The sequence below is a fragment of the Schistocerca nitens genome, chromosome 11, assembly GCF_023898315.1.
Source record: "Schistocerca nitens isolate TAMUIC-IGC-003100 chromosome 11, iqSchNite1.1, whole genome shotgun sequence".
NCBI classification, from domain to species: Eukaryota; Metazoa; Arthropoda; class Insecta; order Orthoptera; family Acrididae; genus Schistocerca; species Schistocerca nitens.
The window spans coordinates 103,944,347-104,521,062 of NC_064624.1; the positions used below are offsets into that span (position 1 = coordinate 103,944,347).

Sequence of the window (576,716 nt, forward strand, 5' to 3'; positions counted from 1 at the left end):
ATTCAATAGCTACATTTTTAATTTTTGGATGCCGGTACTGCAAAACAACTATTAAAATTAAAAGCTTTAAAGTTTCACTATTTATTCGAAACATAATAATTTTATGTCATAATATTCTGAAGTATACTCTTAAATTAATAACCCAAGAATTATTTTGCATTTAATGTGAAATCTGAGTAGTTGTTTGGTGTTTAACTTATTACACTTAGTCGAATACATGAGTCCAGATGTTTATGAACCAACCTTGTTCTATGTTTATTTTTAATGAAGTTCATATTTGAAAACAGTGATTCACACAGGTAGGTAGAAGCAAATAAGGCCTTTATTCTAGGAGCAACATTAACTAAGATAGGGCATTTCTCCTGAGGAATTAGAGGCCAACAGAATTGGGTTCTGCAACGCTTTTGAGAAACAAATCATTTTAATGATATTATTTCAAGTTCAAGAGCTGCCCTATCTATGTCAGAAACTTTTGCAATGGAAGAAGATATATTCAATAATTCAATGTTAGCCCAAAGGAAAGATACAAACTGGGTTATCACTGAAATCTCCCCTCAAACTGGAGATTATTGCACGATATTCACTATTGTAAGGTATCTCACTTTCTTCTATTTGTGTCTTCAGAGTTGTAAAATGTCTTAATTCACCCCTCGTAAGGCAGCACTCCCACAAAAAACAATTTTTCAGTAAAAGAATTTACTTCAGATATCATATCAGCAATATCTTTGTCATTGCCTTGAAATTTCAAATTCAGCTCATTAAGCTTTTCTGTTAGGTGAATTAAGAAAGCAAAATTCATAAGCCAGAGAGGATCTTCAATACAAGCTGACTACTCTCATCATGTTCTTGAAAAAACAGTTTGATAGATGGTAAAGGCTTGTGGAAATGTTGCATCACTTTTCCCTCGTTAAGCCAATGCACTTCAGTGTGGAGCAGTTAATCTCCATACTGTAGTTCTAGTTCATTTGCCAAATCTTTGAAACGTCGTCTTTGAAGAGAGTGAGACCTAATTTTGTTGACTATCTTTACAACAGTATTCATAGTTTCATTCAAATTTAAAAACTTTCCGCAAAGAGACTGCTGGTGTAAAATACAGTGATAAGTTAAAAACGGTGGAAAACTTTCATCTCTTTGGCACATAGCAATAACACCACTTTTAGAAATTCTCAAGGTTGGTGCTCCATCTGTGGTAATGCTCACAAGCTTGTGGATAGGTATTTTCTCCTATAGAATGAGTTGCTTCATGGCAAAAAAATCTTCTCCTCTTGTATGGCCTTTCAAAGAAATTACTTTCAAAAGTTCTTCCTTGACAGTGAAGTTATCAAAAACCATCCTTACAAAAACTGGCAACTGAGCAATACCTGTTGCATCAATGGACTCGTCTAATTGCATTTAAAAATGACAGCACTCATCCAAATCTGTTTTCAGTTGAAAGGAAACTTCATTATACATAATTTCAACTCTCCTTGTGACTGTTCTTGATGAAAGTTGAAGGGGTTCGATGGCAGCAACTATTTTAGACTTTTTCTTGAAATTATGAAACAACTCATCAGCAGCTTCTCAAAACGCTTCTTTTACAAATTTACCGTCTTCGAAAGGTTCCTTCCTTTTTGCCAATACATTCAAAACACGATAAGAAGCAAGAGTGGCAGCAACACTTTTGTCTACTGGTTTCGTGAACATGCTTTGTTGTACACTTAATTGATTTTTAAGTTTCTTGATTTTCTCTTTTCTCAGTTCGGAGTTTCCTGTAAACTCTGTGTTAACACGTGAGTGCACAGTTTGGAAATGTGTCTCGACGTTTGTCTTTTTCACAAATGCAATCTTAGCGTCACACAATAAACAAATGCATGTGCCATTTCTTTGTGTTATGAAAAATTCGTGTTCCCATTCGGAATAAAAATGATAAATTTTACGTTTTTTTGATACATAACTAATTATATGTGAAGTCGCTGCACTACTCGTGTGTTCTCGAAAATTGTCAACAAGGTACGCAACTACACATGCTCAGCGCTGAGTACGGCAGCACAAAAAAGTTCTACCTATGTCCTTTTCATTATCTATTACATCACAGAAGTTGGTAGTGCACGGCACGGAACTCACCGCCTTTTCCAGACACGTACTAAACACATTTCACAAAGATGAGTGAAACAGTGAAGCAACGAGTGGCGCACAGGTAGTGGCTGATTAAACTAATGCTGCAAAAAATTTTAGAGGTTCAAGGTAGATGTTGGTGCCAGTTCTACGCTGTTATTAACAAACAAAACCACTTGTGTCGAACGAACACGCATTTATACTGCTACGAAAAACAATTGACGATTTTATTCAACAATTTTTCTTTTGCACTCTCATTACTCGCGCGATCTACCAAATAAGCACTCGCGATCTACCAGTAGATCGCGATTGACGTGGTGCCGACCCCTGTTCTAGATAAACCTACAAAATAGGGAAACATGATTTATGCCTTGTGTGATGTAAAACGACTTTATACCATGAACTTTGAGATTTATTGTGGCAAGCAATGGAAGTTTGAATGGCATGTCTGCTGAAGGGTTAATTAAAAGGCACAATTTGTGTTGTACTAAATACATACACAGGAATTATTTCAGTTTCATTCATTCTAAATGTGATTTCATATTGTGTATTTTTCTTACATTCTGTGAATAAACATGATGTTTTCAGAAGTCTTGAATAAACATGATGTTTTCAGAACTCTATACTTACGATTTGTATTTTATTTCATAATTTTGGTGGTTATGATCAATTTATTTTCAGTTTTACTACCGATACATTATTAGTGGAAGACATCTGGTTTGGTATATCTTGCAAACGCGTAATAACCCAAGGTAATCATAACTGAGGGGCAGTTTTGCAACTCTCTCTTGTAGTGATGCTATAACAATTGTTGTTGTTGTTGTTGTTGTTGTTGTTGTGGTCTTCAGTCCTGAGACTGGTTTGATGCAGCTCCCCATGCAACTCTATCCTGTGCAGGCTGTTTCATCTTCCAGTACTTACTGCAACCTACATCCTTCTGAATCTGCTTAATGTATTCATCTCTTGGTCTCCCTATACGATTTTTACCCTCCACCGTGCCCTCCAATGCTAAATTTGTGATCCCTTGATGCCTCAGAACATGCCCTACCAACCGGTCCCTCCTTCTTGTCAAGTTGTGCCACAAACTCCTCTTCTCCCCTATTCTATTCAATACCTCCTCATTAGTTACCTGATCTACCCATCTAATCTTCAGCATTCTTCTGTAGCACCACATTTCGAAAGCTTCTATTCTCTTCCTGTCCAAAATATTTATCGTCCATGTTTCACTTCCATACATGGCTACACTCCATACAAATACTTTCAGAAACGACTTCCTGACACTTAAATCAATACTCGATGTTAACAAATTCCTCTTCTTCAGAAACGCTTTCCTTGCTGTTGCCAGTCTACATTTTAAATCCTCTCTACTTCGACCATCATCAGTTATTTTGCTCCCCAAATAGCAAAACACATTTACTACTTCAAGTGGCTCATTTCCTAATCTAATTCCCTCAGCATCACCCGACTTAATTCGACTACACTCCATCATCCTCGTTTTGTTTTCGTTGATGTTCATCCTACATCCTCCTTTCAAGACACTGTCCATTCCGTTCAACTGCTCTTCCAAGTCCTTTGCTGTCTCTGACAGAATTACCATGTCATCGGCGAACCTCAAAGTTTTTATTTCTTCTCCATGGATTTTAGTACCTACTCCGAATTTTTCTTTTATTTCCTTTACTGCTTGCTCAATATACAGATTGAATAACATCGGGGAGAGGCTACAACCCTGTCTCACTCCCTTCCTAACCACTGCTTCCCTTTCATGTCCCTCCACTCCATCCGGTTTCTGTACAAATTGAAAATAGCCTTTCGCTCCCTGTATTTTACCCCTGACACCTTTAGAATTTGAAAGAGAGTATTCCAGTCAACATTGTCAAAAGCTTTCTCTAAGTCTACAAATGCTAGAAAAGTAGCTTTGCATTTCCTTACTCTTTCTTCTAAGATAAGGCGTAAGGTCAGTATTGCCTCACATGTTCCAACATTTCTACGGAATCCAAACTGATCTTCCCCGAGGTCGACTTCTACCAGTTTTTCCATTTGTCTGTAAAGAATTCGCGTTAGTATTTTGCAGCTGTGACTTATTAAACTCGTAGTTGTTTAATTTTCACATCTGTCAACACCTGCTTTCTTTAGGTATGGAATTATTATGTTTTTCTTGAAGTCTGAGGGTATTTTGCCTGTCTCATACATCTTGCTCACCAGATGGTAGAGTTTTGTCACGACTGGCTCTCCCAAGGCCGTCAGTAGTTCTAATGGAATGTTGTCTATTCCCGGGGCCTTGTTTCGGCTCAGGTCTTTCAGTGCTCTGTCAAACGCTTCACGCAGTATCGTATCTCCCATTTCATCTTCATCTACATTCTCCTCCATTTCCATAATATTGTCCTCAAGTACATCGCCCTTGTATAAACCCTCTATATACTCCTTCCACCTTTCTGCCTTCCCTTCTTTGCTTAGAACTGGGTTGCCATCTGAGCATTTGATATTCATACAAGTGGTTCTCTTCTCTCCAAAGGTCTCTTTAATTTTCCTGTAGGCAGTATCTATCTTACCCCTCGTGAGACAAGCCTCTACATCCTTACATTTGTCCTCTAGCCATCCCTGCTTAGCCATTTTACACTTTCTGTCGATCTCATTTTTGAGACCTTTGTGTTCCTTTTTGCCTGCTTCATTTACTGCATTTTTATATTTTCTCCTTCCATCAATTAAATTCAATATTTCTTCTGTTACCCAACGATTTCTACTAGCCCTCGTCTTTTTACCTACTTGATCCTCTGCTGCCTCCACTACTTCATCCCTCAGAGCTACCCATTCTTCTTCTACTGTATTTCCTTCCCACATTCCTGTCAATTGTTCCCTTATGCTCTCCCTGAAACTCTCTATTACCCCTGGTTTAGTCGGTTTATCCTGGTCCCATCTCCTTAAATTCCCACCTTTTTGAAGTTTCTTCAGTTTTAATCTACAGTTCATAACCAATAGATTGTGGTCAGAGTCCACATCTGGCCCTGGAAATGTCTTACAATTTAAAACCTGGTTCCTAAATCTCTGTCTTACTATTATATAATCTATCTGATACCTCTTAGTATCTCCAGGGTTCTTTCGTGTATACAACCTTCTTTCATGATTCTTGAACCAAGCGTTAGCTATGATTAATTTATGCTCTGTGCAAAATTCTACCAGACGGCTTCGTCTTTCATTTCTTAGCCCCAATCCATATTCACCTACTATGTTTCCTTCTCTCTCTTTTCCTACTGAAGAATTCCAGTCACCCATGACTGTTAAATTTGCGTCTCCCTTAACTATCTGAATAATTTCTTTTATCTCATCATACATTTCATCAATTTCTTCATCATCTGCAGAAATAGTTGGCATATAAACTTGTACTACTGTAGTAGGTGTGCGCTTCGTGCCTATCTTGGCCACAATAATATGTTCATTGTGTTGTTTGTTGTAGCTTACCCGCACTCCTATTTTTTTATTTATTATTAAATCTACTCCTGCATTACCCCTATTTGATTTTCTATTAATAACCTTGTATTCACCTGACCAAAAGTCTTGTTCCTCCTGCCACCGAACTTCACTAATTCTCACTATATGTAACATTGACCGATCCATTTCCCATTTTAAATTTTCTAACCTACCTGCCCGATTAAGGGATATGACATTCCACGCTCAGATCCATAGAACGCCAGTTTTCTTTCTTCTGATAACGATGTCCTCCTGAGTAGTCCCCGCCCGGAGATCTTCATGGGGGCTATTTTCCTCCAGAATATTTTACCCAAGAGGACGCCATCATTTAACCATACAGTAAAGCTGCATGCCCTCGGGAAAAATTACGACTATCGTTTCTCCTTGCTTTTGGCCGTTCGCAGTAGCAACACAGCAAGGCCGTTTTGGTTAATGTTACAAGGCCAGATCGGTCAATCATCCAGACTGTTGCCCCTACAACTACTGAAAAGGCTGCTGCCCCTCTTCAGGAACCACACGTTTGTCTGCCCTCTCAACAGATACCCCTCCGTTGTGGTTGCACCTACGGTACGGCCATCTGCATCGCCCTCCCACCAACGGCAAGGTCCATGGTTTATGAATTATTATTATCATTCTCGTTCTTGCAACGTAACATTGTGGCTTTTAAATTTTTAAGTAATGTTGACTTACTTGCTATTTCTGGTCTTTCATTCTTCATACATATATGATGACAAATTTTTGTTGCGAATCAGAGTGAAAATACATTGATTTCAAATTGTGTTAAACCTTATTCTGTGCAGACTTCAGTCAACAGTAGTATGTTCTCCTTCACTGCTTACAATAGTCCGTCAGCACTATAGTAAATGTTCGACTCTGTGCATGGAGAAGTCGTCTGCTTTTGGGGTGAAGACCTTGTCATTTTCATCTGGAAAGGAAGTTCCTTGAAGGAAGCCAATAGAGTACAGGAGAGGTGAAAATCTGAAGGTGCAAGATCAGGTGAACTCAACTACTGTATAGTCATATTTGTCAGTGTAGCAGAATGCGGACAGGCATTATACTGGAGTTTTCACTTCATGCAGTCTTCATGGTTCTTGTTGTTGTTGCATTGTCTTTGCAAGATGTGTCAATTAACAATAAATATCAGCCGTTATGGTTACTACTTGTGGAAGCAACTTGTAGTGCATCACACTGTTGCTGTTTCAGCAGATGCATAATATCTTTTATGGATGTGTGCTTGTCTTTGGACAAGGAGTTGCTGCTTTGTTTTTGCTCAACTCTGTTTTTCTTTTCCTTATGTTAGCATGAAGACAAGTAGTGGTTACACTTTGCAAAAGTATTCCGTGAGATATTTCCCCCCAGAGTTTATTTTGACAATTTCTTTTGCAGCCTTGTACTTATAACATACTTCTAAAAAAATCAAAACATTGAGTCCATGGGCACCATAAGGAAGAACCGAATAAAAAACTGCCGCCGGCCGAAGTGGCCGAGCAGTTCTAGGCGCTACAGTCTGGAACCGCGCGACCGCTACAGTCGCAGGTTCGAATCCTGCCTCAGGCATGGATGTGTGTGATGTCCTTAGGTTAGTTAGGTTTAAGTAGTTCTAAGTTCTAGTGGACTGATGACCTCAGCAGTTAAGTCCCATAGTGCTCAGAGCCATTTGAACCTCTAGATGTGCAGAACTCTTTTTAAAATCAGGCAATGATACTTTTAAGAATTTCGTTTAAAATTTCTTCTGTTTCTGTACATATGCCGGGACTGATTACAGTACTAGTGTGATCTGCAAAAATAACTACTACTGCTTTTTGCTTAATAGATGGAAGATAGTTTTCACATACTAGGAACATTAGTGGACCGAATATTGAACTTTGGGGAACCCCTATGCGATTTCTCCCCAGTCAGAATTATGTCTGTGGACTATTGCTTGAATTACTAAGTACAACATTCTGCATTCTTTTGATTAGATGTGACAACATCCATTGGTTGGCTATACCATCAATCCCATAAAATTTCAATTTATGTAGGGGAATACTGTGATTCACACAGAGGTCACAGAAAACATCAGCTGGCTCTATTTCATTATTTAATGGTTGTAAAATCTGGTGAGTAAACATGTAAATGACATTCTCAATAGAGCACCCTTCTGAAAGCCAAACTGTGACTTGCTAAGGATACTATTGTTGCTAAGGTGAGATACTATTCTAGAATACACCATCTTCTCAAAAAATTTAGAGGATGATGATAGCAGTGAAACAGTTCGATAGTGATCACTTTTGTTAAAGAGGGGTTTAACGACGATATATTTCCGTCTCAGAAAAGATGCCTTGAGTTAACGATACATTACGTATTTCAGATAAGTCTGGGTTTTGTGCTGTGTCAAAAGCACGGATTTCGTTCACGGTTACAATTGCTGAGCATCCAATCTGGTAAATGGCCAATAAACCCTGGTGAATACAATAATGTGTGTATGATCTATTGAAAGCGATAAAACATGTTGTAGATGACCCGAGCGCGCCGCAGAGAAAACAGATGGTGAACAGGCGCGGCTTCAGCGATGTAACAACTGGCCATTGCTGATTCGAGAGATGCTATGTTAGTGACACGACAGAGCTGGCTGCTATCGATGTTGCCTGATGGCTAAATGGACTAATAATTTAACTGTCTAAAGTTGGCGACGCGTTGTGTGTGTGTGTGTTCATGTAATTACTGCCTATTGTATGACATCAGAAAATAGTTAGTTCCCCAGTAGACTGCTTACTGATAAAGTTAATCTTGGGACAGGCCAAGGTTGGATGTGGTACCGACCCACTGTGTGTTGTATAGAGGAACTGCAATTTGTGTTTAAGGCTTGGGAGAGATGAAGGAGTTTGGTTGGTGAAACCAGTGTAGTATGTTGTGCAGTTTATGAAGACAGTGTGGCAACTTTGTCGTTTAGGCCCCTGTTGATAGATATAGCTGAACTGCAGTTTTCCTCCCAAGGCCAAGCTACGGAATATGTGTAGGTTCGGGATTTTGAAGTCGTGGATTAGACACTGTTTTGGCAAAATTGTGTTTTTGTGTGGTCGATTGGTTGGATCCTGTGGACAGTTCGGGAGGAAGGAGTGGTTATTTTGCTGTGGTAGATACAGCATGAGCCGAGTCAGAGAGATTTGCATTTGATGATCTTTAGAGAATCGCCAGAACCCGATATCCTGTCCGTGTTGTGTGATTAGTGATTGTGGCTCGCCTAGAGGTAATTGTGTTGCTGCTGTTTTTGGGAGTGGTGTGGCAATGACTGCTGTGTATCAAGAAGGGAAAACCTCGAACACATTTGTTGTTTGGATGCCACGATCTTACAGTGGATCTAGTATTGGCTTGTGTATATTTGAACTGTTTCACCTCGATATTTGAACTGTTTCACCTCGATATGAGAGATCTCACCATTAGGTTGAGTTAGTAAGCGATGGGAATATAAAGGAACCATTTACAAGCAACACATAACTAAACAAAAAACTTGGTTAGTTGGAGAGTGGCCTGATTTAATTTAGGGAACTTTAGTGGGTCGTGTTATGCTAACGCCATAAGAGGCTCAGTTTTGTTTGACTTGTTAATTATGGTTAAGGCAAAAGAGGTGGTGGCGCCTATTTTTTTGATTATATTTTTGTTCTTGAATTTCCGTTTCTATGGGGGGAGGGGGTTATAGTCTTTGCTGGCACTTGAACACTTATGAGATTTGAACTTGTATTGAGATACCTAGCCCAAATAAAGACAAATTTCCTTGGGTCAAAAGAAACCTTTACGTGTTGTTATTTAGTAGCTGTTGCATGTAGTTCATTGTGACATAATTGCAAATTTAAGTGTCATCCTGAAAGCGATGTGTTTGAAGGATAATTAAGTTCAAAGTGCAAGGGAAACTTATTTTCGTTGAAATTGAGTGATGAATAATCTCTGAAAACAGTGTTATCACGTAAAGGTGAATCAATAGAAACTCGTACAAAACGGTGAAAGCAAAGATATGTTTCAGAGATATTACTAGCTTCCTGTGTAACATAATCTCGAGCTGACATTAGGAAATTTTGGTTTACATGAAAATTACATAATTGCGTTGGTACACGCAAATTACACAAGAGTCCGATATTAATAAAAGCTAACAAGATCAAATTTACGTAAGAGAAGTTCTATGTGAGTGAAAATCAGAATTGAAGTTATTTGAAGCCATTATGAAAAGTCAGCGAGTATACTCACAAAGATGTAGAGGTTAATCTGTGGAATACATTACATGTCATTATTTTCATAGGAACGTTAGATTACACAGCAAGAAATAGAATTATCGCTTCAGTTATCTTTATTCATGTGTAAACGTTTTCCAAATAAGAGTTTAATATTTTGTTCAACTACAGCTTATCTCCATCTGCCGAAGGGATACAACATAGTAGTCAAGCAATAACTTTTTATTTACTAATGCCTGAACACCAATGAACTGAAAAACATGTCAATAGAAAGAATACCTTTAAAAAATCAAAGAGTAAAGCAGATTGCCCTTGCGCTCGTTGCCACAGAATAATGCTGCACAGATGTTCTTCTGGCGATTCCCACAATGTGAATTGGTCTTTGCACTCACTTCATATTTGAGATGAATGTTACGAGTTATTAAAAGACTACAATGTGGTTCCAGAGTGGATTGTTCTGTGTTGGAATGAGGTCATTGCTTGTGAGGACAATTGCAAGCTGGATTTACGATTTAGCTTGACAATATAAACAGGTATCGTATTTAAATAATTTTGGTGTCTTGTTTTGGACGATTGGGAGATAACGTGTGTTGTTGCTGTATTCTGCTAGTCTCGTCATTGCTGGTAGATAACGATTGATCGTGTTATTTGGATATTTTGGTGTATCAATTTGTGGTGTATCTATTTGTGCTGTAGTAGCATTGCTGTATGACCTCGAATTATGCATATAATGAAAATGCTGGGTGTTATTGTCTAGCATTTGAGTCTTCTGTCTCATCAGTGTTTATTATTGTTGCAGTTGCTAATCACCAAAGGGTTGATCCGTCCTCAATTTGTTGTCAAAGAGTGCAGCTACTGTACAAGCTAGGCTTCAAGAGTTTGCCAGACGCTTGGCTCCTACTGGAATCTTCTGTGATCGGATAGCGATCCACAGTCATAACGACGACTGTCAATACAAAAACTGTACCTGATTCTTACTGTAGTGGTCGATTGATTTTCTCAAGCAATTTTGCGTAGCAGGAGCCATACATCAGGGGGATCGTGATGTTGGTACAGTACAATCCCTTGTCGTTTTGAATTAGATCTTTAGTTCTGCCAGACGGTGCTTTGCAGCTTATTACATGGGAACAAATTTTTAGTACTCTTTTGAAAACTCATCAAAACCAGGTGAGCTTCCGTTTTTGAGAGATTCATTCGTATAGATTGAATTTTATGACAGTTAATTCTTCAAGATACTGCTGTGATATTGTTCTTGAATTGTTTGTCAAAAAAATGGTTCAAATGGCTCTGAGCACTATGGGACTCAACATCTTAGGTCATAAGTCCCCTAGAACTTAGAACTACTTAAACCTAACTAACCTAAGGACATCACACACACCCATGCCCGAGGCAGGATTCGAACCTGCGACCGTAGCAGTCCCGCGGTTCCGGACTGCAGCGCCAGAACCGCTAGACCACCGCGGCCAGCGAATTGTTTGTCCCTATGCTTTCTACTGTATTTAAGAAATGATTATTACATGCATTTGCTACCTATGACTCAACATTTTTAGTCCTTCCGTTCAGTTCAATAGTGATGTTGCAATGTTCTGTGGCTGGTTGTCCTGTCTCTTGTTTCACTATATCCCATATAGTCATAAGTCTGTTGCCAGAAGTACTGATTTCTGACATTATGTCCATGTTCCTTGATTTTTTAAATAACTTTTCTAAGTAATTCTGTGTATTTCTTATAGTGTGCAACTATTGCATAGGATCCCTAGTTGATCTTGGCAAAAGATACACTTCTCATTTTCTTTCACAATATAATTTAATCCCTCTGGTGATCCATAGGTTGTTAAATGTATTTTTAGCGCCCTTCCTGATTTGCTTATGAGGAAAGCTATTTTCAAATAATGGCATGAATTTATCGTGGAGCAGATTAAATTTTGTGTTACCATAAATTGAATCGCATGTCATCTCCTGTAAACTATTCTTAAAACCATTTGTTGTGGAGTCATTAATTATTCTAATTAATTTCCACTGAGGAGTATCCGTACTGCAGAGGTGCTATGTTATCTACTGTAATCAACTGTGCACCATGATCAGAGACAGCACCTATTACTGGGTAAACAGTTATTTTCTTACTTTGAGTATCATCAGAGGAAACATTATGAATTATGGTTCTACTGTCTTTATACACTTTTGTTGGAAAGTTAATTACTGAGACTAAGTTGTAGGATTCAAATGAGGTTTCCAGACCGTTTTTCTTGTCAGAATCCCTAATAAAATCTACATTGAAGTCACCACAGGCGATTAACTGCTTGCTGATGTCTGACAGATAGCATAGTAAGGAATCCAGATTCCCTATATATAGTTCAAAATTTCCCAGTCGGGATCTAATACAGTTAAAATTAAAAGTGAACTATTTTTCAGCATTCACTCACAAGCACACTCTTCTAGGTGCTGATCATTACAAAATCTACTTGTCACAATGTTTTTGAACTTGTTTTCTGTCATAATGTCTGTAACAACTTCTTTCCCTTGTAATTTTTAATGAGTAAGCAGCAGTAGTGTAATATTTTATATGTAAATAATCTAACCCTGTCATTATGTGCTGCTCAGACAGGCACAGGATGTGTATCTTTTCAGAGCTCTCTAAATTTTCCAGACAAGAAGCTCTTTTTCATTATTACTCAGTCCTATAATATTTTGATGAAATAAACTAACCTCACTTTTCTGTGTACTATTGAGTATTTTATCAGGCTCTTCTGTTATTTTCACATTTTTCAAAACAGGGTGCCTGAATTCTGATTCTAACTTAAGAAAGGTGCCCATCTGGCGCCAGTAACCACAAGGCTCTTGTTATGTGTGATGGTGCCCCCCCCCCCTTCCCACCTCTGTATATTATCAGCGAGAAGCTCAGCTATCCTGTTTCCCTCTCCTATTCTGGTGTAGGCCATACCTAGTGTATTCTCATCTCCCAGTTGTAACAACTGGCACTGCACTCGTATGAGATTGTGTTTCAGTCAGTAGTGTGCTCAACTTAGTATTCACACATCTCTCAGTAGTGTTTACCCAGGGCTGGTCATGGCGCTCCAGGACCTCCACAGAACTCATCTTTGTGTGTGTAGTTGCGACTCCCATTTCGTCCAGGTCACCCCTAATGCTGTAATTACTGTTCTTAGCTGAGAAGATCCCCACTCCACCAACTATAATTACTTGTTCCTCTTTGCCAAAACCTTTGCAGAAATTCCCTATTTCCTTTATCACCTGGCTAGGACTAGCACTTGGCTTCACAATACTTGTGACCTGGTAGCCAGTTATTAATTTGTCTTGTATAATCTGGCCAACTCCTCTCCGATGACTACTACTTAACAGCAAGACTGTTTTCTACTTACTCTATTTTGGTGCCAACCTACATTGAGTTTCTTGCCTAGAAGCCTACTGTGGCCCATAACTAGATGTATCACTTCCCCTCCTACTTCAAGTGACAAGTCAAAATTATTTGATACTGTTAGCTCAGATGTAGTGAAGTTGAAGAGCTGTCCTTCTTTCACCTTTACCCATTTTATAAGACCTTTTTCACCATTCAACCTATCTAGTTCAAATTTCTAATTCAACCTGAAGCGCACAAATCTTTGCCTCCTACTTAACGATTCTCTTGTGTGTGTGTGTTTTTTTTTTTTTTTTTTGCAAAGCCTACAGTTCCATTGCAACACAGATTACGCCTTTAATAACAGAATTAAATCAATTGCCTCCCTTTTCATTACACGAATATTTGTTACTTAAGAGCAGTAAACATTTGGCCTAGATGTTAGTGGTTCAGGTGTATGATATATCGTCAAAAGTTATTCTTTACACTTACAAGAAGAACTCATGACTCACTCAACTGCTGTATCCATTAAATTATTTTAATCAGAAAAGACTGTAACTCTACTGTACGCAAACTGCACATACATAACCGACTAGTGACAAAGATTCTAAATAAAACAAATTAAGATTTGCGCTACTTTATGGAAACATGAACTTGACAGTGAGTGGAAATGCTCAAATTAAATTATTGGAAAGAAAAACAGAACAACTAAGCGGGATTCTCTAAGTTAATTGTGCCAAACGTAAACAACTGTACAATTACAGCCAGAAGTTAGTCTTTTTGCGTTTTCTGGACTAATAAATAAAGGTGACACCTTAAATAGTAAGCTTAAAAACGCCCTGATCCCCCTATTTAATGAGTAATTAGTACTAAACTAACTGTTATTACAATCTAAAGAACTCATCTTTACGAAAGTGCAAAAACTTAGAACTTAAGAAAGTAATGTATTCAAAAGTAGCATCACATATTTGTAAAACTGAAGTACTGACAAAATGTCAGTATGGTTTGCAAAAAGGCTTTCCAACAGAAAATGCTGTATATGCTTTCATTGATCAAATATTAAATGCTTTGAATAACTGTACATCACCCATTGGGATATTTTCTGATCCCTCAAAGGCTTTTGATTCTATGAATCACGAAATTCTTCTAGATAAGCGTTAGTAATTTGGTATGAATGGGACAGTGCACAAATGGTTTAATTCATATGTAACTGCAACAATACAAAAGGTTGAAATTAACAGTACAGATAGTGTGCAAAAATTAGCAGAGCCCTCTATCTGGGGAAGTATCAAGATAGTGTCCCATAGGCATCAGCCTTGGGTCCCTTATTGTTCTTAATATATATTAATGATTTGCCACTCTACATTCATGAAGATGTAAAGCTAATTCTTTTCGCTGGTGTTAAAGAGTATGGCAATCACACCCAACAAACAAGAATCAGCTGAGGAAATTGTAAGTAATGCCTTTCAGAAAACTGTTGAGTAGTTCTCTGCAAATGGACTCTCACAAAATTTTGAGAAAGCACAGTACATACAATTCTGGAGAGTAAATGGCATAACACCATTGACAAATATAGACTTTGACCAGAAGTCTGTTGCTAAGGCAGGATCTTTAAAATTTCTGGCTGTGTGCACTGATGAGAAATTGAATTGGAAGAAACTTATTTAAGGTTATTGTAAATTTTAGCGATAAGCATATCAGTAAATTAGCCTACTATGCCTATTTTCGTTCACTTCTTTCATATGCCATATTTTGGGGTGATTCATCATAAGGAGAAAAAGTATTCATTGCACATAAACATGTAATCAGCATAATAGCTAGAGCCTACACAAGATCGTCTTGCACACTTTTATTTAAGGTACCTGGGATATTCACAGTACCTTCACAGTATATATATTCACTTAAAAAATTTGTTATTAATAACCCAACCTAATTCAAAAATAATAGCGAAGTGCGTAGCTACATCACTAGAAGACTTGACTTGACTATTCTGGGTTAAATCTGACTTTGAAACAGAAAGGGGTGAATTGTGCTGCCACCAAAATCTTCGGTAATTTGCCAAATAGCATTATAAGTCTGACAGATAGGCAACCAACATTTAAAAACAAATTAAAAGAATTTTTGAAGAGCAGCTCCTACTCAGTAGATGAATTTTTAGATATGAAAAAATTAATTATATCATGAAAAGAAAACTTGTGCTAAGCTGACACATTCCACATCATTACAAAATGTATTCATGCTCTATGGAAAAACTATTAATGTAATGCAATGTAACTCATATATTTTGCCTGGTGCAGGGCTGCCAACCTTAGTAGCTGTGAATATCTACCGATCAGTGAGTGAGAACACAATGACGTTGTTCATATGTAGTAACTATACTGTCTCATAACTACGCCAAATGGGGTTAGGCAACAGCTAAACAAAAATAATATATATGGTGATATAGGTCATCAGCAACTTACAATAGCTTGTTAAAGAAGTCTATACATTCTATAACTTGCATATGAAGATCATGCATAGCAGTGTAGTTCACAGTGAACTTGCACTGACAAATCTTTGGGTACTGGTCTAGTATTGAATATAGTGAATGATGACTAGTATAGCTAATAGAATGTCGAGTTGGGCTGATCTGGGCAGTGACTGTGGATAAATCAGGTATGGTATTAATACTGTTGAACTAACTGTCTGAGTGAAACTGTGCATCTGGTTATATCCGGTTTTGGCAGATGGATGTTCACTTGTGAACTATCAGTGTCATGTAGGGCAGAACTGTAACATAGTTCATGTTGTGCACACAGTCTGTAGTGCATGATTGTAGTTCTGTTCTGCCTCTCTGGAGACTGTCCTTGCAAGTGTTGCTCTCTTAGTACATGGTTCTGTTTCACATCTCTTGATGACACAGCATTTGTGTTATTTGGTACTTTCAAAGATAAAAAGATGGCTAATATAAATAGGCTCTGTGTACTGCCTTTTAAATATTGTTTGATGTACTTTTTTGTTAGTAAATAAATGTTGATTTGTTGAAATTGTAGCACTGTCACTATTTTTGGACGTTAGTGTGGAAAATGACACGTGACCCGCAGTAACTGAATGAGCCATAAGCAGCCAGAAGGTGCCAAAGTGTTGGCACACCTGTTGCCCTGTTGCAGTAGCAGGGTTGATGTGGACGGAGCCAGGCCGAGCACAGCAATCCTGATGCTGCAGGGGAAAGATGGGGCTTTTTGCAGGACAAGTCGAGTAGTTTCTACACCATCAGCCAATGGATTTGTTGTTCATTACAGGGCTGTAAGTACTGTATCAACACAGCAAATGAGCTTCTAACGAGTATAAATAACCATCAATTATAGCATAGGTATTCACAGTCTGGCATTACGTACTACATCAGGTTATGGAGCAATATGTGTCAGTGAGAGCCACCAGGAATTTGGGCCTGTGTCACTGCTGGACCATCTTCTGGTATTAATTCCTCCTCCCTCGTCTTGGCGCCTTTCTGCTGGTGAACTACCTCTCAGGCTGATTTTGGCAGCAGCCAGATCTCTTCCCTTGGAGACCAATATGGGGGGAATGGGGGCGGCAGGTCATGACTGCGGTGATACAGCCATTTGCCCTGCAGTGCTGATGTAGGCATCCAGGCACCAAATGCCTCTGCTTGCAGGGTTGAATTCCAACCTTGGAGGCTGTCATCTGCTCCAAGAATTCCAGCGGGCTTCTGCACCGCTGGTGCCTACCACAAGCAGCCACACTGCACATCATAACTGTGACATGAATGCTCCTGAGCAGTCTCCTGGGTATCAACATTCCTGGGGCTGATGTCACAGGTGGCCTCCTAGCTATAGCTGGCCACCGCAACACACCCCAAGTCAACCATGTCGGTGAGCTGAAGACACTGTGTCACAATGCTATGAGTGTAGTAGCATGAATCTGTATCAGGTGTTTAATTTTTTGATGCAATTTTCATGAACTAACAATTGCCTGCATCGCCACTGCGACGCACCACTGCAACACCACCCTGCACGGAAGTGACTCTTCACCCCTGGCCAGTGCTGTTGGTACCAGAAAAGTCGCTATCCATGCAGCACCACATCACAGCTGCAGCTCACTGTGTCAACACCAGAGCCCACATTTGTATGCAAAATGCAAAGAGTTTTTGAATTTATTTAGAGTTCATGCATTTACCATTCTCGCCTTTACTAGTCAGTTTTAAAGTGCATACAGTTGAATATTTTGGGGAAAACTGGTTTTGCAAGTGTACTTATTAATTTTTTCAAATAATGGCATATTTTTCTTTTTCTCCCCAAAATAAAATTTCTCATTCGTAATAAAATAACATTTGTCACCAAATTCTGAAGTACTGTATATAAAATTCTAGTTCATTGACACATGCAATAGTTTTTTTTATTTTCTTGGAATAATGACTGTATTTGTGAGTTCATCATATGAGCTAATTATTTAACCACGCTGCAACTCAGGCTGGGGTTTCTGTTCTTCGTAGGGTGATGGTAATCATCTGACTTATGACTTAAGATCACTTCTGCTGGATGTTTTGCATGCATTTATCTGCAGTTGCAATCACAGTTCAAAAGCATGAATATGGAGTCAGTAATACTTTGATTAATTACGCTAGCCGTGAAACTGCCATGGTCGTCGGTGTTACATAATTATGTTGTTTCGCATTGATAATTTCAATGAGGATGGACAAGTATTATTTTGTTTGTCATGTGGAGGAAGTATTGCTTCTGTCAAAAAGTTCCAAGTAGTATAGCATCTGAACACTAAAGCCCAAACAAACTAGAGCCAGAAAATCTACTTTACGTACAAAATTTCTAATTAGGTCATGTAGGGGACAGGTCGACATCCCCACAGGTTCATGTCACTCCTCTGTCAAGGACATATGTTCAGCGTTTATAAATAACACGTATCCTAAAACGTTATTAGAAACAGACCTAAATAAAAGAGATCTTTGTGAACCTACCATCAGAAATTTGTGCCCGAGTGTTTCAACGAAGTTATTCGTCATTTCCAGGAAGCATGAAAACATTTGGATTTCAATAGTTCGGACCACGCTGCATGCCAGTGTATATTTAGTGCTGTAGTCAGTTACAATGAAATCAGGAAGTAAAACGTACCTTTTAAATATTCAGACATTAGAAACAGGAAAACATTCTACAGTTGCAATATTTTATTAACGGTTCCCTAGCTTTTTTGTGGTCAAATGGTATAAAATATGACAGTTTACTGTTACTCGTATTTTCTACAGATGCTGCTCCATGCGTTTTGAAAGCAGCAAATGCATTAAAAGCTCATTACTCCAAACAAATACATTTGCCCCATTTAGCCCAGCCCATAGCATAAATGGGGAGATCGCAACATCTGGAAGTTGACCATCTTGTTCCCAGTGTCAAGAAACGTTTCATTGAACCAGCTGCTGGAGTTTAAATTTTCAGAAGACTGGCGCCAAAGTTAGCATTATTTCCTCAGCCTGTGTTAACGTGGTTGGGTTTGTGATCGGACACTATATGCTACTATTCTAACATTTCTGTAGTTTGAAAAATTGTAGACAGTTCAGACCTGAAAGACGCAGCTTCTATACAGATAGCGCACCAGAGTTTCAACTCAAGTGACATAAAAACTAAATTGCAATACATATGTAGTCATTCCTCAATAGTACTAGAAACCACAAAGCAATTAAAGGCTAGGAATAATTCATTGCAACAAACATAATTCCTAGTGAATCAGGTATTGCAAGCATTGTCCTTTCAAGTACATGGAGTTGCAAAAATTGCTTCTGATAAGCTGAATGTAGTTCTTGGTAAAAATACAGGCTATATAACATTTTGTGAAATTGCAAAACACCTGCCTGAGAAATCTTGTGAAGTGCAAGAACAACACATGAAAGAAGACCTTTGAAGTTTCTCATGTACTGGTGACATCTTGTGATGCAGAGAGCTATTTTTCGCTCTACAAAACCTTTTGTGACAAACGAAGAAAAAAGTTAATTAGTTACAAACTACAGTCTGTGCCCTCTTTATTCAACATGTAAATACACTACAGATATTCTGATTTAGCCTATTAAATGTTCTATATGCCTGGCATCCTTGGCGATGATTTGGCGCAGACGACTGGCGAAATTCTGTATGACCCGCTGAAGTGTCGGAACATTGATACTGTTGATGATCACCTGAATGGCTGCTTTCAGCTCAGTAATGGTTTTTGGATTATTGCTGTACACTTTTGTCTTTAATGTAGCCCCAAAAAAAGGAGTCGCATGTGTTGAGATCCGCAGAATATGGAGGCCAACGCCAGTGGCCTCTGAATATCCCAGAGCCAGAATGCGGTCCCCAAAGTGCTCCTCTGGACATCAAACACTCCGTCTTGCAGGAACCACATCTTGTCAATATCAGTGTCGCTTTGGATAATAGGGATGAAAACATCTTCCAAAATCTTCATGTACCGTTTGGTTGTGCAAATGCGTGCATTTTCATCCCATCGAGGAATATCACACTGATTATTCCATGAATGGACATTGCACACCACACGGACACAAGCTGAGGGTTGAAGAGACTTCCTGATGGCGAAATGCGGATTCTCAGTCCCCCAAATGCGCCAATTTTGCTTATTGACGAACCCATCTAAATGAAAGTGGACTTCGTCGCTAAGCCAAATCATGCATGCACATACTAATTCCCATCATTACCACATGGCCAACCGTGCAGTTTGAACGTCCTATCACGAACTGCTCAGAAGTTATGACGATTTTATTTAATATAGTTCAATAATTGTCACTCTGTATTTCACTGTGGAAAACTTCAGAATGGCATGTCTCACTTATTGCAATAGCAGCATTGGACAATAACGTTTCTAATAAACAATATTCTTATTTCATTTTCCTTTAAGATTTAGATTAAAGCAGTCCACAACTTTTCTGAAGTAACTGACTACCAATAATTAAATTGTGATGAACTTATGACAATATTTGTTAATATTGCTATTTTTATTTTGCACATTGTTTATCTATATTTTACGAATTTTGGTGCATATTACCATACATTTTCATGCATTTGTTTTTACATACAAATCCAGGCTCTGATCATCGCGCATAGGGGTGACTGAACGAACTGTTTGTTACTGCTTTCATGAGCAGAGGAGCTAGTATCAAGGTGGGACTGACATCTAAGTTTAAAAGTCACAATAGTGGAACTCTTAGAACTTGCTGATGTGTCATCATTTCGTGGCAGTACCAGAGAACATTATGTGGAACCTGTAAGGTGTTCCCAGTGTAATTCATTGGAGAAGTTGGTGGGAGCTGTGTATTCTACTTGTCACTGATATGACCACATGACTAGGCAGTGGAGTAAGTTGAGATGGCTCATGATAGGGCATATGGTATGTGTTAATGTATTGTGACTGTGTGAGCTATGTTGATTGATGCTGTGTTGTATCTAATTGTGTAATGACAGTAAAGATTCCACAGTGTCAGAGTCCAGGGCACAGAGTCTTTCTCAGCAAGACGCATTACAGTGTTTACTTGGCAAGATAGCATAGTTGAGAGCAGATCATACGAAAGTGGGCAACTTGCAGATAGGGAGGAGCAGTTAGCATTAACTACACAGCCTAGTTCTCAGATAGATCAACGTTCCATCAGTTTAATCACTCCCACTTTTTTTGCAAGTCATCTTAGGACGTAATGTCTGTCTTGGACTACATGGAATTGGTGAAGGTTGGAAGTTGGTTAAATGATCGGGTATTGGAGGTAGCAATATTAGAGTTGGCAGGGGAGGCGAAAACTTTTATCAAATGGTTCAAATGGCTCTGAGTACTATGGGACTAAACTTCTGAGGTCATCAGTCCCCTAGCACTTAGAACTACTTAAACCTAACTAACCTAAGGACATCACACACATCCATGCTCGAGGCAGGATTCGAACCTGCGACCGGAGCAGTCGCGCCGTTACAGACTGTAGCGCTTAGAACCGCTCGGCCACCCAGGCCGGCAGAACTTTTATCAGATACGTGGAGTGGTTGAGATATGCGGTCATTTGATCAGTTTAAACACTGCCTCCCGCAGTGTTTTAAAGAAACAGAATAGCGTGAGGTTTTCCGTGAACAATTCAGTATGTATAACAAAGAACCAGTGTGAAACAGTAGAAAGTGTTGCAGATAGGATACGTAAAATTAATTTTGAAACGTACAAGTGGAGGGGGAGTGACAATACAAACAGGATTATGCTCCAGAAAGTCCAATCCAGGGCGTTAGGTGCTTTTCTAAGGGGCTTGTCGCCTGATCAGTGTAGAAGGTTCAGACAGATACCGCATAATAGCTATACACTGCTGTCACATTGGCTACAGAGTTTGAGAAGACTGATGTAGGGACAGGGGTATGTGATAAGCGAGTGGTGTTTTGTACTAATGTAGGATGTTACAGGTGTGGTCGGTCAAAGTATGTCCGTATGCAGTGTCAGCAGTATTAGTGGGTTAAATGTGATGTGAATGTACACCAACAATGAGACTGAAAAAGTAACAGTAAAGATGGACATTGGTGAAATGGACATGTGTTAAATGCAAAAAGGAAGCCACAAGTCTGCTGAGTGGCGTTCCTGTTAAATTTTGATGCTACAAATTCATATGTAGAGGTAGAATATATTGTAATGGGAATTTTAGGCATCAGAAAACGTAAGTTTTTGTTGGGCACAGGGCCACATGGCAGTGGCAAGTCTGGATCTTGTAGGTCAGAAGAGATTGAACCTCTTGTGCTATAGGTTACGTGGGGTGGGAGACTGATGTGAAGTCATCTGTTTCAATGCTATTAAATTTTCATGTTGATGCAGAATAGTGTAAGCAGTGTGTCCAAGTAGTGCCTTGTGTAAGTGACGAGTACTGTCTGATCACAGGGTTGGACTTTCTATTCGAACATGAAGCCATAATTGAGCTTTTGGTGACATACAGTGGAATGCAGAGAGACAAAATTCCAGCTAGGAAAAACTATCGCAAGTGGAGTATTGTCGCGAGATTCATCTGTCTTAAGGGGCAAACTAGTTAAACTTAAAAAAAAAACTCTAAGTCTTGATTCACATGATATTCTGCCAGAAGAAGATGCTGGGAAGTTGCTTTGGGTTAATGAAGAATCGGAGATGCCTGGTGATATGTTGTGTGTGATAGAGCCACTACGGGAGGACAATGTATATGAAACATCACGTTGTTTTTTGCGAAGAAGAGTTGTATGCATACAAGAAGGAGATGGTGGAAAAATGGTTACATCGATTTTAGATAATTTTAGCACCAACGAGGTGAAGTTAACTAAGGGATTTTTGGTAGCAAATTTAGACATGTAGATAAGGATGATTGTGACACATCAAATGTGAACCATGGACATCTGCAGGCCACTGAAAAAAACTTCTTTACATAAGAAGGTAGAGCATCTGAAAGAAATGGAAAGGGCAGAGATTGAGAAATTGCCATTAATGTCCAAGAATATATTCTATCCTCAAGGCCGTTTTCTGATAACACTCATATCGTAGCATCAAATTCCAACAGGAAATGAAGCACCAGTATATCAGAAACTATATCATATACCTCAGCATTTACAGTCATTCATGGAACATTTAATTAATGAACAACTAGCTGATGGAATACTAGAGAAGAGCTCTAGTCCATTGGGGGACAGGGGGCGGAGGAAGGTGGGGGATCATCAGTAACAGCTGCATATCTGATACAGAGTGTGATGGAGACCATCGGTAACTTGGGATAGTGCTGGTAATTGTAGCTAAGATTTAAGGAGTGGGTGCTATCAGTTAGAGGGGTTCCAAAGGACCAACCATAGACAACATTGTCGGTCCCTTGGGGTCATTATCAGTACTGCAGGATGGCATTCGGATTAAAGACTTCACCAGCAACATTTCAGCAGTTGTTGGTACTGAGGGGATTGAAACCTCGGCAATGTATGGTATACCTCAGTGGTATAAATATGTTCTTGAGGGATATGAGGGAGCATATACAACAGTTAAAAGAGGTTCTGAAAAGGTTGTGTGCCACACATCTTACATTAATGATGGAGAAGCATCATTTTGTCTTGGAGGAGGTTTGTTACTTAGGGAATATAATTAATAAAGAAGGGGTAAAGTTGGGTTTGATGTTGGTACAAGCAGTTCGAGATTTTCTAGTCCCTGAGACAAGTAAGGAGCTGCACTCACTCTTGGGGTTAGCAAAATATTACGATGAATTTGTAAATGGCTTCAAAGATGTTATATGGCCACTTATGTAACTACTGAAAAAGGGCATGAAACTCAAGTGGGTAAAGGTATCCAAAGTCCCATTCAAGGAGTTGAAAAAGCTTTGACATGGAGCCCAGTGTTCATTATCCCAGACTATAAGAAGGACTTTGTACTGTGATATTATGCTTCCAGTCAGGTATTGGAGTGTGTTTTAAGTCAGATGGTAGATGGTGAATATCGTCCTGTGGCTTACACTTTACAACGGCTGAATAATGTGGAAAGGAACTATTCCATGACAAAAAAGGAAATGCTCAGATTAATATATGGAATTACATATTTTTGATACTACTTGTGTAGGAAAAAAATTCAAGGCGGTAATCGAGCATGCAGGTCTAAAATGGTTATTATGGTTGAAGGACCTTTCTAGCATATTTATTCATGAGGTGGTATTGAGACTGTAAAAGTTTGACTATGTAGTTGTTCATATGTCAGGCAAAAAGCATGGAACATGAATGGATGGAGAAGGAAGGTAAGAGTAGTATGAGCCCTGAGTTATGGTCTTGTGGAGTGGCAGACAGTGCAAGCTACTGACGCCAAATGCAAGTTGGAAATGACACAACCATAGTTCAGCATGAGTGACAGCTGGTAATGTAAGTCAACTATGTTTGGGATATGTGTGGTAGTAAGAGTTAAGCTCAGGGAAGAAATGTTATAGGAAACACACAATCACGCGCTGTCTGGTCATCAATGTTATAGGGCAATGAACAGAATGGTGCTGGTGAACTAGATAGGAGGAACTTATAGAAATGAATGGAAAAAATTGTATATTGTGTGCATGACAAGTAAACATGGACCATAAGCAAGTACTATTGCAAATGTTATCAGATGCAACTAAATAATTTCAAATGATATGAATGGATTTCCTAGGACTAGACTCCAGTGGGAAACCATTTCATTTTAATGATCTTTGACCACTTCTCATGGTACTTGGAAATGACTGCCATTTTTAATCAGCAGGCAAATACAGTTGCACAGACCATGGTCAACAACTGGCTGCTCAAGTCTGGAGCACCTGAAACAGTGATCATAGACCAGAGGACGAACTTCATGCTGCACTTGATGAAACAGCTATGTCTTTTGCTAGAGGCTTAGACATTAAGAACAGGGCCGCTATGCTTGCAAACTAATGGCAGAATGAAATGCATGCATTGTGCTACTGGTAGGATGTTGAGTTAGTATGTAAACTCTCACCATAATGGTAGGGATATGTACTTGTCATTTGTCATAGCTGCATACAACTGAGCCATTCCATTATGAGGTGGTGTATGGGAGAGAGATACCTTCACTGTTCGATATGATGAGACCAAAAATTAGCAAGGATGGGGAACTGGTTTGCAATTTCGCCAACACAGTAAGGGACTATGGAGATGTGTGGCAGGGCAAACACCAAGGTCCCTGGAATGCCAAGAGTCAATAGGAAACCACACCGGAGAATTACCACAATATAGAACAGGACTATGGGTAATGCTATCAAGGCTGTATACCCCAAATGGCATAACAAAAGAATTTGCTATGAGATACAAGGAATTGCATTAAGTAATAGACAACATCACCAGTTAATGTCAAGTTTCAGTTGCCAACTAGAATGATAATAGTTCACGTCAGATGCCTACGACCATTTTAAGATTCTCCAGATTCATTATGACAGGTAGCAGCATCCATTGCTAATAACAAGGTTACAAGTAGTAAGGGTAAGGATGAACACAAGGATCTGGCGCAACTTGGGTATGGGATACTGTATTGTGAAGGTCGAGGAAATAAGGAGGGATATTTTGTGTTATGTTGTAATGTAATTAAAGAGAGTAACATTAGTTGAGCTGTTGTATTGTGTGGCTATTGGAAGGCAACATTTGATTGTAAGGAAGATGCAAGGAACAAGTTTTTATATCAAAGAGTTAGTCATTGTGCAAATCTTTTCAAATAGGGGAAGGAGAGTTATTTGCAGCTCCCTTTTTCCAAGGAATCCTACTCATAGCAGTGTTTCACCTGCTCACCAGGGGTAGAGGGGGGATGTTGTGGGATTAGAAACTGAAAAGCAGAGTACTTTTTACTATTACCTGAGGGACCCTGTGACTAACGTTTAGTGCATGTGAGGTGAGGAGTTTTGAGGATGTATTTTCAAGGTTGTAAGAAGAAGTGGAGAACAAAGTTGTATTCAGAGATGTGTGGGAGGTTGGAGTACAATAAATTGTGTATGTTCTACAAATGGTTACTGGGGCAAATGCAGCAGCCAGTAGATGTAGTACAGTGTACCTTGCAGTGACGCTAGAGGGGTTGGTTAGATGGTGAGTGGAGGTATTGCAAACTTTATTCAGGAGTGTGAAGAGCAATGGTATATGGGAGCTAAATAGCGCATGGAAAGAGTAAGGCAACACAGCAGTTGTAGAATGGTATGTCACACAGTTGTCAAGTTTGGAACAACAGGTGTTAAATAATAGACATGCATTACAGGAATTGATGACAGAGGTAAAAAAAGGATATATGAGGACAACAGTTGACACTGTGAACCAGGGTCTAGCGATTATACAGACTGGAGAGGATACATTGGCCATGAAGATAATGGTTCTGAGGCTTTTGCAGTCATTAGCCAATGGCGTATTGGATGTACAAGTAGTGATGACAAGTTTACAAGAAGCCATTCACCGTGCAGTACATGGACAGCATTGTTAACACCAGGGCAGAACGTGATTGTTATCGGATGGTACAGGGGCAGTTACCACTGGGACTGGGACTGATCACAGAGCTCTTCGGATCTCACTCATAGCAACATCTTCCCCTTCTTTTATTTTATTTCTGTATGTATTAACAAATGGAAATGTTAATTAACAAATATTGAATCATATTTCCAGTAAAAGTAACATACATTCTACTAGTAATTATCAGCTATATGAAAGTGCCAGTATTCAGAGTTGATTAAAATATGGTGCAAAAATGCAAAATTTCACATAGGAAGTAAAAGACTTTCCTATTTCTGGCGACTGAACAGTATTATTGACATGTGTAACATTTTTAATGATAAGATATTTTGCATATCTGTATCAAATTTTAATTTCTTTTCATATGATGAATAATAAAAATATCAGTATTTCTATTTGTTAATAAATATCGAATTCAAATTAAGTCAAAAAAGTTGTTACTGGCGAGATTTTAGCCAAGTACTTTATCATTAATGCTTCTGACAATATGGTTTATTTAGTCTACATGTTTGGTGCTCAACAGCGCTCAGAAATCTTCCAATTTTCATACTGTTTTTTGGAGTTTGAGAGTTGCATTGTACTGCGTAAAATAGTGATGTCCTGACGCTGACCTTCAGACCCTACAAGTATGAAGAAAACTGGAGAGGGCAGAGCGGTCTGTGGAGTTGCCTTGTTGGCTAAACAGCAGTTGTGTTGTGCACCAGAAAAGACATTATAAAGTAGAAATCTGACAAATAGAGCAACTCTCAAGCAATGTGCATGAATGCTCGGATGACAGTGCTGGGAAGCATACACAAATGGAAGATACAGTAAGGCCTTCTCCTGAGCAAGCTGCTGCACTCCATCGCCTGCTGTACAGTGGTTTCTCCTGTGTGGCCAGCTGCCAGCAGGCTGAACGTGAGCAGTGCAGCACTCAGTCGGTGCGGCTCCCAGCACCCATGGGGGCAAACAGCTGTGAGGCAGTGTGGCAGTCTGTGACGTGTAACCTTCAGCAGTGGCAACAGCGCAGAGGAAACTGTGTGGCGATTCTCGGCTGTTGCATCAACAGCAAAAGCCAGTGTGAATGTAACTGCAGTACCTTCAACTGGCTGCAGTTGAACATTTCACCTGAAGCCTCGTTTACATCAGAATGAATGAAAGTGAACACAAGTGAATGAGCTTTTGCAGGCAATTTGCCAGTGTTCACTACCTGTCCATTTTATCTTTAAACAAACGTTTACAATGGAGGGAACAGAACACAAGAAAATGCTATGGATGCTACGTTGTTTTTATCATCACACTAATAATATTCACACAGATATCATCAGATACAGCACTAGTCATAGCAACGATAGAAAACTTTGATACTCAAGAGAGGATAATTTCGCGTAGTGAATGGGATGGTTTTGACAAAGCAAGCAACCTTCTTTAGTATTATTCCAAATATCGAAACATACATTTTTATATCTTTCCCTGGCTTCTTGTTACGGTTGAGGTGGAAATTAAAAAGCAGAAAAATAATTATCAGTGAGCAACACAACATGAATGAAGTCTAGTATTTATGCATGGTTACTATATTAGTAAGTCTTAAACATTTTAATAACTGCTTATGGCAAATAGTTCCTGGTGTCTGCAATAGCACATGGAAAGAGTAAGGTAACAAAGCAGTTGTAGAATGGTATGTCACACAGTTGTCAAGTTTGGAACAACAGATGTTACACAATAGATATGCATTACAGGAATTGATGACAGAGGTAATAGGATATATGAGGACAACAGTTGACACTGTGAACCAAGGTCTAGGGATTATATACACTCGAGAGGATGCATTCTTCATGGACTGGTCTGTACACGACAGTACCCAGTACCAAAATGCTCCAAAAAGCCGTGCACGAAAATGTGATTCTTCAGAGGATCGTATCTCAGATTCTACTGATCACAGAGGAAAGGGGCCAACTGTTTTGGATAGCCATTGGCCAGCAAATATCTTTATACTCATCGGAAGAACAGGTATACTGTAGCTATCCTATAGTATAGGTCAAAATTTAAACGTTATGCAGTTCCTCCAGTGCAGGTAAATTGAGAAAATTTGTTAGGTGGATGTTAGGCGGCTTATGAAAGTACCATTTATTCATGGAGGGTTCTTAAGAAAACCCTGAAAAACCATGGGTTTTTGGTACGAAAACTACCAATTGCGGGGATGGCCACTTCTATAATTTCTATTCATGGCAGTCGTCGAAATTTCTTCCATGTGTTCTTCAGATGATGACCTCAGGGAAATTTGAAATTTTTTTCGATATAATTGTCGATTACCGAGATTTAGAGGTTCAGAGTTACCATATGCACGTAAAATATGCACATCATGTCCAGTCTGAGGCGTAAATATAGTTTTCACTATCGTAGTGAACACATTTCAAGGGTTATAGGTTCATCACAAGACTTCTGAAGTCACCAAACTATGTTTCTAACCAGTACTTTTTCACGAATAAAACTTTATAAGACGCACTGTCTCCATGTAATGGGCATTTCACGCCTATAAATGAACGTCCATGCCAGAACTGCAGTGACGAAAAATGGGCTAAAAGGGGCCTGAAAAAAACTTATGTTACTGCCAAAAATGATATGGAACTGGAAAGACTGCAAAATCAGTAAAGTATTCCTAATAACAAGTTTACTTTTTTAAGATACAAATCTTAAGCTGGTATTTTCGGTGAACAGTGTTCAATGAGCAAAGTATCCAAAAAGAAATATATGTGTCAAAGTGTACAAATGTTTTATATAAACAGCATAACCTGCGATAGTGGGGAAAAGAAGGGAAGTGGGAAAATGATCGTGCCAGAGCACAAGAAAGGAGAGTATGTGCCTCTTTAAAAGACTGACAGAAAAGTGGGGAATCAACTGCTTCAATGCCTCACCAAAAATATTTGGCATGCAAACATATTCATGCATTTTGTGCTGAAAGAGAGTAGCAGAGTGTTAATACCAGTGGAGAGAGGAGACAGTGGGAGAGAAAAAGTCGCAGTGAATGATGAAGATATATGGATGAAGCCAATAACAGTGGGAGCCTAAAACAGAGATTCTGATGTTCAGTGAGAGGTGGTGGCAGTAAAGGCGAAAGAGAGGTGGATAGAGGTAGAAACAATGGGAGCGAGAGAGGGAGGGGATAGTGGAAATGAAATATATAGATGATTGGAGACCATATATAGGCTTGGGGGTCTGGACACCCCCATACTGCCAAGCTTTAACACGCAGGTATAATAAATTGGACTGAAATTTGGACCGAAATTTTAAACACCTTGGTACAGGGGGAAAATTGTTTTGGAGCTGCTGAGGTATGGTAGACACAGTGCCAGTGGGGAAGAAAGACAATAGGAGACAGTGTAACAGAGAGAAGACAGTGGCAGTGAGATATACTGTAAATTAGTGGGAGAGACATATACAGACTGTGGCAGTGAGAGGGAGATGCAATGTAAGAAGGATTAACTACAACAGGAGACCATGTAAAAGGATTTAGAATGTTCTGTGTTATAAGAGCGTGAATATGTTTACATGTGGAAATTTTTGGTGACTAGGGCAGAATGAGGATTGAGGCAGCTGGTTCCCACTTTTCTGTCAGGGATTTTTAAAGAGGGACATAGTCGCCTTTTGCATGCTCCAACAGAAGCATTTTTCTACTGATCTTATTAATAGACATATGAGGAAGATAATGTCAATAAATCAACATAACAGATACCTAGTTCTACTTTTTTACTTTCGAGGGTATTTATTGTGCTGTTCCCTCTTAGCAAAAAGTAATGCAAAGGTATTGTTAATTCACTCCATTTGCTCATGATGGAAGAATATAATGAATTTATTTCCTCTCCACATCTCCAGGTGAAATGCTTTGGCAGTTTGCTACAGACTGTAATTCTTTTTCTTCAATATTTTTTTGGTATAAATCTTTATTATCCCATGAACACCTATGATATCTATATTCTAATATCACAAATTGCCGTGATACACCTTGTGTTTGCAGCCATGTGTTTGTGTACTGTGAAGATGGTTATTGTTGTAGATGTATTTAGTTACACATCTGTATATGGGTATAAAATCCCTTTGTTTGCAGTTTCTTGCTGCGAATATTTATTATTAGGACCCAGACAGTGTAACACGTCATACAACAGTGTATGATAACAGTATGGAATTTTATTTGTTTTCGTTGCTGTTGTTGAATAGTAATGTCCATTATGCTCAATGTCTGAGTTGTTTTTCAAATTCAAAAAACTTATTAAAATATCTTTTTTAGTCTGTGTACACTCATCACTGGTATATAACACATCCTTTCTTTAAATAAATTTATAATACTACAATCCTTGTCAGTTGCCATATTAAAAATATTTTCATAATATACAAATATCTGCAACATACACCTTTCTGGTTTTGTGACTGTAAAAATGTTATTTCACGTTTTGCGTATTTGCATTACGCAAAGAAAACTGACTAATATGACAATAAATACTTTGTACATCATAACCTCATTAAATTTCCAAAATAAAATTTTAATTTTCTTTTTTAGCAGTGTTAAATATTTACAATTACAACAAGCTGCTTTTGTGAACCACATTAAGTCACAACGCGAAAAAGTTTCAGAATGCGACATAAATGGCAAATGAACTTTACATTTGTACATCTCTCTCATATTTATCATTTTGCATTAATAGTGCTCACATGGAGTGAAACAAAATTGATGGTATTCTCTCATGGTCCCTCCCTGGTGGCTAATTGTATCAATCTGACTGGAGTTGTGATAGTCCGCTTCCAACCAAGTATATGCAGTCATGTTGCTCTGATCCCTGTTTGATTAAAATGAAACGTAAAAAATAAATATTTCGTAGTTATTTTACAAATGCTATTGTGTAATCACTCTTTAATTATCTTCCTTGTGTTACTCAGGTAGAAAAGATAGAAGAGTGATCGAAATTCAGTTACAGTACAAACTTTTATCTACCTGGATTTAGACAGCCTTAAAACTTTTACTGCAGCCTTGTAAAAAATGAGTATACCTTGTGAAGGTTAAATTTTTGAGGAAAATCGTACATTTTTCTGTAAGGGCTAAGATATTGACAGTCCCAAACAACACGGTGGTAGTCTTGCAGCTTTCAGTAATGTGTTATACAGCACTGAAAGCCCAATCATGATTTCATAACACGTTATGACGTTGTATTTGTCAACTAATAGTGGGCCATTAACTCAGATGTATAAGCCCCAATGCTGATCTCAGCTGTGGACGTAAAGGTCAGTTTTATGAGTTACTCAGTGAAGCAGTGTGGGGAATGCACATTGAGCTTCACCTGTGCATTCTAGGGAATGGGTGTTGTTCAGGCATATATCCAGACTTCCTAGACATACGTGGAGTGGGCAATATAAACGAGTATGGTTTATGGCTGCTAGTATTTTTTGCAAAGTACCAGGTGTGTGTCGCTGACATGTAATTAAAATACAAAATGACACACAAGATGCCCCGGGTGCATCATTGGTCCTAGAGATTGCTAGTTGGTCTCTAATGATTTCGTTGCACATCACATTTACTGTGTCTCCTGACTAATTCTTTCAGTCTGAGAATTTAAACAAACTCAAGGTAGGAAGAGCTAGTTGCTTATTCAATTATTTTGTAATAAGAGAAAGCCAACTTCATTTTTTCTTTAGTACTTCTTGTAACCGTATCCTAAGTGGTGTATGAATCTTTGCAATACTTTGCATAGCATAGACATATATGGTGGTAGGCTACAGCGTCTGCTATGCAGGTGCACCAAAAGTGGGTGCAGCGCTGCTCCAAAGATGGTGACAGGTACAAGAGGAGACTATTGCTGGTCAGGTGGCGATGCATTAGGTTGGCAAGAAAGACAGCTCTTTGGAAGGAAGTCAGGGATTGGCAGACTTCCGGAGTGTACACTGCAACTCCTCCAGCACTCTGGCATGGAAGCTAATGGTAAGTGGACATATGGGAAAGCTCGGTCTGAAGGTGTTGTGAGATTCCTTGTTCACTTTCTGAGCCGTTTGGTTTCTCTTTCAGCATTTATGATATCAGGAAATAGTGTGAATTAAAATGTTACTTGTGTGGAATATTTATGGGCGCTAGTTTTAAGGTCATTTTTGTTAGGTAATAGTTTAAATTAAAATTTTTGTTGTGTGGAGTATTTATGGATGGTAGTTTTAAGTTCAAGTTTGTGTGGAGCCTTGTGTGAGACCAGTCTCTCACTCATGCCGAACGAGGGCATGAAAGGTTTGTAAATTACGATCTCTTCCAGGAGGAGATTATTAGGTAAAATTACGATAAAGCCCGTGTGTGAAATAAATGTGTTCATGATTAAGACCTACTTTACATGTGAAGATATGTGTGGGTCCATGCTCTCATATGTTCAAAGCAAGGGCATGAAAGGTTTACAAAATGTGATGTCTTTCAGGTGGAAAATATTAGGTTCTACTGCAATACAAAATTCTTGTTCGCATATATTTTACCTATGGTGACTTTAGAAATGATTTCATGTGAGTTATAATCAGATGCAGCTAACACGAGAGTACAGGGGTGGGAGAGGTACTGTCCAATTTTGTGTTCTTGTTTCAGTGTTTGGCTATATTCAGAAAGTGGTTTCTAAATCGAAATTGGGGTCAATGAGTAATTAAAAGTGAATTTATTTTGAATGTGGAACCAGTTTGTAAGGCTTGATGTGCTACATGGTGGGTGACACAAAGAAAAGTGTTCTCTTGAGTGACCTCGCAATAAATTAGATTTCATGTTGGTACATTACCGTAAGAAAATCGAGTTGAGATAACATGGTAGTACCTTTGTCAATACTGCGTGGATAACGGCCATTTGATTTAGAAAAGATAGGGGATCCAATATTAGAATCAGAATTTAAGAGAGCTTTGGAGGACTTAGGATCAAATAAGGAAGAAGGGATGGATAACATTCCATCAAAATTTCTAAAATGATTGGCTGAAGTGGTAACAAAACGGCTATTCACGTTGGTGTCTAGAATGTACGAGTCTGGCGGCATACCATCTGACTTTTGGAAAAATATCATCCACACAATTCCGAAGACTGCAAAAGCTGACAAGTGTGAGAATTATTGCACAATCAGCTTAACAGGTCATGCATCCAAGCTGCTGACAAGAATAATATACAGAAGAATGGAAAAGAAAATTGAGGATGCGCTAGCCGGCCGGGACGGCCGAGCGGTTCTAGGCGCTACAGTCTGGAACTGCGCGACGCTACAGTCGCAGGTTCGAATCCTGCCTCGGGCATGGATGTGTTTGATGTTTTTAGGTTAGTTAGGTTTAAGTAGTTCTAAGTTCTAGGGGACTGATGACCTCAGCAGTTAAGTCCCATAGTGCTCAGAGCCATTTGAACCATTTGAGGATGCGCTAGATGAAAGTGTAGCTTCAGAAAAGGTAAAGGTACCAGAGAGGCAAGTCTGACATTTGAATTGATAATCGAAGCAAGAGTAAAGAAAAATCAAGACATGGTCATATGATTTGTCAGCCTAGAAAAAGCGATCGACAATGTAAAATGGTGCAAGATGTTCAAAATTCTGAGAAAAATAGGGGTACACAATAGGGAGAGACAGGGTATATACAGTATGTGCAAGAGCGAAGAGGGAATAATAAAAGTAAATGACCAAAAACGAAGCGCTTGGATTAAAGAGTGTGTTAGTCAGAAATTTAGTCTTTCCCTTTTCTCTTCAAACTGTATATCGAAGAAGCAATGATGGAAATAAAAGAAAGATGCGGGAGTGGAATTAAAATTCAAGATGAAAGCATATCAATGACATGATTCGCTGATGATATTGTTATCCTGAGTGAAAGTGAAGAAGAGTTACATGTTATGCTGAATGGAATGAGCAATTTAATTAGTACAGAATATGAACTGGGAGTAAATCGAAGACGAAAGTAATGAGAAGTAGCAGAAATGAGAAAAAAGGAACTTAACATGAAGGTTGATGGTCATGGAGTAGATGAAGTTCAGGAATTCTATTACCTAGGCAGCAAAATAACCAGTGGTGGATGGAGCAAGGAGGACATCAAAAGCAAACCAACAATGGCAAAAAGGGCTAGAGAAGTCTGCTAGTATCAAACATAGGCCTTAATCTGAGGAAGAAATTTCTGAGGATGTACGTTACAGAATCGAGTGCCTAGTGTGGTTGCAACTCGCAGTATTCTTCTATAACATGAAAATATGGCGGTGTGCCAGACAATAAAATAAAATACGTGCTTCTCGCACCACTTCTACCTGAGCTCTCTCTTCTCTTGATCAAACATAAGAGTAACGTAATTATTCTTTTGTCTTTATCAGCGACACAGCGCTGCAGTTGTGTGCCATAGGCTTTATTTATTAGTCACTGATTATTTATTCAATTAATATTTCGCGTTTCCGCGGAAACTCACGCTCGGCATGCAAATGTGCCTTTATATTGCCCCCTGAATTGCGAGGCGAAAGGACACACCTGCAGGCGAGCAATTCACCTAAAGGCACAAGAAAATCTAAGTTATCTACAACTATTCACATGACTTACATTACACACATTATACACATTATATACAAAATTTGAATGACGCGGGTGCGCCGTAAAAGATCTTATGTTGGCAGATAGAGTGCGCGCATATGCAGAAGCGTCTGTGTGACTCCGGCAGTGCCATTATATCATACAGTTAGATCACGCGGCACAGTATTGCAGTTCATATTGTTTGTGTGCGCGCGTATCTTAGTCGTTGCACAAAGAAAATATTCTACCAAGATTACATATGAAGACTACATTCTATGACAGGTAACTTAGTTTTAAATTTACAATATTTGTTATATCACAATACAACTCAGATTGTTGAATCTTCTTAGTTACATAGTATTGTTTTGAAATACTTCAAAGAAAAATGTCCGTATGTTTCAGGTGCGTCGACCTATACACCTCGTGTCGTTATTACAGTTCATATTCATCTGGTGCACAAAAATTTTTTTTTTACAGGTTAGTATCATCATTGTATAACAACGTGATTAAAACATAAGCGTGTCCATTTCCATTTCCATTATAGTCGTTGTGATGCAGTTCGTTGTGACAAAAAAACATTGTTTATTACAGATCTGATGTGACCCGTTAGTAATTGGTCCACGTGCAGTTCGTTTTTTACATTTCGTGGAAGCTTGGTTGCAGAACCTCGATCCTTGGACAGTCCAGGTAAGAGTGTCCGTCACATTTCGAGAACATTTCATTCCCTGAAGTTCCAACCAAAATTCTTCCACCCGTCGTGTTGTTTTCTGGACAGGCACTTTGTGTCCGTTTAATCCAGTTAACATCTTGAAGTTAGATACTGTAGTATTGTCACTAGACGATGCACGAATTATGCACTTCACATTTTCAGTTTTTTGCTGAATATAGCTCACCTAAATGTTCGTAGTTATTAATCAAAGAAATGGTTCATCGCGTTTACATAGGTACGATGCATAATGAATGTCATTAACAGTTTCTTTCACATAAGTTTCTGCGTAGTTGCAGAGTTGGTAATGTTCATTAATGTGAACAATGGTTCACTATGCAATGTCCTTTTGGCACTCGTTTTGTTCAAATTTCTTTTACATAGTAACAGTTACATTATACATCATTGAAAGAGAAGAAAAAATAATATAAGTAATCATACACACACACGTCACATATTCTCTTAGCATAAACATAATACAGTTGCACATAAACGTGTTTACATCATTATTACATAGCTATAAATTATCACATTGTGTCACATTTGATTACATGAATTGCAGATATTTACGTCCTCTTTATCAGTTTTGCTGGGATTTTATCGATGTTTATTTTGTGATGTCATCTGAAATTAAGATTGGTTAGACACAACATTCATTACATCAGTAGGCAAGACCAGGCATTTTCACTACTCAATAAATATTCAAAATAGTAAGAGAGAAAATGTTTGATTCCTCGCGTTTTGTGCGTGTGTGTATAGTGTCTGTGTGGCCTTGACTACTGATAGATGCTTTTCGTGTTGAGAGATGTGCGTCTAATCTATTTCTCAAAGTAAAAGAACGCTTCACAGATGACGTCTGTCGGTTCGTCAGGTGTCATACCAAGTCAGTGATACCTACAGTCACAAATGTTCCGTGAAAAAATTAATATATCATTCACTGCTATGTAAACATAAATTTTATTTTAATATTCCGTCTTCCAGGTGGTGGCGCGCGCTGAAAGAAGAGTTCTTCTGCCTTCAACTGCGTCACTGGAACCGCTGAAATGAAAATTTCTATACTACTTACTATCTGTGTTGTAGCAACAGAGTTTTTGGAGTTGCTTAGCAATGTTTTGATGGATATGACTTTGACATTATTCCGCATGAAATGCTCTAAGATCTCGGTGTGCGTATAGCCCAATAATTTTGTTAGTTCTACGATGTTGTAACAAATACGCACCAGGATGCGGTATGTTAACAATTATATAATGTCCTTCATATAGCAGACGCCACTTAGCGTTGCGTTGTTTGAGTGCTACAGATTTATGATGAGTACGAAGTAGTACAAGCATTCCTACCTCGAATTTTTTGTTTTCTTTTTATTATGTTTCTGTGATGTTTGTTTCGTATCTGTGTGTGATGTGTCAGCGTAGTCAAAACTTCTTTTATTTTCTGTTCAGGTGTGATTTCCTTGTCTGACAACTTAGGTAATGGTTCTATCCACTGATCGTTCTGTTTGCAATTGAACATGATCTCGTTAGGTGTGTAATTTGTATCGTAAATATTTAAGTTATTGTGTACGTCTTCGAAAAGACTTAGGTAGGACACCCAATTAGTATGTTTTGATGAAATATAGGTCCTCATGAATCGGTTTAATTCTCGGAAAAGTCTCTCAGTCGCGTTACATTGTGGACTAAACTTTGAAATAAATATACTTTTAATGTTATTGTCCTTCAAGAAATTTCTCCATTTGTACCCAGAGTAGTATGCTGCATTATCTGACAGAATTGCTTTTGGTTTTCCGACGTGCGTCAGGTAATCACTTGAGAATCTTCGTATTATAGCACTTGCAGTGGTGGATTTTAAAGCATAAAGTTTTACATGTTTAGAAAATATATCGTAAAAAGCCAAGATATATTTGACGCCTCCAGAGCTTGCTGGATGCGGTCCACTGATGTCAGTACACAGAATTTCCAGGGGTTTACTGGGTAAAATAGAATGTAAATCTGTCTTTGTGGATAAATTCTGAGGTTTTGATTTTTGACATATGACACATGTTTTCAGTTCCCTGTAAATTTTTTTTCTCATATTGCTAAAATAACAGTATGTGCTGAGCTTTGCTAAACACTTCTTCGTCCCATAATGACCCCAAACTAAGTGTGTGTGCCAAATTAGATTACGTTCAGACTCTGGGAATGCATACACACCAGTTAGTAGCATTTGGATGTCGGCGATAAAATAACACATCATTGTGTAACTTGTAATACTTAGTCAAAGGATGATTGTGTTTTTCTACCAGTAATGTTATTATCTTATACCAGTGAGGATCAGATTTTTGTAATTTAGCCATGTTTCTGCACATATCAATATAATATTGGTGATACTGCTTGTCTTGCATTAAGAGAATCCTGTAGTCATTTATATTTTCTAAGTCACTGTTGGTTTCATTCATACCTTGTGGAAGTCTAGACAAAGCGTCGGCAATGGTGTTGTCCTTACCTTTTATGTAGTTAATTTCAAAAGAGTAGTTCTGAAGTGTAACTGCCCATCGTGATAGTCTAGGATGTACAAGTTTACAAGTTAACAAAAGTGTCAGTGCCTGGTGGTCGGTATAAATTACTGTATGTTTTCCAAATAAGTAATAATTGAATTTCTTGAATGCCCATACTATAGAAAGTGTTTCTAACTCAGTAGTGGAGTATGTACGCTCACATTCAGATAGAGTACGACTCGAAAACCCAATAATTCTTATTTGTTCCTTATCTTTATTCTTTACAACTTGAAATAAGCAACAGCCCAAACCAGTACGTGAAGCGTCACAAGTCATACAAAAATCTAAATTGAAATCTGGATGGCTCAATAAGTTTGCATTCACTAAAGCATGTTTAATTGTATTAAAGTCATTCTGGCACTGTTCCGACCAGATCCAAACTTGATTCTTTCTGAGTAGATTTAGCAGATGTTTAGTGTTCAAAAGTGGTTGTGGCAAAAAACGTCTGAAAAATGAACATAGCCCAAGGAATGATTTTAACTGCTTTTTAGTTCGAGGACTAGGAAAGTTTCTGATAGCATCTAATTTACTGGGATCAGGACGTATGCCCTGTGAATTAATGATATGTCCTAAATAATTTATCTCACTGCAACCAAACTTTGATTTTCTAAGATTGGCTGTGACTCCAGCTTGTGCAAATTTTTCTAAAATTCTTTGAAGTGTGTCAAGGTGTTCATTCCAAGATTGTGTAGCTATCAGCATATCATCAACATAGTGTGTGACTGTCTCAACTAAATCATCGCCAAGCACAGTATCCAGGGCTGTAATGAATACCCCAGAACTGACATTCAGTCCGAAAGGTAGAACACAAAACTGATAGGTTCGCCCCCCGAACATAAATGCAGTATATTTCCGAGAATCAGGAGTGATACCCACCTGCCAAAATGAATTAGCGAGATCTATTGTGGAAAAATACTTTGCATCTAGAAATTTCTGTAATTGCTCTTCTAAATTTTCGGGTTTTGTGTGAACTGGTAAAATTATTTCATTAATTGCTCGTGCGTCTAACACTAACCTGATGCTTCCATTTGATTTTTTGACAACAAGTAGAGGACTACAGTAAGGTGAGGTGGATGGTTCAATGACCTTCCAGTCTAACATTTGTTTTAATTCTTGCCACACAGCAGGTCGTTGAGATAACGGTACGTTATATGTCTTGTGGTAGAAGATCTTGTGAGGCTTAACTTCAATCTTGTACACATACGTGTTGATAACACCTATTCGTTTGGCAAAAACTTGTAAATATTTGGATAACACTTCCCGTAGTTTTATACGTTCATGTGCACTGAGAGCTGTAGCTTCATTTATCTTATGATCAAGCAATGTTTTCAAGTCCATTAGCTCTGTGTCAAATGAATGTGTTTGCGTGTCTTGAATGTCATTGTCAAGTACTAACTGAACCTTGTACCCTGTACAGTGTTTGTCATGCTTTAGAGTTCTCCTGTCCAAATCAATAATAATTACACTGCCTTTATCATTTAAAATACATTTACCTTTGGAGAAGTCTATAATGCAGTCCTTCTCGCTCATAATATCTATTCCTAATATGCAATTTGTCACAAGGTTTTGTACAACCAGGAATGGCCATTGTACGGTTCCATTACCTATTTTAATGTTTACAAAAACTTGCTTCGTAACCCTACATGACTTATTACCTAGTGCAGTAGTTATTTTACAGTTTTGGGCAGGAAACTCAGGCACAGGTTCCAATTCACACATCTTTTTATAGAAATTAAAAGACAAAACGCTCACAGCTGCACCTGTATCTAGAATAATAGTAGTTGGAATCCCACCTACTACACCAGTGGTAGATGCTAAAACAATTTAATTTGTGTTTGAACGACACTGTGTACTGTCTTGTAAAAGTTCATCTGATATATTGTTATTGTGTTTGTATCTTATAAATAAAACAGGTAATTTTTGTTTAGAATTATTCGGCATATCATTATTCTGATGTTCAACTGTGGTGTCAAATAACTGATTAACATTGAAGTCGCCCCCCAAGAATTCCTCGGCCACGACCTGGGGCATAGAAGTGACTGTTTCTAGTTTGTTGGATTAGCATTTGTACTAGGTACTGACACAGATTGAGGTTGTGTGTCAGGTGTCATTTCTATTATATTCACATTCGGATATTGCCTATTGTGATCTCCAAACTTTTGCGGTTGTTGTTGCTGTTGCGCATTATAACTTACCTGTCGGTCATAAGGTATGCTCCAATTTTGTCCTGGTGGCTGCTGTGGTAAAGCAGTGTTTGAATGAAAGTACTGATCGTTACGAGTCCAGCCTTGACGCTGTCTTGGCTCGTAGTTATTATTATTTCTATTACTATTTGTGTTTTTGTTGTTGCCTATGTATCCGTTGTTACCGTTGTAGTTATTACCGCGGTGCCTTTTGTATGGATTGCCGCATGAAGTGTTATTACTGTTGTAACTATTGTTTGTATTGGAATACGCGTGTTGATTTTGATTTCCGTATTGAGACGGCATGTGAGTTTGCTGTTTTTGTTGTACCGCGTATCCAACTGTGGGTGCGCCAGAATTGAGTTGGCAAGCCTGCATGTTTTGCATTCCACTAGTGTAAACATTGTGGCTGCTGTTTTGCCGCGCGAAGCGCTGATCTTCAAGTAACATGTCAACCGAATCTAAAGCTGTTAAAAAATAATCTGAATCGTCATCCGGGATATGTAGGAGTTTTTCTTTAATGTTGAAAGGCAATTTGGCCTTCAACGCACGGAGTATATCGCGTGTTGCGACTGGTTCGTCTAAAAAGTGTCCCATGTTCAAGTATTTTTCAAAATATCTGCGTAAGTTGCCATTTTTACTGTTAAAAGTTTCAGGTTCTAGAATTTGTCTTCTGAGTCGCTCCTGGACGGATTGCGACCAGAATTTGTTCAGAAAAGCACGCTCAAACTCACTGTACGTGGTACATACGTCAGCTTGACTGTATGCCCAGACAGCTGCATCGCCTTGGATGTAACCGACAATATATGAAATCTTTTTCCGGTCACTCCAAGTGCGTGGAAATGCGTTACTAAAAGATTTAAGAAAAATCACCGGATGAATGGTTCGTTTTTCTGGGATAAAAATCTGAAATTGCCTGTGTTTCATTAAGCTTTCTTCTTCCTTCGCATTGTGATATGGATTTATTCCACTGTAATTACTGCTATGTTCAGCTGGCGAGTAATTACGATAATGTTGCTGTGGTTTACCATGATAATAGCTTGTGTTTGTGTTTGTACATCGTGGTATGTGTTGTAGTCGTGGTGTGTTTTGTTCTTGTGTGTTTGTCGTGTGCGGTATGTGTGTGTCATACTCGAATGTATATTGGTTCCTAAACTGTACATTTTGACTGATATTTTCGTTACATTCAGACTGTGGTCGATCGGTGAATTGTCTGATGGGTGCAGTGACGGATTGTACTGCATCACTGATCAGCTGTTTGTTATTAGTAATGTATTGCGCTACGGAGTCGTGTACTATTGTTGGTAAATTTTCTCGTAGGCATCTATCAAAATGTTTGTCTTTGTTCTCTACCCAATCATGAAATTCTTTATTAATGTTTTGTAAATGAGCTGTGGCATCAGATTGTAAGATGTCAGTCAGGTGTTGTTCAACATTGTCAAATTTATTCTGTACGTCAGTAATTCGTTTTTCAAGGTTGTCGTGTACTGAAGGATATGTTTGAATTTGTTCAGTAAGAACTTCACACGTGACATTAAGATTTTTTACTTGTGTCTGTAAAAGTGCTACGTCAGTTGTAGTCTTTTCTTGTGTCGTATTAAGCTGGGAAAATTTAGTACTGAGTTCAGTCATCTGTTTGGTCAGTGTGGCGTCTATAAGTTCCACACGTTTACATAAAGTGTCATTACTCGTCTTGAGTGCTATGAGGTCAGATTTAATTTCGTCATTTTGTGTCTGTAAGGTTGCCATGTTTTCGGCGTTCTGTTTTATTATCATTTGTAACATGTCGGCAATGTTTACCGTTTGCAACGTCTGTGCCCCCGCCGCGTCATTAGACGTGACGTCATGCATTAACATGGGCTCTGACTGAGACTTTGAAATTTTTGTGGTGGACGGCCTATTGTCAAAATTTCCGTCAACACTTGCGTCAATGTTTGATAAATCGTCACTACCGGTTGCTGTCGTAAAGTCATTTTCTAACATTTGTCTCTCGTCCGAGTCGGATTGTGTCTGAATAGTACGTCTTTGCTGTTCCATTTTTGCGTATTGATTTCTAGTCATTACCATGCCACACGTGATTTATGTTTCAAGAAAATATTTGACACTGATTTTAAAATGAAATGCAGTTGAGCATGAATCGCTCGTAGCAACAATGGCTGTCCGTTAATTTAAAAATATAAACTGAATTTGAGATTATTGGTAATGGCTGCTGGCCATGTTACATCATATCGTACAGAAGTCGGCCATATTGTACACTCGTGTATTGGTATTGTTGGATACGTTATTGTTTAGGGAAAAGTACTAAGAATGAAATTTGTTACTGAAAACTGTTATGCGCGAAAGAAACACTACAGAATTTACTGAAAAGCTAATACACTGAATTATACGTCTGGTCAAGCCTGCTAATGCAATGATGCTGCGTCTTACCTTATTTTGCTGGAAGCTGCATTGCGTCTTCCGGCAAAACTTTAGAATTGGATAATATCTTCAGATTTTCATTATCTCTCATACATTCACGTCCAGGTCCAGAAAGTTGATTTTTGACATGAAACAAAAAGAACAATGTAACAAATGACAAAATAACAAGTCCGACACGCAGTCGCCAATATAAAATAAATAAAAATAAAATGGAATAAAATATTAATTATTCTATCTGTATGATGGTGATTGGTTGTAATTGATATTTCCTTATCTGGAACGTGGACGTTTAATTATTCGGTATCAGACGCTTGACAATGGCTATTTGGAAAAGGCAATGTTACTCGTAGTTGACCGTGAAATAAAACTGAAATAATCGGACTTCGTAATTAAATCGTTTCCAAAGACTGCTGCGGTAGGTACGGACTCATTATCTGATCTCAATATTACAATGATTTGCCAGCCATGCCAATACGTCGTACAGAGGTGATTGTCTACTAAACATAAAAAAGTTACACAGTTAGTTAAATCAGATATATTCAATGAAATAGCCTACAGTTCATAATCCTACTTACTTTTATAAATATAAATTCATTACAGAATCGAGTGCCTAGTGTGGTTGCAACTCGCAGTATTCTTCTATAACATGAAAATATGGCGGTGTGCCAGACAATAAAATAAAATACGTGCTTCTCGCACCACTTCTACCTGAGCTCTCTCTTCTCTTAATCAAACATAAGAGTAACGTAATTATTCTTTTGTCTTTATCAGCGACACAGCGCTGCAGTTGTGTGCCATAGGCTTTATTTATTAGTCACTGATTATTTATTCAATTAATATTTCGCGTTTCCGCGGAAACTCACGCTCGGCATGCAAATGTGCCTTTATAACTGATGCAACTCTTTTGATGGCATGGTTGATAACTAATATGGCTTCACCAGATGCACCATGTTACTGTGGAACTGAACCTCAATCTTACTTTGGATGATATTTATTGTGAAAAGATTTAATATTATGATTATGGTCACAATATATCAAGGGTAGTATGGGGAATCCTGTTCATACCAGTTGCTCCTCCACAATCCACCATCTCTTGTTATTTGAATTGATAAAGAGAGAAACACTCCCCACTGCTCTACTGAACGATTTTCAGAATGAGCAATGGCATGACTGTGGAATAACCCCACCCTCATACACATCCTATGAACTCGAATTATTTGTTGGGTTTCCAATTTCTTGCATTTTATGGCATAAATCGAAATTAGTTTTCATGGAAACCACTAGCGGGTTGTTAAGTATTAGTTTCGAGTTCTGTTTCAGAAAATAAAAGTGTTGTCAAATTCACTATTGTCCTCATCTCTTTATTTCAATTAGCAGTTAGTAACCAAGCGAATGCACTGGAAGTCTAATGGTTCAGTAAGGAGAACTAATGGCAATGATCAATATAAATTAATGAATATCCATTGCATTAAGAAATTCTGAATTACAAGTTGATAAATTCGAAGGGGAGACTGATTAATTAATTAATTTATTCTATTCAAAGGAACCACTACTTCTTATAGGTTCACCCAATCATAATTGTTAGAAACTATAGCGTTGAGCACTGTAAAATTTCATAGGCTCAACTCCTTTCATGTATTTCTGGTAACATCTTACACAAACAACAGCACCATTCCACAGACGCTTTCATTTAATAACATCCATCTTCCAATACGGTAGATACTTTCCAGTCCAAACATCGGCAGCAACTAGATCTTATTTTAACTAAGAGGCTAAGAGGAAAGATCTCCACCATTTTCTGCACATGTACTCCATCCATTGCGCCAGTTGTGACAGTGCTCATATACTACTAGTGACAAAAGTGCCCTTTGTCCTTAAAAAGATTCAATCTCCTAAAACACCTAGCAGAACCAATCTTTGTAAAACTAAGGATCCTGAAACAGTAGATATATTTGGTGATAGTGTATTGAAAGAAGTTGATTCCTGCATTCTTAAATGCACCCATTTTTGAAGGTTACCCAAAGATCAATCCACTTCTTACCCTTATGCCTGGCAGCACATTTGATCATTCAAAAGAGAAATCCCATGAGTGTTCATCAAGAATATTGATATCCCAAAATCTCTCTGTGATTCTAAGAATCAGGCAACTTACAGCTCCCACAAAAACATAAGCAAGGCAAAGGCAACTTTCAGTTCACCATCCATAACTGCATCAACGCTTACAGGGGGAAGAAACACTACGCAAGTATACAGGAGTGTGTCAATATTAGGAACATCATTGGAGTGTGTGCAGATATCAAAAGGGCCATTGGGCCACGCCTAAGAAGACTGCCTACTTAATGAGATCAATGGAATACTCTAATTGTAATCGAAAGTTGTGTCACTGGTTGGAACACTACCCCAATCTATGTTCATGACCAGCCACCATCGGACCAAAAACAATTTCTCATCTGTCAGTTTGCTCGAAGTTGAAAGCCATGCCTACAAATGAGGAGCTTAAAAGAGGTATTCCTGACTTTAAACCTAGGAAATGCCCTGGTAAAAATGACACCAATGCAGAATGTTTCACACTTACACAGGTCCTTCCACAACCATTCAACATTTTATTGATGTGTTGGCCTGTGGTAGTGTGAGATGTAGGATATGCACAACGCCAATGTCACTATTCTATACAAAGGTAAAGGTGATCGTGGTGATTGAAATTGCTACTACAGAATTTCGCTGCTTACTATAGGCGGAAAAGCATTTTCTCATGTGATGTTGGGCACAATGGAGAAACTTGCAGAATGTGAAACTTCCTGGAAGATTGAAACTGTGTGCTGGACCGAGACTCGGGACCTTTGCCTTTTGCGGCCAAGTGCTCTACCGACTGAGCTACCCAAGCACGACTCACGCCCCATCCTCACAGTTTTAATTCCGCCAGTACCTCATCTCCTACCTTCCAATCTTGCAGAATGTGTGCATCCGAAGCCTCAATGTGGGTTTCGATCTCAGCGACCTACTGTTGATATGATCTTCACACTACAGAAAATTCAGAAAAAAATTTTGCGATCAGATTCCAGCCTTGTTCATTACTTTCATCAACATGAATAGCGCATTGACACAGTCAGCAGCAAGGGACTGTACACCTTACTAATGAAGGTAGTATTCCCACAAAAACTCCTGAAGATAATCAACGCCTTTCACAATGATATGGAATGTGCTATATGGCGATTGTAGTCGATAAACTCTGCTGTCCCGACTCACTAGCGTCAGAAGATCTCTCTCTTGATGACGAAATAAATGCTACAATTGGTGAAGTGGTGAAGACTACTGGGGAGCTCCAGATGTGAGCATTGGCCAACAAGCACCTTACAGTGACCACAAAAATATTCGTCTGTCAGGTAAGGGTAGTGAGCATTGGCTTGTATGGGACCAGATCTGGATGTCATATGCTAAACAAGAATGTGATTTCAACAATCCACCTTTTTGGTGGGTACCAAATATTCTAGGCATAACATGGAAGGACCGTCTAACAGAAGAGATGGTCTCCTGACTGCTGCAAGGCTGCCGAGTATTACTGCCACTTTCAAAGAATGTCATGTGCAGTGGCTAGGACACTCTACACTGTACACTGTTTAGTGAGATGAGAATTGCAGGGAGACTGCCTGGAATTCCTGCACTGCGTTTTAAATATTTCGCCAACGGTGATGTGAAAATATTTAATACTGGCTTTAGAGAATGCGAGGGTGTATGGAGTACTGCTGTTTTTGATGCTGTAACATACTCCTTACTCATCGTCGATTTCTGGAACTTTCGAAGCTGAATGCCCTTTTCTCTCATAGAGCGTAGTCTTGCTGTACGTCAACAATGCCCCTGCAGTAGTGGTCACACACTGGCTTGGTGTATTCGGTAGAGCCATTGTTGAGCTTCAGCATGGAGAGGTTGCATGTCAGTAAGTAATGCAATACATTTGTTTTCTGAAAGCTGCTAGGTTTTTTACAAGATTCTAGTATACTATATTATTCCCCACTCTTTTGACTATAAAACTATACTTTTCAACATAATCTCTGTTCATGGTGACGACCTTACTCTACCTTACTGGGAGGGCCTGTATACCCACGTGGTACCACTCTACTAGTCGACGTTGGAGCCAACATCTTGCTGCGTCAACAACCACCCTGTTATTTATGTTCTGCATCCTGTGAAGCATATCCTTCATTGGGCCAAATAGATGGAAGTTGGAAGGTGTGAAATCTGGGATGTACACTAGATAAGGAAGAACAGTCAAATGACGTTTTTTGAGTTCCTGTAGGGATGTACAGACTGGTGTGAGGTCTTGCGTTGTCATGGGTCATGGAGATGGAGAACTACATTTGAATTTTTCTGGCTATCAACACGCTGAAGTTGCTTGTTCGATCTCCTGAGGGTAGCAGCACAGCTGTGTGCAGCTGGTCGGCACGCCGAATATTGGACAGCATTGGGCATCCTTTTCGGGATGATAACAGCGCCTCGCACAACGACTCACCATGCTTTTGTTCATTGCCTGGTCTCTGTAGACATTCTGTAAGCGCCTATGAATATCTGCAGTGCTCTGATTTTCCACCAAAAGAAACTCAATGACTGCCGTCCTGCTCGATAGGCACCTCATTTACAGACACCGTTTCGAAGGCTGCCTATAGCGCCACCGTCTATTGGAAGTTCAAGGAAGTATAGGTGCTGAAAGCGGGGACATTCCACGATGTCACACAACAAATTGCGCATTTTTTTTTCAACCGTAATCGGCCCAAAAAATGTGTTGCATTACTTATTGAACGAATCTTGCGGTATAAAAAAGTTGCTAGAAACTGTAATTGAGAGTTGAAAGTGTTAGTGTGACATAAATGTTTGTGTAAATGTATTATTTCGTGGAAAGAGCACAGTGGGTTATTTTTGAAATGTGTGGTTGAAACCGTCTCATGTTTGTTAATCAGTAACTTTTGGGGAGGAGCATATTGATAGTAGAGCATAAATAAAAAGGCTTCTGTGATCATAGATTTTCTTGTGTAATTAAAGTAGAAACGCAAACTATCAATGGTTGATGTATGATTGTGAAACGAGCTTAACTGTTAACATAGGACTGGATAAGTTTAGGCACTGTTAGGAAAGTGTGTTACACACTAACACGAATAAACAAAGTAATTGAAGTTGTTACTTCAAAGTGATATTTTCGATATTCCAACTGAACAAGTTTAATATTAGAAAGTATAAGACACACGCATTCGTGTTAGCTGTATGGTCAGGTTTATTTCGTGATGCAGCATGTTCTCTCATTACAGCCACCAAACTCGAGTCTGATAGTCACAAAAAATACGTTAACAGACTAAGGAGACACGAACAGCCTTATGACACTCTGCATACTGCAAACAGACATCTGCTCTTTAAGAATAGTAATTAGGTTTCTGCACATGTCTCCACGAAAGGCCACATATTTCATCACCATAACAATTATACGAGGGCCGTTCAGAAAGTAACCTCCGGTTCATTTAAAAAAATACACCAAGTTAAATAAAAATATTTTAATATATACATCTTACAACTACATCTTTACACTATTTTTCTACATAGTCTCCATAGCGAATGAGGCACTTATCGTATCTCTTCACAAGCTTTGAAATTCCTTCTGCATAAAAATCACCCGCTTGTGCCTGGAGCCAGCCTGTGACCGCATCTTTGAGCTCTTCGTCGTCATCAAACCGCTGTGACCCGAGCCATTTCTTCAAAAGCATGAAGAGGTGATAATCACTTGGCGCCAGGTGTGGGCTGTAAGGTGGATGGTTGATAACGTCCCACTTGAAGGACTCAAGAAGGGCCGTTGTTCTGCGAGCAGAGTGAGGACGGGCGTTATCGTGCAAAAAAACGATACCGGAAGTCAGCATACCACGGCGTTTGTTCTGTATAGCCCGTCGTAACTTTTTTATTGTTTCACAGTACACGTCTTGATTAATGGTCGTACCACGTTCCATGAATTCAACCAACAACACCCCTTTGGCATCCCAAAACACCGTTGCCATCAGTTTTCTGGCAGAAAAATCTTGTGAGGCTTTTCTTGGTTTGGTAGGCGAATTTGAATGTGCCCACATCTTTGATTGTTCTTTTGTCTCAGGGTTCACGTACTTAATCCAGGTTTCGTCACCGGTCACGATTCTGTTTAACAATGGTTCTCCTTCGTCCTCATAACGTGACAGAAAGTCTAATGCAGAGGCCATTCTTTGAGTTTTGTGGTGGTCGGTAAGAATTTTGGGCACCCATCGTGCACAGAACTTACGGTAACCCAATCTTGCTGTCACTATCTCGTACAAAAGAGTCTTAGAAATCTGTGGAAAACCAGTAGACAACTCCGACATTGAGAAACGTCGATTTTCACGAACTTTTGCATCAACTGTCTGAACGAGTTCGTCAGTCACCAATGATGGTCTACCACTCCTCTCTTCATCATGAACGTTTTCTCGTCCAATTTTAAATAAACGTATCCATTCACGGACAACTCCTTCACTCATAACTCTTGGTCCGTACACGGCACAAAGCTCATGATGAATAGCTGCTGCAGAATATCCTTTGGCTGTAAAAAACCTTATGACAGCACGCACTTCACATTTGGCGGGGTTTTCTATTGCAGCACACATTTCAAACTGCCACAAAAACTAAACTAGCGCAGGTACGACGTTCACTCGACCACGGCTTGATGCCGACTGACCTGTTGAGTGCGTGAACGCACAGATGGCGTCGCTACTCCCCCCACAACCCGCACTGTGACCAATCGGAGGTTACTTTCTGAACCGCCCTCGTACATTTCTTTACGAGGAGCTTGCTGAAAACTGCAACCGGTGGAAAAATTCCTCAAGGACAGCAGCTAGTTCCGTGACGGCACATCCTCTACGACTTGGCTGTGGAATGAGCGTGTAGACAGGCACCTACGATGGAACCCTCTTTTTTGAATGATATGCAACTGCTTCGCCTGCGGGTCCCAAGTGAGCTTTTCCTTGGACTCCAGTGTCAACAACGAATGTGCCCTCATGATGCTGCTCGAATCTTCCGTTACAAAGTAAAGGCAATTGGAGCCCTCACTTAGCAATGATTTGCAAACGATACATCGATACATGATTCCAGATAAAAATATACATGAATTCAAGTGTCATTAAAGGCATGTCAAATGTTCCTCTCATCTATTTTACAAGGGGCGTTCAATAATTAATGCAGCACATTTTTCTTCTTGGCCATTTTCGGTTGAAAAAAAATGCCCCTATACTTTCATGAAGTTCAGATAAGTGATCGCATTCAGGAGGACGACGGTTCAATCTCGCGTCCAGCTATCCTGATTTAGGTTTTCTGTGATTTCCCTAAATCGCTCCAGGCAAATGCCGGGATAGTTCCTTTGAAAGGGCACGGCCGACTGCTTTCCCCGTCCTTCCCTAATCCGATGAGACCGATGACCTCTCTGTTTGGTCTCTTCCCCCAAACAACCCAGCCCAGTTAGGTGATGGTGTTATATGTAACCATCAAAATGGCGTCTGTTACAGAGGTGCGTTCCAAGGAGAGAGCTTTTGTTGAATTTGTTTCTGCGGAAAACCACAGCATCGCAGTTTTTGCATGAAAACAGTGCATCTCAGATATTCATAGGCGCTTGCAGAATGTCTACGGAGACCTGGCAGGAAGAAAAGCACAGTGAGTTGTTCGGCAAGGCGTCTTTCATCATCCTAACAAGGTTGCACAAACTTGTCCAATTTCCCATTTACTGCCTGGCCGCACACTGCTGTGAACCCTGGACTGTTGGAACGTGTGGAACCTTCAGCATGTTCATCGCCACAAAAATGCAAACAAACTCCTCCTCCTCCATGAAAATGCAAGGCCCATCGCAAATCTGTGCACATGAGGAGGTCTCACAAATTTCAGTCGACTGTTTTTCCTCATCCACCCTACAGCCTGAATCTCGCACATTCCAACTTCCATCTGCTCCATTGGAAGCAGTATATGGATGATGGGGAGCTTATTGATGCAACAGACACTGGCTCTGACGTTGACCAGTAGAGTGGTACCACGCTGGTTTACAGGCCCTACCTTTAATGTGGCGTGAGGCTGCCACTTCGAACGGAGATTATGTTTAAAAATAGGGTTTTATAGTCGAAACAGTGGGGGACAATATGGTTTATTGGAGTCCTGAATAAAACAACCTGCTTTTACAAATAAAGTGTTACACTACTTATTAAGTGCTCCTTCTAGTTCATACTTTTATACAAATCATTTCGGAAAACATCTGGCTGATATTTTCTTCAATTTCTTTATATTTTCGAGTTTCATTGAGAAAATATAATATGTGTAAGTATCTATGGGTACTGTATTATTATTTAGAATACATAGATCAAGAGAAAGTGGAGACAGTTCCGTTTATGCTGTGATTTGGTATTACATTAATTTTTTCACCGTAACCGAAAGAGTTCATGATTTCTACTGTGATCAGAAATGGAATTCTGATAACTTGATCAGCAGACCATGTCAGTGGTCGATCTTCATGCTCTCTTGTATCATTGTCAAAGAGCAGGTTGATGGCAGTTATATAAGAGGTCATTCTGGAAGATCTCTCAAATGTGCAAAGTCTTTTACAACCTCTGGAGAGGCAAAGCCACAGAACAGTCGATCTTTGTCAGTGTCATCTAGTTTGAAAAAGGGTCCAAAGTTCTAAATCTCTGCAGCGTCACATAGACTTGGCTAATAAGTTGAGCTGTGGCGGCTCATATCGATAGTGCCACTCTGGTGGTTTATCTTTCCTGCCACGGTCGGGGCGGTAAGCAGCAACCTCTGGGAACTACACAAGGGGTAACGAGGCGAGCTCCTGTGTGGGGTGTGCTCCGGGACATGGTGGAAGACGGTTGTCGGGTTGACGCAGCGAGTGTGGGACCGGACCTATCGCATGGAGATATACAAGTTGGCTCTGAACGGAAGGCGCCATACCAAGCAGCGGGAAGTGGGCGTCCGGTAATTTGTGTGAGGGGCTAACGATTTTTGCATTGGATGTCTCAGTGGTTCCCGAGAGTTGCGGTGGCTGCTTTCGGAGAAGTGAATTGGTAAGAGCTTGTGTCTATGTTCTTTTCCGTACGCTGTTGCTGCCTGCCGTTATAAATGGATGAAAATCAGGCGCTTGTATTGACTATACCAGAACTGGTAATGTAAAATTACATTAGTGATTGAGTCTCACTTGTACTGTGACAATTTAGAGGCGAAAACTGTGGTGGTTTCATTAGGTCTGGTTCTTTGCTGTTTAACTAAGGGAGTCAGTTATTTGGGGTAACTGAGGGACCACCATTATGTTGGTCTAACTGATACGTTCTCCACATTTTGTCTATGGCTTTACGAATCGAAATCGTGGGGGAGTACACGTGTAAGTAATTTGCTATTTTATTGATGGTTAGGTTGTAAAGACTGTTCTCTGGTGTGTAAAATCACGCACTGATTTGTAGCCAATCTAAGCAGAAGTTACCATTGCTACTTGCTTACGTGCTACTGTCCTTATGATTGGCGTTGTTCGTCTTTTGAATTTGGGTGTGTTCACGTAACTCAAGGAATGTGTATGGTGGTTCAAGATTGTAGGCTGACTAGTATTTGAACTGGTGTTGAGGTTAAGGGCGAGATCAGCATCCCGCAAACCCGCACGCTGTGCGTGGTTAAATGTTCCGCTATTGGGGAGCCGGCTCTCTGTTCTTGTATTTTGTAAGGATACGTGATGAGTGCATCACTGTCGTTTTCGCGCGCTAAATTGCGGGGTGTCGGTGCCGTCCTAGGGGTAGACTTGCGATGTATGTTATGTTGAGAGGGAATTAACTGTATCAAATTTATGAGAGCTTTTAGTTTGTTTTAGGTCTGTACATGGAATGATGTTCATAATTTGTCGATTGCGACAATAACTTCCTGTGTGGAGAGATCCTCTGAGGGACTTGTATTGTACTGTTGCAGTGCAGTCCATCAAAACGCACTGCTGAAAACTTGGGACTGCAGCTCTCTGATGTTATATATTACTGTTTAATCTTAAATGTCTTGGATGTAATATGGTTGTTGAGGATTACGTAATTAATTTTGATCGCTGGTTCCTTAAAGGAAGTATTTCGTATTAAAATATGTGCTCGGTCAGAGCCTATTTAAATATGATTTTAACTTATCATTCAAAATTTCTAGTCTTTCTTTCTTAAAAGGCTTTCAGTTAAATGATTGCTATTTGCCTGTTGAAATGTTTGAGTGACTTAAAGGAAAAGAATATTATTTTGTAATTTTGTACTGATTGTTCCTTTTGGGTAATACCTGACTTATGTGTTCAATAAATGAGTGTCTAGTCAATGGTGATGCACTGTTCTATTGCTAGCCTACCCCTTCCACTCCACAGCCTATTTAGCTGCTTTGTGTCGAAATTGTGTTTAGAACACCCCTCTGACATGACACCTCATTGGTGGCAGAGCTTGGTTCTGTTCTTGGTTCCTGGGGCAGTCATCACCATTGTTTGGTATATAATTAGATTAAGATTGGTTGCTTGTATTTGTTGTGGAACAGAATCTTTTCGTTTCATTATGTTACAGGGAGATGAGACCAGCCATCCGCAGCCTCAGGGGTGCCCGGGACTAAAATATTTGAAAAGGGAACATTTAATTTATGAATTGAGGATCAGAGGGGCCCCCACTAACAAACCATCCCAGAGTTGAGCACACGTCAGCACGGCGTCTTAGAGTGGCCCATTTGTCTCGCTGGGGAAGACAGCGCAGGTAAGCGCTGCTTTGCTGGCTTGCGCTGCGTCGCTTTCTGGTGTGCGGGGGACCCTTGAGTTTATGCGGGGCAGTAATCCGTCAGGTATTCAGACTAGCAGAGTCCATGCACAGTTAATTCACAGGGTGAATATATTGGGTGTTTGGGAGCAGTTTAAAATTACGCCCAAACAGAAGGCTATGATTGCCGAGTTGCACCAGATGGCTATGGCCTTGCAATTTGAGAATAATTTAATAGAGTCACAGGAGGAACAAGGCGGATGAGGTACTTTGGCACAAGATCTAGAGAGAGAACCTGTATGAAGGGGAAATTTAGTTAATACAGGACTGTCAGTATGCGAAGCCTTTGCTAAGTTACCTAATCCCATAGTTTTATTAATTTGGGGCTGACAATCTTAGTAGTTGACGAATTGTCAGGAGTTGTTGAGGTCCTGTGGTTACTAGCGCGTTTGGAAGTACATGCTTGTGCTTTAGGTGTTGATCTGCATGTTATCTTGCAGTTAATTTATCCCTTGGCAAGGGGTTTGTTCAGCACAATAATTAGTCAGGTGTTGCAAACCCGGGGTTCTCTTGCCAATGTGCATAGGCGGGTTATTGAACGGAAGTTCACCTCCCGTATTAAACATGAACTTACTGGACAGTATTTCTATCGCGTGCAACAGGGTAATGAAACGTTAGAGCAGTACATTAGTGAGGTTCGGATCACTCTTACTTTGCTGGATTTAGATGTGACAGAGAGAGAGGCCGTTGATAATATATTGGAAGGTATTATGCCAGAAGACCGTTCTCACATGATGTTTGCCACAAGACCAACGACCTTTACTGAACTGGAGAATTTGGTTTCACAAATCGAAGGACTCCATTTCGCGGATAGTAAGAAAGACATTAAGGAGCGAGTCAATGCCGTGATTCAGAAAGGGGTAGCTAAGGCTACTGAGAACAGGACAGGAGCCGTCAAGCCTAATAGGTGTTTTCGGTGTGGTAGTTCGGAACATTTGGTACGTGTCTGTCTGGAGAAAGGAAGACCTCCTTCGAGCTGACTATATGGGGACAGAGACGCCGCGTCACAGAAGTGTCCCATATGGAGGTGTAATCAGATAAGGGCTGTTGTAGGGTCTTCCTTACCCTTTGTGTGCGGGGCCTTGAATCGCGAATCGATTTGTATGTAGGTCGACTTGGGGAGTAGTGCTTCCTTATTGGATTACCGTTGGTATCAGAAGCACTGTTATCTGTGTAAGCTGCCGGACTTACAAACGACTCCCGAGGTCTGTCGGGCTGTTAATGGGCAGAACCTGTCTATTCTAGGTTGCTGCCGAGGTAGCATTTCTATTGAAGGGTTTTCTTGGCCAGCTAAGTTGTTGGTAGTGGATAACCTACCTGTCGATCTAGTATTAGGTTGTGACCTGATACAACGGTGGGGATTAATTTTGGATTGGGCCGATAGAATATTTTCTTTCCGTTTTGCACTGGGGAAAGGCTTTAAATTTTGTTCATGTCGGGTGCAGACGGAGGTTAATAATGTAGTAGGGCAAGGTTCCGAGTTTAGACTCATTCATTTACCGCATAGTCAGGCGGAGAAGTTGTCAGCGCTTTTGAGTCGTTTTCCTGATGTATTCACTAACAAATTAGGCATTACACACAAAATTAGATATCACATACGCCTCACAGATGATATACCTGTTCGTCAGCCACTTTATAGACTGTCGCCTCCCAAAATGGGGGCATTACGGCAGTTAAATGATAAAATGTTGCGGGAAGGCGTAATTAGGAAGTTGACTTCGCCGTATGCGACTCCTATGTTTTTAGTCCCAAAGGTGGGGGAGAGATACCGCGCCGTAGTAGATTATAGACAGCTTAATCAAAACGTGGCGTTGGAGTTGGTCCCCTTACCCGACCTGCACCATTGTTTTACCTGGTTTGCGGGGGCTAAGATCTTTACTGTCCTGGACCTGTATCAGGCTTATTATCAAATCCCGTTGTCGGGAGAGTCTAAGCCTTTACCACGGACTGGAATCTTTACAAGTTTAATCGGGTGCCATTTGGATTGTCCACGGGGGCAGCGGTCCTGTCCCGGTTGCTTGATATTATCTTTGGTGACATCAAGTACAAGTTTCTGTATAACTACCTCGATGACGTCATAGTGTATAGTTCAACATTTGAGGACCACGTTCAGCACCTTAAGCAAGTTTTGTTACGATTGCGTGAAGCTGGACTTACGGTTAAGCCATCCAAGATTAGTTTAGCACATGAAGAGATTTCCTTCTTAGGACGTTTGGTTTCTGCTAAAGGCATTAAGATTGACCAGGAGAGGATGAAAGATTTGCAAAAGTTCCCACCTCCCAAGAGTAAGAAGGGAATCGCCCATTTTGTAGGAATGGCGAATTTTTTTCGCAAATACATGCCAAATTTTGCACAACTGGCAGCGCCCCTGAACCAACTTCGAAAGAAGAATGTAGCATTTGAGTGGAAGGAGTCGCAACAATCCTCCTTTGATGCGATAAAATCTGCTTTAGCTAACCCTCTGGTGTTAGCGGTTCCCGACTTCCATAGGAAGTTTGTGGTTTAGGCTGACGTGTCGAACTCTGGGGTATCTGCTGTTCTCCATCAGGAAGATGAGGGTGAATGTCTCCCAATTGCCTACGCCTCCAGGACCCTTTTAGCTGCCGAATTATCGTATTTCGTTTACGAATCGGAAACGTTAGCAGTACTCTTCGCTTTAGAAAAATTCCGTTTCTACCTGGAACATAGGCAGTTCGAATTAGAGACCGATAACCAGGCATCAAGCTGTGTCCTGGCTAGACCCAGGAAGACTGGACGCATTGCGCGGTGGGCAGTACGGATATCCGCTTTTAGGTTTAGCGTCCGACATATCAGGGGATCATAAAATTCTGTAGCGGACACTCTAAGCCGAATGTTCGAGGAGGCTCAAGAGACAGAGAAGGGTAATTCTGAAGACAAGTCAGAACTTTGGGTCATGGGTGTGCTAACGGAAGTCCCGGTGCTCTTTGGGAGTCTAAAGGAGAGGCAGCAGATGGACCCGAATTGGGTCTGCTGAGGAAGCAGCTCCTCGAAGGTAGGCAAGTGCAGGGGTATAGCCTCGAAAAGGGTATCGTCTGTTATCAGACTACGAATGACGGAAGTTCTAAGATTTGTTTGCCTAAGGAACTCGTTCCCACCGTGTTCCATTACTTTCATAGCTCGATGGTAGGAGGGCATTTGGGAATTGCGAAAACTGTTCAGAAAATCCGAGAACACCTGACATGGAAGACCCTGTATAAAGATGTCCCTAGGTTAGTGGGGGAGTGTCAGGTGTGCAAAATTTTTATACCAAATGCGAATACTCAGAGGCTTCTTGCAGTCTAGCAGGCAGAGGGTGCCAATGGACAAGTTGTTTATTGATTATATCGGTCCCTTGCCAAGGACTAGGAACGGACATAGGTATGTACTCGTGGTAGTAGATGCTTTTATCAGATTTGTACAGTTCATTCCTAGTAGCGGAATAACCGCAGGGCTCACTATTCGCCACTTAATGGGCATATTTTCCATCTTCCGTCCCCCACGGGTTTTAGTTAGCAACAAAGCCCCCACCTTCATGTCTCAGCAATTTAAGAAGTTTTTTTCGAAAGTGCTATACATGCATACCACCACCATTCCATATTATCCGCAACCCTCCTTTGCGGAACGCGTCAATAGGAACCTCAAGGCCGCATTGATAGCCTTTCATCATAAGTCACAGCGTAGGTGCTTCGAAACTATACACTGGTTGAACTTAGCTTTCAGTACTGCTCATCATGAAGCGAGTAAGGCCACCCCCCTGTCGCTGATGCTTAGCTACCCGGCGAATTCACCGCTCACGAATTTGTGGGCCATCAATGACTTATTACCTGAAGAGCTGGACGAGGAGCAGATCCGCCAGAATTGGAAGCGCGCGCGTAGAAACATTGAGCTCGCACATTAGAGGCTGGTGCAGCGCTACAATGAAGGACGTCGTCCGTTCAGAGTGCAACCGGGGAAAGAGCGTCTTTATTCGTAATTTTGTTACAAGGGGTCAGGGCGCCGATAAGATTGCAGGAAATCTCTCACCGCATTTCGTGGGTCCATGCAAGGTGTTGCGTGTCGTAAACCTGGTCAGTTTAATAGTTAAAAACCTAGGGAAGGGAAAGGTCTCCCGGTTTCACGTCCCCCAGGTGAAGGGAGGAAACTGACCCCTCTGGAAGAAAAGAAGGGAGGGGATGTAGTTTCTGTTTTCTGCGGGGGAGTATGAGCCGTGGCGGCTCATATCGATAATGTCACTCTGGTGATTTATCTTTCCTGCCACAGTCAGGGTGGTAAGCAGCGCCCTCTGGGGCCTATGCGAGGAGTAACGAGGCGAGGTACTATGTGGGGTGTGTTCCAGGATGTGGTGGAAGACGGTTGTCTGGTTGACGCAGCGAGTGTGGGACCGGTCCTATTGCATGGAGATATACAAGTTGGCTCTGACAGGAAGGCGCCGTACCAAGCAGCGGGAAGTGGGCGTCCTGTAATTTGTGTGAAGGAGTAACGATTTTTGCAGTGGATGTCTCAGTGGTTCTCGAGAGTTGCGGTGGCTGCTTTTGGAGAAGAGAATTGGTAAGAGCTTGTGTCTACGCTCTTTTCCGTACGATGTTGCTGCCTGCCGTTATAAACAGGTGAAAATCAGGTGCTTGTATTAACTATACGGGAACTGGTGGTGTAAAATTACATTTGTGATTGAGTCTCACTTGTACTTTGACAATTTAGAGGCGAAAACTGTGGTGGTTTCATTAGGTCTGGTTCTTTGCTGTGCAACTAAGGTAGTCAGTTATTTGGGGTAACTGAGGGACCACCATTATGTTGGTCTAACTGATACGTTCTCTACATTTTGTCTATGGCTTTGCGAATCGAAATTGTGGGGCATTACACGTGTGAGTAATTTGCTATTTTATTGATGGTTAGGTTGTAAAGACTGTTCTCTGGTGTGTAAAATCACGCACTGATTTGTAGCCAATCTAAGCAGAAGTCACCATTGCTACTTGCTTACGTGCTATTGTCCTTATGATTGGTGTTTTTTGTCTTTTGATTGTGGGTGTGCTCACGTAACTCAAGGAATGTGTATGGTGGTTCAAGATTGTAGGCTGACTAGTATTTGAACTGGTGTTGAGGTTAAGGGCGAGATCAGCATCCCGCAAACCCGCACGCTGTGCGTGGTTAAATGTTCCGCTATTGGGGAGCCGGCTCTCTGTTCTTGTATTTTATAAGGATACATGATGAGTGCATCGCTGTCGTTTTCGCGTGCTAAATTGCGGGGTGTCGGTGCTGTCCTAGGGCTAGACTTGCGATGTATGTTATGTTGAAAGGGAATTAACTGTATCAAATTTATGAGAGCTTTTAGTTTGTTTTAGGTCTGTACATGGAATGATGTTCATAATTTGTCGATTGCGACAATAACTCCCTGTGTGGGGAGATCCTCTGAGGGACTTGTATTGTACTGTTGCAGTGCAGTCTATCTGAAACGCGCTGCTGAAAACTTGGGACTGCAGCTCTCTGATGTTATGTATTACTGTTTAATCTTAAATGTCTTGGATGAAATATGGTTGTTGAGGATTATGTAAATAATTTTGATCGCTGGTTCCTTAAAGGAAGTATTTCGTATTAAAATATGTGCTCGGTCAGAGCCTACTTAAATATGATTTTAACTTATCATTCAAAATTTCTAGTCATGCTTTCTTAAAAGGCTTTCAGTTAAATGATTGCTATTTGCCTGTTGAAATGTTTGAGTGACTTAAAGGAAAAGAATATTATTTTGTAATTTTGTACTGATTGTTCCTTTTGGGTAATACCTGACTTATGTGTTCAATAAATGAGTGTCTAGTCAATGGTGATGCACTGTTCTATTTCTCGCCTACCCCTTCCACTCCACAGCCTATTTAGCTGCTTTGTGTCGAAATTGTGTTTAGAACACCCCTCTGACATGACACCTCACAAGTATTCTTCTGAGCAAGAAAACCACACATGAAGATTGAAATTTCACTATGGTTTTTCAATCTCGAGCTGTGCAATTTGTCTTGGGTGATTAATGGTGTTTGGTCAAGTGTAGAATGATACATTTCTACCGTGTGAAAAGCTCACATGATGTTTAAATGAATATCTACCAGTATCTCAGATTCGTGTATCCCCTGCATAAGGCTAAGTAGCTTCCATTTCCATTACTAAAAAGGAGCTCTGTCAAATTTGTTACTTAACTTGTTACTTCTTGCCTGTAATTTTGGAACTGTATGTATATGTAACGGTTCTTAAATAGTAAGAAATGTCTTACCAGACAGAAGTGTTACTTCTTTTTATTTCAATACCATAACATGATAACTAGATGTTGGTTGTTTTTTCTTAATATCTCATCTAATGGATCAATTTTGTGACAACGATTAGCCGACCTGGTCATTATTTACACATACAAAATTGTGACCATCTCATAGAGGTGATTATCATTTATATTTATTACATGGAACCTGCTTGTTTCATCGTAATGAAGTCTAATATATCAGTGCAATAGAATTAGATGTGTTTATAATTCACTGACATAAAATTCGCGACCAAGCCAGTTAATCATGAAAGAAATATTTCACGTCCATTCACATTTCTAATGGGGTTGAGAGAGAGAGAGACAGAAAGAGAGAGTGAGTGAGTGAGTGAGAGAGAGAGAGAGAGAGAGAGAGAGAGAGAGAGAGAGAGACAGAGAGACAGAGAAAAAGTATTATAGTGGGTAGCTAAGTACAGATTTCTCTCTCACCGATGTCGTTTACATGTGATCTGAAGCCGCTTTTCACTATTGAATCAGCCTGACATTGAACATAGTTTAAGGTAAAAAAATTTTCGTAATTCCTTCTTTACTCAGATCCCATATAATCGACGTTACAATGGCGACTGAGAACGCGAGCGTAATAATTATGGAATAATTAATTGTATTGAATACATAATCGTATTCATAACCGTATGTTCATTGTGTGTTCGTTTCTTTCCACATGAACATATGACGTACATAAGAATTGAAGATGCATGCAAATGTACGGAGAAAACTATGAAAATGAACTAGGGTTAACAAAGAATAGAATTAAATAAAGAAATCTAAAATTTGTAAAAATTAAAAATCAAGAGAATGACGAATTTACGTGCCATCATCTACAACAGTGGGTAAGGTAGGACGCTGTTATACTCATGCGGTAGTGAAGTGTAGTGTGGAGTTTCATAGTGGTGAGGTCTATTTACTTGAGTCCCACACTGTATAGAAAATTTGCTGTCTACACAAAATCGCAATTATTTTATAATTACACTAATTTCTTAAGTAAGTCACAGGATGCCGGAATTCTTGGTAAAACGCGCGCATTTTCTAGTAGCTATATGCATTTTTTTTTGAAAGAAATATTTTTAGTCAATAAAGTTATGCTCAGGGACAAAAAAAATAAAAATAAGGTGAGATGTCGCTCCAAAGACGCTGTACGTCATTTTGAAGCCAGATATCAAAAAAATGAAAGATATCTGAAATGTCGAAGGAACAGTACTGCTTGGAGATTTATCTGCATGCAGAACTGCACTCTTGTTGTATCAGACGGTCAGTGCATTGATGTCATTTTAGTTTTCGCATCTTATCACTGCGCTATCTTACCCGTGAAGTGTCATTTTGTGTGCAGCCAATAACTGCAAAAAGTGATAAAGTCGTTTGTGAAAGCATGTTCCAGCTATTGGCAATTCAATAAATGTCATAAGTAGGCAATTCTAATGGCATTAATGGACGTTTCAGTGAATACATCTTATATTAGTTAGAAAAAAGCTACAATGTCAACAAAAGAATGGTGTTAATAGTCTAGACGCTGTAAATTGGATATTTTGCTTCAACAGGTACGTAACTCCATTTTTAATTTTTATTTTTATTTATTTATTTATTTTTTTTTAGTAATGAGAGCCTAACCTCTGTAACATCACAAGCTTCTTAAACAGGTGCTTCACATGCCACGTAGTTTCACTCTTGTTTTTCACACTAAATTAATGTGGCCTGTTTGCTTCATTTCCCAGACCGTTTGTTGCCGGAACCTCTATGGGTCAGTTTCTCTGCTTGATTTTACTTTTGAATTTCATGTTGAGGTTTTCAAAGTACATAAGCCTACAGCAAGCTTTGTGGTAAACCATTAATAATAATAGGGCTCCATGCAACTACATCTACATGGATACTCTGCAAATGACATTTAACTGCCTGACAGAGGGTTCATCGAATCACCTTCACAATTCTCTATTATTTCAATCCCGTATAGTGCGTGGAAAGAACAAACACCTATATCTTTCTGTACGAGCTCTGAGTTCCCCTATTTTACCGTGGTGGTCCTTTCTCCCTACGTAGGTCAGTGTCAACAAAGTACTTTGGCATTCGGAGGAGAAAGTTGGTGACTGGAATTTGGTTAGAAGATTCCGTCACAACGAAAACGCCTTTCTTTTAATGCTGTCCAGCCCACATCCTGTATCATTTCAGTGACACTCTCTCCCATATTTCGCGATTACACAAAACGTGCTGCCCTTCTTTGAACTTTTTCGATGTACTCCATCAGTCCTATCAGGTAAGGATCCCATACCACGCAGCAGTATCTTCCAATTTAAGTTGTTCGCAATTGTAATTCCTAGGTTGCTGTTGTTGTTGTTGTTGTGGTCTTCAGTCCTGAGACTGGTTTGATGCAGCTCTCCATCCTACCCTATCCTGTGCAAGTTTCTTCATTTCCCAGTACCTACTGCAACCTACATCCTTCTGAATCTGCTTAGTGTATTCATCTCTTGGTCTCCCTCTACGATTTTTACCCTCCACGCTGCCCTCCAATGCTAAATTTGTGATCCCTTGATGCCTCAGAACATGTCCTACCAAACGGTCCCTTCTTCTCGTCAAGTTGTGCCACAAACTCCTCTTCTCCCCAATTCTATTCAATACCTCCTCATTAGTTATGTGATCTACCCATCTAATCTTCAGCATTCTTCTGTAGCACCACATTTCGAAAGCTTCTATTCTCTTCTTGTCCAAACTATTTATCGTCCATGTTTCACTTCCATACATGGCTACACTCCATACAAATACTTTCAGAAACGACATCCTGACACTTAAATCTATACTCGATGTTAACAAGTTTCTCTTCTTCAGAAACGCTTTCCTTGCCATTGCCAGTCTACATTTTATATCTTCTCTACTTCGACCATCATCAGTTATTTTGCTCCCCAAATAGTAGAACTCTTTTACTACTTTAAGTGTCTCATTTCTTAATCTAATTCCCTCAGCATCACCCGACTTAATTCGACTACATTCCATTATGCTCGTTTTGCTTTTGTTAATGTTCATCTTATATCCTCCTTTCAAGACACTGTCCATTGCATTCAACTGCTCTTCCAAGTCCTTTGCTGTCTCTGACAGAACTACAATGTCGTCGGCGAACCTCAAAGTTTTTATTTCTTCTCCATGGATTTTAATACCTACTCCGAAATTTTCTTTTGTTTCCTTCACTGATTGGTCAATATACAGATTGAATAACATTGTGGAGAGGCTACAAACCTGTCTCACTCCCTTCCCAACCACTGCTTCCCTTTCATGCCCCTCGACTCTTATAACTGCCATTTGGTTTCTGTACAAATTGTAAATAGCTATTCGCTCCCTGTATTTTACCCCTGCCGCCTTTAGAATTTGAAAGAGAGTATTCCAGTCAACATTGTCAAAAGCTTTCTCTAAGTCTACAAATGCTATAAACGTAGGTTTGCCTTTCCTTAATCTGTCTTCTAAGATAAGTCCTAAGGTCAGTATTGCCTCACGTGTTCCAATATTTCTACGGAATCCAAACTGATCTTCCCCGTGGTCAGCTTCTACCAGTTTTTCCATTGGTCTGTAAAGTATTTGCGTTAGTATTTTGCAGCTGTGACTTATTGAACTGATAGTTCGGTAATTTTCACATTTATCAACACCTGCTTTCTTTGGGATTGGAATTATTTTATTCTTCTTGAAGTCCGACGGTACTTCGCCTGTCTCATACATCTTGCTCACCAGATGGTAGAGTTTTGTCAGGACTGGCTCTCCCAAGGCCGTCAGTAGTTCTAATGGAACTACTGCTTTCCCTTCTTTGGTTAGTACTGGGTTTCCATCTGAGCTCTTGATATTCATACAAGTGGTCCTCTTTTCCCCAAAGGTCTCTTTAATTTTCCTGTAGGCAGTATCTATCTTACCCTTAGTGAGATAAGCCTCTACATCCTTACATTTGTCCTCTAGCCATCCCTGCTTAGCCATTTAGCACTTCCTGTCGATCTCATTTTTGAGACGTTTATATTCCTTTTTGCCTGCTTCACTTACTACATTTGTGTATTTTCTCCTTTCATCAATTAAATTCAGTATCTCTTCTGTTACCCAAGGATTTCTACTAGCCCTCGTCTTTTTACCTACTTGATCCTCTGCTGCCTTCACTGTTTCATTCCTCAAAGCTGCCCATTCTTCTTCTACAGTATTTCTTTCCCCCATTCCTGTCAATTGTTGCCTTATGCTCTCCCTGAAACTCTGCACAACCTCTGGTTTAGTCAGTTTATCCAGGTCCCATCTCCTTAAATTTCCACCTTTTTGTAGTTTCTTCAGTTTTAATCTGCAGTTCACAACGAATAGATTGTGGTCAGAGTCCACATCTGCCCCTGGAAATGTCTTACAATTTAATACCTGGTTCCTAAGTCTCTGTCTTAGGTATTTAGTTGAATTTACTTCCTTTAGATTTGACTGATTTATCGTGTAACCGAAGTTTAACGAATTACTTTTAGCACTCATATGGATGACCTCACACTTTTCGTTGTTTAGCGCCAATTGCCAATTTTCAAACCAATCGGATATCTTTTCTAAATCGTTTTGAAATTTGTTTTGATCTTCGTATGACTTTATAAGTCGATAAACGACAGCGTTATCTGCAAACACTCTAAGATGGCTGCTCAGATTGTCTCCCAAATCGTTTATATATATAAGGAACAGCAAAGGGCCTATAACACTACCTTGGAGGACGCCGGGAATCACTTCTGATTTACTCGATGACTTTCCGTCAGTTACTACGAACTGTGACGTCTATAACAGGAAATCACAAATCCAGTCACATAACTGAGACGATATTCCATAAGCACGCAATTTCACTACAAGCCGCTTGTGTGGTACAGTGTCAAAAGCGTTCTGGAAATCCAGAAATACGGAATCGATGTGAAATTCCTTGTCGATAGCATTCAACTCATCATGCGAATAAAGAGCTAGTTGTGTTTCACAAGACCGATGTTTTCTAAACCCATGTTGACTATGTGTCAATAGACCGTTTTCTTCGAGGTAGTTCATAATGTTCGAACACAATGTATGTTCCAGAATCCTGCTGCATATCGACGTTAATGATATGGGCCTGTAATTAAGTGGATTACGGTTGTATATGATTGTCAAGTATAGTGCTAATGCATCAACATACTCTGAAAGGAACCTAACTGGTGCACAGTCTGGACAAGAAGACTTGCTTTTATAAAGTGATTTAAGTTACTTCACTATTCTGAGGAGATTTAATTCTACGTTAGTCATGTTTGCAGCTGTTCTTGCTTCGAATTCTGTAATATTTACTTCGTCTTCTTCTGTAAAAGCATTTAGGAAGGCTGTGTTTAGTAAGTCTGCTTTGGCGGCATTGTCTTCCATAGTATATCCATTGCTATCGCGTAGAGAAGGCATTGATTGTTTCTTGCCGCTAACATAGTTCACATACGACCAGAATCTCCAGGTTTCTAGACAGAGTTTCGTTGTGGAAACTGTTATAAGCATCTCGCATTGAAGTCCACGCTAAATTTCTAGCTTCTGTAAAAGATCGTCAATCTAGGGGATTTTGCGTCTGTTTAAATTTGGCATGTTTGTTTCGTTGTTTCTGCAACCGTGTTCTGACCCGTTTTGTGTACAGAGGAGGATCATCTCCGTCGTTTGTTAATTTATTTGGTATAAATCTCTCAATTGTTGCCGATACTATTTATTTGAATTCAAGCCACATCTGGTCTACACTGAAATTATTAATTTGGAAGGAGTGGAAATTGTCTCCCAGGAAGGCGTCAAGTGAATTTTTGTCTGATTTTTTGAATAGGTATATTTTTCGTTTATATTTTGAGGATTTGGGGTTTACAATATTCAACCTGGATACGACAACCCTCTATTCACTAATCCCTGTTTCTGTTTTTATGCTCGTTATTAACTCAGGATTATTTGATGCCAAGAGGTCAAGTGTGTTTTCACAACCGTTTAGTATTCGTGTGGGCTAGTGAACTAACTGCTCGAAATAATTTTCAGAGAATTAGTTCAGCACAATTTCGGATGATGTTTTATGCGTACCTCCGGAATTAAACATGTATTTTCGCCAACATATCGAGAGTAAATTAAAGTCACCTTCAACTATAATCGTATGAGTCGGTTACGTGAAACTCATCTGTATCATCTGAATTGGGAGGTCGGTAAAAGGATCCAATTATTATTTTATTCCGGTCGCCAACAGTGACCTCTGCCGATATTAACTCACAGGAACTATGTACTTAAATTTTGAGACAAGATAAACTACTTCTAACAGCGACAAACACGCCACCGCCAACCATGTTTAGCCTATCCTTTCGGAACGCCGTCAGTTTCTTCGCAGAAATTTCGGCTGAGCTTATATCCAATTATAGCTTTTATTTACTTATTGGTCCATCATACAGGAGATAAAATTTGTTACAACGTACTTGTCAGGTACTGTCACGAACATGTGTGCATACTAAGAAATATTACCTACATATGAAGCATACATGCCAATTACGATCAAGGTCCATCAGAATTTAAAATTTAGTTCATATTGCCACTTTATAGAGGACTGGAAAGACTATAATGTGGCAAGGTTTATTTTTTATAAAAACGAACAGGATGCTAGAAAATCTGTGCTAAAATTTTGATGTCAGTGAGGAAAAGGTGAGTAATAACGACGAAGCTCCGTTGTGTACTTAGAGCTTTTTCCTTCTCCTTTTATGTTTCATCTTGTAACGCTGTAGCTTCATGTTACTGGCTTTCCAACAATACTTGGCAGTCACCCACGAATTGAAAACAAAGTTCGAATTGTTACATTGTTTAGTACTAAAGCAAAGACATATAAAGTTGCGCCACATTGTTTTTCCAGAGTAGACTGGAAAAGAAGTTGTTCTTGGTAAGGTGAGCAGAAACACTCATGTGTTACTGTTACTGAGATCGTGCATAAAGTTACTTCTTAAATGGAATGAAGGCATCAGAAATGTTGAAGAACGAAGATGAATATTACAGTTCTGTGCAGAATAGAAGTGCGAGGAAAAACGTTGGGGTGTCTTTTTGATTTTTCAAAAATGTTATTGGTCGTGAGTCACATTACAGATAATGCTTGTAAGTGCTCATGATTGAAATGTTTTCAGACTGGGTTAAAGAAGAAATTTAATCAAATAGGTTCCTATGATACACAAAATTCAACTGAGTGAATGTCTCAGTGTAAATCCTATGATGCGAAGAAGACCAAAGAAAAGACTGGATGAAGCTGCATTTCATAATTCTTCTTGCTCTATAAGGTGCATATTAATAGAGGTGGACCAATACAGAATGCTGAGGTTGTGGAACTCCGATACATAGTGAATAACAGACAACACAGTGATATGAAGTACAAAACACACTTTATTTTATAGAAACTCGATATATACAAGGATACATAACATAACACACTCAGATCACAGAACGAATTGAACTGCTACCCTCAACCATGACTGTTAGTCGTTTTCTCTGGCTAGCGATGCCCACAGAGCGCCTCCCTCCCCCCCGCCTCCCACCTCCCAGTGGTGTGGAGCACAGTGTGGAGGCACCGACCTGGGGGTGGAAGTGCTGGTGAGGGTGGTCTGGTGCATAATGTAGAAATGATAGTCGTAGAAATGGTAGGGGGAAATGCATGGTAGGGGGAGGTGGGGAAGATATATCCCCCAGTATGTGTGCATTGGGTGGGTCCATGAGGAGCTTGCTGTCCAGAGGGGGTGAGCAGGTATTGGGCACCTGGCCTGGTGAAATATGCATGCAGAATTGTGAAGTCGGCATTATCAGGTAAGATGAGGCCTTCCTGGAAATTGTCTACCAGGGACTCAGGTGAGACCATGTAGTCATTGTGGGCCCTTTGCTACCAGCTCCTTGTAATGTTGAGTAGTGTGTGAAAAGGAGGGGACACAATCACACTGGCAGGAGGGTCAGGAGTAGGGAGGGATAGCCACCATAACAGTAGAGTCTGTATCAGGGGGCTTGTTGATGAGATACTAGACAGGTATCAGTCAGTTTATGGAGACTGTGACTGGCTTGCATAACAGAATGTCATAGATGTTGATGCCGCGTTGTAGAACTCTATGCAGGCCCCGGAATGAGGGCTGGAGAGTGGCGTAGACAGTAGTGTCATGCAGCATGATGTGGTTGCAAGTGGCTAGGTCTTTGTTGACGAAAATTTTAGGAGGGGTATGGGAGAGAGGCGGGAACATGGAGATTAGCAGTGTGACCCCAGACACTGTCAACCAAGGCGTGAAGCGAAGTTGACATTGGGGCGTCACCCCTATTGCACATAAAAGCAGTCTTTAGGATGTGATGCTACCTCTTGATAAGCTCATTAGTTTGAGGGTGGTAGGCGATGGTTCTGTAATCGGTAATGCTGCATAGTTTACAGAGTTCAGCAAACAGTGATGACTTGAATTGCCTACCTTGGTCCATGGTTATGGAGCCAGGGTAGCCAAAACAGGCGAAGCTGGTAGACACAAGAGCTCTGGCAGCTGTTTCAACAGCAATGCCTTGGTTGGGGATAGTCTCTACCCAGAGTGTTTCCTGTTCAACAACAGAGAGGAGGTGGCGGTAGTCGCCAGATTGGGGAAAGGGGCCGATCATGTTCACATGAATGTGTTGGAAGTTACCCTTCGACATCTGGAATGTACCTAGTGGGGTCTGAGTGTGCCGAGTGTTTTTACACCACTGGCACAATACACATCCACAACTTGCAGTCTCGCTTAACGTGGGTCCAAACGTATCGCTCAGTATTAAGGCAGGTAGCAGGTTTGATGCAGGGGAGGGTGAAGTTATGAGACAGGTCGAAAATAATTGAGCGGAGCTGATCTGGGATGAGTGGGCATGTGTGCCCCTGGGACATGTCACAGAGAACAGGGCAGATTGAACCATTTGCTAAACTCTGGCTCAATGATGAGGTTCAAATGGTTCAAATGGCTCTGAGCACTATGGGACGTAACATCTATGGTCATCAGTCCCCTAGAACTTAGAACTACTTAAACCTAACTAACCTAAGGACAGCTCACAACACCCAGTCATCACGAGGCAGAGAAAATCCCTGACCCCGCTGGGAATCGAACCAAGGAACCCGGGCGCGGGAAGCGAGAACGCTACCGCACAACCACGAGCTGCGGACTCAATGATGAGGGTGGAGGAGACATTGTTTAAGAGGACCTTTTGAGCCTGCACGAGCTTGTTGAAGTTGATTGTTACCGAGATGGTGCCAATGCATGACAAGTAATCAGCAACTATGTTGTCTGTGCCTTTCACATGACAGACGTCCATAGTGAATTTTGTGATGTATTTGAGGTGATGGTAATGGCTGAGGCACTCATCCTTGGGTGGGCTACAGATAACGTTGGGTAGGGGCTGGTGCTCCATGTAGATTATAAGGGAGCATCCTTCAACATCTTCTCTGGAATACTATATGGTCGCATAAATGGCTAGTAGCTCCCTGTCATAAGCTGACCATGTATGCTGCGCCTTGGTGAACATGGGAGAAGAGGCATGAGGGTTGACTTCTTCCTGAAGGACAGCTTCTATCGCTAAATCGCTAGTGTCAGCGTTGCTGGACAGGGGAGCTTCTGGAGTCAGGTGAGCTAAGGGTGCTGTCTGAACAAGATCGTCCTTGATCACTTGGGGGGCGTGCTGCATGTCTGTGATCCATGTGAGCTTCCTGTGACCAGTTGTATTTTCGTCTTTGAGGATTTGTGTTAACGGTTCCTGCAGGGCAGTGGCATGGATCAAGTAACAGTAATAGGAATTGAGAATTCTGAGGAAATGGTGGAGTTTGTGGTCGTCAGATGGTGGCAGTAGGTTAAGATTCAGTTCGATGCACTCTGGAGTTGGGCAGATGCCAGAAGCATTAACGATGTGGCACAAGAAGGTGACTTTTGCCTGATGGAGTTGACATTTGTCAGGTGTTGATCATGACACTGTTGGCTTGCTGTGTGCCAAGCTGAGTGCCAGCTGAGTGCCAAGAACTTGTTTGAAGTTGCTGGAGCGTAAGTCCACATCTGGCAAAAAAAGTGAGGATATAGTCCAAATATGCATAACAAAAAAAAAACGGGTTAAAAATCAGGCTGTCTACAAAGAATTGTCAGGTTTATCCAGCTTTTTTAGTCCATAAGGCATAAAAAGAAATAATCCAATAGGTGCGTTTATGGCAGTCTAGTGAATGTCATCTTTGTACAACGGCATCTACGGATATGCCTTCTTACAATCAATTACAGTGAACACTTTAGCGCTGGCAAGATAGTGTTTGAAGTCTTGGATATTAGCGACTGGGTAATTCTTCATGACTGTGTGAATATTCAAGGCATGATAGTCCCTGAAAAGTCTAGAGGAGCCGTCATTCTTGGGGATGGGGCAGATGGGTGAGGCCCAGCTCCTATCTGATGAGCGAACGATCCCAGCTTGTAACAACTCATCTACTGCTGCTTTCGCCATGCAGAGGCGGTCTGGGGTAGATATCTAGGGCACTGACTAACCGTGGGTCAGGTGTAGTGTTAATATGGTGCACCATGTTATTGCAGATGGCTGACAAGATAAAAAGGTCACGTGAAGTGGAGCCACTGGTTGAGAGTTTTTCAGTGTGGGCTGGCGTTCTGAGCAGCAGAAATGACAGTGAATGTCAGCTGTAGATTAGAACCATGTTGTTCAAGGCAGGCAGTAGTCTGCATATGCATGGCATGGTCAACAAGCTGCAGAAGTTCAGACATAGCATGGCAGGCAGCACTGTGTGAAGGTGCTGGCTTGTCCCAGGAGGCTGTGATGTCGTTGGCAGTTGCAGACCAGAGCTGGGCTGCCCAGGTAAGGGGCAAGGTTGACGAGCTAAGAAGGTTTGGTCACGGTGTGGCAGGCTATGCTGGGTGCAGGTGCTGGTTGACATGCACAACAGTGTACTGCACAAGCAGGAACACGGTGCAGGTGACACCATTCTGTGCAGGCACAGAGCAGGAGCATACTGCATAAGTGCACACACAGCGTGGTGGGCATTGTGTAGCATGGGCGTGCGGGTGGGGCAGGTGAGCAGTGGCACTGCAAGCACAGCACAAGTTAATTGGGTGGCAAATGAGCAGGCATAGAACAAGCAGCATGCGATGTACTGACCTAGGTAAACAGTGAGGCAGGGGCGACTGTGTCAGGCGACTTGAGGTGTCAGGAGACAGCTGCAGGTCTACAATCATAGGCGAGAGGTGAGGGATGGAGGTGCTCAAGGGTGTAAAGTGTGGAGCTTCAGCAAGTTATGCCTATGCTGTTTGGATGCAGCTGTGTAGGGATGCATGTCCCACTGGAGGCGAGTGAGTGTCTTTTGCATGTCCATAAGCTGTTGACAGTGTAGTAGGTAGTCAGTGCCGTTCACACACAATTGTATGTACCGTTGTCTAGGTGTGGCTGAGCACAAAGCAGCATTGGCATCTGCGTCATCTCATTGGGGTGGTGAGGGAGCCAGGTACGAGTGTAGTGTCAGCAGTGTGGATAGGAGGCGTTTAGGTGACTTCATTTGTGTGCAGTGAGGGCACAAGGTGAAATGTCCATAGGAAATCAGCACCCATGGCCAGTCTCTTAACATCAGCGACGACGAACGACCATATGAAGAGTGTAGCGATGTTGAATTCTCGAGTCCAGGTCTGGATACCTCTAACTGCGATAGGGGAGCTGTTAGAAGCTGTCAAGCGAAGATGTGAGTCTTCAGATACAGGCAAGACAGGCATGCGGGGTGCAGTGCTGTTCTGTAATCTGGTGCTGATCAGGGAGCATAGTCCACTGATGCAGTTGTGGAAGTACAGACAGTTGTTTGGAATAACATAGGAAGCTGGTGGTGGGGGGGGGGGGGCGGGGGGCGGGACGGCGAGTTTGTGTGGGTTGAGGCAACTTATGCATCGTTCATGGCTTGGTATGCCTCTCACAGGCTATAAGGTGAGGTTGTGTAGTCACAAGATTTACGATTGTAACTTCCCCACAAAATTCTTTCCTTCACATTTGTAACCTCCCTACAAAATTCTTTCCAATTTTTACCCCCCCACAAAATTTCGCTAACCTCAAAACAGAAAAATTCCTAAACCTCTCAATCAATTTGTCGCTCACTTATAACTTTTCAATAATTGACTGTGAATTTAGCCTGGTAAAATTTGGACGTCAGCAGTGCTGCGTCATGGCCCTGAAAAATCATTCTGAATAAAAAGAGAAAAATTTTTTCCTCAATGAAGTCGCCGGGTAACGCATATATACCTGCTCTTACAATAATTTTTTTTTTTTAGCACAGCCCTGTGCAATGCTGGCCGATAGATTTGTCATTTATGAAAGGAAGCAACTGATTTTTCTTTTGCAACAATCGGAATAATCATGGATTGGAGAAATTAGTAAATTCTTTAAATTGAAATGAATGCTTGTTAAAAATTACTTTATATAAGAAAGATTATCATTAGGAAATTTTTAAAACATTTACATGGGAGTTCAGATAACATTACTAGATATGCGCGAGGCTGCTTTTTACCTTATACAATAATACTCAGGCTCCGGCATTGCTGCACCGCGACCAGCCCACCCAACATGATACACCAGACCAGACCAGAGCAGACTGCAGACTAGCCACTAGCAACAACTTACTGCTACAGCTACACAGTTCCTACTAAGTCAACACTGCTCTCTGGTCAGCGATTCTCTTATACCTTGCATATCGCAGGCAGCGCATGAGCAATACATCGAAATTACATCTGCTCGGACCTCTTACACGATAGGAGTGTGTGGTGTGGCTGAAGTGGGCATGGTACCAACAGAGGCAATACTTCGTGTGCACAGCTGCCTATGTACTGCAAGTGACAGGTGAAGCTGAGTTTGTTTTGTGAACATGGAGATGGCGGCCGCTGTGATGTCAGTGCCAGGATGAGTCAGAAGCATTCGATGACTGTTGGTGGCTGCAGGACGTCATGTGCATTGCAGTGCAGTGTGTGTATCCACAATGTGGAACTCTGGTATGCAGTGATAGTGAATGGTAGACGACACAGTGCATGGAGTACACAAAACACTTTATTTTATAGAAACTTGATATACACAAGGGTGCATGCCATAAAACACTCTAGTCACAGAGCCAACTGAACTGCTACCATCAACTATCAGATATAAGATTGCAAGTCATTTTCTCTGGCCAGCGATTGTAACATTCCCACAAGGTATAACACCTAGCATTCTTGGCATTGCATTGCATCACCAACAGATGTCTTATCACTCTTAAAAAGGTACTGGCTATTGTAGAGAAGGAACATGTGTAGACCAGAGGAAACATAACACTACACCAAACGAACTAAATGGGAAACCCTGTATAAAAGTGCATCAACATATACAGTCACTCAGAGTCTGCAACCAACATTATAGAATTCATGACAGCAAGCTATTATATTTACCAGAAGAACTTAATATTCGAACTTTAGACATGTTACATTCAGAGAAAAATCCTCAAAATCCTATCTCACATGAACAACGTTGACTGATATTTGTGACTATTTACAACGTATGTTTTTTGTACCCCAGAACTGACAGAAACTGCTTCTGACAAATTTTAATCCGACTGTTCTACACTTGATTTAACTCAGATGCAAACTTTGAATAAATGGAGTTAACATCTAACGACTTAAAATGAACTACATAAGAGGAAATCAGACAAGTTTTATGAGATTAAACGGTGAACGTTTGAAATCTAGAAAATCTGTGCTTAAAAAAAGCTGTCTGTGTGGATTACTGGAAGAATCTTCCGCTACCTAGCATATTACCACAGGCAGCCATCATTTTATACATTCAATTTTCATTTGCTTTCTTCTAGGAAATACATACTGGTATGACAAAACTGGATGAAGTGTGTTCAATGTTGTGGGATTTCTGTTCAGAAATTTTGCCTGACTCTGTGCATGAACTAGGCATATGCTGTGATTCCTTTTCTGGGCAGAAGAAATACACTTGACAGTAATGATTTATGACGACTAAGATGTTGGACGTCGACAGAAAGTGAAGACATCATGACAGCTCCACTTATTTTTTCTCCATGATTGTGCTTCACACAGATATTGCATGTGTCTCGTTTACATGTTAATTATAAGATGAACAGCTTTAACAAATTAATTCGTGCATTAAATAGTAAAATATAGACACCCGGACACCACATCCTTTCAGCTGTGTCACTTCATGGTATACATTGGAGCGACAAAAGTTATGGGATACTGTGTGATATAGTATAGGTCCTCTTTCTGCCTAGTGTAGTGCAACAACTCAACTTGGCATGGGGTCAACAAGTCGTTGGAAGTTCTTTGCAGAAAAATTGAGCCATACTGCCTATATTGCCGACTATAACTGCGAAAGTGTTGCCGGCGTGTACGTGATACTACAGCCATCTATACGCATAAATATCGCTATACAATGACTTTTGTCATCTCAGTGTATTTCCTCATTGAAATTATACGTTGCCATCTTGAACAGCTGTACATAATTGCTTTGCCGTTTTGTAAATCATTGTTCACATATACGCAGTAGTGCAATGTCGTCTAGTTATATTCATGCATCCATCTTCTTTAAGTAGCTGTGTAATTGTTATTACTAACTGACAAACCTAGCTATTCATTTTGCCAATTTCATTACCAGTTAAAAGGTGTCAAAAGTGCTGACACGTGTCATGGGTTTATGTAAGTTGACTCAACTGTGGGAATGTCTCAACAGTAAAGAATAAATGTATTAAAACCTCTTACATGATTCAGAACTTTTTCACAGATCTCAGTGTTTATGACGTCATAACTCTTGAACTGTGTGTCGTACAATGATATATTTATGTAGGCACACTCAGCAGAATATATGTGTACCGCCTGTGAAATATGTTGCGAATACATTTAGTAGCAAAGAAGTAATAAATTTAAACGTCATCCATGATGCGTCAGTTTTTTACGCAACTTAGTGTTTATGATGTTATATCTCCTGAACTATGTGCGGGACCGAGATATAATTATGTAGGCGCTTTTACTGGCATATCTGGATACTGTCTGCGAAATGTATTGCGAATGGAATTAATAGCACAGAAGTAATAAATTTTAAGTCATGCATGCTGCTGTAGTTTTTCACACATCTCATTATTGGTAACCTCATATCATGAACTATGACAGGTAGGTGGTTCTTACCCCCCACAGTGATTATTGCCTGACAGTACAAAGTTTAGCTGAATTCAGTCCAGTGGTTTAGAAGGACACAAAGACACACACACATTTTAATAAATGTATGGATTGTATGACAATACCTAACATTTTTTTCATTGAAAATGTACGCATAAATTTTTTTCTTCTTCTATTTTTATCAATACTACAAAATAATATGCACTTCATGTTTGTATGTTGTACGTCACACACCCCTACTTACTTGGCATAATCTCTGATGTGAATATTTATACATTCATCTGTGATGATATGTAGCATATTCACACATCTGTTACACAGTTCCCTATAAGTGAGTGTTACATCTGCCCTTCCTTCTTTCAGGACTCATGTCATAAGTTATATATATCTTATAAATATACCAAGAATCTTATGTACATACAAAAAATAGTAGGTTGTGTGTGCTGATTGCATGTGGATGGCACGTATAAAGCTGAAATATATTCTAGTGGAATAAGTACTGAATAATAATCTGTAAAGCACGTTGTAATAAGAACTTTTCCAGTATATTGTAAAAATGTAGAAATATTTCTTATACAAAAAACAGCAGAGTTCCTCAAATGTTAAAGGATTATTCACAAAAAATTGTAATTCAAATGTAAAAAAGAAAATAATGTACATTCTGGTTTTCAGATACATATGTAAGAGCCATCTATACACACACTTTATCTTTCCCTCGTCATCATCGAGTTGCACTGTAAACTTCAACTGGGATGTAGCCATGATTTATACAACATGTCATGTAGATATAACCATTTGCCCAAGTGGTCAGTTTTACTATACAAGTATATCGTCCATTTTAAGAACTAGCATGCCTCAGTGGACTGCTACATGTGTGATGATGCCCATTTACACAATGTGCTTTTTATGTGTATATGGTTTTACTTTTAACAAAGCTATATATAATGTGCTGTATACTCTACACCATAATGATGACATGGCCTGACTAATAAACGCATAATGGAAATGCGCTGCCCTTCCTTGAATTTTCTTGATGTACCATGTTAATTATATCTGGTAAGTATGCCACACCGTACGGAAATACTCAAAAAGGAGACGGAAAATAGTAGTGTAGGCAGTCTCTTTAGTAGATCTGTTGCATCCTGTAAGTGTCCTGCCAATAAAACACACTCAGGTTCGCTTTCTCCACAATGTTTTCTGTGTGTTATTCCCAATTTAAGTTCTTCGTAGCTGTAATTCCTAGGTATTTAGTTGAATTTATGGCCTACAGATTTGATTGATTTATTGTATAAACGAAGTTTAATGGATTCCTCTTAGGGCTCATGTGGATGACCTCACATTTTTCATTATTTAGGGTCAACTGCCAATTTTCACAGCATACAGATATCTTATCTAAATCGTTTTGTAAAAGGTTTTGATCTTCTGATGACTTTACTAGAGGATAAACGACAGCATTATCTGCAAACAACCTAAGATGGCTGTTCAGATTGCTTCCTCAATCGTTTATGTAGATAAGAAACAGTGGAGGGCCTATTAATATACTTGGGGAACGCAAGAAATCGCTTCTGTTTTTCTCGATTACTTTCCATCAGCTACTACAAACAGCGACCTCTCTGACAGGAAATCTCAAATACAGTCACATAACTGAGACAGTATTCCATAAGCATGTAATTCGACTATAAGCCACTTGTGAGGTACAGTGTCAAAAGCTTTATGGAAATCTAGAAAGACAGAATCATTTTGAAATCTCATGTCGACAGCTCTCAACACTTCATGTGAGTAAAGAGCTAGTTGTGTTTCACAAGAACGATGTTTTCTAAATCCGTTTTGCCTATATGTCAATAGACCATTATCTTTGAGGTAGTTAATAATGTATATATGTTCCAAAATTCTGCCACATATCGAAGTAAATGATATGGGCCTGTAATTTAATGAGTAAGTATTACTGCCGTTATTGAATATTGATATGACTTGTGCGTCTTTACAATCTTTGGTTATGGATTTTTCATTAAGTGAGAGGTTGTACAAGTATATGATTGTTAAGCATGCAGCTATTGCATCAACATACTCTGAAAGGAACGTAATTGTTATGGAATCTGGACTGGAAGACTTGCTTTTATTAAGTAATTTAAGCTGCTTCACTACTCTGAGGATATCTCCTTCTAAGTTACTCATGTTGGCAGCTGTCCTCGATTCGAATCCTAGAATATTTTCTTTGTCTTCTCTGGTGGAGGAATTTCGGAAGGCTGTGTTTAGTAATTCTGCTTTAGTAGCACTGTCATCGATAGCATTTCCACTGCTATCGCTCAGAGAGGCATTGATTGTCTTGCTGCTAGCGTACTTTACATATGAAAGGCTTATTTCAATAGTGGTACAAGTCCATTACCTCCACTTTTCTGTCTATAATGCTTCTGAAATTAATAAGCCAAACAAACAGAAAGAAATGTTCATCTCTAGCAAGAAGCCATATGCTTGAATATTTCTGGTATCTCAACTGCAGATTTTTCAGCGCTCATTTAACTTTAGGACTCTGTATCTCCATATGGACAAAAATGGACTTATACCACTACTAAAATAAGCACTTCATATGACCAGATTCTCTTTGGATTTTCTGCCAGATTTCGAGACAAAATTTAGCTGTGGAGCCGCGCGGGATTAGCCGAGCGGTCTCAGGAGCTGCAGTGATGGACTGTGCGGCTGGTCCTGGCGGAGGTTCGAGTCCTCCCTTGGGCGTGAGTGTGTGTGTGTTTGTCCTTAGGATAATTTAGGTTAAGTATTGTGTAAGCTTAGGGACTGATGACCTTAGCAGTTAAGTCCCATAAGACTTCACACACATTTGAACATTTTTTTAGTTGTGGAAACTATTATCAGCAACTTACATTGAAGTCCACAATAAATTGCCAGCTTCTGTAAAAGGTTGACTCTTTGGGATTTTATGTTCATTTAATTTTAACATGCTTTCTTCTTTCTTTCTGAAACAATGTTCTTAGCCTTTTGTGTAGCATAGTGTGGGTGGGGGTGGGGGGGGGGGGCTGAGGGGGTAGTTAGCTCCGTCTTACGTCAATTTATTTGGTATAAATCTCTCAATTGCTATCGACACTATTGCGCTGAATTCAAGCCACATCTGAACTCCAGTTACAACCTATTACAATTCGAGTGGGTTCATGAAATAATTGCTCGAGATAATTTTCAGAGAACGCGTTTAGCACAGTTTTGTCTGATTTTTTTGCATAACTCCGAATTTAAATGTATATTTTCGCCATCATATCGAGGTTAATTGAAGTCACTGCCAACTATAATTGTGTGAGTCAGGTTCATGTTTGAAATTAGACTCAAGTTTCTCTGAACCTTTCAATAGCTGCATCATCTGAGTTGGGAGGTCAGTAAAAGGATCTGATTATTATTTTATTCCAGTTGCCAATAGTGACCTCTAACCATATTCATTCACGGGATCTACCTACTTCAGTTTCACTACAAGATAAACTACTTGTAACAGCTCAAACAAGCCACTGCCAACTGTATTTAGCCTATCCTTTCCGAATGCTCTCAGGTTCTACACAAACTCCGGCTTTAGCCAGCTTCCAGTGTCTATAATGAGGTGAGCATCAGTGCTTTCTATTAGTGTTAGAGCTCTGGTACTTTCTCAATACAGCTACAACAATTTACAACTGTTATGCTGATGGTACCTAGATCTACATTCTTCCTGTGTTTAATAGCACCCTTTGAGATTGAAGCCCTTTTTGTGTTTCCCTGAGGCCCTCTAACCTAAAAAACCTCCACAGTCCTTGCTACCCACGTAGCCTCCTCCTCCATGAAACAGACTACCGACCAGTTTAACAGATCCCAAAACTCAACCACCCTATCATGCAAATTAAGGAATCTGTAGCTTACATGTTGACAGAACCATCTGAGCTGCTGATTCAGACTGTCTACTTGGCTCTATGTTAGAGGTCCGCAACTGGTCCTGTCGACTATGCAGCAAATGGTGAGCTCTGCTTTCACCTTGCATGCATGACTAAGCCTTTACCACTTGAGATAGACCCTCAAAACCAGGGAGAATCTCTTCTGATCCAAAGCGACACACATCATTGATACCGAATGAACCACTGCCTGCAGTTGGATCCACCCTGTGGTCTTCATAACATCTGGAATGACTTGTTCCACATCTGCAACAGCTCCATGCAGTATGCACATGGAAGTCACACTGGCTGTGTTCCGTCTTTGGGAGTCATATCTTTAAGGGTCTCCATAACACGCCTAACATCTCAGCTCCTAATCACTAATAATCTCACCCTCTATACCTCGCTGGATCTTGCAGGCTGAGAGGTTTCCTCTGAAATAGGACAAGCTACAGCATGCAGCTGAGGGACATTGACAGCCACAGACAGCACAGGGAAACTCATTTGTCAGACTAACGTGGCAGGCCTTAAGTTTGGTCCTGAGGTCTTTTGAGGCCTTCCACGCCCTTAGGTGAAGTCACACTCGACCACAGGTGAGGTATCAAGCTCAATGCCAGCAGGAAATGGGCTGGCCACCGTTGTGGACCAATCGACAGACTAGTCTGTCTGATTCCTACAGCCAGTCTACAACAGTGATGCCCATCGACTGCAGCCACAAACAGTGTAACCAAAGCAAACACAGCCTGGAGCTGAGAGCGAAGGGTTACCAGCTCAGCTCATATCCACACACAACAGTCATAGGCCCTATCCATACTAAAGACTGTTGAAAACTATACTACTCAGACAAAGAAACAACTTTCGACACATGCTGTGTAACTCTACTGCAGAAACTAACGAAAACTACGTATTGGTCTAGAAATAGATGAAATTTTTGAAAAAAGAAAAAATTAATTTTCTTGTGAATTAACAGACACTGGGTAAAATGAAAAGAAATCAAATATATCAGTTAATATTTTTGCTTATGATGAAAAAATTGTTGTATATCCTCTATCACACAAAAAATAAACAAGAAACCATCTTTAAATACAAAATGAAAATAATTATATTATTGTTGGATAAAGAGTTGTCTAGATTAGTAACTAATGGAAATGGAAATGGAAAAAAAGTATCCTTGTGATAGCGTTTAACATTATTTAATTATCCAAAAATTAAACAATCACAAAAATGAATATAACGAACAAAAACATGTAGGAACAAATACGCCTATAAAAGGAGAAAAATTAAGTTTAGTAATTATAGCAGTTCATTAAGAATACTTTTTTAATTTATGGCGTTTCCAAATGTTTCTTATCAAATGTTAGTCCTTCTCAACCAAATCCTGATAAATCTGTTATTAATAAATATCATAAAAATTTATCAAATTGCTTCAATTATTATATAAAATTTTCGAATTTAGTTTATAAATCCCCCTTGAAATATGTTGAATTTGATGTTAAACAAAAATTTGTAGAAATGTTAAAACAATGATCTAAAGAAATTAAAGCATTCTGTATAGAAAATGTTGAAATAAGAATGGAAAAAGAAGATAAAATAATTTTAAAAATCGAAAATATGGTTTATCTGTGATGAAAAATTTGCTGTTGTAAAAATAAGTAAAAGGCCACTGTTATCTAACGGGAAAATTTCCAGAGTGGCTGACAGAGATGGTAGTATTAATTATAGAAAAATTTCTCTTTTATTCCAGTTTATAGTCATAATTTATGAATTCATTTTGTTTATGAAGGTATTAGAAGTAGATAATAAATATATAAATCCCATTCCAAATAATGAAGAAAAACATGTTTCTTGTAGAAAAAAAATTGAAAATTGATTAACTCCACGATTTTTAGGTAATTTTACATTTTCATCTTTAACTGTAGATAAATTGTTTTCTTATCTTAAGGAAATAATAGAGGATTATTTTGATGGCGAAAACTTAGATTTAATGACCAAAAAAGGTGTTTACCGATACAAATATATGGATTGTGAAGACAAATTAAAAGAAACAAATTACCTGAAATATGTTTTTTATTCTAAAATTAATAAGTCTCATATTTCTCATGGAGATTATAGTCCTATAATACTATTTTGGGAGAAAATTAATATAAGATATTTAGAAGAATATACGAACTTATGTAATAAGTCCCGTGTTTCAATACTAGCAAATCTTTTGAAAAATTTAGAGATAATTGTATTAATTCTTATAAACCCATCCCTGTTGCTATTCTGCTTCTCAGAGGTTTATCTCGGGATGCTATGTAAAAAATGAGTGAAATTAAACCAATATTTATGAAACAGTTATGCACTGAAAAGGAATCTGAGGAGCTGTTTCTCAAAGTATTATAAGATGTGGTAAAGCTAGTAATAGATATAAGAAAAGTTTTTATCCTAAAAAAAGAATCAAAATATTTATTGTATTTAGATGTGAATACCCATACAGTTGTGCTACATTCAATTCTTACCATCTAAAGGTTTCAAATGGTGAGATCCAAAAAATTCTAAAGAAATAAACAAAATGTAGGCCGATTATAAATATGGGTATATTTTTGAAGTTTATTTAGAATATCAAAAAGAATAACATGATTTACACTAAGATTTACCTTTAGCGCCAGAAGGATGAAATAAATTATTACCAACATTAAATAATAATAAAAATATGTTTCACATTATGGAAATCTTAAACAGTGTCAGCTCTCAGATTAAAATTAACAAAAATCCATAGAATCATAAAATTGATCAGTCACATTTGTTATACAAGTATATAGATTTTAATACAGAAATGAGAAAAAAGGCAACTAATGATTTTGAAAATGGTGTTTGTAAGTTAATGAATTACCCTGTTTTTGGTAAAATAATGTGAAATATAAGAAATAGGAAAAATATTAAAATAATAATGGATCCTACAAAATACAGCAGAATAACCTTGACAACACAATGTTTACAACTGACAAGACAATGTCATGCTTTCCCTAAGCCACATACCGCTCATGAATGAAACACTGGAGAGCAATTCCATTATGAATCTTGACAACACGTTACAAACACCATTTGGTCACAACACAAACATTAACTTGGAAATTATAGCTGACAGCAACCACAGTGGTGCAACTGAACATAAACACGAAATTTGATTATATGAAACTAAATATATAAAGCAAGATATGAATACCAAAACTGATAATTTGTCACACAATATGAACACTTCCATACAAGATCTAAATACAATGAAACAAGAACAAAAGCAAGTAGTCAAAGATTTGCAAGACACGTTCTCACAGAAGTTTGATGACTTAGCCACAAATTCTCACACTGAAATTGACGAAAAATTGAATGATATGGAAAAACAAGTAAACTATGAAGTACTTCCTGAAGCTAACAGTAACATTACACAGCTAAAACAGAAGGTAGATTCTTTTAATGACCATAATGATTTAACAGAGCAACAGATAAAGAAAATCACAGACGCAATCACAAATATTGAAGCCAAACAAAACGAGTTGTGTTCATGAAAAACTAAATAAATACTGTGAAGGTGTACCTCTAGCTGTAGAAGTGCTTACTTTAAGGGTAACAACATTAGAACTTGACTCCGGTGATAGATTTAATTATTTTGCGCCCCTAGGCACACCATATTATGTGCACCCCCTCTAAAAAATCCATGTTTTAAACAATAACTATTACCTGATCACTTCAAAATTGCCATTTTGGGTGGGAGCACTGTGAGCTGTTTTCGTACTCTGCTATTTGTTGTTCTGAAGGACGTATCTGTGGTCTAGTCACGCTCAATCAAAATGTAATATGGTTCCTGAACTGTACTTGGTGTACAGTAGCGAATAAAACAAACTTAATACTACATTTTGTTAACACATTCGAAAGACAAGAGAAATGAAGAAAAGGAAAATAACTTTTCTTTTATGGTCTAAAAATTCAGCAGAACGTGTAGGAGACAACGGATTTTTGTAAGCCATTCCAGTTTAATATGTTCCTTTACCTGAAACCGTTGAAAGTGAAAATATAAAGTTGTGTTACGATCTAAAAATTGAAGTGAACGTGACACACATTAGAAATTAATGTGTACTCTTACAGAGATGCGTTCAAAATTAAAATTGAACTGCCGTTTTGCGATCTAATAACTTGAGCGTGTAGGAGATAAAAAAAACACATTCGTATTAATACGTGAATCTATAGGAAAGTTTAAGAAATAAAAATGAAATAGAGATTTCGGTACTTGTTCCACATGCAAGAAGAAGTAAAGAAGTACCGAAAGATCTTACTCTCTGTCAGAATTGGAAAGTTTAGCTTTAATATGGGCTTTTAAAAAGTTTGAATATTTTTTGTGGGGTAAGAATACCAAAGTGTACTGTGACCATCAGTCACCGTCATTTCTTTTAACATGTATTGCACTGTAGTTTAGCTAGGTGGTGTCTATATTTACAAGGATTTAATTTCGAGGTCATATTAAAGGAAGTCAGAATGTTATTGCAGATGCCTTGTCTTATGTTACCACAAGGTTTAGAGGAATTTGGTGAATTAACAGAGCAGGATGTAGAAATCAAAACGTTATTAATGCAAGGTACAACACAACAGTCTGATTACCATAAGTTTTGTAAGCAAATGAAAATTATACAACAGCAAGTTCGCAGATGGAGTAAAGTCATGCAAAACCTTAAGCGAGATGAAGGTGGGAAGGTGAGTAAATGGTATAAGGAGCACAAGGCCCGTTTGTTTCAGAGGAAACATGAAAAATCTGATCAATGGTGTGTGTGTATTCCTGAAGATTATGTCGATGAAGTTATAAGACACACACACGAAGTATGGGGACATTATGGAGTAGGCAAATGTACTGAAAAAGTTTCAACGCTTTGTTATTTTCTAAATATGTGCAGGCCAGTCCTACAGGTATTAAAAGAATGTGCAATATGTCAAAACTAAAAACAGTCCAATGTGTCAAAATATACTGAGCTACATCCGATACTCACAAAAAAACCTCTAGATATGGTATCCCTGGACATAACTGGTCCATATTCAAGAAGTAATGGAAGAGTAAAATATGTAGTACCACTATACGATATTTTCTTGAAACATGTCAAAATGTATGTCATTAAAAATGCAACAGCTACAAATATCAGAAAAAGAATTGAGGGGGACTATTTGAGAGGAGTAGGTAAACCTAAGGTACTACTAACTGATAATGCTTCATATTTCATTGGGCAAAAGTGAAAACAATTTATGACCTCGGGGCATACACCCCTCACAAACACACCGGATTTGTAGAATACGTAACTCCCTTCATGTAAATTGTCAATAACATTCCACATTCTTCAATAGGTTCACCCCTGACAAATTGATGTTCCAGACAAAACAAATGAATGAGTGGGAGTCGCTCATACCAATGGTAGCCACTACAGAAAAGACACTACAAGACAAAATCAAACAAGCCATCATCGCACTAGAAAACAGTTCGAGTATGGAAAGAAAATTTATAGTAGGAAGCTGAAGCGTGTTACACAATTTTTGGAAGGGCAGCGCGTCTTCTTAAAGACGCACCCTAAATCGACAAAATTTGGGAAACTGAATAAAAAGTAGCAATTACTCTACTCAGGACCATATGTAATTTCCAAAATACCATACTCTGGGATGTACAGATTAGCCCATGAAAAAACAGGGAGAGACAAGAGTCTTCTCCCTCACGATGATTTAAAAGCTTTTATATAATGATGAAGCTTGGTAACATTTTTTGTTTCTATCACAAAATAACTGTACATAGTGTACGTAAATCGAAGTGTAAATTTTTTTCTGGGGTGTATTTTAAGATAAAGTAATGTGTATAGGCATAAGTAATTCTTTGGATTTGTACACGTAGGTATAAAATTACCTGCAATGAGAAGTAATACATCGCATCACGTGAAGCGAAAGTGTAAACAAAATTAGTGTATGGCTCAGCTGTCCGCACTCAACAATATGTGCTGACATCAGTAGTAGGAGAGTCTGGCAGAAGGCGCAACCAAATAGGAATGCAGTATGTACAAGTACTTAACTTAAATACAAAGTAAACGGAAATAGGAAGCAATTGCATCTACTACCCAAGAACTAAGGAACCTATTGACATAAGTACACAGTGATTTAATTAAATACTAGGCTATATACAACATATTTACAAGCAAAAGAAAGCATTATGACAAATTATACGAGACATGTAATCTAAGGGGAAACGACAAAATACCGTAAGAAATGTGAAATAATTTTCTTTGTAGGGTAAATAATCATAAAGGGTAACAGAACGAACGAATGACTATGAATTTAAACAAAGTATGGAAATATCTGCGGACGGATGTAATGACCAAATATATCATTTTGCAGACAGTATGCACTTTTAACGTTAAATACAGGTGCAAAATTTTGTCATTGTGCAAAACATAGTTCCATATTTATGCTATCACAAACACAGAGATGCATGGAAAACTGCCCCATCATGCACGACGTTTAAATGTATTACATTGTTGTTAGTAACTCAATTCAGTATAAATTTGGCATACAGTATCCAAGTGAGCGGCTGAGTGTTCCTACAACGTTAATATCATTGTACAACTCGTAATTAGGAGATATGATGTCGTAAGCAGTGAGATGTGCGAATAACTGCAGCATTGTGGATGACGGTTAAATTTGTTACTTCTTTCATACTATATATATATATATATATACATATATATATATATATATATATATATATGTGTGTGTGTGTGTGTGTGTGTGTGCCTGCAAAATTTATTGCGAGTAGATTTAGTAGTGTATATATACCTCACTGCTGCTTACTCTGTTCGCACCACATTTTGCAGACGGTGTCCACATATGCCGTCGAATGCACCTACTAAATTATATCACTGTATGACACATAGATCAGGAGATACGACGTCATGAACATTAAGCACACGGCCAGACACTGTTATAAAGAAATAAATACCTAGGCAACGCCGGGTTTCTCCTCTAGTACAGAATTAAATTAAAAGTAAATAAATGTGCTACTAGTAAGATTAGAACCAGTTACTTTAAAATTACAAAATGCTAACACTATATGCTCAGATGCCGACGATTCTGCTACATTAAGCTACTTTTTTCTTTTTTACTTAACAATATTTAGAAATCTTATAATATTATAAGACAATTTTTTAGAAATTTTTTCTGAGAATTCGTTATTGCTTTAAGAAATCGATGTCTAGGCGATGACCTTGACGTCATATAAGCATGAAGAAAATCATAAAATGCTAATCTGACTAATGGTGAAACCATCAAGCAAAGTTTGTGTGAATTCTCTTGCGAGAGCACATTGAAGGAAACAGAGATGAAAGACACAGAAAGCTCCTCTTCTCCATCACGTGAAACAGGCAGCAGCGACTCGTGTGCACTGATTCTTCCTGTGTGTTCATTTCTCACAGGATAATCACAAAGAGTGGAGCATTTAAGCTGTCATTACACAGCCTGCGGTTTCAAGTATCAATACTGTGCGTTCCGAAGCCAACGTGCTATTGAACGCTCAGAAACGACGCGACTTATGCGTGCAATATGCGTTCACAACGTTCTACTATATGCGATCGCGGCACCAAAGCAGTTATGGGCTGTATCTGGCTTGCAAACCACAATGTTTAGCTGTATTAAAACACACATGTTCTCCCTTGACTGCATGTTAGTCATGTTATGCTGTCTGTAGTGTTCATAAATAAAATCTTCAATGCCCATGAATATATTATAAGGCAAAAAGAAAGAACGATGTCCAGTCAATAAGGACATAAGCTCATAAAAGTTCCATTACAAAGAGTGAGATAAAAATTTATAATAGTTCTACACATAAGACAAAAATTATTTCATCAGTCTCAGTTTTCAATAAAATCCTAAGGTCATTATAACTTGATCAGTGTTCCTTTAAGCAGCAGAACCTTTACAACATGCGAAATACAAAACTCTAGACAAGAAAGTGCAAAATGTCTTACTGCAAATGGTGCAAACTATCTCACACATTAAACCAATCGAACAAAGTCACTTTTCAGAAAGAGCACATACATATTTACAAACCATCGAATATTATAGAACATACTTTTACTAGCCTGACAAGAAAATATCAGAACCTATTAGGAAACGTGAAGGCTCGTAAAAAAAATTGAACCTAGTGAGACGTGTACCAGTGACACCTCAACCAATACCTTACAATTCTGTGACTATACTCATTGCATTACACCTACTGTAAGTGTCATGCAACCATACTTTGCTTCTTATTATGTGCTCAAAGCTTTAATTGTGAATAGGTTACTAACTGACATTTAATTATAACAAATTGTACAAGAGCACTGCATTTCTTGTGGATCCTCAATGTGTCATTGCTTTGGATTATATGTTGTTGCTATTGTTATGGTTTTCGTCCATAGACTAGTTTGGTGCACCCCTCCATGCTACTCTATCCAACGCCAGCTGCGTCATCTCCCAGTACTTACTGCAACCTACATCCTTCTGAATCTGCTTAGTGTATTCATCTCTTGGTCCCCATCTGCGATTTTTACCCTCCACTCTGCCCTCCAGTACTAAATTGGCGATCCCTTGATGCCTCAGAACATGTCCCAACAACCGATCCCTTCTTCTAGTCAAATTGTCCCACAAACTCCTCCCCAATTATATTCAATACTTCCTCATTAGTTATGTGATCTACCCATTTACTCTTCAGCATTATTCTGTAGCACCACATTTCGAAAGCTTGTATTTTCTTCTTGTCTTAACTAGTTATCATTCACGTTTCACATCCATACATGGCTACACTCCACGCTAATACTTTCAGAAAATATTTCCTGACACTTAAATCTATACTCGATGTTAACAAATTTATCTTCTTCAAAAACGATTTCTTTGCAATTGCCAGTCTAAAATTTATATCCTCTCTACTTCCACCATCATCAGTTATTTTGCTCCCCAATAAGCAAAACTCGTCTACTACTTTAAGTGTCTCATTTCCTAATCTAATTCCCTCAGCATCACCTGATTTAATTAGACTACATTCCATTATCATCATTTTGCTTTTATTCATGTTTATCTTATATCCTCCTTTCAAGACACTGTCCATTCCATTCAACTGCTCTTCTAGGTCCTCTGCTGTCTCTGACAGAAATACAATATCATCACCAAACCTCAAAGTTTTTATTTCTTTTCCATGGATTTTGATTCTTACTCCAAATTTTTCTTTTGTTTCCTTTACTGCTTGCTCAATATACAAATTGAATAACATCGAGGATAAGCAACAACCTTATCTCACTCCCTTCCCAACCACTGCTTCCCTTTCATGCCCCTCGACTCTTATAACTGCCATCTGGTTTTTGTACAAATTGTAAACAGCCTTTCACTCCCTGTATTTGATTCCTGCCACCTTCAGAATTTGAATGAGAGCACTCCAACCATCATTGTCGGAAGTCTTCTGTAAGTCTACAATTGCTAGAAACGTAGGTTTGCCATTCATTAAACTATCTTATAAGATAAGTCGTAGGATCAGTATTGCCTCACGTGTTCCAACATTTCTATGGAATCCAAACTTGTCCTCCCCGAGGTCGGCTTCTACCAGTTTTTCCATTCGTTTGTAATGAATTCGTGTTAGTATTTTGCAGCCGTGACTTATTAAACAGATAAGTCGGTAATTTTCACACCTGTCAACACTTGCTTTCTTTGGGATTGGAATTATTATATTATTCTTAAAGTCTGAGGGTATTTCGCCTGTCTCATAAATCTTGCTCATCAGATGGTAGAGTTTTGTCAGGGCTGACTCTCTCAAGGTTATCAGTAGCTCTAATGGAATGTTGTCTACTCGTGGGGGCCTTGTTTCGATTCAGATCTGTCAGTGCTCTGGCAAATTCTTCACACAATAACATATCTTCTATTTCAGCTTCATCTATGTCCTCTTCCCTTTCCATAATATCGCCCTCAAATACATCGCCGTTGTATAGACTCTCTATTTACTCCTTCCACCGTTCTGCTTTCCCTTCTTTGCTTAGAATGGTTCTCCATCTGAGCTCTTGATATTCATACAGCTGGTTCTCTCTTCTCCAAAGGTCTCTTTCATTTTCCTGTAGGCAGTATCTATCTTACCCCAAGCAATATACACTTTTATCCTCTAGCCATCCCTGCTTAACCATTTTGAATTTCCTGTCGGTCTCATTTTTGAGACGTTTGTATTCCTTTTTGCCTGCTTCATTTACTGCATTTTTATATTTTCTCTTTTCATCAATTAAATTCAGTATCTCTTCTGTTACCCAAGGATTTCTACTAGCCTCATCTTGTTACCTACTTGATCCTCTGCTGCCTTTACAATTTCATCTTTCAAAGCTACCCATTCATCTTCTACTGTATTTCTTGCCCCTGTTCTTGTCCATTGTTCCATAATGCTCTCTCTGAAACTCTCTACAACCTCTGGTTCTTTCAGTTTATCCAGATCCCACCTCCTTAAATTCCCAGCTTTTCGCAGTTTCTTCAGTTTTAATCTACAGTTAATAACCAATAGGTTGTGGTTGGAGTCCACAACTGCCCCTGGAAGTGTTTTATAATTTAAAACGTGATTCCTAAATCTCTGTCTACCATTATACAATCTATCTGAAACCTTCCAGTGTCTCCAGGCCTCTTCCACGAATACAACCTTCTTTCATGATTTTTAAACCAAATGTTAGCTGTGATTAAGTTATGCTCTGTGCAAAATTCTACCAGGTTGCTTCCTCTTTCATTCCTTATCCCCATTCCATATTCGCCTACAACTTTTCCTTCTCTTCCTTTTCCTACTATCGAATTCCACTCCCCTATAACTATTAAATTTTCGTGTCCCATAACAATCTTAATAATTTCTTCTGTCTCATCGTACATTTCTTGAATCTCTTCGTCGTTTGCGGAGCTAGTTGGCATATAAACTTGTACTACTGAGGCAGACGTGGGCTTCGTGTCTATCTTGGCTAAAATAATGTGTTCACTACACTGTTCATAGTAGCTTACTCACGCTCCTATGTTTTTATTCATTACTAAACCTACTCCTGCATTACCACTATTTGATTTTGTATTTATTACCCTGTATTCAACTGACCAGAAGTATTGTTCCTCCTACTACCGAACTTTACTAATTACCACTATATCTAACTTTAACCTATCCATTTCACTTTTTAAATTTTCTAACCTACGTACCTGATTGAGGGATCTGACATTCCACGCTACAATCCGCAGAATGCCAGTTTTCTTTCTCCTGATAACATCCTCCTCTTGAGTAGTCCCCACCCGGAGATCTGAATGGGGGACTATTTTACCTACAGAATATTTTACCCAAGAGGACGCCATCATCATTTAACCATACAGTAAAACTGCTTACCCTCAGAAAAATTACGGCTGTAGTTTCCCCTTGCTTTCAGCCATTTGCCGTACCAGCTCACTAAGGCCGTTTTGATTAGTGTTACAAGGGCAGATCAGTCAATTATCCAGACTGTTGCCCCTTTCACTACTGAAAAGGCTGCTGCCCCTTTTCAGGAACCACACATTTGTCTGGCCTCTCAACAGATACCCCTCCGTTGTGGTTGCACCTACAGTACAGCTATCTATATTGCTGAGGCACGCGAGCCTCCCCACCAGCAGCAAGGTCCATGGTTCATTGGAAGTATACGTTAGGGGGGTATATGGGAGGGGCATATGGGGTATATAGGAGTATAGGGGAGGTATATGGATGTAACTTTCATAATATGCGAGTTACAATAATTTTTTAACCACAAATATGACGTTGCTCATCATTTTAACAAATCATACAATTCACGGCGGGTTTTCGAGCGATTTTCAATTCGTTGATGCATAGAAACGTCGTATATACACATGGGTCATGTATACATATGAGTCATGTATACATATGTGTCAGTTGAAACTGAAAGCCAATACGCAGTCTCGTGACTGTACTGAAGAGAAATGGCGTACATGTGACGTAGGTGGCGTTCTTTCACCTCATTAGTCAACAGGCAAACACACATTCAGAGTTCACGTCATGCCAAATACTGCTCTGCATGTTCAGAAAGACTCCCCAACGTGCTTTTTTCACACTCTGACGTCAGAAGTCAGCATGCTCAACGCTCAACTTTCGAATGCACAGTCTGTGTGCTGAGGGCTTTAATGCATTCCTCTCACAGGATGTGGACGAGGAGTTAGTGACGTCAAAGTTCCACTACACTGCGGAGCGTGAAATGAAGAATCTGTCATGGCAGATTTTTGCGTTGCGGAGAGAGATATCGCCAATGAGGTGCGACATAGTTCTTCCGTCACAAGCAGCAATATTATATACAATTAAACTTTGAATTTGGTGAATTTTTTATTGTAGAGTAAATGGCATCTATATAAGCTGTTTAAAAGCGTCAACAAATTGAGGCTATCTAGAAAACGCACCGTTTTCGCAACGATTGTGAAAATAACATTGCCTGTTGCGTATTCACGACTAACTGAACGGTTTTCGGTGAAATTTTGTACGGAGATTGCTTGAATCGTGTGGGAGGACGAGGATTCTTCAAAAAGTTTTTTTAAAAAATCGACCGCTTAAAGGGCACAGTAGACATTGAAAACGCCCAAAGTAGAAGGAATTACGTTTTTGGGACTTTTGAGAGACACAAATTCACTCAAACAGGTGGACGCTGTTGCAAAAGTGTGTTAAAGGTTAAGTGGTTAACAGATCCACAACTGCAGTCAGCATAACACTGACTACCGCAATGCCATCTGTTGGCGACTACAAGTAACAGCTGTATGGCACACCGCCGTCCAGAAACTGCCGCCAGTTGGAAGTCGCGTTCTTTTCACGTTTTGATGTCTCGTCGAACAGTATTTGAAGTGGGGCTCATCTCAACAAATGTATATTTATTGTCTTTAATAACATTGATATAAGCGAACGACGATTTCAATTGTGATTGTGAAACTATTTAACACTCGGTCTTACGGCTACAGGCTGTTAAGCTACTGCTAGTTGTAAGATTCCGCCTCGCCTTCCGTATATGCCTCCCGTCCCCCATGCGGATCCTCTACCTCATTCCTTTCCTCCATGTGCTCCTATTCCTCGAACATATCTGCATACTCTACACCTCCCGCCGCCTTGATCCCCCTCATCCCCTGCTTGCTCCTCTCCTCTCCAACCCTCGCCCTCTGATGTACCTTCACTATTGTGTCCCCCCTACCCACCATCTCCACACCCTTCATCTCCTTTCCCAAGGTGGCTTCCGTCAACTCCCCCTCCCGGATTATACCCTCTTTCCCTCCATTTACCCCTCCTATCAACTCTGATCCTCAGCTCCCCCTCCTTTCCTCTGTCCTTTTCCCGGGCTCCCCCCCCTTCCATCTGGGTTTTTCTCACCACCTAACCTCTCTCTGCTTCCCCTCTCCCCCCCCCCACCTGAGTCTTTTTGTACACCCCTCCTCTGCCTTTTCCCACTTTCTGTCCTGTCTGCCCAGCACCCGCCCCCCTCTTATGGGTCCTCGACCTTCCTTGGCTCCTTTCCCCCTCCCCCACTTCATTTTTTCCTTCCCCCCCTTTTCCTTTCCAGTCATATGTCCAGGTTCCCCCCATCTGCCCTCGGCAGTGGTATATCATATTTGTGCCAATTTTGTAGTGCAGTGTACAAGTAAATGTTCAGTGTTGTTCATCTTTCCAAAGTGTTGCGAACAAAAACCATGCTGTCGCTGGGTGTACATTTTATATCTCTCGTGAACAGAAACCAGACTGTCACCGTGTTTTTTTAATTGTCCGTCATTTCTTGTACCTGTCTGCTTCATATGTATTTTATTAGCATCATCAACCCCTTGTTCCATGTTTTAAGTTCCACGATTTTCCGCCATTTTAGCATTCAAGTTTCCTATTTTATCGCCTGTTTTTATTATTTATTATCTTCATCTTTGTAAAACAAATTCTGTGGGCTGAAGAGCGGCATACTATGCTGCTGCCAGCCCGCCCCCTTCGAGGGAAATCGAAACCCAATAAAGGAAAAAAAAATATTAGATTGAGAATGGATCCTTCGAAGTCTACGGATTATACTTCTTGTCTTCTTCTTCTGGTTTAAAAATTCTGTAGGCTGAAGAGCGGCGTTCTAAGCTGCTGCCAGCTGCCCCCTTTGGGGGGGAATCGAAATTCAATAAAGGAAAAAAAAACGGATTATACTGCCTGGGCTACCCTCAGGGTGTAATCTACGGTTTAGAAACGCCTGTTTCTGTTGGCATTACCGTCTGTCTGCCTGCCTGCCACTGTCATCAGTCCGCCGTCGCCAGGAACGGTTTAGACGGATCCTGCAGAAAAAAGATATGGAATATATCAAACAATGGCAGTATGACACTATTTGGTATCTCTGGGGCAGGTATTCGAAATTGATTCGAAGCTAAGAGTTCAGGCCTCACTGCCCTTGAAAATTCCAACATCTGTTCTTGGAGAAGTTGGAATAGGTTTAGACTCTTGGCAAGCTGAATGTGTAGATGATGTCAGCTTACCACCACAACTACCAAACTTTGACTGCACAACGGATTTCAGTAAGTATCAAATTCAGTCTGGTGAGGAATACTTGCCTTTTTTTACACATACTTGTCAGGGTACTGTACCAATGCTGTTCTTAAGAAGTTGAGATGTGAGACATGTAAAACATATCTAGAGCGAGGTAAAACACTATCAGCAATAGAATGAGGTTATTTGTGGTGTCACCGCCAGACACCACACTTGCTAGGTGGTAGCTTTTAAATCGGCCGCAGTCCGATAGTATACGACGGACTCGCGTGTCGCCACTGTCAGTAATTGCAGACCGAGCGCCACCACACGGCAGGTCTAGAGAGACGTACTAGCACTCGCCCCAGTTGTACAGCCGACGTTGCTAGCCATGGTTCACTGAGAATTACGCTCTCAATTGCCGAGACAATAGTTAGCATAGCCTTCAGCTACATTTGCTACGACCTAGAAAGGCGCCATTACCAGTATATACACTCCTGGAAATTGAAATAAGAACACCGTGAATTCATTGTCCCAGGAAGGGGAAACTTTATTGACACATTCCTGGGGTCAGATACATCACATGATCACACTGACAGAACCACAGGCACACAGACACAGGCAACAGAGCATGCACAATGTCGGCACTAGTACAGTGTATATCCACCTTTCGCAGCAATGCAGGCTGCTATTCTCCCATGGAGACGATCGTAGAGATGCTGGATGTAGTCCTGTGGAACGGCTTGCCATGCCATTTCCACCTGGCGCTTCAGTTGGACCAGCGTTCGTGCTGGACGTGCAGACCGCGTGAGACGACGCTTCATCCAGTCCCAAACATGCTCAATGGGGGACAGATCCGGAGATCTTGCTGGCCAGGGTAATTGACTTACACCTTCTAGAGCACGTTGGATGGCACGGGATACATGCGGAAGTGCATTGTCCTGTTGGAACAGCAAGTTCCCTTGCCGGTCTAGGAATGGTAGAACGATGGGTTCTATGACGGTTTGGATGTACCGTGCACTATTCAGTATCCCCTCGACGATCACCAGTGGTATACGGCCAGTGTAGGAGATCGCTCCCCACACCATGATGCCGGGTGTTGGCCCTGTGTGCCTCGGTCGTATGCATTCCTGATTGTGGCGCTCACCTGCATGGCGCCAAACACGCATACGACCATCATTGGCACCAAGGCAGAAGCGACTCTCATCGCTGAAGACGACACGTCTCCATTCGTCCCTCCATTCACCCCTGTCGCGACACCACTGGAGGCGGGCTGCACGATGTTGGGGCGTGAGCGGAAGACGGCCTAACGGTGTGCGGGACCGTAGCCCAGCTTCATGGAGACGGTTGCGAATGGTCCTCGCCGATACCCCAGGAGCAACAGTGTCCCTAATTTGCTGGGAAGTGGCGGTGCGGTCCCCTACGGCACTGCGTAGGATCCTACGGTCTTGGCGTGCATCCGTGCGTCGCTGCGGTCCGGTCCCAGGTCGACGGGCACGTGCACCTTCCGCCGACCACTGGCGACAACATCGATGTACTGTGGAGACCTCACGCCCCACGTGTTGAGCAATTCGGCGGTACGTCCACCCGGCCTCCCGCATGCCCACTATACGCCCTCGCTCAAAGTCCGTCAACTGCACATACGGTTCACGTCCACGCTGTCGCGGCATGCTACCAGTGTTAAAGACTGCGATGGAGCTCCGTATGCCACGGCAAACTGGCTGACACTGACGGCGGCGGTGCACAAATGCTGCGCAGCTAGCGCCATTCGACGGCCAACACCGCGGTTCCTGGTGTGTCCGCTGTGCCGTGCGTCTGATCATTGCTTGTACAGCCCTCTCGCAGTGTCTGGAGCAAGTATGGTGGGTCTGACACACCGGTGTCAATGTGTTCTTTTTTCCATTTCCAGGAGTATATATTGAGATTCTATTAATGTATCATCAAGAGCGTTGTTCTACAAATGTGGATTAAAGTTAAGTATTCCAGAAGCTACGTACTTTTCTTATAGCATTCATTACGTATCCTGTTTCAGACCTCACGCCAGCCTGCGTGAGTTAAAGCGCATACCTTTCGGCTTCCTCTCATTGTGTCTAGGCTGTCTTGTCTAGACACAACATATTTGGCGACGAGTCTAAAAAGGGTCTTCTTCTTCTTTCTACTTGCTTATTTTACTTGTGTAATGGTTTCGCCACATTCTCCAGATGTACTGTCCGAATTTTATCGCTTGCAGAATCAGCAGACGCAGGCCTTATTGGATGCCCTTGGACAGCTCGTCCAGGGCCAACGTGCACTGCAAAACGACGCGGCAGCCGCTGCTTCATCGCTACCACACCCACAACACGCAGTTGCACCACCTTTTCGTCCGTTCAAGGCGGAAATGGAAAGCTGGACGGAGTGGTCACACCAATTTGGATTCCATCTCGCCGCCTACAGAATTCAAGGTAACGAGCGGCACCCTCATCTCCTTTCTTATGTAGGTGTGTCCACCTACCGTGTGATAGTGAAATTGTTTCCCCGACGCGACGTAGAAACTCTGTCCTACGAAGAAATTTTGTCTGCTTTAGATGCCTATTTCAAGGAATCAGTCAATGTAGTTGCAAAAAGGTATACGTTCTTTCGTACAAAACGTACGGCCGGTCAGACTAATCTGGAGTGGGTTGCAACTTTGCAAGGCCTTACAAGGGATTGGGCTTTTGAGTGTGACTGTGGACTCCCTTATTCAGATACTATAGTGCGTGATACAATTGCACAGAACGTTTCTGATGTTCGTATACGGGAACAGATTTTGAAACTAGTCAATCCCTCCCTTCAACAAGTGATGGACATATTGGATAGGCAAGACACACTTGACTTTGCTCAGGAATCATTTGCGACCTCGCCAGCCGTGTGTCACATTAACCGGCCCGCCGGGCGAGCTGCACGGAACTGTAAACAGCCCTCGCGCATGTCCACGCAGCCACGTGTCCCGCGCCAGCATGCAAATGCAGTGAAATCAAGCCCGCGGTGTGCTACTAGACATTCGCGTGAGAATTGCCCGTCACGCCAAGCTATTTGCTTTTTCTGTAATAAGAAAGGTCATGTTCAAAGTGTTTGCCAGAAAAAGCTCCGATCGGACACTCACAACCATTCCAGGCTCTTTGATCGCGCTGGAATCGAACCAAGGATACTCAGGCTCGTGAACGTTCGCCCATGGAAATTCATGTAGTTCATGCCACTCCGTCCAGTGCTACTCTCTCTAACAATGACGGTGTTCGTCCCACACAAGTGTGCGTCAGCGTCGACGGAAATCCCGTCACGTCGCAAGTGCTTCTGTACCAGTGTCTGTTCACGTTGCACGAGACAGTCGCTCTTGTCGTCAGCACGACAATAAACTTTTTGTAGATTTGGACTTCGACGGAAAAGTGATTCCGTTCCAGCTCGATACCGGAGCTGCAGTTTCATTGATCAATCACGACACGTACAAACAGCTGGGCAAACCTCCGTTGCGTGCCGCCTATGTTAAGCTTACTAGTTATTCAGGACAGCATATCCCTGTGTTAGGACAGTGCAGCCTTCTTGCAACATACAAGGGACAAACAAAACTTGTGTCATTTTACGTTCTTCGTTCTTCTTCTGCAGTGAACTTGTTTGGTTTAGATTTATTTCAGTTGTTTAACTTGTCTATAGTCAATCCGGTCCTATCAGTGAACCAGACTGTGCCTTCAGCCAGTGTTTCTCGTCTATGTGAAGAATTTGCAGACGTTTTTGCACCGGGCCTTGGTTGCGCTAAGAACTATGAAGCACATTTGGAACTGAAAGTAAACGCGCAACCGAAATTTTTCAGAGCGCGCAATGTTCCCCACGCATTGCGTGATGAAGTCGCAAGAACATTACACGATTTAGAATCACAGGGTGTAATTGAACGTGGGCTTCACCCCTAGTCATTTTGCAAAAACCTTCCGGAAAGTTGAGACTTTGTGTGGACTTCAAGGCAACAGTGAATCCACAACTTGTGACTGCAACTTTTCCTTTACCCCGCCCAGAAGATCTTTTTGACAAACTGTGCCCGGGTAAATATTTTTCGAAGTTGGACCTAGCAGATGCGTACTTGCAAATACCGGTGGACGAAGAATCCCAGCGCGTATTGGTGGTTAACACGCATCTTGGTTTGTATCGATTCAAAAGACTGCCATTCAGGTTTGCATCCGCCCCTGCATTGTTTCAGCAATATTTACAAACTGTTTGTGCGTCGGTCCCTACTGCAGCGAACTATCTGGACGATATTGTGATCTCCGGAAAGACGGACGACGAACATTTAGCCAATCTCCGAACATTATTTCAGGTCTTGCGACAATATGGTCTTCGCTTGTGGAAGGACAAATGTGTGTTTTTGCTCGTGACTTGCCATATCTGGGACATGTACTCAATGCCCAAGGCATACATCCCAGTCCAGAGCACCTCCGTGCCATACAAGACTTGCCTTCGCCGCAGAATTTGAAGCAGCTACAGAGTGTGCTGGGTAAAATACATTATTACCATCGCTATATCCCCCATGCCTCTTCCATTTCAGCTCCGCTTCATCGCTTACGCCGTAAAGGTGTTCCGTTCGTCTGGACGACGGAATGCGAACGCGCCTTTCGCCAGTTGAAATCGGCGTTGCTTTCCACTACTTGCCTTACGCCATTCGATCCCCAGAAACCCCTTTTGTTGATGGTAGATGCATCGGATTTCGGGATCGGTGCTGTGCTTGCACACAAAGATGGATCGCATGATCGCCCTATTGCCTTTGCGTCCAAATTGCTCTCGTCTGCGCAAAGAAATTATTCACAGATATAGAAAGAAGCTTTGGCTCTCGTATTTGGTGTTACCAAGTTTCATGACTTCTTGTATGGTCGTCACTTTACCATCATCACTGACCACAAACCTTTGACATCGCTTTTTCATCCGAACAAGCCTGTCCCTCCACGTACAGTGCAGAAATTCATTCGCTGGTCTATTTTCCTCTCGCGGTACCGCTACGATATCTTGTATCGGTCCACTGCTAAGCACGGAAACGCCGATGTGTTGTCCCGTTTGCCTGTTGCTGAGGATAGAGCGTTCGATTCTTCCGAACTTGCTTGCATGTTCATTGATGCAGAAACCGATGACGTGGTAGAATCGTTTCCGATTGATTTTCGTCGTGTAGCTACAGCCACAGCTGCAGACCCTGTCCTTGCTAACGTTTTGCGTTTTGTTGCTACGCAATGGCCTTTGTCAAAGTCACGGATCGAGAATCCGTTGGTTGGCGGATTTTTTGCTCACAAGGAGAGACTTTTTGTATGACGTGGTGTTTTGCTGTTGCATTCTGATAATGATCAGTCCAGGGTCGTGGTTCCACATTCCTTACAGTCCTCTGTCTTACGGCTTCTCCACCAAGGACATTGGGGTATAGTGCGAACGAAACAGTTTGCTCGTCAGCACTGTACTGGGTTCGGAATCGATGCTGCGATTACGAATATGTGCTCTTCTTGCATGGCGTGTGCCGAACAACAATCCGCGCCACCGCGGAAATTCTTTGCATGGCCGAAAGCCACTTCCCCTTGGCAACGCTTACACATCGATTTTGCTGGTCCATTCTGGAATGCTCGATGGTTGGTTGTTGTCGATTCCTTCAGTAATTTTCCTTTTGTTGTCAAGATGTCTTCCACGACGTCATCTGCCACCATCCAAGTGTTGTCTGCTATCTTTTGCATTGAAGGTCTTCCACAGACTATTGTTTCCGACAATGGCCCACAATTCATGTCTGCAGAATTTCAGTCATTCTGCAAGGCTAATGGTATTCAACATCTGACATCTGTGCCGTTTTCGCCACAGTCAAACGGTGCCGCTGAACGTTTGGTCAGGACTTTCAAGTCCCAGATGTTGAAATTGAAAGAGTCACATTCTCGGGAGGACGTGTTATTGCTCTTTTTGTCCTCGTATCACTTTCAGCCCCGTGATGGTCGCTCTCCGGCTGAGTTGCTACACGGTCGTCCTCATCGAACCTTGATGTCTTTGCTACATCCGCTGCATCAGGTTCCTGTGCAGCGGCAGACACCTGCTTTTGCCCCAGGCGACGTTGTATACTGTCGCAACTATCGCGATTCACGGCATTGGCTCGCAGGGCGCATTCTTCGCTGCCTCAGCCGCCCGATGTATCTGGTTTTGGGGGCCTCTGGTGAGGTGCGTCGGCATCTCAATCAGCTGCGCCTCTGTCGTCGCATGGGTTCTGCCGCTCCCCGTCTGCTTTCAGCGACGGTGCCATCCGGTCAGCGCCCTGGGGACCCATCTACTGGCTCGCCTCATCCCCAGATGTTACCGACGCTGCCTTCCATTTTGCCCCAAGGCGTCGCGCCGCCGCCGCAGCCGCCGCCGGCGCTGCCCGCAGTGGATGCGTCGCTGCAATCGCTGGGCGCCTCCCTGGGTCACGAGCCGCCGATCGCTTCCCGTAACCAGCTGTCCTCCGGCATGGAACTCTGGCCTGCTCCAGACCATCTGTCGTCTTCGCCAGTCGGGTGCACCGACTCGATAGAGGTCGACTCTTCGGCCCCTCCTGACTATCTAGGGGCTCATATACCTCATGTTGGCGTGCACCCTGGACTAGGTTTTCAGGCGTTTCCTAGCTCCCCTCGGACCGAATGGCCGGGTGCGGGTGGCACAGACTCGCCTGTTGTTGGGCTCCCCACCTCGTCGCATACGTCAACATGGGGTCCTCCCCACGGCGGGCAACCGTTCGCCGATTTGCGGGGGAGGAATGTGGTGCCACCGCCAGACACCACACTTGCTAGGTGGTAGCTTTTAAATCGGCCACGGTCCGGTAGTATAGACGGACCCGCGTGTCGCCACTGTCAGTAATTGCAGACCGAGCGCCACCACACGGCAGGTCTAGAGAGACGTCCTGGCACTCGCCCCATTTGTACAGCCGACGTTGCTAGCCATGGTTCACTGAGAATTACGCTCTCAATTGCCGAGACGATAGTTAGCATAGCCTTCAGCTACATTTGCTACGACCTAGCAAGGCGCCATTACCATATATATATTGAGATTCTATTAATGTATCATCAAGAGCGATGTTCTACAAATGTGGATTAAAGTTAAGTATTCCAGAAGCTACGTACTTTTCTTATAGCATTCATTACGTATCCTGTTTCAGACCTCACGCCAGCCTGCGTGAGTTTAAGCGCGTGCCTTTTGGCTTCCTCTCATTGTGTCTAGGCTGTCTTGTCTAGACACAACATTATTAATGTTGTTATGTCTGCTTATTCGCTTGTTGAAATCATGGTCTCTGCAGAACATCAAAACAACTTAACCAGATGCTCATCCCAGAGAAATTTACTTTTTAAGATTAGATGTTATTAAAAATGAAGACTTCTACCTGAGGGAGTTTTCTTTTACTTCAGGCAGATCACACAGGCGACAGAATTCTTCAGTGGGTAGTAAAAGTACCGTGTAATATGTTTCTCAATAATTATGTTAAAAAATTAACGATAGCCATAACGGTAATAACAGCAAAAAGAGAAAACTGTCAACTGTAAAGTAGTTTGGAATAAATTTTGTGACAGTTTAACAAACATTTACATTGATAATTTTCCCAGCATTCCTAATTTTCTCTTCGCAATACGTGTAATTGCATTTTTAACACTGAAAGTGCATTATTCTAAGCCTATATTTTACTGACAAAGATTTAGTTTCATTAACAGCGGTATTCTGGTACATATTTTACACTTCTGTTGCACATACAGACGGAGGTGTCACATTTATGAAATCTCCCTTTGGTCTTTTTTTGTTAAAACTTGGTTACATGACAGTTTACAATTAAACTAACCCAGGCGACAATATAGATACGATCTTTGGTGAGTCATATACGTCTCAGTGAATTACAGTTCTGACGAAGTAATTAATCTTACGATCACCAGAATAATTATTTAATCCTGTCTACTAACTTTTACTAAAACTATCTCTATCACAGTAACTCTAATAGTGTAATTTACAGGCTGTGGTGTATGTCGGTTTCTCTCACAACGTTTCTCTTAACAAGCAGTAAGATTTTGCGAATGATAGAAAACACAATAGAAGAAAATCACAGAGCATTGTATCCAGCGTAACATGCATTTTGCACAACAGCATACAGGAACGGCTTAGTTTCTTTTTAAATGATAAAGGGCGGCACAATTTCCTTGTAAATTGTGGCACACAGAATGATATTCGAGAACTAAGTCTGGTGATTTTGTTACGCTTTCACGAAAGAAGTGCAGGCTCTTGCGGTAATGCAGCGACGGCCTAGCGGCGATGACGTCACAGTTGACCGTGAGGCCTGTGTATCAGAAGCTGTGGGTTCAACCCCCTGCAGCCTTCTGCGCGCCCGACTGTCGAGTCGTCGGACTGCCTGGTTATGTCGTTTCAGCCTCGCCCTCCATCGAACATTTTTTAATGGGCTGAGGTTCTCTTTTCAGTGAATTATTTTCCAACATCGAACATGCTCTGCTCCAACAGATAGAAGTTGAAGCACGTTTTATTAAGTTACGTCTTACGAGGGAACTGATCCCCAATGTTGAATATTATTATTTTGTAGCGCCTTTATATTTCCTGCAGAGTAATTCTGTCTTGCTCGTTTGAGACCAATCAGTAACAGTGCTTCTCAATTGCGAAATGAATTACCTATTGACGTTGTTAGGCGTCGTAGTTGATATACCACTACTTAACCTCTTCACGTTCTGCATAATGGCGCCAGTGCGCAAACACTGCGAATCTTGAGCACTGATTAAGAGGCTCAAACCGTGTTTGGTTGCACCTCTACCAAAAATACCCAAAACAATTTGTAAAATTTTGCAACTCCTAGGAACAGTTGTGAACTACATGCGTTTGTCACGAATTATGAGAACGAGTATTAAATATTCTTGGAATAAGTAGTGTTAACCATCGCTCGCTTATATAAAGGTCTTTAAAGAACAAGAGATATACAGTTGTTGATTTGAGCTCTATTTCAAATACTTTCCGACTTGACGTCAAAATGCGAAATAAACGTGCCTGCCAGCTGTCGGCTGCTACTGGATGTCGAACGGCGGTCACACAACTGTTGCCTGTCGTCGCCAACAGATGGCAGCGCGTAGTCAATGTTTTGCTCACAGCGGTACGTGTTGGTTCACGGCCGCCGGAGCTCTGAAATGGGGCAACGTTACGTTAAGGTCATGGCTGTGGCTAGAAGGTAGCGAACGGAAGCAGTTGTTTACATACTTTCAAGGTGTTTTATCAGATTTCGCGGTGTCTCTTTTATCCGACATTACAGTGTAATTACGCTATACAGGACTCTGCAAAAATTATAGCAAGTAGTCGTGACTACAGTCGAACATATAACACAATGTAAGTGTAAAATTCTGTGAAGTTTGTAGTGTTTTTACATGTATATGTGCAAGTGTGCTACGTGAACGACTTTCGTCTACACAATTGCAAAAAGAAGTTCTACTATATTCTAGATACAATTTGAAAATAAAGTTTTGAATTCATAAGTTTAGTATCAGAATCTTCTCCTAAGTGATTTTGTGTTAATATTATGAATATTTCTACACATTTGATTCTATTTGTAGACTTGTTTCGTGATGCTCAAGCAGTAGAAAAAAAGCAGTCCACTCAAATTCTCATTTGCTATTTTTACATAATAGTATTTTGATTTAAGATTTTAACAATTAATGCATCATTCTATTTACAGATGCCAGAAAAATGTTGTGTTCGTGGTTGCAACAGCAACTACAAATCCAGCAAGGAAGAGGGTTACATCGCAGTGTTCAGATTCCCTACTGAAGAGGAAAACAGAAAACGATGGACAAGAAATATCCCCAGAAAGGACTGGACTCCATCAAATAGAAGTGTTGTTTGCATTAAACATTTTGAAGAATGTGGTGTATCAAGAGTGGAAATTTACAAGGACTCTGATGGGAACTGTCACGAGTTTCCTCTTCAAAGGCCATTGTTTTTATCAGAAGCTGTGCCAAAAATATTCCCTGGGTTACCATCGTATTTAAGTAAGGTGCAGCCTCCAAGAAGGTGTGACCCAGAAATAAGAAGGAGGCGTGCACACCATGAAGAGAAGGAGAAGAATGAAGCCATGCTAAATGAGGACATTATTGCAAATTTTCAGTGTGTGTGTGCTGTGTACCAGGATAGAATAAACAGTGTAGGAAAGTGGAGTGTTAGTGTTAAAGAGAATAAGATATTCTTTTATACTATAGATTTTTCTGAAGACATTCCTCAGGTCAAAGTGAGTATGGAAATTAATGACAAACTCATTTCAAGTGTGTGGTGTGGTGTGGTGTGGTGTGGCGCGGCGCGGCGTGGCGTGTAATGTTTGACACTGTTCATTTGTTAAAAAGTATTAGGAACAACTGGTTGAACCAGAGGGACAACAGTGACAGAACATTTAAATTTCCCCATTTTGACTCAGCATCCAATGACCAGCTAATCACAAAATTTTCAGATATTGAGAACCTATACAAAAAGGAACTGGACCAGCTTTTGAAATTAGCTCCTCGGTTGACTCACAAATCAGTGTATCCCAGTAGCTTAGAAAGACAAAATGTCAATCTCGTCTGAAACATTTTTAATGAGACCCTTGCAGGCTTAAAAGCTGAATATGGTGAAAACTCAGGAACTGTACAGTTTGTTGAAATAATTCTCCATTGGTGGAATATTATTAATGTTAAGAACTGTACAAAGGGAATTCACAAACAAAATGAATTGTGTCTGCCTTTCACTAGTGCTTCTGATGACAGGCTTGAATTTCTTGACAAATTTTTGGCTTGGTTAGAGAGATGGAGGGCTTTGGACACTACCAGTTTTCTGACCACAGACACACATCAGGCATTGTATCAGAGTACTTCTGCTATTTCAGAAGTTGTTGAATATTCTTTCAGCATTGTTGGTGTGCAGTATCTTCCGACGGGAAAACTGCAAACTGATAATTTGGAAACACGGCTTAGTAGGTATCGTCAATTATCAGGTGGAAACTAATTTGTTTCTGTAACCCAGGTATTTGAATCTGAAAAGAAGTTGCGTATAATGTGTGTTCTGGGAATAAAGTCTGCAAAATATGGCCCAGTAAAATTTTCTCCAGAAATAATGAATGACAAGCATCTCAGATGTAATGTCTACGGATGTTGACGTGAATCCGTTTGTAAGTGTTTTGAACAACATGGGCAATGAAAATGTTGATGTACACCCATCTGTGCTTCTGTATATTTGTGGTTGTGGAGCACACAAAACCACACAATTGCTCAGTTGTACAACATGCACTGATTTTGTTTTGGGCACACACACCACAGATAATTATTTTGATAACCTTGTCCGAAGTGGATTGACTGTGCCATCAGATATTGTTGTGGAACTTGGCACTTTTGTATATACAGTTATGCAGATTTTAATATCTGAAGAGTACGAAACAAAATTCCTCACTTGTCAAAATAAAAAGCAGTTACTACTCAATCTGGTTGGCCAGGGAGTTGAATCACATGTTTCTCTGCAAATATTTGTAACAGATTCATGTCTCTGTGGAAGGCCGCTTACTGATATTTACAAAAAGCTGGTTTCCATCAAGTGTAACATATTGTTAAATAATTATACCAAACTCCAAAATGATCATTTAATATGTTCCAAGAAGGAGGGAGGTAATAGAAAATTAAAAACATTACATAACTTTAGACACAAAATTATGAAACTTCTTTCTTACCCATAACCTCAGTGCTTAAATGCTCTGATTAGTACTGGCAAGGAGGAGGTGGCCACTATAAAATAAACTTTAATGCACTGATAAATTACAGTCATGCTTCTTATGCAAATCCTACAGCAAGGTCCCCAGTTCATTCTGACTCAGAAATATGTGTGAAAGTATTTAAATAGATTGTGTATGACCTGTGATTAAAAACAAAAAAATCTAACATACTAATGAACAATACACAAAAAACGTTCATTAAAAATTATTATTATTATGCCACCCTCATATATAAAGGTGTGAAAGATATGTTGCAGCTGTCAGAAACTTTTATATTAGTTTGTCATTTATATAGGACGAACATGATAATACATTTCAAATAACAGACTGAAATAATTGCAAGTCTGCAAATAATGTTAGTAGGCACCCCACAAAATTGTTTGCTGAACTTGTATCTCCAAATCTCTGGTAAGAAACGTCATAATATACTGCTATGAAGCACATGTGAGTTATTGAAAAGTTCATCATTGCAAGGAAACGAGAATAAAATGCGTAATTCCGACATAAAGTCGGCACAAACTGCGAGAAATTTTCTTTTCTTGGTTACTGTGTTATTTGTAGGGACCAAATCTACAAAAAAAGAAAGTGATTGCGTATTTATATCTGACACGTCGTCTGCATTCGACGAAATCTAAACTTCAGTGTCAGCCTAGCTGGTCACGCTAGCCAGCCTACCGATGTCACAGGCTACGACCTTGTCAGCTTGACGACTCCGGCATCTAATACAGGCTGGCGCGGTTAAGCCTTGAGGAAGATTGTGTCCATCTTGATGGATACCACATAGTAAGAGATAAGCTCTGTCTGTTGGTATAAACCTGATAGTCTGTCCTTACTACTGTGGCCAGTGGTACATTAAACACTAATCTTCACACAGTGGAAAGTTCATTACATAATAATGACAATGTTATGAAAAGGGTAGTTACTACTCATCACATAGAGGAGATACTGAATGTATGTTGTCTAATTGTGATGAGTGCCTGTTTGGTTGAAAATTTTGTTTGACAATCTTTTTGTTATGCCGAACTGTGAATCAGCATCTCCACTTTATAATGAGAAGCACCTATCATTTTTGTAATATTGTCAAACAATCGTCCTTTCTCATTGATGTGAGATGACAAAGCAATCCAGGTACAGTCAGTGTGACTGTTTTAAACCAGACAATTGCTTTTTTGTTATAACCAGTGCTTGATTTGTGATGGTGTAGCATACTGATATCTCTGATATGAAACCATTAAAATAATGTTTTAAGACATTAATAAAAAAACAGTCCATGGTAGGTCAGAGTACTGGTACTACTACTACTACTTTACAAATCAAGCACTGGTCATAAATCTTGCTACTTCTACTTGTTTTATTTCTTCAAGATTATGTCATATCCAGGGTCGACAGAAGCGTCCGATCCCACGTGTCGGCTTTTGACGTAAGGGTGATGTCGTGTGTGACGTCATGACAGCGCGGAGTTTGGTTTGAGTGTGGCTGTCTCCAGTTCTGTTTTATCTTATTTTGTTTACTTTTCTGATCTGTTCGTTCTATCTCGTAAGATTTTTTTTTAATTGAAAAACGCTTATTACTTATTTTAATTATCTGTTTCCTCCAATTTCTGTTTTAGTTTATTATATTTATCTTTCTGATCTGTTCATTCTGTCCCGTGAGATTTGTTTTTTAAAAAAGACCAATAACACTAATCAGCTACTGAAGCATCTTTATATTCTATGGGTTGCAGGGGTTACGACCCCTGGGGAGGTGGGTGGGTATTCATGCATGGCTGTCTTCACTTACACGTTGTAGCTACGCAAGGCATCTAAATTTGTTTATATTTAGTTTGCCCCCCCCAAAACACCCCATTTCCCGCGCTTGTCCCGTTAGTGTCATTAGGCTTCTTGTGGAAAGTGTGTGTGTTTGTTTTTGTTTTTGTTTCCACCATATTTGTGACGTCATGGGTCAAAGCAGACGGGCGGGATCGGACGCTTCCGTATTTCCCATATCCAAAATGACAAACCAAACAACGTATCAAGAAGAACTTAATGTTCATTTTCAGAGCCCATTATATACTTTCACAGACTAATTAATCTGAAGTTACAAGCAGAGGAGAAGTGAGGTGCGGAAAGAATCAAAGGAAAAGAACTGAACACACGACAAATAAGAAGCTGTGTATTGTTGGCTGAGTGTGTTCCAATTGGCTCATTATACCTCATTCTAAACATATACACAGTGTATCTTTGCTGAGGTTTATAGGACAGATGATTATTCAGTATTTCTTCATCCCATTCACATTGCTGGAAGTTATGCAGTCAAAAGACTGGTTCAGTAGCATCTGGCTGCCAACCCAGAACTTCATGGAATATTTACTCACAACAAAAGAGAAATGTAGCTTCAAGTCGCAGCCCGGCAGAAATTTTCATGTCGCTAATAGGTATTACATTTGTACCTAATGTTGCTGATGTCTAACAGTTCACAGTAAGCAAATAAATGTTGAGTAATTGGATATATTATACAAAACATTCAACATTCCCTGCAGAGTTAATAACAAAATATTTTAATTTTATATTTTTTACAGCTTTACTGTTGAAGAAATGTAAGCAACTCAGTCAAAAAATATTATCCTTTGAACTATAATCATTAGTGGATGGACCAATAAACAGTTCTCAAAAGTGTGTACACTCCCCCTCCCTCCTCTCCCCCCCCCCCCCCCTTCCAAGACATACACACACATGATATAACATAATGCAATGATTCTGTAATTACTTTCTCTGGGTGCGGATGGGAGCAGGGATTGTGAACAACACACACATAAAATAGGACAATACAACATATGTAAAATTCATAACTCATTTTGCAATAGACAAATTTATTGTACTGCAGTTGTTTTTAACATGTCATACTAAAAAAAAAAATGAAATTCATTGGAATAGTAACTCCAACACAAGGGATACAAGTGTTATCCATTTCAATAATGATCTTCGGTATACGCCATGGCCTATCCTTAGTAACCATCACAAAAACTATAGGGTGGTGGCAGAGAAAGTTTGGTTGTACAGTCCTGTAGTTCTGGCTTGGTACTGGATTGTGATGTGTTTCTGAAAATAAATCAGAGGTATACTGAATGAATTATCAAATACTTTTTGATAGAACCTGCAGTATAGAGAAGATCTAATATAAGTAGAATATCATCACTACATGTCAGATTAGAAATGTATTAAGTATGTACTAATCAGTAACATGAATTTTGTATGTAGAGTACACCACTCTGTCGCCAATGAGATACAAACCAACATCCAGTGAAGTACCCATGAGTAAAATAATCTACATCTAAACAAATATTAAGTTGTCAAATGTTGAAGCACATATCCAGCTAATCTGATCACATATTTCATCAAATTTTAAGTGAGAAGCTGGAGATAGATGCTAATGTTTAACAACTGTCATTTTGTGCGTGCATCTTCGAGGCATTAAGCATTCTCACAGCACCTTCACAATATATACATTTACTGATGTGGCATGACATAAAAAAACAATCACAATTTCACTATTCTTCCACTCACTGGCAATAATGACATCACTGCAAAACTAGTATTCACCCAAAATTAAAGCATACAAAATACTCAAAAATTTAACAAAAAAATTACAAAAATGAAAACTATCAGTGTTGTAAATTTCACATGACCTATACATCTCAGATGAAGACCTCAATACCAGTAACCCATACAGAACTCAAAAACTAAACACAATTTTCATTTGAGCTACACAGATCCAACAAAGCCCTTGATACCATGAACCAACCACTCTAAAACATGGTGTTGCAAATTTCACTTCACCCACCTAGCTCAAACAACACTTTCACTTACTCTATCTAAACCAAAGTTATCAGTAGAACAAACCAAACCATGCTCACATGACCAACATCAGAAATCTATCCTAACCAGCATGGTATATCAATACCCATTATACCTATCAATAACAATCCAAGAATTACCAAATACGGACAAGGAAATACCGAAAATTCATGAAATATTTCACCACCACCAATTTCAATATACACAAACAACTTCGACCATTGCAACAAGCAATCAGCTACTCATGAATATTTATATCTTCTGCACCACAGAAGAAAAGAGAAAAATATTAAATCTCCGACCACAAGAAACACATGGCACTAATATTTCCAAACATAAAAACGAATCCATCATCCAAAATATGCAAATTCAAAGTAACTCACCAGAAAGCCAGAACAAATTCTTTCAGTACCAACATGAAACATTCAATTCTTGTCAAACTACTCACTAACAAACATACAGCACAACAGAGAGCCACCAAATACTACAACACACAATCTACAAACACAAAGATTCAAAAACATCAAGGCTCACCATGACATTACGGGTCAAAGCAGATGGGTGTAGCATCAGCACCTGACCTTGTGCGAACAACCTCATCTTAGCCCCAGGTAGGAAACAGTAAGGGGGCAATGACTGTCAATTGACAAGAAAACAGGATTAAATTATCAAGAATGAAAGTTAATTACTGTTGGAACATTTGTTCAGAGTTTGCATCTTTTTGGTACAACCCAAGAAGGCCAGTACTGTCTGCTTTCTCACTGTATTAGCCCACAAACAGCATACTTCTATTCAGTCTGTCCTAAGGCATTTTCTTTCTAAGCAGCACAGCTAATATCTAACAATTGTCCATTCTAACATTGAAATTCTAATGCTTACATCCTAAACCATTTACTCCCTAGTGGTAATTATGATCAATAAGGATGAGTGAATTTACTAGACACTGATTTGATATACGAATTTTCTGAATGTCAGGCGTGAACATTCAGCATCTTATTTGTCAAATGCGAATTTCCCACAGTATCTCCAGTTTTGCTGCATGTCTCTTCCTGTTTTTAGCAAGTTTCATCGCTATATACTTCAGTGCTAAAAATGAAGTCCAGCAACTTCATTAATTAACATCTCAACATGTTTAAACGAGAGTTACATTTGAAGAATCTTTCCAACAGCCACTGCAACAGTACTAAATTGCATACAACACAGCTACGAAACTTAATCTGTCCTTTATAATGTTCATGAGTACAACACTACACATGCAGCTTGAGTACATACAACACAGTATTAAATAAACCCTATATATTAATATTCTATGGAAAAATACAATATTCAAACCACAATAATTTTAACTGATCAGCTTGTTTGCCTCCCAGAATGTGAATGTATATTACTTTTCCTGTTTTCTCTCCAACAATTTTGCATTCCGCTTTTCGTCTCTTAGAAATCACAATACCACAAAAGCTGTTACTGAGTTACTACAAAAGTTCCATGCGGCATCTACCACCTTGACGAAAACAATAACAAACACAGATCTTTCTGCCTGCCAAAATTTTTTTTTCTTCCTTTATTGTATTTAGATTTCCCCTGAAGGGGGCGGGCTGGCAGCAGCTTATTACACTGCTCTGCAGCCTACAGACTTTTTAAAATGTAAGGAGAAGTTAAGAAACAATAAAAGCAGGTGATAAAATGGGCACTTAAATTGTAAAACGGCGGAAAATCGGGGAAAGTTATAACATAAAGCAAAGGGTTGGCAAAGCGAATAAGAATACACAGGATGCAGACAGGTAACACAGCAGACAGACAATTAAAAAACATGGCGACAGTCTGGTTTCTAATTGCAAGAGATCTAAAATCAAACCATCGACAGTATGATATCCATTCGGAACACGTCGGAAAAGACACACAACACTGAACACTCACTGTAGCCTAGGGCAGATGGGCGGTGGGGGGGGGGGTGGACCTGGACAGATGAGTGGGAAAACAAAGAGGGAGGAGAGGAAAAACGAAAGGGGGGGAACCAAAGGAAGGAGAGGGCCCATAAGGGGTGGGGAGGGGCAGGGCAGACGCGAGAGGGAATGAGAAAAGGCAGAGGAGGGAAATGCAAAAGGACTCAGTGGAGAGAAGGGGGGCAGAGAGAGGGTTGGTGGGGAAAAAGGATGGAAGGGTGGGGTGAGAAGCAGCCCAAGAAAAGGAGGGTGGTGAGGATCAGAGTTGATAGGACGGATAAATGGAGGGAGAGAGGGCATCATCCGGGAGGGGGAGTTGATGGAAGCCACCTTGGGAAAGGAGATGAAGGGTGTAGAGATGGATGGTAGGGGGGGGGGGCACAACAGTGAAGACGTGGCAGGGGATGGGAGAGGAGAGGAGCAACCAGGGGGTGAGGGGGATCAAGGTGGCAGGAGGTGTAGAGCATGCGGATATGTTTGAGGAGTAGGAGCAGATGGGAGAAAGGAATGATGTCATAGAGGATCCGTGTGGGGGACGGGAGGCGTATACGGAAGGCGAGGCGGAGTGCACGGCGCTCAAGGATCTGGAGGGACTTTAGAATTTGGGGGGGGGGGGGCAGATATCTAGGCGGGACTGGCATAACAGAGGATGGGACGGATTAAGGATTTGTACTTGTGGAGGATGGTAGAGGGGTGCGACCCTCATGTCCGGCTGGAGAGGAGTTTGAGGAGTCGGGGGCGGTTGTGGGCTTTGGATTGGATGGAGCGGAGATGAGGGATCCAGGTGAGGTGCCGGTCAATGGTGAGGCCAAGGTAGGCGAGGGTAAGGGTGAGGCAGACAGGACGGGCGCAGACGATAAGGGAGAAATCCAGGAGCCGGAAGGAACGAGTGGCATGACCTACGATGATTGCCTGGGTCTTGGAAGGATTGATTTTCAGGAGCCACTGGTTACACCATGCGGCAAAAAGGTCAAGGTGATCCTAGAGAAGGCGTTGGGACCGTAGGAGGGTAGGAGCGAGGGCGAGGAATGTGGTGTCATCAGCATATTGCAAGAGGTGTACTGGTGGGGTGGGGGGTGGGTTTGGGGTATATCTGCTGTGTACAGGAGGTATAGGAGAGGGGAGAGCCCTGGGGCACACCTGCAGAAGGGTAGAAGGTGTGGGAATTGGCATTATAGATGGTAACATAGGAGGGGTGGTGGGAGAGGAAGGCCATCAGACGGATGTAGTTGACAGGAAGGGCGTAGGTTTGGAGTTTAAACAAGAGACCGGATGCCAGACATGGTCGTAGGCCTTTTTGAGGTCGAGGGAAACAAAAATGGCTGAGGAGTTGGTCATCTGCAGAGACCTGCCAAAAATGTCGTCTTCAAAGATAATACTCGCAACAGCTTCAAATGGATGTGGTAACTCGTGTGAACTACCTCACTTCCCATGTTTCGCTGTCTCTAGAGTCTAGTGGTTGAACGTGTTGCGAGCATTATCTTTGAAGATGACATTTCTGGCGGGCACAAAGATCTGTGTTTGTTATTGTTTCCATCGAGGTGGTAGATGCTGCATGGAACTGTAGTAGTAACTCAGCAATAGGCTTTGTGCTATTGTGATTTCTAAGAGACGAAAAGCGGAGTGCAAGGTTGTTGGGGAGAAAATGGGAGAAGTAATTTACATTCACATTCTGGGTGGCAAATAAGCTGATCAGTTAAAATGTTTGTGGTTAGAATGTCATATTTTTCCATAGAATATAAATGTATAGGATTTATTTGATACTGTGACATATGTACTCACCTGCACATGTAGTGTTGTACTCATGAATGTTATAAACGGAAGATTTAGTTTCATAGCTGTGTTGTATGCAACTTAGTACTGTTGTAGTGGCTGTTGGAAGGCTTCTTCAAAGGTAACTTTCGTTTAAACATGTTGTGATGTTAAGTAATGGCATTGTTGAAATAGCAGGTAAGGATTCATACGAATATCTTGCCTGACATTCAGAAAATTCGTAAATCAAATATGTCATGTAAATTCACTGTTTACTATTAATCATAAGTAATTAAGTTTCATTCTCATAATTTAGTCCTGTTTTCTTGTGAACTGGCAGTCATTGCCTCATCACTATTTCCTACCTGAGGTTAAAGTGAGGTTATTTGCACATGGTTAGGTGCTGATGCTACACCCATCTGCTTTGACCCGTGATGTCATGGTGAGCCTTGATCTTTTTGAGTCTTTGTGTTTGTAAATTGTTTGCTGTAGTATTTGATGGCACTCTCTTGTGCTTGATGTTTGTTAGTGAGTTGTTTGGCATTAATTGAATGTTTCAGGTTCCTATGGAAACAATTTGTGCTGGATTTCTGGTGAGTTATTTTGAATTTACATATTTTGCCAGATGGATTCATTTTTATGTTGTGGTCAGAGATTTAATATTTTTCTCTTCTACAGTTATGAAGAAGATACAGATATTTATGACTAGCTCATTGCTTGTTGCAATGGGCAGAGTTGTGTGTATATATTGAAATTGGTGGTCATGAAAAGTTTTCATGAATTTTCGGTATTTCCTTGTTAGTGTTTGGTAATTGTTGGATTGTTATTGATAGGTATCATGGGTATTGATATACCACACTGGTTAGGATAGATATCTGATGTTAGTCATGTGAGCATGGTTTGGTTTGTTGTACTGATAACTTTGGTTTAGATAGAGTAAGTGGAACTGTGGTATCTAGGGCTTTGCTTGAAGTATGTGGGTGAAGTGAAATTTGCAACACCATGTTGTAGATTGGTTGGTTCCTGATATAGAGGGCTTTGTTAGAGCTATGTAGGTCAAGTGTAAATTGTTTTGAGTTTTTGAGTTTCTGGTATCAAGGTCTTCATTAGAGATATGTAGGTCTAGCAAAATTTACACCACCACTAGCTTACATTTTTGTATTTTCTTGTTAAATTTTGTGGATTTTGATTTGCAGTGTTGTCATTATTCTTACTGTCATTTATTAAGTTTGTCCTCTTCATTTGGTTTTCCTGATAGTTTCATTCTATTGCTGGAGTTAAATACTACACATGTTATTTATGTTTGTTCGTATGTGTAATGAGTGACATTGTCATCACCATATTGCATGTGCTTGAAATAGTGTACACTAGGTCGATGGCATTACTGGTCGAAACATGTCTTTATGCCAATCTATCTTACATAATAAAGAAGTAGATCACTTTATATAAACTGATTTTGTTCTTCGGATATAGTTTGTGTGTGTTTTGATTAATTAAAAATAGTGCTATGTTCCAAGGATCATTGGTCTGTTTCTACCAAAATGGTGTAGTTTACATTGGTTTTACACTCGGTACTCTTTTTTGTGTTTGTGGCTATATATTGGATATTTACAGATTACCAGCCAGCTTATTGGATGAAAAGTAATAATGATGAACATATTGGTCTGTGTCACTGCTCATGTTACTCATCATCATAATCATCATCATCATCATTTAAGACTGATTATGCCTTTCAGCGTTCAGTCTGGAGCATAGCCCCCCTTATACAATTCCTCCATGATCCCCTACTCATGTTACTGTTACAGAATATTTACATCTACTTCTAAATAGCACAAGCAATCATTGTAGTCTTTTATACCACAAGGTTTGTGTTAAGTATCCATCTTTAGAGAAGTTGCCAGAAGAAGCAATTTCAGTTCAGATTTAAATTTGTGTAAATGTTCACAGTAGCTACTTGCCTTTGGTTTTATTCTTCAGTTTCTATTTACCATGAGCGGTTTTAAACTGATAAGTGATTTATCATCAGATGGTACATATATATTGTATATTGTGGCTATTGTTGATGCTTTTGAGAACTTTTGGCAGACTTAGTGATAAAAACTATTATTATGTTTTCTTCTAAATTTTGATTAAAATAACTTCTTGGTTGACAGACAGCTATGGTGGGGCAGGGTTGTTCATTATGTACATCCTTCCACATACTTAGAATGAGCAAAAGCTGCACATGCAATGAAAATAAAGCAAAACATATGTTCAGATTACTTTTATTATTGTCAGCAGCAGTGGGAAGTACGTCAGTGGGGTTGGTAGACAGAGCAACAGTGGGCTCTCCCCTTACTGTGCCTGAGAAAGCTGTGTGGTGCCTAGAAAGTCGGTCATTATAGGGGGCACATAGGTGTCAAGAAATAACTGTGCTTGGCTGACTCCTAGCCACTGTCACAATCACAGTGTTAATTTACTCAAGGTGTAGTGTGGTTGTGAAAAATCCATTCAAGCTGAACTATGATTTGCACTATCAATACAATACAGAAATACAACGTTTGTGTAAACTTTGCATTCTTACCTAAGAGTTAACAAAGTTGTGTACTATGGTATGAAGATATCTGAGAATCTCCCATCTAACATGCAGCAAATAATTAGTTATCTCAGCCAATTCAAAGGAGATTTTAAAACATACCTCATTAGAGACTCCTTCCACTGATTATCTTAGTGCAGGGATTTGATTCCTTCATTAGATGGATGGCAAGTAGTGTTCTGTAAACTGTCCTGTGTAATTACATATTTAGGTTATTCTTTTCTTTGAAAAAATACTTGATTAATGAAGTAAATATTAATTTTCTGACAAGACAGCCTGCAGCTACCTAATATAATTGAAGTAGCAGCAGCTGTCTTTCTAATTCACTAGAACACATTTAACTGGTCTCGAATGAAAAACAGCCCACAGTTGCACTAAATTATGTTTATTTTAAACCTTGACCACGGTTTCAGCTATAATAATATAGCCTTCTTCACAAGTCATACACACTAATAACTGAAAAATGTGTTAGCCCAGCAGCTGCGTCAAGACCAATAAAATAACTTCAACAGACATAAGCCTGTTTCGAACATAAGTAAAATTACATATGGTAGTGTATGTCCTCTGCCACTACCTCTGACTACAGCCACTGGCCTAAGACATTTTTCATTTATTAGTGTGTATGACTTCTGAAGAAGCCTATATTATTATATCTGAAACCATGGTCAAGGTTTAAAATAAACATAATTTAGTGCAACTGTGGCTGTTTGTCATTCGAGACAATTTCGTAATGGTTGCTGTTGTCACTGCCATGATGAAAATAATGAGACATTTAACTGGTATAAACAGACTTAGTATTAAGCACTATTGTGATAGTTTCTTGTTAAGATAGTGTACAGCTTAAGCAATGTTTGGTTGTTTTTTTATTAAAGTGTGCCTTCACTTGTTCCTTAGCCCTGTAGGTTCACCTTCATGGTGGGATGTACAGAATACAATGAATGCGTAGAAGAAATATCTGTTCTTTTGAAATTGTGATGGTTTATTTATGTCAAGCCAAATTAGTAAATGTATATAATGTGAACATGCTGTTAGAATACTTAATGCCTTGAACATGCACCTACATAGTGACTGACTGTCAGTAAATCCGTAGCATGACTATCTGCAGCTGCCCACATGCAATGTGAATGCAGTACATGATCAGATTAGCTGATTCTATGTCTCACCATTTGACAACTTAATACATGCCCAAATGTATGAGTTTTACTCCTAGGTACTTCATTTGATATTGATTTGTATCTCATTGGCGATGGAATGATGTGCTCTACATACAAAATTTATGTTACTAATCAGTACATACTTAATTCTTTTCTAATATGACATGCAGTTTATGTTTGTTCTTTTCATTACTGCCAGGTTCTATCAAAAGTATTCACTAATTCTTTCAGTATACCCTTAATTTATCTTCAGAAACACATTGCAAATCCAGTACCACACCAGAACTACATGATTGTACAACCAAATGCTCTCTGCCACCACCCTATATTTTCTGGGATGGTTACTAAGGATAGGCCATGGCGAATACCCAAGACTGTTATTTTATATTTTACCATCTGTGGCAAATTAATGTGGCCGGTAATATATTAATGTTATGGCACTGTCAATAGTAGTATCATAGATACACTTTAAAAAAATCAAATGGGTTACATTCCACTGTGAAAACTCACTGTCATAAAATGTTTGTTGAAGTGGATAACACTTGTATATCTTGTGTTGGAGATACTGTTGCCGTGAATGTAATTTTTTAGTATGACATTTTAAAAACAACTGCAGTAAAATAAATTTGTTTATTGCAAAAAGAGTTATGTCTCTTACATATGTTATATCATCTGTGTGTGTGTGTGTGTGTGTGTGTGTGTGTGTGTGTGTGTGTGTGTGTGTGTAAATAAAACAAGTAGAAGTAGCAACAGCTATGACCTGTGATTGATTTGTAAAAAGGAAGAGGTACCAGTACTGTGACTTACCAGAGCATACCATCACAAATCGAGCACTGGCTATAACAACAAAAGCAGCTGTTTGGTTTAAAATAATGACACCAGTAACTGTACCTGGACTGCTTTGTCATTTCACAGCATTAAAAACGGAAGATTTATGTTTAACAGTATTGTGAAAAGGATAGTTGCTACTCACCATATAGTGGTAGCACAACAAAAAGACTGTCAAACACAGCTTTCGGCTAAACAGGTCTTCATTAGATTTAGACAGCATACAACACACAAACGCAACTCGCACAGACGTGGCCACACACACACACACACAGAGAGAGAGAGAGAGAGAGAGAGAGACAGAGAGAGAGAGAGAGAGAGAGAGAGATTCTGATGAAGGGCTGTTTGGATGAAAGCTTTGTCTGAAAGTCATTTTGTTGTACCTTTCTTGACTCAGCACCTCCATTATGCATTTATTATAATGTCCAGTGTTATGTGTTTCTTGTCAGTTATGTCCTTGTTCCTCACAGCCACCCAAAGAAACTGATAAACGAAATTGGTCTTATGAATTTTTGTGTGGTGGAGGGGGGTGGGGGTTGGAGACAGGGTGGAAAGTTTGTTGTACTGCTCACATGGAAAAATCTATCATGTATGTGTTAACTAAGAAGTCCCAACGTAATCATGGGTCTGCCATGACAGATTCGTCATCGAGTCAACATGTTGTTGTTGTGGTCTTCAGTCCTGAGACTGGTTTGATGCAGCTCTCCATGCTACTCTATCCTGTGCAAGCTTCTTCATCTCCCAGTACCTACTGCAACCTACATCCTTCTGAATCTGCTTAGTATATTCATCTCTTGGTCTCCCCCTACGATTTTTACCCTCCACACCGCCTTCCAATACTAAATTGGTGATCCCTTGATACCTCAGAACATGTCCTACCAACCGATCCCTTCTTCTGGTCAAGCTGTGCCACAAACTTCTCTTCTCCCCAATCCTGTTCAATACTTCCTCATTAGTTATGTGATCTACCCATCTAATCTTCAGCATTCTTCTGTAGCACCACATTTCGAAAGCTTCTATTCTCTTCTTGTCCAAACTATTTACCGTCCCTGTTTCACTTCCATACATGTCTACACTCCATACAAATACTTTAAGAAATGACTTCCAGACACTTAAATCTATGCTCAATGTTAACAAATTTCTCTTCTCCAGAAACGCTTTCCTTGCCATTGCCAGTCTACATTTTATATCCTCTCTACTTCGACCATCATCAGTTATTTTGCTCCCCAGCTAGCAAAACTCCTTTACTACTTTAAGTGTCTCATTTCCTAATCTAATTCGTGCGGTAGCGTTCTCGCTTCCCACGCCCGGGTTCCCGGGTTCGATTCCCGGCGGGGTCAGGGATTTTCTCTGCCTCGTGATGGCTGGGTGTTGTGTGCTGTCCTTAGGTTAGTTAGGTTTAAGTAGTTCTAAGTTCTAGGGGACTGATGACCATAGATGTTAAGTCCCATAGTGCTCAGAGCCATTTGAACCATTTTGAAACCTAATCTAATACCCTCAACATCACCCGACTTAATTCGACTACATTCCATTATCCTCGTTTTGCTTTTGTTGATGTTCATCTTATATCCTCCCTTCAAGACACCATCCATTCCGTTCAACTGCTCTTCCAAGTCCTTTGCTGTCTCTGACAGAATTACAATGTCATTGGCGAACCTCAAAGTTTTTATTTCTTCTCCATGGATTTTAATACCTACTCCGAATTTTTCTTTTGTTTCCTTTACTGCTTGCTCAATATACAGATTGAATAACATGGGGGAGAGGCTACAACCCTGTCTTACTCCCTTCCCAACCACTGCTTCCCTTTCATGCCCCTCGACTCTTATAACTGCCATCTGGTTTCTGTACAAATTGGAAATAGCCTTTCGCTCCCTGTATTTTACCCCTGCCACCTTTAGAATTTGAAAGAAAGTATTCCAGTCAACATTGACAAAAGCTTTCTCTAAGTCTACAAATGCTAGAAACATAGGTTTGCCTTTCCTTAATCTTTCTTCTAAGATAAGGCGTAAGGTCAGTATTGCTTCACGTGTTACAGTATTTCTACAGAATCCAAACTGATCTTCCCCAAGGTCAGCTTCTACCAGTTTTTCCATTCATCTGTAAAGAATTCGTGTTAGTATTTTGCAGCTGTGGCTTATTAAACTGATTGTTTGGTAATTTTCACATCTGTCAACACCTGCTTTCTTTGGGATAGGAATGATTATATTCTTCTTGAAGTCTGAGGGTATTTCGCCTGTTTCATACATCTTGCTCACCAGATCTCCCATTTCATCTTCATCTACATCCTCTTCCATTTCCATAATATTGTCCTCAAGTACATCACCCTTGTATAGACCCTCTATATACTCCTTCCACCTTTCTGCTTTCCCTTCTTTGCTTAGAACTGGGATTCCATCTGAGCTCTTGATGTTCATACAAGTGGTTCTCTTATTTCCAAAGGTCCCTTTAATTTTCCTGTAGGCAGTATCTATCTTACCCCTAGTGAGATAAGCCTCTACATCCTTACATTTGTCCTCTAGCCATTCCTGCTTAGCCATTTTGCACTTACTGTCGATCTCATTTTTGAGACGTTTGTATTCCTTTTTGCCTGCTTCATTTACTGCATTTTTATATTTTCTCCTTTCATCAATTAAATTCAATATTTCTTCTGTTACCCAAGGATTTCTATTAGCCCTCGTCTTTTTACCTACCTGATCCTCTGCTGCCTTCACTACTTCATCTCTCAAAGCTACCCATTCTTCTTCTACTGTATTTCTTTCCCCCATTCCTGTCAATTGTTCCCTTATGCTCTCCCTGAAACTCTGTACAACCTCTGGTTCTTTCAGTTTATCCAGGTCCCATCTTCTTAAATTCCCACCTTTTTGCAGTTTCTTCAGTTTTAATCTACAGGTCATAACCAATAGATTGTGGTCAGAGTCCACATCTGCCCCTGGAAATGTCTTACAATTTAAAACCTGGTTCCTAAATCTCTGTCTTACAATTATATAATCTATCTGATACCTTTTAGTGAGTCAACATAGCAGAATTAAAAAATAATTTGAAAGCGATGAATGAAATCAAAATATTTTGTGTTTGGCTCTGCATGGGATCTGAACCCTGTCACCTTCATCTTTTTTGTTATAATAAATTTGGTTACACTGATGCAAAACTTCAGAAAGAGTACACTACATAAAAGCTCCATGTATAAGGAGCAGTCAAATGAAAACAAGGCTGATGGAAAAAAGTAAGTAAACTGTTCAGTATTTCAAAAGTAATCACCATAGCTGTGAATACATTTATGCCACTGTGAGACAAGATGGTCAACCGCTTTATGGAAAAATGTTTGCGGTTGTCTACAAAACAATGATTGTACTCATGTGTGCACCTCTTGGTGTGAACCAAATGAAAGACCAAGAAAGTTTCTTTAAGGCTCAAAAAATATGTAAATCACATGAGGAGAGATTGGGACTGTATGGAGGTTGTGTGAAGGCTTCCCAGACAAAACTCTGCAACATAGTTTAAGAAAACAGCCAATAAACCGCCTGCCATGGTTGTATTGAGTACGCTGTAGAAGTTTCGCTGGGAAACACTTGCATGTTATCCATAAAGTCCCAATCTCTCCCCATGTGATTTCTATATTTTTGGAGCACTGAAGAAAGACATTCATGGCTGTCCCTTTGCCTCAGATAAAGAGGTGTGTACCTGGCAATTCCAGATAAGCATTGGCCGTTGTAAGGCATTTACAGTGAAATAAATGTGTTAACAACTATAGCAAGTACTTCTGTATTAATGAATAGTTTACTGACTTTTTTTCTCCACCTTTTTCGTATTAATTTGACTGCCCTCATATGCCCCTCTCTTAAGTTTGCTTTTGTAGTGCTGTGTACTATGTATATAAGTGCTGTGTGTTGGGTTAAAGATATCCCAAATTAGGTAGGTTTTCATAATCCAGCTAGATTATCTGCAGTGCTACAGAAATCAACAGTAGCTTCATAATCACTGATTGATATGCACCACTTTGGATTTGAGAAGTGTAGACTCACTTTTTTGAGCTGGGGGCAGCAAATATATGATTCTATTGTACAAATGAGGAACTTGAAACTTAGCAAGTTGGAGTAACTCCATTTGCTATAAATCTACTCCTTACATTTCTTTTTTATATTATGCTGGTAGTAGATGTACCACTTTTATATAAAACACCAAAATTTGTATTTCAGTAAAATTCATTATTCATCAGTTTATCTGTGTTCTTTTAATGCCAATGGTGTAGTTAATTTTTCGCTGTACATGTTATCTTAAGAGATATCTGTAATTTGCTTTATTCAGAAGCCATATGCTCAGGAACATATTGTGAGCCAATAATTGTTTATTTACAGAATGACATAAATTATTTGAAAGCCCTCATTTCATTCTTATCAGTGTACATTTTATTATTTGTGACAAGCCATTAACTAAAATGTTATTTATAATTAAAGTTTCCACACCCAAGAAATGATATTATAATTTGGACCTTTAAGTATGTTTATGAAATCATAGATGTAGTTATAATTTTCTTGCTGTAATTTTTCTGAACTAGAAAATATCTTTGGTTATCAGAGTAATTTGACAGTTAAGAAATAAAGAAAACTACTATCCTGTTGAATTTACAAGAAGCTCTGTAAATTCCCACAGCAGTGTACATGGTATGAATAAAATAATCTGCCCAACATTTTTATTTCCCAATCATCTATCACATAGATAAACCAAATTATTATTTGCTTCCCCATAATATCATTCACACTAATTTCGAAATTGTTCTCTTTATATAGCAATAGGAATTCAGGTCCTACTAATCGTTACAGTAACATCTCCATGGTAGAGTCATGATTAGCTATTTTCATCTTAATATCTCAATGTAAAAATTCATAGAGTGCACTCATTCATTCCACATTTCAACGTCAAAGTCACTAATATGAGAAGATGTTACTGTTACAGCCCCACAGTGTGATTATTTAATGAACTTGTTTGGAAAATCTGTCTGTAGTCATCCACATAACTTCTCTGTGCTAAAGTGTTAGTAATGCTTCAGTGACAAAGTTCTTTCAAATGCTATTTTATGAAGATTTACTTTTTGTAGACTTGGATGATGACTTCACCATGGAAAGAACCTGCCACTGTTTAGAGTTCATCAAGTGTAGTAGCTGACTTGGTTTATGTCAACTATAAAAATAGTTGACAGCAGAAGTTAATCTTTATCACTGGGTGTTTTGGCACTAAGAAATGTGAAGTAATCTCAAGCTTAAATCAATTATGTCATGCCCATCACTGAAATATTGGATTGCATCTTCAACCAATTTCAGAGAATGAGACTACATATGTTTAGCATTATGAAAGAATGCTAGCAATATAACTAGGTCAGTGATGTTACATAGTGTGTTTAGCTTTTCACTGGGCAACTGCAGAATCCCTAATGATGATGAAAAGCTTCCTAATGATGCATTAAACATAAAATGTGGCTACTGATACAACTGAGTATGCGAAGAATGCACATTAAAAAAAGCATTTTGTAAGCAACTTCCTTTCCAACTGGAAAAACAGGTTGCCCAAAACTGCAATACTAAATGCTATACTGTACAGTGCACTTATTGGCACATGAAGTGTTTGTTTCTATTTCGTGGGGTAAACAAATCATATGAGGAATGAGTCCATTTTGTAAAGATTTCTATTCTGCATATACAAGATGTGGCTGTAAGAGTTACTGTTAAGTGAACTATAAGTTCATTAGGCAAATTTAGGAAAACTAAAATAATTTTATTTTCTGTATACCATAAAGATTAATCAAATGTGTGTAATAAGATACATGATCACAATACCATTACTTCACATAAACAAAAATTTATGAATAGACCCAAGTGCTACATCAGCCTGCCAAGATATTTCAAGAGAAGTAACTGGAATATATACAGGTAGTGAATAAGCAACATTGATTGTGAACTTCTCAGTACTGCATGGCATAGTCCAAAATAAAAGAACTATGATTTTACGAGTACAATTGAGAGATAGCAGAATCAAAAAACTGAATCTTACAATTCTGCAAGTGGCAACAATTGTACACCTATCGCAGTAAACTATACATTAAATCATGGTATCAGTTTCAGATACCACTATGAATGACTGACCTTACAGTGAAAAACAAATCATGTGCATTTTATGTAGTCATGTAGAAATGACAAAAATTGTTTGAAATCCCACTTGTGAAATGTGAACAATAATAATTTAGAGTCACTGGCAAATCTAGAAAATGGAAAACCGAAATTGAGCAGGCAAAAGAGAGAGAGAGAGAGAGAGAGAGAGAGAGAGAGAGGGGGGGGGGGGGGGAGGGAGGGAGCATGCTGGGACATAGTAGAGACAGGATAGTGAGCTGCTAATTGCAGCATCTGCAGATGCTGGGGCAGGTAGGGGGAAGTGGAGTAAAGTAGAGAAGGGAAAAGGATTCTGCCAACCCACCAGTGGGGTAGAAGGTTGTGTAGGGTTGGAGTGGGAGCAGGAAAGGTTGAAATCTGGATGGTGGTGTGGGTGGAAAGAATCCAGTCAGTGAAGCAGTCATTGAATTCGAGCATATCATGTTGGGTGGCATGTTCAGCAAATGGGTGATCCAGCTGTCTCTTGGCCAGTTTGACACTGGCCATTCATGTGGACACACAAATTGGCAGTGGTCATGACCATGTAGAATGACAGAAAATGGTTGCAGTTAACTTGGTGGATCACATGACTGCTTTCACATTTGTCCCTGCCTTTGATGGGATGGAAGATTCTTGGGACAGGACTGGAGTGTGTTGTAGTATGGGTCAGGTTTTGAATCTATTACAGGATAAGCCCCATGGGACAGCTGGTTTCGAGCAGGGTTGGAATAGGGTCATACAAAGATATTGCGTGAGTTGAGTAGGCAGTGGAATACCTCTGTTTGTGTGTGTGTGTGTGTGGGGGGGGGGGTGTATATTTTTTCATTTCAGGACATGATGGGAGGTAGTCAAAACCCTGCCATTATCTGGAGTATCGTTAATGAACCATGATGATTACAGAAAAATTGTTATGAACTATCAGTAATGCAATACAAGTCATCCAATCTTAGCATTTTAAGAAACCTAAATTGTGTCGTTGCCTTAGTCTTAAATCAGTTTTTATGTCTCAAAGTATATATATCCTTTCCTTAGACCATTCTCCAAAAAATAAATCATTTTTCTCCAGGGTGTGTACAACTGCTTTAATATTAGTGTCTGGCATACAGTACAAAAATATGGTTATGATTTTTAACATGGGCTGTAACAGTGCAGCCGCTTCCATTGCGTTTTCTAGGACTGTATCGTCCACACTAAGGTCACTGTATTGCGCAAGTACTGTAAGCTCACCAACTTGATTTATGTAGTCTCTTCTATGATATCTCTTCGGTAGCACATCAGTCTGAAGTCATAAAGCTGAAAATCTTAATTATTTCAGGATGGTGTTTGCTCAAAAATGTACACACCATCACAATTTTGGTTTCACTTTTTCATACATTGTCTTCAAGGTCCTATTGTTGGATGATGACCAATTTCTTACCTTCAAATGAAGAAAAAATAGTACTGAGGATAGACTATAATTATTAATAATAATTTGTTTAGTAAAAAGTGTAGTGATCTAGGACTTTGGAGAAGTATATGGAATAGTTTTACTCATGTGCATTGGCACTAATCTGTTTGTGGGTACAAGCGCAATACTGATAATTGTGGGAGATAACTAATGTCTCAATCAGTTAACGGAGTAAGCTACCCTGTGCATACAAATTGGAGTAACAAAAGTACAGCAGTCAAAGATGAACTCTAATAAGCACAGAGTCAAAATCTGCAACATAAAATGTGTCTACTTCTGAACTTTATTATAATTATCTTGTAAGTTAATATTTCCACAAAATTTTAACTGTGTTAATGAAAAGTTGGAATGCTAGTCTTTACAATGAGTGGTATCATCATTACCAAATCTATTTATTAGCCCAAAACATTTTCACTGCTATTTACTGTAGTAAAAATTTTAGTCAGACATAACTTTTAATTAACATGGTTTTAAACAAAACTAACTGTGTTTTTGCTGTCACATACTGAGACTACAACTGTAACAATTAAATCAGACCTAAATAACAAATGGGCAGATTTATGCCTACATCACATACAAATATTACTGAAAATCAGAACCAAAACATGCCCAGAGACAGAAAAGAGAGGAAAAAGCTATTGGTAGTAGTTTGGGTGTAACTAGAGCAGGTGGTGAATGCCAGCTCGAACAGGCACAGTATGCCAGGACCATCCCCCGTGAAATGTACAGTTAGATCTTATCTTCACTGAGCCAGTGTGTATTAACACATAATATAGTCTTCTTGTTTCCACCTTACATTTATATATAAGAATAATCATGAGTCATCACCACAAAAGGGTAAAGGTCGATTCTTAGGCAGCAGCACATTATTGTCTTCACTTGTACATAGTCTTCTGTTATAAGGAGATATATGAAAAGATGACCGAATAATGTAATACTTAAACTTCAGAAATTGCATGGAATGTAAACAGTGATATACTGAAGTGATCTAATAATACCAGTTAGATCTTCTCAATTATTTATCATGAAATAAACTAGAACTATTTATTGTACGTGGTTAAAAGATAGCATGACAGTCCCCCACCACATTTTTTTAGATTACGAACAATATACATCATGTACTCATGAGATACTTGTGTACTATCCGATATGTGCTTTCTGAATTTATCTTGCAGTTCGTTTTTATAGCAAAAAGTGCACTAAATATGGCATGAACATGGACATCATGCTACTCTACAAATCATTATTTTACATCTAGCTCCAAATAGTTTGGCACCCACACAGCCCCAAGTGTGTCTACGTTTTTGTTACGAAGGAGTGACCATCTTAGTCTGCAGTAATCTGCTGAGCAGTGTACTTGGTTCAGCAGCTGCATTATTTGATAATGAGGTGATTTTCTTATTAGGCACTCCAGTCAGTTATATCATTATTCATACTGGGATGAGCTGTCCGTATGATCTTTTGCAGACTCGCTAACTGTAGCTCCGGAGTTCTGCTTTTGGGTAGGCCTCATCCGTTGAACTGAATCCTCCCTACCAGATAATACTTGCACACAACGAAACCCCCACCACTTCCACTGTATTCACCCATACCTATCTGCACAGGTATGGGACAATACTTTACTCTTAACACTCTGCTTCCCCATTCAGCCTGGTCACACGCAACTGAACTGTCACCTAGCCACCCTAACCTAACCCTCTTGTTACACTACAGATCAGTCATCAGAACAAAACGCCTATTCAGTCTAGTTATGTCAGTGTTCATTTAGGGAGATAAAGTATTTTTTACACAACCTGAAAATTAATTTGCGTAAGAATATAGTATCTGAAATGTAGTGATAGAGAAGAATGGTGAAGATTATATGGTATACTGGATAACTAAATAGGTGGTACTGAATAAATTTGCTAAGAAGAGAAATTAATCTAACAACTAAACAGTGGGACTGACTGTTAGGACACATCTTGAGGCATCAAGGAATCATCAAGTCAATTTTGTATTGGAGGGAACTGGGTCAGGTAAAAATTATAGAGGCGCACCTAGGTTTTAGTACTGTAAGCAGGTTCAAATGGATCGAAGTTGTGCCTTATAACAAAATTAATGGAAGCTGTGTCTTATAACAAAATGTATCCAAGTTTCCTGAGTAAATTAGTTAGTTGCAGCCAGTGCTTTTAAGTATGATATCCTCTTGGATTTGTGCATCAGTACAAATTTTCAGGATTGATTCTAAAGGGTATCAAACATACGTCTGTATCATTATAATTTTTAATTAACTATTCTCAGTTCTAATATTTACTATCAACAAACATTTAATATAATAGTCAGTGGATGTAAACCCATTTAAAACATGGTTTCAGCATGTACAAGAAAGTGTAAAAAAAACACCATCTGAACAGCCCATGAAGGCCCAAAGGTACTCACTCGCTGCTGTGTCATCCTCAGCCCTTAGGCGTCACCGGGTGTGGATACAGAGGGGCTTGTGGTCAGCACACCACTCTCCCAGCCATGGTCAGCTTTCGTGACCAGTTTCGCTACCCCTCAGTCAAGCAGCTTCTCAATAGGCCTCACAAGGGCTCAGTGCACCTTTTTCCAACAGCACTTGCAGACCCAGATGGTGACCCATCCAAGTGCTAGCTGAGCCCAACAGCTCTTAACATCGGTGACCTGATGGGAACTAGTGTTACCATTTTTTATTGTGTCCTGACTAAAGGAAACTAGGGTGTAACTGTCTTGCACATGTTCCTCGGTGTATTGCATAACTCGCAGACTTCAGCAAGTTTACTCAAAGAACATTAAATACAAGATAATTTTTAATCATTATGGGCTCCAAATATTTAGGTTTTCTGTGTAATATTATCACTCCTTGCAGATTTGAATTTTTTGCAATGTTTTTTGTTTAAGTGTTACAAAATCACTGATTAAAAAATTGGTTATTTAGAAATTGCTTTTCCCACGAATAAAGAGTATTAGATACATATTTAAACACAGGAAGCAAGCTGTACAGGAAACTCCTTCAAGGCAAAATTCACATCCTTTGACAGTATTTTGTCAGTGGTGTTACTAATGCAATATATCTTATGCCCTTGGTCCCTGCAAACCAAGATGAACCTAGAATATTAGACAATGAATGCCAGTGTAATAAAATCTCAATCAATACTGTAATGTTTAATAAAATTACAATTCCATATTTTGCTCATCTTTACTTTCGGTGCATTTCCTTTGCCACAACTGAATAATAAATCTGTAAAAATGTAATTGTAAAGATCACAGCACAGTGTGTAGAAATACTACCAATTCTCTACATATTACAGTGAGTACAGTTATTATCTAATAAGAATAGACACTATATTAACAGTTGTTGATTAGCATGTTTATTACTTTAATGTAGAATAGAAGCAAATTCTTCAGAGAATGGGGCGTTAATAAGAGATTTAAACTGCTTCAGAATAATGGCCACAAAGGATGAAACTCAAGAAATGTACCAAGAACTGTTCTTCACTTGTTGATAGGAAAAATAAAACTACTTTAAATGCGCACATCGTAAGTTATTTATTTTACAACATTACTTACCATCCCATGATTGGAATACAGTCATTTTATGAGCATTTCCATAATGTACTCTTACTGCCCATGTATCTTAAATAAGCCAGAAATCTGTAGTCATTCTTGAAGCACTTAATGATGTCTTCTAGTGTATTTTATGCACATTCCTCAAGCATGCAGCATCAGTATTTGGGCATAGTCTGACAGCGTTGAGACAATACACAGTAGTTGAACTGGTTGGGGTAACTTCTGTGAACGATGTTACTTCCCACGTTTTGGTGTGGGAATGGTCTTATGTTGATTTTATAAAGTTCTGTCGACTCATAGTTAAAATAAGACACCTCTTTAAATTACATATTTCTAGTTCGTTAATGAAGTTACAATAGGTGAGCATGGATTGAACCTACTTACAACGAGAATCGTCACACTCGTTGACATACTTCATTGGCAATCATATATAATTTTGTTGCGAGGAGCGTACGATCTGCTGAGTTGGAAGCAGCCTGACACTCTCTCTCTCTCTCTCTCTCTCTCTCTCTCTCTCTCTCTCTCTCTCTCTCTCTCTCTCTCCATCTCCATGCTGCCAACTCAACTAGGCTAGAATGTAAGTGTTATTTTTATTTTGTGGCAGGTGGGATAATTGTAGTGGGGTAGAGTCAAGCGTGGTGGATAAAGGGAAAGGAGGTGGGAGGCAGGGAGATGAGATGGTAATGGGTAGCTAGCAGCCAGAATGGAGCTGGCCAGTTTGATGGCTAGGAATGTGGGAGGAAGAGGTGGCAGGTATATGGCTGCCACGATTGTAGTGGCCAGTGGGATGGGGCACATGCTGAAAGCAGCTTAACTTGGGAGGGGTGACAGGATGGAGGGGACGGAGATTGTTGGGTTGAAGATGTGGGGACAACAGGTTACTGTAGGTTGAGGGCAGGATAATTTCAGAAACAGACTGTCTGTGTGGTTCAGAAAAGCTAGTGGTGGAGGGGAGGATCTATATAACCTAGGCTGTGAATCAGCCATTAAAATCAATCATTTTGTGTTCAGCTGCATGTTGTGCCACAAGTATGGGCTAGTTTGCTTTTGGCTACAGTTTGGAGATGGCGATTCATCCTGGTGGACAGCTGGTCAGTAGTCATACAATACAGAAATCTGTGCCGTGATTGTACCAGAGCTGGTATATGATGGCTGCTTTCACAGGTGGCCCAGCCTCTGATGGGGTAGGATAAGCCAGTGACATGACTAGAGTAGAAGGCAGATCTTGTACTTTGGTCTGTCAAATATATGTGATCTCTGTGATAAGTGGATGTGAGTGGGCGTGGCACAGAGATACACTAGGATGAAGTGTAGATTGGGTGGGCAATGAAACACCACTTTAGGAGGAGCGCAAATGATCTTGGGTAGGATGTCCCTCTTTCAGGACAGGAAGAGAGATAAAGCCCTGGTGAACAATATGGTTCACTTGTTCCCGTCTGGAGTGATATTGGGTGATGAGGGGCCACTCCTTTTAGCTGATTCCTGGGTATGGTGGGAGGACGGCAGTGTGTGAGAATAAGGCATTGGAAATTTGTTTGTGGACTAGATTGGGGGAATGTTGCTCTCTGTGAAGGGCTTCAAGTACAGGGCAAGAGAGTTCTCCTCAGAGCAGATATGTGGTCCCCAGGTGGATAAGCTCTATGTGGGGGGGATTTTTTTTGTATGGAGGGGATGGCAGCTGTTAAAATGCAAGTACTGTTGGTGGTTAGTGAGTCTGATGTTGTCTGAGGTGCAGATGGAGCTGTCAGAGAAGTGAAGGTCAACTTCCAGGAAGATGGCACGTTGTGTAGAGGAGGACCAGGTGAAGCATATAGGAGAAAGGGTGTTGAGATTCTGAATGAATGTGGATAGGTGGCCTTGACCCTGAGTCCAGATCATAAGATATATCATCAATGAACCTTAATCAGACTGGGGGTTGGGAGATGTTTCATTGAATATTTGTGGAATGATTCCAGAACTGTAGTATTCGGTCAATTTGTATTCTAAGCATTTTTATAGCAATTGTATCTTAGTCTGGGAGTAATTGATTAACTTTCTGCAATAAATCCTACAGTGAAAATTGGGATTTCTCTGAAGAATCTAGAAAATGCAAAGCGGCATCAAACTTGGTACCAAGAGTGTGGCCCCCGTTTCAAACAGAGGAGGGGTTTGACACTAACTTAGCATACCAGTCTTGATGATAACAGTCTTCTGCAGCTACTGAACGCAAAACATTGTTGATATGTTCAGCAACTTTTCTGCAAAAATTGTAATCACATTTCTCTGCTTCCTCAGGCAGTGTGTGTTTCAGAGTTAATTGTTTCATTGCCATCAATATCTTAGTGAAACTCATGTGAGTGGGGTTCAGTGATCCAGAAAAGTGCCCAACACCAGCCTGATGCGTTTCAAAAGATATTGCTGAGGTCTCCCATCACAGCACTGCATAGCAGGAGAGACATCAGGCAGACATTGAAACTCTGTGGCAGCATCATGTTTACGGCAACAAAGAAACTACAGTGGCGCTATCTTTATGTTTGGTCATCAGCCTACTCAGTTACAGATATGAGATGACAGTGTAAACTTTCACAAGCTCCCCCCCCCCCCCCCCCCCACAAATCCCCTCACAAAAGTCTAGACATGGCACTCACCAGCCATACTCCATGAAGTGAATTGTCATAACCATCTCTCAACCACATCATTTACATTTACAATAGCTATAGATTAAGTAACACAATCAAATCAGTGCCCGCAACTAGACATTTCCATTTCAATCACAGAAATTTTGTCCATTAATATTATCTTGTTAAATACACAGAAGGAGAGTCTCTATTAAGAAATTATTTTTCCCAAACATGTTTGCAGAAATAAGTAAATTATTGCCCAGGTCATCCACAAATGATGGATTTATTGCATCATAAGACCAGGAATTCTCACAACCTTTGCCCCTAAAGCATAAACCAGGCATGTAACATAGCTGTATGATATGTTATATTATTTTAAACTGTATTCATCCAAGATAAAAGAAGTGACTTCATTCTTATAGGTTTATGTCCAAATCAATTGATGGCCTCTGATAAACTATGCACCTGATAAACAAATGAATTGACAGTCTTAGCCACAACCCATTTCATCTTCTGTATATCTCTCACTGTAATGTTACCAGAAACTTAGTACCTATAGACGTACTATCACTGGAGAAGCAAATACAACATAACTGACTTTGCTTTTGCATAAATGCAAAAATGTGCACAGGTACAGATCATTGTTGTGTGGAGAGCAGTTCCTGTAGCAAGACTTCAGTAGACGGAAAATGGAACGATCTCTTCAGTGACAAACTGTTGTTCACTACAGAGTGGTGTATCAACAAGGATATCTGTTTTGACAGTGACCCACAGTGTGAGCAGCTGCACCAATTGTTGATTCTCTGCAAGCCTTCCTGCACTTCGCTGCAGTCTTCCAGCTTCTCAGCCTCCATACAGGCAAATAGCCTCACATAACTTCTGAAGGTCGTTACGCGGTATTTCATTCTTTTGCAGTTAAACAGGGTTTCTGTATTTTTTTACCTTGTTTGACCTAAATAGTATTTTTTCCACCTTCATTTGCATTGTAAGGAAATGAAAATCCATCCTTCTGGCATAAACAGCTGTGCCACGTATGGCATCTGAAGAAAATCAGGAAAGGAAAGAAGATAAACGAAAATAAATAATAGCCACGAAATCAAACTTACTGTACTTCAGTTGCCACTAAAATCTTTTTATATATTTTTTTTTAGTTTGGAAATAATTCTCAAACATAATAGTGTCATGATGTCACGAATTTCAATTAAGAAGAAAACTACTTCTGTGAAAACACATTGTGTAGCGAAAGCCAACTTTAGGTCAAATAATCTATCAATTTATTATCAGTTTCAAGTTTATGCCCTGAACAAATTTCCTCTCTGTTTATTTTCTTTCTGTATCACTAATTCGGTTTGAGGCAACATTCAGTTGGCTGCTATTCAGCCACAGATCTGATGCGAAAAGCCTTGTGGAAGATATGTGTCCGTCTTGATGGAGACCACATAGTAAGAGATAAGCTCCAGTCTTGACAAGGTAACCATTGCATGTACTGTCTGTTGGTAGAAACCTGATAGTCTGTCCTTGTTACTGTGGTCAATGGGATATTAAACTCTAATCTTACACAAGGGAAAATCCATTATGTAATAATGACAATGTTATGAAAAGGGTAGTTGCTACACACCACATAGTGGAGATACTGAATATATGTTGTCTAATTGTGATGAATGTTGTTGGCTGATACCTTCTGTAGTGCCTCGAGAATTTCGGGGTAAATTCTAGAGACACTCTTATTTCCACCATCTCGAACAGGTGTTATTTTAAAGATGAGTACCTGAAAGTGGAATTGTGTCTACTGCACCACGATTATCTGTGTGCCGGACTGGCGTGTATCGGACGGTCAATCGGAGCGGGCAGGTAGTCGCAGCGCTCGTCTCAGAAGTTCCACGCCCAGATCAAGGAGCAAACGCGCTGTAATCCGTGATGGTGCTACATCAGTCATTATTGAAAACAGTTGAATGTTGTTAAAGAAAAGACAAGACACTTACTTATTCACGTACTTTCGTGAGGTACAGATGGTGGACTTACAAGAACTTTCTAGATTGCATTTGTTATAAAGTACCGGTATGTAAGAGTATCTGTTGGACTGGTAATTGTTGGGCTTACAAAAAATGAATCATTTGTATGGTGGCTTGTTTGTGGAACTGAAAATATAGTGAGATTGGTTTAAAAGTATCCAGAGTGTACGGAGATATTTTAAGATTATAAAAAATTCCTCCAAAACAGCATCTTATCTTCGGAGAAGAAGTTGGGCAGACAATCGCAGCCGGCTATACTGAAAAGGTCACTCACAACCATTCCAGGCCCTTTGCTTCGCGCCAGAATCGAACCAAGGATACTCAGGCTCGTGAACCTTCGCCCATGGAAATTCATGTAGTTCATGCCACTCCGCCCAGTGCTACTCTCTCTTAACAATGACCGTGTTCGTCCCACACTGAGTGTGCGTCGGCGTCGACGGAAATCCCGTCACGTCGCAAGTGCTTCTGTACCAGTGTCTGTTCACGTTGCACGAGACAGTCGCTCTTGTCGTCAGCACGACAATAAACTTTTTGTAGATTTGGACTTCGACGGAAAAGTGATTCTGTTCCAGCTCGATACTGGAGCTGCAGTTTCATTGATCAATCACGACACGTACAAACAGCTGGGCAAACCTCTGTTGCGTGCCGCCAATGTTAAGCTTACTAGTTATTCAGGACAGCATATCCCTGTGTTAGGACAGTGCAGCCTTCTTGCAACATACAAGGGACAAACAAAACTTGTGTCATTTTACGTTCTTCGTTCTTCTTCTGCAGTGAACTTGTTTGATTTAGATTTATTTCAGTTGTTTAACTTGTCTATAGTCAATCCGGTCCTATCAGTGAACCAGACTGTGCCTTCAGCCAGTGTTTATCGTCTATGTGAAGAATTTGCAGACATTTTTGCACCGGGCCTTGGTTGCGCTAAGAACTATGAAGCACATTTGGAACTGAAAGTAAACGCGCAACCGAAATTTTTCAGAGTGCGCAATGTTCCCCACGCATTGCGTGATGAAGTCGCAAGAACATTACATGATTTAGAATCACAGGGTGTAATTGAACGTGTGCAGTCTTCTCTCGGGGCTTCACCCTTAGTCATTTTGCAAAAACCTTCCGGAAAGTTGAGACTTTGCGTGGACTTCAAGACAACAGTGAATCCACAACTTGTGACTGCAACTTTTCCTTTACCCCACCCAGAAGATCTTTTTGACAAACTGTGCCCGGGTAAATATTTTTCGAAGTTGGACCTAGCAGATGTGTACTTGCAAATACCGGTGGACGAAGAATCCCAGCGCGTATTGGTGGTTAACACGCATCTTGGTTTGTATCGATTCAAAAGACTGCCATTCGGGTGTGCATCCGCCCCTGCATTGTTTCAGCAATATTTACAAACTGTTTGTGCGTCGGTCCCTACTGCAGCGAACTATCTGGACGATATTGTGATCTCCGGAAAGACGGACGATGAACATTTAGCAAATCTCCGAACATTATTTCAGGTCTTGCGACAATATGGTCTTCGCTTGCGGAAGGACAAATGTGTGTTTTTTGCTCGTGACTTGCCATATCTGGGACATGTACTCAATGCCCAAGGCATACATCCCAGTCCAAAGCACCTCCGTGCCATACAAGACTTGCCTTCGCCGCAGAATTTGAAGCAGCTACAGAGTGTGCTGTGTAAAATACATTATTACCATCGCTATATCCCCCATGCCTCTTCCATTTCAGCTCCGCTTCATCGCTTACGCCGTAAAGGTGTTCCGTTCGTCTGGACGACGGAACGTGAACGCGCCTTTCGCCAGTTGAAATCGGCGTTGCTTTCCACTACTTGCCTTACACCATTCGATCCCCAGAAACCCCTTTTGTTGATGGTAGATGCATCGGATTTCGGGATCGGTGCTGTGCTTGCGCACAAAGATGGATCGCATGATAGCCCTATTGCCTTTGCGTCCAAATTGCTCTCGTCTGCGCAAAGAAATTATTCACAGATAGAGAAAGAAGCTTTGGCTCTCGTATTTGGTGTTACCAAGTTTCATGACTTTTTGTATGGTTGTCACTTTACCATCATCACTGACCACAAACCTTTGACATCGCTATTTCATCCGAACAAGCCTGTCCCTCCACGTACAGCTAGAAATTCATTCGCTGGTCTATTTTCCTCTCGCAGTACTGCTACGATATCTTGTATCGGTCCACTGCTAAGCACGGAAACGCCGATGCGTTGTCCTGTTTGCCTGTTGCTGAGGATAGAGCGTTCGATTCTTCCCAACTTGCTTGCATGTTCATTGACGCAGAAACCGATGACGTGGTAGAATCGTTTCCGATTGATTTTCGTCGTGTAGCTACAGCCACATCTGCAGACCCTGTCCTTGCTACCGTTTTGCGTTTTGTTGCTACGCAATGGCCTTTGTCAAAGTCACGGATCGAGGATCCGTTGGTTCGCCGATATTTGGTCACAAGGAGACACTTTTTGTACGACGTGGTGTTTTGCTGTTGCATTCTGATAATGATCAGTCCAGGGTCGTGGTTCCACGTTCCTTACAGTCCTCTGTCTTACGGCTTCTCCACCAAGGACATTGGGGTATAGTGCGAACGAAACAGTTTGCTCGTCAGCACCGTACTTGGTTCGGAATCGATGCTGTGATAACGAATATGTGCTCTTCTTGCATGGCGTGTGCCGAACAACAATCCGCGCCACCGTGGAAATTCTTTTCATGGCCGAAAGCCACTTCCCCTTTGCAACGCTTACACATCGATTTTGCTGGTCCATTCTGGAATGCTCGATGGTTGGTTGTTGTCAATTCTTTCAGTAATTTTCCTTTTGTTGTCAAGATGTCTTCCACGACATCATCTGCCACCATCCAAGCGTTGTCTGCTATCTTTTGCATTGAAGGTCTTCCACAGACTATTGTTTCCGACAATGGCCCACAATTCATGTCTGCAGAATTTCAGTCATTCTGCAAGGCCAATGGTATTCAACATCTGACATCCGCGCCGTTTTCGCCTCAGTCAAACGGTGCCGCTGAACGATTGGTCCGGACTTTCAAGTCCCAGATGTTGAAGTTAAAAGAGTCGCATTCTCGGGAGGACGCTTTGTTGCTCTTTTTGTCTTCGTATCGCTCTCCGCCCCGCGATGGCCGCTCGCCGGCTGAATTGCTCCATGGTCGATCTCATCGCACCCTGATGTCTTTGCTGCATCCGCCGCATCAGGTTCCTGTGCAGCGGCAGACTCCGGTTTTTGCTCCTGGCGACGTTGTCTATTATCGCAACTATCGCGGTTCACGGCGTTGGCTCGCAGGGCGCATTCTTCGCTGCCTCGGCCGCGCGATGTATTTGGTTTTGGGGGCCTCTGGTGAGGTGCGTCGGCATCTCCATCAGCTGCGCCTCTGTCGTCGCCTGGGTTCTGCCGCTCCCCGTCTGCTTTCAGCGACGGAGCCGTCAGGTCAGCGCCCTGGGGACCCATCTACTGGCTCGCCTCATCCCCAGGTGTTACCGACGCTGCCTTCCATTTTGCCTCATGGCGTCGCGCCGCCGCCGCAGCTGCCGCCGGCGCCGCCCGCAGTGGACGCTTTGCTGAAACCGCATGGCGCCTCCCTGGGTCAGCGCCGCCGCTCGCTTCCCGTGACCAGCCGTCCTCCGCCATGGACCTCTTGCCCGCTCCGGACCCGATGTCGTCTTCGCCCGTCGGGTGCTCCGACCACATGGAGGTCAACCCTTCGGCCCCTCTTGTCTCCTTACGTGCGCATACACCTCATGTTGGCGTGCACCCTGGACTAGGTTTTCAGGCATTTCCTAGCTCCCCTCGGACCGAATGGCCGGGTGCGGGTGGCACAGCCTCGCCTGTTGTTAGGCTCCCCACCTCGTCGCATACGTCAACATGGGGTCCTCCCCACGGCGGGCGGAAGCCTTATAACACAACCGTTCGCCGATTTGCGGGGGAAGAATGTGGTGTCACCGCCAGACACCACACTTGCTAGGTGGTAGCTTTTAAATCGTCCGCGGTCCGGTAGTATACGACGGACCCGCGTGTCGCCACTGTCAGTAATTGCAGACCGAGCGCCACCACACGGCAGGTCTGGTGAGACGTACTAGCACTCGCCCCAGTTGTACAGCCGACGTTGCTAGCCATGGTTCACTGAGAATTACGCTCTCAATTGCCGAGACGATAGTTAGCATAGCCTTCAGCTACATTTGCTACGACCTAGCAAGGCGCCATTACCAGTATATATATTGAGATTCTATTAATGTATCATCAAGAGCGATGTTCTACAAACGTCGATTAAAGTTAAGTATTCCAGAAGCTACGTACTTTTCTTATAGCATTCATTACGTATCCTGTTTCAGACCTCACGCCAGTCTGCGTGAGTTTAAGCGCGTGCCTTTCGGCTTCCTCTCATTGTGTCTAGGCTGTCTTGTCTAGACACAACATTATTAATGTTGTTATTTCTGCTTATTCGCTTGTTGAAATCATGGTCTCTGCAGAACATCAAAACAACTTAACCAGATGCTCTTCCCAGAGAAATTTACTTTTTAAGATTAGATGTTATTAAAAATGAAGACTTCTACCTGAGGGAGTTTTCTTTTACTTCAGGCAGATCACACAGGCGACAGAATTCTTCAGTGGGTAGTAAAAGTACCGTGTAATATGTTTCTCAATAATTATGTTAAAAAATTAACGATAGCCATAACGGTAATAACAGCAAAAAGAGAAAACTGTCAACTGTAAAGTAGTTTGGAATAAATTTTGTGACAGTTTAACAAACATTTACATTGATAATTTTCGCAGCATTCCTAATTTTCTCTTTGCAATACGTGTAATTGCATTGTTAACACTGAAAGTGCATTATTCTAAGCCTATATTTTACTGACAAAGATTTAGTTTCATTAACAGCGGTATTCTGGTACATATTTGACACTTCTGTTGCACATACAGACGGAGGTGTCAGATTTATGAAATCTCCCTTTGGTCTTTTTTTGTTAAAACTTGGTTACATGACAGTTTACAATTAAACTAACCCAGGCGACAATATAGATACGATCTTTGGTGAGTCATATACGTTTCAGTGAATTACAGTTCTGACGAAGTAATTAATCTTACGATCACCAGAATAATTATTTCATCCTGTCTACTAACTTTTACTAAAACTATCTCTATCACAGTAGCTCTAATAGTGTAATTTACAGGCTGTGGTGTATGTCGGTTTCTCTCACAACGTTTTTCTTAACAAGCAGTAAGATTTTGCAAATGATAGAAAACACAATAGAAGAAAATCACAGAGCATTGTATCCAGCGTAACATCCATTTTGCACAACAGCATACAGGAACGGCTTAGTTTCTTTTTAAATGATAAAGGGCGGCACAATTTCCTTGTCAATTGTGGCACACAGAATGATATTCGAGAACTAAGTCTGGTGATTTTGTTACGCTTTCACGAAAGAAGTGCAGGCTCTTGCGGTAATGCAGCGATGGCCTAGCGGCGATGACGTCACAGTTGACCGTGAGGCCTGTGTATCAGAAGCTGTGGGTTCAACCCCCTGCAGTCTTCTGCGCGCCCGACTGTCGAGTCGTCGGACTGCCTGGTTATGTCGTTTCGGCCTCGCCCTCCATCGAACATTTTTTAATGGGCTGAGGTTCTCTTTTCAGTGAATTATTTTCCAACATCGAACATGCTCTGCTCCAACAGATAGAACTTGAAGCACGTTTTATTAAGTTACGTCTTACGAGGGAACTGATCCCCAATGTTGAATATTATTATTTTGTAGCGCCTTTATATTTCCTGCAGAGTAAGTCTGTCTTGCTCGTTCGAGACCCATCAGTAACAGTGCTTCTCGATTGGGAAATGAATGACCTATTGACGTTGTTACGCGTGGTAGTTGATATACCACTACTTACTTTCACGTTCTGCATAATGGCGCCAGTGCGCATACACTGTGAATCTTGAGCACTGATTAAGAGGGTCGAACCGTGTTTGGTTGCACCTCTACCAAAAATACCCAACAAATTTGTAAAATTTTGCTACTCCTGGGAACAGTTGTGAACTATATGCATTTGTCACGAATTATGAGAACGAGTATTAAATATTCTTGGAATAAGTAGTGTTAACCATCGCTCGCTCATATAAAGGTCTTTAAAGAACAAGAGATATACAGTTGTTGATTCGAGCTCTATTTCAAATACTTTCCGACTTGACGTCAAAATGCGAAATAAACGTGCCTGCCAGCTGTCGGCTGCTACTGGATGTCGAACGGCGGTCACACAGCTGTTGCCTGTCGTCGCCAACAGATGGCAGCGCGGTAGTCAATGTTTTGCTCACAGCAGTACGTGTTGGTTCAGGGCCGCCGGAGCACTGAAATGGGGCAACGTTACTTTAAGGTCATGGCTGTGGCTATAAGGTAGCGAACGGAATCAATTGTTTACATACTTTCGCGGTGTTTTATCAGATTTCGCGGTGTCTCTTTTATCCGACATTACAGTGTAATTACGCTATACTGGACTCTGCAAAAATTATAGCAAGTAGTCGTGACTACAGTCGAACATATAACACAATGTAAGTGTACAATTCTGTGAAGTTTGTAGTGTTTTTACATGTATATGTGCAAGTGTGCTACGTGAACGACTTTCGTCTACACAATTGCAAAAAGAAGTTCTACTATATTCTAGATACAATTTGAAAATAAAGTTTTGAATTCATAAGTTTAGTATCAGAATCTTCTCCTAAGTGATTTTGTGTTAATATTATGAATATTTCTACACATTTGATTCTTTTTTTAGACTTGTTTCGTGATGCCCAAGCAGTAGAAAAAAGCAGTCCACTCAAATTCTCATTTGCTATTTTTACATAATAGTATTTTGATTTAAGATTTTAACAATTAATGCATCATTCTATTTGCAGATGCCAGACAAATGTTGTGTTCGTGGTTGCAACAGCAACTACAAATCCAGCAAGGAAGAGGGTTACATCGCAGCGTTCAGATTCCCTACTGAAGAGGAAAACAGAAAACGATGGACAAGAAATATCCCCAGAAAGGACTGGACTCCATCAAATAGAAGTGTTGTTTGCATTAAACATTTTGAAGAATGTGGTGTATCAAGAGTGGAGATTTACAACGACTCTGATGGGAACTGTCACGAGTTTCCTGTTCAAAGGCCATTGTTTTTACCAGAAGCTGTGCCAAAAATATTCCCTGTGTTACCATCGTATTTAAGTAAGGTGCAGCCTCCAAGAAGGTGTGACCCAGAAATAAGAAGGAGGCGTGCACACCATGAAGAGAAGGAGAAGAATGAAGCCATGCTAAATGAGGACATTATTGCAAATTTTCAGTGTGTGTGTGCCGAGTACCAGGATAGAATAAACAGTGTAGGAAAGTGGAGTGTTAGTGTTAAAGAGAATAAGATATTCTTTTATACTGTAGATTTTTCTGAAGACATTCCTCAGGTCAAAGTGAGTATGGAAATTAATGACAAACTCATTTTAAGTGTGTGTGTGTGTGTGTGTGTGTGTGTGTGTGTGTGGTTTCATTCTGTCACATGAGCAGCTCAGTTGGATTTTACCTTCCTCACTTAGAGTAACCAGATGGTCACAAATAGAAAATATTTTGAGTAGAGATATCAACTGTGATAGCTACACACCCACTTTTAGTTCTCCTTTTAATGAATTAAAGAATATTGTAAAGAAACTTACTCTGCATTCAGAAGCTAATTCAAATTGCTGTGCCACACTCTTGTTTCTGTTGGAACAGATAGATTTGTTGGCAATGAATAAGCGGACGTATTTAGTTGATATGATGATGCATGCATTTATCATCTACAACCAATCTCCAGCATGCTATACAGAACTCCGGTCAAGTGGATTACTTACCTTACCACATGTGAAACACATTCAGCAGCTTTCATCTTCACTGAAGATTTGTCCAACCAATAAATCACAAAACGCCCATTTTCTTAAAATTGTTGTAGATAAATTAGATGAGATATAAAAATTTGTAATTCTGCAAGTGGATGAAATTTATGTTAAGCCATGTATTCAGTTTAAAGGGGGGAAACTCCATGGATATGCAAAAAAATAATGCCCCATCTGAGGCAAGAACTGTGCTTGCCTTTCTCACATCATCTTTATATGGCAGTTTCAAAGAAGTTGTTCATTTGATTCCTGTCAAACAGTTGTCAGGCTCAGATCTCTATAAATTAACACTTAATGTGTTGCAGTTTCTTTCCTCATGTGGTCTGACTGTTGTTGTTATTATATCTGATAACAACAGAATTAATAGGAATATGTTTTCACTATTGGTAAAGAATTCCAGCAGTCCATATTCCTTTCTGTCATGTGGTTCCCCTGTATATGTAATGTTTGACACTGTTCATTTGTTAAAAAGTATTAGGAACAACTGGTTGAACCAGAGGGACAACAGTGACAGAACATTTAAATTTCCACATTTTGACTCAACATCCAATGACCTGGTAATGGCAAATTTTTCAGATATTGAGAACCTATACAAAAGGAACTCAGCCAGCTTTTGGAATTAACTCCTCGGTTGACTCACAAATCAGGGTATCCCAGTAGCTTAGAAAGACAAAATGTCAATCTTGTCTGCAATATTTTTCATGAGACAACACCTTGCAGGCTTAAAAGCTGAATATGGTGAAAACTCAGGAACTGTACAGTTTGTTGAAATCATTCTCCATTGGTGGAATATTATTAATGTTAAGAACTGTACAAAGGGAATTCAGAAACAAAATGAATTGTGTCTGCCTTTCACTAGTGCTTCTGATGACAGGCTTGAATTTCTTGACAAATTTTTGGCTTGGTTAGAGAGATGGAGGGCTTTGGACACTACCAGTTTTCTGGCCACAGACACACATCAGGCATTGTATCAGAATACTTCTGTTATTTCAGAAGTTGTTGAATATTTTTTCAGTGTTATAGGTGTGCAGTATCTTCTGATGGGAAAACTACAAACTGATAATTTGGAATCACGGCTTAGTAGGTATCGTCAATTATAAGGTGGAAACTACAATGTTTCTGTATCCCAGGTATGTGAATCTGAAAAGAAGTTGCGTATAATGTGTGTTCTGGGAATAAAGTCTGCAAAATATGGAACAGTAAAATTTTCTTACAAAATCACATTCATTGGAATAGTAACTCCAACACAAAGGATACAAGTGATCTTCGGTATACGCCATGGCCTATCCTTAGTAACCATCACAAAAACTATAGGGTGGTGGCAGAGAAAGTTTGGTTGTACAGTCCTGTAGTTCTGGCTTGGTACTGGATTGTGATGTGTTTCTGAAAATAAATCAGAGGTATACTGAATGAATTATCAAATACTTTTTGATAGAACCTGCAGTATAGAGAAGATCTAATATAAGTAGAATATCATCACTACATGTCAGATTAGAAAAGTATTAAGTATGTACTAATCAGTAACATGAATTTTGTATGTAGAGTACACCACTCTGTCGCCAATGAGATACAAACCAACATCCAGTGAAGTACCCATGAGTAAAATAATCTACATCTAAACAAATATTAAGTTGTCAAATGCTGAAGCACATATCCAGCTAATCTGATCACATATTGCATCAAATTTTAAGTGAGAAGCTGGAGATAGATGCTAATGTTTAACAACTGTCATTTTGTGCGTGCATCTTCGAGGCATTAAGCATTCTCACAGCACCTTCACAATATATACATTTACTGATGTGGCATGACATAAAAAAACAATCACAATTTCACTATTCTTCCACTCACTGGCAATAATGACATCACTGCAAAACTAGTATTCACCCAAAATCCAAGCACACAAAAACTCTAAAATTTAACAAAAAAATTACAAAAATGAAAACTATCAGTGTTGTAAATTTCACATGACCTATACATCTCAGATGAAGACCTCGATACCAGTAACCCATACAGAACTCAAAAACTCAACACAATTTTCATTTGAGCTACACAGATCCAACAAAGCCCTCGATACCATGAACCAACCACTCTAAAACATGGTGTTGCAAATTTCACTTCACCCAGCTAGCTCAAACAACACTTTCACTTACTCTATCTAAAACCAAAGTTATCAGTAGAACAAACCAAACCATGCTCACATGACCAACATCAGAAATCTATCCTAACCAGCGTGGTATATCAATACCCATTATACCTATCAATAACACTCCAATAATTACCAAATACGGACAAGGAAATACCGAATATTCATGAAATATTTCACCACCACCAATTTCAATATACACAAACAACTTCGACCATTGCAACAAGCAATCAGCTACTCATGAATATTTATATCTTCTGCACCACAGAAGAAAAGAGAAAAATATTAAATCTCCGACCACAAGAAACACATGGCACTAATATTTCCAAACATAAAAACGAATCCATCATCCAAAATATGCAAATTCAAAGGAACTCACCAGAAAGCCAGAACAAATTCTTTCAATACCAACATGAAACATTCAATTCTTGTCAAACTACTCACTAACAACCATACAGCGCAACAGAGAGCCACCAAATACTACAACACACAATCTACAAACACAAAGCTTCAAAAACATCAAGGCTCACCATGACATTATGGGTCAAAGCAGATGGGTGTAGCATCAGCACCTGACCTTGTGCGAACAACCTCATCTTAGCCCCAGGTAGGAAACAGTAAGGAGGCAATGACTGTCAATTGACAAGAAAACAGGATTAAATTATCAAGAATGAAAGTTAATTACTGTTGGAACATTTGTTCAGAGTTTGCATCTTTTTGGTACAACCCAAGAAGGCCAGTACTGTCTGCTTTCTCACTGTATTAGCCCACAAACAGCATACTTCTATTCAGTCTGTCCTAAGGCATTTTCTTTCTAAGCAGCACAGCTAATATCTAACAATTGTCCATTCTAAAATTGAAATTCTAATGCTTACATCCTAAACCATTTACTCCCTAGTGGTAATTATGATCAATAAGGATGAGTGAATTTACTAGACACTGATTTGATATACGAATTTTCTGAATGTCAGGCGTGAACATTCAGCATCTTATTTTTCAAATGCGAATTTCCCACAGTATCTCCAGTTTTGCTGCATGTCTCTTCCTGTTTTTAGCGAGTTTCATAGCTATATACTTCAGTGCTAAAAATAAAGTCCAGCAACTTCATTAATTAACATCTCAACATGTTTAAACGAGAGTTACATTTGAAGAAGCTTTCCAACAGCCACTGCAACAGTACTAGGTTGCATACAACACATCTACGAAACTAAATCTGTCGTTTATAATGTTCATGAGTACAACACTACACATGCAGCTTGAGTACATACAACACAGTATTAAATAAACCCTATATATTAATATTCTATGGAAAAATACAATATTCAAACCACAATAATTTTAACTGATCAGTGTTGTAAATTTCACATGACCTATACATCTCAGATGAAGACCTCGATACCAGTAACCCATACAGAACTCAAAAACTCAACACAATTTTCATTTGAGCTACACAGATCCAACAAAGCCCTCGATACCATGAACCAACCACTCTAAAACATGGTGTTGCAAATTTCACTTCACCCAGCTAGCTCAAACAACACTTTCACTTACTCTATCTAAAACCAAAGTTATCAGTAGAACAAACCAAACCATGCTCACATGACCAACATCAGAAATCTATCCTAACCAGCGTGGTATATCAATACCCATTATACCTATCAATAACACTCCAATAATTACCAAATACGGACAAGGAAATACCGAATATTCATGAAATATTTCACCACCACCAATTTCAATATACACAAACAACTTCGACCATTGCAACAAGCAATCAGCTACTCATGAATATTTATATCTTCTGCACCACAGAAGAAAAGAGAAAAATATTAAATCTCCGACCACAAGAAACACATGGCACTAATATTTCCAAACATAAAAACGAATCCATCATCCAGAATATGCAAATTCAAAGGAACTCACCAGAAAGCCAGAACAAATTCTTTCAATACCAACATGAAACATTCAATTCTTGTCAAACTACTCACTAACAACCATACAGCGCAACAGAGAGCCACCAAATACTACAACACACAATCTACAAACACAAAGCTTCAAAAACATCAAGGCTCACCATGACATTACGGGTCAAAGCAGATGGGTGTAGCATCAGCACCTGACCTTGTGCGAACAACCTCATCTTAGCCCCAGGTAGGAAACAGTAAGGAGGCAATGACTGTCAATTGACAAGAAAACAGGATTAAATTATCAAGAATGAAAGTTAATTACTGTTGGAACATTTGTTCAGAGTTTGCATCTTTTTGGTACAACCCAAGAAGGCCAGTACTGTCTGCTTTCTCACTGTATTAGCCCACAAACAGCATACTTCTATTCAGTCTGTCCTAAGGCATTTTCTTTCTAAGCAGCACAGCTAATATCTAACAATTGTCCATTCTAAAATTGAAATTCTAATGCTTACATCCTAAACCATTTACTCCCTAGTGGTAATTATGATCAATAAGGATGAGTGAATTTACTAGACACTGATTTGATATACGAATTTTCTGAATGTCAGGCGTGAACATTCAGCATCTTATTTTTCAAATGCGAATTTCCCACAGTATCTCCAGTTTTGCTGCATGTCTCTTCCTGTTTTTAGCGAGTTTCATAGCTATATACTTCAGTGCTAAAAATAAAGTCCAGCAACTTCATTAATTAACATCTCAACATGTTTAAACGAGAGTTACATTTGAAGAAGCTTTCCAACAGCCACTGCAACAGTACTAGGTTGCATACAACACATCTACGAAACTAAATCTGTCGTTTATAATGTTCATGAGTACAACACTACACATGCAGCTTGAGTACATACAACACAGTATTAAATAAACCCTATATATTAATATTCTATGGAAAAATACAATATTCAAACCACAATAATTTTAACTGATCAGCTTTATGCCTCCCAGAATGTGAATGTATATTACGTTTCCTGTGTTCTCCCCAACAATTTTGCATTCCGCTTTTCGTCTCTTAGAAATCACAATACCACAAAAGCTGTTACTGAGTTACTACAAAAGTTTCATGCGGCATCTACCACCTTGACGAAAACAATAACAAACACAGATATTTCTGCCTGCCAAAATTTTTTTTTCTTCCTTTATTGTATTTCGATTTCCCCTGAAGGGGGCGGGCTGGCAGCAGCTTATTACACTGCTCTGCAGCCTACAGACTTTTTAAAATGTAAGGAGAAGTTAAGAAACAATAAAAGCAGGTGATAAAATGGGCACTTAAATTGTAAAATGGCAGACAATCGGGGAAAGTTATAACATAAAGCAAAGGGTTGGCAAAGCGAATAAGAATACACAGGATGCAGACAGGTAACACAGTAGACAGACAATTAAAAAACATGGCGACAGTCTGGTTTCTAATTGCAAGAGATCTAAAATCACACCCAGCGACAGTATGATGTCCATTCGCAACACGTCGGAAAAGACACACAACACTGAACACTCACTGTAAACACTGCACTAAAATGTCGGCACAAAGAGGACACACCATAGCCTAGGGCTGATTGGGGCGGGGAGGGGGGGGGGGACCTGGACAGATGAGGGGGAAAACAAAGAGGGAGGAGAGGAAAAACGAAAGGGGGGGAACCAAAGGAAGGAGAGGACCCATAAGGGGAGGGGCAGGGCAGACGCGAGAGGGAATGAGAAAAGGCAGAGGAGGGAAATGCAAAAGGACTCAGTGGAGAGAAGGGGGGCAGAGAGAGGGTAGGTGGGGTAAAAGGAGAATGGAAGGGGGGGGGGAGAAGGAGCCCAAGAAAAGGAGGGTGGTGAGGATCAGAGTTGATAGGAGGGATAAATGGAGGGAGAGAGGGCATCATCCGGGAGGGGGAGTTGATGGAAGCCACCTTGGGAAAGGAGATGAAGGGTGTAGAGATGGATGGTAGGGGGGGGGGGGCACAACAGTGAAGACATGGCAGGGGATGGGAGAGGAGAGGAGCAACCAGGGGGTGAGGGGGATCAAGGTGGCGGGAGGTGTAGAGCATGCGGATATGTTTGAGGAGTAGGAGCAGATGGGAGAAAGGAATGATGTCATAGAGGATCCGTGTGGGGGACGGGAGGCGTATATGGAAGGCGAGGTGGAGTGTACGGCGCTCAAGGATCTGGAGGGACTTATAGAATTTGGGGGGGGGGGGGGCAGATATCTAGGTGGGACTGGCATAACAGAGGATGGGACGGATTTATGATTTGTACGTGTGGAGGATGGTAGAGGGGTGCGACCCCCATGTCCGGCTAGAGAGGAGTTTGAGGAGTCGGGGGCGGTTGTGGGCTTTGGATTGGATGGAGCGGAGCTGAGGGATCCAGGTGAGGTGCCGGTCAATGGTGAGGCCAAGGTAGGCGAGGGTAAGGGTGAGGCAGACAGGACAGGCGCAGACGATAAGGGAGAAATCCAGGAGCCGGAAGGAACGAGTGGCCCGACCTACGATGATTGCCTGGGTCTTGGAAGGATTGATTTTCAGGAGCCACTGGTTACACCATGCGGCAAAAAAGTCAAGGTGATCCTAGAGAAGGCGTTGGGACTGTTGGAGGGTAGGAGCGAGGGCGAGGAATGCGGTGTCATCAGCATATTGCAAGAGGTGTACTGGTGCGGGGGGGGGGGGGGTGGTTGTGGTATATCTGCTGTGTACAGGAGGTATAGGAGAGGGGAGAGCCCTGGGGCACACCTGCAGAAGGGTAGAAGGTGTGGGAATTGGCATTATTGCTGGTAACATAGGAGAGGTGGTGGGAGAGGAAGGCCATCAGACGGATGTAGTTGACAGGAAGGGCGTAGGTTTGGAGTTTAAACAGGAGACCGGATGCCAGACATGGTCGTAGGCCTTTTTGAGGTCGAGGGAAACAAAAATGGCTGAGGAGTTGGTCATCGGCAGAGACCTGCCAAAAATGTCGTCTTCAAATATAATACTCGCAACAGCTTCAAATGGATGTGGTAACTCGTGTGAACTACCTCACTTCCCATGTTTCGCAGTCTCTAGAGTCTAGTGGTTGAACGTGTTGCGAGCATTATCTTTGAAGATGACATTTCTGGCGGGCACAAAGATCTGTGTTTGTTATTGTTTCCATCGAGGCGGTAGATGCTGCATGGAACTGTTGTAGTAACTCAGCAATAGACTTTGTGCTATTGTGATTTCTAAGAGACGAAAAGTGGAGTGCAAGATTGTTGGTAGAAAACGGGAGAAGTAATTTACATTCGCATTCTGGGTGGCAAATAAGCTGATCAGTTAAAATGTTTGTGGTTAGAATGTCATATTTCTCCATAGAATATAAATGTATAGGATTTATTTGATACTGTGACGTATGTACTCAACCTGCACGTGTAGTGTTGTACTCATGAATGTTATAAACGGAAGATTTAGTTTCATAGCTGTGTTGTATGCAACTTAGTACTGTTGTAGTGGCTGTTGGAAGGCTTCTTCAAAGGTAACTTTCGTTTAAACATGTCGTGATGTTAAGTAATGGCATTGTTGAAATAGCAGGTAAGGATTCATACGAATATCTTGCCTGACATTCAGAAAATTCGTAAATCAAATATGTCATGTAAATTCACTGTTTACTATTAATCATAAGTAATTAAGTTTCATTCTCATAATTTAGTCCTGTTTTCTTGTGAACTGGCAGTCATTGCCTCATCACTATTTCCTACCTGAAGTTAAAGTGAGGTTATTTGCACATGGTTAGGTGCTGATGCTACACCCATCTGCTTTGACCCGTGATGTCATGGTGAGCCTTGATCTTTTTGAGTCTTTGTGTTTGTAAATTGTTTGCTGTAGTATTTGATGGCACTCTCTTGTGCTTGATGTTTGTTAGTGAGTTGTTTGGCTTAAATTGAATGTTTCAGGTTCCTATGGAAACAATTTGTGCTGGATTTCTGGTGAGTTATTTTGAATTTACATATTTTGCCAGATGGATTCATTTTTATGTTGTGGTCAGAGATTTAATATTTTTCTCTTCTACAGTTATGAAGAAGATACAGATATTTATGACTAGCTCATTGCTTGTTGCAATGGGCAGAGTTGTGTGTATATATTGAAATTGGTGGTCATGAAAAGTTTTCATGAATTTTCGGTATTTCCTTGTTAGTGTTTGGTAATTGTTGGATTGTTATTGATAGGTATCATGGGTATTGATATACCACACTGGTTAGGATAGATTTCTGATGTTAGTCATGTGAGCATGGTTTGGTTTGTTGTACTGATAACTTTGGTTTAGATAGAGTAAGTGGAACTGTGGTATCTAGGGCTTTGCTTGAAGTATGTGGGTGAAGTGAAATTTGCAACACCATGTTGTAGATTGGTTGGTTCCTGATATCGAGGGCTTTGTTAGAGCTATGTAGGTCAAGTGTAAATTGTTTTGAGTTTTTGGTATCAAGGTCTTCATTAGAGATATGTAGGTCTAGCAAAATTTACACCGCCACTAGCTTACATTTTTGTATTTTCTTGTTAAATTTTGTGGATTTTGATTTGCAGTGTTGTCATTATTCTTACTGTCATTTATTAAGTTTGTCCTCTTCATTTGGTTTTCCTGATAGTTTCATTCTATTGCTGGAGTTAAATACTACACATGTTATTTATGTTTGTTCGTATGTGTAATGAGTGACATTGTCATCACCATATTGCATGTGCTTGAAATAGTGTACACAAGGTCGATGGCATTACTGGTCGAAACATGTCTTTATGCCAATCTATCTTACATAATAAAGAAGTAGATCACTTTATATAAACTGATCTTGTTCTTCGGATATAGTTTGTGTGTGTTTTGATTAATTAAAAATAGTGCTATGTTCCAAGGATCATTGGTCTGTTTCTACCAAAATGTAGTTTACATTGGTTTTACACTCGGTACTCTTTTTTGTGTTTGTGGCTATATATTGGATATTTACAGATTACCAGCCAGCTTATTGGATGAAAAGTAATAATGATGAACATATTGGTCTGTGTCACTGCTCATGTTACTGTTACAGAATATTTACATCTACTTCTAAATAGCACAAGCAATCATTGTAGTCTTTTATACCACAAGGTTTGTGTTAAATATCCATCTTTAGAGAAGTTGCCAGAAGAAGCAATTTCAGTTCAGATTTAAATTTGTGTAAATGTTCACAGTAGCTACTTGCCTTTGGTTTTATTCTTCAGTTTCTATTTACTATGAGCGGTTTTAAACTGATAAGTGATTTATCATCAGATGGTACATATATATTGTATATTGTGGCTATTGTTGATGCTTTTGAGAACTTTTGGCAGACTTAGTGATAAAAACTATTATTATGTTTTCTTCTAAATTTTGATTAAAATAACTTCTTGGTTGACAGACAGCTATGGTGGGGCAGGGTTGTTCATTATGTACATCCTTCCACATACTTAGAATGAGCAAAAGCTGCACATGCAATGAAAATAAAGCAAAACATATGTTCAGATTACTTTTATTATTGTCAGCAGCAGTGGGAAGTACGTCAGTGGGGTTGGTAGACAGAGCAACAGTGGGCTCTCCCCTTACTGTGCCTGAGAAAGCTGTGTGGTGCCTAGAAAGTCGGTCATTATAGGGGGCACATAGGTGTCAAGAAAGAACTGCGCTTGGCTGACTCCTAGCCACTGTCACAATCATAGTGTTACTTTACTCAAGGTGTAGTGTGGTTGTGAAAAATCCATTCAAGCTAAAACTGTGATTTGCACTATCAATACAATACAGAAATACAACTTTTGTGTGAACTTTGCATTCTTACCTAAGAATGAACAAAGTTGTGTACTATGGTATGAAGATATCTGAGAATCTCCCATCTAACATGCAGCAAATAATTAGTTATCTCAGCCAATTCAAAGGAGATTTTAAAACATACCTCATTAGAGACTCCTTCCACTGATTATCTTAGTGCAGGGATTTGATTCCTTCATTAGATGGATGGAAAGTAGTGTTCTGTAAACTGTCCTGTGTAATTACATATTTAGGTTATTCTTTTCTTTGAAAAAATACTTGATTAATGAAGTAAATATTAATTTTCTGACAAGACAGCCTGCAGCTACCTAATATAATTGAAGTAGCAGCAGCTGTCTTTCTAATTCACTAGAACACATTTAACTGGTCTCGAATGAAAAACAGCCCACAGTTGCACTAAATTATGTTTATTTTAAACCTTGACCACGGTTTCAGCTATAATAATATAGCCTTCTTCACAAGTCATACACACTAATAACTGAAAAATGTGTTAGCCCAGCAGCTGCGTCAAGACCAATAAAATAACTTCAACAGACATAAGCCTGTTTCAAACATAAGTAAAATTACATATGGTACTGTATGTCCTCTGCCACTACCTCTGACTACAGCCACTGGCCTAAGACATTTTTCATTTATTAGTGTGTATGACTTCTGAAGAAGGCTATATTATTATATCTGAAACCATGGTCAAGGTTTAAAATAAACATAATTTAGTGCAACTGTGGCTGTTTGTCATTCGAGACAATTTCGTAATGGTTGCTGTTGTCACTGCCATGATGAAAATAATGAGACATTTAACTGGTATAAACAGACTTAGTATTAAGCACTATTGTGATAGTTTCTTGTTAAGATAGTGTACAGCTTAAGCAATGTTTGGTTGTTTTTTTTATTAAAGTGTGCCTTCACTTGTTCCTTAGCCCTGTAGGTTCACCTTCATGGTGGGATGTACAGAATACAATGAATGCGTAGAAGAAATATCTGTTATTTTGAAATTGTGATGGTTTATTTATGTCAAGCCAAATTAGTAAATGTATATAATGTGAACGTGCTGTTAGAATACTTAATGCCTTGAACATGCACCTACATAGTGACTGACTGTCAGTAAATCCGTAGCATGACTATCTGCAGCTGCCCACATGCAATGTGAATGCAGTACATGATCAGATTAGCTGATTCTATGTCTCACCATTTGACAACTTAATACATGCCCAAATGTATGAGTTTTACTCCTAGGTACTTCATTTGAGATTGATTTGTATCGCATTGGCGATGGAATGGTGTGCTCTACATACAAAATTTATGTTACTAATCAGTACATACTTAATTCTTTTCTAATACGACATGCAGTTTATGTTTGTTCTTTTCGTTGCTGCCAGGTTCTATCAAAAGTATTCACTAATTCTTTCAGTATACCCTTAATTTATCTTCAGAAACACATTGCAAATCCAGTACCACACCAGAACTACATGATTGTACAACCAAATGCTCTTTGCCACCACCCTATATTTTCTGGGATGGTTACTAAGGATAGGCCATGGCGAATACCCAAGACTGTTATTTTATATTTTTTCATCTGTGCCAAATTAATGTGGCCGGTAATATATTAATGTTATGGCACTGTCAATAGTAGTATCATAGATACACTTTAAAAAAATCAAATGGTTTACATTCCACTGTGAAAACTCACTGTCATAAAATGTTTGTTGAAGTGGATAACACTTGTATATCTTGTGTTGGAGATACTGTTGCAGTGAATGTAATTTTTTAGTATGACATTTTAAAAACAACTGCAGTAAAATAAATTTGTTTATTGCAAAAAGAGTTATGTCTCTTACATATGTTATATCATCCCATTTTGTGTGTGTGTGTTTGTGTGTTTTGTGTTGTGTTGTGTTGTGTTGTGTGTGTGTGTGTGTGTGTGTGTGTGTGTGTGTGTGTGTGTGTGTGTGTGTGTGTGGAAATAAAACAAGTAGAAGTAGCAACAGCTATGACCTGTGATTGATTTGTAAAAAGGAAGAGGTACCAGTACTGTGACTTACCAGAGCATATCATCACAAATCGAGCACTGGCTATAACAACAAAAGCAGTTGTTTGGTTTAAAATAGTGACACCAGTAACTGTCCCTGGACTGCTTTGTCATTTCACAGCATTAAAAAAGGAAGATTTATGTTTGACAGTATTGTGAAAAGGATAGTTGCTACTCACCATATAGTGGTAGCACAACAAAAAGACTGTCAAACACAGCTTTCGTTTAAACAGGTCTTCATTAGATTTAGACAGCATACAATACACAAACGCAACTCGCACAGATGTGGCCACACACACACACACACACACACACACACACACACACACACAGAGAGAGAGAGAGAGAGAGAGAGAGAGAGAGAGAGAGAGAGAGAGAGATTCTGATGAAGGGCTGTTTGGATGAAAGTCATTTTGTTGAACCTTTCTTGACTCAGTACCTCCATTATGCATTTATTATAATGTCCAGTGTTATGTGTTTCTTGTCAGTTACGTCCTTGTTCCTCACAGCCACCCAAAGAAACTGATAAACGAAATTGGTCTTATGAATTTTTGTGTGGTGGAGGGGTGTGGGGGTTGGAGACAGGGGGGAAAGTTTGTTGTACTGCTCACATGGAAAAATCTATCATGTATGTGTTAATTAAGAAGTCCCAACATAATCATGGGTCTGCCATGACAGATTCATCATCGAGTCAACATGTTGTTGTTGTGGTCTTCAGTCCTGAGACTGGTTTGATGCAGCTCTCCATGCTACTCTATCCTGTGCAAGCTTCTTCATCTCCCAGTACCTACTGCAACCTACATCCTTCTGAATCTGCTTAGTGTATTCATCTTTTGGTCTCCCCCTACGATTTTTACCCTCCACACTGCCCTCCAATACTAAATTGGTGATCCCTTGATACCTCAGAACATGTCCTACCAACCGATCCCTTCTTCTGGTCAAGCTGTGCCACAAACTTCTCTTCTCCCCAATCCTATTCAATACTTCCTCATTAGTTATGTGATCTACCCATCTAATCTTCAGCATTCTTCTGTAGCACCACATTTCGAAAGCTTCTATTCTCTTCTTGTCCAAACTATTTACCATCCATGTTTCACTTCCATACATGTCTACACTCCATACAAATACTTTCAGTAATGACTTCCAGACACTTAAATCTATGCTCGATGTTAACAAATTCTCTTCTCCAGAAACGCTTTCCTTGCCATTGCCAGTCTACATTTTATATCCTCTCTACTTCGACCATCATCAGTTATTTTGCTCCCCAGATAGCAAAACTCCTTTAATACTTTAAGTGTCTCATTTCCTAATCTAATACCCTCAACCTCACCCGACTTAATTCGACTACATTCCATTATCCTCGTTTTGCTTTTGTTGATGTTCATCTTATATCCTCCCTTCAAGACACCATCCATTCCGTTCAACTGCTCTTCCAAGTCCTTTGCTGTCTCTGACAGAATTACAATGTCATTGGCGAACCTCAAAGTTTTTATTTCTTCTCCATGGATTTTAATACCTACTCCGAATTTTTCTTTTGTTTCCTTTACTGCTTGCTCAATATACAGATTGAATAACATGGGGGAGAGGCTACAACCTTGTCTTATTCCCTTCCCAACCACTGCTTCCCTTTCATGCCCCTCGACTCTTATAACTGCCATCTGGTTTCTGTACAAATTGGAAATAGCTTTTCGCTCCCTGTATTTTACCCCTGCCACCTTTAGAATTTGAAAGAGAGTATTCCAGTCAACATTGACAAAAGCTTTCTCTAAGTCTACAAATGCTAGAAACATAGGTTTGCCTTTCCTTAATCTTTCTTCTAAGATAAGGCGTAAGGTCAGTATTGCTTCACGTGTTCCAGTATTTCTACGGAATCCAAACTGATCTTCACCGAGGTCAGCTTCTACCAGTTTTTTCATTCATCTGTAAAGAATTCGAGTTAGTATTTTGCAGCTGTGGCTTATTAAACTGATTGTTTGGTAATTTTCACATCTGTCAACACCTGCTTTCTTTGGGATTGGAATGATTATATTCTTCTTGAAGTCTGAGGGTATTTCGCCTGTTTCATACATCTTGCTCACCAGATCTCCCATTTCATCTTCATCTACATCCTCTTCCATTTCCATAATATTGTCCTCAAGTACATCACCCTTGTATAGACCCTCTATATACTCCTTCCACCTTTCTGCTTTCCCTTCTTTGCTTAGAACTGGGATTCCATCTGAGCTCTTGATGTTCATACAAGTGGTTCTCTTATTTCCAAAGGTCCCTTTAATTTTCCTGTAGGCAGTATCTATCTTACCCCTAGTGAGATAAGCCTCTACATCCTTACATTTGTCCTCTAGCCATTCCTGCTTAGCCATTTTGCACTTACTGTCGATCTCATTTTTGAGACGTTTGTATTCCTTTTTGCCTGCTTCATTTACTGCATTTTTATATTTTCTCCTTTCATCAATTAAATTCAATATTTCTTCTGTTACCCAAGGATTTCTACTATCCCTCGTCTTTTTACCTACCTGATCCTCTGCTGCCTTCACTACTTCATCTCTCAAAGCTACCCATTCTTCTTCTACTGTATTTCTTTCCCCCATTCCTGTCAATTGTTCCCTTATGCTCTCCCTGAAACTCTGTACAACCTCTGGTTCTTTCAGTTTATCCAGGTCCCATCTTCTTAAATTCCCACCTTTTTGCAGTTTCTTCAGTTTTAATCTACAGGTCATAACCAATAGATTGTGGTCAGAGTCCACATCTGCCCCTGGAAATGTCTTACAATTTAAAACCTGGTTCCTAAATCTCTGTCTTACCATTATATAATCTATCTGATACCTTTTAGTGAGTCAACACAGCAGAATTAAAAAATAATTTGAAAGCGATGAATGAAATCAAAATATTTAGTGTTTGGCTCTGCATGGGATCTGAACCCTGTCACCTTCATCTTTTTTGTTATAATAATTTTGGTTACACTGATGCAAAACTTCAGAAAGAGTACACTAGATAAAAGCTCCATGTATAAGGAGCAGTCAAATGAAAACAAGGCTGATGGAAAAAAGTAAGTAAACTGTTCAGTATTTCAAAAGTAATCACCATAGCTGTGAATACATTTATGCCACTGTGAGACAAGATGGTCAACCACTTTATGGAAAAATGTTTGCGGTTGTCTACAAAACAATGATTGTATTCATGTGTGCACCTCTTGGTGTGAACCAAATGAAAGACCAAGAAAGTTTCTTTAAGGCTCAAAAAATATGTAAATCACATGAGGAGAGATTGGGACTGTATGGAGGTTGTGTGAAGGTTTCCCAGACAAAACTCTGCAACATAGTTTAAGAGAACAGCCAATAAACCGCCTGCCATGGTTGTATTGAGTACGCTGTAGAAGTTTCGCTGGGAAACACTTGCATGTTATCCATAAAGTCCCAATCTCTCCCCATGTGATTTCTATATTTTTGGAGCACTGAAGAAAGACATTCATGGCTGTCCCTTTGCCTCAGATAAAGAGGTGTGTACCTGGCAACTGCTGTCATTTTTCCACATAAGCGTTGACCGTTGTAAGGCAATTACAGTGAAATAAATGTGTTAACAACTATAGCAAGTACTTCTGTATTAATGAATAGTTTACTGACTTTTTTTCTCCACCTTTTTCGTATTAATTTGACTGCCCTCATATGCCCCTCTCTTAAGTTTGCTTTTGTAGTGCTGTGTACTATGTATATAAGTGCTGTGTGCTGGGTTAAAGATATCCCAAATTAGGTAGGTTTTCATAATCCAGCTAGATTATCTGCAGTGCTACAGAAATCAACAGTAGCTTCATAATCACTGATTGATATGCACCACTTTGGATTTGAGAAGTGTAGACTCACTTTTTTGAGCTGGGGGCAGCAAATATATGATTCTATTGTACAAATGAGGAACTTGAAACTTAGCAAGTTGGAGTAACTCCATTTGCTATAAATCTACTCCTTACATTTCTTTTTTATATTATGCTGGTAGTAGATGTACCACTTTTATATAAAACACCAAAATTTGTATTTCAGTAAAATTCATTATTCATCAGTTTATCTGTGTTCTTTTAATGCCAATGGTGTAGTTAATTTTTCGCTGTACATGTTCTCTTAAGAGATATCTGTAATTTGCTTTATTCAGAAGCCATATGCTCAGGAACATATTGTGAGCCAATAATTGTTTATTTACAGAACGACATAAATTATTTGAAAGCCCTCATTTCATTCTTATCAGTGTACATTTTGTTATTTGTGACAAGCCATTAACTAAAATGTTATTTATAATTAAAGTTTCCACGCCCAAGAAATGATATTATAATTTGGACCTTTAAGTATGTTTATGAAATCATAGATGTAGTTATAATTTTCTTGCTGTAATTTTTCTGAACTAGAAAATATCTTTGGTTATCAGAGTAATTTGACAGTTAAGAAATAAAGAAAACTACTATCCTGTTGAATTTACAAGAAGCTCTGTAAATTCCCACAGCAGTGTACATGGTATGAATAAAATAATCTGCCCAACATTTTTATTTCCCAATCATCTATCACATAGATAAACCAAATTATTATTTGCTTCCCCATAATATCATTGACACTAATTTCGAAATTGTTCTCTTTATATAGCAATAGGAATTCAGGTCCTACTAATCGTTACAGTAACATCTCCATGGCAGAGTCATGATTAGCTATTTTCATCTTAATATCTCAATGTAAAAATTCATAGAGTGCACTCATTCATTCCACATTTCAACGTCAAAGTCACTAATATGAGAAGATGTTACTGTTACAGTCCCACAGTGTGATTATTTAATGAACTTGTTTGGAAAATCTGTCTGTAGTCATCCACATAACTTCTCTGTGCTAAAGTGTTAGTAAAGCTTCAGTGACAAAGTTCTTTCAAATGCTATTTTATGAAGATTTGCTTTTTGTAGACTTGGATGATGACTTCACCATGGAAAGAACCTGCCACTGTTTAGAGTTCATCAAGTGTAGTAGCTGACTTGGTTTATGTCAACTATAAAAATAGTTGACAGCAGAAGTTAATCTTTATCACTGGGTGTTTTGGCACTAAGAAATGTGAAGTAATCTCAAGCTTAAATCAATGATGTCATGTCCATCACTGAAATATTGGAGTGCATATTCAACCAATTTCAGAGAATGAGACTACATATGTTTAGCATTATGAAAGAATGATAGCAATATAACTAGGTCAGTGATGTTACATAGTGTGTCTAGCTATTCACTGGGCAACTGTAGAATCCCTAATGATGATGAAAAGCTTCCTAATGATGCATTAAACATAAAATGTGGCTACTGATACAACTGAGTATGCGAAGAATGCACATTAAAAAAAGCATTTTGGAAGCAACTTCCTTTCCAACTGGAAAAACAGGTTGCCCAAAACTGCACTACTAAATGCTATACTGTACAGTGCACTTATTGGCACATGAAGTGTTTGTTTCTATTTCGTGGAGTAAACAAATCATATGAGGAATGAGTCCATTTTGTAAAGATTTCTATTCTGCATATACAAGATGTGGCTGTAAGAGTTACTGTTAAGTGAACTATAAGTTCATTAGACAAATTTAGAAAAACTAAAATTACAACAATACGTATATGAAGTGTTAATGTGCACATCTTACAGTGAAATTATGGAGTTGTCTACATACTAATACAATGAGTTTGTTGAGGTGATGAATCCATAAACAATCAACACATTCCAAGTGAAGGAAACCTTGGCTAAATAGTGTTATACTGCTGAATGCCAAATAGAATAAATAAAATAGTACATGAAACCTTTCACTGCATTTCCCTAACTTTCTGGATTAAAATTCTCTTTGACATAATTGAATTCAGTTTGTGTTAATCACCAAATTTTTAATTAATTCAGGGATAAGCATTATAGCTCTTGGATCAAACATAATTCCTTCCTTTTGACAAATTGATATCGTGTTCTAATAATAATATTTCTTTGGGTTAGTACATACACTAACAGAGCACTGTTGTAAAAGAGAGCAGTAGCACCTGAGTCAGATATACATTCCAGAAGTTATTATCCAGCATAAATATTTCATGAAAATTGCCTAAGACAAAGAGCTACAAAAAAAACAACTCTTGGTTAAGTAGGTGTAATCTTGTTTAGGAAGGACCTCATTTCAGGACATGAGACAAGAAAACATAAGAAAAGATATTTATTTTCACAGCTACTTTTTATTTTCTGTATACCATAAAGATCAATCAAATGTGTGTAATAAGATACATGATCACAATACCATTACTTCACATAAACAAAAATTTATGAATAGACCCAAGTGCTACAACAGCCTGCCAAGATATTTCAAGAGCAGTAACTGGAATATATACAGGTAGTGAATAAGCAACATTGATTGTGAACTTCTCAGTACTGTATGGCGTAGTCCAAAATAAAAGAACTATGATTTTACGAGTACAATTGAGAGATAGCAGAATCAAAAAACTGAATCTTACAATTCTGCAAGTGGCAACAATTGCACACCTATTGCAGTAAACTATACATTAAATCATGGTATCAGTTTCAGATACCACTATGAATGACTGACATTACAGTGAAAAACAAATCATGTGCATTTTATGTAGTCATGTAGAAATGACAAAAATTGTTTGAAATCCCACTTGTGAAATGTGAACAATAATAATTTAGAGTCACTGGCAAATCTAGAAAATGGAAAACCGAAATTGAGCAGGCAAAAGAGAGAGAGAGAGAGAGAGAGAGAGAGAGAGAGAGAGAGAGAGGGGGGGGGGGGGAGGGAGGGAGCATGCTGGGACATAGTAGAGACAGGATAGTGAGCTGCTAATTGCAGCATCTGCAGATGCTGGGGCAGGTAGGGGGAAGTGGAGTAAAGTAGAGAAGGGAAAAGGATTCTGCCAACCCACCAGTGGGGTAGAAGGTTGTGTAGGGTTGGAGTGGGAGCAGGAAAGGTTGAAATCTGGATGGTGGTGTGGGTGGAAAGAATCCAGTCAGTGAAGCAGTCATTGAATTCGAGCATATCATGTTGGGTGGCATGTTCAGCAAATGGGTGATCCAGCTGTCTCTTGGCCAGTTTGACACTGGCCATTCATGTGGACACACAAATTGGCAGTGGTCATGACCATGTAGAATGACAGAAAATGGTTGCAGTTAACTTGGTGGATCACATGACTGCTTTCACATTTGTCCCTGCCTTTGATGGGATGGAAGATTCTTGGGACAGGACTGGAGTGTGTTGTAGTATGGGTCAGGTTTTGGATCTATTACAGGATAAGCCCCATGGGACAGCTGGTTTCGAGCAGGGGTGGAATAGGGTCATACAAAGATATTGCGTGAGTTGAGTAGGCAGTGGAATACCTCTGTTTGTGTGTGTGTGTGTGGGGGGGGGGGGGAGGTGTATATTTTCCATTTCAGGACATGATGGGAGGTAGTCAAAACCCTGCCATTATCTGGAGTATCATTAATGAACCATGATGACGACAGAAAAATTGTTATGAACTATCAGTAATGCAATACAAGTCATCCAATCTTAGCATTTTAAGAAACCTAAATTGTGTCGTTGCCTTAGTCTTAAATCAGTTTTTATGTCTCCAAGTATATATATATATATATATCCTTTCCTTAGACCATTCTCCAAAAAATAAATCAATTTTCTCCAAGGTCTGTACAACTGCTTTAATATTAGTGTCTGGCATACAGTACAAAAATATGGTTATGATTTTTACCATGGGCTGTAACACTGCAGCCGCTTCCATTGCGTTTTCTAGGACTGTATCGTCCACACTAAGGTCACTGTATTGCGCAAGTACTGTAAGCTCACCAACTTGATTTATGTAGTCTCTTCTATGATATCTCTTTGGTAGCACATCAGTCTGAAGTCATAAAGCTGAAAATCTTAATTATTTCAGGATGATGTTTGCTCAAAAATGTACACACCATCACAATTTTGGTTTCACTTTTTCATACATTGTCTTCAAGGTCCTATTGTTGGATGATGACCAATTTCTTACCTTCAAATGAAGAAAAAATAGTACTGAGGATAGACTATAATTATTAATAATAATTTGTTTAGTAAAAAGTGTAGTGATCTAGGACTTTGGAAAAGTATATGGAATAGTTTTACTCATGTGCATTGGCACTAATCTGTTTGTGGGTACAAGCGCAATACTGAAAATTGTGGGAGATAACTAATGTCTCAATCAGTTAATGGAGTAAGCTACCCTGTGCATACAAATTGGAGTAACAGAAGTACAGCAGTCAAAGATGAACTCTAATAAGCACAGAGTCAAAATCTGCAACATAAAATGTGTCTACTTCTGAACTTTATTATAATTATCTTGTAAGTTAATATTTCCACAAAATTCTAACTGTGTTAATGAAAAGTTGGAATGCTAGTCTTTACAATGAGTGGTATCATCATTACCAAATCTATTTATTAGCCCAAAACATTTTCACTGCTATTTACTGTAGTAAAAATTTTAATCAGACATAACTTTTAATTAACATGGTTTTAAACAAAACTAACTGTGTTTTTGCTGTCACATACTGAGACTACAACTGTAACAATGAAATCAGACCTAAATAACAGATGGGCGGATTTATGCCTACATCACATACAAATATTACTGAAAATCAGAACCAAAACATGCCCAGAGACAGAAAAGAGAGGAAAAAGCTATTGGTAGTAGTTTGGGTGTAACTAGAGCAGGTGGTGAATGCCAGCTCGAGCTGCCACAGTATGACAGGACCATCCCCCATGAAATGTACAGTTATATCTTATCTTCACTGAGCCAGTGTATATTAACACATAATATAGTCTTCTTGTTTCCACCTTACATTTATATATAAGAATAATCATGAGTCATCACCACAAAAGGGTAAAGGTCGATTCTTAGGCAGCAGCACATTATTGTCTTCACTTGTACATAGTCTTCTGTTATAAGGAGATATATGAAAAGATGACCGAATAATGTAATACTTAAACTTCAGTAATTGCATGGAATGTAAACAGTGATATACTGAAGTGATCTAATAATACCAGTTAGATCTTCTCAATTATTTATCATGAAATAAACTAGAACTATTTATTGTACGTGGTTAAAAGATAGCATGACAGTCCCCCACCACATTTTTTTAGATTACGAACAATATACGTCATGTACTCATGAGATACTTGTGTACTATCCGATATGTGCTTTCTGAATTTACCTTGCAGTTCATTTTTATAGCAAAAAGTGCACTAAATATGGCATGAACATGGACATCATGCTACTCTACAAATCATTATTTTACATCTAGCTCCAAATAGTTTGGCACCCACACAGCCCCAAGTGTGTCTACGTTTTTGTTACGCAGGAGTGACCATCTTAGTCTGCAGTAATCTGCTGAGCAGTGTACTTGGTTCAGCAGCTGCATTATTTGATAATGAGGTGATTTTGTTATTAGGCACTCCAGTCAGTTATATCATTATTCATACTGGGATGAGCTGTCCATATGATCTTTTGCAGACTCGCTAACTGTAGCTCCGGAGTTCTGCTTTTGGGTAGGCCTCATCCGTTGAACTGAATCCTCCCTACCAGATAATACTCGCACACAACAAAACCCCCACCACTTCCACTGTACTCACCCATACCTATCTGCACAGGTATGGGACAATACTTTACTCTTAACACTCTGCTTCCCCATTCAGCCTGGTCACACGCAACTGAACTGTCACCTAGCCACCCTAACCTAACCCTCTTGTTACACTACAGATCCGTCATCAGAACAAAACGCCTATTCAGTCTAGTTATGTCAGTGTTCATTTAGGGAGATAAAGTATTTTTTACACAACCTGAAAATTAATTTGCGTAAGAATATAGTATCTGAAATGTAGTGATAGAGAAGAATGGTGAAGATTATATGGGTATACTGGATAACTAAATAGGTGGTACTGAATAAATTTGGTAAGAAGAGAAATTAATCTAACAACTAAACAGTGGGACTGACTGTTAGGACACATCTTGAGGCATCAAGGAATCATCAAGTCAATTTTGTATTGGAGGGAAGTGGGTCAGGTAAAACTTATAGAGGCGCACCTAGGTTTTAGTACTGTAAGCAGGTTCAAATGGATCGAAGTTGTGCCTTATAACAAAATTAATGGAAGCTGTGTCTTATAACAAAATGTATCCAAGTTTCCTGAGTAAATTAATTAGTTGCAGCCAGTGCTTTTAAGTATGATATCCTCTTGGATTTGTGCATCAGTACAAATTTTCAGGATTGATTCTAAAGGGTATCATACATACGTCTGTATCATTATAATTTTTAATTAACTATTCTCAGTTCTAATATTTACTATCAACAAACATTTAATATAATAGTCAGTGGATGTAAACCCATTTATAACATGGTTTCAGCATGTACAAGAAAGTGTAAAAAAAAACACCATCCGAACAGCCCATGAAGGCCCAAAGGTACTCACTCGCTGCTGTGTCATCCTCAGCCCTTAGGCATCACCGGGTGTGGATACAGAGGGGCTTGTGGTCAGCACACCACTCTCCCAGCCATGGTCAGCTTTCGTGACCAGTTTCGCTACCCCTCAGCCAAGCAGCTTCTCAATAGGCCTCACAAGGACTCAGTGCACCTTTTTCCAACAGCACTTGCAGACCCAGATGGTGACCCATCCAAGTGCTAGCTGAGCCCAACAGCTCTTAACATCGGTGACCTGATGGGAACTAGTGTTACCATTTTTTATTGTGTCCTGACTAAAGGAAACTAGGGTGTAACTGTCTTGCACATGTTCCTCGGTGTATTGCATAACTCGCAGACTTCAGCAAGTTTACTCAAAGAACATTAAATACAAGATAATTTTTAATCATTATGGGCTCCAAATATTTAGGTTTTCTGTGTAATATTATCACTCCTTGCAGATTTGAATTTTTTGCAATGTTTTTTGTTTAAGTGTTACAAAATCACTGATTAAAAAATTGGTTATTTAGAAATTGCTTTTCCCACGAATAAAGAGTATTAGATACATATTTAAACACAGAAAGCAAGCTGTACAGGAAACTCCTTCAAGGCAAAATTCACATTCTTTGACAGTATTTTGTCAGTGGTGTTACTAATGCAATATATCTTATGCCCTTGGTCCCTGCAAACCAAGATGAACCTAGAATATTAGACAATGAATGCCAGTGTAATAAAATCTCAATCAATACTGTAATGTTTAATAAAATTACAATTCCATATTTTGCTCATCTTTACTTTCGGTGCATTTCCTTTGCCACAACTGAATAATAAATCTGTAAAAATGTAATTGTAAAGATCACAGCACAGTGTGTAGAAATACTACCAATTCTCTACATATTACAGTGAGTACAGTTATTATCTAATAAGAATAGACACTATATTAACAGTTGTTGATTAGCATGTTTATTACTTTAATGTAGAATAGAAGCAAATTCTTCAGAGAATGGGGCGTTAATAAGAGATTTAAACTGCTTCAGAATAATGGCCACAAAGGATGAAACTCAAGAAATGTACCAAGAACTGTTCTTCACTTGTTGATAGGAAAAATAAAACTACTTTAAATGCGTACATCGTAAGTTATTTATTTTACAACATTACTTACCATCCCATGATTGGAATACAGTCATTTTATGAGCATTTCCATAATGTACTCTTACTGCCCATGTATCTTAAATAAGCCAAAAATCTGTAGTCATTCTTGAAGGACTTAATGATGTCTTCTAGTGTATTTTATGCACATTCCTCAAGCATGCAGCATCAGTATTTGGGCATAGTCTGACAGTGTTGAGACAATACACAGTAGTTGAACTAGATGGGGTAACTTCTGTGAACGATGTTACTTCCCACGTTTTGGTGTGGGAATGGTCTTATGTTGATTTTATAAAGTTCTGTCGACTCATAGTTAAAATAAGACACCTCTTTAAATTACATATTTCTAGTTCGTTAATGAAGTTACTATAGGTGAGCATGGATTGAACCTACTTACAACGAGAATTGTCACACTCGTTGACATACTTCATTGGCAATCATATATAATTTTGTTGCGAGGAGTGTACGATCTGCTGAGTTGGAAGCAGCCTGACCCCTACTGAAGGAGGCCAGCCACCTACTGAGCAGCCCATCACCAGTGAGCACAAGCAGAGTCGTGGTTGATGCAAGTCAGTGCACAAATGGGTGTCACAACAGACTACAAAATTAAAGATCACTCTCAACAACATGAGAGATGCTGACACCCTAGGTGGACATCCACGATCACCCTGAGATGAAAGGCAAAAAGATGATGTTGGCCAACTGCAGAACATGAATGAGGGAGGCTACCTGAAAGGATAGAGTCAGATCAACTCAAACAGCAAAGATTGACCAAACAGTGACAACTGATGAAGTAATCCACTACAAGGGGTGGCTGGCACAGCAGGAAGAACTGAATCATAATATTAGCAACATCGAAGAGGATAAAAGACACTGAAGACTGAGTAGTCTGTGTGACACCATGGCATACCATTTTGGCTGCCATGATAGAAAGGGAAAGATTAGTCCCAGCTAGGCTGGAACCTGAGAAAAAACCTCAAGGCATAACATTATTTACTTGCCATTTTCTTATAATATTTTCTTTAGCTATACGTACACCTCATATAAATTCAATGTTCTTGTCTTTTATTTAGGTATATGTGTAAAATTTATAAGAGAAATCTAAAGAAATAACTTAAAATGATAAGATTGAACAAAAGAAATTACCCTGTTTTTGCAAGAAAAGGGATATAAGTGCAATAAAAATAAAAGTTGTTAAAACCTATGGCTAGCAAGGGCAGTTAGCATGCCCTCAAACAGCTTGCTCCTCCCTCTGATGGAGGAGAGTGGGGGGAGGGGGGGGGGAGAGGGGGGCAGAAGGATGATGATGTCCTTACCTTGAATTTTTCTTTTGGGGGGGGGGGGGGGGGGCCTTGGATAGCAATGGAGTAATTTGCGTCTGCTAATATTAATAAAAATAAGATACAGTGTTAAACCATGTTGTTAATGTCATGCCATATCCATGGTTCTAAATATGTGTTACTCAGCGAATATAATTGATAATTTTTTATCTGTCTTATTTCTTTGAGGTAACATTGTTTTTTTTTTCAAAAAACAGTTAAGAATAATCAGTGGTCAACCTATAGCTTGCCGCCATTCTCATACCCAGCCAAATTAAGAAAAATAGGGGAAATAATTTATAAGCTACTGAAACTTTAGGAAAATACTCATACTGGATGTAGTAGTGAGAAACAGGAAAGTTCCCTCCCCTAGTGTGGTGAGCGTCTGCCTCTACCACCCCTAATTTAAGTTTTTGAACTTTACTTTTCTGTTTTTATGAAAAACAGTTCATCTTTTGAAGACATCTATTATGACAAAAAATATTTCTAGTGAAACTCTGCTCAAAGAAGTTCATATGCATGTTTTAAACAAGATAAACACTTTAGGATTACAGAAGACCATTCACCAAAAACAGAAGTATTGAGTTATTGATAGGCACAAACAAGAAAGAAAACTTGCTAGCTTTAAGATTTATCCTTTGATGAACTAGACTAAAAAACACACTCTCTCTCTCTCTCTCTCTCTCTCTCTCTCTCTCTCTCTCTCTCACTCTCTCTCTCCCTCTCTCTCTCTCTCTCCCTCCCCCCTCCTCCCTCCCCATGCTGCCAACTCAGCTAGGCTAGAATGTCAGTGTTATTTTTATTTTGTGGCAGGTGGGATAACTGTAGTGGGGTAGAGTCAAGCGTGGTGGGTAGAGGGAAAGGAGGTGGGAGGTAGGGAGATGAGATGGTAATGGGTAGCTAGCAGCCAGAATGCAGCTGGCCAGTTTGATGGCTAGGAATGTGGGAGGAAGAGGTGGCAGGTATATGGCTGCCACGATTGTAGTGGCCAGTGGGATGGGGCACATGCTGAAAGCAGCTTAACTTGGGAGGGGTGACAGGATGGAGGGGATGGAGATTGTTGGGTTGAAGATGTGGGGACAACAGGTTACTGTAGGTTGAGGGCAGGATAATTTCAGAAACAGACTGTCTGTGTGGTTCAGAAAAGCTAGTGGTGGAGGGGAGGATCTATATAACCTAGGTTGTGAATCAGCCATTAAAATCAATCATTTTGTGTTCAGCTGCATGTTGTGCCACAAGTATGGACTAGTTTGCTTTTGGCTACAGTTTGGAGATGGCGATTCATCCTGGTGGACAGCTGGTCAGTAGTCATACAATACAGAAATCTGTGCCGTGATTGTACCAGAGCTGGTATATGATGGCTGCTTTCACAGGTGGCCCAGCCTCTGATGGGGTAGGATAAGCCAGTGACATGACTAGAGTAGAAGGCAGATCTTGTACTTTGGTCTGTCAAATATATGTGATCTCTGTGATAAGTGGATGTGAGTGGGCGTGGCACAGAGATACACTAGGATGAAGTGTAGATTGGGTGGGCAATGAAACACCACTTTAGGAGGAGCGCAAATGATCTTGGGTAGGATGTCCCTCTTTCAGGGCAGGAAGAGAGATAAAGCCCTGGTGAACAATATGGTTCACTTGTTCCAGTCTGGAGTGATATTGGGTGATGAGGGGCCACTCCTTTTAGCTGATTCCTGGGTATGGTGGGAGGACGGCGGTGTGTGAGAATAAGGCATTGGAAATTTGTTTGTGGACTAGATTGGGGGAACGTTGCTCTCTGTGAAGGGCTTCAATTACAGGGCAAGAGAGTTCTCCTCAGAGCAGATATGTGGTCCCCAGGTGGATAAGCTGTATGTGGGGGGGATTTTTTTTGTATGGAGGGGATGGCAGCTGTTAAAATGCAAGTACTGTTGGTGGTTAGTGAGTCTGATGTTGTCTGAGGTGCAGATGGAGCTGTCAGAGAAGTGAAGGTCAACTTCCAGGAAGATGGCACGTTGTGTAGAGGAGGACCAGGTGAAGCATATAGGAGAAAGGGTGTTGAGATTCTGAATGAATGTGGATAGGTGGCCTTGACCCTGAGTCCAGATCATAAGATATATCATCAATGAACCTTAATCAGACTGGGGGTTGGGAGATGTTTCATTGAATATTTGTGGAACGATTCCAGAACTGTAGTATTCGGTCAATTTGTATTCTAAGCATTTTTATAGCAATCGTATCAGTCTGGGAGTAATTGATTAACTTTCTGCAATAAATCCTACAGTGAAAATTGGGATTTCTCTGAAGAATCTAGAAAATGCAAAGTGGCATCAAACTTGGTACCAAGAGTGTGGCCCCTGTTTCAAACAGAGGAGGGGTTTGACACTAACTTAGCATACCAGTCTTGATGATAACAGTCTTCTGCAGCTACTGAACGCAAAACATTGTTGATATGTTCAGCAACTTTTCTGCAAAAATTGTAATCACATTTCTCTACTTTCTCAGGCAGTGTGTGTTTCAGAGTTAATTGTTTCATTGCCATCAATATCTTAGTGAAACTCATGTGAGTGGGGTTCAGTGATCCAGAAAAGTGCCCAACACCAGCCTGATGCGTTTCAAAAGATGTTGCTGAGGTCTCCCATCACAGCACTGCATAGCAGGAGAGACATCAGGCAGACATTGAAACTCTGTGGCAGCATCATGTTTATGGCAACAAAGAAACTACAGTGGCGCTATCTTTATGTTTGGTCATCAGCCTACTCAGTTACAGATATGAGATGACAGTGTAAACTTTCACAAGCTCCACCCCCCCCCCCTCCCCCCCACAAATCCCCTCACAAAAGTCTAGACATGGCACTCACCAGCCATACTCCATGAAGTGAATTGTCATAACCATCTCTCAACCACATCATTTACATTTACAATAGCTATAGATTCAGTAACACAATCAAATCAGTGCCCGCAACTAGACATTTCCATTTCAATCACAGAAATTTTGTCCATTAATATTATCTTGTTAAATACACAGAAGGAGAGTCTCTATTAAGAAATTATTTTTCCCAAACATGTTTGCAGAAATAAGTAAATTATTGCCCAGGTCATCCACAAATGATGGATTTATTGCATCATAAGACCAGGAATTATCACAACCTTTGCCCCTAAAGCATAAACCAGGCATGTAACATAGCTGTATGATATGTTATGTTATTTTAAACTGTATTCGTCCAAGATAAAAGAAGTGACTTCATTCTTATAGGTTTATGTCCAAATCAATTAATGGCCTCTGATAAACTATGCACCTGATAAACAAATGAATTGACAGTCTTAGCCACAACCCATTTCATCTTCTGTATATCTCTCACTGTAATGTTACCGGAAACTTAGTACCTATAGACGTACTATCACTGGAGAAGCAAATACAACATAACTGACTTTGCTTTTGCATAAATGCAAAAATGTGCACAGGTACAGATCATTGTTGTGTGGAGAGCAGTTCTTGTAGCAAGACTTCAGTAGACGGAAATTGGAATGATCTCTTCAGTGACAAACTGTTGTTCACTACAGAGTGGTGTATCAACAAGGAGATCTGTTTTGACAGTGACCCACAGTGTGAGCAGCTGCACCAATTGTTGATTCTCTGCAAGCCTTCCTGCACTTCGCTGCAGTCTTCCAGCTTCTCAGCCTCCATACAGACAAATAGCCTCACATAACTTCTGAAGCTCGTTACGCGGTATTTCATTCTTTTGCAATTAAACAGGGTTTCTGTATTTTTTTACCTTGTTTGACCTAAATAGTATTTTTTCCACCTTCATTTGCATTGTAAGGAAATGAAAATCCATCATTCTGGCATAAACAGCTGTGCCACGTATGGCATCTGAAGAAAATCAGGAAAGGAAAGAAGATAAACGAAAATAAATAATAGCCACGAAATCAAACTTACTGTACTTCAGTTGCCACTAAAATCTTTTTATATATTTTTTTTTAGTTTGGAAATAATTCTCAAACATAATAATGTCATGATGTCACGAATTTCAATTAAGAAGAAAACTACTTCTGTGAAAACACATTGTGTAGTGAAAGCCAACTTTAGGTCAAATAATCTATCAATTTATTATCAGTTTCAAGTTTATGCCCTGAACAAATTTCCTCTCTGTTTATTTTCTTTCTGTATCACTAATTCGGTTTGAGGCAACATTCAGTTGGCTGCTATTCAGCCACAGATCTGATGCGAAAAGCCTTGTGGAAGATATGTGTCCGTCTTGATGGAGACCACATAGTAAGAGATAAGCTCCAGTCTTGACAAGGTAACCATTGCATGTACTGTCTGTTGGTAGAAACCTGATAGTCTGTCCTTGTTACTGTGGTCAATGGGACATTAAACTCTAATCTTACACAAGGGAAAATCCATTATGTAATAATGACAATGTTATGAAAAGGGTAGTTGCTACACACCACATAGTGGAGATACTGAATATATGTTGTTTAATTGTGATGAATGTTGTTGGCTGATACCTTCTGTAGTGCCTCGAGAATTTCGGGGTAAATTCTAGAGACACTCTTATTTCCACCATCTCGAACAGGTGTTATTTTAAAGATGAGTACCTGAAAGTGGAACTGTGTCTACTGCACCACGATTATCTGTGTGAAGGACTGGCGTGTATCGGACGGTCAATCGGAGCGGGCAGGTAGTCGCAGCGCTCGTCTCAGAAGTTCCACGCCCAGATCAAGGAGCAAACGCGCTGTAATCCGTGATGGTGCTACATCAGTCATTATTGAAAACAGTTGAATGCTGTTAAAGAAAAGACAAGACACTTACTTATTCACGTACTTTCGTGAGGTACAGATGGTGGACTTACAAGAACTTTCTAGATTGCATTTGTTATAAAGTACCGGTATGTAAGAGTATCTGTTGGACTGGTAATTGTTGGGCTTACAAAAAATGAATCATTTGTATGGTGGCTTGTTTGTGGAACTGAAAATATAGTGAGATTGGTTTAAAAGTATCCTGAGTGTACGGAGATATTTTAAGATTATAAAAAATTCCTCCAAAACAGCATCTTATCTTCAGAGAAGAAGTTGGGCAGACAATCGCAGCCGGCTATACTGAAAAGGTCACTCACAACCATTCCAGGCCCTTTGCTTCGCGCCGGAATCGAACCAAGGATACTCAGGCTCGTGAACCTTCGTCCATGGAAATTCATGTAGTTCATGCCACTCCGCCCAGTGCTACTCTCTCTAACAATGACCGTGTTCGTCCCACACAAAGTGTGCGTCGGCGTCGACGGAAATTCCGTCACGTCGCAAGTGCTTCTGTACCAGTGTCTGTTCACGTTGCACGAGACAGTCGCTCTTGTCGTCAGCACGACAATAAACTTTTTGTAGATTTGGACTTCGACGGAAAAGTGATTCTGTTCCAGCTCGATACTGGAGCTGTAGTTTCATTGATCAATCACGACACGTACAAACAGCTGGGCAAACCTCTGTTGCGTGCCGCCAATGTTAAGCTTACTAGTTATTCAGGACAGCATATCCCTGTGTTAGGACAGTGCAGCCTTCTTGCAACATACAAGGGACAAACAAAACTTGTGTCACTTTACGTTCTTCGTTCTTCTTCTGCAGTGAACTTGTTTGATTTAGATTTATTTCAGTTGTTTAACTTGTCTATAGTCAATCCGGTCCTATCAGTGAACCAGACTGTGCCTTCAGCCAGTGTTTATCGTCTATGTGAAGAATTTGCAGACATTTTTGCACCGGGCCTTGGTTGCGCTAAGAACTATGAAGCACATTTGGAACTGAAAGTAAACGCGCAACCGAAATTTTTCAGAGCGCGCAATGTTCCCCACGCATTGCGTGATGAAGTCGCAAGAACATTACATGATTTAGAATCACAGGGTGTAATTGAACGTGTGCAGTCTTCTCTCGGGGCTTCACCCTTAGTCATTTTGCAAAAACCTTCCGGAAAGTTGAGACTTTGCGTGGACTTCAAGACAACAGTGAATCCACAACTTGTGACTGCAACTTTTCCTTTACCCCACCCAGAAGATCTTTTTGACAAACTGTGCCCGGGTAAATATTTTTCGAAGTTGGACCTAGCAGATGTGTACTTGCAAATACCGGTGGACGAAGAATCCCAGCGCGTATTGGTGGTTAACACGCATCTTGGTTTGTATCGATTCAAAAGACTGCCATTCGGGTGTGCACCCGTCCCTGCATTGTTTCAGCAATATTTACAAACTGTTTGTGCGTCGGTCCCTACTGCAGCGAACTATCTGGACGATATTGTGATCTCCGGAAAGACGGATGACAAACATTTAGCCAATCTCCGAACATTATTTCAGGTCTTGCGACAATATGGTCTTCGCTTGCGGAAGGACAAATGTGTGTTTTTTGCTCGTGACTTGCCATATCTGGGACATGTACTCAATGCCCAAGGCATACTTCCCAGTCCAGAGCACCTCCGTGCCATACAAGACTTGCCTTCGCCGCAGAATTTGAAGCAGCTACAGAGTGTGCTGGGTAAAATACATTATTACCATCGCTATATCCCCCATGCCTCTTCCATTTCAGCTCCGCTTCATCGCTTACGCCGTAAAGGTGTTCCGTTCGTCTGGACGACGGAATGCGAACGCGCCTTTCGCCAGTTGAAATCGGCGCTGCTTTCCACTACTTGCCTTACGCCATTCGATCCCCAGAAACCCCTTTTGTTGATGGTAGATGCATCGGATTTCGGGATCGGTGCTGTGCTTGCGCACAAAGATGGATTGCATGATCGCCCTATTGCCTTTGCATCCAAATTGCTCTCGTCTGTGCAAAGAAATTATTCACAGATAGAGAAAGAAGCTTTGGCTCTCGTATTTGGTGTTACCAAGTTTCATGACTTCTTGTATGGTCGCCACATTACCATCATCACTGACCACAAACCTTTGACATCGCTTTTTCATCCGAACAAGCCTGTCCCTCCACGTACAGCGCAGAAATTCATTCGCTGGTCTATTTTCCTCTCGCGGTACCGCTACGATATCTTGTATCGGTCCACTGCTAAGCACGGAAACGCCGATGCTTTGTCCCGTTTGCCTGTTGCTGAGGATAGAGCGTTCGATTCTTCTGAACTTGCTTGCATGTTCATTGATGCGGAAACCGATGACGTGGTAGAATCATTTCCGATTGATTTTCGTCGTGTAGCTATAGCCACAGCTGCAGACCCTGTCCTTGCTGCCGTTTTGAGATTTGTTGCTACGCAATGGCCTTTGTCAAAGTCACGGATCGAGGATCCGTTGGTTCGCCGATTTTTTGCTCACAAGGAGAGACTTTTTGTACGACGTGGTGTTTTGCTGTTGCATTCTGATAATGATCAGTCCAGGGTGGTGGTTCGATGTTCCTTACAGTCCTCTGTCTTACAGCTTCTCCACCAAGGACATTGGGGTATAGTGCGAACGAAACAGTTTGCTCGTCAGCACTGTACTGGGTTCGGAATCGATGCTGCGATTACGAATATGTGCTCTTCTTGCATGGCGTGTGCCGAACAACAATCCGTGCCGTTTTTGCCACAGTCAAACTGTGCCGCTGAACGTTTGGTCAGGACTTTCAAGTCCCAGATGTTGAAATTGAAAGAGTCGCATTCTCGGGAGGACGCGTTATTGCTCTTTTTGTCCTCGTATCGCTCTCAGCCCCGCGATGGTCGCTCGCCGGCTGAGTTGCTACACGGTCGTCCTCATCGAACCTTGATGTCTTTGCTACATCCGCCGCATCAGGTTCCTGTGCAGCGGCAGACACCTGCTTTTGCCCCAGGCAACGTTGTATACTATCGCAACTATCGCGGTTCACGGCGTTGGCTCACAGGGCGCATTCTTCGCTGCCTCGGCCGCGTGATATATTTGGTTTTGGGGGCCTCTGGTGAGGTGCGTCGGCATCTCAATCAGCTGCGCCTCTCTCGTCGCATGGGTTCTGCCGCTCCCCGTCTGCTTTCAGCGACGGTGCCGTCCGGTCAGCGCCCTGGGGACCCATCTACTGGCTCGCCTCATCCCCAGGTGTTACCGACGCTGCCTTCCATTTGGCCCCATGGCGTCGCGCCGCCGCCACAGCCGCCGCCGGCGCCGCCCGCAGTGGACACGTCGCTGCAACCGCCGGGCGCCTCCCTGGGTCACGAGCCGTCGATCGCTTCCTGTGACCAGCTGTCCTCCGGCATGGAACTCTGGCCCGCTCCGGACCATCTGTCGTCTTCACCAATCGGGTGCTCCGACTCGATGGAGGTCGACCCTTCGGCCCCTCCTGACTATCTACGGGCGCATACACCTCATGTGGGCGTGCACCCTGGACTAGGTTTTCAGGCGTTTCCTAGCTCCCCTCGGACCGAATGGCCGGGTGCGGGTGGCACAGCCTCGCCTGTTGTTAGGCTCCCCACCTCGTCGCATACGTCAACATGGGGTCCTCCCCACGGCGGGCGGAAGCCTTATAACACAACCGTTCGCCGATTTGCGGGGGAAGAATGTGGTGTCACTGCCAGACACCACACTTGCTAGGTGGTAGCTTTTAAATCGGCCGCGGTCCGGTAGTATACGACGGACCCGCGTGTCGCCACTGTCAGTAATTGCAGACCGAGCGCCACCACACGGCAGGTCTAGAGAGACGTACTAGCACTCGCCCCAGTTGTACAGCCGACGTTGCTAGCCAAGGTTCACTGAGAATTACGCTCTCAATTGCCGAGACGATAGTTAGCATAGCCTTCAGCTACATTTGCTACGACCTAGCAAGGCGCCATTACCAGTATATATATTGAGATTCTATTAATGTATCATCAAGAGAGATGTTCTACAAACGTCGATTAAAGTTAAGTATTCCAGAAGCTACGTACTTTTCTTATAGCATTCATTACGTATCCTGTTTCAGACCTCACGCCAGCCTGCGTGAGTTTAAGCGCGTGCCTTTCGGCTTCCTCTCATTGTGTCTAGGCTGTCTTGTCTAGACACAACATTATTAATGTTGTTATTTCTGCTTATTCGCTTGTTGAAATCATGGTCTCTGCAGAACATCAAAACAACTTAACCAGATGCTCTTCCCAGAGAAATTTACTTTTTAAGATTAGATGTTATTAAAAATGAAGACTTCTACCTGAGGGAGTTTTCTTTTACTTCAGGCAGATCACACAGGCGACAGAATTCTTCAGTGGGTAGTAAAAGTACCGTGTAATATGTTTCTCAATAATTATGTTACAAAATTAACGATAGCCATAACGGTAATAACAGCAAAAAGAGAAAACTGTCAACTGTAAAGTAGTTTGGAATAAATTTTGTGACAGTTTAACAAACATTTACATTGATAATTTTCCCAGCATTCCTAATTTTCTCTTTGCAATACGTGTAATTGCATTGTTAACACTGAAAGTGCATTATTCTAAGCCTATATTTTACTGACAAAGAGTTAGTTTCATTAACAGCGGTATTCTGGTACATATTTGACACTTCTGTTGCACATACAGACGGAGGTGTCAGATTTATGAAATCTCCCTTTGGTCTTTTTTTGTTAAAACTTGGTTACATGACAGTTTACAATTAAACTAACCCAGGCGACAATATAGATACGATCTTTGGTGAGTCATATACGTCTCAGTGAATTACAGTTCTGACGAAATAATTAATCTTACGATCACCAGAATAATTATTTCATCCTGTCTACTAACTTTTACTAAAACTATCTCTATCACAGTAGCTCTAATAGTGTAATTTACAGGCTGTGGTGTATGTCGGTTTCTCTCACAACGTTTTTCTTAACAAGCAGTAAGATTTTGCAAATGATAGAAAACACAATAGAAGAAACTCACAGAGCGTTGTATCCAGCGTAACATGCATATTGCACAACAGCATACAGGAACGGCTTAGTTTCTTTTTAAATGATAAAGGGCGGCACAATTTCCTTGTAAATTGTGGCACACAGAATGATATTCGAGAACTAAGTCTGGTGATTTTGTTACGCTTTCACGAAAGAAGTGCAGGCTCTTGCGGTAATGCAGCGATGGCCTAGCGGCGATGACGTCACAGTTGACCGTGAGGCATGTGTATCAGAAGCTGTGGGTTCAACCCCCTGCAGTCTTCTGCGCGCCCGACTGTCGAGTCGTCGGACTGCCTGGTTATGTCGTTTCGGCCTCGCCCTCCATCGAACATTTTTTAATGGGCTGAGGTTCTCTTTTCAGTGAATTATTTTCCAACATCGAACATGCTCTGCTCCAACAGATAGAACTTGAAGCACGTTTTATTAAGTTACGTCTTACGAGGGAACTGATCCCCAATGTTGAATATTATTATTTTGTAGCGCCTTTATATTTCCTGCAGAGTAAGTCTGTCTTGCTCGTTCGAGACCCATCAGTAACAGTGCTTCTCGATTGGGAAATGAATGACCTATTGACGTTGTTACGCGTGGTAGTTGATATACCACTACTTACTTTCACGTTCTGCATAATGGCGCCAGTGCGCATACACTGTGAATCTTGAGCACTGATTAAGAGGGTCGAACCGTGTTTGGTTGCACCTCTACCAAAAATACCCAACAAATTTGTAAAATTTTGCTACTCCTGGGAACAGTTGTGAACTATATGCATTTGTCACGAATTATGAGAACGAGTATTAAATATTCTTGGAATAAGTAGTGTTAACCATCGCTCGCTCATATAAAGGTCTTTAAAGAACAAGAGATATACAGTTGTTGATTCGAGCTCTATTTCAAATACTTTCCGACTTGACGTCAAAATGCGAAATAAACGTGCCTGCCAGCTGTCGGCTGCTACTGGATGTCGAACGGCGGTCACACAGCTGTTGCCTGTCGTCGCCAACAGATGGCAGCGCGGTAGTCAATGTTTTGCTCACAGCAGTACGTGTTGGTTCAGGGCCGCCGGAGCACTGAAATGGGGCAACGTTACTTTAAGGTCATGGCTGTGGCTATAAGGTAGCGAACGGAATCAATTGTTTACATACTTTCGCGGTGTTTTATCAGATTTCGCGGTGTCTCTTTTATCCGACATTACAGTGTAATTACGCTATACTGGACTCTGCAAAAATTATAGCAAGTAGTCGTGACTACAGTCGAACATATAACACAATGTAAGTGTACAATTCTGTGAAGTTTGTAGTGTTTTTACATGTATATGTGCAAGTGTGCTACGTGAACGACTTTCGTCTACACAATTGCAAAAAAAAAAAAGTTCTACTATATTCTAGATACAATTTGAAAATAAAGTTTTGAATTCATAAGTTTAGTATCAGACTCTTGTGTTAATATTATGAATATTTCTACACATTTGATTCTATTTGTAGACTTGTTTCGTGATGCCCAAGCAGTAGAAAAAAGCAGTCCACTCAAATTCTCATTTGCTATTTTTACATAATAGTATTTTGATTTAAGATTTTAACAATTAATGCATCATTCTATTTGCAGATGCCAGAAAAATGTTGTGTTCGTGGTTGCAACAGCAACTACAAATCCAGCAAGGAAGAGGGTTACATCGCAGCGTTCAGATTCCCTACTGAAGAGGAAAACAGAAAACGATGGACAAGAAATATCCCCAGAAAGGACTGGACTCCATCAAATAGAAGTGTTGTTTGCATTAAACATTTTGAAGAATGTGGTGTATCAAGAGTGGAGATTTACAAGGACACTGATGGGAACTGTCACGAGTTTCCTGTTCAAAGGCCATTGTTTTTACCAGAAGCTGTGCCAAAAATATTCCCTATGTTACCATCGTATTTAAGTAAGGTGCAGCCTCCAAGAAGGTGTGACCCAGAAATAAGAAGGAGGCGTGCACACCATGAAGAGAAGGAGAAGAATGAAGCCATGCTAAATGAGGACATTATTGCAAATTTTCAGTGTGTGTGTGCCGAGTACCAGGATAGAATAAACAGTGTAGGAAAGTGGAGTGTTAGTGTTAAAGAGAATAAGATATTCTTTTATACTGTAGATTTTTCTGAAGACATTCTTCAGGTCAAAGTGAGTATGGAAATTAATGACAAACTCATTTCACGTGTGTATGTGTGTGTGTGTGTGTGTGTGTGTGTGTGTGGGGGGTTTCATTCTGTCACATGAGCAGCTCAGTTGGATTTTACCTTCCTCACTTAGAGTAACCAGTGGTCACAAATAGAAAATATTTTGAGTAGAGATATCAACTTTGATAGCTACACACCCACCTTTTGTTCTCCTTTAAATGAATTAAAGAATATTGTAAAGAAACTTACTCTGCATTCAGAAGCTAATCCGAATTGCTGTGCCACACTCTTGTTTCTGTTGGAACAGATAGATTTGTTGGCAATGAATAAGCGGACGTATTTAGTTGATATGATGATGCATGCATTTATCATCTACAACCAATCTTCAGCATGCTATACAGCACTCCGGTCAAGTGGATTACTTACCTTACCACATGTGAAACACATTCAGCAGCTTTCATCTTCACTGAAGATTTGTCCAACCAATAAATCACAAAATGCCCATTTTCTTAAAATTGTTGTGGATAAGTTAGATGAGATATAAAAATTTGTAATTCTGCAAGTGGATGAAATTTATGTTAAGCCATGTATTCAGTTTAAAGGGGGGAAACTCCATGGATATGCAAAAAAAAATAATGCCCCATTTGAGGCAAGAACTGTGCTTGCCTTTCTCACATCATCTTTGTATGGCAGTTTCAAAGAAGTTGTTCATTTGATTCCTGTCAAACAGTTGTCAGGCTCAGATCTCTATAAATTAACAATTACTGTGTTGCAGTTTCTTTCCTCATGTGGTCTGACTGTTGTTGTTATTATATCTGATAACAACAGAATTAATAGGAATATGTTTTCACTATTGGTAAAGAATTCCAGCAGTCCATATTCCTTTCTGTCATGTGGTTCCCCTGTATATGTAATGTTTGACACTGTTCATTTGTTAAAAAGTATTAGGAACAACTGGTTGAACCAGAGGGACAACAGTGACAGAACATTTAAATTTCCCCATTTTGACTCAGCATCCAATGACCAGCTAATCACAAAATTTTCAGATATTGAGAACCTATACAAAAGGGGAAATACGGAAGCGTCCGATCCCGCCCGTCTGCTTTGACCCATGACGTCACAAATATGGCGGAAACAAAAACAAACACACACACTTTTTACAAGAAGCCTATGTTTTTTTGGGGGGGGGGGGGGGCAAACTAAATATAAACAAATTTAGACGCCTTGCGTAGCTACAATGTGTAAGTGAAGACAGCCATGCATGAATACCCACCCACCTCCCCAGGGGTCGTAACCCCTGCAACCCATAGAAGATAAAGATGCTTCAGTAGCTGATTAGTGTTTTTTGTCTTTAAAAAAAAAAATCTCACGGGATAGAACGAACTGATCAGAAAGATAAATATAATAAACTAAAACAGAAATGGGAGGAAACAGATAATTAAAATAAGTAATAAGTGTTTTTAAATTAAAAAAAAAGTCTCACGAGATTGAACGAACAGATGAGAAAAGTAAATAAAGTAAGATAAAACAGAACTGGAGACAGCCACACTCAAGCCAAACTCCGCGCCGTCATGACGTCACACACGACAACACCCTTACGTCACGGGTCAAAGCCGACGCGTGGGATCGGACGCTTCTGTCGACCCCAAAAAGGAACTGGACCAGCTTTTGAAATTAGCTCCTCGGTTGACTCACAAATCAGGGTATCCCAGTAGCTTAGAAAGACAAAATGTCAATCTTGTCTGAAATATTTTTAATGAGACACTTGCAGGCTTAAAAGCTGAATATGGTGAAAACTCAGGAACTGTACAGTTTGTTGAAATCATTCTCCATTGGTGGAATATTATTAATGTTAAGAACTGTACAAAGGGAATTCACAAACAAAATGAATTGTGTCTGCCTTTCACTAGTGCTTCTGATGACAGGCTTGAATTTCTTGACAAATTTTTGGTTTGGATAGAGAGATGGAGGACTTTGGACACTACCAGTTTTCTGACCACAGACACACATCAGGCATTGTATCAGAGTACTTCTGCTATTTCAGAAGTTGTTGAATATTCTTTCAGCATTGTTGGTGTGCAGTATCTTCTGACGGGAAAACTGCAAACTGATAATTTGGAATCACGGCTTAGTAGGTATCGTCAATTATAAGGTGGAAACTACAATGTTTCTGTGTCATATCCAGGGTCGACAGAAGCGTCCGATACCACGTGTCGGCTTTGACCCGTGACGTAAGGGTGTTGTCGTGTGTGACGTCATGACGGCGCGGAGTTTGGTTTGAGTGTGGCTGTCTCCAGTTCTGTTTTATCTTATTTTGTTTACTTTTCTGATCTGTTCGTTCTATCTCGTGAGATTTTTTTAAAATTGAAAAACGCTTATTACTTATTTTAATTATCTGTTTCCTCCAATTTCTGTTTTAGTTTATTATATTTATCTTTCTGATCTGTTCATTCTATCCCGTGAGATATGTTTTTTAAAAAAGACCAATAACACTAATCAGCTACTGAAGCATCTTTATATTCTACGGGTTGCAGGGGTTACGACCCCTGGGGAGGTGGGTGGGTATTCATGCATGGCTGTCTTCTCTTACACGTTGTAGCTACGCAAGGCATCTAAATTTGTTTATATTTAGTTTGCCCCCCACCCAAAACACCCCATTTCCCGCACTTGTCCCGTCAGTGTCATTAGGCTTCTTGTGGAAAATGTGTGTGTGTGTGTGTTTGTTTTTGTTTCCGCCATATTTGTGACGTCATGGGTCAAAGCAGACGGGCGGGATCGGACGCTTCCGTATTTCCCATATCCAAAATGACAAACCAAACAACGTATCAAGAAGAACTTAATGTTCATTTTCAGAGCCCATTATATCCTTTCACAGACTGATTAATCTGAAGTTACAAGCAGAGGAGAAGTGAGGTGCGGAAAGAATCAAAGGAAAAGAACTGAACACATGACAAATAAGAAGCTGTGTATCGTTGGCTGAGTGTGTTCCAATTGGCTCATTATACCTCATTCTAAATATATACACAGTGTATCTTTGCTGAGGTTTATAGGACAGATGATTATACAGTATTTCTTCATCCCATTCACATTGCTGGAAGTTATGCAGTCAAAAGACTGGTTCAGTAGCATCTGACTGCCAACCCAGAACTTCATGGAATATTTACTCACAACAAAAGAGAAATGTAGCTTCAAGTCGCAGCCCGGCAGAAATTTTCATGTCGCTAATAGGTATTACATTTGTACCTAATGTTGCCGATGTCTAACAGTTCACAGTAAGCAAATAAATGTTGAGTAATTGGATATATTATACAAAACATTCAACATTCCCTGCAGAGCCAATAACAAAGTATTTTAATTTTATATTTTTTACAGCTTTACTGTTGAAGAAATGTAAGCAACTCAGTCAAAAAATTTTATCCTTTGAACTATAATCATTAGTGGATGGACCAATAAACAGTTCTCAAAAGTGTGTACACTCCCCCTCCCTCCCCCCCCCCCCCCCCCCCCTTCCAAGACATACACACACACGATATAACTTAATGCAATGATTCTGTAATTACTTTCTCTGGGTGGGGATGGGAGCAGGGATTGTGAACAACACACACATAAAATAGGACAATACAACATATGTAAAATACATAACTCATTTTGCACTAGACAAATTTATTGTACTGCAGTTGTTTTTAACATGTCATGCTAAAAAAAATCACATTCATTGGAATAGTAACTCCAACACAAAGGATACAAGTGTTATCCTTTTCAATAATGATCTTCGGTATACGCCATGGCCTATCCTTAGTAACCATCACAAAAACTATAGGGTGGTGGCAGAGAAAGTTTGGTTGTACAGTCCTGTAGTTCTGGCCTGGTACTGGATTGTGATGTGTTTCTGAAAATAAATCAGAGGTATACTGAATGAATTATCAAATACTTTTTGATAGAACCTGCAGTATAGAGAAGATCTAATATAAGTAGAATATCATCACTACATGTCAGATTAGAAAAGTATTAAGTATGTACTAATCAGTAACATGAATTTTGTATGTAGAGTACACCACTCTGTCGCCAATGAGATACAAACCAACATCCAGTGAAGTACCCATGAGTAAAATAATCTACATCTAAACAAATATTAAGTTGTCAAATGCTGAAGCACATATCCTGCTAATCTGATCACATATTGCATCAAATTTTAAGTGAGAAGCTGGAGATAGATGCTAATGTTTAACAACTGTCATTTTGTGCGTGCATCTTCGAGGCATTAAGCATTCTCACAGCACCTTCACAATATATACATTTACTGATGTGGCATGACATAAAAAAACAATCACAATTTCACTATTCTTCCACTCACTGGCAATAATGACATCACTGCAAAACTAGTATTCACCCAAAATCCAAGCACACAAAAACTCTAAAATTTAACAAAAAAATTACAAAAATGAAAACTACCAGTGTTGTAAATTTCACATGACCTATACATCTCAGATGAAGACCTCGATACCAGTAACCCATACAGAACTAAAAAACTCAACACAATTTTCATTTGACCTACACAGATCCAACAAAGCCCTTGATACCATGAACCAACCACTCTAAAACATGGTGATGCAAATTTCACTTCACCCACCTAGCTCAAACAACACTTTCACTTACTCTATCTAAACCAAAGTTATCAGTAGAACAAACCAAACCATGCTCACATGACCAACATCAGAAATCTATCCTAACCAGCGTGGTATATCAATACCCATTATACCTATCAATATCAATCCAAGAATTACCAATACGGACAAGGAAATACCGAAAATTCATGAAATATTTCACCACCACCAATTTCAATATACACAAACAACTTCGACCATTGCAACAAGCAATCAGCTACTCATGAATATTTATATCTTCTGCACCACAGAAGAAAAGAGAAAAATATTAAATCTCCGACCACAAGAAACACATGGCACTAATATTTCCAAACATAAAAACGAATCCATCATCCAAAATATGCAAATTCAAAGTAACTCACCAGAAAGCCAGAACAAATTCTTTCAATACCAACATGAAACATTCAATTCTTGTCAAACTACTCACTAACAACCATACACCGCAACAGAGAGCCACCAAATACTACAACACACAATCTACAAACACAAAGTTTCAAAAACATCAAGGCTCACGATGACATTACGGGTCAAAGCAGATGGGTGTAGCATCAGCACCTGACCTTGTGCGAACAACCTCATCTTAGCCCCAGGTAGGAAACAGTAAGGAGGCAATGACTGTCAATTGACAAGAAAACAGGATTAAATTATCAAGAATGAAAGTTAATTACTGTTGGAACATTTGTTCAGAGTTTGCATCTTTTTGGTACAACCCAAGAAGGCCAGTACTGTCTGCTTTCTCACTGTATTAGCCCACAAACAGCATCCTTCTATTCAGTCTGTCCTAAGGCATTTTCATTCTAAGCAGCACAGCTAATATCTAACAATTGTCCATTCTAACATTGAAATTCTAATGCTTACATCCTAAACCATTTACTCCCTAGTGGTAATTATGATCAATAAGGATGAGTGAATTTACTAGACACTGATTTGATATACGAATTTTCTGAATGTCAGGCGTGAACATTTAGCAACTTATTTTTCAAATGCGAATTTCCCACAGTATCTCCAGTTTTGCTGCATGTCTCTTCCTGTTTTTAGCGAGTTTCATCGCTATATACTTCAGTGCTAAAAATAAAGTCCAGCAACTTCATTAATTAACATCTCAACATGTTTAAACGAGAGTTACATTTGAAGAAGCTTTCCAACAGCCACTGCAACAATACTAAGTTGCATACAACACAGCTACGAAACTTAATCTGTCCTTTATAATGTTCATGAGTACAACACTACACATGCAGCTTGAGTACATACAACACAGTATTAAATAAACCCTATATATTAATATTCTATGGAAAAATACAATATTCAAACCACAATAATTTTAACTGATCAGCTTTATGCCTCCCAGAATGTGAATGTATATTACGTTTCCTGTGTTCTCCCCAACAATTTTGCATTCCGCTTTTCGTCTCTTAGAAATCACAATACCACAAAAGCTGTTACTGAGTTACTACAAAAGTTTCATGCGGCATCTACCACCTTGACGAAAACAATAACAATCACAGATATTTCTGCCTGCCAAAATTTTTTTTTCTTCCTTTATTGTATTTCGATTTCCCCTGAAGGGGGCGGGCTGGCAGCAGCTTATTACACTGCTCTGCAGCCTACAGACTTTTTAAAATGTAAGGAGAAGTTAAGAAACAATAAAAGCAGGTGATAAAATGGGCACTTAAATTGTAAAACGGCAGAAAATCGGGGAAAGTTATAACATAAAGCAAAGGGTTGGCAAAGCGAATAAGAATACACAGGATGCAGACAGGTAACACAGTAGACAGACCATTACAAAACATGGCGACAGTCTGGTTTCTAATTGCAAGAGATCTAAAATCACACCCAGCGACAGTATGATGTCCACTCGCAACACGTCGGAAAAGACACACAACACTGAACACTCACTGTAAACACTGCACTAAAATGTCGGCACAAAGAGGACACACCATAGCCTAGGGCTGATTGGGGCGGGGTGGGGGGGGGGGGGGACCTGGACAGATGAGGGGGAAAACAAAGAGGGAGGAGAGGAAAAACGAAAGGGGGGGAACCAAAGGAAGGAGAGGACCCATAAGGGGAGGGGCAGGGCAGACGCGAGAGGGAATGAGAAAAGGCAGAGGAGGGAAATGCAAAAGGACTCAGTGGAGAGAAGGGGGGCAGAGAGAGGGTTGGTGGGGAAAAAGGATGGAAGGGTGGGGTGAGAAGCAGCCCAAGAAAAGGAGGGTGGTGAGGATCAGAGTTGATAGGACGGATAAATGGAGGGAGAGAGGGCATCATCCGGGATGGGGAGTTGATGGAAGCCACCTTGGGAAAGGAGATGAAGGGTGTAGAGATGGATGGTAGGGGGGGGGGGGGGCACAACAGTGAAGACGTGGCAGGGGATGGGAGAGGAGAGGAGCAACCAGGGGGTGAGGGGGATCAAGGTGGCGGGAGGTGTAGAGCATGCGGATATGTTTGAGGAGTAGGAGCAGATGGGAGAAAGGAATGATGTCATAGAGGATCCGTGTGGGGGACGGGAGGCGTATACGGAAGGCGAGGCGGAGTGCACGGCGCTCAAGGATCTGGAGGGACTTATAGAATTTTGGGGGGGGGGGGCAGATATCTATGCGGGACTGGCATAACAGAGGATGGGACGGATTGAGGATTTGTACGTGTGGAGGATGGTAGAGGGGTGCGACCCTCATGTCCGGCTAGAGAGGAGTTTGAGGAGTCGGGGGCGGTTGTGGGCTTTGGATTGGATGGAGCGGAGATGAGGGATCCAGGTGAGGTGCCGGTCAATGGTGAGGCCAAGGTAGGCGAGGGTAAGGGTGAGGCAGACAGGACGGGCGCAGACGATAAGGGAGAAATCCAGGAGCCGGAAGGAACGAGTGGCATGACCTACGATGATTGCCTGGGTCTTGGAAGGATTGATTTTCAGGAGCCACTGGTTACACCATGCGGCAAAAAGGTCAAGGTGATCCTAGAGAAGGCGTTGGTACCGTAGGAGGGTAGGAGCGAGGGCGAGGAATGTGGTGTCATCAGCATATTGCAAGAGGTGTACTGGTGGGGTGGGGGGTGTGTTTGGGGTATATCTGCTGTGTACAGGAGGTATAGGAGAGGGGAGAGCCCTGGGGCACACCTGCAGAAGGGTAGAAGGTGTGGGAATTGGCATTATAGATGGTAACATAGGAGGGGTGGTGGGAGAGGAAGGCCATCAGACGGATGTAGTTGACAGGAAGGGCGTAGGTTTGGAGTTTAAACAAGAGACCGGATGCCAGACATGGTCGTAGGCCTTTTTGAGGTTGAGGGAAACAAAAATGGCTGAGGAGTTGGTCATCTGCAGAGACCTGCCAAAAATGTCGTCTTCAAAGATAATACTCGCAACAGCTTCAAATGGATGTGGTAACTCGTGTGAACTACCTCACTTCCCATGTTTCGCTGTCTCTAGAGTCTAGTGGTTGAAAGTGTTGCGAGCATTATCTTTGAAGATGACATTTCTGGCGGGCACAAAGATCTGTGTTTGTTATTGTTTCCATCGAGGCGGTAGATGCTGCATGGAACTGTTGTAGTAACAAAGCAATAGGCTTTGTGCTATTGTGATTTCTAAGAGACGAAAAGCGGAGTGCAAGGTTTTGGGGAGAAAACGGGAGAAGTAATTTACATTCGCATTCTGGGTGGCAAATAAGCTGATCAGTTAAAATGTTTGTGGTTAGAATGTCATATTTCTCCATAGAATATAAATGTATAGGATTTATTTGATACTGTGACGTATGTACTCAACCTGCACGTGTAGTGTTGTACTCATGAATGTTATAAACGGAAGATTTAGTTTCATAGCTGTGTTGTATGCAACTTAGTACTGTTGTAGTGGCTGTTGGAAGGCTTCTTCAAAGGTAACTTTCGTTTAAACATGTTGTGATTTTAAGTAATGGCATTGTTGAAATAGCAGGTAAGGATTCATACGAATATCTTGCCTGACATTCAGAAAATTCGTAAATCAAATATGTCATGTAAATTCACTGTTTACTATTAATCATAAGTAATTAAGTTTCATTCTCATAATTTAGTCCTGTTTTCTTGTGAACTGGCAGTCATTGCCTCATCACTATTTCCTACCTGAGGTTAAAGTGAGGTTATTTGCACATGGTTAGGTGCTGATGCTACACCCATCTGCTTTGACCCGTGATGTCATGGTGAGCCTTGATCTTTTTGAGTCTTTGTGTTTGTAAATTGTTTGCTGTAGTATTTGATGGCACTCTCTTGTGCTTGATGTTTGTTAGTGAGTTGTTTGGCATAAATTGAATGTTTCAGGTTCCTATGGAAACAATTTGTGCTGGATTTCTGGTGAGTTATTTTGAATTTACATATTTTGCCAGATGGATTCATTTTTATGTTGTGGTCAGAGATTTAATATTTTTCTCTTCTACAGTTATGAAGAAGATACAGATATTTATGACTAGCTCATTGCTTGTTGCAATGGGCAGAGTTGTGTGTATATATTGAAATTGGTGGTCATGAAAAGTTTTCATGAATTTTCGGTATTTCCTTGTTAGTGTTTGGTAATTGTTGGATTGTTATTGATAGGTATCATGGGTATTGATATACCACACTGGTTAGGATAGATATCTGATGTTAGTCATGTGAGCATGGTTTGGTTTGTTGTACTGATAACTTTGGTTTAGATAGAGTAAGTGGAACTGTGGTATCTAGGGCTTTGCTTGAAGTATGTGGGTGAAGTGAAATTTGCAACACCATGTTGTAGATTGGTTGGTTCCTGATATCGAGGGCTTTGTTAGAGCTATGTAGGTCAAGTGTAAATTGTTTTGAGTTTCTGGTATCAAGGTCTTCATTAGAGATATGTAGGTCTAGCAAAATTTACACCACCACTAGCTTACATTTTTGTATTTTCTTGTTAAATTTTGTGGATTTTGATTTGCAGTGTTGTCATTATTCTTACTGTCATTTATTAAGTTTGTCCTCTTCATTTGGTTTTCCTGATAGTTTCATTCTATTGCTGGAGTTAAATACTACACATGTTATTTATGTTTGTTCGTATGTGTAATGAGTGACATTGTCATCACCATATTGCATGTGCTTGAAATAGTGTACACTAGGTCGATGGCATTACTGGTCGAAACATGTCTTTATGCCAATCTATCTTACATAATAAAGAAGTAGATCACTTTATATAAACTGATTTTGTTCTTCAGATATAGTTTGTGTGTGTTTTGATTAATTAAAAATAGTGCTATGTTCCAAGGATCATTGGTCTGTTTCTACCAAAATGTAGTTTACATTGGTTTTACACTCGGTACTCTTTTTTGTGTTTGTGGCTATATATTGGATATTTACAGATTACCAGCCAGCTTATTGGATGAAAAGTAATAATGATGAACATATTGGTCTGTGTCACTGCTCATGTTAGTGTTACAGAATATTTACATCTACTTCTAAATAGCACAAGCAATCATTGTAGTCTTTTATACCACAAGGTTTGTGTTAAATATCCATCTTTAGAGAAGTTGCCAGAAGAAGCAATTTCAGTTCAGATTTAAATTTGTGTAAATGTTCACAGTAGCTACTTGCCTTTGGTTTTATTCTTCAGTTTCTATTTACCATGAGCGGTTTTAAACTGATAAGTGATTTATCATCAGATGGTACATATATATTGTATATTGTGGCTATTGTTGATGCTTTTGAGAACTTTTGGCAGACTTAGTGATAAAAACTATTATTATGTTTTCTTCTAAATTTTGATTAAAATAACTTCTTGGTTGACAGACAGCTATGGTGGGGCAGGGTTGTTCATTATGTACATCCTTCCACATACTTAGAATGAGCAAAAGCTGCACATGCAATGAAAATAAAGCAAAACATATGTTCAGATTACTTTTATTATTGTCAGCAGCAGTGGGAAGTACGTCAGTGGGGTTGGTAGACAGAGCAACAGTGGGCTCTCCCCTTACTGTGCCTGAGAAAGCTGTGTGGTGCCTAGAAAGTCGGTCATTATAGTGGGCACATAGGTGTCAAGAAAGAACTGTGCTTGGCTGACTCCTAGCCACTGTCACAATCATAGTGTTAATTTACTCAAGGTGTAGTGTGGTTGTGAAAAATCCATTCAAGCTGAACTGTGATTTGCACTATCAATACAATACAGAAATACAACTTTTGTATAAACTTTGCATTCTTACCTAAGAATTAACAAAGTTGTGTACTATGGTATGAAGATATCTGAGAATCTCCCATCTAACATGCAGCAAATAATTAGTTATCTCAGCCAATTCAAAGGAGATTTTAAAACATACCTCATTAGAGACTCCTTCCACTGATTATCTTAGTGCAGGGATTTGATTCCTTCATTAGATGGATGGCAAGTAGTGTTCTGTAAACTGTCCTGTGTAATTACATATTTAGGTTATTCTTTTCTTTGAAAAAATACTTGATTAATGAAGTAAATATTAATTTTCTGACAAGACAGCCTGCAGCTACCTAATATAATTGAAGTAGCAGCAGCTGTCTTTCTAATTCACTAGAACACATTTAACTGGTCTCGAATGAAAAACAGCCCACAGTTGCACTAAATTATGTTTATTTTAAACCTTGACCACGGTTTCAGCTATAATAATATAGCCTTCTTCACAAGTCATATACACTAATAACTGAAAAATGTGTTAGCCCAGCAGCTGCGTCAAGACCAATAAAATAACTTCAACAGACATAAGCCTGTTTCAAACATAAGTAAAATTACATATGGTACTGTATGTCCTCTGCCACTACCTCTGACTACAGCCACTGGCCTAAGACATTTTTCATTTATTAGTGTGTATGACTTCTGAAGAAGGCTATATTATTATATCTGAAACCATGGTCAAGGTTTAAAATAAACATAATTTAGTGCAACTGTGGCTGTTTGTCATTCGAGACAATTTCGTAATGGTTGCTGTTGTCACTGCCATGATGAAAATAATGAGACATTTAACTGGTATAAACAGACTTAGTATTAAGCACTATTGTGATAGTTTCTTGTTAAGATAGTGTACAGCTTAAGCAATGTTTGGTTGTTTTTTTATTAAAGTGTGCCTTCACTTGTTCCTTAGCCCTGTAGGTTCACCTTCATGGTGGGATGTACAGAATACAATGAATGCGTAGAAGAAATATCTGTTATTTTGAAATTGTGATGGTTTATTTATGTCAAGCCAAATTAGTAAATGTATATAATGTGAACGTGCTGTTAGAATACTTAATGCCTTGAACATGCACCTACATAGTGACTGACTGTCAGTAAATCCGTAGCATGACTATCTGCAGCTGCCCACATGCAATGTGAATGCAGTACATGATCAGATTAGCTGATTCTATGTCTCACCATTTGACAACTTAATACATGCCCAAATGTATGAGTTTTACTCCTAGGTACTTCATTTGAGATTGATTTGTATCTCATTGGCGATGGAATGGTGTGCTCTACATACAAAATTTATGTTACTAATCAGTACATACTTAATTCTTTTCTAATATGACATGCAGTTTATGTTTGTTCTTTTCATTACTGCCAGGTTCTATCAAAAGTATTCACTAATTCTTTCAGTATACCCTTAATTTATCTTCAGAAACACATTGCAAATCCAGTACCACACCAGAACTACATGATTGTACAACCAAATGCTCTCTGCCACCACCCTATATTTTCTGGGATGGTTACTAAGGATAGGCCATGGCGAATACCCAAGACTGTTATTTTATATTTTACCATCTGTGGCAAATTAATGTGGCCGGTAATATATTAATGTTATGGCACTCTCAATAGTACTATCATAGATACACTTTAAAAAAATCAAATGGGTTACATTCCACTGTGAAAACTCACTGTCATAAAATGTTTGTTGAAGTGGATAACACTTGTATATCTTGTGTTGGAGATACTGTTGCCGTGAATGTAATTTTTTAGTATGACATTTTAAAAACAACTGCAGTAAAATAAATTTGTTTATTGCAAAAAGAGTTATGTCTCTTACATATGTTATATCATCCTTTTGTGTGTGTGTGTGTGTGTGTGTGTGTGTGTGTGTGTGTGTGTGTGTGTGTGTGTGTGTGTGTGTGTGTGTGTTAGCAACAGCTATGACCTGTGATTGATTTGTAAAAAGGAAGAGGTACCAGTACTGTGACTTACCAGAGCATACCATCACAAATCGAGCACTGGCTATAACAACAAAAGCAGCTGTTTGGTTTAAAATAATGACACCAGTAACTGTACCTGGACTGCTTTGTCATTTCACAGCATTAAAAAAGGAAGATTTATGTTTAACAGTATTGTGAAAAGGATAGTTGCTACTCACCATATAGTGGTAGCACAACAAAAAGACTGTCAAACACAGCTTTTGGCTAAACAGGTCTTCATTAGATTTAGACAGCATACAACACACAAACGCAACTCGCACAGACGTGGCCACACACACACACACACACAGAGAGAGAGAGAGAGAGAGAGAGAGAGAGAGAGAGAGAGAGATTCTGATGAAGGGCTGTTTGGATGAAAGCTTTGTCTGAAAGTCATTTTGTTGTACCTTTCTTGACTCAGCACCTCCATTATGCATTTATTATAATGTCCAGTGTTATGTGTTTCTTGTCAGTTATGTCCTTGTTCCTCACAGCCACCCAAAGAAACTGATAAACGAAATTGGTCTTATGAATTTTTGTGTGGTGGAGGGGGGTGGGGGTTGGAGACAGGGTGGAAAGTTTGTTGTACTGCTCACATGGAAAAATCTATCATGTATGTGTTAATTAAGAATTTCCAACGTAATCATGGGTCTGCCATGACAGATTCGTCATCGAGTCAACATGTTGTTGTTGTTGTGGTCTTCAGTCCTGAGACTGGTTTGATGCAGCTCTCCATGCTACTCTATCCTGTGCAAGCTTCTTCATCTCCCAGTACCTACTGCAACCTACATCCTTCTGAATCTGCTTAGTATATTCATCTCTTGGTCTCCCCCTACGATTTTTACCCTCCACACCGCCTTCCAATACTAAATTGGTGATCCCTTGATACCTCAGAACATGTCCTACCAACCGATCCCTTCTTCTGGTCAAGCTGTGCCACAAACTTCTCTTCTCCCCAATCCTGTTCAATACTTCCTCATTAGTTATGTGATCTACCCATCTAATCTTCAGCATTCTTCTGTAGCACCACATTTCGAAAGCTTCTATTCTCTTCTTGTCCAAACTATTTACCGTCCCTGTTTCACTTCCATACATGTCTACACTCCATACAAATACTTTAAGAAATGACTTCCAGACACTTAAATCTATGCTCAATGTTAACAAATTTCTCTTCTCCAGAAACGCTTTCCTTGCCATTGCCAGTCTACATTTTATATCCTCTCTACTTCGACCATCATCAGTTATTTTGCTCCCCAGATAGCAAAACTCCTTTACTACTTTAAGTGTCTCATTTCCTAATCTAATACCCTCAACATCACCCGACTTAATTCGACTACATTCCATTATCCTCGTTTTGCTTTTGTTGATGTTCATCTTATATCCTCCCTTCAAGACACCATCCATTCCGTTCAACTGCTCTTCCAAGTCCTTTGCTGTCTCTGACAGAATTACAATGTCATTGGCGAACCTCAAAGTTTTTATTTCTTCTCCATGGATTTTAATACCTACTCCGAATTTTTCTTTTGTTTCCTTTACTGCTTGCTCAATATACAGATTGAATAACATGGGGGAGAGGCTACAACCCTGTCTTACTCCCTTCCCAACCACTGCTTCCCTTTCATGCCCCTCGACTCTTATAACTGCCATCTGGTTTCTGTACAAATTGGAAATAGCCTTTCGCTCCCTGTATTTTACCCCTGCCACCTTTAGAATTTGAAAGAGAGTATTCCAGTCAACATTGACAAAAGCTTTCTCTAAGTCTACAAATGCTAGAAACATAGGTTTGCCTTTCCTTAATCTTTCTTCTAAGATAAGGCGTAAGGTCAGTATTGCTTCACGTGTTACAGTATTTCTACAGAATCCAAACTGATCTTCCCCAAGGTCAGCTTCTACCAGTTTTTCCATTCATCTGTAAAGAATTCGTGTTAGTATTTTGCAGCTGTGGCTTATTAAACTGATTGTTTGGTAATTTTCACATCTGTCAACACCTGCTTTCTTTGGGATTGGAATGATTATATTCTTCTTGAAGTCTGAGGGTATTTCGCCTGTTTCATACATCTTGCTCACCAGATCTCCCATTTCATCTTCATCTACATCCTCTTCCATTTCCATAATATTGTCCTCAAGTACATCGCCCTTGTATAGACCCTCTATATACTCCTTCCACCTTTCTGCTTTCCCTTCTTTGCTTAGAACTGGGATTCCATCTGAGCTCTTGATGTTCATACAAGTGGTTCTCTTATCTCCAAAGTTCCCTTTAATTTTCCTGTAGGCAGTATCTATCTTACCCCTAGTGAGATAAGCCTCTACATCCTTACATTTGTCCTTTAGCCATCCCTGCTTAGCCATTTTGCACTTCCTGTCGATCTCATTTTTGAGACGTTTGTATTCCTTTTTGCCTGCTTCATTTACTGCATTTTTATATTTTCTCCTTTCATCAATTAAATTCAATATTTCTTCTGTTACCCAAGGATTTCTATTAGCCCTCGTCTTTTTACCTACCTGATCCTCTGCTGCCTTCACTACTTCATCTCTCAAAGCTACCCATTCTTCTTCTACTGTATTTCTTTCCCCCATTCCTGTCAATTGTTCCCTTATGCTCTCCGTGAAACTCTGTACAACCTCTGGTTCTTTCAGTTTATCCAGGTCCCATCTTCTTAAATTCCCACCTTTTTGCAGTTTCTTCAGTTTTAATCTACAGGTCATAACCAATAGATTGTGGTCAGAGTCCACATCTGCCCCTGGAAATGTCTTACAGTTTAAAACCTGGTTCCTAAATCTCTGTCTTACAATTATATAATCTATCTGATACCTTTTAGTGAGTCAACATAGCAGAATTAAAAAATAATTTGAAAGCGATGAATGAAATCAAAATATTTTGTGTTTGGCTCTGCATGGTATCTGAACCCTGTCACCTTCATCTTTTTTGTTATAATAAATTTGGTTACACTGATGCAAAACTTCAGAAAGAGTACACTAGATAAAAGCTCCATGTATAAGGAGCAGTCAAATGAAAACAAGGCTGGTGGAAAAAAGTAAGTAAACTGTTCAGTATTTCAAAAGTAATCACCATAGCTGTGAATACATTTATGCCACTGTGAGACAAGATGGTCAACCGCTTTATGGAAAAATGTTTGCGGTTGTCTACAAAACAATGATTGTACTCATGTGTGCACCTCTTGGTGTGAACCAAATGAAAGACCAAGAAAGTTTCTTTAAGGCTCAAAAAATATGTAAATCACATGAGGAGAGATTGGGACTGTATGGAGGTTGTGTGAAGGCTTCCCAGACAAAACTCTGCAACATAGTTTAAGAAAACAGCCAATAAACCGCCTGCCATGGTTGTATTGAGTACGCTGTAGAAGTTTCGCTGGGAAACACTTGCATGTTATCCATAAAGTCCCAATCTCTCCCCATGTGATTTCTATATTTTTGGAGCACTGAAGAAAGACATTCATGGCTGTCCCTTTGCCTCAGATAAAGAAGTGTGTACCTGGCAATTCCAGATAAGCATTGGCCGTTGTAAGGCATTTACAGTGAAATAAATGTGTTAACAACTATAGCAAGTACTTCTGTATTAATGAATAGTTTACTGACGTTTTTCTCCACCTTTTTCGTATTAATTTGACTGCCCTCATATGCCCCTCTCTTAAGTTTGCTTTTGTAGTGCTGTGTACTATGTATATAAGTGCTGTGTGCTGGGTTAAAGATATCCCAAATTAGGTAGGTTTTCATAATCCAGCTAGATTATCTGCAGTGCTACAGAAATCAACAGTAGCTTCATAATCACTGATTGATATGCACCACTTTGGATTTGAGAAGTGTAGACTCACTTTTTTGAGCTGGGGGCAGCAAATATATGCTTCTATTGTACAAATGAGGAACTTGAAACTTAGCAAGTTGGAGTAACTCCATTTGCTATAAATCTACTCCTTACATTTCTTTTTTATATTATGCTGGTAGTAGATGTACCACTTTTATATAAAACACCAAAATTTGTATTTCAGTAAAATTCATTATTCATCAGTTTATCTGTGTTCTTTTAATGCCAATGGTGTAGTTAATTTTTCGCTGTACATGTTATCTTAAGAGATATCTGTAATTTGCTTTATTCAGAAGCCATATGCTCAGGAACATATTGTGAGCCAATAATTGTTTATTTACAGAATGACATAAATTATTTGAAAGCCCTCATTTCATTCTTATCAGTGTACATTTTATTATTTGTGACAAGCCATTAACTAAAATGTTATTTATAATTAAAGTTTCCACACCCAAGAAATGATATTATAATTTGGACCTTTAAGTATGTTTATGAAATCATAGATGTAGTTATAATTTTCTTGCTGTAATTTTTCTGAACTAGAAAATATCTTTGGTTATCAGAGTAATTTGACAGTTAAGAAATAAAGAAAACTACTATCCTGTTGAATTTACAAGAAGCTCTGTAAATTCCCACAGCAGTGTACATGGTATGAATAAAATAATCTGCCCAACATTTTTATTTCCCAATCATCTATCACATAGATAAACCAAATTATTATTTGCTTCCCCATAATATCATTCACACTAATTTCGAAATTGTTCTCTTTATATAGCAATAGGAATTCAGGTCCTACTAATCGTTACAGTAACATCTCCATGGTAGAGTCATGATTAGCTATTTTCATCTTAATATCTCAATGTAAAAATTCATAGAGTGCACTCATTCATTCCACATTTCAACGTCAAAGTCACTAATATGAGAAGATGTTACTGTTACAGCCCCACAGTGTGATTATTTAATGAACTTGTTTGGAAAATCTGTCTGTAGTCATCCACATAACTTCTCTGTGCTAAAGTGTTAGTAATGCTTCAGTGACAAAGTTCTTTCAAATGCTATTTTATGAAGATTTACTTTTTGTAGACTTGGATGATGACTTCACCATGGAAAGAACCTGCCACTGTTTAGAGTTCATCAAGTGTAGTAGCTGACTTGGTTTATGTCAACTATAAAAATAGTTGACAGCAGAAGTTAATCTTTATCACTGGGTGTTTTGGCACTAAGAAATGTGAAGTAATCTCAAGCTTAAATCAATTATGTCATGCCCATCACTGAAATATTGGATTGCATCTTCAACCAATTTCAGAGATTGAGACTACATATGTTTAGCATTATGAAAGAATGCTAGCAATATAACTAGGTCAGTGATGTTACATAGTGTGTTTAGCTTTTCACTGGGCAACTGCAGAATCCCTAATGATGATGAAAAGCTTCCTAATGATGCATTAAACATAAAATGTGGCTACTGATACAACTGAGTATGCGAAGAATGCACATTAAAAAAAGCATTTTGTAAGCAACTTCCTTTCCAACTGGAAAAACAGGTTGCCCAAAACTGCAATACTAAATGCTATACTGTACAGTGCACTTATTGGCACATGAAGTGTTTGTTTCTATTTCGTGGGGTAAACAAATCATATGAGGAATGAGTCCATTTTGTAAAGATTTCTATTCTGCATATACAAGATGTGGCTGTAAGAGTTACTGTTAAGTGAACTATAAGTTCATTAGGCAAATTTAGGAAAACTAAAATAATTTTATTTTCTGTATACCATAAAGATTAATCAAATGTGTGTAATAAGATACATGATCACAATACCATTACTTCACATAAACAAAAATTTATGAATAGACCCAAGTGCTACATCAGCCTGCCAAGATATTTCAAGAGAAGTAACTGGAATATATACAGGTAGTGAATAAGCAACATTGATTGTGAACTTCTCAGTACTGCATGGCATAGTCCAAAATAAAAGAACTATGATTTTACGAGTACAATTGAGAGATAGCAGAATCAAAAAACTGAATCTTACAATTCTGCAAGTGGCAACAATTGCACACCTATTGCAGTAAACTATACATTAAATCATGGTATCAGTTTCAGATACCACTATGAATGACTGACCTTACAGTGAAAAACAAATCATGTGCATTTTATGTAGTCATGTAGAAATGACAAAAATTGTTTGAAATCCCACTTGTGAAACGTGAACAACAATAATTTAGAGTCACTGGCAAATCTAGAAAATGGAAAACCGAAATTGAGCAGCCAAAAGAGAGTGAGAGGGAGGGAGAGAGAGAGAGAGAGAGAGAGAGAGAGAGAGAGAGAGTGGGAGCATGCTGGGACATAGTAGAGACAGGATAGTGAGCTGCTAGTTGCAGCAGATGCTGGGGCTAGCAGGGGGAAGTGGAGTAAAGTAGAGAAGGGAAAAGGATTCTGCCAATCCACCAGTGGGGTAGAAGGTTGTGTAGGGTTGGAGTGGGAGCAGGAAAGGTTGAAATCTGGGTGGTGGTGTGGGTGGAAAAAATCCAGTCAGTGAAGCAGTCATTGAATTCGAGCATATCATGTTGGGTGGCATGTTCAGCAAATGGGTGATCCAGCTGTCTCTTGGCCAGTTTGACACTGGACATTCATGTGGTCACACAAATTGGCAGTGGTCATGACCATGTAGAATGACAGAAAATGGTTACAGATAACTTGGTGGATCACATGACTGCTTTCACATTTGTCCCTGCCTTTGATGGGATGGAAGATTCTTGGGACAGGACTGGAGTGTGTTGTAGTATGGGTCAGGTTTTGAATCTATTGCAGGATAAGCCCCATGGGACAACTGGTTTCGAGCAGGGGAGGAATAGGGTCATACAAAGATATTGCGTGAGTTGAGTAGGCAGTGGAATACCTCTGTTTGTGTGTGTGTGTGTGTGTGGGGGGGGGGGGTGTATATTTTTTCATTTCAGGACATGATGGGAGGTAGTCAAAACCCTGCCATTATCTGGAGTATCATTAATGAACCATGATGACGACAGAAAAATTGTTATGAACTATCAGTAATGCAATACAAGTCATCCAATCTTAGCATTTTAAGAAACCTAAATTGTGTCGTTGCCTTAGTCTTAAATCAGTTTTTATGTCTCCAAGTATATATATATCCTTTCCTTAGACCATTCTCCAAAAAATAAATCTATTTTCTCTAAGGTCTGTACAACTGCTTTAATATTAGTGTCTGGCATACAGTACAAAAATATGGTTATGATTTTTAACATGGGCTGTAACAGTGCAGCCGCTTCCATTGCGGTTTCTAGGACTGTATCGTCCACACTAAGGTCACTGTATTGCACAAGTACTGTAAGCTCACCAACTTGATTTATGTAGTCTCTTCTATGATATCTCTTCGGTAGCACATCAGTCTGAAGTCATAAAGCTGAAAATCTTAATTATTTCAGGATGATGTTTGCTCAAAAATGTACACGCCATCACAATTTTGGTTTCACTTTTTCATACATTGTCTTAAAGGTCCTATTGTTTGATGATGACCAATTTCTTACCTTCAAATGAAGAAAAAATAGTACTGAGGATAGACTATAATTATTAATAATAATTTGTTTAGTAAAAAGTGTAGTGATCTAGGACTTTGGAAAAGTATATGGAATAGTTTTACTCATGTGCATTGGCACTAATCTGTTTGTGGGTACAATCGCAATACTGAAAATTGTGGGGATAACTAATGTCTCAATCAGTTAATGGAGTAAGCTACAAATTGGAGTAACAGAAGTACAGCAGTCAAAGATGAACTCCAATAAGCACAGAGTCAAAATCTGCAACATAAAATGTGTCTACTTCTGAACTTTATTATAATTATCTTGTAAGTTAATATTTCCACAAAATTCTAACTGTGTTAATGAAAAGTTGGAATGCTAGTCTTTACAATGAGTGGTATCATCATTACCAAATCTATTTATTAGCCCAAAACATTTTCACTGCTATTTACTGTAGTAAAAATTTTAGTCAGACATAACTTTTAATTAACATGGTTTTAAACAAAACTAACTGTGTTTTTGCTGTCACATACTGAGACTACAACTGTAACAATTAAATCAGACCTAAATAACAAATGGGCAGATTTATGCCTACATCACATACAAATATTACTGAAAATCAGAACCAAAACATGACCAGAGACAGAAAAGAGAGGAAAAAGCTATTGGTAGTAGTTTGGGTGTAACTAGAGCAGGTGGTGAATGCCAGCTCGAACAGGCACAGTATGCCAGGACCATCCCCCGTGAAATGTACAGTTAGATCTTATCTTCACTGAGCCAGTGTGTATTAACACATAATATAGTCTTCTTGTTTCCACCTTACATTTATATATAAGAATAATCATGAGTCATCACCACAAAAGGGTAAAGGTCGATTCTTAGGCAGCAGCACATTATTGTCTTCACTTGTACATAGTCTTCTGTTATAAGGAGATATATGAAAAGATGACCGAATAATGTAATACTTAAACTTCAGTAATTGCATGGAATGTAAACAGTGATATACTGAAGTGATCTAATAATACCAGTTAGATCTTCTCAATTATTTATCATGAAATAAACTAGAACTATTTATTGTACGTGGTTAAAAGATAGCATGACAGTCCCCCACCACATTTTTTTAGATTACGAACAATATACATCATGTACACATGAGATACTTGTGTACTATCCGATATGTGCTTTCTGAATTTATCTTGCAGTTCGTTTTTATAGCAAAAAGTGCACTAAATATGGCATGAACATGGACATCATGCTACTCTACAAATCATTATTTTACATCTAGCTCCAAATAGTTTGGCACCCACACAGCCCCAAGTGTGTCTACGTTTTTGTTACGAAGGAGTGACCATCTTAGTCTGCAGTAATCTGCTGAGCAGTGTACTTGGTTCAGCAGCTGCATTATTTGATAATGAGGTGATTTTCTTATTAGGCACTCCAGTCAGTTATATCATTATTCATACTGGGATGAGCTGTCCGTATGATCTTTTGCAGACTCGCTAACTGTAGCTCAGGAGTTCTGCTTTTGGGTAGGCCTCATCCGTTGAACTGAATCCTCCCTACCAGATAATACTTGCACACAACGAAACCCCCACCACTTCCACTGTATTCACCCATACCTATCTGCACAGGTATGGGACAATACTTTACTCTTAACACTCTGCTTCCCCATTCAGCCTGGTCACACGCAACTGAACTGTCACCTAGCCACCCTAACCTAACCCTCTTGTTACACTACAGATCAGTCATCAGAACAAAACGCCTATTCAGTCTAGTTATGTCAGTGTTCATTTAGGGAGATAAAGTATTTTTTACACAACCTGAAAATTAATTTGCGTAAGAATATAGTATCTGAAATGTAGTGATAGAGAAGAATGGTGAAGAGTATATGGGTATACTGGATAACTAAATAGGTGGTACTGAATAAATTTGGTAAGAAGAGAAATTAATCTAACAACTAAACAGTGGCACTGACTGTTAGGACACATCTTGAGGCATCAAGGAATCATCAAGTCAATTTTGTATTGGAGGGAACTGGGTCAGGTAAAAATTATAGAGGCGCACCTAGGTTTTAGTACTGTAAGCAGGTTCAAATGGATCGAAGTTGTGCCTTATAACAAAATTAATGGAAGCTGTGTCTTATAACAAAATGTATCCAAGTTTCCTGAGTAAATTAGTTAGTTGCAGCCAGTGCTTTTAAGTATGATATCCTCTTGGATTTGTGCATCAGTACAAATTTTCAGGATTGATTCTAAAGGGTATCAAACATACGTCTGTATCATTATAATTTTTAATTAACTATTCTCAGTTCTAATATTTACTATCAACAAACATTTAATATAATAGTCAGTGGATGTAAACCCATTTAAAACATGGTTTCAGCATGTACAAGAAAGTGTAAAAAAAACACCATCTGAACAGCCCATGAAGGCCCAAAGGTACTCACTCGCTGCTGTGTCATCCTCAGCCCTTAGGCGTCACTGGGTGTGGATACAGAGGGGCTTGTGGTCAGCACACCACTCTCCCAGCCATGGTCAGCTTTCGTGACCAGTTTCGCTACCCCTCAGTCAAGCAGCTTCTCAATAGGCCTCACAAGGGCTCAGTGCACCTTTTTCCAACAGCACTTGCAGACCCAGATGGTGACCCATCCAAGTGCTAGCTGAGCCCAACAGCTCTTAACATCGGTGACCTGATGGGAACTAGTGTTACCATTTTTTATTGTGTCCTGACTAAAGGAAACTAGGGTGTAACTGTCTTGCACATGTTCCTCGGTGTATTGCATAACTCGCAGACTTCAGCAAGTTTACTCAAAGAACATTAAATACAAGATAATTTTTAATCATTATGGGCTCCAAATATTTAGGTTTTCTGTGTAATATTATCACTCCTTGCAGATTTGAATTTTTTGCAATGTTTTTTGTTTAAGTGTTACAAAATCACTGATTAAAAAATTGGTTATTTAGAAATTGCTTTTCCCACGAATAAAGAGTATTAGATACATATTTAAACACAGAAAGCAAGCTGTACAGGAAACTCCTTCAAGGCAAAATTCACATCCTTTGACAGTATTTTGTCAGTGGTATTACTAATGCAATATATCTTATGCCCTTGGTCCCTGCAAACCAAGATGAACCTAGAATATTAGACAATGAATGCCAGTGTAATAAAATCTCAATCAATACTGTAATGTTTAATAAAATTACAATTCCATATTTTGCTCATCTTTACTTTCGGTGCATTTCCTTTGCCACAACTGAATAATAAATCTGTAAAAATGTAATTGTAAAGATCACAGCACAGTGTGTAGAAATACTACCAATTCTCTACATATTACAGTGAGTACAGTTATTATCTAATAAGAATAGACACTATATTAACAGTTGTTGATTAGCATGTTTATTACTTTAATGTAGAATAGCCTAGAAGCAAATTCTTCAGAGAATGGGGCGTTAATAAGAGATTTAAACTGCTTCAGAATAATGGCCACAAACGATGAAACTCAAGAAATGTACCAAGAACTGTTCTTCACTTGTTGATAGGAAAAATAAAACTACTTTAAATGCGCACATCGTAAGTTATTTATTTTACAACATTACTTACCATCCCATGATTGGAATACAGTCATTTTATGAGCATTTCCATAATGTACTCTTACTGCCCATGTATCTTAAATAAGCCAGAAATCTGTAGTCATTCTTGAAGCACTTAATGATGTCTTCTAGTGTATTTTATGCACATTCCTCAAGCATGCAGCATCAGTATTTGGGCATAGTCTGACAGCGTTGAGACAATACACAGTAGTTGAACTGGTTGGGGTAACTTCTGTGAACGATGTTACTTCCCACGTTTTGGTGTGGGAATGGTCTTATGTTGATTTTATAAAGTTCTGTCGACTCATAGTTAAAATAAGACACCTCTTTAAATTACATATTTCTAGTTCGTTAATGAAGTTACTATAGGTGAGCATGGATTGAACCTACTTACAACGAGAATCGTCACACTCGTTGACATACTTCATTGGCAATCATATATAATTTTGTTGCGAGGAGCGTACGATCTGCTGAGTTGGAAGCAGCCTGACACTCTCTCTCTCTCTCTCTCTCTCTCTCTCTCTCTCTCTCTCTCTCTCTCTCTCTCTCTCCATGCTGCCAACTCAACTAGGCTAGAATGTAAGTGTTATTTTTATTTTGTGGCAGGTGGGATAATTGTAGTGGGGTAGAGTCAAGCGTGGTGGATAAAGGGAAAGGAGGTGGGAGGCAGGGAGATGAGATGGTAATGGGTAGCTAGCAGCCAGAATGGAGCTGGCCAGTTTGATGGCTAGGAATGTGGGAGGAAGAGGTGGCAGGTATATGGCTGCCACGATTGTAGTGGCCAGTGGGATGGGGCACATGCTGAAAGCAGCTTAACTTGGGAGGGGTGACAGGATGGAGGGGATGGAGATTGTTGGGTTGAAGATGTGGGGACAACAGGTTACTGTAGGTTGAGGGCAGGATAATTTCAGAAACAGACTGTCTGTGTGGTTCAGAAAAGCTAGTGGTGGAGGGGAGGATCTATATAACCTAGGCTGTGAATCAGCCATTAAAATCAATCATTTTGTGTTCAGCTGCATGTTGTGCCACAAGTATGGGCTAGTTTGCTTTTGGCTACAGTTTGGAGATGGCGATTCATCCTGGTGGACAGCTGGTCAGTAGTCATACAATACAGAAATCTGTGCCGTGATTGTACCAGAGCTGGTATATGATGGCTGCTTTCACAGGTGGCCCAGCCTCTGATGGGGTAGGATAAGCCAGTGACATGACTAGAGTAGAAGGCAGATCTTGTACTTTGGTCTGTGAAATATATGTGATCTCTGTGATAAGTGGATGTGAGTGGGCGTGGCACAGAGATACACTAGGATGAAGTGTAGATTGGGTGGGCAATGAAACACCACTTTAGGAGGAGCGCAAATGATCTTGGGTAGGATGTCCCTCTTTCAGGACAGGAAGAGAGATAAAGCCCTGGTGAACAATATGGTTCACTTGTTCCCGTCTGGAGTGATATTGGGTGATGAGGGGCCACTCCTTTTAGCTGATTCCTGGGTATGGTGGGAGGACGGCGGTGTGTGAGAATAAGGCATTGGAAATTTGTTTGTGGACTAGATTGGGGGAATGTTGCTCTCTGTGAAGGGCTTCAAGTACAGGGCAAGAGAGTTCTCCTCAGAGCAGATATGTGGTCCCCAGGTGGATAAGCTGTATGTGCGGGGGATTTTTTTTGTATGGAGGGGATGGCAGCTGTTAAAATGCAAGTACTGTTGGTGGTTAGTGAGTCTGATGTTGTCTGAGGTGCAGATGGAGCTGTCAGAGAAGTGAAGGTCAACTTCCAGGAAGATGGCACGTTGTGTAGAGGAGGACCAGGTGAAGCATATAGGAGAAAGGGTGTTGAGATTCTGAATGAATGTGGATAGGTGGCCTTGACCCTGAGTCCAGATCATAAGATATATCATCAATGAACCTTAATCAGACTGGGGGTTGGGAGATGTTTCATTGAATATTTGTGGAATGATTCCAGAACTGTAGTATTCGGTCAATTTGTATTCTAAGCATTTTTATAGCAATTGTATCTTAGTCTGGGAGTAATTGATTAACTTTCTGCAATAAATCCTACAGTGAAAATTGGGATTTCTCTGAAGAATCTAGAAAATGCAAAGCGGCATCAAACTTGGTACCAAGAGTGTGGCCCCCGTTTCAAACAGAGGAGGGGTTTGACACTAACTTAGCATACCAGTCTTGATGATAACAGTCTTCTGCAGCTACTGAACGCAAAACATTGTTGATATGTTCAGCAACTTTTCTGCAAAAATTGTAATCACATTTCTCTGCTTCCTCAGGCAGTGTGTGTTTCAGAGTTAATTGTTTCATTGCCATCAATATCTTAGTGAAACTCATGTGAGTGGGGTTTAGTGATCCAGAAAAGTGCCCAACACCAGCCTGATGCGTTTCAAAAGATATTGCTGAGGTCTCCCATCACAGCACTGCATAGCAGGAGAGACATCAGGCAGACATTGAAACTCTGTGGCAGCATCATGTTTACGGCAACAAAGAAACTACAGTGGCGCTATCTTTATGTTTGGTCATCAGCCTACTCAGTTACAGATATGAGATGACAGTGTAAACTTTCACAAGCCCCCCCCCCCCCCCCCCCCCCACACACACACACACAAATCCCCTCACAAAAGTCTAGACATGGCACTCACCAGCCATACTCCATGAAGTGAATTGTCATAACCATCTCTCAACCACATCATTTACATTTACAATAGCTATAGATTAAGTAACACAATCAAATCAGTGCCCACAACTAGACATTTCCATTTCAATCACAGAAATTTTGTCCATTAATATTATCTTGTTAAATACACAGAAGGAGAGTCTCTATTAAGAAATTATTTTTCCCAAACATGTTTGCAGAAATAAGTAAATTATTGCCCAGGTCATCCACAAATGATGGATTTATTGCATCATAAGACCAGGAATTCTCACAACCTTTGCCCCTAAAGCATAAACCAGGCATGTAACATAGCTGTATGATATGTTATATTATTTTAAACTGTATTCATCCAAGATAAAAGAAGTGACTTCATTCTTATAGGTTTATGTCCAAATCAATTGATGGCCTCTGATAAACTATGCACCTGATAAACAAATGAATTGACAGTCTTAGCCACAACCCATTTCATCTTCTGTATATCTCTCACTGTAATGTTACCAGAAACTTAGTACCTATAGACGTACTATCACTGGAGAAACAAATACAACGTAACTGACTTTGCTTTTGCATAAATGCAAAACTGTGCACAGGTACAGATCATTGTTGTGTGGAGAGCAGTTCCTGTAGCAAGACTTCAGTAGACGGAAAATGGAACGATCTCTTCAGTGACAAACTGTTGTTCACTACAGAGTGGTGTATCAACAAGGATATCTGTTTTGACAGTGACCCACAGTGTGAGCAGCTGCACCAATTGTTGATTCTCTGCAAGCCTTCCTGCACTTCGCTGCAGTCTTCCAGCTTCTCAGCCTCCATACAGGCAAATAGCCTCACATAACTTCTGAAGGTCGTTATGCGGTATTTCATTCTTTTGCAGTTAAACAGGGTTTCTGTATTTTTTTACCTTGTTTGACCTAAATAGTATTTTTTCCACCTTCATTTGCATTGTAAGGAAATGAAAATCCATCATTCTGGCATAAACAGCTGTGCCACGTATGGCATCTGAAGAAAATCAGGAAAGGAAAGAAGATAAACGAAAATAAATAATAGCCACGAAATCAAACTTACTGTACTTCAGTTGCCACTAAAATCTTTTTATATATTTTTTTTTAGTTTGGAAATAATTCTCAAACATAATAATGTCATGATGTCACGAATTTCAATTAAGAAGAAAACTACTTCTGTGAAAACACATTGTGTAGTGAAAGCCAACTTTAGGTCAAATAATCTATCAATTTATTATCAGTTTCAAGTTTATGCCCTGAACAAATTTCCTCTCTGTTTATTTTCTTTCTGTATCACTAATTCGGTTTGAGGCAACATTCAGTTGGCTGCTACTCAGCCACAGATCTGATGCGAAAAGCCTTGTGGGAGATTGTGTCCGTCTTGATGGAGACCACATAGTAAGAGACAAGCTCCAGTCTTGACAAGGTAACCATTGCATGTACTGTCTGTTGGTAGAAACCTGATAGTCTGTCCTTGTTACTGTGGTCAATGGGACATTAAACTCTAATCTTACACAATGGAAAATCCATTATGTAATAATGACAATGTTATGAAAAGGGTAGTTGCTACACACCACATAGTGGAGATACTGAATATATGTTGTCTAATTGTGATGAATGTCTGTTGGCTGATACCTTCTGTAATGCCTCGAGAATTTCGGGGTAAATTCTAGAGACACTCTTATTTCCACCATCTCGAACAGGTGTTATTTTAAAGATGAGTACCTGAAAGTGGAACTGTGTCTACTGCACCACGATTATCTGTGTGCAGGACTGGCGTGTATCGGACGGTCAATCGGAGCGGGCAGGTAGTCGCAGCGCTCGTCTCAGAAGTTCCACGCCCAGATCAAGGAGCAAACGCGCTGTAATCCGTGATGGTGCTACATCAGTCATTATTGAAATTAGTTGAATGTTGTTAAAGAAAAGACAAGACACTTACTTATTCACGTACTTTCGTGAGGTACGGATGGTGGACTTACAAGAACTTTCTAGATTGCATTTGTTATAAAGTACCGGTATGTAAGAGTATCTGTTGGACTGGTAATTGTTGGGCTTACAAAAAATGAATAATTTGTATGGTGGCTTGTTTGTGGAACTGAAAATATAGTGAGATTGGTTTAAAAGTATCCTAAGTGTACGGAGATATTTTAAGATTATAAAAAATTCCTCCAAAACAGCATCTTATCTTCGGAGAAGAAGTTGGGCAGACAATCGCAGCCGGCTATACTGAAAAGGTCACTCACAACCATTCCAGGCCCTTTGCTTCGCGCCGGAATCGAACCAAGGATACTCAGGCTCGTGAACCTTCGCCCATGGAAATTCATGTAGTTCATGCCACTCCGCCCAGTGCTACTCTCTCTAACAATGACCGTGTTCGTCCCACACAAAGTGTGCGTCGGCGTCGACGGAAATTCCGTCACGTCGCAAGTGCTTCTGTACCAGTGTCTGTTCACGTTGCACGAGACAGTCGCTCTTGTCGTCAGCACGACAATAAACTTTTTGTAGATTTGGACTTCGACGGAAAAGTGATTCTGTTCCAGCTCGATACCGGAGCTGCAGTTTCATTGATCAATCACGACTCGTACAAACAGCTGGGCAAACCTCCGTTGCGTGCCGCCAATGTTAAGCTTACTAATTATTCAGGACAGCATATCCCTGTGTTAGGACAGTGCAGCCTTCTTGCAACATACAAGGGACAAACAAAACTTGTGTCATTTTACGTTCTTCGTTCTTCTTCTGCAGTGAACTTGTTTGGTTTGGATTTATTACAGTTGTTTAACTTGTCTATAGTCAATCCGGTCCTATCAGTGAACCAGACTGTGCCTTCAGCCAGTGTTTCTCGTCTATGTGAAGAATTTGCAGACATTTTTGCACCAGGCCTTGGTTGCGCTAAGAACTATGAAGCACATTTGGAACTGAAAGTAAACGCGCAACCGAAATTTTTCATAGCGCGCAATGTTCCCCACGCATTGCGTGATGAAGTCGCAAGAACATTACACGATTTAGAATCACAGGGTGTAATTGAACGTGTGCAGTCTTCTCTCTGGGCTTCACCCTTAGTCATTTTGCAAAAACCTTCCGGAAAGTTGAGACTTTGCGTGGACTTCAAGGCAACAGTGAATCCACAACTTGTGACTGCAACTTTTCGTTTACCCCGCCCAGAAGATCTTTTTGACAAACTGTGCCCGGGTAAATATTTTTCGAAGTTGGCCCTAGCTGATGCGTACTTGCAAATACCAGTGGACGAAGAATCCCAGCGCGTATTGGTGGTTAACACGCATCTTGGTTTGTATCGATTCAAAAGACTGCCATTCGGGTGTGCATCCGTCCCTGCATTGTTTCAGCAATATTTACAAACTGTTTGTGCGTCGGTCCCTACTGCAGCGAACTATCTGGACGATATTGTGATCTCCGGAAAGACGGATGACAAACATTTAGCCAATCTCCGAACATTATTTCAGGTCTTGCGACAATATGGTCTTCGCTTGCGGAAGGACAAATGTGTGTTTTTTGCTTGTGACTTGCCATATCTGGGACATGTACTCAATGCCCAAGGCATACTTCCCAGTCCAGAGCACCTCCGTGCCATACAAGACTTGCCTTCGCCGCAGAATTTGAAGCAGCTACAGAGTGTGCTGGGTAAAATACATTATTACCATCGCTATATCCCCCATGCCTCTTCCATTTCAGCTCCGCTTCATCGCTTACGCCGTAAAGGTGTTCCGTTCGTCTGGACGACGGAATGCGAACGCGCCTTTCGCCAGTTGAAATCGGCGCTGCTTTCCACTACTTGCCTTACGCCATTCGATCCCCAGAAACCCCTTTTGTTGATGGTAGATGCATCGGATTTCGGGATCGGTGCTGTGCTTGCGCACAAAGATGGATTGCATGATCGCCCTATTGCCTTTGCATCCAAATTGCTCTCGTCTGTGCAAAGAAATTATTCACAGATAGAGAAAGAAGCTTTGGCTCTCGTATTTGGTGTTACCAAGTTTCATGACTTCTTGTATGGTCGCCACATTACCATCATCACTGACCACAAACCTTTGACATCGCTTTTTCATCCGAACAAGCCTGTCCCTCCACGTACAGCGCAGAAATTCATTCGCTGGTCTATTTTCCTCTCGCGGTACCGCTACGATATCTTGTATCGGTCCACTGCTAAGCACGGAAACGCCGATGCTTTGTCCCGTTTGCCTGTTGCTGAGGATAGAGCGTTCGATTCTTCTGAACTTGCTTGCATGTTCATTGATGCGGAAACCAATGACGTGGTAGAATCGTTTCCGATTGATTTTCGTCGTGTAGCTATAGCCACAGCTGCAGACCCTGTCCTTGCTGCCGTTTTGAGATTTGTTGCTACGCAATGGCCTTTGTCAAAGTCACGGATCGAGGATCCGTTGGTTCGCCGATTTTTTGCTCACAAGGAGAGACTTTTTGTACGACGTGGTGTTTTGCTGTTGCATTCTGATAATGATCAGTCCAGGGTGGTGGTTCGACGTTCCTTACAGTCCTCTGTCTTACAGCTTCTCCACCAAGGACATTGGGGTATAGTGCGAACGAAACAGTTTGCTCGTCAGCACTGTACTGGGTTCGGAATCGATGCTGCGATTACGAATATGTGCTCTTCTTGCATGGCGTGTGCCGAACAACAATCCGTGCCGTTTTTGCCACAGTCAAACTGTGCCGCTGAACGTTTGGTCAGGACTTTCAAGTCCCAGATGTTGAAATTGAAAGAGTCGCATTCTCGGGAGGACGCGTTATTGCTCTTTTTGTCCTCGTATCGCTCTCAGCCCCGCGATGGTCGCTCGCCGGCTGAGTTGCTACACGGTCGTCCTCATCGAACCTTGATGTCTTTGCTACATCCGCCGCATCAGGTTCCTGTGCAGCGGCAGACACCTGCTTTTGCCCCAGGCAACGTTGTATACTATCGCAACTATCGCGGTTCACGGCGTTGGCTCACAGGGCGCATTCTTCGCTGCCTCGGCCGCGTGATATATTTGGTTTTGGGGGCCTCTGGTGAGGTGCGTCGGCATCTCAATCAGCTGCGCCTCTCTCGTCGCATGGGTTCTGCCGCTCCCCGTCTGCTTTCAGCGACGGTGCCGTCCGGTCAGCGCCCTGGGGACCCATCTACTGGCTCGCCTCATCCCCAGGTGTTACCGACGCTGCCTTCCATTTGGCCCCATGGCGTCGCGCCGCCGCCACAGCCGCCGCCGGCGCCGCCCGCAGTGGACACGTCGCTGCAACCGCCGGGCGCCTCCCTGGGTCACGAGCCGTCGATCGCTTCCTGTGACCAGCTGTCCTCCGGCATGGAACTCTGGCCCGCTCCGGACCATCTGTCGTCTTCACCAATCGGGTGCTCCGACTCGATGGAGGTCGACCCTTCGGCCCCTCCTGACTATCTACGGGCGCATACACCTCATGTTGGCGTGCACCCTGGACTAGGTTTTCAGGCGTTTCCTAGCTCCCCTCGGACCGAATGGCCGGGCGCGGGTGGCACAGCCTCGCCTGTTGTTAGGCTCCCCACCTCGTCGCATACGTCAACATGGGGTCCTCCCCACGGCGGGCGGAAGCCTTATAACACAACCGTTCGCCGATTTGCGGGGGAAGAATGTGGTGTCACTGCCAGGCACCACACTTGCTAGGTGGTAGCTTTTAAATCGGCCGCGGTCCGGTAGTATATGACGGACCCGCGTGTCGCCACTGTCAGTAATTGCAGACCGAGCGCCACCACACGGCAGGTCTAGAGAGACGTACTAGCACTCGCCCCAGTTGTACAGCCGACGTTGCTAGCCAAGGTTCACTGAGAATTACGCTCTCAATTGCCGAGACGATAGTTAGCATAGCCTTCAGCTACATTTGCTACGACCTAGCAAGGCGCCATTACCAGTATATATATTGAGATTCTATTAATGTATCATCAAGAGCGATGTTCTACAAACGTCGATTAAAGTTAAGTATTCCAGAAGCTACGTACTTTTCTTATAGCATTCATTACGTATCCTGTTTCAGACCTCACGCCAGCCTGCGTGAGTTTAAGCGCGTGTCTTTCGGCTTCCTCTCATTGTGTCTAGGCTGTCTTGTCTAGACACAACATTATTAATGTTGTTATTTCTGCTTATTCGCTTGTTGAAATCATGGTCTCTGCAGAACATCAAAACAACTTAACCAGATGCTCTTCCCAGAGAAATTTACTTTTTAAGATTAGATGTTATTAAAAATGAAGACTTCTACCTGAGGGAGTTTTCTTTTACTTCAGGCAGATCACACAGGCGACAGAATTCTTCAGTGGGTAGTAAAAGTACCGTGTAATATGTTTCTCAATAATTATGTTACAAAATTAACGATAGCCATAACGGTAATAACAGCAAAAAGAGAAAACTGTCAACTGTAAAGTAGTTTGGAATAAATTTTGTGACAGTTTAACAAACATTTACATTGATAATTTTCCCAGCATTCCTAATTTTCTCTTTGCAATACGTGTAATTGCATTGTTAACACTGAAAGTGCATTATTCTAAGCCTATATTTTACTGACAAAGAGTTAGTTTCATTAACAGCGGTATTCTGGTACATATTTGACACTTCTGTTGCACATACAGACGGAGGTGTCAGATTTATGAAATCTCCCTTTGGTCTTTTTTTGTTAAAACTTGGTTACATGACAGTTTACAATTAAACTAACCCAGGCGACAATATAGATACGATCTTTGGTGAGTCATATACGTCTCAGTGAATTACAGTTCTGACGAAATAATTAATCTTACGATCACCAGAATAATTATTTCATCCTGTCTACTAACTTTTACTAAAACTATCTCTATCACAGTAACTCTAATAGTGTAATTTACAGGCTGTGGTGTATGTCGGTTTCTCTCACAACGTTTTTCTTAACAAGCAGTAAGATTTTGCAAATGATAGAAAACACAATAGAAGAAACTCACAAAGCGTTGTATCCAGCGTAACATGCATATTGCACAACAGCATACAGGAACGGCTTAGTTTCTTTTTAAATGATAAAGGGCGGCACAATTTCCTTGTAAATTGTGGCACACAGAATGATATTCGAGAACTAAGTCTGGTGATTTTGTTACGCTTTCACGAAAGAAGTGCAGGCTCTTGCGGTAATGCAGCGATGGCCTAGCGGCGATGACGTCACAGTTGACCGTGAGGCATGTGTATCAGAAGCTGTGGGTTCAACCCCCTGCAGTCTTCTGCGCGCCCGACTGTCGAGTCGTCGGACTGCCTGGTTATGTCGTTTCGGCCTCGCCCTCCATCGAACATTTTTTAATGGGCTGAGGTTCTCTTTTCAGTGAAATATTTTCCAACATCGAACATGCTCTGCTCCAACAGATAGAACTTGAAGCACGTTTTATTAAGTTACGTCTTACGAGGGAACTGATCCCCAATGTTGAATATTATTATTTTGTAGCGCCTTTATATTTCCTGCAGAGTAAGTCTGTCTTGCTCGTTCGAGACCCATCAGTAACAGTGCTTCTTGATTGGGAAATGAATGACCTATTGACGTTGTTACGCGTGGTAGTTGATATACCACTACTTAACTTCTTCACGTTCTGCATAATGGCGCCAGTGCGCATACACTGTGAATCTTGAGCACTGATTAAGAGGGTCAAACCATGTTTGGTTGCACCTCTACCAAAAATTCCCAACAAATTTGTAAAATTTTGCTACTCCTGGGAACAGTTGTGAACTATATGCATTTGTCACGAATTATGAGAACGAGTATTAAATATTCTTGGAATAAGTAGTGTTAACCATCGCTCGCTCATATAAAGGTCTTTAAAGAACAAGAGATATACAGTTGTTGATTCGAGCTCTATTTCAAATACTTTCCGACTTGACGTCAAAATGCGAAATAAACGTGCCTGCCAGCTGTCGGCTGCTACTGGATGTCGAACGGCGGTCACACAGCTGTTGCCTGTCGTCGCCAACAGATGGCAGCGCGGTAGTCAATGTTTTGCTCACAGCAGTACGTGTTGGTTCAGGGCCGCCGGAGCACTGAAATGGGGCAACGTTACTTTAAGGTCATGGCTGTGGCTATAAGGTAGCGAACGGAATCAATTGTTTACATACTTTCGCGGTGTTTTATCAGATTTCGCGGTGTCTCTTTTATCCGACATTACAGTGTAATTATGCTATACTGGACTCTGCAAAAATTATAGCAAGTAGTCGTGACTACAGTCGAACATATAACACAATGTAAGTGTACAATTCTGTGAAGTTTGTAGTGTTTTTACATGTATATGTGCAAGTGTGCTACGTGAACGACTTTCGTCTACACAATTGCAAAAAAAAAAAAGTTCTACTATATTCTAGATACAATTTGAAAATAAAGTTTTGAATTCATAAGTTTAGTATCAGAATCTTCTCCTAAGTGATTTTGTGTTAATATTATGAATATTTCTACACATTTGATTCTATTTGTAGACTTGTTTCGTGATGCCCAAGCAGTAGAAAAAAGCAGTCCACTCAAATTCTCATTTGCTATTTTTACATAATAGTATTTTGATTTAAGATTTTAACAATTAATGCATCATTCTATTTGCAGATGCCAGAAAAATGTTGTGTTCGTGGTTGCAACAGCAACTACAAATCCAGCAAGGAAGAGGGTTACATCGCAGCGTTCAGATTCCCTACTGAAGAGGAAAACAGAAAACGATGGACAAGAAATATCCCCAGAAAGGACTGGACTCCATCAAATAGAAGTGTTGTTTGCATTAAACATTTTGAAGAATGTGGTGTATCAAGAGTGGAGATTTACAAGGACACTGATGGGAACTGTCAAGAGTTTCCTGTTCAAAGGCCATTGTTTTTACCAGAAGCTGTGCCAAAAATATTCCCTGTGTTACCATCGTATTTAAGTAAGGTGCAGCCTCCAAGAAGGTGTGACCCAGAAATAAGAAGGAGGCGTGCACACCATGAAGAGAAGGAGAAGAATGAAGCCATGCTAAATGAGTGTGTGTGTGTCCGCCATATTTGTGACGTCATGGGTCAAAGCAGACGGGCGGGATCGGACGCTTCCGTATTTCCCATATCCAAAATGACAAACCAAACAACGTATCAAGAAGAACTTAATGTTCATTTTCAGAGCCCATTATATACTTTCACAGACTGATTAATCTGAAGTTACAAGCAGAGGAGAAGTGAGGTGCGGAAAGAATCAAAGGAAAAGAACTGAACACATGACAAATAAGAAGCTGTGTATCGTTGGCTGAGTGTGTTGCAATTGGCTCATTATACCTCATTCTAAACATATACACAGTGTATCTTTGCTGAGGTTTATAGGACAGATGATTATACAGTATTTCTTCATCCCATTCACATTGCTGCAAGTTATGCAGTCAAAAGACTGGTTCAGTAGCATCTGGCTGCCAACCCAGAACTTCATGGAATATTTACTCACAACAAAAGAGAAATGTAGCTTCAAGTCGCAGCTCGGCAGAAATTTTCATGTCGCTAATAGGTATTACATTTGTACCTAATGTTGCTGATGTCTAACAGTTCACAGTAAGCAAATAAATGTTGAGTAATTGGATATATTATACAAAACATTCAACATTCCCTGCAGAGCCAATAACAAAATATTTTAATTTTATATTTTTTACAGCTTTACTGTTGAAGAAATGTAAGCAACTCAGTCAAAAAATATTATCCTTTGAACTATAATCATTAGTGGATGGACCAATAAACAGTTCTCAAAAGTGTGTACACTCCCCCTCCCTCCCCCCCCCTTCCAAGACATACACACACATGATATAACATAATGCAATGATTCTGTAATTACTTTCTCTGGGTGGGGATGGGAGCAGGGATTGTGGACAACAGACACATAAAATAGGACAATACAACATATGTAAAATACATAACTCATTTTGCAATAGACAAATTTATTGTACTGCAGTTGTTTTTAACATGTCATGCTAAAAAAAAAATCACATTCATTGGAATAGTAACTCCAACACAAGGGATACAAGTGTTATCCATTTCAATAATGATCTTCGGTATACGCCATGGCCTATCCTTAGTAACCATCACAAAAACTATAGGGTGGTGGCAGAGAAAGTTTGGTTGTACAGTCCTGTAGTTCTGGCTTGGTACTGGATTGTGATGTGTTTCTGAAAATAAATCAGAGGTATACTGAATGAATTATCAAATACTTTTTGATAGAACCTGCAGTATAGAGAAGATCTAATATAAGTAGAATATCATCACTACATGTCAGATTAGAAAAGTATTAAGTATGTACTAATCAGTAACATGAATTTTGTATGTAGAGTACACCACTCTGTCGCCAATGAGATACAAACCAACATCCAGTGAAGTACCCATGAGTAAAATAATCTACATCTAAACAAATATTAAGTTGTCAAATGCTGAAGCACATATCCAGCTAATCTGATCACATATTGCATCAAATTTTAAGTGAGAAGCTGGAGATAGATGCTAATGTTTAACAACTGTCATTTTGTGCGTGCATCTTCGAGGCATTAAGCATTCTCACAGCACCTTCACAATATATACATTTACTGATGTGGCATGACATAAAAAAACAATCACAATTTCACTATTCTTCCACTCACTGGCAATAATGACATCACTGCAAAACTAGTATTCACCCAAAATCCAAGCACACAAAATACTCAAAAATGTAACAAAAAAAAATTACAAAAATGAAAACTACCAGTGTTGTAAATTTCACATGACCTATATATCTCAGATGAAGACCTCGATACCAGTAACCCATACAGAACTCAAAAACTCAACACAATTTTCATTTGACCTACACAGATCCAACAAAGCCCTTGATACTATGAACCAACCACTCTAAAACATGGTGATGCAAATTTCACTTCACCCACCTAGCTCAAACAACACTTTCACTTACTCTATCTAAACCAAAGTTATCAGTAGAACAAACCAAACCATGCTCACATGACCAACATCAGAAATCTATCCTAACCAGCGTGGTATATCAATACCCATTATACCTATCAATATCAATCCAAGAATTACCAATACGGACAAGGAAATACCGAATATTCATGAAATATTTCACCACCACCAATTTCAATATACACAAACAACTTCGACCATTGCAACAAGCAATCAGCTACTCATGAATATTTATATCTTCTGCACCACAGAAGAAAAGAGAAAAATATTAAATCTCCGACCACAAGAAACACATGGCACTAATATTTCCAAACATAAAAACGAATCCACCATCCAAAATATGCAAATTCAAAGTAACTCACCAGAGAGCCAGAACAAATTCTTTCAATACCAACATGAAACATTCAATTCTTGTCAAACTACTCACTAACAAACATACAGCACAACAGAGAGCCACCAAATACCACAACACACAATCTACAAACACAAAGATTCAAAAACATCAAGGCTCACCATGACATTACGGGTCAAAGCAGATGGGTGTAGCATCAGCACCTGACCTTGTGCGAACAACCTCATCTTAGCCCCAGGTAGGAAACAGTAAGGAGGCAATGACTGTCAATTGACAAGAAAACAGGATTAAATTATCAAGAATGAAAGTTAATTACTGTTGGAACATTTGTTCAGAGTTTGCATCTTTTTGGTACAACCCAAGAAGGCCAGTACTGTCTGCTTTCTCACTGTATTAGCCCACAAACAGCATACTTCTATTCAGTCTGTCCTAAGGCATTTTATTTCTAAGCAGCACAGCTAATATCTAACAATTGTCCATTCTAACATTGAAATTCTAATGCTTACATCCTAAACCATTTACTCCCTAGTGGTAATTATGATCAATAAGGATGAGTGAATTTACTAGACACTGATTTGATATACGAATTTTCTGAATGTCAGGCGTGAACATTCAGCATCTTATTTGTCAAATGCGAATTTCCCACAGTATCTCCAGTTTTGCTGCATGTCCCAGAATGTGAATGTATATTACGTTTCCTGTTTTCTCTCCAACAATTTTGCATTCCGCTTTTCGTCTCTTAAAAATCACAATACCACAAAAGCTGTTACTGAGTTACTACAAAAGTTCCATGCGGCATCTACCACCTTGACGAAAACAATAACAATCACAGATCTTTCTGCCTGCCAAATTTTTTTTTCTTCCTTTATTGTATTTCGATTTCCCCTGAAGGGGGCGGGCTGGCAGCAGCTTATTACACTGCTCTGCAGCCTACAGACTTTTTAAAACGTAAGGAGAAGTTAAGAAACAATAAAAGCAGGTGATAAAATGGGCACTTAAATTGTAAAATGGCAGACAATCGGGGAAAGTTATAACATAAAGCAAAGGGTTGGCAAAGCGAATAAGAATACACAGGATGCAGACAGGTAACACAGTAGACAGACAATTAAAAAACATGGCGACAGTCTGGTTTCTAATTGCAAGAGATCTAAAATCACACCCAGCGACAGTATGATGTCCATTCGCAACACGTCGGAAAAGACACACAACACTGAACACTCACTGTAGCCTAGGGCAAATGGGCGGGGGGGGGGGGGGGGGTGTGGACCTGGACAGATGAGTGGGAAAACAAAGAGGGAGGAGAGGAAAAACGAAGGGGGGGGGGAACCAAAGGAAGGAGAGGGCCCATAAGGGGAGGGGAGGGGCAGGGCAGACGTGAGAGGGAATGAGAAAAGGCAGAGGAGGGAAATGCAAAAGGACTCTGTGGAGAGAAGGGGGGCAGAGAGAGGGTAGGTGGGGAAAAAGGAGGATGGAAGGGGGGGGAGAAGGAGCCCAAGAAAGGGAGGGTGGTGAGGATCAGAGTTGATAGGAGGGATAAATGGAGGGAGAGAGGGCATCATCCGGGATGGGGAGTCGATGGAAGCCACCTTGGGAAAGGAGATGAAGGGTGTAGAGATGGATGGTAGGGGAGGTGGGGGGCGCAACAGTGAAGACGTGGCAGGGGATGGTAGAGGAGAGGAGCAACCAGGGGGTGAGGGGGATCAAGGTGGCGGGAGGTGTAGAGCATGCGGATATGTTTGAGGAGTAGGAGCAGATGGAAGAAAGGAATGATGTCATAGAGGATCCGTGTGGGGGACGGGAGGCGTATACAGAAGGCGAGGCGGAGTGCGTGGTGCTCAAGGATCTGGAGGGACTTATACAATTTGGGGGGGGGGGGGCAGATATCTAGGCGGGACTGGCATAACAGAGGATGGGACGGATTAAGGATTTGTACGTGTGGAGGATGGTAGAGGGTTGCAACCCCCATGTCCGGCTAGAGAGGAGTTTGAGTAGTCGGGGGCGGTTGTGGGCTTTGGATTGGATGGAGCGGAGATGAGGGATCCAGGTGAGGTGCCGGTCAATGGTGAGGCCAAGGTAGGTGATGGTAAGGGTGAGGCAGACAGGACGGGCGCAGACGATAAGGGAGAAATCCAGGAGCCGGAAGGAACGAGTGGCACGACCTACGATGATTGCCTGGGTCTTGGAAGGATTGATTTTCAGGAGCCACTGGTTACATCATGCGGCAAAAAGGTCAAGGTGATCCTAGAGAAGGCGTTGGGACCATTGGAGGGTAGGAGCGAGGGCGAGGAATGCGGTGTCATCAGCATATTGCAAGAGGTGTACTGGTGGGGTGGGGGGTGTGTTTGGGGTATATCTGCTGTGTACAGGAGGTATAGGAGAGGGGAGAGCCCTGGGGCACACCTGCAGAGGGGTAGAAGGTGTGGGAATTGGCATTATAGATGGTAACATAGGAGGGGTGGTGGGAGAGGAAGGAGGCCATCAGACGGATGTAGTTGACAGGAAGGGTGTAGGTTTGTAGTTTAAACAAGAGACCGGATGCCAGACATGGTCGTAGGCCTTTTTGAGGTCGAGGGAAACAAAAATGGCTGAGGAGTTGGTCATCTGCAGAGACCTGCCAAAAATGTCGTCTTCAAAGATAATACTCGCAACAGCTTCAAATGGATGTGGTAACTCGTGTGAACTACCTCACTTCCCATGTTTCGCTGTCGCTGGAGTCTAGTGGTTGAATGTGTTGCGAGCATTATCTTTGAAGACGTCATTTCTGGCGGGCACAAAGATCTGTGTTTGTTATTGTTTCCATCGAGGCGGTAGATGCTGCATGGAACTGTTGTAGTAACTCAGCAATAGACTTCGTGCTATTGTGATTTCTAAGAGACGAAAAGCGGAGTGCAAAATTGTTGGGGAGAAAACGGGAGAAGTAATTTACATTCGCATTCTGGGTGGCAAATAAGCTGATCAGTTAAAATGTTTGTGGTTAGAATGTCATATTTTTCCATAGAATATAAATGTATAGGATTTATTTGATACTGTGACGTATGTACTCAACCTGCACATGTAGTGTTGTACTCACGAATGTTATAAACGGAAGATTTAGTTTCATAGCTGTGTTGTATGCAACTTAGTACTGTTGTAGTGGCTGTTGGAAGGCTACTTCAAAGGTAACTTTCGTTTAAACATGTTGTGATGTTAAGTAATGGCATTGTTGAACTTTATTTTTTGTCTCTGAAGTATATAGCGATGAAACTCGCTAAAAACAGGAAGAGAAATGCAGCAAAACTGGAGATACTTTGGGAAATTTCTATTTTCAAAACAAGATGCTGAAATAGGAAGTAAGGATTCATACGAATATCTTGCCTGACATTCAGAAAATTCGTAAATCAAATATGTCATGTAAATTCACTGTTTATTATTAATCATAAGTACCATGAGGGAGTAAATGGTTTAGGATGTAAGTATTATTATTTCAGTGTTAGAGTGGACAATTTTTAGATCTTAGCTGCACTGCTTGGAAAGAAAATGCTGTAGGACAAATTGAATAAAAGTATGCTGACTGTCCCATTTGTGGGCCAGTACAGTGAGAAAGATCTCCTACATGCAAAGCAAGCAGTACTGGCTTTTTTGGGTTGTACCAAAATGATGCATACTCTGAACAAATGTTCCAACAGTAATTAAGTTTCATTCTCATAATTTAGTCCTGTTTTCTTGTGAACTGGCAGTCATTGCCTCATCACTATTTCCTACCTGAGGTTAAAGTGAGGGTATTTGCACATGGTTAGGTGCTGATGCTACACCCATCTGCTTTGACCCGTGATGTCATGGTGAGCCTTGATCTTTTTGAGTCTTTGTGTTTGTATATTGTTTGCTGTAGTATTTGATGGCACTCTCTTGTGCTTGATGTTTGTTAGTGAGTTGTTTGGCATAAATTGAATGTTTCAGGTTCCTATGGAAACAATTTGTGCTGGATTTCTGGTGAGTTATTTTGAATTTACATATTTTGCCAGATGGATTCATTTTTATTTTGTGGTCAGAGATTTAATATTTTTCTCTTTTCTACAGTTATGAAGAAGATACAGATATTTATGACTAGCTCATTGCTTGTTGCAATGGGCAGAGTTGTGTGTATATATTGAAATTGGTGGTCATTAAAAGTTTTCATGAATTTTCGGTATTTCCTTGTTAGTGTTTGGTAATTGTTGGATTGTTATTGATAGGTATCATGGGTATTGATATACCACACTGGTCAGGATAGATTTCTGATGTTAGTCATATGAGCATGGTTTGGTTTGTTGTACTGATAACTTTGGTTTAGATAGAGTAAGTGGAACTGTGGTATCTAGGGCTTTGCTTGAAGTATGTGGGTGAAGTGAAATTTGCAACACCATGTTGTAGATTGGTTGGTTCCTGATATCGAGGGCTTTGTTAGAGCTATGTAGGTCAAGTGTAAATTGTTTTGAGTTTTTGAGTTTCTGGTATCAAGGTCTTCATTAGAGATATGTAGGTCTAGCAAAATTTACACCACCACTAGCTTACATTTTAGTATTTTTTTGTTAAATTTTGTGGATTTTGATTTGCAGTGTTGTCATTATTCTTACTGTCATTTATTAAGTTTGTCCTCTTCATTTGGTTTTCCTGATAGTTTCATTCTATTGCTGGAGTTAAATACTACACATGTTATTTATGTTTGTTCGTATGTGTAATGAGTGACATTGTCATCAACATATTGCATGTGCTTGAAATAGTGTACACAAGGTCGATGGCATTACTGGTCGAAACATGTCTTTATGCCAATCTATCTTACATAATAAAGAAGTAGATCACTTTATATAAACTGATCTTGTTCTTCGGATATAGTTTGTGTGTGTTTTGATTAATTAAAAATAGTTCTATGTTCCAAGGATCATTGGTCTGTTTCTACCAAAATGGTGTAGTTTACATTGGTTTTACACTCGGTACTCTTTTTTGTGTTTGTGGCTATATATTGGATATTTACAGATTACCAGCCAGCTTATTGGATGAAAAGTAATAATGATGAACATATTGGTCTGTGTCACTGCTCATGTTACTCATCATCATAATCATCATCATTTAAGACTGATTATGCCTTTCAGCGTTCAGTCTGGAGCATAGCCCCCCCTTATACAATTCCTCCATGATCCCCTACTCATGTTACTGTTACAGAATATTTACATCTACTTCTAAATAGCACAAGCAATCATTGTAGTCTTTTATACCACAAGGTTTTTGTTAAATATCCATCTTTAGAGAAGTTGCCAGAAGAAGCAATTTCAGTTCAGATTTAAATTTGTGTAAATGTTCACAGTAGCTACTTGCCTTTGGTTTTATTCTTCAGTTTCTATTTACCATGAGCGGTTTTAAACTGATAAGTGATTTATCATCAGATGGTACATATATATTGTATATTGTGGCTATTGTTGATGCTTTTGAGAACTTTTGGCAGACTTAGTGATATAAACTATTATTATGTTTTCTTCTAAATTTTGATTAAAATAACTTCTTGGTTGACAGACAGCTATGGTGGGGCAGGGTTGTTCATTATGTACATCCTTCCACATACTTAGAATGAGCAAAAGCTGCACATGCAATGAAAATAAAGCAAAACATATGTTCAGATTACTTTTATTATTGTCAGCAGCAGTGGGAAGTACGTCAGTGGGGTTGGTAGACAGAGCAACAGTGGGCTCTCCCCTTACTGTGCCTGAGAAAGCTGTGTGGTGCCTAGAAAGTCGGTCATTATAGGGGGCACATAGGTGTCTAGAAAGAACTGCGCTTGGCTGACTCCTAGCCACTGTCACAATCATAGTGTTACTTTACTCAAGGTGTAGTGTGGTTGTGAAAAATCCATTCAAGCTAAAACTGTGATTTGCACTATCAATACAATACAGAAATACAACTTTTGTGTAAACTTTGCATTCTTACCTAAGAATTAACAAAGTTGTGTACTATGGTATGAAGATATCTGAGAATCTCCCATCTAACATGCAGCAAATAATTAGTTATCTCAGCCAATTCAAAGGAGATTTTAAAACATACCTCATTAGAGACTCCTTCCACTGATTATCTTAGTGCAGGGATTTGATTCCTTCATTAGATGGATGGCAAGTAGTGTTCTGTAAACTGTCCTGTGTAATTACATATTTAGGTTATTCTTTTCTTTGAAAAAATACTTGATTAATGAAGTAAATATTAATTTTCTGACAAGACAGCCTGCAGCTACCTAATATAATTGAAGTAGCAGCAGCTGTCTTTCTAATTCACTAGAACACATTTAACTGGTCTCGAATGAAAAACAGCCCACAGTTGCACTAAATTATGTTTATTTTAAACGTTGACCTCGTTTTCAGCTATAATAATATAGCCTTCTTCACAAGTCATACACACTAATAACTGAAAAATGTGTTAGCCCAGCAGCTGCGTCAAGACCAATAAAATAACTTCAACAGACATAAACCTGTTTCGAACATAAGTAAAATTACATATGGTACTGTATGTCCTCTGCCACTACCTCTGACTACAGCCACTGGCCTAAGACATTTTTCATTTATTAGTGTGTATGACTTCTGAAGAAGGCTATATTATTATATCTGAAACCATGGTCAAGGTTTAAAATAAACATAATTTAGTGCAACTGTGGCTGTTTGTCATTCGAGACAATTTCGTAATGGTTGCTGTTGTCACTGCCATGATGAAAATAATGAGACATTTAACTGGTATACACAGACTTAGTATTAAGCACTATTGTGATAGTTTCTTGTTAAGATAGTGTACAGCTTAAGCAATGTTTGGTTGTTTTTTATTAAAGTGTGCCTTCACTTGTTCCTTAGCCCTGTAGGTTCACCTTCATGGTGGGATGTACAGAATACAATGAATGCGTAGAAGAAATATCTGTTATTTTGAAATTGTGATGGTTTATTTATGTCAAGCCAAATTAGTAAATGTATATAATGTGAACATGCTGTTAGAATACTTAATGCCTTGAACATGCACCTACATAGTGACTGACTGTCAGTAAATCCGTAGCATGACTATCTGCAGCTGCCCACATGCAATGTGAATGCAGTACATGATCAGATTAGCTGATTCTATGTCTCACCATTTGACAACTTAATACATGCCCAAATGTATGAGTTTTACTCCTAGGTACTTCATTTGAGATTGATTTGTATCTCATTGGCGATGGAATGGTGTGCTCTACATACAAAATTTATGTTACTAATCAGTACATACTTAATTCTTTTCTAATATGACATGCAGTTTATGTTTGTTCTTTTCATTACTGCCAGGTTCTATCAAAAGTATTCACTAATTCTTTCAGTATACCCTTAATTTATCTTCAGAAACACATTGCAAATCCAGTACCACACCAGAACTACATGATTGTACAACCAAATGCTCTTTGCCACCACCCTATATTTTCTGGGATGGTTACTAAGGATAGGCTATGGCGAATACCCAAGACTGTTATTTTATATTTTACCATCTGTGGCAAATTAATGTGGCCGGTAATATATTAATGTTATGGCACTGTCAATAGTAGTATCATAGATACACTTTAAAAAAATCAAATGGGTTACATTCCACTGTGAAAACTCACTGTCATAAAATGTTTGTTGAAGTGGATAACACTTGTATATCTTGTGTTGGAGATACTGTTGCCGTGAATGTAATTTTTTAGTATGACATTTTAAAAACAACTGCAGTAAAATAATTTTGTGTGTGTGTGTGTGTGTGTGTGTGTGTGTGTGTGTGTGTGTGTGTGTTTGTGTTGTGTTGTGTTGTGTTGTGTGTGTGTGTGTGTGTGTGTGTGTGTGTGTGTGTGTGTGTGTGGAAATAAAACAAGTAGAAGTAGCAACAGCTATGACCTGTGATTGATTTGTAAAAAGGAAGAGGTACCAGTACTGTGACTTACCAGAGCATACCATCACAAATCGAGCACTGGCTATAACAACAAAAGCAGCTGTTTGGTTTAAAATAATGACACCAGTAACTGTACCTGGAGTGCTTTGTCATTTCACAGCATTAAAAAAGAAAGATTTATGTTTAACAGTATTGTGAAAAGGATAGTTGCTACTCACCATATAGTGGTAGCACAACGAAAAGACTGTCAAACACAGCTTTTGGCTAAACAGGTCTTCATTAGATTTAGACAGCATACAACACACAAACGCAACTCGCACAGACGTGGCCACACACACACACACACACAGAGAGAGAGAGAGAGAGAGAGAGAGAGAGGGAGATTCTGATGAAGGGCTGTTTGGATGAAAGCTTTGTCTGAAAGTCATTTTGTTGTACCTTTCTTGACTCAGCACCTCCATTATGCATTTATTATAATGTCCAGTGTTATGTGTTTCTTGTCAGTTATGTCCTTGTTCCTCACAGCCACCCAAAGAAACTGATAAACGAAATTGGTCTTATGAATTTTTGTGTGGTGGAGGGGGGTGGGGGTTGGAGACGGGGTGGAAAGTTTGTTGTACTGCTCACATGGAAAAATCTATCATGTATGTGTTAATTAAGAATTCCCAACGTAATCATGGGTCTGCCATGACAGATTCATCATTGAGTCAACATGTTGTTGTTGTGGTCTTCAGTCCTGAGACTGGTTTGATGCAGCTCTCCATGCTACTCTATCCTGTGCAAGCTTATTCATCTCCCAGTACCTACTGCAACCTACATCCTTCTGAATCTGCTTAGTGTATTCATCTCTTGGTCTCCCCCTACGATTTTTACCCTCCACACCGCCTTCCAATACTAAATTGGTGATCCCTTGATACCTCAGAACATGTCCTACCAACCGATCCCTTCTTCTGGTCAAGCTGTGCCACAAACTTCTCTTCTCCCCAATCCTGTTCAATACTTCCTCATTAGTTATGTGATCTACCCATCTAATCTTCAGCATTCTTCTGTAGCACCACATTTCGAAAGCTTCTATTCTCTTCTTGTCCAAACTATTTACCGTCCCTGTTTCACTTCCATACATGTCTACACTCCATACAAATACTTTAAGAAATGACTTCCAGACACTTAAATCTATGCTCAATGTTAACAAATTTCTCTTCTCCAGAAACGCTTTCCTTGCCATTGCCAGTCTACATTTTATATCCTCTCTACTTCGACCATCATCAGTTATTTTGCTCCCCAGATAGCAAAACTCCTTTACTACTTTAAGTGTCTCATTTCCTAATCTAATACCCTCAACATCACCCGACTTAATTCGACTACATTCCATTATCCTCGTTTTGCTTTTGTTGATGTTCATCTTATATCCTCCCTTCAAGACACCATCCATTCCGTTCAACTGCTCTTCCAAGTCCTTTGCTGTCTCTGACAGAATTACAATGTCATTGGCGAACCTCAAAGTTTTTATTTCTTCTCCATGGATTTTAATACCTACTCCGAATTTTTCTTTTGTTTCCTTTACTGCTTGCTCAATATACAGATTGAATAACATGGGGGAGAGGCTACAACCCTGTCTTACTCCCTTCCCAACCACTGCTTCCCTTTCATGCCCCTCGACTCTTATAACTGCCATCTGGTTTCTGTACAAATTGGAAATAGCCTTTCGCTCCCTGTATTTTACCCCTGCCACCTTTAGAATTTGAAAGAGAGTATTCCAGTCAACATTGACAAAAGCTTTCTCTAAGTCTACAAATGCTAGAAACATAGGTTTGCCTTTCCTTAATCTTTCTTCTAAGATAAGGCGTAAGGTCAGTATTGCCTCACGTGTTCCAGTATTTCTACGGAATCCAAACTGATCTTCCCCGAGGTCAGCTTCTACCAATTTTTCCATTCATCTGTAAAGAATTCGTGTTAGTATTTTGCAGCTGTGGCTTATTAAACTGATTGTTCGGTAATTTTCACATCTGTCAACACCTGCTTTCTTTGGGGTTGGAATGATTATATTCTTCTTGAAGTCTGAGGGTATTTCGCCTGTTTCATACATCTTGCTCACCAGATCTCCCATTTCATCTTCATCTACATCCTCTTCCATTTCCATAATATTGTCCTCAAGTACATCGCCCTTGTATAGACCCTCTATATACTCCTTCCACCTTTCTGCTTTCCCTTCTTTGCTTAGAACTGGGATTCCATCTGAGCTCTTGATGTTCATACAAGTGGTTCTCTTATCTCCAAAGTTCCCTTTAATTTTCCTGTAGGCAGTATCTATCTTACCCCTAGTGAGATAAGCCTCTACATCCTTACATTTGTCCTTTAGCCATCCCTGCTTAGCCATTTTGCACTTCCTGTCGATCTTATTTTTGAGACGTTTGTATTCCTTTTTGCCTGCTTCATTTACTGCATTTTTATATTTTCTCCTTTCATCAATTAAATTCAATATTTCTTCTGTTACCCAAGGATTTCTATTAGCCCTCGTCTTTTTACCTACCTGATCCTCTGCTGCATTCACTACTTCATCTCTCAAAGCTACCCATTCTTCTTCTACTGTATTTCTTTCCCCCATTCCTGTCAATTGTTCCCTTATGCTCTCCCTGAAACTCTGTACAACCTCTGGTTCTTTCAGTTTATCCAGGTCCCATCTTCTTAAATTCCCACCTTTTTGCAGTTTCTTCAGTTTTAATCTACAGGTCATAACCAATAGATTGTGGTCAGAGTCCACATCTGCCCCTGGAAATGTCTTACAATTTAAAACCTGGTTCCTAAATCTCTGTCTTACAATTATATAATCTATCTGATACCTTTTAGTGAGTCAACATAGCAGAATTAAAAAATAATTTGAAAGCGATGAATGAAATCAAAATATTTTGTGTTTGGCTCTGCATGGGATCTGAACCCTGTCACCTTCATCTTTTTTGTTATAATAAATTTGGTTACACTGATGCAAAACTTCAGAAAGAGTACACTAGATAAAAGCTCCATGTATAAGGAGCAGTCAAATGAAAACAAGGCTGATGGAAAAAAGTAAGTAAACTGTTCAGTATTTCAAAAGTAATCACCATAGCTGTGAATACATTTATGCCACTGTGAGACAAGATGGTCAACCGCTTTATGGAAAAATGTTTGCGGTTGTCTACAAAACAATGATTGTACTCATGTGTGCACCTCTTGGTGTGAACCAAATGAAAGACCAAGAAAGTTTCTTTAAGGCTCAAAAAATATGTAAATCACATGAGGAGAGATTGGGACTGTATGGAGGTTGTGTGAAGGCTTCCCAGACAAAACTCTGCAACATAGTTTAAGAAAACAGCCAATAAACCGCCTGCCATGGTTGTATTGAGTACGCTGTAGAAGTTTCGCTGGGAAACACTTGCATGTTATCCATAAAGTCCCAATCTCTCCCCATGTGATTTCTATATTTTTGGAGCACTGAAGAAAGACATTCATGGCTGTCCCTTTGCCTCAGATAAAGAGGTGTGTACCTGGCAACTGCTGTCATTTTTCCACATAAGCGTTGACCGTTGTAAGGCAATTACAGTGAAATAAATGTGTTAACAACTATAGCAAGTACTTCTGTATTAATGAATAGTTTACTGACTTTTTTTCTCCACCTTTTTCGTATTAATTTGACTGCCCTCATATGCCCCTCTCTTAAGTTTGCTTTTGTAGTGCTGTGTACTATGTATATAAGTGCTGTGTGCTGGGTTAAAGATATCCCAAATTAGGTAGGTTTTCATAATCCAGCTAGATTATCTGCAGTGCTACAGAAATCAACAGTAGCTTCATAATCACTGATTGATATGCACCACTTTGGATCTGAGAAGTGTAGACTCACTTTTTTGAGCTGGGGGCAGCAAATATATGCTTCTATTGTACAAATGAGGAACTTGAAACTTAGCAAGTTGGAGTAACTCCATTTGCTATAAATCTACTCCTTACATTTCTTTTTTATATTATGCTGGTAGTAGATGTACCACTTTTATATAAAACACCAAAATTTGTATTTCAGTAAAATTCATTATTCATCAGTTTATCTGTGTTCTTTTAATGCCAATGGTGTAGTTAATTTTTCGCTGTACATGTTATCTTAAGAGATATCTGTAATTTGCTTTATTCAGAAGCCATATGCTCAGGAACATATTGTGAGCCAATAATTGTTTATTTACAGAATGACATAAATTATTTGAAAGCCCTCATTTCATTCTTATCAGTGTACATTTTGTTATTTGTGACAAGCCATTAACTAAAATGTTATTTATAATTAAAGTTTCCACACCCAAGAAATGATATTATAATTTGGACCTTTAAGTATGTTTATGAAATCATAGATGTAGTTATAATTTTCTTGCTGTAATTTTTCTGAACTAGAAAATATCTTTGGTTATCAGAGTAATTTGACAGTTAAGAAATAAAGAAAACTACTATCCTGTTGAATTTACAAGAAGCTCTGTAAATTCCCACAGCAGTGTACATGGTATGAATAAAATAATCTGCCCAACATTTTTATTTCCAAATCATCTATCACATAGATAAACCAAATTATTATTTGCTTCCCCATAATATCATTCACACTAATTTCGAAATTGTTCTCTTTATATAGCAATAGGAATTCAGGTCCTACTAATCGTTACAGTAACATCTCCATGGCAGAGTCATGATTAGCTATTTTCATCTTAATATCTCAATGTAAAAATTCATAGAGTGCACTCATTCATTCCACATTTCAACGTCAAAGTCACTAATATGAGAAGATGTTACTGTTACAGTCCCACAGTGTGATTATTTAATGAACTTGTTTGGAAAATCTGTCTGTAGTCATCCACATAACTTCTCTGTGCTAAAGTGTTAGTAAAGCTTCAGTGACAAAGTTCTTTCAAATGCTATTTTATGAAGATTTCCTTTTTGTAGACTTGGATGATGACTTCACCATGGAAAGAACCTGCCACTGTTTAGAGTTCATCAAGTGTAGTAGCTGACTTGGTTTATGTCAACTATAAAAATAGTTGACAGCAGAAGTTAATCTTTGTCACTGGGTGTTTTGGCACTAAGAAATGTGAAGTAATCTCAAGCTTAAATCAATGATGTCATGTCCATCACTGAAATATTGGAGTGCATCTTCAACCAATTTCAGAGAATGAGACTACTTATGTTTAGCATTATGACAGAATGCTAGCAATATAACTAGGTCAGTGATGTTACATAGTGTGTTTAGCTTTTCACTGGGCAACTGTAGAATCCTTAATGATGATGAAAAGCTTCATCATGATGCATTAAACATAAAATGTGGCTACTGATACAACTGAGTATGAGAAAAATGCACATTAAAAAAAGCATTTTGTAAGCAACTTCCTTTCCAACTGGAAAAACAGGTTGCCCAAAACTGCAATACTAAATGCTATACTGTACAGTGCACTTATTGGCACATGAAGTGTTTGTTTCTATTTCGTGGGGTAAACAAATCATATGAGGAATGAGTCCATTTTGTAAAGATTTCTATTCTGCATATACAAGATGTGGCTGTAAGAGTTACTGTTAAGTGAACTATAAGTTCATTAGACAAATTTAGAAAAACTAAAATTACAACAATACGTAAATGAAGTGTTAATGTGCACATCTTACAGTGAAATTATGGAGTGGTCTACATACTAATACAATGAATTTGTTGAGGTGATGAATCCATAAACAATCAACACATTCCAAGTGAAGGAAACCTTGGCTAAATAGTGTTATACTGCTGAATGCCAAATAGAATAAATAAAATAGTACATGAAACCTTTCACTGCATTTCCCTAACTTTCTGGATTAAAATTCTCTTTGACATAATTGAATTCAGTTTGTGTTAATCACCAAATTTTTAATTAATTCAGGGATAAGCATTATAGCTCTTGGATCAAACATAATTCCTTCCTTTTGACAAATTGATATCGTGTTCTAATAATAATATTTCTTTGGGTTAGTACATACACTAACAGAGCACTGTTGTAAAAGAGAGCAGTAGCACCTGAGTCAGATATACATTCCAGAAGTTATTATCCAGCATAAATATTTCATGATAATTACCTAAGACAAAGAGCTACAAAAAAAAACAACTCTTGGTTAAGTAGGTGTAATCTTGTTTAGGAAGGACCTCATTTCAGGACATGAGACAAGAAAACATAAGAAAAGATATTTATTTTCACAGTTACTTTTTATTTTCTGTATACCATAAAGATTAATCAAATGTGTGTAGTAAGATACATGATAACAATACCATTACTTCACATAAACAAAAATTTATGAATAGACCCAAGTGCTACAACAGCCTGCCAAGATATTTCAAGAGAAGTAACTTGAATATATACAGGTAGTGAATAAGCAACATTGATTGTGAACTTCTCAGTACTGTATGCCATAGTCCAAAATAAAAGAACTATGATTTTACGAGTACAATTGAGAGATAGCAGAATCAAAAAACTGAATCTTACAATTCTGCAAGTGGCAACAATTGCACACCTATTGCAGTAAACTATACATTAAATCATGGTATCAGTTTCAGATACCACTATGAATGACTGACATTACAGTGAAAAACAAATCATGTGCATTTTATGTAGTCATGTAGAAATGACAAAAATTGTTTGAAATCCCACTTGTGAAATGTGAACAATAATAATTTAGAGTCACTGGCAAATCTAGAAAATGGAAAACCGAAATTGAGCAGGCAAAAGAGAGAGAGAGAGAGAGAGAGAGAGAGAGAGAGAGAGAGAGAGGGGGGGGGGGAGGGAGGGAGCATGCTGGGACATAGTAGAGACAGGATAGTGAGCTGCTAGTTGCAGCATCTGCAGATGCTGGGGCTGGTAGGGGGAAGTGGAGTAAAGTAGAGAAGGGAAAAGGATTCTGCCAATCCACCAGTGGGGTAGAAGGTTGTGTAGGGTTGGAGTGGGAGCAGGAAAGGTTGAAATCTGGATGGTGGTGTGGGTGGAAAGAATCCAGTCAGTGAAACAGTCATTGAATTCGAGCATATCATGTTGGGTGGCATGTTCAGCAAATGGGTGATCCAGCTGTCTCTTGGCCAGTTTGACACTGGCCATTCATGTTGAGTAGGCAGTGGAATACCTCTGTTTGTGTGTGTGTGTGTGTGTGTGTGTGTGTGTGTGTGTGTGGGGTGGGGGGGGGTGTATATTTTTTCATTTCAGGACATGATGGGAGGTAGTCAAAACCCTGCCATTATCTGGAGTATCATTAATGAACCATGATGACGACAGAAAAATTGTTATGAACTATCAGTAATGCAATACAAGTCATCCAATCTTAGCATTTTAAGAAACCTAAATTGTGTCGTTGCCTTAGTCTTAAATCAGTTTTTATGTCTCCAAGTATATATATATCCTTTCCTTAGACCATTCTCCAAAAAATAAATCTATTTTCTCTAAGGTCTGTACAACTGCTTTAATATTAGTGTCTGGCATACAGTACAAAAATATGGTTATGATTTTTAACATGGGCTGTAACAGTGCAGCCGCTTCCATTGCGGTTTCTAGGACTGTATCGTCCACACTAAGGTCACTGTATTGCACAAGTACTGTAAGCTCACCAACTTGATTTATGTAGTCTCTTCTATGATATCTCTTCGGTAGCACATCAGTCTGAAGTCATAAAGCTGAAAATCTTAATTATTTCAGGATGATGTTTGCTCAAAAATGTACACGCCATCACAATTTTGGTTTCACTTTTTCATACATTGTCTTAAAGGTCCTATTGTTTGATGATGACCAATTTCTTACCTTCAAATGAAGAAAAAATAGTACTGAGGATAGACTATAATTATTAATAATAATTTGTTTAGTAAAAAGTGTAGTGATCTAGGACTTTGGAAAAGTATATTGAATAGTTTTACTCATGTGCATTGGCACTAATCTGTTTGTGGGTACAATCGCAATACTGAGATAACTAATGTCTCAATCAGTTAATGGAGTAAGCTACAAATTGGAGTAACAGAAGTACAGCAGTCAAAGATGAACTCCAATAAGCACAGAGTCAAAATCTGCAACATAAAATGTGTCTACTTCTGAACTTTATTATAATTATCTTGTAAGTTAATATTTCCACAAAATTCTAACTGTGTTAATGAAAAGTTGGAATGCTAGTCTTTACAATGAGTGGTATCATCATTACCAAATCTATTTATTAGCCCAAAACATTTTCACTGCTATTTACTGTAGTAAAAATTTTAGTCAGACATAACTTTTAATTAACATGGTTTTAAACAAAACTAACTGTGTTTTTGCTGTCACATACTGAGACTACAACTGTAACAATTAAATCAGACCTAAATAACAAATGGGCAGATTTATGCCTACATCACATACAAATATTACTGAAAATCAGAACCAAAACATGCCCAGAGACAGAAAAGAGAGGAAAAAGCTATTGGTAGTAGTTTGGGTGTAACTAGAGCAGGTGGTGAATGCCAGCTCGAGCTGCCACAGTATGCCAGGACCATCCCCCATGAAATGTACAGTTATATCTTATCTTCACTGAGCCAGTGTATATTAACACATAATATAGTCTTCTTGTTTCCACCTTACATTTACATATAAGAATAATCATGAGTCATCACCACAAAAGGGTAAAGGTCGATTCTTAGGCAGCAGCACATTATTGTCTTCACTTGTACATAGTCTTCTGTTATAAGGAGATATATGAAAAGATGACCGAATAATGTAATACTTAAACTTCAGTAATTGCATGGAATGTAAACAGTGATATACTGAAGTGATCTAATAATACCAGTTAGATCTTCTCAATTATTTATCATGAAATAAACTAGAACTATTTATTGTACGTGGTTAAAAGATAGCATGACAGTCCCCCGCCACATTTTTTTTAGATTACGAACAATATACGTCATGTACTCATGAGATACTTGTGTACTATCCGATATGTGCTTTCTGAATTTATCTTGCAGTTCATTTTTATAGCAAAAAGTGCACTAAATATGGCATGAACATGGACATCATGCTACTCTACAAATCATTATTTTACATCTAGCTCCAAATAGTTTGGCACCCACACAGCCCCAAGTGTGTCTACGTTTTTGTTACGAAGGAGTGACCATCTTAGTCTGCAGTAATCTGCTGAGCAGTGTACTTGGTTCAGCAGCTGCATTATTTGATAATGAGGTGATTTTCTTATTAGGCACTCCAGTCAGTTATATCATTATTCATACTGGGATGAGCTGTCCGTATGATCTTTTGCAGACTCGCTAACTGTAGCTCAGGAGTTCTGCTTTTGGGTAGGCCTCATCCGTTGAACTGAATCCTCCCTACCAGATAATACTTGCATACAACGAAACCCCCACCACTTCCACTGTACTCACTCATACCTATCTGCACAGGTATGGGACAATACTTTACTCTTAACACTCTGCTTCCCCATTCAGCCTGGTCACACGCAACTGAACTGTCACCTAGCCACCCTAACCTAACCCTCTTGTTACACTACAGATCCGTCATCAGAACAAAACGCCTCTTCAGTCTAGTTATGTCAGTGTTCTTTTAGGGAGTAAAAGTATTTTTTACACAACCTGAAAATTAATTTGCGTAAGAATATAGTATCTGAAATGTAGTGATAGAGAAGAATGGTGAAGATTATATGGGTATACTGGATAACTAAATAGGTGGTACTGAATAAATTTGGTAAGAAGAGAAATTAATCTAACAACTAAACAGTGGGACTGACTGTTAGGACACATCTTGAGGCATCAAGGAATCATCAAGTCAATTTTGTATTGGAGGGAAGTGGGTCAGGTAAAAATTATAGAGGCGCACCTAGGTTTTAGTACTGTAAGCAGGTTCAAATGGATCGAAGTTGTGCCTTATAACAAAATTAATGGAAGCTGTGTCTTATAACAAAATGTATCCAAGTTTCCTGAGTAAATTAATTAGTTGCAGCCAGTGCTTTTAAGTATGATATCCTCTTGGGTTTGTGCATCAGTACAAATTTTCAGGATTGATTCTAATGGGTATCAAACATACGTCTGTATCATTATAATTTTTAATTAACTATTCTCAGTTCTAATATTTACTATCAACAAACATTTAATATAATAATCAGTGGATGTAAACCCATTTATAACATGGTTTCAGCATGTACAAGAAAGTGTAAAAAAAAACACCATCCGAACAGCCCATGAAGGCCCAAAGGTACTCACTCGCTGCTGTGTCATCCTCAGCCCTTAGGCATCACCGGGTGTGGATACAGAGGGGCTTGTGGTCAGCACACCACTCTCCCAGCCATGGTCAGCTTTCGTGACCAGTTTCGCTACCCCTCAGTCAAGCAGCTTCTCAATAGGCCTCACAAGGGCTCAGTGCACCTTTTTCCAACAGCACTTGCAGACCCAGATGGTGACCCATCCAAGTGCTAGCTGAGCCCAACAGCTCTTAACATCGGTGACCTGATGGGAACTAGTGTTACCATTTTTTATTGTGTCCTGACTAAAGGAAACTAGGGTGTAACTGTCTTGCACATGTTCCTCGGTGTATTGCATAACTCACAGACTTCAGCAAGTTTACTCAAAGAACATTAAATACAAGATAATTTTTAATCATCATGGGCTCCAAATCTTTAGGTTTTCTGTGTAATATTATCACTCCTTGCAGATTTGAATTTTTTGCAATGTTTTTTGTTTAAGTGTTACAAAATCACTGATTAAAAAATTGGTTATTTAGAAATTGCTTTTCCCACGAATAAAGAGTATTAGATACATATTTAAACACAGGAAGCAAGCTGTACAGGAAACTCCTTCAAGGCAAAATTCACATCCTTTGACAGTGTTTTGTCAGTGGTGTTACTAATGCAATATAACTTATGCCCTTGGTCCCTGCAAACCAAGATGAACCTAGAATATTAGACAATGAATGCCAGTGTAATAAAATCTCAATCAATACTGTAATGTTTAATAAAATTACAATTCCATATTTTGCTCATCTTTACTTTCGGTGCATTTCCTTTGCCACAACTGAATAATAAATCTGTAAAAATGTAATTGTAAAGATCACAGCACAGTGTGTAGAAATACTACCAATTCTCTACATATTACAGTGAGTACAGTTATTATCTAATAAGAATAGACACTATATTAACAGTTGTTGATTAGCATGTTTATTACTTTAATGTAGAATAGAAGCAAATTCTTCAGAGAATGGGGCGTTAATAAGAGATTTAAACTGCTTCAGAATAATGGCCACAAAGGATGAAACTCAAGAAATGTACCAAGAACTGTTCTTCATTTGTTGATAGGAAAAATTAAAATCCTTTAAATGCGCACATTGTAAGTTATTTATTTTACAACATTACTTACCATCCCATGATTGGAATACAGTCATTTTATGAGCATTTCCATAATGTACTCTTACTGCCCATGTATCTTAAATAAGCCAGAAATCTGTAGTCATTCTTGAAGCACTTAATGATGTCTTCTAGTGTATTTTATGCACATTCCTCAAGCATGCAGCATCAGTATTTGGGCATAGTCTGACAGCGTTGAGACAATACACAGTAGTTGAACTGGATGGGGTAACTTCTGTGAACGATGTTACTTCCCACATTTTGGTGTGGGAATGGTCTTATGTTGATTTTATAAAGTTCTGTCGACTCATAGTTAAAATAAGACACCTCTTTAAATTACATATTTCTAGTTCGTTAATGAAGTTACTATAGGTGAGCATGGATTGAACCTACTTACAACGAGAATCGTCACACTCGTTGACATACTTCATTGGCAATCATATATAATTTGGTTGCAAGGAGTGTACGATCTGCTGAGTTGGAAGCAGCCTGACCTCTACTGAAGGAGGCCAGCCACCTACTGAGCAGCCCACCACCAGTGAGCACAAGCAGAGTCGTGGTTGATGCAAGTCAGTGCACAAATGGGTGTCACAACAGACTACAAAATTAAAGATCACTCTCAACAACATGAGAGATGCTGACACCCTAGGTGGACATCCACGATCACCCTGAGATGAAAGGCAAAAAGGTTGTTGAAACCTATGGCTAGTAAGGGCAGTTAGCATGCCCTCAAACAGCTTGCTACTCCCCCTGATGGAGGAGAGTGGGGGGGAGGGGGGTGGGGGGCAGAAGGATGATGATGTGCTTACCTTGAATTTTTCTTTTGGGGGGGGGGGGGGCTTGGATAGCAATGGAGTAATTTGCGTGTGCTAATATTAATAAAAATAAGATACAGTGTTAAACCATGTTGTTAATGACATGCCATATCCATGGTTCTAAATATGTGTTACTCAGCGAATATAATTGATAGTTATTTATCTGTTTTATTTCTTTGAGATAACATTGTTTTTTCAAAAAACAGTTAAGAATAATCAGTGGTCAACCTATAGCTTGCCACCATTCTTATACCCAGCCAAATTAAGAAAAATAGGGGAAATAATTTATAAGCTTCTGAAACTTTAGGAAAATACTCATACTGGATGTAGTTGTGAGAAACAGGAAAGTTCCCTCCCCTAGTGGGTGAGCGTCTGCCTCCACCACCCCTAATTCAAGTTTTTGAACTTTACTTTTCTGTTTTTATGAAAAACAGTTCATCTTTTGAAGACATCTATTATGACAAAAAATATTTCTAGTGAAACTCTGCTCAAAGAAGTTCATATGCATGTTTTAAACAAGATAAACACTTTAGGATTACAGAAGACCATTCACCAAAAAACAGAAGTATTGAGTTATTGATAGGCACAAACAAGAAAGAAAACTTGCTAGCTTTAAGATTTATCCTTTGATGAACTAGACTAAAAAACAGACTCTCTCTCTCTCTCTCTCTCTCTCTCTCTCTCTCTCTCTCTCCCTCCCTCCCTCCCTCCCTCCTTCCCTCCCTCCCTCCCTCCCCCCTCCTCCTTCCCCACGCTGCCAGCTCAGCTAGGCTAGAATGTCAGTGTTATTTTTATTTTGTGGCAGGTGGGATAATTGTAGTGGGGTAGAGTCAAGCGTGGTGGGTAGAGGGAAAGGAGGTGGGAGGCAGGGAGATGAGATGGTAATGGGTAGCTAGCAGCCAGAATGGAGCTGGCCAGTTTGATGGCTAGGAATGTGGGAGGAAGAGGTGGCAGGTATATGGCTGCCACGATTGTAGTGGCCAGTGGGATGGGGCACATGCTGAAAGCAGCTTAACTTGGGAGGGGTGACAGGATGGAGGGGATGGAGATTGTTGGGTTGAAGATGTGGGGGCAACAGGTTACTGTAGGTTGAGGGCAGGATAATTTCAGAAACAGACTGTCTGTGTGGTTCAGAAAAGCTAGTGGTGGAGGGGAGGATCTATATAACCTAGGTTGTGAATCAGCCATTAAAATCAATCATTTTGTGTTCAGCTGCATTTTGTGCCACAAGTATGGGCTAGTTTGCTTTTGGCTACAGTTTGGAGATGGCGATTCATCCTGGTGGACAGCTGGTCAGTAGTCATACAATACAGAAATCTGTGCCGTGATTGTACCAGAGCTGGTATATGATGGCTGCTTTCATAGGTGACCCAGCCTCTGATGGGGTAGGATAAGCCAGTGACATGACTAGAGTAGAAGGCAGATCTTGTACTTTGGTCTGTCAAATATATGTGATCTCTGTGATAAGTGTATGTGAGTGGGCGTGGCACAGAGATACACTAGGATGAAGTGTAGATTGGGTGGGCAATGAAACACCACTTTAGGAGGAGCGCAAATGATCTTGGGTAGGATGTCCCTCTTTCAGGGCAGGAAGAGAGATAAAGCCCTGGTGAACAATATGGTTCACTTGTTCCAGTCTGGAGTGATATTGGGTGATGAGGGGCCACTCCTTTTAGCTGATTCCTGGGGATGGTGGGAGGACGGTGGTGTGTGAGAATAAGGCATTGGAAATTTGTTTGTAGACTAGATTGGGGGAATGTTGCTCTCTGTGAAGGGCTTCAAGTACAGGGCAAGAGAGTTCTCCTCAGAGCAGATATGTGCTCCCCAGGTGGATAAGCTGTATGTGGGGGGGATTTTTTTTGTATGGAGGGGATGGCAGCTGTTAAAATGCAAGTACTGTTGGTGGTTAGTGAGTCTGATGTTGTCTGAGGTGCAGATGGAGCTGTCAGAGAAGTGAAGGTCAACTTCCAGGATGATGACACATTGTGTAGAGGAGGACCAGGTGAAGCAGATAGGAGAAAGGGTGTTGAGATTCTGAATGAATGTGGATAGGTGGCCTTGACCCTGAATCCAGATCATAAGATATATCATCAATGAACCTTAATCAGACTGGGGGTTGGGAGATGTTTCATTGAATATTTGTGGAATGATTCCAGAACTGTAGTATTCGGTCAATTTGTATTCTAAGCATTTTTATAGCAATTGTATCTTAGTCTGGGAGTAATTGATTAACTTTCTACAATAAATCCTACAGTGAAAATTGGGATTTCTCTGAAGAATCTAGAAAATGCAAAGCGGCATCAAACTTGGTACCAAGAGTGTGGCCCCCGTTTCAAACAGAGGAGGGGTTTGACACTAACTTAGCATACCAGTCTTGATGATAACAGTCTTCTGCAGCTACTGAACACAAAACATTGTTGATATGTTCAGCAACTTTTCTGCAAAAATTGTAATCACATTTCTCTGCTTTCTCAGGCAGTGTGTGTTTCAGAGTTAATTGTTTCATTGCCATCAATATCTTAGTGAAACTCATGTGAGTGGGGTTCAGTGATCCAGAAAAGTGCCCAACACCAGCCTGATGCGTTTCAAAAGATGTTGCTGAGGTCTCCCATCACAGCACTGCATAGCAGGAGAGACATCAGGCAGACATTGAAACTCTGTGGCAGCATCATGTTTACGGCAACAAAGAAACTACAGTGGCGCTATCTTTATGTTTGGTCATCAGCCTACTCAGTTACAGATATGAGATGACAGTGTAAACTTTCACAAGCCCCCCCCCCCCCCCACACACACACAAATCCCCTCACAAAAGTCTAGACATGGCACTCACCAGCCATACTCCATGAAGTGAATTGTCATAACCATCTCTCAACCACATCATTTACATTTACAATAGCTATAGATTAAGTAACACAATCAAATCAGTGCCCGCAACTAGACATTTCCATTTCAATCACAGAAATTTTGTCCATTAATATTATCTTGTTAAATACACAGAAGGAGAGTCTCTATTAAGAAATTATTTTTCCCAAACATGTTTGCAGAAATAAGTAAATTATTGCCCAGGTCATCCACAAATGATGGATTTATTGCATCATAAGACCAGGAATTCTCACAACCTTTGCCCCTAAAGCATAAACCAGGCAAGTAACATAGCTGTATGATATGTTATATTATTTTAAACTGTATTCATCCAAGATAAAAGAAGTGACTTTATTCTTATAGGTTTATGTCCAAATCAATTGATGGCCTCTGATAAACTATGCACCTGATAAACAAATGAATTGACAGTCTTAGCCACAACCCATTTCATCTTCTGTATATCTCTCACTGTAATGTTACCGGAAACTTAGTACCTATAGACGTACTATCACTGGAGAAACAAATACAATGTAACTGACTTTGCTTTTGCATAAATGCCAAAATGTGCACAGGTACAGATCATTGTTGTGTGGAGAGCAGTTCCTGTAGCAAGACTTCAGTAGACGGAAATTGGAACGATCTCTTCAGTGACAAACTGTTGTTCACTACAGAGTGGTGTATCAACAAGGAGATCTGTTTTGACAGTGACCCACAGTGTGAGCAGCTGCACCAATTGTTGATTCTCTGCAAGCCTTCCTGCACTTCGCTGCAGTCTTCCAGCTTCTCAGCCTCCATACAGGCAAATAGCCTCACATAACTTCTGAAGGTCGTTATGCGGTATTTCATTCTTTTGCAGTTAAACAGGGTTTCTGTATTTTTTTACCTTGTTTGACGTAAATAGTATTTTTTCCACCTTTATTTGCATTGTAAGGAAATGAAAATCCATCTTTCTGGCATAAACAGCTGTGCCACGTATGGCATCTGAAGAAAATCAGGAAAGGAAAGAAGATAAACGAAAATAAATAATAGCCACGAAATCAAACTTACTGTACTTCAGTTGCCACTAAAATCTTTTTATATATTTTTTTTTTAGTTTGGAAATAATTCTCAAACATAATAATGTCATGATGTCACGAATTTCAATTAAGAAGAAAACTACTTCTGTGAAAACACATTGTGTAGCGAAAGCCAACTTTAGGTCAAATAATCTATCAATTTATTATCAGTTTCAAGTTTATGCCCTGAACAAATTTCCTCTCTGTTTATTTTCTTTCTGTATCACTAATTCGGTTTGAGGCAACATTCAGTTGGCTGCTACTCAGCCACAGATCTGATGCGAAAAGCCTTGTGGAAGATTTTGTCCGTCTTGATGGAGACCACATAGTAAGAGATAAGCTCCAGTCTTGACAAGGTAACCATTGCATGTACTGTCTGTTGGTAGAAACCTGATAGTCTGTCCTTGTTACTGTGGTCAATGGGACATTAAACTCTAATCTTACACAATGGAAAATCCATTATGTAATAATGACAATGTTATGAAAAGGGTAGTTGCTACACACCACATAGTGGAGATACTGAATATATGTTGTCTAATTGTGATGAATGTCTGTTGGCTGATACCTTCTGTAGTGCCTCGAGAATTTCGGGGTAAATTCTAGAGACACTCTTATTTCCACCATCTCGAACAGGTGTTATTTTAAAGATGAGTACCTGAAAGTGGAACTGTGTCTACTGCACCACGATTATCTGTGTGCAGGACTGGCGTGTATCGGACGGTCAATCGGAGCGGGCAGGTAGTCGCAGCGCTCGTCTCAGAAGTTCCACGCCCAGATCAAGGAGCAAACGCGCTGTAATCCGTGATGGTGCTACATCAGTCATTATTGAAAACAGTTGAATGTTGTTAAAGAAAAGACAGGACACTTACTTATTCACGTACTTTCGTGAGGTACGGTTGGTGGACTTACAAGAACTTTCTAGATTGCATTTGTTATAAAGTACCGGTATGTAAGAGTATCTGTTGGACTGGTAATTGTTGGGCTTACAAAAAATGAATCATTTGTATGGTGGCTTGTTTGTGGAACTGAAAATATAGTGAGATTGGTTTAAAAGTATCCTGAGTGTACGGAGATATTTTAAGATTATAAAAAATTCCTCCAAAACAGCATCTTATCTTCGGAGAAGAAGTTGGGCAGACAATCGCAGCCGGCGATGCTGAAAAGAAGATGGGCGAAACAGCTCCACGTAAGCTCAATAGTAAAGTGGGAGTGTGAGTCTGGCACGGCAGCACGACACTGCTCCCTCTAGTCGCCAGAAAACAACCAGAACATGGCGACCAAAGTGATCGGGACTCGAAAAGGAGGAATTTTTTTTGGAGTAATTGAGACAAGGAGAAGTTGAGAGTTGCCATAGCCACCCTTAATAAAAAGACGGAGAAACTGGTTTGTAGGATTCGATTAAGAAAATTTGGGTGTGGGAAGGAAGCAATCCTCACACACGCAGTAACCAGCCGCGAATGATGCAGCAACGAGCCGACGACGACACAGTAACCCGCCACTGTTTGCTGGTTGCTGTTTGAGATCGAGACCTGCTGACGTTACGCCTTTTCTCCCAGTCGGGCCGACCACATCACTGCAACGCTAGCACGCGCCACACAAACTCATGAAACCTGCTTCATATTCGTTTGATGATACTGATTTGGAGTACCTTCAATCAAAAATGCAGAAGCTGAATTTTCTTCTCCGTCAGTTCTCCACTTCCCGCAGCCGATAGAGCTTTGTTGCTGCTGGCGCTCCGAAATGTTGGCAATTAAACTCTCTCGCGAGTAATGGCGGTCTTCTGATATAAATGAAGACGGAAAAATTTTGTATAATCTACTCTTACCAGAATCTCGCGTATCACACTAGTAGCGAGATGCGTGTCCTTTCCCACATCTGAATCACACTTGCTAGTTGCTGGCCGGTTGTACTACATTACTGTCCATTAAAATTGCTACACCAAGAAGAAAGGCAGATGATAGACGAGTATTCACTGGACAAATATATTATACTAGAACTGACATGTGATTACATTTTAACGCAATTTGGGTGCATAGATCCTGAGAGATCAGTACCCATAACAACCACCTCTGGCTGTAATAACGGCCTTGATACGCCTGGACATTGAGTGAAACAGAGCTTGGATGGCGTGTACAGGTACAGCTGCTCGTGCAGCTTCAACACGATACCACAGTTCATCAAAGGTAGTGACTGGCGTATTGTGACGAGCCAGTTGCTCGGCCACCATTGACCAGACGTTTTCAATTGGTGAGTGATCTGGAGAATGTGCTGGCCAGGGCAGCAGTCGAACATTTTCTGTATCCAGAAAGGCCCGTACAGGACCTGCAACATGCAGTCGTGCATTATCCTGCTCGAATGTAGGGTTTCACAGGGATCGAATGAAGGGTGGAGCCACAGATCGTGACACATCTGAAATGTAACGTCCACTGTTCAAAGTGCCGTCAGTGCGAACAAGAGGAGACCAAGACGTGTAACCAACGGCACCCCATACCATCATGCCGGCTGATAACGCCAGTATGGCAATGATGAATACACGTTTCCAATGTGCGTTCACCGCGATGTCGCCAAACACGGATGCGACCATCATGATGCTGTAAACAGAACCTGGATTCATCTGAAAAAATGACGTTTTGCCATCCGTGCACCCAGGTTTGTCGTCGAGTACATCATCACAGACGCTCGTGTCTGTGATGCAGTGTCAAGGGTAACCGCAGCCACGGTCTCCGAGCTGATAGTCCGTGCTGCTGCAAACATCGTCGAACTGTTCGTGCAGATGGTTGTTGTCTGGCAAACGTCCCCATCTGTTGACTCAGGGATCGAGACGTGGCTGCACGATCCATTACAGCCATGCGGATAAGATGCCTGCCATCTCGACTGCTAGCGAAACAAGGCCGTTGGGATCCAGCACGGCGTTCCGTATTACCCTCCTGAACCCATCGATTCCATATTTTGCTAACAGTCATCGGATCTTGACCAACGCAAGCAGCAATGTCGCGATACGATAAACCGCAATCGCGAAAGGCTACAATCCGACCTTTATTAAAGTGGGAAACGTGATGGGACGCATTTCTCCTCCTTACACGAGGCATCACAACAACGTTTCACCAGGTAATGTCGGTCAACTGCTGTTTGTGTATGAGAAATCGGTTGGAAACTTTCCTCATGCCAACACGTTGTAGGTGTCGCCACCGGCGCCAACCTTGTGTGAATGCTCTGAAAAGCTAATCATTTGCATATCACAGCATCTTCTTCCTGTCGGTTAAATTTCGCGTCTGTAACACGTCATCTTCGTAGTGTAGCAATTTTAATGGCCGGTAGTGTATTTTAATGCATCCGGACAGTGCTGTTTCGCACCCGCACATTCAGAGCTGGCCTTCTGTTACAGATGGCTCCACTTGATGTTAATCTAAACTCCTGAGGAGGAGGAGATTGGGTGATAAAATCTTCCAGAACAGAAATCGTCAAAACATACTGTCAAAACATTTTTGTTCATGCCAATTAACACATGTGATATTGTTCTATTACGCTCACCTGTATCACACGCATTGTGTGGTAAGAGGTGTAGCGTACTTATGTTCCAAGGTTATGAAGATTAGTAACGGCCGGAAAAAGTCCTCTCGAGGTAAGGAGAAATCTTAATCATGTATGTAGAATTAGCGCATATTTTGTCACCAGCCATCGCTTGTGAAGATGTAATAAAAAAGTTGACACCATCATCTGTTTTTATCGACGCGGAATTTTAACGCAGTGTAAGACACTGTTTGACTTCGTAGCTATGAGTCCAGCTGTTGTTTCTCTGTTTCGAAAGATTCGATTCGTAACTGTCAACAGATACAAAACGATCCATCCAGGACATTTACACACACTCCACTTGTGAGGACAAAGATCACATCCAAGCCAAACATTAATTCACTGAAAACTTGGTACAAAATTAAAACAAAAAACTTGTCATCCACATTCTTTTGTCGTGATGCTGGGAAGAGCTGGTTACGAGAACGAAGGCCACCAGAGTTTTAGTTTACGGTTCCTGACTGCGTTATAGCTGCTCGTTGGCCTATGTACCCTTATAAATTATTAATGGGAATAAATTATTAATTAATCAATACATGTTAAAAAATACAGGTTAGAAATCTTATACATTATAAATACATGTTATCAAATATAAAATGTTACAGTAATCTTCCACATCTCCTAAACCACTGGAGCATTTTGAAGCAAACTTGGTATACATATCACTCCATATTGCCCCGAAAGAAGAAGAACCATTTACAGTTCATACACATCATTTGCAGCGCCAATAAAATTCTTAGTGGATTAGCTAAACTATTCACGCATCAGTTACTGCATTCGCCCCACAGTTTTCATTTTAAATTTTACATGTGTTGTCGAAGTTATTAAAAATTCACAAGCATAAATTTTCAGGAAATTTAGGAATCTGTTTGTGGCTATGGGAAATTATTGTATACTTTTTAGTCCGTTTTTTATTAAAGTGTTTATTAATTTTTTAAATTTTACTGATAAGAATCGGAAACTGTGTGTGTCGACTGCATCACACACGCACGGAGGGTTCGTCCGTTCCGTAATGTTTAGCTGTTCGGAAGCTGAGTGCAGAAAGCTGCATGAGGTAATTGCAAAGATTCCACATAGTGTACGAGACGAGATGGCAGCAGCCGCTGGCGTCGGCTAACGATCTAACGATAGTAGTATGCACTGACACCAACAGGTGGCAGGCGCGACCAGCAGAACGAACGCTTCACCACGTGCCAGTTTCAGGGAACCTGGCCCTCCACAGCAAAAAGTGACGTCACAGACAAGCCTGGAGAGAGGAGGAGCTTTCCATAATAGCTTACTTTTTTGCAGATGACTGAAATCTTTTGTTCATGGTGAAAACAAAAGAATAAGTGAAACGCTGTGGCAACTCAGCCATTACACACACACACACACACACACACACACACACACACATACACACACACACACTCATCTCCAGCGGTACTCCGCAAGGATACCGCCCTATGATTGTGCCATTCCAGCACTAATTGAAGCGCTAAGATTTCAGGTGCCAGCCAGCCAGCCAGCCAGCCGAACGGCAGCGGTCCAGCCGAGCGGCAGCACCAGCAGCAGCAGCGGTCCAGCCGGCAGCAGCCAGCCAGCTCTCCAGCAGCAGCGGTCCAGCCAGCCAGCCAGCCCTCCAGCAGCAGCAGCAGCAGCATCAGCGGCGGCGGCAGCAGCAGCGGCCCTGGCCCCATCCGCGGCAGCAGCAGCAGCTGCGGCATTCCTGCCAGCCGTCGTCGGCGTCAGCGCCAGCGGCGTGGGACTCTTGTCTTCGTCTTCATTCGTCTTCGTCTTCTTCGATCTTCGTCTTCATCCATCTTCATCTTCATCTGTCTTCGTCTTCATCCGTCTTCGTCTTTGTCTGTCCCCAGGTTTATCCTTTCCTTTTCGTCCTGTGCAGTTTTGTCTCTCCCTGTCGTCATGTCAGCCCCCACTACCACTACCACCACAGCCATAGTTTATACTTCCCCCTCCGCCGCCACCACCACCATTACATGGTGTGCACACTCACACCCCCCTATTTCCATCCCTCCTCTTCTCACTCTCCCTTCGCCCTCACTCTTTGTCGCCCCCTCTCCAGCTTCTTCCTCCCGCTCCTCTCCCTCTGATCCTTTCTCCCCACTCCCCCAGCCTGTCAGTGCAGCTCCAGCCATGGTGGTGGCCCGTCGGGCCACTGCCCATGCCCAGCTCTCCCCATCGCCTTCGCCATCACCACCACCACTGTCGCCGTCGCCGACGCTTTCACTGTCACCATCTCCGGCGCTGGCTGCTGCGTCCACGCTGGGACCCGCCCCTTCCCGCCACCTCCCTTTAGCTCCATCCCTCATGTCACCACCCACCCTTCTGCCACCGTTAAACGCCCTAGTCACACCACCTCCTCCTCCACTCCCAAAAACGCCCCGCCCTGTCTTCCTTCCCCCCCCTCAGGATGCCAAGGATGACTCCCTGCCTGGCCCTGCTCGCTCCGCCTCCTCCTCCTCCTCCTCCTCCTCCTCCTCCTCTTCCTCCTCCCCCCCTCTTTATACAAATACCTCCTCTCCCATCCCGATCCTTCCTTTCTCGAGGCCCAGAATCTCTCCCTTCTCCTCTGCCAACACTTCCCTGGTGCCCCCATCTCTCTCCTCACTCCCAGATGGGACTCCATCCTCATCTCCTCCCCCAGCCCAACACTAAATACTGACATCCTCTCCCGCTTCCCCATCACCCATTTTGGACCCAACGCTTCCCTCATCCCTGCTCCTTCTCCATCTCCTACCCGCCAACCCCAACCCCCGCGTCGCTTGCCGACCGTGATCACACGGCTCAGTCCGTCGATCACGGAGGAGGTGTTGGCGGAGCTCGAGGCGCATCCCATGCTGGAGGTGCAGGCGGTCCACCGCCTTTTCAACTCGGCCGACCCCACCTGCCTTATGCGGGTTTTCTCCGAGGACGCCCCCTCCATTGACCGTCTCCTGAAGGAGGGTGCCCTCCTCTTCATCCAGTGCAATAAGGTATACCCCTCCCGTTCCCCTCCTCAATCCCTGCACAGGCAGAGGTGTCTGCACTATAACGTACACCCAACAGCCGAGTGCCGCAAGGCCCCCACCTGTCCGCATTGTAGGCAAGTGCACTTCCTCCGGCAGTGCCCTAACCTTCAATCCCCTCCCTCCTGCAATACCTGCAATCTCCCACATCCCACGTACTCCCAAAAGCGTAAAGCCCTACCCCCTCCGATCACTCCTGAACTCATCGGACCTGTCCGTCCTCTGGACGCCCCCACAACCTCCTTGCAATTCCTTTCGTCCCCCCCCCCCCACCCACCGCTGAGGACATCATCAGGTTCCTCACCATTGTCCTACAAAACGTCCACCCTTTCCAGCGCCCTCACACCCTCCAAAAGGTCTCCCTCGCTGCCCGTTCCATTTTCCACTTAAAAATGTATGCCACCTACTCCAACAACCAGGCCCATTTCACCTTCTCCCGTCTTGACACCCTTGTCTAATTCCCTGTCATCGCGCGACAGCACAGCATCCTTTTCAACAACATCCGCTACCTTCCCACCAACAAGAACCTCTTCCTGCACACCCTTGCCACCCACCGCATGGATGCCTTCCACCTCAATGAACCTTCCTCCAACCCCACCACACCGTCCACACATCGCCCTACTCCTTTCACCGCTCTGATAGTCCCCCCCCCCCCTCCCTGATTGCGCGTGGCGGAGTTGCCATTGGTCACAACCGTCAGATCCCGGTTCGGCTCCAACCTCTCCTTCCCGACCCCACCGAACACCTGATCCTTAGTCTCTTCTTCCTCAGCCTTACCGTCACCTGCGCCACCATCTATGTCCACGCTAACATCCCTATTCCCTTTGACTTCCTCTCCCACATTGATCGTACCTTCTCCTCCTATGTGATCACTGCTGACCTAAACATCCATAGTCGATCCTCCGCCCAGTTACGGTGGTGGCATTGGTTCCTCTCCTCCCTTCAAGGCGACCTCATTCCTATCCCCAGCACACCCGTCCCGAATCCAACTCCACTACTGATGTTATCCTTTCCTCCCCTAGCCTCCTTGGCCGCAAAATGGTGTATGTCCTGGAGCCTGTTGGTAGCAACCATCTCCCTGTCCTCCTCACTGCTTCAGACTGTCGTCGCCCCCACCCTTACCCTCGTAATGACCCTCCCCCAAAGTACAACCATGACTATTCCCGTGCCAACTGGAATGCCTACCGGGATACCCTCTCCACCCAGGTTGATAGCCACCCCTTCTCCTACCACCACCCTTACGATGTAACCCATGCCGCCTCCTTTCTCCAGCAGACCTTGTCTGAGGCCGTGGAGGCCCACATCCCTACTGTCGCCATCCACCCGCACCGTCCTACCTTACCCCCACAGGCCGTTCTCCTCCTCCGTGAATCCCGCCGTCTCTACCATGCCTTCCTCCACACGCGTCACCCGGACACACTCCGTTGCCACTGGCAACTCCAGCAACACATTCGAAATTTGTTCGTGGCTAAGAAACGCCGGGACTGGCGACAGACATGCACCCGTTTAAATGCTACCCTACCTATAAACTCGTCCAAGTTCTGGTCAGCCTTCCATCGCCTTACCGGAACTAAACCCTCCTCCTACTATTATCTTCTCCATGATGATCACTACTTCCCTGACATCCTTAGTAAGGCCAATCACTTTGCATCTTACCTCTCCGATGTCTTTTCCATCCCCGATGATCCCCAGTTCGATTACTCCCTCTTCCCGGATGTCCGCGATCGGACTGACACCTCTGTCCCTCCCCTCACACCTGGTTTCCAGTACTTGGACAACATTGCACACATGGAGCTCAATGCCCCTATCACTACACAGGATCTCATTGCTACACTCCGCTCGAAATGCAACATCGCTCCTGGTCACGATTGTGTCACTTACCGTCACCTTCGTGAAGCTCCTGTCTCTTTCCTCTCCACCCTGGCCAGGCTCTGCAATGTAGTCCTATCCACCGGTTACTACCCCGACCTGTGGAAAACCTCCCATATCCTGATGTTCCTTAAACCCGGTAAACTGCCATCCGCCATCTCCTCCTACCATCCCATCAGCCTTACCTCGGTCTCCAGCAAGGTCCTGGAATCCATCCTCACCCGCCGCATCCACCAGCATCTCCGCCAGCACCGCCTCCTTCCCATTACCCAGTGTGGCTTTCGGCCGTCCTCTTCCGACGACCTTCTCCTTCACCTCACTGATCTCCTTTCCGAACAGCTTAATTCCTGTCGCTCCGCAATCTTCCTCTCCCTGGACCTCGAACGTGCATATGACCGGGTATGGCATGCCAGTCTCAAGCTCCAAACCTTCGCCCTTCCCATTAACTATGTCCGTCTGATCGGCTCCTTTCTCTCCCACCGTCCTTCCTACATCACCATCCATAACACAGATTCCGACCCCTTCTTTCCCTCCGCCGGTGTGCCCCAAGGCTCCGTCCTCTCACCCGTTCTGTACCTTTTATATACAGCGGACATGCCGCTGCCGTCATCTCCTGTCCACCTTCTCCAGTTTGCCGATGACACCGCCTTCCTTGCCCTTGTCCCCACCCTGCAGCGCTCACAACACCTTCTCCAATCCCATCTTGACCGGTTCACCGCTTGGTGCAACCAGTGGTTGCTCAGGGTCAATCCCTCCAAAACCCAGGCGATCATTGTAGGCAAAACCACCCCTTCCTTCCGCCTCCTTGATTTCTATCTTACCATCTATGGCCGTCCTATCGCCCTCACCCCCACCCTTAAGTACCTTGGCGTCACCCTTGATCGTCGACTCTCCTTGACCCCCATCTCCAGACAATCCAAACCAAGGCACACTTCCGACTCTGTCTCCTCAAGCTCCTTTCCGGCCGTACGTAGGATCTGGACCCCTCCACCTCCTCCACACCTATAAATCCCTCATCCGCCCTATCCTTTGTTACGGCCATCCGGCCTGGATCTCCGCCCCCCTACCTTTTATAAATCCCTAAAATCCTTGAATGCCATGCTCTCCGCCTCACCTATCGCATCCGTCTCCCCACCTTCATGCAGATCCTGTACGACCTCATTCCGTTCCCCCACCTCCACCTTTTCCTTGAAAGGATACGGATCCTGTACACCTCCCGCAAACTCGATCCTCCTCACCCACTTGTCTCGCCCATCCTCTCCCGCCCCCGCCCCCGCCCTCTGCCGTGCCTGTATTCCCACGTCCCACCCGGTCTCCATCTCTCCACCCTCCTTACCCTCTCCCAAGGTGGCTTCCGCCAGCTCCCCTTCCCTGATGATGCCATCCACCCTCCATCTACCCCTCCTACCAACTTTGATCCTCCCTCCCTGTTTTTGCTCCTTTGGGCACGCACCCTTCTCTCGCTCTTCCTCCCTCCGCCATTTCTCCCCACTCCTCCCCTGGGATTCCCTTCCGTGTCCCTGTCCTCCTCCCCTCATCTCCTCAGCCATTGGCATCTTTGTTCTCCCCTCTGCCCCACCTCACCCTTCTTCCCATCTTGGCAGGTCCCCGGACTCGCACATGCTAAGTGGACATTCGCATGCCGGAGATCATCGCCATCAGTGTCTCGTGCGTGCCGTCGTGTTTAGTGTTCAGTGTTCACTGTCACACTCCATCGTTCACCTGTGCCATCGCCGTCTTCAGTGTTAGTGCTTCGTGACAACAGTTTGTAGTGTGAATTATCGTCGAGTGTGAACGGCTCCGTGTTTGTCTTTATGTGTCTACTGTTTTATTACCCACCGTTATGTCACATCTCTGTATTCTTTCTGTTGTTTATTTATCTCCTCTATGGCTGAAGAGCGGCGTAACCTGCTGCTGACGGCCTGCCTGTTTGTACGGGTTTGAAAATAACAATAAAGAAAACACACACAAACAAACAAAGATATAAATTTTGTTGTATTTCAATCAGGTCTTTTTTTAATCTTGTCTCCCACCTTATGCAATTCTAGCCAAGCGTTGCCTCCGCCAGCCCGGCCTGGTCTTGTGTTGCAGCTCGATGTAGAGATCTTTCAGTTCTTAACTGTGCATTGCCGTAAATTCTAATCGTTGTTACCTTCTGTTCCAAAAGTCTTAGTTCCCAAAGCATATTCTAAATCTTTGTTGTTATCCCCGATATGTAAATTTTAGAACATTGCAAATGCTGAACTTGAAAAATTTTGAATATGCTCGCAAGTTAATGGTAATCCTGAACTTGTAAAAATTTTTCTAAATCACTATCTAAGGAGTGATTTTCAAATTGTTATGGTAATGCTCTATCTGTAATAATAGTGAAGTCATATATCATGGTTGAAATCTTATGGATGCCTAAAGAGCTTTAGAGCATTATTTTTATGAATGTTAGTTATTTTAAAGAGGTTTTAATTGCTCGAAAAAACTATCGTAATTAGGTCCTTTTAGTCCAGCGTCCTAAAACCTATTTGACAATTGCTTTTGACTTATATGTCCTTGATGTTTCTAAGTATATCCCATTAAATAAAGGATTACCAACAATTTTGAAGCAACAAATGACCTTCCGTAAACTCAGCCTGCACCTTCCTCCCGCGCATTAAGTTGTATCCTGGGGCATCCCCATAGGTTTCAACTATGTTACAACAAAGGGTACACACACTAACATCGAAAAACAACTTAGCTTCGTCGTAAAAGGGTGAATATTTCAGTGTAGTAAATGTGTTACGTTAGTGAGAGAAACAGAAGTCTAAGCTCATTCGGGTATACATCGGGCTACAGAATCACTCGTAACGTTTTCTGGTACATCACGCCTCGTGTCTCGATATCGTGTCGGTATCTGTATGGGATGACGTAGATTTCATAATTGTATATTAACGATATTATTTCTTAAGGCATCACAATAAAACAAATCACACGTATTGCTGGGGAAATCACCAGAAAACTACATGAATCCTGCCAAACCGATATCTGGTCTTCTCCTCACGTGGAAGCGTTCAACTAAGTGAGATACAGTCAAAACAAGAAGAGGAGTAAATCGAATAACTGTAATTTGGCCGTTTGTGAAAATAAAGATTGTGGGTACAGAGTTTGACACGTTTGCTATTGTTCTTCACGGATAGACGTAAAAAGGATAGCCATGCGAGTTCTGGACAAATCTGTAACTTAATACAACAAAGAGGGATCAGTTGCTGAAATCGGTACAAAATTCCAGCTATAGATGATATACAGCCGTAAGCGTCCAATTAACCTCCACGGGCAAGGAAAGCTGCATTAACGATGGACAGAGTTTTTTGTTTCACTTTCAATTGTTTTAGGAATTTTATTATATAATTAGTTTTTGTTTGCACTATTAATACATAATTTTTCACTATATTGCTCATGTAAGTAATATTTTTCAATTACGCTTCTTTTTTATTAAACGTACCTTACAACTTACCAAGTTCCATAGGTGCATCCACTTGCAAAAAATTGGTTTCCAGCGGTTGGGGGCGGCGCGGTGAAGGTTGGCGACTCTGCTAAGGGCACAGGATCAGCACCGCAGCGCTCTGTGGGACGGTTTGGGAGGGAATTGGAGACTAGGACAGTGGCTGCTGCTAGGTGGTTACGAGGTATGCGTTCCACATTAGTAATGTGTCGAAGGAGAGTCCTAAACATTTCACTGTCAGTCGGTGCGGTGTGATTGTGGCAGGTGGGGAGTCGGATGATGGCTGGGCCGCGCAGACGCCGACAGTTCAGCCACGCAATCTTCAGAGATGTGTTGCCGGTCGTAGTGCAGCGCGCTACCCATTTCTAATAGAGTTGTGGCGATTCGTGAATGAGTCGTTCATTTGAACAACTCTAAATAAAGAATCGTAAGAATCGAATCATGATACGGACGAACCGTCGTTCAAAAGAATCGTAAGAACGATTGCGTGTTTCCGAGTCGTGACGATTCCAAGTTCCAACGATTCATCGATTTTTTTAGTACGCACTACGCTATGCTTCGAAGGCAACTTCCCAAATCATGCCGAGTCGTGCCGAATGGTTACGACCGCCAGATGGCAGTCAAGTGGAGGATGCGTGTGAACAAAGGAAACTCGGAACGAACAAACGAAGTTCGTGGGCCGTAATATTTACTCGTGAAAACCAAGCTGACATTTGGCGGTGGCTGACGGAACGAGCGTAAAGGCATTTCCCATTTACTATCCCTATATAGTGCACATGCGCGGATTCATATCATCCTACGTTTTTATGTGCTCTTTCCAATTCCACAGAACCTTATATTTCACAATAAAGACACTGTCAGCCCTCACACACTGCAAATTTAGCTTAACTTCCGTTTCGTCGAAATACAAAGCATAGGTATTTTGCTTTTAATTTGTCTGAGAACTTGCTTCTGCCACTACTATTTATGTGAGAAGACGACATACCTCTAAAGTGTAGTATACAATCGTATACAGCGACATTACTTCACTGCTAGTTTGCTAATTCTGTTAGGTCCACCAGTCCCGCTACTAAATGGATGTCGGACTAGACCAATATTACAGACCCTATATAGAGAGAATGTAGGCCCTCTAACCAATACCTTTCTTGGCGGATCGCCGTGTAATACCGTCTTTAAACAAAAGCTTTTTAATTAATCATTTCCAGTTCGAGTTTTCGAATGTTATACTGTTCTTTTTTTTTTTTTCTTTATTGTTATTTTCAAACCGGTACAAACAGGCAGGCTGTCAGCAGCATGGTACGCCGCTCTTCAGCCGTAGAGGAGATAAAGAAAGAACAGAAAGAATACACAAATGTGACATAACGGTGGGTAATAAAACAGTAGACACATAAAGACAAACACGGAGCCGTTCACACTCGACGATAATTCACTACAAACTGTTGTCACGACGCACTAACACTGAAGATGGCGATGGCACAGGTGAACGATGGAGTATGACGGGAACACTGAACACTAAACATGACGGCACTCACGAGACACTGATGGCGATGATCTCCGGCGCGCGAATGTCCACTCAGCGTGTACGAGTCTGGGGACCTGCCAAGAGAGGAGGTGGAGGAGGAGGAAATGGGAGAGGGGAGAGCAGAGATGCCATGGGCAAAGGGGAGAGAGGGAGGGAGGAAGGGGGAGGGAAGCCCGGAGGAGAGGGTAGGAGGGAGGGGGGGAAAGGAAAGAGAAGGGAAGGGAAAGGGGGGGAGGGAGGGTGCCTGAAGGAAAGGACACAGGAGGTGGGGGGGGGGAGGATCAAAGTTGATAGGAGGGGTAGATGCAGGGGAGGAGGACATCATCAGGGAGGGGGAGCTGGCGGAAGCCACCTTGGGAGAGGGTAAGGAGGGTGGAGAGATGGAGACCGGGTGGGACGTGGGAATACAGGCGCGGCAGCGGGCGGGGGTGGGAGAGGATCGGGGACACTAGCGGGTGAGGAGGATCAAGTTTACGGGAGGTGTACAGGATCCGTATCCTTTCAAGGAAAAGGAGGAGGTGGGGGAAGGGGATGAGATCATACAGGATCCGCGTGGAGGAGGGGAGATGGATGCGATAGGCAAGGCGGAGAGCATGGCGTTCAAGGATTTGGAGGGATTTATAGAAGGTAGGGGGGCGGAGATCCAGGCTGGATGGGCGTAACAAAGGATAGGGCGGATGAGGGATTTGTAGGTTGTGAGGATTGTGGAGGGGTCCAGACCCCACGTGCGGCCGGAAAGGAGCTTGAGGAGACGGAGTCGGGAACGTGCCTTGGCTTGGATCGTCTGGAGATGGGGAGTCCAGGAGAGGCGACGGTCGAGGGTGACGCCAAGGTACTTAAGGGTGGGAGTGAGGGCGATAGGACAGCCATAGACGGTGAGATAGAAATCAAGGAGGCGGAAGGAAGGGGTGGTTTTGCCTACAATGATCGCCTGGGTTTTGGAGGGATTGACCTTGAGCAACCACTGGTTGCACCAAGCGGTGAACCGGTCAAGATGGGATTGGAGAAGGCGTTGGGAGCGTTGCAGGGTGGGGGCAAGGGCAAGGAAGGCGGTGTCATCGGCAAACTGGAGAAGGTGGACGGGGGGCGACGGCGGCGGCATGTCCGCCGTGTACAAAAGGTACAGAAGGGGGGAGAGGACGGAGCCTTGGGGCACACCGGCGGAGGGGAAAAAGGTGTAGGAATCTGTGTTATGGATGGTGACATAGGAAGGACGGCGGGAGAGAAAGGAACCGATCAGACGGACGTAGTTAACGGGAAGGGCAAAGGTTTGGAGCTTGAAGAGGAGACCGGAATGCCAGACGCGGTCATAAGCGCGTTCGAGGTCAAGGGAGAGGAAGATTGCGGAGCGACGGGAATTAAGCTGTTCGGAAAGGAGATGAGTGAGGTGAAGGAGAAGATCGTCGGAAGAGAAGGATGGCCGAAAGCCACACTGGGTGACAGGAAGGAGGCGGTGCTGGCGGAGATGCTGGTGGATGCGGCGGGTGAGGATAGATTCCAGGACCTTGCTGAAGACCGAGGTAAGGCTGATAGCACGGTAGGAGGAGACGGCGGACGGCGGTTTGCCAGGTTTAAGGAACATGAGGATACGGGAGGTTTTCCACAGGTCGGGGTAGTAACCGGTGGACAGGACTACATTGTAGAGCCTGGCCAGGGTGGAGAGGAAAGAGGCAGGAGCTTCACGAAGGTGTCGGTAGGTGGCACGATCATGACCAGGAGCGGTGTTGCGTTTTGTGCGGAGTGTATCAATGAGATCCTGTGTAGTGATAGAGGCATTGAGTTCCGTGTGTGTAATGTTGTCCAAGTACTGGAAACCAGGAGCGAGGGGAGGGACAGAGGTGTCAGTTCGATCGTGGATATCCAGGAAGAGGGAGTAATCGAACTTGGGATCGTCGGGGATGGAGAAAACATCGGAGAGGTAGGAGGCAAAGTGATTGGCCTTACTAAGGGTGTCAGGGAAGTAGTGATCATCGTGGAGAAGAGGATAGTAGTGGGAGGGTTTAGTTCCGGTAAGGCGACGGAAGGCCGACCAGAACTTGGACGAGTTGATTGGTAGGGTTGCATTTAAACGGGTGCATGTCTGTCGCCAGTCCCGGCGTTTCTTAGCCGCGAGCAAATTACGAACGTGTCGCTGGAGTTGCCGGTGGCGTCGTAGTGTGTCCGGGTCACGCGTGCGGAGGAAGGCACGGAAGAGACGACGGGATTCACGGAGGAGGAGAACGGCCTGTGGGGGTAAGGTAGGACGGTGGGGGTGGATGGCGACAGTAGGAACGTGGGCCTCCACGGCCTCAGAGAAGGTCTGCTGGAGAAAGGAGGCGGCATGGGTGACATCGTCAGGGTGGTGGTAGGTGAGAGGGTGGCTATCGACCTGGGTGGAAAGAGTATCCCGGTAGGCAATCCAGTCGGCTCGGGAATAATCGTGGACATACTTAGGGGAAGGATCAGTACGAGGGTCGGGGCGAGGGCGACGACCGTCTGAAATGGTGAGGAGGACAGGGAGATGGTCGCTACCAATAGGCTCCAGCACATCCACCGTTATGCGGCGAAGGAGGTTGGGGGAGGATAGGATAACATCAGGAGTGGAGTTGGATTCGGGACGGGTGTGCTGGGAGATGGGAATGAGGTCGCCTTGAAGGGAGGAGAGGAACCGATGCCACCGCCGTAACTGGGCGGCGGATCGACTATGGATGTTGAGGTCGGCGGCGATCACGTAGGAGGAGAAGGTACGGTCAATGTGGGAGAGGAAGTCGAAGGGAAGAGGAGCGTTGGGGCGAACATAGATGGTGGCGCAGGTAATGGTAAGGCCGGGGAAGAAGACACTAAGGATCAGGTGTTCGGTGGGGTCGGGAAGGAGAGGTTGGAGCCGAACGGGGATCTGGCGGTGGTGTCCAATGGCAACTCCGCCACACGCAATCGGGAGGGGATTATCGGAGCGGTGGAGGAGGTAGGGCGAAGTGTGGACTGTGTGGTGGGGTTGCAGGAAGGTTTCATTGAGGAGGAAGGCATCCACGCGGTGGGTGGCAAGGGTGTGCAGGAAGAGGTTTTTGTTGGCGGGACGGGAGCGGATGTTGTTGAAAAGGATACGTTGCTGTCGCGCCATGATAGGGATTTAGACGAGGGTGTCAAGGCGGGAGAAGGTGAAATGGGCCTGGTTGTTGGAGTTGGTGGCGTACATCTTGAGTTGGAATATGGAACGGGCGGCAAGGGAGATCTGCTGGAGAGTGTGAGGGCGCTGAAAGGGATGAACATTCTGGAGGACGATGGTAAGGAACCTGATGATGTCCTCAGCGGTGGGGGGGGGGGACGAAGGGAATTGCCTGGAGGGGTGGGGGCGTCTAGGGGACGGACAGGGACGGTGAGTTCAGGAGTGGTTGGAGTGGGTCGGTCTTTACAATTTTGGGAGTAGGTGGGATGGGGGAGATTGCAGGTATTGCAGGAAGGAGGGGATTGGAGGTTAGGGCACTGCCTGAGGAAGTGCACTTGCCGACAATGCGGGCAGGTGGGGGCCTCGTGGCACTCAGCTGTGGGGTGCGCGTTATAGCGCAGACACCTCTGGCAGCGCAGGGATTGAGGAGGGGAACGGGAGGGGTCGACCTGGTACCGCTGGTTAAAAAGGAGGGCACCCTCCTTCAGGAGACGGTCAATGGAGGGGGCGTGCTCAGAAAAAACCCGCATAAGGCGGGTGGGGCCGGCAGCGTTATGTATGCGGCGAAGCGCACGCACCTCCAAATGGGGATGCGCCTTGAGCTCCGCCAACACCTCCTCCTCCGTGATCACTGGACTAAGCCGAGTGATCACGGCGGTGAGAATTGGTGGGCGACGCGGAGGTTGGGGTTGGCGGGAGGGAGGTGGTGAAGGAGCAGGAGTGAGAGAGGCATGAGGGCCAAAGCGGGTGACAGGGATGCGGGAAAGGAGGTATGTGTGGAGGGTTGGGCTGGGGGAGGAGATGAGGACCGAATCACGGCGAGGAGTGAGGAGGGAGATGGGGGCACCAGGACAATGCTGGCGAAGGAAGAGGGTGAGGTTCTGGGCTTCAAGGAGAGAGGGATCAGGACGGGAGAGGAGGTAGCGGTAGGAGGAGGGGGGTAGAGGAGGAGGATGAGGGGGCAGGGACAGGTGGGGAGACATCCATGGCATCATGGGTGGGGGAAGGAGGACGAGGCGGAGCCTTTTTGGAAGCAGAGGAAGCAGGGGTGCCACTGGGGCGCTTGACGGCGGTGGAGGAGGTGTGGGGGATGGGAACAACGGGAATGTGGCGGGGAGGGGCAGGTCCCGGGGCCGGAGTCGGCGCCAGAGATGGGGACGGTGACGGTGAAGGCGAAGGCGACGGCGACGATGACGATGACAGTGGCAGTGGCGGCGGTGATGGCGAAGGTGACGGGGAGAGCTGGGCGTGGACAGTGGCCCGACAGGCCACCACCCGAGCCGGAGCTGCAGTGACAGGCTGGGGGAGTGGGGGGAAAGGATCAGAACGAGAGGAGCGAGAGGAAGAAGGGGGAGAGGGGGCGACAAAGAGAGAGGGTGAAGGGAGAGTGAGGAGAGGTGCGATGGAATGAGGGGGGTGGGACTGGGCACACCAAGTTATAGTGGTGGAGGCGGCGGAAGGGGATATATAGACTATGGCGGTGGTGGTAGTAGTGATGGTGGTGGTGGGGGCGGACATGATGACAGGAAGAAAAACGCACAGCACGAAAAGACACAAACTGGGAACAGGCGAAGACGCAGACGGATGAAGACCAGGGTTGGACGACCAGGGCGGACGGCGGCGGCGGCGGCGAGCACCGGCTGGCGGCGACGGCGGCGGCGAGCACCGGCTGGCGGCGACGGCGGCGGCGAGCACTGGCTGGCGGCGACGGCGGCGGCGGCGGCGAGCACCGGCTGGCGGCGGCGGCGGAGGCGGCGAGCACCAGCTGGCGGCGACGGCGGCGGCGGCGGGCACCGGCTGTCGGCGGCAGCGGGCACCGGCGGCGGCGACGAACAGACGGGCGGACGGAAAGCAGACGGCGGCGAACAGCCAGACGGACGGACGGACGGACGAACAGCGAGCAGGCAGGCGGACAGACGGACGAACAGCGACAGCAGGAAGCGACGGGCAGACAGGCAGACAGACAGACAGACACAACCGCCGAAGACGGAGATTACAACCTGAGAGTAGCCCGGGCGTTGCAACCTGACGTCGTCGACTGAGGGGATCCAACCCTCTGATGTGAATGTTATACTGTTCAGATTCATATTAAATTGTAGTGAAGTAATGTCGACGTATACGAGTACGAGTTTTCGAATGTTATACTGTTCAGATTCATATTAAATTTTAGTGAAGTAATGTCGATGTATATGAGTGAATCCTATTGTTTAGGAGTATGTCGTCTTCTCACGTAAATAGTAGTGACAGCAGCAAGTTCTCAGACAAATTAATAGCCAAATACCTATGCTTTGTATTTAGAAGAAATGAAAGTTAAGCTAAATTTGCTGTGTGGGAGGGCTGTCAGCTGCGTTATGAATTACAAGGGTGATGTGGACTTGGAAAGACATCGTAGCACAGAAAAACTTAGAATGGTATGAGCGAAACCACGTTTGCCTCACTGCTAGATTTTGTTATTATAAAACAGACGTCTGTAGTTAGGTGCGTTCAAGCCACACAACCAAACTGGCATACCACGTAATTTTGCACAACCTTCCGCACAAATCGACTCCTCTTTCCTGGCATAATGAAATAAAACAATAGATGCAATCAAATCAACCGTACCTTTCAACAATTAAGGCGTTACAAGTATAAATCGAGCATCACACTTGTAACGTCTTATGCATGTTTACTCTAAATAAACTATTTCTGGCATATCTTATCGGTCCCCCACCTACTCCTTTTCCTTGAACACATCCGCACACTATATATTGTCCGCCGCCTTGATCCCCCTCACCCCCTGGTGTCTCCCTTCCTCTCCACTCCCGCCCCGTTGCCGCGCCTTTACCGTTGTGTCCCTCCCTCTCTCCATCTCCACACCCTCCATCTCCTTTCCCAACACAACTTCCACCGTCTACCACTCCCAGATGATGAGCTTCGCCCTGACATCTACCCTTCCTACCAACTCTAACCCCCTCTTCCTGCCTCCTCCTCAGGGCTCCCTCTCCTCCCCCTCCCTCCTTCTGAGCGGATTTCCCCTTCTCCTCCCCCTCCATCTCTTGTGCCTTCTTTCAGTGTCTCTGCGGTCCCTCCTGCCCTGTCTTCCCTTTTCCTCTCCCGCCCCCTGTGTCTCCTGCCTCTTCGTGAACCCACGGTTGCCCCTCCTCTCTTCATCCCGCCGCTTCCCCAGCTGCCCCATGCTCTCCCCTCCTTTTCCATCCTCTCTGACCTTTCCCTCAGCAGGTCCCGCCTGGTAGTTTTCTTCTTCGTCGTGTGTGCTCCACGTGGATTTTAAGTGTGTTGTTTCGGAGTGTTTTTAATACTGTGGTCGACTTTTAACCTGTGCATGCGCACCCAGTGTCTTCTGTGTTTTAAGAATCGCCAACTGTGTTTTTTAACTTTCTGGTGACTTTTTTACTTGTCCCCAATGAACGTCTACGTGTCAGTGTATTTTTACCTCTATTTTCTCCCCTTACTCTGTTTTATGTTCCCCTTTTTTATCTCCTTATGTATGTATTATTTTATTCTTGATTTAGTTGTAGTGTCACTCGGCTGAAGAGCGGCGGATCGTGCTGCTGACAGACCTCCCCTGCCCATATGGGGCGGGGGAATGAAATCACAATAAAGAAAAAAAAAATATCTTATCGGTCCCCCACCTACTCCTTTTCCTTGAACACATCCGCACACTATATATTGTCCGCCGCCTTGATCCCCCTCACCCCCTGGTGTCTCCCTTCCTCTCCACTCCCGCCCCGTTGCCGCGCCTTTACCGTTGTGTCCCTCCTTCTCTCCATCTCCACACCCTCCATCTCCTTTCCCAACACAACTTCCACCGTCTACCACTCCCGGATGATGAGCTTCGCCCTGACATCTACCCTTCCTACCAACTCTAACCCCCTCTTCCTGCCTCCTCCTCAGGGCTCCCTCTCCTCCCCCTCCCTCCTTCTGAGCGGATTTCCCCTTCTCCACCCCCTCCATCTCTTGTGCCTTCTTTCAGTGTCTCTGCGGTCCCTCCTGCCCTGTCTTCCCTTTTCCTCTCCCGCCCCATGTGTCTCCTGCCTCTTCGTGAACCCACGGTTGCCCCTCCTCTCTTCATCCCGCCGCTTCCCCAGCTGCCCCATGCTCTCCCCTCCTTTTCCATCCTCTCTGACCTTTCCCTCGGCAGTTTTCTTCTTCGTCGTGTGTGCTCCACGTGGATTTTAAGTGTGTTGTTTCGGAGTGTTTTTAATACTGTGGCCAACTTTTAACCTGTGCATGCGCACCCAGTGTCTTCTGTGTTTTAATTATCGCCAACTGTGTTTTTTTTAACTTTCTGGTGACTTTTTTAATTGTCCCCAATGAACGTCTACGTGTCAATTTATTTTTACCTCCATTTTCTCCCCTTACTCTGTTTTATGTTCCCCTTTTTTATCTCCTTATGTATGTATTATTTTATTCTTGTTTTAGTTGTCATGTCACTCGGCTGAAGAGCGGCGGATTGTGCTGCTGACAGCCCTCCCCTGCCCATATGGGGCAGGGGAATGAAATCACAATAAAGAAAAAAAATATATATCTTATCGGTTCGATTCTAACCCCCATTGACAATTTAAGTACTGTCCTGCCATCTGTGAGTAAGATGTAGAACTTTTTGCATTCCAAAAGAATCGTGCCATCGCTGACTAGAATGAATACAGGCGTCTAAAGCTAGCGAAATGAGGGATGCTCAACCACCGGACCTACCGATAGATGGCTCTAGCGTGTGCCGGCAAGAGATCATATCATTGAGTGTCCGCCATATCTGAATTTGGCAAAAAACAAAGTGTCAAAACACGGATGAAAATGTTTTTCATTCTGCGCCCTCATAAGTATTTTATATTGGATGTTCTAGATATCTACACATCAACATAATGAAGTGTTTTTAATCTAGCGAGAAAAAACAGTGACAGTTCTGCTATGAAATTCATAAATTCGAGTGTGTTTTCAAAGTTTGACAAGCTGACCTATAAATTGTTTACTATTTTATGAGTGCTTTACTTATTAGCCCCTTTTAAAACACTATTTAAGATTCAATGGAGGTCAACAAATTACCTTACTTGCCGAAGCTTTTAACTACAGGTATAATTCGGAAAATCAAGTGTGGACAACAGTGAAGACGTCTCTTGAAAAAAGTTGACATCGTGTGCATAGGGGTATCTTTACTGACAACAGAAATTACAACTGAACTATTAAAGTATTACTTACGTATAAACGGAAAAAATCGTTATTTTTTCTTTATCTGATGTGGTGCATTACCGATCTGCATATATGCTGACACTGTAATTGCAACATGCACTTACGAATTTGGCCCTCTTTGATCAGTAATTTAAATGTCATGATTTTATTAACGCCTGTACATGACACGGTGTATTTAAACTGAGTGATATGGTAGAAGCACAAGTTTTTAACAGTGCTTCAGGCTTTGATACGAGACAAGAAATACATTTAAATGAGACAAAGACAAAGCCCAACGTTAAGGCTCCTCTTAAATGCATGACTGGTATCATTTGGAAGTTAAGTCTAGTAATAATATTATATTGGACTGATCCATGATGATGTAGGAAGTGAAGGAACTAGTTGAAAATAACCTCGATCACAGCTGTTAATTTTATGGTTGGGGTGTCTTAAAACTGTAATTTTCCAGTCTGACACCCAAACAATTTTAAAATTGAATTCAAAACATGTCAGTGAGCAAAATTAATTACACTTTGAATTACAACCATAGAATTCTATTTCTGTGAATCTTGGTTCCAGTCTTTGACATGGTGTCAATCACTGGAATGACTGGTTGTCAGTATACGGCCCAAGCATAAAACAAACCTGAACGTGAAAGCTGCAGAAGCTGGCCAGACAGGCACCCCAATGGCTGTTACAATCTGCGTGAGACAAGGGTGACATTATATTGCAAATTTAGTGTAAAAAGTTCCATATTGTCTGAATTTGTCCTATACTGACAGGACATTCTAGTCCAGTCGATTTTCTTATCTGCAAAAGTACACTAGCCAATACCAGTGGCACAAAGGTAGTGCCACATTACAAACTATCTGGTAACAACAGAAGTATTGGTGGGCAATGTACAGTAAATAATATGTAATAACCTGAGAAATTCAAAATTGGTTTGAAGAAATAGAACAGTATTTGGAAAGAGAGTAACACTTTGAAAATAACAAATGACGCAAGTAGAGTTTTCAGTTTTTATGAAAGCTCGCTTAAATTTTTTTTCCCCTCCCTCTTTTCGATTATCAAGGGAAAAATGTGATAACATAAAAGTGCAAGAAAGTTGTGTACAATTTTGGAAATGATGAAAAAGAAAATCTCACTATGCTTCCTCCTCCATGTGAAGAGTATTCCTGTAATAATAGCTAATAGCAAACCAAGAACATGAGGGTGTCACAGTGGAGATTTGTTTTCTGGTACAGACATCTGATACAACTATTCCACAGCAAAACGTACTTTCAATAGGTGTGGTACCAGTGCACTCCCATAGGATAACAGAATATTATGTCCTCCAGGAATCACATTGGGTACACCACATACAGCATAAACTGTACAGCAACTGCAATGCTTTGTAAGCTAGTAATAAAAGTCAGTATCTTTAATTTTAACATAACTCTTGACTCCCATAATTATCTGCTTATACGTGTGCTTGTACTACAGGTTATTGGTAAAGCAAATACTAATTGAATAGGTCTTCACACTTTTAATACTTAGCAGAAATTCTGAAAAAAGTAAATTGTTTTATTACTGTATCACCTCTATGGTGAATTAAGAGGTACTGACTGGTTTCTTTGAACATTTGATAGAAGCCTTCTTTTTTACCTGCTATTGATAAAGAGCAATTCCAAGTTCTGTACAGAACAATCTCTCGCATTTTTCATGAGGTTTGTTATTCTGTACACTAATATTTCTTCTTCTAAATGGTAAATAATGCATTCAGACAGTGCTGGTATTAAAGGTAATTCATGAAATAAATTATATTTAAACCAGAAAATTAAAGGTTCCACATGGCACATGAAAAGTACCTTGCTACACACATGTATGTACAGATTCCAAAATGTCTGTGAATTTGAGTTACAAACTTTTTTAAATAGAAATATGAAGATCACAATACTTTGGGTCTGCAATAACTCAAACGTAAAATTTTTTAGTTCGCTATGGGAAACTTTGTTCTTTACGAGACTCGTGCAACTGCTTTCACTCTTAATGGAAAACTATATGGTTTATGTTAAAGTTAACTAGCAAAAAGTGTAACCATCGTTACATAATTTCTGTGAAGTAAGATTCCTTAATGTTATTTCCTTCCTTTGTCATCATAACTTGATAATTTCAGTTCCGTATGGGACATATGAACTAACAAAATGAAATGCTTTTATTACTATGACCAAACAAAATCTTTTTAACATGTAGTACACAGTTCAAATCAGCAAAAAGTGTAACCGTATAATTGAGGTAAATGTTGATGAAAATTAGGCATGTAACATGAATACTGAAATTTCCTAGATTTCCACGTGTACCTGTAATCACTGTATTCTGTACTTTGTAGTGCTAGAAAGATAATTCTATATGATTATTTGCATTCTCTTGCCCCCCCCCCCCTCAACACAGGAAAATATAATAGAAAGACATCCTAGCAAAATAAAGACAAAATTCAGAAAATTAGGTTTTGCCTGACTCAGGCCCCCTTATTCTAGAATGGTTATAAAGTAATAAGAATGCTTATGATCAACTGGAACATTGTGTTCATTATTTATTTGTTTATTTATTTATTTATTCTTTGCCCATGGATTCCAGCTGAAAATCCAGCTGAGAGTATTGGGTGTGTCATACAATAGCCTATTAACCTCAGGCTTGATTTCATTATATATAAATGAAACAAATAATTAAACAGAAATAGTCCATAATCATACACAGGTTTTACATGTTTCACATTATATGTACACACAAATCCAAATAACATACATAAATGATAATTTTTAAAGGTACATTTCAGTAATGATATATTTCAACACCATCTTAGTATTCACTCAAACTGTATACACATTTCTCTGTGAGATATAGTTTCAAATGATTTTTAAAACATTTTAGATCTGTTTCTTTTTTAATGATTTTGGGGAGTTTGTTAAAAAAACCTTTTGCCTGCTTCTTCTGGGGCAGTCATAGCCAGTTTTAGATTTCTGTTTATCATGTAGTAACTTTCATTTCCTCTTGTACCGTGTTTGTGTACATCTCTATTTAGGAGGTGTTTATCACTTGACCTTATCACCATTATGCTTTGGTATATGTACAGTGAATATACTGTCATAATATTATAGTGTACAAAAGCTTGCCTACAGGTCTGTCTTGGTGGTATTTTTGCAATGCATCTCCCTGCCCTTTTCTGAATTGTGAATATTCTTTATAGGTAGCCAGCTTGTGCATTTCCCCATATATGAACTGAATAAGCAAAATAACTGATGATGGTCGAAGTAGAGAGGATATAAAATGTAGACTGGCAATGGCAAGGAAAGCGTTTCTGAAGAAGAGAAATTTGTTAACATCGAGTATAGATTTAAGTGTCAGGAAGTCATTTCTGAAAGTATTTGTATGGAGTGTAGCCCATGTATGGAAGTGAAACGTGGACGATTCGTAGTTTGGACAAGAAGAGAATAGAAGCTTTCGAAATGTGGTGCTACAGAAGAATGCTGAAGATTAGATGGGTAGATCACATAACTAATGAGGAAGTATTGAATAGGATTGGGGAGAAGAGAAGTTTGTGGCCCAACTTGACCAGAAGAAGGGATCGGTTGGTAGGACATGTTCTGAGGCATCAAGGGATCACCAGTTTAGTATTGGAGGGCAGCATGGAGGGTAAAAATCGTAGAGGGAGACCAAGAGATGAATACACTAAGCAGATTCAGAAGGATGTAGGTTGCAGTAGGTACTGGGAGATGAAGAAGCTTGCACAGGATAGAGTAGCATTGAGAGCTGCATCAGACCAGTCTCAGGACTGAAGACCACAACAACAACAACAAGACAAATGTGGGAAGACAAGTCCATAATACATTGATCTGAGGACTTTATCATCCACAGTCTTAGCTGTTTTATGGATGATGAGGATCTGTTTGTTTATCTTTTTACACAGTGCATCTATGTGCTCCCCCCATGCCAAATGTTTGTCTATTATAGTTCGTAGAAAATTTGTACTGGTTACTTCTTTAATAATCTTTCCATTTATATTAACATTTATATTATAATTTTCACTATGCTTGGTCTGAAATACTACATTCATTGATTTTGAGTGATTAATAAACAGGTTGTTTTATGTTAAATATTTATTTGCATTTTCAATAGTCATGAGTGCTTCCTTCTCAAGCTCCTCCTTTGTGTCAGCTGTACAAATGATTGTTGTGTCATCAGCATACATTATAAGTTTCTGATTTATATATCTAGGGAAGTCATTTACGTAGAGTATAAATAGTATTGGCCCAAGCACAGACCCTTGCGGCACACCATGTTTAACTGTTTGTAATTCTGATCTGTAGTTTGTTATATTTCCCCCACTAGTATGTCTGATTTCTGTGCATTGTTTCCTATTTGTAATGTATGATTAAGTATGTCATAGCATTTTCCTCTAATTCCATACTGATATAATTTCATCATTAATTTTGAGTGGTTCACACAATCAAATGCCTTAGATAGGTCCATAAAAATCCCACAACTCTTTTGTTGCCTTTCAAGTAAATTAAGAATGTGGTCAATTATATCTGTTGATGCTGTTTTTGTTGACTTCCCTTCTCTGAAGCCATGTTGTGATGAATGCAGTATACTGTACTTTGTTATAAAACTTACAATTCTATTCTTTATTATCATTTCATAGATTTTAGCAAATGTTGAGATCAATGATATTGGCCTGTAATTTCCTAATTCATCCCTGTTCCCTTTCTTAAATATTGGCTTCACTTTACTTACTTTCAGTGAATCTGGAAATATACCTTCTTCTATTGCAGCATTCAGCATGTGTGTCAATGGTTTTAATATACATTTCCTGCATTCCTTTATGAGATGTGATGTGACACCATCCAAGCCAGATGAATGTTTAATTTTAAGTTGTTTTATTAGGTTTGACACTTCTGCATCTGTTGTAGGTATGAAAACCATAGTATGATTTGTATGTGGGGGGTTTAACAATTTACTTACTGTATTTGTTTTATTTTGACTTATTAATTCGTCTGCTACAGTAATATAATATCTGTTAAAAGTATTGGCTACTTCGAGAGGGTTTGCGTTGCTTTTACCACTCATCAGTGGGCAGATGTCCTCTGCCCGATTTGTTACTTTTTCTCTCTCTTCATTAATGAACGACCATAAACCTCTTGAGTAGTTCTTTCCCTTATCTATAGAGATCCTATCCTGATGAATGATGCTTTAGTTTCTCTGATAAAATTACAGTACTCTTTATTTTTTTATTTTATACAGTGTGTTGTAGGCCTCAGTATTTTTTTGATTGGAGAGGTCATAATACACTCTCAGATTATTTCTGGCATGGATTATTTCTCCAGTCACCCAGCTTTTCTTTTTTTGTTGCTGTTTGACAAGCCTTTTACTAACAGGACATGTAACATCATAATAATAATTGAAAAAAGAATAAAATTGGTTCCATTTGGTGTTTGCATCTTTAGCTGCATATAATGTTCCCCAGTTTTCTGCCTCTAACATCTTCTTTGGTAGATTTATGTTATGTGGGTAGTTCTGTCTTCTCATCTCCCATACCTTCTGCACTGAATCACGTCTTTATATTTATGTCTATCATGATTGCAAAATGGTCTGCTAATGTGGAGTTTATTACCTGTGTGTCACAATAACATGTTGGAATATTTGTTATTACATGATCAATAATAGTTTCACTATGCTTTGTTACTCTGGTTGGTTTATCTATTTTTATTTTTAGATTGTATATGCACAATAAGTCCAGTAGGGTCTTAGTATTGTCTGTATTTTTACTCGTGTCTATGTTCGGATCTCCTATAATGATCAAATAAGCATATGTTTTTGAGAGTTGTTGGATTATATCTTCCAGCTGTTCAAAGAAGGTTTTAATTATACCATTTGGTGATCGATACAAACCTAATACACAACATAATTTCCCAGCAATTTTAGTTTCCAGTGCTGTAGCTTCAAGGCTCAATTCGATAGCGTATTTTGTTATATTTATGGCTTTAGTTGATTTATAGTTAGAAAAAATGGCAACCCCACCACCTTTATAGGAAGTTCTTCAAAAACTGGCTACTTTCACATAATTCTTCAAGTTGTACATTCCTATGTGATTTTCATTTAGCCCATGTTCTGTAACTACTAGAATGTTTGGCCTATGCTCCTGTAATATTACCTCTAGTTCCTCTGTTTTATTGTTTATGTATTGAACATTTTGGTGAAGTATTCTAACAGTTGGCTTTAAATGTAATAGTTCCCCTTCCTGTAATATACTAAGCACTTCACTTGCTCCCTTTGCTTCTGATACTATGCAGTGATTTTTTTCAGTTTGTGTCATTAAACCTGGATCGTATCTTTGTCCGGTGTTTATATTCCTCTCACTATTGTCACACTGGTATTTAAGATGGACAGTTTTACTTACATCTTTTTCCATGTTCTCTTTCTGCTTACTCGGTACCATAAAAAATCCTCACTTAGTGTAGCAGGTCTCCTAGTTCTCAGGCATCTGTCTTGATTGGAAGTTGCTTCTGCTGTTGCTCTCCCAGGCCTCAGTTACCTCTTCTGTGTGGTTGCTGTTGCTGGTGGTTCCTGTGCTCCCCGACTTGGTGACTGCCCTTCTTTGTTAGCTGCTGCGGCTAATGACCTTTGTATGTTTTCCTCACATGCATTTTCATTGCCTTGAGGTAGTATTATGGGGTCTGCTGTTCTGGATGCTGTTGCTGATGACGACAGCTCTGCTGATGATTGTGGTGATTCTGCTGCTATTGGTTTATCTGACACTGCTGCTGAGAGTATCTGAGCCTTTGCTGCTGCTACTGGTGTTTGTTGTAGCTCTACTGCAGATAATGATGGTTCCACTGTTACAGACAACTCTTGTTTTGGCGGAATTGGGATTGGAGACACTTCCATTACAGATGACTCATTAATAAATGTAAGTATTTCGGCACTAATAATCTTTTTCCCTTTTGCGTTCATGTGGAGACCATGTCTTGTGAAGTGCTCTCTGTGAACACTGTTTATCTCAATGAAAGTCGTATTCTGGAAACCTCTACATATTTTCTCAAATAGCCTGTTTGCTGTAACAATCTCGATGTTTACGCACGAGTTTTCCATCAGGTCGTGTCTCCTGGGGATACTAACAATGTAGAAATGCACTCGAGGCATCCTTTTGATTGTTTCCTTTAGGATTCTTGTTGCACGCCAAGTTTCATTACAGTAAACATCATTTGCGCCTCCTATTATGATGCAGCTGTTACCCGTCTTTAATATGTTGTCACTGTTTTTCAGAATTTCGCGTAATGGCGCGCCTGGTTTGATGATGCCTGTTACATTAAGGTCTGGGTGATTTCTTCTCATAATTTCCGTAACTCCTCTCCCATGACTATCTGCAAAAATATATGTCTGTTGCTTGTATCCTTGCTTATGCATAACGTGCTTGTGTACTTTTTTTCCTTTACGAATATTTACCTTGTGTTTTTCTCCGTTTAATCCACTTGTATAATTTTGTGTGGATAGTTTGTTCATATTTTTATCCATAGATGCGCTATTAACACTTTCCTTGGTGCGTTTAATTCACTTGCGTCTTTTTGAGTGATCAGTTCGTTCATATTTCTAGTTACAGTCATACTGTTTACACTTTGTACATTTGGTTGTGCAGACCTACGAATTTTTTGGCTAGCATTAATGAGATCTTGTTGCCTTGACGATTCAGACAGTTCCCTTATGGTTAGTACCAAATTTTCCATCGTTTTTATATATTTTTTTACAATGTCAAGTTCTTTTTGAAGTTCAAGTGCCTCAGTCAAAAGGCAAGAAATAATTTCGTTATAGATGACTGAAATAACTCAAGGCTTGACGAAAAAATATTATAAGAAAACTTTGGGGGTGTGAAAACATCCTTATTCTAACGTTTTCGACAGAATTCGCAGCTTCTGCATTGGATAAATGGGACATGCTTTCCACGGAAGAATTCTCATTGATAACATTCTCCACGCAATCACTAGCTTCTGCAGAGGGCAAATCAAGCACGGATTCCAGGACAGAACGCTAAAAACAAAAATATGGAACTGTATTACAACATTGCTTAGACCTATGTAGCCCATTTGTGTCCGTACGAAATAAATTCACAAAAGTCAAAAGCACACACATAGCAAGGAAATTAATTAGCTACCTCAAATAGAGAAGCATCGTTGTCACTCAAAATCCTAACATGTCGTCGTGGCTGTTTATTTGGTGGCATCAAATGTGTCGGAAAGTCAAAAACTGATGGCACTGCTTCGGGCCTGAGACGTTTCTTCCACGTTCCAGGGCTCACTACGTAATCATCTTGTCGGAAAAGGTTTCCGCAAAGAAAACTGCAAGACGTAGGTTTAAAATCTTTCCGCTTCACGGAAGTAATCCACTTCTTTAGCAGCTCTGGGTGCTTTAGAGGAAACCTGTTCAAAAACATCGAATTAGCAAATGCACTTAGTCTGTATTGTTGTGGTATTGTATCGGTAGTCCTATTAACTGTGGAATGGTAAGTCACTTTCCTTACTCCATCGCTTCGTACAATTGAAAGCGGAACAAGAAATCACCATTTCGATCATCCTTAATTCCTTATACACCGTACAGACTGAGAGAAACTTCTTGACAAATTCAAATATGGCGGGCAATACAGACTATAGTAATCAGCTGGTAGAGCCATCTATCGGTAGGTCCGGTAGTTGAGCATCCTTCATTTCGCTAGCTTTAGACGCCTGTAGAATGAAACATGAAAGAATCGAATCTGGAAAAAAATCGTGTTACCCAATTCGAATTTCCAATACCAACGACACAGAGCACAAATATCCATCTTGCAGCGAGCATTTAAGGGCTCGAATCACATTAGATTCCACCCCTACAATAATAGATAGAGATGTAATACGAAAAAGTTCTGTAACAGGTACACTGAGCTGTGAACTTTATAGCATTTACCACAAACTACGAAAACGAGTATTAAATATTTTTGGAATAAGTATTGCAAATCCTCGTTCCCTTATATCACAGCCTTTAAAGAACAAAAAATATGCTATTGTCTGTTTTAGCTCTATTTCAAATACTTTCCGACAAGACGTCAAAATACAAAATAAGCTTGACTGCCAGCTGTCGGCTGCTACTGTACTGCAAATGGCGGGCCTCATAGCTGTTGCTTGGCGCCGCCAACAGATGGCAGCGCGGTAGTCAGTCTTTTGCTCACGGCAGTACGTGTTACCTAACTATGTAGTATTAGCACCTGTATGCAAGAATGTCGACTTCTTTACTGATTCATTAGTTCCCCACTAAGGGGCAGGCTGAACACACGTTAACCACATTTCAAAGTTCAGGGGAATTAAAAGGTATTTTAAATTACATAAAAACATGGCTATGTAAGCCGTTTGTTCTTTTTATGCGTATCCTATCCCGAAATAACGTCCGTATCATCCCTGGTTCTATAGACAACATATACGTTTTGACGATCCTTACATTCAACAGCCTGCCTGTTATACATGTTTTAAAATAACAATAAAGTAAAAAAAAAAAAAACCTTACATTGAAGCCTAACTGTCTTTCTCGCCGCCACCAAATGTTTCTGGAATTCAGTTCCCACACGTCTCATAACACAAGACTTATTTCTAGCATAACAGGGAGACACTGTAAGACTCCCATCGCATTTAATATTCTCATTTCTCAGTCCTTTCACTAAATTTGTAGAAGCTGTCTGTTCACTTAAATGCAATATATTCGCCAGTACGCCACTAAATGTACCTTTCAGAAAACGATGTTTCCTCTCTTCATTTACAGTCTTCCCCCATTAACAAAGAATCTTTTCAGAGACGAAAAATAAACATCAGAAGATTGCAGAACACTAGTAGCGTTCGGTGGAATGCAAATGAACTTTATGTTGTTTTTCTCACACAGCTCCAAAGTTTTAGTTACATGTGAGAAGAGCGATTATCTCCAATAATTACTATCCTTCCGTTTTTCTTTGAGACAAACAATAGAAATTTGAAACCAATTGTGAAACAACTCTGTTCTAGCCACCCACCCTGATGTGTTCATTGGCATTCCAGGAGGTGACTGGGAATCCAGTCAGTATACTTTGGCTTACCTTTATGAATAAAAGGGGGAAGGAATTCTCCTGCTACATTCACAAGCTGACCGAGGTGGCCGAGCGGTTGTAGACGTTACAGTCTGGAACCCCGTGACCGCTACGAACGCAGGTTCGAATCCTGCCTCAGGCATGGATGTGTGTGATGTCCATAGGTTAGTTAGGTTTAGGTAGTTCTAAGTTCTGATGACCATGGCATTTAAGTCCCATAGTCCTCAGAGCCATTTTTTTGCATTCCCAAACAACATGAGAATGATGCACGATTTTGAGGTGTCCTCAGTTTTCTCAGGACATCTACATGTCCAGCAAAACAAGAGCTTTCTTTTGCTGGTACGTCGTGAAACCCCGTTTCATCAAAACTGAAAACATTTCAGAAGGAACGCCTTCAACCTCTCCTTTTTCTAAATTCTCATTTACAGCAGCACCCTTCCTTGAATTATTGACTGTAGATCTGTGAGACAGTTGAGAATTATGTCTCTCTAAAAAAACTGCCCTTCCGCAGTCCCATACAAACATATTATCAGCAAGCCAATCTACTTTTCTTTTTCAGGTAACAAGATATGATTTAACTATGCACCTCAAGTCAAAGACTGGTATTGGAAGACCCACGTCACTGACACTGATACAGTCTTTTAGGAAAGATCTTGCTTCAATATCGGTAAAAACAGTTGACGTTGCAGCTTCCCCATTATTCTTGTTTCTCAATCTGTTCACAATGTTTTTTGTCTTGGAATGTCGTACTTCTTTGCACCTTCCCTGTATCCAATTCGTTCAGTAGTAATTTCTTCTTACATCTTTTTGATTTTCGTTTGAATAACAGGTTTCGTGACATATCCCTGAGTAACTGGTTTTGGACATTTCTGTCATCCCATGGTCTGTAGATGAAAAAGATAGTAAGCCTATCATACTATTTACATTCGTGGCTAATTGGAGGTTTAGAATGAATATTTAAGCTTATTTATAGTTGGACCTGCAGTGGTTTTCGAATAATTTGGTAGAGTGTAGAAAAATCATGCTCCCTTCTGCACAAGCCTCTACTATTCTTCTCAGTAGCTGCGCTCCACAACTGGCTGAAAGATATTACTTCTACTAATAGCCTTTAGCGATATTGTGGTCGACACCAGAGGTAGATTTAAAATCACTTTGATTACACTCTCAGTGTAAAGTATTCACCGATGTGGTCAGATTTGTGTCTCACAAATGGCTCGAATCAAATGAAAGTAGAGTGCTGCCTACTACACTGGTACGTGGATTGTTAAATTGTCCCAGTGTTAGTAAGCATGCAACATAGTCCAGCGATTGAAACGATTCACAAGTGACAAAAATTTAACGCACCAGTTCACCATGTCACTGCCCTCATACACATTTAAGGAACTGGAAACAATTAAAATAGTCCGTCGTCACTGCCCTGCTAAGAGGTCATTTTTCATGGGAGTCAATAATCTAATAAGTTCTCGTTCGGAATTAATTAGTAATTACTGTTACAAAAGCCATGAAGTTAGCCCACGAGTGAAGAAAACGGTCCACAATATATGTTAATATTTCAGAACGCTAGTTATCGGACTACAGCACACTGCTCGCGACAAGAGACACAGGTGTTGCTCCGTTTTATAATCCTCAAAATACTGAGCTTTCTAACTGTCTACTTAATTAACAAATGCTGCACGTCATGGGGAACATAAAAAATTTACTAACAAAATTATAATGCCCCAGTTAAAATCTAACAGTAATTCCGACATAATTTGTAATTGTAGTTAGCAATGGTGTATAGTTTTAATTACGATGGTTGGAACTTAAACAGTGGGAACTATTTATTCGCAACCGATACGAAAGAGTCACATGTTTGCACCTGTCACTGTCCTTCAAAGTAGTCACCAGCGTTGAGTAGAACCCGTTGCCAGCAATGTGGAAGGCGTAGTATACCGTTAGCAGAGCCTGTTGTTTCGATGGTGCGAATGGAGCCGTCTACTGCACAATCTCTGGAACAGTTCTGAAGCGAATGCTACGAAGTTTCACTTTCACCAACTGCATATTCTGGTCAGTATTTATCACAGCAGAACGCAAAAGCGTAGCAATATCTGTCGTTTCTGTCAGAACAGAACTAATGACACTCTCTGGCTTTATAATATGCCAATGCTTGGGCAGCTTGATGCCCTCTGAGTACTTAAGAAAGCCATTCATATTCGTTTTTGAGTTTTAGGCACAGTTATTAACATAACTTCATCTTGATCCAGTGGCCAGCATTCATGCTTTACATTTCCATCAACAGAGAGGCCATCATCGTGTGAAGATCAGCAATAATTTTAACTGTCAGTGCAGGTACTGTCTCAGCGTTAATTGACTACACAGGAATTCGAAATATTGATGTCTCACTGTTCGGAAAGAGAGTCGCAGACATCGACAGTAGGATTGCAGTCAGATGGTGCGGCAGCAGCCGATGGAGGCTTCCGTCCTGATCTTCCATTTTTACTCAAATTGACGCAGCAGAAATTCCCTGACAGTGATTGTCCCTTAATTCCGTAGCTGGTTGTAACAAATTTTCATGCAGAGCTGTTTTGGGGGCACACTTTTCTGTTACATGCCATCTTAGTTGCTCCGTTATCTTATACTGACGAATTGAGAGCTAGTGAGCTGGGGTGAAATGCAGTGGCGACGACTTCGGATCTCTGGCAATATACTCGGACAGTGGAGCCAACGTGCAGTCGATGTTGGTTACGATTAACTTGTTTGTCCCGTCACAGCACGATACTCAAGTGTGTGGGTTCAATACCAGATAGCAGCGATAGCGGCTACTGAACGTACACAGAGAAGGGCAGCACAAATTGTCACAGGTGTGGCTGGCCCACGGGAGAGTGTCACGCAGGTGTTGAAACAACTCAGTCGGCAGACGCTTGAAGAGAGCCGCAAGTTACCCCACGAGAGGCCACTACGATATTTCGCAGGCGACTGTTAAGAGGGTATGTAACGGAAAATGCAAACATTTTAAAAAAAAATCATTACTGCCGTATTTATAAATGTACAAAGCTAAAATTTTACATGTGTAATGCAAAAAAAATAAAAAAAACGGAAAAATATAATAAAATATGCAAGATTAACTTTTTGCCATTAATTTGAATTTTCATTTTTTTATTGTCTTTCTTATAAAAAGCCATAACTCAAATTCTAATCATGCAATTAATCTGAAAATCTTATTTTAGTGTCCTGAGAAGGTTATAAGACCACTGACCTACAGTTATTAATTTATAGTACATATTGTTCCATTAACAGAGTTTTTAATTTTACACATCCAAAATTAACTTTTTTCTCCAGACAGTCCATTAAAAATGAGAACGTAATTGCAGGATCTGGTATTTTTTAGTTGCAGGGAGACAGCAACACATTGTGAACTGTTCCTGAAAATTTCATAGCATTAGTGCACATAGTTTTTGAGAAAAGGCTTCTCATAACGTAAAAAATGTAAAACACAGAAAATGAGATTCAAACATTTTCTTCTTGTACTTCTACATGTATAAAGTTACCTCAATTTATAAATCCTCCATTCTGATACTCCTCATCCTCCAGGTTTCTCTTCTCTCCTCTTCGAATCTGCCTGGCCTGTATTTGCAGGTAAGACACTGATCTGTTAGCTGTTGTTGTAAACGCACCAGGAACTACACCAACTGTCTCCAGCACTTCAGTTTTGCCATTATTTCCGTTATTGTAACATAAAACTGCATCATAGTACTTCAAGTCCCCAGAATGTCCTTTTTGAGCATATAATCCAAATGAAATTATTGATGCTTAGATTTGCATTTTGTGTCTTTCGCCGGCTGCGGTGGCCCTGCGGTTCTGGCGCGCCAGTCCGGAACCGGGGGACTGCTACGGTCGCAGGTTCGAATCCTGCCTCGGGCATGGGTGTGTGTGATGTCCTTAGGTTAGTTATGTTTAAGTAGTTCTAAGTTCTAGGGGACTTATGACCTAAGATGTTGAGTCCCATAGTGCTCAGAGCCATTTGAACCATTTTTTTTTTGTCTTTCCATAAAGACATTTCCTGAAGAAATCAGGGTTGCAAGAAACCTGAATGTGGGCTTAACTGCATCCATAACGGGTTTTGGTAATGAGTGTTTATGTGAATCCGACTCATTTCTGTTGCTGAACTTACACCAATCGCCTTTCGGACACAGATTGTGCATTGGTGTTTGGTCAATGATAGTTTGTGGAAAAAAATTTCCCACACAGCACGCCTCATTGCCTCTAAATTATGAGTGTTTTTCCTGATAGCTGTCCCATAAACAAACTGTAGAGAATCAATTTCTTTCAGAGCAAGACTGCCTTTTTCTCCTAGTTGTTTTCCATCCTTAATTACTTCATCTTTCTTCTCTTTCAGCAAGCAACGAAGCCAACCACCAAGCCTCTTTTGGATGTGGTCAACACGTTCCAACTTTTCTATTGTTTTCTATTGTACAGATTTTTATCTGTTACAGCTTTGAGTGAAGAGGAGTCCCCATCAGCAAGGTATTTAGTACATCTAACACCATACTGGTCCTCAGATTTGGAGAACAATCTCACAACTGCAGCAGCCTCTATGCCCCCACTTGAGCCACTATAATTTTTAGAGCATGCTACTGCATGTTTTTCTTGCCACAGTTTCTCACTGTCTTCATTGTTGGGCATTTTCCTTGTTGCACGCTCGTGGCAGTATTTAGACACAATAACTTTACCTGAGTCAATACCAAAAACAGACGTAACACCATACACATATGTGTGACCCCTTTTGGTTCAGGTCCCGTCTACAAACACACACTGATCAGTAACATTTGTAGGAGATTCACTGTCATGAATATCTACTCCAGGATCTTTTTGGATTATTTCCGCCAGTTCCTCCACTGCTTTCTTCATAGAAACTTTGCCAGTGACACATACAGCATCGGGCATTTGTTTATTGTAGGCATGCTCAGAAAACCACTCAATGAATTACCTTCTTCCCTGCCCTGTTCAATGCCACTCAGAGCATATGCTAACCTAAAATTGCTTTCATAGGTACCAGTCTCAGTCTTTTTGGAGGAGGAAAATGAAAATTCATAGCCACACGAATTACAAATTAATTTATAATCACAAGCTATTCCCACTCTTCTTTCTTCAACAACAACAACGCATTCCGTATTTTTACAGCAAACAGGTGAATATGAAAACTTTATAGCATGGCAGAGAAGCTCTAAATCAATAAGTCTGAACCCAGTGGAATCCACATCAACAGCATTCACGCACCTGAACAATTCTCCAGTTCCAAGTTTCGATGCTGAAGCTGAGAGCTTATGTTCTTCATTTCGAGCTGCTTCCTCTTTTTTGTTGGTAAACCGATTTACATGAAATCTCCATTTCCTAAACACAGGTTCTCCACCACCGTTATGCATAAATCTTGACTTCCACGTAAAGGTTTGCAAATTCTACCATCCACCTACTAATATATGTTAGTATTGTCAAAACGTAAATAAACCACTTGCAAGAAAGTTTTCAGACCAAGATGTAGATATCAGCCAGAGATATAGATGTCAGCCAAAAATATCGAAAGAAAATAGCCTTCACACTAACAAGAATTCCGTTAAAGCAAGCAGTTTCCCAAATGTTAGAAGAAGGCGGGAGTGGTCGCCAGTGCAGAGTTAATCAGTTTCACAATTGAAAGACATTTCTAAAGCTGCTATCGTGATTAAATTCACACACAACGTAGATTAAACTGCGTAGATCAAGAAAACAATATTTTTGAAAATCTATTTTTTGCAGCAAAATCCGTTACGGCCCCTCCTCCCCCCCCCCCCCCCCCCCCCCCCAAGCGAGGAGTCCAGAGGCGCTCTCTAGCCACTACGCGTCGCTGCCGTAAAGAGAAGGAAAGATGAAGTTGGGTGAAGACATGGGTGAAGACATACCAATTTTTCATTTTCTATAAAACGTACTCTTACACATGTTTCATTATTCATGTTTTCTCATTTCACCATAAACAGATTTCATGACTACCGTTCATGATTGTTCACTATCTCCCAACACATTGAAACAATGTACGACAAAAGAGACTATTCAGATAGTTAAGCGAGACAAAAATTTAAAATGTGATAGGGTAGCAGGTACAGGAAAACAGTAAGAACACAAAGGCTTGCGGGAAGGGATAAAAGTGGAAGCCACCTGATAGAATTTCGCACAGAGCATAATGTAATCATCGCCAGCACCTTGCTTAAGAATCATGAGAGAATAATACATATTTGGAACAAAGTTTTCGAAACCAGATTTTAAATTATAAGACATTTCGCGGTGCAGACGCAATCCTGCAATAATTTATTGGTTACGAGCCGCAGTTTACAACTAAAGAGACAGTAAACGGTAGCAAATTAAGGTGATGGAACTTGAATAAGTCAAGACCCACAGTCATTTTCCACTTGGAAAACGTAGGAGAATGAAAAAGAGAAAGAAGAAAGAAAACTTAGCTCAAAGGAGAAGCAACTGTCAAGATCTCACTTGGCAAGCCGGAACTCAGAAAATAAGAGAAGGCTAGAAAGTGGAAGGAATATGTAGAGAGGAGAGGGGGAGGGGTTGTACAAACTAACATAAGCACAATGTTAGATTCCACTTAGCTAGGTAGACAGACTGAAGAACTGCGAAACTGTGTTTATAGCATTTGCATGTTTAGAGAAAGGTTTTGACAATCTTAATTACAACATTCTTTGAAGCTCTGGAGATGTCATCGATAAAACACGAGGACACAAGATTATCTACAACTTGTACAGAAACCGAACTGCATTTCTAAGACTTCAATGACTTGAAAGGGAAGCAGTAATTGAGAAGGCAGAAGTAGAGAGGATATAAAATGAGGACTGTCAACAGCAAGAAAAGCGTTCTGAAAAAGAAAATTTGTTCACATCGAGTATAAATTCTAATGGTTGGATACTATTTTACAAAGGTATTTGTGTGGAGTGCAGCCTTGTATGTAAGTGAAACGTGGACGATGAACAGATCTGTCACGAAGACAATGGACGCTTTCAAAACGTGGTGATCAATAAGAATGCTGAAGATTAGATACGAGGATCCTGTAACTAAAGAACAGGTACGAAATTCAATAAAGGAGGAAGAGGAAATTACGGCACAACTTTGACTACAAGGGGGGTTAGCTGACAGGACATATTATGAGGCGTCAAAGAGTGAGGACAAAGGGGTTGGGTGATAGTGTTCTGATAATAATCATCTGCTGAAGTGCTATTCTACTATTTTGTCTATTAATGTAAGCAGTGAATTTACCCTTCCATGCACTCCTCCACTAAACATTTAAACCAAAACTGAAATCAGCTGAACACCAAACCTTTCAACCACTGTCTGACAACTACTGCATTCAATTTCAACTTTCTTTATCTATCACTGGCTAGCCACCCACACACATGCAGATATAAGGAGAACGGAAATAAACAACCATTAGTTTTCAGCATATAATTCTTTAAGTTGGCAGCATGTACATAAACAAACCAAACAGGAAGGGTCATGAGGTGAACACACTGTAGTTACGACTTCAGATCAGAGTTTTCGATAAAATGTCTACATCTAGTGACAGAAGAAAAAAGAGCGAACATGAAAATGTGCTTATGTTCCATAATCTAAGTTTTAGTTCAACCTACAGCATGTGACCAGATGAGGGGATTCGCAGATGTCCGCCAAAAATTCGATTCACTGTAAGTAATCAGTTATTCATGTAAAAAAAAGATGTGAACTGTTTTATAATCTGGAAGTATCACATATCAAAAGAAAACTGAATCATTCTAGATTCCACCGAAGATGCCTTAAAGTAAAAGGCGAAACACGTCTTGAACCAATAAAGTACACTGGATCAAGAAAAAAAGATTGTTACTTACCAAAGAAAATAATCAATAGCTGTAGATATCAAATTACATCTTATGACATACCAGTAAATTAGTTTAGGTTTAACTTCTCATTCCACATGCAATTAAATGCCGTTTAAAAAAATTCATCTGTCCCTTCCGAAAAACTGTAGTTACTTTCATATCTCGGTAGATAAATGGATTTTTGATATTTATCATACGACGAAATACATGACCTTTTACAAGTTATCGTTTGCAAAAAAACACGTTTCGATTTCTGGAACCGTTTACGAAATTTGCGGTTGATACAACCACATAGTTTACGAGGGGCAGGACAAAGTATCGGACGCATCGTGAGCGACCCGCGCGGTCACCGCACAGGCTGTCCATCGACGGTAATGGCTATCGTTCTGCTCTCAGCTTTAAAAACAATTTCGATATGTTGACTAAATTTCATATGCAATAATGTATTACTTAAAATGAACTGTACGCAAAGTCCACGCAATACATTTTTACCTCTGCACACTCATTAAAATTTCGTGTAAAGGTTTACGTAAATGCGATACAGCAAGTAACCATGACGAATAACGAAAAGAAATTCGGTCCGTTATCGAGACAAGACATCGGGCTGTAACATGCACAAGAATCAAATTTTTCTACAGAATAGTTTCCTTGGAATCGGGGGATAAGTTTTTCATTGCTGCCCCCGCGTCCGCGCCAGCGGTTTGGCGAAAGTTCGTGTGGCCCGGGCTTCTGTACCTGACGTCACCCTCAGCGTGTTCGGTGATTGGTGGAGCGGACTTGGAGCGCGGCACGCGGCAGCGGCGGCGGTTCGACATGGGCAAATCGCGACGCAGAGCCCGCCGCACAGCGCCGCTGACGGCGTTTCCATGGCAACTACGCCGCTGCCGCGCGGTTTTGAAGCGCGGCAGCCCTATTGGAAACCGGCCGGCCCTGAATGCAGAGTCAGGCCGGCCACAGCACAGAGACAACTTGTTACCGTTCCAAGTACACTCTGCCACGCACTTCACAGTGGTTTGCAGTGTACATATGGGGAAGTTGATATAGATGTGATGGTGAATTTGGTGCTTGTAAAGACGTCGCACAATTGGACGACTTAATGTCACAACTGTGTGCAATCACGTGAGACAATCAGCCATCAACGAAAATATACGGCACTTTTCCAAAGTACGATTTTACGTCTCTGTTTGCGTTTTAGAATATAGTATGACATTGAGGAGTTCTCGCCACCTTGTGTAAACGTTTGATGTTTCATAGAGACATATGTGAATATACTCACATCAAAAAAAGTTTCGCGCCACTCCTGTTCTTAGAACTCCTGAAGATAGACGTTGATTGTGGACATTGTATCATAGATACAGTCTCTTTGACAGCTCAGAGATGTCCCTAAACCCGCCCAAAGATGTAAACAACGATGCATGAGCAGTGGCTATTAAGTTTAGGCATCTGACAGCTGATCAGTTCCAGTCATTCCACCTGGAAGGAGGTACACGGCTTGTGTTGTCTATAGTTCAACCATGGCTAGAGCGTCAATGCTGTGGTTCGATTGCGTCTGCACCGTTACTTTGTCCCAGGAAGGGCACTCAACATGGGGAGGGTAATACGTATTATTTGTGGAGTAAATTCACGGAAGTCCTACAGAAATCTCTTCAAAGAACTGGATGTACTAACTACTGCTTCTCAGTATATTTACTTCTTAATGAAATTTGTCGTAAATGATATATCTCTTTTTCCAATAATAGAAACAAATGGTGTATTGTATTTATTCATACTATTAGTATTGTTATTTCAGCTTAAAAAAAATCGACATGTTCCACATCCACGAGGATCTCCTCAGCACGGATCTATGGAACGAAAAACTAATCTAATCTGGGTGAAGCCATGGGTTTTACGACGACACGATAAAAGCATTCAACAAAACTTGTTACGTGAGCTTACAGTGGAAGACTTCAAGTCGTACATCAATTACTTAAGAATGGATGAGCATACATTTCTGTATGTGCTCAGTGAAGTGTATCCTCATATCACAAAGCACAATATTCACTTAAGAACTGCTACATCTTCAGAAGACAGGCTCACTGTAACACTCCGATTCCTTGCTACAGGAGAGGGTAATGTTAGGTTAGGTTAGGTTAGGTCAGGTCATGTCAGGTCTCCAATCTTCTTAATCTATTTTTGTATTCAGGGTGCCTCACGTTGTAAAGCACCTCATCAGCTTCAGACATCTCTATTAATTTTGTAGTTGTCGGCACACACCAATTGTATTTACCGGCAATGGTTGTAAAAACACTACAGACGACAGAACGCTGCAGCGATGCTAGCGCTCCATGTGGTAACATGTCACATTGCAGTGAACAGAAGACAAGCGGTTTCTTTGATCAAATATACAGCGAGGCCCTAGATTTGATCAAATATTGGACGACATTTGACAAAGTCCCTATTACACTATCAAATATCTTTGACAAAGATATTGGACAAAGAAATTTGATAGTGTAATACCGGCCTAAGACACAAGAAAACATCAGAAGACGACTAAATTCATTCTCTTCCAGTCCTTTTAAAATGTAACACAGATTATAGTGTTCAATTCTTTAGTTTACACATATGATATCATGGAGAATAATGTCTTTTTTCTATTATCAGAATAGATAAATTGTCTAAAAAAGTTATTTCGTCACTTTGTCCATATCACAATTAGGCATTTAAGTTCACACAACAAATGGTTCAAATGGCTCTGAGCACTATGGGACTTAACTTCTGAGGTTATCGGTCCCCTAGAACTTAGAACTACTTAAACCTAACTAACCTAAGGGCATCACACACATCCATGCCCGAGGCAGTATTCGAACCTGCGACCGTAGTGGTCGCGCGGTTCCAAACTGTAGCACCTAGAACCGCTCGACCACCCCGACCAGCGTTCACACAACATTACGCATGTATAGTTCTTCTGTCGTTATTTTATTGTTCATGTCAAATATATGGAAAGGAACACTACATCTAGTGTCAGACAAATGTGAGACGGCAGAGAAGGATGCCAACAAAGAATAACCGAATTTCGGGAACTGACACTGACGGTTTGTGTAGAGCAGCTGTCCGACAGCGTTTGTGCGATGACGCGGGTTTAGCAGGAGTTTGGCAATATTTTAAATAAAGACCGCGAACAGTTCCTTGTGTACGTCAGTGAAGTTGTAATAAGGAGGAGGAGGAAGAGAGTTTTGGCTCGGAATCGAAGTGTGAAAATATTTCCTAGTACTATTAATGTGTTTGAAGCTTTTTCTATTCTCAAACCTCAGTTAACTGCTTTGTGGGAAAAATGTGATCACTGGTGGAAGATTTTCTAAAGTTATTCTAATGGGTGAAATGCCGAGATGACGATTAGCTCGAAATGGGTGGACGTCGCTGGAACCGGAAACAGCAGAAGGACGGAGTCAGTCAAGTTGCTGTGCGAAGTCTGCGGACGGCCCTGTACGGCTCGAGTCACGTGACCTGGCGGCTCACGTGACCTCCTGCCGTGGAGAGACGCGTCGAGCGGCGACTCTTTGATTGCGTCATTAACATTGCCACGTAAACGTAGCAGTGAGGTGTGTATAGCCTAAGAGTACTCCAGGATCTGCTTGGTAAATGCTAGCTGTATTTCAAGGATGTCCCATATGAAGCTCGTCACAGCTTCAAGTGTAGTGAAATGAAACTGTATGCACAGATGACATCGAATCAGGTAACCTCGTAATAAAACACTCAGCACTTTAAGTCTATTCGCAAAGCGCTAAAAGTTAAATACAATATTGAACCGCATTCCTCAAAGAGCTCTCTCACATCGTCGGTTATGACGGACTCATTAAACACCGTCTCTGGTTGGTAAACAGTGCTCAAAATAGGCTACTGTCACTCACCAGAGATGCGCTCTTAGTTTCAGAATGGACCAATGCACACAGCGAAAGCTGAATATCATACACAAATATAAAAATAGTGGCACAAAACACACTTTTCTTTATGGTCTCAGTACACACCTATGGGACAAGATAACGTTACGTGTGAGGTAGTGACGTGCGTCGAAGAACTACTGAACATAATCTGTCGATCAGTTCGGTGCTGTCATTTTGTTACGACGAGAACCAATACTGAGTAAACTTTAAACCGCTACATATTGTCTCCAGAATCGCATGTGGATACGCTAGAATACTTCAACTGTAGCTGAAAGTTTCGATGTTTATTCCGTAAACGTCTTTACCGACGAAGCATCGTACGAGTCTCAAGTAGATAGTGGGTATAACTTGATTAAAGAAGCTGAATTTAACTTTTTGTCTTCGGGCATCAAACAAACTTTACTATTCCCCTAAAACTTAATTACACGTCCAATTATGTGACACTAAAGATATAACGTACCTTTTGAGACATCCTGTATAGAAACTTGACGGAGAGTCAACACCACATTTGGTACAAGGAGACACACTATGTGATCAAAAGTATCCGGACACCTGGCTGAAAATGACTTACAAGTTCGTGGCGCCCTCCATCGGCAATTTTGGAACTTAGTATAGTGTTGGCCCACCCTTAGCCTTGATGACAGTTTCCACCCTCGCAGGCATAGGTTCAGTCAGGTGCTGGGTTTCTTGGGAAATGGCAGTCAATTTTTCATGGAGTGCTGCACTGAGGAGAGGTATCGATATCGGTCAGTGAGGCGTGGCAGGAAGTCGAGGCTCCAAAGCATTCCAAAGCCGTTCTATAGGATTCAGGTCAGGACTCTGCGCAGGCCAGTCCATTACAGGGATGTTATTGTTGTTAACCATTCCGCCACAGGCCGTGCATGATGAACAGGTGCTCGATTTTGTTGAAAGATACAATCGCTGTCCCCGAACTGCTCTTCAACAGTAGGAAGCAAGAAGGTGCTTGAAACATCAATGTAGGAATGTGCCACGCAAAACGAAAAGAGGCACAAGCCCTCTCCATGAAAAACACGACCACACCCAAACACCACCGGCTCCGAATTTTACTGTTGGCACTGCACACGCTGGCAGATGACGTTCACCGGGCATTCGCCATACCCACACCCTGCCATCGCATCGCCACATTGTGTACCGTGATTCGCCACTCCACAGAACGTTTTTCCACGGTTCAGTCGTCCAATGTTACGCTCCTTACACCAAGGCAGGCGTCGTTTGGCACTTACCTGCGTGATGTGTGTTTTCTCACCTCCCACCTAACCGTCACAGTACTTGCAGTGGATCCTGATGCAGTTTGGAATTCCTGTGTGATGGTCTGGATAGATGTCTGCTTATTACACATTACGAGCCTCTTCAACAGTCAGCAGTTTATGTCAGTCAACACAGGAGGTAAGCCTGTACGCTTTTGTGCCTTATGTGTCCCTTCACGGTTCCATTTCATCATCACCTCGGAAACAGTGGACCTAGGGATGTTCAGGAGTGTAGAAATCACGCGTACAGACGTATGACACAAGTGACATACAGTCATCTGACCACGTTCGAAGTCTGTGAGTTCCACGGAGCGCCCCATTCTGGTCATTCACGATGTCTAATGACTACTGAGGTCGCTGATATGGACTACCTGGCAGTAAGTTTATGGGGCTGTCCAGATACTTCTAATCACATACTGTACTAACGATTAATCTCCAATCTGTCGTCTTCAAGGGTACTATGGTACTGTTTTAACTAGTGGCCGGATTGCGTAATATGTCGCGTTGTTCCTGCACGGAGGAAGAAGAAACTACAACGTAAACATTTAGGCCGTGTCCTACGTGAACGACAGAAGTGAGCCACTTCTGGATATGCGACACCCCAGCTGTTTGTATGAAACGGCGTCTCTAACAAGTAGAATCCTGTAGTTGCAGAGTAAGGCTACAGAATTAGGTTTACTTAAGAAAATAAAGAGAAAAGGAATGCTGTGCATGAAATTTACAAAGGGGGGAAGCTCCATGGAGAATTTCATACATATCATCAACTACGAAGATCACCAGACAAATCGTTCGAATACACTTGAATGAGCAGAGGAGCATTAGACTATCTCATCAATAAATTATATACGAATGTTTTTTTGCATGATCAAGAACTTTTAACTGCCAATAAATGCGCAGGAATGACTACTAAATGACAAATTATCCTAAATACAAAGATAAGTATGCAGATGGATACCTAGTAAATAACAGCTACCAGTAGTGTAGGGGCTGCGTTACATTTCGTGATAATGGGTGTAGGAAAGGTTTTGGGTTTGATTCTGGGACTTTCCTATATTTTTACTGATTCAGTTACAATTCTGTATACTAAGTTTTATGTGTACTGTTTACACTGCGGCGCTAAGTATATTTCTAAGGTCTTGCCAAAGAACTTGATCTTCACACCTATCCCAGCAAATCGCGCACATTTAATTGCTAATAAATTACAATGAACTATGAAATTTTACAAATATTTTTTTGTGGCGGCGTTCGTAGCGACAAACAATTCGCTGTAGAAACGGCTTACGAAGTCACCGCCACACTTTTAATAGCGGGCCGACCGGTCCGCTGGAACAGTGAACAGAAAGATGAAAACCCAAACACTCTGATTAAATAAAAGTCGGTACTTATCTTTATTAACGAAGATACAGAAACACAGTAGTGAACTCCGTGTCTACAGAAATCTGTCTAGTTCGAGTCGGAGCGGCTAGGTCAGCGTCGGCTGACGACAAACAACAACTCTGCTGCGATGAACATACAACTGACTAGCAAGTACACAATTCGGTGGCGAGTATCCAACTGAGCGGCGAATACAGAACTGTCCTAGCGCTCACGACTCCAGCGCTTAAGAAGCCAAAAGCCAGCGGTGGCGTGCGCAGACTTGCGGCGATTTCCTGTCTCGCTGGCGCTGCTTATGCGGACGGCGTCCGGACTTTGATGCTGCCAACCTTTTGGCAGCGGGCTCGGGTGGCATTACTGGCTAGGATATAACATATTTCATGTTACAAACGTAATTCATCAGCAGTCAATGTTAAGGCCAAGCGTTTCAATTACTCTAAATAGTCTGTAAAGCTGAAGCATATCAAATTTTTGAAAAGAAAGTCAAATGTGAAATGTATGTCTAAAAGTATGAAATAAAAAATAATACGGAAACGTTTGGTGCACCTCATTTTCTGTTCATGATTTCGAGCATCATTCAAAGGCACATAGGACGTTTCTCTGACTTACTCATTTCTTTTACAAAACTCATTTTATAAGGTATGTGACTGATTGCTTTCATTTTTTAATCTCAAGTTTTATTCAGAAAGCTTGATCTTACTGACTCCTCGTTTGCCTTCCTAACGTATTTGATTGGAAGGAAGCATTTTTGACATTTAAATACCGCACCAATGTATCTTTTTATGTGCAAAATAGCTAGGTCTTGAACAGATGAAATGTTTGACACTTAATTTACATAGATTGGCAGCAGCATTTCATGGAATATTTCAAGTTTTCCTCAGCTTATTAATTAAATTTTCGTTAATTACCCTGATTATTTTCAAGAAATTAAATATTTTCATGTACTCTTTCAAATTCTAAAGGTGGCAGGGGTAAAATACAGGGAGCGAATGGCTATTTACAATTTGTACAGAAATCAGATGGCAGTTATAAGGGTCGAGGGGGATGAAAAGGAAGCAGTGGTTGGGAAGGGAGTGAGACAGGGTTGTAGCCCTCCCCGATGTTATTCAGTCTGTATATTGAGCAAGCAGTAGTGGAAACAAAAGAAAAATTCGGAGTAGATATTAAAATCCATGGAGACGAAATTAAAACTTTGAGGTTTGCCAATGACATAGTACTCCTGTCAGAGACAGCAAAGGACTTGGAAGAGCAGTTGAACACAATGGACAGTGTCCTGAGAGGAGGATATAAGATGAACATCAACAAAAGCGAAAGGAGGATAATGGAATCTAGTCGAATTAATTCGGGTGACGCTGAGAGAATTAGGTTAGGAAATGAAACACTTAAAGTAGTAGAGGAGTTTTGCTATTTGGGGAGCAAAATAACTGATGATGGTCGAAGTAGAGAGGATATAAAATGTAGACTGGCAATGGCAAGGAAAGCGTTTCTGAAAAAGAGAAATTTGTTAACATCAAGACGTGCCACTCATTAGAACGCGACTGAAATGGAAACGATCAGGTCATGTAGGCCTAGAGGTTTGCATCACATATGTAATATCAAGAAATGGATCGAGTAAGAATTTGGGGCAGAAGTGTCATCTGTAGGAAACAAGACAATAGGTTAGCATAAAAATAGTACTCTATAACGTCATATGTAGAGGATTTGGTACTCTTTACTCTCTTTGCCTGGTCATCTGTTAAGTATGAAATGTAATAACAAGTGTTGAAGGAAGATATTCGTACGCTATGGTCGTGATTTGCTCTGGAGGAGCGATGATCACTTGGAAGGGAAATAAGAAGAAATTACACTAGGAAAGGTAAAGCTTTCGCAACATATAATGAAAGGGAAAAGCGACATAGATGCGCTATGTGGAGTAATGGCGCGCGCCGAAGTAGCGACGGGGCCAATTGTCGCTTTCTGAAGGCAGCGAATTTTGCGAGTTGTTGTATCTGTGTTATAGTGGTGTGCAGAGACGCAGTGCTATAAAGTGTTACTGAATTAGGGGGTGATGACTTTGAGAGACCCCGAGGGAGAACTGAACTCTATAAAGAGTGCATGACAGACCATAGCGAGGAAAATCAGACGGAGGCAAGTTAAGGATCCTGGAGGTAAACCAGCCAGAGGAATAAAGGCAGGACTAACTAAAGAGGAAGTCGAAGGAGGTAACAGAAGGAAGCACTGGTTGTCGTCATGAATGTAACCGATTTGGCGAAAGATTATTTGTACTTGTAGAATAAGAAGTAAATATAAAGTGTGCCCTTAGCTTTAAACTAGTTGTATGTAGTATCCGGTATGTATGCTTGATTTTGTCTACAGGGAATAAAAAAGGCACTAAAGAGGACGAGATGCTGATGATGACAGATTGAGATAAATTGCGAGTAACAAGAATTGGTGCAATAACTAAAGTGGAGGTATAATGTTTCTATGAGATTCTTCAAGTGAAAAACACCGCAATGATTTCCATAGAGAAACTAAACTTGATAGAACGGAGAGAAAACTGTCTGAATTGGGTAAAGTATAAGATTGGTCTGAGAGGTAATAACTCCAGGCTGTATTGTTCAAATGACAGTTTTGATTTTGTTTATTATTCTCTAGTTCCGTGTAATTGTGTACTTACCATTTGATGGTGTGTTATCCTGGTCATACCCTCATGGATAAGCAGAGACGTTACCTGTTTTGGCTGTCTGTGAGTGGAAAAGGAACAGTGCTAAAATATGTAACCTGTTTAGAAGGTAGATTAGAGGGAAGGGTGATAGTAGAAAAGAAGATGTAAGACCATACTGCGATTTGTAAATGTTTTGGGTAAAAAGCAAGTAACTTGGACCCAGATAATCCATGAGATGTGAGCATGCAGAATCGTAGGACATGGAGATGTAGATAGTGGTGGTGTTGTAGTGAATTGCATACCGATCCTCACAACCCATGATACATGTCCTGACTGACTCCACAATTTGCTCCTTTATGGGCAATCAAGTACACTTAAATAAGAAATATGCTAGTTATTGTAGGACGTCTCCAACTTTGTAAAGACTTCCAGAGATGTGTTTTCTTTATTTAAATGTTATTCAGGAATCGAGTGACCTTGTCTTGCTAATTCACTTAGCAAGTGTAAAATGCCTCAGAGATGATAATGGACATATTAGAGGCTTGTGTTTGTAAGCAAACGTGTAATATGTAGAGATTTACGATATTTTTATTCTGATAATAACCATTCGTCATCAATTGTAAAGCTCTGGCGAAATCCGTCGATAATTAAGTTTTGGTGTACAGTATGTTAATGAGAAAATTGTACTTGGTACAAACAACAGAGGAACTGGGGACCCCTAAAGTGTAAGGGAGTGACAATTGTTCTATTTAAATGTTGCAAGGTGACGTCGAGGAGAAAAGGGCAGCGATTTGGAGTCTCAAATATATTATTAGGAGTTTCATTACGAAAAATTCGTGTCTGGTAGTGATTAGTTTCAAACATGTATTTTCTTTGTCAGAGTTTCTGATTTGTGACGAGGTAATATGCATAACCGTAAATGTTTATGGAGCCTTTGAAGGTTGGGTGTTTTGTATGATTAATTGCATGAAGTTTTGCTCATTTTTAGATGTTTTGCATAGTTGTTGAATAGGTAATAAACGTAACAGCAAATGTTTTGAAGCCACAGCAGGCTGAGTGTTTTATATTATTGGGTGAGTTGAATGCCTACTCCTTTTTCAATGCTTTGCATAGAACATATTCTGTTTTTGTTGAGATCCAGTAACAGTCACCCTTCTTATCACTATTTGATTCTTATGTCTCGGGATAATTAGGTGTGTTTACATAATTAGTACCAACCTGTACTGGGTATAAATGTGATTAATTGCTTAAGATGATTTCATTTATGGAATTATTGTAATATTATGAATATTTGTGTCAATGGTCACTGTGTCAAAGGTATTCTGTTGTGCGGTCTTGGCAAGTTAACTATTTCAAATGATGTACTTTGAACCTTGCGAAGCATAACAAAAAATAATAATAATAACAGATTGGTATAGCCTGGAGATTAGGGTCTCCTCATCATGGCACCAACTGAAAAATGACCTGGATTGTCGTTCCATTGGAAAGATAGCCTGAGTCCTTTTTTTCGAAGATACCTGAGAGAGACGAAATGGAACTTGTGTACCATTCCATATTTTTTTCAATAAATTCCGGTACAGGAGCATTATAGCGAGGGTGTTTTTTAATCTGCAGAAATAAATCCGTGGGTAACAAGCAGGAGAGAATGGACCAAGCGCAAGTTTATTCATTTATTCATCGATTTTTTTTATTTCGTGTGTGCCACGTTTCCCTGCATCCTTTCCCTTATGTGACCTGGACAGTATGAATGAGAAATTATGTGAAGCAGCAGAAAGCTTTGGTCAGAGGTCGTAGCATTGCACGAGTAGAGTGGTTCTGTGGCAGGATAGTACCAACCCCCTAAACACAAACAAGTGTGCAAGTCAGGTTAGAGATATCGCGCAGGCACGAGTGTTGGCTCTGTCAGGTTGGTGAACCACCCGCTGCACCACCTATTGGACGAACAACGGTTAGGCGATGTGGCCGCAGGTCCACGTGTTCCTGGGTAGCGGCGAAGGAAAGGCGTGGAAACGCAGATCTCGATTTTGGTAATGTTAACAATGGTATTACAGTGTTACAAAGCTGCTCGTTAATAAGGTCCGGATGTTGAAATCAGGTTTGAGATTACCACTAAACCGCCGTAAGGCGTTTATTTTCATAATTTAGTCAAATTTCATTAGAACTTTGCTTCTGTGCCTTGGTCAGGCCGCGCACCATTGGCCCTAAGCTCACGGCTGTATTATTGCTCTGTGCTTAACGGGAAGTTAACTCATTTAAAGTATTTTAACGTGGTCGTTCTTTTACACTAATATTTTGGCGCATTTTTAACTTTTTTTCTTTGTGTACTTGCTTTCCCACCACATGGTCGGTTGGAGCAACCGCCACATTGGTAAAGTATAGTTTCGGTGTGAAAATGTGTAGTAGACAAGTGAATAACTATATGGTAGTGCGTGAGTGTAAGATAGGAAAGGAATAACCGTGTGTGTACGTATTTTTTGCATTTCTGTTGTGTACTGAAACTTCGCCACCTGTGTGGCATAGTATTAATGTGATCATTAATGTCCCCCCCCCCCCCCCCACTCACACGTTTCTGAATATGACTATCTTGTACAGGAGTAAACGAATCTATCACTTTTCGTATATTTTTGTGTTGTATTAAAAGGCCCTTACACTTATTCTATTAACTGAACGGCACAAGAAATTAAGCTTTGAACAAATCAACTTACATATTACTCCATACTTAAAAATGCACGTTGCTAACATTTTAATTAAACAGTGCTGTGGCGAAGTTCCGCGTTGAAGCTGCGACGATAATATTTCTAATAGTGACCGATAACCTACGTAATATGAAACACTAATAATCGTTCAAAAATCAACTAAATGCAACTGTAGTTAATTAGCTAAGGTTGTGGCAGGATTCATATGACATTCCTGTCATTTCGCGCTACTCGCAGTTACTGATAACTTTTTTGTTTTTTTTTTTCCTTTATTGATTTTCAATTTCCCCCAAAGGGGGTGGGCTGGCAGCAGCTTAGTACGCTGCTCTACAGCCTACAGACTTTTATTTTAAAAACGGGAGAAGAAAAGAAACAAGAAAAACAGGTGATAAAACGGTGACTTAAAGTGTAAAATGGCGGAAAAATGCGGAAAGTTAAAACAGAAAGCAAAATGGGTTGGCAATGTTAATAAAAGACACAGGAATCAGACAAGTAACATAGTACACACACAATTAAAAACACACGGCGACAGTCTGGTTTCTGTTCGCAAGAGATAAAAAGCACACCCAGCAACAGTTCCCAAAAAACACAACACGGAACACTCACTGTAAAACACTCACTGTAAAACACTGCACTAAAAGGGCGGCACAAAGATGACACTCCCGAGCCAAAGGCAGATGGAGGGGGGGGACCTGGAGGAGGGGGAAGAACAAGGAGGGAGGAAGGAAAAAAACGAAAAGGGGGGGAACTGAGGAGGGAGAGGACTAGTAAAGGGGGAGAGGGGCAGGGCAGATGCGAGAGGGAGTGAGAGGAGGCAGAGGGGGGAAATGTAAAAGGACTCAGGGGAGAGAAGTGGGCAGGCAGAGGGGAGGTGGGGGAAAAAGGATGGAAGGGGGGAGAGGGGGCCTGGGAAAAGGACAGAGGAGATAAGGCGGTGTGACGATCAGAGTCGGTAGGAGGGATAAATGGAGGGGGAGAGGGCATCATCCGGGAGGGGGAGTTGATGGAAGCCACCTTGGGAAAGGAGATGAAGGGTGTGGAGATGGAGGGTAGGGGGGACACAACAGTGAAGACGTGGCAGGGGGCGGGGATGGGAGGAGAAACCAAGGGGCGAGGGGATCAAGGCGGCGGGAGATGTAGAGGATGCGGATATGTTCGAGGAATAGGAGCAGATGTGGGAAAGGAATGAGATCGTAGAGGATCCGCATGGGGGACGGGAGGTGTATATGGAAGGCGAGGCGGAGTGCATGACGCTCAAGGATCTGGAGGGACTTATAGAATTTGGGGGGTCAGATATCCAGGCAGGACTGGCATAACAGAGGATGGGACGGATTAAGGATTTGTAGGTGTGGAGGATGGTAGAGGGATGCAACCGCCATGTCCGGCTAGAGAGGAGTTTGAAGAGTCGGAGGCGGTGGTGGGCTTTGGAGTGGATGGAGTGGAGATGAGGGATCCAGGTGAGGTGATGGTCAATGGTGAGGCCAAGGTAGGTGAGTGTGGGGGTGAGGTGGACAGGACAGGCGCAGACAGTAAGGGAGAAATCCAGGAGCCGGAAGGAGCGAGTGGTACGACCTTCGATGATTGCCTGGGTCTTGGAAGGATTGATTTTCAGGAGCCACTGGTTACACCATGCAGCAAAAAGGTCAAGGTGATTCTGGAGAAGGCGTTGGGACCGTTGGAGGGTAGGAGCAAGGGCGAGGAATGCGGTGTCATCAGCATATTGGAAGAGGTGTACTGGAGGGGGGGGGGGTTGGGGCACATCTGCCATGTACAGGAGGTAGAGGATGGGGGGAGGACAGAGCACTGGCGCACACCTGCAGAGGGGTAGAAGGTGTGGGAATTGGCATTATGGATGGTAACATAGGAGGGGCGGTGGGAGAGGAAGGAGGCCATCAGACGGATGTAGTTGATAGGAAGGGCGTAGGTTTGGAGTTTAAACAGGAGACCGGGATGCCAGACACGGTCGTAGGCCTTTTCGAGGTCAAGGGAGACAAAAATGGCGGAGTGACAGGAGTTAAGCTGGAGGGAGAGGAGATGAGTGAGGCAGAGGAGTTGGTCATCAGCAGAGAAGGAAAGTCGAAAGCCACATTAGGTGTTGGGGAGGAGGTGGTTTTGGCGGAGGTGGTGATGGATGCGCCAGGAAAGGATGGATTCCAACAGCTTGCTGAACACCGATGTGAGACAGATAGGACGATAGGAAGAGGCATCAGATGGAGACTTGTTGGGTTTGGAGAACATCAGGATACAGGAGGTTTTCCACAGGTCGGGATAGAAGCCAGTGGCTAGGATGACATTGTAGAGGGTGGCAAGGACTGAAAGGAAGGAGGGAGGGCAGTGTTTGAGGTGGCGGTAGGTAACACAGTCGTAGCCGGGAGCAGTGTTGCATTTAGTGCGAAGTGTGAGGCTGATGTCCTGAGTAGTGATGGGAGTGTTAAGTTGAGATGGTGGTGTGTGGCCCAAGTACTGGAAGCTAGGAGCAAGGGGAGGAACAGACATATTCGTACGGTCCATGACGTTAGGGAAGAGGGAATAATCAAAGTGGGGATCATCTGGGATGGAAAAAACATCGGAGAGGTGAGAGGCAAAGTGGTTGGCCTTACTGAGGTTCTCAGGAGAGGGACAGTCATTATGGACGAGAGGGTACTGGGGGGTGGGGCGGTTCCCAGTAAGGCGGTGGAAAGCAGACCAATACTTGGAAGAGTTTATGGGCAGCGTAGTGTTGAGTTGTGTACATGTCTGGCGCCAGGCATGGCGTTTCTTCGCATTAAGCAGGTTGCAGATGTGTCGTTGTAATTTCTGGTGGCGGGTAAGTGTAACTCGGTCACGAGTGCAGAGAAAAGAGCGGAAGAGGTGGCGGGACTCTCGAAGGCCTGTGGAGGCAGGGCAGGGCGGTGAGGGTGGATGGCTTTGGTGGGGATATGGGTGGCGATGGCGTCAGACAAGGTCTGGTGCAGGAAGGCAGCAGTGCGAGAGATGTCATCAGGAGATTGGAGGGTAAGGTCATGGCCGTCAATCTGGGTGTGAATGGAGTCCCGGTAGGCATCCCAGTTGGCACGGGAGTAACCATGGACAAGTTTACGAGGGACATCAGGGCGAGGAGCATTGTGGGGATGGCGACCATTAGAGATAGTGAGGAGAACAGCAGCATGGTCACTGCCAATGAGGTCAAGGACATCTGCGGTGATGCGCCCAAGGAGGTTGGGAGAGGCAAGGACCACATCGGCAATGGTGTTGGATTCGGGTCGGGTGTGCTGAGGTAGGGGAACCAGGTCTCCCTGGAGGGTGGTGAGAAACTGATGCCACCGCTGGAGGTTGGCAGGATCACGGCTGTGGATATTGAGGTCGGCGGCAATCACGTAGGTGGAGAAGGTGTGGTCAATGTGGGCCAGGAAATCGTACGGGATGGGGGTGTGAGGGCGGACATAAATGGTGGCACGGGTGATGGTAAGGGTGGGGAAGAAGAGGCTGAGGGTGAGATGCTTGGCAGGATTGTTAAGGAGAGGTTGGGGCCGGACAGGGAGGTGCTTACTGATAACTGAACTCACGGATTCCACGTCGTTATTTACCTGTCGGAGTATTCGGGAGTGAAAAAGAACAATTATTTATGACCTCTCTAAATACAGATTACAGCAGTACATCCGTTCCTTCCACCTTTACTATACAGGGTCGTCCATTGATCGTGACTGAGCCAAATATCTCACGAAATAAGCGTCAAATGATAAAACTACAAAGAACGAAACTCGTCTAGCTGGAAGGGGGAAACCAGATGGCCCTATGGTTGGCACGCTAGATGGCGCTGCCATATGTCAAACGGATATCAACTGCGTGTTTTAAAATAGGAACCCCCACTTTTAGTTACATATTCGTGTAGTATGTAAAGAAATATGAATCATTTAGTTGGACCACTTTTTACCTTTGTAATAGATGGTGCTGTAATAGTCACAAGTATATGGCTCACAATTTTAGACGAACAGTTGGTGACAGGTAGGTTTTTTAAATTAAAACACAGAACGTTGGTACGTCCCCCAAATTCTATAAGTCCCTCCAGATCCTTGAACGTCATGCACTCTGCCTCGCCTTCCATATACGCCTCCCGTCTCCCAAGCGGATCCTCTATGACCTCATTTCTTTCCCCTTTCTGCTCCTATTCCTCGAACATATCCGCATACTCTACACCTCCCGCTGCCTTGATCCCCCTCAGCCCCTGGTTGCTCCTCTCCTCTCCCATCCCCGCCCCCTGCCACGTCTTCACTGTATGTCCCCCCTACCCTCCACCTCTACACCCTTCATCTCCTTTCCCAATGTGGCTTCCATCAGCTCCCCCTCCCAGATGATGCCGTCTTTCCCTCCAGTTATCCCTCCTATCAACTCTGATCGTCACTCCCCCTCCTTTACTCTGTCCTTTTCCCGGGCTCCCTCTCCCCCCCTTCCATCCTCCTTTTTCCTTCCCTCCCCTCTCCCTGCCCCCTTCTCTCCCCCGTGTCATTTTGCATTTCCCTCCTCTGCCTTTTCCCATTCCCTCTCGCATCTTCCCTGCCCCTCTTCCCCCTTATGAGACCTCTCTCTCCGTTGGTTTCCCCGCTTTTTCGTTTTTTCCTCTCCTCCGTCCTTGTTTTCCCCCTCCTTCAGGTCCCCCCCCCCCATCTGCCCTTGGCTAGGGAGTGTCATCTTCGTGCTGACATTTTCATGCAGTGTTTTACAATGAGTGTTCCGTGTTGTGGGTTTTTTGGGAAGTGTTGCGAACGGCCGTCATACTGTCGCTGTGTGTGATTTTTTATCTCTTGCGAACGGAAACCAGATTGTCGCCATGTTTTTTTAATTGTGTGTCTACTATGTTACTTGTCTGATTCCTGTGTATTTTATTAACATTGCCAACCCCTTTGCTTTCTGTTTTAACTTTCCACGATTTTCAGCCATTTTACACTTTAAGTCAGCGTTTTATCGTCTGTTTTTCTTGTTTCTTTTCTTCTTCCGTTTTTTAAAAAGTCTGTAGGCTGTAGAGCAACGTAATAAGCTGCAGCAAGCGCGCCCCCTTCGGGGGAATTGAAATTCAATAAAGGAAAAAAAAAATACATACGTTTGAACATTTTATTTCAGTTGTTCAAATGCGATACATGTACCTTTGTGAACTTATTATTTCTGAGAACGCATGCTGTTACAGCTTGATTAGCTGTAAATACCACATTAATGCAACAAATGCTCAAAATGATGTCTGTCCACCTCAATGCATTTGGCAATACGTGTAACAACATTCCTTACAACAGTGAGTAGTTCGCCTTCCGTAATGTTCGCACATGCATTGACAATGCGCTGATGCATTTTGTCAGGCATTGTCGGTGGATCATGATAGCAAATTTCCTTCAACTTTCCCCACAGAAAGAAATCCGGGGACGTCAGATCCGGTGAACGTGCGGTCCACAGTATGGTGCTTCGACGACCAATCCACCTGTCATGAAATATGCCATTCAGTACCCCTTCAACAGCACGCGAGCTATGTGCCTTACATCCATCATGTTGGAAGTACATCGCCATTCTGTCATGCAGTGAAATATCCTGTAGTAACATAGGTAGAACATTATGTAGGAAATCAGCATACGTTGCACCATTTAGATTGCCATCGACGTAATGGCGGCTAATTATCCTTCCTCCCATAATGCCGCACCATACATTAACTCACCAAGGTCGCAGATGTTCCACTTGTCGCAGCATCCGTGGATTTTCCGTTGCCCAATATTGCATATTATGCCGGTTTACGTTACTGCTATTGGTGAATGACACTTCGTCGCTAAATAGAAGGCGTGCAAGAAATCTATCTTCATCCCGTAATTTCTCTTGTGCCCAGTGGCAAAACTGTACACGAAGTTCAAAGTCGTCGCCATGCAATTCCTGGAGCATAGAAATATGGTACAGATGCAATCGATGTTCATGTAGCATTCTAAACACCGACGTTTCTGAGATTCCAGATTCTCGCTAGATTTGTCTGCTACGGATGTGCGGATTAGCCGCGACAGCAGCTAAAACACCTACTTGGGCATCATTTGTTGCAAGTCGTCGTTGACGTTTCACATGTGGCTGAACACTTCCTGTTTCCTTAAATAACGTAACTATCAGGCGAACGGTCCGGACACTTGGATGATGTTGTCCAGGCTACTGAGCATCATACATAGCACACGCTCGTTGGGCATTTTGATCACAATAGCCATACATCAATCAACACGATCTCGACCTATTTCGCAATTGGTAAACGGTCCATTTTAACATGGGTAATGTATCTCGAAGCAAATACCGTCCGCACTGGCGGAATGTTACGTGATACCACGTACTTACACGTTTGTGACTATTACAGCTCCATCTATCACAAAGCGAAAAATGTGGTCCAACAGAAACATTCGTACTACACGAATATCTAAAAATTGGGGGTTCCTATTTTAAAAAACGCAGCTGATATCTGTTTGACCTATGGCAGCACCCTCTATTCGCCCCTTCAAGTTAGACGAGTCTCAAGTAGCAACTAGAAAGCGCGGTTAACAGTGCCATCTGTTGGCCAAAGTTCGTACTACGTCCATCTCTGCGATACGGTATCGAGTCTAACTGCGATTTCCGTGACAAGTCGCAACTAAGAGTCGCAAGTAGCAACTAAAAAGCGCAGTGAACAGTGCCATCTGTTGCCCAAAGTTCGTACTACGCTCATCTCTCCGACACGCTAGTGAGTCCAACTGCGATTTCCGTGACAAGTCGCAACTAAGAGTCGCAAGTAGCAACTAAAAAGCGCAGTTAACATACTTTTCCTAGTGTCATCTGTTGACCGACGTACGTACTTCGTTATGAGAGCCTTGTGCCTGACGAGATCGATGTGCTGTGTGTGCATATGAAGGGCTTATTTCAATAGTGGTTCAAGTCCATTTTTGTTCATTTTGAGATACAGAGTCATAAAGTTAAATGAGCGCTGAAAAATCTGCAGTTTAGGTACCAGAAATATTCAAGCATATGTCTTCTTGATAGAGATGAACCTTTATTTATGTTTGTTTGGATCACTAATTTCAGAAGCATTATAGACAGAAAAGTGGAGGTAATGGACTTGTACCACTATTGAAATAAGCCAAGCCTTTCTTATTATATGACGACATGCACATTCAAGCATCAGTTATGGTTGGTCAAATACTGCTGTGACTCTGAATGTACTATATTAATAAGAAGCAACATTGCCTTTTTCTCCTGAAAATATCAAGTAACGTAACAAATGTGTTTGATTCTGCTTCCAGTATGACAGTTTTGGTTAATACTCCACATGCCTACAGGACTTTGCAATGTTAACACAGCAGAACTCAGACATCTGTATAAGTGTAGAGAAATGAAAACAGTCATATGAATGCCTCACTTTTGTTCCGACACAGTTCAAGACTCGGGAGAAAAGTTTTACACCTGGTGATCTACATGGCAACTTCACACACAAGAACTTTTTGCCGACACTACTACCACCTACATAAGTAAGCTTTTCCTGTGTTACTTTCAAGTAATGCACTTAAGCTATTCCTGATTTAACTGGAAGATCTGTACTTCTCACTTTCATATCAACAGCCTCAAAATGCATATTGTAGACTTCGGGATATGTTACAGGTCAGTGTCACACCAAGATTGTGAAGAAAGGAGGGAGGGGGGGGTGGGGGGCGGCATGTCACTCTCCAACAAGTGTTTACCAATAAGTAAGTGGCGGAAAATTATGGGTATAGGACGGCTTAAACATGTGGAAAATGAGATTTTTATTATTCACTCACTGTTTTTGACATTTATTATTCCTTTAAAATCGCCCAACAACTTCAATAAAACACAGCTTAATCATTCACACACTTATTTCACAATTATTTCACTTTTAAACTGCAAATCCTCTAAGAGCTGTCTTGAATCTTCACGAGTCTCTCTCAACAGCCTTTATTTGAATAGATACGTACAGCAACCACTAATCAGAGTCAGAACTGTGTCTGCGAAACCACAAGGATTATTAAACAATTTTTGCTGTCATTAATTACTAGCAATATAATTGACGGAGTAGATTGCTAATATTTGCTATAATGAATATCACATTTGCAAGAACGATCTCACTGAAGTAATTAAGTCCATCGAAACGCTTAGAAACTAACCTCTCGTCTGACGAAAACGGTCTAAAGACGCAGCGGCAATTTCTTCAGATCTGTTGACAATGATATTTTGAGTTATCACTTTACTGAGTGACTGAAATGTAGTTCAGGTACCTGTGAACATAACAATATGTTAGAATTCATTTTCTAAATACGTACTATTATGGTACTCTACGGCTACTTACATATTAATTACACTATTAATATTTTCACAGTTGTTTCTTTAATACAAAATTAAAGCCAACGGAAGAAAAAACGTAAAACATACTTGCCAATGACAGGTTTGTTCAGATGCTATTATCTGCGTTGACAGGTGTAACTTTTTCATACGGTGGTAAGTCGCAGAAATCGCAGGAGTCACAGAAATTGCAGAAGTAGCAGAAATCGCGGAAGTAGCAGAAATCGCAGAAATAGCAGTGGCGGAGGGATACACGACCTATGTTCCTTAACTGCGAATCTTAGCTACGACAAATCACAGTTAATAATAACAGATACTGAAAAGTAGCATTCACAGAAATCACTGATATCGGAAAATCGCAGTTTAGCCCAGCACTACTTATTACGTAAGATACTTGCCCCAGTCACCATTAGTAGACCACTCTATAGACTAGTGGTGGGCAGGAAATCGCGTATCTGTTAGAAATCGCAGTGACTGAGAAGTCACAGATATCACAGTAGCAACTTTACAGAATCTAACTGCGATTTCAGTCACAGTTAGCAGTCGCAAGTAGTATTTCACATTCAAAGACGTGAGCCATCTATTGGTCGAATTTAGCACTGCTTTCTGCGATTTCAGTGACAAGTCGCAACTAAGAGTCGCAAGTAGCAACTAAAAAGCGCGGTTAACAGTGGCATCTGTTGGCCGAAGTTCGTACTACGTCCATCTCTGCGGTACGCTATGGAGTCTAACTGCGATTTCCGTGACAAGTCGCAACTAAGAGTCGCAAGTAGCAACTAAAAACCGCGGTTAACAGTGCCATCTGTAGGCCAAAGTTCGTACTACGTCCATCTCTGCGGTACGCTATGGAGTCTAACTGCGATTTCCGTGACATGTCGCAACTAAGAGTCGCAAGTAGCAACTAAAAAGCGCAGTTAGCACTGCCATCTGTTGAGCAAAGTTCATACTACGCTATTCGCTACCGAGTCAAACTGCGATTTCTGTGACAAATCGCAACTAAGAGTCGCAAGTAGCAACTAAAAAGCGCAGTTAACATACTTTTCCTAGTGTCATCTGTTGACCGACGTACGTACTTCGTTATGAGAGCCTTGTGCCTGACGAGATCGATGTGCTGTGTGTGCATATGAAGGGCTTATTTCAATAGTGGTACAAGTCCATTTTTGTTAATTTTGAGATATAGAGTCGTAAAGTTAAATGAGCGCTGAAAAATCTGCAGTTGAGATACCAGAAATATTCAAGCATATGGCTTCTTGCTAGAGATGAACCTTTATTTATGTTTGTTTGGATCACTAATTTTAGAAGCATTATAGACAGAAAAGTGGAGGTAATGGACTTGTACCACTATTGAAATAAGCCAAGCCTTTCTTATTATATGACGACATGCACATTCAGCATCAGTTATGGTTGGTCAAATACTGCTGTGACTCTGAATGTATTATATTAATAAGAAGCAACATTGCCATTTTCTCCTGAAAATATCAAGTAACGTAACAAATGTGTTTGATTCTGCTTCCAATATGACAGTTATGGTTAATACTCCACATGCCTACAGGACTTTGCAATGTTAACACAGCAGAACTCAGACATCTGTATAAGTGTAGAGAAATGAAAACAGTCATATGAATGCCTCACTTTTGTTCCGACACAGTTCAAGACTCGGGAGAAAAGTTTTACACCTGGTGTTCTACATGGCAACTTCACACACAAGAACTTTTTGCCGACACTACTACCACCTACATAAGTAAGCTTTTCCTGTGTTACTAACAAGTAATGCACTTAAGCTATTCCTGATTTAACTGGAAGATCTGTACTTCTCACTTTCATATCAACAGCCTCAAAATGCATATTGTAGACTTCGGGATATGTTACAGGTCAGTGTCACACCAAGATTGTGGAGAAAGGGGGCGGGGGCGGCATGTCGCTCTCCAACAAGTGTTTACCAATAAGTAAGTGGCGGAAAATTATGGGTATAGGACGGCTTAACATGTGGAAAATGAGATTTTTATTATTCACTCACTGTATTTGACATTTATTATTCCTTTAAAATCGCACAACAACTTCAATAAAACACAGCTTAATCATTCACACACTTATTTCACAATTGTTTCACTTTTAAACTGCAAATCCTCTAAGAGCTGTCTTGAATCTTCACGAGTTTCTCCCAACAGCCTTGATGTGGATAGATACGTACAGTAATCAGAGTCAGAACTGTGTCTGCAAAAACACAAGGATTATTAAACAATTTTTGCTGTCATTAATTACTAGAAATATAATTGACAGAGTAGATTGCTAATATTTGCTATAATGAATATCACATTTGCAAGAACGATCTCACTGAAGTAATTAAGTCCATCGAAACGCTTAGAAACTAACCTCTCGTCTGACGAAAACGGTCTAAAGACGCAGTGGCAATTTCTTCAGATCTGTTGACAATGATATTTTGAGTTATCACTTTACTGAGTGACTGAAATGTAGTTCAGGTACCTGTGAACATAACAATATGTTAGAATTCATTTTCTAAAGACGAACTATTACGGTACTGTACGGCTACTTACATATTAATTACACTATTAATGTTTTCACAGTTGTTTCTTTAATACAAAATTAAAGCCAACGGAAGAATAAACGTAAAACATACTTGCCAATGACAGGTTTGTTGTGATGCAATTTTCCGTGTTGACAGATGTAACTTTTTCATACAGTAGTAAGTCGCAGAAATCGCAGGAGTCACAGAAATCGCAGAAGTAGCAGAAGTCACAGAAATCGCAGAAGTCACAGAAGTAGCAGAAATCGCAGAAGTAGCAGAAATCGCGGAAGTAGCAGAAATCGCAGAAATAGCAGTGACGGAGGGATACACGACCTAAGTTCCTTAACTGCGACTCTTAACTGCGACAAATCGCAGTTAAGAATAACAGATACTGAAAAGTAGCATTCACAGAAATCACTGATATCGGAAAATCGCAGTTTAGCCCATCACTACTATAGACACTTACATTACCTGACCGTTCATGTAATTATCACATTAGGCTCAGATCAATCGATCCCACCTTCAAAAAATTTGAATGGAATTAGTGCATACTTAAACGCCAAGGAATGAGTAGTTGTGAGCTATATACCATTTGCCACAAACCATGCAAACGAGTTCTAAACATTCTCGAAAGGAATATTGTAAATCCTAGTTCGTTTCCATGAAATTCGTTACAGAAAAAATTCTATATATGTTTTACACGAGCTATATTTCAAATACTATTCGACAAGACGTCAAAATTCGAAATAAACGCGATTGTCAGCTGTCTTTGGCTACAGGTCAGCGACAGCGAGCCACACAGCTGTTGCTGGGCGTCGCCAAGAGATGGCAGGGCGGTAGCCAGTCTGTTGCTGACTGAAGTACGTGTTGGTTAACTAAGTAGTATTAACACCTTCTTGCAGAAATGTAGACTTTCTGTACTGTTACTTTAGTTTCTCACTAAGGGGCATCTTCAGTCAAAGTTCACGAGAATTGAAAAGGCATTTTAAATTACATAAAAACAGAATGGTTGAAAGATGTTTATTCTTTTAATGCATACTCTATCTAGAAACATATATATTTCATTAGCATCATCAGCCCTTTATTTTACGCTTTCAGTTCCACGATTTTCCGCCATTTTCCAATTAAGTCATCGTTTTTATCGCCTGCTTTTTTTTTGTATTACAATCGTATTGACCAACTAGGATCACGTTAACAACTTCAGTTCCTCTTCTTCCTTTGTTGTTGTTTCCTATTTTTCCAGTATTCCCTCAATTTCTCCCCATGTAGTCTCTTGTCTTGTGACAGCCAGAGCGAGAGCACCAGCAGCAGCGAGTACTGTTTGTCTAAAGCGTTTATTTTGCATTTTGTTTACGACCTTCCACTAAGGAAGGGATTCTATTAGTGTTTATCTGCTCTGCATAGTAACTAACAGTTCTTGATAAAACTTTACGTAGTTTTCGTGTCAGATTTTTTAGTGTTTTCTTGATCGTTTAGAACAGAAAGCGCCCTAAAACCGTCTTTTGTTTGTTTCGCGGCCGTTAGCCACTAGTCACTTGAATCAGCAGTTGTCTTGTGACAGCCAGAGCGAGAGCACCAGCAGCAGCGAGTACTGTTTGTATAAAGCGTTTTTGTACTTATTTGCTGCACTTAGCTTTTAAATAGTTTTTCTGGGAAAACCTAGCGTAGTTTTCGCGTCTCGTATTTCAGTGAGTGTTTCTTGATTATCAGAGTAGCTCATCAGAAGATTATCTTGGGAATTTGTCACCGTATAGAGTAGGGTAAACATAGTCATGTGTAGGGACTGTGGTTGTTGTGAGCGGACGCAAGGAGAATTGGCCACTCTTCGGGGACAGGTGGAGGCTTTGTCTGTTAGGCTCATCGAGCTCGAGGCGCAGGCGTCGGCTCGTAGTGGCGTTGAGGCAACTGTGGTGAAACCTATGCCTACTTCGGTGGCCTTGGAATCACATGGAACCCCTGATGTCGCTGCGTCTTCCGGCAGTGAGCATCTTACCGGTCAGCCATCACTCCAGGGTGAATGGCGGACAGTGGTGGGCTCGCGCGTGCCTGGCCGAAAGGCGAAGGTGGGATCTGGCCGCATGGCAGCTGCCTTACCCCTTTCCAACAGGTACGGGGTGCTTCCTAGTGGTGATGAAATCGTTTCCGAGCCACCACAGGATGCCTCGCCTGTTGGGCCAGTGGCCGATTCTCCGGCAAGGTCCCGACAGTCACAGAGGGCGGGCCTATTAGTTATAGGGAGCTCCAACGTTAGGCGGGTTATGGAGCCCCTCAGGAAAATAGCGGGTAGGTCGGGGAAGAATGCCAGTGTGCACTCGGTGTGCTTGCCGGGGGGTCTCGTCTGTAATGTGGAGGAAGCCCTTCCGGCAGCTATTGAACGCACTGGGTGTGACCGGCTGCAGATAGTAGCACATGTCGGAACGAGTGACGCCTGCCGCTTGGGTTCTGAGGCCATCCTTGGTTCCTTCTGGCGGCTGGCTGATTTGGTGAAGACAACCAGCATCGCACGCTGAGTGCAAGCTGAGCTTAATATCTGCAGCATAGTGCCCAGAGTCGATCGCGGTCCTCTGGTTTGGAGCCGTGTGGAGGGTCTAAACCAGAGGCTCAGACGACTCTGCGACTATAATGGTTGCAAATTCATCGACCTCCGTTATTGGGTGGAGAACTGTAGGGCCCCCCTAGACAGGTCAGGCGTGCACTACACACCGGAAGCAGCTACTAGGGTAGCAGAGTACGTGTGGCGTGCACACGGGGGTTTTTTAGGTTAGAGGGACCCCCCCTTGGGCGAAACGATAAAATACCTGACGGTTTACCAGAGAGAACATTATCATCGTTGATAAAGAACGTCCGTCCTCAGAGACCAAAAACAGGAAAAGTTAACGTAATATTGGTAAACTGCAGGAGTATCCAGGGCAAGGTTCCTGAATTAGTATCTCTTATTGAAGGAAATAGTGCGCATATAGTATTAGGAACGGAAAGTTGGTTAAAACCGGAAGTGAACAGTAACGAAATCCTAGACACAGAATGGAATATATACCGCAAGGATAGGATAAACGCCAATGGTGGAGGAGTATTTATAGCAGTAAAGAATTCAATAATATCCAGTGAAGTTATTAGCGAATGCGAATGTGAAATAATCTGGGTTAAGTTAAGTATCAAAGGTGGGTCAGATATGATAGTCGGATGCTTCTATAGACCACCTGCATCAGCAACCGTAGTAGTTGAGCGCCTCAGAGAGAACCTGCAGAACGTCGTGAAGAAGTTTCGTGATCATACTATTGTAATAGGGGGAGACTTCAATCTACCAGGTATAGAATGGGATAGTCACACAATCAGAACTGGAGCCAGGGACAGAGACTCTTGTGACATTATCCTGACTGCCTTGTCCGAGAATTACTTCGAGCAGATAGTTAGAGAACCAACTCGTGAAGCTAACGTATTAGACCTCATAGCAAGAAATAGACCGGAACTTTTCGACTCCGTGAATGTAGAAGAGGGTATCAGTGATCATAAGTCAGTGGTTGCATCAATGACTACAAGTGTAATAAGAAATGCCAAGAAAGGAAGGAAAATATATTTGCTTAACAAGAGTGATAGGGCACAAATCGCAGAATATCTGAGTGACCACCATCAAACGTTCATTTCTGAGGAAGAGGATGTGGAACAAAAATGGAAAAAATTCAGAAACATCGTCCAGTACGCCTTAGATAAGTTCGTACCGACTAAGGTCCAAAGCGAGGGGAAAGATCCACCGTGGTATAACAATCATGTACGAAAGGTACTACGGAAACAAAGAAAGCTTCATCATAGGTTTAAGAGTAGTCGAATCATAGCTGATAAGGAAAAGCTGAACGAAGCGAAAAAGAGCGTAAAGAGAGCAATGAGAGAAGCATTCAACGAATTCGAACATAAAACATTGGCAAACAATCTAAACAAGAACCCTAAAAAGTTTTGGTCATATGTAAAATCGGTAAGCGGATCTAAATCCCCTATTCAGTCACTCGTTGACCACGATGGCACCGAAACAGAGGACGACCGAAGAAAGGCAGAAATACTGAATTCAGTGTTCCGAAACTGTTTCACTGCGGAAAATCGTAACACGGTCCCTGACTTCAGCCGTCGCACGGACGCCAAAATGGAAAATATTGAAATAAACGATATCGGAATTGAAAAACAACTGCTATCACTTAGTAGCGGAAAAGCATCCGGACCAGACGAGATACCCTTAAGATTCTACAGTGATTATGCTAAAGAACTTGCCCCCTTTCTATCAGCAATTTATCGTAGATCTCTGGAAGAACGTAAAGTACCTAGCGACTGGAAGAAAGCGCAGGTCGTTCCCATTTTCAAGAAGGGTCATAAATCAGATGCGAATAATTATAGGCCTATTTCACTTACGTCAATCTGTTGTAGAATAATGGAACATGTTTTGTGTTCTCGTATGATGACGTTCTTAGATAATACAAATCTCCTTCATCATAACCAACATGGATTCCGCAAACAGAGATCATGTGAAACTCAGCTCGCCCTATTTGCCCAAGAAATTCACAGTGCCGTAGACACTGGCGAGCAGATTGATGCCGTATTCCTGGACTTCAGGAAGGCATTTGATACGGTTCCGCACTTACGTTTAGTGAAAAAAATACGAGCTTACGGAATATCGGACCAGGTTTGTGATTGGATTCAGGATTTCCTAGAAGAAAGAACACAACATGTCATTCTTAACGGTTCAAAATCTGCAGATGTAGAGGTAATTTCGGGAGTACCGCAAGGAAGCGTGATAGGACCTTTATTGTTTACAATATACATAAATGACTTAGTTGACAACATCGGTAGCTCCGTGAGGCTATTTGCAGATGACACGGTTGTCTACAAGAAAGTAGCAACATCAGAAGACTCGTACGTACTCCAGGAAGACCTGCAGAGGATTAATGAATGGTGCGACAGCTGGCAGCTTTCCCTAAACGTAGATAAATGTAATATAATGCGCATACATAGGGGCAGAAATCCATTCCAGTACGATTATGCCATAGGTGGTAAATCATTGGAAGCGGTAACGACCGTAAAATACTTAGGAGTTACTATCCGGAGCGATCTGAAGTGGAATGATCACATAAAACAAATAGTGGGAAAAGCAGGCGCCAGGTTGAGATTCATAGGAAGAATTCTAAGAAAATGTGACTCATCGACGAAAGAAGTAGCTTACAAAACGTTTGTTCGTCCGATTCTTGAGTATTGCTCATCAGTATGGGACCCTTACCAGGTTGGATTAATAGAAGAGATAGACATGATCCAGCGAAAAGCAGCGCGATTCGTCATGGGGACATTTAGTCAGCGCGAGAGCGTTACGGAGATGCTGAACAAGCTCCAGTGGCGGACACTTCAAGAAAGGCGTTACGCAATACGGAGAGGTTGTTGTTGTGGTCTTCAGTCCTGAGACTGGTTTGATGCAGCTCTCCATGCTACTCTATCCTGTGCAAGCTTCTTCATCTCCCAGTACCTACTGCAACCTACATCCTTCTGAATCTGCTTAGTGTATTGATCTCTTGGTCTCCCTCTACGATTTTTACCCTCCACGCTACCCTCCAATGCTAAATTTGTGATCCCTTGATGCCTCAAAACATGTCCTACCAACCGATCCCTTCTTCTAGTCAAGTTGTGCCACAAACTTCTCTTCTCTCCAATCCTATTCAATACCTCCTCATTAGTTACGTGATCTACCCACCTTATCTTCAGCATTCTTCTGTAGCACCACATTTCGAAAGCTTCTATTCTCTTCTTGTCCAAACTAGTTATCGTCCATGTCTCACTTCCATACATGGCTACACTCCATACAAATACTTTCAGAAACGACTTCCTGACACCTAAATCTATACTCGATGTTAACAAATTTCTCTTCTTGAGAAACGCTTTCCTTGCCATTGCCAGTCTACATTTTATATCCTCTCTACTTCGACCATCATCGGTTATTTTACTCCCTAAATAGCAAAACTCCTTTACTACTTTAAGTGTCTCATTTCCTAGTCTAATTCCCTCAGCATCACCCGACTTAATTTGACTACATTCCATTATCCTCGTTTTGCTTTTGTTGATGTTCATCTTATATCCTCCTTTCAAGACACTGTCCATTCCGTTCAACAGCTCTTCCAAGTCCTTTGCTGTCTCTGACAGAATTACAATGTCATCGGCGAACCTCAAAGTTTTTACTTCTTCTCCATGAATTTTAATACCTACTCCGAGTTTTTCTTTTGTTTCCTTTACTGCTTGCTCAATATACAGATTGAATAACATCGGGGAGAGGCTACAACCCTGTCTCACTCCTTTCCCAACCACTGCTTCCCTTTCATAGATAGAGAGGTTTATTATCGAAATTACGAGAGAGCACATTCCGGGAAGAGATGGGCAACATATTACTACCGCCCACATATATCTCGCGTAATGATCACAACGAAAAGATCCGAGAAATTAGAGCAAATACGGAGACTTACAAGCAGTCGTTCTTCCCACGCACAATTCGTGAATGGAACAGGGAAGGGGGGATCAGATAGTGGTACAATAAGTACCCTCCGCCACACACCGTAAGGTGGCTCGCGGAGTATAGATGTAGATGTAGATGTAGATGTTCCTTTCTTCTGACCATGTTGTTTCCGATTTTTTATTTCTTCTGCTTTGAAAACCTTCTAAATTTAGTATTTTGTTTTTAATACTGTTTCTTTCTGCTGTTTCTGATTCTTAGATGTTGTTTCTTTCAATATCTTTTCTTACTTCTGTAATCCATGTTATTGTCGATTTCTTCTTCCAGAAATATATGAGTATTTGTTTTGTTAGTCTATTTCCATCCATTCGGTAGAGATGTCCAAAGAAGGTTAATCTTCGTTGGGCCATTACTTCAGATATTTTCTCTATATTTTTGTAGATCTCCTCATTACTTCTTATCTGCCAACCATCTGCAGTTTTCATTGCACCCATTATTTTTCTAATAAGCCTTTTTTCCAGTGCCTCTAGTTTGTTCTTCTTATAGTTCATCGTTAGACATTCAGATCCATATAAACATTCTGGTCAAACCACTGTGGTGTAGTGTTTTAGTTTTGTTTTTCTAGATATACATTAATTGTAGTAAATATTTGTGGTCAAACCATATGCTCTTTCCATTTTGTTAATTCTTACACCTATTGCAGATTTTTCTAGTCCATTCTAATGTATAGTTTCTCCAAGATATTTAAATTTATTTACTCGCTCTATTTTGCCTATTTGCGTTTCTATGTATTTTGGTGCATTTTTTATATTTGTCATGAATTTTGTTTTTTGAGCTGAAATTTTGAGACCAGTTCTGTTTTCTAATTTTTCCAGAATGTTTAATTGAGTAACTGTTTCTGTCAGGTTTTCTGAAAGTATTGCAAAATCACCCGCAAAAGCCAAGCAGTTTACCTTAATTCCATTCGTTTTCCTTCCCAGAGTTATTTGTTCAATTTTGTGATTTTTTAGCTCCGAATTGCAGATCCTTACAATTTTTTCTAGAACACAGTTAAACAGTAAAGGTGATAAACCATCACCTTGTCTAACACCAGTTTTTATTTCAAAAAGCTGAGATACTTCTCCCGTAAGTTTGACTTTAGATACTGTGCCTGTTAATGTTTCACGAATTATGTTTGCTAGTTTTGATTTAACACCAAATTCTCTAATGAGCTTATCTATCGTTTCTGCTTTTATTATTTATTATGTTCATCTTTTTAAAACAAATTCTTTAGGCTGAAGAGCGGCGTACTAAGCTGCTGCCAGCCCGCCCCCTTCCGTGGGTGGGGTGGGAAATCGAAAAAAAAGAGAAAAAAAAACAAAAAGAAAAAAACACACTAAGTATGACTGTATTTATAGCCGTCACCAAATGTTTCTGCAATTCAGTTCCTACAGAACGATCTTCTAAGACTCCATAACATTTAACAGGATACAGCCGTCCAATCTGACGTGTTCATTTGCGTTCCAGGAGGTGAATGTGAATCCAGTCAGTCCATTTTGGCTTATCTTTATCAATAGCCATTTATCAAATCCTTTCACTTAATTTGTGGAGGCTGTCCATTCACCTAAACGCAAAATCTTCGCCAATGTGCTACTAATTGTATTGATAAATAAATGTGGACTGTATCCTGTTAAATGTTATGGAGTCTTAGACGATCGTCCTGTAGGAACTGAATTCCAGAAACATTTGGTGTCGGCTATGAAAACAGTCATACTTAGTGTGTTTTTCTTTTTTTTTTCTTTTTTTCGAAGACTTTTTTTTCTCTCCATCTACACTCTTCCTTCATTAACAAAGAATCTCTCCAGAGAAGAAAAATAAATACCAACTGAAAACTGCAGAAGACTAGAAGCGTTCGGTGGAATGCAAATGATCTATATGTTTTTTTCCCGCACAGCTCCCAAGTTTTTTGGATTGCGATGTGAGAAGGGAGGTTACCTCTAATAATCTATCCTCACAGGAGGAAGTGAGTTTGGAACTATTGTCAAAAACACTCCGTTCTAGCCGCCCAATCTAACCTGTTCATTTGCGTTCCAGGAGGTGAACTGTAAATCCAGTCCATTTTGGCTTATCTTTATCAATAAGATAAGGGGAAAGGAATTCTCGTGCTGCCTTCCCAAACAACATGGGAGGCAGGCACGATTCTGAGGTGTCTACAATTTTGTCAGGTCGTCGATATGTCTCACAAAACAAGAGCTTTCTTTTGCTGCTATGTCATGAAACACAGTTTCATCAAAATTGAAAACATTTCAGCAGGAACGCCTTAAATATCTGCTTTGTATTTCTCTAAAAAGATATGGATTATTTTCTCATTTACAGCAGCACCATTGCTTAAAATATAGACTGTAAATTTGTGAGACAGTTCAGAATTATTGTCTCTCTAAAAATGTCTATCCCCAGTCCCATCCAAGCATATTATCAGCAAAGGCAGTCTACGTTCCTTTTACAGGCAGCAAGATATGAGTTAACTATGCACCTCAAGTCACAGACTGGTATTGGAAGAACAACAAAAGATCTTTCTCCAGTCTCAATAAGAGTGGGTGACCATTAGCTTTGCACTTGCTCTTGTTTCTCAATTTGTTCAAAATGATGTATCTTGGAATGTCATATTTTCTTGCAGCTTCCCTGTGTCCCGTTCGTCCATTAGTAACTTCTTCTGATATCTTCTTCGCAATTTTCATTCGAGTAATGGGTTTCGTGCCATATCGCCGAGTACTTTCTTGTGGACCTTTCTGCCATCCCATAGCCTGTAGAAGAAAAACGTAGTAAGCCTACTGTACTATTCAAATTCTTGTCCATGAAGAGTACAGGGTGCAGATGGTGGCTCGTGTCGTTACCAGCGACTTGCGTTGCTTTGGATCGGAGGAGATTCTCTCTGGTTTTGGTCGGCTAGCGGAAATGGTAAAGCCGGCTCACCTTGCTTGCGAGGTTAAGGCGGAGCTCACCATCTGCAGCATCGTCGATAGAACCGACTGTGGTCCTTTGGTGCAGAGCCGAGTGGAGGGTCTGAATCAGAGGCTCAAGTGGTTCTGTAATCGTGTAGGCTGCAGATTCATTGACTTGCGCCATCGGGTTCCACTTAATAGGTTAGGAGTCCACTTCATACAGGTAGCGGCTACTGGGGTGGCAGGGGTTGTGTGGAAGGGACTGGGCAGTTTTTTAGGTTAGAGGGTCTCAAGGAACCACAGAAAGGGTGTCCATCTAAAAGGGGGCAGGTAAAACACAGTAAGGTAGTTGTAGAAACAATCGGTATTGTAGTTGTAAATTGTCGTAGCTGTTTTGGGAAAGAACCAGAGCTCCAAGCCCTAATAGAAAGAATTGTAGCTGAAATAGTTATAGTTATGGAAATCTGGCTAAAGCCGAAAATAAGTTCAACCGAATTATTTTCCAATGACCTAACAGTATTCAGAAAGTATAGATTAAATACACTTGCTGATGGAGTTTTTATTGTTGTCAAAAGTAGTTTACATTGTAGTGAAATTGAAGTAGATAGTTCCTGTGAAATAGTATGGGTAGAGGTTATACTTGACAATGGGACTAAATTATTAACTGGATCGTTTTACCAACCTCCTGACTCAGAAAATATAGTTGCTGAACCGCTCAAAGAAAACTTGAATCTCATTTCAAATAGGTACACCACTCATACAATTATAGTCGGTGGTGACTTCAATCTACCCTCGATATGCTGCAAAATTTATACATTTAAAGCCGGAGGCAGGCATAAAACATCGTCCGAAATTGTACTGAATGCTTTCTCAGAAAATTATTTTAACAATTAGTTCATGAGCCCACTTGAAGCGTAATGTATGCGAAAGCACACTTGACCTCTTAGCAATAAATAATCCTGGACAAATAGGGAGTATCGTGACGAATACGGGGGTTAGCTAGCACAAGACAGTTTCTGCTAGGCTGAATACCGTAAAACCCACAACCATCAAAAAGAAACGCAAAGTATATCTATTTAAAAAAGCTGATAAAAATGCTCTTAACGCCTTCTTAAGAGAGAATCTCCGGATCAGATCATGTAAGCGTAGAAAAGATATCGAATGATTTCAAAGAGATAGTATCGACGGCATTTCAGAGATATATACCACATAAATTAATGGTTTTTGGTCCCCCATGGTTCACAAAACGTGTCAGATCGCTGTTGCAAAAGCAACGAAAAAGCACGCCAAATTTAAAAGAACGCAAAATCCCCACGATTGGCAAAGTTTTGCAGAAGTTCGGAATATAGCGGGTACTTCAGTGCGAGACGCTTTCAGTAATTTCCACAACGAAACTCTGGCAGAAAACCCAAAGAGATTCTGGTCGTACATAAAGCACACCAGTGGCAAGACGCAACCAATACCTTCACTGCGCGATAACTACGGTGAAGTCACTGATGACAGTGCCACTGGAGCACAGGTATTAAACGCGGTTTTCCGAAACTCCTCCATCGAAGAGGATGAAGTAAATATCCCTGAATCTCAATGAAGAACAACTGCCGAGATGAGAAAGATAGAAGTAAATATCCTCGGTGTAACGAAGCGGCTTAAATCACTTAATAAAGGCGAGGCCTCCGGTCGACATTGTATACCAGTCAGGTTGCTTTCAGAGTATGCTGATACAATAGCTCCATACTTAACAACTATACACAACCGCTCGCTCACAGAAAGATCCGTGCCTAAAGACTGGAAAATTGCTCAAGCCACACCAATACCCAAAAAGGCAAGTAGGACTGATCCGCTAAATTACAGGTCCGTATCACTAACGTCGATTTGCAGTAGGGTTTTGGAACATATACTGTGTTCGAACATTGTGAATTAAGTCGAAGAAAACTAGTTGTTGACGCATAGTCAGCACGGACTCAGAAAATATCGTTCTTGTGAAACACAACCAGCTCTTTATACTCATGAAGTAATGAGAGCTATCGACAGGGGATGTCAAATTGATTCCATATTTTTAGATTTCCAGAAGGCTTTCGACTCCATTTCTCACAAGCGTCTTGCAACCAAACCACGTGCCTATGCAATATCAACTCAGTTGTGCGACTGGACTCGCGATATCCTGTCATAAGGGTCACAGTTCGTAGTGCTAGACGACGGAAAGTCATCGAATAAAACAGAAGTAATATACGACGTTCCCCAAGGAAGTGTTATAGGCCCTCTATTGTTCCTGGTCTGTATTAATGACATAGGAGACAATCTGAGTAGTCCTCTTACATTGTTTGCAGATGATTCTGTCATTTGCCGTCTTGTAAAGTCAACAGATGACCAAAACGAATTACAAAATGATTTAGATAAGATATCTGTGTGCTGCGAAAAGTGCCACTTGACCCTAAACAACGAAAACAGTGAGGTCACCACATGAGTGCTAAAAGCAATCAGTTAAACTTCGGTTATACAATAAGTCAGTCGAATCTTAAGGCAGTAAATTCAACTAAATACTTGGGTATTTCCATGATACACAACCTTGTCGTCATAACATGGACTCTCGCGTCTTTTTTATTACGACCGACTCTGCAGCGCCACATACTCAGCGACAGAGTTTGGCCTTATACTCTTCTCACCAGTGGCGGATACAGAAAAACCTGGAGGGAGGGGCGCTGAAGATTTCTTGAGCAACCTTTATTTTTACCATAATAAGAAATAATCAAGTCACATGTAAAGTTTAAGGAAGTTTTATTTAAACTGATTATAGAGATTATAGGGATATACGAGGCAATGCCAGCTTATGATATCAAAAAGTTATAGTTGTGGTTGTCTTCCTTAAATGATGAATTCTATGCGCCTATTCTTCCTGGCAAATTGGTTAATTACATCGTCAATAGGACAATCAATGTCAGGGTGAGTGTTCAACTGAGCTAAGCCTTTCCTTTCTAATGCATTCGATAGAGGCCCTATATAGTAACAATGCGTTTTTAGCAATCTTCTCCAAAGTCACTGTTACCAGAGAAATGCGCAGCAATAGTTTCCCACACCTAACTCGTGTTACGATTTAGGTATGGGAAACTATTGCTACATTATTCATTCTTCAGTCTTAATATTTCAGCTTCTGAACGTAAACTAGCTTCCTATTCGGCGCATAGTCAGTATCTATAACGCTACGCATCCAAGGTTCTCCGCACAAGAAAACAGTAGCACATCCGCGACTTTTCTTGATAAAATGCCAGACAGAAGAACGTATCAAGATCACTATAATGGCCGCAATTTTTCTCGTAGGTATGTGTTAGCTACCTAGGTACCAGACAGAAACGTATAACATTCGACTACGCGGACGGCCGTGATACATAGGAAAGTACAAATACTCGATAACTCGATTCAGTCGAGTAGACTAACGAAAGAAACTAACGAGTACCGTCCGGGCTGAGCGGCGGGGACACTTCGGTGGCGCCGCAAGACGTTACGTTTAGTATTCCAAAAGATTAGTCCTATTATCAAGTTCAAACATTTAAAGGGTGTATCTTTTTGTTCTGCTGCAGCCTTAATGCGCTCTTAAAACATACAAATGGCGTACAGCTAACCGATCGTTTGGGACACGGCGGGTTACAAGGGCCAAATGCGCAAAATTCCATCACTTTATTTTATGCGACCACACTCGAATCGCGCAACCCTGTTGGTAAAGTGTTGACGTTGTAGCTCCATCCACCTCCACGAAGTATTTCTGTGATTTCTTATACATTTGACCTATGTATCAAATCAGTATTATTGTTGCCTTGATAATGACAGAGAAGAGCTGCCGCGGTGGCCGTGCGATTCTAAGCGCTTCAGTCCGGAACCGCGCGACCGCTACGGTCGCAGGTTCGAATCCTGCCTTGGGCATGGATGTGTGTGATGTCCTTAGGTTAGTTAGGTTTAAGTAGTTCTAAGTTCTAGGGGACTGATGACCTAAGATGTTAAGTCCCATAGTGCTCAGAGCCATTTTGAACCAATGACAGAGAAGAATTATTATTGGTATTGTATCGTATGAAATCTGGTGTCCGCTCTGCGACATGTTCAATAGTCCATAGTAGAAAATTCTACTAGTAATTGGCGCGAATCGTATATGTATCTAATTTTTGAAAACTATGTCCCAATTAGGACAAACACAGTTGCTATGCTAGAACGGTTCTACAGGCAATTTTTAGCAGTTTCCAATTTAGTTAATATCGATAACAAAGGGTTCAAATGGCTTTGAGCACAGTGGGACTTAACATCTGAGGTCATCTGTCCCCTAGAACTTAGAACTACTTAAACCTAACTAACCTAAGGACATCACACACATCCATGCCCGAAGCAGGATTCGAATTCGCGGCCGTAGCAGTGGCGCGGGTCCAGACTGAAACGCCTAGAACCGCTCGGCCACCGCGACCGGCTGGTAACAAATGAAGCTAAGTTGTTGTCAGGCCATAAGATATTGATAGCACCCATTTGTTCCTACAGATTATGTCTAGGCCTTCCTCTACATAGACCACAACGTCAGACAGGTTACGTTAGTCTCGTGCCGTGGATATATTCATACCAGAAAGAAAAATAAACGATGAAATCATTATTATCGTCTCATTCATTTTTGTGTATGTTATTCAGCTCTCGCTGCACTTAGTGCTTCATTTGGGAACCAATGACGCGTCTCTTGTTGGTAACTGCAGCAAACTTTTGCCCACGGCTGAATCTCCGTATCAAATTAGGTCGCTCTTACTAACGAGGCGATGAAGTGATTTTATCAAGTAGTTTAAATGTTCTGTTTTTATGTTTCAATGCCTCGGGAATAGACTGGAAGTGCACTGTCTTCTCTCACTTAATCCACAGAAAACACAGTCTTCCTGTTTAACAAGAAAGAAAAAAAAAATCCATCAAATGATCATCGAAATCACATTCTGTAATTCTTCAGTATCAGATAAACGATCAATTAAAATGACGCGTTGTTTGCAAATTGCCACGAAAATAGCCGTAGGTCGGGAATTCCGTTGCAACTGGGAACGGAGTTGGTCGCGGCGGCATTCTTGCGTCAGACGCTGCCCGTATTCTTGCCGAGTTGCGTGAGTAACAGTTCAATACTTGCAAGATGTCCATCGCTTCTTTTCAGGACCGTATCACTGCCGTCGTGCTGGCAGAGAAGGTGTCGATGTCTGCGACGATGTTTCCCCACATGCAGACATTTCGGCGGGCGTCTCTTGCTGATGCAGTATGATGACGTCATAACACCGGCACTCGCGACTCCTTCACTACGAACGGTCGTGCGCTGCCACAGACGCTACCCCTGCAATGGAGTGGGCCTTGCCTTACATTCTTCGTATGAAGATAATACATTGGGTTCTCTAAGAGACTGCTGCCTTGCCAAAGAAACGAATTGTTTATACATTCTGATGTGTATCATTTTTGTTTTAATATACATCTTGAAAACGTAAACGTTAGGCATCCTTACGATCGGTGTTAACCCTCCAAAAGTTTTTCCGTCTTTGTTGGATATCTGCGTATATTACTGGAAATAATAGCAAAAAAAAAAAAAAAAAAAAAAAAAAAGAAACCAAAATCGCTCGTTTCCGGAACCGGTTATTTTGAGCGGTTTTAACAGCCAGGGTAAAACTCCCCCTTTTAGGCGACTTTCGCGGCTATTGGCGTACTTTGCCAACTACTTCATCAAACATGTAATGACCCCCCCCCCCCCCCCCCCACCGCGCTGTTCCTTCCGTTGTGTTCTCCTGTTAGCTCTATCACTGTTAACAATTTGTAACATTCGTCTCTTACAAACTGGGAACTGATTTAACATGAACCTTGTCTACTGTTTTTCTAGTTTGCGACTGCATAGTCCGTACTCAATGTATTGTCCACCAGGCGCGAGTACTGAGGCCGCACACGACCCATAGGGCAGGCGGGGTATAGAGCAGACGTGAGGTTGGTGAACCGTTTTAACTGGAAAAGCGGCAAGTAGCAGCACAAAGAAGACGTTAACAGGGAAGAGGACATACACATTTAAAAAAGCCAGGACCTGTAGATTAAGAAAAAAAAGAAAACAATAGGAAAATGCTTCATCCTCTCTCCCCTTCTCTCAGTGCTGCACAGTCTGCGGTGCCTTGCCATGGTTTGCGTGGGTCGCCTGGTTCGAGGTTCAAGTCCTCCATCGGGCATAGGTGTGTATGTTGTCCTTAACGTAAGTTCATTTAAGTTCGGTTAAGTAAGATGTAAGCCTGGGGACCGATGATGACAGCAGTTTGGTCCTATAGGAATTGACAACCACCACCAGCACCACCCCCACCATCCTCCTCTCCTCCCTCGGCAGGTCTGCCCTGCCCCTCGTCAGTTTTAATCTTTTTCTGTATGTGGTATGCCTCGTGCAACACATTCGTAGTGCCCTCGGTCTGGTGTGGACTTTTAATACTGTGGCCTATTTTTATTTTGTGCTTATGCTCCAGTGTCTTTTACGTGCTACACACATCGTCAATTGCGTTTTTATATTTATGTTGGCCTTCTTTAACCGTGTACCACAAGGAACGTCTCCATGGCAGTATATTTCTAACCCCATTGTCTTCCCCCTTATTAGATTCCAATGTGTCCCCTTTTATCCCTTATTTATGTTTTGTGTCATCTTTTTTAATAGCTGCAATGTCTCTTAGTTGAAGAGCGGGGGATTGTACAACTGCCAGCCCCCCCCCTCCCCACCCCTCTGCCAGTTTGGGGCGGGGCATGAAATCACAATAAAGAAAAATAATATGTAGAAAGATAGAGATTAACGTTCTGTCGGGTCAAAATTCGTCGCCATTTGTAGGTTTTTCTACTTTCAGCGCATGCAAGGGTTTTGGAACATGTTTGCTGCATAGCTTGTGCAGTCATTTGGCTTGAAATTCCTATTTTCGAAAGTATGTGTCCAAACATTCCTCAGTCCGTCACTTGGCTAACCGTAACGTCTTTTGTTTCCCGTGTGCTTGCGATGGTCGGCAAGCATCTTAAGCAGTGCCGACAACTTATCGCCGTCTGCCGAGCCCTGACAACGAATAAGCAGATGTGGACACCTACTTTAGAAAATTTACATTATACACAACGTGGCAGACCTGACTCCATGATACACAACTGTGTCGCGCTAACATTGACACTCGCGTCTTGTTTATTACGACCGACTCTGCAACGCCACATATGCAATCCCTACATTGGACAAAAGTTGGCCTTCCACTCTTCTAAGGCAATACGTTTGGTATTCCCAAATGATTCGTCCTATTATCATGTTTAAGCGTTTAAAGGGCATATCATTTTGTTGTGCTAAAGCTTTGATACACTCTCAAAATACGTAAATTGCGTAGAACTAACACATAGTTTAGAACCCGTGGGCTACAGATGCCAAATGCACGAATTTACACCGCTTTGTTTTCTGCCTGCGCAATCGAAAAGCGCAATCTCTTTTGCCAAAGTGTTAACAATGTAGTTGCATCCTCCTTCGCGAAGTAGTTCTGTGATTTCTTACACATTCTGGCCACGTATGAAATCAATATATTGTTGCCGTGATAATAAGAGAGAAGAAATTATCACTAATAGCTGCTCGTGCGGAATTTGGTGTCCACTTACCGATGTCCCTGAATCGTCCATACAAGAAAACTGTACTAGAAATTGGTACGAATTGTAATACGCACCTAATCTTTGAAAACCATGCTCCAATGAGGACAAACACAGTTGTTAAGCTAAAAAACTGTAGTATCGGAATCATTAATTTCTCTTTAATACACTGACTTTACGTAGGAAAGCATGTCCGGTACTCAAACAGTTGTTAAGCTAAAAAACTGTAGTATCGGAATCATTAATTTCTCTTTAATACACTGACTTTACGTAGGAAAGCATGTCCGGTACTCAAACAGTTCTGTGAACAATGCGTACTACATTTGTTTCGATCAGACTGATGCTTCGATGTAAATATCAAAACGAACAGCTACTATTTTGTAGATTATCCACATATGGTTCCAGAGGCAATAACTATCAGTTTTCAGTTTACTCAGTATTGGTAACAAATGAAGCTACATCGTTGTTAGGTTACAAGAAACTAATAGCACCTATTTGTTCCGACAGATTATGTATGACCGTTCCTTCACGTAACCCACGACGTCACACAGATTGTGTTACTCTTGTGCCGTGGATATATATTGAGACCAGAAAGTAAAATATGATGAGATCGTTATTATAAATTCGCCTCATTCATTTTTGTGTATGTTATTCAGCTCTCATTGCATGCACTTCTTCGTTTAGGAGCTTAGGACGCATCTCTAGTTAGTAACGGTAGCAAACTTTTGCCCACAGCTGAATATCCATTTCCAAACTAGAGATGCTATTAAATCAGGTCGCCCTTACTAACGAGTGTATGAAGTGATTTGACCAGCTCATTTGAATGTTCAGAATTTTACTTTCGTAGATTTGGGGAATAGACTGAAAGTGTGCAATGTGTTGTCTCCATTATTGTACATAAAACACAATAAGAAAGCATCTCTAGTTTGGAAACGGATATTCAGCTGTGGGCAAAAGTTTGCTACCGTTACTAACTAGAGATGCGTCCTTAGCTCCTAAACGAAGAAGTGCATGCAATGAGAGCTGAATAACATACACAAAAATGAATGAGGCGAATTTATAATAACGATCTCATCATATTTTACTTTCTGGTCTCAATATATATCCACGGCACAAGAGTAACACAATCTGTGTGACGTCGTGGGTTACGTGTAGGAACGGTCATACATAATCTGTCGGAACAAATAGGTGCTATTAGTTTCTTGTAACCTAACAACGATGTAGCTTCATTTGTTACCAATACTGACTAAACTGAAAACTGATAGTTATTGCCTCTGGAACCATATGTGGATGTTCTTCAAATTAAACTACAGCTAAGAAAATACCTCCACCCATCATCTTAATCACATTTCTTTCCAGTTCACAGCTCCACAATTCGTCAGTATGAGATAAACATACAATTAAAATGACACGTTGTTTATAAATTGCCGCGGAAACAGCTGTAGGTCGAAAATTCCGTTACAACTGGGAACAGAGTTGCTCGCAACGCCATTCTTGCGTCAGATGCTGTCTGTATTCTTGCCGAGTTAAGCTTGTGTAACAACTCAATATTATTTTGAAAATGTTCATCTCCTTTTTATCAGGACTGTATAACTGCCGTCTTGTTGCCAGAGAAGGTGGTGATGTCTGCGACGCTGTTTCCCCACATGGCGACATCTCGGGGGGGGGGGGGGGTGTCTTGATGATGCACAATGAGGACATACTTGGAACATTTAGCTCTACATTGAGCTTACTCATTGTAGCCTTCATCAGCTGTGACGCATCTGGCCCAACGTCTTCTGTCCATGATGTAAATGCACTTTGGTAAAATTCTGGGGATTTACTTTTACACCGTCGCTTGACACAGGAAATAGGTCTTTCTCAATATCAAATTTTTACCGCCCAGGTGGGGCTTCGGACGACCAAAGAGGTAAAAGACAGAGCCAATTCCGGACTGTAGGGGGGATGAAGAACAATTTTCCAACCCATTTTCCTCATTTTCTCCCGTGTCATAAGGACTGTACCGAGTTTGGAATTGTCATGGTGTAGCCTGATGGGCTGACCCTGAAGCTCTGGTCTGTGGGTTTTGATGGCACGTCGCAGCTTGTCCAATGACAAACAGTGACGGTCCCAGTTAATTGTGGATTCAGGTTCCAAAAAGTCAATGAAAATAACACCACAGTGATCACAGAAGAAGGAGGCCAACACCTTATGGCCAGCTGTTCGTTCCGAGGGGAACATGGATGACGCCCCTCCATGGATTGGGTTCTTCTCTCAGGTTGGGACAAAACCAACAATATTTCATCCTGGGTAATGACGCCGTCAAAACACTGTTTCCACTCCTCAGTAAAGGTCTTCATGAGACCCTCGCACACATTTTTCCTCACTGTTTTCATTTCTCTTGTCAATAATGTAGGCACCCAACGTGCACTGATTTTTCTGTACCCTAGTCACTGTACCAGCGATACCACACCACCCACTGACAAACGAGTCATTTCAGTAAGCTGTCGTGTCGTCACACATCTGTCATTGTGGATGATTTGATCAATGGTCTCCTTATTCACGGCACTCACTGCCGTCGATGGTTTACCGCATCGTGGATTGTCCAGTACAGAGAAATCGCCTTCTTTAAACCTCTGCAATCACCGCTCGATGCTGCTGCGATCCACTGTATCCTCCCCATAAACAGGGAGCAACTTCCTGTGAATCAATGTGGCAGAGTCATCGCTGGTCTTGAAGAGGAACTCCACCACTGACCGTTGTCGCAACCTGACATCTACTTCGCGGTCCATTATGGTTCACCTGTAAATAAAAGAAAATACTCTTATATACCAACGCATAGCTAAATGTTTCAACTATGTTCACAAAAAATTTCATTATCCTCCTCCAAAAAATAAAAAAAAATTAAAGACGACTGTGCAAAACTTTTTAAACGTCCTTTGTAATTATTAACAGGTTTATTTCCTGATTCAACAAAAGAATCACGCGAGCTGTGTAGACATGTTTACATCATTGTGACATCTTCATTAGCGAAATGGTGCTGTGGTGTCCTCCACATTCCGGTCTTATATAAAAACAGATCCATACTCGTCTCGTTGACAGTGAGAAACAAGTAAAGTTATCATTTTTATAACCTCTTGCTTAGTATGCTGTCCATTCCCTATCGTGTTCGAGTAGTCGACACCACGAAGTTGTACCACAAATAGGTGCACGGTCTATATCTATACTTATTTCATAACCAGGCCACAGTAAGACTCCGAAAAATATCGGTCAATGAGGACAAAGTGATTTCATGCACTGTGAAGGTATATGAAAATTGCACTGGTCAGGAAGATATTTATTGCTTGCATATAAGTGAAAAATTACATTCCATTTTGCATTAAACTGAACTGTTATATTTTTGCTGTATTTAAGAAATCGATCTGTTACGTAGCAGCCCCCGTGTGTTACATCGCTGGCTGAATTCTAAACTGCCACAACCACAATCACCGGCTGACTCAGTGGCAAAGGCTCTCGTGCACAACCAGGGGCTGCTAGCAAAGCAAATGCTAACTGAGTGTAGAGGGATGTGAATTTGCCTTTACCCAGTCGCAGTTTTTGCGGCCATTTCTAGACTCAGAGACTTTAGGTCGAATACTCTTCCACCAGAGAGCAGTTCACTTACTTATAGATCGCTTGTTAACAGGGTGCAGGGGGAGGGGGGGGGGGCGTGGTTAATAAAACGGCTTTGGACACACTGACTGTTGGAGTGTTGAGTCTTGGACACGCCTTCCTATGCAGTCTCCTCTGCTCCCGTAAGATTCCACTGTCATCTAAAGAGAAAATCATACTCTGCCTCTCTAAAAAGAAAAATAAATAAATACATAAATAAATATGTATATACGCAGGGTGTTTCGAAAAGACTATACGTATTTCGAATGCATATATTTATTAAACTTTAACACATAAGAATATGATACTTTAAATACATATTTAAGAAATTCTCATTTTCAGATTACAGTTGTTCATATGTCCTCCTTCAGCGACACAAACAATATCCCATCCATACTCAAATTCCTCTCCCATAATCGGGAAAGCATGTCCTTCGTCACTGATGTTATGGCAGTACAGATCCCATTCTCAACTTTTCCAGGTTCTGTCGGAGTGGTGGTATATAAACGTTGTCTATAATGAAACCCCACAGGAAAAGCCGGAGGGTGTCAAATCCGGTGACCGTGGAGCCCATCTGAGACATGCTAAGTCGCCAGCTCCTTGACGACCAATCCAGCGGTTCGGTAGAGTTTCATTCAGATATTCACGCACTTGGCGACTCCGTTGGGGGGGGGGGGGGGGGCTGTGTTGTTGAAAAATGAAGTTGTCTTCATGCAGCCTCGGAAACAACCAGTTTTGTAACATTGCGAGTTACTGCTGACCGTTAGCCGTGTTTCCATCAAACAAGAATGGGCCGTAAACAGATGATCGGGCTATCACACAAAACACATTGACTCTGGGCGAATCTCGTACATGTTCAATGGCTGCATGTGGGTTCTATAGGCACAAAATGCCACACGTTAGCATTTGTCATCAGGACGCAGAGCTTGTAATCGCTTACGGCTTCACAACCGACTGACGTCTCAAAACACGCCAAATTGTTGTTGTAGGCAGTTGTAACTCCAGACTGGCACGACGAGTTGATTTTGAAGGACTACGTCGGAAAGCTGTTTGAATTTGTGCTACATTTTCTTCAGGAACACGAGGGCGGCCAGGCCTCTTTCCTTTACATATACATCCTGTGTCTAGAAACTGTCGATACCATCTGCGATTGTTCCACCCATTCGAAGGATCAATTTAGCACCTCAACCTGAAAAGTCTTTCCGCTGTAATCACGGAATTGCACTTCGCAAACTCGAGAACAGAAAATGATTTCTGCTGCGGAGTAGCCATTTTAAACACATGATGGTTACCGAGCAAAACAGAAGACAACTGACATCTAGTGGCTATTATTATAAACTGGACTATGAATTCGTTTCTCCAACAGCCGAGCTGAGGCGCAGAGATCGATAGTTTGGACAAAATAATACTTTGTAATACGTATATTCTTTCTGAAACACCCTATATATTACGAAAGTACTGCTATGCTCGCTTCAACCAAGACGACTGTTTTCGGGAGACCAAGCGTGTAAAACAACTGATGATCAAAACAGGAGCCAGCAAAACTGGTACTAGTAGATCACAACCCAGGTAGATTCTTCCTACACGTCGGTCAGGGGCCTGAAGATGGCGTAGTAAAACGCTGAAACTGTTTACCAAATAAAATAAGATTGGAAATTCTACAGCTCAAAGGTGTTTAATTTAACATCCTCTATCGAACAACCGAGTCCCGCAAGCGTGTATAGAACTTTTCATGATATGAATGTTGTTCCGAATGTAAACGTAGTATCTGTCGTACTGTTGACGTTGTGTGGTCAGTAAATACATGGAATTTCGCAGCAAGTATTAAATTCTAGTAGCCCACCTTTATGGAGACCTTGAGGCAAAATTTAACAACTTTCAGTATAGTCAGAACCGTTAACAACTGGCATAGTGTTTGCCTCTGCCTACTTGTTTCCATAAATTGTTGTCTTTGCGTCGTAGGTATATACAAGAGGAGTTAATATCGCCGTATAGAATTGGACAGAAGAGAAATTTGTGGAACAACTTGACTAGAAGAAGGGATCAGTTTGGTAGGGCATATTCTGAGGCATCAAGGGATCACCATTTTGGTACTGGAGGGCAGCTTGGAGGGTAAAAGTCGTAGAGGGAGACCAAGAGGTGAATACACTAAACAGATTCAGAAGTATGTAGGTTGCACTAGGTACTGGGAGATGAAGAAGCTTGCACAGGATAGAGTAGCATGGAGAGCTGCATCAAACCAGTCTCTGGACTGAAGACGACAACAACAACAGTGACTGAGCCATCACTTCCAAATCACAGGCGCTATAAAACTATTTCGTCTTTACTTACGTTAAGAGGAGCAATGTGACCAACGCAGTTAATAGCTTTGTTCCATTTTCAATTCTTTGCCAATTCATCAATGGTGCGTAGTCTCTCCTTTCATTAATAACATTTCTGTAGGCTCACGTAAGGTGCCCTATATCAGCGTGACATACATTCTTGTCTCGGTAGTTTTACATTTACTACTGCATTAGAGAAATATTGTAATCAAGGATTATATGTTATGTCTTACTTTGTAGCACCTTGATTACGCCTATCGCGTTTCCTACTGTCTGCTAAACTTTAAAGGCATAATGCGTCACCATCGCATTCCATAATTTCGCCGTCTTTAGCACATTTTACCAAAGAATAAGTATTGGACACCTGAGAATGCGATGATCCATCTGTCACGCCACCTCAGTCGTATACAACGCTGCTGGATGACAAAACCTCGCTCAACGAGCCCTGCTGACGTTAAGCCTTTTCTCGCAGTCGGGGGGTCCGCCTATCTTCTCCACATCCGTGCAACGCCAGCACGCGCCTCACAAAGTCACGAAACCAGCGTCAGATTATACTGGTTTGGAGTACATTCAGTCACAAATGCAGATCACAGTATTGCAGAACCTGAATTTATTTCTCCATCAGTTCTCTGCTTCCCGCAGCCGATAGAGCTTTGTTGCTGCTGGCGCTCCGAAATGTTGGCAATTTAACTCTTTCGCGAGTAATGGCGGTCGTCTGACGTAAATGAAGACGGGAAAACTTTGTATAATCTACCCATACCTCGCGTATCACACCAGTAGCGAGATGCGTGTCCATTTCCACATGTGAATCACACTTGCTAGTTGCTGGCCAGTTGTATTATTTTAAAGCACTCGGACAGTGCTGTTTCGCACCCGCACATTCAGAGCAGGCCTTCTGTTACAGATGGCTCCACGTGATGTTAATCTAAACTCCTGAGGAGGAGGAGGTTGGGTGATAAAATCTTCCAGAATAGAAATCGTGAAAACATACTGTCAAAACATTTCTGTTCGTGCCAATTAACACATGTGATATTGTTCTATTATGCTCACCTGGATCACACGCGTTGTGTGGTAAGAGGTGTAGCGTGCTTATACTCCAAGATTATGAAGATTACTAACGGCTGGAAAAAGTCCACTCGAGGTAAGGCGAAATCTTAATCATGTATGTAGAATTAGCGCATATTTTGTCACCAGCCATCGCTTGCGAAGATGTAATAAAAAAGTTGACAACATCATCTGTTTTTATCGACGCGGAATTTTAACGCAGTGTAAGAAACTGTTTGACTTTGTAGCTATGAGTCCAGCTGTTGTTTCTCTGTTGCGACAGATTCCATTAGTAACTGACTACAGATACAAAACGATCTATCCAGGACATTTACACACACTCCACTTGTGAGGACAAAGATCACATCCAAGCCAAACATTAATTCACTGAAAACTTGGTATTAAATTAAAACAAAAAACTTGTGTCATCCACATTCTTTTGTCATAATGCTGGGAAGAGCCGGTCACGAGAATGAAGACCACCAGAGTTTTAGTTTACAGTTCCTGACTGCGTTACAGCTGCTAGTTGGCCTGTGTAAAACTTGGAACACACACCACACTTCATACCTTCGACCATGCAGATACACATACAGCCGGCGCCGGTATGATCTATTAAAAAAAACAGATTTCAATTGACCCTTATAAATAATTAATGGGCATAAATTATTAATTAATCAATACGTGTTATAAAATACACGTTATAAATATTATACATTTTAAATACATGTTACGAAATATAAAATGTTATAATGATGTTCCATGTCTCCTAAACCACTGGAGCAATTTGCAACAAACTTGTTATACATATTTCTCACATATTGCCCTGAAAGAAGAAGAACCATTTACAGTTCATACACATTATTTGCAGCGCCTATAAAATTCTTAGCGGATTAGGCAAACTATTCACACATCAGTTACTGCATTCTCTCCACACCTTTTATTTTAAATTTTACTTGTGTTGTCGAAATTATTTTCTTTCTTTCTTTTTTTTTTTTTTCTTTATTGTATTTCATGTCCCCATTGGGGCGGGCTGGCAGCAGCATATGCGCTGCTCTTCAGCCGAAAGACATAGAACAAACAATAGAAGACATTTAAAAATAACAAAGGAGAGAATATGGTGAACATAGACATAAAAAAAGGGGGAACATCATGGAAGGCAATAGACAAAAAAAACGGGGTGACTGTAAAATGGAGATAAAAAACTGGTTAAAAGAAGCACACACAAAAGGCACACACTGCGACAGTTAAAAGAACACAAGGCACAGTATGACTGGAGCATAAAAGGTATCGACGGATGGCGTAGCACATAACAAACACTGACGGCGAACCTAAAGGCAGTACACAATTAAAATCACACCTCTTGACGCACAGGACAAACAGCACTAAACACAACACTGATGTGGCACACTGACGATGATGAAAACGGAGGATATGCCAGGTGCAAGGAGGGAGACCGGAAGAAGGGAGGGAGAGGAAGAGATGGGGGAGATGAGCGGGAGGCGCACTGAAGAGGGCCAGGTAGGGAGGGATGTGGGAAGCAAAGAGGCAAGTATGGGGTGCAGGGTCTCAGGGGAGGGGAGGTAAGGAGGAAAATCCGCTCCGGGAGAAGGAGGGAAGAGGAAAAAGGGGGCCCTGGGGAGGGGTGGGAACAAGGCCAGGTTAGAGTTGGAAGGAAGGGTAGATGTCACGGCAAAGTTCGTCATCCGGGAGGGGGAGGCGTTGGAAATTGACCTGATGAAGGAGATGGAGGGTGTGGAGGTGGAGAGAGGGAGGGATACAGCGATAGAGGCGCGGCAACGGGCGGGGGGTGGAGAGGAAGGAGGAAACCAGAGGGTGGGGGGATCAAGCTTGCAGACAATGTAAAGGATGCGGAGATGTTGGAGGAACAGGAGGAGGTGGGGGAAGGGGATCAGTTCATACAGGAGCCATGTGGGGGAAGGAAGGCGGATACGGAAGGCAAGGCGGAGCACATGGTGTTCAAGGATTTGGAGGGCCTTGTAAAAGCGGGTGTGGGCAGAGATCCAGGCAACGCTGGCATTACAGAGGATAGGACGGATGAGGGATTTGTAGGTGTGGAGGATGGTAGAAGGATGCAATCCCCATGTCTGGCCAGACAGGAGTTTCAGAAGGTGGAGGCGGGAATGGGCTTTCTGCTGGACGGTCTGGAGATGAGGGGTCCAGGTGAGGTGTCGGTCGAGGGTGAGGCCAAGGTATTTCAGGGTGGGGTGAGCTGGATGGGACGACCATAAAGGGTGAGGTAGAAATCATGGAGGTGAAAGGAGCGAGTGGTACAGCCTATGATGATTGCCTGGGTTTTGAAGGGGTTCAGACGGAGGAACCACTGGTTGCACCAAGTGGTGAACTGGTTATGGTGGGTTTGGAGGGTACGTTGAGACAGTTGAAGGGTAGGATAGAGAGCGAAGAAGGCGGTGTCAGCAGCATACTGGAGAAGGTGGTGGGGGTGGCTTGGGCATATCAGCCGTATACAAAAGAAGAGGGGAGAGGACAGAACCCTGTGGGACGCCAGCCGTGGGATAAAAGATATGGGAGTTGGTGTTGTGGAGGGTGACATAGGAAGGACGGTGCAAGAGGAAGGAAGCGACCAAAATTGACAGGCAGGGCGTAGGTTTGGAGTTTAAAGAGGAGACCGGGATGCCATACACGGTCATGGGCATTTTGGAGGTCAAGGGAAACAAAAATTGCCGAGCGACAGGAGTTGAGCTGGAGGGACAGAAGGTGAATGAGGTCGAGGAGTTGGTCTTCAGCAGAGAAGGAGGGTTGGAAGCCACACTGGGTAAGGGGGAGGAGGTGGTGTTGAGCAAGGTGCTGATGGATACGGTGGGAGAGGATGGATTGTAAGACCTTACTGAAGATGGAGGTGAGGCAGATGGGACGATAGGAAGAGGCGGCAGAAGGGGGTTTGTTGGGTTTGAGGAATAAGAGGATGTGGGAGGTCTTCCACAGGTCAGGGTAGAAGCTAGTAGAGAGGATGACATTATGGAGATGGGCAAGGACAGTCAGGAAGGAATAGCGGCTTTCTCGAAGGTGACGGTAGGTGACACAGTCGTGACCAGGGGCCGTGTTGCGTTTGGACCGGAGGATAAGTTTAATGGCTTGTGCTGTGATGGGAGTGTTTATGTCGGAGGGGGGCAACTGCCTCAAGAGACATTATTAAGATTTCACAAGCATAAATTTTCAGGAAATTTAGGCCACTGTTTTCGGCCACGGGAAATTATTGTATACATTTTAGTCCGTTTTATATTAAAGTGTTTAATTTTTTTTTACTTTTACTGATAATGCACACATGCAGCGTTTGTTTGTTGTGTGCGGAACCAGAGTGGAGAAAGCTGCATGATGTAATTGCAAAGATTCCACGTAGTATACGAGACGACACAGGATGGCAGCAGCTGCTGGCGTCCGCTAACCATCTGAGCATAGTAGTACGCACTGTCACCAACAGGTGGCAGGTGCGAGCAACAGAACGGACACCTCGCCACGTGCTGTGGCCCTCCACAGCAAAAAGCGACGTCACAGACAAGCCTGGAGAGAGGAGGAGGAGCTTTCCGTAATAGCTTACATTTTTGCTGTAGACTGAAATCTATCGTTCATGGTGAAAACAAAAGAATAAGTGAAAGGCTGTGGCAACTAACAGAGTGTAACTCAGCCATTACACACACACACACACACACACACACACACACACACACACACACCACACAAACAAAGTTATAAATTTTGTTGTATTTCAATCAGGTTTTTTTTAAATCTTGTCCACCACCTTAAGCAATTCTAGCCAAGCGTTGCCTCTGCCAGCCCGACTTTGTCTTGTGTTGCAGCTCAATTTGGAGATCTTTCAGTTCTTAACTGTGCATTGCTGTAAATTCTAATCGTTGTTACCTTCTGTTCCAAAAGTCTTAATTCCCAAAGCGCGTTCTAAATCTTTGATGTTATCCCTGATGTGTAAATTTTAGAATATTGCAAATGCTGAACTTGAAAAATTTTGAATATGCCCTCAAGTTAATGGTAATGCTGAACTTGCAATAATTTTTCTAAATCACGACCACAAATCTACTATCTAAGGAATGGTTTTGAAATTGTTATGGCAGTGCTCTATCTGTAATAACAGTGAAGTCAGATATCCTGGTTGAAATCTTACGGGTGCCTAAAGAGCTTTAGAGCATTATTTTTATGAATGTTAGTTATTTTAAAGAGGTTTTAATTGCTCGAAAAAATTATCGTAATTAGGTCCTTTTAGTCCACCGTCCTAAAACCTATTTGACAATTGCTTTTGACTTATATGTACTTGATGTTTTTAAGTATATCTCATTAAATAAAGGATTACCAACAATTTTGAAGCATCAAATGGCCTTCCGTAATCTCAGCCTGCACGTTCCTCCCGCGCATTAAGTTGTATCCTGAGGCGTCGCCATAGGTTTCAACTATGTTACAACAAAGGGTACACACACTAACATCGAAAAACAACTTAGCTTCGTCGTAAAAGGGTGAATCTTTCAGCATACTAAATGCTTTACTTTGGTGAGACAAATAGAAGTCTAAGCTCATTCGGGAATACATCGGGCTGCAGAATCGCTTGTAACGTTTTCTGGTACATCACGCCTCGTATCTCGATATCGAGTCGGTTTCTGTATGGGATGACGTAGATTTCTTAATTGTATATTAACGATGTTATTTCTTAAGGCATCACAATAAAACAAACACACGTATTGCTGGGGAAATCACCAGAAAACTACATGAATCCTGCCAAACCGATATCTGGTCTTCTCCTCACGTGGAAGCGTTCAACTAAGTGAGTCACACAGTCAAAACAAGAAGAGGAGTAAATCGAATAACTGTAATTCGGCCGTTTGTGGAAATAAAGATTGTGGGTACAGAGTTTGACACGTTTGCTATTGTTCTTCACGGATAGATGTAAAAAGGATAGCCATGCGAGTTGTGGACAAATCTGTAACTTAATACAACAAAGAGGGATCAGTTGCTGAAATCGGTACAAAATTCCAGCTATAGATAAGATAGAGCTGTAAGCGTCCAATTAACCTCTACGGGCAGGGATAGCTGCATTAACGATGGACAGAGATTTTTGTTCACTTAAAATTGTTTTAGGAATTTTATTATATAATTAGTTTTTGTTTGCACTATTAATACATAATTTTTTACTATATTGCTCATGTAAGTAATATTTTTCAATTACGCTTCTTTTTTATTAAACGTACCTTACAACTTACCAAGTTCCATAGGTGCATCCATTTGCAAAAAATTGGTTTCCAGCGGCTGGGGGCGGCGCGGCGAAGGTTTGGCGACTCTGCTAATGGCACAGGATCAGCACCGCAGCTCTCTGTGGGATGGTTTGGGAGGGAATTGCAGACTAGGACAGTGGCTGCTGCTTGGTAGTTACGAGGTACACGTTCCACATTAGTAATGTGTCGAAGGATAGTCCTAAACATTTCACTGTTAGTCAGAGCGGTGTGATTTTGCAGGTGCGGCGTCGGATGACTGGGCTGTGCCGCGGAGACGCCGACAGCTCAGCCACACAGTCTTCAGAGTAGTGGTGGGCAGGAAATCGCGTATCTGTTAGAAATCACAGTGATTGAGAAGTCACAGATATCACAATAACAACTTTCCAAAATCTAACTGCGATTTCAGTCACAGTTGGCAGTCGCAAGTAGCATTTCACATTCAACGCCGTGAGCCATCTGTTGGCCGAATTCCGTACTCCTTTCTGCGATTTCAGTGACAAGTCGCGGCTAGAAATCGCAAGTAGCAACTAAAAAGCGCAGTTAAAAGTGCCATCTGTTGGCCAAAGTTCGTACTACGCTCATCTCTGCGACACGCTAGCGAGTCCAACTGCGATTTCTGTGACAAGTCGCAACTAAGAGTCGCAAGTAGCAACTAAAAAGCGCAGTGAACAGTGCCATCTGTTGGCCAAAGTTCGTACTACGCTCTTCTCTCCGACACTCTAGTGAGTCCAACTGCGATTTCCGTGACAAGTCGCAACTAAGAGTCGCAAGTAGCAACTAAAAGCGCAGTTAACATACTTTTCCTAATACCATCTGTTGACCGACATACGTACTTCGTTATGAGAGCCTTGTGCCTCACGAGATCGATGTGCTGTGTGTGCTTATGAAGGGCTTATTTCAATAGTGGTACAAGTCCATTTTTGTTCATTTTGAGATACAGAGTCGTAAAGTTAAATGAGCGCTGAAAAATCTGCAGTTCAGATACCAGAAATATTCAAGCATATAGCTTTTTGCTAGAGATGAACCTTTATTTATGTTTGTTTCGATCATTAATTTCAGAAACATTATAGACAGAAAAGTGGAGGTAATGGACTTGTACCACTATTGAATTAAGCCCTTCATATTATATGACAACATGCACATTCAGCATTAGTTATGGTTGGTCAAACACTGCTGTGACTCTGAATGTATTATATTAATAAGAAGCAACATTACCTTTTTCTCCTGAAAATATCAAGTAACGTAACAAATGTGTTTGATTCTGCTTCCAATATGACAGTTTTGGTTAATACTCCACATGCTTACAGGATTTTGCAATGTTTACACAGCTGAACTCAGACATCTGTATAAGTGTAATGAAATGAAAACAGTATTATTGAGTCATATGAATGCCTCACTTTTGTTCCGACACAGTTCAAGACTAGGGAGAACAGTTTACACCTGATGTTCTATATGGCAACTTCACACACAAGACCTTTTTGCTGACACTACTACCACCTACATAAGTAAGCTTTTCCTGTGTTACTTTCAAGTAATGCACTTAAGCTATTCCTGATTTAACTGGAAGATCTGTACTTCCCACTTTCATATCAACAGCCTCAAAATGCATATTGTAGACTTCGGGATATGTTACAGGTCAGTGTCACACCAAGATTGTGAAGAAAGGGGGGAGGCGGCATGTCACTCTCCAACAAGTGTTTACGAATAAATAAGTGGCGAAAATTACGGGTATAGGACGGCTTAACATGTGGAAAATAAGATTTTGATTATTCACTCACTGTATTTAAAATTTATTATTCCTTTAAAATCGCAAAACAGCTTCAATAAAACACAGTTTAATCACTCATCTGCACACTTACTTCACAATTACTTTACTTTCAAACTGCAAATCCTCTAAGGGCTGTCTTGAATCTTCACGAGTCTCTCTCAACAGCCTTGATGTGGATAGATACATACACAAACCAGTAATCAGAGTCAGAACTGTGCCTGCGAAAACACAAGGATTATTAAACAATTTTTGCTGTCATTAATTACTAGCAATATAATTGACAGAGTAGATAGCTAATATTTGCTGTAATGAAAGCCACTCAATGGGGTATATTTCACATTTGCAAGAACGATCTCACTGAAGGAATTAAGTCCATCGAAACACTTAGAAACTATCGTCTGACGAAAACGGTCTAAAGATGCAGTGACAATTTCTCCAGATCTGTTGACAATTATATTTTGAGATATCACTTTACTGAGTGACTGAAATGTAGTTCAGGTATCTGTGAACATAACAATATGTTAGAATTAATTTTCTAAACATGAACTGTTACGGTACTGTATGGCTTCTTACATATTAATTACACTATTAATATTTTTACAGTTGTTTCTTTAATACAAAATTATAGCCAACGGAAGAAATAACGTAAAACATACTTACCAATGACAGGTTTGTTGAGATGCAATTTTCTGTGTGCACACATGTAACTTTTTCATACGGTGGTGAGTCACAGAAATCGCAGAAGTAACAGAAATCGCAGAAATAGCAGTGACGGAGGGATACACGACCTAGGTTCCTTAACTGCGACAAATCACAGTTAAGAATAACAGATACTGAAAAGCAGCATTCACAGAAATCACTGATATCGGAAAACCGTAGTATAGCCCATCACTACTTCAGAGACGTGTCGGCGGTCGTAGAGCAACACGCCACCAGTTTGTAACACCATTGACACACAGCATACAATTTCAAACAGCGAGCATTAAAGGGCAGAAATCACATTAGATTCCACCCATTAAAAAATTGATTAGATATTGACACTGCTTTACGAAATATTCCCCCCCCCCCTTTATTGTATTTCAATTCCCCATCGGGGCGGGCTGGCAGCAGCATAGGCGCTGCTCTTCAGCCGAAAGACATAGAACAAAACAATAGAAGACATTTAAAAACAGCAAAGGAGAGAATAAGGTGAACATAGATATAAAAAAGGGGAACATCATGGAAGGCAATAGACAAAAAACGGGGTGACTGTAAAATGGAGATAAAAAACTGTTTAAAAGTAGCACACATAAAAACCCACTCACGGCGACGGTTAAAAGAACACAAGGCACAGTAAGACTGGAGCATAAAGGTAGCGACGGACGGCATAGCACATAACGTAACACTGGCGGCGAACCTCAATGCAGGACACAATTAAAACACACCTCTTGACGCACACGAGAAACAGCACGAAACAACACTGATGGGGCACACTGATGAAGAGCAACACAGAGGATCTGCCAGGCGCTGGGACATGAGGGAGACCTGGAGAAGGGAGGGAGGGGAAGAGATGGGGGAGGTGAGCGGGGGGGCGCGCGGAAGAGGGCCAGGTAGGGAGGGATGTGGGAAGGAGAGAGGCAAGTATGGGGTGCAGGGTCTCAGGGGAGGGGGGGACGGAGGAAAATCCGCTCTGGGAGAAGGAGGAAAGAGGAAAACGGGGCCCTGGGGAGGGGGGGGGGAACAAAGCCAGGTTATAGGTGGAAGGAAGGGTAGATGTCATGGCGAAGTTCGTCATCCGGGAGGGGGAGGCGTTGGAAATTGACCTGATGAAGGAGATGGAGGGTGTGGAGGTGGAGAGAGGGAGGGATACAGCGATAGAGGCGCAGCAACGGGCAGGGGGGGTGGAGAGGAAGGAGGAAACCAGAGGGTGGGGGGCATCAAGCCTGCGAACAATGTAAAGGATGCGGAGATGTTGGAGGAACAGGAGGAGGTGGGGGAAGGGGATCAGTTCATACAGGAGCCGTGTGGGGGAAGGAAGGCGGATACGGAAGGCAAGGCGGAGCACATGGTGTTCAAGGATTTGGAGGGCCTTGTAAAAGCGGGTGTGGGCAGAGATCCAGGCAACGCTGGCATTACAGAGGGTAGGACAGATGAGGGATTTGTAGGTGTGGAGGATGGTAGAAGGATGCAATCCCCATGTCTGGCCAGACAGGAGTTTCAGAAGGTGGAGGCGGGAATGGGCTTTCTGCTGGACGGTCTGGAGATGAGGGGTCCAGGTGAGGTGTCGGTCGAGGGTGAGGCCAAGGTATTTCAGGGTGGGGTGAGCTGGATGGGACGACCATAAAGGGTGAGGTAGAAATCATGGAGGTGAAAGGAGCGAGTGGTGCGGCCTATGATGATTGCCTGGGTTTTGAAGGGGTTCAGACGGAGGAACCACTGGTTACACCAAGTGGTGAACTGGTTAAGGTGGGTTTGGAGGGTACGTTGAGACAGTTGAAGGGTAGGATAGAGAGCGAAGAAGGCGGTGTCAGCAGCATACTGGAGAAGGTGTTGGGGGGGTGGCTTGGGCATATCAGCCGTATACAAAAGAAGAGGGGAGAGGACAGAACCCTGTGGGACGCCAGCCGTGGGATAAAAGATATGGGAGTTGGTGTTGTGGAGGGTGACATAGGAAGGACGGTGCGAGAGGAAGGAAGCGACCAAAATTGATAGGCAGGGCGTAGGTTTGGAGTTTAAAGAGGAGACCGGGATGCCATACACGGTCATGGGCATTTTGGAGGTCAAGGGAAACAAAAATTGCGGAGCTACGGGAGTTGAGCTGGAGGGACAGAAGGTGAATGAGGTCGAGGAGTTGGTCTTCAGCAGAGAAGGAGGGTTGGAAGCCACACTGGGTAAGGGGGAGGAGGTGGTGTTGAGCAAGGTGCTGATGGATACGGTGAGAGAGGATGGTTTGAAAGACCTTACTGAAGATGGAGGTGAGGCAGATGGGACGATAGGAAGAGGCGGCAGAAGGGGGTTTGTTGGGTTTGAGGAATAAGAGGATGTGGGAGGTCTTCCACAGGTCAGGGTAGAAGCTAGTAGAGAGGATGACATTATGGAGATGGGCGAGGACAGTCAGGAAGGAATAGCGGCTTTCTCGAAGGTGACGGTAGGTGACACAGTCGTGACCAGGGGCCGTGTTGCGTTTGGACCGGAGGATAAGTTTAATGGCTTGTGCTGTGATGGGAGTGTTTATGTCGGAGGGGGGCAACTGCCTCAAGAGACATTATTAAGATTTCACAAGCATAAATTTTCAGGAAATTTAGGCCACTGTTTTCGGCCACGGGAAATTATTGTATACATTTTAGTCCGTTTTATATTAAAGTGTTTAATTTTTTTTTTACTTTTACTGATAATGCACACACGCAGCGTTCGTTTGTTGTGTGCGGAACCAGAGTGCAGAAAGCTACATGATGTAATTGCAAAGATTCCACGTAGTATACGAGACGACACAGGATGGCAGCAGCTGCTGGCGTCCGCTAACCATCTGAGCATAGTAGTACGCACTGTCACCAACAGGTGGTAGGTGCGAGCAACAGAACGGACACCTCGCCACGTGCTGTGGCCCTCCACAGCAAAAAGCGACGTCACAGACAAGCCTGGAGAGAGGAGGAGGAGCTTTCCGTAATAGCTTACATTTTTGCTGAAGACTGAAATCTATCGTTCATGGTGAAAACAAAGAATAAGTGAAAGGCTGTGGCAACTAACAGAGTGTAACTCAGCCATTACACACACACACACACACACACACACACACACACACACACACACACACACACACCACACAAACAAAGTTATAAATTTTGTTGTATTTCAATCAGGTTTTTTTTAAATCTTGTCCACCACCTTAAGCAATTCTAGCCAAGCGTTGCCTCTGCCAGCCCGACTTGGTCTTGTGTTGCAGCTCGATTTGGAGATCTTTCAGTTCTTAACTGTGCATTGCTGTAAATTCTAATCGTTGTTACCTTCTGTTCCAAAAGTCTTAATTCCCAAAGCGCGTTCTAAATCTTTGATGTTATCCCTGATGTGTAAATTTTAGAATATTGCAAATGCTGAACTTGAAAAATCTTGAATATGCCCTCAAGTTGATGGTAATGCTGAACTTGCAATAATTTTTCTAAATCACGACCACAAATCTACTATCTAAGGAATGGTTTTGAAATTGTTATGGCAGTGCTCTATCTGTAATAACAGTGAAGTCAGATATCCTGGTTGAAATCTTACGGGTGCCTAAAGAGCTTTAGAGCATTATTTTTATGAATGTTAGTTATTTTAAAGAGGTTTTAATTGCTCGAAAAAATTATCGTAATTAGGTCCTTTTAGTCCACCGTCCTAAAACCTATTTGACAATTGCTTTTGACTTATATGTACTTGATGTTTTTAAGTATATCTCATTAAATAAAGGATTACCAACAATTTTGAAGCATCAAATGGCCTTCCGTAATCTCAGCCTGCACGTTCCTCCCGCGCATTAAGTTGTATCCTGAGGCGTCGCCATAGGTTTCAACTATGTTACAACAAAGGGTACACACACTAACATCGAAAAACAACTTAGCTTCGTCGTAAAAGGGTGAATCTTTCAGCATACTAAATGCTTTACTTTGGTGAGACAAATAGAAGTCTAAGCTCATTCGGGAATACATCGGGCTGCAGAATCGCTTGTAACGTTTTCTGGTACATCACGCCTCGTATCTCGATATCGAGTCGGTTTCTGTATGGGATGACGTAGATTTCTTAATTGTATATTAACGATGTTATTTCTTAAGGCATCACAATAAAACAAACACACGTATTGCTGGGGAAATCACCAGAAAACTACATGAATCCTGCCAAACCGATATCTGGTCTTCTCCTCACGTGGAAGCGTTCAACTAAGTGAGTCACACAGTCATAACAAGAAGAGGAGTAAATCGAATAACTGTAATTCGGCCGTTTGTGAAAATAAAAATTGTGGGTACAGAGTTTGACACGTTTGCTATTGTTCTTCACGGATAGATGTAAAAAGGATAGCCATGCGAGTTGTGGACAAATCTGTAACTTAATACAACAAAGAGGGATCAGTTGCTGAAATCGGTACAAAATTCCAGCTATAGATAAGATAGAGCTGTAAGCGTCCAATTAACCTCTACGGGCAGGGATAGCTGCATTAACGATGGACAGAGATTTTTGTTCACTTAAAATTGTTTTAGGAATTTTATTATATAATTAGTTTTTGTTTGCACTATTAATACATAATTTTTTACTATATTGCTCATGTAAGTAATATTTTTCAATTACGCTTCTTTTTTATTAAACGTACCTTACAACTTACCAAGTTCCATAGGTGCATCCATTTGCAAAAAATTGGTTTCCAGCGGCTGGGGGCGGCGCGGCGAAGGTTTGGCGACTCTGCTAATGGCACAGGATCAGCACCGCAGCTCTCTGTGGGATGGTTTGGGAGGGAATTGCAGACTAGGACAGTGGCTGCTGCTTGGTAGTTACGAGGTACACGTTCCACATTAGTAATGTGTCGAAGGATGATAGTCCTAAACATTTCACTGTTAGTCGGAGCGGTGTGATTGTTGCAGGTGCGGCGTCGGATGACTGGGCTGTGCCGCGGAGACGCCGACAGCTCAGCCACACAGTCTTCAGAGTAGTGGTGGGCAGGAAATCGCGTATCTGTTAGAAATCACAGTGATTGAGAAGTCACAGATATCACAATAACAACTTTCCAAAATCTAACTGCGATTTCAGTCACAGTTGGCAGTCGCAAGTAGCATTTCACATTCAACGCCGTGAGCCATCTGTTGGCCGAATTCCGTACTCCTTTCTGCGATTTCAGTGACAAGTCGCGGCTAGAAGTCGCAAGTAGCAACTAAAAAGCGCAGTTAAAAGTGCCATCTGTTGGCCAAAGTTCGTACTACGCTCATCTCTGCGACACGCTAGCGAGTCCAACTGCGATTTCTGTGACAAGTCGCAACTAAGAGTCGCAAGTAGCAACTAAAAAGCGCAGTGAACAGTGCCATCTGTTGGCCAAAGTTCGTACTACGCTCATCTCTCCGACACGCTAGTGAGTCCAACTGCGATTTCCGTGACAAGTCGCAACTAAGAGTCGCAAGTAGCAACTAAAAGCGCAGTTAACATACTTTTCCTAATACCATCTGTTGACTGACATACGTACTTCGTTATGAGAGCCTTGTGCCTCACGAGATCGATGTGCTGTGTGTGCTTATGAAGGGCTTATTTCAATAGTGGTACAAGTCCATTTTTGTTCATTTTGAGATACAGAGTCGTAAAGTTAAATGAGCGCTGAAAAATCTGCAGTTCAGATACCAGAAATATTCAAGCATATAGCTTTTTGCTAGAGATGAACCTTTATTTATGTTTGTTTCGATCATTAATTTCAGAAACATTATAGACAGAAAAGTGGAGGTAATGGACTTGTACCACTATTGAATTAAGCCCTTCATATTATATGACAACATGCACATTCAGCATTAGTTATGGTTGGTCAAACACTGCTGTGACTCTGAATGTATTATATTAATAAGAAGCAACATTACCTTTTTCTCCTGAAAATATCAAGTAACGTAACAAATGTGTTTGATTCTGCTTCCAATATGACAGTTTTGGTTAATACTCCACATGCTTACAGGATTTTGCAATGTTTACACAGCTGAACTCAGACATCTGTATAAGTGTAATGAAATGAAAACAGTATTATTGAGTCATATGAATGCCTCACTTTTGTTCCGACACAGTTCAAGACTAGGGAGAACAGTTTACACCTGATGTTCTATATGGCAACTTCACACACAAGACCTTTTTGCTGACACTACTACCACCTACATAAGTAAGCTTTTCCTGTGTTACTTTCAAGTAATGCACTTAAGCTATTCCTGATTTAACTGGAAGATCTGTACTTCCCACTTTCATATCAACAGCCTCAAAATGCATATTGTAGACTTCGGGATATGTTACAGGTCAGTGTCACACCAAGATTGTGAAGAAAGGGGGGAGGCGGCATGTCACTCTCCAACAAGTGTTTACGAATAAATAAGTGGCGAAAATTACGGGTATAGGACGGCTTAACATGTGGAAAATAAGATTTTGATTATTCACTCACTGTATTTAAAATTTATTATTCCTTTAAAATCGCAAAACAGCTTCAATAAAACACAGTTTAATCACTCATCTGCACACTTACTTCACAATTATTTTACTTTCAAACTGCAAATCCTCTAAGGGCTGTCTTGAATCTTCACGAGTCTCTCTCAACAGCCTTGATGTGGATAGATACATACACCAACCAGTAATCAGAGTCAGAACTGTGTCTGCGAAAACACAAGGATTATTAAACAATTTTTGCTGTCATTAATTACTAGCAATATAATTGACAGAGTAGATAGCTAATATTTGCTGTAATGAAAGCCACTCAATGGGGTATATTTCACATTTGCAAGAACGATCTCACTGAAGTAATTAAGTCCATCGAAACTCTTAGAAACTATCGTCTGACGAAAACGGTCTAAAGATGCAGTGGCAATTTCTCCAGATCTGTTGACAATTATATTTTGAGATATCACTTTACTGAGTGACTGAAATGTAGTTCAGGTATCTGTGAACATAACAATATGTTAGAATTAATTTTCTAAACATGAACTGTTACGGTACTGTATGGCTTCTTACATATTAATTACACTATTAATATTTTTACAGTTGTTTCTTTAATACAAAATTAAAGCCAACGGAAGAAATAACGTAAAACATACTTACCAATGACAGGTTTGTTGAGATGCAATTTTCTGTGTGCACACATGTAACTTTTTCATACGGTGGTGAGTCACAGAAATCGCGGAAGTAACAGAAATCGCAGAAATAGCAGTGACGGAGGGATACACGACCTAGGTTCCTTAACTGCGACAAATCACAGTTAAGAATAACAGATACTGAAAAGCAGCATTCACAGAAATCACTGATATCGGAAAACCGTAGTATAGCCCATCACTACTTCAGAGACGTGTCGGCGGTCGTAGAGCAACACGCCACCAGTTTGTAACACCATCGACACACAGCATACAATTTCAAACAGCGAGCATTAAAGGGCAGAAATCACATTAGATTCCACCCATTAAAAAATTGATTAGATATTGACACTGCTTTACGAAATATTTCCCCCCCCCCCCCCATTTATTGTATTTCAATTCCCCATCGGGGCGGGCTGGCAGCAGCATAGGCGCTGCTCTTCAGCCGAAAGACATAGAACAAAACAATAGAAGACATTTAAAAACAGCAAAGGAGAGAATAAGGTGAACATAGATATAAAAAAGAGGAACATCATGGAAGGCAATAGACAAAAAACGGGGTGACTGTAAAATGGAGATAAAAAACTGTTTAAAAGTAGCACACATAAAAAGCCACACACTGCGACGGATAAAAGAACACAAGGCACAGTAAGACTGGAGCATAAAGGTAGCGACGGATGGCATAGCACATAACGTAACACTGGCGGCGAACCTCAAAGCAGGACACAACTAAAAGACACCTCTTGACGCACACGAGAAACAGCACGAAACAACACTGATGGGGCACACTGATGAAGAGCAACACAGAGGATCTGCCAGGCGCTAGGAGATGAGGGAGACCTGGAGAAGGGAGGGAGGGGACGAGATGGGGGAGATGAGCGGGGGGCGCGCGGAAGAGAGCCAGGTAGGGAGGGATGTGGGAAGGAGAGAGGCAAGTAGGGGGTGCAGGGTCTCAGGGGAGGGGGGGACGGAGGAAAATCCGCTCTGGGAGAAGGAGGAAGGAGAAAAAGGGGGCCCTGGGAAGGGGGTGGGAACAAGGCCAGGTTATAGGTGGAAGGAAGGGTAGATGTCATGGCGAAGTTCGTCATCCGGGAGGGGGAGGCGTTGGAAATTGACCTGATGAAGGAGATGGAGGGTGTGGAGGTGGAGAGAGGGAGGGATACAGCGATAGAGGTGCGGCAACGGGCGGGGGGTGGAGAGGAAGGAGGAAACCAGAGGGTGGGGGGATCAAGCTTGCAGACAATGTAAAGGATGCGGAGATGTTGGAGGAACAGGAGGAGGTGGGGGAAGGGGATCAGTTCATACAGGAGCCATGTGGGGGAAGGAAGGCGGATACGGAAGGCAAGGCGGAGCACATGGTGTTCAAGGATTTGGAGGGCCTTGTAAAAGCAGGTGTGGGCAGAGATCCAGGCAACGCTGGCATTACAGAGGATAGGACGGATGAGGGATTGTAGGTGTGGAGGATGGTAGAAGGATGCAATCCCCATGTCTGGCCAGACAGGAGTTTCAGAAGGTGGAGGCGGGAATGGGCTTTCTGCTGGACGGTCTGGAGATGAGGGGTCCAGGTGAGGTGTCGGTCGAGGGTGAGGCCAAGGTATTTCAGGGTGGGGTGAGCTGGATGGGACGACCATAAAGGGTGAGGTAGAAATCATGGAGGTGAAAGGAGCGAGTGGTGCGGCCTATGATGATTGCCTGGGTTTTGAAGGGGTTCAGACGGAGGAACCACTGGTTACACCAAGTGGTGAACTGGTTAAGGTGGGTTTGGAGGGTACGTTGAGACAGTTGAAGGGTAGGATAGAGAGCGAAGAAGGCGGTGTCAGCAGCATACTGGAGAAGGTGTTGGGGGGGGGGGGGTGGCTTGGGCATATCAGCCGTATACAAAAGAAGAGGGTAGAGGACAGAACCCTGGGGGACGCCAGCCGTGGGATAAAAGATATGGGAGTTGGTGTTGTGGAGGGTGACATAGGAAGGACGGTGCGAGAGGAAGGAAGCGACCAAAATTGATAGGCAGGGCGTAGGTTTGGAGTTTAAAGAGGAGACCGGGATGCCATACACGGTCATGGGCATTTTGGAGGTCAAGGGAAACAAAAATTGCGGAGCGACGGGAGTTGAGCTGGAGGGACAGAAGGTGAATGAGGTCGAGGAGTTGGTCTTCAGCAGAGAAGGAGGGTTGGAAGCCACACTGGGTAAGGGGGAGGAGGTGGTGTTGAGCAAGGTGCTGATGGATACTGTGGGAGAGGATGGATTGAAAGACCTTACTGAAGATGGAGGTGAGGCAGATGGGACGATAGGAAGAGGCGGAAGAAGGGGGTTTGTTGGGTTTGAGGAATAAGAGGATGTGGGAGGTCTTCCACAGGTCACGGTAGAAGCTAGTAGAGAGGATGACATTATGGAGATGGGCGAGGACAGTCAGGAAGGAATAGCGGCTTTCTCGAAGGTGACGGTAGGTGACACAGTCGTGACCAGGGGCCGTGTTGCGTTTGGACCGGAGGATAAGTTTAATGGCTTGTGCTGTGATGGGAGTGTTTATGTCGGAGGGGGGCAACTGCCTCAAGAGACATTATTAAGATTTCACAAGCATAAATTTTCAGGAAATTTAGGCCACTGTTTTCGGCCACGGGAAATTATTGTATACATTTTAGTCCGTTTTATATTAAAGTGTTTAATTTTTTTTTTACTTTTACTGATAATGCACACACGCAGCGTTCGTTTGTTGTGTGCGGAACCAGAGTGCAGAAAGCTGCATGATGTAATTGCAAAGATTCCACGTAGTATACGAGACGACACAGGATGGCAGCAGCTGCTGGCGTCCGCTAACCATCTGAGCATAGTAGTACGCACTGTCACCAACAGGTGGCAGGTGCGAGCAACAGAACGGACACCTCGCCACGTGCTGTGGCCCTCCACAGCAAAAAGCGACGTCACAGACAAGCCTGGAGAGAGGAGGAGGAGCTTTCCGTAATAGCTTACATTTTTGCTGAAGACTGAAATCTATCGTTCATGGTGAAAACAAAAGAATAAGTGAAAGGCTGTGGCAACTAACAGAGTGTAACTCAGCCATTACACACACACACACACACACACACACACACACACACACCACACAAACAAAGTTATAAATTTTGTTGTATTTCAATCAGGTTTTTTTTAAATCTTGTCCACCACCTTAAGCAATTCCAGCCAAGCGTTGCCTCCGCCAGCCCGACTTGGTCTTGTGTTGCAGCTCGATTTGGAGATCTTTCAGTTCTTAACTGTGCATTGCTGTAAATTCTAATCGTTGTTACCTTCTGTTCCAAAAGTCTTAATTCCCAAAGCGCGTTCTAAATCTTTGATGTTATCCCTGATGTGTAAATTTTAGAATATTGCAAATGCTGAACTTGAAAAATCTTGAATATGCCCTCAAGTTAATGGTAATGCTGAACTTGCAATAATTTTTCTAAATCACGACCACAAATCTACTATCTAAGGAATGGTTTTGAAATTGTTATGGTAGTGCTCTATCTGTAATAACAGTGAAGTCGGATATCCTGGTTGAAATCTTACGGGTGCCTAAAGAGCTTTAGAGCATTATTTTTATGAATGTTAGTTGTTTTAAAGAGGTTTTAATTGCTCGAAAAAATTATCGTAATTAGGTCCTTTTAGTCCACCGTCCTAAAACCTATTTGACAATTGCTTTTGACTTATATGTACTTGATGTTTTTAAGTATATCTCATTAAATAAAGGATTACCAACAATTTTGAAGCATCAAATGGCATTCCGTAAACTCAGCCTGCACGTTCCTCCCGCGCATTAAGATGTATCCTGAGGCGTCGCCATAGGTTTCAACTATGTTACAACAAAGGGTACACACACTAACATCGAAAAACAACAGTTCAAGACTAGGGAGAACAGTTTACACCTGATGTTCTATATGGCAACTTCACACACAAGACCTTTTTGCTGACACTACTACCACCTACATAAGTAAGCTTTTCCTGTGTTACTTTCAAGTAATGCACTTAAGCTATTCCTGATTTAACTGGAAGATCTGTACTTCCCACTTTCAAATCAACAGCCTCAAAATGAATATTGTAGACTTCGGGATATGTTACAGGTCAGTGTCACACCAAGATTGTGAAGAAAGGGGGGAGGCGGCATGTCACTCTCCAACAAGTGTTTACGAATAAATAAGTGGCGAAAATTACGGGTATAGGACGGCTTAACATGTGGAAAATAAGATTTTGATTATTCACTCACTGTATTTAAAATTTATTATTCCTTTAAAATCGCAAAACAACTTCAATAAAACACAGTTTAATCACTCATCTGCACACTTACTTCACAATTATTTTACTTTCAAACTGCAAATCCTCTAAGGGCTGTCTTGAATCTTCACGAGTCTCTCTCAACAGCCTTGATGTGGATAGATACATACACCAACCAGTAATCAGAGTCAGAACTGTGTCTGCGAAAACACAAGGATTATTAAACAATTTTTGCTGTCATTAATTACTAGCAATATAATTGACAGAGTAGATAGCTAATATTTGCTGTAATGAAAGCCACTCAATGGGGTATATTTCACATTTGCAAGAACGATCTCACTGAAGTAATTAAGTCCATCGAAACACTTAGAAACTATCGTCTGACGAAAACGGTCTAAAGATGCAGTGGCAATTTCTCCAGATCTGTTGACAATTATATTTTGAGATATCACTTTACTGAGTTACTGAAATGTAGTTCAGGTATCTGTGAACATAACAATATGTTAGAATTAATTTTCTAAACATGAACTGTTACGGTACTGTATGGCTTCTTACATATTAATTACACTATTAATATTTTTACAGTTGTTTCTTTAATACAAAATTAAAGCCAACGGAAGAAATAACGTAAAACATACTTACCAATGACAGGTTTGTTGAGATGCAATTTTCTGTGTGCACACATGTAACTTTTTCATACGGTGGTGAGTCACAGAAATCGCGGAAGTAACAGAAATCGCAGAAATAGCAGTGACGGAGGGATACACGACCTAGGTTCCTTAACTGCGACAAATCACAGTTAAGAATAACAGATACTGAAAAGCAGCATTCACAGAAATCACTGATATCGGAAAACCGTAGTATAGCCCATCACTACTTCAGAGACGTGTCGGCGGTCGTAGAGCAACACGCCACCAGTTTGTAACACCATCGACACACAGCATACAATTTCAAACAGCGAGCATTAAAGGGCAGAAATCACATTAGATTCCACCCATTAAAAAATTGATTAGATATTGACACTGCTTTACGAAATATTCCCCCCCCCCCCTTTATTGTATTTCAATTCCCCATCGGGGCAGGCTGGCAGCAGCATAGGCGCTGCTCTTCAGCCAAAAGACATAGAACAAAACAATAGAAGACATTTAAAAACAGCAAAGGAGAGAATAAGGTGAACATAGATATAAAAAAGGGGAACATCATGGAAGGCAATAGACAAAAAACGGGGTGACTGTAAAATGGAGATAAAAAACTGTTTAAAAGTAGCACACATAAAAAGCCACACACTGCAACGGTTAAAAGAACACAAGGCACAGTAAGACTGGAGCATAAAGGTAGCGACGGACGGCATAGCACATAACGTAACACTGGCGGCGAACCTCAATGCAGGACACAATTAAAACACACCTCTTGACGCACACGAGAAACAGCACGAAACAACACTGATGGGGCACACTGATGAAGAGCAACACAGAGGATCTGCCAGGCGCTAGGAGATGAGGGAGACCTGGAGAAGGGTGGGAGGGGAAGAGATGGGGGAGGTGAGCGGGGGGGCGCGCGGAAGAGGGCCAGGTAGGGAGGGATGTGGGAAGGAGAGAGGCAAGTAGTGGGTGCAGGGTCTCAGGGGAGGGGGGGACGGAGGAAAAACCGCTCTGGGAGAAGGAGGAGAGAGGAAAAGGGGGCCCTGGGGAGGGGGGGGGAACAAGGCCAGGTTATAGGTGGAAGGAAGGGTAGATGTCATGGCGAAGTTCGTCATCCGGGAGGGGGAGGCGTTGGAAATTGACCTGATGAAGGAGATGGAGGGTGTGGAGGTGGAGAGAGGGAGGGATACAGCGATAGAGGCGCGGCACCGGGCGGGGGGGGCGGAGAGGAAGGAGGAAACCAGAGGGTGGGGGGCATCAAGCCTGCGAACAATGTAAAGGATGCGGAGATGTTGGAGGAACAGGAGGAGGTGAGGGAAGGGGATCAGTTCATACAGGAGCCGTGTGTGGGAAGGAAGGCAGATACGGAAGGCAAGGCGGAGCGCATGGCATTCAAGGATTTGGAGGGCCTTGTAAAAGCGGAAGGGGGCGGAGATCCTGGCAACGCTGACATAACAGAGGAGAGGACGGATGAGGGATTTGTAGGTGTGGAGGATGGTAGAAGGATGCAATCCCCATGTCCAGCCAGACAGGAGTTTCAGACGGCGGAGGTGGGAATGGGCTTTCTGCTGGATGGTCTGGAGATGAGGGGTCCAGGTGAGGTGTCGGTCAAGGGTGAGGCCAAGGTATTTCAGGGTGGGGGTGAGTTGGATAGGACGACCATAAAGGGTGAGGTAGAAATCATGGAGGCGGAAGGAGCGAGTGGTGCGGCCTATGATGATTGCCTGGGTTTTGGAGGGGTTGAGACGGAGGAACCACTGGTTACACCAAGTGGTGAACTGGTTAAGGTGGGTTTGGAGGGTACGTTGAGACCGTTGAAGGGTAGGATAGAGAGCCAGGAAGGCGGTGTCATCAGCATACTGGAGAAGGTCGACTGGCGGGGGTGGCTTGGGCATATCAGCTGCATAGAAGAGGTAAAGGAGAGGGGAGAGGACAGAACCCTGGGGGACGCCAGCCGTGGTATAAAAGATACGGGAGTTGGTGTTGTGGAGGGTGACATAGGAAGGACGGTGCGAGAGGAAGGAAGCGACCAGACGGACAAAATTGATGGGCAGGGCGTAGGTTTGGAGTTTAAAGAGGAGACCGGGATGCCATACACGGTCATAGGCATTTTGGAGGTCAAGGGAAACAAAAATGGCGGAGTGACGGGAGTTGAGCTGGAGGGACAGAAGGTGAACAAGGTTGAGGAGTTGGTCGTCAGCAGAGAAGGAGGGTCGGAAGCCACACTGGGTAAGGGGGAGGAGGTGGTGTTGAGCAAGGTGCTGATGGATACGGCGGGAGAGGATGGATTCAAAGACCTTACTGAAGACGGAGGTGAGGCAGATGGGACGATAGGAAGAGGTGGTAGAAGGGGGTTTGTGGGGTTTGAGGAATAAGAGGACGCGGGAGGTCTTCCACAGGTCAGGGTAGAAGCCAGTAGAGAGGACGACATTATAGAGATGGGTGAGGACAGTCAGGAAGGAATAGGGACTTTTGCGAATGTGACGGTAGGTGACACAGTCGTGACCAGGGGCCGTGTTGCGTTTGGACCGGAGGATAAGTTTTATGTCTTGTGCTGTGATGGGAGTGTTTATGTCGGAGGGGGGCAACTGCCCCAAGTACTGGAGACTAGGAGCAAGAGGAGCGACCGAGGTATCGGCACATTCCATGACCGTGGGGAAAAGAGAATAATCAAAGTGGGGATCATCGGGGATGGAGAAGACCTCGGAAAGGTGGGAAGCAAAGTGGTTGGCCTTACTGAGGTTGTCAGGAAGGGGGCGATCGTTATGGAGAAGGGGGTAGTGGGGAGCGGAAAGGGAACCAGTAAGACAATGGAAGGCGGACCAGTACTTGGAGGAGTTGATAGGGAGGGTGGCGTTGAGTCATGTGCAGGTCTGGCGCCAGTCTCGGCGTTTCGTTGCTGTAATAAGGTTCCGTACGTGTCGCTGTATTTGCCGGTGGCGTTGGAGTGTATCCCTGTCACGAGTGCGCAGGAAGGAGCGATAGAGGCGGCGGGATTCACGGAGGAGGAGGACAGCCCGCGGAGGGAGAGTGGGACGGTGTGGGTGGATGGTTTTAGTAGGAACATGGGCCTCCACGGCGTCAGTAATTACCTGCTGAAGGAAGGACGAGGCGTGGTTGATGTCGTCAGGATGGCGATAGGTAAGAGGGTGTCTTTCGACCTGGGCAGAGATGGAGTCCCGGTAGGCATCCCAGTTGGCACGGCGATAGTCATGGACGACCTTGGGAGGGGGTGCAGGGTGCGGAGCCAGAGGGGGGCGGTTTGCAGACGTGATGGTGAGAAGGACAGGGAGGTGATCGCTGCCTGTGGGGTCATGGACGGCGACAGTGATACGCCCAAGGAGGTTGGCGGAGGCAATGACAACATTGGGGGTGGTGTTACTTTCAGGTCGGGTGTGCTGGGGAAGAGGAACAAGGTCACCTTGGAGTGTGGAGAGGAACTGATGCCACCGCCGAAGGGTAGCAGGAGTGCGGCTATGGATGTTGAGGTCGGCGGCAATCACATAGGTGGAGAAGGTGTGGTCAATGTGTGAGATGAAGTCATAAGGAAGAGGAGCAGTGGAGCGGACATAGATGGTGACACAGGTAATGGTGAGGGAGCGGAAGAAGACGCTAAGGATAAGGTGTTCAGTGGGGTCATTGAGGAGAGGTTGTGGCCGGACAGGGATATGCTTAAGGCGGCCAATCGCGACTCCACCCTGCGCACGAGGACCAGGAGCGTCAGTGCGGTGGAGGATATAGGGGGAGGTGCGGATAGAATGGTGGGGTTGGAGAAAGGTTTCGTTCAAGAGGAAGGTGTCGACCTGGTGGTGGGAGAGGGTGTGCATGAGGAGGTATTTGTTGGAGCGGAAGGAGCGAATGTTCTGGAAGAGGATGCGAGACTCGTGCCGCGCCATGATGGGAAGGAGGGGGGGGAAGAGAGGGAAGGGAAGAGACTTAAACTAGGGTGTCGAGGCGGGTGAAGGTGAAGTGGGCTTGGTTGTGGGAGTAAGTGGCGAAGGCGTTCAGGTGGAAAACAGAGCGAGCAGCAAGGGATATTTGTTGGAAGGTGTGGGGGCGCTGAAAAGGGTGAATATTTTCGAGGACAGCGGTAATGAACCGGATGATGTCGTCGGCCGTGGGGGGTGGACGGAGGGAATTGTTGGGATGGACAGGGGGATCGACGGGACGAACTGGGACAGTAAGTTCAGGGGTGGCTGGAGGGGGTTTAGCTTTACACTTGTGGGAGTATGTGGGATGGGGGCCATTGCCGGTATTACAGGAAGGAGGAGCAGCGAGGTTGGGGCAGTTCTTAAGAAAGTGGGAGGCCTTGCAATGGGGAAAGGTGGGGGGGTTTTCGCAGTGGGGAGTCAGGTGGTCATTGTACATCAGGCACCGCTGGCAACGGTAGGATTGGGGAGGGGATTTGGAGGATTCAACAGGGTGGCGACGGTGGTATATCAGGGCACTCAGGGTGAGGAGATGGTCTATGGATGGGGCGGATTCAGAGAATACCCGCATGAGGTAGGTGGGACCAGAGGCATTGTGGATACGGCGGGCAGAGCGGATTTCCAAGTCCGGGTGGGAGTTCAGTTCTACCAACACTTCATCCTTTGTGATCACCGGGCTGAGCTTGGTGATCACAGCGGTGTAGGTGGGGGGGGCGACGGGGAGGCTGGGGCTGACGAGGAGTGGAAGCGGAAATGAAGGGTGTCAGAGAGGCGTGGGGGCCAAACATAACTCGTGGGAGTTTTCGCAGGAGGTCTGTGTGAAAGGATGGGGACGGGGACTTGATAAGGACTGAGTCCCTGCGGGGAATGAGTTGGGAGATGGGAGCACCAGGTAAGTACTTTCGTATTTCCTTGGTGAGGGTACGAGCGTCGAGGAACTTAGGATCGGGAGTTGACAGGACAAAGGTGTGGAGGGTGGAGGCCAAGGTAGGGGCGGCAGGAGGAGGGGTGGTGTCCATGGTCACGGCAGGGGGAGGGGGAGGTGGTGTTGATTTTTTGTGGGAAGTGGCGGGAGCAGAGTCGGTAAGGACGCGCTTTTGGGGTTTTTTGGAGACTGGAGGCTGGGAGGAGGGGAGAGGGATGGGGAGGAGAAGGAGGTGGCGGGTGGCAGATCCCTGTGGTGTAGTGGAGGCACCGGGAGAAGCAGCTGGTTCAGTGGTGGCGATGGTGGCTCGGCGCGACGTGATGCGTGCAGGAGATGCAGAAGACGAAGCGACGGGGTCGGCGAGAGAGGGGAAGCCAACCACCTGAGGGGCGGCAGCAGAGGCGGCAACAGAGGCGTACGTGAGGGCGGGGGTAGGAGTGGGAGCTGTTGAGGGTGTGGAGGCTGGAGGAAGGGTGTATAGGTGTGGGTATACAGCAGGGGAGGAGATAGGGTGATGTGTGAGCGGGGGAAGGGTAGGGGAGGCGGAAGGAGGGAGGCCAGGGGCGGCAGTCCAGGAAGTGACTGTGGGAGAAGGGGAGGGGGAGGTGTAGATGACGGTGGAGGTGGGAGTACTCATTGCAGACGAACGGCGACGGACAGACGGACGTGCTGCAGGCAACGGCGGCGTCGGCGTCGGCGATGGTCGGCGGCGAGCAGACGGACGTGCAGCAGGCGGCGTCGGCGTCGGCGTCGGCGATGGTCGGCGGCGAACAGACGGACGTGCAGCAGGCAGCGGCGGCGAACAGACGGACGAACAGCAGGCGGCGGTAGCGGCTACGACGACGGCGATGGACAGCGAGCAGGCAGACAGGCGGGCGGACGGACGGACGGACGGACGAACGAACGAACGAACGAACGAACGAACAGCGACAGCAGCAAGCGGCGGGCACACAGACAGACAGACACACACACACACACACACACACAATCTTCGAAGACGGAGATTCCACCCTAAGAGTAGCCCAGGCTGTGCAATCTGACGCTTTTGAAGGAGGGGATCCAACCCTCTAGATGCGAAATATTTTTTTTTTCTTTTCTTTTTTTTTTTTTTCTTTATTGTGATTTCATTCCCCTGCCCCATATGGGCAGGGGAGGGCTGTCAGCAGCACAATCCGCCGCTCTTCAGCCGAGTGACATGACAATTAAAACAAGAATAAAATAATACATACATAAGGAGGTAAAAAAGGGGGAACATAAAACAGAGCAAGGGGGGAAAATGGAGGTAAAAAGACACTGATATGTAGACGTTCATTGGGGACAGTTAAAAAAAACACACCAGAAAGTTAAAAAACACAGTTGGCGATTCGTAAAACACAGAGAAGTCACTGGGTGCGCAGGCACAGGATAAAAGTCGGCCACAGTATTAAAAACACTCTGAAACAACACACTTAAAACCCACTTGGAGCACACACGACGAAGAAGAAAACTACCAGGTGGGACCTGCCGAGGGAAAGGTCAAAGAGGATGGAAAAGGAGGGGAGAGCATGGGGCAGCTGGGGAAGCGGCGGGATGAAGAGAGGAGGGGCAACCGTGGGTTCACGAAGAGGCAGGAGACACATGGGGCGGGAGAGGAAAAGGGAAGACAGGGCAGGAGGGAGCGCAGAGACACTGAAAGAAGGCACAAAAGATGGAGGGGGAGTAGGAGGGGAAATCCGCTCAGAGGGAGGGAGGGGGAGGAGAGGGAGCCCTGAGGAGGAGGCAGGAAGAGGGGGTTAGAGTTGGTGGGAAGGGTAGATGTCAGGGCGAAGCTCATCATCCGGGAGTGGCAGAAGGTGGAAGTTGTGTTGGGAAAGGAGATGGAGGGTGTGGAGATGGAGGGACACAACGGTAAAGGCGCGGCAACTGGTCGGGAGTGGAGAGGAAGGGAGACACCAGGGGGTGAGGGGGATCTAGGCGACGGACAATATATAGTGTGCGGATGTGTTCAAGGAAAAGGAGAAGGTGGGGTACAAAATTTTTTTTTTTTTTACTTTATTGTCATTTTAAAGCCTATACAATAGGCAGGCTGGCAGCAGCACACTACGCTGCTCTTCAGCCAAAGAAGACATAAGCATAAAAAACAGGAGAAAAACATAAGAGTCACAAAATGGTGGGCGATAAAACAGGAGACACAGAGAGACAAACACGGAGCCGTTCACACTCGACGATAAACCACACTGCAAACTGTGGAGACGACGCACAAACACTGAAGAAGACGATGGCACTGGTGAACAATGGAGTGTGACGGTGAACACTGAACACTAAACACGACGGCACACACAAGACACTGATGGCGGCGATCTCCGGCGCGCGAAAGTCCACGTAGCGTGTGCGAGTCCGGGGACCTGCCAAGAGGGGAACAGGGGTGAAGTGGGGGAGAGGGGAGAAAAGGATGCCAATGGCGGAGGAGACGGGGGCAGGAGGGAGAGGGACTGGGGAGGGGAGGCCCGGGGGAGGAGGGGAGAGAAAAGGAGGGGGGAGGGAAAAAGGGAGAGAAGGGAGGGAGGGTGCCCTGAGGAGCATGCACAGGAGGAGGGCGGGAGGATCAAAGTTGGTAGGAGGGGTAGATGGAGGGGAGGAGGGCATCATCAGGGAGGGGGAGCTGGCGGAAGCCACCTTGGGAGAGGGTAAGGAGGGTGGAGAGATGGAGACCGGGTGGGACATGGGAGTACAGGCGCGGCAGCGGGCGGGGGCGGGAGAGGATCGGGGAGACGAGCGGGTGAGGAGGATCGAGTTTATGGGAGGTGTAGAGGATGCGTATTCTTTCGAGGAAGAGGAGGAGGTGGGGGAAGGGGATAAGATCATACAGGATCCGCGTGGGGGAGGGGAGACGGATGCAATAGGCAAGGCGGAGAGCATGGCGTTCAAGGATTTGGAGGGATTTATAAAAGGAAGGGGGGCGGAGATCCAGGCGGGATGGGCGTAACAGAGGATAGGGCGGATGAGGGACTTATAGGTGTGGAGGATGGTGGAGGGGTCCAGACCCCACGTACGGCCGGAAAGGAGCTTGAGGAGACGGAGCCGGGAACGTGCCTTGGCTTGGATTGTCTGGAGATGGGGAGTCCAGGAGAGGCGACGGTCGAGGGTGACGCCAAGATACTTAAGGGTGGGGGTGAGAGCGATGGGACGGCCATAAACGGTGAGATAGAAATCAAGGAGGCGGAAGGAAGGGGTGGTTTTGCCTACAATGATCGCCTGGGTTTTGGAAGGATTGACCGTGAGCAACCACTGGTTGCACCAAGCGGTGAACCGGTCAAGATGGGATTGGAGAAGGTGTTGGCAGCGTTGCAGGGTGGGGGCAAGGGCAAGGAAGGCGGTGTCATCGGCAAACTGGAGAAGGTGGACGGGGGGTGACGGCGGCGGCATGTCCGCCGTGTACAACAAGTACAGAAGGGGGGAGAGGACGGAGCCTTGGGGCACACCGGCGGAGGGGAAAAAGGTGTAGGAATCGGAGTTATGGATGGTGACATGGGAAGGACGGCGGGAGAGAAAGGAACCGATCAGACGAACGTAGTTAATGGGAAGGGCGAAGGTTTGGAGCTTGAAGAGGAGACCGGAATGCCATACGCCGTCATACGCGCGTTCGAGGTCAAGAGAGAGGAAGATTGCGGAGCGACGGGAATTGAGCTGTTCGGAAAGGAGATGAGTGAGGTGAAGGAGAAGATCGTCGGAAGAGAAGGACGGCCGAAAGCCACACTGGGTAACGGGGAGGAGGCGGTGCTGGCGGAGATGCTGGTGGATGCGGCGGGTGAGGATAGATTCCAGGACCTTGCTGAAGACCGAGGTAAGGCTGATGGGACGGTAGGAGGAGACGGCGGACGGCGGTTTGCCAGGTTTGAGGAACATGAGGATATGAGAGGTTTTCCACAGGTCGGGGTAGTAACCGGTGGACAGGACTACATTGTAGAGCCTGGCCAGGGTGGAGAGGAAAGAGACAGGAGCTTCACGAAGGTGACGGTAGGTGACACGATCGTGACCAGGAGCGGTGTTGCGTTTGGTGCGGAGTGTAGTAATGAGATCCTGTGTAGTGATGGGGGCATTAAGTTCCGTGTGTGGAATGTTGTCCAAGTACTGGAAACCAGGAGCGAGGGGAGGGACAGAGGTGTCAGTTCGATCGCGGATATCTGGGAAGAGGGAGTAATCGAACCGGGGATCATCAGGGATGGAAAACACATCGGACAGGTAGGAGGCAAAGTGGTTGGCCTTACTAAGGGCGTCAGGGAAGGGGTGGTCATCGTGGAGAAGAGGATAGTAGGGGGAGGGCTTAGTTCCGGTAAGGCGACGGAAGGCGGTCCAGAACTTGGACGAGTTTATAGGGAGGGTAGCATTTAAACGGGTGCATGTCTGTCGCCAGTCCCGGCGTTTCTTAGCCGCGAGCAAATTTCGAATGTGTCGTTGTAGTTGCCGGTGGCGTCGTAGGGTGTCCGGGTCACGCGTGCGGAGGAAGGCACAGTAGAGACGACGGGATTCACGGAGGAGGAGGACGGCCTGTGGCGGCAAGGTAGGACGGTGGGGGTGGATGGCAACAGTAGGGACATGGGCCTCCACGGCCTCAGACAAGGTCTACTGGAGAAAGGAGGCGGCATGGGAGACATCATCGGGACGGCGGTAGGCGAGAGGGTGGCTGTCGACCTGAGTGGAGAGGGTATCCCGGTAGGCATTCCAGTTGGCACGGGAATAGTCATGGATGTACTTGGGGGGAGGGTCATGACGAGGGTCGGGGCGGGGGCGACGACCGTCTGAAACGGTGAGGAGGACAGGGAGATGGTCACTACCAATAGGCTCCAGGACATCCACCGTAATGCGACCAAGGAGGTTGGGGGAGGAAAGAATAACATCGGGAGTGGAATTGGATTCGGGGCGGGTGTGCTGGGGCATGGGGATGAGGTCGCCTTGAAGGGAGGAGAGGAACCGATGCCACCGCCGTAACTGGGCAGCGGAGCGACTATGGATGTTGAGGTCGGCGGCGATCACGTAGGAGGAGAAGGTACGGTCGATGTGGGAGAGGAAGTCGAAAGGAAGAGGGGCGTTGGGGCGGACATAGATGGTGGCACAGGTAACGGTAAGGCCGGGGAAGAAGAGACTAAGGATCAGGTGTTCGGTGGGGTCAGGAAGGAGAGGTTGGAGCCGAACGGGGATCTGGCGGTGGTGGCCAATGGCAACTCCGCCACGCGCAACTAGGAGGGGATTATCGGATCGGTGCAGAAGATAGGGGGAGGTGTGGATGGAGTGGTGGGGCTGGAGGAAGGTTTCATTGAGGAGGAAGGCATCCACACGGTGGGTAGCAAGGGTGTGCAGGAAGAGGTTCTTGTTGGCGGGAAGGGAGCGGATATTGTTGAAAAGGATACGATGCTGTCGCGCCATGATAAGGATTTAGACGAGGGTGTCAAGGCGGGAGAAGGTGAAATGGGCCTGGTTATTGGAATAGGTGGCGTACATTTTAAGGTGGAATATGGAACGGGCGGCGAGGGAGATCTGTTGGAGGGTGTGGGGGCGCTGAAAGGGATGGACGTTTTGGAGGACAATGGTGAGGAACCTGATGATGTCCTCAGCGGTGGGGGGGGGACGAAGGGAATTGCCAGGAGGGGTGGGGGCGTCCAGGGGACGGACAGGTACGGTGAGTTCAGGGGTGGTGGGAGGTGGTCGGGCTTTACACTTTTGGGAGTAGGTAGGGTGGGGGAGGCTGCAGGTATTACAGGAGGGAGGGGATTGGAGGTTGGGGCACTGCCGGAGGAAGTGCACTTGTCAACAATGCGGGCAGGTGGGGGCCTCGCGGCACTCTGCTGTTGTATGTGCATTGTAGCGCAGACATCTCTGGCAGCGCAGGGATTGAGGGGGGGAACGGGAGGGGTCTACCTTGTACCGCTGATTGAAGAGGAGGGCACCCTCCTTCAGGAGACGGTCAATGGAGGGGGCGTCCTCAGAGAACACCCGAATAAGGCGGGTGGGGCCGGTCGCGTTAAAAATGCGGCGGACTGCCCGCACCTCCAGGGTGGGATGGGCCTTCAGCTCCGCCAACACCTCCTCCTCCGTGATCGACGGACTAAGCCGAGTGATCACGGCGGTGAGGGTCGGCGGGCGACGCGGGGGTTGGGGTTGGTGGGTAGGAGATGGGGAGGGAGCAGGGGTGAGGGAGGCGTTAGGACCAAAACGGGTGATGGGGAGGCGGAAGAGGATGTCAGTATGGAGGGTTGGGCTGGGGGAGGAGATAAGAACAGAATCCCGTCTGGGAGTAAGGAGAGATATGGGGGCGCCAGGGAAATGTTGGCGGAGGAGGAGGGAGAGATTCCGGGCCTCGAGGAGGGAAGGATCGGCACGGGACAGGAGATATTTGTAGAGACCGGGGGGGAGGAGGAGGAGGAGGAGGAGGGAGCGGGGCCTGGCGGGGAGACGTCCATGGCATTTTGGGGTGGGGATGGGGGGCGGGGTGGAGCCTTTTTAGGAGCAGAGGAAGTGGGGGCGCCACTAGGGCGTTTGACAGCGGCTGATGGGCGGGTGGTGATAAGAGGGACGGGAAAGATGGGGAGGTGGTGGGAAGGGACAGGTCCCGGCACGGACGCAGCAGTCGGCGCCGGAGATAATGACTGTGACGGTGCAGGCGAAGGCGGCAGAGATGGTGAAGGCGACGATGATGGCGAAGGCGACGGCGACGATGACGATGACAGTGGCAGTGGCGGCGGTGATGGCGAAGGTGACGGGGAGAGCTGGGCGTGGACAGTGGCCCGACAGGCCACCACCCGAGCCGGAGCTGCAGTGACAGGCTGGGGGAGTGGGGGGAAGGGATCAGAACGAGAGGAAGAAGCGGGAGAGGGGGCGACAAAGAGCGAGGGCGAAGGGATAGAGAGGAGGGGAGGGATGGAAGGAGGGGGGTGGGACTGGGCACACCAAGTGATAGTGGTGGAGGCGGCGGAAGGGGACGTATACACGATGGCGGTGGTGGTAGTAGTGACGGTGGTGGTGGGGGGGCGGACATGACGACAAGGAGAAGAAAGAAAAGACACAGCACTAAAAGGACAGGACACACACTGGCGGACGGCGGACGGCGACAGGCAGGAACGCTGCTGCCGCGGACGGGGCCGGGGCCGGGGCGGCGGCTGGCACCGGAGGGCTGGCTGGCGGGCTGGCTGGCTGCGGGACCACTGCTGGAGGCCGGGACCGGGAACTGCTGCTGCTGCTGCTGCTGCTGCTGCGCGGGCTGGCTGGCTAGCTGGCTGCGGGACCACTGCTGCAGGCCGGGACCGGGAACTGCTGCTGCTGCTGCTGCTGCTGCTGCTGCTGCTGCTGGCTGGCTGGCTGGCTGGCTGGCTGGCACCTGGAACACCTAACACTTCGATAAGCGCTAGAAGTGCACTATCGAAGGGCGGTAACCTTGCGGTGTACCGCCGAAGATCCAAAATTTTTGCTGAGCTGTGAAGTTTATAGCAGTTACCACAAATTGAGAGAACGAGTATTAAATATTTTTGGAATAAGTATTGCAAATCCACGTTCCCTTACATCACAACCTTTAAAGTACAAGAAATATGCTATTGTCTGTTTTAGCTCCATTTCAAATACTTTCCGACAAGACGTCAAAATACAAAGTAAACTTGACTGCCAGCTGTCGGCTGCTACTACACTGCGAATGGCGGGCCACATAGCTGTTGCCTGGCGCTGCCAACAGATGGCAGCGCGGTAGTAAGTCTTTTGCTCACGGCAGTACGTGTTAGCTAAATAACTATGTAGTATTAACACGTGTATGCAAGAATGTCGACTTCTTTACTCATTCATTAATTCCCCACTAAGGGGCAGGTAGAACACACGTTAACTACATTTCACAGTTCAGGGGAATTAAAAGGTATTTTAAATTACATAAAAACATGGCTATGAAAGCCGTTTGTTCTTTTAATACATATCCTATCCCGAAATAACGTCCATATCATCCCTGGTTCTATAGAGAACATATACATTTTGACGATCCTTACATTGAAGCCTGACTGTCTTTCTCGCCGTCACCAAATGTTTCTGGAATTCAGTTCCCACACGTCTCATAACACGAGACTTATTTCTAGCACAACAGGGAGATACTGTAAGACTCCCATCGCATTTAATATCCTCATTTCTCAATCCTTTCACTAAATTTGTACAAGCTGTCTGTTCACTTAAATGCAAAATATTCGCCAGTACGCCACTGAAATGAAATGATCGTATGGCATTGTTGGCCGGGAGGCCCCTTGCGGGGAAGTTCGGCCGTCGTATTGCAAGTCCTTTTTTAGTTGACGCCACTTCGGCGACTTGCAGGTCAATGATGATGAAATAATGATGAACACTCAACACCCAGTCATCACGAGGTAGAGAAAATCCCTGACCCCGCCGGGAATCGAACCCGGGACCCCATGCGCAGGAAGCGAGAACGCTACCGCAAGAGCCACTAAATGTACCCTACAGAAAACGCCGTTTCTTCTCCTCATTTACAGTCTTCCTCCATTAACAAAGAATCTTTTCAGAGACGAAAAATAAACATCAAAAGATTGCAGAAGACCAATAGCGTTCGGTGGAATGCAAATGAACTTTATGTTGTTTTTCTCACACAGCTCCAAAGTTTTCGTTGGCATGTGAGAAGAGCGATTATCTCCAATAATTACTCTCCTTCCGTTTTTCTTTGAGGCAAACAATAGAAATTTGAAACCAATGGTCAAACAACTCAGTTCTAGCCACCCGCTCTGGTGTGTTCATTGGCATTCCAGGAGGTGACCGTGAATCAAGTCAGTCCATCATTTTTCTTACCCCTATCAATAAGATAAGGGGGAAGGAATTCTTCTGCTGCCTTCGCAAACAACATGAGAGTGATGCACGATTTTGAGGTGTCCTCAGTTTTCTCAGGACGTCAGCGTGTCCAACGAAACAAGAGCTTTCTTTTGCTGTTACGTTGTGAAGCCTAGTTTGATCAAAACTAAAAACATTTCAGAAGGAACGCCTTTAACCTCGGCTTTTTATTTTTATAAAAAGAAAATGATTACATTATCATTTAGAACAGCACCCCTTCAATTATTGACTGTAAATTTGTGAGACAGTTCAGAATTATGTCTCTCTAAAAAAACTGCCCTTCCCCAGTCCCATACAAGCATATTATCAGCAAGCCAATCTACTTTTCTTTTTCAGATAACAAGATATGATTTAACTATGCACCTAAAGTCAAAGACTGGTATTGGAAGACCCACATCACTGACACTGATAGTCTTTTAGGAAAGATCTTGCTTCAATATCGGTAAGAACAGTTGGCCTTGCAGCTTCCCCATTATTCTTGTTTCTCAATTTGTTCACAATGTTTTTTGTCTTGGAATGTCGTACTTCTTTGCACCTTCCCTGTGTCCAATTCGTTCAGAAGTAATTTCTTCTAATATCTTCTTGATTTTCGTTTGAATAACAGGTTTCGTGTCATATCCCTGAGTACCTGGTTTTAGACATTTCCGTCATCCCGTGGTCTGTAGATGAAAAAGATAGTAAGCCTATCATACTATTTAAATTAATGGCTAATTGGAGGTTTAGAATGAATATTTAAGATTATTTATAATTGGACCTGCAGTAGTTTTCGAATAATTTGGAAGAGTGTAGAACAATCCTGCTCCCTTCTGCACAAGCCTCTACTATTCTTCTCAGTAGCTGCGCTCCAGAACTGGCTGGAAGATGTTACTTCTACTAATAGCCTATAGCGATATTGTGGTCGACACCAGAGGTAGATTTAAAATCACTTTAATTACACTCTCAGTGTAAAGTATTCACCGATGTGGTCAGATTTGTGTCTCACAAATGGCTCGAATCAAAGTAGAGTGCTACCTACTATACTGGTACGTGGATTGTTAAATTGTCCCAGTGTTAGTAAGCATACAACATAGGCCAGCGATTTAAACCATTCACAAGTGACAAAAATTTAACGTATCAGTTCACCATGTCACTGCCCTCATACACATTTAAGGAACTGGAAACAATTAAGATAGTCCGTCGACACTGCCCTGATAAGAGGTCATTTTTCACGGGAGTCAATAATCTAATAAGTTCTCGTTCGGAATTAATTAGTAATTACTGTTACAAAAGTCATGAAGTTAGCCCACGAGTGAAGAAAACGGTCCACAATATATGTTAATATTTCAGAACGCTAGTTATCGGACTACAGCACACTGCTCACGACAAGAGACACAGGTGTTGCTCCGTTTTATAATCCTCAAAATACTGAGCTTTCTAACTGTCTACTTAATTAACAAATGCTGCACGTCATGGGGAACATAAAAAATTTACTAACAAAATTATAATGCCCCAGTTAAAATCTAACAGTAATTCAGACATAATTTGTAATTGTAGTTAGCAATGGTGTATAGTTTTAATTACGATGGTTGGAACTTAAACAGTGGCAACTATTTATTCGCAACCGATACGAAAGAGTCACATGTTTGCACCTGTCACTGTCCTTCAAAGTAGTCACCAGCGTTGAGTAGAACCCGTTGCCAGCAATGTGGAAGGCGTAGTATACCGTTAGCAGAGCCTGTTGTTTCGATGGTGCGAATGGAGCCGTCTACTGCACAATCTCTGGAACAGTTCTGAAGCGAATGCTACGAAGTTTCACTTTCACCAACTGCATATTCTGGTCAGTATTTATCACAACAGAACGAAAAAGCGTAGCAATATCTGTCGTTTCTGTCAGAACAAAACTAATGGCACCATGTGATTTTATAATATGCTAATGCTAGGGCAGCTTGATGGCCTCTGAGTACTTAAGAAAGCCATTCATATCCGCTGTTGAGTTTTAGGTACAGTTATTAACATAACTTCATCTTGATCCAGTGGCCGCCTCTCATGCTTTGGATTTCCATCAACAGAGAGGTTGTCATCGTGTGAAGATCAGCAATAATTTTAACTGCCAGTGCGGGTACTGTCTCAGCGTTAAGAGACTACACAGGAATTCGAAATGCTAATGTCTCACCGTGCGGAAAGAGAGTCGCAGACATCGACAGTAGGATTGCAGTCAGATGGTGCGGCAGCAGCCGATGGAGGCTTCCGTCCTGATCTTCCATTTTTACTCAAACTGACGCAGCAGAAATTCCCTGACCGTGATTGTCCGAAATTCCGTAGCTGGTTGTAACAAAATTTTCATGCAGAGCTGTTTTGGGGGTACACTTTTCTGTTACATGCCATCTTAGTTGCTCCGTTATCTTATACTGACGAATTGAGAGCTAGTGAGCTGGGGTGAAATGCAGTGGCAACGACTTCGGATCTCTGGCAGGATACTCGGACTGTGGAGCCAATGTGCAGTCGATATTGGTTACGAAGCACTTGTTTGTCCCGTCACAGCACGATACTCAAGTGTGTGGGTTCAATACCAGATAGCAGCGATAGCGGCTACTGTACGTACACAGAGAAAGGCAGCACAAATTGCCACAGGTGTGGCTGACCCACGGGGGAGAGTCACGCAGGTGTTGAAACAACTCGGTCGGCAGACGCTTGAAGAGAGCCGCAAGTTACCCCACGAGAGGGCGCTTACGATATTTCGCAGGCGACTGTTAAGGGCCTATGTAACGGAAAAAACAAACATTTATTTAAAAAATCATTACAGCCATATTTATAAATGTACAAAGCTAAAATTTTACATACGGAATAAAAAAAAACCGGAAAGACATAATAAAATATGCAAGATTACGCCTAACATTTTGCCATAAATTTGAATTTTAATTTTTTTAATGTATTACTTATAAAAAGCCATAACTCAAGTTCTAATAATGCAATTAATCTGAAAATCTTATTTTAGTGTCCTACTGACCTACAGTTATTATTTTATAGTACATGTTGTACCATTAACAGAGTTTTTAATTTTGCTCATCCAAAATTAATTTTTTTTCTCCTGACAATCCTCTAAAAATGAGAACATAACTGCAGGATCTGGTATTTTCTGGTTGCAGGGAGACAGCAACACATTGCGAACAGTTCCTGAAAATTTCATAGAATCAGTGCACACAATGTTTGAGAAAAGGCTTCTAATAACGTAAAAAATGTAAAACAGAGAAAATGAGGTTCAAAGATTTTCTTCTCGTACTTCTACATTTAATAATCTTACATCAATTTTAAAATCCTTCATACTGATACTCCTCATTCTCATGGTTTCTCTTCTCTCCTCTTCGAATCTGCCTCGCCTGTATTTGCAGGTAAGACACTGATCTCTTAGCTTTCTTGACCCCGCTCTTGTCGATGGTGTAAAACGCTTTTGTTGTAAACGCACCAGGATCTTCACAAACTGTCTTCAGCACTTCAGTTCTGCCATTATTTCCGTTATTCTAACATAAAACCGCATCACAGTACTTCAAGTCACCAGAATGTCCTTTTTGAGCATATAATCCAAATGAAATTATTTTATTTGTATTTTGTGTCTTTCCATAAAGACATTTCCTGATAAATCAGGGTTTGCAAGAAACCTGTATGTGGGCTTAATTGCATTCATAACAGGTTTTGGTAATGAGTGTTTATGTGAAACCGACTCATTTCTGTTGCTGAACTTACACCAATCGTCATTCGGACACAGATTGTGCATTGGTGTTTGGTCAGCGGATAGTTTGTGAAAAAAAAATTCCCACACATCACGCCTCATTGCCTCTAAATTGTAAGTGTTTTTCGTGATAGCTCTCCCATAAAATAACTGAAGAGAATCAATTTCTTTCAAAGTAAGCCTGCCTTTTCCTCCTAGTTGTTTTCCATCCTCAAGTACTTTACCTTTCTTCCCTTTCAGCAAGCGACAAAGCCTCTTTTGGATGTGGTCATCGCATTCCAACTTTTCTATTGTTCTATTGTACAGATTTTTATCTGTTACAGCTTTGAGCGAAGAGGAGGCCCGATCAGGAAGGTATTTAGTATATCTAACACCATACTGGTCCACAGACCTGGAGAACATTCTCACAACTGCGGCAGCCTCCATGCCCCCACTTGAGCCACTATAATTTTTGGACCATGCTACTGCATGCTTTCCTTGCCACAGTTTCTCACTGCCTTCATCGTTGAACATTTTCCTTGTTGCACACTCGTGGCAGTATTTAGACATAATAACTTTACCTGAGTCAAAATCAATAACAGACGTAACTCCATACACATATGTCCGACCCCTTTTGATTTAGGTCTCATATACAAACACACACTGATCAGTAAGATTTGTAAGAGATTCACTGTCATGAATATCTACTCCAGGATCTTTTTGGAGTATTTCCACCAGTTCCTCCACTGCTTTCTTCGTAGAAACTTTGGCATTGTCGCATACAGCATCAGACATTTCTTTATTAATTTTTTCACATTTGCACAAGGTGGAGGCATGTTCAGAAAAACCACACAATAACTTACCTCCTTCCCTGCCCCGTTCATTGCATCTCTGAGCATATGCTAACCTAAAATTGCTTTCATAGGTACCAGTGTCAGTGTTTTTGGAGGAGAAAATGAAAATTCAGAGCCATACGAATTACACATTAATTTATAATCACAAGCTATTCCCAATCTTGTTTCTTCAACAACAACCATGCATTCCGTAATTTTACAGCAAACACATGAGCATGAAAACTTTATAGCCTGGCAGAGAAGCTCTAAATCAATAAGTCTGAACCCAGTGAAATCCAAATCAACAGCATTCACGCACCTGAACAATTCTCCTGTTCCAAGTTTCGATGCTGAAGCTGAAAGCTTAAATTCTTCATTTCTAGCTGCTTCCTCTTTTTTGTTGGTAAACCGATTTCCATGGAATCTCCGTTTCCTAAACACAGTTTTTCCACCACCGTTATTCATAAATGTTGACTTCCTCGTAAAGGTTTGCAAATTCAACCGTCCACCTACTAATATGTGTTAGTATTGTCAAAACGTAAACAAACCACATGCAAGAAAGTTTTCAGGCAAGGATGTAGATGTCAGCCAGAGATATAGATGTCAGCCAAAAGTATCGAAAGAAAATAGCCTTCACACTGACAAGAATTCCGCTAAAGCAAGGCGTTTCCTAAATGTCGGAAAAAGATGGGAGTGGCTGCCAGTTCAGAGTTAATCAGTTTAACAATTGAAAAACATTTCTAAAGCTGCTATCACGATTAAATTCACACACAAGAAAATTATATTTTTGAAAATCTATTTTTTGGACCAAAATCCATTACATACCCCCCCCCCTCCCCCCTGAAGTGAGGAGTCCAGAGGCGCTCTCCAGCCACTACGCGTCGCTGCCGTAAGGAGGCTGAAGGCAGAGTCAGGTCGGCCACAGCACGGAGACGTCTCAGCACTCGCCCTTAACGCACTTCGTTCACGAACGGAACGGGAAAATATTCCAAAACTTGTTACCGTGCCAAGTACACTCTGCCATGCACTTCACAGTGGTTAGCAGTATACGTATGGGGGTGTTGATATAGATGTGACGACTTAATGTCACAACTGTGTGCAATCGTGTGAGACATGAAGCCATCAACGAAAATATACAGCACTTTTCCGAAGTACAATTCTACGTCTCTGTATGCGTTTTACAATATGGTACGATGCTGAGGAGTTCTCGCCAACTTGTGTAAACGCTTGCCGATTCATAGAGACATATGTGAAAATACTCATATCAAAAAAAGTTTTGCATCACCCCAGTTCCCTGAACTCCTGAAGATAGATGCTGACTGTGGACATTGTATCACAGACACAGTCCCTCTGACAGGTCAGAGATGTCACTAAACCTGCCGAAAGATGTAAACAACCGTGCATTAGCAGCGCCTTTTAGGCGGAGGGGGTCCCATCAGGAAGGTATTTAGTATATCTAACACCATACTGGTCCACAGAGCTGGAGAACATTCTCACAACTGCGGCAGCCTCCGTGCCCCCACTTGAGCCACTATAATTTTTGGACCATGCTACTGCATGCTTTCCTTGCCACAGTTCCTTTTAAAGCAAAAAATCTTTAGTTATTAATTACAATTGCGGCCCACACGCGAGAGTATTTTTTTTCTTACCTCCGTTAACCACTGCATTGTAGTCGGAGTCCTGGCTCTGGCTCTCGGCTGTGGTACTGAAAATAAAAATCTTAAAGCTACGTATTTTCTGCAGCGTCGGGCGGCTGTGGAGAAAAATGTATATTATGTTAATAGCGGGCGAGATTTTCGCTTCCGCTAAATTTTATAAGTTAATATCGCCACGTAATGGCGTCGTTGGCTGCATCGGCTGCTGCGATTGTTGCACTGTAAATTACTCGAATGCAGGTTAATTAAAGGAAGGCAGACATGAAATCGGGATCACCTCCTACAAATTAAAAGTGCACAATAATATTAAATCAATATATTATCTGCTTAATTAGTACAAATATTCTTACATTTGCCAGCACTCGCAAGACGTCCGTCTGCACGCAACCAAGACATGAGAAGAAGTGAAGACGACTAAAAAATTAACAAAAGAGCGTATCTTGTCGTCTCTTTAGATCATTTTGTTATATTACTTTGCCCTCGAAGCTTACACAGAGAGCCAGCCGGAGTGGCCGTGCGGTTCTAGGCGCAACAGTCTGAATCCGAGCGACCGCTACGGTCGCAGGTTCGAATCCTGCCTCCGGCATGGATGTGTGTGATGTCCTTAGGTTGGTTAGATTTAATTAGTTCTAAGTTCTAGGCGACTGATGACCTCAGAAGTTAAGTCGCATAGTGCTCAGAGCCATTTGAACCTTACACAGAGAAATTATTATAATACAGATACATGAGAAAAATGTATATTATTCAATTTTTAAATGTCTCTTCTTTATAAATACTGTCTTTTAATTCTTTTCATATTATTTCGCTGGGGACGCTATAAACTGTCGATGACATGCCTCGCTTAGGCCGCCTAAGGGCTGCTCTGCAGTGGATGACCGCTACCTACGGATTATGGCTCGGAGGAACCCTGACAGCAACGCCACGACGTTGAATAATGTCTTTTGTGCAGCCAAAGGACGTCGTGTTACGATTCAAACTGTCCGCAATAGGCTGCATGATGCGCAACCTCACTTCTGACGTCCACGGCGTGGTCCATCTTCGCGACTACGACACCACGCAGCGCCGTACAGATGGGCCCAACAACATGTCGAATGGAACGCTCAGGATTGGCATCACGTTCTCTTCACCGGTGAGTGTTGCATATGCCTTAAATGAGACCCTGTCGGGCTGAACGCCTTAGACACACTGTCCAGCGAGTGCAGCAAGGTGGAGGTTCCCTGCTGTTTTGGGGTGGCATCATGTGGGGCCGAAGTACGCCGCTGGTGGTCATGGAAGGCGACGTAATGGCTGTACGATTCGTGAATGCCATCCTCCGACCAATAGTGCAACCATATCGGCAGCATATTGGCGAGGCATTCATCTTCATGGACGACAATTCGCGCCCCCATCGTGCACATCTTGTGAATGATGATCTTCAACATAGGTCATTCCAGTTCCAAGGTGGGTCATACGACAGATGCACATAATTATAGGCCTATATTGTTGATGTCAATCTGTTGAAAAATTGTGGGACATGTTCTGCGCGCATGTACTATGATGTTCTTGGGTAACGAAAATATCTTCTATAAAAATGCAAACGGATTCAGCAAACAGGGACTGTCTGTGGCGCTTTACAATTTCCGAGAGGTAGACTTGGCTCTTATTTACATAGACATGTGACGTCAGTATAACACTGAGAACCTTCAAGGTGGACCTGCGGGCGGGAGTCGCTGCACAAACATCTTGTGCTCGGCAATTAGGCCTACGCTGGAGCGGCAGGTACACGTGGTGAATGAGTAAACACATTCGCAGCTGGAGGCGTCTCGCATGTCCTTCTAGGATCGCTAGGGACCATGCACCATGTGCTTTTCTGGGAGGCACCGCAACACATTTCTATATCGCATCCAGAGACAGAGATTATGCTGTTACTTACATAGACATCTGACGCCAGTATAACATTGAGAACCTTTTAGCTGCGTCTGTGAGGGTGAGCTGCTATGCAAACATCACTCTTGGTGCTGGACTAGCAGGTACGTCTCAGCCGTGGTGGTTAGGTGAACACGTGTTTCGACAGGTATTTCTTGGGTGTCATGTATGAAAGAGATGCCGCCGCTTCATCCTTGTAGGACTCGAACTGACACCTACACGTGGTTCGGCAGTTGATGGCCGCGTCACAACTTCTCGGGGGCTGTCGGTGCATCCCAACTCCTGGGGGCACGTGCGGAGTTGGCAGGCGTCGGCGTCGGGCCTCATTTGGCGGGATGTGTTTTTAATTAGCGATCTTTTGTTTAAACTACATTCCATCGATTTCACCGACCAATACGATGCTCGGAATTTAAAAAAACTACCCCCATACATGTGAAGGATATCGATTTAATTACTTTGCATAGTTAATTTCCATATATTTTTTATATCAATGTGGTGTTAGCGGTACAATAGTTAAGGTGAGGGTGTGGGTGTATGGGTGAGATGGAGCAGTACAGCAGGTTAAGTGCAGAGCACTAGATTAATTTACATAATTTTTATGTAAAACATGCAACAGTTTAATGGGGTGGGGGTTGATGAAAAAGAAGAGTGCGCCAGAAATGGCAATCGAAAGCTTGTGACATTCAAAACCTGTACCAGAAAATGGTTGGAGGACATAACTAATTACTTAATTTGGTATCAACGGCGGTACAATAGTTTAAGGAAATGGGGGTGACGTGGAAAACCACGTAATAGAACAATAAGTTAAGTGCTGACAAAGGGCCAAACATTAGGCTAAGACACCCAGAGCACAGTGGCGAACATTAGGTAATGCAACATGTTTGCCCCATGTAAATACTTCTTACAAGACCTACATCTTTCCAAACACCAAGGAATGATAAGCAAGAGAAATCCAACCGCCACAAAACTGAGTTTTTTGTAAATAAACAATATGCCCTTGAATTTGCTGTTAGCAGATCCTTCGTCTCCACCAAAGAGCCATCTGTTTCCATATATTCCCTATACTTCCTTGAACCTCATAAATTGTTTAAATAAACAATATTCCACACATTGTCTAAATTGTTTAAACAATATTCTATGCATTGTCTAAATTGCTTAAACAATATTCGATACACTGCAATCGAATTCCCTCCAAATGACCGATTAACTGAGTCTTTTTCCCTCCAATTTCCAGAGGGGGAGTACACTAGAGAGGTTAATTAACTGATGAATTTAATTAAACAGTTAATCAAAGTGATAAGAGTGAGATGGGGCTATTCGAATAACTCAGACCTGAAAGTGCGTGAGCCATGTATGCGTACTGCAGAATGTTTAAGTGGGTCAAATATGAGTGTCGCAGGTGTGACAAATGATAGCGACGCTCCACAACAGAATAACCTTGACAACACAATGTTTACAACTAAGAAGACAATGCCACGCTTATCCCTAAGCGACATACCGCTCATGAATGACACACTGGAGAGCAATTCCAATATGAATCTTGACAACACGTTACAAACACCACTTGGTCACAACACAAACATTAACTTGGAAATTATAGCTGACAGCAACCACAGTAGTGCATTTGAATCACTGCTATGGCATTTTTTATCTAACATCAACACGAAATTTTATTATATGAAACACAATATGAACACCAATTTCAGTTATATAAAGCAAGATATGAATACCAAAATTGATAATTCGATGCACAATATGAATACCGTCATACAAGATCTAAATACAATGAAACAAGAACAAAAGCAGGTATTCATGGATTTGCAAGACACGTTGTCATAGAAGTTTGATGACTTAGCCACAAATTCTCGCACTGAAACAAAGGAAAAATTGAATGATATGAAAAAACAAGTAAACTATGAAGTACTTTCTCAAGCTAACAGTAACATTACAGAGCTAAAACATAAGGCAGATTCTTTTAATGACCATAATGATTTAACAGAGCAACAGATAAAGAAAATCACAGACGCTAACAGAAATACTGAAGCCAAACAAAACCAGTTGTGTTCATGAAATACTAAATAAATACTGTGAAGGTGTACCTCTAGCTGTAGAAGTGCTTACTTTAAGGATAACAACATTAGAACTTGTCTCCAGTGATAGATTTAATTTTTTTGCGCCCCTAGGCACACCATATTATATGCACCCCCCCCCCAAACAAAACATGTTTTAAATAATAACTATTACCTGATCACTTCACAATTTCCGTTTTGGGTGGGAGCACTGTGAGCTGTTTCCGTACCCTGCTATTGTTGTTCTAAAGGATGCATCTGTGGTCTAGTCACGCTCAATCAAAATGTAATATGGTTCCTGAACTGTACTTGGTGTACAGTAGCGAATAAAACAAACTTAACACTGCATTTTGTTAATACATTCGAAAGACAAGAGAAATGAAGAAAACGCAAATAACTTTACTTTTATGGCCTAAAAATTCAGCAGAGCGTGTAGACGACAACGGATTTTTGCTAGACATTCCAGTTTAATATGCTCCTTTACCCAAAACCGTTGAAAAAAATTAAAAGTTGCGTAACGATCTAAAAATTGAAGTGAATGTGTCACGCATTAGAAATTAATGTGTACTTTTACATAGATGCGTTCAAAATTAAAATTAAACTGTCATTTTACGGTCTAATAACTTGAAAGTGTAGGAGATAAAAAAAACACGTTCCTATTAATACGTGAATCTATAGGAAAGTTTAAGAAATGAAAATGAAATAGAGATTTCGGTGCTTGTTCCACATGCAAGAAGAAGTAAAGAAGTACCGAGAGATCTTACTCTCTGTCAGAATTGGAAAGTTTAGCTGTAATATGGGCTTCTAAAAAATTTGAATATTTTTTGTGGGGTAAGAATACCAAAGTTTACTGTGACCATCAGTCACTGTCATGTATTGCACTGTAGATTAGCTAGGTGGAGTCTATATTTACAAAGATTTAATTTCGATATCATATTAAAGGAAGTCAGAATGTTATTGCAGATGCCTTGTCTATGTTACCACAAGGTTTAGAGGAATATGGTGAATTAACAGAGCAGGATGTAGAAATCAAAACGTTATTAATGCAAGGTACAACACAGCAGTCTGATTACCATCAGCAAGATCGCAGATGGACTAAAGTCATGCAAAACATTAAGCGAGATGAAGGTGGGAAGGTGAGTAAATGGTATAAGGAGCACACAAGGCCGTTTTGTTTCATAGGAAACATGAAAAATCTGATCAATGGTACGTGTGTATTCCTGAAGATTATATCGATGAAGTTATAAGACACACACACGAAGTATGGGGACATTATGGAGTAGGCAGATGTACTGAAAAAGTTTCAACGCTTTGTTACTTTTTAAGTATGTGAAGGCGAGCCCTACAGGTATTAAAAGAATGTGCAATATGTCAAAAGTCAAAACAGTGAAATGTGTCAAAATATACTGTGCTACATCCAATACTCACAAAAAACCCTCTAGATATGGTATCCCTGGACATAGCTGATCCATATCCAAGAAGTAAAGGAAGAGTAAGATACATAGTGGCACTATACGATATTTTCTCGAAACATATCAAAATGTATGCCATTAAAAATACAACAGCCACAAATATCAGAAAAAGAATTGAGGGAGACTATTAGAGAGGAGAAGGTAAAACAAAGGTACTACTAACTGATAATGCTTCATATTTCTTGGGCAAAAGTGGAAACAATTTATGACCTCACAGGGCATAAAGCGTATATTAGTACGATTTTTTCACCCAGAAGCAAGCCCAGTAGGATGAGTCTTTAAGGAGTTTAACCGGTTTATTAGGACATACACCCCTCACAAATTCCCTTCATGTAAATTGTCAATAACCTTCCACATTCTTCAATAGGGTCACACCTGAAGAAATAATGTTGCAGACAAAACAGACGAATGAGTGGGAGTCGCTCATACCAAAGGTATCCAATACAGAAATGACACTACAGGACAAAATCAAACAAGCGATTGTCACACTAGAAAACAGGTCGAGTATAGAAAGAAAATTTATAATAGGAAACTGAAACGTGTTACGCAGTTTTTTGAAGGGCAGCGAGTCCTCTTAAAGACGCACCATAAATCGACAAAATTTGGGAAACTGAATAAGAAGTAGGAATTACTCTACTCAGGACCATATGTAATTTCCAAATTACCATACCCTGGGATGTACAGATTAGCCCATGAAAAAAACAGGGAGAGACAAGTGCCTCCAGCCTCAGGAAGATATAAAAGCTTTTATATAATGATGAAGCTTGGTAGCATTTTTTCTTTCTACCACAAGATAACTGTACATAGTGTACGTAAATCTAAGCGTAAATTTTTTCTGGAGTGTATTTTAAGATAAAGTAATGTGTGTAGGCATAAGTAATTCTTTGGATTTGTACACATAGGCATAAAATTAACAGCAATTGGAAGTAATACACCGCTTCATGCGAAGCGAAAGTGTAAACAAAATTAGTGTATGGCTCAGCTGTCCGCACTCTACAATATGTGCTGACGTCAGTAGTAGAAGAGGAGGCACTGACATGTGTGCATGTGCAACAGTGTGGCAGAAGGCACAACCAAATAGTAATGTGGTATGAACAAGTACTTAACTTAAATACAAAGTAAACGGAAATACGAAGCAATTGCATCTACTACCTAAGAACTAAGGAACCTATTGATATATGTACACAGTGATTTAATTAAATACTAGGCTATATACAACATATTTACAAGCAAAAGAAAGCATTATGACAATTATATGAGACATGTAAGCTAAGGGGAAACGACAAAATACCGTAAGAAATGTGAAATAGTTTTCTTTGTAGGGTAAATAATCATAAAGGGTAACAGAATGAACGAATGTCTATGAATTTAAACAAAGTATGGAAATGTCTGCGGACGGATGTAATGACCAAATATATCATTTTGCAGACAGTATGCACATTTAACGTTAAATGTAGGTGCAATATTCTGTCAGTGTACAAAACATAGTTCAGGAGTTGTGCTATCACAAACACAGAGATGCATGGAAAACTGCCGCATCATGCATGAAGTTTAAATTTATTACATTGTTGCTTGTAACTCTATTCACTATAAATTTCGCAGACAGTATCCAAATGAGCGGCTGAGTGTTCCTTCAACATTAATATTATTGTACAACTCGTAATTAGGCGATATGATGTCATAAGCAGTGAGATATGAGAGTAACTGCAGCATTGTGGATGACGGTTAAATTTGTTACTTCTTTCATACTAAATCTGTTTGCAATAAATTTTGCAGACGGTACACAGATATGATGCTGAATCTAACTACAACATTATATCATTGTTCAACACATAGTTTAGGTAGGGGATATGATGTCCTACACTGTGAGACACGTTAAAAACTGCTGCATAGTGCACAATGATACGTCATGAACATTAAGCACACGGCCAGACACTGTTATAAAGAAATAAATACCTGGGCAACGCCGGGTTTCTCCTCTAGTAGAGAATTAAAATAAAAGTAAATAAATGTGCTACTAGTAACATTAGAACCAGTTACTTTTAAATTACCAAATGCTAAGATTATATGCTCAGATGCCGACGATTCTGCTACATTAAGCTACTTATTTTCTTTTTGTACGTAACAATGTTCAGAAATCTTATAATATTATAAGACAGTTTTTTCGAATTTTTTTCTGAGAATTCGTATTGCTTTAAGAAATCGATGTCATGGCTATGACCTTGACGTCCTATAGGCATGAAGAAAATCATAAAATGCTAATCTGACTAATGATGAAACCATCAAGCAAAGTTTGTGTGAATGCTCTTGCGAGAGCACATTGAAAGAAACAGAGATGAAAGACACAGAAAGCTCTTCTTCTCCATCACCGGCAACAGGCAGCAGCGACTCGTATGCAGTGATTCTTCCTGTGTGTTCATTTCCCACAGGATAATCACAAAGAGTGGAGCATTTAAGCTGTCATTACACAGCCTGTGGTTTCAAATATCAATATTGTGCGTGCCGAAGTCAACCTGCTATTGAACGCTCAGAAACGACGCGACTTGTGCGTGCGCTATGCGTTCACAACGTTGTATATGCGATCGCGGCACCAAAGCAGTTATGGGCTGTATCTGGCTTGCAAACCACAATGTTTAGCTGTATTAAAACACACATGTGCTCCCTTGACTGCATGTTAGTCATGTTACGCTGTCTGTAGTGTTCATAAATAAAATCTTCAATGCCCATGAATATATTATAAGGCAAAAAGAAAGTACGATGTCCAGTCAATAAGAACATCGGCTCATAAAAGTTCCATTACAAAGAGTGAGATAAAAATTTATAATAGTTCTACACATAAGATAAAAATTATTTCATCAGTCTCAGTTTTCAATAAAATCCTAAGATCATTCTAACTTGATCAGTGTTCCTTTAAGCAGCAGAACCATTACAACATGAAAAATACAAAACTCTAAACAAGAAAGTGCAAAATGTCTTACTGCAAGTGGTGCAAACTATCTTACACATTAAACCAATCGAACAAATTCACTTTTCAGAAGGAGCACATACATATTTACAAACCATCGAATATTATAGAACATACTTTTACTAGCCTGACAAGAAAATATCAGAACCTATTAGGATACGTGAGGGCTCGTAAAAAAAATTGAATCTAGTGAGACATGTACCAGTGACACCTCAACAAATACCTTACAATTCTGTGACTATACTCATTGCATTACACATGCAACCATACTTTGCTTCTTATTATGTGCTCAAAGCTTTAATTGTAAATAGGTTACTAACTGACATTTAATTATAACAAACTGTACAAGAGCACTGCATTTCTTGTGGATCCTCAATGTGCCATTGCTTTGAAATAATATGTTGCTGCTATTCTTATGGTCTTCGTCCATAGACTGGTTTGATGAACCCCTCCATGCTACTCTATCCAACGCCAGTTGCGTCATCTCGCAGTACTTACTGCAACCTACATCCTTCTGAATCTGCTTAGTGTATTCATCTCTTGGTCCCCCTCTGCGATTTTTACCCTCCAATCTGCCCTCCAGTACTAAATTGGCGATCCCTTGATGCCTCAGAACATGTCCCAACAACCGATCCCTTCTTCTAGTCAAATTGTGCCACAAACTCCTCCCCAATTATATTCAATACTTCCTCATTAGTTATGTAGTCTACCCATTTACTCTTCAGCATTCTTCTGTAACACCACATTTCGAAAGCTTGTAGTTTCTTCATGTCTTAACTAGTTATCATTCACGTTTCACATCCATACATGGCTGCACTCCACACAAATACTTTCAGAAAATGTTTCCTGACACTTAAATCTATACTCAATGTTAACAAATTTATCTTCTTCAAAAACGCTTTCTTTGCCATTGCCAGTCTAAATTTTATATCCTCTCTACTCCCACCATCACCAGTTATTTTGCTCCCCAAATAGCAAAACGCGTCTACTACTTTACGTGTCTCATTCCCTAATCTAATTCCCTCAGCAGCACCTGATTTAATTAGACTACATTCCATTATCATCATTTTGCTTTTATTAATGTTTATCTTATATCCTCCTTTCAAGACACTGTCCATTCCATTCAACTGCTCTTCTAGATCCTCTGCTGTCTCTGACAGATATACAATATCATCACCAAACCTCAAAGTTTTTATTTCTTCTCCATGGATTTTGATTCTTACTCCAAATTTTTCTTTTGTTTCCTTTACTGCTTGCTCAATATACAAATTGAATTACATCGAGGACAAGCCACAACCTTGTCTCACTCCCTTCCCAACCACTGCTTCCCTTTCATGCCCCTCGACTCTTATAACTGCCATCTGGTTTTTGTACAAATTGTAAATAGCCTTTCGCTCCCTGTATTTGATCCCTGCCACCTTCAGAATTTGAAAGAGAGCACTCCAATCGTCATTGTCAGAAGCCTTCTCTTAGTCTACAAATACTAGAAAAGTAGGTTTGCCATTCATTAAACTATCTTCTAAGATAAGTCGTAAGATAAGTATTGCCTCACGTGTTCCAACATTTCTATGGAATCCAAACTGCTCCTCCCCGAGGTCGACTACTACCAGTTTTCCATTCCTTTGTAAAGAATTCATGTTAGTAGTTTGCAGCCGTGACTTATTAAACAGATAGTTCGGTAATTTTCACACCTGATTTCTTTGGGATTGGAATTATTATATTATTCTTAAAGTCTGTGGGTATTTCGCCTGTCTCATAAATCTTGCTCATCAGATAGTAGAGTTTTGTCAGGACTGACTCTCTCAAGGTTATCAGTAGCTCTAATGGAATGTTGTCTACTCCTGGGGGCCTTGTTTCGATTTAGATCTGTCAGTGCTCTGGCAAATTCTTCACACAATAACATATCTTCTATTTCAGCTTCATCTATGTCTTCTTCTCTTTCCATAATATCGCCCTCAAATGCATCGCCCTTGTATAGACTCTCTATATACTCCTTCCACCTTTCTGTTTCCCCGTCTTTGCTTAGAACTGGTTCTCCATCTGAGCTCTTGATATTCATACAGCTGGTCCTCTCTTCTCGAAAGGTCTCTTTCATTTTCCTGTAGGCAGTATCTATCTTACCCCTAGCAATATACACCTTTATCGTCTAGCCATCCCTGCTTAACCATTTTGCATTTCCTGTCGGTCTCATTTTTGAGACGTTTTTATTCCTTTTTGCGTGCTTCATTTACTGCATTTTTATATTTTCTCCTCTCACCAATTAAATTCAGTATCTCTTCTGTTACCCAAGGATTTCTACTAGCCTCATCTTGTTACCTACTTAATCCTCTGCTGCCTTTACAATTTCATCTTTAAAAGGTACCCATTTTTCTTCTGCTGTATTTATTTCCCCTGTTCTTGTCCATTGTTCCATAATGCTCTCTCTGAAACTCTCTACAACCTCTGGTTCTTTCAGTTTATCCAGATCCCACCTCCTTAAATTCCCAGCTTTTCGCAGTTTCTTCAGTTTTAATCTACAGTTAATAACCAATAGGTTGTGGTTGGAGTCCACAACTGCCCCTGGAAATGTCTTACTATTTAAAATCGGTTTCCTAAATGTCTGTTTACCATTATGTAATCTATCTGAAACCTTAGAGCATTTCCAGGCCTCTTCCACGAATACAACCTTCTTTCATGATTTTTAAACCAAATGTTAGCTGTGATTAAGTTATGCTCTGTGCAAAATTCTACCAGGTTGCTTCCTCTTTCATTCCTTATCCCCATTCCATATTCCCCTACAACTTTTCCTTCTCTTCCTTTCCCTACTATCGAATTCCAGTACAGCTATCTATATTGCTGAGGCACGCGAGCCTCCCCACCAGCAGCAAGGTCCATGGTTCATTGGAAGTATACGTTAGGGGGGTATATGGGAGGGGCATATGGGGTATATAGGGGTATAGGGGAGGTATATGGAGATATATATTTATGTATCTGTCATGTCAGTTTTTTGCATCGCGGAGAGCGATATCGCCAATGAGGTGCGACATCGTTCTTCCATCACAAGCAGCAATATTATATACACTTCTTATTTGGTAAATTTTTTATTGTAGAGTAAATGGAATCTGTACAAGCTGTTCAAAAGCATCAACAATTGAGGCTATCTCGAATACGCGCCGTTTTTGCAATGATTGTGAAAATAACCTTGCCTGTTACGTATTCATGACTAACTGAACGGTTATCCGTGAAATTTTGTACTGAGATTGCTCGAAACGTGTGGGAGGACGAGGCTTCTTGAAAAAGTTTTTTTAAAAAATCGACCGCTTAAAGGGCACAGTAGATACAGAAAACGCCCAAAGTAGAAGGAATTACGTTTTTGGGACTTTTGAGAGACACAAATTCACTCAAACAAGTGGACGCTGTTGCAAAAGTGTGTTAAAGGTTAAGTGGTTAACAGATCCACAACTGCAGTCAGCATAACACTGACTACCGCAATGCCATCTGTTGGCGACAACAAGCAACAGCTGTGTGGCACACCGCCGTCCAGAAATTGCCGCCAGTTGGAAGTCGCGTTCTTTTCAATTTTTGATGTCTCATCGAACAGTATTTGAAGTGGGGCTCATCTCAACAAATGTATATTTATTGTTCTTTAATAATATTGATATAAGCGAACGACGATTTCAATAGTGATTGTGAAACTATTTAATACTCGGTCTTATGGCTACAGGCTGTTAAGCTTTTGCTAGTTGTAAGATTCTGCCTCGCCTTCCGTATACGCCTCCCGTCCCCCATACAGATCCTCTACGACCTCATTCCTTTCCTCCATGTGCTCCTATTCCTCGAACATATCTGCATACTCTACACCTCCCGCCGTCTTGATCCCCCTCATCCCCTGCTTGCTCCTCTCCTCTCCAACCCTCGCCCTCTGCCGTACCTTCACTATTGTGTCCCCCCTACCCACCATCTCCACACCCTTCATCTCCTTTCCCAAGGTGGCTTTCGTCAACTCCCCCTCCCGGATGATGCCCTATTTGCCTCCATTTATCCCTCCTATCAACTCTGATCCTCAGCTGCCCCTCCTTTCCTCTGTCCTTTTCCTGGGCTTCCCCCCCCTTCCATCCAGTTGTTTCTCACCACCTAACCTCTCTCTGCTTCCCCTCCCCCCCCACCTGAGTCTTTTTGTACACCCCTCCTCTGCCTTTCGCCACTTTCTGTCCTGTCTGCCCAGCACCCGCCCCCCTCTTATGGGTCCTCGACCTCCATCGGCTCCTTTCCCCCTCCCCCACTTCATTTTTTCCTTCCCCCCCTTTTCCTTTCCCGTCATATGTCTAGGTTCCCCCCCATCTGCCCTCGGCAGTGATATATCATATTTGTGCCAATTTTGTAGTGCAGTGTACAAGTAAATGTTCAGTGTTGTTCGTCTTTCCAAAGTGTTGCGAGCAGAAACCATGCTGTCGCTGGGTGTACATTTTATACATCTCGTGAACAGAAACCAGACTGTCGCCGTGTTTTTTTAATTGTCTGTCATTTCTTTTACCTGTCTGCTTCATATGTATTTTATTAGCATCTTCAACCCCTTGTTCTATGTTTTAAGTTCCACGATTTTCCGCCATTTTAGCATTCAAGTCTCCGATTTTATCGCCTATTTTTATTATTTATTATCTTCATCTTTGTAAAACAAATTCTGTAGGCTGAAGAGAGGCGTACTATGCTGCTGCCAGTCCGCCCCTTCGGGGTAAATCGAAACCCAATAAAGGAAAAAATATATATAAGATTGAGAACGGATCCTTCGAAGTCTACGGATTATACTTCTTTTCTTCTTCTTCTGGTTTAAAAATTCTGTAGGCTGAAGAGCGGAGTTCTAAGCTGCTGGCAGCCGCCCCCTTTGGGGGGGGAATCGAAATTCAATAAAGGAAAAAAAACGGATTATACTGCCTGGGCTACCCTCAGGGTGTAATCTACAGTTTCGAAACGCCTGTTGCTGTTGCCGTTACCGTCTGTCCGCCTGCCTGCCACTGTCATCTGTCCGCCGTCGCCACGGACGGTTTAGACAGATACTGCGGAAAAAAGATGTGGAATATATCAAACAATGGCAGTATGACACTATTTGGTATCTCTGGGGCAGGTATTCGAAATTGATTCCATGCTAAGAATTCAGGCCTCACTGCCCTTGAAAATTCCAACATCTGTTCTTGGAGAAGTTGGAATAGATTTAGACTCTTGGCAAGCTGAATGTGTAGATGATGTCAGCTTACCACCACAGCTACCAAACTTTGACTGCACAATGGATTTCAGTAAGTATCAAATTCAGTCTGGTGAGGAATACTTGCCTTTTTTTACACATCCTTGTCAGGGTACTGTGCCAATGCTGTTCTTAAGAAGCTGAGATGCGAGACATGTAAAACATATCTAGAGCGAGGTAAAACACTATCAGCAATAGAATGGGGTTATTAATGTTGTTATTTCTGCTTATTCGCTTGTTGAAATCATGATCTCTGCAGAACATCAAAACAGCTTAACCAGATGCTCTTCCCAGAGAAATTTACTTTTTAAGATTAGATGTTATTGAAAATGAAGACTTCTACCTAAGGGAGTCTTCTTTTACTTCAGGCAGATCTCACAGGCGACAGAATTCTTCAGTGGGTAGTAAAAGTACCGTGTAATATGTTTCTCAATAATTATGTTAAAAAATTAACGATAGTCATAACGGTAATAACAGCAAAAAGAGAAAACTGTCAACTGTAAAGTAGTTTGGAATAAATTTTGTGACAGTTTAACAAACATTTACATTGATAATTTTCACAGCATTCCTAATTTTCTCTTCGCAATACTTGTAATTGCATTGTTAACACTGAAAGTGCATTATTCTAAGCATATATTTTACTGACAAAGATTTCGTTTCATTAACAGCGGTGTTCTGGTACATATTTGACACTTCTGTGGCACATACAGACGGAGATGTCAGATTTATGAAATCTCCCTTTGGTCTTTTTTTGTTAAAACTTGGTTACATGACAGTTTACAATTAAACTAACCCAGGCGACAATATAGATACGATCTTTGGTGAGTCATATACGTCTCAGTGAATTACAGTTCTGACGAAGTAGTTAAACTTACGATCACCAGAATAATTATTTCATCCTGTCTACTAACTTTTACTAAAACTATCTCTATCACAGTAACTCTAATAGTGTAATTTACAGGCTGTGGTGTATGTCGGTTTCTCTCACAACGTTTCTCTTAACAAGCAGTAAGATTTTGCAAATGATAGAAAACACAATAGAAGAAAATCACAGAGCATTGTATCCAGCGTAACATGCATTTTGCACAACAGCATACAGGAACGGCTTAGTTTCTTTTTAAATGATAAAGGGCGGCACAACTTCTTTGTAAATTGTGGCACACAGATTGATATTCGAGAACTAAGTCTGGTGATTTTGTTATGCATTCACGAAAGAAGTGCAGGCTCTTGTGGTAATGCAGCGACGGCCTAGCGGCGATGACGTCACAGTTGACCGTGAGGCCTGTGTATCAGAAGCTGTGGGCTCAACCCCCTGCAGTCTTCTGCGCGCCTGACCGTCGAGTCTTCGGACTGCCTAGTTATGTCGTTTCAGCCTCGCCCTCCATCGAACATTTCTTAATGGGCTGAGGTTCTCTATTCAGTGAATTATTTTCCAACATCGAACATGCTCTGCTCCAATAGATAGAAGTTGAAGCACGTTTTATTAAGTTACGTCTTACAAGGGAACTGATCACCAATGTTGAATATTATTATTTTGTAGCGCCTTTATATTTCTTGCAGAGTGAGTCTGTCTTGCTCGTTCGAGACCCATCAGTAACAGTGCTTCTCGATTGTGACATGAATGACCTATTGACATTGTTACACATCGTAGTAGATATACCACTACTTAACCTCTACACGTTCTGCATACTGGCGCCAGCGCGCATGCACTGCGATGCTTGTGCCCTGAATAAGAGGCACGAACCGTATTTGGTTGAACCTTTTTTTTTTCCTTTATTTTATTTCAATTCCCCATCGGGGCGGGCTGACAGCAGCATAGGCGCTGCTCTTCAGCCGAAAGACATAGAACAAAACAATAGAAGACATTTAAAAACAGCAAAGGAGAGAATAAGGTGAACATAGATATAAAAAGGGGGAACATCATGGAAGGCAATAGACAAAAAAACGGGGTGACTGTGAAATGGAGATAAAAAAACTGTTTAAAAGTAGCACACACAAAAAGCCACACACTGCGACGGTTAAAAGAACACAAGGCACAGTATGACTGGAGCATAAAGGTAGCGACGGATGGCATAGCACATGTCATAACACTGACGGCGAACCTCAAGGCAGGACACAATTAAAATAACACCTCTTGACGCACACGAGAAACAGCAATAAACACAACACTGATGTGGCACACTGATGAAGAGCAATACAGAGGATCTGCCAGGCACTAGGAGAGGAGGGAGACCTGAAGAAGGTAGGGAGGGGAAGAGATAGGGCAGGTGAGCAGGGGGCGCGCGGAAGAGGGCCAGTTAGGGAGGGATGTGGGAAGGAGATAGGCAAGTATGGGGTGCAGGGTCTCAGGGGTGGGGGGGACGGAGGAAAATCCGCTCTGGGAGAAGTAGAAAAGAGGAAAAGGGGGCCCTGGGGGGGAGGGGGACAAGGCCAGATTATAGTTGCAAGGAAGGGTAGATGTCATGGCGAAGTTCGTCATCCGGGAGGGGGAGGCGTTGGAAATTGCCCTGATGAGGGAGATGGAGGGTGTGGAGGTGGAGAGAGGGAGGGATACAGCGATAGAGGCGCGGCAAAGGGCGGGGGGTGGAGAGGAAGGAGGAAACCAGAGGGTGGGGGGGATCAAGCATGCGAACAATGTAAAGGATGCGGAGATGTTGGAGGAACAGGAGGAGGTGGGGGAAGGAGATCAGTTCATACAGGAGCCGTGTGGGGGAAGGAAGGCGGATACGGAAGGCAAGGCGGAGCGCATGGCGTTCAAGGATTTGGAGGGCCTTGTAAAAGCGGGTGGGGGCGCAGATCCAGGCAATGCTGGCATAACAGAGGATAGGACGGATGAGGGATTTGTAGGTGTGGAGGATGGTAGAAGGATGCAATCCCCATGTCCGGCCAGACAGGAGTTTCAGAAGGCGGAGGTGGGAATGGGCTTTCTGCTGGATGGTCTCGAGATGAGGGGTCCAGGTGAGGTGTCGGTCAAGGGTGAGGCCAAGGTATTTCAGGGTGGGGGTGAGTTGGATAGGATGACCATAAAGGGTGAGGTAGAAATCATGGAGGCGAAAGGAGCGAGTGGTGTGGCCTATGATGATTGCCTGGGTTTTGGAGGGGTTGAGACGGAGGAACCACTGGTTACACGAAGTGGTGAACTGGTTAAGGTGGGTTTGGAGGGTATGTTGAGACCGTTGAAGGGTAGAATAGAGAGCCAGGAAGGCGGTGTCATCAGCATACTGGAGAAGGTGGATTGGTGGGGTGGCTTGGGCATATCAGCTGTATACAAGAGATAAAGGAGAGGGGAGAGGACAGAACCCTGGGGGACGCCAGCCGTGGGATAAAAGATACGGGAGTTGGTGTTGTGGAGGGTGACATAGGAAGGACGGTGCGAGAGGAAGGAAGCGACCAGACGGACAAAATTGATAGGCAGGGCGTAGGTATGGAGTTTAAAGAGGAGACCGGGATGCCATACACGGTCATAGGCATTTTGGAGGTCAAGGGAAACAAATATGGCGGAGCGACGGGAGTTGAGCTGCAGGGACAGAAGGTGAACAAGGTTGAGGAGTTGGTCGTCAGCAGAGAAGGAGGGTCGGAAGCCACACTGGGTAAGGGGGAGGAGGTGGTGTTGAGCAAGGTGCTGATGGATACAGCGGGAGAGGATGGATTCAAAGACCTTACTGAAGATGGAGTTGAGGCAGATGGGACGATAGGAAGAGGCGGCAGAAGGGGGTTTGTTAGGTTTGAGGAATAAGAGGACGCGGGAGGTCTTCCACAGGTCAGGGTAGAAGCCAGTAGAGAGAACGACATTATAGAGATGGGCGAGGACAGTCAGGAAGGAATAGGGGCTTTCGCGAAGGTGACGGTAGGTGACACAGTCATGACCAGGGGCCGTGTTGCGTTTGGACCGGAGGATAAGTTTAATGTCTTGTGCTGTGATGGGAGTGTTTACGTCGGAGGGGGGCAACTGCCCCAAGTACTGGAGACTAGGAGCAAGTGGAGCAACCGAGGTATTGGCACGTTCCATGACCGTGGGGAAGAGAGAATAATCAAAGTGGGGATCATCGGGGATGGAGAAGACCTCGGAAAGGTGGGAAGCGAAGTGGTTGGCCTTACTGAGGTTGTCAGGAAGGGGGCGATCGTTATGGAGAAGGGGGTAGTGGGTAGCGGAAAGGGAACCAGTAAGACGATGGAAGGCTGACCAGTACTTGGAGGAGTTGATAGGGAGGGTTGCGTTGAGTCGTGTGCAGGTCTGGCGCCAGTCTCGGCGTTTTGTTGCTGTAATAAGGTTCCGTACGTGTCGCTGTATTTGCCGGTGGCGTTGGAGTGTATCCCTGTCATGAGTGCGCAGGAAGGAGCGATAGAGGCGGCGGGATTCACGGAGGAGGAGGACACTCCGCGGAGGGAGAGTGGGACGGTGAGGGGTGGATGGTTTTAGTAGGAACATGGGCCTCCACGGCGTCAGTAATTACCTGCTGAAGGAAGGACGAGGCGTGGTTGATGTCGTCAGGATGGCGATAGGTAAGAGGGTGGCTTTCGACCTGGGTGGATATGGAGTCCCGGTAGGCATCCCAGTTGGCATGGCGATAGTCATGGTCGACCTTGGGAGGGGGTGCAGGATGCGGAGCCGGAGGGGGGCGGTTTGCAGACGTTATGGTGAGAAGGACTGGGAGGTGATCGCTACCTGTGGGGTCAAGGACGTCGACAGTGATACGCCCAAGGAGGTTGGCGGAGGCAATGACAACATCGGGGGTGGTGTCACTTTCAGGTCGGGTGTGCTGGGGAAGAGGAACAAGGTCACCTTGGAGTGTGGAGAGGAACTGATGCCACCGCCGAAGGGCAGCAGGAGTGCGGCTATGGATATTGAGGTCGGCGGCAATCACATAGGTGGAGAAGGTGTGGTCAATGTGTGAGATGAAGTCATAAGGAAGAGGAGCAGTGGAGCAGTTATAGATGGTGGTACAGGTAATAGTGAGGGAGGGGAAGAAGACGCTAAGGATAAGGTGTTCAGTGGGGTCATTGAGGAGAGGTTGTGGCCGGACGGGGATGTGCTCAGTACATGTGTTTTTTTTTCCTTTATTGTAATTTTAATCACCTATACAGGCGGGCTGGCAGCAGCACATTACGCTGCTCTTCAGCCTTAAGTGGAACAATAACATGACATAGAGGTGATACAGACAATACAAAAAACAGCGGGCAAAAAAATGGAGATAAAAAAAAACAATAAACATGAAGCCGTTCATGTTGGACGACAAAAACACTAACACTTGTGGACACGGCGCACAAAACACGGAGAACGGCGATGGCACATGTGAACAGTGGAGTCATAACTGCACGAAACACAAAAACGAAGCACACACACGAGATACTCAAGTCGATGATCACCGGCGCGCGAATGTTCACTATGCGTGTGCGAGTCCGGGGACCTGCCAAGAGAGGAGGAGGAGGAAAGGGAGTGGGAGAGCGAGAGGGGAGAGCAGAGATGCCACGGGCAGGGGAGAATGGGGGGAGGGAGGAAGGGGGAGGGGAAGCCCGGGGGCAGAGGGGTTGAGGGAGGGGACGTGGGAAAAAGAAAGAGAAGGGAAGAGAAGGGAGGGAGGGTGCCTAAAGGAAAGGACACCAGAAGTGGGGGGTGGGGCAGGGTCAAAGTTGATAGGAGCGGTAGTTGGAGGGGAGGAGGACATCATCAGGGAGGGGGAGCTGGCGGAAGCCACCTTGGGAGAGGGTAAGGAGGGTGGAGAGATGGAGACCGGGTGGGACGTGCGAATACAGGCGCGGCAGCGTGCGGGCGGGGAGACGAGCGGGTGAGGAGGATCGAGTTTGCGGGAGGTGTACAGGATCCGTATCCTTTCAGGGAAAAGGAGGAGGTGGGGGAAGGGGATGAGATTGTACAGGATCCGCGTGGGGGAGGGGAGACGGATGCGATAGGCGAGGCGGAGAGCATGACGTTCAAGGATTTGGAGGGATTTATAAAAGGTAGGGGGGGCGGAGATCCAAGCCGGATGGGCATAACAAAGGATAGGGCGGATGAGGGACTTATAGGTGTGGAGGATGGTGGAGGGGTCCAGACCCCACGTACGGCCAGAGAGGAGCTTCAGGAGACTGAGTCAGGAGCGTGCCTTGGCTTGGATTGTCCGGAGGTGGGGAGTCCAGGAGAGGCGACGGTCGAGGGTGACGCCAAGGTACTTAAGGGTGGGAGTGAGGGCGATAGGACGGCCATAGATGGTGAGATAGAAATCAAGGAGGCGGAAGGAAGGGGTGGTTTTGCCTCTGGCAGCGCAGGGATTGAGGAGGGGAACGGGAGGGGTCAACCGTATAACGCTGGTTAAAAAGGAGGGCCCCCTCCTTCAGGAGACGGTCTATGGAGGGGGCGTGCTCAGATAAAACCCGCATAAGGCGGGTGGGGCCGGCAGCGTTATGGATCCGGCGAACCGCACGCACCTCCAGATGGGGATGGGCCTGAAGCTCCGCCAACACCTCCTCCTCCGTGATCACTGGACTGAGCCGAGTGATCACGGCGGTGAGGGTCGGCGGGCGATGCGGAGTTTGAGGTTGGTGGGAGGGAGGTGGCGAGGGAGCAGAGGTGAGAGAGGCATGAGGGCCAAAGCGGGTGACAGGGATGCGGGAAAGGAGGACTGTGTGGAGGGTAGGGCTGGGGGAGAAGATGAGTACCGAATCAGCGAGGAGTGAGGAGGGAGATGGGGGCACCAGGACAATTCTGGCGAAGGATGAGGGTGAGGTTCCGGGCTTCAAGGAGGGAGGAATCCGGACGGGAGAGGAGGTAGCGGTAAGAGGAGGGGGTAGAGGAGGAGGAGGAGGGGGCAGGGACGGGCGGGGAGACATCCATGGCATCAGGGGTGGGGGAAGGGGGACGAGGCGGAGCCTTTTTTGGGGCAGACGAGGCAGGGGTGCCACTGGGGCGCTTGACGGCGGCAGAGGAGGTGTGGGGGATGGGAACAACTGGAATGTGGCGGGGAGTGGCAGGTCCCGGGGCTGGAGTCGGCGCCGGAGATGGTGACGGTGATGGTGAAGGCGAAGGCGACGGCGACGATGACGATGACGGTGGCGGTGGCGGCGGTGATGGCGAAGGTGACGGGGAGAGCTGGGCATGGACAGTGGCCCGACGGGCCACCACCCTAGCCGGAGCTGCAGTGACAGGCTGGGGGAGGGGGGGGGGAAGGATCAGATCGGGACGAGCGGGAGGAAGAAGCTGGAGTGGGGGCGACAAAGAGCGAGGGCGAAGGGAGAGTGAGAAGAGGTGGGATGGAAGGAGGGTGGTGGGACTGGGCACACCACGTTATAGTGGTGGAGGCGGCGGAAGGGGAAGTGTAAACTATGGCGGTGGTGGTTGTGGTGGCGGAGGTGGTGGGGGCGGACATGACGACAGGGAGAAACAATAACGCACAGAACGAAAAGGAAAGGACACAAACTGGGGACAGACGAAGACAAAGACGGAGGAAGACGAGGACGGCCGAAGACCAGGGTCGGACGGCGACGGTGGCGGCGGCGGCGGCGGCGGCGGCGACCAGGCGGCGGCGGTGGCGAGCATCGGCTGGCGGCTGGCGGCAGCGGCGAACAGACGGACGGACGGACAGCAGGCAGCAGCGGTAGCGGCGGAGACGGACAGCGAGCAGGCAGGCGGATGGACGGACGGACGGACGGACGAACGAACGAACAGCTACAGCAGTAAGCGGCGGGCAGACGGGCAGACAGGCAGACAGACAGACACAATCTTCGAAAGCGGAGATTCCAACCTGAGAGAAGCCCAGGCTTTGCAATCTGGCGCCTTCGAACGAGGGGATCCAACCCTCTGATCTCGAGTACATGAGTTTTTTTTTTTTTTACTTTATTGTTATTTTAAAACCTGTACAAATCGGGTAGGCTGGCAGCGGCAACTACGCCGCTCTTCAGCCATAGCGTTTACAATAGTATAAGAACGGAGAATGATAGTGAAGAAAGTGACGGGCAAAAGAGAGAGATCACAGAGACGCAAAAAACACGGAGTCGTTCACACGTGACGATAACAACACTGAAAACACGTTGGCACGGCGCACAGAACACTGATGAATCCGACGGCACAAGTGAACGTAGTAGTGGGACGGCGGACACCAAAAACACTAAACGACGTCACACACACGAGACACAGAAGGCGATGATCTCCGGCGCGCGAATGTTCACTATGCGTGTGCGAGTCTGGGGACCTGCCAAGAGAGGAGGAGGAGGAAGGGGAGTGGGAGAGCGAGAGGGGAGAGCAGAGATGCCACGGGCAGGGGAGATAGGGGGGAGGGAAGAAGGGGGAGAGGAAACCCGGGGGAAGAGGGGGAGGGAGGGGACGGGGAAAAGGAAAAAGAAGAGAAGAGAAGAGAAGGGAGGGAGGGTGCCGAAAGGAAAGGACACCGGAAGTGGGGGGTGGGGCAGGGTCAAAGTTGATAGGAAGGGTAGATTGAGGGGACGAGGACATCATCAGGGAGAGGGAGCTGGCGGAAGCCACCTTGGGAGAGGGTAAGGAGGGTGGAGAGATGGAGATTGGTCGGGATGTGGGAATACAGGCGCGGCAGCGGGCGGGGGTGGGAGAGGATCGGGGATACGAGCGGGTGAGGAGGATCAAGTTTACGGGAGGTGTACAGGATCCATATCCTTTCAAGGAAAAGGAGGAGGTGGGGGAAGGGGATGAGATCATACAGGATCCGCGTGGGGGAGGGGAGACGGATGCGATAGGCGAGGCGGAGAGCATGGCGTTCAAGGATTTGGAGGGATTTATAAAAGGTAGGAGGAGCGGAGATCCAAGCTGGATGGGCGTAACAAGGGATAGGGCGGATGAGGGATTTATAGGTGTGGAGGATGGTGGAGGGGTCCAGACCCCTCGTACGGCCGGAAAGGAGCTTGAGGAGACGGAGTCGGGAACGTGCCTTGGCTTGGATTGTCTGGAGATGGGGAGTCCAGGAGAGGCGATGGTCGAGGGTGACGCCAAGGTACTTAAGGGTGGGAGTGAGGGTGATGGGACGGCCATAGACGGTGAGATAGAAATCAAGGAGATGGAAGGAAGGGGTGGTTTTGCCTACAATGATCGCCTGGGTTTTGGAAGGATTGACCTTGAGCAACCACTGGTTGCACCAAGCAGTGAACCGGTCAAGATTGGATTGGAGAAGGTGTTGGGAGCGTTGCAGGGTGGGGGCAAGGGCAATGAAGGCGGTGTCATCGGCAAACTGGAGAAGGTGGACGGGGGGTGACGGCGGCGGCATGTCCGCCATGTACAACAGGTACAGAAGGGGGGAGAGGACGGAGCCTTGGGGCACACTGGCGGAGGGGAAAAAGGTGTAGGAATCTGTGTTATGGATGGTGACATAGGAAGGACGGCGGGAGAGAAAGGAACCGATCAGACGGACGTAGTTAATGGGAAGGGCGAAGGTTTGGAGCTTGAAGAGGAGACCGGAATGCCATACGCAGTCATAAGCGCGTTCGAGGTCAAGAGAGAGGAAGATTGCGGAGCGACGGGAACTGAGCTGTTCGGAAAGGAGATGAGTGAGGTGAAGGAGAAGATCGTCGGAAGAGAAGGATGGCCGAAAGCCATACTGGGTAACGGGAAGGAGGCGGTGCTGGCGGAGATGCTGGTGGATGCGTCGGGTGAGGATAGATTCCAGGACCTTGCTGATGACCGAGGTAATGCTGATGGGACGGTAGGAGGAGATGGCAGACGGCGGTTTGCCAGGTTTAAGGAACATGAGAATACGGGAGGTTTTCCACAGGTCGGGGTAGTAACCGGTGGACAGGACTACATTGTAGAGCCTGGCCAGGGTGGAGAGAAAAGAGACAGGAGCTTCACAAAGGTGACGGTAGGTGACACGATCGTGACCAGGAGCGGTGTTGCGTTTTGTGCGGAGTGTAGCAATGAGATCCTGTGTAGTGATAGGAGTATTGAGGTCCATGTGTGCAATGTTGTCCAAGTACTGGAAACCAGGAGCGAGGGGAGGGACAGAGGTGTCAGTTCGATCGCGGATATCCGGGAAGAGGGAGTAATCGAACTGTGGATGATCGGGGATGGAAAACACATCTGACAGGTAGGAGGCAAAGTGATTGGCTTTACTAAGGGCGTCAGGGAAGGGGTGATCATCATGGAGAAGAGGATAGTAGGGGGAGGGCTTAGTTCCGGCAAGGCGACGGAACGCGGACCAGAACTTGGACGAGTTTACAGGGAGGGTAACATTTAAACGGGTGCATGTCTCGCCAGTCCCGGCGTTTCTTAGCTGCGAGCAAATCACGAATATGTCGCTGGAGTTGCCGATGGCGCTGTAGTGTGTCCGGATCACGCGTGCGGAGGAAGACACGGTAGAGACGACGGGATTCACGGAGGAGGAGGACGGCCTGTGGGGGTAAGGTAGGACGGTGGGGGTGGATGGCAACAGTAGGGACGTGGGTCTCCACGGCCTCAGACAAGGTCTGCTGGAGAAAGGAGGCGGCATGGGTGACATCATCGGGATGGCGGTAGGTGAGAGGGTGGCTATCGACCTGGGTGGAGAGGGTATCCCGGTACGCATTCCAGTTGGCACGGGAATAATCATGGATGTACTTAGGGGGAGGGTCAGTACGAGGGTCGGGGTGGGGGCGACGACCGTCTGAAATGGTGAGGAGGACAGGGAGATGGTCGCTACCAATAGGCTCCAGGACATCCACCGTAATGCGACCATGGAGGTTGGGGGAGGAGAGAATAACTTCGGGAGTGGAGTTGGATTCGGGACGGGTGTGCTGGGGGATGGGGATGAGGTCGCCTTGAAGGGAGGAGAGGAACCGATGCCACCGCCGTAACTGGGCAGCGGAGCGACTATGGATGTTGAGGTCGGCGGCGATCACGTAGGAGGAGAAGGTACGGTCGATGTGGGAGAGGAAGTCGAAAGGAAGAGGGGCGTTGGGGCGGACATAGATGGTGGCACAGGTAATGGTAAGTCCGGGGAAGAAGAGACTAAGGATCAGGTGTTCGGTGGGGTCGGGAAGGAGAGGTTGGAGCCGAACGGGGATCTGGCGGTGGTGACCAATGGCAACTCCGCCACGTGCAACTGGGAGGGGATTATCGCAGCGGTGGAGGAGATAGGGGGAGGTGTGGATGGAGTGGTGGGGTTGGAGGAAGGTTTCATTCAGGAGGAAGGCATCCACGCGGTGGGTAGCAAGGGTGTGCAGGAAGAGGTTCATGTTGGCGGGAAGGGAGCGGATATTGTTGAAAAGGATACAGTGAGGTAGCGCCATGACAGGGATTTAGACGAGGGTGTCAAGACGGGAGAAGGTGAAATGGGCCTGGTTGTTGGAATAGGTGGCGTACATTTTAAGGTGGAAAATGGAATGGGCGGCGAGGGAGATCTGTTGGAGGGTGTGGGGGCGCTGAAAGGGATGAACATTCTGGAGGACGATGGTGAGGAACCTGATGATGTCCTCAGCGGTGGGGAGGGGGACGAAGGGAATTGCCAGGAGGGGTGGGGGCGTCCAGAGGACGGACAGGTACGGTGAGTTCAGGAGTGGTGGGAGGGGGTCGGGCTTTACACTTTTGGGAGTAGGTGGGATGGGGGTGAGTGCAGGTATTACAGGAGGGAGGGGATTGGAGGTTAGGGCACTGCCGGAGGAAGTGCACTTGCCGATAATGCGGGCAGGTGGGGGCCTCGCGGCACTCAGCTGTTGGGTGTGCATTATAGCGCAGACACCTCTGTCACCGCAGGGATTGAGGAGGGGAACGGGAGGGGTCGACCTTGTACCGCTGGTGGAAGAGGAGGGCACCCTCCTTCAGGAGACGGTCAATGGAGGGGGCGTCCTCAGAGAAAACCCGCATAAGGCGAGTGGGGCCGGCCGAGTTGAAAATGCGTTGGGACCAAAACGGGTGATGGGGAGGCGGGAGAGGATGACAGTATGGAGGGTTGGGCTGGGGGAGGAGATGAGAACAGAATCCCGTGTGGGAGTAAGGAGAGAGATGGGGGCACCAAGGAAATGTTGGCGGAGGAGGAGGGAGAGATTCAGGGCCTCGAGAAAGGAAGGATCGGGATGGGACAGGAGATATTTGTATAAACAGGGGGGGGGGAGGAGGAGGAGGAGGAGGGAGCAGGGCCAGGTGGGGAGACATCCATGGCACCCTGGGGGGGGATGGAGGTCGGGGCAGGGCCTTTTTGGGAGCGGAGGAGGTGGGGGTGCCACTAGGGCGTTTGACTGCGGCAGAAGGGCGGGTGGTGACATGAGGGACAGGAGCGATGGGGAGGTGGCGGGAAGGGACAGGTCCCGGGGTGGACGCAGCAGTCGGCGCCGGAGATGGTGACGGTGACGGTGAAGGCGAAGGCGACGGCGACGGCGACGATGATGACGGTGGTGGCGGTGGCGGTGATGGCGAAGGCGAAGGCGACGGGGAGAGATGGGCGTGGACAGTGACCCGACGGGCCACCACCCTAGCCGGAGCTGCAGTGACAGGCTGGGGGAGCGGGGGGAAAGGATCAGAACGAGAGGAAGAAGCGGGAGAGGGGGCGACAAAGAGCGAGGGCGAAGGGAGAGTGAGGAGAGATGGGATGGAAGGAGGGGAGTGTGACTGGGCACACCAAGTTATAGTGGTGGAGGCGGCGGAAGGGGACGTATAGACGATGGTGGTGGTGGTAGTGGTGGCGGTGGTGGTGGGGGCGGACATGATGACAGGGGAAAAAAACGCACAGCACGAAAAGGAAAGAACACAAACTGGGAACATTCCATTATCATCATTTTGCTTTTATTAATGTTTATCTTATATCCTCCTTTCAAGACACTGTCCATTCCATTCAACTGCTCTTCTAGATCCTCTGCTGTCTCTGACAGAAATACAATATCATCACCAAACCTCAAAGTTTTTATTTCTTCTCCATGGATTTTGATTCTTACTCCAAATTTTTCTTTTGTTTCCTTTACTGCTTGCTCAATATACAAATTGAATTACATCGAGGATAAGCCACAACCTTGTCTCACTCCCTTCCCAACCACTGCTTCCCTTTCATGCCCCTCGACTCTTATAACTGCCATCTGGTTTTTGTACAAATTGTAAATAGCCTTTCGCTCCCTGTATTTGATCCCTGCCACCTTCAGAATTTGAAAGAGAGCACTCCAATCATCATTGTCAGAAGCCTTCTCTTAGTCTACAAATACTAGAAAAGTAGGTTTGCCATTCATTAAACTATCTTCTAAGATAAGTTGTAGGATAAGTATTGCCTCACGTGTTCCAACATTTCTATGGAATCCAAACTGCTCCTCCCCGAGGTCGACTACTACCAGTTTTCCATTCCTTTGTAAAGAATTCATGTTAGTAGTTTGCAGCCGTGACTTATTAAACAGATAGTTCGGTAATTTTCACACCTGATTTCTTTGGGATTGGAATTATTATATTATTCTTAAAGTCTGTGGGTATCTCGCCTGTCTCATAAATCTTGCTCATCAGATAGTAGAGTTTTGTCAGGACTGACTCTCTCAAGGTTATCAGTAGCTCTAATGGAATGTTGTCTACTCCTGGGGGCCTTGTTTCGATTTAGATCTGTCAGTGCTCTGGCAAATTCTTCACACAATAACATATCTTCTATTTCAGCTTCATCTATGTCTTCTTCTCTTTCCATAATATCGCCCTCAAATGCATCGCCCTTGTATAGACTCTCTATATACTCCTTCCACCTTTCTGTTTCCCCGTCTTTGCTTAGAACTGGTTCTCCATCTGAGCTCTTGATATTCATACAGCTGGTCCTCTCTTCTCCAAAGGTGTCTTTCATTTTCCTGTAGGCAGTATCTATCTTAACCCTAGTAATATACACCTTTATCGTCTAGCCATCCCTGCTTAACCATTTTGCAATTCCTGTCGGTCTCATTTTTGAGACCATTTTATTCCTTTTTGCGTGCTTCATTTACTGCATTTTTATATTTTCTCCTCTCATCAATTAAATTCAGTATCTCTTCTGTTACCTAAGGATTTCTACTAGCCTCATCTTGTTACCTACTTAATCCTCTGCTGCCTTTACAATTTCATCTTTAAAAGGTACCCATTCTTCTTCTGCTGTATTTCTTTCCCCTGTTCTTGTCCATTGTTCCATAATGCTCTCTCTGAAACTCTCTACAACCTCTGGTTCTTTCAGTTTATCCAGATCCCACCTCCTTAAATTCCCAGCTTTTCGCAGTTTCTTCAGTTTTAATCTACAGTTAATAACCAATAGGTTGTGGTTGGAGTCCACAACTGCCCCTGGAAATGTCTTACTATTTAAAATCGGTTTCCTAAATGTCTGTTTACCATTATGTAATCTATCTGAAACCTTAGAGCATTTCCAGGCCTCTTCCACGAATACAACCTTCTTTCATGATTTTTAAACCAAATGTTAGCTGTGATTAAGTTATGCTCTGTGCAAAATTCTACCAGGTTGCTTCCTCTTTCATTCCTTATCCCCATTCCATATTCCCCTACAACTTTTCCTTCTCTTCCTTTCCCTACTATCGAATTCCAGTACAGCTATCTATATTGCTGAGGCACGCGAGCCTCCCCACCAGCAGCAAGGTCCATGGTTCATTGGAAGTATACGTTAGGGGGGTATATGGGAGGGGCATATGGGGTATATAGGGGTACAGGGGAGGTATATGGAGATATATATTTATGTAACTTTCATAATATGCAAGTTACAATAATTATTTAACCACAAATATGATGTTGCTCACCATTTTAACAAATCATACAATTAACGGCGGGTTTTCGAGCGATTTTCAATTCGTTGATGCGTAGGAACGTCGTATACACACATGGGTGATGTATACATATGAGTCATGTATGGGTCAGTTGAAACTCAAAGCCAATACGCCGTCTCGCGACTCCGTACTGAAGAGAAATGGCGTACATGTGGCGTAGGTGGCGTTCTTTCACCTCACTGGCCAACAGGCAAACACACATTCAGAGTTTACGTCATGCCAAATACTGCTCTGCATGTTCAGAAAGACTCCCCAACGTGCTTTTTTCACACTCTGAAGTCAGAAGTCGGCACGCTCAAAGCTCAACTTTCGAATGCAGAGTCTGTGTGCTGAGGGCTTAATGCCTTCCTCTCACAGGATGTGGACGAGGAGTTAGTGACGTCAAAGTTCCACTACACTGCGGAGCATGAAAAGAAGAATCTGTCATGTCAGTTTTTTGCATCGCGGAGAGCGATATCGCCAATGAGGTGCGACATCGTTCTTCCATCACAAGCAGCAATATTATATACACTTCTTATTTGGTAAATTTTTTATTGTAGAGTAAATGGAATCTGTACAAGCTGTTCAAAAGCATCAACAATTGAGGCTATCTCGAAAACGCGCCGTTTTCGCAATGATTGTGAAAATAACCTTGCCTGTTACGTATTCATGACTAACTGAACGGTTATCAGTGAAATTTTGTACTGAGATTGCTCGAAACGTGTGGGAGGACGAGGCTTCTTGAAAAAGTTTTTTTAAAAAATCGACCGCTTAAAGGGCACAGTAGACATTGAAAACGCCCAAAGTAGAAGGAATTACGTTTTTGGGACTTTTGAGAGACACAAATTCACTCAAACAAGTGACGCTGTTGCAAAAGTGTGTTAAAGGTTAAGTGGTTAACAGATACACAACTGCAGTCAGCATAACACTACCGCAATGCCATCTGTTGGCGACAACAAGCAACAGCTGTGTGGCACACAGCCATCCAGAAATTGCCGCCAGTTGGAAGTCGCGTTCTTTTCACGTTTTGATGTCTCATCGAACAGTATTTGAAGTGGGGCTCATCTCAACAAATGTATATTTATTGTTCTTTAATAATATTGATATAAGCGAACGACGATTTCAATAGTGATTGTGAAACTATTTAATACTCGGTCTTACGGCTACAGGCTGTTAAGCTTTTGCTAGTTGTAAGATTCTGCCTCGCCTTCCGTATACGCCTCCCGTTCCCCATACAGATCCTCTACGACCTCATTCCTTTCCTCCATGTGCTCCTATTCCTCGAACATATCTGCATACTCTACACCTCCCGCCGCCTCGATCCCCCTCATCCCCTGCTTGCTCCTCTCCTCTCCAACCCTCGCCCTCTGCCGTACCTTCATTATTGTGTCCCCCCTAACCACCATCTCCACCCCCTTCATCTCCTTTCCCAAGGTGGCTTTCGTCAACTCCCCCTCCCGGATGATGCCCTATTTGCCTCCATTTATCCCTCCTATCAACTCTGATCCTCAGCTGCCCCTCCTTTCCTCTGTCCTTTTCCTGGGCTCCCCCCCCCCCTTCCATCCAGTTGTTTCTCACCACCTAACCTCTCTCTGCTTCCCCTCCCACCCACCTGAGTCTTTTTGTACACCCATCCTCTGCCTTTCGCCACTTTCTGTCCTGTCTGCCCAGCACCCGTCCCCCTCTTATGGGTCCTCGACCTCCATCGGCTCCTTTCCCCCTCCCCCGCTTCATTTTTTCCTTCCCCCCCGTTTCCTTTCCCGTCACATGTCCAAGTTCCCCCCCATCTGCCCTTGGCAGTCATATATCATATTTGTGCCAATTTTGTAGTGCAGTGTACAAGTAAATGTTCAGTGTTGTTCGTCTTTCCAAAGTGTTGCGAACAGAAACCATACTGTCGCTGGGTGTACATTTTATACCTCTTGTGAACAGAAACCAGACTGTCGCTGTGTTTTTTTAATTGTCTGTCATTTCTTTTACCTGTCTGCTTCATATGTATTTTATTAGCATCTTCAACCCCTTGTTCTATGTTTTAAGTTCCACGATTTTCCGCCATTTTAGCATTCAAGTCTCCGATTTTATCACCTATTTTTATTATTTATTATCTTCATCTTTGTAAAACAAATTCTGTAGGCTGAAGAGCGGCGTACTATGCTGCTGCCAGCCCGCCCCCTTCGGGGTAAATCGAAACCCAATAAAGGAAAAAATATATATAAGATTGAGAACGGATCCTTCGAAGTCTACGGATTATACTTCTTGTCTTCTTCTTCTGGTTTAAAAATTCTGTAGGCTGAAGAGCGGAGTTCTAAGCTGCTGCCAGCCGCCCCCTTTGGGGGGGGGAATCGAAATTCAATAAAGGAAAAAAAACGGATTATACTGCCTGGGCTACCCTCAGGGTGTAATCTACAGTTTCGAAACGCCTGTTGCTGTTGCCGTTACCGTCTGTCTGCCTGCCTGCCACTGTCATCTGTCCGCCGTCGCCAGGGACGGTTTAGACAGATACTGCGGAAAAAAGATGTGGAATATATCAAACAATGGCAGTATGACACTATTTGGTATCTCTGGGGCAGGTATTCGAAATTGATTCCATGCTAAGAATTCAGGCCTCACTGCCCTTGAAAATTCCAACATCTGTTCTTGGAGAAGTTGGAATAGATTTAGACTCTTGGCAAGCTGAATGTGTAGATGATGTCAGCTTACCACCACAGCTACCAAACTTTGACTACACAATGGATTTCAGTAAGTATCAAATTCAGTCTGGTGAGGAATACTTGCCTTTTTTTACACATCCTTGTCAGGGTACTGTGCCAATGCTGTTCTTAAGAAGCTGAGATGCGAGACATGTAAAACATATCTAGAGCGAGGTAAAACACTATCAGCAATAGAATGGGGTTATTAATGTTGTTATTTCTGCTTATTCGCTTGTTGAAATCATGATCTCTGCAGAACATCAAAACAGCTTAACCAGATGCTCTTCCCAGAGAAATTTACTTTTTAAGATTAGATGTTATTGAAAATGAAGACTTCTACCTAAGGGAGTCTTCTTTTACTTCAGGCAGATCTCACAGGCGACAGAATTCTTCAGTGGGTAGTAAAAGTACCGTGTAATATGTTTCTCAATAATTATGTTAAAAAATTAACGATAGCCATAACGGTAATAACAGCAAAAAGAGAAAACTGTCAACTGTAAAGTAGTTTGGAATAAATTTTGTGACAGTTTAACAAACATTTACATTGATAATTTTCACAGCATTCCTAATTTTCTCTTCGCAATACTTGTAATTGCATTGTTAACACTGAAAGTGCATTATTCTAAGCATATATTTTACTGACAAAGATTTCGTTTCATTAACAGCGGTGTTCTGGTACATATTTGACACTTCTGTGGCACATACAGACGGAGATGTCAGATTTATGAAATCTCCCTTTGGTCTTTTTTTGTTAAAACTTGGTTACATGACAGTTTACAATTAAACTAACCCAGGCGACAATATAGATACGATCTTTGGTGAGTCATATACATCTCAGTGAATTACAGTTCTGACGAAGTAGTTAAACGTACGATCACAAGAATAATTATTTCATCCTGTCTACTAACTTTTACTAAAACTATCTCTATCACAGTAACTCTAATAGTGTAATTTACAGGCTGTGGTGTATGTCGGTTTCTCTCACAACGTTTCTCTTAACAAGCAGAAAGATTTTGCAAATGATAGAAAACACATTAGAAGAAAATCACAGAGCATTGTATCCAGCGTAACATGCATTTTGCACAACAGCATACAGGAACGGCTTAGTTTCTTTTTAAATGATAAAGGGCGGCACAATTTCTTTGTAAATTGTGGCACACAGATTGATATTCGAGAACTAAGTCTGGTGATTTTGTTACGCATTCACGAAAGAAGTGCAGGCTCTTGTGGTAATGCAGCGACGGCCTAGCGGCGATGACGTCACAGTTGACCGTGAGGCCTGTGTATCAGAAGCTGTGGGCTCAACCCCCTGCAGTCTTCTGCGCGCCTGACCGTCGAGTCTTCGGACTGCCTAGTTATGTCGTTTCAGCCTCACCCTCCATCGAACATTTTTTAATGGGCTGAGGTTCTCTATTGAGTGAAATATTTTCCAACATCGAACATGCTCTGCTCCAATAGATAGAAGTTGAAGCACGTTTTATTAAGTTACGTCTTACAAGGGAACTGATCACCAATGTTGAATATTATTATTTTGTAGCGCCTTTATATTTCTTGCGGAGTAAGTCTGTCTTGCTCGTTCGAGACCCATCAGTAACAGTACTTCTCGATTGTGAAATGAATGACCTATTGACGTTGTAACGCATCGTAGTAGATATACCACTATTTAACCTCTACACGTTCTGCATCCTGGCGCCAGCGCGCATGCACTGCGATTCTTGAGCACTGATTAAGAGGCTCAAACCGTATTAGGTTAAACCTCTCTCAAAAATTAGCATAAAATATGCGATTTGGCAATACTTCTGGGAACAGTTGTGAACTATATGCATTTGTCACGAATTATGAGAACGAGTATTAAATATTCTTGGAATAAGTTGTGTAAACCATCGCTCGCTTATGTAAAGTTCTTTGAAGAACAGAAGATATACAGTTGTTGTTTGGAACTCTACTTCAAATACTTTCCGACTTGACGTCAAAATGCGAGATAAACGTACCTGCCAGCTGTCGGCTGCTACTGGATGGCGAACTTCGGCCACACAGCTGTTGCCTGTCGTCGCCAACAGATGGGAGCGCGGTAGTCAATGTTTTGCTCACAGCAGTACGTGTTGGTTCTCGGCCGCCGGAGAACTGAAAAGGGGCAAAGTTACGTTAAGGACTACCGCATGGCTGTGGTTATAAGGTAGCGAACGGAAGCAGTTGTTTACATACTTTCGCGGTGTTTTATTCGATTTCGCGGTGTCTCTTTTATCCGACATTACAGTGTAATTACGCTATACTGGACTCTGCAAAAATTATAGCAAGAAGTCGTGACTACAGTCGAACATATAACACAATGTAAGTGTACAATTCTGTGAAGTTTGTTGTGTTTTTACATGTATATGTGCAAGTGTACTATGTGAACGACTTTCGTCTACACAATTGCAAAAAAAAAAAGTTCTACTATATTCTAGATACAATTTGAAAATAATGTTTTGAATTCATAAGTTTAGTATCAGAATCTTCTCCTACGTGATTTTGTGTTAATATTATGAATATTTCTACACATTTGATTCTATTTGTAGACTTGTTTCGTGATGCCCAAGCAGTAGAAAAAAGCAGTCCACTCAAATTCTCATTTGCTATTTTTACATAATAGTATTTTGATTTAAGATTTTAGCAATTAATGCATCATTCTATTTGCAGATGCCAGAAAAATGTTGTGTTCGTGGTTGCAACAGCAACTACAAATCCAGCAAGGAAGAGGGTTACATCGCAGTGTTCAGATTCTGAAGAGGAAAACAGAAAACGATGGACAAGAAATATCCCCATAAAGGACTCGACTCCATCAAATAGAAGTGTTGTTTGTATTAAACATTTTGAAGAATGTGGTGTATCAAGAGTGGAGATTTACAAGGACTCTGATGGGAACTGTCATGAGTTTCCTCGTCAAAGGCCATTGTTTTTACCAGAAGCTGTGCCAAAAATGTTCCCTAGGTTACCATCGTATTTAAGTAAGGTGCAGCCTCCAAGAAGGTGTGACCCAGAAATAAGAAGGAAGCGTGCACACCATGAAGAGGAGAAGAATGAAGCCATGCTAAATGAGGACATTATTGCAAATTTTCAGTGTGTGTGTGCTGTGTACCAGGATAGAATAAACAGTGTAGGAAAGTGGAGTGTTAGTGTTAAAGAGAATAAGATATTCTTTTATACTATAGATTTTTCTGAAGACATTCCTCAGGTCAAAGTGAGTATGGAAATTAATGACAAACTCATTTCAAGTGTGTGTGAGCAGCTCAGTTGGAGTCTACCTTCCTCACTTAGAATAACCAGATGGTCATAAATAGAAAATATTTTGAGTAGAGATATCAAATGTGATAGCTACACACCCACTTTTAGTTCTCCTTTACATGAATTAAAGAATTTTGTAAAGATACTTACTCTGCATTCAGAAGCTAATCCAAATTGCTGTGCCACACTCTTGTTTCTGTTGGAACAGATAGATTTGTTGGCAATGAATAAGCGGATGCATGCATTTATCATCTACAACCAATCTCCAGCATGCTATACAGCACTCCGGTCAAATGGATTACTTACCTTACCACATGTGAAACACATTCAGCAGCTTTCATCTTCACTGAAGATTTGTCCAACCAATAAATCACAAAATGCCCATTTTCTTAAAATTGTTGTGGATAAATTAGATGAGATATAAAAATTTGTAATTCTGCAAGTGGATGAAATTTATGTTAAGCCATGTATTCAGTTTAAAGGGGGGAAACTCCATGGATATGCAAAAAAATAATGCCCCATCTGAGGCAAGAACTGTGCTTGCCTTTCTCACATCTTTATATGGCAGTTTCAAAGAAGTTGTTCATTTGATTCCTGTCAAACAGTTGTCAGGCTCACATCTCTATAAATTAACACTTAATGTGTTGCAGTTTCTTTCCTCATGTGGTCTGACTGTTGTTGTTATTATATCTGATAACAACAGAATTAATAGGAATATGTTTTCACTATTGGTAAAGAATTCCAGCAGTCCATATTCCTTTCTGTCATGTGGTTCCCCTGTATATGTAATGTTTGACACTGTTCATTTGTTAAAAAGTATTAGGAACAACTGGTTGAACCAGAGGGACAACAGTGACAGAACATTTAAATTTCCCCATTTTGACTCAGCATCCAATGACCAGCTAATCACAAAATTTTCAGATATTGAGAACCTATACAAAAAGGAACTGGATCAGCTTTTGAAATTAGCTCCTCGGTTGACTCACAAATCAGTGTATCCCAGTAGCTTAGAAAGACAAAATGTCAATCTTGTCTGAAATATTTTTAATGAGACACTTGCAGGCTTAAAAGCTGAATATGGTGAAAACTCAGGAACTGTACAGTTTGTTGAAATCATTCTCCATTGGTGGAATATTATTAATGTTAAGAACTGTACAAAGGGAATTCACAAACAAAATGAATTGTGTCTGCCTTTCACTAGTGCTTCTGATGACAGGCTTGAATTTCTTGACAAATTTTTGGCTTGGTTAGAGAGATGGAGGGCTTTGGACACTACCAGTTTTCTGACCACAGACACACATCAGGCATTGTATCAGAGTAATTCTGTTATTTCAGAAGTTGTTGAATATTCTTTCAGCATTGTTGGTGTGCAGTATCTTCTGACGGGAAAACTGCAAACTGATAATTTGGAATCACGGCTTAGTAGGTATCGTCAATTATCAGGTGGAAACTACAATGTTTCTGTAACCCAGGTATTTGAATCTGAAAAGAAGTTGCGTATAATGTGTGTTTTGGAATAAAGTCTGCAAAATATGGCCCAGTAAAATTTTCTCCAGAAATAATGAATGACATAAGCATCTCAGATGTAATGTCTATGGATATTGAAGTGAATCTGTTTGTAAGTGTTTTGAACAACATAGGCAATGAAAATGTTGATGTACACCAATCTGTGCTTCTGTATGTTTGTGGTTATGCAGCACTCAAACAACACAATTGCTCAGTTGTACGGCATGCACTGATTTTGTTTCGGGCACACACACCACAGATAAATATTTTGATAACCTTGTCTGAAGTGGATTGACTGTGCCATCAGATACTGTTGTGGAACTTGGCACTTTTGTATATACAGTTATGCAGATTTTAATATCTGAAAAGTATGAAACAAAATTCCTCACTTGTCAAAATAAAAAGCAGTTACTACTCAATCTGGTTGGCCAAGGAGTTGAATCACATGTTTCTCTGCAAATATTTGTAACAGATTCATGTCTCTGTGGAAGGCCGCTTACTGATATTTACAAAAAACTGGTTTCCATCATGTGTAACATATTGTTAAATAATTATACCAAACTCCAAAATGATCATTTAATATGTTCCAAGGAGGAGGGAGGTAATAGAAAATTAAAAACATTACATAACTTTAGACACAAAATTATGAAACTTCTTTCTTACCCATAACCTCAGTCCTTAACTGCTCTGATTAGTACTGGCAAGGAGGAGGTGGCCACTATGAAATAAACTTTAATGCACTGATAAATTAGTCGTGCTTCTTACGCAAATCCTACAGCAAGGTCTCCAGTTCATTCTGACTCTGAAATATGTGTGAAAGTATTTAAATAGATTGTGTATGACCTGTGTTAAAAAAAAAAAAAAAAAAAAAAAAAAAAACTAACATACTAATGAACAATACACATAATACGTTCGCTAAAAATTATTATTATTATGCCACCCTCATATATAAAGGTCTGAAAGATATGTTGCAGCTGTCAGAAACTTTTATATTAGTTTGTCATTTATATAGGAAGGAACATGATAATACATTTCAAATAACAGACTGAAATAATTGCAAGTCTGCAAATAATGTTAGTAGGCACCTCACAAAATTGTTTGCTGAAATTGTGTCTCCAACTCTCAGGTAAGAAACGTCATAATATACTGCTATGAAGTACATGTGAGTTATTGAAAAGTTCATCGTTGCACGGAAATGAGAATAAAATGCGTAATTCCGACATAAAGTCGGCGCAATACTGCGAAAAATTAGCTTTTCTTGGTTATTGTGTTATTTATAGGGACCAAATTTACAAAAAAGAAAGTGATTGCATATTTATATCTGACACATCGTTTGCATTCGACGAAATCAAAACTTCAGTCTCAGCCTAGCTGGTCATGCTAGCCGGCCTACTGACATCACAGGCTACGACCTTGTCAGCTTGACGACTCCGGCCTCTAATACAGGCTGGTGCGGTTAAGCCTTGAGGAACATTGTGTCCATCTTGATGGATACCACACAGTAAGAGGTAAGCTCTGTCTGTTGGTATAAACCTGATAGTCTGTCCTGACTACTGTGGTCAGTGGTACATTAAACACTAATCTTCACACAGTGGAAAGTCAATTACTTAATAATGACAATGTTATGAAAAGGGTAGTTACTACTCATCACATAGAGGAGATACTGAATGTATGTTGTCTAATTGTGATGAGTGCCTGTTTGGTTGAAAAATTTTGTTTGACAATCTTTTTGTTATGCCTAACTGGGAATCAGCATCTCCACTTTATAATGAGAAGCACCTATCATTTTTGTAATATTGTCAAACAATCTTCCTTTCTCATTGTTGTGAGAGGACAAAGCAATCCAGGTACGGTCAGTGTGACTATTTTAAACCAGACAATTGCTTTTTTGTTATAACCAGTGCTTGATTTGTGATGGTATACCATACTCATATCTCTGATATGAAACCATTAAAATAATGTTTTAAGACATTAATAAAAAAAACAGTCCATGGTAGGTCAGAGTACTGGTACTACTACTACTTTACAAATCAAGCACTGGTCATAAATCTTGCTACTTCTACTTGTTTTATTTCTTCAAGATTATGTCATATCCAAAATGACAAACCAAATAACGTATGTAGAAGAACGTCGTGTTGATTTTCAGAGCCCATTATATACTTTCACAGACAGATTAATCTGAAGTTACAAGCAGAGGAGAGGTGATGTGCGGAAAGAATCAAAGGAAAAGAACTGAACACACGACAAATAAGAAGCTGTGTATCATTGGCTGAGTGTGTTCCAGTTGGCTCTTTATACCTCTTTTTAACCGTATACACAGTGTATCTTTGCTGAGGTTTATAGGACAGATGATTATTCAGTATTTCTTCATCCCATTCACATTGCTGGAAGTTATGCAGTCAAAAGACTGGTTCAGTAGCATCTGACTGCAAACCCAGAACTTCATGGAATATTTACTCACAACAAGAGAGAAATGTAGGTTCAAGTCGCCGCCCGGCAGAAATTTTCATGTCGCTAATACGTATTACATTTGTACCTAATGTTGCTGATGTCTAACAGTTCACAGTAAGCAAATAAACTTTGAGTAATTGGATATATTATAACAAAACATTCAACATTCCCAGTAGAGCCAATAACAAAATATTTTAATTCTATATTTTTTACAGCTTTACTTTTGAAGAAATGTAAGCAACTCAGTAAAAAATATTATCCTTTGAACTTTAATCATTAGTGGATGGACCAATAAACAGTTCTCAAAAGTGTGTGCAGTCCCCCTCCCTCCCTGCCCCCCCCTCCCTCCCTGCCCCCCCCCCCCAACCCCCCTTCAAAGACATACACACACATGATGTAACATTATGCAATGATTCTGCAATTACATTCTCTGGGTGGGGATGGGAGCAGGGATTGTGAACAACACACATATAAAATGGGACAATACAACATATGTAAAAGACATAACTCCTTTTGCAATAGACAAATTTATTGTACTGCAGTTGTTTTTAACATGTCATACTAAAAAAAAAAAAATCACATTCATTGGAACAGTAACTCCAACACAAGGGATACAAGTGTCATCCACTTCAATAATGATCTTCGGCATACGCCATGGCCTATCCTTAGTAAACATCACAAAAAGTATAGGGTGGTGGCAGAGAAAGTTTGGTTGTACAGTCCTGTAGTTCTGGCTTGGTACTGGATTCTGATTTGTTTCTGAAAATAAATCAAAGGTATACTGAATGAATTATCAAATACTTTTTGATAGAACCTGCAGTATAGAGAAGATCTAACATAAGTAGAATATCATCACTACATGTCAGATTAGAAAAGTATTAAGTATGTACTAATCAGTAACATGAATTTTGTATGTAAAGTACACCACTCTGTCGCCAATGAGATACAAATCAACATCCAGTGAAGTACCCATGAGTAAAATAATCTACATCTAAACTAATATTAAGTTGTCAAATGCTGAAGCACATTTCCAGCTAATCTGATCACATATTGCATCAAATTGTAAGTGAGAAGCTGGAGATAGATGCTAATGTTTAACAACTGTCATTTTGTGAGTGCATCTTCAAGGCATTAAGCATTCTCACAGCACCTTCACAATATATGCATTTACTGATGTGGCATGACATAAACAAACAATCACAATTTCAAAAGAATAGTGACTTCTTACAGTCACTGGCAATAATGACATCACTGCAAAAATAGTATTCACCCTAAATTCCAGCACACAAAATACTCAAAAATGTAACAAAAAAATTAAAAAAATGAAAACTACCAGTGTTGTAAATTTCACATGACCTATACATCTCAAATGAAGACATCGATACCAGTAACCCATACAGAACTCAAAAACTCAACACAATTTTCACTTGAGTTACACAGATCCAAAAAGCCCTCGATACCAAGAACCAACCACTTTAAAAAATGGTGTTGCAAATTTCACTTCACCCACCTAGCTCAAACAACACTTTCACTTGCTCTATCTAAACCAAAGTTCTCAGTACAACAAACCAAACCATGCTCATATGACTAATATCATAAATGTATCCTAAACAACAATGGTACATCAGTACCCATGATACCTACCAATAACAATGCAACAAGTACCGAAGACTAACAAAGAAATACCGAAAATTCATGAAACATTTCACCACCACCAATTTCAATATACACAAACAACTTCGACCATTGCAACAAGCAATGAGCTACTCATGAATATCTATATCTTCTTCACCACAGAAGAAATGAGAAAAATATTAAATCTCCGCCCACAAGAAACACATGGCACTAATATTTCCAAACATAAAAATGAATCCATCATCCAAAATATGCAAATTCAAAGTAACTCACCAGAAAGCCAGTACAAATTCTTTCAGTACCAACATGAAACATTCAGTTCATGTCAAACTATTCACTAACAAATATACAGCACAACAGAGAGCCACCAAATACTACAGCACACAATCTACAAATACAAAGATTCAAAAACCTCAAGGCTCACCATGACATTACGGGTCAAAGCAGATGGGTGTAGCATCAGCACCTGACCTTGTGCGAACAACCTCATGTTAGCCCCAGGTAGGAAACAGTAATGAGGCAATGACTGTCAATTGACAAGAAAACAGTATTAAATTATCAAGAATGAAAGTTAATTACTGTTGGAACATTTGTTCAGAGATTGCATCTTTTTGGTACAACCCAAGAAGGCCAGTACTGTCTGCTTTCTCACTGTACTAGCCCACAAACAGCATACTTCTATTCAGTCTGTCCTACAGCATTTTCTTTCCAAGCAGCACAGCTAACAATTGTCCATTCTAACATTGAAATTCTAATGCTTACATCCTAAACCATTTACTCCCTAGTGGTAATTATGATCAATAAGGATGAGTGAATTTACTAGACACTGATTTGATATACGAATTTTCTGAATGTCAGGCGTGAACATTCAGCATCTTATTTTTCAAATGCGAATTTCCCACAGCATCTCCAGTTTTGCTGCATTTCTCTTCCTGTTTGTAGCGAGTTTCATCGCTATATACTTCAGTGCTAAAAATAAAGTCCAGAAACTTCATTAATTAACATCTCAACATGTTTAAACGGGAGTTACATTTGAAGAAGCTTTCCAACAGCCACTACAACAGTACTAAGTTGCATACAACACAGCTACGAAACTAAATCTGTCGTTTATAACGTTCATAAGCACAACACTACACATGCAGCTTGAGTACATACGTCACACTATTGAATAAACCCTATACATTAATATTCTATGAAAAAATACAATATTCAAACCACAATAATTTTAACTGATCAGCTTGTTTGCCTCCCAGAATGCGAATGTATATTAAGTTTCCTGTTTTCTCTCCAACAATTTTGCATTCCGCTTTTCGTCTCTTAGAAATCACAATACCACAAAACCTATTACTGAGTTACTACAAAAGTTCCATGCGGCATCTACCACCTTGACGAAAACAATAACAAACACAGATCTTTCCGCCTGCCAATTTTTTTTTTCCCTCCTTTATTGTATTTCGATTCCCCCTGAAGGGGGCGGGCTGGCAGCAGCTTATTACACTGCTCTGTAGCCTACAGACTTTTTAAAATGTAAGGAGAAGTTGAGAAACAATAAAAGCAGGTGATAAAATGGGCACTTAAATTGTAAAACGGCGGAAAATTGGGGAAAGTTATAAAATAAAGCAAAGGCTTGGCAAAGCGAATAACAATACACAGGATGCAGACAGGTAACATAGTAAACAGACAATTAAAAAACATGGCGACAGTCTGGTTTCTAATTGCAAGAGATCTAAAATCACACCCAGAGACAGTATGATTTCCATTCGCAACACGTCGGAAAAGAGACACAACACTGAACAGTCACTGTAAACACTGCACTAAAATGCCGGCACAAAGAGGACACACCATAGCCTAGGGCAGATGGGGGGGGGGGGGGGAGGTGGGGTGGACCATGGACAGATGAGGGGGAAAACAAAGAGGGAGGAGAGGAAAAACGAAAGGGGGGCACCAAAGGAGGGAGTGGACCCATAAGGGGCGGGGAGGGGCAGGGCAGATGCGAGAGGGAATGAGAAAAGGCAGAGGAGGGAAATGCAAAAGGACTCAGGGGAGAGAAGGTGGCAGAGAGAGGGTAGGTGGAGAAAGAGGAGGATGGAAGGGGGGGAGATGGAGCTCAAGAAAAGGATGGAGGAAAGGAGGGGGGTGAGGATCAGAGTTGATAGGAGAGATAAATGGAGGGAGAGAGGGCATCATCCGAGAGGGGGAGTTGATGGAAGCCACCTTGGAAAAGGAGATGTAGTGTGTAGAGATGGAGGGAAAGGGGGGGGGGGGCACAACAGTGAAGACGTGGCAGGGGATGGGAGAGGAGAGGAGCAACCAGGGGGTGAGGGGGATCAAAGTGGTGGGAGGTGTAGAGCATGCAGATATGTTTGAGGAATAGGAGCAGATAGGAGAAACGAATGAGGTCATAGAGGATCTGCGTGGGGGATGGGAGGCGTATACGGAAGGCGAGGCGGAGTGCACGACGCTCAAGAATCTGGAGGGACTTATAGAATTTGGGATGGGCAGATATCCAGGAGGGACTGGCATAACAGAGGATGGGACGGATTAAGGATTTGTACGTGTGGTGGATGGTAGAGGGGTGCAACCGCCATGTCCGGCCAGAGAGGAGTTTGAGGAGTCAGAGGCGGTTGTGGGCTTTCGATTGGATGGAGCGGAGATGAGGGATCCAGGTGAGGTGCCGGTCAATGGTGAGGCCAAGGTAGGTGAGCGTAAGGGTGAGGCAGACAGGACAGGCGCAGACGATAAGGGAGAAATCCAGGAGCCGGAAGGAACGAGTGGCACGACCTACGATGATTGCCTGGATGTTGGAAGGATTGATTTTCAGGAGCCACTGGTTACACCATGCGGCAAAAAAGTCAAGGTGATCCTAGAGAATGCGTTGGGACCGTTGGAGGGTAGGAGCTAGGGCGAGGAATGCGGCGTCATCGGCATATTGCAAGAGGTGTACTGCAGGGGGGGGGGGGGGTTGGGGTATATCTGCTGTGTACAGGAGGTAGAGGAGAGGACAGAGCCCTGGGGCACACCTGCAGAGGGGTAGAAGGCGTGGGAATTGGCATTATAGATGGTAACACAGGAGGGGCGGTGGGAGAGGAAGGAGGCCATCAGACGGATGTAGTTGACAGGAAGGCCGTAGGTTTGGAGTTTAAACAGGAGACCGGATGCCAGACATGGTCGTAGGCCTTTTTGAGGTTGAGGGAAACAAAAATGGTGGAGGAGTTGGTCATCGGCAGAGACCTGCCAAAAATGTCGTCTTCAAAGATAACACTAGCAACAGCTTCAAATGGATGTGGTACCTCGTGTGAAATACGTCACTTCCCATGTTTCACTGTCGCTAGAATCTAGTGCTTGAAAGTGTTGCGAGCATTATCTTTGAAGACGACATTTCTGGCGGGCACAAAGATCTGTGTTTGTTATTGTTTCCATTGAGGCGGTAGATGCTGCATGGAACTGTTGTAGTAACTCAGCAATAGACTTTGTGCTATTGTGATTTCTAAGAGACAAAAAGCGGAGCGCAAAATTGTTAGTGAGAAAACGGGAGAAGTAATTTACATTCGCATTCTGGGTGGCAAATAAGCTGATCAGTTAAAATGTTTGTGGTTAGAATATCATATTTTTCCATAGAATATAAATGTGTATGATTTATTTGATACTGTGACGTATGTACTCAACCTGCACGTGTAGTGTTGTACTCATGAATGTTATAAATGGCAGATTTAGTTTCATAGCTGTGTTGTATGCAACTTAGTACTGTTCTAGTGGCTGTTGGAAGGCTTCTTCAAAGGTAACTTTCGTTTAAACATGTTGTGATGTTAAGTAATGGCGTTGTTGAACTTTAGTTTTTGTCTGTGAAGTATATAGCGATGAAACTCGCTAAAAACAGGAAGAGGAATGCAGCAAAACTGGAGATACTTTGGGAAATTTCTATTTTCAAAACAAGAAGCTCAAATAGCAGGTAAGGAGTCATATGAATATCTCGCCTGACATTCAGAAACTTCGTAAATCAAATGTGCCATGTAAATTCATTGTTTATTATTACTCATAAGTACCATAATGGAGTAAATGGTTTAGGATGTATTATTTCAGTGTTAGAGTGGACAATTTTTAGATCTTAGCTGCACTGCTTAGAAAGAAAATGCTGTAGGACAAATTGAATAAATGTATGCTGACAGTCCCATTTGTGGGCCAGTACAGTGAGAAAGATCTCCTACGTGCAAAGCAGGCAGTACTAGCCTTTTTGGGTTTTACCAAAAAGATGCAAACTCTGAACAAATGTTCCAACAGTAATTAAGTTTCATTCTCATAATTTAGTTCTGTTTTCTTGTGAACTGGCAGTCATTGCCTCATCACTATTTCCTACCTGAGGTTAAAGTGAGGTTATTTGCACATGGTTAGGTGCTGATGCTACACCCATCTGCTTTGACCCGTGATGTCATGGTGAGCCTTGATCTTTTTGAGTCTTTGTGTTTGTAAATTGTTTGCTGTAGTATTTGATGGCACTCTCTTGTGCTTGATGTTTGTTAGTGAGTTGTTTGGCATAAATTGAACGTTTCAGGTTCCTATGGAAACAATTTGTGCTGTAATTCTGGTGAGTTATTTTGAATTTGTATATTTTTCCTGATGGATTCATTTTTATGTTTGGAAATATTAGTGCCATGAGTTTATTGTGGTCAGAGATTTAATATTTTTCTCTTTTCTTGAGTTGTGAAGAAGATACAGATATTTATGACTAGCTCATTGCTTGTTGCAATGGGCAGAGTTGTGTGTATATATTGAAATTGGTGGTAATGAAAAGTTTTCATGAAATTTCGGTATTTCCTTGTTAGTGTTTGGTAATTGTTGGATTGTTATTGATTGGTATCATGGGTATTGATGTACCACACTGGTTAGGATACATTTCTGATTTTAGTCATGTGAGCATGGTTTGGTTTGTTGTACTGAGATCTTTGGTTTAGATAGAGTAAGTGGAACTGTGGTATCTAGGGCTTTGCTTGAAGCATGTGGATGAAGTGAAATTTGCAACACCATGTTGTAGATTGGTTGGTTCCTGATATCGAGGGCTTTGTTAGAGCCATGTAGGTCAAGTGTAAATTGTTTTGAGTTTTTGAGTTTCTGGTATCAAGGTCTTCATTAGAGATATGTAGGTCTAGCAAAATTTACACCACCACTAGCTTACATTTTTCTATTTTTTTGTTAAATTTTGTGGATTTTGATTTGCAGTGTTGTCATTATTCTTACTGTCATTTATTAAGTTTGTCCTCTTCATTTGGTTTTCGTGATAGTTTCATTCTATTGCTGAAGTTAAATACTACACATGTTATTTATGTTTGTTCGTAGGTGTAATGAGTGACATTGTCATCACCATATTGCATGTGCTTGAAATAGTGTACACTAGGCCGATGGCATTACTGGTCGAAACATGTCTTTATGCCAATCTATCTTACATACAGGGTCCTGCATAAAAAACTCCCCGATTACAAAGTAGCGTGCAGCGGACAGTAGAAGGAGCAGAGTGGTGGGGGGCGCGTCGTTAAGTAGCTGCCTACGTGCCATTTTCAGTGTACGCCATGGCGTGGTCTGGTGAACATCGTGCCTTCGTAGTGGAAGATTTTATTCAAAATGGCGAATCGCCTATTAATACTCAACGTGCTTTTCGCGTTCGCTTTGCGCTCGGACGACGGGACCCTGTTCCCGATAAGAAAACAATTTATTCTTGGGTTGCTAACTTTCGTGAGACAGGTTCCGCATTAAAAAGGAAACCACCTGGACGACCACGGACTGCAACAGGCCCCGGAAATGTTGATGCAGTTAGAGCTTCAGTTCAACAATCTCCTCGACGATCCGCTAAAAAGCATGCGGCAGCATTACGGATATCTGATCGAAGTGTGAGAAGAATCTTGCATCGAGATCTTAAAATGCATCCTTACAAAATTGTAACTACGCAGGAACTGAGTGAACGAGACTGTGGTGTCCGTGTAAGTTGTTGCCAAGACCTTCTTCGGAACATTCGTCCCAACGATATTGTGATTTTTTCTGATGCACACTTTCACCTTGCCGGAACAGTGAACAGCCAAAATTGCAGGTACTGGTGTGAACACAATCCCCAAGAACTTCATCAACGACCACTTCATAGCTCTAAAGTAACAGTATGGTGTGCTGTTTACAATTCCGGAGTGATCGGTCCTTACTTTTTCGAAGAAAATTACAGGAATTTAACCGTCAACAGTGAACGCTATTGTGCCATGCTCCGCGACTTTCTCCAACCGCAACTAAGGGAGCTTTTTGGTGAAATAGAGAACGTGTGGTTCCAGCAAGATGGTGCTACAGCCCACACAGCGCGGCAGTCACTGGCATTGGTGAAGGAAATGTTTCCTGGACATGTGATCTCGTTGCGTGGAGACATTGGCTGGCCCCCACGATCGCCGGACTTAACGCCCTGTGATTTCTTTCTTTGGGGCTATTTAAAAGCAAAAGTTTATGAACAACGTCCACAATCTTTACGAGCCCTGAAAGAAGCAATTACACAAGAGGTTGAAGCTATTCCACCTGAAATGACTCAAAGAGTAATGAATAACTTCAGGGAAAGACTCAAACAGTGTGTCGACAGTGCAGGAAGCCATTTAAGGGATGTTTTATTTAAAAAGTAAGACCATAAGAGTATTTTCTAAAATGGCATAATATGTACTTTTATTTAGTATAAATAAAATTGTTCTACCTTATTTGGTTTTGTTTTTATTAGCTTTCCTTAAAGGGGAGGTTTTTCTGCCGGACCTTGTAGTATAGAAGTAGATCATTTTATACACTCCTGGAAATTGAAATAAGAACACTGTGAATTCATTGTCCCAGGAAGGGGAAACTTTATTGACACATTCCTGGGGTCAGATACATCACATGATCACACTGACAGAACCACAGGCACATAGACACAGGCAACAGAGCATGCACAATGTCGGCACTAGTACAGTGTATATCCACCTTTCGCAGCAATGCAGGCTGCTATTCTCCCATGGAGACGATCGTAGAGATGCTGGATGTAGTCCTGTGGAACGGCTTGCCATGCCATTTCCACCTGGCGCCTCAGTTGGACCAGCGTTCGTGCTGGACGTGCAGACCGCGTGAGACGACGCTTCATCCAGTCCCAAACATGCTCAATGGGGGACAGATCCGGAGATCTTGCTGGCCAGGGTAGTTGACTTACACCTTCTAGAGCACGTTGGGTGGCACGGGATACATGCGGACGTGCATTGTTCTGTTGGAACAGCAAGTTCCCTTGCCGGTCTAGGAATGGTAGAACGATGGATTAGATGACGGTTTGGATGTACCGTGCACTATTCAGTGTCCCCTCGACGATCACCAGTGGTGTACGGCCAGTGTAGGAGATCGCTCCCCACACCATGATGCCGGGTGTTGGCCCTGTGTGCCTCGGTCGTATGCAGTCCTGATTGTGGCGCTCACCTGCACGGCGCCAAACACGCATACGACCATCATTGGCACCAAGGCAGAAGCGACTCTCATCGCTGAAGACGACACGTCTCCATTCGTCCCTCCATTCACGCCTGTCGCGACACCACTGGAGGCGGGCTGCACGATGTTGGGGCGTGAGCGGAAGACGGCCTAACGGTGTGCGGGACCGTAGCCCAGCTTCATGGAGACGGTTGCGAATGGTCCTCGCCGATACCCCAGGAGCATCAGTGTCCCTAATTTGCTGGGAAGTGGCGGTGCGGTCCCCTACGGCACTGCGTAGGATCCTACGCTCTTGGCGTGCATCCGTGCGTCGCTGCGGTCCGGTCCCAGGTCGACGGGCACGTGCACCTTCCGCCGACCACTGGCGACAATATCGATGTACAGTGGAGACCTCACGCCCCACGTGTTGAGCAATTCGGTGGTACATCCACCCGGCCTCCCGCATGCCCACTATACGCCCTCGCTCAAAGTCCGTCAACTGCACATACGGTTCACGTCCACGCTGTCGCGGCATGCTACCAGTGTTAAAGACTGCGATGGAGCTCCGTATGCCACGGCAAACTGGCTGACACTGACGGCGGCGGTGCACAAATGCTGCGCAGCTAGCGCCATTCGACGGCCAACACCGCGGTTCCTGGTGTGTCCGCTATGCCGTGCGTGTGATCATTGCTTGTACAGCCCTCTCGCAGTGTCTGGAGCAAGTATGGTGGGTCTGACACACCGGTGTCAATGTGTTCTTTTTTCCATTTCCAGGAGTGTATAAACTGATTTTGTTCTTCAGATATAGTTTGTGTGTGTTTTGATTAATTAAAAATAGTGCTATGTTCCAAGGATCATTGGTCTGTTTCTACCAAAATGGTGTAGTTTACATCGGTTTTACACTCGGTTCTCGTTTTTTGTGTTTATGGCTACATATTGGATAATTACAGAATACCAGCCAGCTTATTGGATGAAAAGCAATAATGATGAACATATTGGTCTGTGTTACTGCTCATGTTACTGTTACAGAATATTTACATCTACTTCTAAATAGCACAAGCAATCATTGTAGTCTTTTATACCACAAGGTTTTTGTTAAATATCCATCTTTAGAGAAGTTGCCAGAGGAAGCAATTTCAGTACAGATTTAAATTTGTGTAAATGTTCACAGTAGCTACTTGCCTTTGGTTTTATTCTTCAGTTTCTATTTACCATGAGCGGTTTTAAACTGATAAGTGATTTATCATCAGATGGTACATATTTATTGTATATTGTGGCTATTGTTGAATGCTTTTGTGAACTTTCGGCAGAGTTAGTGATAAAAACTATTATTATGTTTTCCTCTTAATTTTGATTAAAATAACTTCTTGGTTGACAGACAGCTATGGTGGGGCAGGGTTGTTCATTATGTACATCCTTCCACATACTTAGAATGAGCAAAAGCTGCACATGCAATGAAAATAAAGCAAAACACATGTTCAGATTACTTTTATTATTGTCAGCAGCAGTGGGAAGTACATCAGTGGGGTTGGTAGACAGAGCAACAGTGGGCTCTCCCCTTACTGTGCCTGAGAAAGCTGTGTGGTGCCTAGAAAGTCGGTCATTATAGGGGGCACATAGGTGTCAAGAAAGAACTGCGCTTGGCTGACTCCTAGCCACTGTCACAATCATAGCGTTACTTTACTCAAGGTGTAGTAAGGTTGTGAAAAATCCATTCAAGGTGAACTGTGATTTGCACTATCAATACAATACAGAAATACAACTTTTGTGTAAACTTTGCATTCTTACCTAAGAATTAACAAAGTTTTGTACTATGGTATGAAGATATCTGAGAATCTCCCATCTAACATGCAGCAAATAATTAGTTATCTCAGCCAATTCAAAGGAGATTTTAAAACATACCTCATTAGAGACTCCTTCCACTGATTATCTTAGTGCAGGGATTTGATTCCTTCATTAGATGGATGGCAAGTAGTGTTCTGTAAACTGTCCCGTGTAATTACATATTTAGGTTATTCTTTTCTTTGAAAAAATACTTGATTAATGAAGTAAATATTAATTTTCTGACAAGACAGCCTGCAGCTACCTAATATAATTGAAGTAGCAGCAGCTGTCTTTCTAATTCACTAGAACAGATTTAACTGGTCTCGAATGAAAAACAGCCCACAGTTGCACTAAATTATGTTTATTTTAAACCTTGACCACGGTTTCAGCTATAATAATATAGCCTTCTTCACAAGTCATACACACTAATAACTGAAAAATGGGTTAGCCCAGCAGCTGCATCAAGACCAATAAAATAACTTCAACAGACATAAGCCTGTTTCGAACATAAGTAAAATTACATATGGCACTGTATGTCCTCTGCCACTACCTCTGTTATACTACAGCCACTGGGCTAAGACATTTTTCATTTATTAGTGTGTATGACTTCTGAAGAAGGCTATATTATTATATCTGAAACCATGGTCAAGGTTTAAAATAAACATAATTTAGTGCAACTGTGGCTGTATGTCATTCGAGACAATTTCGTAATGGTTGCTGTTGTCACTGCCATGATGAAAATAATGAGACATTTAACTGGTATAAACAGACTTAGTATTAAGCACTATTGTGATAGTTTCTTGTTAAGATAGTGTACAGCTTAAGCAATGTTTGGTTGTTTTTTTATTAAAGTGTGCCTTCACTTGTTCCTTAGCCCTGTAGGTTCACCTTCATGGTGGGATGTACAGAATACAATGAATGCGTAGAAGAAATATCTGTTCTTTTGAAATTGTGATGGTTTATTTATGTCAAGCCAAATTAGTAAGTGTATATAATGTGAAGGTGCTGTTAGAATACTTAATGCCTTGAACATGCACCTACATAGTGACTGTCCGTAAATCCGTAGCATGACTATCTGCAGCTGCCCACTTGCAATGTGAATGCAGTACATGATCAGATTAACTGATTCTATGTCTCACCATTTGACAACTTAATACATGCCCAAATGTATGAGTTTTACTCCTAGGTACTTCATTTGAGATTGATTTGTATCTCATTGGCGATGGAATGGTGTGCTCTACATACAAAATTTATGTTACTAATCAGTACATACTTAATTCTTTTCTAATGTGACATGCAGTAAATGTTTGTTCTTTTCATTACTGCCAGGTTCTATCAAAAGTATTCACTAATACATTCAGTATACCCTTGATTTATCTTCAGAAACACATCGCAAATCCAGTACCACACCAGAACTACATCATTGTACAACCAAATGCTCTCTGCCAGCACCCTATATTTTCTGGGATGGTTACTAAGGATAGGCCATGGCAAATACCCAAGACTGTTATTTTATATTTTACCATTTGTGCCAAATTAATGTGTCCGGTAATATATTAATGTTATGGCACTGTCAATATTAGTATCATAGATACACTTTAAAAAAATCAAACGGTTTACATTCCACTGTGAAAACTCACTGTCATAAAATGTTTATTGAAGTGGATAACACTTGTATATCTTGTGTTGAAGATACTGTTGCAGTGAATGTAATTTTTTAGTATGACATTTTAAAAACAACTGCAGTAAAATAAATTTGTTTATTGCAAAAAGAGTTATGTCTCTTACATATGTTATATCATCCCATTTTTGTGTGTGTGTGTGTCTGTGTGTGTGTGTCCTTATGAAAATGAACACTTATCTACAACAGTTGCTTATATATATATATATATATATATATATATATATATATATATATATATATATATATATATATATATATATATATATATATATATATATATATATATGTTTAGTTTGGTTTACCTTTGGGATGCGACATGATCTCGAAGAAATAAAAGAAGTAGAAGTAGCAACAGCGATGACCTGTGATTGATTTGTAAACAGGAAGAGGTACCAGTATTGTGACTTACCAGAGCATACCATCACAAATCGAGCACTGGCTATAACAACAAAAGCAGTTGTTTGGTTTACAATAGTGACACCAGTAACTGTACCTGGACTGCTGTGTCATTTCACATAATTAAAAAAGGAAGATTTATGTTTGACAGTATTGTGAAAAAGATAGTTGCTACTCACCATATAGTGGTAGCACAACAAAAAGACCGTCAAACACAGCTTTCAGCTAAACAGGTCGACATTAGATTTAGACAGCATACAACACACAAACGCAACTCGCACAGATGTGGCGAGAGAGAGAGAGAGAGAGAGAGAGAGAGAGAGAGAGATTCTGATGAAGGGCTGTTTGGATGAAAGCTTTGTCTGACAGTCATTTTGTTGTACCTTTCTTGACTCAGCATCTCCATTATGCATTTATTATCATGTCCAGTGTTATGTGTTTCTTGTCAGTTATGTCCTTGTTCCTCACAGCCACCCAAAGAAACTGATAAACGAAATTGCTCTTATGAATTTTTGTGTGGTGGAGGGTATCATGTATGTGTTAATTAACGTAATCATGGGTCTGCCACGATAGATTCATCATTGAGTCAACATAGCAGAATTAAAAAATAATTTGAAAGTTGTGTTTGGCTCTGCATGGGATCTGAACCCTGTCACCTTCATCTTTTTTGTTGTAATAAATTTGGTTACACTGATGCAGAACTTCAGAAAGAGTACACTAGATAAAAGCTCCATGTATATGGAGCAGTCAAATGAAAACAAGGCTGATGGAAAAAAATAAGTAAACTGTTCAGTATTTCAAAAGTAATCACCATAGCTGTGAATACATTTATGCCACTGTGAGACAAGACGGTCAACCACTTTATGGAAAAATGTTTGCGGTTGTCTACAAAACAATGATTGTACTCATGTGTGCACCTCTTGGTGTGAACCAAATGAAAGACCAATAAAATTTCTTTAAGGCTCCAAAAATATGGAAATCACATGAGGAGAGATTGGGACTGTATGGAGGTTGTGTGAAGGCTTCCCAGACAAAACTCTGCATCATAGTTTAAGAAAACAGCCAATAAAATGCCTGCCATGGTTGTATTGAGTACGATGTTGAAGTTTCGCTGGGAAACACTTGCATGTTCTCCATAAAGTCCCAATCTCTCCCCATGTGATTTCTATATTTTTGGAGCACTGAAGAAAGACATTCATGGCTGTCCCTTTGCCTCAGATAAAGAGGTGTGTACCTGGCAACTGCTGTCATTTTTCCACAAAAGTGTTGACCGTTGTGAGGCAATTACTTCTGTATTAATGAATAGTTTACTGACTGTTTTCTCCACCCTCTTCATATTAATTTGACTGCCCTCATATGCCACTCTCTCTTAAGTTTGCTTTTGTAGTGCTGTGTACTATGTATACAAGTGCTGTGTGCTGGGTTAAAGATATCCCAAATTAGGTAGGTTTTCATAATCTTGCTAGATTATCTGCAGTGCTACAACAATCAACAGTAGCTTCATAATCACTGATTGATATGCACCACTTTGGATTTGAGAACTGTAGACTCGCTTTTTTGAGCTGGGGGCAGCAAATGAGGAACTTGAAACTTAGCAAGTTGGAGTAACTCCATTTGCTATAAATCTACTTCTTACATTTCTTTTTTATATTATGCTGGTAGTAGATGTACCACTTTTATATAAAACACCAAAATCTGTATTTAGATGATGTTTCAGTAAAATTAATTATTCATCAGTTTATCTGTGTTCTTTTAATGCCAATGGTATAGTTAATTTTTCGCTGTATGTGTTCTCTTAAGAGATATCTGTAATTTGCTTTATTCAGAAGCCGTATGCTCAGGAACATATTGTGAGCTAATAATTGTTTATTTACAGAATGACATGAATTATTTGAAAGCTCTCATTTCATTCTTATCAGTGTACATTTTATTATTTGTGACAAGCCATGAACTAAAATGTTATTTATAATTAAAGTTTCCACACCCAAGAAATGATATTATAATTTGGACCTTTAAGTATGTTTATGAAATCATAGATGTAGTTATAATTTTCTTGCTGTAATTTTTCTGAACTAGAAAATATCTTTGGTTATCAGAGTAATTTGACAGTTAAGAAATAAAGAAAACTACTATCCTGTTGAATTTACAAGAGGCTCTGTAATTTCCCACAGCAGTGCACATGGTATGAATAAAATAATCTACCCAACTTTTTTATTTCCCAATCATATATCACATAGAAAAACCAAATTATTATTTGCTTCCCCATATCATTGTCACTAATTTCGAAATTGTTCTCTTTATATAGCAATAGGAATTTAGGTCCTACTAATCATTACAGTAACATCTCCATGGCAGAGTCATGATTAGCTATTTTCATCTTAATATCTCAATGTAAAAATTCATAGAATGCATTCATCCATTCCACATTTCAACGTCAAAGTCACTAATATGAGAAGATCTTACTGTTACAGTCCCACAGTGTGATTATTTAATGAACTTGTTTGGAAAATCTGTCTGTAGTCATCCACATAACTTCTGTCAAAAGTGTTAGTAAAGCTTCAGTGACAAAGTTCTTTCAAGTGCTATTTTATGAAGATTTACTTTTTGTAGACTTGGATGATGACTTCACCATGGAAAGAACCTGCCACTGTTTAGAGTTCATCAAGTGTAGTAGCTGACTTGGTTTATGTCAACTATAAAAATAGTTGACAGCAGAAGTTAATCTTCATCATTGGGTGTTTTGGCACTAAGAAATGTGAAGTAATCTCAAGCTTAAATCAATGATGTCATGTCCATCACTGAAATATTGGATTGCATCTTCAACCAATTTCAGAGAATGAGACTACTTATGTTTAGCATTATGTAAGAATGCTAGCAATATAACTAGGTCAGTGATGTTACATAGTGTGGTTAGCTTTTCACTGGACAACTGTAGAATCCCTAATGATGATGAAAAGCTTCCTAATGATGCATTAAACATAAAATTTGGCTACTGATAGAACTGAGTATGCGAAGAAAGCACATTAAAAAAAGCATTTTGTAAGCAACTTCCTTTCCAACTGGAAAAACAGGTTGCCCAAAACTGCAATACTAAATGCTATACTGTACAGTGCACTTATTGACCCATGAAGTGTTTGTTTCTATTTCGTGGGGTAAACAAATCATATGAGGAATGAGCCCATTTTGTAAAGATTTCTATTCTTCATATACAAAATGTGGCTGTAAGAGTTACTGTTAAGTGAACTGTAAGTTCATCAGGCAAATTTAGGAAAACTAAAATTACAACAATACCTATACAAAGTGTTAATGTGCACATCTTACAATGGAATTGTGGAGTAGTCTACAAACTAATACAATGAGTTTGTTGAGGTGATGAATCCATAAACAATCAACACATTCCAAGTGTAGGAAAACTTGGCTAAATAGTGTTATACTGCTGAAGCCCAAATAGAATAAATAAAATAGTACATGAAACCTTTCACTGCATTTCCCTAACTTTCTGGATTAAAATTATCTTTGACAGATTCAGTTTGTTTTAATCACCAAATTTTTAATTAATTGGATCAAACATAATTCCCTCCTTTTGACAAATTGATATCGTGTTCTAATAATAATATTTCTTTGGGTTAGTACATACACTAACAGAGCACTGTTGTAAAAGAGAGCAGTAGCACTTGAGTCAGATATACATTCTAGAAGTTATTATCCAGCATAAATATTTCATGATAATTACCTAAGACAAAGAGCTACAAAAAACAACTCTTGGTTGAGTAGGTGTAATCGTGTTTAGGAAGGACCTCATTTCAGGACATGAGACAAGAAAACATAAGAAAAGATATTTTTTTTCACAGTTGCTTTTTATTTTCTGTATACCATAAAGATTAATCAAATGTGTGTAATAAGATACATGATCACAATACCATTACTTCACATAAACAAAAATTTATGAATAGACCCAAGTGCTATCAGCCTGCCAAGATATTTCAAGAGAAGTAACTGGAATATATACAGGCAGTGAATAAGCAACATTGATTGTGAACTTCTCAGTACTGTATGGCATAGTCCAAAATAAAAGAACTATGATTTTACGAGTACAATTGAGAGATAGCAGAATCAAAAAACTGAATCTTACAATTCTGCAAGTGGCAACAATTGCACACCTATTGCAGTGAACTATACATTAAATCATGGTATCAGTTTCAGATACCACTATGAATGACTGACCTTACAGTGAAAAACAAATCATGTGCATTTTATGTAGTCTACATCTACATCTACATCCATACTCCGCAAGCCACCTGATGGTGCGTGGCGAAGGGTACCTTGAGTACCTCTATCGGTCATGTAGAACTGACAAAAATTGTTTGAAATCCCACTTGTGAAATGTGAACAACAATAATTTAGAGTCACTGGCAGATCTAGAAAATGGAAAACTGAAACTGAGCAGACAAGAGAGAGAGAGAGAGAGAGAGAGAGAGAGAGAGAGAGAGAGAGAGAGAGAGAGAGAGAGAGCATGTTGGGACATAGTAGAGACAGGATAGTGAGCTGCTAGTTGCAACATCTGCAGATGCGGTGGCTGGTAGGGGGAAGTGGAGTAAAGTAGAGAAGGGAAAAGGATTCTGCCAATCCGCCAGTGGGGTAGAAGGTTGTGTAGGGTTGGAGTGGGAGCAGGAAAGGTTGAAATCAGGGTGGTGGTGTGGGTGGAAAGAATCCAGTCAGTGAAGCAGTCATTGTATTCGAGCATATCATGTTGGGTGGCATGCTCAGCAAATGGGTGATCCAGCTGTCTCTTGGCCAGTTTGACACTGGCCATTCATGTGGACACACAAATTGGCTGTGGTCATCACCATGTAGAATGACAGAAAATGGTTGCAGATAACTTGGTGGATCACATGACTGCTTTCACATTTGTCCCTGCCTTTGATGCGATGGAAGATTCTTGGGACAGGACTGGTTGTAGTATGGGTCAGGTTTTGAATCTATTACAGGATAAGCCTCATGGGGCAACTGGTTTCGAGCAGGGGTGGAATAGGGGCATACAAAGATATTTCGTGAGTTGAGTAGGCAGTGGAATACCCCTGTTTGTGTGTGTGTGTGTGGGGGGGGGGGGGGTATATTTTTCGTTTCAGGACATGGTGGGAGCTAGTCAAAACCCTGCCATTATCTGGAGTATCATTAATGAACCATGATGACGACAGAAAAATTGTTATGAACTATCAGTAATGCAATACAAGTCATCCAATCTTAGCATTTTAAGAAACCTAAATTGTGTCGTTGCCTTAGTCTTAAATCAGTTTTTATTTCTCCAAGTATATATATCCTTTCCTTAGTCCATTCTGCAAAAAATAAATCGATTTTCTCCAAGGTCTGTACAACTGCTTTAATATTAGTGTCTGGAATACAGTACAAAAATATGTTTATGATACATGGGCTGTAACAGTGCAGCCGCTTCCATTGCGTTTTCTAGGACTCTATCGTTCACACTAAGGACACTGTATTGCACAAGTACTGTAAGCTCACCAACTTGATTTATGTAGTCTCTTCTATGATATCTCTTCGGTAGCACATCAGTCTGAAGTCATAAAGCTGAAAATCTTAATTATTTCAGGATGGTGTTTGCTCAAAAACGTACACACCATCACAATTTTGGTTTCACTTTTTCATATATTGTCTGAAGACAATATATTTGGATGATGACCAATTTCTTACCTTCAAATGAAGAAAAAATAGTACTGAGGATAGACTATAATTATTAACAATAATTTGTTTAGTAAAAAGTGTAGTGATCTAGGACTTTGGAAAAGTATATGGAATAGTTTTACTCATGTGCATTGGCACTAATCTGTTTGTGGGTACAAGCGCAATACTGAAAATTGTGGGAGATAACTAATGTCTCAATCAGTTAATGGAGTAAGCTACCCTGTGCATAAAAATTGGAGTAACAGAAGTACAGCAGTCAAAGATGAACTCTAATAAGCACAGAGTCAAAATCTGCAACATAAAATGTGTCTACTTCTGAACTTTATTATAATTATCTTGTAAGTTAATATTTCCACAAAATTCATCATTACCAAATCTCTTTATTAGCCCAAAACATTTTCACTGCTATTTACTGTAGTAAAATTTTTAATCAGACATAACTTTTAATTAACATGGTTTTAAACAAAACTAACTGTGTTTTTGCTGTCACATACTGAGACTACAACTGTAACAATGAAATCTGACCTAAATAACAAATGGGCAGATTTATGCTTACATCACATACAAATATTACTGAAAATCAGAACCAAAACATGCCCAGAGACAGAAAAGAGAGGAAAAAGCTATTGGTAGTAGTTTGGGTGTAACTAGAGCAGGTGGTGAATGCCAGCTCGAACAGGCACAGTATGCCAGGACCATCCCCCATGAAATGTACAGTTATATCTTATCTTCACTGAGCCAGTGTGTATTAACACATAATATAGTCTTCTTGTTTCCACCTTACATTTATATATAAGAATAATCATGAGTCATCACCTCAAAAGGGTAAAGGTCGATTCTTAGGCAGCAGCACATTATTGTCTTCACTTGTACATAGTCTTCTGTTATAAGGAGATATATGAAAAGATGACCGAATAATGTAATACTTAAACTTCAGTAATTGCATGGAATGTAAACAGTGATATACTGAAGTGATCTAATAATACCAGTTAGATCTTCTCAATTATTTATCATGAAATAAACTAGAACTATTTATTGTACGTGCTTAAAAGATAGCATGACAGTCCCCCACCACATTTTTTTAGATTACGAACAATATACGTCATGTATTCATGAGATACTTGTGTACTATCCGATATGTGCTTTCTGAATTTAACTTGCAGTTCACTTTTATAGCAAAAAGTGCACTAAATATGGCATGAACATAGACATCATGCTACTCTACAAATCAATATTTTACATCTAGCTCCAAATAGTTTGGCACCCACACAGCCCCAAGTGTGTCTACGTTTTTGTTACGAAGGAGCGACCATCATAGTCTGCAGTAATCTGCTGACCAGTCTTCTTGGTTCAGTAGCTGCATTATTCGATAATGGGGTGATTTTCTTATTAGGCACTCCAGTCAGTTATATCATTATTCATACTGGGATGAGCTGTCCGTATGATCTTTTGCAGACTCGCTAACTGTAGCTCAGGAGTTCTGCTTTTGGGTAGGCCTCATCCGTTGAACTGAATCCTCCCTACCAGATAATACTTGCACACAACGAAACCCCCACCACTTCCACTGTACTCACCCATACCTATCTGCACAGGTATGGGACAATACTTTACTCTTAACACTCGGCTTCCCCATTCAGCCTGGTCACACGCAACTGAACTGTCACCTAGCCACCCTAACCTAACCCTCTTGTTACACTACAGATCAGTCATCAGAACAAAACGCCTATTCAGTCTAGTTATGTCAGTGTTCATTTAGGGAGATAAAGTATTTTTTACACAACCTGAAAATTAATTTGCATAAGAATATAGTATCTGAAATGTAGTGATAGAGAAGAATGGTGAAGATTATATGGGTATACTGGATAACTAAATAGGTGGTACTGAATAAATTTGGTAAGAAGAGAAATTAATCTAACAACTAAACAGTGGGACTGACTGTTAGGACACATCTTGAGGCATCAAGGAATCATCAAGTCAATTTGGTATTGGAGGGAAGTGGGTCAGGTAAAAATTATAGAGGCGCACCTAGGTTTTAGTACTGTAAGCAGGTTCAAATGGATCGAAGTTGTGCCTTATAACAAAATTAATGGAAGCTGTGTCTTATAACAAAATGTATCCAAGTTTCCTGAGTAAATTAATTAGTTGCAGCCAGTGCTTTTAAGTATGATATCCTCTTGGATTTGTGCATCAGTACAAATTTTCAGGATTGATTCTAAAGGGTATCAAACATACGTCTGTATCATTATAATTTTTAATTAACTATTCTCAGTTGTAATATTTACTATCAACAAACATTTAATATAATAGTCAGTGGATGTAAACCCATTTATAACATGGTTTCAGCATGTACAAGAAAGTGTAAAAAAAACACCATCCGAACAGCCCATGAAGGCCCAAAGATACTCACTCGCTGCTGTGTCATCCTCAGCCCTTAGGCATCATCGGGTGTGGATACAGAGGAGCTTGTGGTCAGCACACCACTCTCCCAGCCATGGTCAGCTTTCGTGACCAGTTTCGCTACCCCTCAGTCAAGCAGCTTCTCAATAGGCCTCACAAGGGCTCAGTGCACCTTTTTCCAACAGCACTTGCAGACCCAGATGGTGACCCATCCAAGTGCTAGCTGAGCCCAACAGCTCTTAACATCGGTGACCTGATGGGAATTAGTGTTACCATTTTTTATTGTGTCCTGACTAAAGGAAACTAGGGTGTAACTGTCTTGCACATGTTCCTCGGTGTATTGCATAACTCGCAGACTTCAGCAAGTTTACTCAAAGAACATTAAATACAAGATAATTTTTAATCATTATGGGCTCCAAATATTTAGGTTTTCTGTGTAATATTATCACTCCTTGCAGATTTGAATTTTTTGCAATGTGTTTTGTTTAAGTGTTACAAAATCACTGATTAAAAAATTGGTTATTTAGAAATTGCTTTTCCCACGAATAAAGAGTATTAGATACATATTTAAACACAGGAAGCAAGCTGTACAGGATACTACCTCAAGACAAAATTCACATTCTTTGACAGTATTTTGTCAGTGGTGTTACTAATGCAATATATCTTATGCTCTTGGTCCCTGCAAACCAAGATGAGCCTAGAATATTAGACAATGAATGCCAGTGTAATAAAATCTCAATCAATACTGTAATGTTTAATAAAATTACAATTCCATATTTTGCTCATCTTTACTTTCGGTGCATTTCCTTTGCCACAACTGAATAATAAATCTGTAAAAATGTAATTGTAAAGATCACAGCACAGTGTGTAGAAATACTACCAGTTCTCTACATATTACAGTGAGTACAGTTATTAGTTAATAAGATAGACACTATATTAACAGTTGTTGATTAGCATGTTTATTACTTTAATGTTGAATAGAAGCAAAATCTTCAGAGAATGGGGCGTTAATAAGAGATTTAAACTGCTTCAGAATAATGGCCACAAAGGATGAAACTCAAGAAATGTACCAAGAACTGTTCTTCACTTGTTGATAGGAAAAATAAAACTACTTTAAATGCGCACATCGTAAGTTATTTATTTTACAACATTACTTACCATCCCATGATTGGAATACAGTCATTTTATGAGCATTTCCATAATGTACTCTTACTGCCCATGTATCTTAAATAAGCCAGAAATCTGTAGTCATTCTTGAAGCACTTAATGATGTCTTCTAGTGTATTTTATGCACATTCCTCAAGCATGCAGCATCAGTATTTGGGCATAGTCTGACAGCGTTGAGACAATACACAGTAGTTGAACTGGATGGGGTAACTTCTGTGAACGATGTTACTTCCCACGTTTTGGTGTGGGAATGGTCTTATGTTGATTTTATAAAGTTCTGTCGACTCATAGTTAAAATAAGACACCTCTTTAAATTACATATTTCTAGTTCGTTAATGAAGTTACTATAGGTGAGCATGGATTGAACCTACTTACAACGAGAATCGTCACACTCGTTGACATACTTCATTGGCAATCATATATAATTTTGTTGCGAGGAGCGTACGATCTGCTGAGTTGGAAGCAGCCTGACCTCTACTGAAGGAGGCCAGCCACCTACTGAGCAGCCCACCACCAGTGAGCACAAGCAGAGTCGTGGTTGATGCAAGTCAGTGCACAAATGGGTGTCACAACAGACTCCAAAATTAAAGATCACTCTCAACAACATGAGAGATGCTGACACCCTAGGTGGACATCCACGATCACCCTGAGATGAAAGGCAAAAAGGTGATGTTGGCCAACTGCAGAACATGAATGAGGGAGGCTACCTGAAAGGATAGAGTCAGATCAACTCAAACAGCAAAGATTGACCAAACAGTGACAACTGATGAAGTAATCCACTACAAGGGGTGGCTGGCACAGCAGGAAGAACTGAATCATAATATTAGCAACATTGAAGAGGATAAAAGACACCGAAGACTGAGTAGTCTGTGTGACACCATGGCATAACATTTTGGCTGCCATGCTAGAAAGGGAAAGATTAGTCCCAGCTAAGGCTGGAACCTGAGAAAAAACCTCAAGGCATAACATTATTTACTTGCCATTTTCTTATAATATTTTCTTTAGCTATACGTATACCTCATATAAATTCAATGTTCATGTCTTTTCTTTAGCTATATGTGTAAAATTTATAAGAGAAATCTAAAGAAATAACTTAAAATGATAAGATTGAACAAAAGAAATTACCCTGTTTTTGCAAGAAAAGGGATATAAGTGCAATAAAAATAAAAGTTGTTAAAACCTATGGCTAGTAAGGGCAGTTAGCATGCCCTCAAACATCTTGCACCTCCCCTTGATGGAGGAGACTGGGGGGGGGGGGGGGAGGGGGGCAGAAGGATGATGATGTCCTTACCTGGAATTTTTCTTTTGGGGGGGGGGGGGGCGCTTGGATAGCAATGGAGTAATTTGCGTGTGCTAATATTAATAAAAATAAGATACAGTGTTAAACCATGTTGTTAATGACATGCCATATCCATGGTTCTAAATGTGTGTTACTCAGCGAATGTAATTGATAGTTATTTAACTGTCTTATTTCTTTGAGATAACATTGTTTTTTCAAAAAACAGTTTAGAATAATCAGTGGTCAACCTATAGCTTGCCGCCATTCTTATACCTAGCCAAATTAAGAAAAATAGGGGAAATAATTTATAAGCTACTGAAACTTTAGGAAAATACTCATACTGGATGTAGTTGTGAGAAACAGGAAAGTTCCCTCCCCTAGTGGGTGAGCGTCTGCCTCCACCACCCCTAATTCAAGTTTTTGAACTTTACTTTTCTGTTTTTATGAAAAACAGTTTATCTTTTGAAGACATCTATTATGACAAAAAATATTTATAGTGAAACTCTGCTCAAAGAAGTTCATATGCATGTTTTAAACAAGATAAACACTTTAGGATTACAGAAGACCATTCACCAAAAAACAGAAGTATTGAGTTATTGATAGGCACAAACAAGAAAGAAAACTTGCTAGCTTTAAGATTTATCCTTTGATGAACTAGACTAAAAAACACACACTCTCTCTCTCTCTCTCTCTCTCCCTCTGTCTCTCTCCCTCCCCCCCTCCTCCCTCCCCATGCTGCCAGCTCAGCTAGGCTAGAATGTCAATGTTATTTTTATTTTATGGCAGGTGGGATAATTGTAGTGGGGTAGAGTCAAGCGTGGTGAGTAGAGGGAAAGGAGGTGGGAGGCAGGGAGATGAGATGGTAATGGGTAGCTAGCAGCTAGAATGGAGCTGGCCAGTTTGATGGCTAGGAATGTGGGAGGAAGAGGTGGCAGGTATATGGCTGCCACGATTGTAGTGGCAAGTGGGATGGGGCACACGCTGAAAGCAGCTTAACTTGGGAGGGGTGACAGGATGGAGGGGATGGAGATTGTTGGGTTGAAGATGTGGGGACAACAGGTTACTGTAGGTTGAGGGCAGGATAATTTCAGAAACAGACTGTCTGTGTGGTTCAGAAAAGCTAGTGGTGGAGGGGAGGATCTATATAACCTAGGTTGTGAATCAGCCATTAAAATCAATCATTTTGTGTTCAGCTGCATGTTGTGCCACAAGTATGGTCTACTTTGCTTTTGGCTACAGTTTGGAGATGGCGATTCATCCTGGTGGACAGCTGGTCAGTAGTCATACAATACAGAAATCTGTGCCATGATTGTACCAGAGCTGGTATATAATGGCTGCTTTCACAGGTGGCCCAGCCTCTGATGGGGTAGGATAAGCCAGTGACATGACTAGAGTAGAAGGCAGATCTTGTACTTTGGTCTGACAAATATATGTGATCTCTGTGATAAGTGGATGTGAGTGGGCGTGGCACAGAGATACACTAGGATGAAGTGTAGATTGGGTGGGAAATGAAACACCACTTTAGGAGGAGCGCAAATGATCTTGGGTAGGATGCCCCTCTTTCAGGGCAGGAAGAGAGATAAAGCCCTGGTGAACAATATGGTTCACTTGTTCCAGTCTGGAGTGATATTGGGTGATGAGGGGCCACTCCTTTTAGCTGATTCCTGGGGATGGTGGGAGGATGGCGGTGTGTGAGAATAAGGCATTGGAAATTTGTTTGTGGACTAGATTGGGGGAATGTTGCTCTCTGTGAAGGGCTTCAAGTACAGGGCAAGAGAGTTCTCCTCAGAGCAGATATGTGGTCCCCAGGTGGATAAGCTGTATGTGGGGGGGATTTTTTTGTATGGATGGGATGGCAGCTGTTAAAATGCAAGTACTGTTGGTGGTTAGTGAGTCTGATGTTGTCTGAGGTGCAGATGGAGCTGTCAGAGAAGTGAAGGTCAACTTCCAGGAAGATGGCACATTGTGTAGAGGAGGACCAGGTGAAGCAGATAGGAGAAAGGGTGTTGAGATTCTGAATGAATGTGGATAGGTGGCCTTGACCCTGAGTCCAGATCATAAGATATATCATCAATGAACCTTAATCAGACTGGGGGTTGGGAGGTGTTTCATTGAATATTTGTGGAATGATTCCAGAACTGTAGTATTCGGTCAATTTGTAATCTAAGCATTTTTATAGCAATTGTATCTTAGTCTGGGAGTAATTGATTAACTTTCTGCAATAAATCCTACAGTGAAAATTGGAATTTCTCTGAAGAATCTAGAAAATGCAAAGCGGCATCAAACTTGGTACCAAGAGTGTGGCCCCCGTTTCAAACAGAGGAGGGGTTTGACACTAACTTAGCATACCAGTCTTGATGATAACAGTCTTCTGCAGCTACTGAACGCAGACATCAGGCAGACATTGAAACTCTGTGGCAGCATCATGTTTACGGCAACAAAGAAACTGCAGTGGCGCTATCTTTACGTTTGGTCATCAGCCTACTCAGTTAGAGATATGAGATGACAGTGTAAACTTTCACAAGCTCCCCCCCCCACAAATCCCCTCACAAAAGTCTAGACATGGCACTCACCAGCCATACTCCATGAAGTGAATTGTCATAACCATCTCTCAACCACATCATTTACATTTACAATAGCTATAGATTAAGTAACACAATCAAATCAGTGCCCACAACTAGACATTTCCATTTCAATCACAGAAATTTTGTCCATTAATATTATCTTGTTAAATACACAGAAGGAGAGTCTCTATTAAGAAATTATTTTTCCCAAACATGTTTGCAGAAATAAGTAAATTATTGCCCAGGTCATCCACAAATGATGGATTTATTGCATCATAAGACCAGGAATTCTCACAACCTTTGCCCCTAAAGCATAAACCAGGCAAGTAACATAGCTGTATGATATGTTATATTATTTTAAACTGTATTCATCCAAGATAAAAGAAGTGACTTCATTCTTATAGGTTTATGTCCAAATCAATTGATGGCCTCTGATAAACTATGCACCTGATAAACAAATGAATTGACAGTCTTAGCCACAACCCATTTCATCTTCTGTATATCTCTCACTGTAATGTTACCGGAAACTTAGTACCTATAGACGTACTATCACTGGAGAAACAAATACAATGTAACTGACTTTGCTTTTGCATAAATGCAAAAATGTGCACAGGTACAGATCATTGTTGTGTGGAGAGCAGTTCCTGTAGCAAGACTTAAGTAGATGGAAATTGGAACGATCTCTTCAGTGACAAACTGTTGTTCACTACAGAGTGGTGTATCAACAAGGAGATCTGTTTTGACAGTGACCCACAGTGTGAGCAGCTGCACCAATTTTCGATTCTCTGCAAGCCTTCCTGCACTTCGCTGCAGTCTTCCAGCTTCTCAGCCTCCATACAGACAAATAGCCTCACATAACTTCTGAAGCTCGTTACGCGGTATTTCATTCTTTTTCAGTTAAACAGGGTTTCTGTATTTTTTTACCTTGTTTGACCTAAATAGTATTTTTTCCACCTTCATTTGCATTGTAAGGAAATGAAAATCCATCATTCTGGCATAAACAGCTGTGCCACGGATGGCAGCTGAAGAAAATCAGGAAAGGAAATAAGATAAACGAAAATAAATAATAGCCACGAAATCAAACTTACTGTACTTCAGTTGCCACTAAAATCTTTTTATATATATATTTTTTTAGTTTGGAAATAATTCTCAAACATAATAATGTCATGATGTCACGAATTTCAATTAAGAAGAAAACTACTTCTGTGAAAACACATTGTGTAGCAAAAGCCAACTTTAGGTCAAATAATCTATCAATTTATTATCAGTTTCAAGTTTATGCCCTGAACAAATTTCCTCTCTGTTTATTTTCTTTCTGTATCACTAATTCGGTTTGAGGCAACATTCAGTTGGCTGCTACTCAGCCACAGACCTGATGCGAAAAGCCTTGTGGAAGATTGTGTCCATCATGATGGAGACCACATAGTAAGAGATAAGCTCCAGTCTTGACAAGGTAACCATTGCATGTACTGTCTGTTGGTAGAAACCTGATAGTCTGTCCTGTTACTGTGGTCAATGGGACATTAAACTCTAATCTTACACAATGGAAAATCCATTATGTAATAATGACAATGTTATGAAAAGGGTAGTTGCTACACACCACATAGTGGAGATACTGAATATATGTTGTCTAATTGTGATTAATGTCTGTTGGCTGATACCTTCTGTAGTGCCTCGAGAATTTCGGGGTAAATTCTAGAGACACTCTTATTTCCACCATCTCGAACAGGTGTTATTTTAAAGATGAGTACCTGAAAGTGGAACTGTGTCTACTGCACCACGATTATCTGTGTGCAGGACTGGCGTGTATCGGACGGTCAATCGGAGCGGGCAGGTAGTCGCAGCGCTCGTCTCAGAAGTTCCACGTCCAGATCAAGAAGCAAACGCGCTGTAATCCGTGATGGTGCTACATCAGTCATTATTGAAAACAGTTGAATGTTGTTAAAGAAAATACAAGACACTTACTTATTCACGTACTTTCGTGAGGTACGGATGGTGGACTTACAAGAACTTTCTAGATTGCATTTGTTATAAAGTACCGGTATGTAAGAGTATCTGTTGGACTGGTAATTGTTGGGCTTACAAAAAATGAATCATTTGTATGGTGGCTTGTTTGTGGAACTGAAAATATAGTGAGATTGGTTTAAAAGTATCCTGAGTGTACGGAGATATTTTAAGATTATAAAAAATTCCTCCAAAACAGCATCTTATCTTCGGAGAAGAAGTTGGGCAGACAATCGCAGCCGGCTATATTGAAAAGAAGGTCACTCACAACCATTCCAGGCCCTTTGCTTCGCGCCGGAATCGAACCAAGAATACTCAGGCTCGTGAACCTTCGCCCATGGAAATTCATGTAGTTCATGCCACTCCGCCCAGTGCTACTCTCTCTAACAATGACGGTGTTCGTCCCACACAAAGTGTGCGTCGGCGTCGACGGAAATCCCGTCACGTCGCAAGTGCTTCTGTACCAGTGTCTGTTCACGTTGCACGAGACAGTCGCTCTTGTCGTCAGCACGACAATAAACTTTTTGTAGATTTGGACTTCGACAGAAAAGTGATTCCGTTCCAGCTCGATACCGGAGCTGCAGTTTCATTGATCAATCACGACACGTACAAACAGCTGGGCAAACCTCTGTTGCGTGCCGCCAATGTTAAGCTTACTAGTTATTCAGGACAGCTGATCCCTGTGTTAGGACAGTGCAGCCTTCTTGCAACATACAAGGGACAAACAAAACTTGTGTCATTTTACGTTCTTCGTTCTTCTTCTGCAGTGAACTTGTTTGGTTTAGATTTATTTCAGTTGTTTAACTTGTCTATAGTCAATCCGGTCCTATCAGTGAACCAGACTGTGCCTTCAGCTAGTGTTTCTCGTCTATGTGAAGAATTTGCAGACATTTTTGCACCGGGCCTTGGTTGCGCTAAGAACTATGAAGCACATTTGGAACTGAAAGTAAACGCGCAACCGAAATTTTTCAGAGCGCGCAATGTTCCCCACACATTGCGTGATGAAGTCGCAAGAACATTACACGATTTAGAATCACAGGGTGTAATTGAACGTGTGCAGTCTTCTCTCTGGGCTTCACCCTTAGTCATTTTGCCAAAACCTTCCAGAAAGTTGAGACTTTGCGTGGACTTCAAGGCAACAGTGAATCCACAACTTGTGACTGCAACTTTTCCTTTACCCCGCCCAGAAGATCTTTTTGACAAACTGTGGCCGGGTAAATATTTTTCGAAGTTGGACCTAGCAGATGTGTACTTGCAAATACCGGTGGACGAAGAATCCCAGCGCGTATTGGTGGTTAACACGCATCTTGGTTTGTATCGATTCAAAAGACTGCCATTCTGGCGTGCATCCGCCCCTGCATTGTTTCAGCAATATTTACAAACTGTTTGTGCGTCGGTCCCTACTGCAGCGAACTATCTGGACGATATTGTGATCTCCGGAAAGACGGACGATGCACATTTAGCAAATCTCCGAACATTATTTCAGGTCTTGCGACAATATGGTCTTCGCTTGCGGAAGGACAAATGTGTGTTTTTTGCTCGTGACTTGCCATATCTGGGACATGTACTCAATGCCCAAGGCATACATCCCAGTCCAGAACACCTCCGTGCCATACAAGACTTGCCTTCGCCGCAGAATTTGAAGCAGCTACAGAGTGTGCTGGGTAAAATACATTATTACCATCGCTATATCCCCCATGCCTCTTCCATTTCAGCTCCGCTTCATCGCTTACGCCGTAAAGGTGTTCCGTTCGTCTGGACGACGGAACGCGAACGCGCCTTTCGCCAGTTGAAATCGGCATTGGTTTCCACTACTTGCCTTACGCCATTCGATCCCCAGAAACCCCTTTTGTTGATGGTAGATGCATCGGATTTCTGGATCGGTGCTGTGCTTGCGCACAAAGATGGATCGCATGATCGCCCTATTGCCTTTGCGTCCAAATTGCTCTCGTCTGCGCAAAGAAATTATTCACAGATAGAGAAAGAAGCTTTGGCTCTCGTATTTGGTGTTACCAAGTTTCATGACTTCTTGTATGGTCGTCACTCTACCATCATAACTGACCACAAACCTTTGACATCGCTTTTTCATCCGAACAAGCCTGTCCCTCCATGTACAGCGCAGAAATTCATTCGCTGGTCTATTTTCCTCTCACGGTACCGCTACGATATCTTGTATCGGTCCACTGCTAAGCACGGAAACGCCGATGCGTTGTCCCGTTTGCCTGTTGCTGAGGATAGAGCGTTCGATTCTTCCGAGCTTGCTTGCATGTTCATTGATGCAGAAGCCGATGACGTGGTAGAATCGTTTTCGATTGATTTTCGTCGTGTAGCTACAGCCACAGCTGCAGAGCCTGTCCTTGCTACCGTTTTGCGTTTTGTTGCTACGCAATGGCCTTTGTCAAAGTCACGGATTGAGGATCCGTTGGTTCGCCGACTTTTTGCTCACAAGGAGCGACTTTTTGTACGACGTGGTGTTTTGCTGTTGCATTCTGATAATGATCAGTCCAGGGTCGTGGTTCCACGTTCCTTACAGTCCTCTGTCTTACGGCTTCTCCACCAAGGACATTGGGGTATAGGGAGAACGAAACAGTTTGCTCGTCAGCACTGTACTTGGTTCGGAATCGATGCTGCGATTACGAATATGTGCTCTTCTTGCATGGCGTGTGCTGAACAACAATCCGCACCACCGCGCAAATTCTTTGCATGGCCGAAAGCCACTTCCTCTTGGCAACGCTTACACATCGATTTTGCTGGTCCATTCTGGAATGCTCGATGGTTGGTTGTTGTCGATTCTTTCAGTAATTTTCCTTTTGTTGTCAAGATGTCTTCCACGACATCATCTGCCACCATCCAAGCGTTGTCTGCTATCTTTTGCATTGAAGGTCTTCCACAGACTATTGTTTCCGACAATGGCCCACAATTCATGTCTGCAGAATTTCAGTCATTCTGCAAGGCCAATGGTATTCAACATCTGACATCCGCGCCGTTTTCGCCACAGGCAAACGGTGCCGCTGAACGTTTGGTCAGGACTTTCAAGTCCCAGATGTTGAAATTGAAAGAGTCGCATTCTGGGGAGGACGCGTTATTGCTCTTTTTGTCCTCGTATCACTTTCAGCCCCGTGATGGTCGCTCGCCGGCTGAGTTGCTACACGGTCGTCCTCATCGAACCTTGATGTCTTTGCTACATCCGCCGCATCAGGTTCCTGTGCAGCGGCAGACACCTGCTTTTGCCCCAGGCGACGTTGTATACTATCGCAACTATCGCGGTTCACGGCGTTGGCTCGCAGGCCGCATTCTTCGCTGCCTCGGCCGCGCGATGTAGCTGGTTTTGGGGGCCTCTGGTGAGGTGCGTCGGCATCTCAATCAGCTGTGCCTCTGTCGTCACATGGGTTCTGCCACTCCCCGTCTGCTTTCAGCGACGGTGCCGTCCGGTCAGCGCCCTGGGGACCCATCTACTGGCTCGCCTCATCCCCAGGTGTTACCGACGCTGCCTTCCATTTGGCCCCATGGCGTCGCGCCGCCGCCGCAGCCGCCGCCGGCGCCGCCCGCAGTGGACACGTCGCTGCAACTGCCGGGCGCCTCCCTGGGTCACGAGCCGCCGATCGCTTCTAGTGACCAGCTGTCCTCCGGCATGGAACTCTGGCCCACTCCGGACCATCTGTCGTCTTCGCCAGTCGGGTGCTCCGACTCGATAGAGGTCGACCCTTCGGCCCCTCCTGACTATCTACGGGCGCATACACCTATTGTTGGCGTGCACCCTGGACTAGGTTTTCAGGCGTTTCCTAACTCCCCTCGGACCGAATGGCTGGGTGCGGGTGGCACAGCCTCGCCTGTTGTTAGGCTCCCCACCTCGTCGCATACGTCAACATGGGGTCCTCCCCACAGCGGGTGGAAGCCTTATAACACAACCGTTCGCTGATTTGCGGGGGAAGAATGTGGTGTCACCGCCTGACACCACACTTGCTGGGTGGTAGCTTTTAAATCGGCCGCGGTCCGGTAGTATACGACGGACCCGCGTGTCGCCACTGTCTGTAATTGCAGACCGAGCGCCACCACACGGCAGGTCTGGTGAGACGTACTAGCACTCGCCCCAGTTGTACAGCCGACGTTGCTAGCCATGGTTCACTGAGAATTACGCTCTCAATTGCCGAGACGATAGTTAGCATAGCCTTCAGCTACAATTGCTACGACCTAGCAAGGCGCCATTACCAGTATATATATTGAGATTCTGTTAATGTATCATCAAGAGCGATGTTCTACAAATGTGGATTAAAGTTAAGTATTCCAGAAGCTACGTACTTTTCTTATAGCATTCATTACGTATCCTGTTTCAGACCTCACGCCAGCCTACGTGAGTTTAAGTGCGTGCCTTTCGGCTTCCTCTCATTGTGTCTAGGCTGTCTTGTCTAGACACAACATTATTAATGTTGTTATTTCTGCTTATTCGCTTGTTGAAATCATGGTCTCTGCAGAACATGAAAACAACTTAACCAGATGCTCTTCCCAGAGAAATTTACTTTTTAAGATTAGATGTTATTAAAAATGAAGACTTCTACCTGAGGGAGTTTTCTTTTACTTCAGGCAGATCACACAGGCGACAGAATTCTTCAGTGGGTAGTAAAAGTACCGTGTAATATGTTTCTCAATAATTATGTTAAAAAATTAACGATAGTCATAATGGTAATAACAGCAAAAAGAGAAAACTGTCAACTGTAAAGTAGTTTGGAATAAATTTTGTGACAGTTTAACAAACATTTACATTGATAATTTCCCCAGCATTCCTAATTTTCTCTTTGCAATACGTGTAATTGCATTGTTAACACTGAAAGTGCATTATTCTAAGCCTATATTTTACTGACAAAGTTTTAGTTTCATTAACAGCGGTATTCTGGTACATATTTGACACTTCTGTTGCACATACAGACGGAGGTGTCAGATTTTTGAAAATCTCCCTTTGGTCTTTTTTTGTTAAAACTTGGTTACATGACAGTTTACAATTAAACTAACCCAGGCGACAATATAGATACGATCTTTGGTGAGTCATATATGTCTCAGTGAATTACAGTTCTGACGAAGTAATTAATCTTACGATCACCAGAATAATTATTTCATCCTGTCTACTAACTTTTACTAAAACTATCTCTATCACAGTAACTCTAATAGTGTAATTTACAGGCTGTGGTGTATGTCGGTTTCTCTCACAACGTTTTTCTTAACAAGCAGTAAGATTTTGCATATGATAGAAAACACAATAGAAGAAAATCACAGAGCATTGTATCCAGCGTAACATGCATTTTGCACAACAGCATACAGGAACGGCTTAGTTTCTTTTTAAATGATAAAGGGCGGCACAATTTCTTTGTAAATTGTGGTACACAGAATGATATTCGAGAACTAAGTCTGGTGATTTTGTTACGCTTTCACGAAAGAAGTGCAGGATCTTGCGGTAATGCAGCCATGGACTAGCGGCGATGACGTCACAGTTGACCGTGAGGCCTGTGTATCAGAAGCTGTGGGTTCAACCCCCTGCAGTCTTCTGCGCGCCCGACTGTCGAGTCGTCGGACTGCCTGGTTATGTCGTTTCAGCCTCGCCCTCCATCGAACATTTCTTAATGGGCTGAGGTTCTCTTTTCAGTGAATTATTTTCCAACATCGAACATGCTCTGCTCCAACAGATAGAAGTTGAAGCACGTTTTATTAAGTGACGTCTTACGAGGGAACTGATCCCGAATGTTGCATATTATTATTTTGTAGCGCCTTTATATTCCCTGCAGAGTAAGTCTGTCTTGCTCGTTCGAGACCCATCAGTAACAGTGCTTCTCGATTGCGAAATGAATGACCTATGACCTTGACACGCGTCGTAGTTGATATACCATTACTTAACTTCTTCACGTTGTGCATAATGGCGCCAGTGCGCATACACTGCGAATCTTGAGCACTGATTAAGAGGCTCAAACCGTGTTTGGTTGCACCTCTGCCAAAAACACCCAAACCAATTGTAAAATAATAGTATTCATGAGAACAGTTGTGATCTATATGCATTTGTCACGAATTATGAGAACGAGTATTAAATATTCTTGGAATAAGTAGTGTTAACCATCGCTCGCTTATATAAAGGTCTTTAAAGAACAAGAGATATACAGTTGTTGATTTGAGCTCTATTTCAAATACTTTCCGACTTGACGTCAAAATGCGAAATAAACGTGCCTGCCAGCTGTCGGCTGCTACTGGATGTCGAACGGCGGTCACACAGCTGTTGCCTGTCGTCGCCAACAGATGGCAGCGCGGTAGTCAATGTTTTGCTCACAGCAGTAGGTGTTGATTCACGGCCGCCGGAGCACTGAAATGACAGGCGTCTAAAGCTAGCGAAATGAGGGTTTCTCAACTACCGGACCTACCGATAGATGGCTCTAGCGCGTGCCGGCAAGAGATCATATCATTGAGTGTCCGCCATATCTGAATTTGGCAAAAAACAAAGTGTCAAAACACGGATGAAAATGTTTTTCATTCTGCGCCCTCATAAGTATTTTATATTGGATGTTCTAGATAACTACACATCAACATAATGAAGTGTTTCTAATCTAGCGAGAAAAAACAGTGACAGTTCTGCTATGAAATTCCTAAATTCGAGTGTGTTTTGAAAGTTTGACAAGCTGACCTATAAATTGTTTACTTTTTTATGAGTGCTTTACTTATTAGCCCAGTTTAAAACACTATTTAAGATTCAATGGAGGTCAACAAATTACCTTACTTGCCGAAGCTTTTAACTACTGGTATAATTCGGAAAATCAAGTGTGGACAACAGTGAAGACGTCTCTTGAAAAAAGTTGACATCGTGCGCTTAGGGGTATCTTTACTGACAACAGAAATTACAACTGAACTATTAAAGTATTACTTACGTATAAACGGAAAAAATCGTTATTTTTTCTTTATCTGATGTGATGCATTACCGATCTGCATACATGCTGACACTGTAATTGCAACATGCACTTACGAATTTGGCCCTCTTTGATCAGTAATTTAAATGTCATGATTTTATTAACGCCTGTACATGACACGGTGATTTAAACTGAGTGATATGGTAGAAGCACAAGTTTTTAACAGTGCTTCAGTCTTTGATACGAGACAAGAAATACTTTTAAATGAGACAAAGACAAAGCCCAACGTTAAGGCTCCTCTTAAATGCATGACTTGTATCATTTGGAAGTTAAGTCTAGTAATAATATTATATTGGACTGATCCATGATGATGTAGGAAGTGAAGGAACTAGTTGAAAATAACCTCGATCACAGCTGTTAATTTTAAGGTTGGGGTGTCTTAAAACTGTAATTTTCCATTCTGACACCCAAACAACTTTAAAATTGAATTTAAAACATGTCAGTGAGCAAAATTAATTACACTTTGAATTACAACCATAGAATTCTATTTCTGTGAATCTTGGTTCCAGTCTTTGACATGGTGTCAATCACTGGAATGACTGGTTGTCAGTATACGGCCCAAGCATAAAACAAACCTGAACGTGAAAGCTGCAGAAACTGGCCAGACAGGCACCCCAATGGCTGTTACAATCTGCGTGAGACAAGGGTGACATTATATTGCAAATTTAGTGTAAAAAGTTCCATATTGTCTGAATTTGTCCTATACTGACAGGACATTCTAGTCCAGTCGATTTTCTTATCTGCAAAAGTACACTAGCCAATACCAGTGGCACAAAGGTAGTGCCACATTACAAACTATCTGGTAACAACAGAAGTATTGGTGGGCAGTAAATAATATGTAATAACCTGAGAAATTCAAAATTGGTTTGAAGAAATAGAACAGTATTTGGAAAGAGAGTAACACTTTGAAAATAACAAATGACGCAAGTAGAGATTTCAGTTTTTATGAAAGCTAGCTTAAATTTTTTTTTCCCCTCCATCTTTTCGATTATCAAGGGAAAAATGTGATAACATAAAAGTGCAAGAAAGTTGTGTACAATGTTGGAAATGATGAAAAAGAAAATCTCACTATGCTTCCTCCTCCATGTGAAGATTATTCCTGTAATAATAGCTAATAGCAAACCAAGAACATGAGGGTGTCAAAGTGGAGATTTGTTTTCTGGTACAGACATCTGATACAACTATACCACAGCAAAACGTACTTTCAATAGGTGTGGTACCAGTGCACTCCCATAGGATAACAGAATATTATGTCCTCCAGGAATCACATTGGGTACACCACATACAGCATAAACTGTACAGCAACTGCAATGCTTTGTGAGCAAGTAATAAAAGTCAGTATCTTTAATTTTAACATAACTCTTGACTCCCATAATTATCTGCTTGTACGTGTGCTTGTACTACAGGTTATTGGTAAAGCAAATACTAATTGAATAGGTCTTCACACTTTTAATACTTAGCAGAAATTCTGAAAAAAGTATATTGTTTTATTACTGTATCACCTCTATGGTGAATTAAGAGGTACTGACTGGTTTCTTTGAATATTTAATAGAAGCCTTCTTTTTTACCTGATATTGATAAAGAGCCATTCCAAGTTCTGTACAGAACAATCTCTCGCATTTTTCATGAGGTTTGTTATTCTGTACACTAATATTTCTTCGTCTAAATGGTAAATAATGCATTCAGACAGTGCTGGTATTAAAGGTAATTCATGAAATAAATTATATTTAAACCAGAAGATTAAAGGTTCCACATGGCACATGAAAAGTACCTTGCTACACACATGTATGTACAAATTCCAAAATGTCTGTGAATTTGAGTTACAAACTTTTTTAAATAGAAATATGAAGATCACAATACTTTGGGTCTGCAATAACTCAAACGTAAAATTCTTTAGTTCCCTATGGGAAACTTTGTTCTTTACGTGACTCGTGCAACTGCTTTCACTCTTAATGGAAAACTAAATGGTTTATGTTAAAGTTAACTAGCAAAAAGTGTAACCATCGTTACATAATTTCTGTGAAGTAAGATTCCTTAATGTTATTTCCTTCCTTTGTCATCATAACTTGATAATTTCAGTTCCGTATGAGACATATGAACTAACAAAATGAAATGCTTTTATTACTATGACCAAACAAAATCTTTTTAACATGTTGTACACAGTTCAAATCAGCAAAAAGTGTAACCGTATAATTAAGGTAAATGTTGATGAAAATTAGGCATGTAACATGAATACTGAAATTTCCTAGATTTCAACGTGTACCTGTAATCACTGTATTCTGTACTTTGTAGTGCTGGAAAGATAATTCTATATGATTATTTGCATTCTCTTGCCCCCCCCCCCCATCAACACAGGAAAATATAATAGAAAGACATCCTAGCAAAATAAAGACAAAATTCAGAAAATTAGGTTTTGCCTGACTCAGGCCCCCTTATTCTAGAATGGTTATAAAGTAATAAGAATGCTTATGATCAACTGGATCATTGTGTTCATTATTTATTTGTTTATTTATTTATTTATTCTTTGCCCATGGACTCCAGCTGAAAATCCAGCTGAGAGTATTGGGTGTGTCATACAATAGCCTATTAACCTCAGACTTGATTTCATTATATATAAATGAAACAAATAATTAAACAGAAATAGTCCATAATCATACACAGGTTTTACATGTTTCACATTATATGTACACACAAATCCAAACAACATACAGAAATGATAATTTTTAAAGGTACATTTCAGTAATGATATATTTCAACACCATCTTAGTATTCACTCAAACTGTATATACATTTCTCTGTGAGATATAGTTTCAAATGATTTTTAAAACATTTTAGATCTGTTTCTTTTTTAATGATTTTGGGGAGTTTGTTAAAAAAACCTTTTGCCTGCTTCTTCTGGGGCAGTCATAGCCAGTTTTAGATTTCTGTTTATCATGTAGTAACTTTCATTTCCTCTTGTACCATGTTTGTGTACATCTCTATTTAGGAGGTGTTTATCACTTGACCTTACCACCATTATGCTTTGGTATATGTACAGTGAATATAGTGTCATAATATTATAGTGTACAAAAGATTGCCTATAGGTCTGTCTTGGTGGTATTTTTGCAATGCATCTCACTGCCCTTTTCTGAATTGTGAATATACTTTATAGGTAGCCAGCTTGTGCATTTCCCCATATATGAACTGAATAAGCAAAATAACTGATGATGGTCGAAGTAGAGAGGATATAAAATGTAGACTGGCAATGGCAAGGAAAGCGTTTCTGAAGAAGAGAAATTTGTTAACATCGAGTATAGATTTAAGTGTCAGAAAGTCATTTCTGAAAGTATTTGTATGGAGTGTAGCCCATGTATGGAAGTGAAACGTGGACGATTCATAGTTTGGACGAGAAGAGAATAGAAGCTTTCGAAATGTGGTGCTACAGAAGAATGCTGAAGATTAGATGGGTAGATCACATAACTAATGAGGAAGTATTGAATAGGATTGGGGAGAAGAGAAGTTTGTGGCCCAACTTGACCAGAAGAAGGGATTGGTTGGTAGGACATGTTCTGAGGCATCAAGGGATCACCAGTTTAGTATTGGAGGGCAGCATGGAGGGTAAAAATCGTAGAGGGAGACCAAGAGATGAATACACTAAGCAGATTCAGAAGGATGTAGGTTGCAGTAGGTACTGGGAGATGAAGAAGCTTGCACAGGATAGAGTAGCATTGAGAGCTGCATCAGACCAGTCTCAGGACTGAAGACCACAACAACAACAACAAGACAAATGTGGGAAGACAAGTCCATAATACATTGATCTGAGGACTTTATCATCCACAGTCTTAGCTGTTTTATGCATGATGATCTGTTTGTTTATCTTTTTACACAGTGCATCTATGTGCTCCCCCCACGCCAAATGTTTGTCTATTATAGTTCGTAGAAAATTTGTGCTGGTTACTTCTTTAATAGTGTTTCCATTTATATTAACATTTATATTATAATTTTCACTATGCTTGGTCTGAAACACTACATTCATTGATTTAGAGTGATTCATAAACAGGTTGTTTTGTGTTAAATATTTATTTGCATTTTCAATAGTCAGGAGTGCTTCCTTCTCAAGCTCCTCCTTTGTGTCAGCTGTACAAATGATTGTTGTGTCATCAGCATACATTATAAGTTTCTGATTTATATAGCTAGGGAAGTCATTTACGTAGAGTATAAATAGTATTGGCCCAAGCACAGACCCTTGCGGCACACCATGTTTAACTGTTTGTAATTCTGATCTGTAGTTTGTTATATTTCCCCCACTAGTATGTCTGATTTCTGTGCATTGTTTCCCATTTGTAATGTATGATTAAGTATGTCATAGCATTTTCCTCTAATTCCATACTGATATAATTTCATCATTAATTTTGAGTGGTTCACACAATCAAATGCCTTAGATAGGTCCATAAAAATCCCACAACTCTTTTGTTGCCTGTCAAGTAAATTAAGATTGTGGTCAATTATATCTGTTGATGCTGTTTTTGTTGACTTCCCTTCTCTGAAGCCATGTTGTGATGAATGCAGTATACTGTACTTTGTTATAAAACTTACAATTCTATTCTTTATTATCATTTCATAGATTTTAGCAAATGTTGAGATCAATGATATTGGCCTGTAATTTCCTAATTCATCCCTGTTCTCTTTCTTAAATATTGGCTTCACTTTACTTACTTTCAGTGAATCTGGAAATATACCTTCTTCTATTGCTGCATTCAGCATGTGTGTCAATGGTTTTAATATACATTTCCTGCATTCCTTTATGAGATGTGATGTGACACCATCCAAGCCAGATGAATGTTTAATTTTAAGTTGTTTTATTAGGTTTGACACTTCTGCATCTGTTGTAGGTATGAAAACCATAGTATGATTTGTATGTGGGGGGTTTAACAATTTACTTACTGCATTTGTTTTATTTTGACTTATTAATTCGTCTGCTACAGTAATATAATATCTGTTAAAAGTATTGGTCACTTCGAGAGGGTTTGCGTTGCTTTTCCCACTCATCAGTGGGCAGATGTCCTCTGCCCGATTTGTTACTTTTCCTCTCTCTTCATTAATGAACGACCATAAACCTCTTGAGTAGTTCTTTCCCTTATCTATAGAGATCCTGATGAATGATGCTTTAGTTTCTCTGATAAAACTACAGTACTCTTTCTTTTTTATTTTATACAGTGTGTTGTAGGCCTCAGTATTTTTTTGATTGGGGAGGTCATAATACACTCTCAGATTATTTCTGGCATGGATTATTTCTCCAGTCACCCAGCTTTTCTTTTTTTGTTGCTGTTTGACAAGCCTTTTACTAACAGGACATGTAACATCATAATAATAATTGAAAAAAGAATAAAATTGGTTCCATTTGGTGTTTGCATCTTTAGCTGCATATAATGTTTCCCAGTTTTCTGCCTCTAACATCTTCTTTAGTAGATTTATGTTATGTGGGTAGTTCTGTCTTCTCATCTCCCATACCTTCTGCACTGAATCACGTCTTTATATTTATGTCTATCATGATTGCAAAATGGTCTGCTAATGTGGAGTTTATTACCTGTGTGTCACAATAACATGTTGGAATATTTGTTATTACATGATCAATAATAGTTTCACTATGCTTTGTTACTCTGGTTGGTTTATCTATTTTTATTTTTAGATTGTATATGCACAATAAGTCCAGTAGAGTCTTAGTATTGTCTGTATTTTTACTCGTGTCTATGTTCGGATCTCCTATAATGATCAGAGAAGCATATGTTTTTGAGAGGTGTTGGATTATATCTTCCAGCTGTTCAAAGAAGGTTTTAATTATACCATTTGGTGATCGATACAAACCTAATACACAACATAATTTCCCAGGAATTTTAGTTTCCAGTGCTGTAGCTTCAAAGCTCAATTCGATAGCGTATTTTGTTACATTTATGGCTTTAGTTGATTTATAGTTAGAAAAAATGGCAACCCCACCACCTTTATAGGAAGTTCTTCAAAAACTGGCTACTTTCACATAATTCTTCAAGTTGTACATTCCTATGTGATTTTCATTTAGCCCATGTTCTGTAACTACTAGAATGTTTGGCCTATGCTCCTGTAATATTACCTCTAGTTCCTCTGTTTTATTGTTTATGTATTGAACATTTTGGTGAAGTATTCTAACAGTTGGCTTTAAATGTAATAGTTCCCCTTCCTGTGATATACTAAGAACTTCACTTGCTCCCTTTGCTTCTGGTACTAGGCAGTGATTTTTTTCAGTTTGTGTCATTAAACCTGGATCGTATCTTTGTCCAGTGTTTATATTCCTCTCACTATTGTCACACTGGTATTTAAGATGGACAGTTTTACTTACATCTTTTTCCATGTTCTCTTTCTGCTTACTCGGTACCATAAAAAATCCTCACTTAGTGTAGCAGGTCTCCTAGTTCTCAGGCATCTGTCTTGATTGGAAGTTGCTTCTGCTGTTGCTCTCCCAGGCCTCAGTTACCTCTTCTGTGTGGTTGCTGTTGCTGGTGGTTCCTGTGCTCCCCGACTTGGTGACTGCCCTTCTTTGTTAGCTGCTGCGGCTAATGACCTTTGTATGTTTTCCTCACATGCATTTTCATTGCCTTGAGGTAGTATTATGGGGTCTGCTGTTCTGGATGCTGTTGCTGATGACGACAGCTCTGCTGATGATTGTGGTGATTCTGCTGCTATTGGTTTATCTGACACTGCTGCTGAGAGTATCTGAGCCTTTGCTGCTGCTACTGGTGTTTGTTGTAGCTCTACTGCAGATAATGATGGTTCCACTGTTACAGACAACTCTTGTTTTGGCGGAATTGGGATTGGAGACACTTCCATTACAGATGACTCATTAATAAATATAAGTATTTCGGCACTAATAATCTTTTTCCCTTTTGCGTTCATGTGGAGACTATGTCTTGTGAAGTGCTCTCTGTGAACACTGTTTATCTCAATGAAAGTCGTATTCTGGAAACCTCTACATATTTTCTCAAATAGCCTGTTTGCTGTAACAATCTCGATGTTTACGCACGAGTTTTCCATCGGGTCATGTCTCCTGGGGATACTAACAATGTAGAAATGCACTCGAGGCATCCTTTTGATTGTTTCCTTTAGGATTCTTGTTGCACGCCAAGTTTCATTACAGTAAACATCATTTGCGCCTCCTATTATGATGCAGCTGTTACCCGTCTTTAATATGTTGTCACTGTTTTTCAGAATTTCGCGTAATGGCGTGCCTGGTTTGATGATGCCTGTTACATTAAGGTCTGGGTGATTTCTTCTCATAATTTCCGTAACTCCTCTCCCATGACTATCTGCAAAAATATATGTCTGTTGCTTGTATCCTTGCTTATGCATAACGTGGTTGTGTACTTTTTTTCCTTTACGAATATTTACCTTGTGTTTTTCTCCGTTTAATCCACTTGTATATTTTTGTGTGGATAGTTTGTTCATATTTTTATCCATATGCATTTACTCTAGAGTAGGACTGCAGTTCAAAGTGAAAACAGAATTGGACCATCTAAATATAGAAAAACATTTTGAATCATGTGCCATAGAGTTAAAAACTGAGGAGAAGAGTGAAAAACTAGTTGTCATTACAGTATATAGATCTCCACTGGGTGACAAAAACATATTCTTCAAAAAAATAGAAGCAGCATTAAACACTTTTTATAGTAATGAAGTGAAATTATTTTTATGTGGAGATTTTAATATTAACCTGTTAATTGAAAGTGATGAAAAAAGACAGCTTTTGAGTATACTCAGCAGCTTCCACATGAAACCACTCTTTACAGATGCCACCAGAATAACAGAACTGTCATCGTCTCTTTTAGACAATATTTTCTCAAATATGGAGAATGGTATCACTGAGCCACTAAACGTAAACTTAGGTCTTTCGGATCACAATACACTATTAACATACATAAATTACTCTATCCCCAAGGCAGTAAATTATAAGTGGGGATACAAAAGGCACTTCTATACAGAAAAAGTAAATACTTTCATCCAGTTGTTAGCTAATGAAACCTGGGAAGGTGTCTTTGCACAAACAACAACTGAGGAATCTTTCAATGCTTTTTATAGTACATTCATGTCCCTATTTGAGATGTGTTTCCCAAAAAAGCTCACAAAGATCAATGTCATGCCTAAGAACACAAGCCAGTGGATAACACCTGCTATTAGAGTATCTAGTCAAACACTAAAACATATCAGTCAACTCAAAAAAGATAACAAAGATGAACACTTCACAGATTATGTTAAGACATACAAGAAAATTTACAGGAAGGTGATCAAAAAAGCCAAGACAATGCACAATGACAGTGTAATTGCTGGGTCAGCAAGCAAATCAAAAGCTATATGGAATGTAGTAAAAAAAGAAATAGGCACAAGCAAAAATATTAGAAATCCAGAGGACTTTGTTTTAAAAGATGATCAAGGTGTGCTAGTCAGAAATCGTACTTTAGCAAATTACATTAATGGCTACTTCATAAATAGTCCAATCAATCTACATAAAAATTGTTCTAAGATTAGTAGAACATCAATCCCAGAAGAACAAAGTGTTAATTCATTATTGCTACCTCCCACAAGCAAATTGGAAGTTAATCGAATAATAAAAACAATGAAGAATAAAATGTCCTCAGGGATTGACGAGATACCTTGCTCAGTCATGATGAGATGTGCTAGTGTCATATCAGACCCACTCTCACACATCATAAACATATCATTTTCAGAAGGTGTCTTTCCACAACGATTAAAAATTGCAAAAGTAAAACCATTGTATAAAAAGGGCAATATACATGAAGTGGGAAACTATAGACCAATAGCTTTATTATCGGTATTTTCAAAAGTAATAGAGACAGTCATGAAAAACAGAATTACAAATTACCTCGAGAAATTCAATCTATTGTCTGTAAACCAACACGGCTTTCGCAGAGGAATGAGTACAGAGTCAGCCATCACCCAATTCATTGAAAATATTGTAACAGGGGTAGATAAGAACAACAGTACAATAGGAATAAATTTGGACCTCTCAAAGGCATTCGATACTGTCCAACATAATATCCTGCTAGACAAATTAGAATATGTCGGTATACGAGGAGTAGCTAAAAAGTGGTTTCAGTCATATCTCCATAATAGGAAACAGGTAGTAGAAATTGCAACAACAAACAATAAAAACCAAAGTATTGTTTACAGATCGGATATTCAGACTGTGCCAATAGGGGTACCGCAGGGGAGTGTTCTAGGACCTCTCCTATTTCTTCTTTACATAAATGATATCAAGATTCCAGTAAATGGTACTCATATAACCCTGTTTGCGGATGACACAAACATTGTAGTAACTGACATTAACCGGGTATTGCCAACATCTGCAACCAGAGTTATAGAATATTTGCAAAATTGGTTTGAAGTGAACAAATTAACCATAAATATCTCTAAAACTAATTATATCCATTACAGGAAAGCAAAGTCACATTCTGATCTAGATCTCAGAATACAAAATAAAGAAATTGTGAGAGTTGCTACCACAAAATTCTTAGGTGTACATATAGATGAAAATTTAGACTGGAAATCCCATATCCTGTATCTCTCGCATAAGTTAAGCTCTGCTTGCTTTGCTTTACGCGTTATTAGTTTTGTATGTAGTAGGGAATGTAGCAGAGCTGTTTACTTTGCTTATATACATTCTGCTATTACCTATGGCCTCATCTTCTGGGGTCATAGTAAGAAAAATCTCAAAACCATCTTCACTCTACAAAAACGAGCTGTTAGAATAATTACCAACAGTTCAAGGCTAACTCCTTCAAAGCAATTATTTAAACAACTGAATATTCTACCCCTACCATGCCTCTATATACAGAAAAGCGTAATTAATGTAAAACGAAATATTAACAATTTCCAATCCAACTCGGATCTACATACTTACAACACAAGAAAGTGCAATGACATTCATATAAAAAGAGTTAACAAGGCTTTGGCGCAGAAACAAACAAACATACAAGGAAGCAGATTGTATAACAAACTACCGTTAAAGATAAAAGAAATAAAAAAAATTGTCTTCATTTAAAGAAGCAGTATTCAAGTTTTTAATGACCAACTGCTATTATAGTGTAAAAGAATACCTGGAATAGCTTCATACTAAACAATTATATTTATGTACTCTGTGCCAATAGTAATTTTTATCTGACTGTTACTATGATCTAAATAAATAATATGTACAAAAGTGCTAGAATTGTATGTGTTATATCTAAATGTCAACTGTGTATTCCATGTAAAAAGTCTTTCTCATACATCAATGTAAATAATCAAAGTTGTACATGCTATTTCAATGTGGTCTGATGTTATGTAGTCCACTATGCACATCTGTATTTGTATAGTATTGTTCACCCTATATGTGTGTGTATATATATATATATACACTATGTATTTTTTGACGAAATCCATGCAATGTAAATTGTCTCGTGTATATATATACTATGTATTTTTTTTGACGAAATCCATGCAATGTAAATTGTCTCTGGATGAATAAACAACAACAACAACAACAACAACATAGATGCACTATTAACACTTTCCTTGGTGCGTTTAATTCACTTGCGTCTTTTTGAGTGATCAGTTCGTTCATATTTCAAGTTACAGTCGTACTGTTTACACTTTGTACATTTGGTTGTGCAGACCTACGAATTTTTTGGCTAGCATTAATGAGATCTTGTTGCCTTGACGATTCAGACAGATCCCTTATGGTTAGTACCAAATTTTCCATCGTTTTTATATATTTTTTTACAATGTCAAGTTCTTTTTGAAGTTCAAGTGCCTCAGTCAAAAGGCAAGAAATAATTTCGTTATATATGATTGAAATAACTCAAGGCTTGACGAAAAAATATTATAAGAAAACTCTGGGGGTGTGAAAACATCCTTATTCTAACGTTTTCGACACAATTCGCAGCTTCTGCATTGGATAAATGGGACATGCTTTCCACGGAAGAATTCTCATTGATAACATTCTCCACGCAATCACTAGCTTCTGCAGAGGGCAAATCAAGCACGGATTGCAGGACAGAACGCTAAAAACAAAAATATGGAACTGTATTACAACATTGCTTAGACCTATGTAGCCCATTTGTGTCCGTACGGAATAAATTCACAAATGTCAAAAGCACACACATAGCAAGGAAATTAATTAGCTACCTCAAATGGAGAAGCATCGTTGTCACTCAAAATCCTAACATGTCGTCGTGGCTGTTTATTTGGTGGCATCAAATGTGTCGGAAAGTCAAAAACTGATGGCACTGCTTCGGGCCTGAGACGTTTCTTCCACGTTCCAGGGCTCACTACGTAATCATCTTGTCGGAAAAGGTTTCCGCAAAGAAAACTGCAAGACGTAGGTTTAAAATCTTTCCGCTTCACGGAAGTAATCCACTTCTTTAGCAGCTCTGGGTGCTTTAGAGGAAACCTGTTCAAAAACATCGAATTAGCAAACGCACTAAGTCTGTATTGTTGTGGTGTTGTATCGGTAGTCCTATTACCTGTGGAATGGTAAGTCACTTTCCTTACTCCATCGCTTCGTACAATTGAAAGCGGAACAAGAAATAACCATTTCGATCATCCTTAATTCCTTATACACCGTACAGACCGAGAGAAACTTCTTGGCAAATTCAAATATGGCGGGCAATACAGACTATAGTAATCAGCTGGTGGAGCCATCTATCGGTAGATCCGGTAGTTGAGCATCCCTCACTTCGCTAGCTTTAGACGCCTGTTTGCATGTGTGAACTCCTAGTTTTCGGTGGCGCCATTTAAGAAGCGCAACTTTTGTCACGCCACAAAAAGTTGAACTTGGTTCTACTTGGTTGCGCCATTTTGCCTTCTCCACAATCGAATAACGTCATTCGATTGCTACCTCGCGGCTGGATTCAAACCTTTCTAGTGCGTATTCGTTCACAGATATTGCTTTTGTTTGTGGGTTTGCTATTAATATGTCGAAAAAGTGGTCAACAGCGACAATTATGAGATTCTTGGAGGTGTATCAAGAACGAGAATGCCTTTGGAACCACAAAAGCGAATCATACAAAGACAGAAATTTGAGAGATGCTGCATTAATTGAAATAGTATACAGTATGCGTGAATATGTACCTGTAATTTATGTAGCTACAACAAAATTAAAAATTCGAAACATTCGAAATGCTTACATGAATGAACATAAAAAAGTACTGAAATCGCTTAAGAGTGGTGCGTCTACAGACGGTATTTATAAACCCAGCCTTGTTTGGTATGAAGCTGCAGACCGGTTCTTAAAACACGTAGTCGGGACAAGAGAGACGAGAAGCAGTTTGGTAAGTAATATTTTGCATTTATTATGTTTCCTAAAGATCTTATTTAGTAATACGTACAGCCATTTAATCAGCTGAGACAGGTGACGCCATTTTGCAAACTGCGCAATTACGAAGAATTTGTGGCGTCCTGTGTGAACGGTAGCTCACAACGACACTCCAGAATGACTTGACTTGTGGCGATACTTTCGTTGCGCGTGTGAACCCGGCTTAGCAACCACACACCTACTAGTCGCGAAATGCTCCCCACATGAGGACAGGTATATCTTTGCCTTCTGGCCGATCAATAGCATTAGTTTGTTCTTCCGCATTTATTATCTTAGAGCACAAGACAAGCGTATTCCTAAGTTGCTGCGAATTTTTGTTTTTGAGAAAAGTGGTACATTACGTTCTTCAGGTAATAGACAAGTGTCTAAGGATTAGAGACATGAACGATGGAAAGACAACAATTTATTTTGGAACTAATTTAATACCTGAAGCAGTTCGCGAATGTCTTGTCATGGTGTAATGACTTCGTAACCCAATTGTATTTGGTTATTACGGATGTTGGACACATTTGAACATAACTTTATTTGGTATTTAATTTTCTGTGACAAGATCACTTTCGGTGTATTTGGTTGTGGCTTTGGACGGTGTTCTGAATTTCATACATAACTGTTTATTACAACTAAACAATTGGGTTACTTTCATTGAGTATGCAATTTTTCGAATTGTGTAAGGGAGTGGAATACTTAATAAAAAAGTCTTTTTCGTCTACTGTTGACAGTCATGATAAAGGCACGTTTTCACGTATGTGTAGTGTCGTGCCAAATGCTTGCTATTTTCGCACTGCATGATAAAATCGCTATGTGTGTGTCTCGTAACTTCGTAAAAGAAGCGGCTGAGAGTGTGATGTGGTATGTGAAGTTACTGGAACAGTTTCTCTGTGCAGTGATCCGCGTGAAAGTCAGTGCTAAATATTTGGTGACAGGAGGAAAGGGCCACTGTAAAGTTTCCCCATTGAAAATATTAGAATGGTTGTGTTGACGTGCACACCACATGTAAATATAATAATGTTTGTGAAGGGACAACCAGAAAAAAAAGAGAATTTTTCTATGATCTGATGTATACCTCTTTCAGATTACAAAGTGAGCAGTTTGATTGTCATTTCTTTTGACACAGGGGCCCATAGTTATTACTAATCATTTCAGAGATTCGTTACATTGGGATGAAAGAAAGTGCTGTGTAATCCATTCATTCTGTTGGTTTTCAGTGTGTATTTATTATTCGTCTAGTTCGTTCAGTGCCTCGTTTAAAAATTCAAAGTGCAGCATATAGTGGTATGATTATAATTAGAGATTCTATTCTGTTGTCACCATTTGTTAGTAATGAAAGGATTATAAAACTCTTTGATGGTCAAGGAAAGCTTTGGAGTCCAACAGTTTGTTTTGACCCTCGCTGTAAGCGTTTTATGTTGTTTGAAGTCCTTCTCCTGGGCCTGGGGTTTGTGAGTCGGGTCATGTCTGTACATAGTTGGCGTATTGTTGCATTTGGTGGTGCACGCTTGTGGGTGTTCATGTCAGAAGATGATTTATGTGTGGCATTCGGTGATGTGAATTTGTATAACAATTATGTGGATTTGCTGGAAGAACGTATTACAGTCGCCAGTGAGTTGATCTATTGTTTCGGGGGATTATGTGCTCATGTTGTTTGGTATGGACTGACATGTGTTAGTGTTTTCTTGTTTTTTGTTGGCATGGATATGACAGAAAAAATGTAAGGTATGCTATGCGGTTCCACAGGGTAACGATATGACAGTGATAAGGTTTATGCAGCAGTTCGGTGTGATTGCCTACTATGTGGGGTGTGGTGTGTAACGAGAATATGAAGTTAACTAAGAATCCTGTCTCCTTGGATCAGTGACCTGTGTATGTGACTCTGACACCACAACAATATTTTGAGATCTATTCAACGGAGGACCTTGTTTTAGGTATCAGGAAGATTGTTTTAGTCAAGTATTATGTTGGTTAGCGTTCATCTTTCAATTTTTTTATATGTGAATGGTATTACTTTTTGTTTGTTCTATTTCCTTGTGGGTGTTGTGATTAGGACTAATATTCGGTGGGTTGGTTGGTTAAGGGGGGGGGGGAGGGTTGAGAGGTTGTGGTTGTTTGGAGGTTTTTGTTAATTGTGTGTTGGGGGCATGAGGGGGCACCTTGTTGTATTCCTTGGTGGCTGTGGTTGGTGAGTAATGTTTTGTTTTATTTGCTTTTTAATGCCTTTATATGGTTTGTTTGTTTTGGTGTAGGCATATAGTTCTTGTTTCTATTTTAATTGGTCAAGTAATCAGGGCGTTTCGGATTTTCAATTTGTCTGTGGGGTTTTGATATCATTGGCTTTGTTTGAGCTATGTAGGTGAAGGGCATTAGCGATACAACGTTTTGGAGTTGCGCGTTTTAGTTTCCTGATACCGGGGGCTTCGTTTTGAACTCTGTAGTTCAACATAAGTGTACGTTTCATGTGATTTTCGTGTTTGTAATGTTACGTTGTACGTTGAGAATTTTTTTTTTTTCACGTAGGATGTGATATTTACTTTGTGATGTTGTTTTTCGTGTCCTCATAAATTTAGTGCCTACTTCCTACGGTTGTGCCATTAGTTTCATTTTATTGCTAGAATGAAATTTTGTGGTGAAGTTTGTATGTTTATTCACATTTGTAGGCAATGACATTATAGTCACCATATTGTATACGGTGGAACTAGGGGATGTTCTCACCTTGATGACGTCATGGGTCGAGCCAGGGGGATGGAATCGGATGTTTCCGTAATGCACACTTACATTGTGTTGTACATCAGGATAGACTCAGAATCATTCCACAAACTTTGATGTAACAGATAACTGCAAGCTCCAATTTAACCTTCCTTTCTTCGTCTGCAAAATTTGGTCAACTAGTGTACATTATGGTTTTACTTAGTAAATTCACTGTATTATATTAGTTTCTTTGCTTGATCATAATGCCAAATGTAGGGTTCATCCAGATAAATCTCTCTCCCATAGTTCACAAAATAGTGCAATGTACCTTAAGCCAGTGCCCCATAGTGCATTATACCTTAAGCCGGTGCTCCAAAGGAACTGTAGCAATCAATGTACATTTATAATACAATATTTCAGTGCCTGTATTGTTAAGAATGACGACGCAATGGCTGTAGTTGCCGCAGCACTTATTCCTGCAGACATGCATGCACGTCCGAAGGAACATTGCGTCATTTCTCTTAACAGCACAGAAACTGAAATATCATATTTATTCACTAATACTAGGCAGCGACATCAAATTAAAAGTCCTCTCCTGTGTGGGAATTATATAATGTGTGTGTGAATACAGGTTGTGGCACAGGAACGATGACGTACATAAGTTTGGGTATGGCTGTCAGTCGTGGATGGATAGCCAAAGTGGTTAAGGTGACCACTTGTGGACAGCAGGAAATTCAGATTCAAATTTTGGTGCAGCACAGATTTTCATTGTCATCATTCCCTTAAACAGCTGATGGTTGTTGGTATTCGCAACTGTGAAAATATTTCAGTATTCATTTATCTGCATTGTGCATGATTTTGAGATTGTGTTCTGACTATCTGTAAAAACTTAGGTCACGTTGTTGGATGCTTGTTTCTTAGCCAGGGTCATACGTATTTCTTGTATAGTTTGTTGTTTGCTGCGGTCCATAAGAGACGGAAAATATTGGCTTTGAGCTATACCTCATAGTAAGAATGGAAATTGAGTACAGCTGTTTTTATATGATTGTCTGTTTTTCAGACGTGTATGACATGGATGGCATGAATACTATCTGGATAAAACAAGAGATAACAGATGAGGTACCTTCTGAGCCGGACCCTATGGTGAGTGGCTTCCTTGTATTTCCTGCTACTGTTTCATTAATTTCTGTGTGCAGTATGGTGTGTGAGTAAACATAATCTAATTTTGTTGCTGTATGAGTGAGTCATTCAGTCTCAATTTTCTAAAATTGAAGTGTATGTTCATGTTAAATATTACATGTTACAACACTACTTTATGTCATTGCTGGTGTGGAAGCTCTCATACAATGGAGGTAGTGCACCAACTAATTCTTTGATGGTATATTTGGCTTAGTGAGTTTATTCTGATCTGATTTATCTCTTTTTAAATGTCAACTTTATTGACCTACATAATACTAAGATTCATTTTCTCATGAATATAGCAATGTCACTAAATATAAAAATGAAAAACATTACATCTTTTTACACTGTGTGCACCATGAATTTAGATTTCTATGTATTTGATTTAAAATAATTATTTCAGAAATGAGTGTGAAGACATACTTATTGTGTTCATCAGTCTGAGAAATATGTTTCATAATAATATTCACATTCTGCATTGGCTTCGAATATGTAAACGAGGCTTCAGTAAGGACTGACAGCAATTAAGTTCACTTTCAGAGGGATATCATTAAGTGACATCAATTAATAGTTATGCGATTTGATATATGTATGCAGCTTTACTGTATGGTTAAAAGATAATGGCATCCTCTTGGTAAAATAGTCCCCCATTCGGATCTCCGGGTGGGGACTGCTCGAGAGGACGTCGTTATCAGGAGAAAGGAAACTGACGTTCTACGGATCAGAGTGTGGAATGTCAGATCCCTTTATCAGGCAGGTAGGTTAGAAAATTTGAAATGGGAAATGTATAGGTTAAAGTTAGATATAGTGGGAATTAGTGAAGTTCGATGGTAGGAGGAACAAGACTTTTGGTCAGGTGAATACAGGGTTATAAATACAAAATCAACTAGGGGTAATGCAGGAGGAGGTTTAATAATGAATTTAAAAAATGGGAGTGCAGGTAAGCTGCTACAAACAGCATAGTGAACACATTATTGTGCCCAAGATAGACACAAAGCTCATGCCTACTACAGCAGTACACATTTATATGCCAACTAGCTCTGCAGATGATGAAGAAATTGATGAAATGTATGATGATGAGATAAAAGAAATTATTCAAATAGTGAAGGGAGATGAACATTTAAGTCATGGGTGACTGGAATTCGATAGTAGGGAAAGGAAGAGAAGGAAACGTAGTAGGTGAATATGAATTGGGGTTAATAAATGAAAGAGGAAGCTGCCTGGTAGAATTTTGCACAGATCATAACTTCATCATTGCTAACACTTGGTTCAAGAATCATAACAGAAGGTTGTATACCTGGAAGAGGCCTGGAGATGCTCGAATGTTTCAGATAGATTACATAATGGTAAGACAGAGATTTAGGAACCAGATTTTAAATAGTAAGACATTTCCAGGGGTAGCTGTGGACTCAGACCACAATCTATTGGTTATGAACTGTAGATTAAAACTGAAGAAACTGCAAAAAGGTGGGAATTTAAGGAAATGGGACCTGGATAAACTGACTAAACCAGAGGTTGTACAGTTTCAGGGAGAGCATAAGGGAACAATTGACAGGAATGGGGGAAAGAAATGTAGTAGGAGAAGAATGGGTAGCTCTGAGGGATGAAATAGTGAAGGCAGCAGAGGATCAAGTAGATAAAAAGACGAGGGCTAGTAGAAATCCTTGTGTACCAGAAGAAATATTGAATTTAATTGATGAAAGGAGAAAATATGAAAACGCTGTAAATGAAGCAGGCAAAAAGGAATACAAACGTCTCAAAAATGAGATTGACAGGAAGTGCAAAATGGCTAAGCAGGGATGGCTAGAGGACAAATGTAAGGATGTAGAGGCTTATCTTACTAGGGGTAAGATAGTGCCTACAGGAAAATTAAAGAGACTTTTGGAGAAAAGAGAACCACGTATATGAATATCAAGAGCTCAGATGGAAACCCAGTTCTAAGCAAAGGAGGGAAAGCAGAAAGGTGGAAGGAGTATATAGAGGGTCTATACAAGGGTGATGTACTTGAGAACAATATTATGGAAATGGAAGAGGATGAAGATGAAATCGGAGATATGATACTGAAAGACCTAAATCGAAACAAGGCCCCGGGAGTAGACAACATTCCATTAGAACTACTGACAACCTTGGGAGAGCCAGTCCTGACAAAACTCTACCATCTGGTGAGCAAGATGTATGAAACAGGCGAAATACCCCCAGACTTCAAGAAGAATGTAATAATGCCAATCCCAAAGAAAGCAGGTGTTGACAGATGTGAATATTACTGAACTATCAGTTTAATAAGTCACAGCTGTAAAATACTAACACAAATTCTTTACAGACTAATGGAAAAACTGGTAGAAGCCGACCTCGGGGAAGATCAGTTTGGGTTTCGTAGAAATATGGGAACACATGAGACAATACTGACCCTATGACTTATCTTAAAAGATAGATTAAGGAAAGGCAAACCTATGTTACTAGCATTTGTAGACTTAGAGAGATGCTTTTGACAATGTTGACTGGAATACTCTCTTTCAAATTCTGAAGGTGGCAGGGGTAAAATACAGGGAGCGAAAGGCTATTTTCAATTTGTACAGAAACCGGATGGAGTGGAGGGACATGAAAGGGAAGCAGTGGTTAGGAAGAGAGTGAGACAGGGTTGTAGCCTCTCCCCAATCTTATTCAATCTGTATAATGAGCAAGCAGTAAAGGAAAGAAAAGAAAAATTCAGAGTAGGTATTAAAATCCATGGAGAAGAAATAAAAACTTTGAGGTTTGCCGATGACATTGTAATTCTGTCAGAGACAGCAAAGGACTTGGAAGAACAGTTGATTGGAATGGACAGTGTCTTGAAAGGAGGATATAAGATGAACATCAACAAAAGCAAAACGAGGATAATGGAATGTAGTTGAATTAATTTGGGTGATGAAGGGGTATTACATTAGGAAATGAGACACTTAAAGTAGTAAAGGAGTTTTGCTGTTTGGGGAGCAAAATAACGATGATTGTTGAAGTAAAGTAAAATGTAGACTGGTATGACAAGGAAAGTGTTTCTGAAGAAGAAAAATTTGTTAACATCAAGTATAGATTTAAGTGTCAGGAAATCGTTTCTGAAGGTATTTGTATGGAGTGTAGCTATGTATGGAATTGAAACGTGGATGTTAAATAGTTTGGACAAGAAGAGAATAGAAGCTTTCGAAATGTGGTGCTACAGAAGAATGCTGAAGATTAGATGGGTAGATCACATAACATAACTAATGAGGAGGTATTGAATAGAATTGGGGAGAAGAGGAGTTTGTGGCACAACTTGACTACAAGAAGGGATCGGTTGGTAGGACATGTTACGAGGCATCAAGGGATCACCAATTTAGTATTGGAGGACAGTGTGGGGGGTAAGAATCGTAGAGGGAGACCAAGAGATGAATACACTAAGCAGATTCAGAAGGATGTAGGTTGCAGTAATTACTGGAAGATGATGAAGCTTGCACAGGATAGAGTAGCATGGAGAGCTGCATCAAACCAGTCTCAGGACTGAAGACAAAAACAACAACAACAATAATAATATTTATATTCTGCATTGGCTTTGAATATGTAAACGAAGCTTCAGTAAGGACTCACAGCAATTAAGTTCCCTTTCAGAGGGATATCATTAAGTGGCAGCAATTAATAGTTATGCAATTTGATATATGTAGAATGAATCACTATGCTAGCAGCGCAGTTGTGACAAAGCCATAGGGTTTCCCTTTGACTGTTAGCATGTTTCTTTGCTACCACCCTGTAAATTCACTTTCCATTGTCATAAATAATGTTAGTAAAATTGCAAGTATGATACAGAAAACCAAAGCAGTTGTTGGTGTAAATTAAAGGGCTACAGAGTTAAGCACTGTGAAGTGTCACACAATGCAACCAATTGGAGGCTGGTCAGCAATTGCCGGACAGACTAACTCACAGGGTGCCATTAGTCATTCTTACAGTGCTTCCTACAAGGACGGACGGGACTGACACAACTATACAACAGTTGACTTTTGAACTACCTGCAGGTCCCAAATCTGTTTCCTCCAGCATCTGTCAAAATCCTAAACTAGCTCTGAGAAAATTAGGGAAGTAACTATATATAATCAAATTTACTAAAAACAGTAATAGGTTGAGTAGAACCTGCTGATGTCAGGGTTTGGCATTAACCCTTGATATAATGAAAGTTGGCTCATCCTTAGGGTAGTTTAATGTATAGGTTACTGTAAGGTAATTTTTTGATTTTGAGCTGGCAAAGCCAACAAATGGGATATTGTAAGGGTCACTAATATTATTGTTGTGACATTTATTTTAGACCAGTTGGGTTTTTTGATGGGCAGCTTTGGCAAGTTCCATATTTGGCATTACTGCCAGAAAGAGCCCTGTTACAATCTGGTAGAACTTATAATCTTTGCAAATTAATTGAAAATTCTAACTTTTTAGAATAGATGAGAACTAGTTTGAACTTCAACTCTGAAACTATTGCGAAGCCACATGAAATCTTCTCACACATCATTTGCCACTTTAGTTGGTAGACTGAATATTTTTGTTGACGTCTGATATTTATTTGAGTATGAATTCATTGAAAGCCACCTTTGTTGCCAAATTTAATAAAACGTAATATTTTTGGTTGGTTTATATTTCATTTGCTAAACACATGGTGTCATCATTCTTTCCACAGTTCTACTGTGACATTGTTCTCATGGCTTTGGTCAGTGTCCATTTGAAGTCGTAATGGCTGAATGAATATTTGCCAGTTCCCATCTTAAAAGATAATAATGATGTCAAAGATTGTTGTATTTCCATCTGCTGTGAGGTTTCCATTCAAAAAAATTTTGGCCACCAGTCTGGTGTTCTCAGGAAATGTAGATAGCACTTTAATGATTCTGTTTCCATGCTGTCACTGTTTCATTTATCATTCTACCTCTTAACTTCACCATTAGTTTTTTCCACAATTCTTGACATTCTGTTACTTCTCTTTAAATAGTAGATTTCTCCAGCTGTCACACTTCTCTTTAGGTCAATATTTAAAATCATTAGTTCTGTTAATAGGACAGATACAGCCATTATACTACTCTCTCCTTTATTGTTGTTGTTGGAAATATTCTTGTCTCACAAAAAAAATTCATATGCGTTATTACTTTTTTTCCTTTGTTGTATTTGGTGTTACGCAATCCACTCTTATCGGCACATGACCCCTAGATATTTAAAGCATTCTACCTGCCTCGTAAATGCTATGTCATTGATGTGTTTGTAAAAACTATCACTATTCAGTGTGACATATTGAGTTTCTGTGAGGCTCGCCTACAATCCCCGTTTGTCATATTCCTGATACAGTTAAGAGCCAAAGAAACTGGTACACCTGTCTTACATCATGTAGGGACCATGTGAGCATGCAGAAGTGCTGCAGCATGATGTAGCCTGGTCTCGACTTATGTCAGCAGTAGTACTGGAGGGAACTGACACCATGAATTCTTGAGCGCTGTCCATAAATCCGTAAGAGTATGAGGGGGTGGAGATCTCTTCTGAACAGCACATTGCAGGACATCCCAGATGTGCTCAACAGTGTTCATGTCAGGGGAGTTGTTGTGGCCAGCGGAAGTGTTTAAACTCAGAAGAGTGTTTTTGGAGCCTTTCCGTAGCAATTCTGCCTGTGTGGGGTGTTGCATTGTCCAGCTGGAATTGCTAAAGTCCCTCAGAATGCACAATGGATACGAATGGATGCAGGTAGTCAGACAGGAAGCTTATGTACATGTTACCTGTCAGTTGTATCTAGACATATCGGGGGGGTTCCATATCACTCCAACTGCACAAGCCCCAACCATTACAGAGCCTCCACCAGCTTGCACAGTCCCCTGCTGCTGTGCTGAAATGCATAAATTATATTATTTGTAAGTTATTAATATTTATATTTGTTGTTCACAAAATTCGTAACAATTGTAGCAGAGACATAAATTACACATATAGCACAGTGTTTAAAAGTCCCTGATACAAGCAGTGAAAACAAGCAGACATGGCAGCACGATTACCCCAGTCTATGACAACCCCAATTTGTGTGGGCTTTTTCCTTCTTTTTTTTTTGCTATAGTTCAGTGTTATAGCATGTGTAAAGTTGGTGTTCTGACTAGTCAGGCTGCAGCAGCAGTTGTAGCAAGAAGTTCATAAAGTGCTTTATTATTTTATGAGGCACATTAAGTTGCAGAACACTTACACATTAGGTTCTGACCACATCCTTTGTCACAAAATGAAAGAGAAACACCATTAATTCACACAAGCAAGCACACCTCATGCAAACATGATTACCAACCCCGGCAGCTTGGACCAGAGCTGCTTGGGGGTCCCGTGTGTGTGAAGTCTGCTTGATTGTGAGAATGAATGTTGTTTTTCTCTTTCTTCTTCTGATGAAGGATGTTGCTGAAAGCTAATGTGTAAATGTCTTTTAATTGTGCCTGTCTGCAACTTAATGTGTTACCTGTACAGTAAGTAGTAATCTGTCTTTTCCTTGTGTTGTTGACATTCCAACCTGTAGTTTCCCTAGTTTTATCATCGAACAATTTAGGTTTAAATTGGTTATTGTCAGCTCATAAACTAACCATGAATATCCATGAAAAGGAAAGGATGGTGGTTCATATATAAATATTTGGGTTGAGTAGCATAGTGTTAATGTGACGAATTCTTTAAAATAAGCTGCAGACCTGAGCTAATGTTCTTGTCTTCAGTTGGGTAAGGTCTTGTGTCTGATTGTGCATCCAGAACACTGTTGTGGCTTCAGACTGTGTTAATGGGGCCTGGTATGTTTTGGTGATCACAAGTTGAACAATTAAAAGTATTCTGGGACTTTAAATTTAGTTGGAACTTGGGAATTTCAAGTCACTGGCAAGGATTGATTCTTTGTAGTCATGTAAACTTTTAATATTTAACTGTTTATAAGGAGCTGTGAACTTTTAGTGAGTTTGCTGCATATTAATTGTATGATGAACTTGTTCTACATCAATGATGATGATCTTCATCATGATAATGAACTATAGATTTCACCGTGAATGCTAATGAAATTTCACACTTTCTCAAGCTGTTAAGAACCAGCTGCTAGTTCTTTGTGAATTAGTGTGTGGCTTTGTGCATTTATTCCAACTTACTACTGTATGTAAATTATCCACTTGCACTGTAAGTATACCTCATTGAGCTACTTTGAATGTTATACAGTTGATTTATTAACTTTGATGTGAAACCACCATTCACATGTATTTGTGTGCTTACAAAAATAAAGTTCTAGTTAAAATTCTAAACTGCTCATTGTAGACAACATCAACAGCCTACAGGATTGTTTTAACATATTTACCCTTCATTTTAATTAATTATTTCTTATTTTATGTCACTATTGTCAGTACCAGTAAGAGGGCTTCTGGATTAATTTTGAGCTATAATTTGAGCTTAAAGGCTACCATGTATAAACTACCCCTGCTGACTCATTGAGCATGTACTGAAACATCATGTTGTGCATTGCCCTCTGCAAGCTGCTTGTTCTGTAAGAGTTTAATTGATGCATGTAGAGGCCAATGTTTTGTAAAGTTATAGTCTCTCACTGTTCTTTACTAGGAACCACATCATAAGCTTAACCTTTAACTAAATCAGCAAAGGCAATGTGTAGCTCCTTCCTTAGGCTATAAATTTCCCCACTAGTCATAGTAAAATAGAGATTATCTGTACTGTCTAAACTCACTCAGGTCTTCCAAAATATGATGGCCAACATTCTTCTGTAACCCCCTGTGGGCCCGGGGGTTAAAATAGGCCCTAGGTATTCCCGCCTGTCGTAAGAGGTGATTAAAATGAGTCTCGCACCTTTTGGCCTTTATGTGATGGTCCCCTGTAGGGTTTGACCTCCATTTTTCAAAATTTTCTCGAAGAGACAGCCAATTGGGGCAGGGCGCCTTACATGGTGCATCGTGTCCGTCATACACTGAGATCTTTAGCCCACTTTCTCGTTGTGGCATTGCAGTCCCACTCATCTGCCATCTCTTGAGCGAGGACACCTTCCTGGGTGCATTTTCCTTCGCCTACTGTGCAGTGTCGTTTTCTGTGCCAATGAGGATCACAGAATTCCTTGCATCTCATATCCAGCATGGTAGCAGGTCCGTTGTGGTGGGGCCACCATGTGCCCTGTTGGTTGTAGCCCCCTGACAACACAGTATCGCTCTACTGATGCCTGCGCCGTTAACTCCCCATGTGTGCCATGGAGTAGATGCCCACTCCCTGGGGCATCGGGACTCACGGCAATGGTCATCGTGCCAGGTGGCCCTTGCTGAGGCTGAGTGGCGCCCATGGGAGGGGCCCCTGGTTGAAGTGGGTGGAATCAGGGTGGCTGACACGCCATGAAGCATAGTACGTCATCTCCTGCTGGTGGTCCGTCGCCAGCAGTCTCTAAGTGGGCAAAGTCTAACTTCAATGCTAAGAAATATGACCCCAAATTGGTCCCCTCCCTGTCCACACCACGGGTGGAACGCCAGGCCAAGGATGGCAGTGAAGCTTATTCACCCTAGTACCTCATACGTACAAGAGTTGATGGGGAATCTTTCATGTCCATGAAGCCTCAGTTTTTTGTGTAGCGTTTGGAGGACAAGTTGGGGGGAGTGGAGGACTTGTCCAACTGTGCTCTGGGTCAGTCTTGATAAAAACAGCATCCTCTGTCCAGTCACGGGCATTACTCGCTTGTGACAGGGTATGTTTCTGTTACCACGCCCCGTAAGAGCTTAAATATGGTCCAGGAAATTATATTCCACAGGTACAGACAACAAGCAGTCAGACAACAAGCTGTGCTCCAATTTAGAGTGCTGAGGTGTTCATTTCTGTCTGGCGCCATTCGGCCATATGTCTTCCTACTGTACTTCCAGCGTCACATGTTGAGATTGTGGACGTCCATCACATCCCGATACTCCATGTGCCGCACCTCCCATCTGTGTCAACTGCCGAGAGCATCATTCACCTTGCTCGCCAGACCGCAGGATTTTACAGAAAGAGAGGAAAATCATGGAATATAAGATGCTGGACCAACTGACCTACACTGAGGCTAAGAGGAAATTTGAGTGCTTACATCCTGTGGCTATCACCTCCTCTTACGCTGGCGCTACAAAAACAGTTGTTGCCTCATCAGTTCCTCACATTCCTGTCGCCTCTCAGAACCAGGAGACTCCACCTGCCCCTTGATGGTGGGGGGGCACTTCCTTCCGTGTTGCTCCCACACCCCTTATTTCGGGAGCAACACCGCCCCCCAACCATCGAGGATATCAGTCCCCACTTATGAGCAGGAGAAGCGGAAGTCTTCTTTGGCTCCTCTTGCTAGGAAGGGGTCCCTTGGGTCACTGCCTTCCCAGGTTTCTCCTAGTGGAAGAGATGACACCTGCCAGTGTCTGAAGAGCCCAAAAGCAGCTGGTCATAGGGCTTCATGCTCATCCTCAGTCCCAGAGACTGAATGAGTGAAGTCCTCCCAGCCAGGAAAACCCAAGAAGCAGTGAGAGAAATCCGACAAGGAGGTCCCTAAGACCAAAGCAATTGCGGTGGCACCCACACCACCACTACCTACAAGCTCTGCTTCTGTGGATGAGGCCGCTGAGGACCTAGATCTCCGGCCAAATGCGTTACGTGTGGTAGGGTTCCCATGAGGGTGCATGTCCACCTCCATCCCTTCGTTGCACCAACTGTATGGATGACCACACTGCTTCCTCTAGAGATTGCCCCATTTTCAAAGATGAATGGCTTACTCAGGAAACCAGAGTGAAGGAAAAGGTGTCTACATTTGCTGCTCGTAAGGTATTTGCCAGTCGCAAGCCCACTCTGCCTCCAGCAGGTAAATATAGCACTGTCCTTGCATCTCCTCGGCCTTCTAAGGAGGCAGCCATGCAGACTTGTGATCTCACCTTTAGTGCCACGGTCGTCAGATTGGCCAGTGCAAAGATTGCCCGTTCAACCTCCACACTATCACCTACACACTCTACAGCTCACCCTTCATTGGCACCTGATAAATCATGAGCCTCAAAATCAGACACCCAGACTTCCAAAAAAGAGCCTACTCGCGAAGATTTTTTACATACCCCAATTTCACAACCGTCGATTCCTCCCTCATCTCAATCTCCTGTTTCCAAGAAGGCTCATAAGAAATGAAGTTCCTCTCCTTCTCCTCCATGGCGTGTCTCATCTACAGCACCACCTGGCGGGAAGCGCCTTCAGCTGTCTTCAGTGTCACCAAGGCACACTGCTGGCGGCCGATCAACCGACCAATCGCTGGTGGCAGGAGCTGCCCCCAAACAACCTATGGATCAGGATCTTCTGCCTTTGACTGAATGCCGTTCCATGCTGTTGGCTGCCGGCTCTCTGAAGTCGTTGAGTTGAGAGCAACCGTGGTAAGATTCTTCCCTTTTCTGTCCACCCTATGTCAATTATCCACTGGAATATCTGCAGCATTAGAGCTTATCGGGATGAATTTTCAATCCTCTTACGATCATACTTGCCGGTCAACTTCTGTCTTCAGGAAACAAAACTGCGTCCCCACGATCGCTTTGTGTTCCCTCATTTCCAGTCAGTCCGGTTTGATCTCCCGTCTGTTGATGGCACTCCAGCACACAGGGGACTTACGATTCTTCTCCATGATACTGTCCATTATCACCCAATCCCCTTAAACAGTTCCTTCCAAGCTGTTGCAGTCCGTCTTTCCCTTTCTGGATATGTCTTCTCTCTTTGTACCATGTACATTCCATCATCCACACCGATGGCAAGAGCACATCTCCTTCCTCTCCTTGGTCAGCTCCCACGCCCCTATTTGCTGGTTGGGGACTTCAATGCCCACCACCCGCTTTGGGGGTCCTGCAAGGCTTTCTATTGATTGACCTTTTCCACCAAGCAGATCTTGTTTGCCTCAACACTGAGGAACCTACATTTTTGTCTGCCTCCATGACAAATTTCTCTCATTTGGATCTTTTAGTCGGTACTGTTCAGCTAGCTCGGCGCTTTGAATGGTTCACTCTTGCTGATACACACTCGAGTGACCATTTTCCATGTGTCCTTCGATTGAAGCTACAACTGCCATCTGTGCACCCGAAACGCTGGAAGTTTGCTCAAGCCGATTGGACACTTTTTTCGTCTCTAGCGACATTCGATGACCGTCACTTTCCTAGCATCGATGATCAGGTCACTCCTGTTTACCAAAGTTATTCTTACAGCTGTGGAACGTTCAATATCTCGCACCTCCGATTTGCCCCAGTTCCTTGGTGGAACGAGGTGTGCCGTGACGCAGTACGCGAGTGGAGACATGCTCTTCGCATTTTCTGCGACCATCCTACTTTGGCCAACTGTATCCACTATAAGCAGTTATGTGCGCGATGCCATCGCGTCATCTGCGATAGCAAGAAGGCAAGCTGGGAGTTATTTACTAGCTCTTTTAACACTTTCACTCCCTCCTCAGAAGTTTGGAGTTGAATTTAGTGGTTATCTGGTGCACCTAGTTTCTCCCCGATCTCTGGGCTCACTGTCGCGCATGATACCTTAGTGGACCCAGTCGCAATTTCTAATTCATTGGTCAACACTTTGCTGAGATTTTGAACTCTTCAAATTACCTGCAGCCTTTCTCCCAAAGAAAGGTGCAGTGGAAGTGCGGCCTGTTGCTTTCTCATCTCAAAATAGCGAAAGCTATAATACTGTTTTCTCCGTGTGGGATCTCCAACACGCACTCTCTTCTTCTCACTCTTCTGCCCCAGGACCAGATGGTGTCCACGTCCAAATGTTGCTGCATTTATCCTACCATAATCTGCTTTACCTCCTTCGCCTTTATAATCAAATATGGACTGACAGTACTTTTCCCAGAAGATGGTGGGAAGCTATCGCCGTTCCTGTTCTGAAACCTGGAAAGGACAAACATCTCCCCTCTAGCTATTGCCCCATTTCTCTCATGCGTAGTTTATGTAAGGTTTTGGTGAATTGCCATTTAGCCTGGCGGCTGAAGTCCCGAAGCCTTTTAACACCCGCCTAATGCGGTTTCCGAAAGCATCGTTCTGCAGTTGACCATCTTGTTGCACACTCCACTTATATCATGAACAATTTTCTCAGGAAATGCCAAGTGGTAGCAATATTTTTTGATCTGGAGAGAGTGTACGATACCTATTGGAGGACAGGCATCCTCCGCACACTGTTCTCTTGGGGCTTTCGCGGTTGGCTATCCCTGTTTGTTCGTGAATTTATGACAGAGTGCACATTTAAAGTGCGGGTGAGCACTACTCTCTCCTTTACTTTCTCCCAAGAAAATGGGGTGCCCCATGGCTCCGTGCTAAATGTTGTACTGTTTGCCATCACCATAAATCCAATTATAGATTGTCTCCTTCCCGATGTCTTGGGCTCCCTCTTTGTTTACAATTTTGCAATCTACTACAGCTCTCAACGGACCAGCCTTCTTGAACGATGTCTTCAAGGATGTCTCAATCGTCTCCACTATTGGAGCATCAAAATTGGCTACCTCCTTTCCCCCAATAAGACCGTTTGTGTAAATTTTTGGCTTCGCACGGAATTTCTTCCACTTTCCCTACATCTAGGCCCTGTCCACCTTCCGTTCGCAGACATCGCTAAATTCTTGAGACTTGTGTTTGACAAAAAACGGTGCCTGTCCTCACACGTTTTCTATCTTTTGGCTCGCTGTCTGCGATCCATCAACACTGTGTTCAGAATGGTCCCTCCTGGGGAGTGGACTGAGTGGTCTTTCTCCGCCTATATTGCGCCTTAGTGCACTCGAAATTGTACTATGGAAGCATAGTTTACTCCTCTGCTCGGCCGTCTATTCTTCGGCATCTCGACTCTGTCCACCACCATGGATTGCATTTAGCATCTGGAGCTTTTTAAACCATACCTATGGAAAGCCTTTATGCTGAGACTGCTGAACGTCTGCTGTCCAATCGGCGAGCTGTCCTTCTTAGTCGTTATGCTAGCCGTCTGTGTTCCATGCCTGCTAATCTGGCCCATGACCTTTTTTTCGATGCCTCCGTGGATTTGGGGTATGCAAGACGCCCTTCCTCTCTACTACCAACAGGAGTCCACTTCCATCAACTGCTAAGATCTCTTTCCTTCCACATTCCTACAACTTTCTTGACAACTGGGCGTACAGCTCTGCCTTGGCTCCGCCTCTCGACCTGCCTGCTCCGTGACCTTTGTCATCTTCTCAAGGATGGTACCCCTTCTCTCGTTTTATCGTTGGGCATCTGCTGCTCTATGCGCACGAATGAAGGATGCCGTATTTATTTACACTGCTGGCTCAAAAACATAATTTGGTGTTGGGAGTGCCTATATTGTTGGCGACACCCCTAATAGATAGATTTTGGCTTCCCGAACAGTGTTCAGTTTTTACTGCGGAGCTTTACGCTGTTCTCCAGGCTGTCCAATACATCTGTTGCCATCAGTGGGTACAGTATATTATATGCTCATATTCGCTCAGCTCTCTCCTCAGTGTCCAAGCTCTTTACCCTGTCCTCCCTCTGGTCCACCGGATTCAGGACTGCCTACACTTGCTCCACGGGGTGCGTCTCTGTGGTATTACTCTGGATCCCAGGGCATGTTGGTATCTGTGGAAACGAGGTGGCCGATATAGCGGCCAAGGCTGCAGTCTCTCTTCCTCATCCTGCTGTTCACATGGTTCCCTTTGCCGATATACAGAGTGTTTTCTGTCGTCGTGTTGCTCTCTTTTATGGCACGCTCATTGGTCTACACTTCCCAATAATAAATTGCAGGATGTGAATGCTCTTCCCAGTGCTTGGACCTCTTCCTCCCGAACTCATCGTCGGGAAGAAGTAATTTTAACTAGACTCCGGATAGAGCACTGTCTTTTTAGCCATCGACATCTTTTAAGTGGCAATCCTCCCCCGTTTTGTCCCCATTGCTCTCAACTGTGGACGGTGAGACACCTTTTACTTCAGTGCCCCCATTTTACTCCACTACACGCCCATTTACAGCTGTCGCCTGATATATCTTCCATTTTAGCAGATGACACGTGCTCAGCCAATTGCGTTCTCGAGTTTATCAGTGTCAGTGAGATGACGTCAGTCAGTTGAAGATCTTCTTGAGGGAAACAACCCCCCCCCCCCTTCTGTAGTGATTTTCTAAGCTTTCCTTCTATTTTTTAGTTTCCCCATTTTCTGACTTTTGCTCCCATTGCTGCTGATTTCCTGTTAGTTATTTTTTTTTAAATTTTTTTTTACCGTTCCGTAAGCCACAGAATGGGCACTAATGACCATAACAGTTTTGCGACCTAAAACCATAACAAAAAAAAGTACAGGAAGCAATCCACAAGGCGCAGTCATGGGCTCTAGCCCACAGCTTCCAGTCTTTGGCTGCAAAGTCGTGTGTTATGCACTTGTGTCGGCATCGTACCGTTCATCTGGAACCAGAACTTTACCTCGCTGATGATCCCTTCACTGTAGTGGAGACACATTGATATTTAGGACTGGTTTTTGATGCCCTGATTAACTTGGCTTCCTCATCTGCATCAACTTGCTTGGAACTCCAGGCAGAACCTCAATGCCCTCTGCTGCCTGAGCAACACCAACTGGGGTACAGATTGCTCTACGCTGCTGCAGCTCTACGGAGCCTTTGTTCAATCCTGCCTTGACTATGTGACTCTGGTTTAAGGTTGGGGAGCACCCTCAGCATTGCGTTTACTGGACCCAGTGCACCACTGTGGCGTTCGACTAGCGACGGGAGCTTTTAGGATGAGTCTGGTGACCAGTGGCCTGACAGGCTGGAGTTCCTCCATTGCAGGTCAGGCGAGCACAACTGCTCACCAGTTACATTGCACATGTTCGTAATTCTCCCGTGCATCCGAATTACCGTCTTGTTTTCCCACCCTCGGCAGTTCATCTCCCGCATTGGCGGCCCAGGTCAGGGCTTACAATTGCTGTTCACATTCAATCCCTTCTGTCTGAACTGGAGTCCTTGCCTTTACCACCTATACTCGAGGACCTTTCGCGTACACCTCCATGGTGTACACCTAGGCCGCGGCTTCGCCTGGATCTTTCACATGGCTCAAAGGACTCCATTCACCCCGGGGCTCTCTGCCGTCACTTCCTCTCAATTCTTGACATGTACCGAGGGCATGAAGTGGTTCGCACCTACAGCTCGATGGCTGATGGTCACATTGGCTTTGCGTATGTCCATGGAGGACATATTGAACAACATTCCTTGCCTTATGGCTCCAGTGTTTTCACTGCAGAGCTGGTGGCTATATCTCGTGCTCTTAATCACATCCGTTCATGCCCTGGGGAGTCGTTTTTTCTATGTACTGACTCCTTGAGCATCCTACAAGCTATTGACCAGTGCTACCCTTTTCATCCTTTGATAGTGATCATCCAAGAGTCCATCTATGCCCTGGACCAGTCTGGTCGTTCAGTGGTGTTTGTGTGGACCCCAGGACATGTCGGAATCTCAGACAGTGAAGTTGCTGACAGGCTGGCCAAACAGGCTATGGAGATTGTCATTCCAATAACTGACCTGCATTTGTTTTTAAGCCGCCAGGTTTTTTGGCTTTGGGATACGGAATGGCATAGTCTCAGTACGCACAACAAACTACAAGCCATTAATGAGACTACTAATGTGTGGCAGTCCTCCATGCAGGCCCCTTGCAGGGACTATGTGGTTCTCTGCTGGCTCTGCATTGGCCACCCTTGAGCAACCCACAGCTACCTCCTGTGCCGTGAAGACCTGCCTTAGTGTCAGTGTGGCGCCTGGTTGACAGTGGCCCATATTCTGGTGCGCTGTCCAGCTTTGACTGTCCTCTGATGAAATCTTTGGTTACCGGACTCGTCGCTAATTTTATCTGAAAACGTCTCATCAGCTGATTTAGTTTTACATTTTATTCGTGAGGGTGGGTTTTATCATTTTATCTAAGTTTTAGTGCATGTCCTTTTGCCCTCCACCCCCCTCCCCCCGTGTCCTCCACCCTAGTGTGTTTAGGGTGGAGGTTTTATTGTGTTGCAGAGTGGCTGGCTTCTCCTTTTTATTCTCATGGTCAGCCAGCTATGGTAATCTGTTTCGTTGTTTTAATCTCTTCTACCTGTTACTTGTGTTTCTGCGGTTTACTTCTCTCCTTTTGTCCATTTAAGTGTTCGTTACCCTCCCATCATTCTTGTGGTTTTTCCTTTCTCTCCGTTTTGTGTTGTCAGTCTTGCTTGTTATATTCTCACGCTTGTGGCATTGTTTTATTCAGAAGAAGGGACCGATGACCTAGCAGTTTGCCCCCCCCCCCCCCCCCTTTTAAACCAACCAACCTTAATTATGAAGACTGTTAGCAGATTTTGAAGTGTCACCTGAAGATCTTTATTTGCAACAAAATAAACATAGATGAAATGCAGTTGTCGTGGTACTCACTAACATTTGTGTTATTCAGCTGTGGAGGCATGAAATGATAAAGACACCGTATTTCACACACACATAAAACCTGTCACATGTTACTGGTACCTGGAATACAATGCTACCGTAATATCCCCAGACATCTGGTGAGTTAAACAGTTTCAAGTTAGTGCGGATCTCAGTTATTGTTTGTTTTTTCAAATTGTAAACATTTATCCATTTTTAAGTCAGTACCACTTTTGATATTTAATAAGAAATTCTCTTTGGGTTGAGTGTTTCCTGTAAATCTGTCACTTCTGCCTTCATTAAAGTTGTGCTCTTGCTGCTGTTGGCAGCTTTCAGTTGTGAAGTACAAATGGCTGCAGACAAAAACAATAGTTGCTCGTAGCGCTGTGACAATACTGATGAGGCGTTACCACAGATATGTGTTACAAACTCATGTTATGTCATTTGTTGAGATAGAGGTGCAAAGCAACCATACCAAACCCACCTATTTTGCTGACTCTGCAATAGGCTTGTTTCTTCTTAGCTAAATAAAAACAATTTTTTCCTTTCTTTCATATGGACAATTTTGGTTTTAATACTTAAAATTCTAGCTGTAACCTTTGATTTGACTACATTTATTTACATGTAAAGTTATTGAAAATAATAACATAGGGACTGGATCAAATGCAGGCTTGTAATCAATTTTCAAATGTTGTTCTTTGTGGTTTATATGATTTTTTTTTGTTCACTCTTATTGAAATAAACCTTAATAACACTGTCAACAAGAATGTCTTCCCAGAAAAGAACACAGTAGAAATTGTAATTAATTCTTATTAAGTTCCGTAGTGAAACTTAATAGATGCTACATCTGTGTAATATTTGGAGAACATGGTTTTTTTAAATGCACTCATTACAGTTTGTTTTACAGTTACTAAAGCCCAGGCTTACCCATTGACTGTAAAAGTAAAATAAGAATTGGAGGGTCGTGTGACTCAAGAAGTAATTCTGGACTCTGTGACTATATGGAATTAAGTGCTATTACTTTATGGATCATCTGAGATGAACATAATGACACAGATAACCAATATGTGTTTGCTCACATTAGGCAGTATAAAGATGACACACACTCAGTAATATAATCAGCCTATGGGAAATGAGAGAAAGGAGACAAAATACAATATTTTTAGGCTTTATGCTGCAGTAGAACCCCTCTTGTCCACCCTCGGCTAGTCTGCCACTCTGGTTGACCTGACCATGGTTGAGCCAAACTTGCCCCAATTTGTGGCGGTGACTCACTAATCATCATGCCATTGTTGTTTACAGGTAATTATTGTTATTGCACGCCCATTTTTAGTGCTCCGTCATCTCATATTGCTTTTATCATTGTGTTTTTTGTACAGTACTGCACTGTGAAGTTTTTAGTGCTTACTGTTTATTGATTGTGTGGCATGATTCTGTATTTGTTACAGTACTGTATATATTTGTGTGTGTGTGTGTGTGTGTGTGTGTGTGTGTGTGTGTGTGTGTGTGTGTGTGTTTTCAAAATGTCAGAAGTGAATCATAAACACGTTACTCTTTTCATTAAATGAAAAGTTAGCAGTGCTACGAAAACTGGACAAAGGGGAATCACTCGAAAAAATTGCAAAGGAACTCATCAGAGGCTTCCATGATAATTAAAGAGTAGACAGACTTTGTATCGTGTACGGTGACAGTAGATGGTGAAAATGCTCTTAATAATTGCAGAACATTGAAAAAGCCTAAATTTGAACTGCTTTATAATGCATTGTGGATGTGGTTCCACAAAGAAAGGAAGAAGGAAAGGAGCCTGATATCTGGGCTCATTATAAAAGAAAAGGCAATAGCTTGGGGGGGGGGGGGGGACTAGAATCCAGAAGCGAATTAGCAGCTAGTGAAGGCTGGATTTATTGCTGGAAAACCCATGATGGCATTTGGTGTGTTTCAATTTCTGGTGGAAAACTATCTGCTGATGCTGAGGTGACTAAGGAGTTTTGTATGAAGTTCCAAGACTCTTCTGAAGAAAATGAAGTGTTAGATTGCCTAGTCTATAACGTAGACAAGCCAGACCTGAACTATAAAATATTTGCTGCATCAAATGAAACTGAGAAAGGAATGAAACATAAAAAGGGTAGGCTAATTGTTGCTCCTTGCAGCAGTGCTGATAATTCACACAAGCTTCCCGTTTGTTATTAGCATATGTAAGAAGCTTAGGGCATTCAAGAACATTACCAACTTATCTTCTTTTCAAGTTTATTACTGCAATCAAAAATCTGCTTCTATGGACTGGAATCTTTTCAAATCTTTTTTTGAGAAGTTTGTTCCTTCTGTTGTAAAAGACTTGAGACAAAAGTTCTCTCTTTGTGCTCTGTTGCTGTTTGATAATGCCTCATCAGATCCATCTGATGAGGATCTCGTGAAAGGGGACAAAAACGCTATCTTCCTTCCACCAAATATCACATAGCATACCATACCAATGGAGCTGGGAGTAATGGTTAAAGAGGCAATATCGCAGAAAGTACATCAGCTCAATTTTAGAAAAATACCAAGGAGGTTGTGATGTACTTGAAGCTGTGAAATCCCTCAATGTCAGAGATGCTACCTATACAGTTGCTGATTCATGGGAGGAACTAAAATCTGACATGCTGCAAAAATCTTACCATAAGCTTCAGGTGGAAGTTATGACCGAATCTGACCAGTTTGAAGGGGAGCAAAATGACGTCACGCAGGATGTCATTAAAGATCTACATACTGTACCACCAAATGCCCGTGCTAGTGAAGTGAGGAGTGGATTTTCTAGTGTGACAAAGACTGTGAAATGAGTGAAGAGATCCATGACGATTGTATTATTGCTGCTGTTTTGCAAGAAAATTGTGAAGAAATTATGAAGGTCTTGGCTGATGAAGACAGACCCCCTGCCTGGATTTCACACATTGATGCCAAGTATGCTTTTGTTATTGTCCTTCAGTACATTGAGCAGAAATCAACTGCAACACCTATGGATATTTTGTAGACCAAGAAATGGAGGAACACTACAGCTTAGTCTAGAATTTTACCTTCTACACAAAAGATCTTTAACTGACTCTTTTCCTAAGTGATTTTTTACTAGTGTATAGGGTACCTTCAGTTTTTACTGTACATATGTATTCTATGTATAGTGCAGTAAATAGATACTGTAGAATGTTGCTCTTTTTCAGTATGTAATAATAAGAGGGTTGTGGAGTTTATTGCAGTGTTTTTACTGTAGAGAACAATATGCATATGTATAGTAGTCCCAAAACTGTGAACAGAGGGGTCAGTTTTACATGATCAGAGGTCATTGAATATATTTTTATTCTTGCAGAGAAACTTTTTTCTTTAAAAAAGAGCCATCATGTAGCAGCATAGAATCATGCTACAAGGTTTTAACATCTGCTAGACAGGTCTGTACTTCTGTATGTGTTTCCTGTGACTTCTTACAAATTAGCGTGGACTTTGCCTCTTTATAATCACATGCAACAGACCATTGTTTTGGTAACTAATAATGATGTTGCCAATGTGGGGCCAGTTTTACCCCAGATTTTTTTTATTGAATCTGTTGGCTACTACTTTAGGCTCTGTAGCCTCCTCTGTGTTCAGCATTTTCATCTGTTGTGTATTCCATATGGAATTTGAGATTTTTGTAGCTATTTATTTCTAGTTTCTTGTTTTTGATTTACTTGGCACAGTGCTATTGTGGTTTGATTAGAGTAACTCTGAATCTTATCTTGAATTCTGCAGTTTTCTAACATAAGGTGACTTTGTGGCTCAGTGGCAAGTGTGAGGCTACAAAAATCCAAGTCTGTATGGCTTCTTTCTGTGTGAGCTATGATTTCTCTTGTTTTGATGATGATTTCTGTGCATGTAAGTCAATGTCAACAAAATATTTTCACATTCAAAGGAGGAAGTTGGTGATTGAAATTTCTTGAGAAGATCCTGCTGCAGTGAGAAACGCCTTTGTTTTAATGATGTCCATCCAAAATCCTGTATCATGTCCATGACACTCTTTCCCCATTATCTCGATAATATAAAAATGCTGCCCTTCTTTGAACTTTCTTGCTGTACTCTGTTAATCCTGTCTGGTAAGGATCCCACACTGTGAAGCAGTACTCCAAAAGAGGACAGACAAGTGTAGTTTAGGCAGTCTCTTTAGTAGATCTGTTGCACCTTTAAGTGTTCTGCCACTGAAACAGTCTCTAGTTTGTCCTACCCACATTTTCAATGTGTTCTTTCCAATTTAAGTTGTTCGTAATTGAAATTCCTAGGTATTTAGTTGAATTTATGGCTTATTGTGTAACCAAAGTTAATTGGATTCCATTTAGGCTTCATGTGGATGACTTCAAACTTTCCATTATTTAGAGTCAATTGCCAATGTTTGCACCATGGATAAACAACAGCAATATCTGCATACATTATCACCTAAATCATTTATATAGATAAAGAACAGCAGAGGGCCTATAATACTACCTAGGGGAAGTTTTGCCCAGCATTTCTTTCATTGCTGGCAATTGCCCAGCATTTCTTTCATTGCTGGCAATGATTTGTGTGTGTGTGAAAAATGCAAAGTTTCACAATAGTTTGTAGTGTCTGTTAAATTTTAGTCAGTGAAGAGGTCGGAGGAAGGTTGCGGCATACCACACCCGGTAGAACCATACTTAGTAGAACACTGCAGTCATGAGAACAACCTCTATGTTGATGGGAGGTTTAGTTAAGGTTTAGTTAAGGTTTACATTTATTTTCTCTGACATTTCAGGACATGTATGCGTCAATGGCAAGCAAGTGAGCCATTCTTAGCTCTGTCATGTCCTTCACTTAACTGCATCTAGGCTTTACAAAGGGCTCTCCAAATGTAAAAAATATGAGAGTACATTCCAAATGTACTGTGCTACTTACCTGGTTTCTTCCTGAGAGCACTGCACTCATGGCTGCTTCTTTGTGCAGTAACATAGGCTGCAAAATATACAACTGAGGCTATCAGAAAATCAACAAAGAGTTTGATATGAGCCTTCAGCTCTGCTTGGAACTGGGTGACTGTCATAGGTGCAGAACATGATAGTGTTAATTGAAAGCTGCACTACTGACTTGGTAACAGATGTAGTCTTCATGACCCTTTCAGTCAATGGCCAAAACAAGAGCTGAAGAGGACTTCAGAGTCCATAAAACTTCATTGTTGCTACACTGTTGTGCACTTGAACTGTGACTCATAGCTGCCCAATAGAGTTTACACCACATCTCAGATGAGATCCTCTGGCAAACCTGTATTGTTGACAAGTCTCTTCTGTTCTGACAAAGCTGCTGTTTCTCTCTGACATTGGGGCTCCTAGTGATGACCCACAAACTGAGTGGTGTGTGTGTGTGTGTGTGTGTGTGTGTGTGTGTGTGTGTGTGTGTGTGCGCGCGCGCGCGCGCAAGTACACACGGTTATTACTTGTGAAAATTAATTGAGTGTATATATTATAGGAACTACAGTGTATGTATTGTAGCTATCAACATGAGCATAAATTAGAAACTCTCGTACTTAGGTTAAGGAGTACAGGTACCTTAAGTGATTGTCCTCTGATTCAATAACTGAGACAGTAACGCAAATGACTAATGAAACTCCATTGGTAGTGAAATATTTGACACATTGTTGGATATTATTAAGGACTCCTCCATCAGTTTTACACCTGTTGACATAATGATTATCAGAAGGTAAGTACCATTCATCATACAGTCAACATGAGGGTCATACACAGCAACAGAAACATCCATAGTAGAGTTACTTGTTAATAGCAGCTCCTGACAGAGAAAATAAAAATAAATCTTAGTACATCATCACTTGTGCATAAATATTGAGGGACATGCCACTGTACATACTGTCATAAACTTTTTTCGGTTACTTTCTAAATGAGCCCTATAAGCTTCGTATTTTTTCTCTTCAACAAAGTCATGCAACCAAATTATCATAATGAAATTACAATGAAATCCAGACCATTAGCTGCTTGCAGGCATTGATAAGTATCAGCGGGGACAGTTATTTATGTGATGTTTGGATCTCACTTTCAACAATCACGGTTACTGTTTGTATCTATTATAAACTCCTCACAAAGTCCATGGTCCATGAAAGCGTTTCTACATTCCTGTATCTCTGTACAGTTTACCATGCCTCTGCACAAAACTAGCATAGTCCCTGTGGGTATTTAACTATCAGATAGAAGTTACTAGTAACATGAAAGGTTCTGAATGACTCACATCTACATGTACCTCTCCATCAACATGGCTACTCCTCAAATTGCACTTAAGTGCCTGGGAGAGGGTTTATTGTACAATCTTCACACTAGTTCTCTGTTATTCCACTCTCAAACGGTGCACAGAAAGAACGAACACCAGTATCTTTCCATGTGAGCTCTGACTTCCCTTATTTTTTTTATGGTAATTTTTTCTCCCTCTGTAGGTCGGCATCAACAAAATTCTTTTTGCGTTTGGAGGAGAAAGTTGGGGATTGATATTTTGTGAGAAGATTCTGCAGCAATGAGAAACGCCTTTGTTTTGATTATATCCACCACAAATCCTGTATCATGTCCATGACACTCTTTTTCTCTGTATTTAGAGAATGCAAAATTTGCTGCTGTTGTTTGAACTTCCATGATGTACTCTGTTAATGCTATCTTGTAAGGATCCCACACCACGCAGTAGCACTTCAAAAGAGAACAGACAGGTGTAGTGTAGGCCATCCCTCTAGTAGACCCTTTGCATCTTCTAAGCATTCTGCCAATAAAACAGTCTTTGGTTTTCCTTCCCCACAACATTTTCTGTGTTCTTTCTAATGTAAGTTGTTTGTAATTGTAATTCCTAGGAATTTAGTTGAATTTACGGCTTATAGATTTTATTGATTTACCGTGTAACTGAAGTTTAACAGACTTCTTTTAACACTTGTGCAGATGACTCATGCTTTTCTTTATTTAGAGTCAGTTGCCAATTTTCGCACCATACAGCTATCCTATTTACATTGTTTTGCAATTGGTTTTGATCTTGTCAAGATTTTGTTAGATGATAAACAATCTACAGTGGCTGTTCAGATTCTCATAAATCATTTGCATAGATAAGGAGCAGCAGAGGGGCCATAACACTACCTTAGGGAACACCGCAAATCACTTCTGTTTTACTCGATGACTGTCAGTCAGTTACTATGAGCTGTGACCTCTGACAGGAAATCACAAATCTCGCCTCTCTTGAATATTAGTGTGACATGTACAACTTTCCAGGCTTTGGGTTCAGATCTTTCACCAAGCAAGTAGTTATATATAATTAACTAGGAGTCATTGCCTAAGCATACTCTGAAAGGAGTTAATCTGAACACGGAAGAGTTACTTTAATTAAGTGATTTAAGTTGCTCCACTACTCTGAGGATATCTGTTTCTCAGTTGCTCATGTTGGCGGTGTTCTTGATTCAAATTCTGGAATATTTACTTCATCCTCTTTGGTGAAGAAATTTCAGACAGCTGTATTTAGTAACTCTGCTTTAGCAGCACTGTCATCAGTGGTGTTTCTGTTGCTATCATTCAAGAAAGCTTTGAATGTGCTTTGCCGCTAGCATACTTCACATATAATCAGAGTCTTTTTGGATTTTCTGCCAGGTTTCGAGACAGTTTCGCTGTGAAAACTGTTAAAAGCATCTCACATTGAAGTCTGTACTAAATTTTGAGCTCCTGTAAAAGATTGCCAATCTTGGGGATTTTGTGTTCATTTAAATTTGGATTACTTTTTTCATTGCTTCTGCTAGTGTTCTGACCCATTTTGCATACCATGAGGGATCAGCTCAATCTTTTGTTAATTTATTTGGTATAAATCTCAGTTGCTGTTGACACTATTTAATAAAGCAAGTAAGCTAAATGATTTGCACAAAGAAAGTACTTTCGGCTGCTGGAACTCGCCCTGCTTATTTTCGCAACTGGGGTAGGTTTTCAATAGTTGCTGTTCTATTCAAGTCAGGTGACAGTGGCATATATAGCAGGGCAAAGACGATCCACAAAATTTATACATTTGACCTTATTTCTCACAAACGCACTAGTGATAAAAGTGAACCTAAATATGCTCTGAGAAAAGCTTACATAGTCTAGATGAACCTAAATGTGCACTGAGAAAACCTTACATATTCCTGCTTATTCAGTAACACACAGTAAAACAAACAAAATACCTTGTGGAAAGAACATTCTGCACTTGTTCTGTATGCACTATGTGACCCCTTTAATTTACTGAAAATGCTACAAGGGTTTTTTAGTTCAATGGGACAGAAAATAAATTCATTAAATCACTGCAACTGTATAGATAAATTCGTGAAACTAGGTTTGATTGATGTGGAAACAGTCCATCAATAAGGTACATAAATTAAATTTAGAAAAGAATCAGGGAAAGAATAAAGATGGGTGTGAATGGAGGGCAGTTGCTCAAAATTGACCTTCTGTAGCCCACCTTGTCATTCACTGAGAGCTGAAATTGTGCTAAGTGTGTGTTTGGGTTCTTTAGACTGGAAAGTTTTGGGGAGAGAACCACTAAGAATTTGTACATTACTGCATGTAAGGCAAGTGGTCACTGCTATTTACTTCAGAGGCTGTATTCATTCATAGTCCTGGTAGAAAATTTGTCTTTAGTTTTGGAATAATACAATAATGATCATTAGAGTGAAGATGGCATATACACGAGCTGTTTTCTATGATTTATGTAGTCTTTCTAGTGAAGCCAGTATATTTATTTTTATGTGTCAAATTTAGGATAATTCATGATTTGTATAATTTCAAGTGTAAAATAAATGTTGTGGTTGATAAAGCCTCCATAATTTACTGTCTCTGTAGCATGACAGTGGTATTAGAGAGAAGGAGAAAGTTATGTTCTATTTTCTGTACAGAAATGAAATGCCACTCTGTGCAGAATGGTGGAACTTCTAGTGAAGGAAAATAGCGTATCTTGTGTTTGTGTGTAGTTGGTATGTAAGAATTAATTTTTGTTGATATTTAGTGGTTTATCTTCTTCTGACATGGCAGACTTCCAGAGTGAATAGACATTTGGTTTAAGATGTTTGACTGTGGCATCCACATTTCCTTGCTGTTTAGGGATAACTGCTATCTACCTCTGTAGCTGAGGGGTTAGCATAGCTGACTGTCATAAGAGTGACATAGGTTTGATTCCCAGGTCGATCAAAGGTTTTCCTTGGTGGGAGGACTGGAATGGGTTGACCACATCCCCCCCCCCCCACCCCCAACCCATACCACATCCAATAACACTATCGGCAGCAGATGATATGGTGAGACAAGCCAAAAAGTGGAAGTTAGAAATTTAGTGCTAATCGTTACTTCTGTGACATGATTACTCCATGAGACCTGTTTGAAAGTATTCCCTCCACATTCCCCCTCCTCCACCCCTCTTATGAGAGAGTCACATACAGCCAAGGTACAGAAGTTCTGATTGCATTATTTTTTTATTTTCTTAAAGATCCATTGAATATCCGAAATCCTTGTGTTCTCTGCTTGTGAATGGCTCTGAGCATAATGTAAGTTTTTGAAGTTTTTGAACTTTGTAAAAATATTTGACATGTAAGTGATGTATGAAAGTTAAATGAACACTTATAAGAAGCGTAACTTTATTAACTGTAGCCATTGGTGATATCTTTTTATTACATGTATAAGTAATGGATGCCTTAAAATCGTACTTGATGTCAGTGTATGAAGGAAGATTCCTCCCTGCAGTAATTGTTGCTCTGTTAACCTGCGTTAGTGTTACATTGCTATAACAGAAAAGCTGGCTGCCATAAGCAGTAAAATATCTGGTTGGTATATATTTGAAACTTAGTAGTTACTGTTCACTGAATACTTAAAGTTAAGGAAGATGGTTGTATCCAGTACACAAGACATACATTTGGGTTTTAATGCACAAGTCACACCAATATTCAGAGTAATACACTCAATTACAGGCCCATATCATTAACGTCAATATTCAATGTGATTTTGGAGTATACGTATATTGTGTTCGAATGTTATGAATTATGTTGAAGAGAATGGTCTATTGACACACAGTCAGCACAGGTTTAGAAAAAATCATTCATATGTGTCTACAACTATCTCTTTACACTCACAAAGTGCTGAGTGCTATTGACAAGTGATTTCAAATTGATTCTGTATTTCTATATTCCCAGAAGGCTTTTGATACTGTTACACACAATTGACTCGTAGTGAAACTGTGTGCATATGAAATATCGTCTCAGTTATGTGATTAGATTCGTGATTTCCCCTCAGAGAGGTTGCAGTTTGTAATAATTGACAGAAAGTCGTGTAGTAAAAGAGAAGTGATTTCTGGCATTCTCCAAGGTAATGTTATAGGCTCTCTGCTGTTCCTTATCTATATAAATGATTTAGGAGAAAGTGTGAACAGCTGTCTAAGGTTGTTTGAATATGATGCTGTCATTTATCATCTAGTAAAGTCATCAGAAGATCAAAACGACTTGCAATACAATTTAGAAAAGATATCTGTATGGTGTGAAAATTGGGATCTGGCCCTAAATAATGAAAAGTGAGAGTTCATCCACATGAGTGCTAAAAGGAATCTGTTAAACTTCGGTTACATGATAAATCAGTCAAATCTAAAGGCTGTAAATTCAACTGAATACCAAGGAATTGCAGTTACGAACAACTGTAATTGGGAAGAACACAGAGAAAATTTTGTGGGGAAGACACAAATCTACCAAAGGGACTTCCTACGCTACGCCTGCCTGTCCTCTTTTGGAGTACTGCTGCGCGGTCTGGGATCCTTACCAGATAGGTTTAACAGAGTATGTTGAGAAAGTTCAAAGAGCAGCAGCACAATTTGTGTTATTGCGAACTACAGGATTTTTTTCTGTGCGCTGTTTGAGAGTGGAATGATAGACAATTATTGTGAAGGTGGTTTGATGAACCATCTGCTAGGCACTCAAGTGATTTGTGTAGTATCCATGTGGGTGCAGATGTAGAATGGAGCATTGCATTTCCTAAACAGCATGCACTGAAAAGACGTGGTGACAGTGTGAAGCTGTGTAAATAGCACAAAATTTGGTTAACTCTATTGATACTGTATGGGAAACAGTATTCATTTTATGACCAAAAATCACACTTTCTGTTTGTGGGTTTTCAGTTGACAATGCAATCATTTGCATCTGTATTTCCTGAGTTTAATTTTGAAATGTTATATCACCTCTCCCCTGCCCCCCCCCCCCACCCCCCCCTCACCACCCTCCCCACCACACACATGAGTGTAAGCTTAGGATACAGCAGGTCCTCATGCGACTCAGAGTAGATCTTATGACAGAGATAGGTAATGAAAGTATGCCAAGAAGATCATTCGTACAAGCAGAACCAAATTTACATTCTATTGTAAGAAAAAAATGAGCATAAAGGAAATATCTACAAATATGTGATAGAAGACTCCGGTATGGCTGTGAAGCTAGGAAGTTTCGCAAGTCTCAATATTTATTTACACATTTTATACACTATCTGATCAGAAGTATCCGGACACCTATTGCTGAAAATTAATATGGAGTGTCCACTTTTCTTCTTTATGAAGGCATGAACTCTGTGGGACACTTTCAGTGATGTATCTCAATACCTGATGGCAGCTTATTCTTCCTTAAGAGCAGAAACCAAGAAGGCAGTATCGATGGATGTTGGGGTCTGAGTGGTGGTGGATGTTCTGTCTAATCCCAAAGGTGGTACATAGGATTTGTGTCAGGATTCGGGTTGGCGTAGGCTAGTGCAATTCAGCACCATTATTGTCCACAAACCATTGCTTCACAGATGCTGATTTATAGCAGGGGGCATTACCATTGTGATACAATAAACATCTCTGAACTGTTCCTGTACTGTATGCAGGACACAGAACGGTAAAACATGTTCGTATCATTCCACATTTAGCATTTTCTTAGGTGCAATAAGAGAAGCACACACCAGCCACAAAATACAGCCCCATACCGTAACTATCTGTTCTCCATACTTCACAGTTGGCACTACACATGATGGGAGGTGACATTCTCCAGGCATTCACCAAACCCAAAGCATTCCATTGGATTGCCACAGCATATAGCATGATTCATCAGTCCAAATCACTTATTTAGCCACGCATGGCCCAGAGGCATCATTCTTTATACCACCACGAACATTGCTTACCACTGACTACAGAAATGGGTAGCTTATGAGGCTATGCTCAACTGTTGTAACCCATTCTTTTTAACCCCCTACACACAGTCATTATGCTAACTAGACTGCTGGTAACAACTTGGAACTCAAGACTGTTTCCTTCCACTAATTCCGTGCAAATTTTACAACTGCTCACCTTGATGCCCATTGATTCCTGTACATTGGTACATGAAGCCTGCCTGGTCTTTCTAACTCTAATGTTCCTTTGTTTTTCCTCTTAAAAATCAGATGACCAACAGTTAACTTGGAAAGCTATAGAAGAGTTGAAATGTCCCTGTTGGTTTTGATACTCAGGTGACACCCAATGACTAGTCCTCTTTTGAAGACACTGATCTCTTCTGATCAACCCATTCTGATGATACTACCTATCTACTGACAAATCAGTACTCCCTACCGTCTTTCATATTGGCAAATCCACTTTCTGTGACAACCAGTGGTCAGTTCCACATTCCATAATAAATTCTGGATACTTTAAGTCTTTGCATTTTCACTAATAGTACCCAGCGTAGGAAAATAAGATCAACTTGGGTGAATATTAAATTTATATCTGGATATACACAGTCAGAAAATCGAAAAGAAGATAACTGAACTGTGTGAAATAATATATTGCAGAATACCACAGAAAATTGTGTGAACTGATAAGAACTGAGGCGGTCTCCACAGAATTGGCAAAGGAGAAACTTACGAAAAGTACTGAGAAGAAGGGCAGGATGGTAGGACTCATGTTAAGACATTGGGGAGTAACTTCCTTGATATCAGAGACAGCTGTAGACGACAAAACTTCAGGGGAAGACAGAGGTAGGAATACATCCATCAAATAATTCAGGACATTGAATTTGATACAAATACAGAAGAGGACAAAAAATACAAATATTAATGTTACCCATGTCAAACAGGATCTACACTCCTGGAAATTGAAATAAGAACACCGTGAATTCATTGTCCCAGGAAGGGGAAACTTTATTGAGACATTCCTGGGGTCAGATACATCACATGATCACACTGACAGAACCACAGGCACATAGACACAGGCAACAGAGCATGCACAATGTCGGCACTAGTACAGTGTATATCCACCTTTCGCAGCAATGCAGGCTGCTATTCTCCCATGGAGACGATCGTAGAGATGCTGGATGTAGTCCTGTGGAACGGCTTGCCATGCCATTTCCACCTGGCGCCTCAGTTGGACCAGCGTTCGTGCTGGACGTGCAGACCACGTGAGACGACGCTTCATCCAGTCCCAAACATGCTCAATGGGGGACAGATCCGGAGATCTTGCTCGCCAGGGTAGTTGACTTACACCTTCTAGAGCACGTTGGGTGGCACGGGATACATGCGGACGTGCATTGTCCTGTTGGAACAGCAAGTTCCCTTGCCGGTCTAGGAATGGTAGAACGATGGGTTCGATGACGGTTTGGATGTACCGTGCACTATTCAGTGTCCCCTCGACGATCACCAGTGGTGTACGGCGAGTGTGGATCGCTCCCCACACCATGATGCCGGGTGTTGGCCCTGTGTGCCTCGGTCGTATGCAGTCCTGATTGTGGCGCTCACCTGCACGGTGCCAAACACGCATACGACCATCATTGGCACCAAGGCAGAAGCGACTCTCATCGCTGAAGACGACACGTCTCCATTCGTCCCTCCATTCACGCCTGTCGCGACACCACTGGGGGCGGGCTGCACGATGTTGGGGCGTGAGCGGAAGACGGCCTAACGGTGTGCGGGACCGTAGCCCAGCTTCATGGAGACGGTTGCGAATGGTCCTCGCCGATACCCCGGGAGCAACAGTGTCCCTAATTTGCTGGGAAGTGGCGGTGCGGTCCCCTACGGCACTGCGTAGGATCCTACGGTCTTGGCGTACATCCGTGCGTTGCTGCGGTCCGGTCCCAGCTCGACGGGCACGTGCACCTTCCGCCGACCACTGGCGACAACATCGATGTACTATGGAGACCTCACGCCCCACGTGTTGAGCAATTCGGCGGTACGTCCACCCGGCCTCCCGCATGCCCACTATACGCCCTCACTCAAAGTCCGTCAACTGCACATACGGTTCACGTCCACGCTGTCGCGGCATGCTACCAGTGTTGAAGGCTGCGATGGAGCTCCGTATGCCACGGCAAACTGGCTGACACTGACGGCGGCGGTGCACAAATGCTGCGCAGCTAGCGCCATTCGACAGCCAACACCGCGGTTCCTGGTTTGTCCGCTGTGCCGTGCGTGTGATCATTGTTTGTACAGCCCTCTCGCAGTGTCCGGAGCAAGTATGGTGGGTCTGACACACCGGTGTCAATGTGTTCTTTTTTCCATTTCCAGGAGTGTATAAATGAAGTACAGTTAATTGTTATGTTTGTTATGTAGCGCATAGCAGAAAATCATGATACAGTGTCATGAGAGAGGCTCAAAACAGTTAGGTAATTTATTTATTTACTTTTTTCCTTGAGAAGCATGTGTCATAGGTCCATTTCCAAAGGACACAGTAAGAAGAGTTGGAAATTGTAACATTTATTCTAATATATGCCTCGCAAAATGACTGCGATGGCGAAACCAGAGTCTGTAGAACCCATTAAAGATGCTTTCCAACACTTGTTCTTCCCAAGCACTTGAACTACACAAAAACATCTGAAATCTTTAGATGTTTTTATAGTTGTATCTCTCTTGTTGGGAAGTGGGAAATATTTGTAATGGTGCCAGAAGCACACTCTATAATATACAATAAAGTGGCTTGCATGGTTAAGATGTAACTTGAATGACTGGTCTCAGGGATGGGCATGTGGCATAATTTGTTGTAGGCAGGGATATAGTCTGTAAATTACATATTTAGTATGAGACACATCTTGGAGATGTTCCGGGAATTGAAATAACCCATGTCTCCAATATTTGTAGATTTTACAAGAGTGGACAGTAATCAGACATCATTCACTCAACAGTGTGAGGGAGTGTTGGAAATCAAGGAAGGTAGTGTACTTAGTGAGAGGGTGGTAAGAAACAACGGTAAGGTGATACAGTAGAACCTAACTAATGTGACCTCAGATCGTTCAATTCCCCACTTAGTCTGACCATGCCATTTCTGGTTTTTGTGTGCATACCCCGTCTATCACTACAGTTAGTTCTGTGATGTGGATCAGTAGGCAGGTGACCATTGATAGATGCAGTAGTTCGATCAGTTTTAGTATGAAATAACTTGTTTCTAACCTGATCAGTAAGTGTTACTTTGAATTCATTTTATAAATTAGTGACCATGTTCTTTTTACATATCAAAGTATGTAAAATTAAATTATAGGATCAACTAAACGTAAACATGTGATGCTGTCTTTAGCAGAGAAACTGATAGGATTTAGAAGGTTTGCTATAGAAGTGTCTCTTTAAAAAAAACTGCAAATGAGGGGATGACAAAACAACAGTTAAAGAATGGGAAAAAATAGAAAAATTCATGGAAGTGACACAGTGATGATTGATGAGAAGAGAGAACTGAAAATAAGTAAGACTTTGAAGAACACCAAAAGTGAAATTCTAGGTGATGCTTTGTGGGTATAGTTTGAGCAGGAGAGAAGAAAACAAAACACTGTTGTGTGGACTAATTGTAAAAGAAAATACCGGGTGATCAAAAAGTCAGTATAAATTTGATAACTTAATAAACCACAGAATGATGTAGGTAGAGAGGTAAAAATTGATACACATGGTTGGAATGACATGGGGTTTTCTTAGAACAAAAACAAAAAAAAAGTTCACAAAATGTCTGACAGATGGCGCTGGACAGCAATAAGTCTGTGACAATCATGTATACAAGGAGCTGTAATGAGAGAGAGAATCAGATGCACCAGCAGTCGCAGCACATTGATGTTACCTGAAAAGGCGCATTTAGTGAAGCCGTATTATCAGAATGGGGAATGTGCTTGTTCAGCGTTAAGGTCCTATCGCTATAGGAAGGGGATTCAAACGGGTAAAGGTCTGTTGACAAATGCAGCTGTGGCGAGAATGATTTCGAAGTTCGAATCCACAGGTTGTTTAGTCGATAGACCCCGTAGTGGCCAACCGAGGACAAGGCGTAATGCTGCTGAGACAGTTCAGAAAGAACTGGAGACTGTAGAGGGTTCGTCTATGTACGGGGAAGTCAGCGCTCGTGCAGTCGCACCAGCATTCCATACACTACTGTTTGGTTGGCACTTAGGCGTACCCTCTGATGCTATCTGTAGAAAAGCCATCAGCGTCATTAACTGTTACCTGGCGTTTTAGTGAAGTGGAGGGCATTTGTGGTGTGGGCATTTCAAAAGATGGCGGAAGATGACGATTGGTTGAGTAACGTGTTGTGGACTGACGAAGCTCATTTCACGATCCGAGGGTCTGTCAACGCCCACAACTGCAGAATTTGGGCTACCGAAAATCCTAGAATTGTCGTGGAAACTCCATTGCACGACGAGAAAGTCACAGTATTGGTTGGATTTACCACATCTACCGTTATCGGGCCTTTTTTCTTTGAGGAAATGCGTGATTCTGGTTTTGTAAGTACTACCATGATGGGTGAGAGGTACGCCGATATGTTACAGAATCGCATCATCCCCAGCCTGGCTGATAAACACCCGCTGGAATGTACGATGTTTATGCAGGCTGACGCTCCACCTGATATTGCTAGATGCGTGAAGATCTCTTGCGCGTGTTGTTTGGTGATTATCGTGTGCTCAGCTGCCACTTTCATCATGCTTGGCCTCCCAGGTCCCCAGACCTCAATCCGTGCGATTATTGGCTTTGGGGTTACCGGAAGTCGCAAGTGTATCATGATCGACTGACATCTCGAGGGATGCTGAAAGACAACATCTGACACCAATGCCTCGCCATAACTCCGGACATGCCTTACAGTGCTGCTAACAACATTATTCCTCGACTACAGCTATTGTTGAGGAATGATGGTGGACATATTGAGCATTTCCTGTAAAGATCGTCATCTTTGCTTTGTCTTACTTTGCTATGCTAATTATTGCTATTCTGATCAGATGAAGCGCCATCTGTTGGACATTTTTTGAACTTTTGTAATTTTTTTTGGTCCTAATAAAACCCCATGTCATTCCAAGTGTGTGTGTCAATTTGTACCTATCTATCTACATTATTCCATGATTTATTCAGTTTTCAAATTTATACTGACTTTTTGATCACCCGGTATATTGATTTTGTATGAAAGATTAGGAGGAAATATTGGAAATGCAAAGTCTGTAACAGTCTGTAACTGTAACATCAGTGGAATGGCATTCGAAATGTAATTATTTTTGGTATGAAACTATCTGCTGACAAAACAGCTGTCAATGAATTTGTTCCAAAATTTGAAAAATTTATTAAACATCAAAAGCTGATACCTTGCTAAATGTATTACATTGATGAGTGTGGCTTAAACTACAAAATGCTCCCTACAAGATCTGTTGCTGCACAAAATGAGTCTGTAATACATGAAAAACTTGCCAAAGACAGAATAACTATTGATCTCTGTAGTAATGCTAATGGAAGCCACAAAATGCCATTGTTTGTAATTGGAAGAGGAAAAAAAAACCAAGGGCACTCAAGAACAGTGATATGGCATCACTACCTGTATATCATTGTAACCAAAAGTCAGCATGGATGGAATACAGCCTCTCTAAGAAAAGGTTTTATGATTAGTTTATCCCTACCATTACAGAATGAAAAAAATTAAAAAAATACCTCCCTGAACATGTTAGATTGATACTTGACAATGTGACATCTCATCCACATGAAGATGAATGTGAAAAAGAAGTAGTAAAACTTTATTTCTACCTGACAGTTTAACATACCTAATCCAACTCGTGGACGAGGGTGTCACTGAGTGGCTGAAGAGGTGATATCATTGAAAATTCACTGCATCAATTTTAGAAAGGATGATACAACAAGGTAGCAGCTTGTTTAAAGCTATGAAATCAATACATGCAAAAGATTTAAACTGTACAATTTCCAAAGCTTGGGAGGAAATACTGGCATCAACACTTGAAAAATCTTGGCAAAAAATGAATGAAAGAAACAAGTGAAGAGAATTAAGATGAAACAGCACGTGCAACAAGTGATGAAAGTCAATAGGTAGAAACACCAGCAGTTCTTAGAGATTTGCAGTCTTTACAACCATATGTTGAGGTCACTAATCTGAGTGGATCAGTACAGCTGAAGTTGACTGCACAACAGAAGAAGAATTAACTGATGACAAAATGATTGATACTGCAATTCAAGCAACTGATGAGAATGAGGAAGATGGTGAAGACAATGAACGTGCAGCTTGGTTCAGCTCAATAATCATATACAGGTGCTAGAAAAGCACGTAATATAGCTCTTCAATATATCTCACATTTTGTGGATTAGGAAATGGCAGAGCAGTGCAGCAAAATCAAGCTTGTCATCTGCTGAGCAAAAGAACATTACAGACTTTTTCATCCTGCTAAAGAACACAACATTTTTTGTCATATGAGTTCTCATGTTGTAATCAGTTAAGTGGAAATTAGTTGTGTGTCAGTGCAGTACTGTAATAAGGTATGTGCAGTTGTTAAACTGCAAGAATAAAAGGAAGCCAACCAGTTGCAATAAATGATGGGTTTCAAATAATCTTTAAATCTGTCTTCTTCATGAGGACAAAAAACATCAGAATAATATTTCATTCAGTAAAAGCTGTCTCCACATTCTGTCTGTATTGGCAATGGCCAGTATATCCCACACACTTAAAATAAGACCATATTAGTTGCTACATGCAGACCCTACTGCTAGTTACTAATGTGGTGTGTTGTTTAAGCTCTTGATTCTAGGGCCCTTAATCTTTACATATGGATATGCAAACTGTTGCTGATACATGTAATGTAGAGACAGCTTTTACTGAATGAATTACTAATGTGTAGTTTGTTTGTTCTTCTGAAAAAGATGGGTTTAAATCTGTCAAAACCAGGGTAAAGGTTATTTGAAATCCACCATTTATTGCAGCAGTTTGGCTGTGGTTTATCCCTGCTGTTCTGTAACCATTGCTGTTGTGCAGCCATGTTCAAAATAATTCAAGTTGTTAAATTTTCATTCATGGTAACACTATCTTACTGTACAATACAGATGTATTTTAGACTGTACGTAAGATTTTTTAGTGTATCTGCATTCTCTTTGTGTTTTGCTTCTGTTTTAACAGTGAACACTATTTCAGACAGCACTTCCAGTAGAAAATTAAAGTTGTACTAAGATGTCATGGGTCAGTAAAAGGGTTCCTATGATAAACAACCTTTTTTTGCATTCTGACCATGTTACTGGTCTGTAGCGGACAGATTGTCGAGGTAATACTTAAAATATTTATAATGAAAAGTTTTGCCGGCCGCGGTGGTCTAGCAGTTTTGGCGCTCAGTCCGGAACCGCGCGACTGCTACGGTCGCAGGTTCGAATCCTGCCTCGGGCATGGATGTGTGTGATGTCCTTAGGTTAGTTAGGTTTAAGTAGTTCTAAGTTCTAGGGGACTGATGACCACAGATGTTAAGTCCCATAGTGCTCAGAGCCATTTGAACCATTTTTTTGAAAAGTTCCAGTGCATGCACAGGTTGATGACAAGCTTATGTTGCTTGTCCAAGAATATTCATCATATTAATTAATAAATTAGAAGAAACAGCAAAGGTGGTAACTTTACTGGCAAATACAGGGACTGAACAAAGGTCAATTTTATACAGCCATGGCAAAGTCCAGAGATGGGATGATGGTAATAGTGAGGTTTGTAGTCAATAGGACAGATGGAGCTGACCTGGACAGTAATCTTGAGAAAACATACCTAATAGTTCTTTGATTCTTTCGAGAGGTCTAGTGCAGACTGCTTCACTGCAAGCTGAGAATTTTATTTTTGAGACTAGGGAAATTTTTAAATACGGGTGCAACATACAGCTGCATATAAAACAATGGAGCATTAGTATGAGGGTTGCCCAGAAAGTAATGTACTGCAATTTTTTCTTTATTGAACAGAATGAGGATTATGCACACAAGAGAATGGTATTTTATCTACACACCCTATTTTTCCACGTAATCTCCATCCCATTCTAAGGCCTCCTCCAGCATGAGACAAGGGCCTCGGTGCCCTGTCGGTATCAATCCTTGTCCTGATGGTGGATCCAGTGCTTCACTGTGTGACTCGCCACCTCATTGTCCTCAAAGTGCTCAGTCGTAATGTGTTTGTCCTCACAAATGAAATCAGCCCACTACAACATGTCAGGTGTGACAGTTGTTGTCTCCCGACAGCTGCAATTCGTGGAGCTCCACCAAACCGCCTTCTGACAACCTCACTCTTCATGCCCAGCTACTAACTGTACTTTTGTCTACAGCAGTGAGCAATTCAATGAAGGCACGCTGCTTGTAATGTACATCACCTACAGATGCCATTTTGAAACTGTCTGATGGAAGTGATGGAACTTTGGCGTGCTCACTCAGGAGACTTCAGATTATGCATACGTAATGTTTTGCATATGTAGCATACATTTTGGCTGAGAAAGAAAATGTGGTGCATTACTTTCTGGATAACCCTCGTTCATCCACAACCTTGCAAGTACAACAACAATTGACATCACACGCTATCCCAGAAAAACTGAAATCAAGGCATATAATGCAGTTACATTCCCAGTGTTGATTTATACAACTGAATCCTAGAGTCTTAAACCCAGATGATGATGAAGCTTGAGCTCTAAATCTCCAGTATCTTTGGTCCAGTGGAAGGTTCTGGTGATGTCTGGACAGAAGGAGAAATCAATGGAAACAGCTGAAATGACAATGTAATGTTGTCAGAAAATAAGTCTTGTAAGCCGAAATACATTCGACCCAGAGCTGTGAGCATGAGAATTGGTTAATTTTGCAAACTCGGAAAGCACTTAGTAGGTGAGTTCATTAAATATGGAACAAAAGTTGTAGTAAATAATGAGGTGATGGAGGCAGCAAACTATTAGGTCAGCACATAAAGGTAAAGATCAGTAAGTGCTGTAAAGTATGCTGCATAGCAAAAAGAACTGGATCTTTGTAGTGCAGTTTAGCACAAGTTGAAACCATGGGAATGTGTGTTGGTATAAAAGCGGCTCAATAAATTATGTTTCTAAATGTATTTGAGCATAAGTGATCAGAATCTCAGAAAAATGGATGAGATTCACAAGAAAGAAATATTGAGATACATATCAGGAGAGCAGCTTTAATTGAGAGATTATTTCCATTTTTTCAGGTTCTTGAAGATCCAGAGGGGAACTCCTGCCCCATGGACTTTATCAAAGAGGATCCTGAAGCAAATTTGCATGTGGATGAAACTGAGAATATTGTAAGCATTCACATCTCTGATTTATTGCATATAGAGTGAGGAAAAATGCGTTTGGTTGTTTAATGTAAAGGATGTATTGCAGGGGATTAGGCGTATATTGAGAGTTTTCTTGGACTAAGTGCCCTTAATAATTTTCCACTATTCTTGTACTATTAAACTTGACTTGGATTGTGATCTATTATTTGCTGACAGTTATGAGTAGAATCTGAACAGGACTTTTAACAATATGTGTAAATCTATTCTCAGCGACCCTTTTTGGTACCAAACTTTTTATATAATGCATATGTGATGGATGCCTTGCATTCACACTTAGTAGAAGTATAAATTCTGATGGTGTACGCTGTTTATGAAATATTCCTATTTTCAATAACTTCTTATTAATGCAACTGTGAAGAATACAATGGACTTTTTTACCTTTTCAGTGAATCTTCGATATATGTAAGTTTATGCCAAGATTGTTAATGGGTGGGAAATTTGTTAAACGTTATAATATTTGTGTGTGCTAAATCATCCTTGATACTTCAGTTTCAACACATTGTACTTGCGCATATATGCGAACTGTTGAATGACTAAATTAGTTTGCCAATACTTGTCACAAAGATAGTTGATAATTTCTTTAATCATAAAGTTTATAAAGAATTTTATATTTTCTCAAAAATATTTAAATTCCTAAATGAGATTTGGGTGAGTTAATGTGAGATGAGTCTTAATTTCTGCCGTAAAAGAATATGAGTCATGTTGAGGGGTTCAGCAGATCTATGTGCCACTGAATCTCAAAATATTGTATATAGAATGTGTGGATCAGATGTGTGTTGAGCTAGTTACACAGCAAAAAATAATTTATTTTGTTCTGAAAGAATATTTTCTTTTGATTCTCTGTGGACCATTATGATGAATGACCCAGACTATGATTTAAAATGTCATGCGTTACCAATAAATGATGGAAGCATTCAAGAAAAAATTATTTTGCATAAAGAAAAGGCATGAAAGGATTAGCAGGGCCTCTTAATTAGTTAAGAAATTTATTTGCTTCATTGTAGAAATGACTGACTCATTTAAGACTATTCAATATTATCATTTAAAATAATTGGTACAGGTAGCATGGTTATAGTCTAGCACTGAAAATGCATAGGGGTAAAAAAGATTTGAGTCGTTAAGGGTCAATTGTATCACATGGGAAATTTGTTTGACTGAAGAGTCCACTACTCAGTATGTTAATATTTTCTTTTCTAAATGACTAATATTGCATTCAGACACTTGTCTGAACAAAATTAAATATAATCCATGAAAGAAATTTGGTTTTACATTGTATTTCAGCCAGAAAATTAAAGGTTCCATATAGATTATGAAAAGTACCTTGCACCACACAAGAATGTACGGATTCTAAAAATTCCAAGAATTTATTGGAATTAAAAACCTGCCATTAAAATTAAAATTCATGAAGAATGAAATACTTCAGCCATTCAATAACTTACCTAAAACTTGAAATGTTGCCCAGATAAATTCACTGGCTCCTAGAATATATGAAGCACACAGAAGGGGAGGAAGAAACAAAATGAGACTTCACAGGTTTATGGTATGTCAAATTAGTTCAGTGATTATAGTATCAAATCAAATTTACAAAGAAATTGGTGATATGAGGCCACTTATCAGTATGATGATGTACTTTCTCTGGGCTGCATGCTTACACTGATTTGGTTGGAAAGAGTTCCATAAAGTGATTGCAGGTGCTCCTGAGGCAAGCTGACCCACAACTATTTTATGTAACTGGGTGTAGGTAATGTTGATACTGGTATTGGGAAAGAGTTGACATACAAGCTGGTTCCACTCTTCATGTATGGGGGACAGATTTGGGAATCTTTCTGGCCGCAGGAGTACCTCAGCATCAGACAAGCAGCCATAGAGGCTTGCCATATCTTGAGAATTGTCCTGTTGAAAAATAGTACCACTACACTGTCCTATGAGAAGTAATGCATGAGAGCACAGAACATTTCTGATGTACGAGGGTGGTTTGAAAAGTGCTCAAATCACCATGAGAGGTTAGCACTAGTGCAACGAGTAGTTCACGTGATATTCATTGGAGTGCTACCTGTAAACATGTGCTGTATCGGTGTTCTTGGAAGAGAGCTGTGGCAGTGATGTGGCTCTGTTGGTGTTCCCACATAGTGATTTGTGAAGATACAAAAAAATTGAGATTTGAGCAATGATTTAGTACTTCGTAAAGAAAGGTATGAAAGCAAAGGACATTCATGCCAATTTCCAGAATACATTGGGGGACTCTGCTCCTTCATATTCGACTGTTGCCAAGTGGACAGATGAATTTAAATTTGGTCAAGAGGATTTAGATGATAATCCGCTGTGGTTGGCTAAGATTTCCTCCAGAAATCATTGCAAAAGTGCACAAAATGGTCACGGAGGATCTGCCGATTGAAAGTGCGTGAAATTGCTCACGCTTGCCAGATGTCATCTGAAAGGGTATATCACATTTTAACTGAAGAATTATAAACGAAAAAATTATCTGCAAGATTGGTGCCACGACTGTTGATGCGTTCCCACATGTGCCATCACCATGACAAAATTACACGAACTAATGTATGAATTGTTGCCACACCCACCTTATTCACCCGATATGGCTCCGTCAGACTTTCATCTCTTCCCAAAACTGAAAATTTTTGTTGATGGACAAAGATTCACTTCAAATAAAGAATTGTTAGCCATAGTGGACAACTATTTTGCAGGCCTGGAGGCAACTCATTTTCGAGATGGGATCAAGGTACTGAAATATCGTTGGACCAAGTGCATTAATCTGCAAGGAGACTACATTGAAAAATAAAAAAAAGTTTGTCATGTAAGTATTTTTTTCTCTTCTGTTCCGAGAACTTTTCAAACCACCCTCGTACTTTTATGCCATCACAGACATGACCTGAAGTCACACATGATGGCTGTGCATGTAATGATGTCAGGAGTAACACTATTGTGCCAGTCAAAAACATTGGAAGAACGTGATCTCTTCCCAGGCATTCCAGCAGGCCGTGCTTCCCAGTCAAGGCAACACTTCAAAACCCAGTGATTTCTGTTGTGGTGTTAATGGCAGCCTACCCATAGTATAGTAATTTCCTAGTCCGGCTGCTGCTAGTTCCCGAACAGTGGTTCAGGATGACAGAATGTTACAGGGAGTCTATAACTTTTTCTCAGATGGTTGTGAAGAGACTAAAATGTGCTTTGTGTGTAATGCAGCGATCCTCCCTTGCAGTGGTGGTATGTGGTTGAACAGAACCTTCATGATGAGTATGCCTGCCCTCATATCTGAAAGCCCCACAAATCTGGATACTGCTGCACAACTGAATCAGCTGTCCAAATGGGCACCTGCAGTGAAACAGCTTCCTAATTCTCAGGTGCTGATAACACAGTCTCGCAAGCGTGTAAAACATCGTGGTTTCCTTTTACAGTGCACTCAACATCTGACACTGTTCACACTCCTTATGAGGAGTGTCTAAAAAGTATCCAAACTTTGATTTTCCTGCACAAAACAGAGATGATAGCACAGCACCACTGGACACAGTAAAGGAAGCGACCTTTATATGCATGCACGAATTTGGTCCCCGCCTTCCAGCGCGTCAGTTGCTGCCTGTCAGTTGCCGAGTGAGATGCTACACTACGTGTTCGTTGGATTACTGATTCTCTCAAAATGGTGGAAAGTGTTGAGCAAAGATACTGCATCAAATTTTGTCAATAGCTTAGTGATTCTCGAAGTGAAACAATTCGTAAGATTCAGCAGGTGTTCGGAGAAGATGCGATGGGTGTAACACAAATTAAGGAGTGGTTCAACCGATTCAAATATGGCCGCACATCAGCAGAGTGTGACCAGCATTCTGGCAGGCCTCAAACTGTTCGGAGTGCAGCTGTTGTTGAGAGGGTGTAAAATTTGGTGATGGCAGATCGTCGATTGACTGTGCGGGAGATTGTCCAAGAGGTTGGAGTGAGTAAAGATTCTGGACATGCAATTTTGCATGATTTGAACATGCACTGAGTGGCTGTGAAATTCGTGCCAAAGTTGTTGTCGCCGGAACAAAAAGACTTCAGTTTTGACATTGCGCAGGATCTTCTGGACACCACCAACACTGATACTGGGTTTCTGAACACCATGATAACTGGAGATGAGTCATGGGTGTACAGGTATGACCCAGAAACAAAAAGACAGCCATTGCAATGGAAGCATCCCGAGTCTTCAGGGCCAAAGAAAGTGCAGCAGGTGCGAAGCAAAATCAAGATGGTGCTGACTGCCTTCTTTGATGTCCGTGGAATTGTGCATCACAAATAGACACCGGAAGGACGAACAGTGACAAAGGATTACTATCATGATGTCCTCCATGATGCAGTTTGGCGCAAAAGACCAGATATGTGGCTGGTGAAAAACTGGCAACTGCATCACAACAGCTGCCCTGCACATTCATCCCACTTGATCCAAAATATCTTGGTCACAGCTGTTCACCAACCTCCCTACTCTCCAGACATAGCTCCTTGCGAATTTTAGTTGTTTCCAAAATTGAAGATGCCACTGAAAGGATGCCCTTTTGAGAGTAGAAAAGAGAGAATGAGTAACATGGCGACGGAGCTGAACACCATTCCAAAAGAAGACTTCCAGAGGTGTTTCCAGCAGTGGAAGGATTAGAGGGCTAAGTGTGTGCAAGCATAAGTGGCTTACTTTGAAGTGGATTAGAGTCCCAACCCCAACAGGTATCAGAAATATTTTTTCTGGCCAAAGGTCGGATACTTTTTATACAGGCCTCTTATATTATACTAGGCCTAGGGTGACCATTCTGTCTGTCTCACAGACAAATTTACATCAGTTACATACCTGCCAGTGGTGTGTGTGTATGTGTGTGTGTGTGTGTTTTTGTATGAAGTTATGTTGACACTTGACCACGTATTCTGGGTGTGTCATTTCTTTTCTCGGGCAGTGTATTAAAAACTGATCATACAACGTAGGCTTTCGTGGCCGGTACTGTCTTCACTTAAAACTTCCAGGCTGATAGGCCATGGTCTATGTATGAAGCTCTCCCCTGACATTTCCTCCGACTGCGGGAGATGTCCTCCGAGGTGAAGTCAGTGCTTTACCTCGGAGGATGTCTCCCGCAGTTGGAGACAAAATGTCAGGGGAGAGTTTTATACATAGACCACGGCTTATCAATCCGGAAGTTTTAAGTGAAAACTCAAATTCTGTTTGGCACTCTTTTGATTCTGTACAAGACCTATGCAAATACAGGGTGTAAATAAAGTCTGGGAACATTTCAGTTATTTGTTGCACAAGAACTAAACATTGTACAGATGTCATACATATTGCATTTTAAAGAGAAACTCTGAAAGTTTTTGTACAAATGTTCGATATGCGAACCATTAGTGACCTGGCAGGTGTCAATACGGTAATAGAATTCTTGCCATACCCATCCGAGCATGGCATTGTCAACTGTGGCAGTCGCTTGTTGTATTCTCTCCCAGAGCACATAAACCAAATCTTTGATGTGTCCCCACAGAAAAGAGTCACACGGAGTGAGATCTGGAGATCAGGGAGACCATTTCATGAAACAGCTGTCCCCTTCTCTAGCACAGCCGATCCATAGATGCGGCAGCTGTGTGTTCAGGAATCCACGAACTTCACGATGAAAATGGGGTGGAGCCCCATCCTGCTAAAAGATGAACGGAGAGTTTGATTGCATTTGAGGCATCAGCCATTGTTGCAACATATCCAAGTAGGAATATCCAGTGACTGTGCTCTCGGTGAAGAAGAATGGCCCATGCAGTTTTCAACGTGACAAGGCACAAAAAACATTTACCTTTGGGGAATCACGCTCAAATTCAATGTTGCAACTGCGAAAAAAACTCAAAACACTTGTCTTTGTCATTGAGTTTCTGCACTAGCTCCACATTTGAATGGTGTCATAGACAGCTTTTGTAGCAGGACTTTCCACACTGTCAATGGAGCCGTTTAGAGTTCCCAGGATGCATGATGCACCGATTTCCTTGGACTCCTTATGAATGTCTCTCGCACATGCTCTACAATCACTTCACTCACACTGGAACGTCCGCTTTTCTTTGCTGGGCAAAAGCAAACCGCCAGTGGTAAATGGCTTTCTTTGTTGGAAGCTTTGTACCATACTTGGTTCTAAACATCAGTTAAACAACTTGTAGCACACTTGTTTTTGTTGAACTCCAACACACAGAAAGCTCGCTCCACACCTGAACTCGCCATGTTTGCGACTAATGCTGAATATCGGCAAATTACTAAACTATGCTGTGGTGGTATACGTGAAAAAATATTTCAGGGTTTCTCTTTAAAATGACGTATGATATCTGTACAATGTTTGGTTCTTGTGCAATAAATAATTGAAAATGTTCTTGGACTTTGTGTACACCCTGTACTTAATGCAGTTTATGGTACTCTACAAAACTAAGCTATACATAAATTGTGAACATTGGAAAAATCAATGTTTTATTTTTACTTTTTTCAATTTTTGTGTTACTTTTTGCAATTAAAAATTAAGATAGTTGCAGGTCCCAGTTTTAAACAGATTGGTTTGTAGAATAACCATTGGTTCATTTGTTAGTCTTAAAACATATTCATGTTTGACAGAAGAATTGTCACTTTCACTTGGTGTTGTTCAAATGGCTCTAAGCACTATAGGACTTAACATGTGAGGTCATCAGTCCCCTAGACATAGAACGACTTAAACCTAACTAACCTAAGGACATCACACACATCCATGCCCAAGTCAGGATTCGAACCTGCCGCCGTAGCAGCAGCGCGGTTCCGGATTGAAGCGCCTAGAACCTCTCGGCCACAGCATCCGGCATTTGGTGTGCAAGTATGGATTTCAGAAATATCACTTTAACTTCTACACTTTCATTGCCACATTCACAGTTCCCATAGAAATTAGTTTTTAAACCTTTTTCATGTAAAATTTCTGTTGTGATAAACAGTATAGGAATTATCAGATCAACATTCACATCCTTGTAGTATGCCTTCTAGATGTCTCATCTGCCATATCTGGTTCTTCATAAGAATCAGTATACAATTTTGAATACGCAACAAATCTTTGAACGGTTGGCTCCCAAGTTGTGACTAGAATTGTACCTCTGCATGACTACTCTACAATTCACTCTTCGATGCCTGGCAGAGGGTTCTTCAAACCAACTTCAGACTATTTCTATACTGTTTCACTGTCTAACAGTGTGTGTGGAAAAATTAACTCTTAAATCTTAATGTAAGAGCTCTATGCCATGTAGTATGGTGACAACATTTTCATATTCAGAGTTGGAAGTTGATGATCAAAATTTCATTAAAACATCATACCACAATGAAAAATGCCTTTATTTTAATGGTTGCCAGCTCAAATTACTTGTCATACCCATGACACTCTGTCCCCTATTTACTGACGATACAAAAGGAGCTGCCCTTCTCAAGACTTTCTTAGTTTCCTCTGTCAGTCCTATCTGCTGAGGATCCCATGCAGCGCAGCAAGATTCCAGCTGAGGATGAACAAGCATAGAGTAGATAGTCTTTGTAGTGGACCTGTGGCATTTTGTAAGTGTTCTGCCAATAAAACACAGTCTTTGGTTTGCCTTCGCCACTAGATAGTGTATGTGATAATTCCAATTTAAGTGGTGTGTAGTTGTAATTCCTATGTATCTAGTTCATTTGTAAACTTAAATTTGTCTGATTTATTGTGTAACCAAAATTTCATGGAATTCTTTTCATCCTCAGCTGGATGACCTCACATTTTTCGTTATTCAGAGACAATTGCCACGTTGCACCATACAGATATGTGTGTCATTCTGAAATTGATTTTGATCTTCTAATGCCTTTACTAGATGGTAAATGACAGCAGATTGTCTCCTAAATCATTTATGTAGATTAGGAACCACAGAAGGCCTATAACAATTCCTTGGGGAATGATGGATATGACACCTGTTTTTCTTGAAGATTTCCTGTCAATTACTACATACTGTGACCTTTCTGACAGGAAATTATGAATCTGGTCTGTGTGCTACTTCACACTTATTGAGTTTGGATGAGGAAGGACTGGGTGAGTGGGCGTTGAACATTATTTGTTGCAATAACAGTGCTAAATGCCATTTATTTAAAAATACTGATTCACTTAAAATACAGTAACACATAAGATTCAAGACAATGTTTTTTACGTCTTAAAGATAACAGCAGCTACCTTAGTTGCCGCAAAATAAGATTATAGGAGCAGCTAGTTAAACTGTACAGTAAACCTCAGTAGCAGTAAAGCCTGAATAGTATACTAGTTAATCTCGGGAAGGTGCAAAAACAGATCAAACAGGAATTAATAATAATACTTTAAATCAGGCATCAAATATTGATAGCAAAAAATGCTTTAAATAATGAATTAAATCTTTAACAGTAGATGTCATAAAATCAGAAATAAAGTTTCCAGAGCAACTGTGGAAGTGCACGAGTCCAAACAGTATAGGCTCTGATGTCACTGTAAACTGAGACATCTCGTGCTACACTGCCTGAGCAACTCAGATTCCCCTCAGGGGGCTCAGCATTTAGTTGCTGGGTACGGGCTTTGCGATCCCGGGGTCCCTGAACTGGTGACTGGAAGCGCCACCAGTCCTCAATACCGTAAGCTCTGAGCGTGCTTCAATGCCCACCGTAAGGTGCGACGGTGGAACGTTGCAGGGTACAGAGCCCGGGGATCTTGGCTTTAACTGCGTGGGTCGTGAGGATGGTATAAACCTCTATAAAAAGAAACCTCAATCTCAAGGTGTGCTGCGCGCCGAGGAGACGAATGGCTGTTGAGGTAGAACTGTTGCTAGCGGGCGACCTCTGGGGAACCTGCCGCCCCCCAGTTGTATTAGGCTTACCCAGGCAAGCGGGGCTCTGTCTGGGTGGACATTCCTTTCCCTAGCTGCTCATGGGACCACCATGAAAAGAAATACGAATAGTGCACAAGCACAAGAAAGGAAAGTTCAATGTTTTAATGTATGACCCCCAATCGTTCCCTTCCCTGCCCACACCAGGGGAGGAACGGCGGTCTAAATTACCTGGTGAGACGTATTCTCCTCGATTTCTGGTTTGCAGCTGAACAGATGGGGACTCATTTCTGACCGTAAAGCCTCAGTTTTTTGTGGAAAATTTAGAGGACAAGTTTGGAGAAGCTGAGGGCATGTCTAAAATGAGGTCTGAAGCAGTCCTCATACAGACAGCATCCCCAGCACAGTCACGGCCATTGCTTGCTTGTGACAAACTCGGTGATGTTGCAGTCTCCATTACGCCTCATAAGAGCCTCAGTATGGTTCAAGGACTTATTTTTCGTCATGACCTGTTGTTGCAGTCTGACGACAAGCTCCGTGCAAATTTGGAACGCCGCGGTGTCCACTTTGTACGACTTGCCTTCAGGGAACCTAAAGATAGTAGGGTCGTCACCGGCACCTTCGTCTTGGCTTTCGAGGGTGACACCCTGCGCGCGAAGGTCAAGGTGATGATATATCGATGTGATGTTAAGCCTTACGTCCCTCCTCCCATGTGCTGCTATAAGTGCAGGAGGTTTGGGCATATGTCATTGAGATGTGACGCCAACTCTACCTGTCGGGATTGTGGACGTGTCTCCCACCCCAACGTCCCATGTTCACCACCTCCTGTTTGTGTCAACTGAAGACAGAAACATTCACCTTGCTCGTCAGACTGCGCGGTTTATCAAACAGAACGGAAGATTATGGAGTATAAGACCTTGGACAGGCTCACTTACACAGAGGCTAAATGCAAGTATGACCAACTTCACCCTGTGCCCATTTCATCGACGTATGCTGCAACAGCTTTGATGTCGCCATCCCTGGCGATGAGCCCCCAAGCTCAGCCGCTTTTTGTGGGCCCTCCAGCCCAGCCGTCTGTTCCTGCCCCCCTGGTAGTTGGGGGAACAGCCTCTTCCGTTGCTCCCCTGTTTTCAACATCGAGAGTAACAACCCCGCCTAACGTGGGAACTGCAGTCCCTACCTCTGAGCCGGAGAAGTGCCCAGCTCCTCCGGCTCCACTCGTGCGGAAGGGATCGCTTGGTGCCCTCCCTTCCACGGTTACTGCCCCTCCAGATGTCAGCCATTGGCTGAAAAAGCCACCACCTGAGAGCCGTAGGGCTTCCAGGCCTTCCTCGGTCCATGAGACTGGGTCGGAAAAGGCCACCCAGCCTGATAAACTGAAGGACAAATGGGACCCTACCAAAAAGAAGAAAAAGCAAAAAGAAAAGGACATAGAGACAGAAGAGTACACCACTGCACCTGAAGATGATGTGGAGCATCTAGCATCCACTCAGGAGCTAGATGTTGCTTGACCCGCAGCTCCTATGTCAGGCTACTTCACAATCGGTGGCTCCGAGTGCTTCTAAAGTGTGATCTATCTCTCCCCCTCCCCCCCCCCCCCCAGGTTCTTTCATGTCTTCACAGTCGGATACCATTATCCTTCAATGAAATTGCCATGGTTTTTTCCACCACCTTGCTGAGTGCTTTTGTACCGCTTCCCTGCCATTTGTCTGACCCTACAGGAAACCTGGTTTCCTGTTTGGCGGACCCCCTCCCTCTGTGGCTACTGGGGTTACTATAAGAACCGCGTAGAATACGACAGGGTGCCTGGCGATGTCTGTGTTTATGTTCTTGCCACTGTTCCTAGTGCCCCAGTGCCCCTTCACACGGCTCTCGAGGCTGTGGCTGTTAGAATCCGGGCAGGATTGGAGCTTACCATCTGTTCCCTCTACCTTCCCCCGGATGACGTTCTCCCTCTTGCTGACCTAGCTGCCTTGTTCACCGAGCTCCCCCCGCCATTCCTCCTTTTGGGGAACTTCAGTGCCCACCACCATTTATGGGGTGGGGCCCAGATCTCGCTCCAGGGTAGGAATGTTGAGGCTCTCTTGGCACAGCAGGACATTTGCCTCCTTAACACTGGTGCTCCCACATATTTTAGCTTGACTTATGGCACATACTCGGCCATTGACCTCTGTCTTAGTAGCCCAGGTCTTCTTCCATACCTCAGGTCCGCGACGACCTCTGTGGTAGCGACCACTTTCCTATCCTGGTTTCTCTTCTTCAATCCCATCCCCATGACCAGCTGCCATGATGGTCTCTTCGTGGAGCTGATTGGACAGCCTACACGTCAGCTACTTTGGCCATTGCTCCGCTTCCTCGTGACATTAATTTGGCAGTGAATGAGGTCACTAAGGCCATTGTTTCTGCTGCCGAGGCAACTGTCCCCTGTTCTTCAAGTACTCTAAGGCGTAAGTCAGTCCCTTGGTGGACACCAGAGATTGCAGAAATTATCCGGGACTGCCGGCGAGCCCTGCAATGACACCAGCATCATCCTTCTCTAATCTGGTTGCCTTTAAACGGCTGCGGGCCTGGGATGGGCAGTTAATCCTGCGGACTAAACAGGACTGCTGGGAATGATATGTTGGCACCATGGGTTCTCACACCTCCCCATCTCAGGTGTGGTCACGACGGGTTCGGCACATTTTTGGCTTTCACCCTCATGTGTCTGTCCCTTACCTTTCTCTTCGGGGTACACTTTGTACTGACCCAATCGCCATCGCCGAACATCTGGCAGAGTACTTCGCTCATAGTTCGGCGACAGCAGACTACAGCGCAGAATTCCGCGCCATTAAAGAGCAGGCTGAGGGTACGCAGTTGTTGTTTTGCACGCACCATTGGGAATGGTACAATGCCTTGTTTAGTGAATGGGAGTTCCAAAGTGCCCTTACAGCTTCTCCCAATACTTCTCCAGGTCCAGACCAAATTTACAACCAGTTTCTTCGCCATCTCTCGGCGCACTGTCAGGGTGAATTACTCGCCCTGTTTAACCACATCTGGATGGAGGGCTTTTTCCCAACTCGTTGGCAGGATAGCGTTACCATCCCAGTGCTGAAACATGGTGCAGATCCGTTGGTGGTTGATAGCTATCACCCTATCAGCCTTACCAACGTTATGTGCAAACTCCTGGAACGGTTGGTGAGTCAGAGTCTCATGTTGATTGTCAAAGCTCGGGGCCTCCTGGCCCAACATCAGGGGCGCTTCCATCAGGGCCGCTCAGCGACCGACAATTTAGTCTCGCTAGAGTCGGCTATTTGTACAGCTTTTACTCGGCGAGAACATCTATTTGCTGTTTTCTTTGATCTCCAGAAGGCGTACGATACCACCTGGCGCCATTACATCCTTGCTATGCTGCACGAATGGGGCTTACAGGGTCCACTTCAGATTTTTCTATGGAATTTTCTCTCCACTCGCTCCTTTCGGGTTAGAGTTGGCACTTATTTTTGCTCTGCTCATATTCAGAACGGTGTCCTGCAGGGCTCGGTTCTCAGTGTTCCCCTCTTTTTGTGGCGATTAATGGTCTTGCGGCTGCGGTGGGCTCATCGGTCTGTTCCTCTCTATATGCCGATGACTTTTGTCTTTGTTAAAATTCCCTAAGCATCAGTGTTCGCTGAACGGCAGCTGCAGGGAGCTATCCGTAAGGCACATTTTTGGGCATCCAACCATGGTTTTCAGTTCTCAGCCTCTAAGACCCAAGTGATGCATTTCTGTTGTTGTCGAACGGTCCACCTCCATCCAGAGCTCTACCTTGCCAATGAACTCCTTCATATTGAGGAGACGCGTCGCTTTCTTGGCATGCTGTTTGCTGCTCATCTCACTTGCACACCTCATCTTCGCAATCTTAAACAAACGGTACTGGTGGCACCTCAACATCCTTCGCTGCCTCAGCCACACCCTTTGGGGGGCTGCACGAACAACCCTCCTACAGCTGTATAAGGCCTTAGTCCAGTCCCATCTCGACTACGGGAGCGTGGTGTACGACTCAGCAGCACCTTCAACATTGCAGATCCTCGACCTGATTCTCCATTGTGGCGACAGACTGACGACGTGCCTTCCGCACTAGTCCCGTGACTAGCCTTCTTGTAGAAGCTGGAATCTCTGCCCTACGATTCCGCTGACATCATTTGCGTGCATCATACATCGCCCGCGTCCATGCCTTGCCCGACCACCCAAACTGCAGGCTCCTTTTTCCATCTTCTGCACTCCCCTCCTCATGACGGCAGCCTAGGTCAGGTCTTCCGATCGTGGTCCACGTTTGTTCCCTTCTCTCGTCACTCGAGTCCTTTCCCCTTCCTCCATCCGTCCGGCCCTCATCTTCTGCCCCTCCTTGGTCCCTCCTTCGCTTGCGGCTTTGCTTGGATTTGTCCTGCGACTCCAAGTCCTCCGTTCCACCTGCCAGTCTTCGTCAACAATTCATGGCTCTTCTTGCCTCATTTCGCAATGCAGATGTAGTCTGCACCGATGGTTCTGTGGTCGATGGACGCACTGGGTTTGCTTTCATTCACGGCGACTACGCTGAGCAGCATTCCCTGCCTTGCGGGAGCAGTGTTTTCACTACGGAGCTGGTTGCTCTTTATCATGCACTCACTCACCTTTCCTCCTGCCCTGGGGAGTCATTTGTCATATGCAGTGACTCCCTGAGTGGATTGCAAGCACTCGACCAGTGTTTTTCTTGGGACCCTTTGGTGCGCGGTATTCAAGATGCTGTTTTTGCTCTCGCCGAGTGTGGTCATTCAGTGACATTTATGTGGACCCCGGGCCACATTGGCATTCCAGGAAATGAACGTGTCGATCGGTTGGCCAAGCAGACCACCACTTCGCCACCCCTGGAGCTTCGTCTCATGGAAAGAGACCTCTGGTCAGCCCTACATCGCAAGGTCCGCGATGTCTGGAGCTCTGAATGGTCTGTCTTGAACATGCCAAATAAGCTCCGCATGGTAAAGTCGTCCACGGCCGTATGGAAGTCATCCTTGAGGAGCACGCATAGTGACTCAGTTGTTCTCTGCCATCTCCGAATTGGACATACGCGGTTGACCCACAGCTATCTCCTTCGCCGTGAGAACCCGCCCAAGTGTCGCTGTGGTGCAGGACTGACAGTGGTCCATCTTCTGATGGACTGTCCCCTTTTAGCCCCCTTGCGGCAGTCCTTTAATTTACCAGCTGCACTTCCTTTAATTCTCGGTGATGATGCCTCTATAGCTGACTCAGTTTTATGTTTTATCCGTGCAGCTGGGTTTTACCACTCTAGTGTGGGTGCTCTCGCATCATTTCTCAGACTACACCCACTACAGTGACTTGTAATTGTGACGTGGATACCAAAATAGTGTCTTTTATAGTAACAAGTTGTGTTGGTACCTCTATCAACGCTTTCCAGTTGGAGGTTCTTCGTTTGTATTTGAGTGGTTGACCTTTTACGTGATCCATCAACCACTGTACTCTGTTTTAATCTAGTCAACTATTTGCTCTGCTCCTTTTAAGTGTCCTCTATTTTGTGTTATTGCAGTGTTCATTTTAGTTCTGTACCCCTTGGTGTTCCCTCCCTCTGGGTGCAGAGGTTATGCTTTTACTGTGTAGGTCTTTTACAAGTACGTCTGTTTGGAACAGGGGACTGATGATCTCAATGTTTAGCCCTCATCAAACCCCCAAAAAACCAACCAACCAACTCAGACTAACTGCATATAAAACACACACACACACACACACACACACACACACACACACACACACACACACAAACAAACAAAATACAATTCTGAAAGAAGAGAGAAGATGCACACAATCATGCAGCAGCAATATGCCAACTCGTTTCCCAAACAGTTAAGTGAAGGAGTCTCTCTCTCTCTCTCTCTCTCTCTCTCTCTCTCTCTAGTTGATAATTCAAGAAAAGGGAATCATACTAAATAAGTGACTAACAGATCACTTCCTGTAGGTAATGCAGGTAACGACAACTGGTAATTACTCATTTAACAGTTCCTGCGCAGGCAGTCACAAGCAAGTAGTGAAGTTCACATGCTAGGTGCTAAGGACATCCATAATATACCTTTAATTTATAAACCACCAAATACATTTATATGTATCAAGATAAAGGCATTAAATAAACATCAGATAAATACACCGGAAGGACATGGGAGACTGAGTATAGCCAAAACAAGGCACCAGGTTACACTCACAATAGTGAAAGTTTGGCATGAGAGAAGTTCACTCGGCAAACGTGATAAGCTGGCAAGCACCTTATACACAAACGCAGCACACCCGGAGATATACAGGTGGAGTTGCACAATGTGGAAACATCACTGGGAAAGACCACTTGACAGCTGAATTTTTGTGAACCATTCCAAAACTTGCCATCTGGTATCTTTAATGGAGACTCGTCAGAAGTTTGCTTCCAGCTCAAAGATATGAACTGCTGTAGCCCCTGTAGCATTACAGCAGAATGCTCCCCTTGGGTAGCAACGGCCCTCTCCACCTCCGCTTGGTTTTGCCGAAATGATGCTTTCACTTTCTCTCCTCCAACTTAGAAAGATGCCCAACGTGTCTGATGGACCAGCACAATGTTGCTCTCAGCTGTGTATAAATTCATTTAATAAAAGTTCAGGCATAAAAATGTTTTAATTTTTGTTATTCACTATTATTACTGTTTATTTATATTTGAGCATTAAGCAATTTAACTCTTCTCCACATTGTTCTCAGAACTGTTGTATTTCATTTGCATTGTTTTTGTTCTCACAATTTATTGGTGCATGTGTATTATTTAATGTGTACCTCTTTTTTACATGTTGAATTGTGAAGGCGAAGTGTCCTTCTGAAGATGATGAAAAATTTGATACTGGGTAGTGTAGATTTGTTAATTATGAATGCAGTGGCTAGGTGTGACATAGTTCTCATGACACTCTTCTCTGTTTCCCCTTTGAAGAGCCTATAATCCTCTGAATGTGATATTTCTTCACTTTTGAATATGGTATTTTTAATGCCGATATTCTAACTTGTAAATTAGCAATTTATTTCAGTAGTTTGAGTTTGCCGACATTTAGTACTGTTTCTATATTTAATGTTACATGCCTGTACTTCATTTTGGGTTTGAGTTTTGTAGTTGAGTTTAGAAGATACTCAGTTGCCTTTGCCTGTTGGTTTGGACTTTCCAGAAGACAAAGTGCATCACTCGTGATACAATTTTATAATGAAATAAAGTAGAGAACTTTTACGTAAGTCGTGGCAGATGAGATGTTTCTGGCCACTTTCCTGTTTGAAGTATCAAATAGGAAGTATGGTTTTAACTGAACCACTACGTTATTATAGTTACTTATGGTACTAAAAACAGTGTTGAAATGAAGTTTAAATTTTTACTTCTACTACATTATGTGTCAATAACTACTACAGTTTTTATAGCATGTCCTCTTTATTGCTATTTGCAAGCATTACAGACATTATCTTGTGGAACAATCAGATGGTAGTTGGTGTTTATTAAGTTTTATTTATTTAGTGTTTCTTAAATCACTAATAATTTCTTGAAATATTTCAGGTGTTAGCCTCAGTGAGATGTGCTTCTGATAGTGTAAGGTAAGTTCTTGTTATTCATTGCAGAACTCTCTCTGCAGTTTACATTTTTATTTACTCCACATGAAAGTAGTTAAAACATAAAATCTACTTTAATAATTGTTAATTATTATCGATAAACAACAATAGTAAAAGGCAGAATCCTTAGTATGAATGCCAATTGCACAGTAAACATACTGAACGGCTAATATATAAACATATAAACGATGGCTGTCATAAAATAAAAATGAGAACTTTTAATATACATACAGGGATATGAATTGCAGATAGAATTTCAACAGTTATACTGTACTTCCCAGAAGATAACTTGAAACTATGGAAGTTACTGGAATTCAACAGATTCGTGTTGATGGGTATAAGATAATGTTATGCTACCTTAGAACAAGTGAGAAAAAGGGCTGAGTGGCCGTATATCCAAAAATTATATTGAATTTCCAGCTTCTTCAGATTAATGAACATAGTGTTGAACAGCTGTTTGAGTGTTGTGCCACAATAGTGGATCAGGAAACACATGATCTTGTGGTACCAACATTCCACAGGCCACCATCAAAAAGTATCTTAACTATGATTAAGCAGCTGAAGACAGTTTTAGTAATATTATGAAGACCTAACTGATTTGTCAATGTTTGTAGATACTTTTATATTAATTCTCTGTCAGATAATACTAACTGAAAACACCTCAAATCACTGATGTCCACTGTCAAAAAACTACCACAAAAAAAGCCATACAAGGACTTACAGACATAGTGCAAGAGCTATTAAGTTTGTTTAGAAACCCAACAACCATCAGTGATGTAGTAGCAAAACAATTGGTCACCAGTTTCCAGAATGTGGTAGCCAAATGTATACTGATCAGTTAGGCTTAGATCATAGCAGGAAAGTATTATCACAGAATTGAAAGCAATGATTCAGTTACTGTATTAGATTACAGGATGAATGTTGTTAGTTGAAAAGACAATGTGGTCAGAAAATTATACTTTTTGCTAACCATATTCCTAGACTTCTTTACCCCTGAAAAGGTATAAAATTGAACAGAAGCTTGTGGGTTAAGTATCATGTGTGAGGAAGAGGGAGCTTTATATAATTCAGAGGACAACTTTTTTTGTTTGTATGGCTCAAGTTTGATGACACTGTGAAGAATTTTGCTATACTATTTGTAGTGCACATTCAAATCTTTGTTAGACCTACCCCTCTGTATTGACTAAAGCTCTCCGTGGCACATGATACTTGAGTTCAGATGTTAACCACACTTTCTCTTGGCATAATAAACTGTAATTACCCCTTATGTGTTGTAAAAGAACACATTATTCATAGTGTTGCAAAAATATTTACAGGAATTTGTTAAATTTCTCATTTACTATGTGTATTATTCCCTCAGTATCCTAGCAGTGTACTGAAGTCTGCCACCAGCTTTACCTATGACTGAGCCAGTTTGATGATTCCATTTTAGATCACCACATATTGTTACATTTGGATATTTGTAAAAGATGGGACATTGTTGATGTAGCCATAGTATATTATTTCTTTTTATTTTTGTGAAGTGTACTGTTCTATGTCTGAACATGTAAAGCAAGTTGCCAATCTTTGCACTGGTTTGAAATTTTAAGGGACTACATGATATGTTTTTTCCAATGTCTTCATCATTTGCAGAGCTAATATGTATATACACTACTTATATTATGGATGACTACTTATATTATGGATGGTCATGGCATTGTGTCCATGTTGGCTGTAATACTGTGTTCGCTATACTGTTCATAATAATTAATGCACATTCCTAAATTATTATTTAGTATTAGTCCTGTTACTGCATTACCCTTATTTCATTTTGTGTTGATAACCTGTATTCATCTGACTAAAATTTCTGTTCTTCCTCCCACTGCACATTACTAATTCCCTTCATATCCTGCTTGAACCTATCCATTTCTCTTTTCTGTTCTCTAACCAACCTACTGGACTAAGGGATTAACATTTTGCACTCTGACCCATAGGATTATTTGTTTCTTTTTCCTGGTGACAACATCCTACAGAGTAGTCTTGAGTTATGAATGGCAGATTATTTTACTTGTGGAATATTTTATCCAGCAGGATGCCATCATTATTAAACTGTACAATAGAGCTACATGTCCTCAGGATATCTAATTATGGTAGTTTCGCCGTTCACAGTACCAGTGTAGAAAGTCCATCTTAGCTTATTGTACAAACCTTGATCAGTTAGTTATCCAAACTGTTGCATTATCAACTTGTGAAAAGGATTTTGATCTTCTGTATAGCATCTCTTTAGATGTCATGTCATTGCTGTTGGACCTATGGTATGGCTGTCTGTTTCGTTAAGGCATACAAGCCATCTGGTTTCAACTGGGTCATTGGTTCATGTGGAAAGGGGAGGGGGTGTGTCACACAGCTGAAGGATGTAAAATAATTTGACCATTACCAGAACTCAGACTTTTAGAAAATGACATTTTGTCATGGAGATATTAAATGTACAATTAACAAGTCAAACAATATCAAAACAGGCTGGACTTAAGCAGTTGTACACTTAATGTCATGGAATATCTCAACATATTAAACTTTAGTAAATGTATGGTTTCTTGTAAGCCATTTTTGAGAATTTAACCTGTGGACCATGCAATAAAAACTGAGTTCAGGTTGCCTGGTGGTGCAGTGCTATTAATTCTAAGAACAGCATTTGGCCTCAGTTGGCAGTATTCAAGAGGTGCTACAAAGTTGTCTATCAGCAACAAGTGTTGCACTATGTTGTGTAATGGTCATCTAGCAGATATTGCTGACTTTTCTGTAGTTTAAAGAAGACAGAAAAGGTAAGGACTTAAATGAAAGCGATGCAGAAGCGTCAAATGCCGAAGAAGTACTGACTGCTGACAGTGATTCTACAAGAATGCAGTGTGTTAATTGTTATGCAGGGGAGAATAAATTTGCACCTATGGGGGCACCATGTGTGAAACTTCATTTTGCAGATCCTCTGAATCCATTTGAGGTTACACTTTCTTTTTTGATGAAGGGATGTTAACAATGATAATTAGTAAGAATACTTTGCGACTTCACATGCAGACACTTTACTGATCATGTATGCACACATGTTAGCAAACAATTGAGATGTGTATTTTTGTTTGTAATGTTATTCCTACAAGGTGTAGTTGAGAAACTTGATTTTGAAATGTATTACATGAGGAAAGTAATCCTTGAAATACTAATTTTTGGAAAAGTAATGATTATGCATTCACTCCTCTGATAAAATCCTTCACGAGACTATCAAAATAAATCAAATGGAACAAGCTTATTTTGGTAGCACACATTGCTGCTGCCAAAAGCTTCAAATCACAACAATCATTTGATTTGAGTGAAGCACTCCAAAATGGTAGATTATGCTGTGCTGCAAGAAAGCACTAGAAGACACGAGCACAATTACGTGGGTTGGAAGAGAGAATGGTGCAAGATGTAGCCAAGTCAAGGGGCTGAACAGGAATTGGAGGATGGCTGGTGGAAAGGATGCCTCAGTTGGCAGCAAATAATTGAGGAAAATTTTAAATCACGGGAATAGTGAGTTGGAGATCAACAGTGGTATTAATATTAAACTCCATTTTATCATTGTTAACAGAATGTGTAACTGCTTAGACAGCATTGAAGTGATGCTATTTATCCCAAGTAGGACAAGCTATTGATCTGTTTAAAGTTTTTTTTCTGTGGGATTTCACTGTATAATTTAGGAAACCAGAAACTGTAGAAAGTACCATAGAACTACACATAGAGCAGGACCATGATGTTAGATTCCAAAAGTTTTTGTTAACTGTTGAAACAGTTATGCAGTTTTGAGCAATGACTGACTGGCATTGATGATGGATATTCGCTGTGTCATTTGGTTTTGTTATGGGAGATGCCATTCAGAAGAGATGATACATACAATGTTCAAGCTTTCACCAGCAATTTTTTCGAGAACACATCCAATGCTGGACCATATGCACAGTCTGTCACTCCTTCCAGATTGGGAGCTGATGCAGCAGTTACAAGTATCACTTAACATTCTACTCTTTCCTAGCATTCAAAGACAGATAATACTTGACCTTTTAAGACCAAAAGGACCACCATAATCATCGGAGGAAAACATATAGATAATAACAGTTGTCAAAAGAATTGGACATCAAGCTTTCACAGCATCAAATTCAACATTTACTCAGTGATGAGTATTTTGTTTTGATTACTGTGCCAAGGCACCCCTTGCAAGTTGCATTACTAATCTCATCTGCAAAGCGAGGCATCCATTTCTTTTTTAGGAGGTATTAATGGCAGTAATATGTAATAGAATTCCAGGACGCCCTGTGGTCAGAATGCAGAAAACTTGGTCATTAAAAGAGCTGTCTCTTCTGAATACAAGCAGTAGCATTTGCTTCAGCAAGGTAACACATTCTGCAACTAATCTCTTATCTTGTTTCGTAGTGGTTGCCGGCTCCTCTCAGGGGCTTGTTCTTTGTAACACAAAAGGAAGTCATTGAGGTGGAAACCATGTAGAACAAATTGGGCAATGTTTTACCATCTGGAAATTTTCAAAATTGCTTACAGCACCTCAGACAAGGAATATCATTGAGTAGACTAACCACACTGCTGGTATACTCCTATTGTGGAACTAAGTATTTCAGTCCATAGCAGGCATTTTTGTACAGCTTGGTGACAAGTTTAATGGTGATTAGGTACAGGGAACATCAAACTGTTGTAGATTAAGAGAACATTTGTATCCTGAACATTACCCCCCAGAACAACTTTTCAGAAATGTATCTTGTTTTCCATTGTTTACCGACTCAGTGAAGATACGAGAAACAAAGAATGTGATTTATTACTGTCATAATAGGTCACCAAAGCTATTATATCAGCAGGGATGACATAAACACTGGAGATTGTAGTTCAGTGGCGAAAACTGTACCATGAAAAATGTAGATATTCCTTTTTGTTTTCAGTGAGTGCTAATTGGTACAGCACTTGCAGACCTAATATGCAAGCATTTGCTATATGTTCTTGTGTAGTTTGGATTCTGTATTCCCAAAAGTCAAATAAATTCCATCACCCCTTGAAATGGGCTCTTTTTAATTAAAAGCTGACTGACTAGAGATCTTTGTACTTTATGCTAGGAAGCAATCTGATTTCCTCCCCTGAAACCAGAGGAGGACTGTACGTTTCACAAGAGCTGTGATAATGTGGCTCTAGGTAGCTGTGAGCAGCATTATGTAAAAAGTTTTCTGAACAAGTGGCTTACTAGGCTGTAGAATCCAAGAAACTATTTACTGACTTCCTGCCTTGATTCAAAAGGTATCACTCCACCCTGAACAATCCAGCTGCTGGAATACACTGACTTCCACTCCATTCCTCTTTGTAGTTGTACTTGGAGGACTCTTACATGGTCAGTCAGCACCTTGCTGCTGTAGATGTGAAAGTATGAGGTGTTCTGGGCCACCTCTAATATGAGTCCACTGGGCATCAGCTCTGTATAACCTGGCCTGTCTGGAAGCAGCTGTATGATAAATTACTTATGGGGTCAATATCTGATAGGTATGATTTAAAAACACAGAATACAAGAACTAGACAGATACAATATTATGCATTAGCTTTGCGACTGAGGAGTTCTTCTTAAAGAATAATTTGTTATGTATATTCTTGGCAATGAATACTATTAACTAATGTGTAGCTTAACTGCAAGTATTTTGATTAATCACATAGGAAAATGTATTTGTCCAAGCACTTAGACTAAATAATTATGTACACTGTTCGGTATACAAATCCAATTAAAGGGAAAGTTCCTCTTAGAGGTCACTTAAATTTTCTCTTTGTTGCAAACTGTTTGCATGAAAGAGAAATGAGACAGAGTAGGGGAGGGGAGTGATTTTTAGAGGGAGGGGGACACACACTCACAGAGGTCAACATCCTATTAATCACTATACATAAAGAAAATTATGACCTCTCTTTCAACTTGAAAATAATGAACTCTCTTTCAACTTGAGCAGAAAAACCCACATCAACATATGTAGGGTGCGCACAATTAAAATTCCAGTTTCAAAGCACTGTAGAAAGAGAACTACTACTCAGAACAACGCCAAATTTGAGCAGCATATTATTGACGCAGGGGCAAAGGCAAAGGAACAAAAAGTTAACGAAAATTTTACCAGTACACGGAACTGCACGCATCTTAACATAAATCGGGTCAGCTACAAATGACAGATGAGTCACAATACGATGGCTATGGTTTGAGATGCACATTACACCATCTGTACTGTCAAATGTACAGGACTGCACAAGTTTGGTAGTCAGTAGTTGTGACACTGGTAGTTAGGTAAGCCCATCCACCAAGACAATATCCTACCACATTGGATGGGAAAAATCAGTTTTTAACTGTCCTGAGGCCGAAAACTGCATAAAAAGCAAAAGGACATCGGTTTCTAGTTGAGAGACAGGTAGACATACTCAATATGCTGTCCACCATTTTCTGTGACAAGTTGAAATCGAGAAGCAGCTTGTTCCACATCAGTGTGTTTTGGGGGTCACATTTAGAACACATTACACTGTGGGTGCCTTAGATTCAGATACGTTCTTTCAGATAACCCCAGAGCCAGAAGTCGCACAGATTAAGATTAGGTGATATGGACAGCCAGGCTGTTGGAGAAATGATAGATAATAATTCTAGCTTTTTCAAAATGCATTGGCAGAAGTGTGATCTTGCATAAAAAAACCTACACACACATCCACAATGTTGAAGTGATGTTGATGCACAAATGATTCCCATAGCATTTACCAGGAAAAGTACAGATAACAGGGCCCACACTACTCACCTCCTCCAGAAAATGTGGCCCTACAATTAATGATGCTTGCTGTCAACCTGCACCACACAGTTAACATTTTCAGAATGAGGTGGTACTGTTTGATGTGTGTGCAGATTTTCCATTTGCTATATTCAGCATACTGCAGCATGTCCTTGGATATGGAAACGAACTTCAGAATGTTCCATGCAAGAAATTCTGCAGTGAGCTTTTGTCTTGCTGGCAGGCCAGCAGGAAGTAACTCCTAAATATGGCCAATTTTGCATGGATAGCACTGCAGGATGTTAAACAGTTATTTATGCACCGTGCTTGCAGGCATGTTCAGCATTCAGGAAATTCCTTATGTGTTACGCGTTGCACACCACCACCACCACCACCACCACCCCTTGACCCCACCTGGAGTGTGGACACATCTTCAGCAGATGTTTGTTCAGCTGGTTTCCTTGCTCTGCTGCACTGTACATCAGAAGAACTTGTCTCTTAGAATTTTGCAGTCGTATTCTGCAGACCCTTAGCAGACATCGGACCATTGCTCTTTTATACCCTTGAGTGCATGGAACTTCAAGGTTACTGGTGCACTTTATCAGCAGAGTATGATCCTTCATGGAGGCAGTCATGTCAGGGGTCTTGGACACAAACTTACGAATAAGTGTCTGTTGGCATGCATATTGTGATGCTTATGGTACCATCTGTTGGCCAGATTTTAGTAAGTGTCTTTTTTGTCCCATGGTGTTTCCCTGTGTCAATAATATGCTGTTCAAATTTGATGTCATGAGTAGAGGTTCTCCTCTTGTAGCATTTTGAAACTGGAACTTTAATTGTGGAAACCTGTACAACTTAATTACTCTGTCAGACATTGACATTAGCAAATAGGCATATACCACCCAAAACCTAACCTTTCCCTTAGTAAAAATGGATATCAAAATGAGATATTGTGGATGAACAACAAAGACATATTAACACTGCAGAGTCTGACTACCAAAAGTAAATCACAGCTATAAAAGGAAGTCGACCATTGTGGCCGAGCGGTTCTAGGCACTTCAGTCTGGAACCACGAGACTGCTATGGTCGCAGGTTCGAATCCTGCCTCAGGCATGGATCTGTGTGATGTCCTTAGGTTAGTTAAGTTTAAATAGTTCTAGGGCACTGATGACCTCAGATATTAAGTCCCATTGTGCTCAGAGCCATTTGAACCTACAAAAGAAAACAGAACCCTAGCCTGAACAGCTTATAGTAACAACATGTAAATCACTAATAGAAGAGCATCAATCACTCATAGCAATGCAGAAAAAAATGTTACTCAGTTCTTAAGCAGTCAAGCTAACACAGTTTTAAGTACCACAAGCAAGAGACCACCTCTTCATCAATTTCAGAATGAACGAAACACTACACATGCATATCTCGAAAACAAAAATTTCAACAGGTAAATTAAGAGAGGAATACTTTTCCATACAACACCAGAGCTGTGATGTAGAGAAAATTGGAAATATGTATAAAAAACACTTTCTATTTGCCAGATACTGTGCCGAACAAAACTATACATTCACACCAAAATGCAAACAAGTCGGAAGCAACAACCAGAAAAGAAACACACACACACACACACACACACACACACACACACACACACACACACACACAACCAGAAAAGAAAAACCACACACACACACACACACACACACACACACACACAAGTTTCATGCCCCTACATGACGCACACATTAGGATCCTGAAAGATGTCACCTTTTGATTCTGCTGTAGTGGGTAACTGTAGATGTAATGACTGGACCCAGACACCACATGGGTAGCCCAGCGAATAGCTTCCATTAATGGCCTTTGGTATGGTATTACAGCTTCCACTGTGTGTGATCTGGAGACCTAGCCTTTAACACCTGTACCTGAATCAGTTGAGGGTCTTCTCGCATCCCAGGTGATCTGCTGTTGGGGATTCAAAAAAAATATTTTAAAATGCCTGATTGTAAGTGTATTGTTAAGCTTACTATTGTTTCCACCCTGCCAAACATTGTTGTGGTCTTCAGTCTGAATAGGGTTTGATATAGCTTTCCATGCTACTTTATCTGGTGGAAGGCTGTTTATCTTTAGATAATTACTACAATCTACAGTCATTTGAACCTTCTTACTGTATTCTGCTCTTTCTGTATAACTTGTACCTCTATACTTTCCTCCAATACTAATCCATGATTTCTTGGTGCTTCACAATGTGTCCTGTCAGCAAATTCTTTTAGTGAAGTTAGGTCACAAATTTCTTTTCTCCTCAATTCTATTCATTATTTCCTCTAATGCTCAGCATTCTTCTGTAGCACAACACGTAAAAGGATTCTATTCGTCTTACGTCTGAACTGTCAGTCCCCATGTTTCACTGTCATACAAGGCTATGCTCCAAGCAAATAGCTTCAGAAGACACTTCCTAACACATTAAATTTATATAATTTGTTAATAAATGACTTTCTTTCTAAAATATATTTTTTGCCACTGCTGGTCTGCATTTTATGCTCCCTCTACTTCAGCCATAATCATTTATTTTGCTGTCCAAATAGCAAAACTCATCTTTTACTTCAAGAATCTCATTTCATAATATAATTTCTTCAACATTGCCTAGTTTAATTGGACTACATTCAGTTATCCTTGTTTTGCTTTTGTTGGTGTTCATCTTATAGTTTTCCTTCAAGACACTGTCCATTCCATTCAACTGCTCTTGCATGTCCTTTACTATGTCTGACAGTATTATCATACAACTGGGTTATTTTTCTCCAAATGTCTCACTAATTTTCTTATAGGCGATATCTATCTTCTCTATAGTTATAAATGCTTCTATAGGCTTGCATTTATCGTCTAACAATTCCTGCTTAGCCATTTTACACTTTTTGTCAACATCATTTTCTACACATCTGTAATCCATTTTGTGTGTTTCTTTTGCTGCATTTTAATGTTTTCTGGTTTCATCAATTAAATTCAGTATCCAAGGATTCTACCAGATCTTGTCTTTCTACCTATTTTATCTTCTACTGCCTCAAAGCTACCCATTCATCTTATTCTTTTCTTCTGTTTCAGTCAATCTCTGCATAATGCTTCCTTTGAAACTCTCAACAACCTCTGCTTCTTTCTACATATCTAAATCCTATGGCCATGTTGGCTGATCAGGCCAGTCAGTCATCCAGACTGTCGCCCCTGCAACTACTGGAAAGGTTGCAGACACACTTCAAGAGCCATGTTTCTCTGACCTCTCCACAGATTTCCTCTGTTGTGGCTACACAGACATTTTACCTGTCTGTATTGTTGAGGGCCACTAGCTACCCTGTCTCGGAAAGGTCTGTGGTGCATTGGAGGGGTGCATGTGTGTACCATGCATCATTTGCATGTATACAGGGTTTTACATCTGTTTCAGAGCCAATCCCCCTCCCCCTCCCCCTCCCCCTCCCTCTGTGTGTGTGTGTGTGTGTGTGTGTGTGTGTGTGTGTGTGTGTGTGTGTGTGTATGTATGTGTGTGTGTGTGTGTGTGTGTGTTTGAAATTAATTAATTAATTCCTCAGCATATTTGTTTGTTTTTATTTATTGAACTGAAATTGTTTCCTGTTTTTTGTACAGTCATTATCCACGTGATTGGAGCCATACTAGATGGCCAATAAAAATGCTGCAGCTTGCCCTTGTTTTTGATTTACATGAAATCAAATAACAAACTTTGCCGTTTTACTCAATGAAATAAACTTATCAATGACTTTTTTACCTAAAGCTGAAAATGTTTTTCAAAACAAAGGAAAAGCCAACTGCAAAGTGTTATTTTATCATTATTTTAAAATCATTATTTGCTCTACTTTCCTGGTTCTTTTTGTGTCCTAGTAGTAGTTGTACTTAAAAAGTCTTATAGAATGAACTAGACACTGTTCACTTGTGAGATGAATGTTAAAGAAGTAATGATCTAATTATACATATTCAGTATTTCTCTTACATAAATCTGAAATGTCTCAGCCTTCCGTTTTTGGAACATATTGAAGTGCAATTGAAATAAATAGATATGAACCAGTAGCTTGCAGTACCATATGTTAAACAACATCACACACTTTTAAATTAAAATATATACTAAAATGTAGCAACCTGAATCAGTAGTAAATAATTTTGTTGTTGTTGATATTTGTCTGATCATTTTCCTTAGAAATGTGTCAAACCTTAGCATATATTTGCATTACTTAAGCCTTATGACGACTCTTGATTTGGTGGACAGAAATTTTATTTCTGTATATGTCACCAATCAATGTTTTATGTTCTTCTTATTCTTCAGGTTGGTTCATAGTATGGGTGAGAGCTGTGGCATATCATTCGAAGAAACCGTTCATGAAGGAGTAATCCATGACAAGCTGGAGAGAGGTGCAGAGGACACAGTACCTGTCTACATATGTGGTACCCATACACAAGGATTGACTTTGCAAGAGGATAGCTCATTCAGCACCAGACACAATTGTAGTTTAAGTGAAATGGAATTGCATGAATTTAGTTGCAGTTTCTGCTTACAGATATTTCCTTCAAAATACAGGCTTATAATGCATATCTTCACGCACATTGATGGTGTACAGCCACCTATATTTGTTTGTAGGTCATGTGGGGAGGTATTTTCCAGTAAATCTAGCTTGAACAAACATTTGAAAGGGAGTGGAGGAGATGAAGCCTTATCTGCTGGCAATAGAGAGATAGTTGACAGCTGTGATGAGCATGAAAACATTATCTTGGAAGATGATAAAGCAGTTTCTGTAACAGAACAAGCTGGGAAGCAGTTTTCACACAGTGAAACTTTGAAAACTTCAAAGAATTCCATGAAAGACGAATGTGACACACACAGTATAACACATGTTGCAGAGAGACAAGACAAAAGTGATAGTAATGGAACTTTATGTACAGCAGATAATGCCAGTACTGATGCTGCTGCAGTTACTGTAAAGAGACCCCACAAATGTGATATCTGTGGCAAATCTTTCTTTGAATTGCGTCATCTGAAGACACATTCGTTGATTCACACTGGAAAGAGACCGCACAGATGCGATATTTGTGGCAAATCTTTTATTCAGGTGGGTCATCTCAACAGTCATTCATTAATACATTCTGGAAAGAAACCACACAAATGTGACATTTGTGACAAATCTTTTATTGAGTTGCGCTATCTCAAGTGGCATTCTTTGGTTCACACTGGCAAGAGACTATACAAATGTGATATTTGTGGCAAATCTTTTACACGCTTGCATAATCTCAAGAGGCATGAATTACTACACGCTGGATATAGGCCTCATAAATGTGATATTTGTGGCAAATGTTTTGCTCAGTTGGATACTCTCAAGAGCCACACATTAATGCACTCTGGAGAGAGACCCCACAAGTGTGACATTTGTGGTAAAACTTTTACTGAGTTGCGTTGGCTCAAGAGGCACGCAACGATTCACTCAGGAAAAAGACCACACAAATGCAAAATTTGTGGCAGGTCTTTTACTCAGTTGGTTCATCTTAAGAGCCATATACTAATACACACTGGAAAGAGACCTCAGGAATATGCTACCTAAGGCAAAGAATTTGCCCTTGCTGGTGCCCTCAAGGTCCACATGATAATACATATTGGAGGAAGACATTGACACCTGTGAAAAGCCTGAACATGTGTCAGGATTCTGAAGATATATGCAGTAATATGCACTAGAAAGAAGTCACAGAGAATGTGACAGATCAATTTGTTTAGCTAGACATTTCACGAAGTTGCAGTACTAAAAATGAGAAACCAGTCACCCTATGTGGATTCTGTGATTGATACTGCTATGTCCGTATTGCACTACAGAAGTTCATCATTGTAGAGAAATTTCTTACCTACATTAGTAATTGAAGATATGCAGTATTCATCACTCCACATAGTTGAAGGAAATGTAATGGTTTGTCAGTTATCATTCTAAAGATGGGATCTCAAGACTCATATTAGGCATAGAGCAGGAAAAAATAAGTTCATGGCATATCCTTCACTCAGGTAGTTAATACTTGGGCATACTTACACAACAGTAGTGCTGTGTATGTAATGTTGTCGACATATGTGTACTTATTCTGCTGATCCTCTGTTATGAAATATCTGGTAATGGCAAATATATACTAATGAGTCAGAACTATATCATGGGATTAATAGTGTGTTGGCCCACCCTTGGAACACTTTGCAGCAGTCATTCTGCATGGTCTGATTTCCAGAGCTATGTTGTGCCAGATGTCTATACATAAATCACTCAGTTCCCTAATTGTAGGCCATCTGGTTTGTGAGCACAGAACAAATGCCAAGTTAGCTTCCCAGATGTGTCCCACTAGGTTTGTATCAGGTGAATTGGGTGGCCAATATGTCAGTATGAGTTGTTGGCACGATTGGTATTGTGACATGAACAATTATCTTGGATGATGCTAGCATTGTAGGGTCAGCCATCAAGCATGAGGGCTGTAGGTTGCTGCAGTAATGGTCTTGTAGTCCACAGACACCATTGTCCTTCAGTTATCGTTTGTCCCCTAGCAGCCCAAGTGAATGCCCCCCATCACATAATACTTCATGCATTGACTGTGTCTCTGGGGTGGTGCACATTTTGAGCAGGTATTCATCTGCATGATGACATATTTGGACAGTACTATCAACCAGCTGTAACAAGTAAAATCACTTATGTGTCCAGGTGACATTTTCATTGGGCTGTGATGCAATTCCAATAATCTTGTGCCCACTGCAGTCATAATTGTCAATGTTGTTGGATCAAAATGGGAACATACAGTGTTCGTATGCTGTGGCACTCTGTTGTCACATCTGCTAGTGTCACTGTTTCTGTTGTTTTACAGAGAGGATAAGCCTCTTACCTTCACATTCTGCAAAAAGACATGGATTTCTTAATCTTTGTCACCAGTCTGTGGTTTCAGTGCCCTTGAACAACTTTTCATGGATGCTCACAAAACTAGCACACAAACAGCCAACCAGTTCTGTCGCTTTTCAGATGCTCATTCCCAGGCAACAGGCTCTAACAATCTGCCCTTCATCAGAGGCCGTTGTTGTTGTGGTCTTCAGTCCAAACATTGGTTTGATGCAGCTCTCCACACGACTCTATCCTGTGCAGTCTTCCTCATCTCTAAATAACTATTTCAATTTACATCCTTCTGGATCTGCCTATTGTATTCATCTCTTGCTTCCACTCTATGATTTTTACTGCTCCACCTGCCTCAAGTACTAAACTGATTATCCCTTGATATCTCTGAATGTGTCCTATCAGCAACATTTTCTTCTAGTCAGTTTGTACCACAAATTTTATTTCTGTCCAATTCTATTAATTACCTCCACATTAGATACTTTATCTGGTCATCTAATCTTCAAAATTATTCTGTAGCACTACATTTTGAAATCATCTATTTGCTTTTTGTCTAAGCTGTTTCACATCTGCACAAAAGCTTTTAGAAAAGACTTCCTAATGCTTAATTCTGTATCTCATGTTAACAAATTTCTCCTCTGCAGGAACACTTTCCTTGCCATTGCCAGTCTACATTTTATGTCCCCTCTACTTTGGCCATCATCGGTTATTTTGCTGCCCAAATAGCAAACCTCCATCTCCCACTTCTCTCGTTTCCTAATCTAATTCCTGGAGCATCATCTGATTTAATTCAACTTCATTCAGTTATCCTTGTTTTGTCCAGTCCATTCAGCTGTTCCTCCAAGTCCTTTGCTGTCTCTGACAGGATTACAATGTCACTTGCCAACCTGAAAGCTTTTATTTCTTTTCCCTGGACTTTAATTCGAACTACAAATTTTCTTTGGTTTCCTTTATTGCTTGCTCAATGTACAGATAGAATAAGATTAGGGATAGGCTACAACCATAACTCACTCCCTCTCAACAACTGCTTCCCTTTTATGCCTGTTGATTCTTATAACTGCCATGTGGTTTCTGTACAAGTTGTAACCAGCCTTTTGCTCCCTGTATTTTACTCCTGCTACCTCCAAAATTTCAGAGAGTGTATTCCAGTCAACACTGTCAAAACCTTGTCAGTCTACAAATGCTATATACATAGGTTTGCCTTTCCTTAACCAATATTGTAAGCTGAAGTCATAGGGTCAGTGTTCCCTTGAGTGTTTCTACATTTCTCTGGAATCCAAACTGATTTATTCCAAGGTCAGCTTATACCAGTTTTCCCATTCTTCTGTAAAGAATTTGTGATAGTATTTTGCAACCATGACCTATAAAATTATAGTTTGGTAATATTCACACCTGCTGTGTTTGGAATTGGATTTATTACATTCATCTATAAGTATGAGTGTATTTCATAGTCTCATACATCTAACTTACCAGATGGAAGAGGTTTGTCATAGGCTACCAGTAGTTCTGACAGAATGTCATCTACTCCCAAGGCTGTGTTTTGACTTCTGTCTTTCAGTGCTCAAATTCTTCTTGCAGTATCATATCTCCCATCTGATGTTCATCTATGCCCTCTTCCATTTCTATAATATTTCCTTAAAGTTCATCACAGCATCCTCCTGCCTTTCAGCTCTCCCTTCTTTGCTTAGTACTGGATTTCTATCTGAGCCTTTGATATTTATACAGCTGCTTTTATTTTCTCCAAAGGCTTCTTGAATTTTCCTGTATGTAGTATCTATATTTCCCCTAATGATTCATATGAATCCTTGTACAGGGTGACACACGGGAAATGGACGGTGTTGAACTGTGTAGAACTGTGTAGTACTGAGGGCGTGGTGGTGGGAGGTGGTCATGGTGGGGATAGTTCTGATCCACACAAGACGCCATTTCATGTACTCAGTCACTATGCAGCAGTGGGCCTTGCAACGTCGAGTGTTTTGTCTATGACAGTTTCGTGAAAAGTGGTGAGTCTATTATTGCTATGCAGCGATTGTTTCATGTGCAGTTTAATGTCGGTCAACCTGGAGCCGTTCCGAGCCATAACACAATCCTCAGATGGGTGGAAAACTTCAGATCCACTGGAAACATACAGGATAAGAAGTATTCTGGCCCGAGACGCAGAGTAACGACACCAGAAAATGTTGAAAGGGTAAGGCAAGCAGCAGTCAGAAGCCCAGGACGGTCAGCTAGATGTCATGCTAGTGAGTTACGAATCAGTTGTGAATCGGTTAGACAAATTTTGCATAAAAAATTAAGATTCCATCCCTACAAAATGCTCATTGTCCAACAACTTAAGGAAATTGATTTTGCTGTACGAGAAGACTTCACTTACAGAATGAAAGTGATTTTGGGATCGAATGAAAATGAAATTTTATTGATGAGCAATGAAGCTCATTTTCATTTAAACAGGACCATGAATAACCAAAAACTATGTTACTGGGCTCCAGAGCATTCACACCTTATCCACCATCGTCCTCTACACTCAGAAAAAGTAACAGTGTGGTGTGCTCTTGGCTCTGTTGGCATTATTGGAACTTTTCATTAAGAGAGTGGGGTCACAGTTATTGTTAAATCAATTTGTCACGTTCGTATTCTTGAAACCAGAACTAAGAAGATGACGAATCCCTTTAAAACGCATTTGGTTCCAGCAGGATGGGTTAACATTGCGCACTGCGAACACTTCAGTGACAGTTGTTGCACGTATGTTTCCTGGCCGGATTGTCTCACGTTTTGGCAATGTTCCTTGGCCTCCCAGGTCTGCCAGCTTGTCAGTATGTGACTGTTTTCTGTGGGGGTACCTTAAGAACTGTCTCTATAACCTAAACCTCGAAATTTGGACGAGTTGAAGTAAGCAATCATTCAAGAAATTGCTGCCATCCCTGTAGAGATTTTAGTCCATGTGATGGAGGATTTTGAGAAGAGAAATGATGGACATCACCTTGACAACATTATTTTTCACAAATAACTTTGTGAACTAAAATGGCAAATAATGACATTTGATTTTGTGTAAATAAACATGCATTAATTTTAAAGTTGGCTGAGTATTATTTCATTAAAAACTGTCCGTTTCCTGTGTGTCACCCTGTCTCTGTCCTCTAGCCATTCCAACATAGCAATTTGGCACTTGGTGTCAACCTCGTTTTTTAGGTGTTTGTATTCCCTTTTACCTGCTTCATTTCCTTCATTTTCGTATTTTCCCCTTTCATCAGTTGCATTCAATGTCTTGTGTTATTCAAAGATGTCAACTAGGCCTTGTCTTTATACGTTTCTAATCCTCTGCTGCCTTCACTATTTCATCTCTCAAAGCTACCCTTTTGTGTTCTACTATATTCATTTCTCCTGTTTTGGAGAGTTGTTTTGTAATACTCCCTCTGAAATTCTCAACAACCTCTAGCTCATCCGACTTATCTAGGTTCCATCCCCTTAATTTCCCACCTTTTTGCAATTTCTTCAGTTTTAATCTACAGTTCATAACCAACAAATTGTATTCCGAGTCCACATCTACTCATGAAAATATCTCGTAACTTAAAATCTGGTTCCAAAGTCTCTGTCTTACCATCACATAACCATTGTTAAACCTTCTGGTGTCTCCTGGTCTCTTCCACAGATACACTCATCTTTCATAATTCGTAAACCAAGTGTAAGTCCCTAGAATGCCAGTTTTATTTCTCCTGATGACATCCTTTTGAGAAGTCCACTCTGAGATATGAGTGGAGGACTCTTTTATCCCCAGAATATTTTACCCAAGAGATGCCATCATCATTTTAACCACAGAACTGCATACCCTCAGAAAAATTAAAATTTACAGCGGTAGGTTCCGGCACAGCAAGGCCCGTTTGGCTGATGTTAGATCAATCTGTCTTCGAGACTATTGCCCCTGCAACTACTGAAAAGGCAGATGCCCCTCTTCAGGAACCACACCTTCGTCTGACCTTTCAACAGATAATCCTTCGTTGTGGTTGCTCTTACAGTATGACCACCAATAATAAGACTTGTTTCATTGGGGCTGGGGGGGGGGGGGGGTTAGAACTGCTTGCATCAGTGAAATTACACATCTGTGGCCTGTATTTTGTAGAATGATTATCCATTCATTTTAGGCTTTGCTTACGCACATTCCTTACTTTGTCGTTTGAGCACTGCTGCCAGGTGGCATTCAGTCTCCATGTGGGCAGTAGTCATAGTGTATTTGCTTGTCAGTGTATCTTCATACAGGAGTGTCAGCCAGTAAAATATATAGTCTAACAAATTTATCAAGCTTAGTTGCACCTTATACCAATCCATTACTGAACATTGGAGAGCTATATTGATTGAGATGTGCTTTCTATATATTATATAGCTCTGTACATGATGTGGGGTTGATGAACATCAGTGTTATGCATGGAAATTCTAATTTGTTTGTTCCATGTTTAATACTTCATAACCTCTGCACAAAAATAAAGGGATGGACAACTGCATCATATAAGGTTAAGTTTTAGTCACCAGTTGCTTCTGTAAAACATGAGGACACTATTTGAAAGAAACCTAAGTGTGATTACTAAGGGCCTGAATTTTACCCTTCAATGGGCACACATGTGGCATTTTCCCTCAAGATATAGTTTTCTTTTATTATCAAAAATAGCATTATAGTTGGGTGCCCATCCAAATACTTGTTTGTTATTCACAACAGATACCGTCACTCTACATTTGTACAAGTATTATTGTTCGGAAAATGAGTATTGCGGTTGCGGTGTGTTTCCAGCTATGTGCCTTGTGATGTGTTTTCTATACTTGTTTTCTTTCACTTCAAAGCTATCTTACCTTTATTCTAGTATGTACTGAATATTAGAATGTAACCAAGATACCATATGCATTTCTCATTATTTTTTTAAAATCTTGGTATTCTTTTGCAACAATATCTTTTATAAACATTTCTTTGCTAGGTCTCATAAAAGAATGGGAATAGAGAAAACGATAGGATTTTACAGGCACTTTCAAATTGTACATCCTGAAGACTGATAATTTTCAGAATAATTATTGGAATTGTCCGATTTGTGTGAATCTGATTTGGAAGAGGAAGTTATTGATGAAGAAAACCACAGCACTGACTGAACAGCCAACTGCGGAAGGAGATGACCATATGGGTGAAGAGGGATGACAACAAACATATATATTTTTACACAGGGAAAGATGAAGAAAGTATTTGGATTAGTGAACCACTTCCTCCTTGTAAAATCAAGGCCAAGAACGTCCTAAAAGTTTCGCCAAGTTCAAAAGCAACTCCTAAAAGTACAGAAAATTGTGGAAAATATAAACTGACACCCGCAGAATAGTGAAAGAGCTGAAGTTAAACATTCAATAGAATGAGAGCTTAGAGACACCACAAACTTATAGATAATGGCTGTTCTAGGTGCAGTATATGTAATAGGTATAAAAAGAGCAGCACACATGAACTGCAGTGAACTGTGGGGTTCAGATGGCACAGGAATAAACATTTTACAATCTCTCTTCAGCTATAAGCATTTTTCCTTTCTTTTTCGAACTCTTAGGTTCAACAACTTGGGCACCCTGAATGAGAGAAAACAAAGTGACAAACTAGCACCTATTGATGCTTCCATCATGAATTTGTCAATGACTGTCTTGCTCACAACAGTGCCAGTGAGTTTGTCATTATTGATGAGAAGAGATGTTGCATTCTTTCAGAGGATGCTGTGTATTTATACAGTATCTTATAAATCAGGGGTAGGCAACCCCAAAGCCTTCACGATCTACTATTCCTTACCAACATATCAAAGTGATGTACTTTTAAAAATTCAATAGCTACATTTTTAATTTTTGGATGCCGGTACTGCAAAACAACTATTAAAACTAAAAGCTTTAAAGTTTCACTATTTATTCTAAACATAATAATTTTATTTCGTAATATTCTGAAGTATACTCTTAAATTAATAACCCAAGAATTATTTTGCATTTAATGTGAAATCTGAGTAGTTGTTTGGTGTTTAACTTATTACACTTAGTCGAATACATGAGTCCAGATGTTTATCAACCAACTTTGTTCTGTGTTTATTTTTAATGAAGTTCATATTTGAAACCAGTGATTCACACAGGTAGGTAGAAGCAAAGAAGACCTTTATTCTAGGAGCAACATTAACTAAGATAGGGTATTTCTCCTGAGGAATTAGATGCCAACAGGGATTGGGTTCTGCAACACTTTTGAGAAACAAATCATTTTTAATGATATTATTTCAAGTTCAAGAGCTGCCCTATCTATGTCAGAAACTTTTGCAATGGAAGAAGATATATTCAATAATTCAATGTTAGCCCAAAGGAAAGATACAAACTGGGTTATCACTGAAATCTCCCCTCAATTTGGAGATCATTATTGCACGATATTCACTTTCTTCTATTTGTCTCATCAGAGTTGTAAAATGTCTTAATTCACCCCTCGTAAGGCAGCACTCCCACAAAAAACAATTTTTCAGTAAAAGAATTTACTTCAGATATCATATCAGCAATATTTTTGTCATTGCCTTGAAATTTCAAATTCAGCTCATTAAGCTTTTCTGTTAGGTGAATTAAGAAAGCAAAATTCATAAGCCAGAGAGGATCTTCAATACAAGCTGACTACTATCATCGTGTTCTTGAAAAAACAGTTTGATAGATGGTAAAGGCTTGTGGAAATGTTCCAGCACTTTTCCCTTGCTGAGCCAATGCACTTCAGTGTGGAGCAGTTAATCTCCATACTGTAGTTCTAGTTCATTTGCCAAATATTTGAAACGTCTTCTTTGAAGAGAGAGAGACCTAATTTTCTTGACTGTCTTTACAACAATATTCATAGTTTCACTCAAATTTAAAAACTTTCCACAAAGAGACTGATGGTGTAAAATACAGTGATAAGTTAAAAACGGTGGAAAGCTTTCATCTCTTTGGCACAGAGCAATAACACCACTTTTAGAACTTCTCAAGGCTGGTGCTCCATCTGTGGTAATGCTTACAAGCTTGTGGATAGGTATTTTCTCCGGTAGAATGAGTTGCTTCTTGGCAAAAAATATCTTCTCCTCTTGTATGGCCTTTCAAAAAAATTACTTTCAAAAGTTCTTCCTTGGCAGTAAAGTTATCAGAAACCATCCTTACAAAAACTGGCAACTGAGCAATACCTGTTGCATCAATTGACTCGTCTAATTGCATTTAAAAATGATAGCACTCATCCAAATCTGTTTTCAGTTGAAATGAAACGTCATTAGACATAATTTCAACTCTCATTGTGACTCTTCTTGATGAAAGTTGAAGGGATTCGATGGCAGCAACTATTTTAGACTTTTTCTTGAAATTATGAAACAACTCATCAGCAGCTTCTCAAAACGCTTGTTTTACAAATTTACTGTCTTTGAAGGGTTCCTTCCTTTTCGCCAATACATTTAAAACACGATAAGAAGCAAGAGTGGCAGCAACACTTTTGTCTACTGGTTTCGTGAACATGCTTTGTTGTACACTTAATTGATTTTTAAGTTTCTTGATTTTCTCAGTTCGGAGTTTCCTGTAAACTCTTGTGTTAACACGTGAGTGCACAGTTTTGAAATGTCTCGACGTTTGCCTTTTTCACAAATGCAATCTTAGCGTCACACAATAAACAAATGCATGTGCCATTTCTTTTTGTTATGAAAAATTCGTGTTCTCATTCAGAATGAAAATGAAAAATTTTACGTTTTTTTGATACATAACTCATTATGTGTGAAGTCGCTGGACTACTCGTATGTTCTCGAAAATTGTCAACAAGGTACATAATTACACATGCTCAGCACTGAGTACGACAGCACAAAAAAGTTCTACCTATGTCCTTTTCATTATCTATTACATCGCGGAAGTTGGTCGTGCATGGCACGGAACTCACCGCCTTTTCCAGACACGTACTGAACACATTTCACAAAGATCAGTGAAACAGTGAAGCAACGAGTGGCGTACAGGTGGTGACTGATTTAAATAATGCAGCAAAAATTTTAAGAGGTTCAAGGTAGATGTTTGTGCCAGTTCAACGCTGTTATTAACAAAGAAAACCACTTGTGTCGAATGAACACGAATTTATACTGCTACGGAAAACAATTGACGATTTTATTCAACAATTTTTCTTTTGCGCTCTCATTACTCACGCGATCTACCAAATAAGCGCTCGCGATCTACCAGTATATCGCGATTGACGTGGTGCTGAACCCTGTTCTAAATAAACCTACAAAATAGGGAATCATGATTTATGCTTTGTGTGATGTAAAAAGACTTTATACCATGAACTTTGAGATTTATTGTAGCAAGCAGTGGCAGTTTGAATGGCATGTCTGCTGAAGGGTTAATTAAAAGGCACAATTTGTGTTGTACTAAATACATACACAGGAATTATTTCAGTTTCATGCATTCTAAATGTGATTTCATATTGTGTGTTTTTCTTACATTCTGTGAATAAACATGATGTTTTCAGAACTCTCTACTTACGATTTGTATTTTATTTCATAATCTTGGTGGTTATGATCAATTTATTTTCAGTTTTACTACCGATTCATTATTAGTGTAAGACATCTGGTTTGGTATATCTTGTCAAACGTGTAATAACCTAAGGTAATCATAACTGAGGGGCAATTTTGCAACTCTCTCTTGCAGTGATGCCATAACAATTGTTGGTGGTGGTGGTGGTGGTGGTGGTGGTGGTGGTGGTGGTGGTGGTGGTGGTGGTGGTTGTGGTGGTGGTGGTCGTGGTCGTGGTGGTGATGTCTTCAGTCCTGAGACTGGTTTGATGCAGCTCCCCATGCTACTATATCTTGTGCAAGCTTTTTCATCTCCCAGTACTTACTGCAACGTACATCCTTCTGAATCTGCTTAATGTATTCATCTTTTGGTCTCCCTATACGATTTTTACCCTCCACCATGCCCTCCAATGCTAAATTTGTGATCCCTTGATGCCTCAGAACATGCCGTACCAACCGGTCCCCCCTCCTTGTCAAGTTGCGCCACAAACTCCTCCCGTATTCAATTCAATACCTCCTCATTAGTTACGTGATCTACCCATCTAGTCTTCAGCATTCTTCTGTAGCACCACATTTCGAAAGCTTCTAGGCTCTTCCTGTCCAAAATATTTATCGTCCATGTTTCACTTCCTTACATGGCTACACTCCATTCAAATGCTTTCGGAAACAACTTCCTGACACTTAACTCTATACTCGACGTTAACAAATTCCTCTTCTTCAGTAACGCTTTCCTTGCCATTGCCAGTCTACATTTTAAATCCTCTCTACTTCGACCATTATCAGTTATTTTGCTCCCCCAATAGCAAAACACATTTACTACCTCAAGTGTCTCATTTCCTAATCGAATTCCCTCAGCATCACCCGACTTAATTCGACTACACTTCATGATCCTCGTTATGCTTTTCTTGATGTTCATCCTACATCCTCCTTTCAAGACACTGTCCATTCTTTTCAACTGCTCTTCCTTTGCTGTCTCTGACAGAATTACCAAGTCATCTGCGAACTTCAAAGTTTTTATTTCTTCACCATGGGTTTTAGTACCTACTCCGAATTTTTCATTTGTTTCCTTTACTGCTTGCTCAATATACAGATTGAATAACATCGGGGAGAGACTACAACCCTGTCACACTCCCTTCCCAACCACTGCCTCCTTTCATGCCCCTCGACACTTATAACTGCCATCTGGTTCCTGTACAAATTGTAAATAGCCTTTCGCTCCCTGTATTTTACCCCTGCCACCTTCAAAATTTGAAAACGAGTATTCCAGTCAACACTGTCAAAAGCTTTCTCTAAGTCTACAAATGCTAGAAAAGTAGGTTTGCCTTTCCTTAATCTTTCTTCTAAGATAAGGCGTAAGGTCAGTATTGCCTCACATGTTCCAATATTTCTACGGAATCCAAACTGATCATCCTCAAGGTCAACTTCTACCAGTTTTTCCATTCGTCTGTAAAGAATTCGCGTTAGTATTTTGCAGTTGTGACTTATTAAACTGATAGTTCCGTAATTTTCACATCTGTCAACACCTGCTTTCTTTGGGATTGGAATTATTATATTCTTCTTGATGTCTGAGGGTATTTCGCCTGTCTCATACATCTTGTTCACCAGATGGTAGAGCTTTGTCATGACTGGCTCTCCGAAGACCGTCAGTAGTTCTAATGGAATGTTGTCTACTCCCGGGGCCTAGTTTCGACTCAGGTCTTTCAGTGCTCTGTCAAACTCTTCACGCAGTATCGTATCTCCCATTTCATCTTCATCTACATCCTCTTCCATTTCCATAATATTGTCCTCAAGTACATCGCCCTTGTATAGACCCTCTACATACTCCTTCTACCTTTCTGGTTTCCCTTCTTTGCTTATAATGGGTTTGCATCTGAGCTCTTGATATTCGTACGAGTGGTTCTCTTTTCTCCAAAGGTCTCTTTAATTTTCCTGTAGGCAGTATCTATCTTACCCCTAGTGAGATAAGCCTCTACATCCTTACATTTGTCCTCTAGCCATCCCTGCTTAGCCATTTTGCACTTCCTGTCGATCTCATTTTTGAGACGTTTGTATTTCTTTCTGCCTGCTTCATTTACTGCATTTTTATATTTTCTCCTTCCATCAATTACATTCAATATTTCTTCTGTTACCCAAGGATTTCTACCAGCCCTCGTCTTTTTACCTACTTGATCGTGTGCTGCCTTCACTACTTCATCCCTCAGAGCTACCCATTCTTCTTCTACTGTATTTCTTTCCCACATCCTGTCAATTGTTCCCTTATGCTCTCCCTGAAACCCTCTATTACCTCTGGTTTAGTCGGTTTATCCAGGTCCCATCTCCTTAAACTCCCACCTTTTTGCAGTTTCTTCAGTTTTAATCTACAGTTTATAACCAATAGATTGTGGTCTGAGCCCACATCTAGCCCTGGAAATGTCATACAATTTAAAACCTGGTTCCTAAATCTCTGTCTTACCATTATATAATCTATCTGATACCTTTTAGTATCTCCAGGGTTCTTTCGTGTATACAACCGTCTTTCATGATTCTTGAACCAAGTGTTAGCTATGATTAATTTATGCTCTGTGCAAAATTCTACGAGACGGCTTCCTCTTTCATTTCTTACGCCCAATCCATATTCACCTATTATGTTTCCTTCTCTCCCTTTTCCTACTCTCGAATTCCAGTCACCCATGACTATTAAATTTTCGTCTCCCTTTACTACCTGAATAATTTCTTTTATCTCATCATACATTTTATCAATTTCTTCATCATCTGCAGAGCTAGTTGGCATATAAACTTGTACTACTGTAGTAGGTGTGGGCTTCGTGTCTATCATGGCCACATGTTCGTTATGCTGTTTGTTGTAACTTACCCACACTCCTATTTGTTTATTCATTATTAAACCTACTCCTGCATTACCCCTATTTGACTTTGTATTTATAATCCTGAAGTCACCTGACCAAAAGTCTTGTTCCTCCTGCCACCAAACTTCGCTAATTCCCACTATATCTAACTTTAACCTGGCCAGTTTCCTTTTTATATTTTCTAACCTACCTGCTGGATTAAGGGACCTGACATTCCACGCTCCGATCCATAGAACGCCAGTTTTCTTTCTCCTGATAACAATGTCCTCCTGAGTAGTCCCCGCCCGGAGATCCGAATGGGGGGACTATTTTACCTCCGGAATATTTTACCCAAGAGGACGCCATCATTTAAGCATACAGTAAAGCTGCATGCCTTTGAGCAAAATTACGGCTGTCGTTTCCCTTTTTTTCAGCTGTTCGCAGTACCAGCACAGCAAGGCCGTTTTGGTTAGTGTTACAAGGCCAGATCAGTCAATAATTCAGACTGTTGCCCCCTACAACTACTGAAAAGGCTGCTGCCCCTCAACAGGAACCACACGTTTGTCTGGCCTCTCAGCAGATACCCCTCCGTTGTGGTTGCACCCATGGTACGGCCATCTGCATCACTGAGGCACGCAAGCCTCCCCACCAATGGCAAGGTCCATGGTTCATGAATTATCATTCTCATTATCATTCTCGTTCTTGCAACATAACACTGTGGCTTTTAAATTTTTAAGTAAAGTTGACTTACTTGCTATTTCTGGTCTTTCATTCTTCATACATATACACTCCTGGAAATGGAAAAAAGAACACATTGACACCGGTGTGTCAGACCCACCATACTTGCTCCGGACACTGCGAGAGGGCTGTACAAGCAATGATCACACGCACGGCACAGCGGACACACCAGGAACCACAGTGTTGGCCGTCGAATGGCGCTAGCTGCGCAGCATTTGTGCACCGCCGCCGTCAGTGTCAGCCAGTTTGCCGTGGCATACGGAGCTCCATCGCAGTCTTTAACACTGGCAGCATGCCGCGACAGCGTGGACGTGAACCGTATGTGCAGCTGACGGACTTTGAGCGAGGGCGTATAGTGGGCATGCGGGAAGCCGGGTGGACGTACCGCCGAATTGCTCAACACGTGGGGCGTGAGGTCTCCACAGTACATCGATGTTGTCGCCAGTGGTCGGCGGAAGGTGCACGTGCCCGTCGAGCTGGGACCGGACCGCAGCGACGCACGGATGCACGCCAAGACCGTAGGATCCTACGCAGTGCCGTAGGGGACCGCACCGCCACTTCCCAGCAAATTAGGGACACTGTTGCTCCTGGGGTATCGGCGAGGACCATTCGCAACCGTCTCCATGAAGCTGGGCTACGGTCCCGCACACTGTTAGGCCGTCTTCCGCTCACGCCCCAACATCGTGCAGCCCGCCTCCAGTGGTGTCGCGACAGGCGTGAATGGAGGGACGAATGGAGACGTGTCGTCTTCAGCGATGAGAGTCGCTTCTGCCTTGGTGCCAATGATGGTCGTATGCGTGTTTGGCGCCGTGCAGGTGAGCGCCACAATCAGGACTGCATACGACCGAGGCACACAGGGCCAACACCCGGCATCATGGTGTGGGGAGCGATCTCCTACACTGGCCGTACACCACTGGTGATCGTCGAGGGGACACTGAATAGTGCACGGTACATCCAAACCGTCATCGAACCCATCGTTCTACCATTCCTAGACCGGCAAGGGAACTTGCTGTTCCAACAGGACAATGCACGTCCGCATGTATCCCATGCCACCCAATGTGCTCTAGAAGGTGTAAGTCAACTACCCTGGCCAGCAAGATCTCCGGATCTGTCCCCCATTGAGCATGTTTGGGACTGGATGAAGCGTCGTCTCACGCGGTCTGCACGTCCAGCACGAATGCTGGTCCAACTGAGGCGCCAGGTGGAAATGGCATGGCAAGCCGTTCCACAGGACTACATCCAGCATCTCTACGATCGTCTCCATGGGAGAATAGCAGCCTGCATTGCTGCGAAAGGTGGATATACACTGTACTAGTGCCGACATTGTGCATGCTCTGTTGCCTGTGTCTATGTGCCTGTGGTTCTGTCAGTGTGATCATGTGATGTATCTGACCCCAGGAATGTGTCAATAAAGTTTCCCCTTCCTGGGACAATGAATTCACGGTGTTCTTATTTCAATTTCCAGGAGTGTATGATGACAAATTTTTGTTGCGATTCAGAGTGAAAGTACATTGATTTCAAATTGTGTTACCTTATTCTGTGCAAACTTCAGTCAACAGTAGTATGTTCTCCTTCACTGCTTACAATAGTCTGTCAGCACTATAGTAAATGTTCGACTCTGTGCATGGAGAAGTCATCTGCTTTTGGGCTGAAGACCTTGTCATTTTCATCTGGACAGGAAGTTCCTTGAAGGAAGTCAATAGAGTACAGGAGAGGTGAAAATCTGAAGGTGCAAGATCAGGTGAACTTAACTACTGTGTAGTCATTTTTGTCAGTGTAGCAGAATGTGGACAGGCATTATACTGGAGTTTTCACTTCATGCAGTCTTCCTGGTTGTTGTTGTTGTTGTTGCATTGTCTTTGCAAGCTGTGTCAATTAACAATAAATGTAAGCAGTTATGGTTACTACTTGTGGAAGCAACTTGTAGTACATCACACCATTGCTATTTCAGCAGATGCATAATATTATCTTTTATGGATGTGTGCATGTCTTTGGACAAGGAGTTGCTGCTTTGTTTTTTCTCAACTCTGTCTTTCTTTTCCTTACGTTAGCATGAAGACAAGTTGTGGTTACACTTTGCAAAAGTATTCCAAGATATATTTCCCCCAGAGTTTATTTTGTCAATTTCTTTTGCAGCCTTGAACTTATAACATACTTAAAAAAAAAACCAAAACATTGAGTCCATGGGCACCATAAGGAAGAACCGAATAAAGAACTGCCGCCGGCCGTAGTGGCCGAGCAGTTCTAGGCGCTACAGTCTGGAACCGCGCGACGCTACGGTCGCAGGTTCGAATCCTGCCTTGGGCATGGATGTGTGTGATGTCCTTAGGTTAGTTAGGTTTAAGTAGTTCTAAGTTCTAGTGGACTGATGACCTCAGATGTTAAGTCCCATAGTGCTCAGAGCCATTTGAACCTCTAGACGTGCAGAACTCTTTTTAAAATCAGGCAATGATACTTTTAAGAATATCGTTTAAAATTTCTTCTGTTTCTGTACATATGCCTGGACTGATTACAATACTAGTGTGATCTGCAAAAATTACTACTGCTTTTTGTGTAATAGATGGAAGATAGTTTACACATACTAGGAACATTAGTGGACTGAATATTGAACTTTGGGGAACCCCTATGCGATTTCTCCCCAGTCAGAATTATGTCCCTGGACTATTGCTTGAATTACTAAGTACAACATTCTGCATTCTTTTGATTAGATGTGACAACATCCATTGGTTGGCTATACCATCAATCCCATAAAATGTCAATTTATGTAGGAGAACACTGTGATTCACACAGAGGTCACAGAAAACATCAGCTGGCTCTATTTCATTATTTAATGGTTGTAAAATCTGGTGAGTAAACATGTAAATGACATTCTCAATAGAGCACCCTTCTGAAAGCCAAACTATGACTTGCTAAGGATACTATTGTTGCTAAGGTGAGATACTATTCTAGAATACACCATCTTCTCAAAAAATTGAGGATGATGACAGCAGTGAAACAGTTCGATAGTGATTTGTACCCCTTCTGACAACCTTTCATAAAGAGGGGTTTAACGACCATATATTTACGTCTTAGAAAAGATGCCTTGAATTAACGATGCATTACGCATTTCAGATAAGTCTGGGTTTTGTGCTGTTTCAAAAGCACGGATTTCGTTCACGGTTACAATTGCTGAGAATCCAATCTGGTAAATGGCCAATAAACCCTGGTGAATACAACAATGTGTGTATGATCTATTGAAAGGCGATAAAACATGTTGCAGATGACCCGAGCGCGCCACAGAGAAAACAGATGGTGAACAGGTGCGGCTTCAGCGATGTAACAACTGGTCATTGCTGATTCGAGAGATGCTATGTTAGTGACACGACATATCTGGCTGCTATCGATGTTGCCTGATGGCCAAATGGAATAATAATTTAACTGTCTAAAGTTGGCGACGCGTTGTGTGTGTGTTCATGTATGCCTATTGTGTGACATCAGAAAATAGTTAGTTCCCCAGTAGACTTCTTACTGATAAAGTTAATCTTGGGACAGGTCAGGGTCGGATGTGGTACCGACCCACTGTGTGTTATATAGAGGAACTGCAATTTGTGTTCAGGCTTGGGAGAGATGAAGGAGTTTGGTTGGTGAAGCCAGTGTAGTATGTTGTGCAGTTTATGAAGACAGTGTGGCAACTTTGTCATTTAGGCCCCTGTTGATAGATATAGCTGCAACTGCAGTTTTCCTCCCAAAGTCAAGCTACAGAATATGTGTAGGTTTGGGATTTTGAAGTAGTCGTGGATTAGACACTTTTTTGATGAAATTGTGTTTTTGTGTGGTCGATTGGTTGGATCCTGTGGACAGTTCGGGAGGAAGGAGTGGTTATTTTGCTGTGGTATATACAGCGTGAGCCGAGTCAGCGTGATTTGCATTTGATGATCTTTAGAGAATCGCCAGAACCCGATATCCTATCCGTGTTGTGTGATTAGTGATTGTGGCTCGCCTATAGGTAATTGTGTTGCTGCTGTTTTTGGGAGTGGTGTGGCAATGACTGCTGTGTATCAAGAATAGAAAACCTCGAACACATTTATTGTTTGGATGCCACGATCTTACAGTGGATCTTGTATTGGCTTGTGTATATTTGAACTGTTTCACCTTGATATGAGAGATCTCACCACTAGGTTGAGTTAGTAAGCGATGGGAATACAAAGGAACCATTTACAAGCAACACATAACTAAACAAAAAACTTGGTTAGTTGAAGTGGAGAGTGGCCTGATTTAATTTAGGGAACTTTAGTGGGTCGTGTTGTGCTAACGCCATAAGAGGCTCAGTTTTGTTTGACTTGTTAATTATGGTTAAGGCAAAAGAGGCGGTGGCGCCTATTTTTTTGATTATATTTTTGTTTGTTCTTGAATTTCTGTGTGTGTGTGTGTGTGTGTGTGTGTGTGTGTGTGTGTGTGTGTGTGTGTGTGTGTTTCGGGGGGGGGGGGTTATAGTCTTTGCTGGCACTTGAACACTTATGAGATTTGAACTTGTATTGAGATACCTAGCCCAAATAAAGACAAATTTCCTTGGGTCAAAAGAAACCTTTACGTGTTGTTATTTAGTAGCTGTTGCATGTAGTTCATTGTAATGTAATTGCAAGTTTAAGTGTCACCCTGAAAGCGATGTGTTTGAAGGATACTTAATTTCAAAGTGCAAGGGAAACTTATTTTCGTTGAAATTGAGTGATGAATAATCTCTGAAAACAGTGTTATCACGTAAAGGTGAATCAATAGAAACTCGTACAAAACGGTGAAAGCAAAGATATGTTTCAGAGATATTACTAGCTTCTTGTGTAACATAATCTCGAGCTGACATTAGGAAATTTTGGTTTATATGAAAATTACATAATTGCGTTCGTACACGCAAATTACACAAGAGTCCGATACTAATAAAAGTTAACAAGATTACATTTACATAAGAGAAGTTCTATGTGAGTGAAAATCAGAAATGAAGTTATTTGAAGCTGTTACGAAAAGTCATCTATTATACTCACAAAGATGTAGAGGTTAATCTGTGGAATACATTACATGTCATTTTCATAGGAACGTTAGATTACACAGCAAGAAATAGAATTATCGCTTCAGTTATCTTTATTCCTGTGCAAACGTTTTCCAAATAAGAGTTTAATATTTTGTTCAACTACAGCTTATCTCCATCTGCTGAAGGGATACAACGTACTAGTCAAGCAATAACTATTGATTTACTAATGCCTGAACACCAATCAACCGAAAAACATGTCAATAGAAAGAATACCTTTAAAAAATCAAAGAGTAAAGCAGATTGCCCTTGCGCTCGTTGCCACAGAATAATGCTGCACAGGTGTTCTTCTGGCGATTCCCACAATGTGAATTGGTCTTTGCACTCACTTCATATTTGAGATGAATATTAAGAGTTATTAAAAGACTACAAGGTGGTTCCAGAGTGATTGTTCTGTGTTGGAATGAGGTCATTGCTTGTGAGGAAAATTGCAAGCTGGATTTATGATTTAGCTTGACAGTATAAACAGGTATCGTATTTAAATAATTTTGGTGTCTTGTTTTGGACGATAGGGAGATAACGTGTGTTGTTGCTGTATTCTACTAGTCTCATCATTGCTGGTAGATAGCGATTGATCGTGTTATTTGGATATTTTGGTGTATCAATTTGAGGTGTATCTATTTGTGCTGTAGTAGCATTGCTGTATGACCTCGAATTATGCATATAATGAAAATGCTGGGTGTTATTGTCTAGCATTTGAGTCTGCTATCTCATCAGTGTTTATTATTGTTGCAGTTGCTAATCACCAAAGGGTTGATCCGTCTTCAATTTGTTGTCAAAGAGTGCAGCTACTGTACAAGCTAGGGTTCAAGAGCTTGCCAGACGCTCGGCTACTACTGGAATCTTCTGTGATCGGATAGCGATCCACAGTCATAACAACGACTGTCAATACAAAAACTGTACCTAATTCTTGCTGTACTGGTCGATTGATTTGCTCAAGCAGTTTTGCGTAGCAGGAACCCATACATCAGGGGGATCGTGATGTTGGTACAGTACAATCCCTTGTCGTTATGAATTAGATCTTTAGTTCTGCCAGACGGTGCTTTGCAGCTTATTACATGGGAACAAATTTTTAGTACTCTTTTGAAAACTCATCAAAACCAGATGAGCTTCTGTTTTTGAGAGATTCATTCATATAGATTGAATTTTATGACAGTTAATTTTTCAAGATACTGCGGTGATATTGTTCTTGAATTGTTTGTGCCTATGGTTTCTACTATATTTAAGAAATGATTATTACATGCATTTGCTACCTGTGACTCCACATTTTTAGTCCTTCCATTCAGTTCAATAGAGATGTTGCCATGTTCTGTGGCTGGTTGTCCTGTCTCTCGTTTCACTATATTCCATATAGTCATAAGTCTGTTGCCAGAAGTACTGATTTCTGACATTATGTCCATGTTCCTTGATTTTTTAAATAACTTTTCTGAGTAATTCTGTGTATTTCTTATAGTGTGCAACTATTGCACAGGATCCCTAGTTGATCTTGGCAAAAGATACACTTCTCATTTTCTTTCACAATATAATTTAATCCCTCTGGTGATCCATAGGTTGTTAAATGTATTTTTAGCGCCCTTCCTGATTTGCTTATGAGGAAAGCTATTTTCAAATAATGGCATGAATTTATCGTGGAGCAGATTAAATTTTGTGTTACCATAAATTGAATCCCATGTCATCTCCTGTAAACTATTCTTAAAACCATTTGTTGTGGAGTCATTAATTATTCTAATTAATTTCCACTGAGGAGTATCTGTACTGCAGAGGTGCTATGTTATTTACCGTAATCAACTGTGCACCATGATCAGAGACAGCACCTATTACTGGGTAAACAGTTATTTTCTTACTTTGAGTATCATCAGAGGAAACATTATGAATTATGGTTCTACTGTCTTTATACACTTTTGTTGGAAAGTTAATTACTGAGACTAAGTTGTAGGATTCAAATGAGGTTTCCTGACCGTTTTCTTGTCAGAATCCCTAAGAAAATCTACATTGAAGTCACCACAGGCGATTAACTGCTTGCTGATGTCTGACAGATAGCATAGTAAGGAATCCAGATTCCCTATATACAGGTCAAAATTTCCCAGTCGGTATCTAATACGGTTAAAATTAAAAGTGAACTATTTTTCAGCATTCACTCACAAGCACACTGTTCTAGGTGCTGATCATTACAAAATCTACTTGTCACAATGTTTTTGAACTTGTATTCTGTCATAATGTCTGTAACAACTCCTTTCCCTTGTAATTTTTAATGAGTAAGCAGCAGTAGTGTAATATTTTATACTTAAATAATCTAACCCTGTCATTATGTGGTGCTCAGACAGGCACAGGATGTGTATCTTTTCGGAGCTCTCTAAATTTTCCAGACAAGAAGCTCTTTTTCATTATTACATTATTACTCAGTCCTATAATATTTTGATGAAATAAACTAACCTCACTTTTCTGTGTACTATTGAGTATTTTATCAGGCTCTTCTGTTATTTTCACATTTTTCAAAACAGGGTGCCTGAATTCTGATTATAACTTAAGAAAGGTGCCCATCTGGCGCCAGTAACCACAAGGCTCTTGTTGTGTGTGATGGTGCCCCCCCCCCCTTCCCACCTTTGTATATTATCAGCGAGAAGCTCAGCTATCCTATGTTTCCCTCTCCTATTCTGGTGTAGGCCATACCTAGTGTATTCTCATCTCCCAGTTGTAACAACTGGCACTGCACTCATATGAGATTGTGTTTCAGTCAGTAGTGTACTCAACTTAGTATTCACACATCTCTCAGTAGTGTTTACCCAGGGCTGGTCATGGCGCTCCAGGACCTCCACAGAACTCATCTTTGTGTGTGTAGTTGCGACTCCCATTTCGTCCAGGTCACCCCTAATGCTGTAATTACTGTTCTTAGCTGGGAAAATCCCCACTCCACCAACTATAATTACTTGTTCCTCTTTGCCAAAACCTTTGCAGAAATTACCTATTTCCTTTATCACCTGGCTAGGACTAGCACTTGGCTTCACAATACTTGTGACCTGGTAGCCAGTTATTAATTTGTCTTGTATCATCTGGCCAACTCCTCTCCGATGACTACTACTTAACAGCAAGACTGTTTTCTACTTACTCTATTTTGGTGCCAACCTACATTGAGTTTCTTGCCTAGAAGCCTACTGTGGCCCATAACTGGATGTATCACTTCCCCTCCTACTTCAAGTAACAAGTCAAAATTATTTGATACTGTTAGCTCAGATGTAGTGAAGTTGAAGAGCTGTCCTTCTTTCACCTTTACCCATTTTACAAGACCTTTTTCCCCATTCAACCTATCTAGTTCAAATTTCTAATTCAGCCTGAAGGGCACAAATCTTTGCCTCCTACTTAGCGATTCTCTTGTGTTTTTTTGCAAAGCCTACAGTTCCATTGCAACACAGATTACGCCTTTAATAACAGAATTAAATCAATTGCCTCCCTTTTCATTACACGAATATTTGTTACTTAAGAGCAGTAAAAATTTGGCCTAGATGTTAGTGGTTCAGGTGTATGATATATCGTCAAAAGTTATTCTTTACACTTACAAGAAGAACTCATGACTCACTCAACTGCTGTATCCATTAAATTATTTTAATCAGAAAAGACTGTAACTCTACTGTACGCAAACTGCACATAAATAACCGACTAGTGAGAAAGATTCTAAATAAAACAAATTAAGATTTGCGCTACTTTATGGAAACATGAACTTGACAGTGAGTGGAAATGCTCTAATTAAATTATTGGAAAGAAAAACAGAACAACTAAGTGGGATTCTCTAAGTTAATTGTGCCAAACGTAAACAACTGTACAATTACAACCAGAAGTTACAGTCTTTTCGCGTTTTCTGGACTAATAAATAAGGGAAGGTGACACCTTAAATAGTAAGCTTAAAAACGCCCTGATCCCCCTATTTAATGAGTAATTAGTACTAAACTAACTGTTATTACAATCTAAAGAACTCATCTTTACGAAAGTGCAAAAACTTAGAACTTAAGAAAGTAATGTATTCAAAAGTAGCATCACATATTTGTAAAACTGAAGTACTGACGAAATGTCAGTATGGTTTGCAAAAAGGCTTTCCAACAGAAAATGCTGTATATGCTTTCATTGATCAAATATTAAATGCTTTGAATAACTGTACATCACCCATTGGGATATTTTCTGATCCCTCAAAGGCTTTTGATTCTATGAATCACGAAATTCTTCTAGATAAGCTTTAGTAATTTGGTATGAATGGGACAGTGCACAAATGGTTTAATTCATATGTAACTGCAAGAATACAAAAGGTTGAAATTAACAGTACAGATAGTGTGCAAAAATTAGCAGAGCCCTCTAACTGGGGAAGTATCAAGATAGTGTCCCATAGGCATCAGCCTTGGGTCCCTTATTGTTCTTAATATATATTAATGATTTGCCACTCTACATTCATGAAGATGTAAAGCTAATTCTTTTCACTGGTGATAAAGAGTATGGCAATCACACCCAACAAACAAGAATCAGCTGAGGAAATTGTAAGTAATGCCTTTCAGAAAACTGTTGAGTAGTTCTCTGCAAATGGACTCTCACAAAATTTTGAGAAAGCACAGTACATACAATTCTGGAGAGTAAATGGCATAACACCATTGACAAATATAGACTTTGACCAGAAGTCTGTTGCTAAGGCAGGATCTTTAAAATTTCTGGCTGTGTGCACTGATGAGAAATTGAATTGGAAGAAACTTATTTAAGGTTATTGTAAATTTTAGCGATAAGCATATCAGTAAATTAGCCTACTATGCCTATTTTCATTCACTTCTTTCATATGCCATATTTTGGGGTGATTCATCATAAGGAGAAAAAGTATTCATTGCACATAAACATGTAATCAGCATAATAGCTAGAGCCTACACAAGATCGTCTTGCACACTTTTATTTAAGGAACCTGGGATATTCACAGTACCTTCACAGTATATATATTCACTTAAAAAATTTGTTATTAATAACCCAACCTAATTCAAAAATAATAGCGAAGTGCATAGCTACATCACTAGAAGAAAGGATGATCTTGACTATTCTGGGTTAAATCTGACTTTGAAACAGAAAGGGGTGAATTGTGCTGCCACCAAAATCTTCGGTAATTTGCCAAATAGCATTATAAGTCTGACAGATAGGCAACCAACATTTAAAAACAAATTAAAAGAATTTTTGAAGAGCAGCTCCTACTCAGTAGATGAATTTTTAGATATGAAAAAATTAATTATATCATGAAAAGAAAACTTGTGCTAAGCTGACACATTCCACATCATTACAAAATGTATTCATGCTCTATGGAACAACTATTAATGTAATGCAATGTAACTCATATATTTTGCCTGGTGCAGGGCTGCCAACCTTAGTGGCTGTGAATATCTACCGATCAGTGGGTGAGAACAGAATGACGTTCATATGTTGTAACTATACAGTCTCATCACTACGCCAAATGGGGTTAGGCAACAGCTAAACAAAAATAATATATATGGCGATATAGGTCATCAGCAACTTACAATAGCTTGTTAAAGAAGTCTATACATTCTATAACTTGCATGTGAAGATCATGCATAGCAGTGTAGTTCACATTGAACTTGCACTGACAAATCTTTGGGTACTGGTCTAGTATTGAATATAGTGAATGATGACTAGTATAGCTAATAGAATGTCGAGTTGGGCTGTTCTGGGCAGTGACTGCAGATAAATCAGGTATGGTATTAATACTGTTGAACTAACTGTCTGAGTGAAACTGTGCATCTGGTTATATCCGGTTTTGGCAGATGGATGTTCACTTGTGAACTATCAGTGTCATGTAGGGCAGAACTGTAACGTAGTTCATGTTGTGCACACAGTCTGTAGTGCATGATTGTAGTCCTGTTCTGTCTCTCTGGAGACTGTCCTTGCAAGTGTTGCTCTCTTAGTACATGGTTTTGTTTCACATCTCTTGATGACACAGCATTTGTGTTATTTGGTACTTTCAAAGATAAAAAGATGGCTAATATAAATAGGCTCTGTGTACTGCCTTTTAAATATTGTTTGATGTACTTTTTTGTTAGTAAATAAATGTTGATTTGTTGAAATTGTAGCACTGTCACTATTTTTGGACGTTAGTGTGGAAAATGACACGTGACCCGCAGTAACTGAATGAGCCATAAGCAGCCAGAAGGCGCCAAAGTGTTGGCACACCTGTTGCCCTTTTGCAGTAGCAGGGTTGATGTGGACGGAGCCAGGCCGAGCACAGCAATCCTGATGCTGCAGGGGAAAGATGGGGCTTTTTGCAGGACAAGTCGAGTAGTTTCTACACCATCAGCCAATGGATTTGTTGTTCACTACAGGGCTGTAAGTACTGTATCAACTCAGCAAATGAGCTTCTAACGAGTATAAATAACCATCAATTATAGCATAGGTATTCACAGTCTGGCAGTACGTACTACATCAGGTTATGGAGCAATATGGGTCAGTGAGAGCCACCAGGAATTTGGGCCTGTGTCACTGCTGGACCATCTTCTGGTATTAATTCCTCCTCCCTCGTCTTGGCGCCTTTCTGCTGGTGAACTACCTCTCAGGCTGATTTTGGCAGCAGCCAGATCTCTTCCCTGGGAGACCAATATGGGGGGAATGGGGGCGGCAGGTCATGACTGCAGTGATACAGCCATTTGCCCTGCAGTGCTGATGTGGGCATCCAGGCACCAAATGCCTCTGCTTGCAGGGTTGAATTACAACCTTGGAGGCTGTCATCCGCTCCAAGAATTCCAGCGGGCTTCTGCACCGCTGGTGCCTACCACAAGCAGCCACACTGCACATAACTGTGACACGAATGCTCCTGAGCAGTCTCCTGGGTATCAACATTCCTGGGGCTGATGTCACAGCTGGCCTCCTAGCTATAGCTGGCCACCGCAACACACCCCAAGTCAGCCATGTCAGTGAGCTGAAGACACTGTGTCACAATGCTATGAGTGTAGTAGCATGAATCTGAATCAGGTGTTTAATTTTTTGATGCAATTTTCATGAACTAACAATTGCCTGCATCGCCACTGCGACGCACCACTGCAACACCACCCTGCACAGAAGTGACTCTTCACCCCTGGCCAGTGCTGTTGGTACCAGAAAAGTCGCTATCCATGCAGCACCACATCACAGCTGCAGTTCACTGTGTCAACACCAGAGCCCACATTTGTATGCAAAATGCAAAGAGTTTTTGAATTTATTTAGAGTTCATGCATTTACCATTCTCGCCTTTACTAGTCAGTTTTAAAGTGCATACAGTTGAATATTTTGTGGAAAACTGGTTTTGCAAGTGTATTTATTAATTTTTTCAAATAATGGCATATTTTTCTTTTTCTCCCCAAAATAAAATTTCGCATTCGTAATAAAATAACATTTGTCACCAAATTCTGAGGTACTATATATAAAATTCTAGTTCATTGACACATGCAATAGTTTTTTTATTTTCTTGGAATAATGACTGTATTTGTGAGTGCATCATATGAGCTAATTATTTAACCACTCTGCAACTCAGGCTGGGGTTTCTGTTCTTCGTAGGGTGATGGTAATCATCTGACTTATGACTTAAGATCACTTCTGCTGGATGTTTTGCATGCATTTATCTGCAGTTGCAATCACAGTTCAAAAGCATGAATATGGAGTCAGTAATACTTTGCTTAATTACGCTAGCAGTGAAACTGCCATGGTCGTCGGTGTTACATAATTATGTTATGTTGTTTCGCATTGATAATTTCAATGAGGATGGACAAGTAGTATTTTGTTTGTCATGTGGAGGAAGTATTGCTTCTGTCAAAAAGTTCCAAGTAGTATAGCATCTGAACACTAAAGCCCAAACAAACTAGAGCCAGAAAATCTACTTTACGTAAAAAATTTCTAATTAGGTCATGTAGGGGACCGGTCGACATCCCCACAGGTTCATGTCTCTCCTCCGCCAAGGACATATGTTCAGCGTTTATAAATAACACGTATCCTAAAACGTTATTAGAAAGAGACCTAAATAAAAGAGATCTTGGTGAACCTACCATCAGAAATTTGTGCCCGAGTGTTTCAACGAAGTTATTCGTCATTTCCAGGAAGCATGAAAACATTTGGATTTCAATAGTTCGGACCACGCTGCATGCCAGTGTATATTTAGTGCTGTAGTCAGTTACAATGAAATCAGGAAGTAAAACGTACCTTTTAAATATTCAGACATTAGAAACAGGAAAACATTCTACAGTTGCAATATTTTATTAACGGTTCCCTAGCTTTTTTGTGGTCAAATGGTATAAAATATGACAGTTTACTGTTACTCGTATTTTCTACAGATGCTGCTCCATGCATTTTGAAAGCAGCAAATGCATTAAAAGCTCATTACTCCAAACAAATACATTTGCCCCATTTAGCCCAGCCCATAGCATAAATGGGGAGATCGCAACATCTGGAAGTTGACCATCTTGTTCCCAGTGTCAAGAAACGTTTCATTGAACCAGCTGCTAGAGTTTAAATTTTCAGAAGACTGGCGCCAAAGTTAGCATTATTTCCTCAGCCTATGTTAACGTGGTTGGGTTTGTGATCGGACACTATATGCTACTATTCTAACATTTGTGTAGTTTGAAAAATTGTAGACAGTTCAGACCTGAAAGACGCAGCTTCTATACAGATAGCGTACCAGAGTTTCAACTCAAGTGACATAAAACTAAATTGCAATACATATGTAGTCATTCCTCAATAGTACTAGAAACCACAAAGCAATTAAAGGCTAGGAATAATTCATTGCAACAAACATAATTCCTAGTGAATCAGGTATTGCAAGCATTGTCCTTTCAAGTACATGGAGTTGCAAAAATTGCTTCTGATAAGCTGAATGTAGTTCTTGGTAAAAATACAGGCTATATAACATTTTGTGAAATTGCAAAACACCTGCCTGAGAAATCTTGTGAAGTGCAATAACAACACATGAAAGAAGACCTTTGAAGTTTCTCATGTACTGGTGACATCTTGTGATGCAGAGAGCTATTTTTCGCTCTACAAAACCTTTTGTGACAAACGAAGAAAAAAAGTTAATTAGTTACAAACTACAGTCTGTGCACTTTTTATTCAACATGTAAATGACACTACAGAAGTTCTGATTTAGGCTATTAAATGTTCGATGTGCCTGGCATCCTTGGCGATGATTTGGCGCAGACGACTGGCGAAATTCTGTATGACCCGCTGAAGTGTCGGAACATTGATACTGTTGATGATCACCTGAATGACTGCTTTCAGCTCAGTAATGGTTTTTGGATTATTGCTGTACACTTTTGTCTTTAATGTAGCCCCACAAAAAGGAGTCGCATGTGTTCAGATCCGCAGAATATGGAGGCCAACGCCAGTGGCCTCTGAATATCCCAGAGCCAGAATGTGGTCCCCAAAGTGCTCCTCTGGACATCAAACACTCCGTCTTGCAGGAACCACATCTTGTCAATATCAGTGTCGCTTTGGATAATCGGGATGAAAACATCTTCCAAAACCTTCATGTACCGTTTGGTTGTGCAAATGCGTGCATTTTCATCCCATCGAGGAATATCACACTGATTATTCCATGAATGGACATTGCACACCACACGGACACAAGTTGAGGGGAAGAGACTTCCTGATGGCGAAATGCGGATTCTCAGTCCCCCAAATGCGCCAATTTTGCTTATTGACGAACCCATCTAAATGAAAGTGGACTTCGTCGCTAAGCCAAATCATGCATGAACATACTAATTCCCATCATTACCACATGGCCAACCGTGCAGTTTGAACGTCCTATCACGAACTGCTCAGAAGCTATGACGATTTTATTTAATATAGTTCAATAATTGTCACTCTGTATTTCACTGTGGAAAACTTCAGAATGGCATGTCTCATTTATTGCAACAGCAGCATTGGAGAATAACGTTTCTAATAAACAATATTCTTATTTCATTTTCCTTTAAGATTTAGATTAAAGCAGTCCACAACTTTTCTGAAGTAACTGACTACCAATAATTAAATTGTGATGAACTTATGACAATATTTGTTAATATTGCTATTTTTATTTTGCACATTGTTTATCTATATTTTACGAATTTTGGTGCATATTACCATACATTTTCATGCATTTGTTTTTACATACAAATCAAGGCTCTGATCATCGCGCATAGGGGTGACTGAACGAATGTTTGTTACTGCTTTCATGAGCAGAGGAGCTAGTATCAAGGTGGGACTGACATCTAAGTTTAAAACTCACAATAGTGGAACTCTTAGAACTTGCTGATGTGTCATCATTTCGTGGCAGTACCAGAGAACATTATGTGGAACCTGTAAGGTGTTCCCAGTGTAATTCATTGGAGAAGTTGGTGGGAGCTGTGTATTCTCCTTGTCACTGATATGACCACATGACTAGGCAGTGGAGTAAGATGAGATGGCTCATGATAGGGCATATGGTATGTGTTAATGTATTGTAACTGTGACTGTGTGAGCTATGTTGATTGATGCTGTGTTGTATCTAATTGTGTAATGACAGTAAAGATTCCACAGTGTCAGAGTCCAGGGCACAGAGTCTTTCTCAGCAAGACGCATTACAGTGTTTACTTGGCAAGATAGCGTAGTAGAGAGCAGATCATACGAAAGTGGGCAACTTGCAGATAGGGAGGAGCAGTTAGCATTAACTACACAGCCTAGTTCTCAGATAGATCAACGTACCATCAGTTTAATCACTCCCACTTTTTTTGCAAGTCATCTTAGGACGTAATGTCTGTCTTGGACTACATGGAATTGCTGAAGGTTGGAAGTTGGTTAAATGATCGGGTATTGGAGGTAGCAATATTACAGTTGGCAGGGGAGGCGAAAACTTTTATCAAATGGGACTAAACTTCTGAGGTCATCAGTCCCCTAGCACTTAGAACTACTTAAACCTAACTAACCTAAGGACATCACACACACCCATGCCCGAGGCAGGATTCGAACCTGCGACCGTAGCAGTCGCGCCGTTACAGACTGTAGCGCCTAGAACCGATCGGCCACCCCGGCCGGCAAAACTTTTATCAGATACGTGGAGTGGTTGAGATATGCGGTCATTTGATCAGTTGAAACACTGCCTCCCGCAGTGTTTTAAAGAAACAGAATAGCGTGAGGTTTTCCGTGAACAATTCAGTATGTATAACAAAGAACCAGTGTGAAACACTATAAAGTTTTGCAGATAGGATACGTAAAATTAATTTTCAAACGTACAAGTGGAGGGGGGGGGTGGGGGAGTGACAATACAAACAGGATTATGCTCCAGAAAGTCCAATCCAGGGCTTTTCTAAGGGGCTTGTCGCCTGATCTGTGTAGAAGGTTCAGACAGATACCGCATAATAGCTATACACTGCTGTCACATTGGCTACAGAGTTTGAGAAGACTGATGTAGGGACAGGCGTATGTGATAAGCGAGTGGTGTTTTGTACTAATGTAGGATGTTACAGGTGTGGTCGGTCAAAGTATGTCCGTATGCAGTGTCAGCAGTCTTAGTGGGTTAAATGTGATGTGAATGTACACCAACAATGAGACTGAAAAAGTAACAGTAAAGATGGACATTGGTGAAATGGACATGTGTTAAATGCAAAAAGGAAGCCACAAGTCTGCTGAGTGGCGTTCTTGTTAAATTTTGATGCTACAAATCCATATGTAGAGGTAGAATATATTGTAATGGGAATTTTAGGCATCAGAAAACGTAAGATTTTGTTGGGCACATGGCAGTGGCAAGTCTGGATCTTGTAGGTCAGAAGAGATTGAACCTATTGTGCTATAGGTTACGTGGGGTGGGAGACTGATGTGAAGTCATCTGTTTCAATGTTATTAAATTTTCATGTTGATGCAGAATAGTTAAAGCAGTGTGTCCAAGTAGTGTCTTGTGTAAGTGACGAGTACTGTCTGATCACAGGGTTGGACTTTCTATTCGAACATGAAGCCATCATTGAGCTTTTGGTGACATACAGTGGAATGCAGAGGGACAAAATTCCAGCTAGGAAAAACTATCACAAGTGGAGTATTGTCGCGAGATTCATCCGCCTTAAGGGGCAAACTAGTTAAACTTAAAAAAAAAAAAAAAGCTCTACGTCTTGATTCACATGATATTATGCCAGAAGAAGATGCTGGGAAGTTGCTTTGGGCTAATGAAGAATTGGAGATGCCTGTTGATATGTTGTGTGTGATAGAGTCACTACAGGAGAACAATGTATATGAAACATCACACTGTTTTCTGCGAAGAAGAGTTGTATGCATACAAGAAGGAGATGGTGGAAAAATGATAACATCGATTTTAGATAATTTTAGCACCAACGTGGTGAAGTTAACTAAGGGACTTTTGGTAGCAAATTTAGACATGTAGATATGGATGATTGTGACACATCAAATGTGAACCATGGACATCTGCAGGCCACTGAAAAAAACTTCTTTACATAAGAAGGTAGAGCATTTGAAAGAAATGGAAAGGGTAGAGATTGAGAAACTGCCATTAATGTCCAAGAATATGTTCTATGCTCAAGGCCGTTTTCTGATAACACTCATATCGTAGCATCAAATTCCAACAGGAAATGAAGCACCAGAATATCAGAAACTATGTCATATACCTCAGCATTTACAGCCATTGATGGAACATTTAATTAATGAACAACTAGCTGATGGAATACTAGAGAAGAGCTCTAGTCCATTGGGGGACAGGGGGAGGAGGAAGGTGGAGGGATCACCAGTAACAGCTGCATATCTGATACACAGTGTGATGGACACCATCGATAACTTGGGATAGTGCTGGTAATTGTAGCAAAGATTTAAGGAGTGGGTGCTATCAGTTAGAGGGGTTCCAAAGGACCAACCATAGACAACATTGTCGGTCCCTTGGGGTCATTATCAGTACTGCAGGATGGCATTCGGATTAAAGACTTCACCAGCAACATTTCAGCAGTTGGTACTGAGGGGATTGAAACCTCGGCAATGTATGGTATACCTCAGTGGTATAAATATGTTCTTGAGGGATATGAGGGAGCATATACAACAGTTAAGAGGTTCTGAAAAGGTTGTGTGCCACACATCTTACATTAATGATGGAGAAGCATCATTTTGTCTTGGAGGATGTTTGTTACTTAGGGAATATAATTAATAAAGAAGGGGTAAAGATGAGTTTGATGTTGGTACAAGCAGTTCGAGATTTTCTAGTCCCTGAGACAAGTAAGGAGCTGCACTCACTCTTGGGGTTAGCAAAATATTATGATGAATTTTTAAATGGCTTCAAAGATGTTATATGGCCACTTATGTAACTACTGAAACAGGGCATGAAACTCAAGTGGGTAAAGGTATGCAAAGTCCCATTCAAGGAGTTGAAAAAAGCTTTGACATGGAGCCCAGTGTTCATTATCCCAGACTATAAGAAGGACTTTGTACTGTGATATTATGCTTCCAGTCAGGTATTGGAGTGTGTTTTAAGTCAGATGGTAGATGGTGAATATCGTCCTGTGGCTTACACTTTACAACGGCTGAATAAAGTGGAAAGGAACTATTCCATGACAAAAAAGGAAATTCTCAGATTAATATATGGAATTACATATTTTTGATACTATTTGTGTGGGAAAAAAATTCAAGGCGGTAATCGAGCATGCAGGTCTAAATGGTTATTATGGTTGAAGGACCTTTCTAGCATATTTATTCATGAGGTGGTATTGAGACTGTAAAAGTTTGACTATGTAGTTGTTCATATGTCAGGCAAGAAGCATGGAACATGAATGGAGGGAGAAGGAAGGTAAGAGTAGTATGAGCCCTGAGTTATGGTCTTGTGGAGTGGCAGACAGTGCAAGCTACTGACGCCAAATGCAAGTTGGAAATGACACAACCACAGTTCAGCATGAGTGACAGCTGGTAATGTAAGTCAACTATGTTTGGGATATGTGTGGTAGTAAGAGTTAAGCTCAGGGAAGAAATGTTATAGGAAACACACAATCACGCGCTGTCTGGTCATAAATGTTCTAGGGCAATGAACGAAATGGTAGCAGAATGGTGCTGGTGAACTAGATAGAAGGAACTTATAGAAATGAATGGAAAAAATTGTATATTGTGTGCATGACAAGTAAACATGGACCATAAGCAAGTACTATTGCAAATGTTATCAGAGGCAACTAAATCATTTCAAATGATATGAATGGATTTCCTAGGACTAGACTCCAGTGGGAAACCATTTCATTTTAATGATCTTTGACCACTTCTCATGGTACTTGGAAATGACTGCCATTTTTAATCAGCAGGCAACTACAGTTGCACAGACCATGGTCAACAACTGGCTGCTCGAGTCTGGTGCACCTGAAACAGTGATCATAGACCAGAGGACGAACTTCATGCTGCACTTGATGAAACAGCTATGTCTTTTGCTAGAGGCTTAGACATTAAGAACAAGGCCGCTATGCTTGCAAACTAATGGCAGAATGAAATGCATGCGTTGTGCTACTGGTATGATGTTGAGTTAGTATGTAAACTCTCACCATAATGGTAGGGATATGTACTTGTCATTTGTCATAGCTGCATACAACTGAGCCATTCCATTATGAGGTGGTGTATGGGAGAGAGATACCTTCACTGTTTGATATGGTAAGACCAAAAATTAGCAAGGATGGGGAACTGGTTTGCAATTTCGCCAACACCCTAAGGGGCTATGGAGATGTGTGGCAGGGCAAACACCAAGGTCCCTGGAATGCCAAGAGTCAATAGGAAACCACACTGGAGAATTACCACAATATAGAACAGGACTATGGGTAATGCTATCAAGGCTGTATACCCCAAATGGCATAACAAAAGAATTTGTTATGAGATACAAGGAATTGCATTAAGTAATAGACAACATCACCAGTTAATGTCAAGCTTCAGTTGCCAGCTAGAATGATAATAGTTCACGTCAGATGCCTACGACCATTTTAAGATTCTCCAGATTCATTATGACAGGTAGCAGCATCCATTGCTAAGAACAAGGTTACAAGTAGTAAGGGTAAGGATGAACACAAGGATCTGGCGCAACTTGCGTATGGGATACTGTATTGTGAAGGTCGAGGAAATAAGGAGGGATATTTTGTGTTATGTTGTAATGTAATTAAAGAGAGTAACATTAGTTGAGCCGTTGTATTGTGTGGCTATCGGAAGGCAACATTTGATTGTAAGGAAGATGCAAGGAACAAGTTTTTATATCAAGGATTTATATTCATTGTGCCTGAGAGAATTATGTCTTGTGACAGCAAACCTTTTCAAATAGGGGAAGGAGAGTTATTTGCAGCTCCCTTTTTCCAAGGAATCCTACTCATAGCAGTGTTTCACCTGTTCACCAGGGATGGAGTGGGAATGTTGTGGGATTAGAAACTGAAAAGCAGAGTACTTTTTACTATTACCTGAGGGACCCTGTGACTAACTTTTAGTGCATGTGAGGTGAGGAGTTTGGAGGATGTATTTTCAGGGTTGTAAGAAGAAGTGGAGAACAAAGTTGTATTCAGAGATGTGTGGGAGGTTGGAGTACAATAAATTGTGTATGTTCTACAAATGGTTACTGGGGCAAATGCAACAGCCAGTAGATGTAGTACAGTGTACCTTGCAGTGACGCTAGAGGGGTTAGTTAGATGGTGAGTGGAGGTATTGCAAACTTTATTCGGGAGCGTGAAGAGCAATGGTATATGGGAGCTAAATAGCGCATGGAAAGAGTAAGGCAACACAGCAGTTGTAGAATGGCATGTCACACAGTTGTCAAGTTTGGAACAACAGGTGTTAAATAATAGACATGCATTACAGGAATTGATGACAGAGGTAAAAAAAGGATATATGAGGACAACAGTTGACACTGTGAACCAGGGTCTAGGGATTATACAGACTGGAGAGGATGCATTGGCCATGAAGATAATGGTTCTGAGGCTTTTGCAGTCATTAGCCAATGGCGTATTGGATGTACAAGTAGTGATGACAAGTTTACAAGAAGCCATTCACCGTGCAGTACATGGACAGCATTGTTAACACCAGGGCAGAACGTGATTGTTATCGGATGGTACAGGGGCAGTTACCACTGGGACTGGGACTGATCACAGAGCTCTTCGGATCTCACTCATAGCAACATCTTCCCCTTTTTTTATTTTATTTCTGTATGTATTAACAAATGGAAATGTTAATTAACAAATATTGAATCATATTTCCAGTAAAAGTAACATACATTCTACTAGTAATTATCAGCTATATGAAAGTGTCAGTATTCAGAGTTGATTAAAATATGGTGCAAAAATGCAAAATTTCACATAGGAAGTAAAAGACTTTTCTATTTCTGGCGACTAAACAGTATTATTGACATGTGTAACATTTTTAATGATAAGATATTTTGCATGTTGTTGTTGTGGTCTTCAGTCCTGAGACTGGTTTGATGCAGCTCTCCATGCTACTCTATCCTGTGCAAGCTTCTTCATCTCCCAGTACCTACTGCAACCTACATCCTTCTGAACCTGCTTAGTGTATTCATCCCTTGGTCTCCCCCTACGATTTTTACCCTCCACGCTGCCCTCCAATACTAAATTGGTGATCCCTTGATGCCTCAGAACATGTCCTACCAACCGATCCCTTCTTCTCGTCAAGTTGTGCCACAAACTTCTCTTCTCCCCAATCCTATTCAATACTTCATTAGTTATGTGATCTACCCATCTAATCTTCAGCATTCTTCTGTAGCACCACATTTCGAAAGCTTCTATTCTCTTCTTGTCCAAACTATTTACCGTCCACGTTTCACTTCCATACATGGCAACACTCCATACAAATACTTTCAGAAATGACTTCCTGATACTTAAATCTATACTCGATGTTAACAAATTTCTCTTCTTCAGAAACGCTTTCCTTGCCATTGCCAGTCTACATTTTATATCCTCTCTACTTCGACCATCATCAGTTATTTTGCTCCCCAAATAGCAAAACTCCTTTACTACTTTAAGTGTCTCATTTCCTAATCTAATTCCCTCAGCATCACCCGACTTAATTCGACTACATTCCATTATCCTCGTTTTGCTGTTGTTGATATTCATCTTATATCCTCCTTTCAAGACACTGTCCATTCCATTCAACTGCTCTTCCAAGTCCTTTGCTGTCTCTGACAGAATTACAATGTCATCGGCGAACCTCAAAGTTTTTATTTCTTCTCCATGGATTTTAATACCTACTCCGAATTTTTCTTTTGTTTCCTTTACTGCTTGCTCAATATACAGATTGAATAACATCGGGGAGAGGCTACAACCCTGTCTTACTCCCTTCCCAACCACTGCTTCCCTTTCATGTCCCTCGACTCTTATAACTGCCATCTGGTTTCTGTACAAATTGTAAATAGCCTTTCGCTCCTTGTATTTTACCCCTGCCAACTTTAGAATTTGAAAGAGAGTATTCCAGTCAACATTGTCAAAAGCTTTCTCCAAGTCTACAAATGCTAGAAACGTAGGTTTGCCTTTCCTTAATCTTTCTTCTAAGATAAGTTGTAAGGTCAGTATTGCCTCACGTGTTCCAGTATTTCTACGGAATCCAAACTGATCTTCCCCGAGGTCGGCTTCTACTAGTTTTTCCATTCGTCTGTAAAGAATTCGTGTTAGTATTTTGCAGCTGTGGCTTATTAAAATGATTGTTCGGTAATTTTCACATCTGTCAACATCTGCTTTCTTTGGGATTGGAATTATTATATTCTTCTTGAAGTCTGACGGTATTTCGCCTGTTTCATACATCTTGCTCACCATATGATAGAGTTTTGTCAGGACTGGCTCTCCCAAGGCCGTCAGTAGTTCCAATGGAATGTTGTCTACTCCGGGGGCCTTGTTTCGACTCAGGTCTTTCAGTGCTCTGTCAAACTCTTCACGCAGTATCGTATCTCCCATTTCATCTTCATCTACATCCTCTTTCATTTCCATAATATTGTCCTCAAGTACATCTCCCTTGTATAAACCCTCTATATACTCCTTCCACCTTTCTACCTTCCCCTCTTTGCTTAGAACTGGGTTTCCATCTGAGCTCTTGATATTCATACAAGTGGTTCTCTTCTCTCCAAAGGTCTCTTTAATTTTCCTGTAGGCAGTATCTATCTTACCCCTAGTGAGATAAGCCTCTACATCCTTACATTTGTCCTCTAGCCATCCCTGCTTAGCCATTTTGCACTTCCTGTCGATCTCATTTTTGAGACGTTTATATTCCTTTTTGCCTACTTCACTTACTACATTTGTGTATTTTCTCCTTTCATCAATTAAATTCCGTATTTCTTCTGTTACCCAAGGATTTCTACTAGCCCTCATCTTTTTACCTACTTGATCCTCTGCTGCCTTCACTACTTCATCCCTCAAAGCTACCCATTCTTCTTCTACTGTATTTCTTTCCCCCATTCCTGTCAATTGTTCCCTTATGCTCTCCCTGAAACTCTGTACAACCTCTGGTTCTTTCAGTTTATCCAGGTCCCATCTCCTTAACTTCGCACCTTTTTGCAGTTTCTTCAGTTTTAATCTACAGGTCATAACCAATAGAGTGTGGTCAGAGTCCACATCTGCCCCTGGAAATGTCTTACAATTTAAAACCTGGTTCCTAAATCTCTGTCTTACCATTATATAATCTATCTGATACCTTTTAGTATCTCCAGGGTTCTTCCATGTATACGACCTTCTATCATGATTCTTAAACCAAGTGTTAGCTATGATTAAGTTGTGCTCTGTGCAAAATTCTACCAGGCGGCTTCCTCATTCATTTCTTAGCCCCAATCCATATTCACCTACTATGTTTCCTTCTCTCCCTTTTCCTACACTCGAATTCCAGTCACCCATGACTATTAAATTTTCGTCTCCCTTCACTATCTGAATAATTTCTTTTATTTCATCATACATTTCTTCAATTTCTTCGTCATCTGCAGAGCTAGTTGGCATATAAACTTGTACTACTGTAGTAGGTGTGGGCTTCGTATCTATCTTGGCCACAATAATGCGTTCACTATGCTGTTTGTAGTAGCTTACCCGCATTCCAATTTTCCTATTCATTATTAAACCTACTCCTGCATTACCCCTATTTGACTTTGTGTTAATAACCCTGTAGTCACCTGACCAGAAGTCTTGTTCCTCCTGCCACCGAACTTCACTAATTCCCACTATATCTAACTTTAACCTATCCATTTTCCTTTTTAAATTTTCTAACCTACCTGCCCGATTAAGGGATCTGACATTCCACGCTCCGATCCGTAGAACGCCAGTTTTCTTTCTCCTGATAACGACATCCTCTTGAGTAGTCCCCGCCCGGAGATCCGAATGGGGGACTATTTTACGTCCGGAATATTTTACCCAAGAGGACGCCATCATCATTTAATCATATAGTAAAGCTGCAAGCCCTCGGGAATAGTTACGGCTGTAGTTTCCCCTTGCTTTCAGCCGTTCGCAGTACCAGCACAGCAAGGCCGTTTTGGTTATTGTTACAAGGCCAGATCAGTCAATCATCCAGACTGTTGCCCTTGCAACTACTGAAAAGGCTGCTGCCCCTCTTCAGGAACCACACGTTTGTCTGGCCTCTCAACAGATACCCCTCCGTTGTGGTTGTACCTACGGTACGGCTATCTGTATCACTGAGGCACGCAAGCCTCCCCACCAACGGCAAGGTCCATGGTTCATGGGGGGGGGGGATATTTTGCATCTTTGTATCAAATTTTAATTTCTTTTCATATGATGAATAATAAAAATATCAATATTTCTATTTGTTAATAAATATCGAATTCAAAGTAAGTCAAAAAATTTGTTACTGGCGAGATTTCAGCCAAGTACTTTATCATTAGTGCTTCTGACAATATGGTTTATTTAGTCTACATGTTTGGTGCTCAACAGCGCTCAGAAATCTTCCAATTTTCATACTGTTTTTTGGAATTTGAGAGTTGCATTGTACTGCCTAAAGTAGTGATGTCCTGGCGCTGCCCTTCAGACCCTACAAGTATGAAGAAAACTAGAGAGGGCAGAGGGGTCTGTGGAGTTGCCTTGCTGGCTAAACAGCAGTTGTGTTGTGCACCAGAACAGACATTATAAAGTACAAATCTGACAAATAGAGCAACTCTCAAGCAATGTGCATGAATGTTCAGATGACAGTGCTGGGAAGCATATACAAATGGAAGATACAGTAAGGCCTTCCCCTGAGCAAGCTGCTGCACTCCATCGCCTGCTGTACAGTGGTTTCTCCTGTGTGCCCAGCTGCCAGCAGGCTGAACGTGAGCAGTGCAGCACTCAGTCGGTGCGGCTCCCAGCACCCATGGGGGCAAACAGCTGAGAGGCAGTGTGGCAGTCTGTGACGTGTAACCTTCAGCAGTGGCAACAGCGCAGAGGAAACTGTGTGGCGATTCTCGGCTGTTGCATCAACAGCAAAAGCCAGTGTGAATGTAACTGCAGTACCTTCAACTGGCTGCAGTTGAACATTTCACCTGAAGCCTCGTTTATATCAGAATGAATGAAAGTGAACACAAGTGAATGAGCTTTTGCAGGCAATTTGCCAGTGTTCACTACCTGTCCATTTTATCTTTAAACAAACGTTTACAATGGAGGTAACAGAACACAAGAAAATGCTATGGATGCTACGTTGTTTTTATCATCACACTAATAATATTCACACAGATATCACCAAATACAGCACTAGTCATAGCAACGATAGAAAACTTTGATACTCAAGAGAGGATAATTTCGCGTAGTGAATGGGATGGTTTTGACAAAGCAAGCAACCTTCTTTAGTATTATTCCAAATATCGACACATACATTTTTATATCTTTCCCTGGCTTCTTGTTACGGTTGAGGTGGAAATTAAAAAGCAGAAAAATAATTATCAATGAGCAACACAACATGAATGAAGTCTAGTATTTATGCATGGTTACTATATTAGTAAGTCTTAAACATTTTAATAACTGCTGTATGGCAAATAGTTCCTGGTGTCTGCAATAGCACATGGAAAGAGTAAGGTAACAAAGCAGTTGTAGAATGGTATGTCACACAGTTGTCAAGTTTGGAACAACAGATGTTACACAATAGATATGCATTACAGGAATTGATGACAGAGGTAATAGGATATATGAGGACAACAGTTGACACTGCGAAGCAAGGTCTAGGGATTATATACACTCAAGAGGATGCATTTTTCATGGACTGGTCTGTACACGACAGTACCCAGTACCAAAATGCTCCAAAAAGCCGTGCACGAAAATGTGATTCTTTAGAGGATCGTATCTCAGATTCTACTGATCACAGAGGAAAGGGGCCAACTGTTTTGGATAGCCATTGACCAGCAACCATCTTTATACTCATCGGAAGAACAGGTATACTGTAGCTATCCTATAGTATAGGTCAAAATTTAAACGTTATGCAGTTCCTCCAGTGCAGGTAAATTGAGAAAATTTGTTAGGTGGATGTTAGGCGGCTTATGAAAGTACCATTTATTCATGGGGGGTTCTTAAGAAAACCCTGAAAAACCATGGGTTTTTGGTACGAAAACTACCATTTGCGGGGATTGCCACTTCTATAATTTCTATTCATGGCAGTCGTCGAAATTTCTTCCATGTGTTCTTCAGATGATGACCTCAGGGAAATTTGAAATTTTTTTCGATATAATTGTCGATTACCGAGATTTAGAGGTTCAGAGTTACCATATGCACGTAAAATATGCACATCATGTCCAGTCTGAGGCGTAAATATAGTTTTCACTATCGTAGTGAACACATTTCAAGGGTTATAGGTTCATCACAAGACTTCTGAAGTCACCAAACTATGTTTCTAACCAGTACTTTTTCAGGAATAAAACTTTATAAGACGCACTGTCTCCATGTAATGGGCATTTCACGCCTATAAAAGAACGTCCAAGCGGCACGGCAATCATCATACACAGAGACATAGACCACACGAACATCGAGCTCCCAGCACCTGAAAGGCTAGAGGCTACGGCCGTCAGGGTCAAGTTCAACGGAGCCAACACCACACTGGTATCGCTATACAATCCTCCTAAAAACATAGTAACACGCGATATCAGCACAGTACTCAACATAGCACCGCGGGTAATAGCCGCTGGAGACCTCAACGCAAAACACCCTGATTGGAACTCACGAATACGAACCTCCAACGGCAAGAAACTGTACGAAAACGCACTAGGCCGAAACTACATTATACTTGGACCGGACGTTCCCACGTTCGTGCCTACACAGGCCCGACATAGGCCAGACGTGTTAGACATAGCCCTCATAAAGAGCATCACATGCACACTCAACCTAACGGTTGAAAACGATCTGGACTCAGACCACATGCCTGTAATACTGCACATGGAAGAGACACTGCAGGACATCGAACCACGCAGGATGCTTAACTACAAGCGTGCGAATTGGACACTGTTCACGGAAACGCTTGATAGTCACATTCCTGACACCCACGAAATTAACAACACACAGCAAATCGATGAGGCTGTGGAGGCTCTCACAACTGCCGTCCAAGACGCAATGACTGACGCCATTCCATTTACAACACCAAGACAACACTCGACGGCCCTGCCCCAGGAAATCCTGGGCCTTATCTCAATGAGGAACCACCTCAGGAGATACTGGCAGCGTACCAGGCGCCCGTTCTACAAACTGCACGTCAACAGACTCCAGGGCATAATAAGGAATAAAATTCAAACATTCAGTAACGAACAATGGGTACAGAAACTCGCTGGGCTGGATACCACACGTCCTGGCGTGTGGCAGCTGGCCAGACACTTCACCAGGGAGAAACATTACATTCCCACGTTACAAGGACCAGACGGCCCAGCCTACTCCGTGACAGAGAAGGCAGAGCTTATGGCCACAACACTTGCAGCGTCTTTCATGCCGAATCTGGTTCCTTCAGACCCAGCATTCACACTTGAAACGGACCAGGAGGTTACACGACTTGTAGCCCAGCCCTCGCGCAACGAAATAAGACGTACTAGCACAAATGAAGTCACATGGGTTATCAAGCACACCAACGCTAGAAAAGCCCCTGGGCCTGATGGCATTCAAAACCGTGTCCTCCAGGAGTTCACGGATAAAGCCGTAGAATACCTCGCACACTTAACGAATGCCATCCTGACACACCAACATTTCCCTGACTTTTGGAAGGCGGCCAAGGTCCTGATGTTCAGGAAGCCAAGGAAAGACCACTCCCTCCCACAAAATTACCGACCCATCAGTCTGCTGTGCTCGCTCAGCAAGATTGTTGAGAAGGTAATACTAAAACGTATCACTAGGCATTGCATCGCCAACGACACTCTAAGACCGGAGCAATTCGGCTTTAGGAATCACCACTCGACAACACAACAACTCCTCCGTGTAGTCGAACATATAACACACGGCTACAACATGAACAAAGCCACAGGGGCCGTGTTCCTAGACATCGAAAAGGCTTTCGATCGTCTCTGGCACAACGGACTCATACGCAGACTAAGCGAAGCTGGTTTCCCGGACCGACTCGTACGTCTCATACACCCATATCTCACGAACAGATGTTTCAACACTAACGTGCAGGATAAACAATCAACACAACACGGTATCCAAGCTGGAGTACCCCAAGGAAGCATCCTAGGGCCCATCTTGTTTAACCTGTACATTAATGACTTCCCAGCGACACGAAACACGACGTTAGCCGTCTACGCGGATGACACAGCCATCCTCGCGCAAGACTGGAAACCGTCGAACATCAACTCACGAATACAGACAGCACTCAGAACACCTGAGCCTTGGCTGGAGCGATGGCGTATTAAAGTAAACGTCGACAAGTGCGAAACAGTTCTGTTCACACGCAGACCGAAACTACTGCGCAAACACCAACACTGTAGACCGATAACACTACATACACGCCCAATACGTTTCCGAGAGAAAGTCAGATACCTCGGTGTCTGGCTGGACCGGAAACTTACATGGGGGGGACCACATCGAATACGTTGCCAACCGAGCGCACGCGAGGCTCAAACATCTCTACCCAATGCTCAACAGGGAAAGCACACTGAATAGGAGGGTGTCGAGGTCCTTATACATGACACTGATTAGACCTCTGATGACGTCTGGGGATATGCAGCTCCCACACGACTGCGCCGCCTGCAGATCATACAGAACAAGGTGCTACGAATCATTAGCAATGCTCCACGCTACACACGCACCGTGGATCTTCACCGTGAATACCGCCTTGATACCCTCAAGGAAGTATTCAAGAAACACGCCACACGACTATACAGGAACTCGAGACACTCGAACAATCCTTTCATCCTCACTCTGGGAAACTACGATCACAACCACAGGTGGAAACACAAGCGGCCAAAGACACTGCTAGCTAGGGCATAACCACCTATGGTAAACTAACATACGCAAACAGCGACAAACGTCGGTAAGCCCTTGCATATCAGCAACACTGACTGGCAACTACCAGCTGCTATTAGACCCGACCTACAGGCCACAGCAGGGACACCGACGAGCTCGCCCACAGGTGCACAAACAATCTGCCAACACTCCCTCACACTGTGCCTCCGGTATATGACCTATCGGACACAAGACCGATAACAAACCTAACTGTTGCAGGTTGCAGGACGCTGAACGAGGACTCTGTACCAGCACCCAGCGCCAGCCGCCGAGCAGCACAAACGCACAACGTCAAGGTATCGACATGCATGATACCCACTACTAACAAAGCCTATCCTTGCACAACCTATCGCAGGCAGCAAGACAACCGCTACTGCTCTTGCCGCCCGACCTAACTTTCGCAGAGGTTTTTCTCCCTTGGCTCTTGCTTTGGCACTTTTTTCCTCTGCCCTTCAAACCGCTACCCTTCGTCAGATTTCGACCAATCTATCTCCAGATGAGCGCGTATTAATGGTTAATCCTAACCAGACGTACGCAAACATCGCAGTACCCACATCCTGCGACACCTCACTTTAGTGAATACTAACCCTTATGCAGAGATGGCAGTAGACCTTTTGTGTTGGCCATCATGCCGGTGTGGGCGTGGAGGGGCTCCACCTATGTTAAAAAAAAAAAGAACTGCAGTGACGAAAAATGGACTAAAAGGGGCCTGAAAAAAACTCATGTTACTGCCAAAAATGATATGGAACTGGAAAGACTGCAAAATCAGTAAAGTATTCCTAATAACACGTTTACTTTTTTAAGATACAAATCTTAAGCTGGTATTTTCGGTGAAGAGTGTTCAATGAGCAAAGTATCCAAAAAGAAATATATGTGTCAAAGTGTGCAAATGTTTTATATAAGCAGCATAACCTGCGATAGTGGGGAAAAGAAGGGAAGTGGGTAAATGATCCTGCCAGAGCACAAGAAAGGAGAGTATGTGCCTCTTTAAAAGACTCTGACAGAAAAGTGGGGAATCAACTGCTTCAATGCCTCACCAAAAATATTTGGCATGCAAACATATTCATGCATTTTGTGCTGAAAGAGAGTAGCAGAGTGTTAATACCAGTGGAGAGAGGAGACAGTGACGGTGGGAGAAAAAAAGTCGCAGTAAATGATGAAGATATATGGATGAAGCCAATAACAGTGGGAGCCTAAAAGAGAGATTCTGATGTTCAGTGAGAGGTGGTGGCAGTAAAGGCGAAAGAGAGGTGGATGGAGGTAGAAACAATGGGAGCGAGAGAGGGAGGGGATAGTGGAAATGAAATATATAGACGATTGGAGACCATATATAGGCTTGGGGGTCTGGACACCCCCAGACTGCCGAGCTTTAACATGCAGGTATAATAAATTGGACTGAAATTTGGACCGAAATTTTAAACACCTTGATACAGGGGAAAAAAAATTTGGAGCTGCTGAGGTATGGTAGACACAGTGCCAGTGGGGAAGAAAGACAATAGGAGACAGTGTAACAGAGAGAAGACAGTGGCAGTGAGATATACTGTAAATTAGTGGGAGAGACATATACAGACAGTGGCAGTGAGAGGGAGATGCAATGTAAGAAGGATTAACTACAACAGGGGACCATGTAAAAGGATTTAGAATGTTCTGTGTTATAAGAGCGTGAATATGTTTACATGTGGAAATTTTTGGTGACTAGGGCAGAATGAGGATTGAGGCAGCTGGTTCCCACTTTTCTGTCAGGGATTTTTAAAGAGGGCATTTTTCTGCTGATCTTATTAATAGACATATGAGGAAGATAATGTCAATAAATCAACATAGCAGATACCTAGTTCTACTTTTTTACTTTCGAGGGTATTTATTGTGCTGTTCCCTCTTAGCAAAAAGTAATGCAAAGGTATTGTTAATTCACTCCATTTGCTCATGATGGAAGAATATAATGAATTTATTTCCTCTCCACATCTCGAGGTGAAATGCTTTGGCAGTTTGCTACAGACTGTAATTCTTTTTCCTCAATATTTTTTTGGTATAAATCTTTATTATCCTATGAACACCTATGATATCTATATTCTAATATCAAAATTGCCATGATACACCTTGTGTTTGCGATGGTGGTGGTTAGTGTTTAACGTCCCGTCAACAACGAGGTCATTAGAGACGGAGCGCAAGCTCGGGTTAGGGAGGGATTGGGAAGGAAATCGGCCGTGCCCTTTCAGAGGAACCATCCCGGCATTTGCCTGAAACGATTTAGGAAAATCACGGAAAACCTAAATCAGGATGGCCGGAGACGGGATTGAACCGTCGTCCTCCCGAATGCGAGTCCAGCGTGCTACCACTGCGCCACCTCGCTCGGTTTGTGTTTGCAGCCATGTGCTTGTGTACTGTGAAGATGGTTATTGTTGTAGATGTATTTAGTTACACATCTGTATATGGGTATATTCTCCCTTTGTTTGCAGTTTCTTGCTGTGAATATTTATTATTAGGACCCAGACAGTGTAACACGTCATACAACAATGGATGATAACAATATGGAATTTTATTTGTTTTCGTTGCTGTTGTTGAATAGTAATGTCCATTATGCTCAATGTCTGAGTTGTTTTTCAACTTCAAAAAACTTATTAAAATATCTTTTTTAGTCTGTGTACACTCATCACTGGTATATAACACATCCTTTCTTTAAATAAATTTATAATACTACAATCCTTGTCAGTTGCCATACTAAAAATATTTTCATAATATACAAATATCTGCAACATACACCTTTCTGGTTTTGTGATTGTAAAAATGTTATTTCACGTTTTGCGTATTTGCATTACGCAAAGAAAACTGACTAATATGACAATAAATACTTTGTACATCATAACCTCTTTAAATTTCGAAAATAAAATTTTAATTTTCTTTTTTAGCAGTGTTAAAAATTTGCAATTACAACAAGCTGCTTTTGTGAACCACATTAAGTCACAACGCGAAAAAGTTTCAGAATGCGACATAAATGGCAAATGAACTTTATTATTTGTACATCTCTCTCATATTTATCATTTTGCAATTGCATTAATAGTGCTCACATGGAGTGAAACAAAATTGATGGTATTCTCTCATGGTCCCTCCCTGGTGGCTAATTGTATCAATCTGACTGGTGTTGTGATAGTCCGCTTCCAACCAAATATATGCAACCATGTTGCTCTGATCCCTGTTTGATTAAAATGAAACGTAAAAAATAAATATTTCGTAGTTATTTTACAAATGCTATTGTGTAATCACTCTTTAATTATCTTCTTTGTGTTACTGAGGTAGAATAGATAGAAGAGTGATCGAAATTCAGTTACAGTACAAACTTTTATCTACCTGGATTTAGACAGCCTTAAAACTTTTACTGCAGCCTTGTAAAAAATGAGTATACCTTGTAAAGGTTACATTTTTGAGGAAAATTGTACATTTTTCTGTAAGGCCAAAGATATTGACAGTCCCAGACAACACGGTGGTAGTCTTGCAGCTTTCAATAATGTGTTATACAGCACTGAAAGCCCAATCATGATTTCAGAACACGTTATGACGTTGTATTTGTCAACTAATAGTGGACCATTGGCTCAGATGTATAAGCCCCAATGCTGATCTCAGCTGTGGACCTAAAGATCAGTTTTATGAGTTACTCAGTGAAGCAGTGTGGGGAATGCACATTGAGCTTCACCTGTGCATTCTAGGGAATGGGTGTTGTTCAGGCATATATCCAGACTTCCTAGACATACGTGGAGTGGGCAATATAAACGAGTATGGTTTATGGCTGCTAGTATTTTTTGCAAAGTACCAGGTGTGTGTCGCTGACATGTAATTAAAATACAAAATGACACACAAGATGCCCCGGGTGCATCATTGGTCCTAGAGATTGCTAGTTGGTCTCTAATGATTTCGTTGCACATCACATTTACTGTGTCTCCTGACTAATTCTTTCAGTCTGAGAATTTAAACAAACTCAAGGTAGGAAGAGCTAGTTGTTTATTTAATTATTTTGTAATAAGAGAAAGCCAACTTCATTTTTTCTTTAGTACTTCTTGTAACGGTATCCTAGGTGGTGTATGAATCTTTGTAATACTTTGCATAGCATAGACATGTATGGTGGTAGGCTACAGCGTCTGCTATGCAGGTGCACCAAAAGTGGGTGCAGCGCTGCTCCAAAGATGGTGACAGGTACAAGAGGACACTATTGCCGGTCAGGTGGCGATGCATTAGGTTGGCAAGAAAGACAGCTCTTTGGAAGGAAGTCAGGGATTTGCAGACTTCCGGAGTATACACTGCAACTCCTCCAGCACTCTGGCATGGAAGCTAATGGTAAGTGGACATATGGGAAAGCTCGGTCTGAAGGTGTTGTGAGATTCCTCGTTTACTTTCTGAGCCGTTTGGTTTCTCTTTCAGCATTTAGGATATCAGGTAATAGTGTGAATTAAAATGTTACTTGTGTGGAATATTTATGGGCGCTAGTTTTAAGGTCATTTTTGTTAGGTAATAGTTCAAATTAAAATTTTTGTTGTGTGGAGTATTTATGGATGGTAGTTTTAAGTTCAAGTTTGTGTGGAGCCTTGTGTGAGACCAGTCTCTCACTCATGCCGAAAGAGGGCATGAAATGTTTGTGAATTACGATCTCTTCCAGGAGGAAGTTATTAGGTAAAATTACAATAAAGCCCGTGTGTGAAATAAATGTGTTCATGATTAAGAACTACTTTACATGTGAAGATATGTGTGTGTCCATGCTCTCATATGTTCAAAGCAAGGGCACGAAAGGTTTACAAAATGTGATGTCTTTCAGGTGGAAAATATTAGGTTCTACTGCAATACAAAATTCTTGTTCGCATATATTTTACCTATGGTGACTTTAGAAATGATTTCATGTGAGTTATAATCAGATGCAGCTAACACGAGAGTACAGGGGCGGGAGAGGTACTGTCCAATTTTGTGTTCTTGTTTCAGTGTTTGGCTATATTCAGAAAGTGGTTTCTAAATCGAAATTGGGGTCAATGAGTAATTAAAAGGGAATTTATTTTGAATGTGGAACCAGTTTGTAAGGCTTGATGTGCTACATGGTGGGTGACACAAAGAAAAGTGTTCTCTTGAGCGACCTCGCAATAAATTAGATTTCATGTTGGTACATTACCGTAAGAAAATCGAGTTGAGATAACATGGTAGTACCTTTGTCAATACTGCGTGGATAATGGCCATTTGATTTAGAAAAGATAGGGGATCCGATATTAGAATCAGAATTTAACAGAGCTTTGGAGGACTTAGGATCAAATAAGGAAGAAGGGATGGATAACATTCCATCAACATTTCTAAAATGATTGGCTGAAGTGGTAACAAAACGGCTATTCACGTTGGTGTCTAGAATGTACGAGTCTGGCGGCATACCATCTGACTTTTGGAAAAATATCATCCACACAATTCCGAAGACTGCAAAAGCTGACAAGTGCGAGAATTATTACACAATCAGCTTAACAGCTCATGCATCCAAGCTGCTGACAAGAATAATATACAGAAGAAAGGAAAAGAAAATTGAGGATGCGCTAGCCGGCCGGGGCGGCCGAGCGGTTCTAGGCGCTACAGTCTGGAACCGCGCGACGCTACGGTCGCAGGTTCGAATCCTGCCTCGGGCATGGATGTGTTTGATGTTCTTAGGTTAGTTAGGTTTAAGTAGTTCTAAGTTCTAGGGGACTGATGACCTCAGCAGTTAAGTCCCATAGTGCTCAGAGCCATTTGAACCATTTGAGGATGCGCTAGTTGAAAGTGTAGCTTCAGAAAAGGTAAAGGCACCAGAGAGGCAAGTCTGACATTTCAATTGATAATCGAAGCAAGAGTAAAGAAAAATCAAGACATGGTCATATGATTTGTCAGCCTAGAAAAAGCTATCGACAATGTAAAATGGTGCAAGATGTTCAAAATTCTGAGAAAAATAGGGGTTCACTATAGGGAGAGACAGGGTATATACAGTATGTGCAAGAGCGAAGAGGGAATGATAAAAGTAGATGACAAAGAACGAATCGCTTGGATTAAAGAGTGTGTTAGTCAGAAATGTAGTCTTTCCCTCTTCTCTTCAATCTGTATATCGAAGAAGCAATGATGGAAATAAAAGAAAGATGCGGGAGTGGAATTAAAATTCAAGATGAAAGCATATCAATGATATGATTCGCTGATGACATTGTTATCCTGAGTGAAAGTGAAGAAGAGTTACATGTTATGCTGAATGGAATGAGCAATTTAATTAGTACAGAATATGAACTGGGAGTAAATCGAAGACGAAAGTAATGAGAAGTAGCAGAAATGAGAAAAAAGGAACTTAACATGAAGGTTGATGGTCATGGAGTAGATGAAGTTCGGGAATTCTATTACCTAGGCAGCAAAATAACCAGTGGTGGATGGAGCAAGGAGGACATCAAAAGCAGACCAACAATGGCAAAAAGGGCGTGAGAAGTCTGTTAGTATCAGACATAGGCCTTAATCTGAGGAAGAAATTTCTGAGGCACAGTGTTCTATAGTAGTAAAACATGAACTGTGGGAAAACTGGAACTGAAGAAAATCGAAGCGTTTGCGCTGTGGTGCTACAGACGAATGTTGAAAATTAGGTGGGCTGATAAGGTAAGCAATGAGGAGGTTCTGCACGGAAACAGAGAGGAAAGGAATATGTGGAAAACACTGACAAGGAGAAGAGGCAGGATGGTAGGACATCTGTTAAGACATCGTGGAATGACTTCCATGTGCTAGAGGGAGCTGTAGAAGGCAAAAACTGACAAGACAGGGATTGGAATACATTCAGCAAGTAATGGAGGATGTAGGTTTGCAAGAGCTACTTTGAAATGAAGAGGTTGGAACAGGAGAGGAATTCATGGCGGCCCATATCAAACCAGTCAGAATACTGGCGACCCAAAAAAAAAAAAAAAGGGAAAACGGCCCATAGAGAAATAGATTGCCACGTGGGAAGCCAACCAGTACAATCTACCTTAGTCAGTTAACTTGCTTCTGGTCTAAATTTCGTCAATAGTGGTATTCACTCCTGGAAGCTTAAGCGACGTATAAAGAAATCAAGTATTGTTCCTTTGCGTGAAATCTGATTTAGTACCCATGCACAGCTTTTCTGTACCAGCTATATTTTCATCTCGTGTTGTTTTCTCGTAAATTAAGTATTCCCTTTAGGAATGATGTGTATCATGAGAGAACAGAACTGATATATTTCACGCGAATGTAGCACACAGTCTGCATTCATGTTGGCACAGGAAATCGGCAGCGGCTGCACTGATGCAACTCTTTTGATGGCATGGTTGATAACTAATATGGCTTCACCAGATGCACCATGTTACTGTGGAACTGAACCTGAATCTTACTTTGGATGATATTTATTGTGAAAGATTTAATATTATGATTATGGTCACAGTATATCAAGGGTAGTATGGGGAATCCTGTTCATACCAGTTGCTCCTCCACTATCCACTATCTCTTGTTATTTGAATTGATAAAGAGAGAAACACTCCCCACTGCTCTACTGAACGATTTTCAGAATGAGCAATGGCATGACTGTGGAATAACCCCACTCTCATACACATCCTATGAACTCGAATTATTTGTTGGGTTTCCAATTTCTTGCATTTTATGGCATAAATCGAAATTAGTTTTCATGGAAACCACTAGCGGGTTGTTAAGTATTAGTTTCGAGTTCTGTTTCAGAAAATAAAAGTGTTGTCAAATTCACTATTGTCCTCATCTCTTTATTTCAATTAGCAGTTAGTAACCAAGCGAATGCACTGGAAGTCTGATGGTTCAGTAAGGAGAACTAATGGCAATGATCAATATAAATTAATGAATATCCATTGTATTAAGAAATTCTGAATTACAAGTTGATAAATTCGAAGGGGAGACTGATTAATTAATTAATTTATTCTATTCAAAGGAACCACTACTTCTTATAGGTTCACCCAATCATAATTGTTAGAAACTATAGCGTTGAGCACTGTAAAATTTCATAGGCTCAACTCCTTTCATGTATTTCTGGTAACATCTTACACAAACAACAGCACCATTCCACAGACGCTTTCATTTAATAACATCCATCTTCCAATACGGTAGATACTTTCCAGTCCAAACATCGGCAGCAACTAGATCTTATTTTAACTAAGAGGCTAAGAGGAAAGATCTCCACCATTTTCTGCACATGTACTCCATCCATTGCGCCAGTTGTGACAGTGTTCATATACTACTAGTGACAAAAGTGCCCTTTGTCCTTAAGAAGATTCAATCTCCTAAAACACCTAGCAGAACCAATCTTTGTAAAACTAAGGATCCTGAAACAGTAGATATATTTGGTGATAGTGTATTGAAAGAAGTTGATTCCTGCATTCTTAAATGCACCCATTTTTGTAGGTTACCAGAAGATCAATCCACTTCTTACCCTTATGCCTGGCAGCACATTTGATCATTCAAAAGTGAAATCCCATGAGTGTTCATCAAGAATATTGATATCCCAAAATCTCTCTGTGATTCTAAGAATCAGGCAACTTACAGCTCCCACAAAAATATAAGCAAGGCAAAGGCAACTTTCAGTTCACCATCCATAATTGCATCAACGCTTACTGGGGGAAGAAACACTACGCAAGTATACAGGAGTGTGTCAATATTAGGAACATCATTGGAGTGTGTGCAGATATCAAAAGGGCCATTGGACCACGCCTAAGAAGACTGCCTACTTAATGAGATCAATGGAATACTCTAATTGTAATCGACAGTTGTGTCACTGGTTGGAACACTACCCCAATCTATGTTCATGACCAGCCACCATCGGGCCAAAAACAATTTCTCATCTGTGAGTTTGCTCGAAGTTGAAAGCCATGCCTACAAATGAGGAGCTTAAAAGAGGTATTCCTGGCTTTAAACCTAGGAAATACCCTGGTAAAAATGACACCAATGCAGAATGTTTCAAACTTACACAGGTCCTTCCACAACCATACAACATTTTATTGATGTGTTGGCCTGTGGTAGTGTGAGATGCAGGATATGCACAACGCCAATGTCACTATTCTATACAAAGGTAAAGGTGATCGTGGTGATTGAAATTGCTACTACAGAATTTCGCTGCTTACTATAGGCGGATAAGCATTTTCTCATGTGATGTTGGGCACAATGGAGAAACTTGCAGAATGTGAAACTTCCTGGAAGATTAAAACTGTGTGCTGGACCGAGACTCGGGACCTTTGCCTTTTCCGGCCAAGTGCTCTACCGACTGAGCTACCCAAGCACGACTCACGCCCTATCCTCACAGCTTTAATTCCGACAGTACCTCATCTCCTACCTTCCAATCTTGCAGAATGTGTGTATCCCAAGCCTCAATGTGGGTTTCGATCTCAGCGACCTACTGTTGATATGATCTTCACACTACGGAAAATTCAGAAAAAATTTTGCGATCAGATGCCAGCCTTGTTCATTACTTTCATCAACATGAATAGCGCATTGACACAGTCAGCAGCAAGGGACTGTACACCTTACTAATGAAGGTAGTATTCCCACAAAAACTCCTGAAGATGATCAGCGCCTTTCACAATGATGTGGATTGTGCTATATGGTGATTGTAGTCGATAAACTCTGCTGCCCCGACTCACTAGCGTCAGAAGATCTCTCTCTTGATGACGAAATAAATGCTGCAATTGGTGAAGTGGTGAAGACTACTGGGGAGCTCCAGATGTGAGCATTGGCCAACAAGCACCTTACAGTGACCACAAAAATATTCGTCTGTCAGGTAAGGGTAGTGAGCATTGGCTTGTATGGGACCAGATCTGGATGTCATATGCTAAACAAGAATGTGATTTCAACAATCCTCCTTTTTGGTGGGTACCAAATATTCTAGGCATAACATGGAAGGACCGTCTAACAGAAGAGATGGTCTCCTGACTCCTGCAAGGCTGCCGAGTATTACTGCCACTTTCAAAGAATGTCATCTGCAGTGGCTAGGACACTCTACACTGTACACTGTTTAGTGAGATGAGAATTGCAGGGAGACTGCCTGGAATTCCTGCACTGCGTTTTAAATATTTCGCCAACGGTGATGTGAAAATATTTAATACTGGCTGTAGAGAATGCGAGGGTGTATGGAGTACTGCTGTTTTTGATGCTGTAACATACTCCTTACCCATCGTTGATTTCTGGAACTTTCGAAGCTGAATGCCCTTTTCTCTCATAGAGCGTAGTCTTGCTGTACGTCAACAATGCCCCTGCAGTAGTGGTCACACACTGGCTTGGTGTATTCAGTAGAGCCATTGTTGAGCTTCAGCATGGAGAGATTGCATGCCAGTAAGTAATGCAATACATTTGTTTTCTGAAAGCTGCTAGGTTTTTTTCAAGATTCTAGTATACTATATTATTCCCCACTCTTTTGACTACAAAACTGTACTTTTCAACATAATCTCTATTCATGGTGACGACCTTACTCTACCTTACTGGGAGGGCCTGTATACCCACGTGGTACCACTCTACTAGTCGACGTTGGAGCCAACATCTTGCTGCGTCAACAACCACCCTGTTATTTATGTTCTGCATCCTGTGAAGCGTATCTTTCATTAGGCCAAATAGATGGAAGTTGGAAGGTGTGAAATCTGGTATGTACGCTAGATAAGGAAGAACAGTCCAATGACGTTTTGTGAGTTCCTGTAGGGATGTACAGACTGGTGTGAGGCCTTGCGTTGTCATGGAGATGGAGAACTACGTTTGAATTTTTCTGGCTATCAACACGCTGAAGTTGTTTCTTCGATTTCCTGAGGGTAGCAGCACAGCTGTGTGCAGCTGGTCGGCACGCCGAATATTGGACAGGATTGGGCAGCCCTTTCGGGATGATAACAGCGCCTCGCACAACGACTCACCATGCTTTTGTTCATTGCCTGGTCTCTATAGACATTCTGTAAGCACCTATGAATATCTGCAGTGCTCTGATTTTCCACCAAAAGAAACTCAATGACTGCCGTCCTGCTCGGTAAGCACCTCATTTACAGACACCGTTTCGAAGGCTGCCTATAGCGCCGCCGTCTATCGGAAGTTCAAGGAAGTATAGGTGCTGAAAGCGGGAACATTCCACGATGTCACACAACAAATTGCGCATTTTTTTTTCAACCGTAATCGGCCCAAAAAATGTGTTGCATTGCTTATTGAACGAATCTTGCGGTATAAAAAAGTTGCTAGAAACTGTAATTGAGAGTTGAAAGTGTTAGTGTGACATAAATGTTTGTGTAAATGTATTATTTCGTGGAAAGAGCACAGTGGGTTATTTTTGAGATGTGTGGTTGAAACCGTCTCATGTTTGTTAATCAGTAACTTTTGGGGAGGAGCATATTGATAGTAGAGCATAAATAAAAAGGCTTCTATGATCATAGATTTTCTTGTGTAATTAAAGTAGAAACGCAAACTATCAATTGTTGATGTATGATTGTGAAACGAGTTTAACTGTTAACATAGGACTGGATAAGTTTAGGCATTGTTAGGAAAGTGTGTTACACACTAACACGAATAAACAAAGTAATTGAAGTTGTTACTTCAAAGTGATATTTTCGATATTTCAACTGAACAAGTTTAATATTAGAAAGTATAAGACACACGCATTCGTGTTAGCTGTATGGTCAGGTTTATTTCGTGATGCAGCATGTTCTCTCATTACAGCCACCAAACTCGAGTCTGATAGTCACAAAAAATACGTTAACAGACTAAGGAGACACGAACAGCCTTATGACACTCTGCATACTGCAAACAGACATCTGCTCTTTAAGAATAGTAATTAGGTTTCTGCACATGTCTCCACGAAAGGCCACATATTTCATCACCATAACAATTATACATTTCTTTACGAGGAGCTTGCTGAAAACTGCAACCGGTGGAAAAATTCAAGGACGGCAGCTAGTTCCGTGACGGCACATCCTCTACGACTTGGCTGTGGAATGAGCGTGTAGACAGGCACCTACGATGGAACCCTCTTTTTTGAATGAAACGCAACTGCGGGTCCCAAGTGAGCTTTGCCTTGGACTCCAGTGTCAACAACGAATGTGCCCTCGTGATGCTGCTCGAATCTTCCGTTACAAAGTAAAGGCAATTGGAGCCCTCACTTAGCAATGATTTGCAAACGATACATCGATACATGATTCCAGATAAAAATATACATGAATTCGAGTGTCATTAAAGGCATGTTAAATGTTCCTCTCATCTATTTTACGAGGGGCGTTCAGTAATTAATGCAGCACATTTTTCTTCTTGGCCATTTTCGGTTGAAAAAAAAATGCCCCTATACTTTCATGAAGTTCAGATAGGTGATCGCATTCGGGAGGTCGACGGTTCAATCTCGCGTCCAGCCATCCTGATTTAGGTTTTCTGTGATTTCCCTAAATCGCTCCAGGCAAAGTCCGGGATGGTTCCTTTGAAAGGGCACGGCCGACTTCTTTCCCCGTCCTTCCCTAATCCGATGAGACCGATGACCTCTCTGTTTGGTCTCTTCCCCCAAACAACCCAGCCCAGATAGGTGATGGTATTATATGTAACCATCAAAATGGCGTCTGTTACAGAGGTGCGTTCCAAGGAGAGAGCTGTTGTTGAATTTGTTTCTACGGAAATCCACAGAATCGCAGTTTTTGCATGAAAACAGTGCATCTCAGATATTCATAGGCGCTTGCAGAATGTC

At 41.4% G+C, this 576,716-nt stretch overlaps 1 protein-coding gene and 2 long non-coding RNA genes across 5 annotated transcripts; 2 read left to right on the forward strand and 1 right to left on the reverse strand.

Moving 5' to 3' along the window:
• The first annotated feature begins 102,240 nt into the window (after nucleotides 1-102,240).
• On the forward strand, nucleotides 102,241-399,623 carry LOC126212885 (uncharacterized). Its single transcript, XR_007540954.1, has 3 exons — nucleotides 102,241-102,285; nucleotides 398,182-398,362; nucleotides 398,711-399,623. It is a non-coding gene; the product is annotated as an uncharacterized LOC126212885 (long non-coding RNA).
• LOC126212886 (uncharacterized) lies at nucleotides 301,126-345,194 on the reverse strand. 3 transcript variants are annotated; one of them, XR_007540957.1, is made up of 3 exons: nucleotides 345,179-345,194; nucleotides 301,308-301,418; nucleotides 301,126-301,148 (listed from the first exon to the last, which is right to left on the reverse strand). It is a non-coding gene; the product is annotated as an uncharacterized LOC126212886 (long non-coding RNA). The 3 variants fall into 3 exon arrangements; XR_007540956.1 differs by lacking the exon at nucleotides 345,179-345,194 and adding an exon at nucleotides 340,263-340,278; XR_007540955.1 differs by lacking the exon at nucleotides 345,179-345,194 and adding an exon at nucleotides 333,150-333,165.
• Nucleotides 399,624-450,928: 51,305 nt separating the features above from the next.
• Nucleotides 450,929-525,578, forward strand: LOC126212884 (zinc finger protein 729-like). Its single transcript, XM_049940385.1, has 5 exons — nucleotides 450,929-451,003; nucleotides 454,396-454,478; nucleotides 492,297-492,389; nucleotides 508,786-508,823; nucleotides 519,936-525,578. The coding sequence occupies exons 2-5, from the start codon at nucleotides 454,407-454,409 to the stop codon at nucleotides 521,200-521,202; spliced, it is 1,470 nt and encodes a 489-aa protein (XP_049796342.1). The 5' UTR covers nucleotides 450,929-451,003; nucleotides 454,396-454,406; the 3' UTR covers nucleotides 521,203-525,578.
• Nucleotides 525,579-576,716: the final 51,138 nt, after the last annotated feature.

Bases quoted from the DNA above. Each gene is read 5' to 3' on its own strand.
- LOC126212884 (XM_049940385.1), top strand. From the start codon at position 454,407: ATGGATGGCATGAATACTATCTGGATAAAACAAGAGATAACAGATGAG. The intron at 454,479-492,296 runs GTGAGTGGCTTC...CCATTTTTTCAG, and splicing joins CTTCTGAGCCGGACCCTATG to GTTCTTGAAGATCCAGAGGG. The intron at 492,390-508,785 runs GTAAGCATTCAC...GAAATATTTCAG, and splicing joins TGGATGAAACTGAGAATATT to GTGTTAGCCTCAGTGAGATG.